This window comes from Mustelus asterias, chromosome 4 (genome assembly GCF_964213995.1).
Source record: "Mustelus asterias chromosome 4, sMusAst1.hap1.1, whole genome shotgun sequence".
NCBI lineage: Eukaryota > Metazoa > Chordata > Chondrichthyes > Carcharhiniformes > Triakidae > Mustelus > Mustelus asterias.
In genome coordinates this window covers 32,815,143-33,391,858 of record NC_135804.1, presented here as the reverse complement: position 1 = coordinate 33,391,858, position 576,716 = coordinate 32,815,143, and the positions used below count along the sequence as shown (strand labels likewise).

The 576,716-nt window shown below is 43.2% G+C and overlaps 1 protein-coding gene and 1 pseudogene across 1 annotated transcript; one reads left to right on the top strand and one right to left on the bottom strand.

Moving 5' to 3' along the window:
• Positions 1 to 127,681: 127,681 nt before the first annotated feature.
• znf536 (zinc finger protein 536) lies at positions 127,682 to 473,869 on the top strand. Its single transcript, XM_078210243.1, has 5 exons — positions 127,682 to 127,794; positions 190,314 to 192,473; positions 301,972 to 302,124; positions 340,194 to 341,828; positions 472,933 to 473,869. Exons 2-5 carry the CDS (start codon positions 190,316 to 190,318, stop codon positions 473,166 to 473,168), a joined length of 4,182 nt encoding a protein of 1,393 aa, XP_078066369.1. The 5' UTR covers positions 127,682 to 127,794; positions 190,314 to 190,315; the 3' UTR covers positions 473,169 to 473,869.
• Positions 303,026 to 303,226, bottom strand: LOC144493296 (U2 spliceosomal RNA; annotated as a pseudogene).
• Positions 473,870 to 576,716: the final 102,847 nt, after the last annotated feature.

Sequence of the window (576,716 nt, the reverse complement as noted above, 5' to 3'; positions counted from 1 at the left end):
CTTAGTCCCCTCAGGCTGCTGAGCAGAACTGGAGTTAGCCACAGGCAACTGATAGAAAATTAAATATGTTTGTATCAGTCGCCATTAAACAATATCTAAGGAAATGATGATTTACCTCCTTATGCCCTAAAGGAACAACTATTACTTGTGAACTGGGACTCATTAACCAAACTACCACACGTGGCTGAGGGATGAAGCAGAAACTGGTGTAAGAGGTGATAGTTTGATGTCAATTCTGACTGTATGTTCCAGAGTTAAGGGACATGTCAGTATGGTCTGTGTTGATTATTTAAAAAAATATCGTATCACGCAACAATATTATACTTGCACAAGCTACCCTTTAACGGAAGGGAATCAGAATTTAAGATTGTTGGATCTTAATTAACTCGGCAGGTAGACCGAGGACCATCTTGCTGCTTTTGCAATTGTGGGATTATTAAGTCAGTTGCATAACACATACTCTAATATCAGAGCTGCTAACCCAGAATATCAACCAAAACTAACCAGCAGCTTTGAAAAAACTGGCACACCACTCGGAAAGCTGCCAACTCTACATTACCCTAGTAAGACGGGAGAGTAAGTCGTTTTGTGGACTTAGCGATTGAAGATTTGGGAATCACAACATTCCTTTGCTTTAATCAGAGGAAGATAAACAATAGTTGAAAGTCTGAAGGAGAATATTCAAATGTTAATGGCAGACAATTGATGTATTTGAGGGATCACACCTCAGGCGTTTATAAAACCGAAGCATTCTTGTTAATTTGAAACTCTTTTGGAGGATTTGATCTCAACGTTTGGGTGGCTGAGCAGCGGAGCACACTGGCAGTGTGCCGGTTCCCATAGTGCCAAAGCCAGAGCCATCTTGTTAGTTTTATTGTCTCTGGGATTAAATCCGGTGACCACACTGATTCTGCCTGATTGCGTTCACTTTGGAGGCTTCGATCATCTTTGAAGTTCAGGACGATCCACTTCTTTGCAATAGATGACAGGAATCCAACTCAAACACAACCTCAGCATTACAGATATGAAAAGGCTTCTGTTAAATATAAAATGTACACCGATGTTGCAGAAAAGCCGACAATCTAAAATGGTGTACGGTTAACTGGAATAGCACTTGGGTTGTCGAGAAATATACAGTTCTTTAATCTCTGCCTTTGTAAAGTACATATACCAGTGTCATTCCCCCTTGAGTAAACATTGAAAGGTCAAGTGCGCACTGTCTCCTCCCCAGTGCTTCAAATGCTCTGTTTTGAAGTTATCATTACCCATCTGTCGTCTTTTAACAGGAGGGTACATGTAGTGTACCACTCAACTGATAATATGTTCTTCTGCCAACTAGAATGAGACAGGAAAGAATGCTTATGAGTGGTTGAAAGAAATTGTCAAAAGCCTGCATTCCATGAATTCATATTGAGAAATATTATGCCGCGGCAGAAACGCAGTCTATCTTAAGCAGATGGTCTGATAAGAATATCTATTTGCAAAGTAACATTATGCAAAATCTTACATTCCAAATGATATACAGTCGATTCCTGTTGAGTGAAGAACCTGTTTGTCACGACATTTTATTAGCTTATCAGGAATTCACAGTGATATGTTAATAATTTTCTGTTGCACATTTACTTGCCTACTTTTAATTGGAATGGAAAATTTTCCAAAACACAGTGTTTCATACAGTTAATTTCTTTTAAGTTGCTGTAATTTGGCAAATTGTACAAATAACAGAAGTCATGCAGCATGTTACACAGAAGGTGACTGTGTGTGATTTGAGCTGTAAACATGGCAAAATGCATAATCTGGAAAATAAAGAATTTGCAACTAAAATTATTCCATTAGTAGCAATGAATACAGTGTGTGCAAACAGTGACAGATTTTGCATTTTTGATTTCTGTTCACTGAAGTGGATCTGACTGTGCTACTTAAAAGTTCTTGCAGATCTGCAATTTAAATCTGTTTCTGCTCTTAATATTTTGTCCGCTAGTTTTCATTTCTGTCATTCTCTTTGCTAAATGAGGCCGCATCGTGGCATCTATTCCTACTGATCATTTCTGGCACCTCGCCTTAATCAGCCAATCCACGCGCATGAGTTCTAAATTGTGAAGGCCAAAAGGATATTTGACAATGGGGACCGCAAAACCGTTTCCAGTACCTGTTTAACCTACATGCACATCCAGCGGAGGTCATTGAATGATATGCCCCCTTTATAATCCAATCAATGCATTAAGAGCAATTGTAGCACCTTTATTGACATTGCAGCAGAGGCCATTTAACTCAGCACAGACCAGTAACCAAATGCAGTAACCTTTTGGCCTCTTAAGGGTTTGTACTTTACCATGTGATGCATTCGCTCTTAAGAGGAAGTAAGGAAGACCATTCTGCAGTTTTAATCTTTTTATCACAAACATCTTCTAAATGTTATTAATCACCGGTGGGCAGCCATTACCATCCCCCTTTTGTCTCCATCAAAAAAAAAATTGTTCCTCAATCTTTGTACATTATCTCACATATGTGGTATTCTTCATGTGTTCCAAATAAGCATCAGAGCTTAGTCCAATCTTATCTTCAGCTAACATCCAAACACATGGGACTGAATTTTAACTGTCAGACCCACTCGCAGTGAGGAGGCAGGAAGCTCATCGGCAATTCATGGGAAACTCGGATGTTTCAGTTGCAGGCTTGGCAGTAACTTTTAACCTCACCCTCGATTGGAGTGGGCAAGCGTGGTGATAACCTGGATTGGACTGTTTCAGCTTCAATATTTAAAGGGACCCTGTCCGAGCATCAGAATGAACATACTCTCGAAGTGTCCTCACAGAGTCAGGAACGTCACAGATGGAGTCTCAATATGTGAAGGCAAGACCGCGCTTCTCAGATGTGTCCTTGGATATCATGCTGTGGGCACTAAGGGCCCACAGGGAGTTTCCATTCTCTGAAAATTGGAGGATGCAGGCGGCCTCAACAAGAAGGTGTGGCTGGTAGTGGCCAAGGAGGTCAGTTATAACTGTGAGTTCTTTACTCCTGCCGCAAGAGGTTTAATGACCTGAACAGGGCTAGAAAGGTGCACGGCACATTCAAACACATATCCCCTTCACTCTGCCTTCCCCAACCTTCTCCTGTACATTGCGTGTCAGATCAACAAACCTTACCATAATACACATCTGCATCTCTCTCAGCACCTCCTCATATACCCAGATGTGACTCAACTTTATCTCACTGCAATGCTACACCCATCCCTCACAGTGACCCTCCACAGTTGTTGTCCATCCATCTTCTCAAAACATTCCACAGACCACACTCATAGATCTCTCCTTCCTGTTCTTGCAGGAGAAGGGAATGCAGGACAGCAATGACAGGCAGAGAACTCAGGGTAGCCCTCAGGTTATCTCCATCTTGACAGCTGGAGAGGAGAGAGCGATGGCAATAAGCCAGCTCTCCAAAAGCTTGACCATTGGTGAGGGAAAGATAAGGTGTCTCCCAGCCACCTCGTGAAAGAATTAAATGCAGCCACATGGCATACAACATTCCTGTAGACGTCAGCAGCCTCTGAAGTATGATGATTTGTGCAATGATCATCCAGTCAGTTCTAATACATGTTTTTCACCTCCCACGGGGCCGGCCAGCTTCTCTCAGGAGGTGGTGCAGAAGAAGGATGAGGCCCCACAGAGGAGGTCACTCACTCTGAAAATGCTCTGTCACCTGACCACTGCACACCAGCGCAGATGCAAACACTTTTGGTGGGGCACTGAGGGAGATAGCTGGGTTGTCACATGCTATTTCACACATCACAAGTGAGCAGGAGAAGGCATTGGAGAAGGGGACAATGGTGCTGAGTTCATCGGAGGGTCGCTGCCACTCCCTCCTCAGCTGGGCGTAAGTGCTGAGCTCCGGGGGCGAGTTGGGAATGGTTGGGGGGAGTGCCTATGAATTTTGGAACAAACGCAGAAAATGTCTGAGCTTCTTTCAGCCTTTCCAGAGCGACTGCCTACGATTGGTAAGAGATTGGAGGTGCCCGATCTCTCGATTGAGTGCCATGATGTCTCAAGCATTCAAGCTGATGTCCACAACCATAGAAAGAATAGTCATCTGCATGGAACGTCAGACAGGGCAGTGAACTGAGTGCATGCTGCTAACCAGCCATCTGCACACTGAGACTGCCACCTTAAACAAGATGGAGGAAAACCTCACCTTAGCGCCTCACTTAAGTGCAGCAAAGTGCTCTCCAGCTCTTAGCTAGAAGGAAGGTACCATTGGCCATGAGAGGGAAAACGGCCTACACCAGCTCCTGTTTCTTATGATCTTATTTCTCTATCCTGGAGAGCTGTAAATGCCCAGCCATTGAGTATATTCATGACAGAGGTTGATAGATTCTTGAGAATTAAGGCAGTGAAGGGATATAAGGATAATGCGCAAAGGTGGAGTAGAAGCAGAGGATCAGCTATGATCAGGCTCCAAGGGGCAAATGGCCTACTCCAGTTCCTATTTCTCATGTTCTTTAGTGGCGACTCTGCCCAAAGCATTTCCACTCCTGACTCTTTGAAAAACTCAGTGGATGTTGGAGCAGATACAACAACCTTCCACTAACTCTACTAAAGCCATAGTGGTAGCACCACATTGGAGTAATAAGAAAAGGAAGAGAAAGGATTTGTAGTTGCACAAGGATATTCACTTGGCTGCTTAACATTATTAAATTGTCACATACCTGATAATGTTTCTGAGCCATAAACTTAATTTCAAAGCTGCATTATTCCATTCTCCCTATTTGTCTGCCCCCTGCCAAGTGGCTTTTAGCCAGGTGAAGAACAGTAGTGTCTCGGAGGGGAGTATTGACCCGTTAGAGAAAATCTCCATTACAAGGGAGGAAGTGTTAGGTTTTTTAGGGAATATACAGGCTGACAAATCCCCAGGGCCTGATGGAATCTATCCCAGGCTGCTCCCATTAATCGCTGGGCCTCTAACGCAAATCTTTGTCTCGTCACTGGACACAGGTGAGGTCCCAGAGGATTGGAGGATAGCTAATGTGGTCCCGTTATTTAAGAAGGGTAGGAAGGATAACCCTGGAAATTATAGGCCGGTGAGCTTGACGTCCGTGGTGGGGAAGTTGTTGGAGAGGATTCTTAGAGATAGGATGTATGCGCATTTAGAAAGGAATAAACTCATTAATGATAGTCAGCATGGTTTTGTGAGAGGGAGGTCATGTCTCACTAACCTGGTGGAGTTTTTTGAAGAAGTGACTAGAATGGTTGACGAGGGAAGGGCCGTGGATGTCGTCTATATGGACTTTAGTAAAGCGTTTGACAAAGTCCCTCATGGTAGGTTGGTGCAAAAGATTGGATCTCATGGGATAAAGGTGGAGGTGGCTAGATGGGTGGAGAACTGGCTTGGTCACAGAAGACAGAGGGTGGTAGTGGAAGGGTCTTTTTCCAGCTGGATGCCTGTGACGAGTGGTGTTCCGCAGGGCTCTGTATTGGGACCTGCTGTTAGTGATTTATATAAACGATCTGGAAGAAGGTGTAACTGGGGTGATCAGTAAGTTTGCGGACGACACGAAAATGGTTGGACTTGCAGATAGTGAGGAACATTGTCAGAGGCTACAGAAGGATACAGATAGGCTGGAAATTTGGGCAAAGAAATAGCAGATGGAGTTCAATCCAGATAAATGCGAAGTGATGCATTTTGGTAGAACTAACGTAGGGGGGAGCTATACGATAAATGGCAGAACCATAAAGGGTGTAGATACGCAGAGGGACCTGGGTGTGCAAGTCCACAGATCCTTGAAGGTGACGTCTCAGGTGGAGAAGGTAGTGAAGAAGGCATATGGCATGCTTGCCTTTATAGGACGGGGCATAGAGTATAAAAGTTGGGGTCTGATGTTGCAGTTGTATAGAACGTTGGTTCGGCCGCATTTGGAATACTGCGCCCAGTTCTGGTTGCCACACTACCAGAAGGACGTGGAGGCTTTAGAGAGAGTGCAGAGGAGGTTTACCAGGATGTTGCCTGGTATGGAGGGGCTTAGTTATGAGGAGAGATTGGGTAAACTGGGGTTGTTCTCACTGGAAAGACGGAGGATGAGGGGTGACCTAATAGAGGTGTATAAAATTATGAAAGGCATAGATAGGGTGAACGGTAGGAAGCTTTTTCCCAGGTCGGTGGTGACGTTCATGAGGGGTCATAGGTTCAAGGTGAAGTGGAGGAGGTTTAACACGGATATCAGAAGGACGTATTTTACACAGAGGGTGGTGGGGGCCTGGATTGCGCTGCCGGGCAAGGTGGTGGAGGCAGACACACTGGGAACGTTTAAGACTTATCTAGATAGCCACATGAATGGAGTGGGAATGGAGGGATACAAAAGAATGGTCTAGTTTGGACCAGGGAGTGGCGCGGGCTTGGAGGGCCGAAGGGCCTGTTTCTGTGCTGTATTGTTCTTTGGTCTTTGTTCTTTGTCAAGAGATAAAGAGGAGAAATGGGTGTGTGTGTGAGATGGAGGATTGTTAATTGTAGGAATGCTGTATGCAGTGAAATGTGCAGGGGGAACACACTGGTTCCAGAACTGCTGTGCGAGATGGATGCACTGTCTCCACTGAACTGATGTGTGTCTGAGTCAGTCCTCCACAGGTATCCATTGTAACTAAGTGAGCAGCTGCAGACGTCACTTCCGGCTCCTTCTTATCCCCCTCCTGTTGCCTCTCCTCTTCCTCCTTCTCCTCCCCTCTGAAGATACTGAGTGGTCACCATCTTCCTCCTCCTGTAGCTCTAGTCCTCTGTGCTGCATTATGTTGTGTAAAGAGCAGCACTCCATCACTGTTCTGTAAATCCTTGCTGCTGCATACTGACTCCAAACCTGGCTCGGCACCTGAATTACATCTTCAGCATCACAATGGCTTGATCAGTGGCCACACATGTGCCCCTGTGGTTTTGGTTATACATCTCCCTGACATCAGTGGATGGGCTTCCCACAAGTGTCAAGAATCATATCCTGAGAGGATTGTCATTGTCTCCAAGACACCATGGGCTGACCCTGCTTGGAGACAAGATTATCTGTAGTAGACTTGACTGGTGCAGAATGAAAATATCCCGTCAGCTTCCTGCATATCTTGCACAGACATGCATGATGATCCTTTGGTGATTACAGATTAGCTGATGATGTGAGTGAAATCTCTTTCAATTGATGAATGCTGCGGGGTGATCTGAGGGAAGCTCGATTCCCACGTGTGTTCCATTCATGTCTGCCTAAATCTGGGAGAATCCAGCCACAGCAGAAAATCCAAAGGCCCTCTCATTCAGACTGGCCTCACCCATAGCAGTGTATCTAAATGGCAGCCCTGGAAGACAGGGCTTTTGTCACCTGGGAGATGCGCTTGCAGGCAGCAAGTTGTTAAATTCGACCAATATTTCTAGCAGATCCCTGAAAGCAGTAGGAGAGGTGGAAATTCAGGATCACAGTGACTTGAATGGCCACAGGCAATACATACTCACCTTGTCCACTTGACAGGAGGTCTTCTTGCAGAAGGCTGCAAATCTCAGCCTGAGGAAAAAGTCTGTGGCCAGAATTTTCTGACCACCCCCAACCCCCAGTGGGTTTTCTCCATTGCTGGAGGCATTTCACCATTGACCACTGGTGGGACCTCCTGGTCTTGCCAAAGTCAATGGCTGTTTGTGTTGCTTACTGGCTACGCTGCCATGGGGATCGCCTTTGGTGGGACTGGAAGATCCCATCGGCGGGAAGCATCAGAAAATCCTGCCCTGTGTCTTCCGAGGTGATGGTGCATGTCCAGAAAGCTAATTCTCTGCCTGTACATGCCCTGTATTGGGGATGTTAGCCGGAATTGTACCGCCCTGCCTGCCACGGGAATGAGAGTGGGCAAGGGGGGTGTGGGGGGTGGTGGCAATGGAAAGGTCTGTTGACCTCAGACAGAATTTTACGGTTTCGGGATGAGCGAGACTGTAAAATCCCGCCTGATGTCTCACACAAGCTGGAATTCTGTGAACTGTGGAGCCGCAGCTGTTTGGAGAGAAGACCACTTGTTCCCCTGCTGGTGTGTCCACTGCTGCTGGTGTTATTATTGCTTGTTCATCATCAGAGATCCAAGATAGAGCTGCAGAAGGTGCTTCCACGCGGCTGTGGAGGCTGACTGGTGGAAAGTGCAGATCAAAGACATTCCATGCTAGCAGAAAAAAGCCTGTAAAGGAATAAAAAGCCTTTCACTTGGACAAGGAAATAACCGCCATGTCTCAGTATTTAAAACCTTCCTTGCCTGTCAGTTGTTCAGCCTTGTCGATTTCCATTGGCCCCTCATTTTGTTTTACAGGATGAGTTCCAGAAAGCCAGGGAAATACGTACACACAGGGTTGGACACAAGAGTCCAGAGTTAAAGCACACTTAATTGCCATTAGAGTGTTTAAATCTCAGAGCTGCCTGTTCCACAGGGCTTTCCCATGTGTTAATGAATGCACTCATGTTGGTGGGCTTGTGCTGGGCTTCCTGATGGGCTAGTGATTTGGAATCTTTCCTCCTGTGCCTGCACAGAAACTTGCCACCCTGACAAGTTCAAACCCCCTTCCACGGACTTGCAGAAGCCTGTGGATAGTCATCGGCAGAGGAAACTTTGGTTGACTTTTTCCCCTCATTATTCCCGAATCCCAGCACTGAGGTCAATTCTAACACCTCAACCATTGTCACATTTGCAGCTGAGCATCATATCTGGACCTTCTTGTCAATGTGGCTCTTTGCCACACCAGGTAGTGCCGTTACCCACCAAACCATTGATATTTGAAATAATTTCAAACATTGTCATTGACTCGGATGTAAATATGGATAAATCAGGAACAGAGCAACAGGAGTTGGCTATTCAACCCCAGGAGCCAGTTCCTTTCACTGAGAACTGAAAGGCCGGTGTCCCTTCACCAGATTCCCTTTATTTACAAACTTATCTCCAGTCCTAAGAGTGCTTCAAATACGCAGTCAGAATCCGGAGTGCCAGTAGACATGACTCCTCATTATATGCACAGATGAGACTCCCTGATTCGGTAGGCATTCATTACCTCAATCAGGGAGCTCATACTTCAAGAGGTCCACCTCATGGGTCTCGTTGAGTTTATTACAAGAACATTGTTGATCTGTGACCTAACTCGCTATACCCAGTTTATATCCATACCCCCTTAAGGCCTTTGGTGAACAAAAAATCTATCAAGCCTAGATTGAAAATTAAAAATTGACACATCAACTCCCATTTTCAGAAGAGAGTCCCAAACTTCACCCTCTCTTTGCACATGGAGGTGTTTCCCTCCTTCACTTCTGAAAGATACAGCTCTGCTGTTTAGACTGTGAGTGGAGTTTGTGCTTCTTCTGGATGTGGGCTGAGAGGCAATTGGGATGGCATGGTGGGATGCTGTGCCTAGCACCGAGATGTCACTGGTGTATGAGGCGTTGGAGGGCCTGCCTGTCCTCGGACCAATTGACGAGGTCTTTAAGCCACTTAAGGGCCTTTACCTGCTGCTGATGATGTTTCATCAGCTGCTGGAGTTCCAACATCATGTGGCGGTTCAGCCAGGTGAATACCGGCAGTCTTGTTGTGGGCTGGAGGGGGTAAGTTACCAATTTTTGAATGAACCTTTCAGATACTGAACTGATCTGCTCTACACTTTCTCTGCAGCTGTAACACTATATTCTACATTCTGTTCTATTATCTTGATGCTCTTATGTATGGTATGATTTGTATGGTATGGTACAGTATGGATAGCCCGCACTGTATCTCGGTACATGTGACAATAAATCTAAGTATAAATCTAAATCATTCCTCATCAGACAATTTCTACCCAACAAAGTCCCATCCCCTGGGTATTACCCAACCCTGTGTGTTCTCCTCGGGCCTTTGGGTCGTGACCCCCAAAAGGCCTAACCCCTCCCAGTCCCATGCATCTTTTCATTCAGAGCCAGAGATGATTGTGGTGAAGATCGGCTCTCTGCCTGCAGTCTCATGATTGGCCACCGCTCCCAATGATGCTGCTGGGACTTGTCAGGTTGATTGGCTGCCAGCTCTGGGAGGTGGAATTTCCTCTGATTGGGTGTAGAAGTCTCAGGGTGAGACTTTCCGGCCGCACTCACCCCAAGACTGGAAAATCCCGCCCGAGGTCAACGGATCTTTGCATAAGACCATAAGATATGGGAGCAGAATTAGGCTGTTCAGCCCATCAAGTCTGCTCCGCCATTCAATCATGGCTGATATGATTCTCATCCCCATTCGCCTGTCTTCTTCCCATAACCCTTGACCCCCTTGCATGGTTTCATGTCCTGCCTGCTACGATTCCCGTGGCAGGCGGGACGGGAAAATCTTGCCCTCAGTCTGAGCCAATTAATGGGCTGATGGCCATAAAATCAGCTGAGGGCTTTCCTGTCATGCAGTGGTGGACTCGCTCCTCACTTCTAAACCGTGGGTGAGGAGTGGGGCACCACCTCCGTGTTAAAATTTACCTCCAAAATCTCTTCTTGTATATTCCCTAAGTAGCAGGAAGAGTTTCTCTTTATCAACCCTATCGGATCCCCTTTGTTCTCTATGAGGCTTTGTTTCTTTTGGACATCTGCATTCCATCCAGAGATTTTGAATAATGTGTTTTTTAAAAATTATTTGGCCAAATCAGTGGCAAGTTGAATTTATAACTCATTTCAAGTAATTAAATAAACAAGAAGGAAAGATGAAAATCAGCTTACCCAAAGAGCTGATGCAAACTGATATAAATAAAGCACAAATTACATTGTACAACCTGACAGGCACAAACACCCATGTTACAGAGGTGAAACAGATGTGACACATCCGGTCCAACAATGGGAACAGTGGATTTGACCTGAACCCAAGCATTTTGAATCGAGGTTAGGAAAGCAATAAAAATTAGAAAAAAATCGATCAAAAACTGAAAATTTACTTTTCCCAATCACATTTTTCTTAGATTGCCTACCTCAAGACCGAATGTAAAAACTGACGTAAAAGATAGTTTCTAAAACAGCAATCACTCTGGAATGGCAGAAAATAAAGATGGAATGTTCTGCTTGGAATTTAAAAGTTCAGAGCCGTTTTTACATACCAAAAAAGTACTTTTCCTTATTTAAGTGCGCAGTGCTACTAGCTTATGAGGAGAAATCTAACCCCCAGTTAGCTCTGATTCTGGCTTTGAAGTGATTTCCTTGCAAGTTGTGGCCAAGTCAGGTGCAATGCACGTTTGCCATCAATGTCATACTGAGATTTTTAATGTGGCAGTGCCAGGGTCAAAAAGGCAAGAGAAGATTACCTCCAACAGATGGCCTTTGTTTTCACTTTGGACGAGCCGTAGTCTAACTCTTGCTGCTGTGGCGCACATTGCCATTTATCTGTCTTTCCCTTCCCTCCTTTCTTCCCTTCCTTATCATTCATCCCCTTCCACCCGCCCCCCCCCCCCCCCCCCCCCCCCCCCCCGCCCTCACTCCCATCCTTTTCCTAAACCTTCTCCCATCTCCTGCAAGCTGTGCCCCATACAGAGGTGCTAGCAGCTCTCCAGCAACCTTTTGATCAGGGCCCCTTTCTCGTGAGCATTGGTGAATGATACGAGGGCATTTAAACCCAAATTGATCCTGTCCTTACTCAGTCTTCTCTCTCTACTCTCCAGACAAATATTGATTATTTTGTCTGATGCAATTTAGATTTGGGGAAAGGGACATTAAATTCTTTTAAAACAAGCAGGTAATTTAATTTGACAGGTTAAAACAAATAGTACGTCTATCTGATAGGTGATAAGTCTGCCTTCATTGTGTACCTTCCATCTACAAGAGGTCTCTCGTTTTAAGTCTTCCCTTGGGCTCATAAGCATTCTGATTCTTTGGGACTACGGTGAGGGTGGGGGTTGAGCAATGGGCCCATGGTCTATGTTTGATTGGCAGCAGCTCATCCAGGGATTCCAGAGCTGGGAGAGGCTAAATCTCAGCTCAAACATTTCCTCCCGGCTTGACATCTGATTGTGCCACAAGTTGGATGAAAGAACTCAATATCATTGAACAGGATGATTCTGATATAAACACAAGTCTCTGTGATATACTCCATAATGCAACTTCAGGTTTAAGCAGGGATGTAACATGGCAACTTGCTCATTAGGAGAACAGGTAAGGCATTAAAACAGAGATCTAAGTGTAAGCAGGAGATGAAGGGATCTAAATTCGATACCCGTGGGATCTCTGTATGTGATACGTTCATGCCTAATTCAGGCAGCACGCAACTGGAGACACCAGGAGCAAACCAGCTGGATCGCAGGGCATGCCAACATGTCCTAATCCTCAGGGAAGAGATCGTCCTGGACATTATTGGGATGGCCATTGCTGCAACTGTAGTCAACGAGGATGAAATCATTAAAGACTATTCTAGCCTCATGTCAAATCCTTCTTTGAACATCCTACCCCCCTCCTCATCGCACCCCTCCCCGAGCAAACCTTATCCTTGTGTCTTTCTCCTTTCAGAAATCCACGAAGTACAACCTTGCCAAGCGGTGGAGGAACAGCAAGAAGACAGTGATGATGAAGACGCACTGTCACTCCATTTCACATTCACAACCACCAGCTTAGGAACTGATACACTGCATCATTTAGAGGGTAGAACTGGTGCGGTATCTGCACGCAGTGAGACATTAGACATGTGTGGCCATCAGCCAGAGCAAGGGTAGCACAAGTGCATGCTCGCTGGAGGGTAGCACCTGCGTTCTACTGTGGAAGGCTCAGCTGAGGACTTTGATGGACAGGCTATTGAGTGAAACTGATGGGTAGGTGCAATGAAATGCTTGGTGCAGAAAGTCTGTTCAATGTCAAAGAGTGTGGAGGATTCCACCGCAGATTGGCAGATTGATGGTAAACTCTCTTCACACATTTGTGGACATAATGCAGCATCTGATGGTTGTTATCGTAGCTTCCATTGCAGCAGATGCAGCAGCCACGCAATGTCTGAGTGTGACCATGAATGCTCAGGCTGCTAGCATCTTGTCTATAGATTACATGGGGTTTGCAGAGTTTCATAGCTGTCCAGCAATCTGGCCTCCAGTAGATTAATAGGATTGCTAATGTGCTGCCCCAGGGGAATGGCAAGGACCCCGTGGAGCATGGGTCTGCTGTCCTGTCTCAGGATGTCACCATTCATCGCTCCACCCCTGCCACTTTTCCAGGGCCCTTGTTGGTGCCTGTCAACCAACCAGCCAGCCAACCCAGACTGCAACCTCCCTCACTGAGATGGTGCAGTCTGAAGTTGGTCCTTTGATGCCCAGAGCTTCTTGAGGTCATCCTGCAAAGCCATCAGCAGCCTCTCCCAGTGAAGCTCAGCAGCCTCCAACCACTAGGGTTAGCACAGTGGATAGGCAAAGGCACCTGGAAAACAGTGGGCAAGGAAATGCACAAAGGTGTATGCATTATGGCCTTTGTGATTGCATTCTGGCAGAGTGCTCACTGTGATGGCGAGTGAGAAAGGGAAGTTAAGGTGTGAGAATGTTACTGAACAGGAAATTTGTGTTGAGTTTATATGTATCACACTCAGTTAAGTTCTTCATGGACTGCCTGGACTGAAAGAGGTTGACGAGGTTGCCTCCTTGCTTTCTTCTCTTCCTGTTCCTTTTTATGTTCCTCAGCTGTTCATGTTGTAACTGGTGGCATTGGCTTGCCCCTCATGATGGTATATTGTGCACCATGCAGCAGATTACCATGAATCTCAACACCCACTCAGTGAGTACTGCAGGGTTCCACCTGAATAGTTAAGGCAACCGGAGCAGATCAGTTGTCTGCTCCACCACATTCCCTGTGGCAGTGCGGGCCAGAATTTTCCGACTGCTCCGAGGCAGGTTTTCCGGTGGCAGAGGCGGCTCACCATTGGCCGCGAAGTCAATGGCCATTTGCATTGCTCGCTGGCAGCGCTGCTGGGGAACCCGCCACAGGGGTCGCCATCCTGTTCCGCCGGCAGGAAGGGCTGTAGGATCATGCCCGTGATCTTTATGGACGCAAGCCGTGCACATGGGTATGGGTTGCACATCAGAGTCGTAAGTCACGTGATTGGTGAATAGCTCTTCCTTGTTAGGGGCCACCCTTTGGTTTCCTGGACTGCCACAAAATGAAGGCAAAATGACTGCTGCCAGGATAGCAGGCATTAACATTCATGTGTGTAGCCGCACACCAGCTGGGCATTGAGGGAATGATACAACTCAGAGCTGACATGTGGCACCTGCAAAATGCTGTGTATGTAGTCAATAGCAGACTACACCATGGAGAAGCCTGCATTCGTCTTGACACATTCTCACTCTGCCTGCTTTTCTCTGGCAAGGGAGAATTAAATGTAATTAGCTTTCTTTCAATAGAAAGCCTCAGTGACCTCCTTCATGCAAGAGTGGACAGCAAACTGCAGGATGTTTCAAATATCTCCAGCTCTCCAGCCTGGAAGGAGCCTGATGCATAAAGGTTCATTACCATTGTCATGTTTGCAGCCATTGGCTGCAGTTCTGCTATCAGGTTGTGGTTGTTGCTGCAGTGAAGACATCTTTACTGAAGCACAGATGCTTCATACTTTGCTTGCTGCGTAGGAGAATTGCTCCCTCCACACCCTGAGCAGATATAGCCTCCTGCTTCGAGCCCTTCACCCAGTTCTCCTCCTCCCTCTACCAGCAGCTGGCCCTGCTCTGTGTATCCTCTGCTCATTCTCTCAGACGTGCTGCATTCCAAGGGGAATGGCCACTTGTGCACCCATGTTCCTTGCAGACTTTTGCAACATGAAACAAATATCAAAAGCACCAATCACTTGTAGAATCCAAGCAACAACCAATAAATTAGATGGCAACTAATCTAGCACTGCGGGGGTTGGGGGATGGGCAGGGGGGCGGGGGGAGAAACCTTTCCTGCTGTTGAATACATGTTCAGCTGTGCAAGGTTAAGAGTGGGCATTAGTATCATGATCTGCCTGTTCTACATAATTCTGGTAGACACTGCTATGTGTGAACACCATCACCAGTTTTGGCACTAATTGCCTCATAAGTGCTCTGCAGGTACCATTTTGGAGCTATAAGGGCACTTGTAGTGTTCAAAATAAGTGTAATTCCTTGCCCAATTCCTTTAGTTTTTCTGAAATGAGTAATATATATGGGCAAAATATATGTTGTGAACTTATTCCCCCAACCTTTCCTCCTCCTATTAAAATGTGATCAAGGGTAAAAGTACAAAATTAGAAAGACTCAAGTGAGACAATGGGTGGGATTTTCCGGCAATGCTCGTCCCAAAACCGGAAAATCCCGCCCAAGATCAACGGACCTTTGCATGGTCTGCCCCCTGCCCACTACAATTCCTGTGGCGGACGGGACGGGAAAATTCCCTCCAAGGGATTCAAATTTTATCTTTCCAACAGAGTTGTAAATAATCCCCCCCAAAAACAATTAACATGATTAGAATCATAGAATCTAAAATAGTTACAGTGCAGAAAGAATTCATTCAACCCATCATGTCGGCACCAGCTGTCAGCAAGAGCAAATATTTCCTGATTGAGTAAAGGTCCAGCGGTGCGGTCGCACAGTGTTTAGTACTGCTGCTTCACAGCACTAGGGACCTGGGTTCGATTCCCAGCTTGGGTTACTGTCTGTGTGGAGTTTGCACCTTCTCCCCCGCGTCTGCATGGGTTTCCTCCGGGTGCTCCGGTTTCCTCTCACATTCTGAAAGATGTGCTGGTTAGGTGTATTGACCCAAACAGGTGCTTGAGTGTGGCAACTAGGGGAATTTCACAGTAACTTCATTGCAGTGTTAAAGCAAGTCTTATTTGTGACTAATAATTTAACTTTAAACCTTTATTTTGAAAGCCTTGACTGACCCTACCTCCACCACACTTTCAGGCGGGCACAGTCCAGATCCTAACCACTTGCTGTGTGAAAAGGTTTTTCCTCCATCTTAAATTGTTTTTCTCCAGTTATCGATTCTTCCACCAATGGGATCCGTTTCTCCCTATCTACTCTGTCCAAAAGCCTCACAATTTTATATACCTCTATCAAATCGCCTCTCAACCTTCTTTTCTCTCAGAGAAACTGCCATAGGTTCTCCAATTTGTCGATACTACTGTAGTCGCTCATCTCTGGAATCATTCTTCTGAATTTTTTCTGCACCCTCCCTAATAAAAACATAGGAACTTAAAAACTAGGAGCAAGAGTGATGGTTGGTGTCACTCCCAAGTACTGAATAGCCTTTTCTTTTTCTGTCTTCAGCCCTGGAACTTTCCGGTTTTTTTAAAATCTGAGAAACCTTGACCCTTCAGACAACGTAACAGTTTTATTCACTTATTCACTTGTAATCTACAGCCCAAGTAGCCATTGATGAGAGGAAATTGATATTGCCCCGTTTATGAATTGTACAGCTTTATTTAACCAAATGAAGGGGGCGATTCTCCCCCCAAAATTCGAAGTGTCGAAGTCGCGTGAAAACTGGAGTAAATCACCTTGTTTTTTTCAGTGGGAGTTTAAAAAAGAATCTCCCACAATCTGTGCACTGCAGAGTGCACTAGCGTGATTCACTCCAGAAATCAATGGGTGGGGACGATTCCCACTGGAGCATAGCGCTGAATGGGCCAGTGCGCATGCGCCGCACCATCAGCACCAAGATGTGCCCCCTACCCCATGTCCCATGGGCAGTGCCAAGGTGTCCCCTGGGCATTGGCACTTTGCCCCTTGGGCAATGCCAGGGTGCACAGGCTGGCACTGCCAAGGTGATAATGACCAGGGGACACCACCCCCCCCCCCCCTGCCACCCGATCCCCTGGGGGCCCCCGATTGCCTCCCCTTCACTCCAAGGGGTTCGGATGGCTAGCTCCCCGAAAGTGGGGAGCTATAGTAATCCCCGCAGGAGTGAACCACTCTGGCGAGGGGAGATGCTAGCCCACCTGGAGACTTCAATCCTGGACCTGCTAATTGTATTTAAAATATATGGAGATGCTCGTTTAAATAATTTATGCACCTCCCCTCTGATTTCCGGCACGGAGCTGATGCTGCAAGAGAATCCGGCGCTGAGAGATGCTATCGGGGTTGGACGCCCAGCGCAGATCCCGCATATCGGGCACCGCTGGAATTTCACAGCCCGCTGCAAAACTTAGCGCAGCGGGATGGGTGAATCACCCCAAAGAGTTGGCAACAGTTGGAATATAGAATGATTCCACTTGTAACAAAATATTAACATCCAATTTTAAAAATGTTCAGTGTCAGTGTTGTTTGATGATGCTCCTGAGACTTAATTTGGGATCTATATTGCAGTAAAGGTGCTTAAAAATGCAAGTGGCCACAGATTGTAATTTAAATATCTCCATTGCTTCCTGTGAAGTTGAATTTGCCTTACTTTATTATTTGACTGAATGCTAACAAATATTGCACCTAAACATCTTTGGGTTTTCTTCCTCATTGGTTAAATGTCTGTTTGTCTTTCTCATTGGTTAAGTATCTGTGTTTTTCTCTTTTCTAATTGGTTACTATTGACTTTCATTATTTACCTATTATACTGCACAAAACCAGTTTAAAATTAAGACGTTTTGGGAACCTGAAACATTCAGGACCATTCTGTAACCCGACACAATTTTCCTTATCCATTAAAAGGCGAGCTTACAGTCAAATGCTTGAAGGAACAGGCTGACTGAATGTTAAAGCAATGCATTAATAATCACAATGAATTATCCTTCAGTGAATTTTATCAAGCAGTTATATGCAGTTCTGTTGCATTATAGTAAGTGTCATCAAAGCTCCATCGTGGATTGGGGACTCTGACCAAAGCCATTCTCCCCCTCCCAAAGTTTCTGTCTAGTCACATTACTGTGAAAAAGGTTTGCAGCTGCAGCTTCTAGAATAACTCCTCATCTTGACTCAGGACCTTTTGGAAACAGTTGCTTCAAACTTGGTAAATCTGAGATGAATGGATTATATGTTCCTAGAAATAAGGTGGCGGGTTTAGCTTCAATTCATGCGAGAGATGCCTGAATCTTTCTAAGGTTGACTGCTGCATTTTTCTCCCTGGAACACCGATGCTGTAGTCCAATATTTGTTCCTTTCCTCGCACACAACTGCTGTAACTGTTCCACCTCCACTTCCCCTTAATCCCTTGAAGTCCCTTTCTTGATTTCTGTTAAACTCTGTTCGCGTCTTACTCCAGCCTCAAAGGATGGCTTGAACTATTCAGTCTGAGGGCTGTGGGTTCTTCTTGATCTCCTCTTTCAGCCTGGAGCCCCAGAACTGCATTAACTTCAAAATATAAATTGCTCTCTCGCAGCTTTGCCAGGCACACAGTCCAACTTCTTCCACAATGCTTCAGCAAATGCAAGAGGGATTTGATTGTAGTCATTTTAAAATTCAAATATTTCCCTTTCAGACAAAATGGGGGGAAGTTTAGTCGTAAAAGAGTTAGTTGAGACGTGACAATCTGAATTCCTATCCTAGCCCAGGGGTGGGAAAGTAACCAGCTCACAGGAGGCGCGTTGGTCATTTAAATATTGCAATGGGGCTTCATGTCTCAGAATTAACCGCCATTTTAAATTTAGCCTTGGCCAGCTGGGTTTCCAGGGCCTCTAGAAAACTAAGACGAAGACTGCTGGATCTAAGGGGTAATTATCTTTCCATTTACCTGCTGGATCCAGTTTACCTGCTCCTTCATTCCCTGCAATTGGACACCTCCACCTGATCCTTCTGTCCTCCCCTTACCCAACCTTTTTGACCTCTAGGCCTCGACCCCCAACCTATCTCCTGACTTCTCTTTGGTTTCCAATCTACAGCTTACCACCAATCCCCACATGACCCCAGCTGCCAATCACTCCTCTGGTAAAGACCTTGGGCAGGATTTGCCATGCCCTCCAGGTTGTGTTATGCGGCGGCAAAGGTGACCTGCCATTGGCTGGCAGTGGGATTTCCCATTCTATGCACCTCCACTGCTGTCAGGAAACCCACGGCAAGGGTTCACTGTCAGCAGGGCTGAAAGATCCCGCTGGCGAGAATGGCTGGGAAAAATCCAGCGCTTGATCATCAGGCGGGATCTGCTTAGGACCTCAATCTTCCCCTGACCTGAGCCTTAATTGTCCTCACTGATCTTCCACCAGATTGTGGCCAATAGAATTGAATTTTTAAATAACAAGTTAATGAGAATGTGTGTTCAATGCATAAACCATTTTAATTGCTAGGGTTTAAAACTATATTTAACTCAGGTGCTACATGAGAATTGACAAAAGGGTGGATGTCAGTTTTACTGTCCTGGTGTTTGACATTGAACTTCCTGTAATTCAGGAAATTAGGGTTGATGAAACAGGAAACCTTTGCAAAAATACTTACTTCTAACTTATTATTGGTAAGCAATAGAATTGTTGCCTGTCAGTTCTACTTATTACACATGGCGCCTTGATAACAATTGCCCTGTATAATGTTCTTGGCATGCTTTTTGGTAGACAATTACATTTCCGTAAGTTGTTTAGGTTTTTATAACATGAAAGAAGTTTGTTTAAATGAAATAGACATATATTTCATTACGATCTCCGCAGAGACTGAAAACTTCTAAAACAAATGCTATTTTCCAGTTAATAGCTGAAAGGATGATACAAGATTTCATGTTTTAAGACTTCTACTGTAACAAAAGACTGAAAGAACTAAAAACTAAACACCATTTAGTTAACTTTTAAGCTAAACCACAAACATAGAAACATAGAAACATAGAAACCCTACAGTGCAGAAGGAGGCCATTCGGCCCATCGAGTCTGCACCGACCACAATCCCACCCAGGCCCTACCCCCACATATTTACCCACTAATCCTTCTAACCTACGCATCCCAGGACACTAAGGGGCAATTTTAGTATGGCCAATCAACCTAACCCGCACATCTTTGGACTGTGGGAGGAAACCGGAGCACCCGGAGGAAACCCACGCAGACACGAGAAGAATGTGCAAACTCCACACAGACAGTGACCCGAGCCGGGAATCGAACCCGGGACCCTGGAGCTGTGAAGCAGCAGTGCTAACCACTGTGCTATCGTGCCGCCCCAAACAGAATATTCCATTTTTTTTAGCACAACTGAAAACAACTTTGCAGATATACTTCACTCTGTTCTTTAAGTAACCATTCAATTATCTTGGAACCAGTGCAAGGTCATTCTTAACTCTCGAGATTTTACTTCTGATCTTCTCCTTTCTCAGCCTGGGAACTTTGAATCTCAGAACCGTTTTTCACATTGAGGACGTTCCCCCGGAGCCCCTTCCTCTAGTTGAAGCTTTCAGCTTCAGAATTTGATCCTTTCAATCCCACGCTCCCAAAAGCATGCTCTCACCTGGTGAACCACAGCATTCTGTTACCTTTGGTCCTTTCCTTTTCCCAGAGCCTAGAAGACTCGCTGTGTCTGTGAATTTTCAGGAATCCCTTAGAAACCCTCACCTCTCAGACCCTTCTCCGTGGCAATGGGAATCATTTTGGCCTTGTATCTAGGTAAAAATGCTGACTTGCTACCCTTGAGATCCCAACTTTCTTTTATCTTGCAAGTAAATGTACATTTTAAAGCACAACTGTTTAGGAAGCTGACATTTTCAACACTTTTCTGCGACATGGGGACTCATCGGCCGAAATTTTACCAGCACGCCCGCCCCAGAATCAGGGCGGGCGAGGCTCGGAGAATGGCAATCTCCGTTGGCCTCGGGCGGGATCGGGCGGACGTGCCAGTAAAATTCCGCCCATCGTCCATTCACTGATAGTACACAGGCTGCTACTATCGTCTCCAAGCATAAATACCTTGCACTTTCTTCCCAGTAAAACCCTTTAATCTCTATACCTCCGAGAGTTGCTATCAGGTAGACGTAGAACAAGTCACAGGATCCTCTTAATTCTACCTTAAATTAAAGACAATTTCCAAAACATAACAATCTTATAAACCTCATAATTATAGCAATTTGAACATGTCAATGAATGGGTTTACAAGGTATCAGTAATTGATTAGTGATGGGGAGTTCTCTGTACCCCTAGAAATCTGTGTTATAACTCCTATTTCTTTCACACATAACGGCCTAGGTCATGTTAATAATCTGTACTTCTGAAAGCTTTATGATCAGTATCTGAGTTGATAGATAGATTGATGGAAACCCTACAGTGCGGAAGGAGGCCATTCGGCCCATCGAGTCTGCACCGACCACAATCCCACCCAGGCCCTACCCCCATATCCCTACATATTTACCCACTAATCCCTCTAATCTACGCATCTCAGGACACTAAGGGGCAATTTTTAGCATGGCCAATCAACCTAACCCACACATCTTTGGACTGTGGGAGGAAACCGGAGCACCTGGAGGAAACCCACGCAGACACGAGGAGAATGTGCAAACTCCACACAGACAGTGACCCAAGCCGGGAATCGAACCCAGGTCCCTGGAGCTGTGAAGCAGCAGTGCTAACCACTGTGCTACCGTGCCGCCCTTATCTGAGTTCTGAAAGGTATATGCACCAAGACTTCAGCAAATGCTCTAAACGACTGCGAATGAACAGTTTTCCTTTGCAATTGTCTATTTTAAAAATGAAGTTATTATTAGAATGACATACAAGCTGGAATTTTACCGTCCCTCCCGCCATGGGATTCAGAGTGGGCGAGGGGCAGACCATGGAAAAGTCCGTTGACCTCGGGTGGGATATTACGGTTTCGGGACAAGCGAGGCCGTGAAATCCCACCCAAAGTGTTACAAAGGTACCTTCAGCGGCAATTTGAATTTGAAAACACTGGAAACTCCTCGGGTAGGATGGCATGCGACTCTGGGGTGGGCATGAATTTGAGGCAGGACTCATATTGGTTAGGAATGATCCAATCTAAATCCCATTGAAGTGGGGCGGGATTCTCCGGCCACGAGCACCTCAAAAGAGAAGAATCCTGCCCAAGGTTAATGGACTTTTGCATTGTCCGACCCCGCCCGCTACGATTCCCGTGACGGGCGGGACGGGAGAATTCCGGCTGTGATTTGGGTATAACTTTCATCCCTTCCATGTGTCTAAACAAACTTTCAGATCATGGCTTTCTGGAGCTACTCTGGAATTTAAGGCTGGAACATTCTGCTCAGATCCAACATCGCTGGAGTGAGACGGGATATGAGTTCTGTTTTGGGTCTTCCTCAGGAAGAAAATAAGCAGCTGGCATTTAAAGAGCACCTTTCACAACCTCAGAATGTTCCTTAGAATGGTGAAGGATGTTTCAAGTTTAGCCACTGTTGTTAAGGTGAGAAACACGACATCCAAATTGTGCATTATAAACTCCCACAAACAACAATAAAAGGATCGACAAGATTGTCTGCTTTAGATGTTGAATGAACAGGAGACAGACAAAATCTTTGCCATGGGAACCTTCATGTAAGCAGCGCCTTGATTTAACATCTCACCCGAAAGACGGCACCTCTATCAGTGCAGGACCGCTTTAGTACTAAGCAAAAATGTTAGCCTTGAATTATGCTTGCAAGCCTCTGGAGTGGTTTGTGAACCTACAGCCTTTTGACTTAGCAGCTTCAACAACACTCTAGAACCTTGACACCATCCAGGACAAAGCAGCCCGTTTGATTGGCACCACATCTACTAACGTCCACTCCCTCTACCACTGACGCTCAGTAGCAGCAATGTGTACTGTTTACAAGGCGCATTGCAGCAATTCACCAAACATCCTTAGACAGCACCTTCCAAACCCATGACCACTCCCATCTAGAAGGACAAGGGCAGAAGATACATGGGAACTCCACAACCAGCACGTTCCCCTCCAAGCCACTTACCGGCCTGACTTGGAAATACATCGCCGTTCCTTCGCCGTCACTGGGTCAGAACATTGACTGCAGCGATTCAAGAAGGCAGCTCACCACCACCTTCTCAAGGGCAACTAAGGATGGGCAATAAATGTTGGCCAGCCAGCGATGCCCATGTCCCATGAATTAATTTTTTTAAAAAGCGCCACCAACTCAAGTCAAAAGGTTTGGCTTTGGCATTGAGTGTTTTCTTTTCCTTTGAGGAACAATGTACTCTGGTCACCTCAGCCACTTCAGAGTGGCAGTGTGGCATCACATTTTCCCTGTCAAGGTGAAGGCCTGTTTTGGGATGAGGAACACATCTTCTTCCATTGGCAGCAGGGAGTCTTGCTGTCTTGCCATGCCAGCACCAGAGCAGGGCCCCAAAACTTTTGGCCCACTCAGTAAGAAAAACAATATTCCCGTTAAACTAATTTGTCATTCATGGGTTTAAAGAAAAAAAAGTTGTATCCATCTGCTTCTTCAGACACTCATGGCGCCTATTCACTGCAAAAATAATACACGTCCTAATGACTTCCACATATTTTGAAATCTCCCTTTTGAAATTGTTCTTGGCAGATTATTTGCAGGTACTTGAGTTGCATCTGTTTGTAATTTTGTAAATGCGGAAGACTTTAATGTTGAGGGTTGCGAGAGGACTATTTTAATCCTTAAATAACATTGGCTGTCATCAAAAAGGCACATTTATCTTTTGGAAGGCAGGGGGAATGTTTAATGTTAAAAGATAGTAAAAGTTCAGGGTCAAGGTTGAGATCTGCGCATTTCCCTTTCACAATATTGTGGCTGTCAGTCTTTGCGTTTCTTCATTACTTCTTCCATTGCGTATTGTCTAGCAATCGGGGTGTGCTTTGCTGATAAAACCAAGATCAGGAGGTGAGTAAAGCTGAAATAATTGTGGCTTCAATCTACTCTGTTATACTTATTGCTACCATGTGGCTAGCAGCTGACCAACTTAAACCGTTTTTAAAAAAAACTTTTAATACCTAACTGACTTGTCCTACATGGATTTAAAGAACAGCTTTTCTTACAATTCTATAATTCCATAGGTGATTGCTTTTTAAATCAATTAAATGTGACACTAAATAAACTTAGTTTATGATCTTTAAATGCTTTATGCTAATCCAGCTCTCAGAAATTGCACAGTTAAAAAGGTGCACTTTTCAACTTTTGCTAAATTTGAATAGTTTATTTGAACAGTAATGCTAGAAGATTATTTTAAGACAGGAAGAAAGAACTGAGACTTAACTACCTACAATCGTGAGTCCTTATTAAGCTCTTTTTCATGCACATTGAACTCAAATCAGTCTGTTTAATAGTGACTCCTAAAGCTAAAAGGCCACCCATCTTGGAGTCTCTTGAGATGATCAGCCCGGCAACTGAATGCTTTCTTAAATGATGCTAATCAGTCCAGAGAGGCCTGGCCTATATCCCCATCAGTATTCTGTAATTCAGTTCTGCTGATAACCTTAAATTGAATCTGTCAGAATGTAGTTATATAAGCAAAAAGGGAAAAGGACTGGCGATGAGAAATAAGGTTAACTTAATGCTTCCATTCTTGCTGTGAGGAAGTTGCGGGGCGAAGCTACCAGTGATAGCTGGGATGGATTTACAGCAAATTTAGTAATTACCACAGTGTGAAATAAGGAGCCACTTTGATGAATATCTCCCTCGTAAAAAAAATGTAAGTAAAGGAAAGAACTTGGCTGAAATAAAGTCCTTTTTAAAATTCTGGGAACAGCATCTGTTCTGGAAATGCATATACATGGTGTATGGGAAGCTATTTAGAAAATGCAACTTCATAGTTGTCAGATTTTATTATGCAGGAAGGTGTCATGTTTGTTACAACACTGAGTACAGATGGCAGAGTGGAAGAAATGGATCACTAATTTTAAAAATGATTAATGAACAAAGATGGAATATGAATTAGAAAGGATGATTGCAAGCACAAGCGTCTTTATGCAAAAATCTGTGTCTGCTCTACCAGTTTTTTTGCAACAAAATATATTGTTTTTGACACAAATAGGTTAACGTAATGCCCAGGTTAGATTTTCACAACACCCACACCACTTTTTAGGCATGGACTGGGCTGAGTAAGGCAACTTCTTCGCTGGACAGCAATAAATTTCAAATCCTAATTGCCCCCTTGGTTATTCACTGCCAGTCCTTGAGGCTGGGAATTTCTTGTTGCTGTGGGGGTTACACCATAAACATGTATAGATCAAACAGCACCCTTGCACCAGCAGTCTACATCAAAGTATCAGACAGTCCATTAAAATCAAGATGTCCACCCACAGTTTGCCTACAGCCCGATCACTAGTTCATTACTCACAGTGTAACCCTGAGCATTATCAATTTGGTCAAAGTTCACAAAAGTAAACCTACTGGAAAAGTTACCTTCTCACTTAACCATCAGTGTTAACCCGAAGAAATGTTTTAATGCCTTCTCAAGAGCAATTAGGGATGGGCAACGAATGCTGGTCTAGACAGCAATGCCCAGATCCTGTGAAGGAGCTAAACAAAAGACTCTGGTTAAAATGGCGTAAGGTACTAAGGTTGATTCATCCTCCGAGACCAGTATATAAAAGCAAGTCATCCATTGTTCAGCAAGGGATGGATTCTGAAATGTTAATGGCATAAAACGAAACTGCTTGAAGTTGTTGGAAAAAGGGGGAGGGTTGTAATTTCTGACAGATCCTTCAAATCATAATTGGCATTCAAGATCACTCAGCTGTGGATCTTGAGTTGAAACATCAGTTTAGCATGATAATAGCACAAGATACCATCTTGGTAAAGGAGTTGAAGGTTGTGCTAGGAATAGTTGCAAGGAGGATGGTTCATGGACTGATTGCTGCTTAAATTGCCTGCCAGTACTCAGTAAGGAACCTGTGTGACATTTTGGTGGATAGCACTTGGCCCACGGTGGCAGAGTGGTTAGCACTGCTGCCTCTCAGCTCCAGGGACCTGGGTTCAATTCTCGGTTTGCGTCACTGTCTGTATGGAATCTGCACGTTCTCCCCATTTCTGCGTGGGTTCCCTCCAGGTGTTCCGGTTTCCTCCCAAAGTCCGAAAGATGTGCTGATTAGGAGCATTGGCCATTCTACAATCTCCCTCATTGTACCCGAACAGGCGTCGGAGTGTGGAGACTAGGGGATTTTCACAGTAACTTCATTGCAGTGTTAATGTAAGCGTACTTGTGACACTAATAAATAAACTTAAAACCCTCCTAATAGTGACCAGCTGATCGGGGGTAAACTAGTTGTTGCTAAGAATTTTGAGCACTCCTGCACGGGAGATGTGGATTTTTGGAGGAATTTTGAAAGACATCAGAAGACGTTTGGAGATACTTTGCCAAGATTTCACCAACACTTTCTCAACGTTTATTCCAGAAATTCTCTGAGGATCATTTTATTGGACCTCTGATAGGAGTCACCAGGGGAAAGGGAGTGATTGGAAATGGGCATCTTGCTAGTGGGCCCTTGGTCTGCAGGAAAAAATGTAAGGAGATACAAGGCCAGACAGAGCAACACTTGATGCTGCAAGAGAGAGGGGCAGGAGGGAAAGGGCCGCCTTCTACCTTGGATATAGGATATCCTTCCTCCTCTAGACATCCACTGTCATAACTGAGAACATAAGAACATAGGGAATGGAATGGGAGTCAGCCACATGGTCCCTGGAGCTAGCACTGCCATTCTATAAATCATGACTGATAAACTTTTACATAGACTCCAACTTTCCATCCTGCCCCCATGCTTCTTGATTCCCTTTGTAACTAAAAATCGATTGGCCACAATCTTGAATCACGATTTGAGTCACAATTAGATTCTTCTGTGCATGGCCACGAATCAAATTTGAACCACTTCCCAACCTCTGGGGTGTGAATGCCTTCTGGAGCAAAATGTCCAGGTAACTCTCTCCCTCCCTGATCCATTGCAATGTCTGTACCTTGGACTACAGCTCAATAACCGTGAACCAAAGTTCCTTAAGTCGCAGACAATGACTGCAGATGTGGTTGCCTGGAATCTTGCTGCGGTCCAAACTCCCACATATTCATGACACACCTCTTGTACTGCCATCCCAAAGTAACCTCACTTTATAAATGTAAGTTTGAGGGATTAATTTAATAGAGTATAAATTATGGACTTCCTAGGAACTATCTACATTTATTTATGAGTAATTATCGTTAGTCTGTTTTTAGGTTTACTTATTGCGCACTAACTTACACCAAGCGTTGACAAATTAGAACCTCAAGATAAACAAAGCATAAGTGCTCAGGAAACCTGTGCATCCTCACCCTCAGTTTCTGAACCATCCTGAAATCTGCCACTGTGTGTCAGCCAGTGCTTTCTATTGAAACAAAATTCAATACCCCTGAAAACATACATGGAGATTGCATGCAGGATTAGCCCACTCCAGCCCAGCGTCCCGCACCTCCCAACACCCCCGCCTGCAGCTTCTAATGCAGGCAGCATATCCACATTGTAATGTCACCTAATGACCATGATTGCACCATGCAACCAGCGCTGATCATGTCATTGAGCTGCTGCATACCTCAACAAGAGAGTCACAACAGTGGGATGTTAACATCAGTTGAATACATAAAGCTAGCCTGCATCAGCCAGTACTGCCACGATGGCTAGCACAGTTATCTCACAGCTCCAGAGACCTGGGTTCGATTCCGGACTTGGGTGGCTGTCTAAATCGAGTTTGCATGTTCTTCCTGTCTGCATGGGTTTCCTCTGGATGCTCCGATTTCCTCCCACAGTCCAAAGGTGTGCAAATTAGGTGGATTGTCCATGCTAAATTGCCCATTAGTGTCCCAAGATGTGTAGGTTAGATGGGAATAGCCATTGTGAATGTGTGGGATTACGGGGTTAGGGCAGGGGGAGAGGGGCCTGTGTAAGATACTCTGTCAGAGAGTCAGTGCAGACTTGATGGGCCAAATGGCCTGTTCTGCACTGTAGGGATTCTATGATGATCTGTTCTCGAAGTGGTGTGTCATGGCTAGAGGAGATTCTGGAATTGATTCTCTAACTATTTCTGACTTGGGGAAAAAATGGAGCTCCAAAACTTTCCAATGCTGCACCAAGGAGGTGCAGAGGAGAGAGGTGCTCTGTCCACAGAGGCCTGGAGGTCCTCAGACATATTTAGAAGGCAGTTGGAGCAGATAGTTGTAGTGGTCAATACCAGGTGTCAAGGCCTGAACACCTGGATGCAATGTTGCAAAACATTTAATGACAGGAATGAACAAGGTCAGGGAATGAATCTTTAAATGCCATATCCCATCAAATGCACCAGTCGCTTCCCAAACTAGACCCACATCACTCAGCATTTGATTTGATTTTGATTTGATTTATTATTGTCACATGTATTAGTATAGTGAAAAGTATTGTTTTTTGCGCGCTATGCAGACAAAGCATACTGTTCATAGAGAAGGAAAGTGCATAGAGTGCAGAATGTCGTGTTACAGCCATAGCTAGGGTGTAGAGAAAGATCAACTTAATGCAAGGTAGGTCCATTCAAAAGTCTGATGGCAACAGGGAAGAAGCTGTTCTTGAGTTGGTTGGTACGTGATCTCAGACTTTTGTATTTTTTTCCCAACGAAAGAAGGTGGAAGAGAGTATGTCCAGGGTGTGTGGGATCCTTGATTGTGCTGGCTGCTTTGCTGAGGTAGCGGGAAGTATATTCAGGGTCACTGGATGGGAGGCTGGTTTGCGTGATGGACTAGGCTACATTCACAACCTTTTGTAATTTCTTGCGGTCTTGGGCAGAGCAGGAACCATACCAACCTGTGATACAACCAGAAAGAATGCTTTCTATAGTACATCTGTAAAAGTTGGTGCGAGTCATAGCTGACATGCCAAATTTCCTTGGTCTTCTAAGAAAGTAGAGGTGTTGGTGGGCTTCCTTAACTATAGTGTTGGCATGGGGAGACCAGGACAGGTTGTTGGTGATCTGGACACCTAAAAACCTGAAGCTCTCGACCAATCTCCAATCAATCATAGTTCACACCTAACATTGATAGCCTCACCTCTCCTCAATGCTTAGTGCTATCACAAGCCTCAGATACACACCTCACAGTTTTCGGACATTACAAGCTATTCAACCATGATACCCATATCACCCAAACAGGTTGTTCTGCACACTTTCCTCTTCCTTGCAGAATGAGGTGGTGCAGAACCGGAGGCAATAGATCCTAACCGTCAGGGGAGAGATATGGAAATTGCCATCACTGGAGTGTGTCAAGGCGGTGGTCAGCGTTCAGTCTGAAAGCATAGAAGATGATATTATCCTCATATCTAATCCTTCTTCCCATATCCCAATTCACTCCCATCCCACAATCTCCTGCTGTTTACAAGCTGCAGATGGTGTAAGTGTGCGCCACTTTCTTCCTCCCAGTCACCACACCCCCTCACCACACCTCTGCCCTTGTGCCTTACTCCTTTCGATACCAAAGAACTGAACCTGATCGGGGAAGGATGGAAGTGCAAGAGGTGGAATTTCAGTAGACATTGATGGAGAAGAAACGCCATCACTTGATCTAATAACTACAGCCACCAACTCAGATACTGATAGGTAATATGGCGCACTTTGATTTATAAATTTTGTTTGAAATGTTAATGGGTTTTATTTTCCCATTGTGCTAAGCACATGCTGCGATGGTCAATGACGAAGGGAAGGTGAAACATGGAATTGTTGGCAAATGGTGAACTGTGGTTGTGTTTACTGGTATCATGATGATTTGTTCATGGACAACCCAGCCAGCTTTGGCGAAGGGTCATCCAGACTCGAAACGTTGGCTCTATTCTCTCCCCACAGATGGTGTCAGACCTGCTGAGATTTTCCAGCATTTTCTGTTTTTGTTTCAGCTGGATAAGAGCTGTCAAAATGGCCTCTTCTCTTTCTTTTCCTCATTTCCCCTTGCTCCTTCGTCTCTTCTTTCCCTCTTTCTTCTCCTGTTCTTCAGCTGCTTGCCATGTAACTGGTGGCAGTGGTTGTGGCCTCATGATGGCCAGATGGTGCAGCATGGCTCGTGTCCCGCTATCATATCCGGGTGCCATTATCAAAAGGTGTCTCACATCACTGACTCATCTTCTCCACGGAAACTAGGGATGGGCAATAAATGCTGACCTAGCCAGTGGTGCCCACATCCCTTAATGAATAAAACAAATAGAAGAAAGAAGATGGACATCCTGAAGAAAGCATATGGACCTCCTGGGGAGAGAAGATATACCTCCTGGAGAAAGAGGTTAGACTTCCTGGAGAAAGAGGTTAGACCTCCTGGAGAAAGAGGTTAGACCTCCTGGAGAAAGAGGTTAGACCTCCTGGAGAAAGAGGTTAGACCTCCTGGAGAAAGAAGATGGACTTCCAGGAGAAAGAGGATAGACCTGCTGTCGCAATTTTATCGACGCCCGGATTTCTGGCGTGGCCAGCCTCTCGCTGGAAATGGGCGAGAGGCTGATTAATTTATTTAAATTTACGTATATATTAATTTCAATGTGTTTAGTGAGCCCGGCGCTCACTTGCCTTTATGGCCTCGCCGGAGAGAACCTCTCCTGGTGAGGAAAACACCTGCTCCCCAGGAACAGAGAGCAGTCGACTTGGCCTCGCCAGTGGAACCGGAGGCCATTGAGTCCCCCCAGGGAGACTGAGTGCAAGACGGGGGTGCCCCTTGGGCAGTGCCAGACTGGCAGCGCCACTGTGGCATCTGGGTAATGCCCATCGGGCAGTACCAGGGGATGGGGCAAATGGGAGGGCGGGTCCGGGGCAGGACCAATGGGGGGAGGGGGCCCATTGCCACTCTGCATGCGGTCGGTGGGGAAGGGAGGGTGAGCCACAATTGATCTGAGTGGTGGGGCCGTGATTGGTCTGGGCAGCAGGGCCACGATTGGTCTGGGTGGTGGTGGGGGGTCAGCAAGGGCTGCAGGAGGGGGGGGGTGGTGGGGGGGGGGGGAGGTGGTAGCTAGTTGAGGCTGCCTGCAGTAGCACGGGCCTGACAGCTCTCTCTTAATCTATCAGACCCCTGCTACTGTTAATGCGCATGTGCAGCATTAAGTCAGCACATGCGTAATACCTCTCTCTACAGGCTGTCTGGTGAGTTAAGTCCCGCCCACAGCCTCTCTGGCTAGAAACTGACTAGCCCATCTTTTTAGAGACAGAATGCATATGATTGGGCGTGGAAACATGCCCAAAAAATGAATCTGGAACTCTCCCGTTTTCAGACTAGCTGGACACTTAGAAAAAAATCTTGTAAAATTCCACCCTTTGAGTTTTTGGAGAATAGAACTTGGGATGCTGGCCAGGAACGCACTGGAATCATAATACCTAGAGGTAACAAAGGCATCGGTGAGGATTTCAGCACAGATGAGGTGAGGTAGAGGCAGAGTTAGGCAATGTTACGGATATAGGAATACGTGGATATGTGGTTTTTAGGTCATCGCAGGGTCAAATATGACATCAAGTTCAGCGTCAGCCAGGGAGAGGAACTGAATTAGTAGGGAGGAGACTGAGTTTGTAATGGGGACCAAAACCAATGGCCTCGGTCTTCCCAATATTTAACTGGAGGAAATTTCTGCTCCTTCAATATTGGATGTTGGACAAATGGTTTGAAAATTTTGAGCCAGTGGAAGAGATGAGGGCAGTGATGGTGAAATAGAGCTGGCTGTCATCGATTTATATGTGGAAACTGGAGTTGTGTCCTTGGAGATGTCACTGAGGAGCGGCAGCAGATAAATGAGATATAGGAGCAGGCCAAAGATAGATCTTTAGAATACCAGAGGTAACATTGTGGGAGAGGGAATTGAAACCAGTGCAGGTGATTCACTGGTTACAATGAAATAAATAAAAATGAAACCAGGCAAGTCCCACTGATCTGTCTAACCATGGAGAGATGCTGGAGAAGGATAATGTGTCAAAGAGCAAGACATGTTCACAGGTATTGTTTTGCTATTGCTGTTTTAAGTGAAAACAAGGTAGTCAGACAACTTTCCATTGGTTTTAGATATACTAATCACATAGTCAGAGAAGAAGCTAATTGCTCTCAAAGGAATTGCTTTGACTCATGCCAATACAACTTTCCTGTTTAGCTTATTATCTTAGGGTAAGGTCATGTCATTCTCAATACTGACCTCTATAGTTACCTTGCCTGTTCTTCCACGTAATGAATTATATTGATTTGTGGTCACCCTGCTAAATGGAGTGCCATTAGGTAGTTGGCACACTTTAGCGGTAGAAAGGTGAGACTAAACTCAACAGTTTCAACTTGTCTCAAATTTACCTTCTGTCGACTGATAGGTTTGATAGCAGCTGTGAAAAAGACCACCTCGAAGTGAGAATGACAACTTTTATGACAACTATAAAGAGTAAATGGGGATAACATTTATCTCCAGTATTTTGAAGTACTGATTTTAAAAAAAAATCCCTCTGCTATCCCTCTGAATGACGAAAGGGTCAAAGGTCCATTTTGCAGTTTTTCTAAATTTCTGTCCCAAGTGAGACATCTTTGCCTGAGATCTCTGATTCGCCATGGAGGACTGGTATAATGTACCACACGTGTGTTTGGTGAATTCAAATCACAGCTATTGCTGCCACTCTTATCATTGGCCCTGCTGCCACTCTCAACTTTGGCACTGCAGACAGATCACACATTGACACACAACCAATTGGCCCTCAAGCCTAAGAGAAAAACTGCTGGGGCGCGGATATTGCTCAGGTTATGGTGTGTGTGTTAAACAATGAGAAAGAGAATATACATAATCGCCCGCTTTACAAAACAAGGTAGGGAAAAGCTCCTGGGAGCCAATTTAGAAAGTGACTTAAGGCAAGGAAAGCTTTTCGTGTCTGTTTCTTTTGGCATACTGTAGAAATAGCGGTGGTGATTGGAATTCCCTCACAAGCACAAAGGGTGGCCTGCATTGAGACCTGTGTCTGTGCAGATTTGTGAAGTGAGCTGCTCTCACTTGTAACCAGCTGGGTAAATGTAAGGAAGTTACATTCTGACGCAAAGCAGAGGGAAGGACCTCTCACAATCCCACTGATCTGCTTGTTCCATTATTGTTCTTCTGCTCCCTGAGCACTATTCTCACATTTGCTGATTGCTTTCTATTGCCTTGTGCTTTGTTCTGTTTCTTTTATAGTGGTGTGAGATTACAGGTTACGAGAGCTGTATTTCAGATATAATCCATGGCCACAGAACATCTCTTTTTCTGTGCATCCCATTCTTTGCATAAAATACCCCCTCAATCACTTTAAGGGAAAAAAAAACTAGTTGCTCTGAATGTTTCAGACATGTCAGCATCATTAACCTTCCACAACCTGGTCACAACCAACCTATAGAAATTGTACTATTGCACAGCAAGAGGTCTAATACATTGATTTGTATCTACCACAAAAGTACCATCTCATGTTGCCTTGCCACAGTTATTATTTTATAGTGCACTATTTTAAAGAAATAAATTGTGGAGGATTGCTTAATGATCAGGCTGCGTGAGAATGCACAGTGCTGTTGTAGATTTGTTTTCTTTTTAAATACAACCCCCTCAGCGTAACGGAATAGGTTCTGAGCTGCAAAATCACAAGCCTTTCCCACACACACTTTCCATGACACATTTTATAACACACATCCTTGTAGTACCAGTTGCTATCTTCCAAGTATTGAAGGAAAATACAATAAACATGGCTCCAAATGTTTTTTAAACAACGCTCTCCGTTATGCGAGGGATGGAATGCAGGGATTTTGTTTTACACCAGTGAGTGGCCAAAATAGGAGACAAAACAGTTTCTGGGAATGTGGTTTATTCAAGTGAAACTGGAGCTGACAAAAATGAAGCTTGTCAGCTTTATCGGCCACGATGGGCAGTTATTGAGTTAATGGTTTTACTAAAACATACCCTATGTTAAATAGACTGTTGTGTGATCCTATAAGATGTTCATGACAAATCTTATGAAGCCAAGTTTTAAATCCAAGAAATTATATGCCGCCACGATAAAACATTTATTTATTTGGATTTACAAGGATACATTCATCAATCCTCCACTCGATGGCTGGAATTGTATCACCCCACCCGCCACAGGAATCGGAGCGGGCGAGGGGTGGACCATGGAAAGGTCTGTTGTCCTCAGGTGGGATTTTACGGTTTCGGGATGAGCGAGGTTGTAAAATCTCGCCCGATGTGAGAGGCCTCACTCAAAGGGAGTGTTAACGGGAGAATCGCCCCTTCAATATTGCCCCTGTCTCTGACCTGCATTCGCTTTAAGCGCGGCTCCTGTTCAAGCTGTGGAATCGATGACTTTGTCCAATGAAGAATTCCCATTTGGGTGAGGGACTGGAGGACACCTGTCCTTGTGAAACTGTAACGCAGCACGAGTCAGTACTTTCAAAAGGGGAATTGAGGAATAGGCAACTTATGATTGCCTGAGACATGAGTTATCTTCGTCTACAGCAAAGAGGCAAAATGTTAGTGTTACCCTTGCATGTTGAATTTATAGAATACGCACAATCTTGTTTAGAACCGTATGAAATAAGCTCCTTAATGGCTGAATTGGCAAGTGTACTACGCAGCATAGGACTGAACCATACAGAACAGGGAAGCCTGATTCGATCACTGGCCTGTGTTGAGTTAGCTAATTCAACTGGAGTAGCAGTTGGAGTGTTAAAATTGGTCTCTGGAATCCAGAGGGGGGAAAAAAAACTCAGCCGTGAGTGCTCACTGCGTGTGCATGACAGATAAGGATAAGATCCGAGTGAGTAGTGTTGCTACATGGTAGAATAGCCTGCCAATATTGAACGCGCAGGCTAACTGTGAACAACATCCCCTGGTTAAGGTACTGCTGGACTCCTGCCATATTTGGAAGTGTATTGTGGCATGAGCCAGCACCTTCAAACAAGAGTGGAGAAATTTGGTGGAAAAATAGCAGGCAAAAAAAAAATTGCTGCAGGGAATTTCTGTATTTCCTAGCCAAGGATGGGTACGTGCAATGTGAAGGTGCATTTGGTGCATGAATGAAATGATTTCTAAACATTGATTTGGAGAGCATGTAAGCTGTATTTTGTCCAAAAGTAACAATTCTCCTGGCCCAATTTTCCAATTATTTTAGCACCATTTAATTGTCCTGACAGAGAAAAATAAAAACCCTCAAAAGAACAATCATGCACCATGTATTGTGATTTCCAAATTGATGCTGGCTGTCAAAAAATTTGCATCAGAAGTAAAATGGAGCTGAAGGAGACAGTGCGAAAACAGAGGTGACACTGTAAACAGGTGCACTCATTATTCATAAAGATTGTGGCAATATATTTAGATCTGTTAGAATGATGGGAGGTCATGTGACAGGTAGGTAAGTTATCTATTTACATCATCTGACTGCTGAAGCCTGCTGCTTTTGCAGATCATTATTTAAAAACACCGCCTGCATTAATGATTCTGCATACACATTTAGGCGAACCTACAGCTGAAGAAGTAAGTTTGCTTTTGGGAACAAAGGCCCCACATTTGGTGCACCATTCAAGTTCAGCTAATTGCAATCAATACATTGCTGATACCATACAAGTACGACTCCCATAACTGTGCCGTTAAAGACACAAAAATGAACACTTGAAATAAAATGAAACCTCTGCTGGTTGTATTTCATTCCCCCCCCACTCCTGCTCCTTCAGATTTTCTCTCCGCATTTTCTCTTCTCCATTGTCTCTTCTCCAATCTCTCTCCTATTTATACCCTCAAAACTTAACTCAACCCAGTCTTATCAATCCAATTGCAATCTTATCCCAATGTGGTAGCTCATCTATGGTGAAGTAAGGCCATTGAGGAGCTGAAGGATTGTATGCGACAGATGTTTTCCAGGCCAGAGCAAGACAATGAATAAATATTCATATCATTATGGCCACTATCTTTACTGTTTCTGGAGCGATACTTGGAACAGGCATCTCTGAAGTTCTTGCTTCTGTCCACACTTTCTCTGAGTAGGTGCTGCGAATGGAGGACCTCCCACAGTTTAGGATCTACAGTGACAGCATCTTCCCAAGAAAGATCTGGTCTAGTAACACAAGTTCTCTCATTTCTGTCCTTACAATGTACCATAACTCAATCACCATCACCTGAATCTTTCCACCACAGGTTAGAGTAATAGAGTCATAGAGGTTTACAGCATGGAAATAGGCCCTTCGGCCCAATTTGTCCATGCCGCCCAGTTTTTGCCACTGAGCCAGTCCCAATTGCCCGCATTTGGCCCATACCCCTCTATATTCATCTTACCCATGTAACTGTCTAAATGCTTTTTAAAAGACAAAATTGTACCCGCCTCTACTACTGCTTGTGGTAGCTTGTTCCAGACACTCACCCAGCCTTTGAGTGAAAAAATTGCCCCTCTGGACCCTTTTGTATCTCTCCCCTTTCATCTTAAACCTATGCCCTCTAGTTTTGGACTCCCCTATCTTTGGGAAAAGATGTTGATCATCTAGCTGATCTATGCCCCTCATTATTTTATAGATCTCTACAAGATCACCTCTAAGCCTCCTACGCTCCAGGGAAAAAAGTCCCAGTCTATCCAGCCTCTCCTTATAAGTGAAACCATCAAGTCCCAGTAGCAGGTTAGTCTGGCACCCTAAATTAAGGCTGCTAAATATGAGGCAATTATAGGAATGGGATTGGGACTTTCAAAACAAATTTCTTTTTGCCCCATACACAAAGGAATAAGATTCTAAGCCAGTACATCCACACAGCCCCAAATCCTTGCAAATATTTGTATCAGACAAAGGTTTCAGACTATTGCTATATACACCTGCCATTCTCTCATAATTTCAAGAATATTTCTGCGAATTGCTGATCCGAACTGTAACAGGTTGTCAGTGTAAGTATAGTCATTTTTTAAGACATGTTTCATTTTGCCCATTTGGAATTCTCTCCGTCTGTCCTCTGCATTTTGCTGTGTCTGTTACCCTTTCAGACGGCTTGTTTATATGACTAAAGGACTGAAACTTTACTTTCTTTATCAACTTTACAAAAGTAAATTTAGGTGGAGTAAACAGAACTAGCCAAGATCAAATTCAATTTAGTCCATTCACCCTGACTAGTGCTGCATCGCTGCAGTTTGCTTTGTGAGATACAGATGGATGCAAACAAAAGGATGATTTGCATAACAATGTAAGTTTTAAATTAGTCAGGAAAATTGCCATTTAAGTGCAGTATTGGTATGCTTAAGTCAGCAACAGAAGCTGGAGGGAGATAGAGTTCTGCTTCACATATCACAGTTCTGGCAAAATGAGAGCATGCAACAGCTGATAATTCAGCCTGCTCCTTTAACAATGTGATATTTAAATAGTAATGCCCGCTACTGTCTTCCAACCACATGTCTTCTTGTGCAACTGATTTTAAATTTTAGGTATGCATTTTAGCTTGGAGACTTTTTTGATGTACTATCTCTTGTCTGATCATCCATACTTTCAATATCAATGCCCCTGGCCAGATTTGATAGTCCTTTCAAATTATTTAAATTAATTTATGGAATGTGAGTGGTGCATTTACTGTCCATCCCTAATTGCCCTTGAGAAGGTGGTGGTAAGCCCCTCTTGAGCCACCTTAGCCCCTGTGATTATGGTACACCCACAGTGCTGTTAGGGAGGGAGTTCCAATACTTGGACCCAGCGACAGTGAAGGAATGGTAACATATTTCCAACTCAGGATGGTGTGTGACCTGGAGGAGAACTTGTACTTTGTGTTGTTCCGATGTATTTGCTGCTATTGTTCCTTGAGATGGCAGAGGGTGTGGGTTTGGAAGGTGCTGTTGAGGGAGCCTTAACAGGTTGCTGCAGTATATCTTGTTTAATGTTATTATGAACACCCTGTTCTGCCTGAGGGACAAGCAGAAGACCTCATGGCAATACCTCTGCTCCAAGCATTGGCACCTAATAGATTATATCATCGTCCAAGCAAGGCACCATAAAGACGCTCACGTTACCCACGCCACAACCGGACTCAGCTGGACTGCTCACCGACTAATCCGCTCTTCCATCTCCTGGCCCCAAACCGGCAGAGGCAGAAAAATCTCTGCTGCAGGAGACTCAATGTCGCTGGACTCAAAGACGCTGGGAAGAAAGCTACTCAGTTGGTGCCTCACAGCTAACCTGGTCACGGCCAATGAGCCAGAGCCACAAAATGCTGGTCTGCCTTTAAGCCACAATAGTCAGCACCTGCAAGGAGGTGCCCAGACTCTTAACCAAGATACACCAAGACTGGTTTGCTGAGAATGATCAGGAGATCCAGCATCTCCTCAACCGCAAACACAAGACATCCCTGAACTGACAGCTCCACCAAAACTCGAGTGAGAGGAAACAAGCCTACAGACAAGGTGCAACAAAGAACACACAACCTAAAGAACAGATGGTGGGTGGAAAGAGTGCAGGAGACTTAGCAACTTGCCGTGCATGGCTTCTTCAGCACAATTAAACCCATCAATGGTCAAGTACCCAGGGAACCACCCCACTGACAGTCAGAAATGGAGAGGTCCTCATCAAAAGCAGAGAGACAGTCGACAGCCTCTGGAGAGAGCATTTCAAGGACCTCCTCAACCAAGACACCTTCAACACAAGTGCCCTCGCACCATCCATACACTACCATACACATTGCTATCCGTACACATTACCCGCCACCATCTCAGTGCAACCTCAACTCACCATGTGGCCAAAAAAGCCATCCCACAGCTGCAAAACAACAAGGCCTCTTGGCGCAGATGGAATCTCCACTATAGTAGTAAAATGTGTCGAGAGGCACGCTTACAAGAATCCACAAACTCAGTGTGGTGGACTACAGTTGCGCCTTTGTCCTGTCTGGACCACCGTTGTTGTGTTTGTCATGCCTGGACACATCCCCTGCCGGCTCCTCCCCTTGTCACCTAGTATAAAGGTGGCTGGTTCCTCTCCGTTCTTCAGTTCTGGTCGGTTATCTGTTAGGATATGCTCCTAGTTCTGTCATGAATAAAAGCCTACAGTTGTGTTGGCACACAAGTAGTCTTTTGCCTAATTGATAGCGCTTCACTCAGTCCGCACATTCTCCCCATGTCTGTGTGGGTTTGCTCCGGTTTCCTCCCACAGTCTGAAAGACATGCTGGTTAGGCGCATTGGCCATGATAAATTCTCCCTCGAACAGGCGCTGGCATGTGGCGACTAGAGGATTTTCACAGTGACTTCACTGCAGTGTTAATTTAAGCCTACTTGTGACACTAATAAATAAAACTTAAACTTAGATTGGAATGTGTCACAAGGCAGCCGTGCATTAAAAGGTCAAGAAAAGGTAAAGTAAGAAGCAAAGTTGTGTGGTTTATTAACATTATCGCTGCTTTTGGAAGTAATGGTAGATGGCCCTAGATTACAGACTTCTGCTGTCAAATTGCATGATTTGAACTAAGGCGTAATTGTACCATGTTATTTAAACTGTAATAAAGGGAATGGAATTTCAACCGTTTGTAATTTTTGTAGCAGCTTACTGCCATCTGGAAAATTACAATGCAGGCTCCTTTCAACAGTATTAGCTGTTTTCCAAATTCCAGCCGAGGTTTAACATGGCAGTAAATCGTTTTATCTTGGTGAACTAAGAAGACCAGTTGAATCGGATGCAATTCCCAAATCGTTACGCCGCGTGCTCTCAGAGTATTCTAAGTCAAACTTGGTCCAGAACTTATTATAAAGACAATACATTAAAGGAGTTGGATTGAACCTGTTTTTGTCAATATGCAGAAGAATGTGCAAAATGAATGGAGTGTGCATTGTGGAGGTGTCGGGTACAATGCCGATGGGCCTGTCCTACATTGTACAATGTTTGCAATGAATCTTATTTGGATCAAATCATAGTAACATTATTCTGAATTAGATTCAAGTGAGTCACTTAGTCACATGACCCTGGAGTAACCCAGGGCAGGGGCGACCTAAATGTTTTTTTGCAAGGTCCAGAGGCGCAGTCCCTCAGAGCACATAAATAAAACCAAAGAAGTAAAGAAAATCCATTTACCATTTTGGGCCTCTTCTGGCTCTGACCCTTCTTCTCAGAGAGTGGACCCAATGGGAACGCTACAATTGCTTTCAGGACCACAGTTAAGATAGTAGTTAGTCCCCAGTACTTAACTCGAGCTTGCTGTGCCTATTTAAAGAAATCTCTCTCGACTAAGAGCAGATTAAAATTGTCACCTGCAGAACTAGTATAGGACCTCAGTAAGTGAGTCCCATGGGAGATTTTAATTGCCCACCCATCTGATTTCTGTTTGAGTGTGCAATCTGATTTATCACACTGCCCAAGATTTGGGTTTGATGACATGATAATCTCCCTTTGAGTCAATTTTTAAAAATTCATTCATGGGATGTGAGTGGCCAAGCCAACATTTATTTCCCATCCCGAATTGCCCTTGAGGAGGTGGCGAGATGCTTTCTTCAACTACTGCAATGTATGCGGTGTGGGTGCACCCACAATGTTGTTAGAGAGAGAATTTCAGGATTCTGACTCAGATTCTGACAGTGAAGGAACAGTGATATATTTCCATGTCGGGATGCTGAGTGACTGGGAGGGAAACCTCCAGGTGGTGGTGTTCACATGTATATCCTGCGCTTCTCCTCTAGATGGTACTGGTAATGGGTTTGGAAGGTGCTGACTAAGAAGCCTTGGTGAGTTTCTGCAGTGCATCTTGTAGATGGTACACACTGCTGCTGCCCTGCATCGGTGATGGAGGGAGTGACTGTACGTGGAAGGGATGCTTTTTCCTGGATGGTGTCAGGCATTATTGGAGCTGCAGTCATCCAGGCAAGTGAAAAATATCCACTGCACTCCTGACTTGTGCCTTGTAGATTGTGAACAAGCTTTGGGAAGTCAGGAGGTGAGTTACTCACCACAGCATTCCCAGCCTCTGACCTGTTCTTGTAGCCACAGTACTTATATGGCTAGTCCAGTTCTGTTTTTGGTCAATATTAACTGCCAGGGTGTTGATAGTGGGTGGAATTCAGTGATGGAGATGCCATTGCCACTTGTCAGCTCAAGCCTGGACATTGTCCAGGTCTTGTTGCATTTGGGCATGGACTTCTTCAGTATCTGAGTAGATCCAAATGGTGCTGAATATTGTGCAGTCATCAGCGAACATCCCGACTTCTGACCTTATGATGGAAGGAAGGTCAGTGATGAAGCAGCCGAAGGTGTTTCAGGTAGGACACTCCCCAGAGGAACTCCTGCAGTGATGTCCTGGGACTTTGCTGATTGACCTCTAACAGCCACAACCATCTTACATTGTGCCAGGTATGACTCCAACCAGCAGAGGGCTTTTCCCCTGATTCCCATTGTCTCCAGTTTTGCTTGGGCTCCGTAATGTAATACTCAGTCAAATGCTGCCTTGATATCAAGACGTTGGTACTCATATCACTTCTGGCATTCAGCTTTTGGTCCTTGTTTGAACCAATGAGGCCTGAAGCTTGCCAAACCCAAAATGAGCATCCGTGAGCAAATTATTGCTGAGTAAGTACCACTATATAACACTGGTGGCGACCCCTTCCATCACTTTACAGATGATCGAGAGTAGACTGATGGGGTGGTAATTGGCTGGGTTGGATTTGTCCTGTTTCTTGTGTACAGGAGATACCTGGGCAATTTTCCACATTGCCGCGTAGATGCCAGTGTTGTAGCTGCACTGGAACAGCTTGGCGAGAGGTGCAGCTAATTCTGAAGCACAAGCCTTCAGAATTATTGCTGGAATATTCTCAGGGCCCATGGCATCTGCAGCATCCAGTGCCTTCAGCTGTTTTTTGATATCATGTGGAAATTGGCTGAAGACTGACGTATGTGGTTCTGGGGATCTCCGGAAGAGGCTGAGATGGACCATCCACTTGGCACTTCAGGCTGAAGATTTTTGCAAGTGCTTTAGTCTTATCTTTTGCACTGATGCTGGACTCTTCCATCACTGAGGATGGGGACATTTATGGAGCCTCCTCCTCGAGTGAGTTGTTTAATTGTCCACCACCATTCACGGCTGGATGTGGCAGAATTGCAGAGCTTAGATTTGATCCGTTGGTTGTGGGATCATTTAATTCTGTCAATTATTTACCGTTCTGCTGTTTGGCATGCATATAGTCCTGTTTGGACTACAGGTTGACACCTCATTTTTAGGTATGCCTGTGTTGCTCCTGGTATGCCCTCCTGCCCTCTATATTGAATCAGTGTTGATCCCATGGCTTGGTGGTAATGATAGATTGGGGTATATGCCAGGCTATGAGGTTACAGATTGTAGTTGAGTACAGTTCTGATGCAGCTGATGGTCCATGAGGCCTCATGGAGGCCCAATCTTGAGTTACTAAATCTGTTCGACATCTATCCTATTTAACACAGTTGTAGTGCCACACAACATGATGAAGGGTGTCCTTAAATAGGAAGATGGGATTTCGTCTCCACAAGGACTGTGTGGTGGTCACTCCTACCAATACTGTCATGGACAGATACATCTGCGGCAGACAGGTTGGTGAGGATAAGGCCAACTGTTTTTCCCTCTTGTTGGTTCCCTCACACCTCTTGCAATGCCAGTCTAGCAGCTCTGTCCTTTTGGTACCGACCAGCTCGGTCTGTGATGGTATGACTGAGACTCTTGGACTCTGAAGTCCCTAACCCAGAGTACATTCTGCACTCTTACCACCCCTTAGTTGTTCCTCCAAGTGATGTTCAACATGGAGGAGTATTGATTCATCAGCTGAGTACATGGTAAGCAGCAGGAGATTTCCTTGCCCATGTTCATTCGACCCTGATATCATGAGACTTCATGGGATCCAGAGTCAATATTAAGGACTCCCAGGACAATACCCTCCCAATACATACCACTGTACTGCCACCTCCACTGGGTCTGTTCTGCTGTTGAGACAGGATATACCTGGGAATGGTGATGTCTGGGACATTATCGGCAAGGAATGATTCTGTCAGTATGACTATTTCAGGCTGTTGCTTGACTAGTCTGTGAGACAGCTCTCCCAGTTTTGGGACAAGTCCCCAGATGTCAGTAAGGAGGACTTTGCATGGTTAACAGGGCTGGGTTTGGTGTTGTCGTTTCTGGTGCCTTGGTTGATACCGGGTAGTCTGGTAAAGCCCACTTTTGGGGCCTAAATGTCTTTTTGGTCTTTGGTAGTTTCTTGATGGTTCCAAATTCCTTTTATTACCCCTTCCTCTCGCCACCTATTTCAGGTTATTAATCTTATGGCAATACTGCGGAATTTTCAATATTTTGTTGACAGTATTCAACTACAACTTGCATTTGCACATTGAGGAAATTGTTCCAGTGCAGGTCTCAGGGGAATAGCATGCTGTGTATACGATAGCATATATCACGCCTGGTTTCACCCTGTGAGGCTGGTGGAGTCATCAAGATAAACAGCTGATCCTCTGTAAAAGATGGTCAGTTTATACTTTAGCCTTCACCTTCTTCCTTCTCTGACTATTACACAATGTTGCATTCATTAGCAAATTTCAGACACCCCCTTCCTACTGACTATGGCAGTAAATTTGGATCATGCTAACTAAAACCTGTTGGACCTTTTAACTTCCTGCCAGTGGCGATTTAAGTTGCCATGGATCAGAATTTGCTCATTCCTGCCTGCACTTACTGTTGCATAACTGTCCAAATTGATGTAATGGTCACAAGTCAAGAATATCCCCCCATTGTATCTTATTTCACAGTGTGTTAAAGGGAAGTGTAGCATTTTGTATATGGTCGCAGTGTAGTTGTAACAAAGAGCCATATGTTCCAATAACAGTTGTGATGGCGGTTTGCTGACCCAAGGTCTTCTGATCACGGCGATACAGATAAATTTTAGAGCCCAGCATTACAAGGCTTGGGAGACAGAAAAAGAAAAGTCAGAGAGAGAGAAAGAGACAAATGACAGGCAAAGCACTGATGAATTGGTTAGAGAATTGCAATAAACTAAAGATAGATAAAAATGAGGAAAAAGGGAAGACTTTAAAAAAAAGCACAGCACAGAACTACAGTTAAAGGGGAAATCAAATTGTAGAGTGAACATGACAGATAATTAAAGAGGAAAATGTGAAGAATTGGTAAACATAGTAAACAGAACATACGAAAAGAAACTCAGTTAGAATATAGAAAAAAGATGGAAGGTGAAGTAAATTGATTTTTAATTGCGCAAAGGAGCCACAGAGTAAAAACCTCACAATGGACTTTCACTTGAATTAAACTAGGAGTTCACCAAATTTCATTGCTATTGCTGAGATATTAAGGATGTTATCAGTCTCAATTATATGCATGTAGTAAATGAAAATGGCAAGTGTCGTGGAGCTTTGCAGTGAAGTAATGTGACCACACTGCTGAATTATGTTAATACATAGTTTATGAGTTCTTATATGAAACCCTTATATCTTAATTACAAATAATTTAGAGTTTAGACCGCGACATTTCAGTAGGAAATATTAAATACATTTCTTAATTTTTTGCTACAATTACAGGTTGGGTTTTTCCCTGTAATACCACTCCGTGATGATGTCAGGAAATGTAGACCTAGGAATATTCTGATTTCGCACCCGTCTATCAATGGCACTGCCAACTCCAAGGATCACCAGGAGAGTGATGACTGTTGTCTTTGAACCAGAGCGGAAGGCCCACTATTGCCCCATTTGAATGGAAAAGGTCCAATAGTGGGCAGCTCCCCTTCCCCTCTGTCAAAACCCTTTCCATTGTTAGGCCCTGCCTCAACCTGACGCCTAACATTAATCTTGTCTGCAAAACAGCAGACTCTCCCACCTTCTCCATCCTCTACCTTGTTCCTTCTCTTTAACGTTGCACTGGGTATTTTGGCGCAGTGTCAAAGACATACTCCTCATTCCTGAGGTGAGGCTCAATGGCAGCTGGTGGAAATTGAATTCAATTAACTAAGTCTGGAAGTAAAAGCTAGTTTCAGGAACAGTAGCCATGAAATCATAATCAATTGTTGTTAAAAACCCATCTGGTTCACGAATGCCTGTTAAGGAAGGAAATCTGCTGCCCTTACTTGGTCTGATCTACATGGACTCTAGACCCACAGCAATGTGATTAACTGAAATAGCCAAGCAAGCCACTTAGTTGATTGGTATTTGGAGATGGGCAACAAATGCTGGCCTTGCCAGCGATGCTCACATCTCATGGACAAATTAAAAACAAATTCCCCTGGACAGTGGCTCAGCAATCCTGGTAATCTACTGGAAAACAGATTGCTAGACTTCATCTGTAAGACCCCACAAGTTGTTTCTCACACTGTAATCCACAGCCAGTTGGAACGGCCAGGCATTGGGTGCCTGCTGCTGTACTGCAATGGAAATTGCAATATTGGCTATCTGAAGCTGAATCACAGTTGGGCCCACAAGCATGCTAAAAGAATGGGCTGCAACTTACATGCTGGAAAGAATGGGCTCCAAACTTAGTGAAAAGCCATGTGCCAACTCAATGCTGGAATCCTGTATTGTTCCACGATCGCTGGCTTTCTGGCAAATTTCTTAATGCACCAAATATTTTCTTGTATAGACCTATCAGCATTCCTCTGTCTGCTGCCCATTGAAATGCTCACCACAGTATTCTAAAACAGAATAAATGTGAGACCTCGCTCTCCAATGAACTGGCGCCTGCGCAGTCCTTGCCTCCTGCTCTGGCTGCTGGCCACTCATGCCTTGCATCTCAGCACATGGCAGAACCACCTCTCTGCCATCCTAAATTACACACAGTATCAGTATGTTGAGATGCTGGTTATGAGTATGACATTTAGTGACAGCTTGTCTTCATCATTTCGATCTTTTTGTTGATCCTTCACTAGCTGACAAGGTGGCACTTCCTGGTTATCTGAAAGGAGACAGGCACAAGAGTAGGGCTGTTGTGCAGGGACTGGGGGAATGTAAGAGGTACATGTTTACACCACCTGCAGCATGTACTGCAGAATATGCTTAGAGGGGAAGATGAAGTGAGAGATCTTGTCATACAAATACACAGGTCCCTAAAGGCAGCAGTTCAAGTGGACAAGATTGTAAAGAAGGCTCGCCTCTATTGGCAAAAGTTTTGATATAATGTTGGAATTGTATAAAACACTGGTGAGGCCACAACTTGAATATTGTGTGCAATTCTGGTCACCACATTACAGGAAAGACATAATAGCTCTGGAGAGAGTGCAGAGGAGGTTTACAAGAATGTTGCCAGAGCTAGAAAAGTGTAGCTATGAGGAGAGATTGGATAAGTTGGAGTCATTTACGTTGGAACCAAGAAGGCTGACGGGTGACTTGATTGAAGCGTACAGAATTATGAGGGGAAGAGATAGAGTGGATGGGGTAAAATCGTTTCCCTTGGCAAAAAATTCTAGAAATAGGGGACATAGATTCACAATAAGTGGCAGAAGGTGCAGAGGGGATGTGAGGAAGAACATTTTTATGCAGAGGGTAGTGAGTGTCTGGAAGTCACTGCCCAAGTTGGTGGTGGAGGCAGAGACCCTAACTCTTTTAAGAAATACCTGGATCTGCACCTTAAGTTTTGTAAGCTATAGGGCTATGGGCTGGGTGAAGGAAGATGGAATTAGAAAGGGCATCTGGTGTCCTCAGGTTGGCATAGACACGATGGGCTGAATGGCCCCCTTCTGTGCTCTAATTTTTCTATGCTTCTATGTAAATTAAATGGGAATGTGGAATGAGAGGGATGTGAGAATAAAGAAGGAGGATTAGGTAAGAAGACTCCCTGGAGTTCAATGGCCAGACCTACCACTGGACATGGTTGCCCCTGTAATGGCCAGCACTATCTCCCCTGTGTGGGTTAGAACAGATATGCCTCCTTCTTCCAGTTGGTTCCTGCTTCCTCTGACTTTGTGCCACCTTGCCCTGCAAGAGCGAGGATAATGTATCAATGAGTGTGCTGTAATCTGTTTGAGTGCTGTGGCTATTATTCTCAAATAGTTGGCAGTGTTGCAAACTGTGACTTATGGGTGTGAGGCTTGCAGCAGTGCTGAGTGTTTGAGAATGCAGTGGAACATATGAATGTCAAGTATGAGCCTTGATTGATTGAGATTGTTGGTAGGTGAGTGATGAATAGAGGAGTGTCTGAGGCTGGTGGTACAATTGGTAGCATGAGGCATTTGAAGAGACATTCCCTGATCTTGACCATTCAAGTGATGTCTTTGAACTTCTTGGAGCACTGCAACCAGGGGCTGAATAAAATGGGACAAGGAGTGGTGTGAGGGGGTACATGGCTCACTCTCCAGGAAGCAAAATCAGCATGGTATGCTCCATGCCAGCCTGCCCCGCAGCAATAATGTACTGTGGGCGCTCTTAACAGGAGGCAAGTGGGACTTCTGCCCCCCATTGAGGAGGAGGTCCTGCTCTCTGGAGCTGCCAGACAATCCTATTAGCCACTAATCCTGATCCACAAAGGGCAGCCTCTGAAGATCGAACCCTCACTTCCTTCCTGTCCTGTGAAGATTGCATTTAAAAAATCAGGCTGCCTGTCCCGTCCAGCTACCCAAGGCAAACATTTTATGGTGTTAGCAGCATATAATTAGGGTTAATTCTCTTGGTAACCGGCCTAATTGACGCTTAATTACCTTTTTTAATATGGCAGCTAGTTGCCGATTTTGGTGCCCGCCCACCCGCCATATGATTTGATTCGATTTGATTTATTATTGTCACATGTATTGGGATGCAGTGAAAAATATTGTTTCTTGTGCACTATACAGACAAAACATAGCGTACGCAGAGCAGAAAAGAGAGGGTGCAGAATGTAGTGTAACAGTCATAGACAGATCAACTTAATATATGGTAGGCCCATTCAAATGTCTGATGGCAGCAGGGAAGAAACTGTTCTTGAGTTGGTTGGTGTGTGAGCTCAGACTTTTGTATCTTTTTCCCGATGGAAGAAGGTGGAAGAGAGTATGTCCGGGGTGCATGGGGTCCTTGATCATGCTGGCTGCTTTTCCAAGGAAGCGGGAAGTGTAGATGGAGTCAATGGATGGGGGCTGGTTTGCGTGATGGATTGGACTATGTTTACAACTCTTTGTAGTTTCTTGCGGTCTTGGTCAATGCAGAAGTCATACCTAGCTGTAATACATCCGGAAAGGATGCTTTCTGTGGTGCACCTATAAAAATTGGTGAGAGTCATAGCGAACATGCCGAATTTCCTTAGCCTCCTGAGAAAGTAGAGGCATTGGTGAGCTTTCTTAATGATAGCATCATCGTGGAGGGCATGAGTTTGTGCGGTGGGTGGGAAGATGGTGCATTGGGGAACTCATTGTATATTATGTGCCACCCTGCCAGAAACACATCTGGCGGGGGAGTCTAAAATGCAGTCCCAGGTTCTTGGTCCTTAATATTTGGCATTAAACTCAATGGCAATCTGGTCTGATTGCCTTTTGTGTATGTATCAGGAGGGCTTCCTGGCCCTCTTTTGGTACTGGACTTTTCTCCTGCTATCTACCTCCTCCACCAAGGCCTCCAAGCAAGGAACACCGTAGAGCCTATGCTGTGCCATGCTTCCCTGTTTCCCAGGTCAGCTTTCCTTCCTGTTGGCCCTTGCTCCAGCTGCAATGCACCTAATCTTTCAAAAGGGTCAGGTTAGCTTTAAGCAGCATGTGCAAGCCTGAAGTGATTCTGGTCATTCACAATACTGGCCAAGTGTTGATGCATTGGGCCAATCAGCAGAGTGATTACCATTGGTTGGATGGTGAAACCATTGAAATGAGCAGGCAGTATGGAGTTGGTGAGCCGCCCTGTGGCAATCAATGAGACCAGGTTTATTGTGTATCACAATCCCTCCATCTGCTTCTGGGGGCACTCACCCTGTGAAGATCAAAGCAGGGAAGGAAATTACACAAAGCTGCTACAATGTATTGGCACAAGAAGCTTGTACAGCCAAGATGCTTAACAAATGACCTGGCAAGGGTGAAACCATGATCAGGCAGGGGACTTGGCTAGCCCATTGCACTTGAGGTGTGCCTGTGATCGTGGTTTTCCCTGAGTAGAGTAAGGGATCAGGGTAGCCAATGTGGTTAAACTGAGGCTTTACCTGACACAATTTTTCAAAGCCGCCTTGGCCTTTTGGCCAAGATGAAGCATTAGATCAAGCCTGGGGAGGGGGGGGGGGGGGGCGGGGGTGCAATGCCTCATCCTGTCAGCTTGGATCTTGTTTGATGAAGCCCAAGATGGGATGCAGTATCCTTGTCTTGTCAGCTTGGATCTGGTTTGTCCCTCCTGTGGGGACCATGATTGGACTTAATTGTTTTTTTTGATTAGGAATAAAGTACCAAAAGATACAACAAAAACCCCAAATATTTTGACTCTCTAATTTTAAAGATGGCTAAAGGAAGGGCATTGGGAGTATCCGAGGTAATTATTGTGGAAAAACTAATGGACATAATTTTAACCACAAGCAACAGTAACATGATTAGAAACATTAAAATTGATAAGTCACCAGGTCCAGATGGCCTACATTCCAGCATACAGAAAGAGAACTGTGATGAATAACAGATTTTTTTTAATGAATGACAGATATGGTAATGATAAGTATCCCGAGTTTTTTGGAATCAAGAATGGCACTAATAGACTGGAGGGCAACAAGAGTAACACCTCTTTTGAAAAAGTTGAAAAGAATAAGTTAGGTGACTACAGACCAGTTAGTCTTTCATAAGATTTCTGGAGACCATAATAAATTGATCGCATTTGAGAACACTACAAGTTCATCAGTGACACTGCACAAATTTGTAAAGGGCAGGTCATGTTTGACTAATTTAATCAAGGGATTTTTTGATGTAATTACTAAATGTATGGACAAAAGAAGTAGAGTAGATGTGATATATTTGGATTTTCTGAAAGCCTTTCATTATGTCTAACTGGTTAGTTGTAAAGATTAAGACCCATTGTGGTAAAGCTAAAATGTCAGCATGGATAGACTGGCAGATGAAGGTTAAAAAGCATTGTGTAGAAAAAAACAAATGTTTCCTGGATAGACAAGTGATGAGCCCCAGTATTAGTACCACTCTTCCTTAAATAGCTCCAACTGAATTCAACACCACCATGACAGAAATCAAGGGGGTGATTCTCCCAAAAGTGCTGAATTAGTGGGAAAACTTGTCTAGATCACGACTGTTTTTTCAGTGCAGCTTCAGACCTGAATCTCCCCACTCTGTGCAATGCAGAGACCACAATCGTGAATAACATTAAAAGCTCAGGGGCGGAGCCTATTCGCACTGGAGTCTGACAGTTACGGAACTCTGCGCATGCACAGTGGTCCCAATATGTCAGTCTCCTCATTTGCTGGCCAGCTCGGGACTCCCGCAGTGCTGCTCCTCCAGCTCCCCCCATGGCCGTATTGCGGCCCTCACAACAATTCCCGGGCCAGCCCTGACCCCTTCCCGTCCCGGAGCACCCAGATGTCCAGCCCACCACTTTCCCCAGCAGTGGTGATTCCCCCCACCCTGGCAGACAACCCCTGATGACCCCCCCGGCAGACCACCACCCTCCCTCAGCCCACTCCGATCGCTGGCCTTCCTCCAGCCCAGACGGATCCCCATGCAGAGTGGCAATGGGACCCCCCCTCACCCCCACTGATTGCCCCTAGGCCTTGCCCACAATAGGCCCCACCCGCTTGGCACTGCCTGATGCCCACTGGGCAGTGCCAAGATGCCCCCTGGGTATGGGCACTTTGCCCCTTGGACACTACTAGGGTGCCCATGCCCAGGGTCACCACTCCCTGCTGCCCAACCCCCTGGGGGACCCTGTTTGCCCCCCCTTCATTCTGGTAGGGTCTCCCACGCGTTCCCCAAACGTGGGGAGCTACTCTAAACCCCGCCAGAATGAAGTACTCCTGGCAGGGTGGGAGATTCAATCGGGCCCTGTAAGTTCCCGATAATCATATGCAAAACACATTAAAAAAAGATTCAAATCACTTACCTGTCTTCCTGCGGTTTCCAGCGTGGCCTGGACTCCGACTGTTCTCCAGTTCTGGGAGATGCACATGCGTTCCCGGCACATGCACAAATCCCGGAAAAATGCGATTCTCCCAACCAGACCCACCAGAAAAGTTGCGGATCATGATGGGAGAATTGGGCCCCAAATCACAAAATGTTGACAAAGCCAAATTAAGAGTCTTGGCAAATTGAAGGAGCATGAAAAGGTTATTGTAGAATATGAGATATAGGTATAGTTAGCAGAACTCGGTCATGTAGGGTTATTTGAGTATGGGTGTAGACTTTACGAATTAACAATTAGAAAAGCTCATGTCAGACATGCTGACCTCTGCAGCTGAATTCTCAACATGTTCCCCTATTGTAGGAACCCATTGCTGGGTATCTGAACCCATCTGCTCCCACAGGCTGCACTTTGCATCACAACTTGCTGGTTGCTGGGAAGTTAGGTTCCACCTGGAAAAAGCTATTATTGTTGAAAATCTGGCAGTTTGTGCAAACTGTGAGAGGTGGGTGTGAGGTATGCAGCAGTGCTAAGTGTGTAAGGATGAAGCGGAGTATTTGAATCTCAGGTATAAACCTTGATTGACCGATTGAGGCTATTGGTAGGCAAGTGATGAATTGAGGAGTGCTCAGATTGGTAGGCGATGGCACTTGTAGAGGCATTCCCTGACCTTGACCATTCAAGAGATGTCACTGAATTTCTCAGAGAACTCCATCCAAGTCCATTGTAAACATTTTGTGATTTGATTTCTGCCATGCTGATGTTGAATTCAGTTGGAGCTATTTAAAGAAGAGTGGTACTAATACTGAGACTCATCACTTGTCAATCCAGGAAACATTTGTTTCTTTCTATACAGCGCTTTTTAACCTTCATCTGCCAGTCTATCCATGCTGACATTTTAGCTTTACTACAATGGGTCTTAATCTTTACAACTAATCTGTTTCACATAACTAAAGGCTTTTAGGAAATCCAAATATATCACATCTACTGTACTTCTTTTGTCCATACATTTAGTAATTACATCAAAAAATCCTTTGATTAAATTAGTCAAACGTGACCTATCTTTTACAATTCTGTGCAATGTCACTGATGAGTTTGTACCTTTCTCATGTTCTCATCCCGATGGTCCCCTTATAAAGGAGCTGCCATTAAATATATATATTTGAAAGCAACCTAGTTTTCTTGGGGATCGCAGCACAATGCTTACCTGGGCCCCAACATGTACCATCTGGCAATTGTAATCCCAGCAAGGCTTTGCTGAGTCTCTGTGAGGCTGGGATACAGAAGACCCTCGTGGTGGAAGCCTGTTCTGCCAACTCCACTCTTGCTGGCTTTGTCAGGGCTGGGAAGAGACTCCACCCTCATATGATCTTCCCGAAACCCCAATATAAGATGAGGGCCTAGCATAATTTCTGGGTGGTGTCTAATTTCTGGAACGCTCCTTCAAGAATAATGGTGGGAGTGGGCCAGAAGGGTTATGGGCTTTCAATTCATTTTTTTCCCTTGAGTTATTGTGTGTTGTTTACAAATAGTTTGACTGCAAATTATAAAGCAATGGTACTGCATCATTTTATAATGGCTTTTATCACATGTAATGCTTTTGTCAGTTTTAAACAGTAACATTCGAAGTAGCAATTAGGTACTGCTTGATTGTCTGCAAAAGCCATTGTTTAGTGTGATTAAAGGTGTCTGGGGCAAATATGTTATATTAATGTTAATAAATAAATATGAATATGAACCATTTCAAGACAATCACTCAGCATGAAAAAGCACAATTACATTAAACTTTTCTTCCAACATTTTTCTTGCGTGTTCAGACAATATTTAAGAAAATACTTTGCTAACTGATTGGTGATCACACTGCAACCTCTCGGCCTGAACCTTTTTCTATTTTCATCAATGCTACTAAAGCGTGAACTTCCTTCTCTAGTTTGTTGTAAACTTTAGGCATATATCCGGATGCACTTTGCCTTCCCCCAGAATCTGTAGTTCTGGAATCAACGCTTGTCATACAGTCTCTTGTAACTCATTGATTATCTGAGAAATTTGGAATTCCTTCCCTTTCTCAGTCTCTCTGACTTTAATCTCCAGGACAAATTAAAATCCAATCATATAATCACTACTTTTAGATTTACCTTGAGCTAACTGTAATGTTCCTGATGCAGGTGCTGCCCACTGGTTGGATGACCTATGGGAGAGCCAAGTCATGATAGTGGCCGGCCCAAACAAATTATGTTCCTCCTAACCACTTAATAGGCTAGGGTCAGCCCTTCCCTGGGATTTAGGACCCAGTTGGCAGAGGTCCTGTCAGCCAAGAACTGTTAGCCAATTAGGCCAACAGCTCTCCATTGCCTTCACCAGAGATCATCTTGGGATCCCTGGAGGCTGTTGAGCAGGGCAGATTGGGGGTTATGGGGAAGCGGTCACTGGCAAAGTGGGTAAGGAGTCCAATGCAAGGACAGAGAGATGGCTTTCAGGAGGAATCTGTCTTCCCAATGTTGGGTCCCTTGCTTGGGCCAACGAACAAAGGCTTCCCATGCAGACCGCTGTCAAACCTGACAGGATTTGCTGGGTGATCTTTGGGGATATGGGAAACCCATGCGTGTTCAGGAGAATCCTGGAGCTGACACTAAATTATGGTGGGCTTGCATATAATGACTTTTAAGTGCTTTAATTGTGAGCCTAATTAACCAAGAGCTGGCAATGCTTGGCATTGTGAGCTTTCACCATTGGTGTCTGTGCCTTCAGCAGTTGATGCCGCTTGGTTCGGGGATTCTCTCCCTAAACCTGTGCACCTGTACACCCCTTTTCTTCTTTAAAAAGCACTTAGCTCTTTGATCACACTTTTAGTAACCCGCCCTATTGTCTCAGTTTTTAGCTTTGTGTCAATTTTTATTTGATTACATTTTCTGTGAAGTGCCTTGGGACATTTTGTTATGTTCATGTTGGTGCATAAATACATATTGTTACTGTAGTTGTACTGTTTACCCTGAATCTACCTCCTGTGCTATATGCTTAGGATTCTGTAATCAGTTGGTGAATGAGTATTGAATTGAATGGTGGAACCCTTTCTAACTTTTTCTCCTTCCTGTCCTGTGCTGTGCAGTTTGCCCTGACAGTTTGATATCAATGGTATTTTTCTTTAAGATGCTCAAAAGTGGCAGGATAAAGAATGTTTGTCCTTTGCACTTTTCAAAGAATCTATCTGGATTAAAATTAGATCCATTTTGGACTGAAGAACACATGGTGAAGGCAAAGGGGTTACAATGGCTAATAGTTCTTATTTATTTATTTGTACTTTACTAACGTTAGCAGAAGTATGCCAGACTATTTAAGGAGAATGATAAGTGTGCATTCATCTGTAGATACTACCTTATGCAGTGATACTTCGCTTCATAATCAATTCACAGTGAAGTCAGCTTTTGCAACACTAATTATTACTGCAATGTAAATGAGGTAAGATTTCAAATAAAGGGACAGAATGTTTAGTTAAGGCTTGCCAACTCCAGCTCCTCCTGATTGCATTCAGTAGACAGAATAGTTTATTGGTATTTCTTTACATTGCATAAATCATTAATTTTTCTCAAAGGTCCCAAACAACACAATAGATTATCCATTATTAGCAAGATGAGCTCTTACAGTATGTGTGGGTCGCAATGAATTAAGTACTTCAGCTTTGGAATGAACAGACAACTGAATGCAAGCAATCAAACTTATTTTTGTCTTATGACAAAACATCACTGGTAGGCATAATGCACGATAATTAATTCCAAAAAGTAACGATAAAACAGTACAAAAAAGAAATAGCTGCACAAAAATGCATTGAGTGGCTCCACAAGTAATCAAGGACATAATGTCCTCTAGAAGAATCAGTTTCAGTCTTTTGCCCTCAGATTTTTATAAATAAGAAGCTTTAAAGTGGTGTAGTAGAAAACAAAGGGTAATTGTTTTTTCCCAGATGTTGCTTTTGCACAACAAGCAGGATACAATTTTCCCACAGAGCTGATGAGCCCAATCAGTGAAATGATTAAAAATTGATTTTGTCCCTGTAATTACAGTATGTAAAGTACTTAGCCTGGATTGCAAAGGAAGTGATTTTCTAATTACGTATGTACTCTGGTGTCTAATGATTGTTTTTTTCAAGGTAATGAAGAGAGAGCCCTAACGACTCCTTGGTGTTCTGTTATTTGCAAAGTCCATTGTTTGGGTAAGCAAGAGCAGAGAAAGTGCTTAAATGCAATGCACAGCTCTGAGGACATGCAGATGAACTTACTTTGAATAACTTTAAGAGGTACATCAATATGCCTCATGCAGAGAATAACATATTTTTCGTGATTAATTCTTTGCATTTTTATTTTTTTTATTTGAATTAGTATTGCGACTCAGAAGTAGTGAGGTAACATACTCTATGAGACACGATGTATGGCATTGGGAGGGGCACAATGCACCATTGATGCATGTATTACAGTGCTTTGAAGCCAATTCGACCGTGGCTTAAGTTTTTCCAATGCTTCTTTCACTCCTCGATAAATGGATTTAAATTTTCTGAATGAATTATGAGAACATACTGCTTTCATTTTCATTAATTGGTAAAAGGTTGCAGTGTTCAAGTTGTGATCTTTTGCAGGTACATTTCAATCAACAACAAAGGGGATAAGCTTTTACCTTGAGATGTGCTAAAAATTTATACCATATAAAAATTGTTGGCTTTCAAAAACAATACAGCACTCAAATTCTTCTTACAGTGAATTACAAATGATGCTTGATTAACATATCTGATGTGTTGTTGACGTTGTACTTCAGTGATATGAGCTGGCAGCTCTGTGAGCCCTATCGCTATCCTTGTTGCTGTATATTTTATATCACGGAGCTATGCAGAGATGACACTTCTTTCGATGTGTGTAGCAGGTTTTATGCACAGTGCTTTAAAATATTTGCTCCATGCTTATAGCTGTAACTTCCAGCAACTTTTACAGTTTGCTTACTTTTCTCTGAGTCCACGCCCAGGCTTCACAAATCAAGTGAGCATCAATAGTAAACAGGCTCACATAATCAAACATAGGACAATTGAACATTACAATTGTGATCTCTATAAAGGGGAGTATTTGTGTTTCTCTCCTATTATGAGTAGTAAATTCAAAGTGTGATCAGTTGATAATTCAGAACAAGCTGAAACCCAAAATAGTATTACTGTCACTTATAAAGTGGCTACAACTCGTGTTCTATACACCTTCAATTTTTAGAAAGCTAAGAAGTTCTCAAACTTTGTGTGTAGAGGAGTAAACAGACTTAGTTACTACAACAGCTTGCATTTATGTTGCACTTATAGTGTAGGAAAATGTCCCAAGGCACTTCATACAGCACAATTAGACAAAAGTTGTCAAACCAAAGAAGAAGATATTGCGATGGGTGATGAATGGTCCAGCAAACAGAATGAAAGCTACATAATATGCCAGACTTCAGGCAACCACAGAGTTCCCAGAGGGTTTTAAGGTGCAGGATGGGAACAGAAGGAGGTAGGGGTGAGGCTGTGGAGCTTTTGGAACACAGAAATGAAAATTTTAAAATCAAGGTGTGGGTGAACAGTGTCAGTGAGCAAACCCAGGCTGATAGGTGGTTCCAGTTAGGACACAGGCAGCAGAGTTTTGGATGCTTTCAGGTTTATGGAGTTGGATTGACAGGAGACTGACTGGGACACATTGGAATAGTTGAGTCTCTAAGTAACAAAGGGGTGGATGTGGTTGTCAGCAATAGACGGGCTGAGATAAGGGCAGAGATGAGCACAATTATAGAGGTGGAAGTATACAGACTTTGAGACAACAGTCTCTGAGATGAAGAGGATGCAGAGGCAGAAATTTAATTCAGGGTCAGATAGGAAGCCGAGCTTTTTAATAGTCTGGAACAATGTGAGACAGTGGCCTGGACCAAAGATGGAAAAGGTTGCAATGGAAAGGAGGTTGTGGCAAGGCTGAAGGCAATGGACAAGATTTCCCAGCCTTTCCCACTGGTGGGATCTTCTGGTCCCATAAAAGGCGAACCCCTCTGTGGCGGGTTTAAAGTTTTAAAATTTAAAGTTTATTTATTAATGTCACAAGTAGGCTTACATTAAGACTGCAATGAAGTACTGTGAAAATCCCTTAGTCGCCACACTCCGATGCCTGTTCGGGTACACTGAGGGAGAATTTAGCATGGCCAATGCACCTAACCAGCACCTCTTTCAGATTGTGGGAGGAAACCGGAGCACCCGGAGGAAACCCATGCAGACACAAGGGGAACGTGCAGACTCCGCACAGATAGCGACCCAAGGCAGGAATCGAACCTGGGTCCCTGGAGCTGTGAGGCAGCAGTGCTAACCCCTGTGCCACTGTGCCACCCACCGGGGTTCCCCGGTGGGTGGGGCAGGCAAGCAACGCAAATGGCCATTGACTGCAGCGGGTTTGGAAGATGTCACCTGATGTTTTCTGCCAGCAGAAAACCCCACCCAGGCAATGGAATTTTCCGGCCCCGGTTAATGTTCAACTGGAGGAGAGTCAGCTCATCTAGAAGTGGATGTTGGACAAGCAGGGGGGCGGGGGGGGGGGGGGGGGGGGGGGGGTGAAACAAGATAGTGGAGAGTTAAAGTTGGATGTTGTAAACATAAATATGGAATCTGATATCTTGTGTTGAGATGACATTGCTGAGGGAAGCATATAAATGAGAAGTAAGAAGGGACTGAGAGTAGATCCTTGGAGAGAGATAGCGAGAGATAATGGTGTGGAGAGCATGGAGAGAAAGCATTGCAGGAGATCTTTTGCTATGGTTGGATGGCTAAGAGTGGAATGAGGATGGGCGGTCCCACTCAGCTGGGCAGCTGAGGTGAAGCATTGGAAGAGGTGTGGCCAACCCTGTGAAAGATTGCATACAGCTGAAGAAAGAGAAAATGTGGCACACCATAGTTACAGTCACAGTGGGTACCACGTGGGATTTGTTTTGGACCATGTTTGTACCATGCGAGGTGTGGAAACATGGCTGGAGAAATCAGACACGGGGCTAAATATTACCAAAAAATTGCACATTGTTGTTTCCGGTGAGAAAACTGGTGTGTTTCTCTCCAGAGAGAGAACACACAGAAGCAAAACCCGGCTGCGCAGAGATCGGGGGGGCATCATCTTTAAAGGACGCTCCGATCATAACCTGAGTAAACCTCCTCACCAGCCCAACATAGAGTTCTCAGAGGCTCTCCTCCTGGAGTTAACACTTCTCTACACCCACCTACCTGATCACCGGCTGCTCCCCCCAATCATCTGCCCCTTCACCCCCCCCTACAATCTGAGGTGGCTCGCATCTCCATAACCCCCCTCTCCCCCGGGCACCCTCAACGGCTATTGCCAGCATCCCCAGCTCTTCCGTCCGCACCCGGTCACCACCACATCCAAATGAACCACCACCCAATGAGGCTCCCACTGGGGCCCACCCCTTGGCACAGGTTGACACTGTCAGGTTGGCATGGTGCTAACCTGTCCAAAGGCGCAGTTTCGGCAGACATTGCCAGGCTACTGACTGGTCATGCCCCTCACCCTCAGGGGCTATACTTATCTTTGTGCCCCTGTGGAGACCCCATGACAGGTTCATGTATGGATGAACCTATGGTAAACCACGCCAGCATGATGTCAATTTGGCGCAATGTCAATGTACAGCGGGGGTGGGGGGGCAATATCAGGCTATGGCATGAGTTAATAACATTTAAATATATTCAAATTTATGTAAAGCAGGGGTGGGGAAGATCCAAAATCATGACCTCCCCAGTGAGAACTGCGACCTCTGGATCTTGAGCCCCCACCAGCAAACGGACGGTCTGCAAGTGTATGCTCAAGTTCGCCCCTGTGGAGTTTCAGAAAATCTGGGCATTGATTTGGGAGGTGAAGACGCATCTAAACACTGGACTACTTATAAACTACTTCCTGGTGAATCTCAAAAAGAAGAAAAGCAAAATAACGGACTTCTAAATGGTTGACCTTGGGGATTGTCATTCAGTTTTAATATCCAATTTACTTCACTCCTGCTGATGTTAACCTGCAGTGCTGTGAAGTAAATAAGGTTCACTGCTGCCCACTGGGTGTCAAGATCCACCTCAATATGTCTGTTTTCTTAATGTCTCTGGAAATAGAACCACTCCTAATAATAATATAAATGCTGTTGTGAGAGGGAGGAGCTGTCATCTTTCATGGCCTCCATTGAATTCAGTTCAACTACTGACCTGTACGGATCTTCCCAAGTCATTGAATCCTCCTTACAAATATTGCACATTCAAAATGTCGCCTATTTCTGTGGTGCTATGGAATCTATCCTACTTTCAATTAGACTACAAGACCTCTTTCATGTCATGTGTTGTGTGGTTCATGTTATCACAATACTTATTTGTTACACTGATACAACTCTGTCGATCAGCCAACATAGTAATGCAGTCAACTGGTAAAATCCTAAAGGAAGTTGCAACAACAACTAAGTTAATGTCATTTAAGGAAGTCAAATTTGACATAAATCTAGGGTAAGCACATGTAATGTTGCATCTAAGAGCTTTCGGTGCCTAACTGGAAGAATAATGGAAACAGGGTGTATGACAGGACCCATTTAGCCGGATGAGTTGTATAACTGATAATGCCTTCACAATATCCATTTGCTACACCAACAAACACTGACATTTCTACGAGAGATTCCCCGCTGGGAACAAGTTTTGCCTGTCTAGGCCTGACATTGTGAGTGACTGAGGTCCCATTCTGTACTCCGACATGCACATCTTGGCAGATTGATCAGGGCGCTGTGTTCACAGAGGTGCCAACAGTCAAGACCTATTCACCCTCTAATGGAGGACGGTGTCCATACAAAAGGGGCATGACAAACCGAGGACAAAGTTGGACTTTATTGAATAAATAATACAAGTAGAAAAATCCTGGCCTTACCTCTGGTTAGAGAATGCCAGCTCAAGGGTTCCCTTGCATTTCTAGATGCCAGCTGAGCCTTCTGCTTTTGGCTCCGAATATTATAACACCTCTGTAAAGCTATAATAGTTCGCTGCTATTGCAGTCAGTATTGTGTAATATTTTAGATTTTAGTCCCCGGTTTTGTAAATATTAATTAAAACTGAAGTCTTTGGCATTATTCTTGCCATCATGCCTAGAATTCCTTTGTATCACACAATAGGTATGAAAGAGAACACATCATTTATATACTGTAAAATTCCTTTTCATAGTTGTTGTCAGTGCCTTTAGCAGAGTGATGATTAATGGGATCTAATAATATTACAGTACTGTATCTCTGTAACAGCTTTAGCTAAATGTGCTCCAACAACCTATTCAAATTTCACAAATATGTTCTAATAGTTCCTTATGACATTTGGAAATGGTGGACTGGATGATTTTATTAGTTCCGAAAAAAAGGGACACCAGGTTGTATTATCAGTTTTCTAAATTTAAAATAATTTATTGATGTTACCATTTCGTTGCGATTTGTAAGAAATGACTTTTGGGCCAACTCTTTGTTCCATTTTTCCCTCAGATTGTGGATTAAACCAAAAACGCACTGTTCCTCATTGTTAGCGCACCAGCTCAGCGATCCAGATTTTCACAATGAAGAAGCTGTGAAACATTTCCACAGATTCTTCAAAATGTCTGTTTTAACAAAAGGAAGTGCATTTTTCTTCATTAATTCTTTTAATTGCATGGCATATTCTAAAACCAGTAAAGATCATTGTGGAGGGGTGGGGGGAGCAATAATTTCAAGCTGCCTGCTCCTTTAAGGGCATCTCATGTCGCCCATCCTGTGACGATTTCATTCACATGCTCTGTAAAGCACACTGATACTGTCTCTCATTGCTTTCTCTTTCCTTGGCACCCCCCATGAGCAAGGGATGAGTTTTCTGCACAAGACATGAGTTTCCTGAGGGAGGATAATTCTTTAACAAGATATTTTTATACCCTGGCGTAGGGGGTGCAGAGCAGGCTGGGTGAGGTTGAATGGCATTTCTCAGTCTTTGTTCATCATATTAAAACAACTTTAGTTACAAGACTAACTTGTCATTCGTAGTTGCACCGGGTACTCGATTTGATTTGACTTGATTTATTATTGTCATATGTATTAGCGTACGGTGAAAAGTATTGTTTCTTGCGCACTATACCGACAAAGCATACCGTTCATAGAGAAGGAAACGAGAGAGTGCAGAATGTAGTGTTACAGTTATAGCTAGGGTGCAGAGAAAGATCAACTTAATGCAAGGTAGGTCCATTCAAAAGTCTGATGTAAAGCATTGTTAGAGAGTTTAAAAGAGTTAGAATGAAGTTTGAGAAGCATAGAACGAGAGCAAAAGGTAGAATTTGAAGGTATGCTGGGCACAGCTTGCAGCATTACTGGGCACAACTCACTCCGGCGCCATCTTGGAAGTTGGATTCCAGTGTCTGCTGCGCAACCCAACTTTTCAACATGAATTCTGACATAGATTTAGATACATAGCATTTACTTAATTCCCTCAATTGCTGAGTCTGTAAAGGTAATGTGTAACAGTACTACACAGACCAAAAGGTTCCAGATTTGAATCCCAGTCTGTGTTACGTGGTCTCAGCAGGAGCTCTGAATTAGGCCACAATGCACCTGGATTGCAGATCGGAAAATCATTCATGGCTCCCACCCGACAAGTATTAATCGACCACTACTGGAGAGCACGTGGGTAAATATTGGGATTGACTGTAATGTCCTCTCTAGTCAAATAGCTTGCCCCCACGCAGTGAGCTCACAGATGGAAATTAGCCAATCAGGCTTGGTGCTGCACGGTGAACAGAAATCACAGAACATTACCTGATTGACAGTCAATGCCTTCAGGAGAGGAAAAAAGGCGAAGAAAGTTGGCTAAGAGAAAGCATTAGCTTAAGTGCTTCAGAAAGGTAACAGCATCCAATATGAGGGAGTAATGAGCCCAATTGCAGTGCTCCTTCTGCCACCCTTGCTGAGATCAACTAATTCAGCACAGACTGGCAAGCAATCTTGGAAGCTTCTGGTCTGTATGGCACAGTCACAGAATACCTTTACCAACTGAGCATTCAAGGGAGCTAAGCCAATGCTTTTTTTTTACAATTTCTCATCATTCATTGACAGAATTCACACTGCAAAGTTAGCTTTCGGAGCTGATATCTAGAACTCAGGAACTCATTAAAAGTCATCCCTCATTGTTTAATTTTAAGCATTCATTTTTTTACTCATCATTTTTATTGATGTGACATCCATTGTTGTCAGGGGACCTGCTTCCAAGTTTCACCAATGCCAATGCTGCTAGCTTGCCTCATGAGGTCCCTATGTGATGGAGGTTGGTATCTCACCTTTGGGGGAGTCTAAAATCTGAGTGCATGTTCACACACTCACTGCACTATAGCTCCATCTCTGTGCTGCCCTGTTTCTCTTATTATTTTATTTTCTCATTCCCAGTTCCATGAATCATTTCGGAGTAATGGAACAGTCAAACAAATTGTGCTGAATTTCTGATGTGTTCTCCTAGTGGTAAAGATTCCAGAGGTTGCTGTTCCCCTTTTTGAGAGAGATAGAGAGAGCAGACTGGTGGTGATTTAACCTGAGGGTCACCACACCTCAGGAGAGGGGCAAGGCTGAGAGGACATTCATGAATAACTTCAGTCGGCACAGGAATTGAACTCATGCCATTGGCGTCACCCTGCATCACGAACCAGCTGTCCAGCCAACTGAGCTAAACCAACCTCCTCTAGTGGGAGGGTATCAGCATAAAAGGAGTTCAAACGATCCTTTCAATTTCTCTGGTAATTTGTCAGCAGGCAAAGATAGCCCAGTATTGAATGTACAGCCCGCACACAGATCTTCTAATACCAGCGCAGTTGAGGTGTTCCACACCCTTGGGCAGACATTAAAGTTAATTTGCAACATTTTTATGCAATTCTAGTGCATAGGATATGATATCCTGGGAGCATGTAGGCTTGCAAGTGTGGGATTTCTGGCACCAACAGCTCTTAAAGAGCTGCCGCCTACTCTTATAAGTTAGAATTGTTATTGTATTACTGAGAAAAACGGGGCATAGATTGGCACCACTCACTGATCAGGTGTTGAGGATCTTTCTGTAGGAGGTCCAGTAACAAAGAGTTTAATTTGAGGAGAATGCTATCCACCAAAAGCAGCAGGATAGTAGGTGATACAGCACAATAATGTTATCTCACCCGAGAACCGAAACTGGGAATAGGTAAATGAGAAACGTTGTGATCTGTGCAAGGTTCCTAAGGTAAGTGTGCACTTATATAACAACATTCATGCGACAGCATGTTAAAAGATTGCCAAATTCTCACTGTAAGCTTGATGATCACTAACAAAGCTGTTCTTGTGTTGGAACTGGTGAACAAGTCTTGGAGTGTGCAAAGTTCATTGATGGTTGCAACAGCAATCAAAGTCTGCATCGGTGGGTTTCAGACAGGTTGAGATTAGCCACCATGATCATGGTGGCTAATACATGAAAATCAAAATAAGGATGTGCTTGCATGGACCACCTAAGGTAAACTCCCAGTGGTCTTTCATCTCTCTTTGAATCTGTTCTTCTGTTCCAGAACATGCAAGTATAAGATGTATGTCTATGGAAATACTCACACATGGATGGCAAAGAAATCTAAAAACTACAACTGCACAGATAGTCAATGACAAAAAATGCATTACAGCATGAGGCAACAACGTTCTAACAATCTTGAGGTCCAAACAGTGCAGAACCAATCAGTTGCTCAGAAACAATCATCAAAAACAATAACTACCTTTTCTGAACAAGGACTCAGCTAAAGGGAACAGGTCTCCTTAGCAGTGTACAACTTAAAGAGGGAGTAATATACCCACATTTGTTGATGATACAAAGATAAGTGAGATTGTAAGCTGTAAGGAGGATATAAAGAGGCTACAAAGAGATATAGATAGGTTAAGTGGATAGAAAACAAGATAGCAGATAGCCTATAATGTGGGGAAGTTTGAGGTTAGTCACATGTGGAAAGAATAAAAAAGCAGAATGTTTTTCAAAGGTGTGAAACTTCTAAATGTTGATGAGAGGCTTGTGTGTGCTCATACAAGGAACACAAAGTTAGCAAGCAATTAGGGAGGCGAATGACATGTTGGCCTTTATGGCAGGGGGTTGGAGTGCAAGGTAAGGAAATCTTACTACAATTGTATGAGACGTTGGTGAGATCCCACCTGCAGTACTGTGTGCACTTTTGGACTCTGTATTTAAGAAAGAATATATTTATATCTGAGGCAGTTCAGCAAACGTTCAACAAGGTTGGTTCTTGGGATGAGAAGGTTGTCCTCTGATGAGAGACTGAGTAAATTGGGCCAATATTCACTGGAGTTTAGAAGAGTGAGAAGTAATTTAGTTGAAATATACGAGATTCAGATGGCCTAGTGCTATTATTGGTAGACTATTAATCCAGAAACTCAGTTAAAGTTCTGGGGAACTTTTATGTTACTGGGTTCGAATCCTGCCACGGCAGTTGGTGGAGTTTGAATTCAATAAAAAATATCTGGAATTAAGAATCTACTGATGACCATGAAACCATTGTCAATTGTCGGAAAAATCCATCTGGTTCACTAATATCCTTTAGGGAAGGAAATCTGCCATCCTTACCTGCTCTGGCTTACATGTGACTCCAGAGCTACAGCAATGTGGTTGACTCTCAACTGCCCTCTGAAATGGCTGAGCAAGCCACTCAGTTCAAGGGCAAGTAGGGATGTACAATAAATGCTGGCCAGCCAGTGATGCCCATGTCCCACGAATGAATAAAAAAACTTGACATGGTAGACACTGTTCCCCCTGAATGGGCAATGTAGAACATGGGTATCGATCTCAGGAAAAGGATCATTTAGGATTGAGAGGAACAGACATTACTTCACTCAGAGGTTTGTGAATCTTTGGAATTGTCCATCCAGTCATTATGGATGATCCATCATTAAATGTATTTAGGGCTGAGATAGACAGAACTTTGTTCGATCAGGGAATGAAGGGATATTGGGAATGGATAGGAAAGTGGAGTGAAGACAAAAGATCAGCCATGAATCTTACTCAACAATGGAGTAGACTCAAGAGGATGTATGTTCTATTCCTGCTCCTATGTTTTTTGTATTCTTGAATTAGCTGATTGAATTCTATTATGTGCTCTTCACCATGCACCACCTTAACCATCTGAAATGCTGGATCCACTGAGACGTATGTATCAGTTTTTGTGGAGAGTGCATGGGTCAGATGACAGTCTGTTATGAGGCTGCTGGTCCTTTGAGAACTCCTCGGACTCCCCCTGATCTCTTCCATCGGCACCGGCGATGCACCTACGGGCCTATGAAAGACATGAGTCAGTGGTGAAAGTCTGTGAAATAGGGTTCAAGTTTGCCTAGTGCAGACCATGACATTTAATTTATTGCTGACATCAATTCAACATGAGTGATAGTTAAGTGCCAAATGGCAGTGTATAGATATCTATCGTCGTTACCAGGACTCTGAGCCACCTCAATCTCTCCATTAGCCATACTGCCATCACTCTGTTAATCCCCATGATGATCAGCATGGCTGTGACTGCAGCTCCACTCTCAGTCCTTGACAGGAGGAAAGACTTTGCCCCCTTGTCATCCTATTTAAGCTGAAATCAGGAGGGACCACATGCTTATGCTTTCGCACAACCACTGATAAAATTATAGTAGAAATGTTTGAGGCCCACATGCAATTCCCATCCACCTACCTACTTTTGTTCAAATCTTAGTCAAGCCAATTGTTATTTGAGAACATAACGTTTGATGAAAACAATCTGATTCAATAATTCTCAAACTTTTTTGGATTGAACACCATTAAGAGCTCTCAATATTTCATGCCACTCTAGATAAAGATCCTGTTGGTATCAAGTAGAAAATAATTTATCTCCCTTTCTTTACTTTTAATTTTTACTTCCCCATTTCTTTTTTACCATTTGTATCCTCTTTCACTGCAGTTTTTTTCTCCTCCTTTGTCTTTTTCTGTTATCGCCCATTTCTTTCTCCTTTTACATTTTGCTTTCTCTTCTGCCCTCTTTCTTACTTCTTTCATTTGATGTTGCAGCCCCAATCTTCTCCAACTGCAGTCCTTAACCATCCTGCCTCTTCTTGTGCTTTTCACTTGTTCTCAGTCCACGGCAATGGAGCTTCTATGTTCAAAGTAACAAATTTGGAGCCAGCTGGGTCGAGAAATCGAACTTCAAAAAGAGCAAGTGGAACTGTGTTTAATATGAGCATAGTGAGTAGGCCTTTAATAAGAGCAAGGGGAGTGGAACTTTAATCAGAGGAGGAATAATGGGGCTTTAATAAGAGTGACAGAATGGATCTTTAAAACATGGGGGGGGGGGGTATCTTAAATAAGAGACAGGTGTGAAGGACTTTAGTAATAGGAAGAAGAATGGAACTTTAGTAAGTGGGGGGGAGAGGGGAAGTAGGCCTTTAATAGGAATGGAGTCTGGCCTTTAACAGGGAAGGTTGGGAAAGGGAGGTTATGAACAGTATATTTGAATGTTAGCCTTCAAAAAATCATAATACATTTACAACAAAAACTCTTTTGTCATTGCTTGAGTTCAACTCACAAGCAAGGAAGCCAAACAATCATCTTCTGCTGTGTTTAGTGTTGCTTCCACTGTATTGTGTCTCAAGTGGCATCAAAATAGAAAGTCATGGAACCAGTGTCAGAAATCTGTTTGTCATTTTGCATTACCCAATGGATTGTACAGCACGCAGCACTTTATTCTAAGTTGATGGCTTGAATTATTATGTGGTCTGCACTCCAAAGAATGGGGTAAGCTGATAAAAATTTCTGACTGAGCTGTTAGAATGTGTGGCAAGCGTTCAAACGCTGCCCTGAATAATCTTTCTTTAAAATGTGTGAACAAATGGTGTGCCCACCACTTGTTAATTAAAGTTTTAAAACAAACTCTGCATCTTGATTGATATCTGTTATATTAGACCCGACTAATTAAAATTGGAATCTGGGCTGGCAAATACTTTAAAACTATATGCGTGGTGTTAAATAAATAAAAGTGTGTGAAATACTTGGATCCAGTGGGAAAATTTTCAGTCTGTGGTTATGTTACAGATACGACATGACATCATGCTGAAGTATCTGTGATGGGAGGATAGTTTCCAGAAAAAAAACTCTTCCTAGTGTGGAATGTATTTTTTTTCTTTCTGATCTGTTGTCCAGCATTCTGGAGTTAAGGAAATTAGTCCCACTTGAGTGATTTATTCATTTGTACATAAAGAAGCTTTATCCAGATGATATGTCTGAAGTTAGGTAGGGTTCAAGTCATAAACATTTTACTATCACAGAGGAATTCATTTCAGATCAATGTGTTTCCCTGTTTTAAATATTTATTTTGTTCTCTTGGTGGAGAGGGTGTGCAGACCATATGCTCCCAGTCTTCTTTCAATGTTGTTGTTGAGGCAGTTGATAGGAAGTGCATTGCAAAGTTTCAAAGTAACCTGCTGTCCAATTATCCTATACTTCCTGCAATGACTTGCCTGTTCTCTGCTCAGTTCCTCCTTATGTCTCTGCTGCCAAGGACAAAAACTCTTTGGGCGGGATATTACGGCCTCGCTCGACCCGAAACCAGAAAATCCCGCCTGAGGTTAATGGACTTTCCCATTGTCCACCCCTTGCCCGCTCAGATTCCTGTGGTGGGCGGGGCAGTAGAATTCCAGCATTCATGTGGGGAATTATAGATGTGCAACCTGGCAGAACACTAATCTTCTCTATCGCTTTCTGGCTTAGAGCAACTTTTGAACTAAAATCCTTTAAAGATCAAATGCTCAAATATCTCCATCCCCATTTTGTGGCAGTGTCTTCTTCATTTTGACATGTTAAACTACATGGATGCCGAGTAGTTGTACTAACAGTACAGCCAACTGTTATGCTGAACAAACAGATTGAAATGGCAAGCAATGATTTTTAACACTCCTGACATGTTTTTTCAAAGATTTAAAGGGCAGGACATTTAAATGCCATGACATTGACAGCTCCCTTTGACAGATGTCTTTACAATTCTTCTTGATGCCTTTGACTGGTCCCCTTGATATGTTCCCTTGACACTTTTGGCTGGTCTTCTCGACTGTTGTTTCTGACAGTTGATTAGACACGTCTGTTGACAGTTCCAATAGGATGTTAATTAATTTATATACTTTTTATGCATTTATGCCACATGGCACCTTACCTTCCCCAAAGGGCAACCAACCTCCATGAAAGGTGTCCTGGGACCACATCCAAAGAGGCATCATATTTTTTCAAAGGTTATCCAAACAAATCCACAAAGTTCAGACCTGCTCTTACCAGGTCTAAAATGCACATTTCATATTTAAATATCCTGAGATACAAAAATATGATTTCAGTGGAGGCAGCTGAAGATTTAATTGGCATAGCTGCCTCTGTGAACAATGCATGTGCCAAAGTCCCCCACTCCTGTCCTTGCAAAAATAGGAAATGCCTCATTCGGGAGTGGGACATGATTTTCAGTTATTTCAATCATTTCTGTCATTACAGAGAGAGCCTCTCTGTCATGGTGAAAATTCAAGCCTTGATGTCTAATCTCCTGCATTTTTTTTTCTCATCCCAGGTGGAGTTATTGTGGGAAAAGTGTTCTGTCACATGGAAAGATAAAAGATAGCAAGGGGACTCATCTTCCTCTAATATTACTTCTTTAGCAAGTATCGCAGAACATTGTTAAAAGAATAGCAACTCACTGGTCCAGCTTGTCATTGGTGCTGAAAGCTGCCCAATGGGCATGTCTGAGATGAACCCTGCCAGTGTATTTGAGGTCAGGATACATTCCTTAACTTAAATAGAAATGATGGGTGCCAGTGGCACAATGGGTGCACCTTGGGGCTTTGCTGCTTGGAGGTAACATGGCACTGGGCAGCATTTTAGCATTTTTATTTGTAGCCTAGGGAGAGTTAGGGCATTGCAAGATGGAGACTTTTTTTTCCATAGTCTCATTGGTTGTTATTTTGACTTCCAGGTTTCAGAAAAAGAATAAGATCCTCAGCGCAGGCAGGTAGGAGCTTCACAAGTGGTCAAATTGTTCCGGTTCCGGTGATATAATTAACACCCCTTTGTAATCATAACCTGGGGCTGTGATTGGCACTGATTACCGGACCTGCTGGAGAAAGTTGTTGTTGAGAAGATTGGGAGAGGATCAGGAAAGATTCTTTTAAGTTTCTGATTGTATCCTTAGGAACGAGGAGGAACATAATCAATAACCTGCACACCCCGCCCACCATCCCCACACCCCAGAATACCGTTTGGATCCATCAATCATTTTGACCATTACAGGCAGAAGCAAGTGATGTCCATTCCACCCATCCCCTTCAACTTCCTCCGCCGCTGACACTCCATAGTTGGGCCTCAAGTTAAAATCTGAGTTCTTGTCTTCCAGGTAGTATCACTCGCCTATTTCTTCAAGCTGAGGTGCTGTCTATTTGCTTTACATGTTAGCATTGGATTTAATTAGTTAATACTCATAAATTAATACGCAATGTTGGCATTGCTAATATTGTAAGAAACAAAACATTCAAGTTCTTGGTGGGCAAATACTGCACATTGTGTAGCCCTGAGGCAGACAGATAAGGAACATCCCAGGATTGCCTCCTGGTCTGTTCTGGATCTCTCCACTCACGTTGTTTGTATCTTAAAGACTTGATTAGCTGTAAGTATTCGCATTCCAACCGTTATTCATGTAAATTGAGTCTGTGTCTTTATATGCCCTGTTTGTGAACAGAATTCCCACTCACCTGAAGAAGGGGCTTGGAGCTCCGAAAGCTTGTGTGGCTTTAGCTACCAAATAAACCTGTTGGACTTTAACCTGGTGTTGTTAAACTTCTTACTCTGTTCTGGATCACCAGCCCAGAGTTACGCCTGAGGAATCAAATCATCCAGGGATCTTGTTCCAACCACAATCCAGTGATCCATGCTGGAAGTGCACCATGTCTAGAGAGGATTAACATGGGCTGTGATGAACGAAAAATGATTAGCTGCAGGGTTCATACAGAGATTGGGAAGAAAGGGAAAATCCAGGGATTGGGATAGATCATTACATTTACCAACCTGTCAGCCAACTTTATTCATTTTAATGGGAAGAGAATCAGGCAGGCTGAGAACTGGGTATACCATTCCCTCCGCACATGCATTCTCAAAATCCCAGTGCAATAAAGCTTCAGGGCGAGCAGTACCAAATTAGCATCTGTCTCAATGAATTCCAATAGTGAGCAAAACTGTGGTGGCAATTGTTACATCCACACTTCCCTTGGCAAAATGGCTGTATATAATATTTAATATATTTAAAATATTTTAAAACATGCCTTCTGATCTTTGAGGGTTCCAGGGCTTTGTTCCAGTCTTAAACAGAGGGTGGGGTCCATTTTTACCAGGGTGTTCACGGTGATACTAGTTGCACCGCCCTTGGCTGCTACTCCAGGTTCTCACTGGAAGACTGGATGCCGGAACTCCAGACTTCTAGAATCTCCTCTTCTAGGTTTTGCTCAACCGGCATTAATCGGAGCAGACAGGTGCTCCACCCTTATTAATCCATCGTTGAATCCATGAATTAAGGCTCAGGTTATCCAGGTCTTGTGGGAGCTTGCAGATATTCCTACTAAGCTTACATTGGATAGATTCAGAATGGTCCTAGATTTCCAAGGCCAAAAATTGCATTCTTATACTTCATATTTTCTATTTATTGACAGGGTGTAACAAAGGCAAATGCACTATAATGCATTTTACTTGGAAAGTACAAATGGATATTTACTTGTCATGTTTCTTCTGCCTCTTTAAGCAATAGTAACTGGATGGATTGGTCAGTCATTCCATTACTGATTATTGGATGTTGCAGGTTTGACACTAAATTTTCAAAGAAATACAGTTTTTTGTGAAGAATTTTCCCATGTGGAAGTGCAGTGTAAAAACGCAACTGTTTTTATTAGCACTACTAATAAAACTATTCTCCAGTGTTTTGTTTATCCTCTTTTGCAGTTTTCAATTCAATTTCAAAATGTAAAGACTCCAGCAACTTGGGTTTTCATTTTCCTTGGCGTAACTGTTACAGTCTTGAGGCTGTTCAGTCACATTGTGCATGTTTACAATTCTTAATCGGTTCACGTGGGCGACATTTTGCCAGTTTAATCAGAGAACTATTTTATTTGCTCGCATTAGAATTTCCAAGCTGGTGTTTGTACTCCTGAAAGTAGCTTTAATACCTACATTGCTAATTTTCTGCATGGCGGCAAAGCACTGAAACAATTGTCAACAATTGAGACACCATCCTTTTTATTCTTTGCCAGCTTATTAGCTAAACAAGGATTTACTTTGCTACGTAACTCAACTATTGGTAACTGCTGAATTGGAAAGTGGGCTTTTTGATCCTTGGATTACCTTTGTCCTTAATTTACTGATTCCAGTTAAATTGTCATTGTCGGCCTCCTCCCATCTATGAATGTCAATAGACATGCAGCAAACAATCCATTTCAGGTGGGCTGTCTTCATGTGACCCACCTTTGCTGATGGCCAAAGAGGCCGGTCCTTGAGAGGCTGGTTCAAGTGTCACAAATGAAGCCACCAAGTGTGGTTGAGGGTTGTCTGTTTCCAAGCCGCTGTGGCTACAGGTTAACGTGGTGGCGTATGCCAGGCCCCAGATGGAGTCACCATTTTCCGATGTCATCAGCTAGTGATTCCCATATGCAATAATCGATGTTTAGAATCCTTGAAGTGGAGCTTTGGGAGTGCTATTGGTTGTCTGGCTCCGGTGACCTTATAATACAGAAAGTCCTTCGCTATGTGATTGTTTTCCATCCCGTGGATGTGCCCGAGCCAAGAAGGCTGCCTCTGTTTGATGAATGCTAACAAACGTGGGACTCTGCCTTTGAGAGGGTTGCCACATTTGTGCTTTTGTCCTGCCAGTACATATCCATAAAGCACCACAGATGACAAAGATGAAAATTGTCGAGCTTCTTTTCCCGATAGCTGTGAGGTGCCCGTGTTTCACAGCCGTGCAACAAGGTGCTGAGAACACAGGCATTATAAACTGTCAGCTTGGCCCTAAGGGTCTTGATGTAATTTCATGTGTGTTTTGTGAGTGGGCCAAAGCTGGCAGCTACTCTCCCTATGCATATATCACATTCTGCATCCAGGAACAGATTGTCAGTCACCATGGACCTGAGATAGTGGAATTTGCTAACAACTTCCAGCGGGGTGTTATTTAGTGTGATCAGGGGTGGAGAGGCAACACCTTGTCCAATGACCACTGTTTTCTTGATGATTATAGTGACGGTGAACAAGTTATTGTCATGGGAGAGACCGAGCGTGAGTCTTTGTAGTTGAGTTTCTGTGTGAGCGACTAGTGCAGCATCAGCATAGAGCAGCTCCCTGATCAGAACACTATGGGTGGAATTCTCCAATCCACATCTAAATCCTGTGGGTGGGGATGAGGATTGTTTCCCACTGCGGAGGCCAACGAGAAACCACACCATTTCTTCCATCCCTGGCATAATTAATTATGCACCCGGGGTTTTGTGCCATTTGCCATGGTGGGGCAGACTTGATGACACGTGTCCTGGCATCATATCTGGATGCCATATTTAAAAGCTGCCTGGCATCACTGACCCATGGAATCATAGAAATGATACAGCATAGAAGAGGCCATTTGGCCCATCTTGTTCATGCAAACCCATAGAGACCCAGGTGCTACCTTTGAAGAAAGAGGATGGATTTCCAGGAACACTTTGAGGCTGGAAGACGGACCTTCTTGAAGACACTGAAGCTGGAAGTTCCATGTAACAGATGCTATCCCCACCCACTGATCTGGTAGTCCAGTGAAGAGGGTTGCTGGTGGCCTGGACTGGTTCTGGACTGGTGTGTTTTCCCACTGGCACTGAGGAGAATCAGGTGTTTGGGCCTTCATCTGCATCCCATTAGCAGGATGCACATCATCTTCATGCCAGTCTCCAGTGGGTTCCTGATACACCATGGTGGGCAGCATTGGAAGATCCTGTAGTCAATGCACACCAGCATGAAACTGATTTTTTGGCCACCAGCCAATTTTCACCCTACCCCCGCCCCCCCATCACTGCACCCTCCCTTGATGCCACTGTGGGGGCATGGTAGAATTCCACCCTACATTTTTTTGACTTTGGTTTCAATCTTGACAATTTTTAACACTTGCCATCTGACCTGGTATACAGATAAATTCCTTCCATTCCTGGAGGGAAAGTAAAAATTAGGATCATGGAGAAGAATTTGTCAAACAGAACAGCCAGTGTTCCCCAAAGTCTTGTGGAACTCTGTTCTGCTAATGGTGTTGAATTATTTAGTGAGAACTGCAAATGTAAGGTAAGGATGTGTACCCGTAAGAACTAGAAGCAGGAGTAGGCAATTTAGCCCCACAACCCAGTTCCCTACACTTTTCTTGTAACTGGCACTTGGAGAAGATTATTCCCACATTAGATCTGCCAGCACGGAAAAGGCAATGTTCTTGTGGGTACACTTGATCTACAGGCATATGGAGTCTTTTAAGTGTGACCCTGGCAAAGGGTTTTGCCATGAAACTAAGGAGTGAGATACAGTTGCAGTCTCTTCTGTCACCATGACCATTTTTGCATCATGTATCTTCTGTGGCTCAGATCCTACTTTCCAGCAGAGGAGGAAGAGGTCAGAAAGGTATGGCAGTAGAGAGGATAGTCAATTGGTTCTTGGTATTACAGAACTTGAGTCTCTCTGAAAAAGAGACCGGCTGTCAAAACTTTTCACTTTGCATTCATTTGATTTTGATTTGGTTTATTATTGTCTCATGTATCGGTATACAGTGAAAAGTATTGTTTTTTGCGCGCTATACAAACAAAGCATACCGTTCGTAGAGAAGGAAATGCGAGAGTGCAGAATGTAATGTTACAGTCACAGTTAGGGTGTAGAAAAAGATCAACTTAATGCAAAGTAGATCCATTCAAAAGTCTGATGGCAGCAGGGAAGAAGCTGTTCTTGAATCGATTGGTACGTGTTATCACACTTTTGTATCTTTTTCCCAATGGAAGAAGGTGAAAAAGAGAATGTCCTGGGTGCGTGGGGTCCTTAATTATGTTGGCTGCTTTGCTGAGGAAGCGGGAAGTGTAGACAGAGTCAATGGATGGGAGGCCGGTTTGGGTGATGGACTGGGCTTCGTTCACGACCCTTTGTAGTTTCTTGTGGTCTTGGACAGGGCAAGAGCCATACAAGCAGAAAGAATGCTTTCTGTGGCACATATGCAAAAGTTGGTGAGAGTCGTAGCAGACATGCCAAGTTTCCTTAGTCTTCTGAGAAAATAGAGATGTTGGTGGGCTTTCTTAACTATATTCAAGAATGCTAAATTTCAAAGGAAGCAACATTTTATATTGCATGAGGCAAGGGTGCTTATTGGTTGCCAAGTCACCTCTGATTGGTTGGGATGTTACTATTGTTCCCCATGATTTTGTTTAAGTCAAAAAAGTTGCAATACCTGGACATGTATATTTTGTCTACAGAGAACAAGGCCCTGCATATAAATGCATAAGGCTTCTAGCAAACAATAGCAAGTTACATTTCAAGCCTGACTGATAATCTTACATTGGTTTTCACTGTAATCTTCAGTACAGTCAGAATTGTTCATTAAGTGCTGTCCAATCGCAAAATTACATCTAAGGTTAGACATTATGTTCTGCAATTTCCAAGCACGGGCTGGTTGAGGAAGGTCAGTACTCTGTCTACTGCAAATTTGTCCTAGTGACAGGGAAAAGTGCTGGTATTTAGCACCATTGCTTGTGCAAGGGATGCATGGCAGGCTATCATGTATGGAACTGTGAAACCTTCGGGAATGCACTTTCTCTCAGAGAGAGGTGGTGAGCACGAGTGAATTGGCAAGCAGGAAGGTTGGGAATGTTGGGGAGGAAAGCAGCAAGTGAAAGAGAGGCAGTGGGTGAGGAACAGTCAGTGAATGGAAGGGTCGGCAAGCGGGAGAGGGGAGAGGCGGTGAGTGGGAGGGATAGGGAGGGAAGTGGGAATGGGAAAGGGGCGGTGAGCGAGACAGAGCTGACAGGGGAGATGGCAAGCGGCAAGGTCAGCGAGTAGGAAGGGGGGACACTTTAAAGTGGGTTTTTCCTGGGTGAGAGCTGGGGCCTGGTGTTTGAGCTCCAGGGAATGTGGGGCTGGATCAGACCTGGAAGACACTCTTTGGAGTCAGGAAGGGAGGCTCTCTCTTCCCAACACTCCAACAATCCAGGGAGCCTCTCTCCTAGCACTGCAGATCCAATTGGAGCTGCCATGAGGCCTTGTGTTGCTGGGAGTGGCTTCATTGATTCACTAGAGGCTGCATGTTTTCTGGCCTGGTTGTAGCAGTGAATGAAGAGTTAATTGGAGTTATTGAGTATCATAGTGAGGGGTAATTACTTTATGTGGAGGGGATTCTGCTGTGGTAAAGGGTTATTTGGTGTGCGGGAGTTAGGATGGCAATTGATAGTTTTAAAATAAATACCTGTGTTAAATAGAAAACAGAAATGAGAGCTGAATAGTAAAAAGCACTTTGCTGAATTTAGTATTAAGGTGAGATTGTAAGGTATCTATCTGCAACAAATTTTGGTTAGGAATCAAAGCTCCTGAATATAGTAATAATTGTAAAAACTGATTACACATTTTAGTTAACTAACAAAAGAAGAGCCCTGCAATTTCGAAAACATGAATCAAAGTGGGACTGATAATCTTGGAATAGAATCCTAATTAAAAATGTGAGAAAATGTTTTCAAGGTCATTGAGGGAAACACAATGTTGATTGTTATGAACTGTTACTCCTAAAATTAATCCTCTGGTGGTTAGTAACCATGGTAAATGTATGTAGATGAACACATTTCAAAACATGAAGAATGTTATTAAATGTTTGATATATAACAAATTAGCAATTGTTCGTAGATATATATACGTATACTCCTGACTATTAAACTCACACCATTTTAAATGTGAACAATTTGTTGTGCAGATCAAGTCAGATTCACTTTTGTATAAATTTAAATTCTGTCATAATTGGATATCTTCTGTCATTCGGAAGTTAGAACTTGTACTTATATAGTATCTTACCACATCTCTCACAACTATCCAAATACTTCACATATAAACAAAAACTTGCACTTATAATATGAAATGAATTGAGTGGCGGAGTTGAACTGAGTGAAATGAATGAGGGGCAGCACGGTGGCACAGCAGTTAGCACCTTTGCCTCACAGGGCCAGGGACCCGGGTTCAATTCCGGCCTCGGTTGACTGTCTGTGTGGAGTTTGCACATTCTCCCCATGTCTGTGTGGGTTTCTTCCAGGTGCTCCGGTTTCCTCCCACACTCCAAAGATGGCCAGGTTAGGCTGATTGGCCATGCTAAATTGCCCCTTAGTGTCAGGGGAACTAGTAGGGTAAATATGTGGGGTTAAGGGGATAGGGCCCGAAGGGTATTGTCGTCGATGCAGGCTTGATGGGCTGAATGGCCTCCTTCTGAACTGTAGCAATTCTATGATTCTATGAATTCCCAAAGCATTTCACAGAGAAGTACTCAAATAAATGGATACTGGGGCAAATAAGGAAATATTCCATGAGGCAAACAAAAGCTTGGGCAAAGAGGTGTGTTTTAAGAAGATTTTAAAGGAGGAGTGGGAATTGAAGGTTTAGAGGGTTTCAGGTAGGGAAGTCCAGAGAGTTGGGCCTTGGCTGCTTAGATCATGGCTGTCAGGGTTATGCTGAAGAGGGAAGGACAGGCCAGCAGCAGATGTTCAGTGTACTTCAGAGAGTTAAACATGAAGAGGAATATTTTAAACTTGAGGCACTGGGGGATTGGGAGCCAATGTAGATCAGTGAGGATGGTGGTGATACTATAGGATAGGATATGGGCAGCAGAATTATAATGAGCTGAAGGGTGAAAGATGGCGGCTGACCTGGAGGGGCATTGAAGAAGTCAAATTTTGAGGTGACAAAGGCATGGATGACAGTTTGTGCAACACATGGACTGAGGTAGGAGCAAAGGTGTTACAGGTGCAAGTAAGTGGTCTTTGTGATACGAGCTTGTAAGTTCAGTTTGGGGATGGCAAAGTTGTCAGCCTTCTGGTTCAACCTCAAACAGTGACCAGAGAGCAGTCACTGTAGTGACTGAGAGTAGTTGTTCCTGGGAAAGAGATTTCATGGCAGGAGCTGAGGACAGCGGTGCCACTTTTAAATGCTTTGTTGGGTGAAATTATGGCTCTTCCAAGACTGGCACTGAAAACCTTCACGCGGCTGGGATTCTCCAATGCCACTGCAATGAATGGAGTTTTGGCTGAGCGCAAGATTCTCCATTCTCACTAGGAGCAGGGTGGGAACGGACAAGATTGGGGAATTTCACCTGGGATGTCAGACCTAGACCATGGGCAGCGGAGAAGTTGAGATAGTGCAGAAATAGAACTGGATCTCATCAGTACTCAAATCAAATCTGACTCCAGGGGCAGGACTTTCCCTGTGGCTTAAATGGAGTCTGACGCCTGCACTATGTGGAAAACAGTCACATGCGATTTTCTTCCAGGGTGGCCAATTAACTGCTGGAGGACAGCCTTGTTCCCAATTAAAGCAGTGGATGGGCCCTTGAAACTGGAAGGCCATTCAGTGGCCTTTCAGTCTGAAGGCAGCAGCAGTATGCCAAGGCAGATGGGTGAGGGAGAGAATACAAAGTGACAAGCTTCAGAGATAAAGGGGCATACATTCAACTCAAGGTTGCCCATGTTGCTTCTGAGAAACAGTCAGTCAGAAGTAGAAAATTGGGTGGGGTTTTGGCCACACCATTGATGATCAAGGGCTGCTGATGCCAAAGTACATATTTTTAAATTCATTTATGGGATGTGGGCGTTGCTGGCTTGACCAGTATTTATTGCCCATCCCTAATTGCCCTTGAGAAGGTGGTAGTCAGTTGCTTTCTTGAACTGCTGCAGTCCCTGAGATGTAGGTACACCCACAGTGCTGTTAAGGAGGGAATTCCAGGATTTTGATCCAGCGACAGTGAATGAATGGCAATATATTTCCACGTTAGGATGGTGAGTGGCTTGGAGGGGAACCTCCAGGTGGTGGTGTTCCCATGCATCTGCTGACCATGTCCTTCAGGATGGTTGTGGTCGTGGGTTTGGATGGTTCTGCCTCAGGAACCTTAGTGAGTTCCTGCAGTGCATCTTGGAGATGGTACACAGAGCTGTCACTGTTTGTCAGCGGTGGAGGGAGTGAATGTTTGTGGAAGGAATAGCAATCATGCAGGAAACATGGAACATGAATGATGGACGAAGAACGGCTCCAGAGGAACATGGAAACATAAATGTACAGTTATAAAACCCTAATTGCCCTTGAGAAGGTGGTAGTGAGCTGCTTTCTTGAACTGCTGCAGTCCTTGAGGTGTAGGTACACAGTGCTGTTTTCTCCCTTTTTCTGGCATATTATTCACAAATTCCGTGTGGGGGGGTGGCGGGAAGTGAAGGGGGACCAAGATGGCTCCAGAGGGGACTTGTGCTCATGCTAAGTGAAGAGGAAGCAAGTGAGGACAGCAGCATCATGCTGGGTAATGTAGGGGTGGTGTGGTTTACCAGGTTCAAGGAGGTTGAAGAGGAAAAGGGGGGAATAATGTACTTTGGGCAGCGTAACAGAGATTTGTGACTTTGGTTCAGATTGTTTTGCTGCTGTAGAAATCTGATTGGAGAAATTGAAATACCGAGTTGTGGGAGAAATGGACTCCGATTTGGGAGGTGTCATGTACAAGGACATGACACTTGTCCTGCAAGGACGTGGTTTGATATATAGTTACTCTTATTATGTAAGCAAACATGGGAAACACTTTACAAATCCAACCACGGGAAAAAATTGTCGAACAAGCTTTAAGATAAGAAATATCTGGTATGATTTACTAGATATAATCCATCATACAGTGGCACCAGCTGCAAGAATACAAATAGTCTGTTTTCAGTTCTGGTTTGGAATTTATTTTTGTTGACAGCTATTTGTGCCAATAAGATCTCCTTTTCGTGGCCAACATGTGGATTGGTAGGTCAGGGGAGGGGGGGGGGGGGGGGGGGGGGGAAGGTGGGGAAGTGGGGAGGGAGCAAGACGAGTGTTTGAATATCTTCAGTTACCAGCAGTGTTGCAGGCCTCACTTCTGACCTTATGAAACAGGTGCAACAGTAATGTTTCTTTATCTGCACCTCCTTCATTGATTTAAAGAGCGAAGCCACCATTAAAACAATTATTTCAATGATTATTACCTTCAGATCGTTCTTGAAACGTTCTGGAGTAATTTTATTTCAGAATTAATTGCCTAGTCATGCATCTTAAACAGAAACTAAGAATGAAATTTCCATTTATAACTTTAAGATGGCCCAAAGTGCTTCAGAGCCATTTGGAGTGTAGTCACTGCTATGATGTGTGGAACTCCTTAATGCACAATCTCATGGGTTATTACTTGTTTGGTAAATAGATCTGTCCTTAACTGCACATCCTATTTACTGCAGGTCATTAGATGCTTAAAAGCTCTGCTGGAGGCACTGCATTGTGTTTGGTTGTTTGCTCACGTGTTTTATCTGTGATTAGACAACCACGGCACTTTGTAAACTGACTAAACTGTTTGGAGTAGGGTGCTAGTCAAATGACACTGTAACATTAATGGCATAATTATCTTAAAAATAGGAAAATGACAAATAATTTGAGAGTAACAGACATGAAAGAAGGAGAAATTCATCGGTGTCATAACAGTGCATTTGTGTTTCCATGTATTTGACATCAGAAAGGTCTTGGCCATAGAATCCCGACAGTGCAGAAGGAGGCCATTCAGCCCATCAAGCCTGCACCAACAACAATCTCACCCAGACCCAATCCTTGTAACTCCACATGTTTATCCTGCTAATCCCTCAACTAAGGGCCAATATAGCATGGCTAATCAATCTAATCTGCACATCTTTGGAGTGTGGGACGAAATCGGAACACCCGGAGGAAACCCACGCAAACATGGGGAGAATGTGCAAACTCCAAAACAGACAGTAACCCAAAGCTAGAATTGAACCTGGGTCGCTGGCGCTGTGAGGCAGCAGTGCTAACCACTGTGCCACCATGGTGCTCGATTGGTTGTCAGTGGGGTGACCGAGGCTCACCCAACTTTCAACTTCTGACCACCTGTATTACTGACGCAACATGGACAACCTTGAGATGCATTTATGCCCCTCTGTCTCTGAAGCTTGTCATTCTGTGTTCTTCCTCATGTTCATGATCTAGGGCATTTGGTAGGGTTGTGAAGGGTACATGGGTGATCGCTTAGGTTGATCTGTGTACCGAAGGTTCTACTGCAAGTTGGAGAGGATACTGCAGATGTTTGGGATTTGGAAACCGGTGACTAGTGGTGTGCCTCACGGGTCGGTGCAGGGACCACAACTTTTCACGATATATGTTAATGATTTGGAAGAAGGAATTGAAGGTACTGTTGCTAAGTTTGCAGATGATACAAAGATATGTAGAGGGACAGGTAGTATTGAGGAAGCATGGGGGCTGCAAAAGAATTTGGACAGGTTAGGGGAGTAGAAAAAGAAGTGGCAGATGGAATACAATGTGGAAAAGTGTGAGGTTATGCACTTTGGAAGGAGGAATGGAGGCATAGAATATTTTCTAAATGGGTAAATGCTTAGAAAATCAGAAGCACAAAGGGACTTGGGAGTCTTTGTTCAAGATTCTCTTAAGGTTAATGTGCATGTTCAGTTGGCAGTTAGGAAGGCAAATGCAATGTTAGCATTCATGTCGAGAGGGCTAGAATACAAGAGCAGGGATGTACTTCTGAGGCTGTATAAAACTCTGGTCAGACCCCATTTGGAGTATTGTGAGCAATTTTGGGCTCTGTATCTAAGGAAGGATGTGCTGGCCTTGGAAAGGATCCAGAGGAGATTCACAAGAATGATCTCTGGAATGAAGAGCTTGTCGTATGAGGAACGGTTGAGGACTCTGGGTCTGTACTCGTTGGAGTTTCGAAGGATGAGGGGGGATCTTATTGAAACTTACAGAATCCTGCAAGGCCTGGATAGAGTGGACGTGGAGAGGATTTTTCTACTCGTAGGAAAAACTAGAACCAGAGGGCACAACCTCAGGCTAAAGGGATGATCCTTTAAAATAGAGATGAGGAGGAATTTCTTCAGCCAGAGAGCGATGAATCTGTGGAATTCTTTGCCACAGAAGGCTGTGGAGGCCAGGTCATTGAGCATCTTTAAGACAGAGATAGATAGGTTCTTGATTAATAAGGGGATCAGGGGTTATGGGGAAAAGGCAGGAGAATGAGGATGAGAAAAATATCAGCCATGATCGATGATAGACTCGATGGGCTGAGTGGCCTAATTCCGCTCCTATGTCTTATGGTCAAGTTGCTGTCTCAGGATTTGCTCTTTGTGTTTGCTGTCTGCCCCATCGATATATGCTCACTGTCTAAAGAAACCGCAACATTTTTTATTTGGTTGCGTCAGGTGCAATGATCCTGGGCGACCTAGGTTTCGAAAATTGGTAATCAAAACTCCTAAATGAAACTTTCAGAGTGTCCTTGTAATGCTTCCTTTGACCTCCATGAGAGCACACCCCAGACTCAGGCTCTCATGGTGAGCGAGTGTCAAGCATTCTGGGTACATGAATTCAGTTCTGATTGTCTGAATATCATGTGGATGTTTCTGGGAAAAAGTGATCAACATGAGTACCACTTGACAATGGAGTAATATAAGCACTTGTGAAACACATCACATGACAGTAAACCAGGAGGCTCAAGGAGAACTGGCATATGAGAACACAAAAGCAAAAATCAGTGAGAAACCATAGCTTTCTGTGCTCAGTATGCATTGGGATGGATTTTGAAATGTTTTGACAAATATTGGGGCTTCAGAGCAATGGTACAATTATTTTGTGAGCCAGTCACATCTCATCAACTAATCATAGCTATGACTTGTAGTCCTGGAAGGAATGGGGCAAAGCAACTTGGTGTGATGTTCACCACCTCAATGCCAAAACCCAATGCTGTTACTGACAGGGACTCACATATCAAGAATGGTCTTTTGTGTGTGGTATTAGAACATAGCTAAAGATTCTGGCATTGGTTACTGAGCTAACAAAAGGTAGGATAAGGAAAGAAAAAGTGGAAAAGAATGTCACTTTCCTTTATTAAGTTCAGCAGCACTCCTTCTAAGATTAATAACATTGACATCCAATAGTACAGAGACACTTTTTCCATCTGATGTCACACAACACAGGTTAATCACTTCAGAGGCAAGTGAAAATCTTACACATTTTAGAATAATTACTTTTCAATGGAATAAGAAAACTCTTCAGACCTTCAGCCTGAAACATCATTCAATCCAGGTGTCAGGGGTCTTGCTCATTGACTGGGGCTCACAGGGAGCGCTTTGGCACCTTCTTTCGGGAAGGCCCAATGTATGACATGCCTCTCAAGCATATAACAAGCCAGCAGTGGATCTTCCCAGGGTCAAGGGCAGAAATCCTGCTCTTAGACAGCTGCCCGTCAGTCAGAGGCTGGCAGCTGTCCATTGCAGGCAGTAGTACAAGGGGAGTGGTGGTAGCTGCCAACAGTGCATCCATCAAGGTTCAGGATCAGTGAGGGACCCCCAGCCACAGGTGAGTGAGGGCAGGATGAGGGTTGCAGGCAGGGACTCGTTGAACCCGCTCTGTCCAAAGAAAAGCAGGGAGGTCCATCACAGCAGCCCCCCCACCAACTTTCTTCCCAATGCCAGGTCCCTTGATCAGGCACTGAATGCCTGACAATGATCACCTCCTCCTCCCCCCCGCCCCCCTCCCCCCGCCCCACCCCCCACCATGCCAAACCAGAAGTTCACTATTTAGGCTGCCGTTGGTTGAGTACCAGCAAGGGAGGGTGGGCGCATGATGTGGCCCTTAAGTGGGTATTAATTGCCCACTTAAGGCCTCAATTGGCATCAAGGCAGGAAGGCCACCCATGAGCTTTCCTGCCCCGGACTTAATCAGGCAGACAGTAAGGTCTCCACCTTGCCTCCTCTAGCCCGATTAAATGCCCCAACCCAAACTCACTTTGGAGCCTATTAACTCTATTTCTCTCTCCATAGATGCTGTCTGACCTGCTGAGTATTTCCAGCATTTTCTGTTTTCAGATTCTAACGTTTGAATTAAAAAAAGCGATAGAAATGTTCACTTCATCCAGAAACCTTCCTGCCTGTCTGCCATACCGCTATTTCCTGGGGCCACAATGGGGGAAGATGACAGTAGGCCCCGGAAAGCAGCAATGCCAGCCCTAATATCCTCTTGTAACAGGAGAGTGCTTTGTACTAGCCTGCTCGCAATCCATTATGAATCCAACACTTGCTAACTAAAGTTCCCAATCTCTACCAAGGACTTTGCTGGGCATGTATTCTGACCTTTGGAGATACCTCTAGTCATCTTTTGCTGCCTATAGCTCTTTTTCTGCGGCAGAAGGGTTCAGGCCAAATTATCCTCAATGTTCCGGTGGGTTGTCCCTTGGTGGCAGTGACTGGTAACCAGGGACTGGGTTGAGAGAGGGTGAGGGGGTGTCCCATCCAGATGGAACTCCATCTCAGTATGGCTCACCTTTGAATTCAGTGTTTGCCACCTTAAATGTGAGTCCATGATTTGTAGTGCTTTAGTTAATCCATCCATAACTAATTGTGAGAAATATTGTTTGAGGTCTGAGAGGGTTAAAATACCATGTAACAGAGAAGTGCATATTTTTGATCTGCTTATAGAGAAGTCACGTAGTTGCACTTGCTGACTGTTTAAAATACCCTAGTCATCTTTTTTGCACAACTGTCCCGTTATTGGCTAGTGATACAATTTATCTTTGTTTAAAAGTGTTACAGGTTGATTGATTCTGTTTGTTGTACCTTTTAACGACGGCATGGCGGGTGATTTTAAGTGATTGATGTACAAAGTTTTGTTTTCTAAATAAAAGCTGTCCTTCAAGTTTGATGAAAGGTTTGTATTGTCAAATTGAGGGTGCTGTAGCAGGAAACTATAATTTTCTCAATCTCTGAAACATTGTCAAAGAAAAAAGTATCACAGCTTAAAATTTTAACAAAAAAGCTCTAATTAAACTTTATCATGATAATCACCTAAAAAATAGGGTAAATTTTAATGAGCAGCCAACAAAATGGTTAATTTTTTTAGGGTTGTTTTGTCACTTTTTTTACCAAAAATGTGCTGCCTTCCATTTTTTTTAAGAATTGCAACACATTGTTACCCTGTGTGGGTAAAACTTGGTAGAAAAGGAAACACAGTTGTAACCAAGTGAACTTTAATCACTGTCAGTTTTGTTTTTCTCTGAGACCTCAGAACTTGTTTGGTTTACGTTGTGCAATGACCAGTTATTGGGAAGGGGCTCCGATAACTGTTTGTTTAGTACTTAATAGTTCTGCTGCCTCAGCACACTTTCTGCTGGCAGTTTTCACACAGCTGTGCTACTGAAAGGAAGCAGCAGTGCAGCAGAAACATTTTAGTACTGTACGGTGCCTTACCGTCACATGTTTCACAGTGTTGCTCTTCCCACAACTTTTTTTTTGTAACCCTTGCACATGCTGGTACTCTGTAGGTGGCTTCAAGATCTATTTATGGGAGCATGACTGTAGTGCGGGGACGTACATTTAGAAGTGATATTAAATAATGAAGTCACTAAAAGCAGCCGCTGTTTGTTCTTTTGTAATTGCCATGTACTCCATGACCTTGTAGTTTATTTCCAAACATTAAGAGATATTTATTCCGGTGTATTTTTAAACAGAGGTTGTTTTTCTTCTCTTCAGAAAATGAGCACAGATGGTGATTGATTTTTCAAGTGCTAACATCTCCGCTTGAGAAAATTTTCCCACCTTCTTTGTGCTAAGCAAGTCAGGCAAACTAACATGATGATGCGATCATCAGTTTCATGCAGACATGGTGAATTGATTGACAGAGAGGATTTCTGCATAAACCACCCTGTCTCCTGATGTTTTCCCATTCTTCTCTCCTCTTCTCTGTATGTGTATCTGGCCGCGAGTAGTGACTAGGGGATGGGAGGAATGTCTGGAGACAAGTCCCAGCTCTTGCCGTTTGACCTAAATCTGGGATTTACAACCTAACTCAAACTAATATCAGTGCAAATTTGCAATAGCTCCGCTGAGCCATTCCTAAAGCCGGGGAAGCTCAATGATGTCATTGGCTAACTTAACCATTCTCAGGCCATTGCCTCTGTTTGCGTGACTAAATACAGACAATTAAAGCCCCGCACTTCTCATTCTGTATGAAGTCATTGTTATACCGAGTTCAAGTACTCAGATAATGGCATAGAAGAGAACAGACATATCATCAGCCTTTGCCCACAGTAAAGCTGCTTTATAGAAATCAACTCCCTCTTATTTAATGCACACGTTAGGGGGAGAATTATGCCTCATTCATTTGCAGGCGCATGAGAAATTCTTTCTGAAAACGTTCAACTTGGGATAATTGTACAGAACTGTAACAGTTTACAGGGAAGATGGGTTGGCCGTCAACCGGCCCCTCTCATATTCAGCAAGTTTGCAAATGGGCAACCTGTTCCAAGAGGAGGGACTAGGTCGGAAAGAAAGCAAACCTGTTAATACCAAAATGTCAAGATGTACCACCATGCTGTCACCATAACACATTCCTCGGGAGTCATGAGTTTTGGAGGTTTTAATGAGATTCATTAGAAAGGGAATGTCCCATAGGATAGGATTAAATGGGAAGAGAGAGAGAAAAAAATAGACTTGGGAGCCCCGGTTTAGTTATATTGCATCAACAATAATGTTAAACTGTTGACTCATTTGGATTTCATTTCACCTTAAAAGGATTGTATTGTGATATTTCTGTGACAAGGCACAAAAGACATTATTTCTGTAATTCGTAATGATCAAACTAGCAGATTTAACAATAATGTGCACTAATCACACATAAGATTCGAGGCAGCACTAAGCCCCTGCAGGGACTTAAATCTGTAACCACATAGCATGAGGTGAACATTAACCACCGAGCCACTGAGCTATGCTTCTTTTAAAAAAATCAAAAGAATTTCATGTGTCAATTGCTGGGGATTGTAAGTTACCACAGAACTTGTAATGCATAGACTGAGTTTTCTCCCACTCTTTCCACCCCCCCCCCCCCCTCCGCCCAGCCCCTCCCACAAAGCTAAGTTAGGTGGGAATTTCTCTAGGAATAGTATAACTCAAATTTCCTAGCACCTTTGTTCATAATGTTGACCATTAACTTTGGGGAAGAAATTTTGTTGCAGAATTGTAAAGGCTGTTAAGTCTGTATTTAAGAGACAGGACAATCTTTGGAGACTTACATTGTAAAATATATATTTGATTGGTAGAGATTCTTTTCAGTGCCATTTGCCACTGTTAGAGGAAGGACTAAACATTGTGCTGGTACATTGCGCATGTAAGTTACTGACTTTGAAAAGCCTGTATTATTTTATGTCTGTTACAGTTATCCATCACATTCATTTACCTGACAGATCTTATTATTGTGATGTCCTCTACCCATCTTTATGAAAGCTTCTACACCGCAGGATGTCAGGAAATTCATTTGTATTTTAGACATTGGTGGAAAAGTGAATAATGTTTTTTGTCAATATAGCCAGGCTAAATTACAGGGGGACTTGATTGGAGGAGCTCTGGCCCCCAGCTGAGTGGTATACAGGCCTGTCGGTGTGTGACAGGCCTGTCGGTGTGTGTTTGCATCCTGGTGTCTGCAGAACCAGACCCCAAGCTAAGGGGAAAATAGCCCCACTGCCTTGTGGATGTCTTGGGAAAGAAGGCGGGTAAGGGAGTAAATCCAAACAGAAGATCCCAAAGTAGAGTCCCCTCGGCCATAATTTGTCATCTATCAGGCAGCTTTCTGGTCATTTGTGCAGCTGAGCTGGTGCCAAACCATATTGGCTCTGACCTTTTCTTTGGACAGTCCTAACAATGCCGGCAGCGGGGGGGGAATGTTGGAGTAGCTCCGGGTCTTTGAGCATATTTTTGATCTTAAACGATAAGTTCTCCACAGTGGATAATAATGATGCACAATTTTATACTAGGCATCTTAAAAAAGCCAATATTTTCCACTTTGCTTAGGAAAAGTGTTAAGTGGCCTTTTTGCATTGATTTTGCTAGCCACTCAACAATAGAGGGTGAGAGTAACCTTGCTGTGTGTGATTTCATCTAACACATATTCATCAGCAGAAATGACTGAAAACTGGCCAATTATGATGCACTTGTGATAATGCTGTTTTCACACTTGCCAAACATCAAATCCACCGTCAGCGGTATAAAGGATGAACAAGTTGTTAATGCAGGCTTGGTGTGTAAAATATTCTATCAAAGGAATGCCACAAAATGTTCTGGAACTTCATTTCTCTGGCCAGCTGTTGGAAATCTTAGTGGCATTTTTGAAAAAAAAGCAGAATGAGTCATTTGAGCAGGAGATCAGTGTACTGGGGCAAGAGGCAGCCTGGTACATCTGGTATTGTCCAGGTCAACCCAAGCTCCGTGGCTGTGAAAATGTGGGAAAAGGTCTGGGAGATGTCCCATGACTTGGGGAAAAACATTAAGCTGAGGCAAGGATAACACACTGTGCCATTATAGGCTGATGATAATTCTGAAATTTAAAATGAAGTTCTTACACAAGGAAATGAATGAATTATCCGGTTACAAATCAACCTCTCTTGTTATGCAGATGAAGGACGCATATGTGGAGGAAGTGAAGAGTGTTAGCGGTTGTCCATAAGCAGAATGGGTGGGCTAGGGAGGTGGGAGAACAAAACATTTTAATTCTTAAACCTGAGCCCATTGCGCCCACTTCTGGTTTTTATGTAGGTTGCAGGGTAGGGGACCCCAAACCACTCTCGGGGTGGCTCAGTCACTAAACTCTTTTTGGAGGGATAGAGGGTGCTGATGCCAGTATTTTTAATTGCACTTTTACTTCTAGCCTATGGTGGCCTAAGTTTCCCAGGCCGCAGGATTGCTGTCAGGTGAAAGGAGGCAATGTTGCTGAGCTCCCTGAAATAAACCTTGCTTGGTATTTCACTGCTTGTGAGAAATAGCATTGCTTCATCCAGGTCTAACAAGCCAATCTCCACACAATATGATCCCTGCAATCAGCTGACCTCCATCACCCCACAGTGACAGACTCACCCCACAGCTGCGATGTCAGGTTTCCCCCAACCCCCACAATGTCTGAGACACTCCAACCCCATGATGCCCGAGTAGCCTCTGCTCCCACAGTATCAGACTCACACCCACTTCCGCAATGTCTAACCTGCCCCACTCCCGCAAAATCTGACTACCCCACAACCCTTGCAATATTTGGCCCACCCCATCCACCTGCGATGTCTAACTCACCCCCCCCCACCCCGCACAACCCCCGCAATGTCTGCTTCACTCCTGAGTGCTATGATGTCTGACTCACCCCAACTCCTATGAAATCTGATTCAGCTCCCCCTGCACAATCTCTGATTTGCTCCCACCCAGAAAGTTCTGACTCACCGCCACTTCCTCAACATCTGACTCACGCCACGATCTCAGAGTCTCCCCATCCCCACAATATCTCACTCCCCTGCGAACTCTGACTTACCCGTCCCCCCACCACGGCAATGTTTGACCCCTGCAATGTGCCAGCCTATGTGCGATTCTCCCCTCATGTTGCCTGCCCCACCTCACAATGTAGGATTCCCTTCCCCTGCCATCTCCAAGCAGCCCGCACCATACTCTGTGATGTTCCCTCCACAATTTCCAATGCAATGTCTGCCCCCAACAATGTCTGAACACACCTACCCAGCTCGCTATACCAGACCTCAATTCCAGCCTTTGGTGACTGTCTGTGTGGAGTTTGCACAATCTCCCTGTGTCTGCATGGGTTTCCTCCGGGTGCTCTGGTTTCTGCTCACAGTCCAAAGCTGTGCAGGTCAGGTGGATTGGCCATGCTAAATTGTCCCTTAGTATCCAAAGATGTGTGAATTGGGTAGGTCACGAGGATGAGGCTGAGGGGTGGGCCTCGGTGGGGCGCTCTTTCGGAGAGTCGGTGCAGACTCAGTGGGTTGAATGGCTACACCGTAGGGATTCTGTGATTGGGTGACGTGATGGCACAGTGGTTAGCACTGCTGCCTCACAGCGCCAGGGACCCGGGTTCAATCCCGACCTTGGGTGGCTGTGTGGAGTTTGCACATTTTCCCCGTGTCTGCGTGGGTTTCCTCTTGGTGCTCTGGTTTCCTCCCACACTCCAAAGATGTGTAGGTTAGGTGGATTGGCCATGGTAAATTGCCCCTTAGTGTCAGGGGGACTCGCAGGGTAAATTACGGGGAATGGGCCTAGGTGGGATTGTTGTCAACGCATACACAATGGGCTGAATGGCCTCCTTCTGCACTGTAGGGATTCTATGACCTTATGAAATGGGGTGGGGGTGGGGATGCACTTGCCAGTGAGGGTAGAGCACCCGCAAAGCTTGTGAGGTTTGGGGACGGGGGCAAACACTTGATACCTTTGGGGTGAGAGGGGGCTGTGGAGAGAGCTCCCGATGCTTAGGTCGAGGTAGGTCTCCGTGTCTCCGGGGCGGGTGGAGAGGGGGGGCATGGTGTGCGGGGAATTTAACCTCATGCCATCAGGACTTAACCTTTTATTCATGAGCTTTTGGAGCACTGCTCCTGCATCAGGTGAATCATCTCCACATCATAATCTCATGGTGATTTGAGCCATGGAAATGCTTTCCTCCAGTCACTACCTTTGCCACCATGACATATACACCATGTTTTCATTTATCTGATACGTTAAACTACATGACATCCCTTGTGAAAACTTGAACGTTTCTCTCCATCAAATTCCTGCATCAGTCCATAAGTGTACGATAACTAAAGTTCACTGTCTGTGCCTATATCACTAATTGCCAGATTAAAACTGTGGGGCAAAATTTCCCATAATTTGTCAGAGTGTCACCAGTGTGCATCTCTCCAGATGCACTGTGGAGTTTTCAGACCTGAATCGGAATCCTCCAGCCTCCCACCAGCGGGTTTCTTGGCAGGGAGAGGTGGCACACTCTTCACTTCCGGTCCCGCTGCTGTCAATGGGATTTTCCATTGCAGCGACCCCACACTGCCAGGAAACCCGCATCGCGTTTGCGCTGCCAACAGGACCAGAGGATCCGCCACTAGCAAACAGCTGAAGAATTCTAGCCCAGATCTTCTGGCACTCTGACAAGCACTCTGGTGCGAGCTTAAGCTATCAGTCTGGTGGGGCAGGGGCCTGATAGAGCCAGCAAGGCCAGGTGAACAAATGGCAAATAACAGATAACAAAATCTGTTATAAAGCCAGCTAAGGGTAAATTTGCTTGACCGAAGTGGTAAGCTTTAAAGATGGCATCTGGTGCTCAGCTTAAATGTGGAAAGATCAGTCTTGTTGAATGGCGGAGCAGCCTCAAGGAGCCAAATGGCCTATGACCGCCCTTATTTCTTACGTCCTTGAGTCCTCAATATACCTTGTTGTTCATTGCAAAACAAGTGTCATTTTTTTTCAGAAGTATTGCACTGAGTTCTTCTCCTGTACAGTTTTCCTTATTGTAGTGGATTTTCTTTTGTGAGCGGCTTTTGCATCCCATGCTCCTCCTGATTTTCCATGGATTACTCCAGTTCCAAATCCAATTCCAAACCTCTGTCATGATAATATTGTGCAACATGCTATTAAGATTTATAATGTGCAGGATCGGTCAACCCAGAAGTTTTTAAGCACCCTTCAAAAGTGTTGAAGTTCATCCTAGCTTATGCCACTTGGATAACAATGAGATATAAAAGTTGACAATCTCTTTACGCTGTTCTTTCTGAGGTGCTATATAGTTACAGTACAGAGACAGGCCATTCAGCCCAACTGGCCCATCCTGGTGTTTATGCTCCAAACAAGCCTTCTTCCATCCTTCTCCAGCTAATTCTGTCAGCATATTTTGTCATTCCTCTCTTCCTCATCTGTTTTTCTAGCTTCCCTTTCAATGCATCTCTGTCCTTCATCTCAGCTACTCTTTGTGGCACCGGGTTCCACATTCTAACCATTCTCTAGGTGAAGAAGTTTCCCTGAATTACTGATTAGAATGATGGCCTCAAATTCTAGTCTCAAGTGCAAATGAAAGTGTCTCCTCCCTGTCCGCCCCATCAAACTCTTTCACAATCATAAGACCTCTGTCAGATTGCCCCTCAATCTTCTCTTTAATGAAGAAAAGAGCTCGTACTTGTTCCTGGTAGATATCACTTCTCAGTTTTGATATCATTCTGGTAAGTATTGTTTGCACTTTTTCCATTGCCTCTGTATACTGTTTACAATATGGGGACCAGAATTGTGTACAGCACCCCAAGTGTAATCAAACCAAGGTTCTGCGTGAGTTTAACATAACTTCTCTGCTTTCCATCCTTCTGGAAAGTAACCCCAGTGTTTTGTATGATTTATTTATGGATTCATTAACCTTGATGACTATTTTTAATGATTTGTGTATCCATACCTCTCAGACCTCTCTCTTCCTCGACTCCATTTCTTGCTCGGCTGCTCCAGTTACTGAACTGCAGTAGGTTTGCTCTCCATGGTATTATTCTGTGGCTTGCGTACTTCCTACGCTCTCCACTGTTGAGTTCTCCGTTAGCTTTGGCTGCACTATCAGATACTTCCCAGTACCTACACTGTCTGCACTGTTGGGTTGAAAGTTCAGCTGGGCCATTTACTTCAGTAAGTGCTGTGTTGATGTTTTTAAAAATTGCTTTTCTTTAATGGCATCCACTTGGGTTTAAGTTGGAGCTCAGACATCAGTCTATTATTTGTACCATACCTCTTCCCATTCCCCTCTGCAAGTAGTTCTACACATTTTTCTAATTTGTTTATTGACATGTCTCAACATGGAAACCAGACTCCAAGAATCAGTAAAAAGCAGAGGAAATGTCAGTTTTTCTGACCTGCCAGCCTTGTTCACCTGCTAACTCACGGCTCCTTTCCCAGTAATACACAGAGGGAAATATGGCTCCAATCTACTATAATTGTAAAATGGATTCTGGCAGAGCATTTCAGTTATAATTGAATCCTGATAAATACATAATAATTGTACTAAAATGTCATGCTTGAACTAGAACTTTTATACAGTGAGAGTGAATTATACTGACACATTGCAATTCTGTGCTTGGATGAAAATCATGCTTTGAACTGGCCCTCGCTTATCCTGCTGCAGGTAGAGGTTACAGCAGTTACCTTCCACATGTCTTTGCCTGTCCTTTCTTGTTAGCAAGTGGCCTAGGTCTCAGTTCCAAGAGCTATATGCAGACTCGATATTAGCTGTTGTCATGGATAGCATGGAGTGAGAAGTATCTATGCATAGCTCTACGCTACTGAAAGGGGTAAAATGAATAGGTGGCCAAAATCACAGGATTATCAAAAATGGACCAGGATGTAGGACTGGGGTCAGGGGTTCAGTTGGTGAGGGGAAGGACATGGATCGATCAGGACAAAGATTGGCAGTGCGGAGTTTGCACATTTTCCCCGTGTCTGTGTGGGTTTCATCTGGGTGCTCCGGTTTCCTCCCAGACTCCAAAGATGTGTGGGTTAGATTGATTGGCCATGCTAAATTGCCCCTTAGTGTTCCGGGATGCATAGGTTAGAGGGATTAATGGGGTAAATATGTAGGCTGACGTGGATAGGGCCTGGGTGGGATTGTTGTCGGTGCAAAATTGATGGGTCGAATGGCCTCCTTCTGCACTGTAGGGTTTCTATGATTCTATGATTTTCACTTTGATGGGTTTAGCAAAGGAAATTCAGCAAATTTGACAAGAATGAATAAGCAACCTGAATAGGTCGTGGGTGGGGGAATTTTGAACAAAGGCGAGTTTATGCTGGATGGAGCAGAGAAAGATGGCAATTGGTATATTCTCATTATGAATAAAAGTGTTGGGCAACATTGCTAAGGTCAAAGTAAGTGGTTTTACTGAAGAAAAAGGATATTGAGAAATTCTGCTTACGGTCAAACCAGACAGAATGTCATCTAGTTTAGCCTGAGTGTAGAACTAGATTGCAGAAAAGAGTCAAGGGCAATGGGTATGGAACTTTTGACAGGACCTGAATAAGACCACTTTGATTTCGGGTACTCAGTTGGAGTTCTGACTAATTCACAGCCCGATGTCAGAGATAAGAATGGAGTTGGATGTTTTCAGTGTATGTGTGAAAACTGATCCCATGCTTGTTGATAGGATTTGTTCTAGGATCTCCACTGGTTATGCCTTTCTAACTAGCATTGTCTGAAATGTTTGTATAGTGTTCATAAAACAGCTTGGTGGCACGTTTCACTGATGTGATTTTATTTGCGTTTTTGCCCATGGTATGTTTCTGGTCTCAGCTGGGCCAGTAGGGAATAGCTGAAGGGAGACTAAGTACTTCTCCACTGGGACAGAAGGAGAAGATTGGTGTTTGTGTCACCTGCGTCCATGCCACACACCAGAACCTCTGAACAGCTGGCACAAGACTGGTGTTTGCAGAAGCTTGGGTACAATCTGTTTGCCTGTGCTCTCAATTGGGCACCTCAAAGAAGGGAAAATATTAGAAAAATAGGTGAGACTAGGAAATGAAACAAAGGAACATGTTGGTAAAAATATTTAGATTTTGACTTTCAAAGTCATATTTCTATGGAATTGACAAGTATATGTAAGAGAGTAAATTTTCCAGGGTTAGAAACATCAGGAGCAAGGGGACACAGGTTTAAAGTAATTGCTCAAAGAACCAGTGGTGAGATGGAGAGGAACATTTTCACACAGTGAGTTAGTCTGAGCTGGAATGCACTGCCCGAATGGTTAGTAGAAGCAGATTTGATAATAACTTTGAAAAGGGAATTAGATTAACACTTGAAGCAGAGAAAGAAATGCAAGGCCAATGAGAAAAGGGGAGGAGTGTGGGACTAATTGGATAGCTCTTTGGATATCTACACCGCATGGACTGCAGCGGGTTCAAGAAGACAGCTTATCACCGCCTTCTCAAGGGCAATAAGGGGTGTGCAATAAATGCTGGCCCAGCCAGAAAAGCCCACATTCCATAAATTCACTTTGTAAAGAGTTAGCACAGGGATGATGGCCAAATGGCCTCCTGTGTTGTAATAATTCTTTGATGTAGAAAGTGAAGACCAACTGTGCTGCTGAAATTGAAATCCGGTGCAGTGGTATTGTCACTGGTCTGGTAATCCAGAGAGTCAGGGTAATGGTCTGGGGTCATGGGTTTGAATCACACCATGGCAGATGGTGAAATTTGAATTCAATAAAAATCTGGAATTAAAAGCCTAATGATGACCATGAAACCATTGTCGATTGCTGTAAAAACCCATCTGGTTCACTAATGTCCTTTAGGGAAGGAAATCTGCCATCCTTACCTGATCTGGTCAACATGTGACCCCAGGTCCACAGCAATGTGGTTGACTCTTAAATTCCCTCTGAAATGGAGGGCAGTTAGGGATGGGTAATAAATGCTGGCCCAGCCAGCAGATGCTCACATTCTGTAAATGAATTTAAAAAAACACTAGCATACAGAAATGACATCAACTTTACATCTTATTGCTACATCTCTGACTGGCACACCTCATTGCCTGAAAGTAATGTGAATAGGAAAGCTTCAGGATGAATGCTTGAATGATCGATCTTTTATCCATTTATTGTACTGTGAGAAGCTTATTTGAAGAGATTGCATAATCCTATTTACAGTAAAAAGTTTTGCTAAAATATCGTTTCCAAACATTAACCTTTCACATTGAGCTTTGTTGCATTTATAACATCAAGGCATATATTTAATATAATTTCATTCAAGAGAGTTTGGGATCCTTAATGACATTTTAAATGCAATTTCAATATTTTGTGGTATATTTTGAAATGTTTAGTCGCTTGTTGGCAGAAGAAAACATGTTAATTACGAAGATGATAAATTAAGTGAATCTTCCACTTTGTTGAAAAAAAAATTTTGCTTCATTCATCATCATCAAGGTATTATGAATAAGTTCAGCAAGTTAATGGGTGAAATCACAAGGGATGTAATTCCCCCATCCTGTATTCTCCACAGAGCACCCTCACATCCTTCTTCTGCCATTACTCCAGTCAAATTTACACTCTCCCATGGGTCCCGGAGAAAGTTTTCTGTTAGTAATTCTATATTCATTTTCAGCCTGCACATTTGAGAATTATTTATTCAGTTAGGTTTTGAGTTCTGATTCAATTTAAGGAAGATCTTTCCTAATGGTGGCGTAATGCTTATGTTACTGAACTTGTTGAGGCCTGGACTAATGATCTGGAGACATGAGTTCAAATCGCACCACGTCAGCGAGGGAATTTAAATTCAATTACGAAAATAATTCTGGAATAGAGAGCTAGTAGTGGTAATGATGGCCAGAATGTCGTAAAAATTCATTTGGTTCCCTAAACTCCTTCAAGCAGGAAATCTGCCTCCTTGCCTGGTCTGACTTGTTTGTGACTCCAGACCCACTGAAATGTGTTGACTTAATTGCCCCCTGAAATCCCTACCAAAACGATTCATTAAAGGCAATTGATAATGGATAATAAATGTTATTATTTATTTTATTTATCAGTCACATTAACACTAATCAAGTTACTGTGAAAATCCCCTAGTCGCCACACTCCGGTGCCTGTTCGGGTACACTGAGGGGGAATTTAGCATGGCCAATGCGCCTAACCTGCATGTCTTTTGGACTGTGGGAGGAAACTGGAGAACCTGGAGGAAACCCATGGAGAGAACGTGCAGACTCCGTACAGACAGTGACCCAAGCTGGGAATCGAACCTGGATCCCTGGCGCTGTGAGGCAGCAGTGCTAACCACTGTGCCATCATGTTGGCCTTGTCCGTGATACTTTCTGTGAGTGAATTTAAAAAATTACAAAGCAATAGTTATCAAGGATCATGACTCTGCAGTTGGTGACTTATGCCAGAAAAGTTGAGGAAAAAGAAGCTCCAATGATTCAGATTGGCTGAGGCAGTGACTCCTTTTGTGGTTAAGTACAAGACAAACAGCAAGTTGATCCATATATCTTTCCTTTCTCGCACAGCCGTTCTTATTGTTTAAGAACATAAGAATATAAGAAGTAAGGGCAGGAGTAGGCCATTCAGCCCCTCGAACATGTTCTACCTTTCAAAAGAATTATGTCTAATCTGACTGTGTTCTCATCTCCACTTTCCTGCCTCTCACTTTTTTTTTCCAGTGGGCCATAACCTTTGACTTTCTTGTCGAAGAAAAATACTGTCCAGGTCAGCCTTGAATATATTCAGTGATCCAGCCTCCAATTCTCTCTGAGATTGAAAATTCCAAAGATTTACGCCCTCTGAGGGAAGAAATTCCTCCTCATCTCCATCTTAAAAGGGCGAGGGCCTTATTCAGAAGCTGTGTCTCCTAGATTGAGTTTCTTCCATCCTACCCGATGAATATCCCCTCTCATTCTTCTAACTCCAATCAACATTGGCCTGCTCAGACAGCCCCTTTATCCCAGGAATAAACCTCGTGAACCTTCTCTGAACTGCGTCCAATGCAACGATATCCCTCCTTAAATAAAGAGATAAACAGTATGCAGTACTCCAGGAGTGGCCTCTGTCGACCTGTCCAGTAGTAACAAGGTTTCCCTTCTTATAAACTCCATCCCACATGCAATAATTGTCAACATTCTATTTGCTTTCCTTGCTTTACCTGCATACTAACTTCTTATGACTTATGTACAAGGACATCCAAATTATTAGCATTCTGCAGTCTCTCTCCATTTAAATAATACTCTGATTTTCTATTCTTCCCACTAAAGTGGACAACCTCACATATTCCACATTAAACTCCATCTGCCATTTTCCCCACTCACTTAGCCTATTATGACCTTTTGTATCTTCCCCCAATTTCAGCGATTTGGCTACAGCAGAGTCAATCCCTTCATCCAAGCTATTAATGTAGATTGTAAATAGTTGAAGCCCAGTACTGATCTTTCTGGCTACTCACTATTTACAGTTTGTCAACTTGAAAAACTGATCCATTTATCCCAACTTCCTGTTTCCTGTTAGGTAGCCAATCCTCTATCCATGCTAATATGTCACCCCCAACAGCATGAGTTCTTATCTTCTCCAGTAACCTTTTATATAACACCTTCCTGAATGCTCTTTTTTAAAATCCAAATATCCCACATCTACTGGTTCCCCTTTATTCACCCTGCTTGCTGCATGCTCAAAGAATCTAATAAACTTGTAAACACAATTTCCTTTTCACAAAACCATATTGGCTCAGCTTGGTTGTGTAATGATTTTTTAAATGTCGTGCTATTCCCACCTTAACAAAGGATTCTAGCATTTTCCCAATGGCAAACAATAGATTAACTGACCTATAGTTTCCTGCTTTCTGCTTCCCTCCTCTCTTGAATAGGGGCATTACATTTACAAAACGTCCCAATCTGCTGGGACCTTTCCATAATCTAGGTAATTTGGAAAATTACAGCTAATCCATCCAAAATCTCTGCAGCTAATCTTTTAAGACACGAGGATACAGGTCAAGTCCAAGTGACTTGTCAGTCCTCAGTCCTATTGATCTACCTCGTACATAATCTCTAGTGATAGTGATTGTTTCACAGTCCCCCTCCTTTTTGCCCCTTAGTTTCTACTGTTCTTAGGATACCTTTTGTGTCTTCTACAGTGAAGACAGAAACAAAAAAATGTTCAAGATTTTTGTAGTTTCCTTGTTCCACATTATTAATTCATCAGCCTCTAAGGGACCAATGCTTATTTTAGCTATCCTCTTTTTTATTTTCTGGTAAAAACTCTTCTTTTATATTTCTTCTTAGCTTACATTCATATTCTAATTTCTCCCTCTTCATTATTCTATTAGTCATCCGTTGCTGGTTGTGAAACTGTTCCCAATCTGCTGGTCTCCCACTGATCTTCACATGATACCCCTTTTCCCTTTTCATTTGATACTATTCATATTTAACCATAGATAGTGCATCCTCTTTTTACTCAATGGAATATATTTTTGTTGAGAGTTATGAAATATTTCTTTAACTGTCTGCCATTACTTATCTGCCATCTTACCTTTTAATCTAGTTTCCCAGTCCACTGTAGCCAACTTCCTCTTCATTCCTTTGCAATTGCCTTTATTTAAGTTAAGTCCATTAGTTTCAGACCCAAGTTTCTCATCCTTAAACTGAATGTGAAAATCCATTGCGTTATGATCACTCTTGCCTACAGAATCCTTTATATTGGGATAATTAATTATTCCTATTTCATAATACATAAACAGGTTTAAAATACTTTGTTCCCCTGGTCAGTTCCAGAACATATGATTAGAAGAAACTGTCCCTGATGTACTCTATGAAATTATCCTCAAAACTATCTTTGCTGACTTGATTTGTCCAATCTATACAATGATTTAGAACCTGTCACAATTATTGTAGTTGCTTTTTAACAAGCCCCGGTTATTTATTGATGTATACTCTGTCTTATAGTATAGCTACTGTTCGGAGGCCTTCTGCCCAGAGAACAACAGCCCAGAATAATCCTAAAGGCAACAGCTTAATTTAAATGCTTGAGTCAAAATTCATGACTTCAGGAGACAAGACTTCAGTGGCACAGACAGTTCAGTAATTGTCAGAAAGGGTGTTGTGGAAAAATTCCAAGCATTGTTTTTCTCTTGTCACATCAGGTTCAGAATACTTACATTATTTCCTGGAAAAGGGAAGATTGTTTTCTCTGAAGAGGATTACATTTGTTTTTAATCCTTGGTCTTGAGGAATTCATCTTCAATCCACTCTGACATTCTCTAGATGATCAGTTGTCATGGTATCGTGGAAGGGACCAGGTTGAACAGCTACAGAGCTGATTTATACCTTTGATATAAATGTACAGCAATGTTATACTTTGACCAGTACATCTGTAACTGTCAGCCATGGTGAATATGATGATTTGGATTAGTATGGAGACATTGAATATATTGCATTTCTTTTTACATTTATAGAATTTTTGGATGCATTTATGTGGTGATTAGGGTGAAGAATGTTGATAGTGGGCAATTGTTAAATCCTTTCCATTGCTGTCATTCAGTATTATCAGTAAGTTTTTCCGGCTCAAGTATGACATTGGATAGATTTAAAGTGAGCCTGGTTTCCCTCTATCCAAACCTACTTCCTCAGGAGGACAGCCACTAGCAGAACAGGGCAATACTTTTTCACTCTTGGCAACAACCGTCCTTACGACCTCTGTGAATGAGAATGCCAATTAAATGACTGATTTTTCATTTCAGGATAAGTTTCGGCTTTTCCTCATTGTTGTTCATCCAGGAATAAATGGCAAGACAGTGGGATGACTGCCCCAAATTTATCACAACATTGTAATGTTTATTCTCAGCTGTTTGCTGTTTGTGTGTCCTGCAGAGTCAGCATAATGAAACGTACGGAAAAATCAGTCAAACTTAATGTAATGTGTGGACTTTAAGGTAAATGTATATGAGGGCAGATCTTGCTGCAACGTTTAGAAAGTTACATCTTTATAATTCATTTTTGATTCATTTTGAAGTTTTTTGAAGCTTGCAATGATATTTACAGGAGAGAAGTGCCTAGGAAAATTTAAATGAAATCAGACTCACTATGGACGCATGATACCGATTGTGTGAGCAAGTGATGCACCATCAAGGCACTCAGTGCACAATGTGAGTGCTGGTAAAATAGGTATGCAGCAACAAGAGGTGGTGTAGGGAGAGCTGCACTTCCCAGAAGACAGTGATGCACCACCTCTGGCAGCGGGTGGTGACCAGGCTATGTAGACTACCTGTGACTGGACAAATAAGTAAATGGCATGCTTTAAAGTTTATCTATTAGTCACAAGTAGGCTTACATTAACACTGCAATGAAGTTACTGTGAAAATCCCCTAATCGCCACATTCCAGCTCCTGAGGGAGAATTTAGCATGGCCAATGCACCTAACCAGCACGTCTTTCAGACTGTGGAAGCAAACCAGAGCACCCAGAGGAAACTCACGCAAACACGGGGAGAGCATACGGACTCCCCACAGACAGTGACCCAAACCGGGAATCGAACCCAGGTCCCTGGCTCTGTGAAGCAGCAGTGCTAACCATTGTGCCACCATGCCACCTTGGTGATTAAAGAATTAGATTAAATTAAATTAAAGAATTTGCAAGTGAGGCTATCTAGCAGTGTTATGTTCTGACTGATGGTGGGACTTTTTCGACAATGAAGGTGGTATATAAATGTGGCTGTAGATGGCTCAAGATTACATCCTGTAAAATGTTGCCTGTTCACCCATTAAAGTTTAGTGCTCATCCTTGTCAAACCACAAGCTAAAGCTGTTTCATTTCATCTTATGCATATCTGTACATCAGGAGGGTGCAATTTTCAAGGTACAATTAAAAGCCTTGCAACATTGGCAATGTCCAAAATGCATCAAATAAATCTAGCTGTATGATGTATAATCACCGACTGACAAATTCACGTACGAGTAGTGTGCCTGTATTATTCTGCAAGCGCCCATTCTGCTTCTAGAATTTCAAAGCTACTTTTCAGCATCCACAAAAGATGACATATTGAGCAGCCTGTCCTGCGCTGACCTACTGAAATGTTTCCCTAATGAATCATACATGGCGAAGTTGCTTCTCCTTTGACATACTCAAGTAGTTTTCACAAGGTCAGTGACTCGCATACTTGGCCAGCAGTGGCTTTGTGTAACTCACCTCAGGTCTAGATATAACGTCTGCTCCCTGCTCATTCCATTGCATCATAATTAGACCCAAACGTCACCTTGACATTTAAACACTAATAATCAAGAACATTTTTGCCAGGTACAATAAAATCTTTTGACAAATTGGGACATGAATGCATTGGATTTAAGAATAATCTAACCAACTATTCATCAGTTCCAACCTCAGGCATGTGACTAGGCAACTCGCTTTAAGGCAGACAATATCATGATGGGACATACATCAGAACACTTTAGTTTAGCAGACCTAAATCTTGGCGGCATCATTCAGCTACCAGGTGCAAGGTGTCTTAGAAGCAGACCAGCATCATACTCCAGGACCTGCTCAGAAATGGGTTCTATTTCGTAAATGCACAATAAAACTACTTCAGTGTTAAAATCAGACTTTCAACATTTAATAGATGAACCAGAATGGAAATTTGCTCTTTGTCATCTGCCTAGATCGCAGGAAAACCACAGACAATGTAAGAAAAGACATTGGTATTTATTGTATCTCTTACTGTGCCAGCTTCTGTCTTTGAACCTTAAAACAAATGCGTTTCTTTCTCCATTTTGGGAGAAATGAGGATATAAACTAAAGAAGCAAGGTAGTTTATTCAAAGTTAGGCAGGACTTTTACATCCCCTATCTCCTCCCTGGTGGATGTTTTTTCGGCGAGGCACATTAATCAGGGGGAGGGGTCCTCTGTTGACATTGAGGCACCCCCCCTGCCCCCATTCAAGATATAAACCCTCTTTCTATGCCTCCCTGCCTGGGCCCTCGTCACCTTAAAAGCCTGGGATTTAATTACCAGTCTCTGTTGTCAATCTTTGATCACCAAGAGCCTCCTTCCAGTCCCAGTAGTGCCCAATACTCTACTGGTGCTGCTAGGGCTGATTGGCTGGCAGCTCTTGAGATCAGGACTTCCTTCCACTTAGGGGCAGAAGTCCGACCATCAGCTTACTTAAATCGTTCGGAATGTGTCTCCCCTTTTGGCCAGAGATGCCTTCCCCTAACTCTACCAAGCTGAATCAACAGGCAAATTAAGTTATTATAATTCCATAACATGTGGAGGAACAGTAGATATGAATTTTATGCTTACATATCAGGGAGGTTTGCATCTGTGATCTTGGGATACCTCCAAATGTTATCCACATTAACCTCACTGGAAGTAAGGAAGCACCACTCATGGACAGGTCTCTAAGTATGTTCTTGAAGATTGACCTTTTTCTTAACTCTAATATTCTGCAACAACATATTAATTTGCTACAACTCAAATTGCCAAATTGTTTCTTCAGATCTATGGAATGAGAGAAGTGCTGTTACCTGGCTCCAGCACTGGCAAGGGCGGTTGGATACATTAGTCACCAGGGTTGCTAACTTAACTTTAATAAAAATAGAGGAGTAGTCAGCCCGCTCCCAAAATTCCTGTCTGAGATAGTTTCAGGATTCCACATGGCTTAAGAGATTATGATAATATTTTGATTAGACAAACAAAGAAAGACATGTAGCTTGGCAGAGCTGTGTCAGCTTCTGTCTTTGAATCTTAAAACAAATGCGTTTCTTTCTCCTGAGGATGTGCCATTTTGGGAGAAATGAGGATATAAACTAAAGAAGCAAGGTAGTTTACTCAAAGTTAGGTATATGTTTCCCATACGTTTAAATGTTATCCTCCGGATATGATTGAGCTCCTTCCTATCTAGATTTTGTTGTCGGATAAAGTGGTTCTTCATGTTTTATTTTGAATTATGTACCAGTGCTGTTTAGTGTCCTTGAGATATAATTACAAAAAAAAGTTAATTATTTTAGCTTCACTCTTTAATTATATTTTAATGACTACTGTTAAAGTTTATTACCAAGTTTATTATTCATAGTTAAGAAAATAATCCAAGAAGTGAATTCTTCTGCTAGAATCCATTCTTCCACTATTATATCATCGAGATCACATTGAAAGTATTAAGCTTTTAAAAAAAGTTTATTTATTTATTGTCACAAGTAGGCTTACATTAACACTGCAACAAAGTTACTGTGAAAGTCCCCTAGTCGACACTCCCCAGCACCTGTTTGGGTACACTGAGAGAGAATTCAGTATGGCCAATGCACCTAACCAGCACATCTTTCGGACTGTGGGAGGAAATTGGAGTACCCAGAGGAAACACACACAGACATGGGGAGAATGTGCAGATTTCGCACAGTGATGCAAGCTGGGAATCAAACCCAAGCCCCTGGTACCCAGTTGTGGTCACTGAGACACAAAAGTGACATGAAAGCACTGGTGATTATGCAGAAAGGTGCTGTGAGATTGATTTTTCCTGCCAGAAGACTGAGTTGTGAGAAAAAGCTGAAGAAATTTGTGTTTGTCCATCTTAAAAGAAGATGACATAATGGGCATCCCACTGAAGTATATTTATAAACTCCACAGAAAGGACAAATCCTACTGTAGTAACCTGCCCAACACCAGTACAGGCTGAAAATCATTCATTATATGATGACTACAAGTTAAGCTGTGAGGATTTAGAATAGGTCAAACTGCTGAAAGACAAATTTAGAATTAGTGGCAAGAAATGCATCTTCTTTCAGAGTGTGACTAACATTTGGAATGGACATTTGGCATGTGGTAGAGTTGACAAAGATAAAGCTGAGAAAAATAGTTGGATGTTGTGATTAGGAAACTGCATTTTCTTTCTTGATAGGTGAGCTATGATGAGCCAAATGAACTTACTCCTCCCCTTTTAGTATGTTCTGATATTAGGCAAATTTTTATTGTGCATCTGTGAGTTGGATGCATTTCAAGATCAACAATCTAATTAGGGAGACCAAAGTGAAGTAATTTGGAAACATGACTAAATTGCAATGTTTTCAGCATTGATGCTCTGGATACATAGGGTGGAGCCCTCTGGAGCAGACAGGATGCTGGGAGAATCTCCCAGGAGGCCGTGTGTCCAACTTCTTATGAAGGAAAAACTGTCCAGTATTTAAAGAATGGTGGGAAAGGGACCGTGTAGAAAATCCACTCGCGAGTGGCAGGAAGGCAATTAGGCCTGCTAAATTAGCCATTTAAAACCAATTATCCCAGAGCCCACCAGGATCTAATGGTGGCTTAGGGATTATGAGACTTGAATGGATTTCTCATCCCTCAAGGAAGCTACTCAGCTAACACTGCCAGGTTTGTCAGTGGCACACCAAGGAAGGGAGAGTGGGGGGGGCGGTGGTGGTGGTGTTATCTCTTATTTACAGGCACTTAGTGCCCGATTGAGGGACCCGCTGAAAGCCACCCGCTGCCCTTCCATCCAACCCCTCGTTCCGCACTCACAGGCAAAACCACCCCCCCATGGCCCTCATCCTACTTATCTCTCCAAAGGAATTCAGTGATGCTCCTTGGTGAAAAGCCCAGTGTATTATTGGGGTCAGTTAGCTACATTGGCAGGACGGCCGGTTAGTGATGCAGAGTGTTGCCAACAGTGTGGGTTCAATTCCCGCACCAGCTGGGGTTATTCATTGAGGCCCGCCTTCTCAACTTTGCCCCTTACCTGAAGTATGGTGATCCTCAGGTTAAATCACCACCAGTCAGCTCTCCCTCTCAAAGGTCGCCTTTGCTTTAAATTATTGGCAGTGGTCGTTGCTCCTGGTGGCACTGCCGGTATGGGAGAGCTCCTGGGCATTGAGTGGTTGGTAGCTCTTGGCGATGGGATTCCTACTCTACTAGGAGGCTGAACATTGTAAATATAAGTGCCTGATTATGTTTAAATTGCATTGGGCCTCCGGGATAAAAGAAACGTGAGGTACCCACTGATCCACCAACTGATGAGCCTTCCGTCAACATTCCATACATAGAAATATGAAAAGATTTATAGCACAGAAGGAGACCATTTGGCACATCATGTCTGTGCCAGCCTCGAGAGCTATCCAGTCTTTCCTCATTGCTAAAATTCTCTATTCCTGCAAACATATTCATAAATCTCCTCTGTATCCTCTTTAGCCATCCTTCCTATAATGCAATGACTGTAGCTGTGTCCTAACTAGTGTTTAATGCAGTTCTAGCATAACTTCTATGCTCTTTTGCTCAATGCTTTGGCCAATAAAGGAAAGTATTTTGTTTGCCTTCTTGACTACCTTATCTACTTTATTTACTGGCATGATTTGCATTCCACTTATGGGATGCGGATGAAAGCCTGACCAAAACCATAGAATATCTACAGGGAAGAAGGAGGCCATTTGGCTCATTGAGTCTACACGGACTCTCCAACAGAGCATCTTTTCCAGGCCCACCCTCCCACCCTATTCCCGTAACCCCACACATCTATCTCACTAATCCCCCTAATCTACACATCTTGGAACACAAAGGGGCAATTTTAGCATGGTCAATCCACCTAACCTGCACATCTTTGGACTGTGGGAGGAAACCAGAGTACCCAGAGGAAACCCACGCAGACACGGGGAGAACATGCGAACAACACCTGGGGCTGCCTCCAGAATTCGGAATGGAGGCCTCCAGCAATCCTGGACCCCAGAACACCACAGCAATGGGTGTGGGGAGCATCTACAGGTGGATATTCCAGATTCAGTGTCATGAAGAGGTGCATCTTCCAGCCTCAGGATGTTCCTGGAGATTCATCATCTTTCTCAGGAAACCCATCATTTTTCTTCAACAGTGGGTCAGTGATGTTGGGTGCCTTTTTGATATGGTGTCCGGAATAACAGGGGACTACACACCAGCAGGCCTGATCCACCACATTATATGGCACAATGTACCTGGCCGTGTAATTTAATGAGACCAGGGCTGGAAGATATGCCATGGTTTCCTGCCAGCCTCCGCAGAGAAAAATACAGAGTCCCAATCCCCACCACGGGATTTAGGCAGGAATTCACTGACCTCGTCTGCGTCTGGGATTCTCCAGTTCCGCTGCAGTGAATGGAGATTTGGCTGAGCGCCAAATTCTCCGCTATCGTTGTCGGCAGTAGTGGAGCATGAAAGAACGCAGAATTCCGGCCTTAGTCCCAAATGGGAGAATTCAACCTAAGCTTTCTTTTTCCCATTATCCTACAGTGTACAGTCTTTGAGAAAGTTTTCTTTGTGGTAAAATATTTATGCTGAATTTTCTTTAGAACCTCCTGAATGCCTCTCAAGGCTCTGACATTGATTAAGCCTTCAAGTAGCTGTTTCTAGTCCACACATATCTCAGCTGAGGAAAATAGGCCTTTCCTCAGTTTTAAATGCTTCATCCTTTCAATAATCATTCTAAATCCAATTGCATTATGATCACGATCACTAAAATGCTCTCCTACTTATACTTCATTCACTGTCCAGATTCATTTACTAAAACTCAGGGTGGAATATTAATGTTGGTTGTGGGGGTATCATCTGCTGGTTGGGGAACCCTTCATTGGAGAAGCCCTGTTGTGGTAGGTTCTCATCAGATGCTTAACTAACCAGTGGTGGGTCTTCCCTGAGAGTAAAGACCTTGGAGGCAGAATTCCCACCCTCTGAGAGCTGGTGGCCATTCAGATGTCGGCAGCTTTCCATTCCCACCAGCATTACCAGAAACCGGAAGCCAACATGACAGAGATTGCTTTTAATGGTAACTCCCCCACCTGCCTCTTGTTGAATATCAGTGGTGATGGTTTGAGGCCCACTTGAGGGTCTCAATTGGTGTCAGGGTAGGGAGGTTATCCATGAACCTTTCCTGCTGTGAACTGGATAAAGCAGAGATGAGAAGGCAGTGGGGTCTCCACATTGCACCCTCTTGCTTGAGTAAATGCCACCCAACTTCCCAAATTTGCCTCCAAGGTGGTTATTAAATTCTGCCCTAAATCTCGGGCCTGGATTTTCTGGACCCGATATGACGGGACTTGACACGGGCGATGTGGTGGACTGGTCAAAAGGAGTTTTGACGGAACTGCAAGATCCTGGCAGCGGACTGGGCCAGAAAATCTTTACCCCTTCTCTCACCAGGCTTGCTAGTTGCTGGCTGAATAAGTTCTCTGGAATGCATTTTAAAAGTTCTGCCCCTTTGATACTTTTAATACTGAATTTATCCCAGTTAATATTAGGGGATTTGAAATCTATAATACAATCCTTTCGTTTTTGCACTTCTCAGCAATTTACCGACATATTTGCCCCTCCGTCTCCCGATTGTTTGAGCATCTTTAGTGTACTCCTAATGGGGTTATTGCCTTTTTTAGTTCCTACGTTCAACCCATACGGTTTCATTTGGTGCTCCTTCCTCCCCACAGCTGTTTTTGTAACCAATATTGCACTCATTCACATGAATGGAGTGGGAATGGAGGGATACAAAAGAATGGTCTAGTTTGGACCAGGGAGCGGCGCGGGCTTGGAGGGTCGAAGGGCCTGTTCCTGTGCTGTATTGTTCTTTGTTCTTTGTTCATTCCTCCTTTGTTGTTCCCCCTCTTTATCCAGTCTGAAAAACCCTGTAACCAGAGAAAAAAATACAATCACATTACTACAGAAAATGATGCGCTGGCGCTAGGAGAACTCGTATCAGTTCATGGAAATAGCAGAGAGAGATTGCCACTGTAGTTTGCCCATGTAACTCATCCCAATTGTGTATAATTGTTTAAGGACCTCAGAAGAACAAGGAAACTGAGCACAAAAAGACAGCAACCTGCTCCCAGGGACTAAAGAAAAAAAAGTAGAAGAGGTGAATATCAACAGCAACCAGATCAGTCGTCTTCGCCTTTCTTCACATCCCTGCACTTCTTTAGGCCACATTTCAGTGAGAGCTTTTATATTGTGCCTCCAAGCCTATACCGATGCCCTCAGTTCATCTGCCTTATGCACTACACTCATGCAGGCCTGGAGTTTCCCCTTGGATACAACCCACAAGTTACCCTCTAAAATGTGGCACCCATATTTCTGATGCCAAATTCTGCCTAAGTATCCTGTCGGTCATTAGAAATAGCCCAAATTTAGTGTGGGAATATACGGGAATTATTCAGCAGAAATAACCAGGATTCAAGGAAACACCAAATCCACCCTTCTCCTTTGCATCTTGGATTCTTAATTTCAACATATTTAATTATAATTCATGCATGTAAATGCGGCATGTTTAAGAGACTTAAATCAAGGAGGCTTTTTTAATATTTTCAGTGTGACCTGTTTATCCTTGAAATGTATTAAATGAGAAATATTGCAGGGCAGGTCTCAGTGAAGATGAATTTTAAAAAAACTTTAAAAAATCTGCAAAGGAAAGACCAGGAACATGGCAGGCACCTGAAAATCTGTTTGCAAAGTTGAGACACTCCTGAACAAGTACAATTGAAGGGATTCACATTGGAGATTGATGGAGTTGGGCTGTTTTGTGGGCTGCAGGTATGTTCAGACTAAAAAATTGAGGACACTTGGGCGTATTGTAGTTATGTGCGTGACTCAAATCCAAAATTCCACAGGGCGCAATCTTACTTGCCGTACACGCCACCCTCCCGCTGCAGCGAGGTTGGGGAATCTGGCGGCTAGCTAAATTTCCGCTCACTGCAGCAGGATATGAAAACCCCGCCAGTGTGAATGGTGGTTCTGGCCGCAGCCTTCTAAGCCACGCCATTAGTTTGGAATCTCTGCAATGCAGAAGGAGGCCATTTAGCCCATCGAGTCTGCACTGACCACAATCCCACTCAGGCCCTATTCCCGTAAGCCTACATATTTATCCTGCTAATCCCCTGACATTCGGGTCAATTTAGCCTGGCCAATCAACCTAACCTGAACATCTTTGGACTGTGGGAGGAAACCCATGCAAACACAGGGAGAGCGTGCAAACTCCACACAGACAGTGATCCGAGGCTGGAATCGAACCAGGATCCCTGGCGCTGTGAGGCAGCAGTGCTAATCACTGTGCCGCCGTGCCACCCATTTGTGGTCAGGTTACAGGTATATCTAGTTGCGAATGTGGAGGACACTGCAGGCCTCGGTGAATATGAACTAACCAACATTCTCAGTCAGAAAGTGAAGTTGTACTGAACGATTTTTGGAAGTTACATAAAACCGTACAGAACGTTTACTGTACTACGGGGCGATTGTGCAACTTAAGATAGAAATGCCAACGTTCTCTTCCTTTAGTACGTGGCTGCTTGCCCTTTCCTGTCTTTTGAGAAGATTTGCTTTTTTTTTCTGGTTCTAACTATTCACATCAGTTTTGTATTTGTGCAGTTATTTTTATGTCAGAGGTGCTTGAGAAAAATGCAGTCATTAAAAGCTTGGTCTTTGTTTTTCAATCCGTGACCCAGTAGTCTCTTTAGCAAGCCATGGTTCAGTAAACTGGCATGCACAGAACGACAATGGAAAATTATGTAACAGATGGAAGCTTCTACATTTTTTTTTGTTCAGCCCTTTATAAGTCATTTTACAAATGATTCAAAAACAGCCTAATGCATCTCAGTGTTTGCATTGAAAGACTTGCAATGGAGATGTTTACAAAACAGATGATGTTAAGGGTATTTTATAGTTTATGACATTTAGACTATTGGCAGGAAAGAAGATATTTTGTTAAGATTAGCAACCATGTTAGTAACCATGAAGTAACTTATGTGCTTCAATAAATATGTCCAGCTCACTGGAAACTACAAAGTCAGTTAAAACAAAACAAAACAAGAGTGAATTGCTGTTTAGTGAAATCATTTCCTTTTCTTAATCAAGAGATGACAGCCACAACCTTTGAACTTCACATCATTTTGTGAGGTGCAAGGCTGTTTTTTTTATTCATTACTCCATGAGCTCATTGATGAAACAGATATATTTGCGAATAATACAATAGTTTAAATGGAACAGCAATGGAAGTGAGAAGGCTTTTCGAATGATCGAATCTTAATTTAGCAAATCGTCATTCAATGCAAACTGTCACTTCCAGTGAGGTGAAACAGTCGCACCCTGTGCCAGTAAACTGGGTGCCATTTCCTTGTTGTTTAAATATGTTGCTTAATACAAGCCTTTTCTTGACATTAAGGACACTCGTATAAAAGGAAAAGTGAACTTATCTTGTTTATTTTGGATTGGATGGAACAGTGCTTTGCTGGAATCACATAAACTGTCCTTTTAACCATCGTAAAAGTGCTTCAAAATCATTTTCTCTGTTCGCTAATCTGCAAGCATTTTAGCATCTCTTGGGGCTAAATCCAGTATCCAGAATATACAGGAGGTAAGTTACATAATCATATTAAGGTCCCAAAGCAGCAACTGCAATCCCTGATGTCAAATTCTGCTTTCAATCTTTCCGAGTTTGCTTTTGAGGCAATGTCCGTGGATGGGACTTCACCGGTACATGTTCTGTAACCTCAAGATTGCTTTCCCTGAAAAAGTCCTGCTTTCTTTTCTCAGGACTACCTTTTTTCTACCACATGCCTCCCTATTCCTGAGCTTTAGTTTGCCACTTGTGTTATTTTTCTTTATATCCATTCGAGTCCCTTTTACACGTGCATCACGTTGTTTAACTTCACACACAGGTTTTAAAGTTTATTTATTATTGTCACACATTAACACTGCAATGAAGTTACTGTGAAAATCCCCTAGTCGCCACACTCCGGCGCCTGTTCGGGTACACTGAGGAGAATTTAGCATGGCCAATGCACCTAACCAGCACGTCTTTCGGACTGTGGGAGGAAACCGGAGCATCCGGAGGAATCCCACACAGACATGGGGAGAAGGTGCAAACTCCGCACAGACAGTGACCCGAGCCGGGAATCGAACCTGGGTTCCCAGCGCTGTGAGGCAGCAATGCTAACCACTGTTGCACTGTGCCACACTTGAAAAGAAAAAAGAATGTGGCTTTCTAGGAGTCATTTTGTTTTAAGATGTGATGTGGTGTTTGGATATTGTTTACATGTGGAGCTGTTTATTTGTTTGTGAATACAGTCATTTTTACTGGCATGAAACTAATTTACTGAGAATATGGAATTAGCACAGACATTAACTGACTTCACCACAACTTTGCTAAATATCCAAAATTCTAATTTTCCATTTACGAACTCCGATACCCTGCAGCCACACTCCTCAGGTTACTGTGATCAAGGGGAAAGAAAGTCAAAAATCTGGCAATGCTTCAAAGCAGAAGTTGGTTGTGAGGCATCCATTCCACTTCAGCTATGAAAATGAAGCTGTCAACATGGATGCTAACACAGGTATATAATAGATGGTCACAACAGACCAACAAACGGATGATCCAGTTTACCCACATGTTTATGCTTATTGCATTCTTTAAATGTGAGATCACAAATCAGCACGAGCACCTTGGAGCTTTTGCAACATTGGACGTTCTTGCACTTGTAGTGAAGGGTGATTGTAATATTCAAAATACAATGGGACCAGTACAACTGGCATAATTGGCCAAATCAAGTACTGAATGGTCAGGCAATCCTCCAAGAACTCATGCCAGTGAACAAGCTCTAAGTACCGGAGTAAGCACGATATATTGCTGGCTACTAACTGTAATAATCTACCTTCTGTTATTGAGGGAAAACTCAGGTTAGCTGATGTTTCAAAATGCATGTTAACTGGTTTTCTTCAGTAAAATAAAATCAGTGAGTCATAAATCAATAATGCAGATTTTTGACCTTGCTATTTTCCTGCACCTTGTGAGGCTCCAACAGTCACACAGATGTCTCCAAACAGCAACACATGCATCATCTGAACATAAGAATTAGGAGCAAGGGGAGACCATACAACCTCTTGTGCCCACACCACCAATCAATAAAATCACAGAATCTCTACAGTGCAGAAGGAGGCCATTGGGCCCATCAAGTCTGCAGCGACCGCAATCCCACCCAGGCCCTATCCCGTAACCCCCACATATTTATCCTGCTAATCCCCTGAACTAAGGGGCAATTTAGCATAGCCAATCAATCTAACCTGCACAACTTTGGACTGTGGGAGGAAACTGGAACACCCGGAGGAAACCCACGCAGACACGGGGAGAACACGCAAACCCCACACAGACAGTCACCCAAGGGTGGAATTGAACCCAGGTCCCTGGCGCTGTGAGGCAACAGTTCTAACCACTGTGCCACCATGCCACCCAATGCTGAAATTCCCCAGGAACTCTACTATCCATTCCTTCCCCCATCCTTTGATTCCCTTCATGTCCAAAAATCTATCAGTCTCAGTCTTGGAAATACTCAACAACTGAGTATCCATTATCCTCTGGAGTAGACAACCTACCCTACACAAGTATCATGAATTGATGGGTTAAAATCCTTACCTGCACTAGTACCGGCAGTACTCTTGGTTAAAGGCACTTAGGAAGAGAATTCTGTGCATTTTTTGGAAGTAGTGCTATTTAATTCAAAGGAGAACAGTTGAAGGAATATATTTTGGGCAGGAACCATAGATGGAAATTCCCTTCTTCGCTTTATTTTTAGTCCAGTGTCATTAGGTGGGATTGAACCTGTCCAATAAGAAAGATGGCAGACCCTCTGGAGAGATATGCAACTCCAGAAGGAGAAAGAAAAATAAGTTGCTTTCACAATGCAACAGTGACTTTGCTTTCATACCTGGCTGTTTCTTTGAATGCTCCCCTTTTTAAATGCTCTGGACAGAGGCTGTTTTTGGAAATCCAGTTAATTGATCTGAATGTCTTTGGAAGTAGCTATATATTTGGCATTTATCATTGAACCTCGAGGAAACCTTCTAGTTTAACCTCGACAGAGCTGAAATCAGAGTTTCATCATATGATGAGATTTCTTTACTATAAGCTACGGCTGAGAGTTGTTATTTCAGTCATCATCACTTTCATTAATCTCACAATAACAGTTAGGAGCGTGGCAGTTATTGTAAATAACGGACATTTTGAACTTCATCGGTCATTTTCTGATCTTGAGTTTGAGGTTTGTTTGGTCAAAATATCTTTCAGTGCCACAAAAAAGGGGAATTAAAAGAGTCAGAAATCATAGTGGTTATGCAGAATGGTCACCATAATCTGGACTAATACCTTAAAATAAAGTAAAATTTATTTATTAGTCACAAGTAAGGCTTACATTTACACTGCAATGAAGTTACTGTGAAATTCCCCTAGTCGCCACAGTCTGGCACCTGTTCGGGTCAATGCGCCTAACCAGCATGTCTTGCAGACTGTGGGAGGAAACTGGAGCACCCGGAGGAAACCCACGCAGACATGGGGAGAATGTACAAATTCCACACAGACAGTGACCCAAGTTGGGAATCGAACTCGGGTTTCTGGCGCTGTGAAGCAACAGTGCTAACCACAGCGCTACCGTGCTGCCCTTAGCAACTGAGGTTGCGGAGGGAAGGGCCCAGCATGCACTGCTTTGCGTTAGTACATGCTGACTGGGACCCAAAGTATTGGCAGGTATATTTTGAGAACCTTTTCAGACAAAGTGTAGTGACTATCTCGGCTATCCCATATTATCAATGCACATATAAGCATGAGAACCAAAAGAACTTGCAAGTCATCTTCCTTAACTTAAACCCTTTGTTTAGCAGAACCAGGAGAGAATACCAACTATTCCTTCTGGAATGTTTATCAACTGGTTCATTTTTCTATTTATCTTTAGACTAGGAGGTGGTGGAAACAAAACCTTGCTTTAATTGGACAATCTGATGAAGGTCAGCAATATTACCTGAGATACCAAAGCTCGTATCCAAGACTTTCACTATACTGGGTCGCAATCTTCTGTAAACTTCAGCCTCAGAATGTGGATGTCACTTAATGATCACAGTTGCCCTTCGATGGTGCTGGTGTGTTTTCTTGAATCTTTGTGGACTAGGTAGCGAAGGTGCTTCTATACATGCTACTAGGCAGAAAGTTCCAGGATTTTGACCAAGTCATGTTGAATAAACGTACCCAAAACATATTGGCTGGAATTTTCTGACCACTCACGCCCCAACGCTGTTGCAAACGAGGATGGAGAATTTGGCACTCAGCCAAATCTCCGTTCACTGCAGCGGAAGCAGGGAATCCCGTGAATGGCCGAAAAATTCCACCCATGTTGTGTGACTTGGGAGGGAGCTTGGAGGCAATATTATCCTATGCATCTGTTGCCCTTGTCCTTCAGGAGGTGGAGGTTGTGGATTTGAGAGGAGCTGCTAAAGGAACCTTGAGTTGCTGCAGTGCATTCTCTGCACCCTGCAGCCATGGTACACCAATGATGGAGAGATTGTATGTTTAGGCCATTGATTAAACTACTGATCAAGTTCCCTGATTTGATGAGGTTAGTGTTGTGATTCTTAGGTGTTCTTGCAGCTTCACACATCCAGGTAAGTGGAACGTATTCTATCATATTCCTAACCTGTGCTTTATAGATGTTGGAGGAACTTTGGGGAACCACACATGCAAAATCCAGAGTGCCTGACCTGCTTTATTAGGCACTATATTCATCTGACTGGACCAGTCAGAGTGTCTGGTCAAGGGTGGTTCTCAGAGAGTTTCAGAAAGGGCAACAATACTGAGTGTCAAGGGCAGTTGGTTAGACCTCCACTTCTTGATCATTGCTTGGCGCTTATGTGGCACAAATATTACTTATCAGCTTGAATCTGGATGCTGCCCAGGTCTTGCTGCATTTCATGTGATAAACATTAGCAACCTGTCTATTCTGGATTCTTACTTATTATTTAAACTAGCCAAAGTGTCAAAGGCATATTTCCATGAGATTGGGAACCGCAGTCTTCCTGATTCTCTGCTTCAATTCTCCACTTTGGATCCAACTCAGATTTGATAGGATTTAGTATGACATTGCCTGATTAAAACATGGGCACCTTTCTCAGCTCCTTGAAAGGGAGGCAAATGAATACGTTTCAACTTTTCCTCCTTCAGCCCAAAGTCCTCGGCAGCTTTGAGAGTTTAGCGACTTAAAGTCCCACCCGCTTAATTGCCAAACATTCTACAAATTATGCAGTTTGTAATATGGCTAGTTCATTATATTCTCCAGCCAAAGCCATTAAGATACACAAAGTAATCATGGCTGAGGAAGTTTTTTTAGTCAATTTAACCCGAAAAATATCACAGCCTAATGCTCATTGCAGCATTGAATTGTTTCGCCTCCACGACTGCAATTGGACAACTTCTCACCTCCCATCCCCTCTCTTTGCTATCAATCTCCACAGCTGCGTGGGTGTCCAAACCTCAAATCAGATCAGTAATGGAATCAAGGATTGTCGGGATAAGGTGATGGCCTAGTGCTTTTATTGCTAGACTATTAATCCAGAAACACATGTAAGGATCTGGGGACCTGGGTTCGAATCCCACCATGGCAGATGGTGGAATTTAAATTCAATAAATAATATCTGGAATTAAGAGTCTACTGATGACCATGAAACCATTGTCGATTGTCAGAAAAACCCATCTAGTTCACCAATGTCCTTTAGGGAAGGAAATCTGCCATACTTATCTGGTCTGGCCTACATGTGACTCTAGAGCCACAGCAATGTGGTTGATTCTCACCTGCTCTCTGAAATGGCCTAGCCAAAGGCAACTAGGGATAGGTGCTAACTGCTGGCTAGCCAGTAACGTCCATGTCCCACGAATGAATTTTAAAAAAGGCAGGAAAGTGGAGGTGAGGATTATCACATCAGATCATGATCTCATTGAATGATGGAGTAGACTCGTTGGGCCAAATGGTCTTATGGTCTTTCAGATGCATGGAACAGGCAGGTATCAAATATATCCCTAAAGTGGAGTCTCCTCCCTTGCAAAGGATACAATTAGACATAGACACTGCAAACTCAAATGGGAGCCAATTCTGTTGAGAATCGATCTGGCATGATCTCAACTAATTTATCTGAAGGTTACTTGGGGGACCTGTTATTCTGCTGTCTGACAGTGAATGCTGTAGTGGATGAAGTGTCAACTTTCAAATGGCATTCAGGAAAACTGGGCTTGAAACCTCTTTCCATAAGTGTGTTTAAGCAGTGTCATGCATTGCTCGGTGGAAGCGTCCTATCTCTGGACCAGAAGCTCCAAGTTCGAGTCCAATGCCATGTCTTATTGGCTACAGAAGGAGCATTCATAATGCAGTTCAACGGGCTGATAGTCAGCTCAGGAATCCTTTCACCACTTCTCCCCACTATTCCCCAAAGGGAAAAAGAGTGTGGGTGTGAAGATCCACTAAAAGAAATGGCCCTCAGTAAAAGAGGAAATATTTTCCCCGTAGGTGCGAAGCTTCCAAAGTGACAGCATTCTGAAATAAAAACAAAAAGTGCTGGAAATGCTCAACAGATCAGGCAGCATCCATGGAGAGAGAAACAGAGTTACCATTTCAGGTCCATGGCCTTTGATCAGTACTGGGAAAAGAAGGAAGGCAATAGGTTTAAAGCAAGTAAATGGGAGGGTGGGTGGGGTGGTGGGGAGGGGGGAGGGGGTGGGGAAGGTGGGAGAACAAAATGGAAATTCTATGATAGTGTAGAAGACAGGAGAGATTAAATAAAAAAAGTGTTCATGGTGCAAGGCTAATGGGAGTGGTAATAAAACTAATAAAGAAACAAAAGATGTGTCTGAAAGTTACCATAGTCCCAGATGACCATAAGCTGCTTTGCCCTTTGAGAGGGAGAGCTGACTGATGCTGATTTAACCTGAGGATTACCACACCTCAGGCGAGAGGCAAAGTTGAGAAGGCAGAGCCTCCATGAATAACCTCAGCTGGTACAGTAATTGAACCCGCACTGTTGGCGTCACTCTGCATCACGAACCAGTCGTTTGGCCAACAGAGCTAAACTGACCCCTGATGTGGTTAGATGAGGTGTGAATGGCAGGATGATGAACAGTTGTTGTCTGGAAACAAAAGCTGGAGTAAAAAGGGGCGTAAGCTGGAAAGAAAGGAAACAAAATGGGAGCGTAAAGTCTGGAATTGTTGAACTCAGTGCTGAGTCTGGAAGGCTGTAAGGTGCTCAATTGAAAGATGGGATACTGTTTCTCGAGTACAATCTACTGTTGCTTCTTATCATGGTAAACATCAGCCGCGTCAGGTCTTGTTTGTGTGTCGGCTCCACGATTCACAAGCAAAACAAATTCGCTTTGTTTATCCCATTGTGGGAACCCTTTAGTGACAATGATGCACACTGAGGTTTTGGCTCACTGTATAGAAACTATAAACTTGAATCCAGGAATTTGAAGAAAAACACAATTTAAGAATCTATTTGGATTCAGATCAAACTGTATTGGTTTTATGTATCTCCACTCAGGATGGAGGATGACATGAATCAGCCTGGTGGAAAGTTACCTATTTAGTCGATTCTTAATCCAGAATTGCTGAAATAAAATTACCTAATAATTCAAATGTTTGCACTAAATTTCCACCTTGCAGTGCTACTTACTTGGCCTAATTCGACTTCTTGCAAATTCCCATTTATTTAGCACAAGAAGTGACTTTGAAATATTAGGAGTGGACCAGAGAACATTTATCATAAAGTGATATTTAGGTAGCATGCTGAAAGGAGCCAGTTTGAGGCAGTGAACAGACACAAGATGATGAAAATCTGGAAAAGATATCCAGAGTGTGCATACATGCAGAAAAAAAATCCAATTTAACAAAAGCAAGCACGAAGATTTGGTAACACCAGGGGTTCTGTGATGGAATCGGGGGGCGGGGATGGAGGAAATATTTATTCAGGGTTGCATAGGATATATAGCACTGAAATAGGCCATTCAGCCTATTTAGATCAAGCTGGTATTTATTCTCCATTTAAGGCTCCTTCCATCTTTCCTCATCTAACTCTAGCATTCATAGGATCATAGAATCAGACAGTGCAGAAGAGGCCCTTCGGCCCATCGAGTCTTCACTGACACATTAGAAGCAACTGAACTCCCACCTAACCCCATCTGCCAGCAGTTGCCCCATAGCGTTGGGTGTTACGACGTGCCAAGTGCTCATCCAAGAACTTTTTAAAGGATGTGAGGCAACCCGCCTCCACCACTCTCCCAGGCAGCGCATTCCAGACCGTCACCACCCTTTGGGTAAAAAAGCTTTTCCTCACATCCCCCCTAAACCACGTGCCCGTCCTCTTGAACCTATGTCCTCTCGTCCTCTCATTGTAACCCACTATTCCATTCTCCCTCAAATATTTGTCTAGCTTTCTTTTAAATACATCTAAATTATTTGCTTCACCAACTCCCTGTGATTGCAGGTTCGATATTCGCACCACTCTTTGGGTATCTCTTCAAGCATGAAGTTCAGAACAACTTATGTTGTATTTACAACAAATACATTAATATACATTCTATTCCAGTAAAGTAGTATCATGCAAATCTAAGCTCAGTGTTCATGTCCATTTCTGTTACTGTCTGATACCATTGAACTAGTGACATTATCACTTGAACAGTGGAGGGAAAATGAAAAAAAAACTTCTGATTCTGTAATTAAACATTGAATAAAAAAGGATAGTTTAATATTTCATCATGTTTAAATATTTTATCATGGACCCACTAAGTACTTCCAGTAATAAAAACAGAAAGTGCTGGAAAAACTCAGCAGGTGTGACAGCATCTGTGAAGAGAGAAACAGAGTGAACAGGCGGGATTCTCCGACCGTGCTCGCACCTAAACCGGAAATTCCCGCCCAAGTTCAACGTACCCTTGAATGGTCTGCCAAATGTTCTGTCCTGTCGGCCACGATTCCCATGGCATCCCACTGGAAGATTTACCCCAACATTTTGAGTCCAAAAAGAATCATCTTTGGAACCGTAGTCCCAGTATTTTTTTGCTGTAATTCACATTATGGGCAGGATTTTACAGCTTCGTTCGTCCCGAAACCATGAAATCCTGCCCAAGGTGAATGGACCTTTCCAAGTTCCGTCCCTCAACCTGCTCCGATTCCTGTAGTGGGATGAGCAGTAAGATTCTGGCCTATGGTGCTGTGGAACACTTTTTAAAGTTTTAAAGTTTATTTCTTAGTGTCACAAGTAGGCTTACATTAGCACTACAATTAAGTTACTGTGAAAATCCCTGTGAAAATGACTCATTTCACAATTCAAAAGCTCTCTTCTGGTACATTCCCACATTAAATTTGACAAGATTATACCAGAGGACAAGACTAGGCTAGGAGATGGATATCCTGGCCTTCTGCAGAACATTTCAGGGTTGTCTACTCCAAACATAATTATGATTGTAATGGGCCAGTGCTCAGACTTCCCACATCCTGGGGCCTCAGTTGAATTGTGGCAACGGTTCCTCGCAACATATTTTGGAACTCAATGGAAATATCTAAGCTATCGAAGAACTACCAAACAGTCAAAGAGCTGTCCAAGAACTGTCAAACTGTCAAGTAACTATCAAAACTGTCAGGCTGTCAAAGAGCTGTCAAAGCTGTTAAGAAACTGTCAAAGTATGCTATGTGAGATGGAATGGAGAGGTGAGGGCAAAGGGTGGTGAGCAGGAGGTATAGGGTGACATGAGCTAGCATTAAGTTGTCATGGGGTTATAAGGCTCCATGGAGTTTTGGGCTGAATAGAGGGCATTAGGCTGCATGGGGGTGGATAGAAGGGTATGAGTTGAAAGGGGGCGGAGGGCCTGAGGTGGCATAGGTTAGTATAGATGGATCATGGGGAGTATGTAGGACCCGGAGGAAGGCGACTGTGGGGTGTGGCTTTTCTTTTGGCTGCAATCGTTTTTATTTTATTCAACAAATTGCCAGAACATAGAGGCTGGTCTTTCGCCATGCCAGCCTCTGCACCCAGCAGCCTCTGCATCATTCCAGGGGTGGCAGGCCCCAATTTCTAATCCAGCCCGCCAGTTTGAAAGCTTAGGTTCACAGAGCCGGGCTCCCGATCCGGGAGTGAAATTCTGGGCCGCGCACTGTACCATTCTATCAGCTGAGAAAGTTAATCTGTGTATATCAAGAAGCAGCACAATAAATGAATAAATACATAGTTATATCGAACCGTCACATATAACAGAAGGAGAATATTACGCAAACAGTGAGATGCAGCTTTTACTTCAATCACAATAAAGACCTGTAAATCCTTTTTGTTTCTACAATGCTTATGAGTTAAATGATTTTCCTTCGTCATGCATAAAACAAAATGGTTGTGTTCTAATCATTTAACGTTGTCCATGTGTTTCTTGCTGTTGAGCTTTACCCTGCTAAAGTATTGTGCAAAGGGTTACAGATAGTTTGAAGGCAACAATTGAAGGTTTTGTTTCATATCTGAAACTACTATTTTGCCCAACAATAGAAATATTTAATTTCATGTGAGAGCATTTTAGACAGCTATGTATCAGATTCCACTTCAAGTATACACTAATCTTGGGACACATAAGCGGGGGCTCAAGGGAGCAAGGGACATCTCAGAGCAACAGTTATGTCATTATAATGAATAAGGTGATTTCAGAACTGAGGTGTCCTTCACTGAGGCTGGTAACCATGTGCCAGGGCTGCTCAAGATCCCAAGGCACTAATCACAAACAAAAGGAATTACATTTTGAGTACTCACTGCTGAAAAACTTTCCTAGCCACTACAGTGGAGTAATGACCCTTGTGTAAATCAGACATGTCATCTCATTACGTTAGCTTTGTTTAATGCCTATACATTAAATACTTTAGTTACTTTCGACAACACTAGATGTGCACGGAATGGATAGAAAGAAGTTTGTAGTTCACAAGTATAGGAAAGAATCCTGCACCGCAGCAGAACAGCAAGAGTGTAAAATTGGAATTGGCAAGGAAGCTAAAACCACCAATAGATTTTCATCAGTCTTCACAGCAACATTGGAACAGGAGTAGACCATTTAGCGCCTTGAGCCTGTTTCACTATTCAGTGAGATCATGGTTGATCTGTGATCTAATTCCATATATATATCCCTCAATACCTTTGCGTAACCAAAATCCATCAATCTCAGATCAAATAATTACACTTGATCGTCCTCGAATTGTCATTTTTTTGGAAGAGAGGTCAAAACTTTTATTCCCCTTTCTGTGTTTAAGTGTTTCCTAACTTCACTTCTGAAGAGTCTGGTAAAGTTCTGGCCAGTTTCTCCAACTTCACTCGCAGCTGGGATTCTCCAGTCCCGCTGCAGTGACCAGAGATTTGGCTGAGTGCCAAATTGTCCGTTCTCGCTGACAGTGGCAGCAGGATGTGAACGGCTGGGCAATTTCGGTCTACATTTAAGGAGGACCTCCAAGCGCAGGAGATCTCCGGGGATGGAGCAAAATGAATTAGATTGGACTAGGTCCGGTGGTGGAGTCTTGTTGTCCATTGTCCTGCATGAAACCGGAAAAACTAAGTCCAAGGCCAGAATTTGTGTTCCCTGGTCGGGAGTGTAGAGCTAGGAATTATCCCCACTCTTCATTCCAAACCTGGGAAACGGTGCCCCAGAACTTCAGATTTTTGTTCCAGAGTTGGCGCTGGCTTTTATGGGAGTTGTGGTGGGTGACTCTGAAATCAGTGTGGAGGCTGCCAGGTGCAGAGCTGGGCTGGGGAAAATGTTTGCCTTGGTGCACGGACATTCTGTCAAAGCTATGAAAGAAGATGATGAAGTTAAAGCAGCCCTGCAGCCCTCATTCCCCGCCCCCCCCCCCCCCCACCCACCCAACACTCCCAGTGCCCCTCCATTGCACATTATGCCAGCACCCATCTCCATGGACCCTCATACCTTCCATGCCAACCTATGCCCCACTACCCACCCCCAGGCCCCTCATGCCCTCCATGCCAACTTACACCCTTTCACCCACCCTCATGGCCCTTCATACTCTACATGTGAATCTATATTCTTCTGCCTGCCCTATAACCTTTTATAACCCTATGCCAATTCATGCCAACATGTGCCCACCCACCACCCTTTGCCCTTATACCTATCATGCCAACTCACCCAGCATCCTTAATGGGCAGACCTCAGAATCTATGCTGACATTAAATAAAATTATTACATGTTTATTGATTAATTCACGATTAAAACACGTTTAGTGATAAAAGCCATTTATTATATTTAATTTCATTTAATCCCTTATAAAAGCAAGCATTAGAATTCATAGTCCCACTTCAAAATGTTTATCATCGCTTGGAGCCATCAGTCAAAATGTGAATTGCCAGGCTGATGATGAAAGATTGTGAAATCAGTCATACATCACTAATCCTGTAATGATAACCCTCAGTGGTTGGGGGTGTGGAATGGACTGCCTGCAGTGATAGTGGAGTCAGACACTTTAGGAACATTTAAGCGGTTATTGGATAGGCACATGGAGCACACCAGGATGATAGGGAGTGGGATAGCTTGATCTTGGTTTCAGATAAAGCTCGGCACAACATCGTGGGCCGAAGGGCCTGTTCTGTGCTGTACTGTTCTATGTTCTATGTTCAGGCTTTTGTCCAGTAAGAAGTCTCACAACACCAGGTTAAAGTCCAACAGGTTTATTTGGTAGCAAATACCATAAGCTTTCGGAGCTTGCTGCTCCTTCGGCAGATGGAGTGGTCTCTGTTCTCCAACAGTGCACAGACACAGAAATCAAGTTACAGAATACTAATTAGAATGCAAATCTCTACAGCCAGCCAGGTCTTAAAAGGTACAGATAATGTGGTTGGAGGGAACATTAAACACAGGTTAAAGAGATGTGTATTGTCTCCAGACAGAACAGCTGGTGAGATTATGCAAGACCAGGGGCAAGCTGTGGGGGTTACTGATAATGTGACATAAATCCAACATCCAACATCCAACATCCAACAGGCTTTTGTCAACAGACAAATAGCAAGCACTATTTTTTAACACTGCCAACAGTTCTTTTTCAAGTATTTGAAGGGCAGGTGTTTTAAATACCTTGACAACTTGGCAGCTTGTTTAACAGTTCTGTTGACAATTCATTTTAACAGTTCCTGTTGAGAGCTCCTTTTGACAGCTTGCTTGACCATTCCTTTTGACTTTTCTTTTAACTGCTCCTTTTGACAGCTGCCTTGATAGTTCCGATGATATAGACACTTTTTATGCAGCTTCATGTCTACTTTTAGCAATCCCAAAGGTGAGTGTACCTTTCCCAAATGGGTGCCAGGACCATCACCAAAAGGGTACCTTTTCCGAGCAGGTCTGAAGTGCGCAAGTTGTGTTTTGAATATCCCACTAGCGAAAGTCAAATCAGCCTGTGGCATCTGCACTTTAACATGTGAAGTTGCCTCCATGGACTACGGATGTGCAACTTAGAAACCGTTTACCCCATGTGACCCCTGGAAAAATGGTTGGTGCTATGTTCGGGGGGCTTCTGGATCTGTGCCTCTACTGCCATTTTTGTAATAACAGAGACGCTCTCTGTTTCTACAAAAAGTCAGGCCTAGGCAAATAATTCCCTAATTCTAGACACCCCAATCTTATCTGTTCTTAATATATTGAAAACTTTGATTTAATCACCCCATTACCTTGTAGATTCTGGAGAATAGAACCCTGCACTGCAGAAGGAGGCCATTCAGCCCATCAAGTCTGTACCGATCCCAATCCCACCCAGGCCCTATCCCCATAGCCCCATGCATTTACCCTAGCTAATTCCCCTGACACTAAGGGGCAATTTTGCACGGCCAATCCACCTAACCCGCTCATCTTTGGACTGTGGACGGAAACTGGAGCACCCGGAGGAAACCCACACAGACACGCAGAAAACGTGCAAATTCCACACAGGCAGTCACCCAAGCTGGGAATCGAACCCAGGTCCTTGGTGCTGTGAAGCAGCAGTGCTAACCACTGTGCCTCACAGCGCCAAGGACTACAACCTTAATTTGTGTAATTTTTCCTCATGGCTTAACTCTTGGGATGCTGGTATTATTCTTGTATATCTTGTATTGTCACACTTCTCCTGCATTCCCTGGCATTGCTGCCTCCTTCCAAGGCTAATATATCTTCCCGAAGATGTGCCCAGAATTTCTCACAGATGTGGTATAACTGGAGCTTTATATAGCTGAAGTGTGATTTCTTCACTCTTGTATTCTTGTCCTCTAGATATAAAGACCAGCACTCGGTTAGCTTTTCTGATTGTTTTTTGTACCTGTTCAAGGCATTTTAGTGATCTATGTATATGGATTCCCATGTCTCTAAACCTCCAATGTTTCTAGCTCTTCACAAGTTAGAAAATTTCCGATTCTATCCTTTTTAGGTGAAAAACAGATTACCTCATCCATTGAAATCCAGATGCAAAAGTTTTGCCCATTTTTAAATTAATTTATTTATCAGTCACAAGTAGGCTTACATTCACACTACAATGAAGTTACTGTGAAAATTTCCTAGTCGTCACACTCCGGCGTCTGTTCGGGTACACTGAGGGAGAATTTAACGTGGCCAATGCACCTAACCAGCACATCTTTGGACTGTGGGAGGAAACTGGAGCACCCGGAGGAAACCCACACCGACACAGGGAGAACATGCAAATTCCACTCACACAGTGACCCAGGCCAGGAATTGATTCCGGGTCCCTGGCACTGTGAGGCAGCAATGCCAGGGAATGCAGGAGAGTTGGCAGAACTCGGAGCTCTCTTAGAGCTGTCAGAGATGCCACCAGAGATTCTATCACTCTGGGCTACCCTGCAGTGTTCATAAAGCTGAATGCATGTTCCATGATTGACTGCATAGTCATAATGTCAGGTGCAAAATCCCCCACACAAGTTTGAACTAGATGTCTCCATGCTCTTTGCCAGTGTTTGTGAGGTGAAACCCAACTGGTAGACAATATAATGTACTCAGAGGTTCCTTCAGCATAGCCATCAATCTTCTTCTGGAGACCGAACCCTCAAAGTCTTCACCTTGCCCTTGCTGCAGGGCTAGAATGCAAACTCTTCCCGTATTGTGTTCTTACTTGGATCAGCTCACCCAGCCCTTGCATTGGCACACTTGTGCTTCTCTTAGTCTGTCAGCCATTTTAACAATTCTTTGGTTGTGGCTGATTAGGGGGAGGCGGTGGTGTAGTGGTATTGTCACTGGACTAGTAATCCAGAGACCCAGAGTAATGCTCTGGGGACCCGGGTTCGAACCCCACCACGGCAGATGGTGGAATTTGAAAATTCAATAAAAGTCTGGAATTAAAAGTCCAATGATGACCATGAAACAATTGTCGTAAAAACCCATCTGGTTCACTAATGTCCTTTAGGGAAGGAAATCTGCTGTCCTTACTTGGTCTGGCCTACATGTGACTCCAGACCCACAGCAATGTGGTTGACTCTTAAATGTCCTCAGGGCTGGGCAATAAATGCCGGCCCAGTCAGGGATGCTCACATCCCAATGAACAAATGAATTTTTAAAAAAGTACAGCCAAGGCACACCTTCCCTTTCAAGAGGCATGGATTATGTTTTATTGGTGTCAGGAACTCCTGATACTCTCACCCATTCAGTGAGCTGCAAACAACAAGTGTGAATTTTGCTGGCAGCCTGTCTGTTCTAAAAAAAACAAAGCAGACAAAATCAATTTGGTGCATTCTTTGTGCCCACAAGAATAGGAATGTAAACTGAATGCTCCATCTATTCTGCACTTTTTATAGAAATGTCATAAAAAAACAAATTGGCATATGATAAATATTTATTCATTAGTTTGAAATGTAGTTACTCTATTCTAATCTGACTGCTTGACAAACTGCTGTGCCTTTATTTTGTTCACTTTAGTTTATGTTTTCCTCTGATTTTGTCCACCACCTCTGGTATTTTCAACTTTGGCAAGGGCAGATCGGTGAAATGTAGCCTGTGGATCATTCCACAGATAGGTGCCAATTCTGTATGGACATAATCCAGGGTCCACAATCGAACCATACAGAAAAAGGACCCTCGCTTCCCTTAAAAATTCTGCGACGGATGCATCAAAGTCACCCTTTAGAAATTGTGATGGAGAGAATCTAAATGGCACTGATCCTCAAAAGTATCAGTTAAGACTAAGATTCAAGCTGGGGTCTCTTAGCTGAACACCCAAGGAACTAACGTTGTAGCTACTAGACAGCATTGTGGCTTTTACTGTTGAAAACAGACACCAGATGAAGTTACTGAAGATGTTAGTTGCATTCCTGAAGGATATTACAGCACAATACTGCATTAATCAATACAGATTGAATGAAGAACAGAACCATAGAAACAAACATCACTATAGAAACATGGAAAATTTGCTAAAGCCAGATAGACTTCATATTTTAATTTTCTAAGTGTGTTCTCTGATTTATTGTTCATGGGTAAAACAGAATGGATTTCATTTGAAATATATGAAGCTTACCGAACCAGGAGCATTAATACTTTAATAGATTTCTACCTCAAATTCTAATCCATGACTGCAATCGATCTTGTTAATTTTAGAATGCAGGTGAGGAAGATGCTGGAATTACTAAGAAGAAAGGGAAACGGAGTGGTGGGGGGTGGGTGTGGAATGGTGCTGGTGGTTTAAAATGATGCCTATATATTGGTCAGCCCTCAATTCATTTATAGTAAAAGGTCCTAAAAACCCTGTGAATACAGTGGCAATCCAGGCTCGCAGTAGTGAGTGTCATAAAACTTAACACGATTCATCAGAGGATTTGGACATTCTGACGTGAGAAAATAAGTTGAAATGCATGCTTTTAAAAATATATTTGAAAAAAAGATAATGGTAGCACATAGTATAATTTTGTTTTGTACCATCGATATAAAGCTGACCCTTTCACGGGACGGGCTGCCTATTAGACCCTTGTTAGACCCCAACACAATCATTTATTATGTGCGCTGCTATTAGTATGTGCTGCAGCCGTTCACCGGTTGTACACAATACTGCTTCGTATCTATCCCTTAAGTCTGTGAATGTTTCTGTTCAGGAGCTGGGAAGCTGGTCACTAATGCATTATCATATACAGGGTGGTCCCTGGCCTCTTGACAAAAGGCTATTTACTACAATTTAATGTTATTCCAAGAAGAAGTGAAAAATAAAGCCTGGGAGTAAAAAAATGGCATCTGTTTTTCACAGTGCATTCATGCAAGAACCTGAGTTTAAGACATATGACATTTTAGCTACAAAAGGAATAAAACTGGGGCATTCTTTATAACCTGCTCCAGACTGCAGCATTTTCCAAATGCTATTAAGTTATCGATTTACACAGCCACATGATGATGTCATCTATAAGAAACAGAATGCAGATGACAGCGAAATACAGTGGTGACAGTGACCTTGTTTTAACATCTCTGGGACCCTGTCAGGTTCATTTCTAGTGTAGTGTTTCAGAGATGCACTTTTTAGGCTATATCTAGTTACTGTGTAGAGTATTAATACAGTATGGGGTTCAGAAGCAATTCACATATAGGTCAATTACATGCACTAACATCTGCTCTGCCTTTATCATTTGCATATGGTATTCATATGTTAATGATGCCTGTTTTATACACTAGTAACATATTTATGTAAATAACTTGGATGTAGATGACTTGTGCATCCACTTTGATTATCATTGGGAAAAGAATAGGAATAAATGGCATCTAAATTTGTGGTCTGCATGCTCGTGTTTCAAGTACAATCTTTTTTCAGCTTGAGTAAAGACTGCTGTTTCCGAGTGTGGCTCTGATTTGTACAAGAAGCCCCTTAGTGGGAAAGCTTCCATTCGAAAGCAGCTTAAAGCCTTATAAATCAATAATGACACAGATGGACTGCTGATAATCTATTTAGAATGCCTGATAGCAAATATTGTTGTACAGATGATTAGAATGGCCACTGTTTTAGCAGCAAGCTTTTCCTTTTTACTAGAGTACAACTGGAAAAGCAAAGTACTTTCACTTTTGTCCGCAAATCCCCTCGCTAGTTTTTGGGTGGCATTGGGCTGCAACATGGGTAGAAGAACAAAGAGGGTGAGCAGCTCCTGCTAATATAATGATAACAGACCCTGTTTCTACAACATAAAAAAAAGAAAGCTTTTAATGGAAGTGTCTCTTCAGGTGTAAGTAGCAGAGAAGGTTGCTTCTTTTATAGTCTTTGGCCTGATTTAACACGGGAAGTGGGAAATAAAGTGGAGGTTGTCAGAAATGGCAGCTGCCTGGAATCCTGATAAATATAAGCTTTTATTGATTTGATGAAAATGAAAGATCCCAGTGCTATGCAGTATTTAGCTTCTTGTCTAGAACACGTCACCAGTGGCCTTGCGTTAGGATAGATTTTCATTCTCACTTGTGAGATTTTATTTCATCTTTAACCTTTTCAGCTGAATTTCCTTGACCTCTGAATATAGCTGTGATTTGGAGAATTTGTTGCAGTTCACTTTACATCATATCTTTATGTATTTCTTTTCTTTTTATGATAGGGAAGTGGAACACCTTCTCAACAATCTTTCAGTGCAAAGCTCAGCTATTAAACTCACTGGTGTTTTCCAACCAGCCAAACAGTCCTAAAACAAGTATGCAGTTCATTTGCTAAGGTAAGACTTTTGTACTTATATATGTATATGTACACATACATATATATGTATGCGTGTTTGTGTGTGAATGTTCCAACCATACAAAGTCTGGTGCCATAATGAGGATAGTGTGGCAATGAAATCTGATCCATTTTATTAAGTGAGCCACAGGATAAGAGAGAGGATTTATTTCATACAGATGCTAACTGTTAGCCAACACTGAGTTAGCCCGTAGCTGTCACTTCAGAGTAAAGGTAAGTGAGGTATTTTCTATTCAAGTGCCCCCATTATCAAAAACATAATGCCGTCTAATTGGTTTCTGTGCAATATTACAGTGCACTGGATTGACTTCAAGTTATAGTTCTTTTCTTTCTCTTACAGAAACTATCAGGAAGATTTCCTGTGCATTTTGAAAGTGTTTAGTACAAAATGTAACTCACAAACTGATCAACACAGTTTTCATTTCATCAACAACAGAAGAAAATTATTTTTAAAAAATAAAGATTTCTATTTATCTATTGTGCCAAGCCGTCCAGATTAACAATCAGTAACAACATGAACAACCTGCAATTAGATAGTCCCTTCAATAAAGGAAAAGGTGCTTCACAGAGGTACAGTCAGACAGAAACTGGCTAAAGAAGGAGACATTAGGATAGATGACTAAAATCTTGGTCAGAGGCTTAGATTTTAAGGAGTGAAAGGGAGGTGTATTGGCAATGAATGGAGTTAATGGAAGGAATTCAAGATTTTAAGTGGTGGGTCACTGAAGACATCGTTGGCAATGGTGGGCCAAAGGAACAGGGGTCAGAGGCTTCACAAGAGGTTACAGTTGGAGGAATGCAAAATTCTTGGGTGGTTGTAGGATTGGAGCAGGTTATAAAGATGGGGAGAGAGACCATGAAGAGTTTGAACCGAAGAATAGAAATATTAAATGTGATGCAGTTGGAGGACCATGAGCCAATATAGGCCAGCACACATAGGGGTAATGGATGAGGGGAATCTGGTACAGGATCGGGTGCAGAGAGTAGGATTTTGGATGTGGAAGGATAGGAGGTCATTGGAATAGTTAAAATTCGAGTTGACAAATGCATAGATTAGAGTTCTCAAAGCTACTGAGCTGTGGAGCAGGACAATGTTACAGTGATGCAAATGGGTATTCTTTGTGATGGCAGTGGTACAGAATTGTAAGTTCAGCTCAGAATCAGAGGAAATGCTAAGGTTACAGCAGTCTGGTTCAGTGTCCTAAAAACTGAACCTAATGTAATAACTACATTCTAAGCAAAAGGGTAACATTTATAACTGCCCACGCTTTCCTTTGACTGGGCAAAGGTGGGGGTTGGGTGGACTGGTGTCAGCGTTAAGGGTGCGAGTGCAGCAGCCCATGCTCAGGTTTTACTTGACAAAATATTTACTTGTACTTGGTCCCCGATGCTTAATTCTCCCTTTGGTGGCAGGATTTCTGAATGAGTAGTGCACTCATTCTAATCAACACACAGTCATAAAATCCCTGTGATATTGGAATAGGGAATCTGTTGGATTTACCACAGTATCACACAGTACCGCAGAATTTCAAAAACGTTAGGTAGTTCCATAAAAGGAGTAGCGTGTTGTAGAATTTTGCAAGCACTCTTCAACCACAAATTGCAAAGCAATTTTGAAGTAAAGCTCAACTTTGAACTTTTTGCTGAAAATTCTGAAACTGTTGGTAAAAAAAAGTCCCCACTTTCCATTTTATGGAGGCAATCTTACCAAAAGAATTCTGAGTGCTGAACGACTCTGAAAACGGGAGAGAATCGTGCCAATTTTTTGGGCGAGTTAAAAATCCAATCTTACCACACTCTGAGGAAAAAAGGAAGTAAGATCTGTTTTTCACCAGCAGGGGGAGGCGGTGAGTCCCAGGCTTGCCTAAAAGCTGGCAATTGCAGCAGATGGTACCATTGCGCATGCGCAGACCTCTCTGTTCTGTGCAGTAGCACAGAACAGAAAGATCTGTCACTACCTCCCCCCTGCTTTTGCTGTGCTCCACAGCTTATTCCACCCCTCCCCACACAGGCCATCCAATTGTCCCCACCCCCATCCTAGTATGCAGCATCCCGCCCCTTCCCCACCCCCCACTGATCCCGGTTGCAGAGTGCTCAGCATCCCCCACCCTTAGGCCCCACCTCTTCAGGTCCCAACTCTCCCAGTAGGCCCTGTCCCCTCAGGCCCTGCCCCATTGCCACTGCCCGGTTCCATGGGCACTGCCAGTGTGCCAGGATGAAAGTGCCAGGGTGTCCAGTGGGCAGTGCCAGGGTGACAGGCTGGCAGTGCTATGCTGGCACTGCCCAAAGGGCACCCTGCCCCCAACTTTCTGGTGGGGCCTCAGTGGCCTATAGTCTTATCAGCAAGGCCATCACAACATGTTCGGCAAGACCGCTAAGGCAGGTGAGCCCGGATGATTGCGTCCTGGACTCACTTGTAATATTTAAATTCCACTTACCATAGATTTTGCTAATATCCAGTGCTGGTATGATCATGAGAGGTGAGAAATCGCCCCCTATGTCTTTAGTTGCAGAAAGTTGAATTGCATCAGTGATCACAGACTTGTAAATGGGGCGGCACGGTAGCACAGTGGTTAGCACTGCTGCTTCACAGTGCCAGGGACCCGGGTTCGCCACTGTCTGTGTGGAGTTTGCACATTCTCCCCATGTCTGTGTGGGTGTGGGTTTCCTCCGGGTGTTCCGGTTTCCTCCCACATTCTAACAGACATGCTGGGTAGGTGCATTGACCCGAATAGGTGCCAGGCTATGGCAACTAGGGGAATTTCACAATAACTTCATTGCAGTGTTAATGTAAGCCTTACTTGCAATTACTAATAAATAAACTTTAAAACTTTAAAAACTGTAAAATAACTGGCAATTAAATGTTTGGCTTCACAATGTAAATCAGGCCTATGTTTTAAATTGAAAAGTAACCAATTCTGTATGATTGCAATGGTCATGGAACCAGTCAAATAGATTCTGTGCTGCATTCAAACTGTCACCTCTTACCTATGTGGGTCAAAATTGGATCAAACCTGACTGCATGCCGTGCTGTTCAAACAGACATGGGTTAAGGGGCAGCAAGAGCTTCACATTGCAAAAATAAGTTGATGTGATCCATTGAAATTGAATGAGTTGTGCCAAGTTAATGCAGCTGAGCACTGGTTAAAACTAAACCTCCTGGTATTGGAGATGTGATTTGCTTGACCAGTCTTCGGATTACAAATTAAAATTTGTAACGGCAGGTGTATGTCATATAGATGTTCATACCAGGCAACAACATTCTGACAGCCTTTCATTACCTGGAGATTTTGTTTTTATTTCAATTCCCTCCTTGCCACTTGCTTCCCCCCCCCCCCCCAGCACCTCACCACCCCCCTCTCCCATCTTCAGCCTGAACAGTTCAGCCTGAAGATAGTTCCATAAATCCCATTCACGTACAGAAGGGCTGAGTAAGAAAAGATTCCTTCCTTCCACACTTTCCTCCTTTTCCCAAACAACCTGACCAAAAAGGACAGTTTGCTCCCAAGGGAACCTGTGTGTTCACTAAATCAAGGCTAGAATCCAAGTCTGAATCACCAGGGCCCAGTACACACACTGTTGCTCTTGGATTGCAATTGGTGATGTTAGTTCTTAAACTTGAATGTCATTTCTTTTTGGCCTTAGACACAAGGATATTAAAATGTGTTACAGAATTGCATCCTGTCTTAAAATTTCATTTCTCTCATAAACGTTCTTTGGAATTTGATAGGGTACATCTGTTAATGGGCAGCCCATTTCTCTTGGGCGAGCTGCTTAAATTTTGGGAAATTGATTTTAAAAATGGGAAAAGGATGATGCCTGAGGTGAGAGCAATGCTATTTAACTCCTTTATTTGATATTTTACCACTCTGTGACAGGGTGCTTGTACTAGAACATGACTTATACTTGGACCTGATACCAGAGCAGGGAAACAGCTGTTCGTTGTCTAACAGCATGCACATTGCACCGATGGAGTTTCTGTCACCACCTGCACACCCTAAATCAGCAAGCATCTGTTTTCCATTGTAGTGCATACAAAGGAAAAGATCTGTCCACATTCATCTCAGCAGCGATTAAGAAGGTTCTTCATCTAGTCACTGCAGACAAACTTTCACATCAAATGGAGACCTCGTCTGAGGGCATTATATACTTCAGTAATAAATGCTACTTTAGCCTTTTTGAGCAGAGCAGCAGCAGTTCCGGTCGCCACCATATCGGATCATTTTAACCGTTTCAAAAATTTCTGAAGGGAACGTGTACGTTCTGTGATTTTATACTTCAGTTTATTTTTGTCACCTAATGTTACTTTGAGGAAAAACCATTTGTTGAACTGAATGTCGAGCCTAGAAGGCTGTAAAAGAGTACCTGATTGGAAAATGAGGTACTGTTCCTCAAGCTTCTGCTGAGCTTCATTCAAGTACAATGCTGGGTACCTGCCTGGAGAAGGGGGCTCCAATGGGTGCACAAATGATCCAAATGGACACATTGGTTGTGCAAATTAAGATCCACAAACTTTTGGAAAAAAACATGGAATTGCTCAATTTAAAGCTTGGTTCCGTACATTCTTTGCCTTGGAATTTTTATTGTCAGTCAGATTGTTTGTAAATAAGGTTATCAGTCCGGTACGCTGTGATAAATATTTGACTGGGAGCATTATCAGTGCTAGGATCATTGAAGAACAATAATGTCGAATTTCAAATTCCATGCATATGACAATGGTGATTAAAATCCCCATGTCTCACTAATCAAATGTCAAGTCTTCATTACATGTCCCAAACACGAGGTAAATACATTTTCCTTCCTGCAGTTGTAATGTTAACGGTTGGGTGGGTGATGCATGTGGCTGAACATGTAGAAAATGAGTTTGTTTCCCTTCTGATTTAATGTGTCTAAAGAGAGTTGTGCGATATTACATTTACAGTATCAAGCTTTTGTAATTTTATTTGGGAAAAGTTAAAGATATCTGTGGGTAAGTACTTTGTATGGATAACCAGATTACAAAATTTAATGCAGAACCTTGGATAACAAAAACATCCTGGGCAAGTATTCATATATAACCATTGCCAACTTACACATGCATCTTCGATAAAAAAAGAAGTCCTGAGGCTGAATTCTGGAACACAGCTGCGATCATTTTTTTAAAATCGCAATTACTCATCCCAGTAATTAACAACAATCATTTTGGCCGTGATCTTATTCTGAAAATTCCTTTTTTAAAAAAAAACTTTTTGGCTTCTAATGTGACACTTACCCACCTCTGGTTAGGAGACTGATTACTGCAAATGAATATCTAAAACCTGAAAAAAATACTTTCAGCAATTATTGTCAAAATATTTTGGGATTGTGTAGCATAAAGCGCTGTGAAAATGCAAGCCAATTAGCTGAATTTTAGCTACCATTTGTGGGAAGCTACTTTCCATTGCCATTATGTCAATCTTGATGACATTTTCGTGAGGAGTGGATTTCTTTTCCCGATTTTGGCTGGCAAACCATTGCTGCTGGCGAGTTTTCCAACAGAGTGAACCAGTGCTGAAACCCCAAGCCATGCTGTATGTGCTACTGCTTTTGCTTCTTTTGCAGAAGTCTGTTAAGCGAAGTCCTCACGAGCTGGCAATCAAAGCAACTCAAATGTTTTTTGGCAATTTGAACTAAGTGACCAGCATTCGCTGGTGGCCATCTGTTGCACTGGAGTCCTGTTTTACTTTGAATAGAATTTGTTGTTGCATTGCAAACATATATTGTAGTCTGCCTCATGTGGTTGCATTGTTTAACCCTCTCAGGACTGAATCTGTCCTAAGATTCACGCACTTGGTGTGAGAATGAGATTTTAACTCATTCTCCTTACACAGAATTAAAATCAGGCCCATATTTTTAAGTGGTTAAATTACTTTTAGTAAAACAACTAGCAGAGACCCACAAACATTTGCGGTCAAATCTTTATTGCAACAGTACTTCTTTAAATGCAAGATTTCTACTCTTTTTTTTTCTCCCACTTTATCTCTAAGTAATAACTTATGGTTAACTGTAAAAGATTTTAACAGAAACAAAACCCTCACTCTGGAAAAAGCTACAAAAAGTTGTCCATGTGCAAAAACAGTTCTAGGAATATAAATACAGAATTTGTCAAGTTGTGACTTGTGACTTGTTTAAGAAACATAGAAACATAGAAAACTACAGCACAAAACAGGCCCTTCGGCCCCACACGTTGTGCCGAACATATCTCTACCTTTTAGGCCTACCTATAACCCTCCATCCCATTAAGTCCCATGTACTCATCCAGGAGTCTCTTAAAAGACCCTATTGAGTTTGCCTCCACCACCACTGACGGCAGCCGATTCCACTCATCCATCACCCTCTGTGTGAAAAACGTCCCCCTAACATTTCCCCTGTACCTACCCCCCCCCCCCCCCCCCCCCCCCCAGCACCTTAAACCTGTGTCCTCTCGTAGCAGCCATTTCCACCCTGGGAAAAAGCCTCTGGGAGTCCACCCGATCTATGCCTCTCAACATCTTATATACCTCTATTAGCTCTCCTCTCATTCTACGTCTCTCCAAGGAGAAAAGACCAAGCTCTCTCAGCCTATCCTCATAAGGCATGCCACTCAATCCAGGCAACATCCTTGTAAATCTCCTCTGCACCCTTTCAATCATTTCCACATCCTTCCTGTAATGAGGTGACCAGAACTGAGCACAGTACTCCAAGTGGGGTCTGACGAGGGTCTTATATAGCTGCATCATTATCTCCGGACTCCTAAACTCAATCCCTCGATTGATGAAGGCCAGCACACCATACGCCTTCTTAACCACCTCCTCCACCTGCGGGGCCGATTTTAGAGTCCTATAGACCCGGACCCCAAGGTCCTTCTGATCCTCTACAGTACTAAGAGTCTTTCCCTTTATATTGTACTCCTTCATCCCATTTGACCTGCCAAAATGGACCACTACGCATTTATCTGGGTTGAAGTCCATCTGCCACTTCTCCGCCCAGTCTTGCATCCTATCTGTGTCCCTCTGTAACTTCTGACATACCTCCAGACTATCCACAACCTCACCAACCTTCGTATAGTCGCCAAACTTACCAACCCATCCCTCCACTTCCTCATCCAGGTAATTTATGAAAATGACAAACAGCAAGGGTCCCAGAACAGATCCCTGGGGCACACCACTGGTGACCGACCTCCATTTAGAAAAAGACCCATCTATACCCACTCTCTGCCTCCTTTGGGCAAGCCAGTTCTGGATCCACAGGGCAGCAGCCCCTTGGATCCCATGCCCTCTCACTTTTTCTAGAAGCCTTGCATGGGGGACCTTATCGAACGCCTTGCTAAAATCCATATAAACCACATCTACCACTTTTCCTTCGTCAATGTGTTTAGTCACATTTTCGAAGAACTCCACCAGGCTCGTAAGGCATGATCTGCCTTTGACAAAGCCATGCTGAGTATTCTTGAGCATACTAAACCTCTCTAAATGCTCATAAATCCTGTCCCTCAGGATCTTCTCCATCAGCTTACCAACCACTGAGGTTAGACTCACCGGTCGGTAATTTCCGGTGCTATCCCTACTTCCCTTCTTGAAAATAGGAACCACATCCGCAATCCTCCGGCACCTCTCCCGTCTCCATCAACGACGCAAAGATCATCGCCAGAGGTTCTGCAATCTCTTCCCTCGCCTCCCACAGTAACCTGGGGTACATCCCATCCGGACCCGGCGACTTATCTATCTTGATGCCATTCAAAGATTCCAGCACAACCTCTTTGTTAAAGTCCACATACTTAATCTTTTCAGTCCACCGCAAGCCCGCAGTACATCCACCCAGGTCCTTCTCCTCTGTGAAAACCGAGGCAAAATACTCATTAAGCACCTCTGACATCTATGGTTGTAAAATATGAGAGTCTAATTGGGAACTGTCTTCTTCTGAGTCAAAAAGCAGGCTTATGTCTGATTCAATATTATTCGAGGAATAAATACTATTTCCTTGAAATCTGATTGTTAGAATTTTAGCATCTGTCTTGAAAGAAAACAACTCCCTGACTAAAAGTCTTGTTCCACGACACAGTTCTTGTTTAAAATTCAAATTTTGTATCAACATTATAACTCCTCCTTCCATGAGTCAAAGTTTGTGCAGTGGCATGGCCTATGGAGTTGGACTGTATGATGTGAAACACTGTGAGTATGGACTGTAATTATCTTCTTTGTCTATGGAATCCTTGCTAATTTATTCTTTTAATTCACCTGGCTGTTTTTCCCAAACTTTGTCATTTATACCTACTGAATCATAGCTTTTAACTTTTGAAGAATGACAAAGAACAAAGATCAATGCAGCACAGGAACAGGCCCTTCGGCTCACCAAGCCTGCGCCAATATGCAGTGTCTCTCCCTCTGTTCGCCCCCCCTTCATGTGTCTATCAACATACACCTTGAACGTTGCTAACATGCCTGCTTCCACCACCTCCACTGGCAGTGCGTTCCAGGCACCCACCCACCCTCTGTATGAAAAACTTGCCTCGCATGTCACCCCTGAACTTACCACCTCTCACCTTAAACCTATGTCCTCTGGAATCGACCCTTCCACCCTGGGAAAAAGCCTCTGACTATCCACCCGATCTATGCCTCTCATATAAATAATAAAAATAATTTTCTCTGCCATTTTGCCACTTAAACAATTCCATCATCTCCTCCACCCCCCCTATGCCATCACTATCCTATTCATTCCATCCCTCCTATTCCATTCCATTCCTTCCATCGATTCCTTTTTATCCCACGTGGAGACATTCTCTCTCCAGCCAGGATAACTTGGTTGCTGGACTTAGCTTACTTTCTGCTGATTTTGTTCTCCACCAACCCCACCCACCCTGCTACCACTGCTGCTGTGGGAGCATGTGCTCCATGCGCCCCCTGCATGCGTCAGTCACCACCCACCAAATGAAACTCATAAGCTGATTTGCCCTTTAAACTGACCAATCAAACAATTAGGACGGGCAAAACTGACTATTATAATTACAGATTGTTGAGGTATTGTAAAATAGAACCATAGAATCCCTACAGTGCAGAAGGAGGCCTTGCGACCCATCAGGTCTGCACTGACTTTCTGAAAGAGCATCTTACCCAGGCCCATCCCACTGCCCTATCTCTGTAACCCCACATATTTACCATGGCTAATCCACCTCACCTACACACCTTGGGACACTAAGGGGCATTTTAGCATGGCCAATCCACCTAACCTGCTCATATTGGGATTGTGGGAGGAAACCGGAGTACCCGAAGGAAGCCCACGCAGACATGAGGAGAATGTGCAAACTCCAAAACAGACAGTCACCCAAGGTCAGAGTTGAACCCGGGTTCCTGGCGCTGTGAGGCAGCAGTGCTAACCACTGTGCCACTGTGCCAGCCACATTATCAAATGCACGGAACAACTTAGGCCAGATCTCTATGCTGTTTATGTTGGGTGACGGTTGGTCCAAAATGGCACAGAATGAAATCTAACATCTGCTTGACAATGTCAATCAGGCAGTCATGTGCCAATCAATGCCAGTTCTAAACAGAATCACCTCAGGGTTGAATCTCCTGCTGGTTTTGATTCAAATCAGTCCAAATTGTAGGTATTCTCACTATTGAATCAATCCTCTCAGTGGCCACAACATTCCAAACTCTATAAACATTGTGTACAATTTTGCTGATGTAATCACATAAAGAATACTGATGTTTATGGAAGTACACTTTTACATTTTTTTAAGAACCCAGCTGATGTTAAAAACTAAGGTATTTCAAATCCCAGAAAGGAAACTTAGAATGCCGGTTCCTAACTATTCATAGAATCATAGAAACCCTACAGTGCAGAAGGAGGCCATTCGGCCCATCGTGTCTGCACCGACCACAATCCCACCCAGGCCCTACGCCCATATCCCTACATATTTACCCGCTAATCCCTCTAACCTACACATCTCAGGACATGAAGCGGCAATTTTAGCATGGCCAATCAACCTAACCCGCACATCTTTGGACACATCTTTGTACAATTTGTATTATGTGAGGAAATATGTGAAGACGTGAGCAACGGTGGTAAAGTGGTGAGCATAGCTGCCTTCCAAGCAGTTGACCCAGGTTCAATTCCCAGCCATCACATTGGTAGTTTATTTTCCCCGATGGGGAGCTGCGAATTTTGGGATGATACGGTGGCACAGTGGTTAGCACTGCTGCCTCAGAGCGCCAGGGGCCCAGGTTCAATTCCAGCCTCAGGTCACTGCCTGTGTGGAGTTTGCACATTCTCCCCATGTCTGCGTTGGCTTCCTCTGGGTGCTCCAGTTTCCTCCCACGGTCCAAAGATGTGTGGATTAGGTTCATTGGCCATGCTAAATTGACCCTAGTGTCAGGGGATTAGCAGGGTAAATTTGTGAGGTTACGGGAATAGGGCTTGGGTGGGATTGTGGTTGGTACAGACAAGATGGGCTAAATGGCCTCCTTCTGCACTGTAGGCATTCTATGATTCTATAGAAAGTGAGGATGGTTGTAATGATTAAGCAAAATAAATGTTCATGAAACAGTAACACACAAGAAAGGTAACAAAAAACATAATGGTTACATGTAATAACCTTAAATTGATCCAGTTCCAAACCTCCTCTATTTTCCGAAACTCAGAGATAACCCCCAACAACATCTCATAGTTTTTAACACCATAAAAACATCCAGTTTTAGTTACCGCACTTGGCCCCTATATCTCTTTTGGGAATTGCTTCTGATTTTGATTTGATTTGATTTGATTTATTATTGTCACATGTATTAACAGACAGTGAAAAGTATTGTTTCTTGTGCGCTATATAGACAAAGCATACCGTTCATAGAGAAGGAAATGAGAGAGTGCAGAATGTAGTGTTACAGTCATAGCTAGGGTGTAGAGAAAGATCAACTTAATGCAAGGTAAGTCCATTCAAAAGTCTGACAGCAGCAGGGAAGAAGCTGTTCTTGAGTCGGTTGGTCCGTGACCTCAGACTTTTGTATCTTTTTCCTGACAGAAGAAGGTGGAAGAGAGAATGTCCGAGGTACATGGGGTCCTTAATTATGCTGTCTGCTTTGCCAAGGCAGCGGGAAGTGTAGACAGAGTCAATGGATGGGAGGCTGGTTTGCGTGATGGATTGGACTACATTCACGACCTTTTGTAGTTCCTTGCAGTCTTGGGCAGAGCAGGAGTCATACCAAGCTATGATACAACCAGAAAGAATGCCTGCTATGGTGCAACTGCAAAAGTAGAATAGCAACAGCTGGCTGTTCAAATTCCCCAGGCACTGGCCTGTTTGGAGTGAATACAGCTTCCTGCCGTGTCTGGCTATGATCCTGGACCAGCTCTGCTCAGCCCAACTCCGCTCAGCTCACCTTTGCTTATAAGTTGAACCTTGCCACTGATATACTGCTTTACTTTTTGATCTTTTATTATCCAAACTACTTGTCTGAGAGATCCCTCTTAATGACAATTCTTACGAGAGCTCCGAGAGCTCACCGTTTTAACATGTAAATGTTAAGTTCGACCTTATCTTCTCTTTTGAACTTTTGCCATCTGTGCTTTAATTCCTGAGGTCCTATGCCCTATTGTTATCTACTTTGCTTAGGTAACTTTCTATTTAGAGTGTTGCTAAGCTAGTCTGCATATCAAAGACCTCAGTCACTCTGTCTCCTTAACCAAGTTCCCTTTATTAAATTCCATCATTTTCACTTCATCACAACTTCTTGACAACATGCTTAAACCCTACATTTAAAACCGTGTCTATAAAGCCACCCCACTGTCAGGAAACAGTGCAAACAGAATAAATGTGATATATCAAACATTGCAAATATGAGCTCAGTTTACACCACCAGTTCCAGTTTCCAGTATAAACACAGCACCAGTCAATACAAAGTCACATAAGTCATTTCTGTAATACGGGCTGCTGGTTCCAAGCAACGTTTGTTCAACTCATTCTGTTGCAATTGAGAAGATTCCCTGATACAATGTACACCATTAGAAATAAAATGGGAATACACGACAAAGTTTGTCCCTGTGTCATAATGTCCCTTCAAGAAACTATCAGGAATCACTGCTTCCCCTTTCCTGAAAAGAACATAACTCTCCAATTGAAGTAGGACATATTATTAGATATTTGGAATCCACAGGGAGTCTGGCTCTCCAAGGGCCAGGAGTATTCCAAATAAAAATGTCATTTATATCCTGATCAAATTACCATCAGTGACTTGAAAGGTTCACATATTTGTAAAGTGCAACCATAAGGGAGTAAAGTTACAGGTATTCCACTTCAGACTAAATCTATTAGGAATTAGTTTTATTTAAGAGCAAATTTACTTCTGCGGCGCTAAACTTAATAAAATCCTGCAATTTCCTTTGTAAATATGTTTATGTTACTGCAGTGCACTCCAGTGATCTAAAGATGACCTTGCAACCTTCTGTCTACAAGCATGACTCATTGCTCACCCGTTACTGACCCAATGTCACACAACAAAAGACACAGAATGTGTTAATGGCCTGTCTTTTAAAGGTGAGGAGAAGAAGTTGACCTGTCATCTTAGGACACTTATACATTGCCTGGATAGATCCCAGGAGTGCAATGCATAAATGGAGACACGTCATGCCCATGTACCATTCTCCAGTCTGACTTAGCTGTTGCCAGCACTTCAGTCAAGCTTCACTGGAAGTAAAGGAGCTCCAATTTCATTGGCAAAAGGGAGAGAATCTGTTCCCTGAATGGCTAGCTTGCTAGCGAGACCCACAAAAATATGCATCACTAATACCACATGATCTTCCAAGCTTCCTCCGCGCACTTTTTTCAGTGCACCATTAACTACAGTACTTCATGCCTGCAATCAACAACACACACTGAATATTAAATGTCTTTAGTTTGGTGGTGCAGACTTTTAATGCCTAGGATTTGCCTCGTGAGCTGAATGACAATTAACTAATAACACCTCACATATACTATGCTTTGGGACCAGTGCTGTGCTGACATCTGCCGAAATCTGGTCCCAAAGGTGCATAACTGTGTGGCACTGGTACAAGCAAAACCCACCACAATTCCAATGTTTCACGCTGGTGTATTGTGGACCCAGCTGCAGTAAAGTGCAAGCTGATCCTATTTACAGATTGTTCACTTGATAATGCATCACACAGCGATATTTTGATGTGAATAGTATCATTGCATTATCATACTGATCTATGATGGGTGGTCCTGCCCTTGCAGCCTAAAATATAGGCCTTGAAATTATACTGCCCAAAGATTAGTTTATGAATGTTTAACATGTTCATGTTAAGTTTCCCGCTGCTATTTAATGGAATTCCAGTTTGTTTATTTTGAATAAGTTAAAACATTGAATCTCTGCGGAATTATGGAGAAAGGAAGTTAATACAAGTGCTTCAAGCATCCTTACAATAGTCTGTACGGAGCACAATTTCAAGATATAGATAGCTACTGTTGAAGAGTTAGCATCAACATAAGAGTGTTGTCGTTTTGTGATGGTCCTTTTACCTTGCTGTCAGCAGGGCCCAGAGATGTAAATCAGATTCTATGGGCTTTATGCCACCTTTAAATATAACCGAAGCAAATGTTTTTCTTTGGTAATATTTCAGTGTTCTGTGTGCTGCAGGTTATTTTAGGTGAAACCATGTTATTTAAGAACCACTCAAAAACAAGTTCCAATTTTGGAATCAATTAGTAACGTTGCAAAGGTGACTTTCGGATGAAAGCAGCCTGGTTAAAAATAAGTCTTCTTTCGTAACGCTCTGGTTGCTGTGAAGCATATTGTAGTATGTTTATTAGAGTGAACTATGGTTAAAGTATGGATTTATTATGGTTTATTGTGAACATGTTGAAAAGGCTGCATTATTTGTCGCATATAAAGGGACAGTGCGAATAACTGAACAGAGTATCCTCACTGTCCTTTAGGATGGTTTATTTCTTTATTTTAACTGTTCTAGCCGTGGGCAGCATTTCAAAATTGTTTTGCAATAATTGATAAAGTTTACATTTAACAGTTACGTTTCCAACACTACTAAAGCCAGGGTGGAATCTCATGGTGGCTATGAAGGTCTTGGCTGTCAACAGGAGAGCCAATGAGAGCCCCACATTGCTTCTTTTTGTGAAGGTCTGCCACATATTCTGCTGTTCAGGCTTCGTCAGGCCAGTGGTAGGTCTTTCCCCCTGCATCGTAGACCCCGGGGATGGAGGTCCCACCCACTGAAAGCTGCCAACCAATCAGAAGCCAGCAGGTCCATTGAGCAGCATCGCTACCATGGTTGTGGTGGTTGCTGCCGGTACTGCACTCACCCAAGGCTTTGCGTCTTCGTTGAATCCCAAGCCAGAGGTGAGTCGCAAGGCTGGGGATCATGGAGGAAGAATGGGGAGGGGGATTGGCAACAAGGACAGGGGGTGACATCCAGTGGAGTACCCCTTCCTAATCCTGGATCCCGCATTCCCTTTAAATGAAGGGCCCCACCCTTGCCCATCCTGGTTAGGTTGCCAAGCCTCCAAGAATTGCCTGAAATCTCCAGGGACTGAAGATCAATCTCCAGGACACTGATCTCTGCAACCCTGGTGAAAAATCCTCAGGACTTTAACAGTGATAGTTTTTTCACAAATTTTCTTTCAACATTTCTCTTTACCAGATATAAAAATATTGAAAATGGAGGGAAAAAGGCTGTTTGGCCAACCGTCTGACATCTTCCAATTGGGAAATGCGTCTCTTTGGTTACCAATTGGCAATACAGTACAAGGATGGATATGTTGACCGACTGATGGTTGGGGCGCATGGGGCATGGGGTGGGGGAGAGGGGGGATCGGGGAGGCATGATGAAACCTTCAGAAATATATGTAATCACAATTGACTACCCTACCACCCAGGAACCTGCAAGCAACTTTGCACAGGCTTGCTTGTCATGTTCCCTGTATGGAATGCCCTGCCAGCCACTGGAGTAAAACCAGTGGTGGTGTAATGAGACCCTTAAATGGACAATAAACACTTCCTGGAACAAGACCTCCTTTCTGGTGAAGCAAGTGAGCATGCATTGCCAATGGCTGACAAGGTCTCTGTCACTGGAGGGCCAACCCCCTGCCCCCACCCCCCCCTCCCCCCCAATTCTCCAAAGCTAACCCACCACTCTTCCCTTTGCCTGTCCACACATTTCTCCCGCATGGAGAAAAGGTGGAGAGGTGAATGTGTTTGTAATGGACTTGTGCAGAGGAGGAAAGAATTTTATTTGTGGAGGGGGGTTGTACGGCATGAGTGTGAGAAGGCAATAGGATGAGTGTGGGGATGTGAGGTTTGATTATTCAGATGGGAATCTGAGATAGAAGAATGAGTGCGGCTATAAGGAGTATTGACCTGAGGCGTGTTGCGCTGGAGAATGCTGGGAGATTCAGAGTGTGGGGCTTGGCAACTGAAAGCGTTATGCCACTTAAACAGAGTTTTCAAGGCCTTTAAAATGTTTGAATAATGTAAGATTTTGTATAGGTTCTGAATGCATCATTTTTTGCTTTATATTATAAGCACACATAGGATCAGTATTGTATGTCAAGATACAAGCTCTTTTTTTCCGCAGAGAATTCCTTTTCTTGACTATATTCCTATGATTTGAATGCTTCATATTAGTGAAAGATCTGCTTTATTCATGACTAACCCTGCTGTTATCAAAGTAACTTCCAGCTTATTAGTGACAAAAGACTTTTATCCTTTGTGCTGCCCTGTTCACCAATGCTTCCTGAATTAAACTGCTGTTTCCTGTCCTTTATATGCATGACCACATCTGGGTAGCTTGCTCACAGCCCTGCTCCTTAATAACAATCACCTTCCCTTTCAGTCTCTGTTGATTGTTTCTAATTCACTCTGACAGATAGTGCCTGACAACTTGCCTGCAATTCCCTCCCTCCGCGACTAGAAGTTACTCACAGCACTTACATAGGCTGTCATTTCTAATATTTGATTTCATTTTATGTTATTTCTTTTTTTGGGTTGATGGAACAAAATACCGCAGTGCTAAACAGATACAAAGGTGGCATACCGAACGGGATAACCGCCAGGAAGGAGTTAAACACTAATTATTTAAGAGCTCGTTGCGTGACTGGCTACTTTTGCTTTAGCGTTTTATTTTTATTTTTTGACATTTACGACAGCTTAAACACAAACCTGAAGGCTTTCCTCCGGTTCGCCTTCGATTCTGACTTTTTCCATCATTGCCTTAAATTAAAGAAGTTGCTTTATTATTTTGAAACAACTACCCAGTCATAAAATTTATTAAAAATTCTGTGTTGACGTAAGCATGTTAGTTCGGGATTGTCATGTGTATTCAAAGCCATATGAAAGCTTGATGGGTGCTCAGCAGGCTGGCTTTGTTCAGCATTCATTCCTTTGTCAAGTTTTACCTTGAGTATGAGAACTCTCTCACTTCCCTTAAGAACTAAATGCATGCAAATTGGCATGTTTGTCTTGTGATTCTCACATGGTATTACTTATATGTGTTGTGATGTCTCGCAGGCTGACAAATATCTTCAACCCTGTCGCCTTAAAGACAATAGGATTTGAACTGTGATGGAATGGTAACACACTGTGGGCAACACCACTGCTGATCATTTAAGGAATACGGGTTGCTGAGTGGGGGAGAGGTGAAAAGGGATTTGTATCTCAATGAGCACGAATGGGCTCGCAAAGTTGTTGCCAAAGGAATTTCTAATGTTTTATTCCCAAAAAAACTAAAGGAACTTCTCAGTTGCATTCTGATTGGTATATCAAAATAGACAATATTTTTTTGAAAGATGGATATAAAGATTTGAGCCAAACATAAAATATCCTATTCATAATATTTATTGCATTGTCCCTACGTAGTTTTATTTGCCGTAATTATGACCATTTATGCAGGTTTGTGTACTCTTATTACTCAAAAGTCATGGTCTACTGAGTTTTTAAAAATTCCATTTAACTACAAGAAGCTGTTAGAATATTTATTGATCTCAGTAAAGGCTTCCATTAACTGACCAATCTAAATTTCATAACATTGTTGTCAGGATAATGTCATTATAGTTCTGCATTTGCCTACCATCTGCATTTATCCCTTATGTCAGAAAGCAGGCAATGCCTGAACGTGGCTATTAATTTATCCCTAAATAGCAACCTGAACTGCTCAAACATTCTGCAATTTGAAACTGACATACAGATGACAATCTGCCATCTCTTTGTTCTTAAATATCAATATGTACAGAGATGATGTTTGTGGATTGAAAACCTGTGCTGCCTTTAGCACAAGTGACTTAAACAAAGGCAGCTGAGCTTCTGATTCTGTAGAACAATGAGGTCCTTAAAACAGCTCTCATCACAATGGTATGTTAATCAAAATTTTGTAATGCTCACATCACTGAAAATATACAATTCTTTGTCTGTCTGAAAATTATCCATCATTACTTATTCTGATCCTTCCGTTCATCCGTTGGTGTCTCTTCCAGATTTTATTTATTTTAGGTGATTTAAAAAAAATTCATAGCTGTCTCCAGTTTGCTCTTCCTTATTTCACTTTCCCTTTTTTTCTTGTCTGTTATGTTTCAAAATCAACATGCGTCACAATTTAAATTGGCATAACACCATGGAGTAATTGCAATCCCAACAGCTGTCTGTTATATACAGAGCTCCTAGTTTAGAACTATAGATGATTTATTGAAATCAGCAAAATGGTGTGACTGGGGCTTGAATTATGCAACTGTATACCCTGTTGACATTTAGGTTTGATAAAGACAGAAAATTGCAGTGCTCCCTTCTTTGATGACAATTTTTGGTTGATTCACAGCAAATTTAGCCAATAATTAAAAGGAATGTTAGCTCCAGATGTGACTATAATGGAACCTTATGAAGCTAGTGAGAGAAAGATTGCTTGGAATGAAACAGAAAAAGTCAAGAGCACACCTGGTCTTGACAAAGATTACATTTACTGACTCTTTTGCTATCATATTACAGTGACAGAACCTGAGGAGCAGCTGTAGAGAAAGGCCTGAAAAATCAGCATGCAAATAGCAGCACATTGTTAACTAAGTCAGATGTTGAGGAAAAGATATGCCAGACTTTAATGATGATCTATGTACAAGTTCGGGTTGGCAGTAGCTTGTAGAGACGGTGGAAAATCTCATATCTTTTGGTATTGTCCGGGGGTCATAAATCTGCCTTGTTAGACTGCTTTATGCTTTGGTACAAACTGGTAAACTTGCCAAAATCTTTAAATACAGCTTTGAGGTGAACAATTCTCATTTGTCATCAGAATGTTATTCATTAGTTCAGATCTGCCTTTGTTGTTTTTTCGACTATAGAATAAAAGCCATATGGCATAGACTGTCCTCAGCATTATACAGTCACAATTTTCTCCTGTCCTATGCTGACTTTAACTGGTATTCCAGGCTTGTTGATGAATAATTAATTACCTGTATTAGATAGGTAAATTCTAAGAGTTTCAAGTAGACTATTTAACATGTTAAATTACATTCATTGTGAGTATTTTTGATGTATAGATTCATAAACTTATTTTGTACCAAACTTGTTGCTTTACGTATTTAAAAAAAAATTGTTCTGCACCAATTAGTTGATGTTTAATTATAGAATAAAATAATTCTGATAAATATATATAGTATTGTGGGTTTAATGGTTCATTGAATCTGTGCTACTTTCCAACAAATATTGCCAATGGCACAATTTTTTTTAGCATCATTTTATTTCTGCCAACTATTTGTGCATAAAATGATTAGTCATATTGAATGTTTATCAAGGGTGTCTTTAGAACGGGAAGGAATATAACACGAATGATGCAGCACTGCATTCCCATTCTCAGACCTTGGGCTTAAATCTCAGCTTCAAGGTCCAACTTCATAACTAATACAGGGGGAAAAATAATTTCACTAATATTGTCAGTGCTTTCACAATGGCAAGAGAGATTAGTGTGCATTTTGAATGGTAGTGCATTGTTTTCATAAGCACCAACATTTGTTTTCCTATCTCTTTGCTTTACAAACTTACTTTGCCTAGATGAGCGGATGACTGGGTCTGCCAATGCTGCATTATAACCACAGTTACTATAAGGAGGCGTATTGTGCGTGAGAGTGGCTTGGGATTTCTGGCCATTCTCACTGTTCCTATGGGGTAGCATCTGGTCTCTGCTTGCTGCTTCCCTGTGATGACAGGACTGAAATTGGAAAAGCCCCCATGTGGGGAATGGTCCCTGCAAAAATATGCCACACTGTTGTCCCATGGGCACCACCAGTAAAAGATGCAAATCAACACTGTCAGGTACTTTGTGCGTGCAAGCAGCAGTGATACTGAACCATAATCTCAAGAAAGAATGGGCGTCCAATTTGGTAAGAAGTCCAAACCCATTTCCGTTGACTTTCCATTCTTTATGAAAAATCAAGAAGACAAATGCACAGACACTTTCAACCTAACCCCATTAATTCAAGTCATGTCTTGGATCTTCTCTTATCTGTAAAGGTGCTACAATACATCACTATATCACCTATAACATGGAGTAGTGTGAAAAGTTAAATTCAGCCCTCCCAGTGTGCTGCTATTCTCAGAGAGTGCATAGAAGCTATTGCTATAACACCGCTGCATCCATTCTCAACTTGCAATGCCTTTAAGTACAAGTTCCCCCACTGGGAGAAGAAGATTGTTGAATTTATTCTTATCTCTCTGTAATATTTAGTATTTTTTGAAGAAACAAAATAAGGTCTGAACATGTCTTTACATAATTTTTTGTAAAATTTGACTGTCCTTGTGCCATACCTAGCAGCTCAATAGAAAGTAGGCATGGCAGTGGCAAATTAAATACATGCATTTTTTTAGTAATATTTTATGCTACCGTCACAGATCTGCTGGTATTAACATGTTGAAATCCAACTGTACATCGTGCATAATTTTCAGCCAATAATTTGCATTTCTTTCAAAATGTCAAAACTTCTACAGCTACTTAAATTGAGAGATAGGCAGGAGCTTGGGCTGATATCTCATCTAAAAGACAGCACCTCTGACAATGCAGCAGTTCTCAAAGCTGTACCAAAGTGTCAACATTTCTGACGCCAAAGTGAACACTACCATTCATAGAATCATAGAAACCCTACAGTGCAGAAGGAGGCCATTCGGCCCATCGAGTCTGCACCGACCACAATCCCACCCAGGCCCTACCCCCACATATTTACCCGCTAACCTACGCATCTCAGGGGCAATTTTTTTTTTTTAACCTGGCCAATCAACCTAACCCGCACATCTTTGGACTGTGGGAGGAAACCGGAGCACCCGGAGGAAACCCACGCAGACACGAGTAGAATGTGCAAACTCCACACAGACAGTGACCCGAGCCGGGAATCGAACCTGGGACCCTGGAGCTGTGAAGCAGCAGTGCTAACCACTGTGCTACCGTGCCGCCCATTATCTAAAGTGGTTCTTGAAAGTCACAATGGGATCAAGGGAAAGAGTCAGGAAATGACATTAGATTAGGAACAACCAGTTGCAAAAAGGCACAATGCATCAAAAAGCCCACCTCTTCCCTATTGGCACTATGTATCAAAGAACAAACAGTTCAGGAGCATTGTGCAAAATAGAAATCCACGAGGAGGCCAATGTGTACTGGTACTTGGATGGGGAACTGAATCAATGTACCACAGAAAGCAGTTGAGGCCAAAACGTTGTCTGATTTCAAGAAGAAATTAGATATAGCTCTTGGGGCTATAGGGATATGGGGAAAGGGGGGAATCAGGATATTGAATTCAATGATCAGCCATGATCAAAATGAATGGTGGAGCAGGCTCGAAGGGCTGAATGGCCTACTCCTGCTTCTAGTTTCTATGTTTCTATGGTAATGACCAAACACTTTGGGCCCGATTTTACCATTTTGATTCTAAGTGCCGAATCTGGGCGTAGTACAGATCCGACCTTGAAATCCGTGTTCAGACGCGCCCATACACTTTCAGCCGGCTCCAGTCCGATCCACGCTGTGGGTGGGGCTTAGCGCTGCCGGAACGATCGGAGCTTGCAGTTCGAAAAAAATTTGAAAAAGCGCGCCCGGGTCAGGAAAGAAAAAAAAAGCAAAAAGTGGAGAGAGCAGCTCTCTGACACAGATCATCCTCTGGGGCGTGGGGGAAGCAGGTCAGATGTATCTCTGGTGGGGGGGGGGGGGGCAGGGGTGTCCGCTGCCACTCTGTGGGTGATCGGTGGGGAGGGAGGGGGCAGGGGTGTCCGCTGCCACTCTGCGGTCGATCCCTCCTCCCCACCGGAGGAATGAATCCCTCCTCCCGGAATTCGTTCCTCCAGTGGGGAGGAGGGATCGCCCGCAGAGTGGCAGCGGACACCCCTGCCCCTCTCCCTCCCCACTGATCGCCTGCAGATTGGCAGCAGACACCCCTGCCCCCTCCCTCCCCACCGATCACCTGCGGAGTGGCAGCGGACACCCCTGCCCCCCTCCCTCCCCACCAATCACCCGCAAAGTGGCAGCGGACATGCCTGCCCCCCTCCCTCCCCACCGATCACCCGCAGAGTGGCAGCGGACCCCCCTGCTACCCCTCACCAGACATCCATCTGCCCCCCCCAACCAGTGAGCGATCGGGCCTCCCCCCACCACCAGACAACGATCAGCCCTCTCGCCCCCCCCCAGAGATACATCTGACCCACCTCTTCCTCCTCCCCCCCCAGAGGATGCTCTGACCCGCCTCCCTCCGGAATGGAACAGAGGAAGGTAAAATGGGAATTGATGATAGAGTTGGGCAGGCGGTTGATTAAATCGATTTAAATGCATGCTAATGCATTTAAATCGTCGAGCCGCACGATTCGGGCGCGGAACGGATCCATGCTTTTAGCGACCTGCCTGAATCGGGTGTCGGTAAAGTCGCGATTTGCTCGGACACGGGTGCAGATCACGATAAAGGCCTCACACCCGATTTTACTGCGGGTTCGTGCCCGAAAACGGGCGCAAACTGTTGGTAAAATCGGGCCCTTTATGTCTGTTGATGGGCATGGGTTTTTGAAATGTGCCCAGCCCTTATTGTTGGCTGACATAGAATAGCAATGATATTGTCATCAAGAAGGTTGGTATCCACTTTATCCATTCTTTTGGCTGTAGACAAAGAGGACTATAGACAAGAGAGAATGAACAAAATGAAGAGTTATAGAATTGTAAAGGGTGAGAAGAAAATAAAAAAGACCAATCCTTTATTTTCCATAATAATTTTCAAATCAGGTTGTAAAAAATCTTACTTATCATTTTCCCTTCTCAGTTTCCTCCTATTGTCTGCCTCCATTATGTTAGCCTGTATTCTTTGTTAGGAAAGGAGAATGGAACAGCCTTAGGATGCTATCCATGGACAATATCAGTGCTAATCTTTGGAGTTGTACTTCAGTGGTGTGACAAGGATATTCCCAAGCAGATTTTTTTCTCTGCTTTGCACTGATAACTTGACTGAAATTAACAAACTGCTCCCTCCTGGGAAAGGTTTAGTTGGAATGTCAGCAGGGACTCAAACTTCAACTTTGACTCTCCTGTACCCGCGTGTCTCTTGCTGTACTTATCAAGTCACTGTAACAACATTCTTTCAAAGCCATTTATCGTGATATGTAAACAGTGAAACTAAAACATTACAACGATGTTGTTTTTAATATTTGAGGCTTGTCATGTGAATATATTTCTTGCCCAAAGTAAGAAAGTATAATGTGCAATAAATGGCTGTAGATGCTCTGAATAGCTCGTGATAGCTGTAAATCAAATAAATGGCTTTCAGACACAAAACTTTAGCCATACAGTTGTAGCCTCTTTCCTAATTGGTCAGATTAAGTATAATGCAGGAGGTTAGCCAAGTGAGTGGCTGTAATACATGAGTTCAGTTAAATTACAAAATGGATATGTACCAAGAGATGTGGTTGGTAAAATCTTTTATTTACCTTTATGAGAGCTGGAAAACCTACAATATAAAGATTAGAAAAGGTGTGGTTTTCTCTTCTGATGAGCTCCCGCATTTATTTCCGCCAAAGAGTGTAGAATCTTATAAATGTGAACAGTATTGTGCAAAGCTGGAAAATACTTCGTCTTATCAGCAAAATAACTTTTTGTTGCTGTAGTTTCAAGCTTTTAAAGACACCATTTAATCATTCATGTATTCATACTAGTGAGTGTAAACACTTCTGAGTGTAAAGAATCTTCTCTAATTAGCCACACTACAATTAAAGGATTCACCAAACTAAATTGAACCCTGTCTCTGTGCTTACTAGCTGAGTTCTACCACCTGTCACAACAGCACTTTGTTCAATCTGTTATGCACAATCGTTATACCAATACAGCAGAGAGAGAGAAAACAGCAATTATTTCTTACTTTCCTCTTGAATGACTTGTTTTAGGTCACATGGAAGTCAGGTTCATGGATTTTAACCTTTGAAGATCTGAAACAATGTAATGCAATCATGATACCCAAGACAGGAACCTCAAATCTCTTTCTGAGCTTTTTGACCAAGCAAGGTGCATCCAAAGAGCGATTTTTAAATTCATTCGCTATTGCAAACGCTGTAGTAAATGCATCATCTTGTTAATTCACTCCTGGGCACAGGCACAGATTATAAGACTGGTTGACAACAGACTATTTATACACATTAGTACCTCATTATAGATTTTTTTTTCTGAATGTGTGAGATCTCCTCTTAGCCTTGTGAGCCTGTTACACTCTCTGAACCTGTATGCCTCTTATCCAAATCATCCTGGCATCTGTATGAGTTTGTTCTGCAGGGGTACTCAACTGTGTAAGAATTACGGGATGAAAACCCACCTTTCTCCTTATCCTGATCTTCAAGGATGAGCTGAAAGCTGAGCTGCTTGCTGACAGTCTCCTCCAATTCTATCAATAACATATTGTTAAACACTGTCAGTGGACCTAAAAGAGGGTGCTGTCTTCTGTGAAATATGTATAATATGGATATCATGATTATTATTAAAATTCACGGCACATTTGTGGATCCGAAGCTCATTTGGGCTAATAAGACTAAATGGTTTGCCTTGTTTTTTTCTTGCTTTGGTGGATAACTTATCCGAGGTCTCACAGATGGTTTGTAATTTCTGCAATTTAGTCGTATGCTCATTACCTGTCTCGTTCTGCAATTCCAGGACAAAACCAAGTGTGAATATATGTTGATTGACGTTTGTCTTTTGTCATTTTTCAATTATCTTTTCATCCGATACCGACTGGCATTCACCGAAACTTCTCTGTCAACACTGGCAGCTGGGTCACTTGTTACAAATGAATGAGAGGCGGTGGTTCACTGGGAACCTTCGAATGATTGAAATGAATTTTATCTAAGCACCTACACGGGAAACTTGAAATCACTGTTGCCAGTGAAGAAAATTCTTATGAAAATGAGATTAGTGATAATGTAACATGATTGGAATAATTAAAGAAAATATTGTCAAGACATGGTTCTCTTTGCTTGCAAAATTGGAAGTCATTTCAAGAATGATTAGAATTGTAGACACTTAGATATTTTCTGACGTGCTAGAGGCATATTCCTTACCAATTTACCACTCCAAAAATGAATGTCTTGACATGGGGTTGGTAAACCCCTTGAGTGATGTTTAGAGTTTTTTTTATATTCGTTCATGGGATGTGGGTGTAGCTAGCTGGGCCAGAATTTATTGCCCATCCCTAATTGCCTTTGAATTGGGTGATTTGCTCGGCCATTTCAGAGGGCGGTTAAGAGTCAACGACATTGCTGTGGATCTAGAATCAGATGTGGGCCAGACCAGGTAGGGGCAGCAAATCTCCTTCCCTAAAGGACATTAGTGGACCAGATGGGTTTTTATAACAATCAATAATGGTTTCATGGTCATCATTAGACTTTTAATTGCAGATTTTTATTGAATTTGAATTTCACGATCTGAAGTACCATTTAACATCAGTAATGGTGAGTGCCATTAGCCTCACTGTTATTTTGATAGTATGTTCTGGCTCAGTGCACAGTGCTTTAAAACTGACACAACTCGAGTGGCTTCCCATCCTAGCCTAAATTGAACTTCCTGATGTCTGCAGGGAAAATGTCCTCCTCAAAGAACTGGCTAACAGCTAATGAAGCACTTCCATTGACACAGGAGCTCAAAACAAAACCCATGCACTCAACTGAAATCCTGTAAGTCCCGACTGGAATACACTCTGGGCAGCCTCACCTCTCAAGAGTGCACCAACATCACCAATCACAACCCGCCAAGTAACCTGAGTGGTGAAGTCCCAAGTTTCAACCTTCGAAGGAAAATCTGGACAACTTGAGGATGGGACACGGAAGAAGTTTAAAGTTTATTTATTAGTGTCACAAGTAGGCTTACATTAACACTGCAATGAAGTTACTGTGAAAATCTCCTAGTTGCCACACTCCAGAGCCTGTTCGGGTACACTGAGGGAGAATGTAGCATGGCCAATGCCCCTAACCAGCATATCTTTTGGATTGTGGGAGGAAACCAGAGCATCCATAAGAAAACCATGCAGACACGAGGGGACCATGCAGATCCTGCACAGACAGTGACCCATGCCAGGTCCTTGTGAGGCAGCAGTGCTAACCGTCATGCCACTGTGCCGCCCCAAGTGACTACACGAGGAAAAGCTCAAATTATGACTGGCCATCCAAGTCACCAATAGCCATATACTGAAATTCAGTCCTGAGACAGCCATTCACACTGTATCAGCCTGAAGGTTGAATGGGGTGTTAACCTTGATATTAAACTATTACTGCTTCCCCAGCCATACAAATAAAGAAAGTACAAAAGCAGAAAATGCTGGAGAAACTCAGTAGGTCTGACAGCATCTGTGGGGAGAGAATAGAGCCTGTTTCGAGTCAGGATGACCCTTTGTTTGAGCTCTGACGAAGGGTCATCCAGACTCGAAGCGTTGACTATTCTCTCTCCACAGATGCTGTCAGACCTGCTGAGAATTTCCAGCATTTTCTGTTTCGTTTCAGATTCCAGCATCCGCAGTATTTTGCCTTTAAATAAGTGCTTAACTTAGGAGCGTGGGTCTGGATTTAATGTGATGCCTGGCCCTTCCCGACCAGGCTCTGGAAGCCTGTTCCCGCTCCCAGTCGCCGTCCCGCAGCCTTTTAACACCGGGAGCAGCATTAAGTGGCTGGATGTCCAAGCAGGTCCCAGTGAGGGAGGCGAGGGCTGGGTGGCCAGGGTGGAGGGTTAAAGGCGAGGCTTCCATTTGTTGGGAGGGGGGATGGGGGAGCCTTCAATGGGCCCAGGAGTGTCCCTGTCACCTTGCCTGACACCAGCTTGCACAGCTAAAGTTGTTGGTTTCCCATATGGCCTCACCCGCTCTGTGAGTGAAGTATCAGTGACGGTGGGATGAGACCTTGAAGCTGTCATTAATTAGGCACTTAAGGTCTACAATTGGCCCAAGTGTGGGCAGGATGCCTGATGGTTCCCCATCTAATGTATTATTGCAGAAGGGGTAGGGTTGGGCGGGTAGGGAGTGGGCATGGCACCCACTTGATTTTATATGCTCCTTGCATTCCCATCAGAGGGGAAGTGCATAGGAATTCCAGCCCATAGGAATTGAAGTAAGTCTCAAAGCTGCTCCTTCATTTTGTGAGATCGTGGCTGATCTCTATTTTAACTCCATTTACCCGCCTTGGCTCTATATATCCTTTCATATCCTTGATAGCAAAAAAGTATGGCTGGAATTTTCTGGTCCTGTTTACATTAGGTGGGTTCAACGACGGGAGCGGAAAATATGGCGAGAGGTCGCATTTTACATCAGCCCCCGCCCCTGTCAGTGGTGATTAAAGAACAAAGAACAGTACAGCACAGGAACAGGCCCTTTGGCCCATCAAGTCTGTGTTTCCAGCTGTTCAACTTTGGGAACATCATCATAAAACACTAGCATTTCATTATCAGGTCCAGACGCTGTCATCATATTGCAACGCGATGGCAGAACAGTGCAAATTACGATTGGCTTTAAAAGGTACACGCGTGGCGAGCACGGCTCCAAGGGGAGTTCAAGGGCAAGCGCAGCACTCATGGGGTGGCTCCACGTAACCAGGGAGTTGACTCGGGGGTACAGGGGTCTGTCTTAGGGGACACCTGGCTTAACTCAGATGACTCCAGACATGCCCCAGGGGAGGGGGGGGGGGGCACTAGGTTGACTCAGATGACATCTCCTGGCGCACATGGGGTCTGATTCATGGATACAGGGGTTTGACTCTGATGTTGGCACTGATAGATCCCAGCACGTGTCTGCACCATGGAGTACATGTCCCACAGCAGTGCAGGAAAAAAACCCACCCCAGCTGTGTTGATCTCATTGCGTCAGGGTGTTGGCACAATCACCTCAGACACAAGGCGGACGGATGCCTCCATGCAGCCTTTGAATCTGAGGAATGTACCACGTATGCCTTCCTTATTTTCCCAAGTTTCCCTTTGGAACTCCAGCAACTGAGGCATGACTAGGTCCAGAGGCTCGTCATCTGACTAGGATGCAACAAATCCCTGGACTCCAGCAATCCACTGAGTGCCAGCACCCTGGGACACCCCTACCTCTGCCTGCTGTGACTCTGAGAGTGTGATGTGCTCACCAGATGTGACGCTGAGGCTACTGCAGAACTAGATCACACTGACATGTTTGTCTCTGTGCTGGTGGAGGGTGTGGGTGAGCACTGTGATGTGTCCTCTATTTCCGGGTCTGTCCTCTGCATTGCTCTCGAGGCTGGAGTCGAGGACTTGGCTGGTGGACTCCCTCAGCTGCTTGCAACAGAAAGGAGAGGTTATTAGTGCATGGCTGGGTCCTGTGAATCAGGAGACATCACCCACAGCATTGTTGTCTGATGGGTGACATAGTGTTGAATCCTAACTTGGTTTATTGCCATTGACCTCACCATCAGCACAGGGGTGGTCGCCGTCCTTCCTGGCCGGCTGGATGGTTCAGTCCTCAAAATCCATGAGGAACTTGAGTTCTGGCATCACTCTCTCTGTCTGGGATCTCTCCCTCTTGTTCTGTGCCAGCTTCTCCTGCATGGAAACAGTGGAGAAAGAGTAAACAGGATGTGTGCCAGGGCAGATGAGAAGGATGCTTGGCATGTATGGATGGTGAGTGAGTCCAGTGAGGTGATGAGGACATGACTCGCAGGGGAGATGAAGATGCGTGTGGGAGAGCATGTGGTGGTGTCCCTTGAGCTGGCAATGAGTGAGTTCCCTGTGGATGTGTGATGGGTGTGTGAGTGTGTGGTTGTGAGTGATGAGAGGAGTGACAGAATGGAGGAGATCACTCATCCTCTTCCTGCACTGGATGCCTGGGATGGCATTTCAATGTGGCACCTGATCATTGCAGTGCTGAGGTGATGGTGGAGCAGGTGTCAGAGGCCGCTGTGCCAGTGATACGGTGTGGAACCCGTGCATGAACATTTTTGGCACTAGGCGCTGCACAATATGGCGGGGGAAAGCTGCCACTGTTGTCGGCGGGGCAGTGCCACTTTTCCTGCCCGCCATCAGCCTTTGCTAATTTCTGAAAAAATCTCATCCCACAGATCTCAGATTTACAAATGCTAACATCTATTGCTTTTTTTCGGTGAAGTGTATCCTAACTTCTGTCCAGAATGGCTTGGCTCTGATTCTCACTAAGAAGTTTAACAACACCAGGTTAAAGTCCAAAAGGTTTATTTGGTAGCAAAAGCCACAAGCTTTCGAAGCCTTAAGCCCCTTCTTCAGATGAGTGGGAAGGGGCCTGAAGAAGGGGCTTAAGGCTCCGAAAGCTTGTGTGGCTTTTGCTACCAAATAAACCTGTTGGACTTTAACCTGGTGTTGTGAGACTTCTTACTGTGTTTACCCCAGTCCAACGCCGGCATCTCCACATTCTGATTCTCACACCAGTGGGAAATGTTTCTATATATCATCAATTTCCTTTAAAACACTAATAACTTTAACAAATCACCCCTTAACCTTCAACATTCCAGGAAATACAAGCCTGTGTAATCTCTCCTCATAATTTAACCCTTGTAGCCCGGGTAACATTCTACTGAATCTGCACTGCACTCCTTCCAAGGACAATATATCCTTTCCACTGTGCATGCCCAGAATGCGACACAGTACTCCAGATATGATCTGGTCAGGACACTCTGCAGCTGTAACAAGACTTCCTCCTCTGTCATTTCTAGCCCTGCAGCCAAATTTTGTACTTTGATAATGTTTTGTACCTGAGCAGTACATTTTAATGATCTGTGTACAGGAAACCCCAAGTCTCTTTGGGTCTCAATAATTCCTAACTCCTCATCTTTTTTTTGTATCCATCATTTCTGGTCCAAAAAACCATGACTCCACATTTAACTGCACTGAAATCCATTTTATTTCATTTATCAATGTCTCTTTGTAATTTCATACTCCTATCCACATTGCTTACTATTGCCACCTATCTTTGTGTTATTGGCAAACTTAAATATATGGCTCTCTATTGTCTGATCTGAGTCATTAATAAATATAATGGATAGAAGCCCCAGCACAGATCCTTGTGGGACACAATTGCCCACATGCTTCCAATTTGAGGACATGCCTACAACTTGTCCTCACCTCCCAACCAACCACCTAACCAAGCCAATTGTATAACTATGTTCCAAATTGATAAAACCTCTGTTGCTTTGTCAGTTGTCTTAAGTAAATGTTGAGCTTTAATTCACAGCAAAGAGCTTAATTTGCTTGCGAAATGAGCCACAAGGAGTTCCTTTCGTAGCCATCCTACGTGACAGCATAAGAAGCTGGAAAAATGAATGAACATTGGGTACCAGCCTAGTTTTATGATTCTTTATTCTCTGATCTCCAAGCTATTGCAACAGAAGATAAAAGGTATACTTCATAATTAATCAGAAGCCACCCCACTTGAAAATATTTCCTACAGTGACAGACCTGAGACAAAAGAATCCATAAATGTAAACAACTTCAATGAACAATGGTTAATCAAACACAATTTGACTTCATTGGAATTTGACTCCAGATTGATGCGTTTGCATTCTCTCCATATAATTAAAATCACCAGAAATGCAGCCATTGTTTACAGGAGTCTCAAGCCAGCCAATGTGTGCATTTGTCAACAACCCAATTCTTCTACCCCATGCACGTACATATACACATACATCCGCAAAGGCATGCTAATAGTTGATTAAAATAAGTAATATATTGTTCATGTATCAAAAATGGACAGATCCAAAAAGTCTTGCCAAAGTAAGATTTCTTCCCAACTTCATTTTGTGTGTGCAGTTGTAAGAATTTAGAATGAACATCAATGCTTATTATAGTGTCAGGACTATCACAACATCTAAAGTTGGTTCATATTCTTCACATGGCTGGGGCCACTAATGCTTCCATTTCAATTCTCTTAGTGATTCCATTAACATTCAATGTCAAAATAGAAATACTCAAAAATTACATGTAAATAGGCAAGAAATAAAACAGAAATGTTGATCATGATCACAATTCTTGTTACAGGTTAAGTTTGGGCTGGTGGAGGAATTTCCTTTTTAAGATGAGTTAGAGAACCTTGTTACACCAAAATATGGCTGTTACTGTGATACTAGTCCCAGACAGTAATAACCCAAATGGTACGGGCACCTTCATTTTAAATAACCATCACGAAACAATAGATTCACCTGTGCATGGGATCATTAGATCAAAATATTGCCCAGTAAAGGGTACATTTTGAGATAATCACAGTGTGGACTGAAATGCAGCAATATAATAAATAAGCTGATTATTGAGACTGTGAAATGATATTGTCGGCATGCATGCCTGATGGCAAAAAGGACCCTTGATGAAATAAGATGTTGTCTCATATGAAGTGCATGGTTGTGATTTGTAGGTTGTGACATTGTGATTTATTGTATGTAAATGCCAATTTTTAAAATTGTGTTATGTAATGGATTAATTGCATTTTAACTGAATACTGGAGAATATTTACCCTTTCCGCCCAAAAAAAATCCAAATATGTTAAAAATGGCACTGAAATATTTAGTGTCAAGGTTAGTCGACTATTTTATTGTCTCACAGAATTCTTACTTCAGCTTCAAAAATGGTTTATGACATACTATTCCCATTACTGGTAACAAGGCAATCTGCAAAAGTGGATAAGATGCATTATGCATGCGTGGCCTGTGCTGTCAATCACTATTTTTGCCATTTGTGAAAAATTATAGTTTGGTTTGTATTGTTTCCCCCCCTCTCTTTGATTACCATATTTATCGATGAACACGCAGTAAATAGAGGGATTTAATTTGTGGATTTTTAGAAATACTGCCTTTTTAAGATATAAAGCCAGCACTATGCATGTCTCTTACAAGCGGCAGGCTTCAGTAAAGTTGCAGTCGACAATACCACGAGTGTAGCTGGTGAAGTTTGAAAGGAGGTGAAGCTCGCTTTTTTTTCCCACATTTGTGTTCTCTGTTGTGGGGCTTTGGCAATGAACAAGCATTTCCTTGTTGAATGTTAATAACAGCAGGCATGTATCTAGCTCCCTAAAATATTGTCTGGCTGCCATTAAAAATGTAAATCACCCATCGACAACTCAGTTTGTGATCACAGTTCTGGAGCATTAGTGTTGATTCAAGCCTTTCGCAATTTTTAATGCAAAAAGATTCATGTATGAAATAGTTTCTGGACAGAAAAGTGGTTTTAACAGTTAAGCTTGTAAACACTTATTTTTAAACACTTCTTTAACACCCTCTGCTACTTTTATAGGGATTATATAGGTTACAGATCCTTATTTGCAATGCATACGCTGTAGGTGCTGTGGGCAAAAAGCAGCAGCTTCTAATAATTGCACCCTCTAGTTTTACAACTGGCTTAGTTCTTGGCACTCTCATTCGTGGATTACAGGTGTGAGGGTTGACGCCCCATAGCAGACCTTGAACACATATATTAGGCTGGCAATGCAGTGCAGTGCTGAGGGAGGGCTGCAATTTCAGAGGTGCCATCCATCAGATGAACTGGTATACTTAGGCACTATTTATCTTTTGGGTGGACAGATCCTTGATCACTGCTGGTAGCACATCTGGTTTACCCCCTCAACAAATGCCAACAAAAGCTGGATTAGACAATCTTTCATTTCATTTCCAAAGATGCGCAGGTTGGGTTGATTTGCCATGCTCAATTGCCCCTTAGTGTCAGGGAGATTAGCAGGGTAGATGCATGGGGTTACGGCGATAGGGCTTGGGTGGGATTGTTGTCAGTGCAGGCTCGGTGGACCAAATGGCCTCTTTCTGAACTGTAGGGATTCTATGATTCTACTACTTGGAAGTCATTCGTAACGCAGAAGACTGTAATATTTGCTTACATACCAATAATAGCTGTACTCTAAAAGTGAAGTCACTGCATGATAAGATGTTGCATAAATGTAAATATCTTTTTTTTTCTTTATTTTTGTAATCTAAATGCAAGTTCAAGCCACTGTAGCAAGTTTTTCCTTTCCAATTGCAAATGATATTTCCATTCTGAAATGGTAAAATGAGTTTGATCAGCGTTAAATTCTCAATAATGTGCTGAACACATTGAAAGATGAATCAACCGGAGATACCATCTGATAAGTGGCATATTCTAAGACAGAAGGCCAGATTTCCTCGTCCTGACTTGAGGCCAGTTCGTGTCAGGCAATCAATAAAAGAGTTATGCGTGGACCCACGTCCAGAATTCCTGTCCCATTTCCGGTGGTGGCCACTTCCACTGGCGAGGGAAGGGGGAGAGGTCATGATCCGACATGATCTAGGCACAGCGAGGGACATTGGGCATGCTATAGTGAAGACTGCTAAAGCAGTCACTTTGATATTATGAAGGAGTCATGTGGGCTTTGCAAGTCTGTGTGAGCCATGCCAGTGCTGTACAGTCAGCAATGTAGCAGGAGATCCCTTGGCAGTGTGGGAAAACTTTGAAAAATTTGTAAGTCAGGAAGACTTTGCAGCACCTCCACCAGGAAATCCCCAGAGAAGGTCCTGGGTTTGCACCAGCAAGGAGGGCAGAGGCAGGGCTGTGGTCCCTGAACATACAAAGCTTGAGAAAAGTTCTGCCACAAACAAGGCATTAGTCCATTCTGCTGGGCTTGAGTAATCTATTCTTCAAGAAAGGAAATGTACTTCTGGAAATGATGCTGGCTCCCTCATTAGTGCAGGCAGGAGGAGACTTCGTCTATCATGGGAGATAGTGCCCCCTTGAATGATGACTTGGCTCTCGGAACCACCCATTGACAGACCCTGCAGCTAACACTGAAGGTCATTGTGGCCTCCAACGTCTTTGCCTCGGACTCTTTTCAAAACTCTGTGGTTGACCCGGATATTCCAGTTGGCTGCTCACTGCTGCATCTATGCCATCATGGATTCCCTTTCCCATGGAGGAAGCATCTATAGCTGGTTTACCCCAGCTCCAGAGCATCACAGACTGCACTAATGGGGCCATGCAGGCACCAATGGGAAGGCCAGGAAGGGATATCATTCTATAGATGCCCAGCTGGTTTGCAAACATAGGAAGAACTTCCTTCACAACTGTGCATGTTTTTCAGGAAGCTGCATTGATGTATTTATACTCCATGAATCATAGAACATAGAACATTACAGCGCAGTACAGGCCCTTCGGCCCTCGATGTTGCGCCGACCAGTGAAACCAATCTAAAGCCCCTCTAATCTCCACTATTCCACTATCCTCCATATGTTTATCCAATAACCATTTGAATGCTCTTAATGTTGATGAGTCCACTACTGCTGCAGGCAGGGCATTCCACACCCTTACTACTCTGAGTAAAGAACCTACCTCTAACATCTGTCGTATATCTCTCACCCCTCAATTTAAAGCTTTGTCCCCTCGTGTTAGCCATCACCATCCGAGGAAAAAGGCTCTCACTATCCACCCTATCTAATCCTCTGATCATCTTGTATGCCTCTATTAAGTCATCTCTTAACCTTCTCTCTAACGAAAACAATCTCAAGTCCCTCAGCCTTTCCTCATACGATCTTCCCACCATACCAGGCAACATCCTGGTAAATCTCCTCTGCACCTTTTCCAATGCTTCCACATCTTTCCTATAATGCGGCGACCAGAACTGTACGCAATACTCCAAGTGCGGCCGCACCAGAGTTTTGTACAGTTGCAGCATGACCTCCTGGCTCCGAAACTCAATTCCTCTACCAATAAAAGCTAACACACCATAAGCCTTCTTAACAACCCTATCAACCTGGGTGCAAACTTTCAGGGATCTATGCACATGGACACCCAGATCCCTCTGTTCATCCACACTACCAAGTATCTTACCATTAGCCCGGTACTCTGTATTCCTGTTACTCCTTCCAAAATGAATCACCTCACACTTTTCCGCATTAAACTCCATTTGCCACCTCTCAGCCCAGCTCTGCAGCTTATCTATGTCCCTCTGTAACCTGCCACTTCCCTCCGCACTGTCTACAACTCCACCGACTTTAGTGTCACCCGCAAATTTACTAATCCATCCTTCCACGCCCTCATCCAGGTCATTAATAAAAATGACAAACAGCAGTGGCCCCAAAACAGATCCTTGCGGTACACCACTAGTAGCTGAACTCCAGGATGAACATTTCCCATCAAGGCTACCCCAGAGCTTCTACCCCATCCCCAGGCACATGGGTGAATTCTGGTTGACAGGACCACTCTCTGGTGGGCCTGCTCAAGATGAAATTTCAATATCTTGACCGCTCTGGTGGACATCTCCAACACTCACCCATTGTGGCCTCCTGGATGCTGCTTGCTTGCTGCTTGCTGCATAATATGTCGCAGCAGGGGGATGTGCAGCTTGAAGAGGCAGGGATGGTCCCATATCATTGGAGGAGGAGCAAGAGGAGAAGTAGGGTGCTGAGGAGGGGCCAGGGGATCCCGTGGGCAGAGGAAGCTGAGCTGCAAGGTGGGCCATTGAGATGGGGCAAGGATGGGCCTGGAGATCTGAAGAGGAATCCATGCAGGATGCCACTGTTAAGAGACCTATTCATCCAGCAGTGGTTCAGCTGAAGGCGCCCTGTGCGACTGATGATGGAACACATGTCTGGCACTGGACAAAGCCTGAGCTTTCACTTGGCTGGCATCCACACCAAGATCTTTCTCAATACAAACATCATATATTGGTCTACTGACTGCACGGTGGCACAGTGGTTAGCACTGCTGCCTCATAGCGCCAGGAACCCAGGTTAGATTCCAGGCTTGGGTCACTGTCTGTGCGGAGTCTGCACGTTCTCCCCGTGTCTGCGTGGGTTTCCTCTGGGTGCTTCAGTTTTCTTCCACAGTCCAAAATACATCCTGGTTAGGTCCATTGGCCATGCTAAATTCTCCCTCAGTGTACCTGGACAGGCGCCGGAGTGTGGCGACTCGGAGATTTTCACAGTAACTTCATTGCAGTGTTAATGTAAGCCTACTTGTGACACTAATAAATAAACTTTAAGCAATTTTTTGTGGTGCTGGAGAAAAGCTGACAACTTCTGTGTACATTGTAAACAATTATTGATTTAGATATGCAAATAACATGCAAACCCCAGCATAAACCAGTTATTTTACCACAGCACCTGTGGAAAGACAGTAGAGCTAACGTTTCAAGTCTGGATGACCCTTCGTCAGACAAAGTGTTATCCAGTCTCGAAACGTTGGCTCTATTCTCTCTCCACAGATGCTGTCAGACTGAATGAGATTTTCCAGCATTTTCTGCTTTTGTTTCAGATTCCAGCATCTGCAGTATTTTGCTTTTATTTTACCACAGCTTTGTATCAGACAGTTTTCTTATCTACATACAGATATAATGTACCATAGTGTTCGAGGTGTCCTGTGACCGTACGTACTCCTAAGCAGTGCCCTCCTTGTTGCTTTAGTGGAGCTGGAGGCAGCTGCTCACTATTTGGCTATGTGGCAGTGAGGACAGTGGCAGTCGGCCTCTGCAACACAGCAACACATTGGGTCCTTCCTGTGACTGCTGCCTACATTTGTGCTGGGGCAGTTGTTGTCAGTGGAACCTGCACCACATATGTTCACCCATTCAGAGAGGCTGAGGCAGTCTGAAGGGATCTAATGGAGGGGATTCCTCCACAGCCACCGGTGAGAATGTCTTGTTCACAGTCTGCACCTCCTCATCTCCTTCGCAGACATCGATGCTCAGGCTCTGTACTGACCAGTTGGTTATGGAGAGAACCATGCAACCCGTGCAGGACTTCTCGCTGCTCCTACATGCACTCCAGTGGCTGTTGTATGGGTTTCACCATGAGGTTGGCTGCAATCTCACGGGTGGAGCTTGTTGTTGGAATCGCCTAGACACCGTTGAGTGCCTCTGCACGAGGGATTGCTCCGAACGCAGGGCACCAGCTCGCACTGCCTTGAGGAACGCTGCCAAATGGCCACACATCTGCCACTGCTGATCCAAAAGCTGAACCCCCAAGTGTGATTCCTGCAGCCCAACCTCACTACCCCACCAAGCAGCACTGTGACACTCCTCCCCTTTTGAGGAAGATTAGGGAATGAAGCTGGGCAGGTGTCAGATCTCTCAGTGGGAGAGCATTTTGGGGATAGTGACCATAACTCTATCCCCTTTACATTAGCATTGGAGAGAGATAGGATGGGTCAAGCTAGGAAAGTGTTTATTTGGAGTAAGGGCAATTATGAGGCTATTAGGCAGGAAATCAGAGGCATAAACTGGAAGGAGGTTTTCTCAGGGAAATGTACAGTAGAAATGTGGCAAATTTTCAAGGAAAATTTGTCTGGAGCTCTGCACAGCAATGTTCCAATGAGACAGGGGAGTTATGGTAGGTCACAGGAACCATGATGCACGAAAGCTGTAACGAATTTAGTCAAGAAGAAAAGAAAAGCCTACAAAAGGTTCAGGGATCTAGGTAATGTTAGAAATCTAGAAGAGTATACGACTAATAGGAAGGAACTTAAGAGGGAAATTAGAAGAGCAAGAAGGGGTCATGAGAAGGCCTTGGCAGACAGGATAAAGGAAAACCCCAAGGCATTCTACAAGTATGTTAAGAGCAAGAGGATAAGATGTGAAGGAGTAGGACCTATCAAATGTGACGGTGGCAAAGTCTGTATAGAACCGGTAGAAATGGCAGAGGTACTCAATGAATACTTTGCTTCAGTATTCACAGTGGAAAAGGACTTGCAGTGGACTGAGAAGATTGAGCATGTGGACATTAGGAAAGAGGATGTGTTGGAGCTTTTGAAAAGCATTGAGTTAGATAAATCGCCGGGACCGGATGGGATGTACTCCAGGTTACTGTGGGAGGCGAGGGAAGAGATTGCTGAGCCTCTGGCGATGATCTTTGCGTCATCAATGGAGACGGGAGAGGTTCCGGAGGATTGGAGGATTGCGGATGTGGTTTCGTTATTCAAGAAAGGGAGAAGAGATAGCCCGGGAAATTATAGACCAGTGAGTCTAACCTCAGTTGTTGGTAAGTTGATGGAGAAGATCCTGAGAGGCAGGATTTATGAACATCTGGAGAGGAATAGTATGATCAGAAATAGCCAGCACTGCTTTGTCCAAGGCAGATCGTGCCTTACGAGCCTAATTGAATTTTTTGAAGATGTAACTAGGCACATAGACGAGGGAAGAGCGGTAGATGTAGTTTATATGGATTTCAGCAAGGCCTTTGATAAGGTGCCCCATGCAAGGCTCGTTGAGAAAGTGAAGGAGCATGGGATACAAGGGTACATTGCTTTGTGGATTCAGAACTGGCTAGCCCAAAGAAGGCAAAGAGTGGTTGTGGATGGGTCTTTTTCAGCATGAAGGTCGGTCACCAGTGGAGTGCCCCAGGGATCTGTTCTAGGACCCTTGCTCTTTGTGATTTTTATAAATGACCTGGATGAGGAAGTGGAAGGATGGGTTGGCAAGTTTGCTGATGACACAAAGGTTGGTGGGGTTGTGGATAGTGTAGAGGGATGTCAGCAGTTGCAATGAGACATAGATAAGATGCAAGACTGGGCGGAGAAGTGGCAGATGGACTTCAACCCAGATAAGTGTATGGTGGTTCATTTTGGCACATCGAATAGGATGAAAGAATATAATATTAAGGGTAAAACGCTTGGCAGTGTGGAAGATCAGAAGGATCTTGGGGTCCGGGATCATAGGACGCTCTAAGCAGCGTCGCAGGTAGAGGCTGTGGTTAAGACGGTGTATGGAATAGTGGCCTTCATCAATAGAGGAATTGAGTTTAGAAATCGGGAGATAATGCTGCAGCTGTATAGGACCCTGGTCAGACCCCACCTGGAGTACTGTGCCCAGTTCTGGTCGCCTCATTACAGAAAGGATGTGGAAGCCATAGAAAGGGTGCAGAGGAGATTTACAAGGATGTTGCCTGGATTAGGTGGCATGCCTTATGAGGATAGGTTGAGAGAGCTAGGTCTTTTCTCCTTGGAGAGGTGAAGGATGAGAGGTGACCTGATAGAGGTGTGTAAGATGTTGAGGGCTATTGATAGAGTGGATTCTCAGAGGCTTTTACCCAGGGCTGAAATGGTTTCCACAAGAGGTCACAGGTTTAGGGTGCTGGGGAGTAGGTACAGAGGAGATGTTAGGGGTATGTTTTTCACTCAGAGAGTGGTGGGTGCGTGGAATCGGCTGCCGGTAGTGGTGGTGGAGGCGGATTCGATAGGGTCTTTTAAGAGACTTTTGGATAAGTTCATGGAAGTTAGTAAGATAGAGGGTTATAGGTAAGCCTAGTCGGTAAGGACATGTTCGGTGCAACTTGCTGAAGGGCGTGTTTGTGCTGTAGCTTTTCTATGTTCTATGTTCTATGCCTCTACTTCAGCCATCCCCTCAGGCACAATAAATCGGTGTTCCTCATCCTGTGCCTTGACTCTAAAACCAAGCATATGGACCCGCCCAGGTACAAGTATCTGAGCTGATGCCGAGTGAGTTTTTCTGATGTTATGCTGGGGGTGATTTTCCCACCTCGCTGTGCCTAGCACAGATCGTGCCAATCCCAGAAAATAACGTGCGGGCCTGACATCAAATAGTTTGCAATTTTCCCGGTCCCTTTCTACTGGCGTGGACCAGATCATGTCCAGAAAGGGCGCAAGGCTGATGAGATTGACTGGATCTCAATTTCATTAGCACATTCGGCACACAAGCATCGCTCCTTCTGAAATGTTCCCACCACTCCAGCGGGAGGTCATGCTGGCGCGAATCACTACTGGTCTCCACCAGCGGAGACCTGGCATGATGGCCACACTTGGCGGCCATTGAAGCCCCCGAGTAGTTGGGATTATGGCTAGGTGGTGCCCATCTGGCAGTGCCCACCTGACACACTGGCAATGCCCACTATACATCCCAGCAGTGACCACCAGGTAGCCCAGCAATGGCTACCAGGCACCCTGGCAGGGCCAAGAGGGTGGGGCCTGAATGGGGGCTATGACAGGGGAGCTAGGTCAGGGTGGTTATGCAGGGGAGTTCGTGCAGGGGGTCATGCAGGGGTGGATCATGTCAGGGCTCATAATCGGGGGCATGTCGGGGGTCATAATTGGGACCCATTGGGAGAAGCCCAATGCCATGTTGGGCAGGGGGTGGGAGAACATGCCGTCGTTGAGGGTGGGGGTGTCCCGATGTCTGTGGGGGGGAGGGAGGGGATCTCCCAGTATATTGTGAGGGGTGCCCTTGTGAAACGGTGTCTGAGTGCTCTGGAGTCAGGCTCACAGGTGTGTTTAGGCCTCGCCTCCCTCAGTACCACCACTATCCACCGCTCAAAAAAGTATGGGATAATTATGGTGCAGAGCGCGCCTGAGAGAACATCACGGATCATTCCATTATTCTCGCCATTCTGTCACTTAGTTGTTTTTTTGGGAAAATTCCGCCCGCTGATTCCACTCCTCCAGCTCTCCGAGATGCTTCCCTGCTGCTGCGCATGGGACTGCAATGCTGGGACCTTTGTGACACAGGAAAAACTCTTGAGCGGAAGGCATGGGGACCTCATCATTCCTCATTGATGTCTCTGTACACTACAGCCAGTGCTCAGCATGTTGTCAGACTGGGCTTATCTGGCAGATTCAGTGCCACCCTTCCACCTTGCAATCCACCATGCAACCCATAGCACTAAGCACAATCTTTCCCCAAGATCCATTACCATGACAACCATCGCCACACTATTCCTGAGAGTGCCTCTTCCACGACCCTGTGCACCTGTAATGGGGGATTCGCAGTCACCATACATTCTCCAGCAATATCCATCGTTCTCTCATCCATGGCACATATTGACTTCAGGACAGGGATAGGGAGATGAGGTGGTTCTATGCTGCATCGAGAAGGGAATCTCCTCCACGTGGTTTGAAACAGTATCTCCTGTTTGTAGCCTTGTTCACTAGCATTAGACATTATGTTAGTGACCTGGAAAAGGTTAAGATGCAGCACCTTCCTGAGTCCCCCTCAGTTTGTTACAAACAGGAGGAGAGGGAACTGCTGAAATCCCCCCTTTCTGAGAGAAAGATGTTTGTGTGTTTTTTTAGCCCCCGAGTGTGTGGATGATTTGAATGACCAGCTTTAAGCTTTTTGTGGTACGTCATTAGCTTGACATGATGACCTGATAGTGAGGGGATGGTGTTTTGTGACCTGATTACCAGTGATGGGCTTGGCAAGGGGGCCTCACCATTGCTGTATGATTGCCAGTTGGCATGGTTGATACTGCGCGGCAATGCAGAAAGGGGTCAGATCTCCTTGAGGTGCACACGTATCTTGGCATGGAATAAGGATAGGAGTAGCCTGAGTATTGTTCAATGTTTGGCCGCTGTTGAGGTTGTGGGGAAAGAGGCCTCCGTGCTGGCGCGGGAGGCAGCAGTTCTAACTCCAGCCCATTCCTGACTCAATGCCACGAAGATCAGATGGGTGGGCACTACCAGCCAGGAGGCAGGATCGTATCGGCAAATCCACTGACGCCCATCTCCCACCTCCAAGATGAAAATCCGGCCTGTTAGATGCGAGTCAGTGTTTGAAACAAAACGTAAAATCAACCTGCTCAATTCAGTGAAAATAATAAAAATAAATTTTACTTTAAATGTCATTTGGACAAATTTTTAAAAACTGTAAACCCGACATATGCAAGGAAAAGCTTTTGCATACAAATATCGATGCCATGGCTCACTGATAGCAGTCTCACCTTGAAATCCGAGGTTGTAGATTGCACATAATCAAGTTTGACACTTCAGGGTGGAACTAAGGAAATGCTACAGTGTCAGAGGTGCTGTCTTTTTGATGTGTCCTTAAACTGGAGCCCCACGTGGATTCCATAACACATTTAACAAATAGCAAGGGAGTTCTACCAGCTGCACTGGCTAATATATATTCCTCTACAAAATTTCGAGAACAGATTATTTATTATTATCACAGTGCTGTTTGTGGAAACACGCTGTGCGCAAGTTGGCTGTAGTGTTTCCAATATTCCAACAGTGACTACATATTGAAAGTAGTTAATTGACTGTAATGTGCTCTGGGATTTCCTGAGATTGTGATAGGCACTATGTAAATGCAAGTTTTTCCCTCTTGTATCCTTAGGATGTGAACCAGGCTAACTCTGGTTTGATGTAATGAAACCCCATCTAAATGCTACAGTGTTCTATCAACATTTGATATAGGAGATACATGTCAGGGCCAAATGGTTTATGAAAAATAAATCACCAGGTGGTGCCGACTGCACCATTCACAGGCATTGTAGGTGTGAACAAGTTATGCTGATTGTAAAATGAGTGATACATTTTCTGTATGTCACTGCTCCCTGACATGTTTATTGCATAGAATGTATATCACAGAATCTATAACACCATTTGGCCCAACTGGCCTCTGTTGCTGTTTATATTCCACATGAGCCTCCTCCAACTCCTATTACCTGTTCCCACCCTTCCCCTGTTTGGCTCGATTCCCTTCTCCTTCATGTGTGCATCAAGCCTTCCCTTAAATGTGTCAGTGCAATCTGCTTCAATCACTCCATGTGGTACCAAGTTCCACCTTCTCAGTGCTCTCTGTGTAAAGAAATTCATTCAAAATTCCTGATTTGATCTGTTTATGGATATCTTATATTTATGCCTCCAGGATACAACCTCAAGTGTGTTTATCCTATTGAACCTCTTCAGAAATTTTAACAAATTCTATCAGGCCTCCTCTATAGTCGAAAAGAGCCCAGCCTTCTCAATCTTTCCTGATCGTTGCATCCTCGCAATTCGAGTAACATCCTGTTAATGTTTTCCACATTTTCTCCAGTGCATTAACATGCTTTTTGTAATATGAATAGTAGAATTGTACATCATATTCCAAGTGTGGTCTGGGCAAGCTTCTCTATAAATTTAACATTTCTCACTTGCTTTAGTATTAAATTCTTCTCGAAATAAAGCCTGATCAACTTGCTGCCACTTTTAAGATTTTAAATTTCTGTATTCCCAACTTCTTTCATTCCTCGATCGTATTTTGTTATTTGCCTTCTAAGGAGTAAGCAATCTTTTTATTCCTCGTACCAAACTGAATGACCTGACACTTTGCCATATTGAATTTTAATTGTTATTTATCTATCCACTCGATAAATCTGTTGATGTCTTCTCCGTTTTGATGCTCTCTCCAATATCATTAGCTATACTCCTAAATTCGGTATCACCTACAAATTTTGACACTATGGTCAGGATGTCCTGGCCCCCACCATGGCATTTTTTCCCATGATGGCTTGCCCTTGGCTGCTGGTGGGATCTTCCACTGAAGTCAATACCAGGGAATCCATTGCAGGAGATTGCCTTTGACAGGAATGGAAGATCTCGCCAGCAGGAAAGGTCTGCTGAGAACCTGAAACCTAGATGAGTTCATGGCTGATTGGGGAGGAGGTGAGCTCGGCACCTCATTAGAGGCACTGAGCACCTCCAGGAGATGGGAGCATCCTGTCCTGCACCACTACCAAAGGCAGGCAGCAGCCATATAGGGGGCTGCCTTGCTGAGGAAAGCAGGCAGCTCATGAAAAGCCTAGGTGGATAAAGATTGTGCAAGATGGCCATGAACACCGAGGTACAACACTTGATTGGGCACCAGTTGACCCCTCACACTTCTCAAAGAAGAGCCAATGAAAATGATCCTTCTTTTGCCTTGCGGTGGCCTTGACAGATATAAACCAGACTGTCCAGTTTCATTAGGGAGAAAAGATTGAAAAGCCCATTCTGTTCTGGCTAAGTCCTGTAACAAACTGCTTAAGGAGGCCATTTATTAGTAGCGAGTGGGTTTCCCTTCCCTCCCTCCGACAGACACTTTGTAATTTGCGAACACTCCCAGAAGTGGTGAGACCCAGTGTCACTCTCGGGGAACAGAACTTTCAAATTGTCTTTGCTCCCGTTCCTGCCCCCATTGACAATTGAAAATCCAGTTCCGTACCTCCAATTTCTGAGTCCAAATCAGTTATGTATGTGGTAAGCAACTTTGACCCTAGCATTCATTTCGAGCACCACTTCCCACTCCTTGCCAGTTTGAGAAATATCCCAAAACTACTACCCTCTGTTTTCATTTTGTTTCACTTTGCAATCTGTTCTCGCACTGTACCCCAGACTCCATATGCATGAAACATTCTTATCAACATCTTATGAGGCATCTTATCAAAGGGTTTTTGGAATCCATGTGTATCACAGCCATTGTGTTACCCTTGTCTATCTCTGTTAATTCTTAAAAACATTCAAAATGCTTTGTTAACAAAATCTTTCAGAAATCCATAAGTCTGTAACAGAAAAACATAAAAAAGTATAATTTTCATTTGTTCTAAAATTCTTCTGATAGCTTATTCCCACTTCCAAGTGCATAGGAACATGGGAACCAGAGCAAGCCAGTAAGGCAAGAGCCACGCTTTCTTCTGATTCCCTCCCTCCCATAGCCACCACACTGTGACCCTCATCCCACCCTCACTTATCTGTGGCCTGGAGTCCCTCACTGATCCTGGGCCTCTGATGAGTGGCATTGCTGGCAGCTACCACCACTTCCACATTAGTGCTGCCTTCAGTGAACAACTGCCAGCCTCTGATTGGCCAGCAGTGCTGAGGTGAGGGAATTCTGCCTTGGGGGCCTTTGATCCCAGGCTACTTAATACGATAGACCTTCTTCAAAAGAGGTGATACAGGGATTAGAAAAAACTCTGGAATGCATGTGAATATATATGCAAGACTGGATCAGACTCTGTAGACTTTTCGTTTTCTTCATGAGCTGTCAAACTGGTGTGTTTTCAATAGGTTTCCAAACCCCCGCACCACCAAATGAAAGTGGTGTGCGTGAGGTTATCTGATTTTCATCCTCCCTTTAAGAACATAGAACATAGAGAACATAGAAAAAATACAGCACAAACAGGCCCTTCGGCCCACAAGTTGCACCGGTCATGTCCCTACCTACCTAAGCTTATACATAGGCTTACCTATAACCCTCAATCCTATTAAGTCCCATGTACTCATCCAGAAGTCTCTTAAAAGACCCTATCGAGTTTGCCTCCACCACCACTGACGGCAACCGATTCCACTCATCCATCACCCTCTGAGTGAAAAACTTACCCCTGACATCTCCTCTGTACCTACTCTCCAGCACCTTAAACCTGTGTCCTCTCGCAGCAGCTATTTCAGCCCTGGGAAAAAGCCTCCGAGAATCCACCCGATCTATACCTCTCAACATCTTGTACACCTCTATCAGGTCACCTCTCATCCTTCGTCTCTCCAAGGAGAAAAGACCGAGCTCCCTTAGCCTATCCTCATAAAGCATGTCAACCAATCCAGGCAACATCCTTGTAAATCTTCTCTGCACCCTTTCAATCATTTCCACATCCCTGCTGTAATGAGGCGACCAGAACTGAGCACAGTACTCCAAGTGGGGTCTGACGAGGGTCTTATAAAGCTGGATGATTATCTCCCGACTCCTAAATTCAATCCCTCGATTGATGAAGGCCAGCACACCATACGCCTTCTTAACCACCTCCTCTAGCTACGAGGCCGATTTAAGAGTCCTATGGACCCGGACCCCAAGGTCCTTCTGATCCTCTACACTGCTAAGAGTCTTATCCTTGATATTATACTCCTTCATCCCATTTGACCTGCCAAAATGGACCACTACACATTTATCTGGGTTTAAGTTCATCTGCCACTTCTCTGCCCAGTCTTGGATCCTATCTATGTCATGCTGCAGCTTCTGACATCCCTCCAACCTATCCACAACACCACCAATCTTCGTGTCGTCGGCAAACTTATCAACCCAACCCTCCACTTCCTCATCCAGGTCTTTTATGAAAATGACAAACAGCAAGAGTCCCAGAACAGATCCCTGGGGCACTCCACTGGTGACCGACCCCCATTCAGAAAAAGACCCGTCTACAACCACTTTCTGCCTTCTGCAGGCAAGCCAGTTCTGAATCCACAAGGCAACAGCCCCTTGGATCCCATGCCCTCTCACTTTCTCGAGAAGTCTTGCATGGGGGACCTTATCGAACGCCTTGCTGAAGTCCATGTAAACCACATCTACCGCTTTTCCTTCGTCAATGTGTTTAGTCACATTTTCAAAGAACTCCACCAGGCTCGTAAGGCACGATTTGCCTTTGACAAAGCCGTGCTGACTACTTTTGAGCATACTAAACTTCTCTAAATGTTCATAAATCCTGTCCCTCAGGATCTTCTCCATCAACTTACCAACCACTGAGGTTAGACTCACCGGTCGGTAATTTCCTGGGCTATCCCTATTCCCTTTCTTGAATATAGGAACCACATCCGCAATCCTCCAATCCTCCGGAACCTCTCCCATCTCCATCGACGACGCAAAGATCATTACCAGAGGCTCTGCAATCTCTTCCCTCGCCTCCCACAGTACCTGGGGTACATCCCATCCGGTCCCAGCGACTTATCTATCTTGACGCTATTCAAAATTTCCAACACATCCTCTTTCTTAATGTCCACATACTCAATCTTTTCAGTCCGGCTCAATCCTGTAGTACATCTACCCAGGTCTTTTTCCACCGTGAATACCGAGGTAAAATATTCATTAAGCACCTCTGCTATTTCTTGCGGTTCTGTACAGACTTTCTCACCTTCACCTTTTATAGGTCCTATTCCTTCACATCTCATCCTTTTACTCTTCACATATTTATAGATAGCCTTAGGCTTCTCCTTAATCTTACCTGCCAAGGCCTTCTCGTGACCCCTTCTGGCTCTCCTAATTTCTTTCTTAAGTCCCTTCCTACAAGCCGTATACTCATCTAGATCCTTATCATCGCCTAGCTCTCTGAACCTTTTGTACGCTTTCCTTTTCTTTCTCACTCGGTTCAGCGCAGCTTTCGTGCACCACGGTTCCCGTATCCTACCAACACCTCCCTGTCTCATCGGAACGTTGTCATGCAGAACTCCAGCCAAACATTCCTTGAAAATCTGCCACCTTACTTCAGTACTTTTCCTCGAGAATGCCTCCTTCCAATTTACGCCTCTAATCTCCTGCCTGATGGCTTCATACTTCCCCTTACTCCAGATAAACACTTTCCTAGCTTGCCTGATCCTATCTCTTTCCAATGCTAGCGTAAAGGAGATAGAGTTATGATCACTATCCCCAAGATGCTCCCCCACTGAGCAATATTAGCAAAATGAGCAATATTAGTGGAGGCGGGCGTCTTAGGGCCTAAATTTTCACCAAGGCTGTTTGTGTGAAAATGAAAGCCCAATTTGCTAAACACACATCTGCCTCTGGAGAGGCTCACTGTTTGCATGAAAGTGCCAACAAAAGCCCAAATCCACAAATCCAGACCCCGATCCCAGACCCTGCCATTTTCACAAGGTGCAGGGGAAGGGGGCAGCTTCTAAATAGCACATTCCTGGCTCACAGAGGCAGCAGCCTATATAAGCCAACCTCCACTCGTGTGATTTTGGTGAGGCAGGTGTCCGAAGCCCAAAGTGCAGATTTTACCAGGTAGAAACAGGCCCAAATTATAATCCCTGGGTTGGATTCAATGAGTTAGTCGATTATTCAGTTTGGCGAGCTCAATCTTCAAAAATATCTATCCGCAGGTTGGATTTTCATTCAAGGAAAGCAGAGTGAAACAGGGAATAGGGCAGTGGACCCTGGAAAGAATACAGGCTGCTGGGTGCAGAGGAGGAACGGACAGGGGCGATTTTACCATTTTGATTCTAAGTGCTGAATCTTGGAGTGATCCAGATCCGACTTGAAAGCCTCCTTTCAGGCGCCCCATATGCACTTAACCTGAAAAAAAAATCGCGGGCCTGAATGGGCGGGGTTTATCGTGCCCGAAACGCTGCTGCTCCGATCGGAGCTTTGAACTGCGCATGCGCAGTGAAAGAAAATCGAGAAACGCGCCTCTGTCACATCCCTCCCGGACCACAAAAAGTGGATAAAGCGGCTCGGACGCAATGGCCCCCACAGATATCGTCCCACCCCTACAACATAACTGTCCCCCTTATCCACCCACCCCCCCGCTACCCAGACCGATCGCGACTCCCTGCCCCACTTCCCCCCCACCGATTGCCTGCAGAGTGGCAGCGGACCCCCTTTAACCCTCCGCAACCCCCACCAGCGAGCCATCTGTCCTCCCTCCCCCCCCGCCCCCCACCAGAGAATGTTCGGGCCTCCCTCCTTCTGCCTACCCCCCATGCCCCCAAGAGCAATCTGGCTCTCCCCCCCCCCCCCACCACCAGCAAAGCATCTGGTCTCCCTCCCCGCCCCCCACCAGAGAATGATCGGGCCTCCCTCCTCCTACCCCGCAGCCAGAGAATGATTGGGCCTCCCCCACCCCCTCCAAACAACCAGCAATACATCTGGCCCTCCTCCTCCCCCCCTCCCCCACCAGAGATACATCTGACCCGCCTCCTCCTCCCCCCCCCCCCCCACCAGAGAATGATCTGGCCTGCCTCCCTCCCCCCGCACCACTGATCTGAGTCAGAAAGCCGCTGGAAGCTCTGAACTTACCTCTTCAGAAGCTGGAGTGCCTGAAATAGACCTTTGCCGAGCATGTCTGTTTCATGCCGAATCTGGACGGCGAACGCAATGGTAAAGGGGGAAATGCCGGTAAGATTGGGCGTCCGGCTCATTAAGTCAATTTAAATGTATGCAAATGCATTTAAATTGATGTCACGCCTGTTTCAGGCATGATCGCAGCCATTCCGGGCCTTGGTAAAGTGAGCATCTGTGCAGATGTGGGCACGGATCATGCGAATTGTCTCACGCCCAACTTTACCAAGCTTTCGTGCCTGAAAACAGGCGCAATGCAATGGTAAAATTGGGCCCACTGTCTGCCTCTATGCTGAGATGCTATGTTTAAATAACTGAAAAGTACTAATAAAATTTGAAAAATTCCTCCAGCTCTCATCCCTCAACCCCCCCCATATGTTCCTTCTGCCCCATCTATGCCAACCCCTGCCTTCACTCACCTCCATAACCCCACGTGCTCTATGGCAATCCATGTCCCTCACTGACCCCCATGGCCCTCATACCGTGTGCCAATGTAGTGCCCCTACACCTAACCCTCAGGGTCATCCTTATCCGCTGTGTCAACTTAGTGCCCCTCTATTCATCCCATTGCCCCCATACCCTCGTGTCAACTTAATGCCAACTCATGCCACATCATCTAGTACCCTTGGATAGTTCCTTCATGACTTTGACACTTCTTGGATATCTGTGACAGTTTTGATAGCTGGACAGCTCCATAACAGTTCTTTGATAGGTGGATAGTTCTATAACAATCCCTTGACAGCTGGACAGTTCCTTTCAGCTAGACAGTTCCTTGACAGGTGGACAGCTGTTTAACATTTCCTTGACAACGGGACAGTTCCTTGACAGTTGGACAGTTGTTTAACAGTACCTTGACAGCTGGACAGTTCCCTGACTGTCGATATCTCTTTGAGAACTTGACAGTTCCAATGATTTTGTACGTGAAAAGTGTATAACCATGTTAACTTTTAAGAATCCTGAACAGTGCCTTATCTCTCCCAAATGGTATCTTAGCTATCCCAATAGCTGCCTTACATCTCCAAAGGGGGACCCTGGCTATCAAAACATATCCCCTTACCTGTTCTATTCTACACACTCTGGACCCCACACTCCTGTTCTGCCACTTCAGTGGAGGCAGCTGGTGATTTAAATGGCCAGCTGCCTCCACAAATTGCACATGCGTGAACTCCAGCCCGAATCCAATCCTGCCCCTGTGGAGGTGTGAAATGCTATGTTCAGGGCGGAACTTCAACATTACAATTATTTCTGGGATTTTGCAATGACGGCCTTTCTGATATGGTGAAAATCCAGGCCAAGGGTCTGATCCTTGTGAATTTGTTTGGAAAACCAGGATACCCTTTTGGAATTGAATCCAATGGAGTGATTGAATTGATTTTTTATTGTCACATGTATTGGGATACAGTGAAATGTACTGTTTCTTGTGCAACATACAGAAAAGGCATACTGTTCATCAATTATAGGGGAGAAGGAAAGGAGAGAGTGCAGAATATAGTGTTGAGGTAGGGTACCCCTTTGGATATGGTCCCAGGACATCTTTGGGAAAGTTAGGTTTGATTGACAGCTCCAAGTGAATATACAATAGAAATCTTTGTCTTCATAAGAGATTAGTTGGAGGAAATTTAATGCATTGATTTTTTTTATCAGTGTGTTTTTTTGAAATAGTGATATCATCAATAGACACATCAGCATGGTTCCTGAGGTTTTACCATGATGGATATGAGGTGAGTTGGTATGGAGGGAGGATAAGTAGTGTGTAACGGACATGGGGTGGCTTCAGTTGGCACTAAGCTTGCATTAGGGTTATAAAGGGCCATGGTAATATGTAAGACAAAGGTTAGCACAGGGGGTTTAAGAGGACAATGGAATGTAGGTGTAGCTGGGCTGGGGGTGGGTAGGCATTGTGATTGCTGGTAGGCTGAAACAGGATTCGGTGCAGGTGATGCCTGAATGAATGTGCAGGCTGCCAGGTGCGAAGGTGGACTGGGCGCAAGGCCTGCCCCCGTGCATCAGCACCGTGTTTAAGCAGATTTAAAAAATAAATTTTTTAAAAGCATTCCTTCCACTCTCACCCCTCACCAACCTCAACCCCCACACTCCTTATGGCCCATCCATGCCAACCAAAGCAATCTCTGCCCCTATCCACACCCATTTTCCCCATTCCCCAAAGCCAACGTAATGCTAACTCATAACAACCTATGCTCCTACCCATCACCCTTTTCTCTTATCCCCTCCATGCCAACTCACCTAGTAGTCTTGCACAGTTTGTTCACAACTTTGACATTTCCTGAATAGCTTTGATAGGTTTGATACTTCCTATACATCTTTGACAGTTTTGACGTTGGACAGTTCCTTAACAGCTGAAAAGTTTATTGATAGTTCCTTGACAGCTGGACTATTCCTGAACAGCTGGGCAGTTCCTGGACAGTTAGACAGTTCCATAACAGTTCCTTGACAGCTGGATAGAGCTTTAACAGTTTTTTGACAACTGGACTGCTCTTTAATAACTCCTTGACAGCTGGAACAATTCCTCAACAGCTGGACAGCTCTTTGATATCTCGATAGTTCCAATGATTTTGTACATAAAAAGTGCATAATCATGTTTACTTTACACAAATCCAAAGGGTGCCTTATCTTTCCCAAAGGTAATCCAGGACCCGATTCAAAGAGATACCTTTCCTCTCTAAAGGGGCTTCCTAGTTATCCAAAAACATGCACCAAGTTCAGACCTCCTCTTACTTTTCAAATTCGCACACTTACTGCTTCCAAAGTCCCACCTCAGTGGAGACAGCTGGTAATTTAAATGCCCAGCTGCCTCTGCAAACTGTGCATGCACAATCCCCAGCCCAACCCCAGTCCCGCTCCTGCAAGGATGGGAAATGCCAGGTTCAGGGGCGGGATTGTAAATTTTGGCCATGTCCAGGATTTCTGCCACAATCGAGACTTTATGTCATGGCGAAAATCCGGACATAAGTGTGGCCATTCATGCACTGAAACACATCTCCGAACACTGAGAAACATTCAGTCCCAGGAGGAAGCAATAAGAACTGTTTGTAATAATAGATTCTTTTTTGTTCTGCTGTGATATTGTATAAAGGTTTAGGGGTGAATTTTAACCCTGCCAGTCGTGCAGATGAGTGAGTTAAAATGAAGTTAAAATGGCGAGTGTCGTGTACCCACCCTGATCGCCCAGCTTGTAATCTTAACTGCCCTTTCGAACAGGTGAAAGGATCACCTTTAACACACTTTCCTTGCGTGTCAGGCGGAACCAGAGTGCACAAGGAAATCTTGGCCTTCCCTGCCCTCCCCTGACTGCAGTGCCACCCAAAACCATCACCCAAACACTGAGCTGATTGCCAGGGGCCATCCCTTTAGGTCCCAGGCAGTTGCCTTTTGTTGCTCCCTTCTGCCAGTCAGCTGGCAGGAGACTGGCGGGTGACTATGTGGGTGAGGCCCAGGTGTTAACGTCTTTTGGATGCCACGCTGTGAGGGGTTGGCATCTTCCTCGGCCTCAGCCCACATAACTCCCACTGGATACTTAAAAGCAGCTGTTAAATTTTAATAGTTGCTTTTGGCTGGTGTGCTGTGTTTTGATGTGTAAAAATCCAGAAGATAAGGATGCTTTATTCAAAAGAGTACAGGCAGGTTTGGTTGAAGAAGGCTCAATGGATCTTTTCCTATCAGCCCATCCTTTATATTTCAATATGAGTTGATTGTTTCATTTGTTGACTGAATTTATGTTCTGTAGGAACGTAGATCCAGTAATCTGTGTACTGCCGGTCTCAGGGATTTCCGTCTCATTTAGTTTTTCTATAAAGTGCTAGCAAATTGAATTCTTTGCTGTCTATTTTCTTGGGTTGTATTTCAGAGTTGTGCTCATTCTAATTGATAATTGTCAAGCTACTGATTTTACGGAGCCCAATGACTGTGGCTAAAACCAACGTTATCCAGGTTTAGGCCTCTGAGTTCATAGAAGTGGAAGGAATTGACTTATTATGTTTTTGTTTCCATAAGCATGTAATATCTGTCTGCAGTTATTGGGACTCCAGTTTAATTTCAGCTGCAAATGCTTGCAAATTCATCAAAGATATCCTTTCGATTTGTGCTGTTCCATGCTTTGATCCGTAATTCTACTTGTATACACCAGGAATTTGTATTTATTTTCTTTACTATTTAAAGCTTTGTCCCCTATCTCGACTCGAGTCTGTAAAGATCTAACACTTCACATACCAGAGTATAAGATGGCATTTGTGCTAGTAAGCTTATTTTTGAATTATAATGTCCGAACTCTCATCTTTCACATAGTTTGCCTGTCCTCCTGTCTACAGCATTTTCAACAGAGTTTCCACCATCCTTCCCCACTTGTTTTAATCTTTTGTTTTGATTCAATGAAACCATTTTTTTTTGAAAAGTGAAGGTCTGTCCCCACTGTGTATTAGTAACGTGGGATCAAGGATGTCTGTCAGTGCTTTGTAACTTGGAATGTAGTGTTGTGGTCTCAGATTTATCACATTATGCTCACTTTACTGAGAGGAAAACATTATGTAAGAATTGTGCCCACCTGGGGCTGCTGTATAAACTGGTAGTTTTTTTCCCCATATTGTCAGATGAAGGTGATCAAAAATTTTGGTTTCCTTTTGGGTATTTTTGCACTGGTTGGCATGATGAAAGTCCTCTACGTTGCCATCTGTCACTAACTTAAATCTTTTGTTTGGGGATTCGCGGGTGTCTGTTATGTGCTGTGATAGTTGTGAGGACTCTGGCATGGTGTCTGGTGGAGTACTTTGCTGTTTTCAGTCGTACACTTCCATGTCAGAAGCTGAATTATGTGGCTGTTCAGAAGTAGTTATTATTTGCCGCGGTGTCTATGTCGCTCCATGTTAACAACATTTGACCCATTTCTCACGTTTGTCGAACTACCGAAACCCATTCTTCTGTTTTAATAGTACGTTGCGTATCTTCAGATCAGCCAGACATGCTGGTTTGAAAGCTTGGCGTGTAATCTATTTTTTCAGTTCTAATTGTGGTATATTTTAATATTGGAGATTTTGCTCTCGGTGTCACGGGCACATGAACTCTTTCATCATTTAGAATTAATTCCTGATTGGTTGGGCAATGTCTTTTTTTATGACTTCCTCAAGCATGTCGCCCATGCATCAACTTTCATGAAGTGATTGACGCTTTTTTCTTTAAAAACACATCTTCTTATGTTGCTGTGCGATGATAATGTGTGAGAAAAAAAAGTTCCACCACGAAGAACGCTTAGATGTGTGAGGATAAACAATTGGGTTTGAGGTCTGCACCTGTTCCAGAAAATCATCTCAGAAGCAGAGATTTGTGGTAAAATAAGAGGTGACTTTTCACATCCAAGATCCTCAGTCAAGGCAGGAATGCTGCATTTTGCTGTAACATTCTTAACCCAGAACATCTACATTCCATTGATATTATCTGACTTGCATTTAAATGTGGTTATACATTCATTTTATTTTCCCCATAATTTGCATAGACTTGTATCAAAGTAACTTGAACTGAAATGAACAAGAGCAAATCGAGACCTGTAAACTTTATTGGTCAGTTCTGAATTGGATATAAGTGGATTTGACAGTATTAGCCAATCAGTCGGAAAGCCGATACTTTCTATGGACAGTGAAAAAGGAGACAGGAGTTTAATTAAACCTATATCCAAGGAGGTATTTGAAATTTGTAGATGTCCTTTCACTTCTAGACATGCATCTCTAATGTCAAAATTGCATTGGTTTTGCATAGAATTTTTAAAAATAAATTTTGTTATTTTAATTGGACTAAATAGGCCATCTCATTTCAAATATGAATGTTAATGGATTTCACAACAGTTATCATAGTGTGAGTTTTCTAATTAGCTGCTTTTATTTTATGACATATTTATAACCTGCTGTGTTTAGTGGTATTAGTTAACTAATAATTAATGAATAATATTTAAATATTTACGGAAGTTTTTAAAAAAAAATGGAATTTAAAATGTTCCCCATGGCTAATGGAATGGTACATGCAAAACAGAGAGTGTAAATAAAAAGATTCAATCTACCAGTACTGAACAGTCAGGATCTTCAGAGATGGAAAAGGGAAAATCAGCCATGATTCTCCTCCTGGCTGGGTGCTGCTCAGCAACACCAGCTGGAAAATGCCAAAGTTTTTTCATTTATTAGTGTCACAAGTAGGCTTACATTAACACTGCAATGAAGTTACTGTAAAAAATCCCCTAACCGCCACACTCTGGCGCCTGTTGGGGAACACAGAGGGAGAATTTAGCATGGCCAATGCACCTCACCAGCACGTTTTTCAGACTGTGGGAGGAAACCGGAGCACCCGGAGGAAACTCACGCAGACACAGGGAGAAAGTGCAGACTCCGCACAGACAGTGACCCAAGCTGGGAATCGAACCCCAGATCCCTGGAGCTGTAAGATAGTAGTGCTAACCACTGTGCCAGCGTGGAAAAGGGCAGGCCCATATTGTGGCTGTGAGGGGTGAATAACTTCCTTGCACTCATTGGCACGATGAATGGGAATTAGAAAGGATGGTGCCAGAGAGCTGCCATGCTCAACATGTCACTAACTTCAGAAAATGAAGAGGAGGAATGGGAGAAAATTTGGCAAAAAAAGAAAAAATTGGTTAAGAATTAAGGTTTGATGGACATGTTTTTTCATGTAATTTGGAAGTTTTACCAAAATTAGTCATTAAAATTAAAGTACAGGCCCTGAAAAATGACCCGTTAACAGATTTTGTGCTGCAAAATATAGAGGCGAGATACCTTTAAGCAGTGAACTACACTTGTCGGAACAGAAGAACAAGAAGTTTCAGCTTCTCACAAAACTAAAAGTATCATTACTTTGTTCACTTTAGTTGTTTCCTACATCGCAGCAGTGGCGATACTTCAAAAGTGCTTCATTGAGGCTGTCACACCCTTTGAGGTATCAGGTGGTCATTTAAGCGCTATATAAATGCAAGCCTTTCTTATTATTTTCTAATCCCCACAATGTCTTCCTTCAGCCGAGAAGGTGAGAGCGCCCGCAGTCTGGAGAACTGTGTGGCCGCGGACAATGCAACTTTGTCTAAAACCAACAGGAGGCTCTTATTACAAGGCAAGGTTTGATTACCGCAGCTGAGATGCAATGCTCTGCCATCGCTAGGAATTCCAAGCAGTGGCTTAGAAACTGCAAAACTAGTCGACAGAGGTTACCTCAGTGAGAATGAGAAACAGACTTCAGATTCAAACTCAGGTGTTCTGACTGGAATCTGCTGTTCTTCATCAGTGAGTAATTCCTCTCTAAATGCAGCTTAAGGTGCGGAAATATAAGTTCCATATTCAAAACTTCTTTGAATTTTCCATTGCTACGTTTTATGAAATTCATTATTACAACTCAGAAGAGTATTATTTGAAAACATTCATTTTCATGGAAGACAGTCCTCTCAGAAATGTTCGAGCCTTTACCCAGTGAGGAGCTGAGCTTTACAAACGATGAAAGTCCCAGGTTCAGCCCCTGGCCTAAGTTTCGTCTCGCAAAGGGACAGTAGAAGTACTAAAATTGGCATGTGCCCTTACCCTTGGTAAGGGAGGAGAATATATGCTAGAATTTCCTTTCTTGCCAAATATCCAGTGACCCTCCCCCACCTCCCGCCCCCAACTGAAGATATGAATATGTCACTGACGAGGGGGCATTGATTTAGAGTGATTGGTAGAAAGACTAGAGGGGAGATGAGGAAATTCTTAGGCTGGGTGGCTCATTTTTCAGCCTGCACAGACATAGTGGGCCAAGCAGCCACTTTCATTGCTGTAAACTTTCTATGATTCTCTGTTGATTAGAGCAGAATCAGGCTTAGTTATATTGAACCAGATTTTTGCGACTAAAATTTCCCAACTTGGCAGACCTGCCTCAGTATAAAGCATCTCTCCACACTCCATTTTCGATTGGGGAGGTGGAGACAAAATAGAGTCAGACCCATTGACCTAGGCAGGAGATCAGGGGTGGAGGCAGATTGGGATCTGCCCCAATCAGGAGGAGGGCATTTCCTGTTTCTGGCCCAATATAAAGGGTTGCCCGGGTCGCCTTGCCAAGTGGGAGGAAGATGCATTGTTCATCAAGTAGATTTCAGAAAACATTCATGTGAGCAGAAACTGTGAACATTGACCAAATGGTTATTAATGCTACAATAGGTGGTCCATCATAGGCCTTCCTTTGGAATCGACAGATTTTATGCTGCCTCTTGGACTTGTGTATGGAATGACCACACGACAGTCACTCACTATTCAAAGAGCCTCACAACACCTGTCATGCAGATGTTTGCATCTTGGAAGTCCCAGCAGGGGATGACGCTCAGCAGTAAATCATATAAGTATTATATCTCAGAGGCTGTTATGTGTACTCTGCACATGGATCCTTAGCCCTACCATGTAACTCTTTATCTCTCAAATATCCAGGTGTGGATACCCAAGTGTGTCTGCCTGTAACCCTTACAACCACACATTGTTATCACAACCAAATGTCACTCAGAGAGAGCAGGCCAGCCTAGTGCCTGTTTGCTCGGGAACACGCGATGCCCTGTAGGTGCACTCACACCTAAGGTGAACCCACCCAACATTCATGATGCAGCCCTAGCAAGACCAGTCTGTATCCAACTCAATATTCAAGGCCCGGCATGTGAGCAGACACAGATTATGTGCAGCACCTCACCAAGTGTGAAACCTTACTTATCTGTGTGCCTTTCTTCATTGTCATGGGGCCAGCATGTTTGAAAGGGTAGTGCAATAGAAGCCCAGCGAGGCACTGGCCTTGGGTTGTGTGTACTCTAGAAAGAGGATGTTCTGCTTATCACATTTCATGAGAAATGGCACTCTACCTGCTGTAGGTCGACCCACAGTGATGTGATAAAGGCAGTAATACGATTTCAACTCTGCCTCAGTGAACGCACAGTGGTTCTGTCACAGGTCAGGATTGTATATGTCTTTGAGTGAAGGTTGTGTGTGTGGAAGTTCTCATGTGAATGAGGCCTTTGGCTTTTGCTGAAAGAGGCTGTGGGCTGATGAGGAAGCTGAGTGAGTTGCTGCGCTGCATGTTGTGTAGGTCACACACTGACGACACAGTATGTTGGTGGTGGGGGGAGTGGAAGTCAGAAGAACTCAATGGTGTGGCCATTGCATGTGCAGCCTCATCCTGCACAGTGCAGAGCTGCTCCATTCCTGTTGGATGTGGAGATGCCGGCGTTGGACTCTGTTGGCCCAGCACTCATATCTGCATGTACTGATGCTCACCACACACTTGCAGGCTCTTCATTCACAGCCTATCTGATGTCAATCCCTGAACACTGGTTAACTCAGAGTGTTGATGGTCTAGAATTCAGCCATTGTGATGCCAGTAAATTTCAAAGGCAGTTGTTGACATTTTCGCTTGTTGGAGATGGACATCTCCTGGAAGATGTGTGGCGCTAATGTTGTTGGACACATATCGGGAAGAGATTGCCGGGCACATGGTGCTGAATGTGCTCGAGGCTGCCTTTGGAGAACCGCCTTTGTATTAAGATGTCCCTGTGGCAATGCCCTCCTCGATGGATCTGGCCATGGGTAACTGGGGCTGCCCCTCAGGATGTCTCCCTTTGTCATGCTTTGTTCGGTGGCATCTCTATCTGGGGTGAGAGGGTCCTCCTTACCCTCCACCATAGCTGACAAGAAGGCTCCTTTCTTGCTCTGTGCCCCCTTGATATCAATGTCCTTTCGCTGTGTCATACCAATCAGCATGCTACCTCTATCCTTGCCACCTTGTAGGTGAGTACTGGAGTCAAGGTGCTGGAACTCAGAGGAGCAGCCAAGGCTTCTGAACTGCATCAGCCTAGTTTAATGAAAGTCCTCTTCTGCAGATAGTTGAGCTTCCAGTGATATTGGGGCTCCATCTCCATTCGGTGCAAGGGAGTAAGCATTCACCTCCTCAAGGCTTATCCTTTGTCCTCCAGAAAACAAGCACAGCCCTGGGACTAGACTGGAAATGTTATGACAGGTGTGACTGCCTCAGAATGAGGGTTGGGCAAGTGCTGGGATAACTTGCATATAGGAGCAGGAAGGCCTAGTGCAGTGGCAGACAATCAGGATGTTGATGGAATGGGATGATTTTCTGTTCATGAATCTCTCCAGCTCCTGTGATGATGCTCTGATAATGATGTGGGTACAATCTATCACATCTTGAACTTATGGACAGCCAACCATGGAGGAGAACTCCCTTGCCCTCTGTGTCTGCAATGACAAATCTGTGGGGAAGTTAATGTTTCCCCACCCAAGGAAAGAGTGTATCGGTGATGGAAGTGATGCACTCCTGGGTGGCTGATTGAGAGATGTCTAGAGCAGAGTCTTGGAAGGAGCTGGCTGCGTAGGGGTTGAAGGCCAGAGTGACCTTGACTGCAACAGGCAGGGCATGGGAACCATTTGATTAAGGGGCGAGGTCTTTCTTGACATGGCAGAGATCTCTTGAACTATTTCTCCTGTCATTCGCAGCCTTTGCTTAGACTGCCTTTTAGCCATGTGGAGGAAATTTATTCAGCTACAGTACATCCTTTATTAAGATTAACATCTCTCCCCCCCCCCCTTGCTGCTCTCTCTAGTGGTTCTGTCACGTCATGCTGGGAACCCTGGCTCTGTCCACACATTGCTGCTGCTGCCTTGCCTCTGTAGCCCTATGTGGGAAGGTGCTATAACCATTTCTTTAAGCTTCCTTCCGAAACTGCACACTTTTCTTCCAGGAAGCCAGGTCATCTGCACTGTCACTCACCTGACCACCCAAAGCCAAGTATATCCCAGAGGAGCCACATGGATCTGCCCTTCCTCATTCACAGCCACCCTCACACCTTCTTTGGACTGTGGGGGAAGTTGTTTACACAGAGGCCTGGGATTCACTGCCAAGTGAGGTGGTTGAGGCAGTTTCGTTAGCCACATTTAAGACATCTTGATAGGCATATGAACAAACTGGGAATAGAGGGATATAAGCAGTTGGTTTAGATAGGTAAACGTGATCGGCGCAGGCTTGGGGGGCCAAATGGCCTGTGCCTGTGCTGTACTGTACTTTGTTCTTTATTCTTTGAGGTCAACCACCAACTCAATCTCTGAAGTATGGCTTTAGTGTTTAAATTGTTAGTTTGTGTAATTCTATGCAAGATGTACACACCTTAAATGAGGCTTCAGAAGCAATTATGCCCCCATCGTTAAGACATGGGTTACACATTGCAGGTTTAAGGTTTTTGGAGGAGCGAAAATGTGATCCAGATAAACTCTGCACTATTTTCAAATGGCCAACCAGATTCGGTATACAAATCACACCCCTCTCCCTTCCCCCTGTTGGTAAAAATGGAGAGTGCCAGAAATGGGGCTGGGACTTTCTTAAAATTCATTTTACGGGATGTGGGCATCATTGGCTAGGCTTCTAAATCCCAGACCCATCCACCATTTATAAAGCTCTGCCAAGTTTGACATCCAGAGTCCAGTCCGATATCACCCAGTCCCTGCTACCTTCTCTCTCTCTCTCTCTTTTGCCCTTGGCCAGGGTTGAATAACAGATGCTCACCAGGACGAGGTACCGATGATTATCAACCTCTGTAGAGAAACAGCAGCAAGTTGATACATTCAGTAAAATGGGGCAAATTGGAAGAAAATAGTAAAAAGGCAACCTTCAGAAAACCATAGGAGAACAAAAGAAACTTAAAAAGTGCTTCCGTTCTCAAGGGGTTAACTGTCATGTATGATTTGCTGTAATATATGACTGTAATCTCTAATCACAAATTCATAACAGATAACATTATAATGAAAAAATTTTTATAATCAATCTTTATTGCCAAGGTCTGTACAAATTTTATGGTGCACAGTTTAAATTGCAGTGAGTCATTCAGAGTCTACTTGCAAATGTTTGCTGAAAATGCTTCTCATTTTAACATGACACTATTTTAAACATCAAGATGTGCATACAAGTTTGCGTTTCTGAACTTTTTATTCAGCGCTTTTTAAAACCAGGGTAAGGATTCATCTGAAATGGTGAACATCAGTCATCTATTTACATTACTAAATTTTTTTCCCCCTCTGGTTTGGAAAATTCCAAATAATAGGATTAAAAATAGCATTTCAGAAATGTATTTCAAGCGACTGAATTTGACTGTGTGATTAGGGAAATATATATTGGATGGTCAGCTTAAAAAAACTAGATGCTCAAGTGCTGTTCTCGTAAGTTTATGCTCCAATTGTTGCTGACACTGAAACCCAGTAACCAGCATATGTGGTAAGTTTTATCAGTTCCTAGCCAGGCCACTAAGTGAGAAAACTGACACTGTTCATCACATCTTAGTACCCTTGCATTATGCTGGCAATATGACAGAGCTGTGCTAATGTTTGCAGCCCATATGTCCATCTCCCCAATTGCATGGAGGAATGGGGCTATGAGGTGTGGAAGGGAGCAGATTTTTAATATTAAATCGGTACAGCACTTTCCGTTGGAACAATATTAGATAGTATGCTAGCGATGTGGGATTTGTTCTGAAGCAAGAACTGTAGCTGGATTAACACACAGTTGCATTAAACTTAACACTTCAGTCTTTCAGTTTTTTTATTATTTTGAACTAGGATTGCCTAGTATAGCTTCAGTATAACCAATTAAATCATAACACGTTGAACCTTATTCAATGCTATACACTGTGCAACAGAATAAACTTCACAGAGATGCTGCATATTTGTGGTTCACTGTTATTTCAAATATCAAAACATCTACAATGTTGATTTTAGCAGGCAGAAAATAAAATGTCCTTGTTCAGTATCCCAACCCTCTGGGCTAATATGCAAGCTTAAATCCTTGGCCTATTTTTACTGAAATGTTTTCAGCTGCTTAATGACCCCGAACAGAGGTTTATCATAATATCGGTTGTCTGCTGCAATAAAAATGTTTGCAGCCTTTAGTATGTTCTGAGTCTTGTTTGAAAGTGGACGAAACTGTCCTGAGCAGGGATGTGTAAGGACTTGGTCAGACCCAACAGTTCTGTGGAATTTTGATATTACTGCCAAAGTAATGCAGGAGCAAATATTTCAGCCAAAAGTGGTCTGGCTGACAGTATTGAAGCAACAGAAAATGGCAGAAGAAGTGCAAGATGCACGACAGTCTTTTAACTGGGGTGGCACGGTAGCACAGTGGTTAGCACTGCTGCCTCACAGTGCCAGGGACCTGGGTTCGATTCCCGGCTTGGGCCACTGTTTGTGCGGAGTTTGCACGTTCTCCCCGTGTTTGCGTGGGTTTCCTATGGGTGCTCCGGTTTCCTCCCACAGTCTGAAAGACATGCTAGTTAGGTGCATTGTAAGAAGTCTCACAACGCCAGGTTAAAGTCCAACAGGTTTATTTGGTAGCACAAATAAATCTGTTGGACTTTAACCTGGTGTTATGAGACTTCTTACTGTGTTTACCCCAGTCCAACGCCGGCATCTCCACATCATAGGTGCATTGGCCATGCTAAATTCTCCCTCAGTGTACCCAAACAGGCACCGGAGTGTGGCGACTAGGGGATTTTCACAGTAACTTCATTGCAGTGTTAATGTAAGCCTACTTGTGACACTAATAAATAAAATTGAAACATCTGTGTGTCAGCGAATTGGTAATTGGTAACTGAGATCTGAATGATGATGCACTCCGTTTAAAAAGAGGGGTGGGTATTCCAAATGATTTTGCCAATGCCTTGAAATCTGATGTGTGTAACATAGAAAATAAAATGTTTGTGCATTATTGAACTTTTGTGATCTTAGTTTAGCTATTTCAACCTCTTTAATTGAAGATATTTTTTTGAAGCTTAGTTGCAATACTGATGATGATTTCAGTTTAATCCCAGGTTATAGCAGCCAATAACAAAGCAACTAGGTAATCAGCTTTGAAAGATGCTGGTTCCCTAAAAACAAAACCACCTTTAATTTTCAATCGGAAAACCTAGTTTTGTGATAGAAGTGCAGTTGTTATGAATGACAATTCAATCATTTCTCATTCTAATGTTATGCGTTTAAGATGATTTTGCATGTCTCCGAAGAAAACATAAGCTAAGGCGCAGACATATTAAAGGGTAAACGTCTCAGACCACTTTAGCTCAGCATGACAAAGGTATAAAATTGGATTGAGTAGATGCAGGCATGGGGAATAATTCAGTGTGGCTCATCGATTATTCAGAATTGCAAATGTTAATAATCAAGAGAATAATAAGGAGGAAATCAAATGTTAAACTCGAATTTACAGAAGCGTAATTGAATATTTTTTGTTTGATGGTTTGAAATTAAGGCCAGGCTGACTGTTTTATCTGTGTTTTGTGAAATTAGTATAAAGGCAGCTCATTGTTCTATATTGTTCTAATCCAGAAATGGAGTTGCAAAGCCAAGAAAATCTTAGATCGAAGTTTTATTTGTATTTTTATTGAAATAAAATTGCAATTTTGTACAGTAACATTGTTTCTATGCTATTGTTAAAGTTGCTGTAATGGTTTAACAGAAACCTTTTGTTTTCGATATTAGGAATGGAGGAAGCAAGTTTGTGCCTTGGTGTATCTTCAGCAGTGCCTGAAGCTGATGTCCAGCTCAACAAACCAGTTCTCAATGGCCAGTATCCAATAACGCAGAAGCTGCATCAGTTGACAACACAACTGGGGCATGCCTTTCCAGAACTTCAGACCAGACAGACCCCCGAGGAGAAAGCAGCAATTTCACTGGAGGAAAAGCATCACATGACTGTGGCTAACCAGCCAATCAGCAACCAAATGACCATGCTGGCAAATCAGCTAAATACAGACATTGACACTAACTTGGGTCTGAACGGGAGAGTTGACCTTCAACACTTCTTAAACGGACAGAACCTTGGCATTATTTCACAGATGAATGGCACAGAAGATGACGCAAAAAAATCCAGAAAGTACCCGTGCCCCATTTGCGGTAAGCGCTTTCGGTTTAACAGCATTTTGTCACTCCATATGCGCACTCACACTGGAGAAAAACCATTCAAATGTCCTTACTGTGATCACAGGGCAGCTCAGAAAGGCAACTTGAAGATTCATCTCCGCACTCACAAACTTGGGAATCTTGGGAAAGGTCGCGGAAGGGTCAGAGAAGAGAATAGGCTCCTACATGAGCTGGAAGAACGGGCTATCCTTAGGGATAAACAGATGAAAAGTGGCTTAGGCCAGCCGAGGGCTGATGGGAAACAGCATCAGGCTGTTGTTAGTTCCAGCAGCTTGCCTTTACCAGCCAGTCAGAGCGGCTCGGATGTTTCGAATACAATCTGTAGTCCCAAGTCTACAGGTGCGTCAGAAGAGCCAGCAGCTGCTATTGTGGGATTCAGGTGCACCTTTTGCAAGGGGAAGTTTAAGAAACGTGAAGAGCTGGACCGACACATTCGAATACTTCACAAACCCTACAAGTGCACCCTTTGTGAATTTGCGGCCTCTCAGGAGGAGGACCTGATTAGTCATGTGGAGAAAGCACACATAACTGCCGAGTCAGTGCCAGGTCAAGGGTCGAGTGGGAACGGAGAGCAACCTACCAATGAGTTCCGCTGTGAAGTCTGTGGTCAGATCTTCAGCCAGGCCTGGTTCCTGAAGGGTCACATGCGAAAGCACAAGGATTCTTTTGAGCATAGCTGTCAAATCTGCGGACGACGATTCAAGGAGCCCTGGTTTCTCAAGAACCACATGAAGGTGCATCTTAACAAATTAGCTGTGAAGAACACAACTCAAAGTGACCCAGAGGTGCCTGTGACTCTAAATAATATGGTGCAAGATTCCCACTCGAATGTTTATTCAGCGTACGTATCTTGTTTACAGAGTGGCTTTTTATCACCTGATAAATTGAGCTTAAATGAACAAAGTCAGCTCCATTATAACAAAGCAGAAATTGTGCGGAAAGAGAAGGAAATGCTTGGGAAGCTATTAGTGCCCATGAGTAGCACGACTCGTGGTGTCGTAGAAGGGGAAAAACGTTCCTTACTGGGATGTCTGACCCTGGCGCCTCCATTAAAGGCTAGCTGCATGGAGCGCTTGCAAGCGGTAGCCCGTGTGGCAGAGTTTGACCCAGTAAACAGCTACCAGGCCTGGCAGCTGGTGACACGAGGAATGGCAATGGAACAGGCTGTGCTGCCCAAAAAGCACCAACACCATGGCCAGGAAGAAAACCTGACCAGTGCAGGCCTCAACTTTGACAAGAAGAAAGGAGAATTCATTTCAGTGGCTGGAGACAAATCAAAGCAGAAGCCAGAAGGCACTAAAAGGGGTAACCTGAACGACGTTTCGGGTAAAGATGATCTCATGGGAAGCAGGGAATTCATGGCACAAGGAATGAGTCAAGGTCTGGAATTTAAAATTTCCGGATTAGGTCAGAATCATGGAACCATGAAAGAAAAGCCAACTGAATGCCCAGACTGCGGCCGAGTATTCCGAACCTATCATCAAGTTGTCGTCCACTCCAGAGTGCATAAGAAGGGTAGGAAGCCGGGAGATGAAGGCGTCCAGGCCGTTCTGGACGAACGACGAGGATCTGGAAGTGACCAAGATTCCCAGTCAGTTAGCAGGTCAACTACACCTGGGTCATCCAATATAACTGAGGATAACACAACTGCAGGCGGCTTCTCCGTGACAGGAAGTACACAAGAAGATAGTCCAAACCCATCGTCTCCTTCTTCTTCAGGTAACATAAGTATGATTTTCCCCATTACAGTTTTCATACTGCATTTTAAACTCCTCAGAGTTATCAAGCGGGGAAAAACATTTACCTATAGTTATCATTGGGACAGTTGCGACTAAAAGTTTGTTCAGAAAGTCTAAATCCTAACATTTCCCTACTGACAATGTTATTGTGATTATCAAATTTGTCAACCGCTGGCACACTGTCAGTGGACACAGACATTTTAAATTTGATTTTACCGCTTCTTCACTTGCCGAGGTCTACCGTGCAAGTGAATTGTCTCCTTTGATTATTTCGCTTATTTCTTCGTCCATGCAATTCTTTCTCCTGCAATTTAAATAAATGCACTGATCGCCAATTATCTCTCAAGGTTGGGATGTGAATTTCTTGAAGAATATTATGAGTTGTGCACATGTTTCTCTTGAGTACAATAAATGTTCTGAAATCTATTTGGTTTCAGAGATATTGGATTCTTGTATATTTACAACAGGCAACATTTATAATTCATAATATAGATTGTAGGTATATTCTCTTTAATCCAATATCTATTCAGATTACAGTACAAAAATATGACAATTTAATTGACAGATATATTTTCTTCAACTCAAAATAATGATTTAAATCAGGGACTAAACCAAATCAGAAATATGTGACTATGTGTTGCTCGGAGCAGAGGAATACATTGAGACTGACAGGGATGTATCGGGGTGAACATGGTGAATATATTGCAACTTTTCAGTTAGCTGCATGTGAATTTTATGTTGTGTTTTCTTTATCAATAAGTCATGTGTAATCATGAATGAAGAGGTTTGTAATTGTAGTGGAATATTAGATACGGAAACATTTCAATGTTTGTCATGTCTTGTACCATAATGTTCTGGCAAAGTTGAACTTTAGGACAAACTATCCTTTGCATTATGAAATCAATGGTACTGGAGGTAAAATTGGTCTTCAGTGAAAGTGCAAAAGGGGTAATAGTGAATGAGCTGCCTGTCACCATGTACAATTGTCATTTTGTTAACTTTATTGGACTCAAAATTCAGGTAAGATTTAAATCAAGCTGCTGATTTGCTTTTGCTCATTCTGCACTCTGGTCAAGGGACAGCTTTACCCACAGTATTCCGATTCTAATATTTGCTTATCCGCATTTTCTCCAAGTACTATATTCTCCAACCATGCTTCTATTTTCACTGTTGAGGGGCGGCACAGTGCAGGGGATGGTGTGTTTTATGGAATTCTCTCCATTCACCATCCATGTCAATCTATAATAGGCCAGCAGCAGGTGTTGCTCCCTGTGGTGTGACAAGTCCTGCCAATTCCCCCTGCTTGCTCCCTCTTATGGTAATCCTGTCTTTGCTCTTCTGTTTACGTCTCCCGAATAGTGACACAAATCACTTTGCCTGTTTGGATTTTGGTGTAAAATATGAGTTTCCTTCACCGTGTCAGCATCCTATTCCAAGTGATAACTATCGTGTCATTGATAAGAATTCCATTAATGGCAGCACTGGTGGAAGTACACGGAAGCAGCCGCTCTCATTGAGAGTACTTTGCTGGGAATTTTTAGCCAGAAAAAAAAATGTCATTCCAACCCAGGAGACCTAATTAGGACTTACAGATTGCTCTGATCACAAAATAAAGAAAACATTGCCTGAACAAAGAGGAGGTAATGGTAGGGTAACAGAATGCATTAATTCATCACTTTTGTTCAGTTCTGCGTTGAACTGGTGCACAGTCCCTCTACAATGTTTTCCTAGTTGGATTAATATATTACCACTTTAAAGAAAAATCTCGACAAAGAAATTGTTAGAATGGTAAAATCCAGACTGCACATTCCAGAGATGCCGACAGTACTTAATGCTGTTGTTTAAATACCCATGAAGAATGTTGGCTAGTTCCTGGGTAGTGGTCCAATTTGCAACTTATTACTTGCGAGTCAGTTTTAAAGTGCTAACTAAAAGAAAAGTGTAGCGCAGCAAATGAATTCACAATACAAGATAACACCGAGTATCTTCTGTCAGACATAGATGGTAGGATTGCTGTTGTTTTGTGGTTCAGAATGAAAATCTTTCATGTCAATTGGTGCCTTTCTGAGTGTCCATTAACATAATGATCATAGTGTAAAGTACCCCTGATCAAAGTGCTGTCTGTTAAAGCATTTACCTAATTTCACATTTGTTCCAAATAGTCATTCATTTGTGCTGTAGCTTCCAATGAAAGTAAGGCGTTTTGAGTTGGGTTTCCTGCAGGTTACACATTTAACAAAACACTTAGAATTAACAAAGAAAGTCTGGGTTTTCTATGACCTTGTTGTCACTTAAAAAAAAAGCACTCATAAACAATTTTAACGTGATGTGATGAGCTGAGATCATGAGATCAGCATAAAGCATTGATGTCATTGCATTCCCTTGCAAGGCCGTACGAGAGAAATCAAAAAGGGTTCCATTGTTATGGAAAGCTGACTTCCTTGTAGACTCTTCCAACAAAATGTTAAGTGGCCAGTGAGCAACAATACAGCATCAAAGCATTGAAGGTAGTGAGATGAATGTGCTTGAGTCATTCTGAACAAAACTGATCACTGTTACAGCTATCTGCATATGTGGTACTTCAGCAGTGTATTAAGTTAAGAAATAATTCAGTTGCTTTATGAATACATTTTCAAAGCACTATTAGCAAAATGTGATGAGAGTAGATGTAGTAAATCGGTTAAATCCGAAGGGTCGTCTGTACCTCAGAGAACTGCAGAGGGAGTGCTCACTCTAAGCTCAGAAGCCACAACAGATGCCTTCATCTACATTGTGTGCACACCTCAGAAATGTTAGGTCCATTACCGAATTTACAGCCAACAGTTTTTGTTGTTATGAAGTGAACTTTCCAATGAATGCACCAAGTAAATACACCAGTTCTTTAACTCTGCTAGCATGTTTACCTTTCAACTTGGATGGTGCCCTTATGTGTTTGATACCTCTGGTGTGTTCTGCTGCCTAGCTTTTTGCTAGTTTAAGTTGCTAAACTTGCAAAATTGAAGTAACTTTACAATATTTTAATGACATTGATATTAAGGATCAGGTCTAATAAGATGAAAGAATACAAACAATGCAAGAAAAGCAATTTTTACCTAATATGGTGGCAAGTACCTGTTAAATACATGACCTTGATTGAACAGAAATAGGGTAAGTGTTGCCATAAAATAGTCATGACTAAAATTTGTGAATGCGACATAGAGGAACAATGCAGGAGCCAACCATTTGTAATGTAGGTGGAAAAGATGTATGGGTCAGTGAGCATGTGAAAGGTCACCTCTGAAGAAGAGAAAAATTGTGCTGCAGCTTTTCAGTAGAATGACCTATGAGAAATGGAAAAATAAGGCATTTAGTCATTTGGTAGAACAGAACTTATAGTAAATGCAATAATTGCTGACCACCAGTTAGCTAACAAACAATAACGGGTTATTACTATTCACAATGATGTACAGATTGCTATAATCAATGTGTCCATTCCCAGCTTTAGGATCAATCTGGCTGCAAAAGTCCGCACTGTTCCCCGAGATCCCCGTACTTGTTCCCCATTGGGTGATTGGGTCATATAACCCTTCCCATACACGCCCCTTAAAGAGGCTGGGTGCCACATCCCTCCCCTTTTAAGTCCCTTATTACAATTTGATAAATTATACAGTTTCCGAAACAATAGCAATAATGGACATTTGTAACATAGTTTATCAGAAACTCAGTCCATTAGAGGACTTTCTCTTTCTTTGGAAGTGACATAGCTCCAACCGGTTGAGGTTTAACTGTAGAGGTAGTTTTGGTTAGGCTGACTTCACTAGGACTCTCTCCTGGTACCAGCATACCACTTCCCACTATCCCCTCAGTTTCATTGGGAGCAGCACTTTGGCCTGCTGCTGGCTGGTCAGCCACTTCACTCCTTGGACAAACAACACTAAGTGGTGGCACAATTGAATCAGGCAGAAATACTGGCTCTTGGGATGGCGCCCGTCTCCGCAAATAATCTATATGTTTCTTCAAAAACTTGTCCCGCACTTTCACTTCACAGTGGCCCCATCCTGGCCACAACAACGCCTGGGACCCAACTTGGTCTGTTTCCAAAACTCTTTGTAAAAATTGGACCATCTATCGCAAATGTTCTTTCCACTTCTGACGAATCATGTTTCCTTTTCTGACAACTCTGCCCTATCTCCACCTTCCCCACCAAATTTAGAACTACCAGGTGCAACATGGTTCTCAAGCGCCAACCCATCAGCAGCTCAGCTGGAGCTATTCCAGTCGTGGTATGTGGAATGGTTCTATAGGCTAACAGGAACAATGCTACCTTGATTTCAAGTGACTTGGGTGATTGTTTTGTCATACCAGCCTTGAAAGTCTGAACTGTGCGCTCAGCTAGTCCATTGAATGAGGGGTGATATGGTAAAGATTGGATATGCTTTTTCCATTAAATGTCACGAGCTTCTGGAATTCGGCAATTGTGAACATCGTTCCATTGTCCGAGACAAGTACTTCTGGTATGCCGTGGGTGGCGAAATATTGGCGCAGTTTTTCAACTGTGGCATATGAAGTTGTGGACTACATTTTGAATACCTCCATCCATTTCAAATGGGCGTCTGCTAGCAAAAGAAACATTGCGCCAACATAATCTACCTGAACTCTCATCCATGGCCGACCTGGTAATTCACAAGGCTGCAAGGAGGCAGTAGCAGGTAAATTCTGCTGGAACTGGCACTGATCATGATGTTTCTATATCAGTATCAATGCCAGGCCACCAAACATAGCTTCTCACTGGCATTTTCATCTTCAATAAGCTCAGATGGGCACTATGCAATTCTTCAAGCAGTAACTCTTTTCCTGGTATAGGGATAGAAACATAGAAACATAGAAAACTACAGCACAAAACAGGCCCTTCGGCCCCACAAGTTGTGCCGAATATATCCGTACCTTTTCGGCCTACCTATAACCCTCCATCCTATTTAGTCCCATGTACTCATCCAGGAGTCTCTTAAAAGACCCTATTGAGTTTGCCTCCACCACCACTGATGGCAGCCTATTCCACTCGCCCACCACCCTCTGTGTGAAAAACTTCCCCCTAACATTTCCCCTGTACCTACCCCCCAGCACCTTAAACCTGTGTCCTCTCGTAGCAGCTATTTCCACCCTGGGAAAAAGCCTCTGAGAGTCCACCCGATCTATGCCTCTCAACATCTTATATACCTCTATTAGGTCTCCTCTCATCCTACGTCTCTCCAAAGAGAAAAGAGAGCTCCCTCAGCCTACCCTCATAAGGCATGCCACTCAATCCAGGCAACATCCTTGTAAATCGCCTCTGCACCCATTCAATCTTTTCCACATCCTTCCTGTAATGAGGCGACCAGAACTGAGCACAGTACTCCAAGTGGGGTCTGACGAGGGTCTTATATGACCACTCTCATTCCCCAAAGAATGGCATCCTCACAACTAAGCTCATGTTTCCTGAGCTGATAAGGCTTTGTTTCCTTCAAAGCTCTCTCATTCTGCCATCCTTGCTGTACATTTAATCTTTGATAACTGTAGGTCTTTATTAGTCCAGTACTTAATTTGTTGTGCTGTCACTGGTAAAGAGTCCAGAAAGTTTAAGGTCATTACAATCTCTTGCGGTACGAGAAGGGTGGTGTGCTTTCTGGTAACAGAAGGTGACTTAAGGCATCTGCCATGGTTATGTGAAGCCTTAGCCAATGTTTGAAGGAATAATCATAGGCTGACCAGAACAGGCCCATTGCTATATTCTAACAGAAGCAATTGGAAGAATCAGCCCTTGAAAAATCCTTAAAGTGGTTTGTGGTCTGTGATGATAGTGAAATGTCTCCCATAAATGTATTGATAAAACTTCTTGATGCCAAATATAACAGTTAGGCACTCCTTTTCTATTTGGGAGATCTTTTTCCTGCATCTGATAGTTCTCTTGCTATGTATCTGATGGGTCTCTCGGACCAATCATCCATTGTGTGGGGTAACAGAGCCCTAACTCCATACGGTGATGCATCACATCTGAGTGCTATCTTCTTAGAGGGGTCAAAATGCATTAATAAGCATGAGGACTGAAGTGCCTGCTTAACTTGGTTGAAAGCTGCTTTTTGTGGGGTTTTCCAACACCATCTCTGGCGCTTCTTTAACAGGATGTGGAGATGTCGGCGTTGGACTGGAGTAAACACAGTAAGAAGTCTAACAACACCAGGTTAAATTCCACAGGTTTATTTGGTAGCAAAAGCCACTAGCTTTCGGAACAGGCTGTTCCTTCGTCAGGTGGGTGGGAGTTCTGATCACAAACAGGGCACAAAGACACAAACTCAATTTACATGAATAATAATTGGAATGTGAGTCTTTACAGCTAATCAAGTCTTAAAGGTACAGACAATGTGAGTGGAGAGAGCATTAAGCACAGGTTAAAGAGATGTGTATTGTCTCCAGACAGGACAGCTAGTGAGATTTTGCACATCCAGGCAAGTTGTGGGGGTTACAGATAGTGTGACATGAACCCAAGATCCCGGTTGAGGCCGTCCTCATGTGTGCGGAACCTGGCTATCAGTCTCTGCTCAGCGACTCTGCGCTGTCGTGTGTCGTGAAGGCCGCCTTGGAGAACGCTTACCCGGAGATCAGAGGCTGAATGTCCCATGAATGTTCCGCACACATGAGGACGGCCTCAACCGGGATCTGGGGTTCATGTCACACTATCTGTAACCCCCATGGATTTTTCAAGGAATACAAAGTGATTCTTACAATTGCTCCTGTTAGAATACAGCAATGGGCCTGTTCTTTAACAGCACATGCAACGGTGCTAGTAACGTCGATAGCTTTGGGAGGACCCTCCCGTAATACTCCATCCCAAAGAAGGATCTGAGTTCCGAGGTGTCCCTATGGACTGCTGCCTGCTTAATTGCTCTCACTTTGTCCTCCTAGGATGTAACCCCTGAGCCTCCACCCGACAACCAAGATAAGCCACTTCATTTGCTTGGAAGGTTCACTTTTCTCTTTTTAGGCACACTCCTGCCTCTGGAAATCTCTTCAAAACTTCATCCCGATTGACCAAATGTCCCTCTTCAGTGGATCCTGTTACTAAAACATTGTCTAAACAAATGACAACTCTGGGCAAACCCTGCAGCAAATTCACCATAGTTCACTGGGACATGGTGCAAGTTGATGAAACCCCAAACCGTAGATGCGTATATTAGTATAACTCCTTGTGAGCATTTATGGTGACATATCATCTTGATGCATCGTACAATTTTAAATGTTGGTAGACGTGGCCCATGTCCAATTTGGTATATGTCAGACCCTCAGACAACTTCACATACAGATCCTTTATTTTGAGGATGGGATACCTATCCAGCTTCTGGTTCACCGACAGCTTGTCGTCCTCATAGGTATAGATGGTCTTGTCTGGTTTAATTACTGGCACAATGAGTGCTGCCCACTCTGCAAATTGTATGGGCCTAATGATGCCCAAGTCTTCCAGCCATTTTAGTTCAGTCTCCACAACATGGTCTCACAGTGGTTAGCACTGCTGCCTCACAGTGCCAGGGATCTGGGTTCAATACGGCCTTGGGTGACTGTCTATCTGGAATTTGTACATTCTCCCTGTGTCTGTGTGGGTTTCCTCCGGGTGCTCCAGTTTCCTCCCACAGTCCAAAGATGTGGGGTTATCTGGATTGGCCATACTAAATTTTCGCTTAATGTCAGGGGATTAGTAGAGTAAATACGTGGGATTTCGCGGATAGAGTCTGGGTGGGATTGATATCGGTGCGGGCTCAGTGGGCTGAATGGCCTCCTTCTGCACTGTAGGCATTCTATGATTCTCTGCTAATGTGTAGGGCATAGGTCTTGCTCTAACAAAATTCAGGGTGGCTTCTGGATCCACGTGGATTTCTGTTTATAATCCTTTGATCTTTCCCAGTTCCTCCTGGAACACCTCCTGGGACTTTCTGATGACTTTGTGCAAGCCCTGCTCTTTTATTTTAAACATTTCCAGCCAGTTCAACCTGATCTCTTGGAGCCAGTCATGCCTCATTAAACTTGGTTCTTGGCTCAACATCACTATCAACGTTAGCTGTGCAGACTGTTGTCCATAACTCATGGTCATCCCTACTATTTTGATGGCCTCTCCAGTATATGTCATCAGTCTAGTTGCAGTATTCTTCAACCTCAAGGGATGAACATCTTCTTGGAGATACGAGTAGGTCTGCTCGCTCACGACAATAGCTGATGGCTCTTGTCTACTTCCATCTTCAGTGGCCGGCCATTCACTAACAACACCACTGGGATGAGGGCAATCTTGCCCACTTTCACGTTATTTAGTGAGAAAATGTTCTATCTCCTGTTGGGCAATTCTCCATACTATGCACCAGGGCTGGATTATTTACTTTGTTCTATTTCTCTAAATCAACATGTTTCTGGGGAGTGATGTTCCCCCACATCAATAATACTATTATTTCTAGGCTGTTGTTTAAATCTTCTATACTTTGTAACTCTTTCAGTTCCGGCTTTTATCTCTCTTAAACCAATGCCTTTATTCCTAAGGTTACTGCTGTTCATAGCTTCCCTCCCAAGCTGGTGGACCTCGTCGTTTTGTGCACTTTATCAGTTGTGGGCACCCTTCTCTCTGTGTTCTCTGCTCTCCATCGCTGATGCCATTTCCAATGTCTTTTTAAAAGCTATCTTTGCTTCAGCTAATAATTTTCTCTATATAGCTGCATTGTTTATACTGAATACCAATCAGTCCATTAACATGTCATTCAATGCTGACCCAAAATCACAATGCTCCGCAATTTGTCTTAGCCTTGCTACTAAGACTGCAATGGTCTCCCCTGGGGCTCTCATCATGGAGTTAAATTTGTATCTTTGTAATATTACTGAGGGCTTAGGATGGTATTGTCCCTTTGCTAGATCAATGAGCTCTGCAACAGTTTTCATGTCAGGAGCATCTCTGGACTTGAAATTTCAGATCAAGTTATACGTCTGGGTCCCACAATCAGTCAGCAATATAACTTTCATCTTATCCTCCCCCTCTATTCCATTAGCACAGAAAAAATATTCCAAATGCTCCACGTACTGTACCCAGTCTTCTGTTGCCGCATTGAAAACTACTATTGTTCAGAAGAGAGGCATGTCTACTTCCTCCTCTTTTCCAGACTGAACTCAATTGGACTTTTTCTGCAAAACTTTCAAACAAACTTTCCTTCAAATTTTTTATTGCAACCTAAGTTGCTGTTGTTTTCCTCGTTGCCAATGTAGTAAACACAACAATTGACGACAACTAGTAAGCTAGCAAATAACAACAGGTTAATTACTATTCACAATGATATACAGAGTGCTGTAATCCATGCATTCATTCTCAGTTGTAGGATCAATCTGGCTGAAAAAGCTTGCGCTCTGCCTAAGATCCCATTCTTATTTCCCATTAGGAGATCGGGCCACATGAACTTTCCAATGCACATCCCTTAAAGAGGCTAGCTACTCCTTCCTGGAAAAAAAAGAGGCATGTGGTCGAAGCTTTTCAGCTGGCACTCATGAGAACAGTTCGCGAGAATACGAACCGCAAAGCGAGCAACAATTTACACTGATTGAGAAGAGAGTGCTGATTTGTTGCCAAGTGGACTCTGATTAGTAGAAGCATTGCCATGGAGAATGCTCTAGGAAACAGTTAACATTCAAACTTTTGTTCAAAATCAAACTGGGGCAGGTCGACTCTGGTCAAGGCACTGTCATGGGGAATGAACCAGGGAATGGCTGTCCTCAAGCTTTGTTTAGTTGAAAAAGGCGCAATATGTGGACATGCTCCTTCTGACTCCAAAGGTCAGCGAATATCTGTGGCTTCTCTCTCACACATAAGTGAACCACATTGTGAGCCCAACTAATAATCTTTAAATGGTTGTCAGTGCAATTCTTAGCTGAATTGGTTGTCAGTGCAATTCTTAGCAGAATCAGGATTGTTTAGCAAGTGATGTCCAATCTTGAAATCACATCTAATGTTGAACAACACGTTTTGAGCTTTGCAAGCAGGGACAGGGTGGGTATGGTCAGTACTTTGCCTGTTGTGAACAGCTGAGGAGATGTGCTGTTTGATACGATTACAGTCATTGGGACATGGGACCTACACGCCTAGCATCACACTGGCACTGAAATTCATATACCATATTACTTATTTGTCTGCGCTGGAGTTTAGAAGGGTAAGAGGCAATTTGATTGAAACATATAAGATCCTGAGGGGACTAGACAGGGTGGATGTGGAGAGGATGTTTCCTCTTGGAGAATCTAGAACAAGGGATCACTGTTTATAAATAAGAGGTCACTCATTGAGGAGAAATGTTTTCTCTCAGATGGTCATGGGTCTTTGGAACTCTCTTCCTGAAAAGGTGGTGGAAGCAGAGTCTTTGAATAGTTTTGAGGCCGGGTTAGATAGATCCTTGGACAAGGGGGTGAAAGCTTATAGGGGTAAATGGGAAGATGAAGTTGAGGTTATAATCAGTTAAAGTTAAAATCAGATCAAACTTGATCTTATTAAATGGCAAAGCAGGCTCAAGGGACTGAGTGGTCTCCTCCTGATCCTAATTTGTATGTTTATTTGTTCATATATTCGTATGTAAGCTATCTATTCAATTTCTCCAGAAGTGTATTAGACCCAAGGTTGTGCCAGTGTTCATTTCAAGTGTATTGATACTGCCAAAATGAGACACCATCCCACAATGGAACATATCCAGTCCATTGCAGACAGAAGGAGCCTCTGTACACACTGTGATTTTTTTAACTAAACAAACTGCCATGATCAATCAGAGTCAAATTGCTTGGTTTGAATTTGAACAGGTGCTTGGCAGTAACTGTTTTCTGGTGCATTCTCCATGGCAATGCCAGAGTTCACTTGCCAACTAATCAGAACTCTCCTCTCATGCAGTATAAATTGTTATTCCATTTACAATTGGTATCCTTGTGAACTGTCCTGATGAGTGCGTGATGAAAAGCTTCAACAGCATATCTCTTTCTTTCAGCAATACTCAAATAACGCATTTCATTTGGGTCAAAGTAAAATAAAATCTGGAATTCCTCAGACATCAAAATTGTAAAGGATATATCAATTTAAATGGTAATTGTAGTAATTAAGTATTTTAGTTACACTTAACTCAAAAATGCTTATTGTTCAATCTGGACTGTACAACACTGATGCTAATGGTCCCAGGATTAATACCCATCCATCCATCTAAAGTGGGTAATAGTTGTAGCCACTGAGTTAAGAGTTAATGGTGCTGTGGGATGTTCGGGATGAACTGTCAAACTTCACTGCAGTTTCCTAACTATTCCTGCAGGATGTATGAGTGAATGTTGAGCAAGAATATAGCACGGCTCATAATCGGGTATTTGAAGGCAAGTGGAATAACGGGATAAATAGGAAAAGCTGTACCTGTTCAGGGAAACACTGGCATCTACCCTGCAATATGGAATATTGCCCAGGTTTGTCTTGTACACGAGAATCAGGATAAATCCAACCCAATCAATTAGCACCCCACTAGTCCATCCTCGACCATCCATAAAGTGATGGGGTCATAAAAAGTGCTATCAAGCGACAGTTGCTTGGAAATAAACTGCTTACTGATGCTCAGTTTGGGTTTCGCCAGGGCCACTCAGCTCCGAACCTCATTGCAGCCTTGGTTCAAACATGGACAAAAGAGCTGAACTTCAAAACATGAGGTGAGAGTAACTGCCCTTGACCTCAAGGCAGCATTTGACTTTGTGTGACATCAAAGAGCCCCAGCAAACCTGGAGTCAATGGGAATCAGGGGGAAAATCCTCCGCTGGTTGGAATCATACCTGGCACAAAAGGAGATGGTTGTGGCTGTTGGAGGCCAATCATCTTAGTTCCAGGACATCACTGCAGGAGTTGCTCAGGGTAAAGGCAACATACTGCGGATGCTGGAATCTGAAACAAAAGCAGAAAATGCTGGAAAATCTCAGCATGTCTGACAGCACGTGTGAGAGAGAATAGAGCCAACATTTTGAGTCTAGCTGACCCTTCGTCAGAACTCAGGTGTTCTGGTCCTAGGTCCTAGGTTCAGCTGCTCCATCAATGAACTTTCTTCCATCATAAGGTCAGAATTCGTGGTGTTCACTGATGACTGTACAATTTTCACCATCTAAAAGGACAAGGGCAGTAGCCACATGGGAACACCACCACCTAGAAGTTCCATTTCAAGCTACACACTGTCCTGACTTGAAATTATTTCCCATTCCTTCATTGTCGCTGCATCAAAATCCTGGAACTCTCTCCCTAACAGCACTGAGGGTGTACATGGACCACATAGACTACAGCAAGTTCAAGAATGCAGCTCACCACCAACATTTCAAGGGCAATTAGGGATGGACAATGAATATTGGCTGAGCCAGCAATGCCCACACCCCATGAATGGATAAAAAGGAGTATGTTTATTTGTTTTTTATTTTTGCACACTTTCTTTCCCCTTTGGGGAATAGTGAGGAACAGTTTGCACGATTAGGGGTAGGATGATTATCAACCTGTTGAACCTTTTCATGAACACTCCTTCTGTGGCCAACAAGTCCCAGAGGGAGGCTTGAAATCGGGGCTTCTGGGTCAGGGTGCCATCTACTGTGGCACAACACCTTTGGTAAAACAGTTGGAACATGGGATTAGCACTACTGCTAATCCCATGAACTAGTTGGGTAGGAATCCCATTTCCTTGTTATAATTTCTATGCAGTATAATTGTATATAATTTACCCTTTCTGGCTGAATAGCTTGCTAACGCTTCATGAATGCTATTTAAAATACACACGCTTAGGAAAAGCATGGATATGCTTCCAATGATATTTCATCCAGAGCAGAAAACATGTGTTTTTTATAAGAAAGATATGGTGATGATAGTATAATTATATTTAAAAAGGGAAGTGTCGTTAAGCCTTCTGATATTCTGATTAACACCCATTTTATAACGCTGATCATTTTGGTGTTTCTGAAATTTAGATGTAATTTAATGCTCTATTCAAAAGTCTCAAGGCCTGATATTCCATTCAGACCTCTTCCTCACTTGCTCATAACTTTGCACATCAGGACTTCAATTTTCTTAATGTTCTAATGAAGTCTATATTTAGTCAAATGTTTCTGATAACTTTTATGACTTAAACAGTTCAATTCATTTTTAAAGTAGTATAAATGTTCAGTTCAAGATTTAATTTTACATTGTGATACTATAAATAGAACAAATGACTTCTGAAGAAGCTTGTCCTGAGAATCATGATAACTTTGCAAGAAGTTAGGCCTTTAACAAACATAGAAACCTGAGTTGCACCATACTCAGCACAGTGCGGCACGATGGCAAAGTGGTTAGCACTGTTGAGTCACAGTGCCAGGGACCCGGGTTCAATTCCTGCCTTGGGTGACTGTCTGCGTGGATTTCCTCCGGGTGCTCCAGTTTCCTCCCACAGTCCAAAGATGTGCAGGTTAGGCTGATTGGCTATGCTAAATTGCCCCTTAGTGTCCCAAGATGTATAGCTTTGGGGAATTGGCAGGGTGAATGTGAGGGGTCATGGGGATAGAGCCTGGGTGGGACGTTTTGTTGGAGGGTTGATGCAGGCTCGATGGGCTGAATGGCCTCCTTCTGCACTATAGGGATTTTATGATACTACTAGCTAATGTCAAATTTGGACAATAGTTCAGAAAACCACCAAGTCTTGCTTATATTAAACTGAGGACTTAGTAAAAACCTTTTATAGTGCGTAATAGCAATAATGTATTTTTTTAAGGCAAATGGTTTTCAGTTGAGGGGTCATAGAGTCATAGAGGTTTACAGCATGGAAACAGGCCCTTCGGCCCAACTTGTCCATGCCGCCTTTTTTTAAACCCCTAAGCTAGTCCCAATTGCCCGCATTTGGCCCATATCCCTCGACACCCATCATACCCATGTAACTGTCTAAACGCTTTTTAAAAGACAAAATTGTACCTGCCTCTACTACTACCTCTGGCAGCTTGTTCCAGACACTCACCACCCTCTGTGTGAAAAAATTGCCCCTCTAGACACTTTTGTATCTCTCCCCTCTCACCTTAAACCTATGCCCTCTAGTTTTAGACTCCCCTACCTTTGGGAAAGGATATTGACTTTCTAGCTGATCTATGCCCCTTTCTAGCTGATCTATGTCAGTTAGCTCCATTGGCGAAATGGTTATTGCATGGTTCCACTTCATGTTAACAGCGCGGGGTTTGATTCCCATTCTGGCTGAGATAGACTTGGGCCCTGTCTCCTCACCATGCAAGGTGGTAAAACCACTGTAAAAGCTGTGGTTTGGCGTCACTTGAATAATTGAGGGTGCCACCTGGAGAAGAAGAAGAAGTTATCTCTTTAAACCATGCAGGTGATCTGAGAGCTGTGGCTACTTCTCAACTTGTTCTACTTTGAGCTTTCCATTGTGGGAATGAGGCCTATTTCTACGTCTTATCAGACTAGCTCTTGTATCTACAGAGCACCAGCCTGCTTCTCCCATTTTGTCAGCATCCTTCCCTGGATCTTTCAGATCCTGAGGTTGACTCTGGGGCAATTTTCTGTGGATAGACCAAAGTGATATACAAGCTCACCTGCTGCTTAAGGCAATCCCAACTCTGCTAATCCGACCTTTAAGACTGATCACCCACAGTTCAGATTTTCTTTCCGGGGAAACTGACTGGATTAGAAGTCTGGCCCACCTCCCCTGGGATGAGTATGAATGGCTGCCAGGCCGGCCTCTGTGCTCTCGCACTTCCATGAATTAAATTAGAAAACCAGATTGAAACAAAACACAGCCCTCCAGCTCTCACCCCTCATCCATAAATTCGCCATCCATACTAACCTATGCCACCTCCTGTCCCCACCTACCCCCATTGCTCCTCATACCTCTTCTCCTAACTCATGCCCCTCCACTCATTCCCCCATGTCCCCTCATACACCTGTGCCTACCCATGTCCCTCTATCCATGCCCATGGTTCTTTGTAGCTCCAATGCTAACTTCATGCCAACTCATGTCTACCCAATCCCCCACTTACCATCCTTTACCCCTTACCCTCTTCACACCAACTCACTAGTATTTTTTGATGGTTCTTTGACAGCTCCAATGAGCTTATACACTTATTACACACAATCATTTTTACTTTTAACACTCCAAATGTACCTTATCAATCAGAAAGAGTGTCTTACCTCTACCAGAGGTGACCCAGGACCATATCCAAGGGGATATCTTGGCTATGTAAACAATTCCAAGTTGAGATCAGCTCTCATCTGCACATTCTGGTTTCACACTTATGGTCTACAAAATCACACTTTGCTGGAGGCAGTTGGGCACCCCAAATTATAAATGAACATAATATCTAAGCCAACATAAACATAGAAGTCAGTTTTCTGTATTTTTAATAATAATAGTTCAGAACTGTATGGTCTACTTTTACATTGCTTGAAGAGTATAATTGATATGTACTCAGGATAACATATTAATGAATCATGATAATTGTGACTACTTTACATATGCAAAGCAGGTTAATCAAGAGCTATCCTTATAATTATAACCAGCCAGCACCATAAACCAGGCATGGGCGAACCCCCAGTCCAACTCCAGCCTTGCCCCTGTGAAAGTAGGAAGTGCTGTGTTCGGGGATGAGACTGAGGATTTCTGGGCTCGTCCGCCATTTTCACCATGATGGATTGGCTCTCTGTCTTGCTGAAAATCTTAGCCACTCAGGCCTTATTTAAATTACACCAACCCACATCCCACCCATTCAGCAAGAACCTTTTACAAAAAATAACATTTCCGAAGTTGGAAACTCAAAGCATACACCAGATAGCATAAGTAAATTCTTGGAAGTGATAATGAGTTGTAAGGTTTGACATTGTGTAATTTCATTATATTAAATATTTCAGTATCCTTATAATGTCTGAAATTTTATGGAGTCACAAACTGCAGTTTTTCAGACATCAGGAAAATAGTTTCTTAATTAACACAATTTACATATGTAAATTCAATTCAAGTAGTATAACTAATTAAAACATTATCTTTTATAGCATAAAGATAGTATTTGCAGTTTTTGAGTTGCAAGAGAAAGTCTATTTTCTAATTAATGAATTTAATATGGAAATCATGTCTAATTAGCATGCACCATCAGTATATTATCCAGATTCCAATAATATTCATATGCTCCAAGTTTGATAAAGATAGGATTGTGCTTTCAGAGTTACAGGCAAAAGGATAGCTCTTGATTAACCTGCTTTGCATATGTAAAGTAGTCACAATTATCATGATTCATTAATATGTTATCCTGAGTACATATCAATTATACTCTTCAAGCAATGTAAAGGTAGACCATACAGTCTGAACTATTATTATTAAAAATACAGAAAACTGACTTCTATGTTTATGCTGGCTTAGATATTTTGTTCATTTATAATTAGGTAAAATCACCATAGTCCCAGATGACCACATGCTGCTCTCCCCTTTGAGGGAGAAAGCTGATTTGTGGTGATTTAACCTGAGGGTTACCACACTTCAGGCAAGAGGCAAGGTTGAGAAGGCGGAGCCTTCATGAATACCCCAACTGATACAGGAATTGAACCCAAGGAATCACTTGGCATCACAAACTAGCCATTTAGCCAATTGAGCTAATCATCTACTTATTCCATGAACTGAGTTCTACTTTCTACTTTCCCCCTAAGAGTTCTCTTATACATTACAAGAATGTTTAAGGTTCATTTGCTTTTCTGGGGCTAATCCAATGGTGCACCACAGCCCCCTGGAAGTCACTTTGATTTCTCCTCAGTGTTCCAGCTATTCTCCAAGGTATGACATTTCATGTGGCTCCTTCCATTATCTTTTGGCTAAGTGTTCCTCCAAATCCTCTTCAAAATATTATGACTGTGGACTTCTCAACTCAAACTTAGACTTCGCTGCATTCTTCCTTAGGGATTTAAACAGGAACATGCTTGGTTCCTAATGACTCTTCTTGCTGCTACAGCTTCTATATAATTGCTGATCCAACAGCTGATTCCCAGCATCTACAGGTGGTTTATCACTGCCTGTTCCAAGCTGATTACCAAACTGACTGCTTCCAAGCTAACTGAAAACTACCTTCTGCGATAAGGGTTTTTGAAGACCACTTTGTAGATTTCTTCCTCGAGCTTCAAGCTAGGCAAATCTTCCAGCTTCTTTTCCCATCACAATATTCTAAACTGAGCTCAAGCCTCATCCACATTCCACAAACAATAGTTAGTATTTTCTCTGCTAAAGAGGTGGGTCTGGCTAATATTTATTTCCTTTGGTTCTCCCAACTCAGCAAGATACAATCTACACCAAAGCAAAACTGCAACTGTGTGCTTTCTGAGCAAACACCCAGATAACCTAAACAAAATAATCTTCTACCCCCAAAGCCCATCTCTATGACAATGTGACATGTTTTGGGATGGTCTCAAACAGAAATATAAACACACGATTTTACCTTCAACACAGCTCTTTGATTTGGAAAGCCACAGGAATAATTTATATCTCTAAGGATGTGACTGCCCTCTCTTCAGTTTCCCTTGCTCTACCGAGAGATCCAGATATGGATCACCCATTTAAAAAAAATATCAACTCTGACCTTATAAGATAAACTCAGGCTGCTTTTCAAGTGTAATAAGCACAGGCTAATGTGAGTTGTACATACATCATCCAAACATCCCTATTTATCAAACGTTAAAACTAAAATGTACAAGTTATGACTTAGATACTTACAACATCTCCCTCAGAAAGAAAATAAAGCTTTCTCACCAATATGACGTGTTTTCATTGATAGCATTCAAAATATTGCAACTTACACTGTATTATATATCTTAACAGTTATCATACCACAAGCAAAATACACAAACGTCATCCCTCATTGTCCAAGTGTATTCACAAATCCATTTTTGGAACAGCACACTGTCCAAGAATTCTAGTTCAATTATGATGTATTACTTTTGGAGTGCTTTCAGAGTATTTTCTTCTTGCAACAGTTATAATTGAACACATGTCTGCAAAAGGAGATTTTCATTGTATTCGCATGTAAGTTTCCAAATTCAATTTCATAGAATCATAGAATCCCTAAAGTGCAGAAGGAGGCAATTCGGCCCATCGAGTCTGTACCGATGACAATCCCACCCAGGCCCTATCCCTCTAATCTAATCTAGAGGCTAATCCCTCTAACCTATGCATCCCGGGACACTAAGGGGCAATTTAGCTTGGCCAATCAACCTAACCCGCACATCTTTGGATTGTGGGAGGAAACTGGAGCACCCGGAGGAAACCCACGCAGACACGGGGAGAATGCGCAAACTCCGCACAGACAGTGACCCAGGTTAGGAATTGAACCCAGTGCCCTGGAGCTGTGGGGCAGCGGTGCTAACCACTGTGCATTGTGTCCTGGTTTTACCTCTGAGCCTCACTTCCTTCCATGTTTGTAGTTTCTTCATTTTCCAGATTGAAATCTTCAAGATTATTCTCCAGGAGAAGCAAATTTAAAATTGCCTCCTTCAGTTTGAAATGTCGAATCAACCTCTCAATTATTTCTGCAATTGCTTTTAACCTGACCTTTGTTAACTGCTGCAAAACACTTGGGGATAAATCTTTCCTCTCCAGAAAAGTCTTAGCAATTGACAAAGCTTCTCAATGAATACAGTAAAATTCACCATGAAATCTAGTTGTTTGAAACTTTAGCCAATGGTTCAGCACAACCATATCAGACTGTGGGTTTGAAACCCTGGAAAAATAAAACCCAAATTATGTTACAATCCTGTTAGTTACTGTTAACATTTAAAGAGAAATCCAACATCCAGCAATCAACAGATAGAACTATGCCACTAAGTTATCTACGGTTAAAACTTTAATTCCCAAAATTAAATATTATATTCTGAAGCATTTGAATTATGAACTAGATATTCCCAACACCTTGCCCTCACCTCGCAGCAGTAATCCCTTAAACTGTATGTCCCTCTTTATCTCTGAAACCACCCTTTCAGCATCTGTGTCACCACAGTATGAAATTCTTTGCTGCAGCATCTTTCTCTCGTCACTTTCTTTCCTGCTTTCAAAACCCTATTGCCCCAGGGTGGGGGTAGCCTCGTGGCTAATGTTCTGCCAAGTTGTGAATTGAAATCGCTAAGTCTGATCATTTGTTGATTCATGTCAAAAAAATGACCAGAAAGCTACCTGCTTGGCATGAAAACCAAAGTGGTTTATGAAAGCCTTTTAGGCGAGGGAGCTTGCCAGCTCGGCTATCATCACCAGCTGACCCATAATTCCTCCAGGTAACTGGGAATGGGCAATAAATGTTGCTTTCCAGTATCACTGGCAACCTAAAATTAAATAATTGCTTTCATCACCTATCTCCTCTCTATTTCCCTAATCTCCATCTGCTCAGCATCAACTCTTAGTCAACCATCCTAGAAAGACTTTGAGATGTTATACAACCTAAGAAGAGCGCTTTAGAAATGTTGTTATTATTAAATATATTAATGGGTGTTTTCCGGTTCCGCCTGTGACAGGAATTACCGCGGAGGGAATGGAAAATTTGATGGACCAGCCAAAGGTCCATTGACTTTGGGAGGGACTGAAAAATCCCAGCCATTGTCCCAATTAAATGCCTTATGGCACAGCTTGTTCTGTTAGTTGTACAAAAATAAAGCATTATATTACATAGATATGCAATCCTGCAAATACTAATTTATTATTTATTCACCTAATATTAGACTCCATTCATCAGAATTCAGAGGTGCAGGAGCAGCGAGACCTGGGTTATATGTGCATAAATCATTGAAGGTGGCAGGGCAGGTTGAGAAAGCATTAATAAGGCAAACAGGATCCTAGGCTTTATAAATAGAGACATAGAGCACAAAGGCAAAAAGGTTATGGTAAATTAAGTGCTGGCCTGGCATCAACTGGAGTATTGCATCGTAGTTAGTGATAGTTGTTGTCGGTGCAGACTCGGTAGCTGAAGGGCCTTTTCTGTGCTATATGCCTCAATGATTATAAGTTCTGGGCACCACAATTTAGGAAAGATATGAATGCATTTCTAGAAGATGCAGAAGAGATTTACAATCATGGTTCAGGAATGAGAGACTTCATTGTGCCACTTCATTGTGCCACTTCCAATGTGCCACTGTGCCTCGGGCAGCACAGTGGCACAGTGGTTAGCACTGCTGTCTCACAGCGCCAGGGACCCGGGTTCGATTCCCGGCTTGGGTCACTGTACTGAGTTTGCACATTCTCCCCATGTCTGTGTGGGTTTCCTCTGGGTGCTCCAGTTTCCTCCCACACTCCAAAGATGTGCGAGTTAGGTGGATTGGCCATTCTAAATTGCCCCTTCATGTCAGGGGGACTAGCTAGGATAAATGCATGAGGTTATGGGGATAGGGCCTGGGTGGGATTGTGGTCGGTACAGATTTCATGGCTGAATGGCCTCCTTCTACACTGTAGAATTCTATGATTCTGTTTATCTGGATAGATTGGAGAAACTGGAACTGTTGGAGACATTTGAGAGGAGATTTGCTAGGGATGCTCAAAATCATTGGGGGTTTAAACATAGTGGGTATAGAGAAATTGTTCCCAATGGCAGGAGGGTCGAGAATCATAGAACAGCAATTTAAGAGGAATGGCAATAGAAGCAAAGGTGAAATGAAGAAGAACTTGAAGAAGAATGTTGATGGGGATTTTGGTATTGGGGGTGATTTAGGATCTGGCATGCACTGAATGTTTGATGGAGGCAATTTAAATTGTGGCTTTCAAAAGGGATTTGGATAACTTTGTGAAGAGAAACCAATTGCCAGTTAATGGGGAAAGGGCGGGGTCATGGGACAAGCTGAGTTGCTCATGCAACATGAAGGGCCGAATGGCCTTCTTTTGTTCTGTAACCATTGTATAATTCAATGATTCCAGCACAAATATTAGTCTCTATTCTCCTTAAGCAGTTTGAAACCATAATTGGGGTCTGTATGTAATAGTCTAGTAACTTGCTGCTGAGAAAGATAGATGTCACAGAGTTGGGTCATATTCCGATCCCCATTAAAATAAAGAAAATAAAAATAAATATTATTTAAAAAGGCTACAAACTATTATAATAAAAAAATAAGAAGTAGAAGGAGCAGTGTTGAAGGTAGTGATGAGCAAGGTGAGGATGTGCTGATATAGTAAATTGTTAATATACATACACCTTCTTTTAGATTAGTGCTATTTAATCCAGTACTCCATTGTTTGTTGATCTTCACAAGCAGTTTAAAATTCATTCATATTAAATTAAGCTTTAAATAGACTTCAAACAGATTTTGAAATTGTAATGAAAGCCAGCCACATCAGCACAAACTATAATGATTATAGAGAGACGGAGAATATCATTGAAAACAACATTCTGAACAAGTGAGTGACTAAATTATAAATAGGGCTTATGACACGGTGATGACCAATCACGGCACTATAATTGAAGCTATAGTCGTTAGGGGCAGCAACATCCAGTGTATTTAGAAAACAATGTAAATTTTCAAAAATTCTTTCATTGCACCCTCTTCACCCAGGAAAAAACCTCAAAACTGAAAAATAGAAGGTTGGGTAAACTAGTTACAGAAAAATAAGGGAGGTTTTCTATGCTTGCATCCATGTGAGGAGCCATCATTTTCTTGTATGCATTCATGCCATCTAAAATACCTCACTTCGGGTGAAAAATTAGAAGATCATAGAATTCCTACAGTGCAGAAGGAGGCCATTCGGCCATCGAGTCTGCACCGACAACAATCCCTATCCCCGTAACCCCATGTATTTACCCTGCTAATTCCCCTACACTAAGGGCCAATTTAGCATGACCAGTCATCCTAACCTGCATATCTTTGGACTGTGGGAGGAAACTGGAGCACCCGGAGGAAACCCACGCAGACAGGGAGAAGGTGCAAACTCTGCACAGTCACCCAAGGCCGGAATTGAACCAGGGTCCCTGGCGCTGTGAGGAAGCAGTGCTAACCGCTATGCCACAGTGTCACCTTAAAATAAAGCCTTAGAGAATTTTATCATAGAATCCTACAGTGCAGAAGGTGGCCATTCGGCCCATCAAGCCTGCACCGACAACAATCCCAGGCCCTATCCCCATAACCCCATGTATTTACCCTACTAATCCCCCTGACACTAAGGGTCAAGTTAGCATGGCCAATCGACCTAAACTGCACATCTTTGGACTGTGGGCAGAAACAGGAGCACCCGGAGGCAATCCACGCAGACCAGGGGAGAACATGCACACTCCACACAGACAGTGAACTGAGGTCGCAATTGAACCTGGGTCCCTGGTGCTGTGAGGCAGCAGTGCTAACCACTGTGCCACCATGCCCCTCTGGCTTTATCAGAGCAAACTCATTGAACAATTATCAATTGTGAATAGCGTCAGGTAAAATCTCTGTGACGATAAAACTCTTAAGATTTTTCTTTGAGTCTTGACTGTAAGTGAATAATAACTCCAGGATATCAATCTAAGAATTCCAGCTACATTGTTGCGATGGACTAATTGCATTCCACAGAAACAGTTTCCATGGTCCAAGCAGGACCTTATGGCATTTAACTATTCACGTCTGTACTGTTTCTTTTAACCTTCAGTCCTGCCTTCAAATTGCTTTTCGTTCATTCAACATCCTTTTGAAAAAACTAATGAACTTTTACTGGCTTTGATAGGAGTCTACTTCACATTATCAATTTATCTTAAGGGAGAAAATTACCTTCCAATCTTTAGCTTCACCTAAGGCCAGTCAATGTTATACTTTTATCCTTCAGTACTGCAGCCACGGTTGTATTTGTATTATTTATGCTTTTCAGCATTATAAAGATCTGAATTAAGTTCAGCCTAATATTTACAATGCAAACAATTTTGTTCGTTACATTTTAAAATATCTTTTAAGCCTCACGGTCATACTTGTTGCTTTTCTAACTATGCCATCTCCAGTGCTTGTTCGTCTTTTTGAAGAGAGAATATTCAATGCTAGAGTATTCTAAATGAGGCCTCTCTGATGAGTTACATAGGGTTAAAATAATGGCCTAGCTTCAAATGAAGAATTCTGTGGAGCTACACTCCTGAATTGGAGATGAAAGCCCAAATTGAAAATTAGGCTCCAACATGATAGCCCCAATTATGGACCTAGAATTCCAGCAATTCATCAGTCTGGCTGCAGTGACACTGTAAGAAGTCTCACAACACCAGGTTAAAGTCCAACAGGTTTATTTGGTAGCAAATACCATAAGTGACACTGACAGATCTGTGGAGTACCTGCATCAGAGGTCAATGTTGCTGAGTGCTAGATGTGTCAAGCTGGAAACTATTTGGCTTAGCTCTTGCCCTTTTGCAAATTCGGGACACATTTCTAGTGTGTTGGGACTTGCACCCATCACGAATGATCTTTCAGTCTCAAGGCCATTAGCTTATTATTGGTGGATTTCCCACTCTTCCTCAGTCGAGGAGCAATTCAAAGTGCTCCTTCCAGCACCGATGGCTGGCATCATCATCCTTGAGGAGCTGGGAGCCACCCTGTGATCAGAGAAGGTTTTGTCTGATCAAATGTGCTCCGCAGATCGTCCTGGTGGCCTGGAAGAAGTTACGCATGTCACGTTGGTTGGTGTAGGGCTGAATCTCATGTGCCTTCTCCACCCACCAGTTGTTCCTCACATCACGAATGCGACACTGAACCTCATCAATTGGTGGTACACTGATGTCTTTTGCTGGATACGTGGGTGACTTTGCCAGGTAATGAAGGTTACTTGCTTCTGGTCAAGGAGATTGTGGATTGCAGGCATCAAACCAATCCCGGTTCCATTGCGGCACGTATTCGATAGTTTGTGCACAGGTGTCTCGGACCTCGGATTTGAGTTGCTTGCAGCATGCCTGGATGGAGGTGGCATCAGTACTGGGCAGCTGCTCCAATGCACTTTGCAACTGGGCCTCAAACTCTTCCCACTGTCCCAAGTCCTTCAATGCCACAATGTTCAGCTTTCTCTGGGCGGTTTTTTGGGTCATCCAGTGTCTTGGCACCAGGCAGATGTTCATCACCAAGCACACATCAATGGTCTGGCAATATTCAGAGCCCTTCATGGCCCTCTTGACAAGTATATCCCTGAGGTCTCTGCCTCGGACAAGAGGGCATCCATTGTTCATATCATACATGAACATTACATATCAGTAAATATACTCTAAAAACTGAAATGGCAGCTAGAGAGGGAAAGACATTGTAAAATACAAGGAGCACAGACACTGAAAGGGACTAATGGTGCCACACACCGAGGGAAGTGGCAGTGAGAGCATGAATAAGATGGAATATGTTGTGGGCAGTTGAGCAGGGGAATGGAGTGGGAGCTCCGGGAACAGCAAAGGCAATGACAGAATGAATAAGAGTAGAATTTACTGAGACCAGGTCTATGAAAAGGCATGGAAGGGACAGAAAGTTAAACCATGGAGAAAGTGAATGAAGTAAAAGGTAATTCAAATGAAGCAATTAGAGGGTGACTGATGTGTGAGAGAGTATGGACAAAGCAATAATAGGGTGAGTGGTGTTAGGAATGGGTTAACAAACCTTCCAATTAAGTCCTAATTTAATGTCAATTATCCAATAGATATATAAAAGGGTTACAGGTGGCAGTAGGGAAAATTGTATGTGGAGTCGAATTAAAGAAATAAAGGTAGTTTATGAAGAATCAGAACTTGTGGTCTCCTTGACTGAACTGCAACCGAGAGGCTCAAACGAGTGATACTGAGAATAAAGGGAATGAATGAAATTGAAAATACTGAGAGTGAGGTAATAATTAAATACAAGAGGCAATAAGGAGGTGAATAGAGAGGAATCTTTAAAGAGTTGAGGCAGTTAGACTGGCCAAAGATCATACTGAGAACACAAGTAGAGTGTTAGTAAATGGGGTGAGAATTGTTGAAAAGACAGAAAATGAACAGGGTGAGAAATGCTGAGAGGAGAGAGAAACTAAGAGGAGAAACAATGGAGTGAGAGGTACTGATAGGAAAGATTGTGTAACTGGGAAATGGGATGACATACTGAGCAGAGAGATGAAGGGGACTGAACAGATGGGAAGCAATTGCACTTCCAGTAGCGATGGATCAGATTTATTGATACAGTTTATGTCAGCGTTTACCAAAATCACCATATATATGCACAAATATACTCTCCTTTTACCCAGATAGGTATTTATAAACATTCACTGGTGTCTAAATGTTTTCAGAATGAGATTACTTCCAACATGTAACCAGACACACCTCCATACAATGGATCACGTTTCCTAGGTGGAGAATGGACTCCAATAGCTTGGATAAAATGACTCTAATATCATAATGTGGAGATGCCGGCGTTGGACTGGGGTAAACACAGTAAGAAGTTTAACAACACCAGGTTAAAGTCCAACAGGTTTATTTGGTAGCAAAAGCCACACAAGCTTTCGAGGCTCTGAGCCCCTTCTTCAGGTGAGTGGGAATTCTGTTCACAAACAGAACTTATAAGACACAGACTCAATTTACATGAATAATGGTTGGAATGCGAATACTTACAACTAATCCAGTCTTTAAGAAACAAAACAATGGGAGTGGAGAGAGCATCAAGACAGGCTAAAAAGATGTGTATTGTCTCCAGACAAGACAGCCAGTGAAACTCTGCAGGTCCACGCAACTGTGGGAGTTACAAATAGTGTGACATAAATTCTGATTCTAGGATCGCATGATAAAGACTCAGGAGGAAAAAAGGCAGAAATATTTATGTGAAATAGTGTGACATAAACCCAATATCCCGGTTGAGGCCGTCCTTGTGTGTGCGGAACCTGGCTATCAGTTTCTGCTCCGCGACTCTGCGCTGTCGTGTGTCGCGAAGGCCGCCTTGGAGAACGCTTACCCGAATATCAGAGGCCGAATGCCCGTGACCGCTGAAGTGCTCCCCAACAGGAAGAGAACAGTCTTGCCTGGTGATTGTCGAGCGGTGTTCATTCATCCGTTGTCGCAGCGTCTGCATAGTTTCCCCAATGTACCATGCCTCGGGACATCCTTTCTTGCAGCGTATCAGGTAGACAACGTTGGCCGAGTTGCAAGAGTATGTACCGTGTACCTGGTGGATGGTGTTCTCACGTGAGATGATGGCATCTGTGTCGATGATCCGGCACGTCTTGCAGAGGTTGCTGTGGCAGGGTTGTGTGGTGTCTTGGTCACTGTTCTCCTGAAGGCTGGGTAGTTTGCTGCGGACAATGGTCTGTTTGAGGTTGTGCGGTTGTTTGAAGGCAAGAAGTGGGGGTGTGGGGATGGCCTTGGCGAGATGTTCGTCTTCATCAATGACATGTTGAAGGCTCCGGAGGAGATGCCGTAGCTTCTCCGCTCCGGGGAAGTACTGGACAACGAAGGGTACTCTGTCCACTGTGTCCCGTGTTTGTCTTCTGAGGAGGTCGGTGCGGTTTTTCGCTGTGGCGCGTTGGAACTGTTGATCAATGAGTCTAGCGCCATATCCTGTTCTTATGAGGGCATCTTTGCGTGGACCTGCAGAGTTTCACTGGCTGTCTTGTCTGGAGACAATACACATCTTTTTAGCCTGTCTTGATGCTCTCTCCACTCCCATTGTTTTGTTTCTTAAAGACTGGATTAGTTGTAAGTATTCGCATTCCAACCATTATTCATGTAAATTGAGTCTGTGTCTTATAAGTTCTGTTTGTGAACAGAATTCCCACTCACCTGAAGAAGGGGCTCAGAGCCTCGAAAGCTTGTGTGGCTTTTGCTACCAAATAAACCTGTTGGACTTTAACCTGGTGTTGTTAAACTTCTTACTGTGTTTACCCCAGTCCAACGCCGGCATCTCCACATCATGACTACCATAGACACCGCAAACTGCCGGCTCCAAGTGGAGAGGATCGCCAAGAAGATCGCGCATATCGACACAGACACCTCCAGACGCTGAAAGATGCCCTCATAAGAACAGGATATGGCGCTAGACTCATTGATCAACAGTTCCAACGCGCCACAGCGAAAAACCGCACCGACCTCCTCAGAAGACAAACACGGGACACAGTGGACAGAGTACCCTTCGTTGTCCAGTACTTCCCCGGAGCGGAGAAGCTACGGCATCTCCTCCGGAGCCTTCAACATGTCATTGATGAAGACGAACATCTCGCCAAGGCCATCCCCACACCCCCACTTCTTGCCTTCAAACAACCGCACAACCTCAAACAGACCATTGTCCGCAGCAAACTACCCAGCCTTCAGGAGAACAGTGACCAAGACACCACACAACCCTGCCACAGCAACCTCTGCAAGACGTGCCGGATCATCGACACAGATGCCATCATCTCACGTGAGAACACCATCCACCAGGTACACGGTACATACTCTTGCAACTCGGCCAACGTTGTCTACCTGATACGCTGCAAGAAAGGATGTCCCGAGGCATGGTACATTGGGGAAACTATGCAGACGCTGCGACAACGGATGAATGAACACCGCTCGACAATCACCAGGCAAGACTGTTCTCTTCCTGTTGGGGAGCACTTCAGCGGTCACGGGCATTCGGCCTCTGATATTCGGGTAAGCGTTCTCCAAGGCGGCCTTCGCGACACACGACAGCGCAGAGTCGCGGAGCAGAAACTGATAGCCAGGTTCCGCACACACAAGGACGGCCTCAACCGGGATATTGGGTTTATGTCACACTATTTCACATAAATATTTCTGCCTTTTTTCCTCCTGAGTCTTTATCATGCGATCCTAGAATCAGAATTTATGTCACACTATTTGTAACTCCCACAGTTGCGTGGACCTGCAGAGTTTCACTGGCTGTCTTGTCTGGAGACAATACACATCTTTTTAGCCTGTCTTGATGCTCTCTCCACTCCCATTGTTTTGTTTCTTAAAGACTGGATTAGTTGTAAGTATTCGCATTCCAACCATTATTCATGTAAATTGAGTCTGTGTCTTATAAGTTCTGTTTGTGAACAGAATTCCCACTCACCTGAAGAAGGGGCTCAGAGCCTCGAAAGCTTGTGTGGCTTTTGCTACCAAATAAACCTGTTGGACTTTAATCTAATATCATAACCATAGCTTATAGTAACTCAAAGGTTGTGGGGTGGGGGTGGTTGTAGGTGGAATGTGAATTTAAGCCACAGTCAGATCAGCCATAGAATCCATAGCATCCCTACAGTGCAGGAGGAGGCCATTCAGCCCTACAAGTCAGCACTGACCACAAACCCACCCAGTCCCTATCTAGGTAATCCCTATTTAACCTTGCTAGTCCCCCTGGCACTGAGAGGAAATTTAGGCATAGCCAATCAACCCAATCTGCACATCTTTGGACTGTGGGAGCATCCAGAGGAAATCCACGGGGAGAGCATGTAGATTCCACACAGACAGTGACCCAAGCTGGGAATCAAACTCGGGTCTCTGGCGCTGTGAGGCAGCAGTGCTAACCACTGTGCCACCGTGGTACCTATGATCTTACTGAATGGCGGAACAGATTCGAGCAGCAAAATGATCCACTGCTGCTCCTATTTGTATGTTCGTATGCCCTTAGTGCCTGGGTTAACTCTGTAAGTGAATGGATTTTGAGTCATTTAAAATTGGGCCCTAATTGTTTTATGATAGTAATTATCCTGGATTTCTGCTTCTTTCTAAATGCAAACATCATGAAACTGCACAGCCCATAAAAATCATAGTTCTGACAGTGATTGCCCAGGTGTCTGGAATAATTGCAGTTTTAATAGATCTTCTTCTATTCTGGTTCAAAGTGTACACTCCCCAAAGTTTTGTCCCAATCTTTCTGGAATACATGTTCTGATAATAGTGAACAAAGCATAATTCATGAATGTAGCACAGAAAATAGTTTCTTGCTAACATGCGTTTACAGGTCTTTAGTTTAGAATCATACACTTTTGAGAGCAAAGTGAAGATTCAAAATTCACAGTCATGGAGAGGAGGGAAAAAAATTGCCAATAGATAAGTATCCTATCGGTGCAGCAATATGTTTAAACCTGTATCGTTGTACTCATTAAAAATTGTAACATACGCTTATCAAAATGTGCAAAAATCACAAGCTTGTGGAGTGAGTTTCCTCGTCTAACCTATCTTATATGAACTGGAATAATTTTAAAAATTGCAGAGAGTCATTACAATCTCAATAACGATTGTAATGATTAACTAAAATATATTCGAAAGGATTCAATTTTTCCTCCTAACTTTGCATAATTGAGGCTATTTCCATGGGCAGGCCCAGTTACACCACACCACAACCGTGCTCGACACATGGAATGCCTGTGCACTGGTGAAGGCAAAGCTTGCAAATTGAGCTGAGATTAAATGTAATCATTAGTTTAATTTCAGCTTGCCTTTTGTTTGGTTTCTGTAGTATTGATATTTGCAGAGAGTATTTGGGCAGCTGCTTCACAATCTTTACAGACAAGTAAGCAGTCTGTTGGGTTACAGTCATACCCCTAGCTCTATGCTTCTGCCCTTACATATGTGGAACCCCCCCCCCCCTATTCATAGGACACATAAAGAAAATGTACTGGGCATCAGTGCATTGACATAGGGTGGATATGACCAGAAAAATCTGCGTAGAGCTTGTAATGGTCACCCAGTATGGAACGGAGGAAAAAAATAGACAAAAATAAAATTGAAAACTACGAGGATTAAGATTTTTTTTTTGCTTCTACATTCCAATTGTTCTTAAAATATTTGGCAATGTCAATTAGTAACTGAGCAGAACTAGCCAGCGAACACAATTTTCCACTCTACTGAGTGCCCTATTGTTGTCAAACTAACAGCAGATTTCTGAGGTCATTATCATTCCCTTGTAGCTGAGCCCAGCTGCTCGGAGCTGCCGCATCTAAACTTCATGCTAAACTCTAGGACTGCATGTAGCAACAGGGGGTTGGGAAGAAGGAGGTGCTTGCTAGCTCAACTAAAGATGAAAGTTAGTAGCATGTTATAGTCGGAAACAAATGAGATGGAATTGAAAGATTTTGAAGAATCGTGTTCTCTGGGTTAAGTCCCTGTATCTTGACACATTTCTCTGAAGAACAATCTTTAGGTTACCGGGATGCGTTGTGAATAAATCTCTGGTAAAGCAGGAGTGTGAGTTGGCTGCATGAAAACAAAAATTGCAAAAAAAAAATAGGATGCAGATTGGAACCACAAAGAACATTCTGAAGCAGCTCTTCCCCTCTCATTTTAGTTTGAGCTCAAAGCCTTATTCCCTCATGAGATCTGCAAGTAAATTTAATTTTACTAATCTAATTTTTATAATTTATGTGTTTCCTTTCTTCTGCATTGAGACAACTGTGAGAAATATTTGTAATTTGGGTAAAACGAAGGGAACAGATGTAAAGTATAAATAGCCAAATGTATATAATAATAGAGAGCTGGCAACCAAACAGCATTGATGCACTTTATATTACAGCTCTACAGGGTTCAGCAGTTTTAGCTGAACGCCATATGTGGCTTCTCAACACTGCTGCTCTGTACACTGAGGCTGCTCATGTTTTCAAAAGATTTACAGAAGCTGCTGCTATTTTGCAGTACACAGCCAAGCATTGGGGGGAATAGTGCTTACCGTCAAGTCAATGTGGGTGCAAGCCCACCGGATAACCTGGCAGGGACTCAGAACCTTACTCCATAATGTAGCAAATTGCTAGCTTTGTTAAAAGGTCATCGCCGCTACTGAGGAGTCGCCAACACTCTTGTGCCAAAAGCTTTGCAAAAATGGCTTTAATGGAAATAGTCACCACCTTGTGATTTGCAATAAATATCCTGTCTTCAGCCTTAAGAAATGCGACTCTGCTTAGCATAAGCATCAAGAATATATTTGTGCGAGTGGCTGAAACAGTGAACAGTTAACGCACAGGGAATGAAGCATTCTTTCAATTCAGCATTAATATTTATTTGTGAGATTCTGTAAAGCTCTTAAATGAGAAAACGCTGGACCAGGTTCAGGGTTTAAGTGGATCTATACAATAAACTATATATTAACTCAAGCTCTCCCCCTGCTGGTATTTTCAGTTTCAACAACTTAAGGATTTATTAAAAATTTCTTTGGATGTCGCCGTTGGTGTTAATGGCAGCTTTTATTGCTCATTCCGCAAGGTGATTTTGGGTTACCTCCTTAAATACAACTGAGTAGCTTGCTAGAGCATTTTAGAATTAGTTCAGAGTCAAACTCATTGTTGTGGGTCTGGAGCCCCAGTGTAACCAGTCTGGGTAAGGACAGCAGATTTCCTTACCTAAAGTGAGCCAAATGGGGTTTTTACAACAATCTGGCAGCTTTATGGTCGCCATTAACGATAGTAATTTTTAAAAAAAATTCCAAGTTTTATTTAATGAATTGAATTTGGATTTCCCAGTTGCTGTGGCTGGATTTTACTCACAGCTACTGGATATGTTGCCCATGCCTCTGAATTACTATCACACACAACAACACGAAAGCAAAATGTCCAAAAATGTGCGGGTTAGGTTGATAGACCATGCTCAATTGCCCCTTAGTGTCAGGTAGATTAGTGGGGTAAATACATGGGGTTATGAGGATAGAGCCTGGGTGGGATTGTTGTCAGTGCAGGCTCGATGGGCCAAATGGCCTCCTTCTACATTTAGGGATTCTATGATTCTTTGAAAATGTTCGAAAAACTCAGCAGATCTGGCAGCTTCTGTGGAGAGAAACAGAGCTAACGTTTCAGGTCGATGACCTCACATCATAGTTCTGATGAAAGGGCATCAACCTGAATCTTTAACTCAGTTTCTCTCCACAGATGCTGCCAGACCTGCTGAGGTATTGCAGCATATTTGTCCTTATTCCATCTTACCAGATATTTGCACATTAAACTAGGAGAATATAAAGATGATGAGAGAAGTTCTGTGGGGAAAATGATCTCTTAGCGCCTATTTTTCAGCACTACAATGCCCTTAGAGATCCAAAATGGCATCAGTGCCATGGGCACACTTCTAGCACAAGTCACAGTTGATACGATATTGGTGAAGTCATTAAGTCCGAGAAAGGTGTTGATGGTATCAAATTGTAAACAGTTGTGCTGTAAACTGTCCATTTATTTCTAAGAGGAAAAGGAGTTGGGATTAGGAGTAGTTCATGACCATTTCTACCTGGATGCAAGGTTAATGTATTTCATATCATGGGGAAGAGGGCAGAGGAGGCCATTTTTGAGATCAGGCTACAGGTTTCCCTCTCAAACAATAGTTAACACTGACAGACCGCCAGAGTTTGTGTATGATCAGCTGAGAGAAAGGCAGCTAACTTTGAGAGTTATCATAGCTCGATGCCGGAGGGAGACAGTTTCTACTCAGAGATGCCTCCCGAAGCCAGCTCAGGCTTTGTGAGATTTGACCGAGCTTGACCAGGGGAAGAAGAATCATTGGAACAAGCCGGAAGACGATCACTCAAAGTTATTACTCAGTGAAAAGAGGAGACAGGAACCGATTAGAACCTGGGGCAACAGCAAGTCATAAGGACTGTAATTCTGTGGGAATACAATGGGTGATAAGTATAAAAGAAAAATGTTCCTCGTTTAAAGTGTAAGTTGCCTCTAAGAAGAAAACAGTGTTTAGTCAATAGTGCTTTTAGCAATTTGTTACAATAAAAGTTTTAAAGTGTGAAATCTCGAGGTGCCATTCTTTCAGCTACTAACTGGAAGTTTAAATTTCCTTTTAGAAATTATCGATCTCTGCAGAAATTGGATCAGTTGAAAGTATGCAGAGAGGGCAGTTCATGATGTCATCAACATGTGACACTGATTTAGCACTAGTGCTTTAATTTTGGATTTCAATGATCTAATTAACACGCTGTCTTAAATGAGCACAGCTGAACACACAGTGAGCAGTAGGAAGGACGTCTCCCTGCACACCACCGCCCCCCCCCCCCCCCTTATTTTTGGAAGAAATAACAAGACCAGGGAGTATGTAATGAATGGTAGGACACTAGGAAGCTGAGTGGAACAGATGGATCTTCGGGTACTTATTCACAGATCCCTGAAGTCTGTAGAACAGGCGAATTCGATAGTTAAGAAGGTATATGGGACACTTGCTTTTATCAGTTGTGGCATAGAATGTAAGGGCAAGGAGGTTATGTTGGAGCTGCACAGAATGTTGGTTAGATCACAGCCTGAGTACTGTGTGTAGTTCTGGCCACCTTAGTATAGGAAAGATGTGATTGCTCCAGAGGGGGTACAGAGGAGATTCACCAGGATGTCACCTGGGAAAGAACATTTGAGCTATAAGGAGAGATTGGAATATTTTCTTTCAAGCAGAAAAGGCTGAGGGGGACATGACTGAAGTTTTTGAGATTATGAGGGTAACGGACATGGTGAATAGGAAGCAGCTGTTCCTCTTGGTTGTGGGGTCAATCATAGTTTTATAGATTTTAGGGTGAGGGGCAAGAGATTCAGAGGGGGTTTGAGAAAGAGAAATTTCACTCAGAGGGTGGTGGGAATCTGGAATGCATTGCCTGGGATGGGAATGGAGGCTGGAAACTTTACAACCATAAATATATTTGGATGAGCACTTGAAATATCATAAACTTTCAAGGATATGGGACAAGTGCTGGAAAATGGGCTGAGCACAACTTTAGTGGTAGTTATTGTCATTGCAGACTCGATGGGCCGAATGGCCTTTTCTGCGCCGTACCACACTGTGACTCTATGATTTCTACCAGTTGCTCCTATGACTTTGCAAGCGTTGGGTACTTTCCAGAGTTCTTTAAAGTTGCTAAAGTCTGGAGACAAGTAGGGCAGGCGCTGAAGGTCTTCATCCTGATTTCAAGGCTTCTGCTTTAAACCACTGGTTTGTCGTGGTTGACTTTATCTTTTCAATTCAGCATGACTTAGGAAACGAGCAGAGGGCACACTGAAAAAGGGCAAGCTCCTGGAAGGGGGAGGAGGAAAATGGTGAGAAAGCTTCACAGGAGGAGGTTGTATCAACCCAGGGTGCTATTGGAATAATTCTATTTTCTGAACCTCAGTGAGGAACAATGTGTGAGGCGCTTCAGCTGCCATAATTGCAACCTCTGAACAGGTAAAGGACGGCATTGTCAGTGGCTGTGAAGGTAATAGTGCTGTTGAATTTTTACGCTTCTGGCTTCTTACCCAGGCTGGTCATAGCCGGGCTTTCCATGAAGAACTTATCCGAGTGCGATTCCAGTAAATGCAGTCCCAATTTCCCATTCACCAACAGTCACACACCTTGCCTTTCCTTTGTACTGAGCATCAAAGTGACTGCTTGGCTACAAACCAACACAAAATAAACATTCTAAATCAAGTTTATGGCTGTGATTTTCTGATCCCGCCTGTGAAGGGTATTGTTGTGTGTGGGACGGAAAACTTTGGGCAGGAGTTTCCCGACCCACAGTGGCTGGGAATGGAAAATCCCAGCCCATTAATCAGAACATGCATATAGCAAACAAAGATAAATGATTCACACTGTGCATTCGCCTCGTGTCTGTCCTCTATTCATCTTTGCTTTGGCCTAGAACACTTGCTGCAGCCTGCCACTGGTGATAGTAGTCTGGGCTGGTTGGCTGGCAGGCAACAGCAAGGACACGGTCAGAGTGACAGTGGTAGAAGGGCGAATCCAGACATCCTCAGAGAGGATAGTAGGTTCATGCTCCACAGAACCACTGACACTCATGCAGGGTGATGTCTCAGTAATCACACGCTCATAGACATTTACAGCGATGAAGAAGACCATTTGGACCATCTGTTTGTATCAGCTAGGCCCGATAACAGCTGTCCAGCCCAATGCCACTTTCAAACTCTTGGCTCATTGCCTTGTAGGTTACAACACTTCAAGTGTATATCCAAGCGCTTTTTTGGTGCAATGAGGTTTTCTGTGGCTGTGAGCTCCAGACATCTTCTGGATGGAAACATTCTCCTCAACTCCTCCATGTTTCCTGGTTATTGACCTCTCTGCTAGGGAAAATAGGTCCTTCCTACCTAATAATAATAGGTCCAAAGATGTACAGGTTAGGTGGATTAACGATGTATAGGTTAGGGGAATTAGAGGAGAATTATGGGGATAGGGCCTGGGTGAGATGCTCTGTCAGAGAGTCGATGCAGACTCGATAGGCCGAATGGCCTCCTTTTGCACTGTAGGGATTCTATGATTCTACCCACTCTATCTCAGTCCATCATAATGCTATACACTTCAATTAAATCTCATCTATCCCTAAGAAATCAAGCCCAGTCTATCCAATCTTTCCTCATAACTAGTTCTAGTCATGTGTTGGAGGACAAATTAGTGGACAGCTTTGAAACCTTGCAAGCCCCTTTGAGTACCACTATCCACAATCATGATGACACAATCATGGTCTCTGTTTGTGCTCCAATGGAAGATGAGACATCAGACGTGGCATCATGGCTGAATCCACAAGTCTGTTAATGGAGCTGGCCACCATTTCCATGATGAAAATGGACTTCAAGCTCGACAAAAAGCCTTGTTTAACGTTGGTATCAATCTCCTCTGTGACATTGTACATGAGCTTTCTGGCAGGCATGCATCAAGCACTTCATTGTGAGTACACGTCAGCCTTCAGGAAACAGCTAGTGATTTAGGAACCAAAAGAGAAAATGCTGGAAAATCTCAGCAGGTCTTGCAGCATCTGTAAGGAAAGAAAAGAGCTGATGTTTGGAGTCCAGAGCTGATTTAGGAAAGCTGAAAGTAATCAAACCTTGTCAGCATGGTTTTATGAAAGGTCATCAGGTTTGACAAATTTATTCAAATTATTTGAGGATGTAACAGGGTGGGTAGCTAGAGGGGGACCTGTAAATGTAGTGTATTTAGATTTCCAAAAGGCATTTGACAAGGTTCCACATAAGAGGCTGGAGCATAAAGTTAAAGTCCATGGAATTGGAGTAAGTGTGTTAGCATGGATTGAAAACTGACTGTCACGTAGTAAACAGAGAGTTGGAATAAATGGGTCCTTTTCCGAGTGGAAAGATGTAACTAGTGGAGTACTGCACGGATCAATTCTTCGCCCACAATTGTTCACCATTTACATTAATGACCTGGAGGATTTCAAATTTGCTGATGGTATGAAGATAGGTGGAAGGGCACGTTGTGATATTGTAATTCTGCAATGGGATATAGATAGATTGGGTAACTGGGCGAAAACCTCACAAATGGAGTTTAATGTGGGGAAGTGTGAGGTCATGCACTTCAGTAGAAGGAATTGAAAGGCAGGTTATTATCTAAATGTACTTCACTGACCAGACTGCTGGTGAGTGAAGTACAGAGGGAATCTAGGTGTTCTAGTGCATGAGTCACAAAAAGCTAGTAGGTAGATCCAACAAGTAGTTAAGAAGGCATTCTAGCCTGTTAGCCTTTATTGTGAAGGGGTTGGAGTTTAAAAATAGGGGGGTTTTGTTGCAATTGTACAGGGTCTTGGAACACTGTGTACATTTTTGTCATGACGTGGAGATGCCGACGTTGGACTGGGGTAAACACAGTAAGAAGTTTAACAACACCAGGTTAAAGTCCAACAGGTTTATTTGGTAGCAAAAGCCACCGAAAGCTTGTGGCTTTTGCTACCAAATAAACCTGTTGGACTTTAACCTGGTGTTGTTAGACTTCTTACTACATTTTTGTCCCCCTTATCTAAAAAAGGATATAGTAACATTGGAGACAGCCCAAAGAAGATTCACCAGGCCAGTTGCTGGGATGAGAGGGTTGTCCTATCAAGAGAGACTAAATAGTCTGGGTCTGTATTTCTTGGAGTTTACAAGAGTGAGGGGTGAACTTATTCAAACACATAAAGTGGGCTTTTCAGGGTAGATGGTTTCACTAGTGGGAGAGTCTCAAACAAGAGGACGTGGCTACAAGATAAAGGGCTGGTCATTTAAAACTGAGGTGCGTAGAAACTTGTTTGCGCAAAGGGTGGTGAATCTCTGGAATTCTCTGCCACCAAGGGTGATGGAGGCTGGATCATTTGAAGTATTTAAAGTGAAGGTGGATAAATATTTGACAGATCGAGGAATAGAGGGCTATGGGGAAATGGCAGGGAAAAGGAGTTGAGGCCGACATAGATCAGCCATGATGGCAATGAATGGCGGGCAGGCTTGAGGGCCCTGGTGGCCTAGTCCTGCTTTTACTTCTTGCATTCCTTCAGTAACCTGGCTCATCGTTGTACTTGCTGAGTCCTCTGCAGCAGAACATGTGTAAGCTGACATCTGCACAAGTCTTGTCCCCTGCACTGGCTCTGGCCACTCATACCTGGTGTCTCTCCCCAGGTGCAGAACCCGCCTCTGTGCTTTCCTCCACAAGTTATATGTAATGTCAGCACCTGAACTGGTACTGCAAGTGTTAAGTTGTGTGACTGTTTTTTCATCATCAATGTCCTGTTGCTCTTACATCTGTTGCTCTTCTATCACTGCCTGTTAATTGTATTTCAATTGGGTGTCAATTGTATTCGGATGGAGAGTAGTAATTGGGACTAACCTGTGCTCATCTATATATACAGGCTGACAGCAGACTGTGATGAGGGAGGTGTATGATATGTAATGTGCATTGCTGCAAACAAAAGCTAATCAGTAAATAAGATAACTTCAGTGTTCTATAATCTCCTGCTTGCCCAGGATGCAATTCTTGAATGTGTAAAAAGAAAAAGGCACATGAGTAAGGTTGTGGTGATGTAGCAGGAGGGAAGCAAAAGGTGCATTGTTACACCATCTGTAGCTTGTGTATCTGTTTGAGTTGTGGGAGGTGAGAAGATAAATTTGGTCTGAGGATACTGTCATTGTATATGGTTTACACCCTGCTGCTGATCATGGCCTCAGCAGTGGGTACTGTCTCCTCTATAGGAGTAAAGACATGTAGTCATGCCTGTCCCTCACTAGTTAGCACTGCTGCCTCCAGTGATGTGCCATTTTGCCCTGCAAGAGAGGGAAATGCGCCAGTTTGATGCGTCTGTCATTATTGGATAGTTAATTGTGTGTCCAAGCTGTGATCTGTGGGTGGGAGGTTTGTAGCATTGATAAGTGTGTCAGAATGAGGTGTAGCTAATTGAGGAAAGTTTGAGGCTAGTGATTGAGTTGGTGAGATTACATTTGAAGATGAATTCACTGATCTTAACTGGTTGTGTGAGGTCGTTGGATGCACAATCTTTCTGCATGTGCTGCATCCATGTCCTCAGGGCTTGACTCCTGGCATTAACCGCAACAACTATCTTGTCTCATGGTTTCTTGGTCCCTGTCCTTCCCCTCTATACGTCTTTCATCAAGGCCTCGACTGCAGTTGGCAATGACATTGGAGTGAACTCTTTCCTGTGTTATTCGGTCTTGTCCACATCAGAGTGGCTTGTTCAAGGACTTCAACCATCTGCTTGAGCCACAAGGCACCTCCCCTGTTCAGTAGTATAGACAAGGTTCTCTTGATTTTGAGACCCCTGCTAAGGTGTACAGCTACTCAATGGTGTGGCTTATGCTGGCTGTATACTACAAAATGGGAGCATGAAGATGAGCTGTTTATATTACATTGAACGAGAGGAAGGACAACGAGCATCCCAAGCCCTGTGGCAGTTTTCAGGGGCTGTCCAATACATTCCTCCCACCCCACCCCTAACTTACCTTATACGTAACACTTAAATATGATGAAGCAACTTGTAAAGTCAAGTAATCACATGAAATCAAGAAAACTTCCAGGGTAGGAAAGAACAACCCCTAACATTGACTATCATTGATCTCTTCACAGACCGTGTAAGTGGTTCAAATTTCCAAAGATTCTCAAGGCTGACTGATAAAATAATTTGGACATCACTAAATGATATTGATTTTGCCAGTTGTGAGAACCTCTGTAAGCTTTAGTTGCTGACTTTGAGTGGGCAGTACAGTGGTTAGCACTGTCCCCTTAACCCCACACATTTGCCATGGTTAATCCATCTAAGCTACACATCTTGGGACACTAAGGGACAATTTGGCATAGCCAATCCACCTAATCTGGACTTTTCCCTCATTTTCCCTCTTGTACGGTACTGTACGGATTTGCAGGAAATCCTGCAAACAGTTAGCCCAGCCTTAAAGCAAAATAAAGCTGTCTCCACACGTCAGAGTTACATCAATCCCTGTCACATCATGCATGTTCTGATGTTAATGGTGAGTCACTTACAGAGATACACATATTAATGTTTCCAGGAAAATGTTGCATCTCATTGGCGAAACTAGATGGCATTGAATCACAGCAGCTCTCAAAACCACCATGGTCCGATCATCAGGCAAGAAACTGACCCAATAAACAGCGTTGTTTACAGCACTTAAGGAAAGTTTTAGTTTCATCTGCGTTACATTATTTGCAAGGATTGCAGGATTCTGAGTTACATTGTATCCTTTAGTTTTCATATCTGTTTCATCAATCTTCTGTCTCTCCTGACAAGGACAAAAATGCTGTTTATGACTTGTTTACCAGCGAGATAGCAGAAAAGTCCTTCAAAATAGCCTGGAGATCAAATTTCACTTCACTGTTAAATCTGTTTCCTTTAACCATATATGACCAATTTAACTGCAGCTTGGAGAAGTAGCAATGAATCACACTCGAGGGTTTTTGTTTTGATTTTTACAAATGTCATTTTTTTAAAAGTATTGTCCAAAATTAGTGTACTCCATGGCTGTTCAAAGTTGGGATTCTTTGATCTGGCCAAGTATCTTAAGAGATTCTGAAAGTGTGTGGTAGTTCAGGCTCTTTTCCAGGAACTTTGCATCACATGAAAGCAGAAGCAAAGCACCACTGGTTGATTTTATCTGCTAACCTCTTCATGCTTCCTCCCTAGTTATTAGAGATCCAGCTGTTCTGATAATGTGGAGAGAGGGAGGGGAGCAAAAACTGTCCATATGCCATGCAATTGGGTATCATTATTGTACAGTTAAACTGATTATTGTTGAATTAACAGTGTCCTGCACTGTTAGACTCCAGTTTCCTAAATAACCATTACTTTAACATTTAGTATTTGGCAAATGACAAGATAAGCAAATGTATATGGTGTAGCCAGTGGTGAGTTGCAAATCTTTAGCATTAGTTATCCATTTGGAGTATCCCTTTCACTTAAATCTTTTATTTAAAATTGTAAGTCGGAAAGGAGCAGCATTGCTATTAATACAACACGGTGGCACAGTGGTTAGCAGCTTTGCCTCACAGCATCAGGGACCCCGGTTCAATTCTGGCCTTAGATGACTGTGTGGAGTTTGCACATTCTCCCCCGTGTCTGCGTGGGTTTCCTCCAGGTGCTCTGGTTTCCTCCCACACTCCAAAGATGTGCAGGTTGGGTTGATTGGTCATTCTAAATTACCTCTTAATGTCAGGGAGATTAGCAGGGTAAATACATGGGGTTACGGGGATAGGGCCTGGGTGGGATTGTTGTCGTTGCAGGCTCGATGGGCAATTTAGCATGGCCAATCTACCTATGATGTGCAGGTTAGATTGATTGGACATGCTAAATTGCCCCTTAGTGCCCCCGGATGCATATGTTAGAGGGATTAGCAGGGTAAATGTGTGGGGTTTCAAGGATAGGGTCTGGGTGGGATTGTTGTTGGTGCAGACTCGATGGGCCAAATGGCCTCCTTCTGCACTGCAGGGTTTCTATGAATCTGCACAACTTTGGACAGCGGGAGGAAAACGGTGCACCCGGAGGAAACTCACGCAGACATGGGAAGAATGTGGAAACTCCAGACAGACAGTCACTCAAGGCTGGAATTGAACCCAGGTCCCTGGAGCTATGAGGATGCAGTGCTAACCACTGTGCCACCGTGTTGCCCATTTGAGGATGGAGATGGTCATGGAGCCTCTGTCTCTTATTAGATGTTTAGATTGTCTGCCAATATTCATGGCTGGGCATAGCAGCATTGCAGAGTTTTGATCTGATTCATTAGTTGTGGGATTCCTTGGCTCTATCCATAAAATGCTGTTTCTGTTGTTTAGCATGCATGTAGTCCTGTGATATAGCTTCACCAGATCGGCACCTCGTGGTTAGGTATTGTTGGTGCAGGCCTCTCTCTACTCTCCTATACTCCTCTGTTACATCCCCATTGGGACCAATAACAGATAGTTGAATTTCCAGTGAATGGCTGAAAGGATAACATCACAAGATTTCAAGTTTTATGACTTTTACTGTAACTAACAAACTAAAAGCAGCATTACTTTGATACTAAGATAAGGGCAAATTCTGAGACGAAAACTGAAAATGCTGGAAAATCTCAGCAGCTCTGATAGCATCTGTGGCGGGAGGACCCTTCAGAGCTCAACACCTCAACAATTGCCTCAACACTGCTCAGCAAGCAGCTTGTCCTCTAAATGACAGAAAATAATCTCTATTTTATTTTTATCATGATCAAAAATCCTATGGTGTCCCTTAAGTGGACACTTTATTCCCCAGGAGCCAATCCAAAGGCATTCTCAGCTCCTGGTGACCTGCTTTCTTTATCTTTTCCCAGCTGGATAACTGGTAATCCACAAACTTTCTTTTACTGTGAGAGTTACACTGGAGATTCCATTCCTCTAACTCAAACTAGCTTTATTTAAATCCTCTGGACCCCAGACCTCCATTTTATCTTGGAATTAAACAGACAGTTCAAAGAATAAAGTTTCACATTCCCAATGCCCCTCTGTGAGATTTGGGCCTGAATTTTCAAGATGGTGAAGACTTGGCACCTGCCATCCTGAGAGTCAGTGGGGAATGCATCCCCACCCACTCTGATAGGCCCACTGCCAATTTTTCCCCAATTGAGCATTGATTGGCAGCAGGCGGGACTTCCATCCACCCTTGGACGATTGCCTGCCTTAGAGAGCTGTCGGCTAATCAAATTGGCCAATCAATTGGCTAATCAAAGGACCTCCAGGCATAGCGCTGCAGTGGCCGGAAGAGGTAATCCAGTGCCATGCCTGAGCCTAAATGCCAGGGCTGGAGGTAGGGCAGGCAAGTAGTGGGGCCCTGGGTGGAGGGGGGGATGGGGTCGGGGGGGGACGGGGCAGGGTGATCTCGCTGCCTAGGGAGAGAGGGGGCCAGAATTTCCAGGTCCCTGAGGGGAGAGTGCCCCAAATCTGAATGGGCCTTCAGGTTGACTTGTGGGTCTTGTCCATAAAATTGTGTCTGGGTTGGGTCAGGTGGGATCTCATCTATGCAATTTTACACACCCTCCGCCACCCCATTCCCCACAGAACCTGCCGGGAAGGGACTGTAAAATTTTAGCCTTTGAGATTAACAGTCTCCCCACAATCAGCACCGGTGCTCTTACAATGCCTGCAGGTCTTATGCATTCTTCCCAGTTTAGTCAACCTGGGCCCCCTCCATCCCCATAGCAATCAAGTCACCCAGACCAGCTGTTGGACTGAATTCAGAGAAGATCACATGACTCCCTTCACCACTCCATTTGACCATAAATTGAAGGGACCATCCAAAACATAATCTTCGAAACCGTTATATTTATAACACCTCATTGAACCAGGGTTGGAGAGTGGCTTGCTGGAGATGGAAGATTGAGCAATATACTGGCCCACGAAAATACAGATCAAGGTGGATTACCATCCTGTTGCTGTTGAAGGGGCACAGTGCCTCCTGAATTCGCTGTTGTGAGCTGCTAGGCCTGTTCTGAATCTATCCCATTTAACATGGTGATTGTGCCACACAGCAGAAGGCAGTTAAGAGTTAACCACATTTGTGCGGATCTGGGGTCACATCTTGGCCAGATCAGGAAGGTTTCCTTCACTATAAAGACATGACTTAACCTGAAGGCATTTTAGAACAATCTGGTAGGTTCCTGGTCACCAGTACTGATACTACTTTTTAAAAATTCCAGATTAATTTGATTAACTAAATTTAAATTCCCCAGTTGCCATGGTTAAGATTTGAAGTCTCCAAATCAATAGTCTAGGTCTCCAGATGACTAGTAACATAACTACTATACCCTATATAGGCAGGATGTTCTCCTGTTTCAACAGAACATTCTTTACTGCCTCTGCTTAAGATGCACAAAAACAAATTGGTGTCCAAAATTCCCAATTTACTAGGTTCTGTAAAGGATTCTTTATCAATACTTGTACCTATATAGCATAAATTTTGCCAAATTCCAACTTTCACTATTTTGTTGGTCGAGGACGAGCAAACCACTACTCCCTGATGCTGGACCAAAAATGACATTCCATGATTTGTGTTTATATTCGGTTGTAAATTTAGGAATTATTTCACTAAGTATAATACTCTTGAATATATACTTGAGATTCTTTTCAAAAAAATCACTACACATACGAGTAATATTACTGTCTGAGAGCCTGGCTATGAAGAAATGGTCCATTAAAGCTGCGCAGCTAATAAGTAGCTTATGTTTATAACTTCTATAATTAAAACAAAATCAGTTTATATCAGATTTGCATGCAATGCTTATTTATTTACCGCAGTAAACATTGCAGAAATCTTTTTGAGCCTTGAGTTTTCATTCCAAAACTGTGACTGTCTCCGGCACACACTAATACTATAATTGGAAAAGTATATGTGAACATAAAAGGAGTGAGTGCACATTGATACCATAGAGGAGTGCTTGTTCTATTAAAATATACATTCGGTGGAGTCTCCTGGGAGCAGGAGACAAGCTGGGTGGGGACACTCCATTGTGCGGGAGCAAAATGTCAGCTCCCTGGCAGTGGATGAAAGTTGGGAATTGAGTAGTCATAGAATCCCTACAATACAGAAAGAGGCCATTCAGCCCATCAAGTATGTACCCATCACAATCCCAGCCAGGTCCTATTCCCATAACTCTCATTTACCCTGTTAATCCCCCTCACACTAAGGGGCAATTTAGCATGGCCAATCAACCTAATCCGCACATCTTTGGACTGTGGGAGGAAACCGGAGCACCCGGAGGAAATGTCATGCATGCTCATTAAAACACATGGTCATCAAAGAACAAAGAAAATTACAGCACAGGAACAGGCCCTTCGGCCCTCCAAGCCTGCACCGACCATGCTGCCCGACTTAACTAAAACCCCCTACGCTTCAGTTTTACCTTTGCAATTAAGTCGGCACGATGGCACAGTGGTTAGCACAGCTGCCTCACAGTGCCAAGGACCCGGGTTGAATTCCAAGCTTGTTGGCACATTCTCCCCGTGTCTGCATGGGTTTCCTCCAGGTGCTCCTGCTCAGTATTGGCCATGGCAAATGCATGGGGTGAGGGACATAAGACTGGGGGGGCGGTGGGGTGTTGGAGATTCTGGGTAGGATGCTCTTTCAGAGAGTTGGTGCAGACTCAATTAGCCAAATGGCCTCCTCCTGTACTGTAGGGATTCAATGGCTCAAACAAACACACATGCCTTCAGAATAATACTGGTTAAAGATGGTACGCAGCAAATAGGGTAGTCTTCCTAGTGGATTTGGAGTGAGTGGGACCGGCTTTTCTAGGGGGTACTTTGTGGGACCAGAGGAGAGGAGGCACTGATGCATTGAATTTAGCTGGTGGCAAACTAGGGAAGTTTGGGACACGGCTATCTGTGGGAGGGAAGGTGTTAGCTTCCAGGCAGGTCAGGCATGGCTGTCCAAAGTAGGGAGGTTGGGTTGTGGCACCTCAAAGAAGGGCCGTGGAGGACAAAGGGAGGAAGCTGGAGGACAGAGAGAAGGTTAATCACTAAAATGGCAGCTCAAGCATAACGGAGGGGTGACCAAGGATGATTGAAAGCAGTAAAGTTGGAAGAGTTAAGGCAAACTGAGGGCAGGTCAAGAGAGAAAGGGTTGAAGATGATAATGAGCAGGTCGGGAGTGAAGGGCAGCTTGAGGGTGGGTCAGGGGCAGCTTTAGGTTGAAAGTTGATGAAGGATGAGGGTGGCTCTAGGGCCACAGAAGGCAGTGCTAGGGAGTGATGAGGGTGATTGAGGGAATGTCAAAAATGATTGAGGGGAGGGTGAAACTATTCAATGACTTGATTGATCTGGATTTGATTGTGTGATGTATGTGACTGTACTTGACTGCCTCAATCTGTGGGTGGAGCCTGTAGGGTCTGGAGAAGATCCTGAGCTAAAACCAAGAGCGGAATTCTCCTTTTAAAAAAAAGCTCCAGATCATCCCTAATACAGTGCCAAAAGGGCAAGGAGACCTCAGAGCAAGGGACACTAAACCCAAGCAAAATACAATGAAGTACACAAGCTGGCAAGTTTAGTGCTTAGAGCAAGGAAAGAAAAGACCAAGAAGTAACCAAAGGGCTTAAAAATAGAGATTTTTTTGAAAATGTTGACACAGCACCCAAACTACAGCAGCAGATGTAGTACAGAATGAGCAGATTGCTGTGAGTGTAAGAAGGTTACTTGTTGTAACCCAAAAGCAAAAACAAACCTGCAAAAAGAAAATTAATCTATTCCGCTGGAAAATATTTGCATCAGAGTTGAGTTGGAAAAACTCAACAAGAGGCACAGCGAGGCAGAAAAGAAATTGCTGCTCTGAAAGACTCTGAAGAATCAACATGTGGCCCTGGGAAAACATGAGTTTAAAAAAAAGATATTAAATGCTACCTGAGTAAAAGCTGCATTGGAAAAATCAATAGCGACAAAGCAATTCAGTAAAGAATAGTCTGAGGAGGCAAGAGGTCAACAAGAAAATTAACTGTTTAACTTACAGCTAGATGTCTTTTCGTGCCAAATGCAACAAGAGTATATAAGCCTTCAGCATTATGAAGAAATGAAGATTGCCTTGAACAGCAGGTGAAACGTCAGAAGACACTGTTACAGAACAAGAAAACTCAAGACAAAGCAACTCCACTTTGTAAAGAAAAGGAATACCTGTAGAAGGACCTTCACATGCCAAAGAATCCCTCAGATCAAAGTTTGTTCCTCTTGAAAATACCGAAGAGAAGCAAAATGAATGCAATGTCTCTCTGAACAAGCTGAAGAACCAGTTGGTGGAGAAAACTCAAGCAGTGATCAATATTCCAGGAGGAAGTCAAGAGGTCCAAGAAAGAGACGGGAGAGCTGAAGAAAATGGTTGGATGTTTGGAAGAGAATTTGGAAAAGCATTACATTTCCAAATACTCATCTGAAGAAATGGAAAGCAAGTTTGTAATGTCATGCATGAAAAGGATGAGCACGTGGAAAAAGTGATAAGGATGCAGAAGTTAAAGTACAAAGTGAAAGACTGCAGGAAGAAAAGGAAACAAAGAACTTGTTCCAATTCGACAGTCAGAAAAAGAGTTCTCTACCACTATTGCAGCACACCCAGTTGAATGAGCAGATGAACATGGATATTATTAGGCTAAAGAACCAACTCAATATAAAAGAGGAGGAATTGAAAGGAAAAGCAGTAGAGCTTTCCAAGCTGCTAGTGGACATGAGGGCAAAAAGTACCACAATTACAGAATTGAAACAAGTCAGTCTTTGCCTCCCTCCTTTTTTGCATTACATTAGCATTTTTCCAATCCATTGGAACCTTACCCACATCCAGGGAATTTTGGAATATTATAACCAAAGGATCGACGATCTCCGCTGCCACTTCCTTTAATACTCTAGGATGTAGGCCATCATGCCTTGGGATCTTGTTTGCCTTCAATCCCAATCATTTGTCGACTACTATTTCCCTATTGATGATGACTGTTCTAAGTTCCTCCATTTCTACTTCCTCTGCATTACCAGTTACTATTGGGATGGTACTGGTGTTCTCCACTTTGAAACCTGAGGCAAAATATTGATTTACTGGCTCCGCTGTTTCTGTGTTTCCCACTATTAACTCTCCGGTCTCATCCTCCAAGGGACCAACGTTCACTTTAGCTTATCTCTTCCCTTTTATATACATATAGAAGCTTTTGCTATCTTTTTCATTGTTTGTGCTAGTTTTCTTTCATAATTTACTCTTGCTCTTTTTATTACTTTTTTAGTAACTCGTTGTTGATCTTTAAAGATTCCCCAGTCTTCCAGCCTGTCACTGGCCTTTGCAATACGGTATGCCTTAATTTTTGTCTTTATGTTATCTTTAACTTCCTTGCTTAGCCATGGATGTCTTTTCTCCCCCCCCTCACAATCTTTCTTCCTTTCTGGAATATTTTAATTGTAAGGAATTGAATATATCCTTAAGCAACTGCCACTGTTCATCAACTGTCCTACCTTTTAGCCTTCCTGCCCATTCCACTCGGGCCAAGTCTATCCTCCTGCCTACCTAATTACCTTTGTTTAACTCCAGAATGCCAGTATGGGACTCCAGTTTCTCACCCTCCAATTGAATGTTGAATTCTATCATACATTGATCACTCTTCCCTAAAGGATCTTTAACTGTAAGATCATTAATTAAACCCTGCTCATTACACAGTACCAAATCCAGAATAACCTAATCTCTAATTCTCTAAGGAAAGATCTCTAATACATTCAATGAACTCTCCCTCGAAGCTATCCTTGCCAATTTGATTAATCTAGTCTATGTGCCTATTAAAATGGCCCATGATTATTGCTTTACCTTTCTTACAAGCCCCCAGTATTTCCTGGTTTGTACTGTGCTCCACTGCGGAACTATTGTTTGGGAACCTGTAGATTATTTCTTTCCTTTGCAAATTCTTATTTCTACCCAGACTGATTCCACATCTTGATCTCCAGTGCTTATATCATTTCTCATTGCAGTACTGATCCCTTCCTTCACCAGCAAAGCTACATCACCTGCTTTTCCTTTCTGTCTATCATTCCGAAGTATTGCATACCCTTGAATATTCAATTCCCAGACCTGGTCTCCTTGTAACCAAGTTTCAGTAATTACCGCCAAATCATACCCCTTTGTCTCTATTTGCGCTGTTAACTCATTAGGGGTAGCATAGAGGAATTAGGCTTTGCTAAAGCAAAACTGTTCAGTGTAGACTTGCAAGGTTCATGTATGGAAGATGAGGTGCTGATGAAGAACTAGAACTTGATGAACTTCAATTATCAGAAGTGTCTATTGGGTATCATAAAGATGCCTGGAACAGGAAAAGGAATTGCTGATGAATCAGAACTGTTGGTTGAATGCAGGGTTAACAATGAAACTGATGAAATGTTGGAACTTCATTGTGAAAAGAGTAATGAAATTCTTGAACGTTGATCAATCTGAAGGACATAAGGGATGCGTTGTCAAGTATGGAAAAGCAAATCCAGATTTTAAATGCAAAAAAGGAAAATTCTAAGAAACAGATTAAGGATCTAATGAGTGGAAATGCCTAAGGAGCAGTTGGGGACCATGGAAGAAAGACTCTTAAAGAAATTGAATACCCAGGCAATGTTTCTAAACTTGTATAAGGATTCCACAGATAACTCTGAAACGAAGACAACTGACAACTTGCCAGAGTAGCTGCTGAGCTGAATGAAAAGATTATCAACTTGCAAAACAACTGGAAAATAAGGAAGTAAACAAATATTTGGCTAAAATTGTGAAATAACTGGAAACGAAGGTTTTTTGAAACATCAACTTCCAGGAAGAACAGAATAAGAAAACCCAAGTCCACTCTATGAATGAACAAAGTGTACATTCGCTCTGGAAGCCCATGGTATCTGACTAAAAAAGACAGAGGCCAGAATCCTATCACATCAGCCACCATGAAATCATAGCGGGTGAGGGTCTGACAATGGAAATCTTCATTGACCTCGGGCGAGAATTAAGGTCTCGCCCAAGCAAGGCCATAAAATCCTGCCCTGATTGTTAGTAAAGAATAACATACTAAATAGTGTAAGAAGTGAACCAGATGTCCAATCCCAAATATTTGAAACACCAAGTACCACAATTTTGACTCCAAACCAACAAAGTCAGCTCGAAGCAACTGAGACCAACATCCCTCCTAATGGGCAGAGAACAAGGTCAGGAAGGGTCATGAAAACTCCAGACCATCTGAATTTGTAAAGTCAGAGACTTGGGGACAAAGGGATAGCATTGAAATATTATATTTGGGTAAGAACTTGAGGAGAGGCTTTGTATAATGGTACTTGAATTAGTAAGGGTTAATGTGGTACTGGGGAAACAGTACCACCCACATGATGATGTAGAGAGTCACAAGAAGGTAGACTGTGTAGGGGAAGTTTGAAAGAAGTCAGCATGAAGATTCTACCTAGTTATGGTTGAACCATGGTGATATGTATATAACTGTACATCAACAATAAACTGTTTATATTCAAGCACATAAGCCTCCAGACTTCTCAGTGAGCCACCGAACAACGTTATAACAGTTAGCTGTCCAGCCTCCAAGCAGACATATGGTCTTGCTGTTGGGACACTCGACACAACGACAAGGTTCTGGCCAATATGTGCATTACAGTATAATTTAAATTGTTAGCAATCCTCATTTAAAATATTCTTTCTGAACGTTTAAAAATGTTACAGTTGAATGGAAGTCTCCATATTTTTGCTACCACTGGCCTTTGTGTTCAGAGTTGGGAATGTGAACAGAAGTAATAGGAGCAGGAGTAGGTCAGAAGGCCCTGCAAACTTGCTCTGCCATTCAATAAGATCATGACTAATTTGATCTTGGTCTCTGCCTCACCTCCGTGCCTGTACTATTCCCTCTAACCATTGATTCCCCTATAGTTCAAAAGTCCGTCCATCTTAATAAGGAGAAAACTCTTTGTTCAGTTAGCTTTTCTCTGAATTTTGTTTCCATCATTTTGTGTTCTATCATTTAAGGAAATACTTTTTAAAAATTATTTCCTGCTTCTAACTATTAGTTCTTAAAGCTAGATTTATGATTGCAATATAGAGCCAGTAACTTAAAAATGTTACTCTCTTATAATCATGGGAAGAATTCTGCTATAAATAATTAGAATGATTAAACGCAGTCCTAGTTTCACTTGCTTGTAAACCAGCCATTTAAACCTGAAGGATATTGGAATGATAGTTTAAACTAATAGATATTTGTGGTGGTTCCATAGATTGCTGATGATGTTATAAAACTAGCAGATTTTAGTGCATAATGTTGACTAATTGACTTGGAGAAGTTGTTTTGAATTAGTCTGTTTAATCGCTTCAACCATATATCACTTTGTGACTAATTATTGACCAGAATCTGTGGCATAAAATATGGACTAAACATACACTGGGAAAAAAAGATTCCCTTCATGTGACAAAGTCATCAATCTCAATCGGAATTGCTTGTATTCTGAAGTCAGTGGCAAAATATTTTGATCCTTTGAACACTCGGTGGAATGATGCAAGTTAGGACAATTTGCACTGTTGCATTATATAAATATGATTACAGCACTTGGACCTGACATCATTATGATGGAAATAATTCATAATTCTTCTCCATCCTTGCTGATAAAGAAAGCATCCTGTAACAACAACAACTTGCATTTATTTACTACCTTTTAATGTAATAAACAGCCCACGATGATTCACAGAATCGATGTCAGACAAAATTTGACACGAGTTACATTAGCTTGGTCAAGGAGCTGAGTTTAAAGACTCAGCTTAAAGGAAGACCAAGAGATAGGGAGGCCTTAGACCACTGAAGCCAATGCCCACAAATGGAGAGGTGAAAACAATCAGGAATGTGCAGCAAAGGGGAATTGGATGAACTTGTGAGCTCTCGGAGTTGTTGATTGGGAGATTGGGAATTGTCAAGGCCATGTTGGGATTTGAATGTAAGAATGAGAATTTTAAAATTGACACATCGCTGAGTGAGGTGGTAATGTAGGTCAAAGAGCATGGGGTAATTGCTGAATGAGACTTGTTGCTGGTTGCAACATTGGGTTGTGATTTCCCCCACATCAGTTCAAGTTTATGGAGGGTAGGAGGTGGACTGCCAGCCAGAATTGGAATAGCTAAGTCTGGAGGTAACAAAAGTATGGCTGAGGGTTTCAGCAGCACATGGGCTGAGGCAGGGGTGGAGGAGGGTGATATTATATGGATGTAGGTGCCCTTGATGTTGGAGATGATATGGGATCAGGTGCTAACCTCAGTGTGAGATAATGGGGTGATTCTCCGACCTCACGCGTCCAGGCACAAATTGCGTTATGGCCAGATAATCTCACGAAAGGGGCAATTACACGATTTGCACTGAGGAGAACCCCTTTGGGATTTTTCCCCATGATGGCATAATCTGATTCATGCCCAATAAGGGTGTGAATCTTATTAGCATATTTAAATCATTTAAATGCGCATTTCTGGGTTTAGCCAGATTCGCCTTGCTCCCGGTATTCACCGACTTGCCAGCGCAACAGGAAGCCAATGGGAATCGCTATTCATCTCCACAAACAGAGACCAGGTGCGATGGTCATGCCAGGGGACTCGAACGCCATTGGTACTGACGCTGTCAGGTTTGCACTGCCAGGGAACAGTGGGTATTACCAGGTTGGCACTGCCAAGTGTTTGGGCCTGACGTTGGGGGTGGGGGGGAGGGGAGTCTGAAAGAGGAGACCTGAGGGGGGCCTGTAGAGTGGGGGGGGCCTTTGGTGACCCCATAATAGGGATTTGCACACTTTACAAAGATGTTGGCCTTGTCGGCGACTTTAGGTCCCACACATCTCTTTGCCGGTGGGAATCTCCCAAAGCTCCAAAATAATGACTAAGTATGGGTGAATTGCAATCTGTATTGTGCCAACCCACCTGGCGGGAATCTCACCAGCACTCCCACCAGGGACGACACTTTGAATTGCACCCAATGTGCCAAAGTTGTGAACAGCCTGTTTTAGCCTCAGACAGCTAAAGAGGGGGATGGAATTGATTGTGTGGAAACAGAGTTTGTGCTGGGATCCAAAGACAACAGCCTTGGTCTTTCCAATATTTAATTGGAAGGAATTTCTGCTCATCCAAATGATTAAGAACATAAGAACATAAGAAATAGGAGCAGGAGCCGGCCATCTAGTCCCTCGAGCCTGCCCCGCCATTCAATAAGATCATGGCTGATCTGAAGTGGATCAGTTCCACTTACCCGCCTGATCCGCATAAACCCTTATTCCCTTACCGATCAGGAATCCATCTATCCGTGATTTAAACATATTCAACGAGGTAGCCTCCACCACTTCAGTGGGCAGAGAATTCCAGAGATTCACCACCCTCTGAGAGAAGAAGTTCCTCCTCAACTCTGTCCTAAACTGACCCCCCTTTATTTTGAGGCTGTGCCCTCTAGTTCTAGCTTCCTTTCTAAGTGGAAAGAATCTCTCCACCTCTACCCTATCCAGACCCTTCATTTTCTTATAGGTCTCTATAAGATCCCCCCTCAGCCTTCTAAATTCCAATGAGTACAAACCCAATCTGCTCAGTCTCTCCTCAAAATCAACACCCCTCATCTCTGGTATCAACCTGGTGAACCTTCTCTGCACTCCCTCCAAGGCCAATATATCCTTCCGCAAATAAGGGGACCAATACTGCACACAGTATTCCAGCTGCGGCCTCACCAATGCCCTGTACAGATGCAGCAAGACATCTCTGCTTTTATATTCTATCTCCCTTGCGATATAGGCCAACATCCCATTTGCCTTCTTGATCACCTGTTGCACCTGCAGACTGGGTTTTTGTATCTCATGCTCAAGGACCCCCAGGTCCCTTTGCGCAGTAGCAGGTTGTAATTGTTTTCCATTTAGATAATAATCCAATTTGCTATTATTTCCTCCAAAGTGAATAACCTCGCGTTTGTCAACGTTATACTCCATCTGCCAGATCCTCGCCCACTCACTCAGCCTGTCCAAATCTCTCTGCAGACCTTCTACGTCTGCCACACGATTCACTTTTCCACTTATCTTTGTGTCGTCTGCAAACTTTGTTACCCTACACTCAGTCCCCTCCTCCAGATCGTCTATATAAATGGTAAATAGTTGAGGCCCCAGTACCGATCCCTGCGGCACGCCACGAGTTACCATCTGCCAACCAGAAAAGCACCCATTTATTCCGACTCTCTGCTTCCTGTCGGATAGCCAATCCCCAATCCACGCTAACACCCTACCCCCAACTCCGTGTGACCCAATCTTCTTCAGCAACCTTTTGTGAGGCACCTTATCAAACGCCTTTTGGAAATCCAAAAACACCGCATCCACCGGTTCCCCTCCGTCAACCACACTAGTCACATCTTCATAAGCAGCTTTAAAAAAAAAGATTTATTCTTTCATGGGATGTGGGTATCATTGGGAAGGTCAGCATTTGTTGTCTATGGGACAAAGGAGCGAGGAAGAAAAGCCATTGCAGGAGATAGCCTGAGTGGGTGGGGGTGGGTAAAACTGGGACCAAACAAGGGCAGTCCTACTCAGTAATATAACAGAGGAAAGGCTTTGGAGGAGGATGATGGTGTTGTCAACCATGTCACGCACTGCAAACAGGTCAATAAGGATGAAGAGGGTGAGCTTATCACAAGTGTTATATCAGATGGAATTAGTGACTTTTTTTAGTGTGGATTTAATGCTGTAGAAGGGTGGAAACCTGATTGGCAACGTTCAAATATGGAGTTGCAGGAGAGACTGGCACAGATTTGGGAGGCAACAACATATTCAATGACTTTTGAGAGTAAAGGGAGTGTATTTTTGTACAGTGTGTCAATACAGTTAGCTTCACATTCATTGTTTTACATTGAAGAGCTGCCCACAAGCCCAACATCTCTTGTCCCTTTGGCATGTCATCCTTGAGACCTGTTCAGCTGTTTCTTCAGTCTAAATGGCAGATTAATTAACAAAGTCAGAGACAGTTGGCTGGTGTTCAACTTGAAGTTTCAGCTAGATAGATGCTATTATTGTGACCAATAAATATTACTTACTAAAGCTTTAATTTAGCACTGATCTTTTGATCTGCAATGAGATTTTATAATTTATAATAGAAAGTTGTATGGTCATGGCCTAATTTGCATAATTTCATTTACTTTACAGTTGTGCATCAGTTAAATAATGGATTAGTACATAGTGACAGTTCTTTTGTCTTTCCACAAGTTGGAGGGATCACATCATAGGATTTTGCAGCAGAGAAACTCCATTTGGCTCATCACAGTAAATCAACTATTCACTTTGTTCCATTTCTGTAGCCTTTTCCATCTAAAGTTGTTGTACCTCAATGATTTTAGTCATTTTAAAATCCCTTAAGAATTTTGCTTCCACCAGTTTTTATTAATTTATACTAGATTCTCATAACCTTCTGTGAGTAGAAAGAAAAAATCCTAATTTCTCTGTTTGGTAATGATTTTAAGTGTCTGCCTTTAATTACTAACTCAACAACTAGTGATCGCTCTAACTTCTCTGCTCTGCAAAACTGAACCCCAGATTCTGTAGTCTCCCTCACAACTAAAGTATTTCATCTCTGGTATCATTTCCGTGTTCTGCACTCAAGAGCCTTGACATCTTTTCCAAAAGAGTGTCCAAAATTGGATGCAATATTTTAACTGCAGCCTAATAAATAATTTGTAAAGGTTTAGCATTATATCTTTGCTTTTGAATTATAAAACCAAGGACCCAAAATCAAACTCGTTCTCCTGCCTTTTCAAACACATGGAATGGGATTCTCCAACCTCCCCCTTGTGTGTTTCTTGGCGGTGGGAGATAGCATGTCTTTTGTTGTTGGTGGGTTTCTCTGGTCCCGCTGCTGTCAATGGGATTTTCCACTGAAGCCACCTCACACTCCCGGGAAACCTACAGGTGAGGGTACACTGCCAACAGGACCAGAGAATCCTGCCAGCATAAACGGCCGGAGAATTCCGGCCATTGTGTTTCTGAACCCTTGGTTCTCTCTGCTCAATTCCTTTTCGAGTATAATCATTAGTTTAAACTTCCTCTCCTAAATCTTTCTTCAAAAAATTTTTGCCTCTAATTTCGCTGCATTAAATGTCATCTGAAACCTACCTGCCCAATTTGTCTGTGTCCTCTTGAGGTTGATTTTAAGGTAATCGTGTACTTTATTCTTGTGTAATTTTTGATATTGTGTTGCTTCAATACAAATTCAGATCACATTATTTCATGCGAGAACAATTTTATCAATCCATGTTTTTTGTTGTGAGGTGTCTACAAAGTTTACGAAATGAACCCTAATGTTGAGCAGATTAAGAAAAATTATCAACTTCAAATTTAGCTGGTGTTTCTTGCATCTGACTTTCTTCTGTAAGAGACATGAAAAAGTAGGCAGGGTCCTCAGTTGAGAGGATTAGAATAGTCTTGTAATTTTCACAACCCCTGTCCCGGTCACTCGGTGATTGATTCACTGAAGGTCGGTGATAAAACGTTTCATGGTGAAAATCCAAAGGAAGTGCTAACAGGACAAGCAAAGAAACAAAGGATGTGCCGAGATGAGATGCTGAATGTAGCCCAGTCCATCACGCAAACCAGCCTCCTATCCATTGACTCTGTCCACACTTCCCACTGCTTCAGAAAAACAGCCAACATATTCAAGGACTCCACGCACCCCGGACATACTCACTTCCACCTTCTTCTGTCAGGAAAAAGATACAAAAGTCTGAGGTCACGTACCAACCGACTCAAGAACAGCTTCTTCCCTGCTGCCATCAGACTTTTGAATGGACCTACCTCGCACTAAATGGTTCTTTCTCTAGCTGCACCCTCTCCTTTCCTTCTCTATGAATGGTATGCTTTGTCTTTACAGCGCGCAAGAAACAATACTTTTCACTGTATACCAATACATGCGACAATAATAAATGAAATCAAATTAAAGAATGGCGAGGTAACAGCTGTCCGAATGCAAAGTGAAGGAATTAAGAAAGAAGATGAGAAAAGGACTGAACCAACAAAAAAACACAAAACAAAATGTTCTTAGTTGACGGGTCAGTCATGAGGGGACAAAGGTTCAAGGTGAGGGGCAGAAGGTTTAGGGGGGATGTGAGGAAAAACTTTTTTACCCAGAGGGTGGTGATTGTCTGGAATGCATTGCCTGCGAGGGTGGTAGAAGCGGCTTGCCTCACATCCTTTAAAAAGTACCTGGATGAGCACCTGGCATGTCATAACATTCAAGGCTATGGGCCAAGTGCTGGTAAATGGGATTAGGTGGGAGGGATGTTCCTTACGTGTCAGTGCAGACTCGATGGGCCGAAGGGCCTCTTCTGCACTGCATGATTCTATGAAGATGGGGGCAGAGGTTAGAATGTAAAATTGTTGAATGCAGTGGTGAGTCTAGAAGTTTGGAAATTGCTGTGTTGATAGATGAGGTGCTGTTTCTCAAGCTTGCGTTGAACTTCACTTAAACCCTGTAGCAGGCCAAGGACAGAAGTTAGAATACGAGCAAGATGGAGAATTGAAATGCTGGAAACTCAGGGTCATTGAAATGAAGTGTTCCACAAAACAGTCATCCAGCCAGTGTTTGGTCTCCCCGTATGGGCGGCACGGTGGCACAGTTGTTTGCATTGCTGCCTCACAGCGCCAGGGACCCAGGTTCAATTCCAGCCTCGGGTGAGTGTCTGATTTTGTACGTTCTCCCCATGCCTGTGTGGGTTCTCTCCGGGTGCTCCGGTTTCCTCCCACACTCCAGGTTAGGCAGATTGCCCATGTTAAATTGCCCCTTAGTGTCCCAAGGTGTGCAGGTTAGGGGGATTAGCGGGGTAAATACGTTGGGTTGCAGTGATAGTAGGGCCTGGATGGGACTGTTGTTGTTGCAGACTCGATGGGCCAAATGGCTGCTTCCTGCACTGTAGGGATTCTATGAATATGGAGGAAACCACATTGTGAGCAACAAATCCTAAATTGAAATAAATACAAGTAAAAACTTGTTTCAAGTGGAAGGAGTATTTGGGGCCTTGGATGGTGATCTCTTGTTTCTTTCTTAATCCCTGTACTTTGCATTTGTACAGCTGCTATCTTGCCATTCACACCTCCTCTAGCCATATATTTTGTTTCTTTACTTGTCCCATTCCTTTTCCATTGACTTTTGCACCATGAAATATTTTTTGTCATTTAATCTCCCCTGCCCTCCACCTCTCACAGACCCTCTCTTTTGTTCTTCCTCCATCTCCCTCCCCTTTCACTTGCTCAGAGCCTGTTACATTTCAAACTTTCCTCCATTCTGAATAAAGGTCATCAACCGGAAAAGTTAACTATGTTTTTCTCTTCACAGATGCTGCCTGCCCTGATGAGTATTCCATAATTTTCTGCCTTTATTCTGATAATGGATTGAATCATTCTGAAAATCTTTTACCTACTCTAGTTTTCTTTGATGTTGCAATGCAGGGGAAGGGAGGTTGATATATGGTTTACAAAATGTGTATGATGGTTGGTGACCATTAATAGCTTAGTTCATCCTGAGGGGATGCAGTTGTTGACTGTAACAAGCTGTTTGTCATGTTATGTTTGAGTGGTCAGTATGTGTGTATGATTGAAAGAGTTAAGTAGCAAGTGGAAGGAAGCATCCTATCAAAACATGTGCCAGTCCTCCACCTCACCATCCCGTAGCAGAACCTCTTCCAATGTTAGCTATCTCTGCCCTGTTGTGTTCTAACTTCTCCTGCGAGAAAAGTTGGCAGGACCAGCTTTTGCACGTGTGAGTACAAGCAAGAAGCACTTTGCTTACTTATGGGTATCTATGGCAAATGGCAACAGGAAGAATTAATAATGCCGAGGAAAAGGTAGGGTTCTACAGGGTTGTATGGAAAGGATGTGAGGTATAAAGGAGAGTCTTCACTCAAAGTGCCTATTTCCAACTCCATAACATTGCCTGACTTCACCACTGTGTCAGTTCATCTATTGCTGAAACTTTCACTCATGTCTTAGTTAGCTCTAAACTTGATAATTCCAATGCACTCATGGCTGATCTCCCACATTCTGACCTTTAAATCTTTGCTGATCATGTCTTAACTTACACCTTCACTCCTCCATTTACCGGCATATATTGGCTCCCAATCAAACAATGTCTTAGTTTTAAAACTCTCAATTGCTATCAAATCCATCCATGGCCTTGCCCCTTGCTATCTCTGTAATCTCGTCCAGCCCCACAACCCCACAGATATCTGTGCTCCTTTTCTTACGCATCCTTGATTTTTAATCATTCTGACACTGGTGGCCATGTCTTCAGTTGCCCAGGCCCCAAGTTCTGGAATTCCCTCACTACAGTCTCTGCCTCTCTACCTTGCTTTCCTCCTTTAAGACTCTCCTTAAATCCTACTTCCTTGAGTAAACTTTTGGTCATCTAACTTAATATCCGCTTATGTGGCTGAGGGTCAAATGTTGTTTTATAATGCTGCAGTGAGGTGCCTTGGGATGTTTTATTACATTTGGGCACAATATAAATATAGGTTGTTGTTGTTTTCTTGACACTTCTGGTAAGATCATCAAATTTCATGGAATCCCTACAGTGCAGAAGGAAGCCATTCAGCCCATCAAGTCTGCACTGACTATTTAAAAGAGCATCTTACCCAGGCCCTATCTCCGTAACCCCATGTATTTACCCTGCTAATCCCCGTCAACACATTGGGATACTAAGGGGCAATTTAGCATGACCAATCCACCTAACCAGCACATCTTTCGGACTATGGGAGGAAACCGGAGCACCCGGAGGAAATCCACACAGACATGGGGAGAATGTGCAGACTCCACACAGACAGTCACCCAAAGCCGGAATCGAACCTGGGTCCCTGGCACGGTGAAGCAGCTGTGCTAACCACTGTGCCACCGTGCCACCCTTTCTTTCTACACTGTAGTCAGGTGCTAGAGATAATGCTTATCGCATTTGTATATTGTGTGAGCTCTTGCCATTCTTGTTCATCAAATTGACATGGAATCGGTCAACTGTCCAAGAACGAAGAATTGAATGCTGCACCAGCATCTTCACAACTGAATTCAAAAGCCTGGGAACCCTGTTGCAACTCTTCTTCCTCCAAACTTCTTCCAGAAGCTCCATAGTTCTCTGCTTTGGTCACAAAACCAAAATGATCTGGCCTTTATGTTGCAGCAGGCCCTGAAGAATTTTCAGCAGTTTCCATTTTCCTGCCTCATGATTGGTGAGATTATAATGAGAAGCACCTTCCTCACTTGTGGCTGACCTCAACCAGGTATAATAGGGATGACCCAAATATCAGGGGACCCAGGTAATGGAATGGATTCCCAGTGGACTTCTCTGGGCACGGTGTTGCTCTCATCTGCTACTGGAATACCTAAACCAACCCCATGATCTTCTGAGGAGATAGATTTTCTAAATATCTTCTTCCTTCCATCGTGAGGAAGGTGGAGCTGTATTTAAGGCTTGTCCATCCAGATGCCAGAAGCTCGAGCACAATTTACAGGATTCCTATTAAAATAAAAGGTGAGGCAAAGTCACCATAGTCCCAGGTAGCCAAAGGCTGCTCTCTCCTTTGATGGGGAGAGCTAACTGCTGGTGATTTAACCTGAGGGTCACTACACCTCAGGCGAGGGGAAAGGTTGAGAAGGTAGGGCCTTCATGAGTAACCTCAACCAGTATGGGAATTGAACCAAAGCTGCTGGCGTCGCTCTGCATTACAAACCAACCAACTGAGCTAATAATACCGACTCCATATTAAAATAGGCTCATTTTAAATGGCAAAATATTCTGTCATTTAGTTGGTATTGAGGAACAGTTCCACTGGCATGAGAAGTTCACACCTCAGAGTAACTAATTCTATTCATTCAGTTATACAATAGGGTGGAGCAAAATATAGACATGTAAAGGAAGGAAATGATATGCATTTTGTGTGCTTTTTCTTGGAAACATGCACCACTTCTGTGTTCATTTTGTTCAGGTATGTTTGTGATTGTAGAATCCCAGAGTTCAAATTTGATCTTAGTGTTTTCAGGAACCATCAGATTATTTTTCCTATAGGAAAGGTTCTCCTTTCTGCTACAGTCATGACAGGATGGAAATGGTCAGCAGGACTAAGTGCTCTTAACCCACTTTGCATCCTGTTGTAAGAAAGTGTTTGAGTCATCGTAACTTTGCCTTCATTTTTTTTTTGTTCACACCTTGCTAAGAGTTCCTGCCATTGGTTGGTGGTTTTCTGAATCAACCTGTCTGTGATTGGTCACTGGTTGCCCGAATCGACTTAACTGTGATTGGCCACTGATTGATGGTTCACCAAATCAACCTGGCTGTGATTGTCCATTGGTTGATGGTTCCCTGAATCAACCTGACTGTGATTGGCCACTGATTGATGGCTCACCAAATCAACCTGGCTGTGATTGGCCACAGGTTGATGATTCCCTGAATCAACCTGGCTGTGATTGGCCATTGGTTAATGGTTCCCCAAATCAACCTGGCTGTGATCGGGCACTTGTGTAAGGAATCACAAGAAGTCGCTTCTGCCTTACATTTTCCTGGCACAGTGTGTACATCCGTAGAAATACTGAACACTTCAAAAACACTGTCACTGGATACAAACAGGTTGCCACTTTTGGGAAGATGTACTGTTAGGAAATGTGCTTGTGTTAATAAAGAGTTTTTAAAAGCTGTTGAGGCAGAAGTAAAGAATTTATAATAAGGATACATTAGATCAGCACTGATTAAAATTGGTCTAATTGAGGTATTTAAAAAAATGTCTAAATGTTCAATTAAAACTGGTGATTGGGTACAAGGAAAAGTTTACTGTATTACTGGCAAGTTTTTTTTGCTGTCAAATCAAATAGTCAGCCTCATGAGCTTTCATAATGGAATATTTATTTTTAAGAGGGATACTGATTTCACTTTGCACCGAGAATGATGTCTCCCCACTCTGGACCACTCCTGTGTTCTGCATTGTTGTTCTTGTTCTCCTTAAGGTTAAGACCATTATACTGAAGACATTTAGTGCCTCTGTTTGTGTTTAACTGTTTAAAACTGAGCCAAGATGGCAGAAATCATTCTGCTTGCCAATACCAAAAGTCATTTGACACATCAATTTTTATTTTCACTTATAGGGAAGATTAGAATGGGGGAAGAAAGAGTGAAGGGCAGTGACCAAAGATACTCTGCTAACCAGCTGCAACAGAAGTCACAATAGATGACTATTTATTCTATGTACCAGTTACTTATATTGTCTGTAATGATTTTAATACAACAACCTTTTTTATCCTTGTGTAGAAACATGTTGCCTGTAGATTTACTAGAAATTTGACTATTACTTCAGTGTGCTTGTTATATTTATCACCAGTTACTTAATTTCTTCCCTGCAGTCCTGCAAATATTGGAATAACTGACAGGAGAAATCGATGAATTGTCTATCAGAAGAGGCCTTTTATGTATCATTTGACTCTGCGATAATTAGAACACATTGTGAAAATGTTAAGCTTCCGAAACAAAGACTTGATTTATTTTTTTTAGGAAAGCTCTATCTTTACCACAAATTTAGTTTCAAAACATACATTTTTGCAGAAGGAGCATATTGAAAACACCTGCGAAAAAGATTTTTTTTTGTAATTTGTCAATACCAGTTTCTGTGATCAATGGCTTAAAACCAGGTTGTTTAAAATCAGAACTAAAATGATGTCACCCAAGCGTATAGTATTAAAAATGAATTCGGATTATCTCTCTGGCAGCTCAGGTGCTTGTGTGTTGTGTGAGAGGCATGTTCATTAATTTTCAGCAGTGAAAAGTGCACTGTAGCATAAATATACCATCCAAAGCATGTTGTTGATAAATAATTGTACAGCTTGTTAATGTGCCAGAGTATGGTACTGCCTCTGCTGAAAATATAAAACAAAGAAGATTTAATAGTCTTGCGCGTAAAATATGAATCAATGTTTACATTTCTGGGTTCAAACGTAGCACTTAACTAACCAAACTATACCGTTAGCAATGACTGCGATTTTGAAATCTGCAAAATTGTCTTTTTAGGGACTGCGGAACACCTGCCTTAAAATGTCGCTCAGACTATTTCCCGAATGCCGTTTTGGTTAATTGACTTGGAAATGGCCCAAATGTATTTCTGAATGCAGTCTAATTAATATTAATAATAAATGCCATTATTAACATCAAAGAACATCTGGTGCTCCTGTTTACTCTGAAGCCTTATATGTAATATACTTTATATGTATTTCATCTTCCAAATATTGGACATTAAACTGTTTTGCCATAACGGGTCAAAAAAAAAATCCTGCCACAGTGTAGTGTGTAATGCTCTGTTTAAAAAAAAAATCAAATGTTTTCTTTGGGATGCATTGGTTGCTGTGATACCACTGAGGGCTAAAGATCCCTTGTGTAAACCATTTGAAAAGTGCAGCTACCAGCATCTGTACATGGGCTACATTAGAGTTCCACATAATAAATCAACTGCTGAAGAATATGTTTCTGAGATTTTGTGAAGTATTTTTTTTCTTTTAATCAGGTAGCAAGGTGATACAAGGTGCTAATATTTAAAGGTAACAGCTATCTGGTTAATATGTTTTACAAGTTAGAATTACTTTCTACCAATTTACAGAATGCCAGCCTCAGCAGTGTAACTAAACCTCAAATTGATTAACTTGCATGAACCAGGCGTTCACAAAGATGGCTTCATTCCAAAAGCAGGAGAACAGCACATCAGCCGGATGGTGTTATGTTGCTCTGGAGTAAGGAAATAAAACCCCTCAGGGTGCATTTCTAAGAGCTTACTCATTTAGAATGATGTCATCATTTTTAGCATTTTTTTGTCTTTTTCCCATATTCTATGTGCACAAAAGCTCAAACATGTTACCAGTGGTTGGCAGATCATGTGCAAACATCAGAATAATGGAATGCTTTTTAAATCACAGCATTAAAGCCACAAAACGATTTAGCAGCAACACATTATTGCAGGGGCGCCACTGGAAAAGAGCTGCTGCTCTTTTGCAATTAATTCAGAAAGGGTGTGGCTGATTGAAGGTTTCATTGTTTCCTTCCTGCTAATAGTGTATGGATACCATTTCAAGAAGCATTGTGAGGAGCACATGCTTTAGCCAGAGTGAAAACCATTACCATTGTCACCAATATTAAGCGTTGACTAAAATCATCTGTTTCAGACTTTAAACATAAACAACTTATGATTTTTCTTTTCTCCCTGAGTGAAAAGGGAGATTTTTTTTGTGAGACTATTGAGCCATAAGTGGCAATGTAGTGATATCTCAGACAGGCAAGTCTATTGATGTTTATCTTGTTTCCCAGATGGCTTGTTTGACTTCAGTGAAATTTGAGTTATGTTCTTTTCCTTTTTTCTTTGAAATTCAAGTTTCTGTTTTTCTGAAGTGCAAATCTGCTTAGTTTGTCCAGCGGAAAGTTACTGCTTCACTTGGATTTATAACTAACAATGGAAATCTAGGTCAGCTTAATTCCGTCTGCTTTGCTTTAAAAAAAAGAGAGAAACCTTCACGTGGTTCCTTTAAGAACTAATTTTCAAACCTAATTTAATAGTGTCCCATTCATTCCTTTAATTAGATTGATGCAATAATTCAGACGACATAAAATGTCTGAAGTAAATTTAAATAAATACTGCATTGATGCCATACAGCCTCTGAAACCAACAAAAAATCAATACCTTTTCATTGGTTTTAAATAATAATGTTTTCATCTGATGGAATCACAGCCAGGAATGTTTGCAGGGGGTTTTTGTCTGCCCCAGCTCTTTGACCACTGGTTTCCAACCAAACGTTTGGGTTGGTTGAAATTGTTGAGATAGTCAGCACCAGTGGTGGGCAACCTGTGCACCGAGGGCCACGTGCACCTCATCTGGGTTCTGGTTGCGGCCCACAAGACATTGGCCAGGATTTTACAACCCCGCTCGGGGGAGGCTCGTAAAATCCCGCCCGAGGCCAACGGAGAAGTACGTTCTGCGAAGCAATCTCCTGGCCAGATTCCAGGGCTGTCGTGCTGGTAAAATTCCAACCATTGTGTTGACCCTTTTCCACACACAGGGTTGCCACATTCTGCCAATTTCCGTCTGCGTATGACTAAAGCAATGCACACGTAAAGCAAAGGCAAGTGAGGTGAGGTTCACACAACACTAACTGTCAGAGCTGTGCGCTCCCTCTGCATCCAAAGTGTAAATATTTCTTTTGTTTTTACCATTTGAAGTTGATGACAGTTCTATTAATATATAAATGAGCATTTTCTAGAACTCGTTATGAAATATTTGGCATGTATTAAACATATTTAATCATGGGGTTATGGTTAGTGGACAAAACTGATTTCAATCTTGCGGCCCACTGAGATGAAGGAGGGCAACTTGTGCAGTCCATTTACTACTTTCTAATCCAGCTGGATAAGATTTTGTCAATCTTTGTCCAGGTCACTTGGCCAAGCACCTGTGACAATGTGGAACCTGTCATGTGATGGCAGTGAAACACCTGTAGCTGTCCTTTTCACACTTCAACATATGCTCTGAATTTTTTTGGACTATATTGTCACCCATCATTCTAAAAGGGAGGGAGACAGACAGTGGGAAACAACAGCCCAATTAGCTCAACATCTGTGAAATTATTAGAAGTTATTAGTAAATAAGTTACAGCAAGGCACTTGGATAAGCTCAAGTAAATCAGGTAGAGTCAACATGGTCTTGTGAAAGGGAATTCATGCTTAAACAACTGATTGGAGTTCTTTTAGGAAGTAATCTGTGCTGTGGATAAAGGGGACCAGTAGATATACTCTACTTATATTTCCAGAAGGCATTTGATAAAATACCACATTAAAGGTTATAATGGAAAATAAAAGCCTGTGGAAGAGGGGTAAAATATTGGCATGTATTGAAGATTGGCTGGCTACCAGGAAGCAGAGAGTAGGTATAAATTGGTCTTTTTCCGGTTGCCAAGATGTAATGAGTTGTGTGCCACAGGAATCAGTGTTGGGACCACAAATGTTTACAATTTATATCAACAACTTGGATAAAGGGATTGAAAGGATGGTTGCCACATTTGCTGATGACATGAAGATAGGTAGGAAAGAGTTGTGAAGAAGATATAAGGAGGCTACAAAAGGATATAAATTGGTTAAGTGAGTTGGCAAAGATTTGGGCAAATGGAATATATTGTGGGTAAATGTGAAATTGTCCATTTTGACAGGAAGAATAAAAGAGAAGCTTATTATGTAAATTGTGAAAGACTGCAGAGCTCTGAGATGCAGAGGGATCTGGGTGTTCTGGTACGTGAATCACAAAAGGCTAGTATGCAGGTACAGCAGGTAATTAGAAATGCTAATTGAACATTATAATTTATCGCAAAGGGAATTGAATATAAATATAGAGAGGTTATGTTTCAGAGTATTAGTGAGACCACATTTGGAGAACTGTGTACAGTATTTGCCACCCTATTTAAGGAAGGGTGCAAAATGCATTGGGAGCAGTTCAGAAAAGATTTACCGGACTAATACCTGGTATGAGTGGATTGCCTTATGAAGAAAGGTTGAACAGGCTGGATTTTGGAAGAATAAGAGACAGCTTGTTTAAAACACATAAGATCCTGAGGGGTCTTGACAGGGTGCAAGTGGAGGAGATGTCTCCTCTTGTGGGAGAATCTATAACTTGGGGGTCACTGTTTAAAAAAAGGGGTCACCCATTTAAAGCAGAGATGAAGCAATAATGTTTCTCTCAGATGGTCGTGAGTCTTTGGAAGTCTACACCTGAAAAGGTGTTGGAAACAGATTATTTGCATATTTTAAGATAGAGGTAGATAGATTGTTGGTAAACAAGGGGGTGATAGGTTATTGAGGATAGGGGGATACAGATTTGAGGCTATTATCGGATCAGCCATGATCTTAATAGATGGCAGACCAGGCAGATTCAAGGGCTGAATGGCCCAATGCCTGCTCCTTGTTTGTATGATATGGAGGTAGAAATAGACAGTATTAGTGATGGCACAGAAATGTGTTTGATCTGATCTCTGGGTCAAATGTGACAGCAAAGTTTGTGAAAGGACTGACTCAGCCTTGCACAGTTGGGAGGGAGAGTGATAGGGTCAATGACCTGGGAGTAGAATTTGTGGCAGGACCCAGAATCAATGACTTTGATGTTCTCAATATTTAATTAAAAGATATTTCTGCACATCCAGAACAGGATGTTAGACAGTTGATGACAATTTGAAGACAGTGGAGGAGTTCAAAGAAGTGATGGAACACTGGAGCTGGGTGTTGTCAGTGTGGAAACTAATGCTGCATTTTCGGGTTATGTAGTTAAGAAATAGGAGAGCGCCAGGAATAGATCTCTGGAAGCGGCCGGAGGGAGTGGTGCAAGAGCAAGAATAGAAGCCATCATAGGTGATTCTCTGGCTATGGAAGAGGCTCACAGGATGTCACAGCAGTCCCAAAAATGTGTACTTTACGGATTACTTGAGTTTTGAGGTACCAATCTGGAGAAGTGAGAGTGGTCCATGGAGTACGAACCTGCTGCCCTTCACACTCCAACATTGGCCTGGAATCTCTAGAAATTGAAGGTCAGTCTCCAGGACACCACTGTGTGGAAAACAATCATCAGGGCATAAAAAGAGATTGTTACATTTGCCATTTTCTTTAAACATCTCTCTCCAACAGTTATAAAAATATATTGAAAATGGGAAAAGGAAGGCTAGCTGAAAGTTGAGTGTTATTTAATTGGGTAATGAACCTTTTTGCTTTCCACGGGGGTTAGGAAGGCTGACTAATGGCTGATGCATGGGTGCAAGTCATGTGATGAAACCTCCAGGGATGTATTTGACTGCAGTTGGTAACTTCAGCCCAGGCAGATAGGGCAGTCTAAGTTGCCACCTCCTCTTTCTTCTTCCTCTTGCTCCTCCATCTTCCTCTTGCGCCTCACTCTTCAAGAAGTTTGTTCTGCTAAATGTGGTCTCTGCCACAGATCATCTCCAGATCATACTATATTTGAAAGGGAAAGCCTTCTATTGCACCAATGTCTGATAGCAAGGTGGAGGGGGGTGTAGAGATGGAGGGAGACTAGTTGTGATGGGGCAGTAAAACTGGCCCATGTGTTTATGTATCTGAAATGGGTCGTGAGCCCACAACATTTTAACTTAGAGGTGAGAATTTTACGACTGTGCCAAGATTGATATCTTGAGAAAGGCAAAAGGAGAGAGAAAGAAAACACAACAAAAGAGAAAGAGGGAGGCTGAAAAAGAGAATTGAACCACAGAAAAAAAAGATCGAAGGAACCCACACTGATCATTGTCTTTCATGACCCCCAGGACATTCCAGAGTGCTTTATAATCAATGGAGCATTTCGATGTGTAGTCTCTGTTGTAATGTAAGAAAAGTGAAACCCAATTTGTCCACAGCAAACTCCCACAGACAGCAACACGATAATGATCAGATAATTTGTTTGTGATATTTATTGAGGGATAAACATTGGGCTAAAAACACTGGCAAGGAGTCCGAATTGAGATATTTTAGGTAGACAAAGGGTGGAATTTTCCCATCCCCGCTCACCATGGGAATAGTAGCGAGCGGGGGGTGGACTATGCAGAGGTCCTTGGGCAGGATTTTCTGGTTTTGAGGTGAGTGCAGCCAGAAAATCCTGTCCAAAGGATGAATTTAACACCTCATCCAAACGACAGCACCTCTCAATATAGCCTCAGTACTGCTGCAAGGTGCCAGCCGAGATTATGTGCTCATGTTTCCAGTGGGCTAGAGTCATACCTTCCTGACTCCAAAGTGAGATTGCTGCTACTGAGTCAAAGCTGACAAACCATAAAACCACATTCTCCCAACTTAGTGTACGTAACATCAGGAGAGATGAACTAGTGATATATTAAATCTTTTATGGCTGAGTGCACTTCCTTTCAACTTCTCCATCATAAATTCCTACATCCACACTTACAATGGAAACTACCTCAGTAAATGTGTCACGCTGTACATACACAGCCCCTCTACAGCACCACTACTGGAATGTGGGCTTACAGCCTGACAGGTCAACACAGGGAGATTTATTATTAACATGAACCTAGGAATTCATAAATTTAAAATAATTTAAACTCAAAAGTTCTCTTGATTATCCATGGCTAACCCAGCTCGAGGTAACAATGGCAGGAGTTCACCAGATGAGACAGAAACCTTCTTGATAAGCTGGTGCCAAAGTACGGGGTATGTCTTGTAGTGTATTACTGTTCCTGTACTTCAGGTCATCTCTGGGGCCTGAACCACCCTATCTCCCCTCTCAGTTGCCTGTGCGTTGCCACATCTGATGGCACAGTGGTTAGCACTGCTGCTTCACAACGCCAGGGATCCGGATTCAATTCCTGGCTTGGGTCACTGTCTGTGTGGAATTTGCACGTTCTCCCCGTGTCTGCGTGGGTTTCCTCCGGGTGCTGTGATTTCCTCCCACAATCTGAAAGATGTGCTGGTTAGGCACATTGGCCATGCTAAATTCTCCCTCAATGTAACCGAACAGGCGCTGGAATGTGGCGACTGGAGGATTTTCACAGTAATTTCATTGCAGTGTTCATGTAAGCTTACTTGTGACACTAATAAATAAACTTTAAACTTTAAAAATTTGACTGTCTGATCCTTTCCTACTGGCCTGACCCTGGAAATGAGCTTTCAAATGTTGTTTCAACTCTTGGTGTGAATTTAATGTTTCAGGGAAGGACTTAAACACAAAACAAAGCCTGGTCATACTCAGGGCTGAGATTTTTCTACCTGCAGGGTAGGATTCTCTTGTGGTTTTTCCCAGCACTGTGCTAGGAGTGTGTGTTATTTAAAGCTTTGCCTATGCTATAATTATCAACTGAAGCTGGCAATTACTATATAAACACAGTACACCCTTTTGACTAACAGATTCCCCAGCCCAATGTTTGGGAAATCCTGTTCTGAAACTTCTCAGTTCATCTGAGTTCCCTACCTTTCTTCTTCACTTCTTGAGCAACATCATCCCTCCTTTCTGCCCACTTGCTGCTGCCACTAATCACTTACCATGTGGACTTCTGCTCTCCTTAACCTGTCACTTCTTATTCCCACCAACTCTGCCCTGAGGTACCATGGCCGCGATTTTCCCACAAAATGACAATGGTGAGAAAACCAGAGCGTACGGACCAGCGCGCTGCGGGGTGCAAGCTCCCCACGTTTCGTTATTTTTTGGTGGTGGTGAGTTGCGTGCCAGTTCTGAGAGGGGCGGGGCCTAAATAAGCAGTTGAGCCCGGCCGCAAAGCAATCAGGTGCCGCTTTGAAAGGGTGCCCTGAAAAGTGCATTAGGAGATCCCCTCTCCACCCCCCTCTCCCCCCCCCACCACCCTGCCATAGATATTGGGACTCCCCCACCCCCCCTCCCCCCAATAAGCGGCATGTTTCTCAACTCCCTCCTCCCCGACATGGATTATCAGCATAAGGGTACTGGGGCCCTACCAATGGGCCTCCTTCCATGGCCCCCCCAACGTGCCCCACCCCATCATAACCTCCCCGCCATAGCCTCCCCATCACAGACTCCACTCTCACTCAGGCCCCACCCCCTTGGCAGTGCCCCTGGCTCACTGGCAGTGCCCACCTGTGCACAGCCCAAGCATGACCCCCAACCACCCAGAGGCTTCAATGGCCTCTGAGCCATCACGCTTGGTTTCCGCAAGTCCAAGGATTGGAAGATCCTGGAAGGTGGGAGAATCCGGCGTCGAACGGGCAAAGCATATTTAAATATTACTTTAAATATGCTAATCGTGCCCTCTCTGGATGAGATCTGCTTTGCCTGTAGCAAGGGAATGGGGTGACTGCAAACTATTTGGCGCTCGGCGTGAAACCAATTTTTAGGCCCGCACCCAGTTTTCCGGGATTGGCACAATCAGCGCCCAGCACGGCGAGGCTTCTCTTGTCCCCCAGTCCCACCCTGTCCCCAGGGGTCTTTGCTATCATTGCATCCTTGGAACCAGTTTTAAGTTTTTTATCTGTTACTGAGATAATAACTGTACACCCAAGCACTTGAAAGAACTTACAGCCAGTTCCCAGGTCACAATCACAAACACGTCCACTTTATTCTTCCCAGCAGTAACCAGCAACCTCCTAACTGTTACTATTAGCTGGCATTGTGCCTCTAATCATCCAGTCACCACCATCCTGTTACTCTTACATTCCAAAACCCGTGCAAACATGCTGCTGTACATCATCATTCCTTCCCACTCACACGTAATGTGAGTGAGCACACATGTCTATTTAAGACAGAAATGAGAATTATTTTCTCTCAGAGTCTTTGGAACTCTTTTCCTGCAAAAGGTGGTGGGAAGCAGAGCCTTTGGCTGGAATCCTCCAGTCATTCATGGCGGGATCTTCCAATCCCTTCTCACCGCTGCTTTCTCAGCGGAATGGGGTGAAATCAATGGGAAATCCCATTGACAGCGGCGGGACCAGAAGATCCTGCAAGCAGCGAGAAACACACAACTGGGAGGCCAGGGAATCCTGACTGGAAGGCCAGGGAATCCCACCCTGGAGGCCAGGGAATCCCACCCTTTGAATATTTTTAAGGCAGAGGTGGATAGATTCCTGATAAGCAAGAGAGGGCGAAAGGTTATCAGGGTTAGGCGGGATTGTGGAGTTGAGGTTACAATTAGATCATCACCCACGATCTTATCGAATGGCGGAGAGACTCGAAGCACCGAGTGGCCTACTTCTGCTCCTAATTCACATGCTCAGATCGAATCATAGAATCCCTACAGTGCAGAAGGAGGCCATTCGGCCCACCAAGCCTGCATTGACAACTATCCCACCCAGGCCCTATCCCTGCCACTCCACGTATTTACCTTGCTAATCCACTTGACACTAAGGGGCAATTTAGCATGGCCCGCACCCATGGAGGAAACGCACGCAAACACGGGGAGAACATGCAGACTATGCACTGACAGTCATCCGAGGCCAGAATTGAACCCAGGCCCCGGGTGCTATGAGGCAGCATTGCTAACCACTGTGCAACCGTGCCATTTCTACCTTTGGGAGTGCGCAAAATGAAAATGTACCATAAAAATCAGATCACATGTATGTTTGTTTGTCTGATTAAATTAGAGTTCGACCATATCCTGGAATGTATGGGTTGACCTGAGGAAATGACCCAAATCTTCTGCATCTTTTTGCAAAAGGCTAGAATGAATTACTCTTCACTGGGAAACTCTGGCCTTCTGAAGTTCCACTCCAGTTAATCTCGCGATTATCGCAATATCCACAACAATTCAAATTATGAGAAGGTTTAAAGAAAGAAAAAGAGTTCCATGAACCCAAGTACCAGAGCCAGGAAAGCTGTACCACCTTCACTTTCTGACATTCCTTTATTCAGAAGGAATGGTTAATGTTACTATTGCTGTTCTTTGGGAGCTCGCTCCTTGGCAAGCAGAGAAACCGCATCAGCGAGTGAAACTGCCTAAAGAGAACTTATTTCAAAATGTATTTCGCATTAAACCCTGCAGTGCATACTCTGATCAATTGCAACATAACCCTTTTAATTTTGTGTCCATTTTCCCACTCCTGATCAATTCTAGATGCTGGGAATCAAAGTTGCAAAGATAGGAAGAATTTACAATTAAACGGTACCTTTTCCCGACTTCAAGCCAATAATGCCTCATTTAAATTTCTAGCAATGTGACACTCCCTCAGTTATGCATTGATGTGTCAGCAGGGATATGATACAGAAGACTGTTGTGTTGGATTTTATGGTGCCTGCAAAACTGTTGGCAGCCATATTCGAATTTGCAGTTATATCAAAATACCAAGGCCAGTGGATTCGAAGCAGACCGCTTAGAAACCACAACATTGGCTCAACAAAATCTGTGGATGGTTCAAACAAAAGCAATATACACACTTTATGAATTATACCGAAATAGCTAAAGATTAAATTCAAGGCCCCAGGCGTCTTGGCGGACTCAATGATCAGTATATCCAGCCAAAGCCTATAGAATGTCAAACTACATTGCCAAAACAGTACAATACAAACCAGGGGAGGTAGCACTCAAACCACACAATACTCTGGTCTGAGAAGTTATGGAGACATTGAATATTGAAGACATTGCAAAGACATGCCAGAGGTGTCAACCTTAGTGCATGTGTTTCAACCAGGAGGAAGGATTGGAGAAACTTCAACTTTTCAGCCTGGAAAGGAGGTGCCCAAAGATCTTCTTAAAGACAAAATATAAGATAGTGAGAAGTCTGTAAAAAATTAACCCAGAATACTACTATGGGCAATATAAATAGAAAGGCATAGTATGATTAGAACAAGTCAACATGGCTTTACTGAAGGAAAATCATGTTGAACAAAGTTATCAGAGTATTTTGAGGATGTAATTAGTAGGGTAGATAAAGGGAAACCAGTGGATGTAGTATACCTGGATTTCCAAAAGACAAAGCTCGGTAGAAAGGCAAGCTTTGGGGAGTACACAGAAAGGCTGAAAACAGATATAGAAAGGTTAAGTGAGTGGGCAACAAAATAGCAGATGGAGTATAATGTAGGGAAGTGTAAAATATTTACATTGGTCGTAAGAATAGAAAAGCAGGACATTTTTAAATGGTATGGAACTTGTAAGTGTTGATGTTCAAAGTGACTTGGATGTGCTCATACAAGAAACACAAAATGCCAACATACAGTTGCAGCAAACAATTAGGAAGGCAAATGACATGTTGGCCTTTATTGAAATGAGATTGGAGTACAAGAACTAAGGGGCGGAATTCCCCCCAAAAATTTCGAAGTGTTGTATCTAGGAGAAAAACCGGTGAGACTTCTGTTGCATGGTTTGGTGCAATTCAGTTTGCGATTCTCCCACACTTAGAATTTTTTTGGAGTAAAGAACTTAAGTCGCAGGCAATGTTGACTCCTTGAAGATCAAGGCACGCCGATCTCCAGACAACACCACTAATTCCCCCCAGCCCTCTTACTCGCCGACTAAGACCCCACCTCTGCTTGCTAGTACCAGCACCCCCACACCTACCCCCTCCAAGAGCTCCCATGCTTCCCTCCCTTCAAGAACCCCTTTATACTACCCCCTACAGGCTCCTCCTTAGCACTGCCAACCTGGCAGTGTCAGGGCACTACGCTGCCAATTCTCTGATCACCTGAGGGCTTCAGTGGCCCCTGAGTTCCCCCAGTTTGGCCATCACAACTGGTCTCTATTTGTGGAGACTAGTTGTTATTTGCGCCAGGTTCCCGCTGCGTCAAGGGTCGGAGAATTACAGGAGTCCAGAAAATCTGACCCTGCAGATTTAATTGATTATTTAAATGTGCTAATCTGGTTCATGCCCTCGCTGGGTGTAAAGCAGATTACGCTCGGGCACTGGGACTGGGATAATCCCTAAAGGGATTCACGCTGGCTCAAAACACACTATGACCACTCCTCTGTGATTCTCCGGCCCTAGCACGATTTGCGCATGAGTGTATGGGGGCCAGAGAATCGAGTCCAAGAAGTCTTGCTACAATTGTACAGGGTTTTGGTGAGATCGCATCTGGAATATTGTGTGCCGTTTTGGTCTCCACATTTAAGAAAATGGGGGCATGATTTTCTGGCCACACACACCATGGGAATTGTAGCAGGCGGGACAGAAAATTCGGTGGACAATTTAAAGGTCCATTGGCCTCAAGTGGGAATTTCCAGCCTTGGGGCATGCGTGGCCGGAAAGTCCCGTCCTAAATATTTGCATTGAAGACAGTACAACAAATGTTCACTAAATTAGCCTCTGGGATGAGGAGGTTGCTTATGAAGAGAAACTGAGTAAATTGGGCCTATATTCTCTGGAGTTTAGAAGAAAGAGAGGTAATATCGCTGAAACCTATAAAATTCTTAAGTGGGCTTGACAGGGTAGATGCTGAGATTGTTTCCATCGGTCTGGAATCTAAAACATGGGATCAGTCTCAGGCCAATCATTTAGGAATGAGACGAGGGGAAATTACTTCACTCAAAGGGTAGTGAATCTACCCCGGAGGATAATGAAATCTCTACTATTGAATACATTTGAGGCTGGGATGGACAGATTTTGGTCTCTCAGGGATTTGAGAGATATGGGGAGCGGGCGGGAAAGTGGAGTTGAAGCACAAGGTAAATCATGATTGCACTGAATGGCAGAACACCCTTGATGGTCTATCTCTCCTTTATTTTTTGTGTTCTTGTGTTGAGTACATAATGGAGACTGAACCTTGACCATAGCACTGACAGAGTGCAGCATTCTTGGAGATGCTGCCTTTTGGATGAGGTGTCAAATGAGTTATAGACAAATTGGCTGCTGTGTAACTACGTAACAACAGTGTCTGTGTTTAAAATAGTAATTCACTGAGTTCAACATGCCTTGAGATGCCCTGAGGATAAGGTGCTATGTCAATTCAAGCTTTTTCTTTGTTTTCTTGAATAGGAAAAAAGCCATGTGTGTAATGATAACCATTGATGACATTTTATTGTGACATTAATACCCTTGCACAGTCTGTTTGGTTACTTGAAGCGATGTAAAATGCTGAATTGGTGAATGAATATAACTCAATTTCAGAAAGCCGTATTTTTATAATCATTGTTTTGACATAGTGGAGCTATATGCAATTTCTGTGCTTTAAAGATAGCGAGTATTTTCCTCTGTAACTGAGGGGAAAATAATATTGTTCATCAGCCATATTGTCAGCCTACAGACTGCAAATGTGCCCATTAGGTACATATGATACAACAGGCCTATGCTGGGAGACATCAGTTGACTAAAGAGAAACATTTTTATGGTTACTACCTGTAGTGAAATTGTAAACCTGTCGGGGTACAATTTCAAATTGCTGCCTGGGCATAAAATGGATCTTGCAATTCTGATGCCCCTTGTTGGATTTCAATACAAGTAAAAATCAGGTAGTTTCTACAATGGTCAACAAGTTGAATATCTACCCGATTCTTCTTGAACACGTTTTCAATATCATAGTCAGCAGTGCAGTTCTCTGTGAGAACATGGTACTGGATAATCATTTTGTGATAATGGTTTCATGTACCTTGATACAGTTTGGACCTGTTTTTGAGTTGTTATATTATTAAACAACACATTCAGTTATTAGATATGGTTTAAGGCATGGGATGGAAGCTTCCTGATCCTGCAGGGGCAGATTGGGAGGGAATTCTGGATATAAATGTCAGAGATGTACCATCAGTGGACTACAGCTGCTGTCACTGATAAACTTGGCAAGGTTTTCCCTTCATAGATGTGGCTTGACAGCTGTGACCATCATTTATAAATACCTCTTCAAAGGGTGCCTGAAAATGGAGGTTCCCTGGTGTGCCCCTTCCAACAGTGACAGCGCCCACTTTTGGCATTGGCACCATTCTTCCAAGGCTGTAGGCTCATTGATTGCTAAGCCCTGCAGCTAGGAACATGTCCATTATCCTTAAAAACTCAGGCTTCCTCTTGCTATAGAACAGGTCTCAATGACCCATGAATCTGAAGCTCTCCCTCCTGCACCATGTCTTAATCCATGAATTAATCCTATCTATCTTCCTGTTTCTATATCTTTTGGCACAGGTCCTGGGAGTAATCCAACCTGTGAGTTCCTACTCTTTAACTTCCTCCCTTGCTGCTGAAAATTTGCCCATGAGACTTTCAATACCTGCCCTCTCTATGTCATTGATACTGACCCTTTGGCCCATTCCTTTCCCCCATCCTGCAGAATATTCTGCGTCCTCTCTGTGATGTCCTTTCCCCTGGTACCAGGGAGACAGCACATCATGCATGACTCTCAGGACTGTAGCATTTCCTATGACAACTGCATTTCTGCATTTTGCTGTTACCCTCTCCTGTGCTGTTCTTTGCCTGTACCTTCAATGGCCTGGACTGCACTCCTTCAAGGTTTTATCATTCCCAACCGTCTCTAGTGCTGAACACCGGTTTGTGAGTGCCTTACATCTGAACACTCCTGCATGTTCTTTTCTGGATGGTTACCCATCTTCCAACCTGAAGTCTCTCTGCTTGCACGCTGGAATGTACAATCCAGGAAACTCTCAGCCTCCCCCCGGCCGATGCTCTAAATCACACCAAATGTAATTCTTATTGATTTGATATGTGTCCAATTTAAATTGATGAAGATATACCTTCCTCATCCTCGCATTTTAAGAAACAGTAAAAGGAAAATCCCACACCACAAATCAGTACTGCAGTGTAATTCTAGCAGCCCACTGTATTGACTGTGACTACCCTGGCCCACTGCAATATGTATTTATATGAATATCTAATACTAGCTCAAAGTTCTCAAGTTCTGAGAACTGATATACGGAGGGGTGTGTATTTATTGCACACTGGGTTACCGAAACTCACAACGGCTTGCAGCCTTAACACCAGCTTTATGAGGCTGTGCTGAATCGATTCATCATCAGGGCTGTATTCTGGCTTTTTACAAAAAAATATATTTTTTATCTTGCTACATATAGGTTTGCAAAATGCACATTTGTTCAGTAGGGCACTTTTGACACACTGCGTGACACATTTTTACATTCCAGTCCCTGGGTTGGTGCAGATCTCTATTGAAACAAGTGGCAGTGTAGAGGGGTGGAGTTGGCATTGGAACTCTTTAAAATATCACGCAGAGTCATGATGTTGGAGAGTAACAGCAATACTGCCAGCGAAGGGTCAAAGTGAAGGAAGATTCATTTTAATGAGGAAGAGGTGGGGTTTATGGTGACACAAGTGCCACATAAAGACAAATTGTTTGGTTCTGCACAAAAACAAGTCTAACCTCGAGTTACAAGGGTAGGCACAGAACACCATCTGAACGAACAATTAAAATGCATAAGGAGAGGAAGGGTAACAGCACCAGGCGAAATTACTAAAACTGGATCAGAAGAAGAATATCTTTTTTGCAAAGAGAAAACGAACTGCACAATTCCCACATTCCAGAGGAGTCAGAGCAGATAGATATGGATCTGGTAGTCCAAATCCAACCAACAAACTTCATTCTTGCATAATCATTCAGCTCAGCTACTCTCAGAATGTTATCAGCAGAAGCTTGAATTTAATCATTTTTTATTAACCACACATACTCTTGTGACACTAAGCTAATATCTCAGAATTTGTACATTTCCAACTTCTGAGCATAGTTTGCTCTCCCTCTCAAAAGCCAACCTTTTTTTAAACATGCCTACAGCATATTTCTAATTGCATTGAAGAACAAAATCTTAGCTTTCATTTTCTGAATTTTCTTTTACAGTTTGTAGATTTTTTTCTATTTCTTTACAGCATCCAACTGATTCATCGAAAGGTAAGAATTTTTAACATATATAATTGTCCTTTCTGAATATATCTTTCATAGTTGAATCTCCTCCTGATTTAGTGTCCATGGTCCCCCTTTCTCTATGTGTGTTCTCCCACTGAGCCAGATTACCTCACTTGTGCTCTCCCGTTCTCTTGAATGTCACTTCCCCATTCTGCCCTCTCCCATTTTGGCCATGATATTTCTTCCTGATTTGGAGCCTTCCCTTTAAGTCTCCCTTCTCTCCGTCTGGACCCCTCCCACTGGTTGCCTCCATGTTTTGCTTGAAGTCTGGGTATCTCACCTGCAAAATACAAAAATATACCTCCTTTTTATTTGCTCTCGAGATGTGGTCAATATTCGCAACGCTGACCTCTGGTTAGCTTGTGAAGGTGGTGATAGGCCTTCAATTTGAACCAGTGCAGTCTTTGTGATGATGGTACTCTTACAATGGTGTAAAGTAGGAACTCCCAGAATATTGACCAAATGACAGTAAGTGTAAAGCAATATATGTCTACAAGTCAGGATGCTATGTGACCTGGAGGGAAACTTGGTGGTGTTGGTGCTTCAACAGCTTTGCTGTTTTTGCCTTGGCACAGTTTACAGGGAAGATAGTGCTGGTAAAACAATGGTGTTGAGTTTTCTGCATTGTATTCTGTGGATCATATATGGTGCAGTCGCAGTGTGTCAATGATGAAATTGTTGGCTATCGAGTCCAATGGCTCTTGTATAGATGTTGAATGTCATTGTGTCTGCTGACGACTTCTTCTACGACAATTAGGAGGACGCCAATAGTGTGGAAATTGACTTGTCATGTTTCTTGTGGGTAGGACATGCCCAACAATCTAGTACATTGTCGAGCAAGTACCATTGTCACTATGCAGCTCAGCGAGGAGACTGGTTAACTCTAATCACTTTGTGTAATATAAACCACACAAAACAGAAGGAACTAGGGTTGACTGCTGGACTGTGCTGAGTTAGCTGAGGAAGTACTACCAGATGGCAGAGACCAAAACACTTGGCTTCCATGTATACAAAGGAGAAAGATATTAAGAGGATGTAAACATTGAATTAGTTAAAAGTGAAATGAGAGATTTGATTATAAATAAATGAGAATTATAGAATGGGAATCTGATAGGGTATATTCCAGGATTATGAGGGAATTTGGAGAAGAAATACTGAGTTCTATTCTTCCAAAGCACCCATCATAGTGTCAAAAACTGAAAAGCTTGATTAATGCAGTGCATTGTAATACTTTCAGAAAATACATTCAGGTGACACTTCTCATACTGGCTCTTGCTCAGCTTAAACCAGCCTTCTCTTGCCACCTTGTTTCCAACCTCACTGTCTCCAAAAGTCTATCATATCCATCTGTCTATTTTCTGCAGAGTGTTCTCTTTGTGCTAGCTCAGGATTTTTTAGTCATGGGGCAGGGGACCATAGATTAGACTCAATTTGAATTGGATTTTGGAGCAAGCAAGGCGATGGATGTAGGGCTTGCCCTGTCCACGCAGGTCATTGGCTTTGAAACTCTGAGAAAGGAACAACATTTCAAAAAAATTGTAAGGCCAAATATGCAAAAAGTTTTGAACTGGCACTTATCACTTTAGCTGTGAGATAATGCGCTGACCCACTCTGTAGACTGTAAGAACTGTGCTGCTGTTCGGAGGCCGTTCCTCAGTGAAGGTAGCCACATTTACCAAACTCCAGAGTTGCCTCCTCAAGATGGCAAACCTGCTTCTCTCCCGTCATGCTGTTGTGCTGAAGTACAATCAGGAAATATTTCATTTTGAAATGATGCAGCTCAGCTTTAATTACAAGAAGCAGCCATTTAAGAATATCTCACTCCCTGCACATTATCCAAACTGCATAGAGGGCATCTGGGTATGATTTAAATAAGCATGCATCGGTGAAATGATAGACAGCCACCTCTACATGCTACTTATCACTCAGCGTGCAATATTTCATGGTGCTGTCACCAATCTGGGACCATAGAATTGACCGCAAGATCTGAAGGCGCCATGGTTATTTCAAAAAAGGGTTTTAAGTCTAATTTCACCACTTCTCAATGTTCTATCATATATCTAATTTTCCACAGCGTCTTCCCCACCTTGTTCTATCAATTGTGTAGTAAAGCGGGTAGCAATGTTCAGCTAAAGTAAGAGAAAAAGAGAGGATTAAAGATCATTGAAATCCTGAGATTGGTATCCTTTGCATGGAACTGCCTGGTGCCCCTCATGGTGTGATTGGAGGTTATGTAACAGTGAACATTTGACTGCGGGAATGTTACACCAGGGCTATGCTGCTAAGAGCTTTGGTACCTGAATGTGCAGGAATGCCACTACGCCTGGGAATTTCTGCCTCCACCCTGTCGCAGGATTTCCCATGCCCAATGCTGTGAGCCACAGGGATCCATTGGTGAGATCTCGGGATCTTCTGGTTCCACAGAAATCTATGGGTTTTTGCATGGTTTGCCTGCCTCGCTGTTGGGAACCGGAGGGGGGCGGGGTGGGGAGGCGTCACCTTTGGCAGTATTGGAAGATGCTGCTGATGCAAAGGGTTGAAAAACCCCACCCAAGATATCTTTATCACAGTTAAATGAGAATATTAATAATTAGTCTCCAGTTTTTCATGTTTCTATGGAAAATTGCATTGGGATAATGTGGAAAAAAACATCTGCAAAGAATATGAAGAAAAACGGAAGCTAAGAAGGGTGGATAAGAATATGAAGAAAAAGGATGAACAAAGACCAACAGTGAATTCAGAAATAAATGGCACAGGATTGTATAAGCTTTGAAGAAGTAGGAATAGGAAGAAGTAGATAGGAAAAGAAATAGCATAACCTCTTAGAATTGGGAAAGACCATATTGTATTTGAATGTGAGGGAGTGGTGGAGATATTGGTCGGGATTTTCTGACCTTGTCGTGGCTGGGATTCTCCAGCATTGCCCCAGTGTTGTAAATGGAGATTTGACTGAACACCAAATTCTCAGTTCTCGCCGGCTGCGGTGATGGGACATACAATATTGGAGAATTCTGGCCATTGAATGTGTATTTGCCTCAGATTTCTCCAGGAGGAGGTGAAAGTGAGACCCACAGGAAAATCTGAAGAGGATATGGAAGAGCCAGCACTAGAGACCATGGTTCATATGGAAATGTTATTAAAAGCATTAATGAGACTCTAAGTAAAAGAGTCACCAAACACAGACAGAATATATACCAGATTTCTGAGGGAGGTTCAGAGCTGATGGTACACGCACTAACCATAATTTTCCAAAAATCCAAGAATTGTGCTACTTTCTGTTCAAAAAAAGGAAAAGTGATACACAGGAAATTACAGACCAATTGGACTTAAATTAATTGCAGATAGATTTTCAAAATATAAGATGGAAGAAGGCTTGAGCGAATTAGGGACAGTCGGCATGGTTTTGTAAAGAGTAAAATGTGTTTGAAGACTTTAATTTTTTTGTTATTTGTTAATACTTGGCAACCTGTAAAACTTGGAAAAGCTGGCAGGCAACTAAGGGAATATAAGTAAAAATGATGCGTTAATAAAGACTGATGACCAAAGCAACTGTTTTATCCTTCTCAGTTGCCTGACGGAATTACTTTAGCCTTAGGGTGTCTATCTCCCAACATGCTAAATGTTGGACTAAAGCCTAGTTTAGGAATTTAGGCCACAATATTTACTAAATCTGTAGAAAGGTGTTAGATACAAATAAATCCTGAAATCTACTGGATTTCTTTCTCTTACACTCAGAATCTTCAACCAAATTAAATCTTTGTTTCCATCAGTGCTTAGCAGAGGAGGGGGATTTGTTGACTGTGAAATCTTTTCATTTTACAAAAGAGACCCAGTGAGATTGCAATCTGACCAGGCAAACAGATAGCGACATGCGTCTAACTCACTTATCTAGTGCAAGGTACTCTCTCTCGCAGCCTCAATAGTCATACCTGCATACACGCAGAATTAACTGGTTACAGGATTTATAATTCCCAGAGAATGATTTTCTCACCAATCGTTTTGTGCTGTTCTTATTTGTTATTCTTAGTTAGTTATCACCTCCCACTTATAAACTGCTCACTCCCTCACAAATACGTGAATGGTAATGGCTTGTTGGTAGCATAACTTGGGATACGTGAATGATCTCAAACATGAATGATAGCATGGAAACTGAGAGAATTTTATTGCCTGGTTTTCAAAATGCCATTTGCTTAAATGAGGAACATACTTCTCTAAGCTTAATTGAATGTGTGGCAAGAGTGATGCATACGGATAGGATGGGGTGCCACAGCTCCATAACTAGATATAAAGACATCCTAAACATGTAAAATGAGCTTTACTCGTGCTCCTCCCAGCTCCTTAATAAAGCAAGTAAAAGACTTCAAACTTTCCCTTCAGGCGGCGGTTTCCAATGATCCCTGTAAAGGATCTTTGGTTCGGCTGATGAGTGTCAGGAGAATCTAAAATCAAGCTGTGATCATTTTGCCATCCAATTTGGGAAAGGCTAAGTTTATTGAGGCAATGAACCCAAGTCCAATTTCAGGCATGTGTTCTGAAAACCTACTAAGCAGCATTAGCTAATGTCCCGACACTGCACAGCTATGGTGGAATGAGTTCCTGCAAATTGCCCATCATATTGGATTCTTAGTGTCTATGCAGTGCAGGTTAATTTCTAGGCCTTTGTTTTAACCTTCATTTGTCATTTTACATATGGTAATTGGAAATGCATTTCTAAAACTAATACGTGATAATGTCCACAATAAAGGATTGATTCTTGTGACATAATCACTCCCAAGTATATTGAGAACCAATCCACAGTTGCTAATCAACATATAACCGGTAACATATCTAATATGGTTACAATTTATTGTTATTTAGCAATTTGTTAAAATAACCAAATCACGCAGCACTTTAGATCACAAACCTTGCACACTAAGTGGCTCTTTCTTGTTTGAAATGTGCATGTTAAAGAAAAAAAGAAAACTTTGGTCTATTGTTACTTATCAACAAGTAGCTGTTATCATCGATACTTCAATTCAGTATCTTCTGTGCTGCCAGCTGGTTTGTTCACATTGAAGTGAGTATTGCTGTAAAACATGTCACCAGAGACAAGATACTAACAGCAGCTGTTTGGACCAATTTCACGAGCTGGACTTTAAAGATGGCCCCAAGTTGCTGATAGTGATGTGATGACATATGCTTCAAAAGGATCAGTACAAAAGGTCTGGAAAATCAGCAAGGCCTTGTAGGTTGGGCACCATAGGTGTACCAGAGGCAGTGCCAAGGGGCTGTGGCCTGAGTGGGGGCATGGCCTGAATGGGGGTATGGCCTGAGTGGGGGTGGAGCTATGACAGAGTGACGGGGGTGCACTGCAAGGGGGGTGGTCAGCAGGTAGGGCTATGGAGGTGGAGGGCTATGGAAGAGGAGGGCTATGCAAGGGGCGGCTACGCAAGGTGGGGTGTGTCGGGAGTCCACCAGGGGATTCATCTGTTGGTGTGGGGGTAGCAATGTCGCTGATGATAGGGGGGGGTCTGTTATTCATGGGGGAGTTGGGGGAGGTCTTCTGGTTCACTAGGAGATTGGGGTGCCCTGCAATGGCCCCCGAGCGCTCTGAAGTCAGCTTCCTGATGTACCTAGCAGTTCCCCCACCCTCCCAAGCCAGCGCAAAGCTCCCAGAGTGTGGGAAGATTGTAGTGCCAAACATGCTCAAAAGACTGCGTTGGAACACTTCTGTTTTCAGACTTTTATGACACTTAGGGGAAGATCATACCAAAAAAATTCCAAGTGCCGAATGAGTGTAAAAACGGGAGAGAATCGCGCACATTTTTTGAGTGAGCTCCCCGATGAAATCGTATCGCACTAGAAAAAAAATGAGGAAAAATGTGATTCTCACCAGTAGGTGGAGTGGGTCAAACCTATTCTTATTGGAAAACCAGCTGCAGGATGCTAGGTGCACCACTGCGCAGGTGCCTCAATCTCTCAGTGCACTGTGTACAAGTGAATACAGTGCACTAGGAGACCTGTCACTCCTCCCCATCTCTCCTGGACATGTGATTGGGCCGGACCCTCCGGAGAGGCAGCGTGGGAAGTAGAGCCCTCTGATCACCCCTCCGGACATCTTAGCCCCCATCGTTGGCCTCGATCCCCACCCCCAGCCAATTGCTGGGCCCGATTCCGCTCCCTTCACCCTAGCAAATTGCTGACAGCAATTCCATCCCCTACCAGCCAATCCCTGATGCACAGTAGGTCCCCTTCCAGCCTGATCTGACCCCTGATGCAGTGTATACCCCCTTACTGGCCTATCTCTTATGCAGAGTACACCCCTCACTTCCCTGAGATGGCCCCGCTCCTTCCGCTTGGGCTCCACCCTTTGGCACTGCCTGATGCCTGTTGGGCAGTGGCAGGGTGCCAGGCTGGCAATGCCAAGGTGCCTAGCTTGCAGTGCCAGTGGCACTGCCTGTCCTTGCCCCACCCCTTAACTGGGGGACTCACACCAGCAAGGCCATCGTGTCAGGTCCCCATTACTGGGGACTATATGTGATCATTGCTGGTGATGACCTCAACCAGTGAGGTCTTTAAGGCAAGTGAGCCCAAACAATTTAAAGCAGCCCTGTGCCCAGGCAGAATGGGGTCAGTTATATTGTCAAAGGCAAGAAATTGTTATTTTGCCTCTCGCCCGATCTTGCCAGTTAGCCATGCCGATTGACCAGCATGATAAGCTGGTAGGATTATCAGGTGATGTTAGACTCCTCACTAGGCTGTAGGTTTGTGGGCTATAGACGGAGAGGAGTATCACCTTCCATTTTCCCTCTGTTGTGATCTCATGAGCTACAATGAAATAAGGCAGTCCTTTGATATATTGCCCCCAGTTGTCCACCTCTGGATCAAATGGCTCAATCTTTCCAAATAAAGGCATTTTTACATGTCATATGTACTTTACTTCTTTGAAGTTATGATGTTCACTCTCCTCCGCCTCTAGTTGCACACTGTGAACCCCCAATGGCAAATGAAGGTTTTTCCTCATCACCAGTTAATAACTTCAAACACTGAGGCTTCAAGTTATAAAGGGTTTATTACCAAAGATGTCCAAAGATGTGCTGGTTAGGTTGATTGGCCATGCTAAAATTGCCCCTTAGTGTCCTGAGATGCGTAGGTTAGAGGGATTAGTGGGTGGATATGGGGTAGGGCCTGCGTGGGATTGTGGTCGGAGCAGACTCGATGGGCCAAATGGCCTTCTTCTGCACTGTAGGGTTTCTATGATTCTATGAATATTTATATTTGTACAAACAGAGGTCTGACAGAACTGCAATACGCGTCTACTTTCCCTCCTCCCTAGCTCTAACTGAGGTTCCTCCCTGACCCAGGACATGTGCCCTTGCTCCCGATTGGCTCTGCTTCCCACGCTGCCTCTCCGGAGGGTCCGGCCCGATCACGTGGTTCTCAGGGACCGCCCCCTTAAAGGGGCCACGCTACCACAGGAAATACTAATCCTGCTGTGGGCCGTTTTAGCAAACAGTAGTAAATATGTGATATACTTCCCTTGATTATGCATTGTTCCTCCTGGAGATACTTGGCTGTGAGTAAACAAATCCGTTATGCATTTCTGTAAATCCTTCCTATGACTTTCCATGTGTACAGTGTCCATAACTGTAAGCAGCAATTCACATTCAACCTTGATCCTTGAACTTCTATTCAACGAACCTACTCATGGACCCACCGCTACTATAGCACCACAAGTTGTTAATAGGACTACATTTTCGCAGCTTTTGGAAAAGCTATTTGAATATTGTTGCTAAGTCTCATGGCGGGCTAAATTTAGCCATAAAGTACCTAACTTCACAGGTTTCAATGCAATCATCCCAAATGAGGGCTGAGATGCAATGCCCACTCTTCCAATGGAAAGTGTGCAGGACACCATCTTGGTAAAGGAGTTTACACATGCATATGGGGCACACGGTAGCCCAGTGGTTAGCACTGCTGCCTCACAGCGCCAGGGACCCAGGTTCAATTCCAGTCTCGGGTCACTGTCTGTGTGGAGTTTGCACATTCTCCCTGTGTCTGCATGGGCTTCCTCTGGGTGCTCCGGTTTCCTCCCACAGTCCAAAGATGTTCGGGTTAGGTTGATTGGCCAGTCTAAATTGACCCTAGTGTCAGGGGAATTAGCAGGGTAAATACATGGGGTTATGGGAATAGGGCCTGGGTGGGATTGTGATCGGTGCCAACTCAATGGGCCAAATGGCCTCCTTCTGCACTGTAGGGATTCTATGATTCTATGATTCTATCTAATAACACCTAAAGCACACAGATTGTGATGCAAATCAGTGTGCAATGCTGATATGATACCAGTAACCCATTTTTCAACCACAGAGTCCAACCATAAACCCTCAAAGATGAAAAGAATGAATGACCCCGCTGCTCAACAGTGCTACTGGGTGGCATGTTGGCACTGGGTGGCATGGTGGCACAGTAGTTAACACTGTTACCTCACAATGCCAGGGACCCGGGTTTGATTCCTGGCTTAGGTGACTGTGCAGAGTCCGCACGTTCTCCCCGTGTCTGCCTGGGTTTCCTCCGGTTTCCTCCCACAGTCCGAAAGACGTGCTGGTTAGGTGCTTTGGCCATGCTAAATTCTCCCTCAGTGTACCTGAACAGGCGCCGGAGTGTGGTAATTAGGGGATTTTCACAGTAACTTTATTGCAGTGTTAATGTAAGCCTACTTGTTACGCTAATAAATAAACTTTAAAATACTTTACATAAGGGGACATGAACTACATACGGTTTAGTTGCTGGATTATTTCTCACGATGGCTGGCACAATTGTTTTTGTGGCTTTCCTACACTTGCCTAATGTTTGTATAACCCACCAGGAGTGGTCTAGATTCTTCCATTAGAAGTGGTGAATCAAGATGCTTCTTGGTATCAGAGGCATGGTAGGGTTTCCACAAGGAATTGAACATTATTGGTAGAATGAACAGAGAATATGCAGGGCAGTTCAAGCTTCCAGAAGAGGGAAGAGAGGAAAGGGGTGGGTCTAAGCAGGACACCATATCAGCTGACGATCTTCAAGGAACAATTATCTCACTGCAACATCAGTGCGGGTGGAGGCATGAGGTGTCATTTTCTTCACAAAAGAGATTGTGACTGAAATCTGCCAACTATTGTAATCACAGCTGCAACCTCAAAGCTAGGCAAGGACATTATTGCCTGTGGCTGTCAAGATGGCCAAGATTTTTAACTTATCTGGGCCTTGTCTCCTTCCACATGCCTGCTAGAGATATCTTACTGCTTCCCTTGTATTGCTACATAGAGTATGCCGTGGAGTCAATGTAGGGCAAAAGCATTTATTCTCATTTTCTCTTGCCATAGAGAGGTAGATGGAGAAAGTACAAGGGTCTCCAGAGATTGCAGGCTTCCTCATGGTGTAAAGTGCCATTGATTGCACACAGATTGTTTTTCATCCATGTAATGTGAACTTGGCCATTTTGATGAACCATAAGGAATTTTGATCCTCAAAGTGCAGCTGGTGTGCGACCTTGGGCAGTGCATTGTCCTGGAACAGTCCTCTCTGCCAACTGTATTTGACCTGCCAAGTCAAAGACTGGCTACTGGGCAACAAGAGCTCTCTATGTCTGACATGGCTGACAACTCCAGAACTCACACACACATGCACAGCAGGTCCACAGTGGAAGCCATATTGTCACAAGAGGCATTACAGAGTGCACCAACTGCATTCTCAAGCAGTCCTCCCACTGCTGAATGGTTACTGGGATCTGGGGTGGTCTGCTCCATGTTGCATGCTGCACAACCTGGCCTGTCCGAGGAAAGAGCCCATGCATCAGGTGAAGAGCAGGGGCATGAAGAGGGGTTACGGTGCAAGGGGAGCAGTTGTGACAAGAAATGGAAGAGAAGGAAGGGAGACGACAATGTAAACAGCCCCTTTCTACCCAGGCTCAATGTGATCCAGTTATTCCTGAGTAATACCAGCAACTTCAACACAGTTCCCCATTCACTAATAGTCCCAAACTCCACAACTTTTTTCAATCTCTGATCATCACGATGTACTTTTCTTTCCACAAAAATAATTAATATATTGGGGGCAATCTTACCAGATCATCATACCGGGCGACCAACCTAGGGTCGGGGTCGGGGAAGGTGGGATTGGCCAGGGCAGGTATCGGGGCGGGGATTTTGGGACAATATCCAGGGGTGTAAGGGAGTGATTGGCTGAGGAGGCGAGTGATCGAGGGTGTGGGGGGAGGGGCAATATCCAGAAGGGGAAGCAGTGACAAATCTCTCTGTTCTGTCACACAGAACACAGATCTGCACATGCACGATACCACCCTTTAGTGTGAGCAGCTGGCTTTCTGACGAGAATGGACTCCATCCACTCCCTCTACTGGCATGAATCACATTTTGCGGGCCTGATTTTACCATTGCTTCACGCCCTTAAGTCAGGACTGAGGCGATTAGCGTGATCCGCACCCGCGTCCACGCAGATGCCCACTTTACCAAGGCCCGAAAATGGCCACGATTCGAACTGCGCCCGAAATGGGCACAACTGCAATTTAATGGGCTGCCTGCCCAACTTGACCAGCATTTCCCCCTTTACCATTGCGTTCACCCGTCCAGATTTGGTGCAAAACAGACATGCTCGGCAAAGGTCTGTTTCGGGTGCTCCAGCTTCTGAAGAGGTAAGTTCAGAGCTTCCGATGGCTCTCTGACTCAGATCGGTGGTGGGTGGGGTGGAGGGTAGGTGGGCCAGATCATTCTCTGGTGGGGGGGGAGGAGGACGAGGGAGGTGGGCGGGGGGCAGGGGCAGGGGGGAACTGCTGCCACTCTGCAGGCGATCGGTGTGGGGGGGAAAAGGGGCAGACTGTCGCGATCAGTCTGGGTAGCAGTGGGGTGGGTGGATAAGGGGGACAGTTATGTTGTGGGGGTGGGGCGATGTCTGTGAGGGCCATCGCTCCCGGGCCGCTTTATCTGCTTTTTGTGGCGCGGGAGCGATGAGAATGGGGCGCGTTTTTCAATTTTTTTTTCTCACTGCGCATGCGCAGTTCAAAGCTCCAATCGGAGCTGCAGCATTTCGGGTATGATAAGCCCCGCCCACAGTGCGATTCAGACTCACGATTTTTTTTTCAGGCTGAGTGCGTTTGGGGGCGCCCGAGAGCAGTTTTCCAAGTTGGTTCTGAATTGCGCCCAGATTCAGCACTTAGAATCAAAATCATAAAATTTGGCCCTGCTTCTTATTTTTGTTCTAAGTGCCATAATATTGTGTCTGAAAGCTCACTATCCACGTGGTTATCCAGGACAGGAGCGGCATCCTTGAGTTCCCATGTGTAACAGGATGCATGTTAATAAGAACATAAGAACTAGGAGCAGGAGTAGGCCAGCTGGCCCCTCGAGCTTGCTCCGCCATTCAATAAGATCATGGCTGATCTTTTTGTGGACTCAGCTCCACTTACCCACCCGCTCACCATAACCCATAATTCCTTTACTGTTCAAAAATTCATCTATCCTTGCCTTAAAAACATTCAATGAGGCAGCCTCAACTGCTTCACTGGGCAGGGAATTCCATAGATTCACAACCCTTTGGGTGAAGAAGTTCCTCCTCAACTCAGTCCTAAATCTGCTTCCCCTTATTTTGAGGCTATGCCCCCTAGTTCTAGTTTCACCCACCAGTGGAAACAACTTCCCTGCTTCTATCTTATCTATTCCCTTCATAATCTTATATGTTTCTATAAGATCTCCCCTCATTCTTCTGAATTCCAATGAGTATAGCCCCAGTCTACTCAGTCTCTCCTCATAAGCCAACCCTCTCAACTCCGGAATCAACCTAGGGAATCTCCTCTGCACCCCCTCCAGTGCCAGTATATCCTTTCTCAAGTAAGGAGACCAAAACTGTACACAGTACACCAGGTGTGGCCTCACCAGCGTCTTATACAGCTGCAACATAATCTCGCTGTTTTTAAACTCCATCCCTCTATCAATGAAGGACAAAATTCCATTTGCCTTCTTAATTACCTGCTGCACCTGCAAACCAACTCCTTGAGATTCCTGCACAAGGACACCCAGGTCCCTCTGCACAGCAGCATGCTGCAATTTTTTACCACTGAAACAATAGCCCATTTTGCTGTTATTCCTACCAAAATGGATGACCTCACATTTACCAGCATTGTACTCCATCTGCTAGACGCTCGCCCACTCGCTTAGATTATCTATATCCCTTTGCAGACTTTCAGCGTCCTCTGCACACTTTGCTCTTCCACCCATCTTAGTGTCATCTGCGAATTTTGACACACTACACTTGGTCCCCAACTCCAAATCATCTACGTAAATCGTAAACAATTGCGGTCCCAACACTGATCCCTGAGGCACACCACTAGTCACTGATCGCCAACCAGAAAAACACCCATTTACCCCCACTCTTTGCTTTCTCTTAGTTAACCAATCCTCTATCCATGCTAATACATTACCCGTAACACTGTGCACCTTTATCTTATGTAGCAGTCTTTGGTGCGGCACCTTGTCAAATGCCTTCTGGAAATCCAGATACACCACATCCACAGGTTCCCCGTTGTCCACTGCACATGTAATGTTCTCAAAGAATTAATGTTCTCAAAGAATGTTCCAGGGGTCTGAGCTGCCCTGTCGTGTCTCCATTAGACAGAATTTATGAAATAAAGGAGGTGATCATACCAAAAAAATTTTAGGTGCCAAACAAGCATGAAACCGGGGAGTTTCAGGCCCATTGTTTCAGCGTGAGGAAAAATCAAATCTTATGACTCTTAGGAAAAACAAATGAGGCAAAGTGTGATTCTTGCCAGTATGGTGAGTGGACAGAATCTATTCATGTTGGAAAGCTGGCTACAGATTGCTAGAGGGCGTGATTGCGCATGCGCCCTGAACTTCCAATGCACTGTGTCAAGAATACACAGTGCACTGGGAGATCGGGGAAGTGACACAACCACCCTTTGGTCATCGCCTCCCCCTTCCCCTGATCATGGCTGTCCTCTATTTTGGCCCCCTCAGCTGATCACTGCCCAATTCACCCCCTCCTGGTTGACTGCCAATTCCCCGCCCCCGACACCCCCCCCCCCGGTCGATCACCACCCCCCTTCACCCACCCCCTGGCAGTCGCCACCTTGACAATCCATGATGCAGAGTGCGCCGCCCCATGCACAGCCTCCCCTTCAGGCCGTGCCTCTCCTCTTAGCCCCCACCTCTTGGAACTGCCTGGTGTGCCTGATGGGCAGTTCCAAGGTGCCTGGTGGGAAGTGCTAGGTTGTCAGCCTGGCAATGCCAGGGTGCCTGGTGGACATTGCCATAGTGCCAGGCTAGCATTGCCAGGGTCCCAGGCTGCCCAAGGAACACCGTCTGCTCCTGCTCCCAATCACATGGGAGGCCTCAATGACCTCCGGTCCCACTGGTGAGGCCATCATATCTGGGCCCTGTTGCTAGGGACCAAACGTGATTCTCGCTGGTGAAGACCTCGTAGACCAGCGAGGCTGTTAAGACAAATGAGCCTGGATGATTGTGTCTCGGGCCCATTGATAACATTTAAATGAGGCCATGCATATTTAAATCAGCCTCGTGCCCTTCCTGGGCGTGAGGTGGATTACGCTTGCAGATAGGGGCCGGTGAGAGGTGAGAAACCAGGCGCAAACATGGTTTTTCACTCTCTCGCGATCTTACAGGTCCATCACGCCGATCGACCGATGTGACAAGCCGGTAAGATTGCCCCGAAAGGCTTATCAACTACTCACTAATCAGCTGCTTCCTTCCTGCTAGCGCCACTTTATTTTCCAGGGAGGTTAACTGAAATGTTTTACTTAACTTTTAATATCTTAAAAACCTTAGATTTTAATTTACTGAAAAATTCAGAGCTCTTTAGTTTTACAGCTCCTTGTTATTTAATTATAACTTTACTTTCTAGATCTGCTTGATTGAGCATTCATTCTAATTATATGATAAAAGTATCAAATTGGCTTCAGTTTTTTAGTATCTGCACTAATAATCAATCAATTTAGTCTTATCTTATTTTTGATTAATTTAGATTAAATTAAAAGCTTAATAGAAAACTTATCCCATGTGATTCCTGTCCTGTGATGTCACTTTGCTTCCTGGGTAGCCTGATCCTGCAAAACTCTGGCACTCAGCTCCCGCTTTTTAAAAATCTGATTGCAATTTTTGATTTCCCAGCCTTAATTCAATTTAGTGCTTACACTTAGAGAGAGAAGAACAAAATACTCTCTAACCAATCACTCATGCACATTCACTGACATCACCCTTAACTTTTATTCTCTTTTTTAAACTTGCTCGCTCTACAGTTCCTGTCTCCCTGGCTCCTGCCGTCTCTCATCTGCTTCTTTTTCTGTAGAAAAGAGCAAAGTAAGTCAGCAAGTGCTCTGCAATATGTCTCGGCAATGTGGCTGCCTTGGATGAATAGCTGCCAGTATGTTTTGGATGCAAGGCTGGTATTGGTGCCATGAGTGAGGTAAAGTGTGTGAATTGAAAGATTGGGGACTAATCCATAGAAATTCTTGATAGGGGAGTGATGAGGGTGAAGTTGAGAAGTGGATGAGTCTAGTGATGGAATTGGCAGGATATGCTACTTAAAGACAAGCCCACTGATCTTAAGAACTCATGTCTGATTGTTAAACTTCGTCCTGCACTGTTTCCATGATCCTGGAGCAAGTCTGTCTGTCACTACTTCTTCCCATTACCTCCGAAACATCAGTCCACAGGGTCCCCCTCCCAGTTGCAGATAAGCACATCTTTCCTTCTCTCTACATCTTGTACAAAGACCTCCAGTGCATCATAGAATCCTACAGTGCAAAAGGAGGCCATTCGGCCCATTGAGTCTGCACCAACCACAATCCCACCCAGGCCCTATCCCCATAACCCCATGCGTTTTACCCTCGCTAGCCCTCCTAACACTAAGGGGCAATTTAGCATGGCCAATCCATCTAATCCGCACATCTTTGGACTGAGGGAGGAAACCAGAGCACCTGGAGGAAACCCACGCAGACACAGGGAGAATGTGCAAACTCCACACAGACAGTGACCCAAGCCGGGACTCGAACCCAGGATGGGTGCATCTTCAGAAAAACTTGCTGCCATGTTCTCTCGCGTGTTAAACCATTCTTAAAAGTATCACAACACAGAATCACTTTTCGAAAATTCCCACCACTTCTCGCAACCTTTTAAGTAGCATTACCACAGATGGAAACAGGCTCTCCTGCTGATATGTGTAGCCAATGAACAGCGTGGATAGTGCTGGCAACATGAGATAATAATTTAAAATGGCAAGTAGCACCAATTTAACATGTTGCCTGTGTTGCTGTGAATGGACACAAGTTAACCATGTACTGCAATCCTCACATCAGTATTTGAACAATATCATGTAACATTAGAGAGGAAAACAAGCAAAAAAATAGGAGTGCCAGATAGTACTAGAGGAAGAATTAGTAAAGTGGGGTCAGAGTGCGAGGGAATATAATCTGGCCTAAATTAGGTGTACAGTGCATGTATGTGAAAGCATAGAATGTGGTAAATAAGGTTGGCAAGTTGCAGGTTCATCACCATAACGGAGAACTGACTCATATAAAAGGCAGGACTGGGTACTAAATATTTCTGCAATGTGTTCAGGAAAGATAGGGAAAAAAGGGAGGAGGATTGGTAGTATTGATTAAGGAGAATATTTCAATGCTCAAGAGAGAGGATGTCCTGGAGGGGTCAAGCACAGAATCTATTTAGTTAAAGTGGAAAACAATAGGGCTACCAGGCAATACCAGGTGTATTCTATAGACCATAGACTAAAGAAAAAAATATAGAGGACCAAATTTGCAATTACAGAAAAGTAAGTTGCAAACAGGACAATAAAGAGGCGAAAAAGGGAGATAGATAGGATGAATGAGTGAGCAAAGATCTGGCAAATGGACTATAATGTGAGGAAATGTGAAATTGTCTATTTTGACAGGAAGAATAAAAATGAAGTTTATTATCTAAGTGGTGAGTGCAGAACTCCAAGATGCAGAGGGATCTGGGTGTCCTAGTGCATGAACACAAAAGGTTAGAATGCAGGTACAGCAAACAATTAGGAAAGCTAAGAGAATGTTACCATTTATTGTGAGGGGAATTGAATATGAAAGTAGGGAGGTTATGCTTTAGTTATACAGGACATTGGTGACATCACATCTGGTGTACTGTCCACAGTGTTTATCTCCTTATTTAAGGAAGGATATAAATGCATTAGGAGCAGTTCAGAGAAGGTTTATTAGACTAATGACTGGAATGAGCAGGTTGTCTTATGAGAAAAGACTGGACAGGTTAGACTTAAATCTGCTGGTATTTAGAAGAGTAAAAGGTGACTGATTGAAACATATAAGATCTTGAGGGGTCTCAGCAGGGTAGATGTGGAAAGGATGTTTCATTTTTTGGGAGAATCTAGATCTAGGGGGTCACTGTTTCAAAATAAGGGGTCGACCAGTTAGGAGAGAGAGGAGAGGAGTATTTTTCTCTCAGAGGGTTATGTGTCTCAGGAACTCTCTTCCTCAAAAGATGGTGGAAGCAGAATCTTTGAATATTTTTAAGGCAGAGGTAGATAAATTCTTGATAAGCAAGAGGGTATAAGGTTATAGGGTTAAGCAGGAATGTCAAGTTAAGGTTACAATCAGATCAGCCATGATTTTATTGAATGGTTGTTAGACTCTAATATAAAATTATTTACTCCTACTTCATATGTTCAGATGTAACTATAGCATAATAATAATAGGGGACTTTGATTATCCTAACATAGACTGGGATAGTAATAGTGTAAAGAGCTGAGAGGGGCAAGAGTTTCTTAAGTGTATTCAGGAGAATCTTCCACATCAGTACGTTGCTGGCGTAATGAGGAAGGAGAGACTGGTGGATCTGGTTCCGATGGGCCAAGTTGACCAAGTATCAATAGGGGAACATACTGGGCACAATTAGATTCAGAGAAGTACAAGAGTAACTAATTTGGGGATGGCTTAGCTAAACTGAAATCAAAGATTGGAAGGCAAATTTGTAACTGATATAATTATGTCATGAGGTTTAAGAAAGAATAATTAATAACAAAAACTATAAAATTGTTACAGATCCATTTGATTGAAGTTTTTGATGAGGTAACAGAGAGGATTGATATACATGGACTTCCAAAAGGTGTTTGATAAAGTGCCACACAATAGGCTTATCATAGAATCATAGAAACCCTACAGTGCAGAAGGAGGCCATTCGGCCCATCGAGTCTGCACCGACCACAATCCCACCCAGGCCCTACCCCCACATATTTTACCCGCTAATCCCTCTAACCTACGCATCTCAGGGGCAATTTTAACCTGGCCAATCAACCTAACCCGCACATCTTTGGACTGTGGGAGGAAACCGGAGCACCCGGAGGAAACCCACGCAAACACGAGGAGAATGTGCAAACTCCACACAGACAGTGACCCGAGCCGGGAATCGAACCCGGGACCCTGGAGCTGTGAAGCAGCAGTGCTAACCACTGTGCTACCGTTAGCAATGTTAAAGCTCATCGAATAAGAGAGACAGTGGCAGCATGGATACAAAGTCGGCTGAGTGACGAGAAATGGAGAGTGGTGCTGAAGAGTTGTTTTCAGAAGATGTACTGTGGGGTTCCTCAGGGGATGATATTAGGACCATTGCTTTTCTTGATCTATATTCATGATTTTGACTTTGAAAATTGTAGCCTGCACACCAACGTTTGCTGATGGCACCAAACTTGGGAGGAGGATAGTGATTGATTTAAAGGGGACATGGACAGACTGATAGAATGGGTGGACTCCTGGCAGATTTGAATTTAATGCAGAGAAGTATGAAGTCATAAATTGGTAGGAAGAATGAGGGGAAGCAGTAAGAGTAGAGGATACAATTCAAAAGTGGATGCAGCAACAAAGAAACTAGGACATATTTGTAATTAAATCATTGAAGGTGGCTAGGCAGGCTTAGAAAGCAATTAATGCAGGTTCCTGAGCTTTATTAATACAGGCACGGAGTACAAAAGCAAGGAGGTTAAGTGAATCTTTATAAAATGTTGGTTCAGCTTCAACTGAAGTGTTGTGTCCAATCCTGGACAGCATTATATAGGAAGGATGTGAAGGTTTTAAAAAGGGTGCAGAAAAGATTTATGAGAATTCTCCTTCTTCTGCTTAGGCAGTCCCTCAGAGTTGAGAATAACTAAAAATGATTTCTCAGGTGACTGAGGAGTCCAATGTGTGACCTACTGTGTCTGCCACAGATTGGGCAGATGGTTGTTGGAGGAGAGGGTGGGTGGTATGCCCAGGTTGCCACGTGCTGTTGACTTCAGCTTACTCTTGGCAATGAAACTTGAGGCATTCAGCTCCTTCCCTGATGCTTTTCCTCCACTTCGACGGTCTTGGGCCAGGGATTTCCAGATGTCAGTGTAGAAATTTGTACTTTTTCAAGGAGGTTTTGAGGGTGTCCTCGAAGTGTCTTCTCTGCCTTCCTGAAGAAGAAGAAACATGTTTGGAGAAGGTGGGGCTGTTTCCCTTAAAGAAGAGAAGGTTATGAGGATATTTGATAGAGATGTTCAAAAGTATGATGGGTCTGGACGGATTAGTTGGAGAGAAACTGTTCCCATTGGTGGATGGATTGAAAACCTCAGGACAGCAATTTAAGCTGAATAGCAAAAAAGAACCAGAGGTGATTTGAGGAAAAACTATTTTGATGTAGTGGGTGGTTAGGGTCTGGAACACAGTGCCTGAGAGTGCGGTGGAGACAGATTGAATCATGGCTTTCAAAAGGGAATTGGATAAATATCTGAACAGATAATATTTGCAAGGCTACAAGGACAAGCTGGGGGAATGTAGTTGCTGTGCTGCTCTTCAGAGAGCCAGAACAGACACGATGGGCTGAATGCTGTAACTATTGTATGATTCTTTGTGCTTTATAACAGTAAAAAGAAGCTTAAGTTGATTAAAATTCTCTTCAGCTTGGCTGTTCCTGTTTTGCCATTAAGCGCATTAGTGCATTATGTTATTCCACAGTAAAGTACTTTCAAAGTTATTTAAAGAATTGTTTCAGAGGCATTTAATATTGCACAACCCCATCCTTTTCACATCGGATGTTGATCTCCAGGCAGTACATGGTCAATTAGTGAGTGGTGCACTTTGAGAGTGCAAGGTCCATTCTGGGGGCATAAGCTGCAGAACTGGTCACACAGAGCAGGGCAGCCTTCAATGAATCATGTTCCCTGTGAAAGCCTCACACTTTGCTAATTTAAATTGCATTCCTGACTTCACTGGAGAATCCAGTAAGCCAAGCTGCTCAGTATATCGCATGTCCATTTACTAGTTATTGTAAGCGCTCCTATTCCATGATTCTCGGGACTGCTAATCTTCCGATTGATTTCATTTTATAAAACCACGAGTTTTGATAAGAAGAGTGCATTTCTCTGTAGTTCCTAGACCACTCCTGTCTACATTGTTGTCACTGCTCTGAACCTGCACTTAAATTGGTAATGTTAGAATAACCTTTTGTTCTTTCCTATTATAAAGTGATTGATATTCTTCGAGGTTGATTTTCCAAAAGGCATTACCATCAGGCTATTGATTCTTTAAAAAAATAAATGTTACACTTTTGGAAGTTATCCCTTTTATTCTTCATTAAATCTTTGTCATGGATCTAGAATTAGGGGGTGATAATAGTCCGATGCATTCACCTTTGTTATTCTTGTAACCACTTACTAAGAACTATAAAGTACGTTCGACTATGGAGTCATTAATAACGTTTTTTTCTTCTCCTGTCCCTATTGCACAGACACCTCACCAGTACTGAATATTCTGCCCTGTGCAGTTCACCTGTCACTTGTTATTTAACTCACACAAAGCAAGCAGCTCGCTAAAACAAAAGGAAAGCACCATGGATGCTGGAAATCTCAAATAAGAACAGAAAATGGTGCAAAACACTCGGCAGTTCAGGCGAAGGGAGAAACAGAGTTACTGGTTCAGGTTAATGAATGGACATCGTCAGTTTGAAATGCTAATATCGTTTCTGCCTTCACAGATGCTGCCTGAGCTACTGAGTGTTTCCAGCACTTTCTGCTTTTATTATGAGCTGCTTACTGTCTGGGAAATGACGGAGTACAAATCTAAAGCATTTTAATGATGATAGTGATTTGTGAAGACGCACAAATAGGCACCTAATTATTTCAACAAAGTATCACTATTTGCATATTAGTGTACATGAGTGCCAAGAATGTAATTTGCTGATGTGGGTTAGAAAGGCAGAAGGCAAATAAACCGAGTCCTTTCTTCAATAATAAAATGTAACTAACATTTGTTATGGGTGATGGATGGACAATGCTAATGTAGCACTACTGAAGTCCACGTAATGCAGACTATTCCGACCCTTGGAGATGAATCCTCATGTAGTTAAATCTACTTAAGACACACTTGACACATTTACTGAACTTCTAGCTGGGGCACAAGCATTATATTTGGAGGGAGAGAGAACAGGACAGCATGATCATCTCTTCCTCTGTGTTACTTCTGATTCTACAAAAGATTCTATTTTGATACTAAAGGACAGGAAATTCTGAACTAGGGACATAGGATGCAGTACTTTGGTGCCTTCAATGGCAGTACAGTGCAGAGCATATACACTATGTGTTTTGTGTATAATCAGGAGAGTATAGCTTTATTACACTACAGATTGTATAAGATACAGAAAGTAAAGCAGTGCTACCCTATGGATTGAGGAGCAGGACATGGAGTAGATAGCATATGGCTTGTGATGTAGGGCAAGGCAAGTAAAACATTCTTACACTATGGATTGTGTAAGATAAGGAGAGTAGAACATTATTGCACAATGGATTATGTAGGATGTGTAGAGTACAGCAGTGTTATAGTGTGGGTTGTTTAGAATTCAGAGCGTATAATGTGCTTTTGTGGATTGTGGTATAGAATAAAGAGACTACAGCACAGTTACACAGTGGATTGTGATATAAGTGAGAGTACAGCACTTTTACAGTATGGATTCTGTAAGATACAGACAGTATATCATTGTTACATGTGTGAAAGATGAGTATAATATTGTTATACTCATTTTTGTGTAGTTTTGTGTAGGATAAGGAAAGCATGGCATTGCTACACTCTGGATTATGGTATAGGACAAGGAGAATATGGCATTGTAACACTATGGATTGTTTAAGATGTGGAGAGTATAGCATTATTTCACAATGGATTGGGTAGGATTAGGAGAGTGTATGGATTTTTCGGTTGTGGAGAGAATAGCATTTCTACTCTATGGATTGTGATGTTAATGAGAGCACAGTGTTGTGACACAATAATTGTGTATGATTGGGGGGACAGCATTGCTACTCTATGGATTGTGTAGAATGAGGAGAGTAGAACATTGTCACACTACGGATTCTGTAGGATGAGGCGGGTATAATGTTGTCGCACTATGGATTGTGTACTATTGGGGAGTATAGTGTTGCTACACTATGGATTGTGTAGAATGAGGAGGGTATAATATTGTTACATAGTAGAATATGGTGCAGGGTGAGGAGAGTAAAGCATTGTGACTATGGATTATGTTAAAGATAGAAGATACGGAGAGTATCTTTGCATTGAATTGAATTCCATGGGGATATAAAGCTGACCCTGTCAGACATATAGCACAACTGTCCATCTGTTTGATCTGCACCTCCAAATTAGTGCATCGGAAGCTTCAAAGCACATTGATATATGGCTGAGAAAAATGTTGTGTATCTGAGACTTCTTTCCTCATTATAGACAAGATTTGGAATTTATATCAACATGGAAAAAAATGGCTTACTTACTGGAGAAAAGGTCAGTCATGAAAATGATCTGCCTTTCAGTGTTAATCTTTTGACAATTGGCAAAAAATGTAAAAATTCCAAAGATTCAATTCCAGAGCTGAAGAAATGAATACACAATTGAAGGAGGAGACTGCAGCAATTTGCGGGAAATTTACAGTAACTGGAATATTATTAAACCCAGGGGCTGTCGGAGTGCTGACCGACCATTATCAATCAAGCAAAGCAACATAAGCTTTTGAAAATTTACCACACTGTTTTTATAGATTATGGGACTCAACAAAAATGCTACTTAAGATCAATTTACCCTCTGTAGCAATTCATGCAGCAGGAGGGTGAAACTCCCATAAGATCAACTTTGATTAAAAAGAAAATTTAAGAAAAAAAAACTAAGTACTTATTTGGAAAGAACTCAGCGACACTGTGCTTTATTTTTCTTTTCATATCACCCCAGTGATTTTTACTGTGGTGTCACAAAAATGATGCGCAAGATATTTTAAAATAACAGGTGATAGTTAGAGATTCCCTTTTCATCGCATAATTTATATTGCTATTATCCGTTTGAGTCTTTACATAAAAAATACCAGTTGTGACTTCCACCTGGGTGCATTTTAATTTTCTTCTTCTGCTGTGTGTGTTCCAGATTCTGCTGACAATAATAATAATAGTGTGATTGTGAAAGCAAGAATCACTAGTTAAAAATTGATCCATGCAATGGCTTAAATGTGAAAGATGCATTCTGTTATTTTTTTAAGGATTAAAATTGATGATAAAATGCCACACAATGCATTTAAACATTGTGTCTTTTTGCTTTCAGTCAGATGTACTTTAAGAAAAGATAGTGCATTGTGTATGATGTGACCTTCATCTGACAAACATGCATTGTGCAATAAACTGTCAATATTTGTAGTTATAAGGTACAAAATGACATTTACAATAATTGGAACAGCCATATTAAAAGCCTGGATCTGCCAGCTGGCAAGAGATAAAGACGTGACCCATCTCACTGTTCATCAGGGAAATTTATTTTTGCCAGCTAATAGATGAGAAGAAACTGCTGGCTGTTTTAGATGGCACCTTTTATTCTTCCAGAAATAAAACAAAGGAGTAGTGTTATTGCTGTGACTGTCGATTGATTATGTGTAATGTGCACTGAAAAAATATTACAGGGCACCAAAATGGTGCAAGTCATGTTCAAAAATAGGAGTATGATAAAAGATTACATAAACACGGGTCTATCTTAGATTTGTTTTCTTTCTTTGTTTTATACATTGTCCATGACATATTGACCATTTCAGCATCGGAGGAACCAAATTTGCAACTACAAGGAGAGGCGATGGCTTAATGGTATTGTCGTTGGACTAGTAATCCAGAGAGCCAGGGTAATGCTCTGGAAACCTGGGTTTGAATGCCACCACGGTAGATGGTGGAATTTGAATTCAATAAAAAGAATATCTGGAATTAAAAGTCTAATGATGACCATGGAACTGTTGTCAATTGTCGTAAAAACCCATCTGGTTCGCTAATATCCTTTAGGGAAGGAAATCTGTCGTCTTTACCTGGTCTGGCTTACATGTGACTCCAGATCCACAGCAACATGGTTGACTCTTAAATGCCCTCAGGGATGGGCAATAAATAAAGCTAGCGATGCCCACATCCCTGGATTGAATGTAAAAGGATTCTTCAGCTGAGGCAGTAGTCCACAGGCTGCTAGTACTGTATGCACCGCCACATACACTTGCAACATGGCATAGACAGGGGGGCAGGAAAGCAGTGTTAGTGAGGTGTTCCATTCATTGCTGGGGTCTTAAAACTCTTACCTCATTGCATCATGTTCCAACATTACTTCTGAACTATGTCATGTTTTAAGTATAACACTCAAACAAATGGTATTTAAACTGGCAATTTCAGCCTGCAATTTTCTGAAATTACGTAACAATAAGCTGCGTCAAGATTAAAGTGTATTTATTAGGGTCACAAGTAGGCTTACATCAACACTGCAATGAAGTTAATGTGAAAATCCCCTCGTTGCCAGACTCCGGTGCCTGTTGAGGTACACTGGGGGAGAATTTATCGTGGCCAAATTCTAACCAGCATGCCTTTCGGACTGTGGGAGGAAACCAGAGCACCCAGAGGAAACCTGTGCAGAGATCGGGAAAATATACAGACGCTGCACGGACAGTGACCCAAGCCGGGAATCGAACCCAGGTCCGTGGTGCCGTGAGGCAGCAGTGCGAACCACTGTGACACATGCCAATGTTTCAGTTACACCAACATTTCCTCAGAATCTCATTGATTGAAAGGTAAAAACCCATGAGAAACTAATATGAATCAAACAAAGCAATAGGGGCTTGAGGAAAGTGCTGAATTTAAGCCCCATTCCACCTTTAAGTCTCTCTTTAGCACAAAAGTTAAAGTTTAAAGCAGTGAAAGTATCTTGTGAATTTGGCAAGTTAGGTTTCAGAAAACACGATTGTGGAAGTTTTTTTAAAGATGCATTCACAGGTGGAGAAAATGCATTAAGGTCTCAGTGAGAAGAAATCAAATGAAATGCTGAAGAAATCACCAGAGCAAATATTAGAAATATAGCCTTGGGTTCCGTGCTCCAAAAACATTTGGTGTAAATGTTATACTCTGATCAGGTCTGGCAGAAATGCAAGAAATTTGCATGAGCGCTGCTTTTGCATTGAAGTGGAGCAATGTTACAGAGTAACAGAGATTTGCGTGGGAGTTTACAACATTGACGTAACAGATTAAAGGAGTTTCACTGTAGTGAAAAAACAAATTTGCTCAAGTGTTGTGTCAAAAGTCAGCCGTTCTTGCGCCATAGGTTTGACACAAGCTTTTAGTTAACTTTGGACCATCTTCTGCTGAAAAAAAATGGCATCTTATAGTTGTTTCATCAATTTGTGAGAGAGGGGGAATTATGCAGTGCATAACTGCTAATGACAAGAGGTAAAAAGTGGAACATACAGATTATTTTGATTTATCCGCTTTCTGTGTCCTAATTAGTAATCGTATATTACTGCTAAGTATTCATAATACCTTACTGTGTTCTATTTAACACATGGAAAGTTGACCTAAAAGGGAAAAATTGATAATTTTCTTCAAAATTAGAATCATTCTAATAATCAGTGGTGAGCGATATTTCTTTAACTTTCCCATTACTGACTACTATTCTGTATTTGCAACTTATTTTCCCTTTCACTGTTCACCACAGGAAAAGTGGTTCAACTGTTGCTAAGAGAAGAAGTTAGAGATATTATTAAATTAAAGAAGAAGACTCACAACGTTGTCAAAAGAGTGATAAGTGGAGAGTGGGAGGATTTTAGAATTCAGCAAAGGATGATCTAGAAAGAGAAAATTAAATGCAAATAGTAACCTGCAAGAGATCTTAAAACCGATCTATTGATATTTGAAAAGAATTAGATTAGTGTGAGTAAAAGTGGTTCCCTTCGAGACTGAGAGAGAAAATATTATGGGGGAATAGGGCAATGGACGAGGCATTGAACAAATGTCTTCACGGTGAAAGACACCAAAACTATTCTAAAGCCATCGGAGTAGAGGGAGCTGGAGTTTCTGTGCACAAATTGTTGAAGTTAGCAAGCTATGGTGAGAAAGAATTTCATAAGGCATTGGGATACTGGGCTTAGGCATTCTGTACAAATGCTAGGAAGTTTTGATGAACCTTTATGAAACACTGGCTCGGCCTTAACTGGATTAATGTGTCCAATTCTGGACACCACACTCTTGGAAGGATGTGATGGTATTGGGAAGAGTGCAGAAAAGATTTACAAGAATGGTTCTGGGAGTGAGAGTCTTCAATTTATGTGTTTAGATTGGAGAAACTGGAACTGGAACTGTCCTCCTTAGAGAAGAGAAGGTTAGGAGGAGATTAAGCAGAGGTATTCAAAGTCATGAGGGGTCCAAAAAGAGTAGTAGGGAGAAATTGTTGCTGTTGGTAGAAGGGTCCGTGAGGAGAGCAATTGAAGATGAATCACAAAAGAACTAGAAGCAACATGAGAAATAGCTTTTCTGCACAATCAGTGATGAGGATCTGGAATTCACTGCTTGCAAGTGTGGTGGAGGCAGAATGAATGGGGACTATTGGATAATTATCTGAAGAGAGAGGATTTGTAGAGCTATAGAAAAAAGACAGGGGCATGGGACAAGTGGAGTTGTTCTTGCAGACAGCCAGCACAGACACAACAGTCAAATGGCCTTCTTCTCTGGTGTAACCATTCGCTAATTCCACAAAATAGTCAGGAAACAAGGATCTAATGAGAATAAGGAACTTAAAGAAATTAGTGACATTAAAAAAAATTGGAAAAAATAATAGGACCAAAAGTTGACAAATTCCATGGACTCGGTGGCCTAGATACCAAAGTTTTAAAAGAGATGACTGCACAGATCACTTCACCTGACAAAGGAGCAGCTTGTGTTTTCAAATAAACCTGTGGGACTATAACATGGTGTCATGGTGACCTCTCATCTTACACAGATGATGGATGCATTGGTTTTAGTCTTCCAGAATTCCCTAGATTGTAGAACAGTCCCTGTGAATTCAAAGGTAGCAGATATAACCCCACTATTCAAGAAAGGAGGAAGGGAGAAAACAGGATTATGCAGGCCAGTTAGCCTAACAAAAGGAGGAGAAAAAGTGCTAGAATTATCATTTGAGATGTGACAATGGGGTGTTTATTATGATATGATGGGGAAGAGCCAACATGAATTTATGGAAGGAAAATTGTGTTGACTAATCTGATAGCTTTGCGAAGATGTAACCAGCAGGATTATGGGGAACCAGCTGAAGTAATAGACTTTAATTTTCTAATGCATTCAATAATAAGAATGGCACGATCATTCGCACTGTTGCCTCACAGCGCCAGGGACCCGGATTCAATTCCTAGCTTGAGTCACTGGCTATGTGGAGTTTGCACGTTCTTCCCGTGTCTGCGTGAGTTTTCTCTGGGTGCTCCGGTTTCCTCCCACAGTCCGAAAGACGTGCTGGTTAGGTGCATTGGCCATGCTAAATTCTCCCTCAGTGTACCCCACCAACACCTCTACTTTCTCAAAAGACTAAGGAAATTTGGCCCTTCAGCTACAACTCTCACCATCTTTTACAGATGTACCATAGAAAGCATTCTTTCTGGTTGTATCACAGCTTGGTATGGCTCCTGCTCTGCCCAAGGCCTACAAAAGATCGTGAAAGTAGCCCAATCCATCATGCAAACCAGCCTCTCATCCATTGACTCTGTCTACACTTCCCACTACCTCGATAAAGCAGCCAGCATGATTAAGGACCCCACACATCCCGGACATTCTCTTTTCCATCTTCTTCCATCGGGAAAAAGATACAAAAATCTGACGTCACATACCAACTGCCACAAGAACAGCTTCTTCCCTGCTGCTGTCAGACTTTTGAATGGACCTATCCTGCACTAAGCTGATCTTTCTCTACACCCTAGCTATAACTGTAACACTACATTCTGCACTCTCTCATTTCCTTCTCTATGAACAGTATGCTTTGTCTGCATAGCGTGCAAGAAACAATACTTTTCACTGTATACTAGTACATGTGACAGTAATAAATCAAATCAAATTATTTGCTACCCTTAACCAATGGGATGAGTGATCTTGGCTTTCCCACAACAATCTAACCTTAACTTGTATTTCTTAACTAGAGGTCTTCAGGAAATGAAGGTCTTCAGGCCAAAAGTTTGAAATTAACTACTTTGGTAGTTATAGCAAAACAGAATATTTTTAAACGGTGAGAAATGTTTGTGTTCAGAGGGAGCTCGGCTGTCCTTGTCAACAAGCCACAGAAAGTTAACAGCAACTATTAGGAAGGCAAATCGTATGTTAGTTTCTTTTGCAAACTGTTTGGAGTATATCAGAGCAAGAACGTCTTCCCACAGTGATATAGAGCTTTGGTGCGACCGTACTTGTGTCAAGTTTTAGTCTCTTTACCCAAGAAGCAGTCAAATAAAGGTTGACTGTGGGAAACGGTGGCAGGGTGGTATTGTTGCTGGTCCAGTAATCCAGAGACCCAGGGTAATGCTCTGGGGACCTGGGTTCAAATCCCCCCACAGCAAATGGTGGAACTTGAATTCAGTTAATAATCTAATCATTACCTTAACTCCAGACCTCACCAATGTGCAGATCCGAAATGCCCTCTGAAATGGCAAATGGCTCAATTCTATCATAATCACAAGAAAGTTGAATTTGCCTTATCTATAATGCATAATGCATTATTTTAGCGGTGTACTGGAAATGGTGAATTAACGGGTCCTGTTAATTATTTGCTGGGCTCTCTTTCATTGTCTTCTGTAACTTTCAGCTATCTCTACCCAAATGGGCAGGTCACAATGTAGCTTTATAATTGACTGTCACAAAACTCACATGAGCAACTCAAATCAACTTTCCATTCTTCTCCAGAGAGAATCTTTTGTTCCACTCAACTCCTTGTCCAGAAGGAACACTTTACTTCCACAAACTCCTTCCCTATGCAGCGTCTCATCACTACTCAGTGTTATCTCTAGAGAGAGCACTTTATTTCTATTTAAATTCTTCTCAATGGGAAGCACTTCAACTCCATTGCACTGTTCTAGACGGAACACTTTACCTCGGTTCAATTTTTTTCCTGTTCTGCAAACCTCACGTCAGACAATTTCCCTTTTGGAGGGAGTCTCTCACTTTTCCTAACCTCTTAACTGAGGTGACTAAAACTGATTGTTTGGAGAAACTCCCGATAGAAACCGAAGCCCTTCGTTCTATGACTAAGGCCACTGATTCTCTTATCTTGTGATTCTCTTATCAGAGCACATGACTTATCAAAATAACATGATCAGAATAATTCCCCAGGCTTCATTCTGCTTTTCTCCAAGTCCTCTTTGTTTCCCAGTACAAAGTCTCACAGCACCAGGTTAAAGTCCAACAACCTGGTGTTGTGAGACTTCTTACTGTGCCCACCCCAGTCCAATGCCAGCATCTCCACATCTTTGTTTCCCCGCAGTTATTTTGCAGCGCAGTAGTTCTCTCTCCCACTCATGGAGTACATCCATCAGGAACATTCATGGTGGTCTCCAAGCTTTTTCCATATTTATGTAGAATTAAGCACAACCGTACAAATGTTGGAACAAATTGCATGGTCAAGACCAGAGTAATGGATGCTTCTTGCCGCAAGCATGTTTGAAAAGGGTTGTACAGCAGTCATATGTTCCTATATTAGTCTGATGGTTAGCTACTGATAAGCAAAGATGAAAGGGCTCCGTGCTGTTACTGCTTGCTCCTGGCTTCAAACAGCTCCCTCTGCTGCATGAGTTGATACCTCTGCTTCTTCTATTTGAATTCCTGGACAGAGATGCTGAACTGTCTTTGAGAAATGGTGGTGACATTTGCCTGCAGTGATTTTGCGACTCTTTTTGTGTCTGAAAGTTTTAAACTAATCAAATTGAAGCATTTTTAGAACGATCATTTGAATAAATTGACAGATACAAACCCATACAAAAAGCCCATTGCTGTAAGAACAACAGAAATAAATGGTACAATTTTTCAAAGTAGAGTTGCGGGCAAAATGCTAATTGTTAATGAGTCGGATGAACAATGATGCTGCAGCAAGCATTTGAATTCAGAATCAAACCCAGTTCTCCCGAAGTCAGGACACTTCAATTGGGGGAATTTTGCGTGATTTTCATATCTAAGGGACCAGTCAGAATCAATTTCCCCCTATTCTCTAGGAGCAATTATACAATAAGTGATGTTGCTTAATTATCAATAAACTGGATTTTATCCTGGGTCTCCTCAAGTAAGTGCTACTCATATAGCAAAACATGTGTGCTGGAATAGCCAAATGGGAATCAGAATGCCTACAGTGCTATGATGAATCACTGATTGTGCTTTGAAGATGCATTTGGTCCGGACAACTATGGAATTACTAGTGTGACATCTCTCGCTGATAAAATAATGGAAACTAATCTAAGGAAGAGAGTTTAGATGGCTTTAAAAGACACAGCAAGCATGGATTTAGAAAATATTCTTTGATTAAATTCCTCGACTTATTTGAGGACGTTATAAATAAAGCATGTTGTGGAACTCTCTACAATATAGTTTATGAAGACATTCAAAAAGGCTTTGACAAAGGGATTCCAGGTAAACAATTTTCAATTAAGTAAAAGCCATTGGTGATCCAGGGTAAAACAATGGACTGGTTAAGAAATTGGATAAATAATAGAAAACAAATGGTACTCCTGAGAGATGATGCATTCAAGTCCTGCAGGGACCGGTGTTTGGACCTCTGCTGTTTCGAAAATGCAGAACCAAATGTAAGCTAGCTAACTTTGCAGGTGGAGAGTAGTAAGGACAGAGGATGTTTCTAATAATTCACAGTGAGAATATTATTACACAACTGGATAGATCAATGAATGAAACTTAATGGCACGTAACGTCTGAGCTCCAGGGCATTGGAGCTCAGGGTACCCGCAGGGTAAACTTGGCAACCACCCTCTGCTCCAGCTGCCACCACACACCCTCCCCTTGCCCCACCCCACCCCCTGGATTGCCGCAGGTAAGGATGGCACGGCAATGGCCTGGGAAGTTCAAACTTCCCTGCAATAGGAACCATCCAGAAGTATGATACTAATTGCAAACCTCAGATGGCTCTGACTATCTTACAGTAATAGCTACCCAGGAAAAGTTAGAAGGATTAAAATACTTCCTAATTGCTGGGCAACTGTAGTACTAACACCCTCCTCCCCTCCCCCCCCCTCCCCCCCGCCCCAACTCCTTGAGTGTTCCCTTGACCCACCACAGATTCCACCCCCCCCACCGCACACACACACTTCCCCAGCCCCCCTGGGGCCCCACCCGACTATCCTCATGGTCACTGACTGCCCTCCTTAATCCCACCCACCAACCACCCCTGACCTGACCACCCAAATGCCCAAGCAACTCACACCCCCCCATACACCACTGACCATCTGATTATTCCCCTCCTTCCCACCCCCCACCCCCCCACCCCTGCCCCCCACCCCCCTTCTATTGGCTATGTTGGGGCGGGGGCAGAATTTGAAAAGCTGCAGCTTCCAAATTGTAGAGAACATGAAGTCTGCTTGCTGGGAACCCAGGATAAATGGCTCATTAAAATATGCCAAGAAGCATATCAATTATTAACAGGTCCAGTTAAGGTGAACCCAGAATGTTACTTCAAGGTACAAACAGTCGCACTGGAGGAAGGCAATTGAAATGAATGAATGGGAAATTTAAATCATCTTGGAACAAAAAAATTCTTAATCCAAACAGTGTCGAAAAATTTAGAATGATCTTCCATGTGATGTATAAGAATCAAAGACATTAGGGGTATTCACAGTGCAGTTGGGTAAGTTAAATAATAATACTGGAGGAACAAACATTGGTGCTCTGTCAACTCTTTGCCAATGCTTGAGCATTTCTTTTTTATCATGTGTCCTTTAGAGAATCCCTCAAGTTGTTTTAGTGCATCTTTCTACTGTGGATATTTTTCTCAATGACCTTACTTCCACATTAGATCATTTAAAGTTTAAAGTTTATTCATTAGTGTCACAAGTAAGCTGACATTAACACTGCAATGAAGTTACTGTGAAAATCCCCTACTCACCACACTCCTGCACCTGTTAAGTATGGTGGCACAGTGGTTAGCACTGCTGCCTCACAGCACCAGGGACCTGCGTTCGATTCCCGGCTTAGGTCTCTGTATGTGCAGAGACTGCACATTCTCCCTTTGCCTGCATGGGCTTTCTCCGGGTTCCTCCCACAGTCCGAAAGATGTGCTGGCTGGGTGCATTGGCCATGCTAAATTCTCCCTCAGTGTACCCGAACAGGCACCGGAGTGTGGCAACTAGGGGATTTTCACAGTAACTTCATTGCAGTGTTAATGAGATACTAATAAATAAACTTTAGTTCAGGTACACAGAGGGAGAATTTAGCATGGCCAAAGCAACTAACCAGCATGTCATTCAGACAGTGGGAGGAAACGGAGCATCCGGAGGAAACCCACGCACACATGGGGACTCCGCACAGACAGTGACCCAAGCCAGAAATCGAACCTGAATTCCAGGCACGGTAGGGCAGCAGTGCTAACCACTGCGCTACCGTGCCGTCCATTTCTAATTGTGAAAAATACTGATCAATAATAATGTTTGCACTGACTCAACAATATCGGCATTGGGCAATTTCTTCTACCTTCGAAGAATGCTTGTTTTTGGTTGGAGAAGATCAAATGGGAGCTAAAACACACAAAACGAACATTAAAAATTTAAGTCGTCACAACATGTGAAAACAGGGAAACATTTGGGTGAGGGGAGACCATTTAATCTAGCTTCCAGTATGATGATCAGTTAACAACTGTTTTACGTTCCACTTTGGGGCTAAGCAGTACCCTGCACAGCTTCCCAATGCAGCCCTGTATGTAGTCTGAATAATCCACTGAATCCGCCATGCTGCTGATACAGCTGTTTCCATTTTTTCTATTATTCATTTAAATGAAATATGCCATCTGCTGCTAAAAGATGATGATGGGAGAAACTAAAAAAAAGGTGAAAAAAATAAGCAAACATACGAGTTGTCAGCATTCTGTCAGCCTCCAATGTGCAACAGAAAGATGCACTATTGACAAGATTGACTTTGTGTTGCGTTAGCAGAATCAGTGGAGAAACTTCGAACGTCTGTTGTAATGATGGTGCTAATTTGTGTGCATTGTAGATATAGGAGAGGATGTGGGAAGGCCTGCAGGAATCCAACAGCCTTCTTTACTGAGAGACCGACTCCCTGGATCAGCCACGAGAGATTGCCCTTACTGCGGGAAATCATTCCGAACATCCCATCATCTGAAGGTTCACCTGCGAATACATACAGGTGCGTGCACATTTTAGAAACTCTATATAGATAACTCCTAAATTATATTGATGATATCTGTTTCTTGTACTGACTTAAGTATTGACATTGATTGATACTGGCAGGGTCAATGTTTAAATCTAAGCTTAAGTTGAAGTTTATTTATTACTATCACAAGTAGGCTTACATTAACACTGGAATGAAGTTACTCTGAAAATCCCATTGTTGCCACACACTAGTGCCTGTTCAGGTACACTGAGAGAGAATTTAGCATAGCTAATGCACCTAATCAGCATGTCTTTCAGACTTTGGGAGGAAACTGGAGCATCCGGAGAAACTCACGCGAACACGGGGAGAATGTGCAGACTACGCACAGACAGTGACTCAAGCCGGGAATCAAACCCGGGTCCCTGGAGCTGTGAGGCAGCAATGCTAACCACTGAGCCACCTTTGATCAGGTTGCTAATTTTTTTAATATACTTTTCCAATTCAATCAAATCAAGTCCAATTCAGCGTCTCAACAAGTTGAGACATTTCCGATCCAAGCTGACAAGACAGGGTATGCGACCCTTTACCCTGTCTTGGGCCTGATCTACATGAGCCAAGCTGATTGGAGCAGGCTGACGTCTCCGCCTCCAAGGCTTGATCTAATTTGCATCTTAGTCAAAAAGCCGAGATGCCGCTTTTAAAAATAGCTTCATATGAAAATGAAGCTTAAATGCAACCCAATGGCCACGACCAAGTGCAGCATAAGCAGACTACACTTGATCTTAGCCAAAGGCCGAGTAGCGATAACTAATTTTTTAAAAATACTTTTCCAATTCAGTCAAATCAAGTCCAATTCAGAATCTCAACAAGTTGAGACATTTCCGATCCAAGCTGACAAGACAGGGCCTTCACACCTGTCTTGGGCCTGATCTACATGAGCCAAGCTGATTGGAGGAGGGGGAGGATTCCTCCTCCAAGGCTTGATCTCATTTGCATCTTAGCCAAAAGGCCGAGATGCCACTTCTAAAAATTGCTTCATATGAATATGAAGCTTAAATGTAACCTAATGGCCTCAACCAAGTGCAGCATCCTCTTCATACTACACTTGATCTTAGCCAAAAGGCCGAGAAGCGATAGCTAATATGTCTATCAAATCTAACTGATAGATCGATATTGTTAACATATAATGAAGGAAGTGTTGTCAGTAAAAGCTTATCACATTACACTTGTGAGGTTAGCTCACTGTTCCACGTGAGGGTGGTGCCAACATTAGGTTAGCCAATGTTAGTGCACAATCTCCCAAAAGGTGACCATCAAGCTAGTGGTATTTAACCATGCTGAGTTTTGGGGACTCAAATTCAACCACAATGATGTGCATACCATCAGAGATTAAGCTTCAGTACAACATATAACGAATGTAATTATTTTGTGTTTATATAGCCACTGATTAGGCAAACAGAATACTTGGTGATCAAGTAAAAACCAAACAAAATGTGTGAAGTATTCAGCAGGTCTGACAGCATTTGTGGAGAGAGAAAGTTTGATGACCTTTTATCCGAAACTGGTCATCAAAGTCGGCTATTGCACTTGTCGACAAAAACATCTTTCTACTTTCCACATGCAACTGCAAATTGTATCAGACTTAAATTTGATTTGAAAAGGAACAAGTGATCTAAAGAAAAATCTATCCACTTCCTATCGACTTCAATCCATGCTAAACTCCTGGGCTTGTTGTTCGAGAGGAAACTGTCCACGTAAACACTGTCACACAGTAATTACATTTCCCTGCCAGCGATAGCATTGTACCGACATATTTTTGAAGCTCCCAGCTCCTCAACCTGTATTGTGGAAACACTCCAATCTTTGCTTCTTGAATTGTCAGGTTTAGCCATAAATAATGTCACATCAATGCATTATAGAAAGTAGAGAGAATTTATGGGGGAGGGACTTTAATGGCTCACGCAAGCATGGGAAACAATGTGCAATGTGACTGACTTAGGCGGGAGCCAACATTCTGATTTCCCGATGGCGGGTTAATATGCTGAGTTGAAGTCAATGGCGTGTTGGTGACATTGTCACACTTCAGACCATCCTTTGGTAGGTTTCCATCTCTGGCAAATCGGCATGCCATGAATACTCATTGGCGCAAAACTTTTTAAATCATATCCTACCTTCAAGATAAAGTCAGCGGTGCACCCAGTCACATTTGCTTAAAGATGGAGTGCAGCAGTCGGCTTTATGCAGTTATGTCTGATGTCAGCTGTTTTCCTTTTTGAACTCCAAGGCACAAGCGGGGGGTGGGGCGGGGGGAGACTGGTGGCTTACAGGGAGACTCGCGACTGGCAGCATTAAGTCAGTGGTGAGGGAGAGGCATGGAGTGGGCTCAGGTGCATGAAGGAGTGGAAGAGGGACCCAAGGAAGAACAGGGAGTGGGATCAGAAGCAAGAGGGAAGACCCTGGCATTGTGGGATTGGTGGAAACAGTCAATCAAGGCAAGAAAATGAGGGGTCAAAAGGGCAGTGTCAGTGCTGTTAAAATGTGATTCCACCTCAGCGTGTTAATAGGCAGAGTCCTTGCAGAGCTTTGAGTCCACCGACAACATTTCAATTCAACTGCTGAAAGTGATCCCAGACAATATCCTTTTCAATGCAGAGAAGGAAAGGTCAGCTGAGCCCGCAAGTTCATTTGTGTCCCACATAATTGTGAGTACAACACTGGACCACGAACAGGAATATTTGATAAAGAATGAACAAAAAAACAATGTTGTTTCTTCCATAATAAAGAAATGTCCCTGATTCCCCTGTAAGCACCAATACATGCCACCATGTACCGTGCATTTTAGCCCACTGACTAAGCTAGTCCCAACAAATAATGATGACACACACATATTAAAGTGAAACCAATGTGATGCAAAATATTTACATCTGAAATTTAAACTTGAAAAACACCTCTGCCTCCTTTATGTTCTCAATTAATCTTATGTTGGGTAGAAGAGTTGGTGTCATGATCATACACCTTCATGTTTGTCCTGGAGGCTTTTTTATCACCTGCTCGTACCTTCTGCGGTTTCAGCTGACAGGAGGTTTCCCCACCAAAATGCTTCTGCCCACTATGTGATAGCATGAGTCTCCCATACATACTGATGGTAAATGAAATTTGAATTGCAATTGAGTGGTAACCAGCAAAACACAAGAGAGCTGAAATGCCACCCCCACTAGTCATTTAGCTGTCGGGAATAGCTATCACAGATATAATTCCACCTTCTACCTTCAAATGAGTCCAGAATGAAGCCTGCACACCCCATTGTGGCCATTCCTCACTCTTTAACCCACTTACTAATTGCGTTTGGTAGTCTATCTCCATGTAAAACTCCAAGTAAGACTGGGTAATGAATGATTAAAAGTCTTGTGCAATGTACATTGTTTACATTTTGATCATATTTGCAGCTGCCACCTGTAGTCACAATTGTTGTGCCTGTTTTATATCAGTATTTATATTTTCATATGCCAGCATTTTATAATGAAAAAAGAACCTGATAATATCCTTTGAATGGAACGAAAGAAAGGACTTGCATTGATGTAGCATCTTTTACAACCTCCAGACACCCCAAAGTGCTTTACAATCAATAGAGTACTTCTCAGAAGTGTCATTACTGGTGTGGTGTAGGACTTGCAGCAGCTAATTTGAGCACAGCCTTATCTCAAGGAAGGAAGGAAGACTTGTCTCGGAAGAATTCAGAAACAAAGGATTTGTGGGGTGGTGGTGACTTCCACAGGCAGTGGGAAAACATGATCACTGGGTGGCAATCACCCAGCAGAGGGTTCGGATCATTGTGTGACCCTGGACCAAAGGCGAGTGAAGGCAGGATAGGAGTCACGGTGGGGGTCGTAGGAAGGCGGGGCAGGAACTTTGGATCCAAGGGCAGGTGGGTTGCTTTCAGCAATCTGCCCTCTCCTCTTCCAGATGAAGGGTCGCTCAATCAGGCGCAGAGTATCTGACTATGAGGAACCCTCTTGTGGGGTCCACTGGCAAACCCAATAGGGTTTGCTGAGTGGCTTCTGGGAGGCACGGAAAAGCTGTTTGACTCCCATTTAATCACTAAATTGTGATGGGCTCAGGATATCAATTGGCTTATTAATGAGTCTGATTTGACATCCCATTGCTGGCAGCCCCTTCCACCCTCCGACTTAATCGGGGAGGTATTGCCGCTGCCAGGTGACTGACATGGAGCCCCTCCCCTGAGTAAGTGGGTGAGTCCACCATGTTTCCCACCGTGATGTGCTGCATTAATCCAGCCTTATGTTTTTCGGTAGGACAGGGTCAGCACTAATCATTGCCCATTGCAGATTTTTACAGGACGGGCCATACCATTCAGAACAACTCGAAGCTGTTGTCAGCCAACTTCATTTTTATTTATTTCTGAATATCCTTTCTTGCAAATGGCTGGAGTCTTCTTCATGGAGCAGGATCCCAGCCGTGTCAAATAATGATAACTGAGCAGCTGATAACTGAGAGACTGATTTTTATTACAGGGCCAGATGTCCTTCTATTAGTGCTCTGCTGCTGCTGGTATTAATTTTTTCAGGCATTAAACACTTTAAATATTGCAGATGGCAAATTTAAATATTAAAAAAAACAGGTCTTAGTGCTCTAGTTGTAAAAATGCTGGGACACCCTAGATTACCTCAACAAGTGCTGAAGCTCTATATCCACCCATGGGAATACAGGTCTTGACACCGTAAAATTAATTTTACCTCAGCATTTCCTGCCTCCTATCTCCATTGGCAGAGGAACTAGGGCTATGCACTTCTTAACGTTTGCCAGCAACTCCATTCAATGTTGGCACACTTGCTGCCAGATAACACAGCAAAATCAGCTTTTATGAGGTGTTTACGCTGGTGCGCAAGCCAAGAAACGTGACATTTGCCCAAAGGGAATAAGCTTAGTTCAAATGGCAGTGAAAGCTGGGATTTGAACCCTGTCTCTCTCTATCGGACCCCAATGCTTTGCTAATAAATCTCGGAGCTGCTGGGTTTTGAAACTCGACGTTTTGCATATGACATGCAGAAGCAAACTGGAGTTTCAATTAAACTCCAGCCAGTCTGCGGAGGTGTTGTCCTTTTGTTGTACAATGTATACCCAGAAAGCGTTTACCTTGCAATTACCTTCAAACCTTGTGCCACGAACATTTTGGTTGTGCCAGTGTTGTGCCAGTAACAGTGTTACTAAATGAATATAATCTTGTGTAATGTTTTAATGAATTATATGTATATTATGTCCAAAAAAGGCTGCAGGAATCTTAACAAAATTATATTTGAGGAACAATTATTGATGATACCTGCTGATATATGCTTAAAGTGTGACAATCCTCCTTCACTGTTTTAAACCAGATATTAACCCATTTTTAAAAAATGGTTAATGCATCTGCTAAAATAATGGACAAAGGAATCTATTAATACACCAAAGGCTAATCATGGGCTTGTACGATTTTACAACAATGCTTACAAGAGAAAAAAAATATTTAGAGACAATTAACAACTAAATTATTGAACTGTCAGTGACGTGAATGAATGTAAGAAACATAGAAAATAGAAGCAGGAATGGGCCATTCTGCTCTTCGAGCCTGCTCCGCCCGTTCATTTTGATCATGGCTGATCATCGAATTCAACATCCTGATCCCACCTTTCCTCCCCATATCCTTTGATCCCTTTAGCCCCAAGAGCTACATCTAACTCCTTCTTGAAATCACACAAAGTTTTGGCCTCAACTACTCTCTGTGATAGTGAATTCCACACATTCACCACTGTCTCAGTAAAGAAATTTCTCCTCACCTCAGTCCTAAAATGTTTTATCGGAACATCCTTTCTGAAACCAGTCTCTAACCCTGCTAGAATTTTATAAGTTTTTATGAGATCCCCTCACTCTTCTAAACTCCAATGGATATAATCCTAACCAACTGAGTCCCTGCTCATCTGACAAACCTGCCATCCCAGGAATCAGCTGATGAAGGGATTGAAATTTCTCAGTCCTCTTGACTCAAAAACATTCACAATACTAACCAACAGACAGAAGAGATGCAGGTAGGAAGTATGAAGTATGTGTGTGCTTTTACATGAGGTTAGGGCTCTTGCGTATCCTCTCTGTCATCTCTCCCTCTCTCTCTATCTCATATATATGTATATATATATATAAAATCTATAATCTCTATATATAGAGCGAGATATATAAATTTAATTTCCTTGATTTTCGGTCAGTATCAGAAGGCGTTCAGTAGAGTGGAGCAGTCATAGAGTCATAGAGGTTTACAGCATGGAAATAGGCCCTTCAGCCCAACTTGTCCATGCCCTTTTTTTTAACCCCTAAGCGAGTCCCAATTGCCTGCACTTGGCCCATATCCCTCTATACCCATCCTACTCATTTAACTGTCTAAATGCTTTTTAAAAGACAAAATTGTACCCGCCTCCATTACTGCCTCTGGCAGCTTGTTCCAGACACTCACCACCCTCTGTGTGAAAAAATTGCCCCTCTGGACCCTTTTGTATCTCTCCCCTCTCACCTTAAACCTATGGCCTCTAGTTTTAGACTCCCTTACCTTTGGGAAAAGATGTTGACCATCTAGCTGATCTATGCCCTCATTATTTTATAGACCTCTATAAGATCACCCCGAAGCCTCCCACGCTCCAGGGAAAAAACGTCCCACTCTATCCAGCCTCTCCTTATAACTCAAGTCCTGGCAGCATCTTAATAAATCTTTTCTGCACTCTTTCTAGTTTAATAATAAATATCCTTTCTATAATAGGGTGACCGGTCCTGAGTTCAATTTTGATTTGTCAAAAGGAAAAAAAAAATGAAATGAGGAGATATGTTAATATTAATTTCAGGAAGAAAATAGTTTGAGTGGTGCTGAGCTGCTGCTGGATGTGGCTTGGGGCTTTTGAAAAGCAGCATTTTGGTACATCTAAAACACAGGTCACCAAGGTAGTTAGTGGTAGCAGAGGGTTAAAGATTTCATGTGTAATCATTAAGCAACCGCGAGGAGAGAACAGAAGATGTAATTAGTATTATGCATAACCAGTTTTATGTGGTGGGCTGTTAAATTTTTTAAAATGTAGTTTTATCAAACTTGATCTTAAGTGGGCTCTCATACGCTAGCTCTATTAGCAGAATAATTAACATATTAATTTGATAGCCTCCCTGATTCTTTACGGTGGCATGCTTTGTATTTCATTAACAATTTATTTTCATTCTGTTTTATCCTTCACCAAACCATCATGACTGGGTTTGGACATTTGCTGGATGTGGAATCTTATTGTGCACACATTGGCATTTATAAAACAACACTGACTATACTTACAACCTGCAAAGCGCTTCGGGATGTGAAAGACTGCTCCATGTAATTCACTCAATGTTTTAATTTCCTGAGCATTCCTGACCACATCCCCCCTTCCTCACCCCCAAGCCTCCTGCCTCCATCGTCCCCCACCTCATATCCTCTCACTGTCATACAGAATCCCCTTCCCACTATTCAATTTAGCATTTACCACTGCCTCCTCACAGCGCCAGGGACCTGGGTTCGATTCCCAGCTTAGGCCACTATCTGTGTAGTGTTTGCGTGATCCCCCCCGTGTCTGCGTCGGTCTTCTCCGGGTGCTCCGGTTTCCTCCTACAGTCCAAAGATGTGTGGGTTAGGTGGAATTGGCCATGCTAAATTGCCCCTTAGTGTCAGGGGGACCAGCTTGGGTAAATGCATGGGGTTATGGGGATAGGGCCTGGGTGGGATTATGGTCGGTGCAGACTCGATGGGCGAATGGCCTCCTTCTGCACTGCAGGGATTTCTATAATCCCTGAACCAACAAACTGGAAATACCAAGAAATGTATCCGGAAAAATTCCCAAAATGAAACACAACCAGCATGGTTAATGAAAATAATGGTGGTGTAGACTCCAGTTAGAGGAAAGACCTATCATTGAATCTTTAGTGTTGTCATGCTCCAGGGTGCCACAGTGTTATATTTAGTGAGGTTCTTGACTGCATTACAACCTTCAGTATTTCATTTTAATCCTTTTTAAAGTCTAGCATTCGAGTGCTTATTATGATTTGATTTGATTTATTATTGTCACATGTATTAGTATACAGTGAAAAGTATTGTTTCTTACGCGCTATACAGACAAAGCATACCGTTCATAGAGAAGGAAAGGAGAGAGTGCAGGCTCTTTTACTCTTTTATTTCTGCTGGATTATTTTTGAGGTGATTTTCTTTCATGTGTTCAATATTTTTGCTTGTTGTTCTCTCCACTTTCACCCCTTTATTTGTGCTCACTCCATTTTAAGCTGTATTATTTTATTTTCCACTCATTTCTCCCTCTCCTGTTCTTTTCCACTGAAGTGACTGGCTCATTATTTGGGTGAGATTCCATGGATACTGATTACTTTCTGAATCTTGGCCTCTTGGCTATTTTGTCAGCTGGGCCCAACAAGTAGCAACGCTGCCTCTGGGTCAGAAGTTGGTGGGTTCAAGTCCCACAGCTGAATCAGCACATCTAAGCTAAACATTCCAGTCGAGTGCTGAGGGGATGCAACAGTACTGGGGGGGGGGGGTAGCTCCTGAAGTAAGTTGTCGAGGTGAGGTGCCATCTGGTTCTTTAGTTGGACATTAACGATCATACGGCATAATTTGAACAAGTTAAGGGAATTCCAGGATCAATACTCAGCATGGTGGCATGGGGCGGCACAGTGGCACAGTGGTTAGCACTGCTGCCTCACAGCTCCAGGGACCTGGGTTCGCTTCCTGGCTTGAGTTACTGTCTGTGCGGAGTCTGTACGTTCTTCCTGTGTCTGCGTGGGTTTCCTCCGGGTGCTCCAGTTTCCTCCCACAGTCCAAAGATGTGCGGGTTAGGTGCATTGGCCATACTAAATTGCCCCTCAGTGTCCTGGGATGCATAGGTTAGAGGGATTAGTGGGATAAATATGTGGGGTTATGGGGATAAGGCCTAGGTGGGATTGTTGTTGGTGCAGACTCAATGGGCCGAATGGCCTCCTCCTGCACTGTAGAGATTCTATGTTTCTATGAACACTCCATCAGCCAAAACCACCAGAATAAGATGAACTGTTCCTTCATGTCTTGCCATTTGTGATATGGTGCTGGCACAGAATATTTTGCCTACAAAACAGCAGCCACTGTACTCGGAAAAATGACTTATTATGTGAAACATCTTCAGTTGTTTTGATATAATAAAGCACCTCTGCATATCAGTAGAAATGTTATTATTAATGCATGAGCCTTGACAGGTGTTGTCAGCACGCTATTTGCCCATGGAGCGTGAGAGCTAATCCTGATACTAACTTCGTCTAATCTACACATCTCCCATCAGGGCTCACTGAACAACAGTCAGACGCAGGAATCCTGATCAAAGTTACCCTCCCTTACATTGGGTGCTGAAGCTACAACCTGGCTGAGATCACGTAATTCAGCACAGACCAAGGATCCCACCTGGGCTCTTCTGAACCGTGATTCTCTGGGTTAATTTGTCCAACTATTGGAGCATTTCACATTTAAATCTCAAATCTGCCCTTGATATCTCTCCAACTTTCTTAAACTTTCACAGAATCGGCATTTCAGCTTTCACCATCTTGCCTTTTCTAGGCTTTCTGACATTTGGTATCTGGTCTATTTTTCTTATACTGCTGTTTTGACTGCTCATGAGCAGGTACCAGCCTCAGTCCGACCCCGTCTGCTATCTGAGAGGCAGAGAATATTATGGTGGAGTTCACCAAGGACAGAACTACAGAGATCGCAATTCCACAACAATAATGGATGTAATCTTGGCCTGGGAATGTTATAAAAAGAATATCAGCTCTGCTACGTGGAAAGATCTTCTTTATTAACCCATTGAAAGAAGAGATTCTGTACAAATCATAGAAACAGAGATATCATAGAAATCGTACAGTGCAGAAGGAGACCATTCGGCCCATCGAGCCTGCACTGACAACAATCCCACCTGGGCCTCAGTACATATTTACTTCGCTAATCCCTCTAACCTACGCATCCTGAGACACTAAGGGGAAATTTAGCAAGGCCAATGCACCTAACCCACACATCTTTGGACGTGGGAGGAAACCGGAGCACCTGGAGGAAACCCACGCAGACACGGGGAGAACGTGCAAACTCCTCACAGACAGTGACCCAAACCAGGAATCGAACCCAGGTCCTTGGAGCTGATTTGATTTGATTTGATTTATTATTGTCACATGTATTAACATACAGTGAAAAGTATTGTTTCCTGCGCGCTATACAAAGCATACCGTTCATAGAGAAGAAAACGAGAGAGTGCAGAATGTAGTGTTACAGAAATAGCTAGGGTGTAGAGAAAGATCAACTTAAGGGAAGGTAAGTCCATTCAAAAGTCTGACAGCAGCAGGGAAGAGGCTGTTTTTGAGTCGGTTGGTCCATGACCTCAAACCTTTGTATCTTTTCCCGATGGAAGAAGGTGGAAGAGAGAATGTCTGGGGTGCATGGAGTCCTTAATAATGCTGGCTGCTTTTCCGAGGCAGTGGGAAGTGTAGACAGCGTCAATGGATGTGAGGTAGCAGTGCTAACCACTGTGCCACCGTGCCGCCCCTGTGCCACCGTGCCGCATCATGGAAGCACTCGAGAGGCCTGTGAGTGTGGGTCTTCCCAAGACTGGCGGTAATACAAATTCTATGATAAGCTAATGAGTCCAACTTATGTGAGCGGTTGAAACTCATTCTCAGCAGTGACCAAGCTAGATGGAGGGACAGGCACCGAGGCCGGAATTCGCCGACCTCGCCCATGGCTGCGATGATCTAGTCCCGCTGCTGTGAATGGAGATTTAGCTGAGCGCCAAATTCTCCATTCCCGCTGGCAGTGGCAGCGGGGCGTAGGAAACCGGAGAATTCAGACCACTGTGCAACTGAAACCCATAATAATCCGCCTCAGCAGAGGGTGTGTCTCCCCCATTTGTTGGTGAGCTATGTCCGTACAGCATTGACCCAGGTACCAACTATTAAAATAAAACTACGGTCTGGCTAAAACTACGGTCAGGTACTAACTTTTAAAATAAAATTACAGACTGACATTCGTCTGACAGCGATTAGGTTCACTCGCAGTTGAATAAAATTAATCTGCTATCAATTTGCAATAGTTTTCGTTCTGTTGATTTAATAGCAGAATAAACTGAGACGCAGCTTAGCTTAAGTTTCAAATTAGTGCCAACTGAGATGTGTGCAATCGCTTGTTAGTATAAACTTATATCCAGAAACAAATCTCCTCATACCAGCTAACATATTCTATCCTACTATTGGTAACTGGCTCCCTGCACTGCACCATCTGGTATATTCTGCTTCTAGTGATCTCCACCACTTTTTACTGCCTTTATATAAAAACAACCCTCACCAGAGACAGAACAATATTAAATTAAAAACCAGGATATGATGAAAGTATTTTGCACAGGACCAAGCACATTTAAATATATCTTTATAAATATAATTGTGTAACAGCCTGGAATTATAAACAGGACCGCTCCGCTCAATCTACCCAGTGGATTTGGATACTGAGTCTGGATTATGGCACTGCAGCGTAAACAAAGCGAATGATATAATGTAAAATTTAAAGAAAAAAGCAGAACATGTTCAAATGGCCCACCTGTCCCATGGGTCACAAGAAAGACTTGAAAACGAAAGATTTGCGGCGATCTGCCACAAAATCATTTTTGAAGCATATTGTCTTGATAATTTATCTCTATCGTCTTCCCTTTGATTTTAGCCAGGCTGTGTTTACCAGACTCTGATGATAACTGAGTCATCCTCTCTGATTCTACTGGGGTAAATTAATACAGGGCTTGGGGGAGGGGGGGGGGTGCGGTTGGTGTTGGTCGGGGGTGGTGGTGAGTGCTCGTCACTTTCTGATGCTCTCTCCCCCTGCCAGAACACTTTCTTTGTTGTACCTGATTCCTAGCCAAACCAGAGCACTTGTTTTCAGGAGGACATAAATACCAGCTGAGGTTAAAGTGCAAACATGGTTCGATTGGTCAGTGGTGTAGGAGGCAAGCACTAGTCTGCCCATGAAGCCTAACTGCTGATAATGTTGGAATCATTTTCACAACAGTTTTACTAGTTAGCTCCCCCATTGCTCTTCATATGCTTCCTCGCTAATCCTGGCTCCCAAAAATGTAATTAGTTGGCATTTCAAGGCAAGAAGCAAAGGCAGTTTTCCTTCCTTGGGATTGAATGCTTTATTCTTCTGCAATGCGGCTTCTGACAGTAAAGGTAAGTTTGAATATGTATAGCCCTGGTGCAATTACCCTCAACACCTTTGGGTGAGGAAGATGGGATATTAACAGATTTTTTCCATGTGACCACTTTCTGGTGACTGCTTTCAAGAAGGTGTGAATATGTGGGGGATTAAACCACTGTGCACGATGGCACAGTGGTTAGCAGGGACCCGGGTTCAATTCCGGCCTCGGGTGACTGTGTGGAGTTTGCACATTCTCCCCGTGTCTGCATGGGTTTCCACTGGGTGCTCCGGTTTCCTCCCACAGTCCAGAGATGTGCAGGTTAGGTTGATTGGTCAGGGTAAATTGTCCCTTACTGTCAGGGGGATTAGGACTGTAAATATGTGGGGTTACTTGGATGGGACCTGGTTGGGAATTGTCGTGCAGGCTTGATGGGCCAGGTGGCCTCCTTCTGTTGAGAAGGAGATCTGTAGATTCTGCGATTCTAACGTGAAGGCAGGGTTGGTACAAAAGCAAAGTACAGCAGATGCTGGAAATCTGGAATGAAAACAGAAAACGGCAGAAATGTTCAGCGGGTCTGGCCCCATATGTGGAGTGAGAAGTTTAACAACACCAGGTTAAAGTCCAACAGGTTTATTTGGTAGCAAAAGCCACACAAGCTTTCGGAGCTGCAAGCCCCTTCTTCAGGTGAGTGGGAATTCTGTTCACATATGTGGAGACAGAAATAGAGTTACCATCTCAGGTCAAAGACCTTTCACCAGAACTGTCCCAGCTTTATACACAGATCCTGACTTGCTGAGCACACCTAGCTAAGTTGCTTGTGGGTTACTGGGATCTGTTAAGAGTGTTTACCTGCTGGAATTGGGAAAGAAAGCAAGTCTAGGGCCAGAATAAAGCAGGCATTTATCTGAATTTCCAGAACTATGCTATTAGTTGTATCAAATTTGCTTGCACACACTGTGCTGACCTCTCTGAAGAATTGTGACAAAGCAAGTTTTTCACTTTTATTCTGGTTCTTCACCTTTGAATTAGAAGGTTTTGGGTTTGAGTCACATTCAAGAGCCACGACATCAAGGATCAAGACTTGGACTCTTTAGTTCAGCGTTAAGGGAGGGATGCATTGCCTGAGGTGCTATGTTTCAGCAGAGACATTAAAGCAAGGCCTTGTCTACTCTCCCAGGTGGATATAAATTAGGGGGAGGTGATGGCTTAGTGGTATTATCACTCCACTATTGATCCAGAAACTCGGGTAATGTTCTGGGGACCTGGGTTCGAGTCCCGCCACAGCAGATGGTAGAATTTGAATTCAATAAAAAATAACTGGAATTAAGAATCTACTCATGACCATGAAACCATTGTTGAATATCAGAAAAAAAACCTTCCTAAAGGAAGGAAATTTGCCGTCCTTACCCAGTCTGGCCTACATGTGGCTTCAGAGCCACAGCAATGTGGTTGACACTCAACTGTCCTCCAAGGGCAATTAAGGATGGGCAATAAATGCTGGCCAGCCAGCGATGCCCATGTCCCACGAATGAATTAAAAAAATCTCAGGGCACTATTACAGGTACAGCAGGGAAGTTGTTCCTGAGATTCTACCCAATATTTATTCCAAAACCAACATCAGTAAAACAGATGATCACATTGATGTATGTGGGAGCTTTATGTGCACAAATTGGCTGTCCTATTTCCTATATTACAGCCACAACTCCACTTCGAAAACTACTTTATTGGCTGTAAACCACTTTGTGATATCCAGCAGTCTTGAAATGTACTATATCACTGCACGTCTTTGGTGTAAATGGTTAATATTTCCAATGAAATTGCCCATTTTGATACTAATATGAACAGGGTATGATAATGTCACGCATTGTACTTTAGAAACATGCACCCTAATCTAATCACCTTATTATTGATTTATTGAATTTGTTTTAATGGCTGTAATTCTTGGAGAGAGAGGAAGTGAATTTTCCACTTTTCTGTTCCTGTGAATCCCATAGATTAAATCAATTGTACATGTGAATAAATAATTAACATTTCGGGTTGTTTAAGCACTGCTTAATGTCAATGTATGAAAAGCTTTTCCTTTGAATGAATATGGCCTTTCTGTTTTCCCAATCCTAGCCATCACTGTGGTGTGTCAATGTGTAATTGTCCGTCTAAAGGAAACATGTTGGATCCATTTCCTATTGCGGATTCACCCTCACAATAAATGGGATTCAGATTGCATAAATTGATGTCAAATGAGATTCACAACGAGTAAAAAAACATTTTATTCTATTAGTCTGGCCTCAATTAAAACACAAATTCAGGAAATGGTCCTTTCTTTAATTAATTTTTATGGGATGTGGGCATCGCTGTCTCGGCCAACATTTATTGCCGATCCCTAGTTGCCCTTCAGAAGATGGTGGAGAGCTCCAGTCCCTGAGGTGTAGGTACACCCACAGTGCTGCTAGGGAAGGAATTCCAGTATTTTGACCTAGCGACTATTTCCAAATCAGGATGGTGAATGACTTGGAGGGGAACCTCCAAATGATGTTGTTTCCAGGTATCTGCTGCTCTTGTCCTTCTAGATATTAGTGGTCATTGGTTTGGAAGGTGCTGTTTAAGGAACCTTGGTGAGAAGGAATCTTGTAGGTGGTACTATGAGCTACATGGTAACACTGTTCATTGGTGGTAGAGGGATTGAATATTTGTGGAAGGGATAGCAATCACGCGGGCTACTTTGTCCTGGATAGTGTCGAACTTCTTGAGTGTTGTTGGAGCTGCACTCATCCGGGCAAGTGCAGAGTATTCTGTTAATAATACAGAATTATTATTAATAATTCTGACTTGTACCCTCTTGATGGTGGACAAGCTTTGCGGGGTTAGGAGGTTAATTACTCATTGCAGAGCTTCCAGCCTCTGACCTGCTCTGGTAGCCACAGTATTAATATGGCTAGTCCAGTTCACTTTCTGGTCAATGGTAACCCCCAGGATGTTAATGGGGGTGGTGTGGGTGGGGGGGGGGGAGGAGGGGGAAGCGGATTCAGCGATGGTAGTGCCATTGAATGTCAAGGGCAATGGTTAGATCCTCTCTTGTTGGAGATCATCATTGCTGGAGACTTGTGTGGCATGAATGTTACTTGCCACTTGTCAGCCCAAGCCTGGATATTGTCCAGGTCTTGCAATATTTGGATATGGACTGCTTCAGTATCTGAGGAGTCGCAAATGGAAATGAACATTTTGCAGCCATCTGCGAACATCCCCACTTCTGACCTTATGATGGAAGGGAGGCCATTGATGAAGCAGCTGATGATAGTTGGGCCTAGAACACTACCCTGAGGAACTCCTGCAGTGATGTCCTTGTGCTGAAATGATTGACCTCCAATCACCAGAACCATCTTCCTTTGTGCTAGGTATGACTCCAACTCGTGGAGAGTTTTGCCCCTGATTTCCATTGACTCCATTTTTGTTAGGGCTTCTTGATGCCACACTCGGTCAACTGTTGCCTTGATGTCAAAGGCAGTCACTCTTAACTCTGGAGTTCAGCTCCTTTGTCCATGTTTGAATCAAGGCTATATTGAGGTCAGGAACTGAGTGACCTTGGCATAACCCAAACTGAGCATCCAGAAGCTGAGTAAGTGCTGCTTGATAGTGCTATTGACGACATCTTCCATCACTTTGCTGATGATTGAGAGTAGACTACTGGGGTGGTAATTGGCTGGGTTGGATTTGTCCTTTTTCTTGTGTACAAGTCATTGCTGGGTAATTTCCCATCGTTGGGTAAATGCCAATGTTGTGGCTGCACTAGGGGCACAGTGGCGGCATGGTGGCACAGTGGTTAGCACTGCTACCTCACTGTGCCAAGGACCCGGGTTCAATTCCAGCTTTGGGTGACTGTGGAGTTTGCACATTCTCCCCGTTTCTCCATGGGTTTCCTCTGGGTGCCTCATTTTCCTTCCACAGTCCAAAGATGTGTAGGTTAGGTGCATTAGGTGGGTTACAGGGATAGGGCGGGGCGGGGGTTGGGCCTGGGTAAGATGCTCCTTCAAGAGAATAAGTGCAGACTCGATCGGCCGATTAGCCTCCTTCTGTACTGTAGAGATTTATTGGAATTCTGTGTACTGGAACAGCTTTGCTATGGGCACGGCAAGTTCCAGAGCACAAGCCCAAAGTCTTTGCAGTATCCAATGCCTTCAGCCTTTTCTTGATAGCAAGTGGGGTGAATCGAATTGGCTGAAGAGTGACATCTGTGATGCTGAGGACCTCCAGAGGAGGCCCAGATTGATCAACCACCCAACATTTCTGGCTGAAGATTTTTGCGAATGCTTCAGCCTTTTCAGCCTTACCTTTTGCGCAGATGCACTGGGTTCCACCATAATTGAGAGTGGGAATATATCTGGAGCCTGCTCCACCAGTGAGTTCATCATTCTCCATCGTTCACAGCTGGATTGGCAGGACTGCAGAGCTTTGATCTGCTCTATTTGTTGTGGAATTTATTAGCTTCTTAGCTCTGTCTACAACTTGCTGCTTATGTTGTTTGTCATGCAAGCAGTTCTGTGTTGTAGCTTCACCAGGTTGACACCTCATTTTTAGGTATGCCTGATGTTGTTCCTGGCATGTCCTCCAGAACTCTTCATTGCACCAGTGTCGATCCCCTGGCTTGGTGGTAATGGTGGAATGGGGGATATGCCAGCCGATGAGTACAATTCTGCTGCTGCTGATGGCCCACATTGTCCCACGGATGCCCAGTCTTGAGGCGCTAAGTTTATGGAAGTTTACCCATTTAGGATGGTGTTAGTGCCACACAACATGATGAAAGATATCCTCAATATGAAGACAGACTTCATCTCCACAAGGACTGTGTGGTTGTCACTCCTACCGATACTGTCATGGACAAATGCATCGATGGCAGACAGGTTGGTGAGGATGAGTTGAAGTATGTTTTTCCCTCTTGTTGGTTCCCTCACCATCTGCTGCAGTCCTAGTTGAGCAGCTTTGTCCTTTCGGACCTGGCCAGCTCAGTCTGTGGTGGTACTACCGAGCCACTCTTAGCGATGGAAATTGAATTCTCCCACCCAGAGTACACTCAGCACTCTAGCCCCTCCGTGCTTCCTCCAAGTGGTGTTCAACATGCAGGAATATTGATTCCATCAGCTGACTCATCAGGTACACAGTACGTGGTGATCAACAGGAGGTTTCCTTGCCCATGTTTGATCTGGTGCCATGAGACTTCATGGGGTCCATAGTCAGTGTTCAGGACTCCCGGGACAACTCCCTCCCAACTGTATACCACAGTGCCACCACTTCTGTTGCTTCTGTCCTGCTGGTAAGACAGGACATATTCATGAACTACATTTGGGTGTCTTGCATTTGAATCCTTCTGTTAAAAGGATGCAGATTTCAATTTCAGCATGAACATGAGCTGTATTGGGAATGAAACCCTCACAGGAGGGTCCTGAAGATCTTTGAATTAAATCTGTCTCTCAATTTCTGATTACTGCCAATCATGAATGTCAGTTTCTCACAAATGCCAAGTGTCACACTCGCCTCCTAGACTAGTGTTTTATTATGATTTTTATGGTGATGGTGGTGCCTGGGACATTATCTGTCAGGTACGATTCTGTGAGGATGATTACGTCAGGCTATTGCTTGATGAGTCTGTGAGACAGCTCTCCCAATTTTGGTACAAGCCCTGAGATGTTAGTAAAGAGAACCTTGCAGCATCGACAGGGCTGGGTTTGCCATTGTCATTTCCGGTGCCTAGGTGGATGCTGGGTGGTCCAGCGTTTCTTTGCAGACATTGAATGCAATTGAGTGGTCGCTCAGCCATTTCAAAGGACATTTAAGTCAACCACATTGCTGTGGGTCGGGAGTCACATGTAGGCCAGATCAGGTAAGGGCAGCAGATTTCCTTCCCTGAAGGATGTTCATAAGTTCATAAGATATAGGAGTAGAATTAGGCCATTCGGCCCATCGAGTCTGCTTCGCCATTCGATCATGGATGATATGCTGCTCATCCCCATTTTCCTGCCTTCTCCCCATTATCAATTTAAAATCTGTCTAACTCCTTCTTAAATTTACTCACTGTCCCGGCATCCACCGCACTTTGGGTTAGCGAATTCCACAGATTCACAGCCCTTTGGGAGAAGTAGTTTCTCCTCAACTCTGTTTTAAATTTGCTACCCCTTATCCTAAGACTATGACCTCTCGTCCTGGAATGCCCCACAAGAGGAAGCATCCACTCTACATCTGCTTTATCCATAACTTTTATCATCTTATATACCTCAATTTGATCTCCCCTCATTTTTCTAAATTCCAGACAGTGTAAGCCTAAACTGTTCTCTCTTCATACGACAAACCCCTCATCTCGAGAATCTAGTTAACCTCCTCTGAACTGCCTCCAATGCCACTACATCTTCCCTCAAATAAGGGGACCAAAACTGTGCACAATACTCCAGGTGTGGCCTCAAAGTGAACATTAGTCATGTTAGTGAACCAGTTGGGCTTTTATGACAATCAACAATGGTTTCATGGTCATCATGAGAGTTTTAATTCCAGATGTTTTACTGAGGTAAAATTCCATCATCTGCCAGTGGTGGGATTTGAACCCAGGTCTCCAGAGCATTATCCCGGACTAGTGATCCAATATACCACCACCTCCCCACTGCAGTGTCAATTGCAAGGGGATGCAGTGGAAGAGTAAGCCAGGCTTGCTCAGTTGCATAGGGCTTCTGAAGGGCAACTAGGCATAAGCAATAAACATTGGCCTACCCAGCGACAATCATATCCCATAAAATTAATTAAAAGAAAAATCCACAGCACTGTGCACAATTTTGGTCTCCTTTCCTAAGGAAATATATACTTGCCCTTGACAGGCAGTCATGAAGGTTCAATAGATTGATTCCTGGGATGAGAGGACTTTCCTGTGAGAACAGATTGAGTAGAATTCTCAAATTTAGAAGAATGAGAGGTGATCTTTTTGAAGGAGGTTTTGATAGTGTCAGGTGCTGAGAGAATGTTCCTCCTAGCTTCAGAGTGTAGAATTAGGAGTCATAGGCCAGGATGTTCTGGCACCATCACAAGACCCAAAGAAATAGGAACAGAATTAGGCCATTCAGCCCATTGAGTCTGCTCCGTCATTCGATCATGGCTGATATAATTCTCATCCCCATTCTCCTGCCTTCTCCCCATCACCCTTGATCCCCTTATTGATCAAGAACCTATCTATCTCTGTCTTAAAGATACTCAATGACCTGGCCTCCACAGCCCTCTGTGGCCATGAGTTCCACAGATTCACCAATCTCTGGCTGAAGAAATTCCTCCTCATCTCAGTTTTAAAGGAGTGTCCCTTCACCCTGAGGTTGTGCCCTCGAGTTCTAGTCTCTCCCACCCGTGGAAACATCCTCTCCACCTCCACTCTATCTAGGCCTCTCAGTATTCTGTAAGTTCTATGGTGAGACTCACCACCGGAGATTGAGTGACCCACACAGAAGCCCATTGATTTTTGGAGGGACTCGATAATCCTGGCACAAGTGGGGCTGGAATATTCCAACCATTCTCTTGAGATAAGTGGTCAACCATTCAAGCATTTAGGATTGAGATGAGGAAACACATCTTCATTTAAAGGATTATGAATTGTTGTAAATCTCCACCCCAGAAAATGCAAGAGGCTCAGTTGTTGAACATATTCATGACTGAGATGGTACATATTTAGCCACAAAGGGAATCAAGGGATGCGGGGTTAGTGCGGAAAAGTGAAGTTGAGGTACAAGATCGACCATGATCATATTGAATGGTGCAGTATGATCAAGGGAAAATATAGCTTACTTCTGCTCTTATTTCAAATCTTCTTATGTTCAATGCTCTCAATTATACTATGCTGTTAAACAGCAAACTGTATGGGCGTATCTCAATAATCTATAAAGAAAAATAACTATCTTTCTTTCTAAGCCAGTTATATTTTCTTACGGATCAGTTTGTTACACCAGTTATTTAAAGAAATGTAAAGGATTTGTTTGTAACGACTTAACCTTAGTCAAGATAGAAAATAATACAAAATTGAGCAACACTTGTTATTAAGAGGAAGGACAATTTGTTAGAGGTGACCTTGTTGCTGGAACCACCCTTTTGCAATGGTCAATCTATAGTGCTTTTAAAGTAAATTTCTGTTAATCTGAAACATTCCCCAGTGTATGCTGAACTTGGATTGATTTGGAAGATTGTCATAAATGGATTGCAAGATTTAAAAACTGTAACAAATTAATGGATTATTTCAAACAGCAAGATGCATTTTTGTTTGTTGCACATTTTAATGTCGAGTCATTTGTTTTTTTTGACTTAAGACAATGCAAAGGTGATTTGCTCCCAAGTTTATGTTAATGTGACAATACCACTGGTTACTAATGAGACATGTGCAAAAGCACAGCTCAGCTGACTGTTTAATGTTCCCTCTCTTTCACTGGGAAGCAGTAAGGCCTCACTCCAGTTCGCCTCCTGATTGTAAGACAACAAATGCTTGATTTTTGCTCTTATGTATTTTTTCAAATCTTAATTGAGAATTCCATCGACAATGTTTGCAGTTAGTGATGAAGGGACAATGCTTACCATTCGCCTTGCTGACAGTTTTTGTAGGTTTCAGAGTGGACATCTGCTCTAATCCGACGTCTGATCCAGCACGGTGCCCTCCACAGGGCATTTGGAGTGTCTGTGGGCAGGGCAGGACACAGCTAGGCTCTTCAACTGGATTGAAGAATCCTCACTGTGACATATGCAGGGTGAGAAATTCAATGGGATGCAGCACAATGCAGACTTGTCTCCACATTCTGGGGCAGGCAAACAGTTCCCTGCATGGCCCAGGTCTGCAGAGTCTATCATTAATATAGGCACAAGCAGCACGATCCTGCGTGCACTCAAAGATGGAAATGGCACTGTTGTAATGCCACACAATGTAACCCGTTGATGTGATGCTAGGATATCACAGTCTGCAGTGTCCCCTGTTTAAAAGACAAAGCATACAGCTACCACAATGGGCCTGTAATAGCATTACAAATAGAGCCAGGCACCTTGATTGCAGGTAGGTAATACTGATAGAATCATAGAATCCCAACAGTGCGGAAGGAGGCCATTTGGCCCATCGAGTCTGTACCAATTCTCTGACAGAACATTTTTCCCAGGCCCACCCCGTCCTATCCCCGTAACCCCACATATTTAGCTAATTATTCCTTCTTACCTACACATCCCTAGACACTAAGGGACAATTTAGCATGGCCAATCCACCTAACCTGCACATCTTTGGACTGTGGGAGGAAGCCAGAGCACCCGGAGGAAACCCATGCAGACACGGGGAGAATGTACAAACTCCACACAGACAGTAACCCAAGGCTGTATTGAGCCTGGGTCCCTGGTGCTGTGAGGCAGCAGTGCTAACCACTGTGCTACTGTGCTGCCCTTGATGGAATGTCTTCTGGTGGGGAGTATCTGAAAATACTCAGGGTGCTTTGGAGATATTTTAGTGTTTTTGCCAGAGAGTGTTGCCGCATCCATACGGGGATGGCATAGGAGGAGGTTGCAGACAAAGACTGCAACAGGTACGAGATCTAAGACATCCATTAGAATGCTGAAACAGCTGTGCCCCGGGGAAAACATTGCTTGATTGTCAGCTCTTGCTGTCTGATCTATTCTGTCAATTTCACAATGTTAATTGGCACAAGATAAAGAGATATCAAGTGCTTGCAGTTTCTGCTGTTGATATTTTAATAGTCTGGATAATTGACAATTTTATTTGACTGTAGTAAAAACATTTTTACGAATGAATTATGATTTGTCTTTTTAAAGCTTTTAAAATACATCCTATTGTCTCTATAGAGTTCATTGATTCTATACAGTGTGTATAGTGGGTAAATAGCATGGAAGTGCAGTAATTTAGCATGGGGGGTTGGGTGGGTGGGGATGCATAGCTTGGTATGGGAAGCATGGGTGCGACATTTGAAAATATGTATCAAAAGGCTCTCTCATCCAGACTATGTGGTGAACTTTCCTATTCCGCCCACCACAGGAATTGTAGCAGGAGAGGGGCAGACCATGGAAAGATCCATTGACCTCGGGTGGTATTTTCCGGTTTCAGGGGTGAGCACGGCCGGAAAATCCCGCCCTATAGTTCACAACATCTCGATGAACCGAAGGTCCTTTAAAAGCTGGCCTGACTTCATGAAAATTGCAGAGTAGGAGGCCGGCAATGGAACCGGCCAGGTCAGGAATGCAGAGTGCCAGCTCATGACCCGAACACGCCCACACCCTTAAATAGCACTGGTGAAAATCAGAAACCGTGGGGATGGGGTTGAGAATCCAGGAGTTAGGTCCTGGACGCCATTTTCACACTTTCATGGAGTCTCTCTGATTCATGAAAATCCAGCCCATTTCATTTCAAAGCAAACTATCTGTTGGTCAATGGAGGGGGACAGGTAGGACAATCTCTTTGAACTTTCAAAAGCAGGGGTTTTTTTTAAGAGCCAGAGCTGTCAATTGATTTAAAAAACAAACAGCACAAAACATGATGCTAGAGGCTGACAGGACATTTTCTTTGCATGTTTTTGATGCATTACGGCACTTTTGACAGTTGGAAAATTATTGTGATGCACGACAACATTATACAATGCTTGTTAATGTAAGGGTCAACTACCTTTGCTGGACACATCCCTATGGTAAATCACCGTATTAAAAAGAAACCTTCATTACAATACAGCATCAAAAGTGACATTTGAAGGTATTAAAACATTTTACACTTACCTTCCAGGATGTTTATGACTCCTCAAGCAAGCTTACCACAGTAATCATGAACTGTCCAAAGAGATGCATTTTTCAGGGCTTATAAAGCACACAACAGCACACAAAAATAGTGTGTGAGAGGAAATACAATTTTCCTGTGGTTCTCCTAATGGGGATACTGACCTCAGAAGAAGTGTGTATACGTTTTGCACCCTTTCTGACCCACCCAGATGCCTCATGAAAATGGTGTAGGATTGGTAAGGCACAGGGAAATTGTTTTCCCAGCAAAAAAAATAAGTTCTGTGTGTGATGATGTGATTCAGACCTCCATAGGGAAAAAAAAATCCAGCCCCAAACTATGCACAGCACTCTACTCATTGTCTCAGAAGAACCCTGTTGAATTCTGCCAAGACTTCCTTGTTCTTGTTCTCCAATGCCCCCAATAAAGGTCAACATGTCATTTGCCTTCCTATTGCGAGCTGAGCCTATATGTTTTGTGTTTCTTGTAAGCCCCTCTGAACATCAACATTTACAATTGTCACACCTTGTAAAAAAAGATACTGCTTTTCTATTCTTATGACCAAAGTGAATAACCTCACATTTCCCCACATTATACTCCATCTATCAACTTGATGCCCACTTACTTAACCTGTTCATATCTTTTTGCAGCCTCTTTGTGTCCTCCTCACAGCTTGTATTCTGACGTAGGTATCATCGTAGACTTGTATCATCAACAAGCCCAGATACATCACTATCTTTTCATCTAAGTTAGCAATTGGATTGTGAATAGCTGAGGTCCAAGCACTGATTCTGCGACACTCTCGTAGTTATAGCCTGCAAACTTGAAAATATCCCAATTATCCAAGCTTTTTTCTTCCTGTATATTAACAAGTCATTATCCCCAATTCCATAAGCCCTTATCTTGTGTATTAAACTTTGGCATGGCACTTTATCAAATGCTTTTTGCAGATCCCAAGTATGCCACATGTACTGGTTCCACTTAATTTACCCTCCATTATAATGGTGAGGACTGCTAGCCCCCTTATTATCCATGCAATATCTAGGGCAATATTTGTGGACCGAACACAAGAGCCCTACTACAGTACCAGATATTTCACCCACTGGCCAGTAGCCCAACAATATCTCAACAAGGAAACCAATTTTCTAAGAGGGAAGGGTTAAGGGGAATTAATGTTTAGGGAACAATGTAGATGCCAAGTACTTTGCTCCATTACTTAAGCATCCGATGGCATTCATGGTTAACACTATTACAGAATATCCCCTCACACAATTGTTACCTCATATAGCCAGGAAACTGTCTTTTAAATCAACTGGATCCTTCTTAAGACCCAGTTGAGGTTTCTTGTTGAACTATCTATGCTGGAAATCTGTTCTACATACTTAAATTTTTTTTTTACAAACATGACTATCCCTCCTACATTTTCTATTTTCTTTTATTGTCTCTAATTTGTAGATATGCTTTGTATTTAAATTCTGTACATAACCAAAATGCTTAAATGGATTCAATTTCTCCAAGACTTTCATAATTTTCGTCAATCTTTCATAGGATCCATACAATCCCTACAGTACAGAAGGAGGCCATTTGGTCCATCAGGTCTACACTGACCACAATCCCACCCAGGCCCTATTCCCGTAACCCCACATATTTACCCTCCCCTGACACTAGGGTCAACTTAGCATGGCCAATTAACCTAAGCCGCACATCTTTGGACTGTGGGAGGAAACCGGAGCACACGGAGGAAACTCACGCAGACAGGGGGAGAATGTGCAAACCCCACACAGACAGTCACCCAAGGCCAGAATTGAACCCAGGTCCCGGGTGCTGTGAGGCAGCAGTGCTAACCACTGTGCCAATGTGCCATTTCTATCTTTAGGAGTGCACAAAATGAAAATGCACCATAAAAATTGGATCACATGTATGTTTGTTTGTCTGATTAAGTTAGAGTTAGACTGTGCCATTGTGCTGCCCACATGCATCATGCATCATTTCCTCATGCATCATTCCGGTAAGTTCTGGGGAAAACCATGTAGCCTTTTACTATACAACCCTTCATTAATTGAATATCCCTTTTGAAATACAGACCCAAAATGCATGTGCAACTCAGTGATGTGGTCTCTCTAATGCCAGGGACAATTTTAGAATGGCCTCTTTAGATTTATACATTACATCCTTTGCTTTCTATACCAATGTTCTGTTTGTTTTTTAACCACCCAGGGAACATTGTGATGATGATATTAATGATCTGAAACCCCAAGATCTGTCTCCTGCTTCGATACTTCAAGTACATTCCCCTTCAGTACAAGCCACGTCAACTTTCTTTTTATTAACCTTACATTTCCAATCACTGATCATTTGAAATTCGAGGCATTGATAGGGATCTTTTGCCATTGCCCCTAATTTGGCACTTCAATGAGCACACTAAGTTACTAATCCGATGACCATTGTAAAACTGACAAGGAAACAGGCAGTTCTGGACTGAGATTTCAAGAATGGAGCTGGGCAGATGAATGGGCATCAATGGGAGAGCATTTTTGTGATAGTAATCACAATTCTATTAGATTTAAAATTATTGAAGAAAAGGACAAAAATGGACTGAGGGTAAAAGTTTTAAATTGGAGAAAAGGCCAATTTTACTGAGCTGAGATATGATTTGAAAAAAAAATAGACTGGGAAAAAGCTACTTGAATGGAAATCAGAGCCCAAGCTTGCAAGAGAGATTCAAGGCAGAGATGGAGAGGATTCAGTCAAATATTTTCCCACAGAGAATAAAAAGGTGGAACCTCTGAATCTAGATCCACTGGATATCAGGCAGAATATAGCATTGGAAAAGGCCATACAGGGCACCTTATAACAGATAACAAGGCCTGAATTTTGGCTCCCAAAACCAGAGTACAGAGTCAAGGCAATTCAAATTTTCATTCTACAAGAGATTGGTTTTATTGGGAGTCGTGGAGCCCGGAGGCTGCCAGGTGCAGAGGTGGACTAGATGGAAGACCTGCCTCAGTGTACTGGTACTTTTTCAAAGAAATTTTAAAAAAGCAACAACAGCCTTCCAGCCCTCACCCCTCATACCCCACTCACACTGCAACTGTCAGTAAAATGGGGAACTGACAGTCACTCCTCTGTAATAATGAAAGGTTGTAAGTTCATTCATGCAGCACTAATCCCGTAATTATAACCATCAGGCTTATATCAGAGTGAAATAACAAGCAATGACTTTTTTTTATACAGCAGGTTTTTTTTCAAGTATTTAAAGGACGGAAGTTTTAAAAGCCTTGACAGCTCCCTCTGACAGCTCTGTTCACAGTTCATTTTCACAGCTTGCTTGGAAGTTCCTTTTGACAGCTCCATTTGACAACTCTGACAGCTTTCTTGACTGATGAGCTGGATAATTCCAATGAGTTCATGCATATTTTACGCAGATGTCCACCTCAATCAATCTCAAAGGGCATCTTATCTCTCCTGACGGGCAGCTGACCTCCCCAAGAGAGTCCTAGGACCATATCTAAAGGGTACCCTGCCTCTCCAAAGAACTCCTGCTTTAGACCTTCTCCTACCAGGTCTAAAATGTACCAGTCATTTTTAGGATATCTTACAAGCGAAATTCAACATAAACGTTAAACTTTGTACAGTTTTTTTTAAACGGATGTAGGATAAACCAAGTAATTACAGGCCAGTCCCCCTAACCTCTGAGATGGGCACTTTAATATGTGAAGCTGCCTCCAATACCACAGATGTGCAACTTAGAATGTGCCCCCATTCCACCCCCATTCCACCCCCCCGCCGCCCCCCCCCCCCCCCCCCCCAGCCGAGAAAATGGCAGGAGCTGCTTTTGGGGGTGGGTCTTCCCTCCACCATCATTTTTGTATTCAAAGACTCACGACCCTCTAAGAAAACACTCTCCTCATCTCAGCTTTAAATAAGTAATCCCTTATTTTTAAACAGTGACCCCGAGTTCTAGATCCTCCCACAAGAGGAAACATCCTTTTCACATCCACCTTATCAAGACCCCACAGGATTTCCTACTCTTACAAACTCCAACAGGTGTTTGGACAGCATGGTGGCACAGTGGTTAGCACAGCTGCCTCACAGCGCCAGGGACCCCGGGTTCAATTGCTGGCTTGGTTCACTGTCTGTGCGGAGTCTGCACGTTCTCCCTGTGTGTCTGCATTGGTTTCCTCCGGGAGCTCCAGCTTCCTCCCACAGTCCAAAAGACGTGCTGGTTAGGTGTATTGGCCATGCTAAATTCTCCCTCGGTATACCCGAACAGGCGGTGGAGTGTGGTGACTAGGGGATTTTCACAGTAACTTCATTGCAGTGTTTATGTAAGCCTACTTGTGACACTAATAAATAAACTTTAAACTTCGTATTGTTTTTTAAAATGGGATGTAGGGATAGACCAAGTAGTTACAGGCCAGTCCCCCTAACATCTGAGATGGGCAAATAATTGAAAAAAAATCTGAAGGAGAGTATAAATTGTCATTTAGAAAGGCACAGATTAATGAAGAACAGTCAGCATGCATTTGTGTAGGAAAGGCATCTCTGAATAACTAGATTGAATTTTTAAGGAGATAACAAGGAGATTTGATAAAGATAATGTGTTTGATGTACTCCACATGGATTTTTACAATGCTTTTAACAAGGTCCCTTGTGGCACACTGGTCGGAAAAGTAAAAGCCCTGGGATTCAAGGGAAAGTGGCAAGTTGGATCCAAAATTAGTTCAGTGGCAGGAAACAATAGGTAATGGTCAAATGAGTGTTTGCATGATTGGAGGTCAGTTTCCAGTGGGGTTCAATAGGGCTTAATAGTAGATGCCTTGGCTTTTGTGGTACATATCATGATTGAAACTTGAATATAGGGGGCATGTTTGAGAAGTTTGAAAATAATACAGAAATTGGTCATGAGAGGAAGAAATCTGTAGACTGCGGGAAGATAGCAATGAAGCTGGTCAGGTAAACAAAGTAGTGGCAAATGGAATTCTGTCAGGAGAAGTGTAAAATGATTCATTTAGAGTGGGCAAACAAAGCAAAACAATGCACAATAATGGGTAGGACACTGAGAAGTGCAGAGGAATAGGGGGAGCTAGGAATGCGTGATAACCCTCAGTACTTACATGGGGAATTCTTGATTGATCTCCCTGTGGGACCTGTGGAATACGAGTTCCCATGATAACAGGCGATTGCCTATCCCGGTGGAACTTGTCTCCCGAGCCCTTGATAAGGTGGACCCCAGAGGGGGTGTTCTATTGTCCTGACCAGGTCTCATGTATATGCACTGCAGGCTTGTGGTTTACTTTTGATATCAGAATAAAACATTGTTCCTTTTCCAGTCAGCTTCCTGAGTTATTACAGAGTGCATGTCCACAGATCCCTGAATCATAGAATCATGGAATCCCTACAGTGCAGAAGGAGGCCATTCAGCCCATTGAGCCAGCACCGACGACAATCCCTCCCACACCATTTCTCCGTAACTCCACGTATTTATCCTGCTAGTCCCCTTGATGCTGAGGGGCATTTTAGCTTGGCCAACCAACCTAACCCGCACATCTGTGGACTGTGGGAGGGAACAGGAGCACCCAGAGGAAACCCTCGCAGACACGGTGAGAATGTACAAACTCCACACAGTCATTGACCTGAAGCTGGAATTGAACCCGGATCCCAGATGCTGTGAGGCAGTAGTGCTAACCATGCCGCCCTTAAAATAAGTGCCTGCAGGAAGCGGGACAAGTATATAAGATGTTTAAGAAGGATACAAGGCATTTTCCTTTATTAGTTGAGGCCTTCAGAGGTGTAAACTGTATAAAACACTACTTAGACCTACTTAGCTGGAGTATTGTGTGCAGTTCTGGTCATTGCATTGCGGGAAGAGTATGATTGTACTAGAGAGGGTACAGAGAAGATTTAGAAGAATGTTTTCAGAAATCGAGAATTTTAGCTATGAAGAAAGATTTAATATTCAATGTTGTTTTCTTTGTAACAGAGGAAGCTGAGGGATGTTTAATTGAGGGATTTAACATTATGAGGGGTCGAGGTAGAGTTTAGAGGAAGACTACATTTTCCTTTGCTGAGGGAAGAATAACCAGGGGCAGAGATTTAAAATAGTTTTTTGAAGGGTTGAAGGGGAGTTGAGGAGCAATATTTTCACCTAGAGTGTGGTGAGCTAATGGAACTCATTGTCTGAAAGGATGATAGAGACAAAAGCCACCATCACTTTAAAAGGAACACATGAAGATGCATTCACTTGAAAGACGATAGAGCCTGGATGGGATTGTGGTTGGTGCAGACCCGATGGGCTGAATGGCCTCTTTCTGCACTGTAAGGATTCTATGATTCTAAATATCATAACTTCCAGGTCTTTGAACCAAATGCTGGAAGTGAGATTAGCCTTTTTGGCTGGCACAGGAAGATGGGCTGAATGCCCTTCTGTTATGTTGTAAGCTTTCTATTTATCTGTGTTTCTAAACCAATCAGGAGCTTTTTTAAAAAATATATTTTGGTGCCGTGTGAGCAGTGTTTTGCTATCAACAAGACCGTTTCCTATCTAATCTCAGCACAGCATATCAGATTATTTTCCAATGGGCTAAAATGTCAGTCTGCTGGGCTGGGTGGAGCACCCTTTCTCTAAGGATTATTCTGTAATATTAGAAACCTATTAAACATGAAATCTATGAAATACATAAGGATGTAGATATTTAAAATGGACAGTGCTCCTCCCACAGTACTGATCTACTTTGCTGGGACGTTCAAACTTTAAAATTTCATTTAGATGCATTCTCAAATGTTTAGTATCAGGACAGCAATCCTTTAATGCGAATATTGCATTTACTACATAGAATCATAGAATTTCAACTGTGCAGAAGGAGACCATTCAGCCCATCGAGCCAGCACCGACAAGAATCCCACCCAGGCCCCCCCGTATTTATGCTGCTAATCCTCCTGAGACTAAGGGGCAATTTAGCATGGCCAATCAAACTAACCTGCACGTCTTTGGAGTGTGAGAGGAAACCGGAGCACCCGGAGGAAACCCACGCAGGCATGGGGAGAATATGCAAGCTCCACACAGACAGTGAACCAAGGCCGGAATTAAACCCAGATCCCTGGTGCTCTGAGGCAGCGGTGCTACCCACTGATTTGATTTGATTTATTATTGTCACATGTATTAGTATACAGTGAAAAGTATTGTTGCTTGCGTATTTTATGTATTGGGATACAGTGAAAAGTGCCATTTCTTGCGTGCTATACATACAAAGCATATTGTAGATAGAGAAGGAAAGGAGAGAGTGGAAAATCTAGTGTTACAGTCATAGCTAGGGTGTAGCGAAAAATCAACTGAATGCGAGGTAGGTCCATTCAAAAGTTTGATGGCAGCAGGTTGTTTTTGAGTCGGTTGGTACATGATCTCAGACTTTTGTATCTTTTTCCTGATGGAAGAAGGTGGAAGAGTGTATGTCCGAGATACGTGGGGTCCTTGATTATACTGGCTGCTTTTCCGAGGAAGCGGGAAGTGTAGACAGAGTCAATGGATGGGAGGCTGGTTTGAGTGATGGACTGGGCTTCATTCATGACACTTTGTAGTTTATTGTAGTCTTAGACAGAGCAGGAGCCATTCAAAGCTGTGATATAACCAGAAAGAATGCTTTCTATGGTGCGTCTGTAAAGGTTCATGAATGTTGTAGCGGACATATCCAATTTCCTTAGTCTCCTGAGAGAGGGCTTTCTTAACTATAGTGTCCGCATGGAGGAGGCAATGGCCTAGTGGTATTATCGCTCGACTATTAAGCCAGAAACTCAGCTAATGTTCTGGGAACCCAGGTTTGAATACCGCCATGGCAAATGGTGGAATTTTAATTCAATAAAAATATATCTGGAATTAAGAATCTACTGATGACCATGAAACCATTATCAATTGTCAGAAAAACCCATCTGGTTCACTAATGTCCTTCAGGGAAGGAAATCTGCCATCCTTGCCTGGTCTGGCCTACATGTGACTCCAGAGCCACAGCAATGTGGTTGACTCTCAACTGCCCTTGCGCAGGTATGGATGGGCAATAAATGTTGGCCAGCCAGCGACGCCCATGTCCCACAAATGAATTTTTAAAAAATGGAGGGACCAGGACAGGTTGTTGGTGATCTGGACACCTAAAAACTGGAAGCTCTTGACCATTTCTACTTCGTCCCCATTGATGTTGACAGGAGCATGTCCTCCACCACGCTTCCGGAAGTCAATGACTATCCCCTTTGTTTTGTTGACATTGAGGGAGAGATTATTATTGTTGCATCAGCTCACCAGATTCTCTCTTTCCTGTATTTGTCTCGACATTGTTTGAGATCCGACCCACAGCGGAAGTGTCATCAGCAAACTTGAAAATCGAGTGGAGGGGAATTTGGCCACACGGTCAAAGGTATATAAGGAGTATAGTAAGGGGCTGACAACACAGCCTTGCGGCGCACCAGTGTTGAGGATGATCGTGGAGGAGGTGTTGTTGTCTATCCTTACTTATTGTGGTCTGTGGGTTAGGAAGTCTAGGATCCAGTTGCAGAGGGAAGAACTGAGCCCTAGGCCATCAAGTTTAGAGGTGAATTTTGTACGAATAATGGTGTTAAAGGCTGAGCTATAGTCTATGAATAGGAGTCTGACATAAGTGTCTTTGCAGTCTAGGTGTTCTAGGGTTGAGTGCAGGGCCAGGGAGATGGCATCTGCTGTGGACCTGTTGCAGCAATAGGCGAACTGTAGTGGATCCAGGCAGTCTGGCAGGCAAGAATTGATTTGTGCCATGACTAACCTAACAGTGCCACTGTACTGCCCTACTACAATCTGAGAACTTCCCACCATGGTTATAACATATTGTTAGTTCTTTTGACATTTTGATGGTAGATGATTGTCAGATAACTAGTTTTGAACTGGCAATTACATCTTCTGACAAAATGTCAGACAATTACTTAAAGAGATATTGAGCTGTGTTTCCATGTTTATCTGAATTAATCCTTCCATGCTTACACACTGCTATGTACACGATCAACTGAGAAATAGGCGCCATCTTTTGAATGTTTGTAAGTTTGAGAAGCTCAGAACTTTGTTAGTAAACACAAAGAGAATAGCTTGCCTAAATCTGCACAATAAATGGAGCTGCCTTTTGGAGGCCTGTCTGCACGTTAGAATATATAGCAAGGGCCCAAGGATTAAAAGACTAGAGTTTCGCAGGGGGTGTCACAAGTCAATATTTTTGTCGATTAGAGGAACACATAAGTGAGAGAAAATTGGGACATGATATGAAGGGGATAAAACGAACCAGCAAAATTGGAGTTAGGTTATTAACCATGTGCAGCTCAATTGAATTTCTCCCTTGGCAATTCATACCCAATTAATCATGTTTTCCCTTAGTAAGACCTACATACATTGATTTATAACTTTCCAAAGCCCAATTTTTAAACCCTGTTCATCCATAGAGCTTCTAAGTCTACTGCTCACTGCTGTGTGGACATTTTTGTTTGACAATTTTCAGTAATACTCCTCTGGGACTGGCGGAGAGGCAGTATATTTGCATCAGGAAGGGCCAATTATACCAGTTATCCCTGCTCATGAGATATAGCATCCCACTACGTTGGAAGGATTCAATTCAGCAGCCTGGCCAAGGACTGGCAAAACTTGAGCTCAAATAATAGGCGGCACCTGGGACCTAAACTTATGGCCATCTGGTCAGGAGGCAGGTGTTCTTGTGCCCGTCCTTCCAGCCCATACAATCTACCACCATCGCTTCCTAAATAGTGTCACGACAGAATTTATCCCCAGATTAATAGCTTATAGCAAATCTAGCAAAAAGGAATTAACTGAATTTAAATTCCCAAAAAGTTAAAGAGGTAATGTTACCATATTAATTTTCCAGCAAAGATTTAGTAGGAAGATGTCCATTAGTGAAATTAGCTACAGTTTCTGGCTAGCTAACAATGTGAAGTATACAGTAGGGCATGGCTAATGAATACCGCAGTGGGTGATATTTCATTATACAAATTAATGCTCACATTTTAATGGGAAAGTCACAAAATGAATCTAGGCTTCAATGACAGCAATTAGAAACACAGATTGTCCCCTTCTAGACAAGGCACTGTTTAGCAATAAGCAGCTGTGCAATAGTCTTCATATTTACAGCATATAGGCTTAGGGGAATCATGTGGACAATTTATATTAATGCACTGTAGCTTTCCTGTGAAGAATATTTATTTCAGCCCTTCGAAGTGAATAAAGCTCAACATTTTAAAGTATTAGTGCTTTATTATCGGACGATATGTAATGCATACACATTAATATAAAATTATAACAAAGGTGTTTGTAGTTTATTAAAATTATTTTAAATCAAGAATCACACCTCATGGCTTGAAGATAAAGGTTAGTCTGTTGCCTATAAAATCAATCCATTTATCACAAGTGAGTAACTCTGGTAATGGGCAATCTGTGTTGAAAAACATTTTAGAAAGCGCTGAGACTAATTTAAAAATTTTGATCAGATAGAAATCATTTACCTGATGTCTTGGAGCAGCATGACATATATCAAGGATAACATTTTAAATAACCAGGATAAACCACAACACTTTTCAATTTTTCCTGTAATGCAAGTCCACGCTTCATTGCCATATTGAAATTAGGCCATTCAGTCCTATGGGGTGACCTTTGACCTCTTCAGAATATTTCTTATGTACCATGTGCCATTTTGAATAATGCAGTTTTAATTACGGGAGTTCAACAGTGTATCTGCTACAAATAAACTGGAATAGTTAACCAGGCATTAACTGTTTCAGGGGTTAGAACATTCATCTTCATTCCAAAGGGCAGTTTTGAACGCAAACAAAAAAAAGTTTTCCAATTGCTACTTTTTAGAAGTTTTAATTTTATACTTATTATTCAACCTTTAATAATTCCTATCTTAATTTTGCAGCATCAATTTTTCAGGTACTTAAAGATATAGAATTATTCAAAACGCAGAACTCATTTTTTTCACTGTTACCTGCTGGAAGATTAATAACCAGCAGACACCTCGCACATGTATGCAGATATTAATCCAAGGTTGCATAATGGAAAATTGAGAGCCGCCCATTGAATAAGTTATTCAGTGTTCTCTTTGAGCATCATGAATAAAGCATTCTTGTGTATGCTTCATTCATTACTAATAAAACAGGCATTTAAGAAAAAAATGATAACTAGCACAAGGTCATATAGCTATGTTGTGTGACCCTGGACTTATGGAAGATATGAGCCTGTATCTGGCATGCTGTGAATGTCAGTTATTGTACTTAGTGCAGTCACGCTACACAGATGCAGACTATGTTGTTTAACTTAAATCTGATTAACTTGTATTTCAGACTATGTCAACCAAGCTAGATCAGGTGCTCCGCACAAACGTCGGAACATAGCACTGTTAGTTGAAAGCCTTATTGTTAGAGATGTGGCACTGGTCACAAATTGAGGTTGGGATATAAATATAATGCTTTTTATAACAAGGACCACCTTGGCTTGTAGACATTTCATACAGCACAGCAATTTGATTCCATAAACTGGACAAAATATAGGCCGCCGTTTTGATTGTGTGCACCCTTCAGTTTATGCTCAATCAAAATTAGGTATTGGCTCCATCCCAACCAGATTTAGGTTTGCCATTCACCTTCTTGAACCTAGCCTTCATTCCATCATGAAAATACGTTTGGAGAAGTATGCACTTTATACCTATTCCCAGTTACCAATCAATGAATGGTTGGAGTCCTGCTCCAATGAGAGCACGACTTCAGCTATTTCCACTATCTTTAGCCCTATGTTACCAGAGGGGATTTTATTTATTTTTTGCTAAAGTAATATGCAGTAAATGCCAGCTCTCCTCCATGACCTCAACCCAAGTAACAGTTCATCATGTGAGATCACATTTGTAAGAGTTTGTGGACATTAAACCATAGGGCCTTGATCCTGACCTCTTTCAATGCCAGCATGAACACACTTTACAGTAGAACTCATCAGAAAGCAATCCTAGCCTTTCGATCCAAGCACAGTGAACCTGATACCAATCATAGCTTCTCGATTGCTACTCCAGTAGATAGTGGTGAATTGAGCACTGACTTTGCTTCAAACCTGCGACCTTTCTACTCTGTATAGCTCAGTGCCCTCCACAATGTTCAGACAACAGGCAAAATCAAGACTGGGCAGTAAGTTCATATGTAAATACATTGCAACCATTTGGAATTAGTTGGTGTGACTATACCCAATATAGAGCCCCAGACCCAATTTACATGCAAACAGAAAGCTCCAGGCATTTGCTGGGCATTCCCAGGCAGTTCACCAGGGAAGAGGGTTTCAATTTCCTGATAGGTTGGGAGAGGCACGGGGAAGCAATCAGGAGGAAATTGGCATTTGGGAAAGTGGATAGCAGTTAATGAGGGAAGTGGGGGCAGAAAGTAGTGAGGAGGTGGGAGTGCGGAGAGTGCCTCATCTCTTCTGCAGAAACCTTCATCTATGTCTTTGTTACCTCGAGACTTGACTATTGCAGCACAGTCATGGTTGACCATTACATTCTATCATCTATAAACCTGAGGTCATCCAAAACTTTCTCCCCACTGTTATGATCCAAGCCCAAACTTCCAAATTTCTGATAGGATCTGGTTTAGGACCAATAGCTTTTTGTTTGCAGTAAACAAAGTTTGAGATTTAAGACACTCCTTGTGAGAATAAAGCCTTAAGATTGCATAGGGTTTGAACAAGCTAAAATAAACTTTTCTATACAGGTGCAGAATTCAACAGTGAGGGTTAAAATAAGATACATGTGAATTAACAGGCAAACTGTGGTCAAACACAGCAAACTACACAATGAATGACAGAGGTGACCAAGGCAAATTGTACAGATTTCTCAACAACCCACCCAGACATCTGTAACACGGTGGGTGAAATCTTACCAAAAAATGGCAGAGTGTTGATTCCGGCAGGAAAAACGGCATCAGTTATGTCTCCAGATCTTACCTTACTCTGTGCAAAAAAACAGGTGGGTTTGTTGAGGGATGGGGCCTCAACACGCCAACAAAGCCCAGCTGCACTGCGCCATGTTTAAAGGGCGCCCCAATCAGAACATAAATTAACCTTTGCCCCACCACAGATGTCTCACGGGCTCCTCTCCACCTCCCCACTGATCAGAACTGACATTCACCTCTGGCGATCAGAATATTCTCCCCCCAACCCTCTTCCTACACAGTCAATGCCGGCACTCCTTCCCTTCCCCCCAACCCCGCACCCGAACAGCCATCGCCGGCATCCCCAGCTCCCACATCCACTTCCCCGACAACAACAAATAAATGATCCCCCCCAATACCTCCACATGAGGTGCCCACCGGGGTCCAACCCTGGCACTGCCTCCTGGCACAAATTAGCATGGCTGGGTTAGCACCAGCAGGTTGGCACTGCCAACATGTGCTAAGGGGCAGTGCCGGGGGCATTGCCAGGCCACCACTTGGCCATGTCCCTCTCCCCCGTGTGCTATATTCACCTTTATGCTCCCGGGAGATCCCCACAGTATGTTCATGTCTGGGTCAATGCGGAAAAAACCCACGCAGACACAGGGAGAACGTGCAAACTCCACCCAGAGAGTCACTCAAGGCCGGAATCAAAACCAGGAGTCTGGTGCTGTGAGGCAACAGTGCTAACCACTGTGCTGCCCTACAAAAGCTCTCGAACAGAAACTAAAAAGTTTAAAGTTTTAAAGTTTATTTATTAGTGTCACAAGTAGACTTACATTCACACTACAATGAAGTTACTATGAAAATTCTCTAATCGCCATACTCCGGCGCCTGTTGAAGTACACTGAGGGAGAATTTAGCGTGGCCAATGCACCTAACCACCACGTCTTTCAGAATGTGGGAGGAAATAGGAGCACCCATAGGAAACCCACGCAGACACGGGGAGAACATGCACACTCCTCATGGACAGTTACCCAAGCTGGGAAAAGGAATCCGCGTCCCTGGCACTGTGAGGCAGCAGTGCTAGCCACTGTGCCACCGTGTCCCCTGACTGATTTGATTAGCATGTAATGGATGGAGTACAATGATTATATTCCACATCCTCATAGAAATCATAGAAATCATAGAAACCCTACAGTACAGAAAGAGGCCATTCGAGTCTGCACCGACCACAATCCCACCCAGGCCCTACCCCCATATCCCTACATATTTTACCCACTAATCCCTCTAATCTACGCATCCCAGGACACTAAGGGGCAATTTTAGCATGGCCAATCAACCTAACCCGCACATCTTTGGACTGTGGGAGGAAACCGGAGCACCCGGAGCAAACCCACGCAGACACGAGGAGAATGTGCAAACTCCACATCCTCTTCATGATAGTCAATTTTAAAGAATAACGTAACGCATGGAGAAAAAAGTTTTGCTGAAAAATCAGGTAACATGAGCAGGTACAAAATGACCATTATCATAGTACATGAGTGAAATCTATATTCCTTCAAAACAGAGACATTATGGAAATATATGCATAAACCAGATGATCTAGGAGGTGAATATTTTCTTACAAGCCCCTGTTACATGAATACAGCATAATACTCCTTTTATTTTTTTCTCTTTTGAACTTTTTACAAACCAGTGCAAATGCAAATCTACATATTTAAATGAGAATAGATACAAATATGCACAGGCCATTCTGCATGTTTGAAAATTGTTTTATTTACACTATGGATGCATTGAATGTACTTTGAACCACTAGTATTTTTTGAACCAGTGCTATTTTCTGAAAATTGTTAAATTAATTCCTGAATGGTGTTTCACAAATAATGATAAATTACTTGTGCAGTGTGTCATTTGCTAATTATACCCATGATTTACTACATTGTAAGTCTTAAATCATTCAGTTCAATATTTTATGGGACGCCATAAAATTTGGAGACTTTGAAATGATTTGATATGTTTAAACCCGTTTATGCTTTTTTAACTATGCTTTCTTTCTCTTCACCACACTAAAGTAACCACCTTCTCATTCTTGGTGTGAACTGCTTTGGAATATTTGTCTGCTGAAAACATAAGCTTACTACTTTCTTTCAATTATTTAGGGGAAAAGCCGTATAAGTGTCCTCACTGCGACTATGCTGGAACACAATCAGCATCCCTGAAGTATCACTTAGAACGCCATCACCGGGAGCGACAGAATGGAACAAGTCCTCTGCTGGGGCAGCCTCACACACATCAAGAGCATTCCGAAGAGGCAGCAAATAAAAACCAGGTGTTTATGAGGCCGGAAATACTGAGGGGAGTAACGAAAAGCATGCCAGGAGCTGACCTCAGGAGTGGCTTGGCTCCTCAGCAATGGCCTATGGGAGTGATTTCGGCTGCAGAATGCCAGGGACTTGGAACTGGGGTCACATCAGAGCATCAGTCTGAACATCTGAAAGCTACTTCTGAAGTATGTAGTGAAGAGACTCCAAGTCTCTCTGATCTGAGCAGAGCTTTTCAGAGCCTGGCTGGAAATGGAGTCAACTTTCAAGGGTCCTTGCAAGCTTTCATTGACACTTTTGGACTGAGATCTTTGGAGAAAGAGAAAGAAATGATGGAAAGAGTCTACAGTGAAACCACGAGCGTAAAGCAGTCTAACTCAAAACCAACACTTGAGAAACACACAAAGAATGCAGGTTCTGAAGACTGTGAAGGAAGGGTTGAAGGTCAGCCATCTGAAGAAAAGGCAGTTGTCAAATTGAGATCAACTGCAGAAAAATCCCAGTATGAACCACTGGATTTATCTGTGCGACCTCCGTCAAATGATTCAGCCTCAATTCCTGGTGCCACCATTACCATTCAGGATAACACTACTTGGCATGGGTGCCTATTCTGTTCCTTCACAACTTCATCAATGGAATTAATGGTTCTCCACCTTCAAGCAAATCACCTGGGAAAATCAAAACGAAAAGAAAACATTTTAGGATTTGCCGATAATGGAAATGATCTTCAAGGGGAGCCCTCGTCTGTTGCAAAAAAAACCTGTTTGCCAGTCTCTCCTGCGGTAACTAAGAAAGATATGCTAGCCACAAAACCACTTGACAAGGCCGATTCTTCCACAGATAAGATACTACAACAAGGTCAATCTAGTGATTCCTTGGGAGATCACAAGAAGCCTTTTGTTAATCCCATGGACTCTAGTCTGAGCTCTTTAGTGACAGACTTTTACAAACAATTCAACAAATATTCAGATGTTGGTGGTCCAGGAACACCTAGTTTAAGTACAGCTCTTGAATCTGAATTAAAATGTCCACCTGAAAATACGTTGAACCTTGTTTCACCAGGAGCTACAAGCATGAGTCCTTCTGGTGAAGCAGGCAATCAACCCTGCAGCGATGAAACAGGGTCTGTAAATGATCAAGATGTAGATGATCAAGATGCATTAGCGGACATAAACCAACCGTTAACTTCTGATGAAGAAAGTTCTGATGAGGAAGATCCGATTCAAAATGCAGCTCTTTCACAAGGATCAGAGAGTCTTCTTAGCTCCATGGGTAAACCTCAAGGTGGACCTTGGCACAATTTAAATCTTCTGCCATCTCACGATATTCCACCAGGACTGGTCAACCAGGAGCATGTCCATGACCATCAGATGAACATGCTCTCTGTTCTGAGAGCTTACAGCACAGACAACATGGCAGCTTTCAATGGTAGTTCAATCAGCAGCAGCAGCACTAAGAGATCAGACTTATCAGGTGGGTGTCAAATAAATCCAACTTTTAAGATGCAGTGAACACATTGGCCAGCTAAATCCATTTCCGAGGCAAGGTTTTAAGGAATCTCAGCATAAATTCACAATATTGTTGCACTGTGACTCTTCCCTTTTCTCAAGTTTTCATATTCAATTGAAGCCATTCACTTTTCAGATAGATATTTAGAGCAGAAATTTAATTGCTTAAGAGGTCTTATTAGTTTCAGAAGAATTGGGTGGAAACTTGATTATTGTGAGAGTTGGCCACGGAAGTGCAAAAGACATGACACGTGCTTTATTTGGCAGATAGTTTCAGTTGCAGTTTCTTCTAAGCAACTGCCTAGGAGTTTGGTTATGGACTTCTTAGCCTTTCAATTGGTCTTTAGCTGTGCCACCTGTTTCACCAGAACAGACTCACCGTTGATATGCTGTACCTGTAGCAGCCAGTCCAACATTACTAGCAACCTAACTGTATGATCCAACTAAATATCTGTCAACTCCTGAATGTAATTCTATTTGTATAATGTACAAAGTCTACAGACCTAGAAGAGAACTTTCAACAAATGGAAAAATATTTGTACAGTAAATGTTATAGAGTTTTCTTTTCTAATGATTTATGTATACACCGGAGATCAAAATGTTTTTCATACTGGTATTCATTTCTTGGGTGCTTCTTACACACTGTACAACTCGTAATTTTCAAGAAGGAATTGTTCATCTTGCTATGGCAAAGGTATTTATTGTTTTTTTTAAATTCATTCATGGGTTGTGGGTGTCACTGCCAATTTTCTGCCCATTCCTAATTGCCCTGGATAAGGTGCTGCTGATCCACCTATTTGAACCATTGCAGTCTGTGTGGTGAAAGGACTAGCATAGTGTAGTTATCTAGGGAGTTCCAGCAATTTTGGCACATTGAGGATGAAGAACCAATGATATATTTTCAAGTCAGGATGATGTATGACGTGGAGGGATCTTGAAAGTCCTGCTGTTCCCATGCACTTGCTGGGCCTATTCTTCCAGGAGGTAAAGGTCATGGGTTTGGGAGGTACTGTTGAAGACATTTTGAATTGCTTGGCTCTTGCTTATGTAACAGCAGTCACCATATTTCAATGTAATTCATTGCGTGTGAAACACTGAGAAGTACGATAAGCACACCTTGAATGCAAGCCTTTTTTATGTTTTTTCGTCATTATTGTATTTTTGTTGTTGTACTTTGCAATTTGGGGCATAGATTTAATTGTGTCTAAATAATTAGCCAGTGGCCTAAACTTTGGACAATAGAGTTCAGTTGAGATTATCCTAACTGATTAATGAAGCAGTGGTGATCTTAAGCAGTTGAACACAAGGAAAGGAGTTGACACCACGCAATCAGCCAATTGTCCTGTAAGCAAACTGCAAAAATGCTTTCTTTTATTCTTGTTGGAAAGCAAAATTGAATTGTAGTAATGAGCTTGACATGCACTGCCCTGCTAAACTCAAAATAGGCAGAAAAATTGATGAACTTTAATTCTTGTTCTTGTGTCTTAGCTATCCAACCAATGCTATGGTTGTAAAGTCAGTCTATATGCGCAATCATTACTGCTCAAGTTATCGTGCAAAAAACCAGGGTAGGATAAGTATAGTGAGTCCCGTGTCTTTTTTTAAAAGTGTGCTATTTAAATTTGTACCAACTCATGCCCAAAACCTGTTTTTATTTTTTATAAAGTTACAGAATATCGCAATATTAATCTTACGGTAGATTTCAATTTTGCACAATTGAAAGTGTTACAACAAGGTCACTGATAGTGCAGCAGCTAAGGCACTTAAATCACAATGAAGCAGTTGTAAGTTTGAGTAACCTGCTTTGCTGTCACATTAATCCATCGATCATATGAACATTCTTTTATTAGATTAATGTATGAGTATATGCCTTATGACAATGGAGCATTTGGGGCTGGAGTAGAAAACAAAAACATGTTTCATTCCAGAGGAAGGGAACATTTTGTTTATCAGTGGCTAAGGTGCTGAGTGCTGCCAAGCTCAAACTCGGATAGGGTGGGATCAGGGCTGTGGATTTGACATTCACTTTGTGACGGATTGGAATGGTTTAAATTAATGTATCCACATCACGTGGCACTGGCATAAGTAAAGAAAAAGGCCTGGTACTTTTATTTTTCTTTAAATAGTCTGTTTTACACCTGAGAGATACATGGTTCATTGGACTGGTTAATTCGAAAACAGAGAAGTGGAAACTTTAAAGATAATCAGGCAGTGGAAGTGGTTGAAAAAAGACACATGAAGATAGAAGCATGTGGCAAAAGGACAGAGGAAAATGGAAGGTGCATTTTACCATGTAATTTGTACATATGCAGTAACTGCATGTAAGAAACATGCCCAAGAAAGAATTATAGACATCATGTACTGTGTGACATTTAACTCATTTTAATCACCTGGATTCGATATTGTGAAACAGCCTTTTCTGCAATTTAATATAATTTATGCATACATGTATGATTTTATTTGATTTATCTTTTAAATACATGCCCATGAACTGTGTAAGATTGTTGTGTGTGGATTCGGGGTAAATATACGGTAATTTGTGTTAAAGCAAACAACAAGAATGATCAGAAGAATTGTGATAAAAGTACACAGGATGACAGTGCCATATAATATTGAATGAAGTGGTGGAATACTTTTTCTTACATGTGATACTGGCTGAATCTTTGGCCAGGATTTTCCAGTCCCGCCATGGTGGTTCCCCCACAGCGGATGCCATGAGCCATTCCAATTTCTGTTGACTTCGGCAGGATCAGAAGATCTCACCAATGGGAGGGGCTGGAAAATTCCAGCCTAAATTTCCTGTTACATTATGACCTTTGATGTAACTCCTGTGCTGATAAGAAGGCATAAAGCACTTACACCGGAAGGTTAAAGCAAAATACTGCATAGGCCGAAAATCTGGGATTAAAAACTTAAAATGCTGGAAATACTCAGCATGTCAGGCAGCATCTGTGTAGAGAGAGATAGATCTAATGGTGGGATTCTCCAGATTTTATGTGTTGGACCCGTTGCAAGCAAGGACGGAAAATTTGGTGTTCCAGCCAAAACTCCATTCACTTTCAGCAGCAACGGAAAATCCCAGCCGCGAACGATGATGGAAAATGTTGGCCAATGTTTTGGGTTAATAAATCATTCATCAGATAAAACTTTTGTCAGCTTTACAGTATTTATAAAGGGGCTTTGCAAAATTCCATTGGGCCATAAGTAAAGGCTAATATCAGTGATTACAAGATGAAAGGGAAGAAGTGAAACAGAGTTTCTTTCTAATAGCGTAACAGGCTCATGGAATAAGCTACCACAAGAGGTGACTGATTTCGACAACTTAAATGTGTTTCTGAAGAGAGAAGAAATTGTGGGATGTGTTGAGTAGGCAGGCTGTGATCAATCAAAAAGGACTTGAAGATTACTTGAACTGATGATGTTTTCCTGCTCTGAAAAAGATCTTATACTTTTTATAAAATTGGGATAAATTTCCATAGACTCTGCTCCTGGTGTGGAGTCAAGAACACAGATCACAGCATTGGAGACAGGTCGATGTGTCCGACTTGCAGGGCTCACAATCTTCTGTTCATTAATTTTAACAACGAGAAAGTTGGGAACAATGGAGTTGGATGTATTTCGCTCCTGCACGTGACTCTCTGGCCCCTGTTCCCACAAGTGAAATACCGGACTTAAAGCAGGACCTTTTACCCTATTAGAGTCATATGAGTTTTACAGCACAGCAAGTGGTCCTTTGGCTCATTGTGCTTGTGCCAGCCATTGAGCATGTATCTATCCTGATCCCATTTTCCAGCACTTGGTCCATCGCCTTGTATGGCATTTCAAGTGCTCGTCTAAATGTTTCTTAAATGTTGTGAGGAAATTTTCATTTTACTTTCAGTCTTTTACGCATTCAATTTGTTGTACCCTAGTTTCTCATATTGGGAATCTATCTTATGATTCCTTCAATAAGGTAAATAAACTTCATTGTAATCCATTGCCTATCTTACAATAATATGTACTTTACTTGTCTTTGAAAGAACGAATGATAGCCAGTGTGCAATAATAAAAATGAGCTTGTTTTTATGGTCCTAGTAAAGAAATTGAACTATTCCAGTTGAATATCTCAGCGAGAAAAATGTGCTATTTGGAAATTCTCAAATTTTCCAGACATCTTCAAAAATTTATATTGCTTTTACATTCGCCTCAATGTACATATAGACAAAAAATCATGTACACTTAGACAAATATTGACAATACCTCAGACGTCAGGCCAGCTATCAGACTTCCAAGCACCCGGAAGTAAGAGTTTCAAAACCACTTCTGCTGGTAATCAATATTGATTTGTGCGTATCAGTGGATTATGGAACAAAGGCAAGTAAATGGAGTTGAGGTACAGATCAGCCATGATCCAATTGAATAGCAGAACTTATGTTGGCCTATAGACACTGCAGCTCTTCCTTGGGAGTGTAATCATGATTTAAGAAAGGGAAGCGGAGAACATCAAAGGCAAATCTGGGATTTGAAGTGTGGAGAATGGGAAATGTAATGCATGCCAAAAATAAATGGGGAGATACATCTTTCTCCGTTTTTCCCTGCCCGGTAGATGTACCAATAAGTCTCATGCAGCATGGATTCAATTCAGAAGATAGAGCTCTGAGAGGTCTAAAGCAAATGGGGGTGATCTTACCAAAAAAATTCTAAGTGCTCAATGAGCGTGAAAATGGGAGAGTTTTATATCCGTTTTCTCGGCAAGGCCACAAATGAAATCTTATGCCACTTAGTGCAAAGAATGATGCGCAATCTGATTTCCACCAGTAGGGGGAGCTGGCACGACCCAGGTTCACCGGAAAGCTGGCTGCTCACACTAGAGGGCAGAATTGCGCATGTGCTGATCTCTCTGTTCTGTACAACAGAACAGAGAAATCTGTCAGACACCCCACCCCTCTTGGATATCGCTCCCCCCCCCACCCCCCTGATCACTGGCCTCCCCAACCAATCAGCCAATCACACTCCCACTTTCCCCAGGCCTGGTCGATCACACCCCCCCACCCCACCCACCCAGTCGATCCCAGCCAATTGCTGATTGCAGAGTGCCCAGCTCCAACCCCCCCACCCCCAACCAACCAATCCCGAGTTGCAGAGTGCACAGTTCCCACCCGCCCACCTCCCCTTAGGTCCTGCCGCCATCATGGCCCCACCCCGACCCCTTAAGCTCTGCCCCATCATGGCCCCACTCCTTGGCACTGCCCAGTACCTGGTGGACAGTGCCAGGGTGCCCGGTGTGCAGTGCCAGAGTGCCAGGCAGGCACCCATCAACCAATGGGACAAGCCGGTAAGATCGCCCCCAATGTTTTAATCACTGGCAGGAAGTTTTCACCATATTCTGCTGTACTTGCAAACTTACCTTGGACTCTTTTTAATGTTATGAGGGAAGCACCGCTTCCACCAGTACTCATAACGCTATCAGTTAGTCATCAAGGAGTGAAGCTGCAAGCAAGAATCTAAACATGGATGTGCAGCAGACTTTCATTGCCAATCTTCTTATGTTAATGTCTGAATTGTATCTGCTGGTGTAATTTGAGTCTATCGTCTGTACATCACACTATACTAATGTCAGTCTAATACCATACTAAAATTAGTGTCCAGAACCTGATAGCAGCCAATGTGTTAACTTTAACATTGAATGCTGAAGTAGTGATGCAGTAAATGTGACTTTTTTGGAATATAGATTTACAATATATATACAAATTGTAGATGAAAAATGGCAGTGAACTCATATTGACTGCGAATCTTCTATATCACTAACACATGGCCACTAGTATATTTTGAACGATATTGTAATGACACCAAGTGTTTAGAACATGCTTGATTCAGTCATTTTGTTATCCAAAAAGCTGTGTACGATTTGAATAGAGAGGCTGCAGATAGTACAACACAATCAATTTAATATTATTCCTTCCAAATCAGAATTTACATTACATCAACAAATATATCATTTTTGTTACTGTGAAGGTAGTTGTAAGTGATTTTTAATTCTAACATCCTGTAATGAGTTTGAAGGGATCCAGCAGGCAAATTTCAATTTCTACTTTTGGTTTTCCATAAATTATTTTATTATGGATTGTGTCTATGGTACCTGAATCTATTATTGCTTGATTGGTGGACTAAGTGATGATATGAAGGGCCTCATACGTGAAATTCATTTATATAATCAAATATTATTTGACTCAGATGCTCCTTAACCACACTTGTTTGTTGAAGTGCAGTCAAATGTGTGCAGTTCCAAAGAACAGGGGAAGAGACACAAAGCTATAGATTATGTTTTTTTTTATTATGTATTTGCTGCAGATGATAAGGTAGTGTTTAAAATTCAGAGAAAAAAGTGCTTGAAGTCATTTGCAGATGTGTCATGGTGACTAAGGTGTCGCACTAGAAACTGACTGATGTAGCAGTAATGCTTTGGAATGCACTTCTGATGCTCAAGGTCTGAACAGGCTACTTCATAAATTAAAATAACAGTTTGAGGCTTTGATGTTAAGAATGTAAACTCCAGTAACTGCATTGGGTTTTCTGTCTGGTCTTGTTTACTTTCACTGATGACTCTTTCTTCCGCAAGGCTGCTAACTGTAAATTTTTTCACAATATATGCATGCCTAGGTTTGGGGAAGACACAAGGCAAACACAATGAGTTTCCATGCAAGGAATGTGGTAAAGTCTTTAACCAGCCCAGCCACCTTAGGACCCATTTGAGGTCACATACAGGTAAGAGCTGTAGCATTAAAATCATTTACCAAAAATGATAAGGCGATAGGGTGCACTGAAAAACTCTGTTTAAAACGACACTGAAACCAGGAAGATGCATAATATAGTGTCCCTTAAACTCCCTAACTTGAATTTCCCTTCCATAAGATTGATTGGGAACTACTTAACAGTTCTTCCTACCTTTGCGAAAATGTTTGCAATTTGTACAGTGTACGACCCTGTTAAATTTGCATTTAATTTCTTAACATTACAGAGGAAGTAACTATTACAGTGATCTCTAAAATAGCTGTTTATATTTATTTTCCGGTGTAAAGAAGGCAGTTCTAATCTTTAGCATTCAAACACCTGATTAATCTTGATGCGATCAATTAACTTATTCTTGATTTGATCATTTTAAACTTAACTAGATTGTAAGTGAGAATTGACCTTATCAAGAACTGAACACCAAATCTAATGACCAATATGCGTTGCCCAAGTTTCAGTTCAGACTTCACAAAATTGATATTTGAAAGATGCATTTAATATATGCAAGCAGAGAATATCATAAAATGATAAGTATAATTAAGTTAGGTGTGTTGCCATCAAATGCCTGCATTGCCTACTTTCAAGAAAACCAAGTTTACTTTAAATGCTCAACTGAATATATTTAATTAAGAGATAAGCAGAGAACAATCCATTAATTCACCTGTTTTAATTATCCCAATAAACTCTTTGGTCCAGAGGTCAGCTTCTGTCCAGGAGAGCAGTCTCAGGGACATTTCTTGGTTCCACCAACCCAAACCCAGGAGAAAGAAGCCTGGAAGGATGGATTTTCATTCCAGGATTGTGGGGGGAGGAAGTGTAGGCTGGATTGGAAGTCTGGCCTACTGCTCTTGGAATTAGTGCAGAGGCTACCACATGCAGGGCTAAGCACTACAACAAAAAGAAAGAGCCCCCCCCCAGACCTCAATCCTTACTCCCACACATTTGCCAGGCCCACCCACGCCAAACGATGCCACCTCATGCCCCCGTGACACCCAAATGCCCTTCTACTCACCCCCATGGCTCCTCATATCCCATATGTCAACCCATGCCTTTCTACTTGCCTGTCACAGCTCATCATACCCCCATGTCAACTTAGTGCTTAATGATGTTTTAAAAATTTGGAAATTCCTTAAATTAATTTTTTACGAAAATAAACCTCTTCTATAAGTACTTATAGTTATAGGGCGGCACGGTAGCACAGTGGTTAGCACTGCTGCTTCACAGCTCCAGGGACCTGGGTTCGATTCCCGGCTTGGGTCACTGTCTGTGTGGAGTTTGCACATTATCCTCGTGTCTGCGTGGGTTTCCTCCGGGTGCTCCAGTTTCCTCCCACAGTCCAAAGATGTGTGGGTTAGGTTGATTGGCCATGCTAAAATTGCCCTTAGTGTCCTGGGATGCGTAGGTTAGAGGGATTAGTGGGTAAATATGTAGGGATATGGGGATAGGGCCTGGGTGGGATTGTGGTCGGTGCAGACTCGATGGGCCGAATGGCCTCTTTCTGTGCTGTAGGGTTTCTAAGATTTCTAAGATTCTACGTGAGCTGTCAATCAAATTGCTCACTTTGCTATCACCCCACTGCGATAATGTCAGGTTTTAAAATCAAGAATGCAGCACAAATTCCATAATGATAATTGTTAGACTTATGTCAACAGCCAGAGTTAAATAGCTAGCACCAATGTATTATTTTAAATTCATATTTTCTTCAATATAAAGCCCAGCAGTGTTAAATCCCTCAACTGCTTTGACAGCTCCAATAACCGTTGACAGTTCTAATGAGTGTTGACAGGTCTTTGACAGCTTTGGTAGTTCTTTGGTAGTCGCTTGTCAGCCTTGAAAAATCTTTGACAGCTTTAAAGGTTCTTTGACAGCTTGACAGTTCCTTGACAGTCTTTTACAGCTTTGTTAGTTTTTTACAGCTTTGGCAGTCTTTGGTAGTTTTGATAATTCTTTGACAGTTTTGACAGTTCTTTAGCAGTTTTGACAGTTCTGTTGAGTTTATGCACTTTTTATGCATAATCATGCCTACTTTTAACAATCCCAAAGGGCACCTCACCTACTTCAGATTGTGCCTTATCTTTCCCTCAAGGGTGACTTACCTGTCCCATAGATGTCCCATAACCAAAAGGGTTCCTTGACTCTCCAATGGGTTACCCTAGAACTCCAAACAAATTCACAAGGTTCAGATCTGCTCCTACCAGGTCAAATCTGCACAATTTAGGTTTCAGACACCTACCTAACCAAAATCAGAAATGAGTGGAGACATCAGTAGATTTATATGGATAGCTGCCTCTGGGAACCCCTGATGTGCGATTTATAACCCCACCCCCATCCCTTTGAAAATGGCAAAGGCCGGGCTCAGGGTGGGACTTGTAGATTCGGGTCTGTGCTGACAATTTCAGGCAGGGGGAGAGCCTCTCCGTCTGTGTGAAAGTCCTAGCCTATATGTTTGAAAAAGGTAGCTGCTGCAGTTTGCCTTAGTTTGTTTCAGTCCCTTGTTGTCCATAGTAGTCACAGTGTTTTTGAATATCTTTCTGGAATTTAGCCTTTGCTGCTATTAATTCTCTATTCACAGTAGACTTCTGCTCGTGACAATTGTTTAGGGATGTAGGTTGTCAGAAAATATATCTATGTATTTACAGGTTCAGTCCGGGGCTTCAGAAAAGGGAGGGTCAAACCTACTTTGAGCACAGAGCTGTACTACTTGGGGGGAGATGGTGGCGTCGTGGTATTGTTAATGGACTAGTAATTCAGAGACCCAGGGTAATGCTCTGGGAACCCGAGGTCAAAACCCACCATGGCAGATGGTGAAATTTGAATTGAGTAACAATCTGGAATTAAAAGTCTTGTCAATTATTGTAAAAACCCAATTGGTTCACTAATGTCCTTTAGGGAAGGAAATCTGCCATCCTTACCTGGCCTGATCTACATTGACTCCAGACCCACCGCAATGTGGTTGACTCTTAAATGCCCTCAGGGATAGGTAACAAATACTGGTTCAGACAGTGACACCCACATCCCATGAATGAATTTTTAAAAATGTTGGGACGATTACTCTAACACATTGATATCTTGATTCGTGTCTGATTCAGCTCACAGACCACTGTGGTCAGCTCCTTCTCTCCCCACTCACCCCATGCAAATTAGCAATAGCATATGAGTGAAGATGATAGTTGATATTGGTACTGAACAGTTAATCCAGTACAATCTCTTTCCAAACTTCCAGCTTTGTCAGAAATGCCAGATTTAGGATATAACTCATGCATACTTTTGAACAAATATATTTCAAGCTCTAAGGTTAGTACATGGAATGGCTCTTTTACTGAAGGGAAACAGAAACTTTAAAGATCTCTGTTGATTAAAAAGCATGCATTGACTTTAGTTAGGAGATTCACGAAGGGACAGTATAAGTCAGGCACCTGTGCTGGATGTATAATGTGATCACAAAATCATAAACTGTCATACCTAATTTCTATTTTCTAAATATAGATTAAAATCCATTGTAATATCATAATACAGTTTTAGATATTGGGAACCCAATGACAACCATGGCAAGAATAGAAAATAAGGAATGCTGTGAATATTTGAGTGTTTTTCATTGCAAGGATTTCAAATGGAAATAATTTGCATCTCCTTACAAAATGACAAAGATTGGGTTTCCAGTGGTTTACATCTGTCCCATTTACGTGCACACAGAAAACTGAATGGAAAAATAAAGGTTTCGGACATCCTGGAAAGTGGAACTCTCTCACAAGAATGGAGAATGTCTGGCAGGCAACTGGGTCTAATTTACTGAGGAAACCCCTGGATAATTATAGAGCTGTATGTTGGCTATTGAGTAAGCCATAACTTGCTTTAAGGATACACAGTGATCCAGTTCAACGAAATGCAGCATTGAGCAAGTAGACAATTGAGTAGATGGTCATGAATCGAAGACCCTTCTTCATTAACCTAATTTGTGCTGCATCACTGCAATCCTTACGACTATTCAAATTGCTTAAAGTTATGTCTGTATCACTGTTGTCATTGTTTATTTGGAGTTGAGATGGTAATTTACTTGGTGCTGCCCCTTTTAAGATCAATTGTTTTATTTTGAAATCTCTCAAAGTGCTGAAATACCCTGTATTTTTGTTCTGTGAGGACATATGTATTGGCAAGGATGCAACAGTTAAAGAAACTTCTTCATCACAGTAATAAATACAGCACTCAGATGCGCTGTTTAACAGGTTCTTTAGGGCAATTAGTATAATTTAAAGCATATGGTGGTGGCATTAGTCAGAGAGAAGTCACAGATATACAAGCTCTGCAACTTTGGTGTAATGAAATTTCAGCCGTCAGTGGTTTAAATTACCAAAAGGTCCGCAGGAGACAAAGCAATTTGTTGTGCTTTATCATCGCTAGTAACCAAGATTCATTTGTAACTTTCAAAATGCTGCACCTTTTCCCTTGTAGCAAACACGAGGAACATTTCTTTTGTAGAACTATAATACTGACCCAGTTGTTACTGTAAGATAGATTATCGATATATATTCATTTATTACTGGCTAAAATGCCATATAATGTTTCCATGTGAGTAAGCAGGTAGGATGTGGTAATGCTTTGTTTCTATCTGAAGTGTTCCTCAACAACAAAGCCACACATTTCACACTGAAGGCTAAACACAAGTTCTATTAATAAGAACGATTGCATTTCCAGGCCGTCACATCCCTTCTAGATGTTATCATGATTTCAACAAACCTGTAGGATCAGTACAAAATTGTGATAATCAGACGAATTTTGATTTGGGTGTCATACCATGAAATATGCAAAGAAATTACCACAGCAAGTCCACCAGCACTTGTCAAGAGAAAGGACAGGTTAACGCTTTGGGTGTAGATCCTTCTGCAGTTTTTGTTTTTATTTCGGATTTGGAGCATTTGCAGTCTGGTTTTAACACAGATACAATCTGCATTTTCTTATGGTGTTACCAACTCAAGAGCACCATTATGTGAAAGCTGATAATAAAGTCATCAGTAGTGAACCTGATCAGGCAGACAATGCCATATGGATTGATATCTGTAATCACTTTGAAATTCAAAAGCATTGTGTTGTCAATAGCCAACTTGAAAACTAAATCCAGATGTAAGCCATTCAGCAAATTTTAACATTTCGAGTGCTGGTTCTTTGAACAACACATCATAGGACTAGTTTATTTTGAACAATGTGATGTTCGGTAAGATTAGACACATGGATAATAAACATAAGCGCATGACTAAACTTACATTTCTATTATTGAATCCAGTAACACAGCATTCATCATCTTTCATCATAATTCATTCATTTATGTCCCAACTCCTAATGTAATATGATTTTGGTTCTCTCTAATAAAGGCATTCCATGTGATTACAAACAACATATTGTTAAGTGTGTTACGTGAGGTGTATTTGAAACCATTGTTGTGGTTCCATTTCCCCCAAATTCCTTCAGCGCGCCCTCTGATATTGCAGCTTTTTTACAAATGAGGCTAAAAGCCTACAGGATTATGATAAAGATTATTAATTTTCAGCAAAGTGGGTTGTTCTGTATTTCAAGCAATACAAAAGTCCTCTTATTTCAGCACATATACACACACTCATTGGCGATTATTTTAACTTTCCTAGCAGTAAAGTTCTGGGATCAGAATGCCATAGCAATAACGTTAGTTTTGTTGTAAAAAGTAATAGATTGAATCTTTAGCAATTAAGTTGAGCCCGGTGGTTGGGGTGCATGGGTCCTGAGGGCAAGACCAGGAGATGAGGGAGAACCAGGGTTGGAGGGGGAGGGCGGTGGGGTGTTGGGTGGATGAGCACCCGAATAGAAAAGGGGATCAGTGAGGCCCGAACAGGGCAAAGTGCTGGGCTTCCTCCCTATCTTAAGGGCCTCAAATGAAGCGAGGGCAGGTGGGCAGCAGGAATGCTGCCACATAATATTACAGGCCCCCTCGCCCATGTGGACTCACCGGCAGGGGTGGCGGGGTGGGTGTGGAATTGGGGACCAGTTCGCTAGAACCAATTCGGACAGGAGCTGAGAGAAATCGGAGAATGATAGTAACCTTAATTATTATCGGGATCAATTTCTACTTTGGGTTTAAGTCAATTCTAAACAATTAAATTCTGCTGCAAATCCCACATTAAAAATAAAGTTCAAATCAGGCTGATTTTTACATTTCACCTCATTTGCATAATTGTGCATTCGCTTCATTTGCATAATCGGCACGGTAGCACAGTGGTTAGCACTGCTGCTTCACAGCTCCAGGGTCCCGGATTCGATTCCCGGCTCGGGTCACTGTCTGTGTGGAGTTTGCACATTCTCCTCGTGTCTGCGTGGGTTTCCTCCAGGGTGCTCCGGTTTCCTCCCACTGTCCAAAGATGTGCGGGTTAGGTTGATTGGCTAGCTTAAAAAATTGTCCCTTAGAGTCCTGAGATGTGTCGGTTAGAGGGATTAGCAGGTAAAATATGTGGGGGTAGGGCCTGGGTGGGATTGTGGTCGGTGCAGACTCGATGGGCCGAATGGCCTCCTTCTGCACTGTAGGGTTTCTCTGATTTCTATGATCTATTTGCAGATTCAGATGAGTCTAATGTGGGAGTGGAAAGTTTTGCCTAAATGACATTTGGGGGTGAATTATTGGCGAGCATTATGATAGGATAGGAAGACAAAGCTTAGAAGAAGACATTAGTATCCTCCAGTAAAGACAAGTACTTTTCACACAGTGGTGAATATATGATTGGCTTTCCAACTCATCTGGTGGAATTGAACAATTTGGAATTACTCAAGAGAGAATGGATGCTGTGATGGGAAAACCATAGGTTTCTATGAATAAGATAACTATAGCTTCCATTATCCATACTTGTCTTTGCAAGCTTAAAATAGGCCTCAAGAGTAGAAATGGAACCAGTTTCTAGAACACAACTGTATTTTATAATGTTTAGTTTATGGAACATTACTGTACTTCATAATGTTATTTTTATTTTAGAGAAGCTGATGACACAAACAGACAATTTTTAACATGGTTCATTGAAACAAAACTTGAAGCATATGCATGATATGCTGGGTATTAGCAGATACTGAACATTCAATATAACTTGGGATTTGGGTTCAGAATACCTGCAATTTTGCAGATTTCTGATTCTGAAGTCTTAGCATAACATTATGGAGCAGTCAGCGACTGGCGGTTTTCTTTTAAGTTATTGAGGAAATTACTTTAGATTCAACTGCAGGCAAAACCTGTCAGAATTCTGTTGCAACTGGACTGGCTCAGAAAGTGGCGAGGAAATTCTTAGCAAGATTAGTTTGTTTGCAGCTGTAGTTGCTACAGAGGGTGCTTATCGCTTAGGTGTCAAAGATGGAACTGAATTTGCAGCCTGCTTGAACTGTGCTTTCAGCTCCATAGAAATTCCACATTTGACATCTAAACAGTGAGTATTGCAATTACACAATTATGGGATGCAATATCATTTTGTTGTAAATGTAGGTGTTTCAACTGTAATTTAGTCTGCAATTATGTGATGGTAAGTGCTGTGGATGCTTTATCACTCTACGCTCCTTTATTTGAGAATATTTTGACCTCTGATCTGAGATATTTGACTGGCAATTTAAAAATTGCACAGTCACAGGAACCTGCCATCCCATTGGGATGCTGGAAAAACACTGCAGTAGTGCACTTCTCTACTGAAGCAAATTTTCTCCTCATTTGTCCCTCTGTCGAAAAATTTCCTGCGCACCTGGACACCTTGCAGCTCCTGCAGTGACAAGTTTTTGAACTTGGGGAATAGGGAGAAGCGCCTCACTGCAGAGGGCTCTGTGATCAAGTAGGAAAATTAAAATTAAGTAATAAAAGAAAATATCAATGATGCAGTCTTCTGATTAAATGATAAGTGCAAAGATGAAGTCAGTAAGATGATAATGGCCAGTAATGTGCAGCAAACAGCAAAGCAGAGAGGGCTGTTGTCCTCAAAGAAAGCTATTTGCGAGATCTAGCGATTTCCGTGAGCAGATCCATATCTGTCTTCATGTGCAGTTGATTGTAGTGTAGTTTAGTGGGGATTCTGAGCATGGAGCTGCAGTGATGTCATCAAGCTGTACAAGTAGCCAATCTCATTAAAGAATTTTCACAGACAGCCAAATAGGAAATGAAAAGCCCTAATAATGAATCCAGTTTTTAAGCATTTTACAGAGCGCAAAATATCATGAACAGACTTTTAAAAAAAAATTTAATATTAGTTTAGAAATGCTAGTAAATAATAATACTGGAGAGATTTAACAACATTCCACTATTTTTTCAGGGTCAGAGCAGTTGTTCAACAGTAGTTATCATTCAGATCCATGTTAAAAAACAGTTGCATCTCATTGAAGAATATTTAACTTTTTATAGGGTGTCTAAGAAAGTGGAGTGGGGGATGTTCTCACCAGATTAATTGATTTTACTGATTGTTGGCTGTGGGGACTGGGGGTCCACCACGCAGCCTGTATTGGATCGTGAATGGCAGACTGTAACTTCAGGATTTCCACATTCGCACTTGGGTTAAATTCTGATATTATGGTCAGACCCTGAGGTGTAAAGATGGTGAACACTAATGGTTCACCAAAAACCCTGCAAATTTCAGGCCTTTGTTAAGTTATACTTATATTTTTATAGCACTTGCAGTCCAAGTTAGAATCTTAAGCCTTCCAGTATAAAATAAAACATATATTTATTATCAAACCATTAATGTGTAAGCTGTAAAGTTCTGGTGTTGTCCCTGCACCCAGAATAACACATATCAATGAAGAAAAGTGGAGTATTATAAGTTTATCCATCACATCATCCATTCAGCCCTGTGGTATTCAAGGCTGCTTACTGCTGTGTGTAGTGTAGTGCATACATCAATGTTCTATTTCAATGCAATGGTAACATGGTGCTTACAATACAGACTGTGCTGTATCAACAGGTGCACAACTAGTGCAGCACTGGTGTGATCTCTATGTTCAAGAATAGACGTAATATTTTTGTGAATTTAAAAGGACAGAACACAGTTGCTGGTAATGCCTTATTATTATAGCAGAGTACCTGCCACTATAAAGTTGAGAAGTTGCAATTTTTATTGCTAGTTAAGTCTCTATACATGTGCTAAAGTTCAAGAATATTGGGCAAAAGTAATTCTCTTCAAAAAACACAATAAGGACCTCTGAACCCCTTTGTTGGCATCGTGGAATATACCAGCCTGCAGCTTCCCCCAAGCCAAACACCTGCTTCATGTTGTGATTTGATGAAGGATTTGCCTCTAATTTGCACAGACATGGGCAATGACTTCCTTTGGTCCAAACGGTACAACTCATTGATTGATAGCTTGTTCAAGTGACACAGTTCATTACTAATAACTTTGGTAACTGCTATTAAAACTGAACCAGCATCTGTTTCTTGGAATTTTAAATCTTGAAACCAGTTACTATATGTGTGTTTGACTGAGCTAACTTCTATTCACAATATCCTGCAATGAGTAAGTGGAAAGTCTTCATAATATAAAACGGGAGCTTCCTACCTTATAAACTTAATCTATAAAGTGTATGGAAATTAAAGCCATATTTTTCTCCAGATTTCTGTTAAAGTTCTTGGCATTTGTCGGTACAGTACATTTTTGTAATTTATTACCAGTTTTTATCACTGTACTTACTCCATTATGTGTTTGTTAAACTGTGTGATTAGCAACCTGTAAATCTATTTGGAAGGATCTAAGATATGCTGCCACCCATTCCCTTGACTAAGTGTGTTTTGGTACTAGTCTGGGACAGCTGATTAGACTGGAAAGCATCTTGCCTAGATCGTTCTCAAGCTGTAGTCAGTGCCTGGTAACTTTTTTTAAAAAATACTTTTAGTTTGTAAAAGGATATATTAAAATAGAATTCCTATTTGTTAATATGTGCAGCATAACAAGTATTAGCAGCTGTTTTTTTTCCCCCTGTGTTCACTTGCAGAGAGAATATGGCTTTAAAGAACAACAGGGGAGAAGTTCAACTTGCGCATTTTCCGGTATGAAATGAGCTCCACAAAGCCCCGAACCAAATTCAGCATCAGGCCTCATTTGAATGATACAGGTGAGCATTGGGCACCAATTGGATCTCCCAATCCAGTTTGCCTGCTGCTCAAGGGCTGACAAATTCTGATAAGCTCCAGCTAGTCGATAGGTCCTGTAAGCACCGCTGCTCCGACTGGCTGCTCAGAAATGTAGCTTTTAAAAAGTTTTGTGTCCATTTCTTGAGCAGCCTCCAGCAGTCACTTTTAAGGTCCACTGGTTTGACTGTTCAAGGCCCGGTGCCGCAAGGCAGATTTAGCAATCAAATTTAGCAACTAGGCCAGCTCCACCTATTTGCATTGCAATTTTGCTTTGGGGTTCTACAACCAAGATTAGGATTCCAATTTGCAAATGTAAGACATCCTGGATATTTATAAGGTACATGCTTCCAATACCGCGACCCGTTTGGATGCGCAACATTGTCACCCTGCAGAGCCAGAAACCATTTTATGCTAAAAAAAAAGAGGTGAAGGTCAGTTGAATTTCTCCCCCAATATGTGTTACATGTGTTTGTAGGGTGATGAAACCTGAACAAGTTGCTTTTATAAAATTGTTGAAACTTAGTATGATATGTAGGTTCAAACTGAATAATGGTATTAAAAATGTTTGACAATGAATGATGGGTAATTAGTGGTTTTGTGCTAAAAGCCTGACACTGCACACCCTATCAGATTTATTTTCTGACATCTTTACACAGCTACAGAGATCATATGTGCTTATGCAAGTTTCTGAGAGTTTCACATGTCTTGCTTTAATATCAAAATGAATATGAAAAAGAACCCATTACAGAAACTCAGGCTGGCCATTCATCTTTATCCACAAAACCAATTATTAAAACCACAGCAATACTTTTTATCCACTAAATGACGATGTGAAAAATATAACCTTAACACATGTTAGCTCTGTGTCAGCAATAAAATCAATTATGTTTTAACAAATCATCTGCTAAGCACAGTTAAAGATATATTTGCATTCATTGGCCTAGTTGGGTCTTTATTTCAATGGTCAAATATTAAATTTCATCATCTTTCAACTTGCATACTTGGAGAAGAGTGCTGTTTTTAAAACCTCAATATTAATAATTTGTTGTTATCAGGGAGAAAGACAGTGGCCAAATCCCATAATATCCTCAATTCTGATATTAATTCCGAAAAGCTTTATGCCAGCAATTACCATATAAGTTAACCTTTGAACTTTCAAACAGCAATTTTATTTAAAAAGTTGATTTATTCATAAGTAAATAGAATGCAGTGTGACTGAAGTGCAATGGTTCAAGAGGCAATTATTAGATTTATAAGCACAAAAGTCTCAGTGTTGCAGCTTGTAAGAGCTCTGCAGTTACTGTACCTTTCAAAACTAGTATGTAACCATATCTGTTTTAAAAGAGTGATTCATATTACTTCCAAAGCATGAGAAACTCTTTCTCGTCCCCACCACAGGAAACTCGAGCCTGAATTTAATGAGCTTCAATTGGAATGTGGCCTTTGAAAAGTACTACATTTGAAAAGTTGGAACATTAAATTTTGTAATGATGTAAAACATCTTCAATTTTTGACAGGACAATGGCACTTATTGTACTTTATGGGTCCAGTGGTGATTCAAAGGTCACTTTTTGTATGACTTCTCAGACAAGGGCAACAGTGAATGAAAATTAGATTACAAGCGTGGAACTGTTTTATCTATCAGTTTGGAAAGCAGCACGCTAATAAAAAAGACCAAAGAAGAAAGAAGTATAGAGCAAACAGGCAACAAGAAGGTAAACAAATGAATGAGCAAGATGGATGTGTCTCTGCATTTCTTACTTATGTTAGCCATTCACTTGTAATTGTATAGTAAAGAAATTTACGCTGAAGAGATTGTTCCAAAAATGCACTGTTCAGCTTCACTCTCCTTTGCTTAATATAATTAATACATTTTGAAGAATTGATCTACCTTTGCTGCTTCAGTGCTCATCATTTATTGGCTTGGTGCTAATAATTATGAAGCATTTTTAAAAATTCTATCCTGGGATGTGAGCATTGCTGGCAAGGCTAGTGTATGTTGCCTGTCCTTGATTGCCCTTGAGAAGGTGGTGATGAGCCATCATCTTGAACTGCTGCAGTTCATTTAGTGTAGTTACACCCACAGTGTTGTTAAGAAGGGAGGATGTAAGAAGATAAGAAATGGCAACAGGAGTAGGCCATTTGGCCCCTCAACCCTGCTGCACCATTCAATACGATCATGTCTGATGTGATGTGTGGCCTTAACTCCATTTTCCTGCTTATAGAATCATACAGTGCAGAAGGAGGCCATTCAGCCCATTGAGTCTGCACTAACCCCTATCCCCACAACCCCATGCATTTACCCCAGCTAGTCTCCCCGACACTAAAGGGCAATTTAGCATGGCCAACCCACCTAACCCGCACATTTTTGGACTATGGGAGGAAACTGGAGCCCCAGAGAAGACCGATGCAGACACGGGGAGAATGTGCAAACTCCACACAGACAGTGACCCAAGGTGGGAATCGAACCCAGGTCCCTGGTGCTGTGAGGCAGCATTGCTAACCACTGGGCCACCGTGCTTGTCCTCCCCTTGACTCCCTTATTAAAGAGTTGTCTGACCCATCTTTGAATAGACCTAATGACCCAGCATCCAGTGCTTGCTGGGCAGAGAATTCTAAAGATTAACAATTCTTTGAGATGAGAAATTCCCCCTTGTCTCCATCTTAAATGGGAGACCCCTTATTTTGAAATTATGCCCCTTGTTCTCGGTTTCCCCATGAATGGAAACACTCTCTTAACATCTACCCTGTTATACCCCCTCAGAATCTTAAATGTTTCAATACGATCAACTCTCATTCTTCTACCGAATGAGTACAGGCCCAACCTGCTCAATCTTTTCTCATAGCACAAACTATTCACCCCAGGAATCAAGATAGTGGACCTTTTCTGAACAGCCAATGCAAGTATATCCCTCCCTAAATCAGGAGACCAAAACAGTACAAAGTACTCTGTGTGGTCTTACAATTCCCTATACAGCTGTAGCAAGACTTAACTTCTTTAATACTCCATCTCCCTTGCAATAAAGGCCAACATTCCACTTGCCTTCCTAATCACTTGCTGTACTTGCACACTAATGTTTTGGGATTCATGCACAAGAACACTCGGATTTCTCTGTACTGCAACATTCTGCAATCTCTCTCTTTTTAAATAATGTTATACTTCATTTCCCACCAAAGTAGTCAACCTCACTTTTTCCTACATTATACTTCATCTACCAAATATTTGTCCATTTACTTAACCTATCTATATCCCATTGCAGACTCTATGGGTGGAATTTTCCTGTCCTGCCCGCCATGGGAATCATAGCGGGTGGGACACCGACCATGCAAAGGTCTGTTGATCTCGGCCGGATTTTCCAGTCTTCGGTTGAACGTGGCTGGAAAACCGTACCCTATGTAACCCCCTTACAATTTGGTTTTCTACATATCTTTGTATGATCAGCAAATGTGGGTACAATACACTCTTTCCCTTCATCCATGTCATTAATACAGACGGTAAATTAGGCCTCAAATAGTAAAATTCCAGAATTTTGACCCAGTGACAGTGAAGGGACGATAATGTGCTTTCAAGTCACGACAGTGCGTGTCTTGGTGGGGGCTACGCAGATAGGGGTCGTCCTATGAGTCTGCTGTCCTTGTTCTTGGTGGCAGAGGTTGCGAGTTTGGAAGGTGCTGTCAAAGAAAGGTTGACAAGTTGCTGCAGTGCACATTGTTGCCAATGTGTGCTTGTTCAAATTATTGGCCGGAACCTTACCACCGCCCACGCCGACAGGATTTTTCCATCCTGCTGCAATGAACAGAGATTTGGTTGGCTGCCAAATTCTCCGATCTCGCTGCAGCGGGAGCGTGGCATGAACAGCAAGGAAGATCGCACCGATTGTATTTTTAAATTTATATATTAAAAATGATTAAAGGACCAGAAAATTACTGATCCATGATTGTTACAACTTAGAAACTACAGCAAATAGGAAAGCTTCCTGAATGAGGACAGGAAATATTTATTCTGTTGAGCTGAATTATGATCTAAAATGTTCATTGCATCACACTTTTATATTTACCCATTGATGTGCTTTAACCTCCCCATATATGTCAGATGCAATAATTCAGCCTTCATCCCAATTTGTCCCTTTTATATCAAATGTCAGCTTGGCTCAATTGGTAGCACACACAGCTCTAATTAGAAGATTGTGTTCAACATCACTCTGGGACAGAAGCATGTAATCTGGGCTGGCATATCATGTAATAGTGAATGAACATGGTACTATCAGAGGTACTGTCTACCTGTTCCAGCGTTTGTGTGGATGTAAAAAAATAATCCCATAGCATTATTGAAAGCAGAGCAGAGTTGTCCTGGCCAGCATTAATTAATTAATAACATTAAAATTACCAAAAGGTCCCTTATTTAATAAATGAAACACACTTTTCAGAAACAGTATTCAGGTTTCTACATTTCAGTAATCACACTTGGGTGGTGATATGTTTTCTACTGAGTTCTTAATTCAACATCAAATGTGTGGTATAAATCAGGAAGTCCACATTGTTTCTGTCTGTAGACACCGACTGCAAACCTATTCAGCGCTCCCCTTACACCCTCTCTTCCTTGAATCTAAAAGGTTGATCAGACTAACTAGACTATGATCCCATTTAATTTCATAGAAACATAGAAAATAGGTGCGGGAATCGGTCATTCGGCCCTTCGAGCCCAGACCACCATTCAATATGATCATGGTTGATCATGCACTTTCAGTATCCCATTCCCGCTTTCTCTCCAAACCCCTTGATCCTTTTAGCCACGTGGGCCATGTCCAGCTCCCTCTTGAACATATCTAATGAATTGGCCCCAACAGCTTTCTGTGGTAGAGAATTCCACAGATTGACAATTATCCGAGTGAAGAAGTTCTTCCTCATCTTAGTCCTGAATGGCTTACCCCTTATTCTTAGACTGTGACTCCTAGTTCTGCACTCCCCCAACATTGGGAACATTCTTCCCACTTCCAGCCTGTCCAGTCCCATCAGGATTTTATGTTTCTATGAGATCCCCTCTCATTCTTCTAAATTCCAGTGAATACAAGCCCAGTTGATCCAATCTCTCTTCATATGTCAGTCCTGCCATTCCAGGAATCGGTCTGGTAAACCTTTGCTGGACTCCCTCAATAGCAATACCAGTCATTCAGTTTTAGCCTTTCTCAACATCAAGATCTACATTGGGTGGCAATTGTATGATTTTAGGATTTAGAGGTATAAATTCCTTCTAACTAAAAACTCTAAAGTCTGAATTCTTAATTTCTAACACTAGGGTCTTCAGTTGTGCTTGACCCAACAAGGTATGAATAAGTAGTATTTATGGCTCAAGTAGAATTTATTAAGCAAGATTTTGCATAGTACTTAAGACAAAGTAGTGAAAGTAACATAGAAGTTTTTCATCCCTCAAGTTCTTAGGAGTCCTTGAGCATTACCAGCATAAGGCAATGGCCGGTATTTTACAACCTTGCTTGGGCAAGGCTCATAAAATCCTGCGCGAGGCCAATGGAGAATTCCTTTCTGCGAGCCTCACCCGCCCCGATTCTGGGGTGGACAAGGTGGTAAAATACCAGCCAATGTCTTTCTCTTCTATGTCTTTGAAGTGACATTGAACTCTGTCCAGAAGAGTCACACACCAGAAGCCAAGGTAACAGTGTGCTAACAAAGATTCCAATTGTTCAACTTTTATCCCTCAGTCCCATTATTACTCCTCCTTTAATAATCCAAATTCAGATCTTCCATTGGTTTCAGATGCAAGTCATCTTGTGTCATACCACATCTATAACTAGAGTCATATGGATTAAAGACAAATGTTCCCCTCCCTTGTTTCCCTGGGAGTCACTGCAAACAAATAAATAGAGGAGTCACAAAGTCACATTCTCTTGTCACCAAGTTACCCATTATAAAGATTAAAATCATTAAGAACAAATGCTAAAAACACTTCCGATCATAATAACTGACAATAAATATTTCCTTCTGGTACAGATCTATCAGAGCAATTGTTGGTTTCTTTAAATATAAGGTGTCATTCTAAGAATGAACTACTATTAGCCATTTCTTCAGCGCTCCCAAATATGACTCTTAGGCAACTTAAGTTGTAAAACAATTAAAAGTCTGTTTCTCGGAAACAACAGTTGTAAAACATCCCAATTGCCTTGACTGTCCATTGTTTCACAAACAGAAAGTCAAACTAAACCATTTAAAAAGTGGTTAAGGAATCCATAGATGTTACAGACCAACAACAAACCTCAAAATTAGTAGAATGATCAAAATCTTACTCTTTACCTTAAGAGCTTATTTTTGATTTTGCAACTGCAATGCCATTCACATATTAATAACTGAAACATTCCCAATGGTAGTTCTTTAAATGGCGAGAGATCAGTCATATCATCAGTCTGTCCAAGGGCATTTGGTATAGTTCCATTCGATGCTATACACGTAAGTATTGTTCTGACTTCTCCGAGTGGAGACTCACCTCTCCTCTGCGCCTTATTAGGTTGCTGCAAAAGCAGCACTAAAATTGGAGATACAATATAAAGTGGCATTTGGTTATTCCTGGAGTTATTAGTGAATCACTTACACCTAGTTGTATCCCAGTGAATCAATCCCATTGTGAGATTTTTGCTTTCCCCAATGATTGTATTAATCATTGAGCACTAATCTTTATAAGAGTTTGTAAGATGAATTTTGACGTGAGTTATAAGGCAAAACTTCCTATAAACTACAGTCAACATACAGTGCTATCCAATAAATGCAATGCCTGTATGGCTCTGAGCTTTATTTGGCTGAAGTATTTATGTTCTCAATTACTTGCAGAGTTTAACTGTAATGCAACAGATTGTATTTATTCCATTACAGAAAATGTTATTACATGTTCTTTTCTACCTAAACATTCAATTAACTCATCTCACTGTTTAGTCCTGGCAAATTTCAAAAATAGTTTGCCGTTTTTAACCTTACTCAATTCAAAGCGAAATATACCATTCATAACAAAAGGGCTGACGACACGTGAAGTATTTAAACAATTATTTCCACAGTTAACTCTGATAGTTTGAATTTATTGCTATTAAAACACACATGTACTCTGAGGCTCATTGTAAATAGAGTAGTTGATTAAATTGGAGAATCAAAACAGCTTATTAAATCGCTATGAGGTCATTCAAAACTAGCTGCTTGGAGGTTAGTTCCTGTACTGTGACATTAGATTCTATATAAATTAGTGTCTAATGTGTGCACATGCTGGGAAATATCATTTTGTTCTAAAAAAAACTTTAATCACAGCCCTGTTTTCTGTTGTGAAGTCAGTCTCATCTCTAGCAGCACATTGTGTCAAAATAATGTAACACAATGAAGGATGATTTATTCTACTTTTGCTTAAAGTAGACATTTATATACTGTTTATAAGACCTGCCAGAATAATACAATAATTTTCTAACAAAATCATAAAAGCACATTGCACTTCAGTCTAATAGTTTGCTTCAGCACAATTCTGACAACTTAGTACTTGCTGAAGGTATTTAGACTTTAACATTGCGCATGAATCATTGAAAATGTCTGCTTATCGCCAGTTGTGCGATGATCTTGGAATAAAAGCCCTCATCTGTGGTTGCGGCTTGACTGACCTGCACTGTTTCTGCACTAACTAAAGATATAAAATTACACCATGTGGCCATGCTAACAGTGTTCACTAGGATGTGGGATGTGCACCAGAAGAACAACTGGATATCAGTAGGATCAATTTCTTCACTTCATCTCAGCAAGTAAGAGCCATAACTTTGCTTACTAATTGATTAAGAATCAGTGGCTGGAGAAATTTGACTCACCCCCAAAAAGGACTTCTGGCCGCCCTCACCCCAAGACTGAAAAATCCCTCCCAAAGCCAATGGACCTCTGCATGGACCTGTCCCACCCGCTACAATTCTCGTGGCGGGCAGGACAGGAAACTCCCACCCAAGGTCAACGGACAGTGACTGCTCTGCGCACTAGTTCATTCTGACCTGTGGCCTGAGCCAAATTTGGGGTTGGGCCTCATTTAAATGCCACAAATGAGTGACTGGTGCCTAATGCCAAATATGTATCCTGTCTGTCAGTGGGTATATCACTCTACTGTCCCACTGTGAGGCTGAGGGAGACAATCCAGAAAGGGACCTTGAGTATGTTGGCAATGTGCCAATTTATTCGGGGCCCATTGCTGTACATTTTCAGGTCTCTTTGAGTGGTGTCCTTGGACCCCTTGAAGAACTGCTCATTAAACCTCTCAATATTTGCATACTGTCAGCTTCACCCACCTGGAGCTGAATTTCACAGTGAGGCTCTAACACTCAGAAGGACCCTAATTTATATATTTAAGGAGCCTAACACCTACATCCTCGGATAGTTAAAAATTGCCAAGCCAATATGGGGCACTTTGGCAAAATTCGGAGCATAAATGGATGGCTGTAAGTTGAATTTCTTCTCCAGTGATACTTGCAGTGTCATTAAGTTTTAGTTTATTTATAAGTGTCACAAGTAGACTTACATTAACACTACAATGAAGTTAATGTGAAAATCCCCTAGTCGCCACACTCCAGGTACACTGAGGGAGAATTTAGCGTGGCCAATGCACCTAATCAACATGTCTTTCATTACACAATGATTTGGATAGGTTTTAAGCTAACACCATTTTAATGATCACATAATGACATTTATGATGGGAGCTCATTTTGATATGTTACATATTAAACACAGGAAACTAGGTCAAGCAGAGTGGGAGACCTAAGGAGTGAACATTTAAGAATCAGGCTTGGTTAACCAACTATATTCAGTAATCAAATCATAGTTAAACATCACCTTGACATTCACCATAAGAAAAACTCCTGGACTCCTAAATTTCTTTGTGATGTATAAACTAAACAGATTTAAATGTTTTCTGACAGAAGTGCATCCCAGCCGCTGAGAAAGTCATACCAATTTAAAGTTTCATACCACCAAGGTGAATGTAAACATTTTAAAAGGCACACTATAAAAAGGTTATTCCCTAAACCACACATTTCTTTTGGCTTTGATAAAGATACAGCAAGGCTGCTTGATCGCCTAGCCAGAATATACCAACATTGAAAAGAAAATCAATAGTTTGTTCCTGTTGAGGCACTATTTCAGAAGCTTTGTCAAAGAGATCTCATTTTACTAATTCACTGACACTGCATCACACTATGGGTGGTAGTTTAATGCAGGTGACAGGGTTTTTACCCACCCGCTGGAGAGCTGGTGAGAGCCTGACGTCACCTTTTGAAAAGGCCCTGCCAAGTTAAATGCCAATTCGGCACTAAAATGGACAGCAACAACTTTCCTGGAATCAAGGACCCCATCCTCGAGTGCATCCAGCCTATCAGAGGCTGATGGTTGTACATTGTCAGCAGCATTTGTGCGAATGGTGGCTGCTGCCAGTAATGCACCACCAGAGGCCTTGGATGGCCAAGGGATCTTAGGGCAAAGGTGAGTGAGTGGAAGGATGGGGGTTGGCAGCAAGGGCGGGGAATGGCCCTTGAGCTAGAAATGCGGTGGTGACCCCATCCCCAACGCACCCGTCTGATTTAATGGACCTCCCATTAAGAGAGGGTATCTGCCTATCTGACGGCAGCTGAAGAATCACCTGCGATGGCGTTTCTTCCCATTCCTGACCATCAATCCAGGCGTCCGCTAAGGATAAATAGATCTATACACAGTCTTCTTCTACTTACATACATGCTGCTCCTTTACGATATCATCTGAAAGCACAGCACCAGTTTTCACATGCATGTTGATGAAACCCAGCCCTACCTCCCCCCGGCATCTTTCAACCTCTACACTGTTGCGGGTTGCTTGTCTGCCAAGCAGTACAGCTTGAGCAGGAATTGCCACTAACTAAGCATTGACCCTTGCAACAAACTCTGTTTATGAGCCATTGACTCCATCTCTCGCTCTGGAAGCTGAATGAGACTGCACCTGACCATTGGTTTCTTTTCTTCTCGGTGTTTTATCTGACCCTGAAATGAACTTTCAATTACCTATCTGCACCATCATTCAGACCGTCTATTACCATCTCCATAACATTGCCTGTCTCTGCTCTTTCCTCAGCTCATCTGCTCCATTCCTTTGTCACATCTAGACTTACCTGTTCCAATGCGCTCCTGGCCAACCTCTCATTCTTGAACCTCCATACACTTGAGCGCATCCGAAATCTGCACCCCTGTGCTCGCTGACCTATACTGGCTCCCGGTTATGCAATGCCTCGATTTTAAACTTGGCATCTTCATGTTCCTCCATCATCTCTCCCAACCTTATCTCTGTAATCTTCTCTTGCCTTACAATGTTCTGAGATATTTGTGTCCTCCAATACTGGCGCCTCTCGTATCCCTGATTCTAATCATTTCATTGACAGCTTGCCTTCAGCTGTCGAGTTCCAAAACTCTGGAATTTCCTCCCTATATCTCTCTGCCTCTCTACTTCTCTTCTCTCCTTTAAGATGCTACTTAAAAGCTAGCTCTTGAACCAAAGTTTAGGCCATCGCTGCTAATATCTTCTGATATGCTTTGGTGTTAAATGTTGTTTGACAATGCTCCTATGAAGACCTTAGCACAGATATTCATATTATCTATCATTTGGAGACAAAGAGCATTGATTATTTCTAGCGATACCCGTGTTCTATAGCAAGGTCACATAATGTTACTGTGGCAGTTCAGTGTGAATCAAGAAGGAAAGTACAATTGTTTTTACTGGATGTAATTTAACTGATCATGATTTTCAGTTTGACGTACAAGTTTCAGTGTGGTGGAAGGCTATTTGATCCAATGTGACCCTTTTATGCTTATGAGGGAATAGACACAGTTTTGAAAATCCCAAACGATTAAGTATTTTGGAAAATGTAGATTGAGCTAAGGGACAATACCACTCTTTATCTAAGTAGATATATCTTGAGCATATTTGAATAGAAAAGGAAAGACAAGTACAATTAGTCAAATTATATCCACTAAAAGCAGTTATGCAGGTTCCCTTTAGATGATGAAGAAACTGTTTAATTTTGCAGAAACTCGCACTTCTATAGTGATTTTAATGGAGAATAACATCCCTCGGCAATTTAATGAAGTAAAAAATCACAAAAATCAACCCTGAAGCAAAGAAAACAGCAGGAGAGATGACAGTTTAATCAAAGAGGTGGGTGTTAAGGAGGGTCTTAACGGAATAGAGGGAGGTGGAGAGATTTAGGAAGGAACTACAAACCTTACAGCTGAAGGCACATTGCAACTGATGTGGTGAAAGGATTTCAGGATTCACAGGAGACCAGAGTGGGAAGAATGCAATGGGCTGTAGGGCTGGACTCTGCTACAGAGATAAGAGGGAGCAATAAGAACATGGGATGATACTTTCAAACTTAAGGTGTTGGAGGACCCAGAGCCAATGTACATCAGTAGACACAGTGAGGAAGGATGTTGAGGCCTCACTTTGGCCTAGAATATGAGTAGCAATTTCCATGAGTTGATATTTAGGGAGGATAGGAATTCATCTAAGAAGAGCTTTGCAATAATTGAGTTGGAAAGTGACAAAGATATAGATAAGAGTTTCAACAGTGAGTGAGCTCAGCCAAGGACAATGATGGATAATGTGGAGATGGAAGTAGGTGGTCAACTTTTCACCTATATAAAGCCATTTCAACCTTTTCCTTTGTGCTGGGGTCTGATCCTCTTGTTATTAATCAATTTCAGTTCTGACAAACTTCTCTCAATAAATTGCCTACATTTTTTTCCTTTTCTAATGCAGTTCTCTGAATTGCTTTCAGCAATTTTGGGCCTCAGTGTAACTCCAGGTCTGTTTTTGTGCCAATCCAAAACTCAGTCACTACAGCTGAAAACAAGCCCAAGGCGTTTTAGCTCCTGGGCTTCACTATAATCTCATACAACGTTCATTGATAGACTGGGACATCTGACCATTTTCACAATGCATTGCTCATCAGGTTGATTTACAGCAGGAATGCACTTCTTAAAGCACTGCTGCATTTCCTTCTGTGTGCCTTTGATAGAGTGGTGCAGCAAGAAACAGAGAGAGGGAGAGAGAGCATCAATAAACAGGCAAGCCCCCAGGTTCTCTGAGGCCTCTGCGGAGGTGCTGCTGTAGTCAAACTTCTTTTCCAAACTAGGGACTGGAGAACATCAAATACCAAGTCCATCAGCCTGGAGAGAGATTGCTGAAGTTGCCAGCTCCAGAAGCATCGCCCCCCCCAAGGACCTTGGCGTGGTGCAAGAAGTGATCTAACAAGATTAGCATGAGTGAGTACAGCTCTTCATTTCTCCAGCTCCCTCAAGGACACATGGCAACAGTACCATCCCCCTCACCCCCACAACCCCAAACAAGCTCCTTCCCTCCTTCACATCGAACATTACCCTGTCAAGGGCAGCTCTCATCTTCATTACCAACACACACTCTCTTCCTTCTTCCTTACACAAACACATGAGCACCATTTTCTTCAAGTTTGCTAGCCTTTCACCAACTTCTCTTACAGTTCCTTCCAAACAATTCCCTCCATGCTCCTGCTTTCAGTTCAACACTTCCACATCCTAATTGCCTTTTGTTTCTTTTATCCCCCAGGATCTGCACATTGAACAGAAACCCAGACATCTGCAATCATGTTTGTAGAAAACACTCACTATCTTGTTTTCTCTCTCTACAGAACAAGACAGCACATAACAACAGGGAGAGGATTAAGACCAGGGAGAAACACCAAACCTAACGGTGTTGTCAGAGTTGGAGCAGCAAAAGCTCAAGATCAGTAGCTCAGCCACAAGTTGTAAGGATAGAATATTTCAACGCCAGGAGCCTCTGTGACTATTCTTCCCATCTGTCGTGACCCTTAAGAAATGCACAAGCACCCAGCTCCAAGTTGCATTCTGATGGCTCTTGTCTACTACTAGCCAGCACCTCAGTGACTTCCTCTCTCATGTTCAATTTCTGTTTCCTCCAGATCCTTGTGAACAGCCAGGACCCCAATGGAGAAGACACCTCAGAGGAGAGTCCTTCTGAGGAAGTCCCATCAAGTGCTCCAGCAATTCCAACTACCAGCTCAGAGATTGAGACCCCAACTATATTAGAGAGTGAGACGAGGGGTCTGCACATGGTAAAATACCCAATGCTAATGAACGGCAACAGGAACAGTCTAGCAAGTCTCACTCCCATTCTGGAGGCCAGAGATAATTTGTATGTCCATATTCCAGGGTAGGCAGGATTGTGGAGTTGAGGTTAAAATTCGATCAGCCATGGTCTTACTGAATGGCAGAGCAGGCTCAAAGGGCAGAGTGGCCTAATCCCACTTCTAATTCATAAGTTCATATGATATGCACATCACAAGGCCCAAAGGTAAGAAGAAAGCTGTTTGTTGTACACAAGCAGTTGTCTGTGGCATTGGAAGGCATACCAATGAGTTTTCCACTTGTGTGGTGTCATCTCCCAACATCAGCATTCTGCAATCTACCCGAGAGAATATGGCCTTTGCAATTTTGATGGTTGTCATGTGAACCCTGGACCCAAACTTGTGAACCATCCTGGAGAGATCAAATAATATCCATTTTGGATAGATGGATGGAGAAAATAGATAACAACATAGCTCTTGTCTTCTGCAATCTGATCTCCTACAGATGAGTGGAAGCATTGAGCCCCAACCCCAGGGATTGGCAGAGGTGCAGCACATGTTGCCTTACTCAAGATATTAGTAGGCCTACTCCTTCCCCATTGCCTCATCTAGCACCAGCCATGGTACTGCAAAGCCAACTGGACCAGACCATCTCAGCAGTAACCAAAGTGCTGACGTCTGCAGCTGAGTTCCTTCCGGATCGGGGAGCTTGATCCATGGAAATCTCAGGAGTCCATACATGAGTAGCAGCAGGACCGACCACTAGTTCTGCTGAACATACTGGGGATACATCCCAGCAGCAGCTGTAGTTGGTAAACATTTTAAAATAAATCCCAATGGGCTGACCATTTGGACGACAGATTAATTTGCTGCAATGTTGCATTTGGAATTAAAATCCATATTTAGACCTTTGGTCTGTAGTTTGTTTACAATACAGATTTTTGGTCTGTATTGTCAGAACACCATTGACATGGACATTAGCTGAATGGGTTCAATCTTCTTTAATGCAGTCTCAAGCGAGCTGTGAAAGAATAACCTGGACTACTAATGTTAAGGGGCTTTTCTGACATTTAGGATGAGGAGATTAAGAAAAACACTAGAAATATTGTCCTATCAACTGCACTGTTAGCTCTCCAGTTGCAATAAACCTTACATCCAATTTTTCATCTGATTATCTGTTATCTTTATCCAATTCCTCCTCTTCTGAAAATATTCTTCACATTTCTGTGCCTCCTCCAAATCCAATCCTTTTTGCATTGCCAGATTGTGTAGAAGACAGAAAACCACAATGATTCATCCCATTTTGTCTGGCCTTTACTGTAGGGAGCCTTTAGAACTGTCAAGATGCCTGGTGTTTGTTTAAAAATGCCAATGGTAGGTTCTCCATATACCTGTGATGCTGAAAATGTGATGACATTGCAGACATTCTTTGATGTTTCTGGATGGGTGGGAAAATGAGGAGTGCAAATGAGTGTTGCGGAGTTAGGGCAAGGTGGCAGCTCCCAGTAAAACTATTGTAGCCTTGTGTTCATCTTCAGTGATGATCATGTACCAGTTAAACTTTGATGGAGTTTAGATGCCACTTGCTCATTGGTATCCTGACATGAGTGCAGTTTACTGTGCCCTAGGTACAAGGAAACCCAAAGATTGCTTCAAATCCACATCTCTCTCATTCTGTATGTTAACAACCATCACAAAGGTTTGCGCTTGCATGAGGAGCATTGGTGACCTGCTTGATGACCTATTTCCCCACCACCAAAGTTAAACTGACTGGTCTGTAGTGGCTAAGCCTTTACAACCTTTGTTGAACAAGGATTTAGCATTTGCAATTCTCCAGTCCACTGGCACTATCCCCGAATCTAAGGAAGATTGCAAAATTATAACCCACCTTTGCAATTTGCACTCTTACTTCCCTCTATCCTTAATCGACCCCACTCCTTTTAGCACTATTTTATGTTTATATGGCTATTGAAGACTTTGGGTCCTCTTTTATGTCAGCTGCCAGTCTCTTTTCAAACTCTCACTTTGCTTCTCTTATTTGCTTTTTCACTTCCGCTCCAAACCTTCTAATTTCAGTCTAGTTGTCAATTGTATTATCCATCTGTCATCAGCACACTTTTTCTTTTTTATCTTAATCTCTATCACATCATCCAGAAAGTTCTGCATTTGTTATACCTACCTTTCTTCTTTGTGGGAATAAACCTTGACTAAAGCTGGATTATCTATTCTTTAAAGATAGCCCATTGTCCAGTTTCCCATTTTTCTGCCAACCTTTGATTTCAGTTTGTCTGTCCCAGGCCTATTTTTACTCCACTGAAGTTGGCTTTCCCCTAATTAATTGTCTTACCCTGGATTATTCTTTGCCCTTTTCCAGAGCCAACGTAAACCAAAATCGCTGTCCCCTAACTGTTTTCCTATTATACTTGATCCACTTGGCTCACTTGATTCCGAAGAACCTGCGTCACCTTTCTCAGTGGTCTGGAAACATACTACTGTGGAAAATTTTCCTGAACACATTCCAGGAATTCTTGCCCCTCTCAGCCATTCACACCACCACTATCCCAGTCCATATCCAGAGAATTAAAGTCCTCATGATAGCTACTCTATGATTCTTACGCCTCCATGTCATTTCCTTGCAAGCTAATTCCTCTACACTTGTTGCACTAGTTGGTGGTATCTCAACAACACTGAGCAATATAACTGCACATTCTTTGTTCCCTTGCTCTATCCAAATATATTGGGTGCAATCTTATTGCATGTTCATGCCATGCTCCCACTGTAGTGAAGACAGAGATTTTGGTGACAAGGCAAATCTCCATTCATTGCAGCGGGATGGGGAAATCCACTGGCGTGAACGGTCAGAAAATTCCAGCCATTGTCTTTGACCCCTTTGAGACATCTTCTCTCTCCAGCACTGCAATGTTTTCCTTAATCAATATCAGCACACGTCCCCATTTTCTTCCTTTCCTATTTTTCCTCTAAACCTCATATCCATATCTCTTCTTAAAGCCAGGTCTCAGTTACGGCCACAATATTGTAACCACATGGCAATCTGCGCTGGTGACTCACCAATCTTATCTATCACACTTCATGCATTCACATAAAAGTAAAGTAATGTTATTATTTTCTCCTGTACTTTGAATCCACCTAATAACTAACTATTTCCTACTCTAATGCTACTTATCTTTCCCAGTATTCTGCACACCTTGGTATTTCACTCTGATTAATGCAAGTTTTAAAAAATGATAATGAGAACATAATGTAATTATCTCCATGACCTGGTACCCCAGGACATCAAAGAAAAAAGGTTAGCCAATTGCGGATGTATTACTCATAATTTTCTAAAATTCTCTCCATTGAGGATTTGTGTCTTTGAATTAGGAAACTTCAAATATTGATTTTAGCAACTTACCTACCCTGTCCTATAGGTGTTAAGGCGTATGAGGAGAGTGCTGGACTGTAGTGTAGTGAAGATCATCCAAGATCGTAATGAATGGTGGAGCAGGCCCAAAGGGCCAAATGGCCTACTCCTGCTCCTATTTTCTATGTTCCCACCAGGCAGGTTATGTTAAAATTGGGGCCTCAGTTTGTATTTCAGATTCTTAGTGCATGTTTTAACTGGAGAACTATTGGGATAGCATTGCCACCGAACAAAATAGTTCAAAAATAGACCTAACTGTTGTAGAAACTGTCCTGCAACTTAAGCAGAATGAGCTGTGCATCAGAGGATCAGGAATTAATGCTGGATAAATATTTCAGGAAACAGTTCTTTAGTACAAAAACATTGTTTATGATCCCGCATTGTATAAATGCAGTGTACCAGTGAACTTACACCCTTTGGTCTGGTAGTCTGTTCTATTAATCAGCAACTAACTAGCCCCAGTCATGTTACAGAATATTCCAGGGTCACTAATAGGCTGCTCGTAAAATATTAGAATAGTATACTTCCAAAGCACACATGTTAATGCTATTCCATATGGGGCCTAACTTTCATAGACAGCCTCTAAGTAAAGTTTTATTTAATTTAAAAGAATACATTTTCTCAACAGGTTTGTGTGCTGAGGATAATATCATTAAAACAGCCTCTTTATATTTTGCTTTAAGAGAGCAACATACAGGTACCAATCTTCTGCTTTTATATTCAGCTGAACAGCTGGTGTTATAGACTTGCTCAGACCTGCCTTTACGTAGTGACCCACAGAGCATAGACATGCAGGTCTGGTTCCCTGCATTTACATAACTAATACGCCCTTTCTCATCCGAACAACAGATCATATACCCGCATTGCCATGGGTCTGTCATGTCATTGCTTCTTGGGACCTGGATTCATTTGCACCATGAGTCCAGCTGAAAGACATTTACAATTAACTGTACTGCTTCAAAATGAAAGTATATAAATATCAATTACTGTCAGGGATCTGTGCAGGATCAATGGATGTGATTGGACCACTTTTGATTCTTTGCAGATTAGATTTGTGCAAAAATCAGTTTGGTCTAAGAAAATACCAGGCAATTGATTTCTCCTTCTTATTCCTCCTTCTCCGTCCGATTCTGTACTTAAACTGCAGAAGACATTGCACACTGTAAATATTTCAGCTGGGAGAATGACTCGATTCCTACCTCTTCCTTTTAAAACAAAATCTTTCACGGTGCACTATAATGTTTATTTTTGCATCTTCTTTACATATGGGGCAAAAATGAAGACAAATAGTCTCACCGCAATTATTCTTTATTCTGCTAATATTAATTAGGCTCAACATGAAAAAAGTCAGCAACTTTTCTGAAACTTGACAGATTCCTCCGAAGATGTTTGTCGTTACTTGAAGCAAATCACAATTAGATAACGCGTTGTCAAAGCTTCATATTGTGTTTGTTGACAGCCATGCTAAAAATTACAATAACAGCACAGCACTTTATGCGTTTTGTGCTTATTCTTTTGTCACCAGTAAATCCTGGCATATCAAGACTTTCTCCTGATTTTTGCCACATGCAAATCTCGTCATTATATCAAAGTGTAAGCCAATCATAACAATGATCATAAAGGTGTAGTGAAGTTTTAGCATTGATGAATCTGCTTTCACACCAGGCGCGGTATCTCAAAGAAGCAAATCATGCTGCATAGAATTCAAACACTGCAGATGCCTTCTTTCTCATTATTTGCTGACACTAATTTATTAACCATTTTATTTCTAAAAATAATAACAAGTGCACATTATGAAAGACAAACATACTCTCCACATGTAATATCATTTTCCAAAGGTTGTCATCCTGTCAGCAAAGTCTGATCATGCCAATATCCCATTGATTAAAATTATAATGGCAGTATTTATATAGGATTTAAGGTAATACAAGATCAGGCTTAAGCTAACAATGAGCCTATGGAAGGAGCTGTTTCAGTGCGTTAGGCATAGGAACGCACCGCTACCTGCTTGAACTTTGACTATGTGTGATCTGCACTGGATGCAGCCTGTTCATTTAGTTTTCATACTTGAATTACAAGAATGGTTAGTGAGAAAAGGAGCATCCAAGACAATTACTCCAGTGTCTCGATTTTGTTTCTAACTAGTATGAGAATTAAATCTTATTTTTCAGCAGAGGGCTTTAACCAGAACTCGATATTGTGTGCTCTGTGACATAGCGGGCAGCATTTGTACTTTTTTATTTCATGAACAGCATGTGGAGGTCACTGACAAGGCCAGCGTTTATTGCGCATTTCTGATTGTCCTTGAGAAGGCACTGCCAAGCCACCTCCCAGAATACAGTCACATTGCTATGGCTCTGGAGTCACAGATAGACCAGACTGAGTAAGAGTGGCGGATTTCCTTCCTTATATGGAAGGAAGGTCATTAGTGAAAGTACTTTTTTTTTACAACAATATGGTAGTTTGATGGTCAACAATACTGATAACAGCTTTTTATTCCAGATGTTATTTAATGAATTGAATTTAAATTTGCCAACTACCGAGGTGGGATTTGAGCTTGTGTATCTGGATCATTAGTCCAAGCCTTTGATTTGATTTGATTTATTATCGTCACATGTATTGGGATACATGTTGTTTCTTGTGCACTATACAAAGTATGCCGTTCATAGAGAAGGAAAGAAGAGAGTGCAGAATGTAATGTTACCGTCATAGCTAGGGTGTTGAGAAAGATCAGCTTAATATACGGTAGGTTCATTCAAAAGTCTGATGGCAGCAGGCAAGAAGATGTTCTTGAGTCATTTGGTACATGACCTCAGACTTTTGTATCTTTTTCCCGACGGAAGAAGGTGAAAAGAGTATGTCCGGGGTGCATGGAATCATTGATTATGCTGGCTGCTTTTCCGGGGCAGCAGGAAGTGTAGACGGAGTCTATGGATGGGAGGTTGGTTTGAGTGATGGACTGGGCTTCGTTCACAACCTTTAGTAGTTTCCAGCGGTCTTGGACAGAGCAGGAACCATACCAAGTTGTGATACAACCAGAAAGGATACTTTCAATGGTGCACCTGTAAAAATTTGGATTAGTAATCTGGAAGCATAATCACTACGCCACCATTCCCCTAAATGTCTGAGGTATGTAATTGATTTTGCTTTTGTGCAAAAATTGCAGTTAAATTTTTGGAAGGCAATTTTTTGACATTGCATGTTGCTTTGAACACTCAAGGTGATAGCAAGAACAATAGGTTTCTGTGTTTAAAAGCTGGGAAGCCACTGGTTCAAAGCAAGACCTGGTTCTTTTGTCACAGTACTGGAGCGTTTAGTGTCAGTTCCTGAGCACTCGATAATGAAACTGAGTAAATGACAGTCATACAGGAAATTGTACCTAACTTCACTGGAGGTAGTGACAGAAATAGCCACAGTGACATCAGTGGTCAGAAGAAACATACCAGAAACCATTTGTTAGAGCAAAGCAGCAAATTTTCTGCATGGAAAAAAATTGACGGCTTTGTCAGTAAAAGCCACTAGTGACTGAAAAAAGCTGAGTTTAATTATCATCTTTCCTGTCTTATAACTTTTTTTTAATTATAAGATTTGGAAACAGCTGCTCTGTGTTGTTTGTGACAATTTAGGGGGTGTAACCAGGGCAACGGAATGTACCCTTGATAACTATATGTACTGTATCTCTTTCCAATTTTTAAAAAATTACACATTAGGATTAACATTGAACTGTGTTGCAGAATCAATCATCGATTTCTGGTTAACTGATTGTCCTGGTCAACCCAGCAATCTCACAGTATTATCAAAGCCAACCAACATGTGGTGCCAGTTACCGCCATTTGCTAACTGAATGGTATCTGTAAGCATCTATTATTATTGTTGTCGTTAAATTTAAATTCCTTTTCATTTCCTCCCTGAGCTTTCGCCCAAGTCTTTTTGGACCAAGGCACCAGCCACAGAAAAGCACAGGCAGGCAATTTGCACCCAGTGTCCTACCAACACTGCACATGGTGACCTCCAGGAGGTGTGTGTGTGTGTGTGTGTGTGTGTGTGTGTGTGTGTGTGTGTGTGTGTGTGTGTGTGTGTGTGTGTGTGTGTGTGTCAATGTTGAGAGGTGGGGTGGGGGATGGAGTTGGAGAAATCTGTTGACTTTTCCTTACACGCTGACCCATCTCACAGGTACACACTGCCCTCATAAACCATCACAATCGGGAATGTTAAATCTGTGGTGTTCTGGGGATTGAAGCTGAATCCCACCCTTATACTGGCACTGTATGATCCTGCTGTCACACTGGTGCATGACAATGAATATTGTGTAATTAAAACTATTTCTATTTAAAATTAGGGTGGCACGGTGGCACAGTGGTTAGCACTGCTGCCTCACAGCGCCAGAGAGCCGGGTTTGATTCTCGACTTGGGTCACTGTCTGTGGGAAGTCTGCACATTCTCCCCGTGTCTGTGGGTTTCCTCCCACAGTCTAAAAGACGTGCTGGTTAGGTGAATTGGCCATGCTAAATTCTCCCTCAGTGCATCCGAACAGGTGCGGAGTGTGGTGACAAGGGGATTTTCACAGTAACTTCATTGCAGTGTTAATGTAAGCCTACTTGTGACACTAATAAGTAAACTTAAATTATTTCCCATGGCCTTCAACATACCATAGCTAGATCCATTGATATGAGAAATTTAAGAAAAAACAATGACAGCGCAAAATATTTAGAACATTAAAACATCAGCGCCAAGTAGCTGCATTGTTTATCTTACATTCCTCTGTTCAAATCTCCCATTGATTTTTTTCCCCTCTGTCTCTCCTCGCCTGAAGGTGATAACACACCTTATAAAAGCAAATTACTACGGATGCTGGAATCTGAAACCAAAAGAGAAAATGCTGGAAAATCTCAGCAGGTTTGGCAGCATCTGTAAGGAGAGGTCCCAGAGGATTGGAGGATAGCCAATGTGGTCCCGTTATTTAAGAAGGGTAGGAAGGATAACCCGGGTAATTATAGGCCGGTGAGCTTGACATCCGTGGTGGGGAAGTTGTTGGAGAAGGTTCTTAGAGATAGGATGTGTGCGCATTTAGAAAGGAATAAACTCATTAACGATAGTCAGCATGGTTTTGTGAGAGGGAGGTCATGCCTCACTAACCTGGTGGTGTTTTTTGAAGAAGTGACCAAAATGGTTGACGAAGGAAGGGCCGTGGATGTTGTCTATATGGACTTTAGTAAAGCGTTTGACAAAGTCCCTCATGGTAGGCTAGTGAAAAAGGTTGGATCCCATGGGATAAAGGGGGAGGTGGCTAGATGGGTGGAGAACTGGCTTGGTCATAGAAGACAGAGGGTGGTAGTGGAAGGGTCTTTTTCCGGCTGGAGGCCTGTGACTAGTGGTGTACCGCAGGGCTCTGTATTGGACCTCTGCTGTTTGTGATTTATATAAATGATCTGGAAGAAGGAGTAACTGGGGTGATCAGTAAGTTTGCGGATGACACAAAACTGGCAGGACTTGCAGACAGTGAGGAACATAGTCAGAGGCTACAGAAGGATATAGATAGGCTGGAAATTTGGGCAAGGAAATGGCAGATGGAGTTCAATCCTGATAAATGCGAAGTGATGCATTTTGGTGGGAATAATGTAGGGAGGAGCTACACGATAAATGGAAGAACCATAAAGGGTGTAGAGACGCAGAGGGACCTGGGTGTGCAAGTCCACAGATCTTTGAAGGTGACGTCACAGGTGGAGAAGGTGGTGAAGAAGGACGGGGCATAGAGTATAAGAGTTGGGGTCTGATGTTGCAGATGTATAGAACGTTGGTTCGGCCGCATTTGGAATACTGGAATACTGCGTCCAGTTCTGGTCGCCACACTACCAGAAGGACGTGGAGGCTTTGGAGAGAGTACAGAGGAGGTTTACCAGGATGTTGCCTGGTATGGAGGGGCTTGGTTATGAGGAGAGATTGGGGAAACTGGGGTTGTTCTCCTTGGAAAGACGGAGGATGAGGGGAGACTTAATAGAGGTGTATAAAATTATGAAAGGCATAGATAGGGTGAACGGTGGGAAGCTTTTCCCCGGGTCGGTGGTGACGTTCACGAGGGGTCATAGGTTCAAGGTGAAGGGGGGGAGGTTTAACACAGATATCAGAAGGACATATTTCACACAGAGGGTCGTGGGGGCCTGGAATGTGTTGCCGGGCAAGGTGGTGGAGGCGGACACACTGGGAACGTTTAAGACTTATCTAGACAGCTATATGAAGGGAGTGGGAATGGAGGGATACAAAAGAGTGGTCTAGTCTGGACCAGGGAGCGGTGCGGGCTAATTGTTCCTTGTTTCTCGTTTCAAGGCTTCATTCTATGATCATCTTGCTGGTGCCAGTACAGAGCGAGACTGCGGATAGTTGGGAACCTGTCTCGGGGGCAGGGAATTCATATGGTGTTTGTGGAAGTGGAAATGACTAGGGTTGGGAAGCATTTCCCGATCAGGGCCATTGTGATCTCCTGGACTCGTTTCGATCGCCTCAGGGGGTCGGAGAGGAATTTCCCAGATTTTTTTTCCCCATATTGGCCCTGGGGTTTTTCACTCTGGGTTTTCGCCTCTCCCTGGAGATCACATGGTCTGGAATGGGGGGGTGGGGGTGAGTTAATAGGTTGTAATGAACAAAGCATCGTAGCTGTGAGGGACAGCTCGGTGGATAGGATATTGGTATGTAGATAGGCTGGAAAATTGGGCGGGGATCCTGGATTCAGGATTCAATCCTGGACCAGGGAGCGGTGCGGGCTTGGAGGGCCGAAGGGCCTGTTCCTGTGCTGTATTGTTCTTTGTTCTTTGAGAGAAAAGAGCTGACATTTTGAGTCCTGGTGACCCTTTCTCAAAGGTGATGACACACTTTGACGTTTTACACAGTAGGATGATTTAACAGCTGCAAATGCGAGCCCAGACAGTGCCCAGTGTCAGCAGGCTGCTCTAACCGGAGGACCCCAGCATGGCCAAGTCTTTCTGTCTTCATCCAGTCACCATACCTGGTCACTTCCCAGCAGCAGTCACGGGAGAGCAGGCAAGATTCTCGCTGCTGTGACCATCACCCTACCCCAGGACGCTGGAGCCAATTGTCGCAACTTTTTCTGCTGTTTCAGCTGAGATCAGTTAACTCAGAAAAGAGATCATGCCTGGAACCTGAAACCTTCCTAAAGTTATAATTTGTTCTATTTTAGAGGAGTTAATTCCCCCCTTGAGGTGCTGTCTTTAATTGTAACTTGTTTTGCTGCAAATTTTGAGCACTAATACAAGAGAGCAGAACGACCGTGCAGGTTAGTGAAACTAGTCTAATGCATAAAGCATTTAGACCATCTGATATGCCATGCACTAATTAAATCATATGGCTGTTAAGAGCAGGATACCAACAGCTGTGCCTCAGTAATATTTTTACAGAATTAGATGTGTGTAATATGTAAAATGATATGCTTTAAGAGCAGACATCGTGAACAGCAAGCTAAGAAATGGATCACAAGCCCAAAATGAATCCTATCTCTCTGGTATGAAATCTTTTTTGAGGACACAGATTTTTTAAAAATGAAATTGTGGTCATTTACTTCACAGTTTGTACTGGAGAGTCTGAACTGACCAGAAATTGTTTTCGGAACCCTCTTTTGAACTGGAATAGGGTTCATGTAAAAGCAGCACCTAAATGGAGAAAAGCACCTTGCTTCATGACCAAATCTGAACAGGCACCATTTTACAGACATATCACAATAACCTTTCAGCAAATTAAATTTCTTTATTGTTCTGTGGAACTGGCCACAAACAGTAAGAGCACCACCTAATGGACTACTGAGAGAATTGTTCCTGAAATATTTAATTCCCTGCTCAAAAGCAATGTGAACGCGAGCTGCAATCTGGAATTACTGTGGGGAGATACTATTGAACGCTTACTGCATTCATATGGTGTTTCTTTGCACAATATTCGAACGCAGGCATTAAGTGATTTATTTCTAATGGGCTAATACTTTTTGCCAACAAAGTGAACAGAGCATATGTTAAGTTTCTTTTTGATATCGCAACAGGAGGTTTGAGGCTTATATTTTAGCTAAGGTTCCATGTAGCCCTGCTCTAAGTTGTTCCCGGTCTGACTGTGTGGTGGTTTTACACAATGGTAAGGAAATACCGCAGCTTAACTAAGTGTTGTTTTGTTCTTTCGTTGCCATAACTTTGTAAAAGAGATGGGTCTGGAAGCTGACACGTAGTGCTGTGATGGGAGCAGCAAGGGATGTCAGACTAAAAGCAGCGCTGTGCATACACCTGTACAGGGCTAATGAGGTATCGCAACCTTTCCTCTCCTCACACTCTGCACTTAGTCGCAGGTGCTGCAATCCACTTTCTCCTCTGTGCTGCTGTGACATCTCTTGACATTTTCCCCTGCTCAATCTCAGCTGCTTCTCATCTCTGTCTGTCTCTCTCTCTCATGCCCTGGCATCTCTCTCAATTGTTTTTACTGCTGACACAAATGATGATCTGAACCATTAGATGAGATGGATTTTATGCTTGCTGGAAGGACCCAGTTTTGTTCATAGTTCCAAAAAGAATCTAATTTGCAAAGCATTCCTTTTTTATTTAAATGTGATGATTAATATTGATACATTTTTGAAGGGTTAACTGCTGTATTCAGTGACCAGATAAAAGGTTGCCATGCAACCGTGAATGTTTACAGATTGCCAGTCATATATAGAGTCTTTATTTTTCATAATTTCAGCATAATCTCCAAGGCACTGGGCATAAAGCATTATGCTGACAGCTACTTCCTTACCAATTAGATCCATGTTCTAGATGGTTCTAGGCTAAGTGGTAATAAAGTCCTGGAACCTTGTGTTTGGTTTGCTCAGGTGCTCTGAGTGTGTGGTCACGCCAGTTGGCGGGGTTGTAGTCTTATTCTGGCTGTCCTTAGTGTGGAGAACCCGGAACATTCTGTTAGCATGTTCCGGTGCAGGGCTCACTGCTTTAGCCTCTGGAGTAGACTGCATGTCCACTGGTCTAGGGGGCCTGTGCCATCGGCCCAATGACTGAAGTGCTGTGTTATCTGTTTGTGTTGGTTCCAATATCTGTAGAAGGTGCCAGTGGTTGCATACATAATAGGCACTGTCTGAAGTTACCATGTAACTGTTTGATTGAAAGGCATCACTGTATACCACCGCCAACTAATCATGGCCATGAGCAGTCTGAATTCTGACCATTTGACCAGGTGTTGGAGGGCCTAGTCTGCGTTTTGCTTCTCAATCTGTGTTGCAGTAGGGCATCATTGACATTAGTTTAAAGTCTGGCATGCAGTGGGAATCATGGGGTGCGACTTTCTGACCGCACTTGACCCAAGACCAGAAAATCCCACCCAAGGTCAATGGGCTTTGCATGGTGCTGTCCCACTCCTTACTATTCCCGTGGCAGACGGGATGGGAAAATTCTGCCCATGGTCTTGGTGCACCTGGGAAAAGTCATAGTGCTGTTGAGGGCGGGCCCTGTTGTGGTAGATTTTGCAGGCTGCGAAGTGCAGCACAGTAATCTGTGCGATCCCGGGAACATTTCTTTGGAAGATACTTGGCTGAGTGAGCCGCCCATTCCGCCAGATCATTGGAGTGTGGGTATAGGGGGCTGCTTAAAGTCCTATGTGCATCCAAAGTTCTGAAATTCCTTGGCGGTGATTTGGCAAATGGTGTCTGTTTCTCCGTGTGTGGAAACGTGTCTCTTGAGCTTGATGACGACTGTGATACTCATCGTGTTTGGCAGATAGTTGAGTTCAAAGCACCTGGAATGTAAATCAATTCAGACGAAATGTTGTTTACCATTCCATTTGAAGATGTCAACTGCTGTGAATGACCATGGGAGGTCCAGGACCTCATGTAAATGCAGTGGCTCTTTTGCTTGATGTGGCTTGAGTGCATTGCATGGTAACTTCCCTTTCCATGTCTGCACACATGGAGGACGAGTACAGTGATCCCTTGGCCCTGTATCTGGCTGTTTCTACTCAGGGTGCCCTTAGTGACGTTGTTGGGTATAGTACCTCAGAAGAGCAGTAGGGCGGCACAGTGGTCAGCACTGCTGCCTCACAGCGCCAGGGACCCAAGTTCAATTCCTGCCTCGAGTCACTGTCTGTGTGGAGTTTGCACATTCTCCCCACGTCTGCGTGGGTTTCCTCTGGGAGCTCCAGTTTCCTTCCATAGCCCAAAGATGTGCGAGTTAGGCTGATTTGGCTGTGCTCAATTGTCCCTTAGTGTCAGGGAGATTAGCAGGATAAATACGTGGGGTTGCGGGGATAGGTGGGATTATTGTTGGTGCAGACTGATGGGCCGAATGGCCTCCTTCTGCACTGTAGGAGTTTTTTGATTCTCTGTGTTGGGTAAGAATGCTCTGGAGAAGACATCAACCAAGTATAGCTCCTTGCCACGTATGTAGACAACACTGAGATTGTTCTTTTGCAATTTTAACATCATGCAATGCAGCCATATAGGTGCAGTGTGAAGAGGCTTTGTTTAGATGGTTATGAGTGGCAGATAGTCTGTTTCAACAGTTGCAGGACAACCATGTATGTAGTCATGAAATTTCTGACAGGCAAAGGCTAAAGCAAGAAGTTTCCTTTCAATCTGTGCATAACGAGTCTCAGTGTCAATGAGAGCCCTTGAAGCAAAGGCTGTGCTATTCTATATGCAGACTGTGCCAAGCCCATGCTGGGAGATGCCTGCTGATATACGTATGGGTGCTCAAAGTATTGTAGCACCAGGGGGGCTGTGAGTTTGTTGCAGATCGCTGCGAGATGCTCTTGCTTGCACCATTCGACATCTTGGTGGAGAAGTTGATGAAGAGGTCCAGTGATCTCACTATAACATGGGATAAACTTAGAAACATAATTTGTCGTACTGAGTAAAACGTGTTAGTTCCTGGCAGCCTAAGGTCCAAACCAGATTTGGCATTGAGCCTCATTTCAATGCAAACAGCAGAGCTGTGAATGTCAATTGTATATCCTGAGGTCGCTCAGTGATCAGGGTCTGATGGATTCTAGTCAGCTCCAACACATGAGTCAATGTGATCCTCGAGCTGCAAGCACAACCTCAGGTTCATTCAAAGTGGCCTTGCCCGACATGCTGCCATCAAGGTTCTCTGTTGGTGGCTATATCTTTTCCAAGCATTGACATTAATACTGGCAGATTTCAGTGTGGTCTTCCATGTGTCATTCAAGTGTTTCAGCTGCCCATCCATGTTGTAGTATCTGGACTACAACTTGTTGTAGGTGACAGCTTTGGCAATTCTATAATCATTCCAATGACTGACGTGTCCAAACATACCGGCAGAATTTTACTGGCTCCCCTGTGGCTGACTGGGAAGTAAGGGAGAGCAGTAAAACAGCAGCTCACCACCTTGGAACAGATTGCTGACACCGTCTGATGGTCAGGGCATTTTCCCAGCGATGGGACTGGATGCAGAATAGTTGCCCACAGCAAGGAAGTGGGCAGCCAATTTGCATAGCTATGGGCCCTTTTAATTTATGATGGCACCAGCCTTTTGCCATTGGCGTGGTGACCATCTGCTGCGTGGGGAGACAGTCACCTTAATAGAGCCATCTTCCCTTTGGCAAACCAGGGAGTTCAAACAGAACTAGGGGATCCAAGGCCCTAAGAGGGGTCTGCAGGGACGGAAAGCAGCTTCTGCAGATCGAGTGATCTCTTTGAGGGCTTCTCGTTCAACCCTCAGTCTACCAAATTTTTTGTTTTTACTTATTTGCCCAACACCTGAGGTGCCTGTTTCAACAGTGGCCATCTCTCCGAGTGACATTGCTGAGGCTGACAGCTCTCTGATTGGATCGACTGCATTAGGTGCCGCCTGTCATTCTTACAAGGACACTCATCTCGCGGGCAACTAGCAGGCAAACTGTGTCTGAGCCAATCCTGTCCCCAGCAAGTATGGCCTCAGGACCTTTCGGGACTCCCAATACTGGAGTCTCGAAACCTGCGGTAAAATCCAAACCAATGTAACCAAATTTTTTTTGACCCTAGTCTCAGTTCCAGTTAAAGTGCGGTGCTTGTGAGGGAATCCATGTAAAGATAACCAGCTATAATGAAGGGTTGTAAGGTTAAAAGAGTTATAAAAGTTTTAAAAAGTAAAATGTGTTTTTCTCTAAGGGAAAATTTGCAGAGTAACACTGCTCTTTGCAAACTGTCAGGAAGGACACGATAGTCTGGTATTTGGTAAGATGAGTTTATACTTAGACAAAACTGGAATTTTTACAAGCTACGCCAACCCTTGAACTACATTATAATCTTAAAAACAGAGACGTTACCAATGAAAAAATTGACTTCCATAGTCCTCTCAGCTGGGGTCTCCTACAATCAATGAGGCCAAGAGCTGTAGAAAATAACAGTGAAATAAACTCTCTTAGAATCACTAAGGGCCATCCTTACTTGGAATTAACAATGACCGAAATCATATTTGAAACATGAAATGTCTGAATCTAATTACAATGAAGATACCGCCTCTATACATAAGAAATTAATAATGCACCCAGATAGACTATGGGGGGAATTTTCCTGTCCCGTCCACCTCAGAAATTGTAGTGGATGGAGGGTGAGCCATGCAGTGGTCCGCTGACCTTGGGCAGGATTTTCCGGTTTTAGGGTGGACGCGACCGGAAAATCCCGCCCGATAAGTATTGAGGACATGCATTGGATTTGAGATTTGCATGATTCGATTTGAGCATCTCTCAAAGTAAAGATATGGCTACTAGGGTAAGGTGATGATAATTCTCTCCTTAACTGGAACAGAATCATCTTGCTAACTTTGTAACCTTCACGCAGGGATTAATGTGACTGTTGTTTTAATATTTGATGGATATCCTATCTAAAATATTTTACTGTAACAATAGTTAAGATTAAAAACTAGATTCTCTATTAGAACTAAGATTGTATTTTTTCTTTTCTTCAAACCTATTTAAATGCTCCAATTGATTGTTTTCACCTGACTGTGAATTGCAAGTTCAGTTCTGTAATAAAGATTGTAGCCATGATGTGGAAATGCTGGCGTAGGACTGGGGTGGACACTAAGAAGTCTCACAACGCCAGGTTAAAGTCCAACAGGTTTATTTGGAATCACGAGCTTTTGGAGTGCTGCTCTTTCATCAGGTGAGTCACAGTCTCGCTTTCTCAACCAAAAGTTGAGAGGAACCATCTGAGATGTACACCTGATCTGGGATTGCCCCAAAAATGGACTAGGTTATAATCCACCATATATTAATCATTCTGTTCTGCCAGTTGATGCCAACGATGTGTCATAAACAGTGTAGGTGAAATGGTCAATTGGAAGATCTGACATTGCCAGATTAGTTGAGTGGCATTGTTGTTGATTGTGCCATTGTGCAAAAGGGCGTTACTGAGATAGCAGAATAGATCTGTTAAATGGTACGCTTGTGATAATAAGCATAGGGGCTGCGACTGTATGACCAGGTTTGGGCTGGACCATGACTACAGTTTTTTAAAAGTTGATCATAAGGATATGCCAGCTTGCAATGCAGTTACTTAGCAGCTGAATTTCCTCGAGCGTGTGAGCGAGTAATGCGATAATCACAAAAGCAAGCCACAAACTGTTATTTGCGTTATTATTTTGCTTGATGAAGATTAAAGATGCTGCTGTCTGTGCACTATTGAATATGTATCCCCGGTTGAGTACTTATCATTTCAAGAACTATCAGCAGTTTTAATCCTAAACAGGAGTACCTTTATCTTTAAATTGCTATACTTCTTGGTATTTATAAGATAAATGTCTCTTCTACTATTTAAAATCATAGGAAATATTATTATGCATTAATGATGTTGAATATTAAACAAAGCAATACAAATTCACTGTCTCTTGCTGTAGATATTTGCAAAGGTGTCAGCACTACATTCTGAGAATGTTAATCTCCATGTATTGATGTATAACTTTGTTCTTCATTAATTCATCTGATTAGGATATCAGAGGCCTGGCTTAGCTTCATCTGACACTGATTTATAGTGCAGACTGGTTTCTCCCCTAAAGAGACATCTACTATGAATAAGATTTTTATTAATATATTTGATTTGGGGATTATAGTCTAAAAGTTGCACACAAGATGTGGGGACTTTAACAATGTTCAGAATGTGGACTGAGAAACTGGACCTTGCCACAACCATTTCTAAGGAAACAAAAGACCACTGGGAGAGGTGAATTTCAGACTAAGATATTTCTTGTTCAATTTGCTCTGTGCATGAATTGTCAAATTGGAAGCTGGTGTCTATTAAGTATCCTGGATACTTACCTGAAACAGGCAGCAGGTGTCTTTGACATAGAAATCAACATCTTGTCAACACAATGGCACAGTGGTCAGCACTGCTGCCTCTCAACGCCAGGGACCCGGGTTCAATTCCTGGCTTGGGTCACTGTCTTTGCGGAGTCTGCACATTCTCCTCACGTCTGTGTGGGCTTCCTCCGGGTACTCCGGATTCCTCCCGCAGTCCAAAAGATATGCTGGTTAGGTGCATTAGCTATGCTAAATTCTCCTTCAGTGTACTCGAACTGATGCTGGAGTGTGGCGACTCGGGGTTTTTCACAGTAACTTCATTGGAGTGTTAATGTAAGCCTACTTGTAAAACTTGTGAAACGAATAAAAATATAAAATGTAACTATTTTAGTTCCCCAATTAAAATTTGACATCAACTGGTGTGTTCGTCAAAAAGCAATGCATTGAACGTGAAGCACTTTAAGACAATTTAATACTTTGATAAGTGGAATTTATTTTCTCTATCATTTCTTTTTTCACGGACCATTCTTTTGTCATATGTACAATTTACTTAGCCACTCCTGCTTTAATCCCAAACAACAAGAAAGAAATAAACCATTGATTTTTAAGGAGACAACATCAGGCCAAAAGATTAGACACCTTTTATAACCCGCACATGAGTAAAGAAAGTCAAAATCTGAAAAATTAACAGTAGTGTTATCAACATAAGAACACCAAATACATCTGTACCTTCCTCCATGCAGATTCTGCAAAGGAAAGACATTAAGCTTCTCTCACTGAACACTGCCTCCTGTAACATTTTTCCCTGTAATCTTTAGCACTACAGTCATGGCCTGTTCACATCTCTCAAATGTCCTGATTTAATTGGGATGACTTAACATTAAACAGTGGTATTGTAGCAGCAGGGCAGCATGGTGGCACAGTGGTTAGCACTGCTGACTCATAACGCCAGGGACCTGGGTTCAATTCTGATCTCAAGTGACTATGTGGAGTTTGCATATTCTCCCTGTGTGGGTTTCCACCAGGTGCTCCGGTTTCCTCCCACACTCCAAAGATGTGTGGGTTAGGTTGATTGGCCAAGCTAAAATTGCCCCTTAATCAGGGTAAATACTTGGGGTTATGGGGATAGGGTCTGGGTGGGATTGTTGTCAATGCAAATTTGATGGGCCAAATGGCATCCTTCTGCACTGTAGGGATTCTATGATTCTAAGACGCTCCCAAGCCCAAAACAGCTGGAAATCAGACTCCCAGTTTGAACACCAGTTTTTTTAATACATGTGATGAGGGGGCAGAACTATTATTGACCATTGTCTCATTCCATTTCTCATCTCATTTTCCTGAGCTCCAGTCATCAGCTACCATGTTAATCCCAAAAGGTCAGAAGGTAATCATTATAATAATAATTCCACTATAACCAGCCTGCAAGCAATTAAACAAATCCTAAAAATGGCACTTGATTAAAAAGTGTATTTAGACTTTGCTATTTTAAAAATACAACAAATAAGGCTGGCTATTTTAAAAATACAACAAATATGGCCCCATTGTGTCCAAGAGGAAATTAATCTTTTTGGGGAGGGTTTGAACAGGGGATGGGTCAGCCACATACATCACAGGAAGAATTAGAGACTGAAATTATGTCCAAATTGGACCTCAAAAGGGTTATTTTAAGTAAATGTTGACCCCACTTGATTATTCTTGGTTCTTTTCCCTCACAGAATCACTGAATTGTTGCAGCACAGAAGGAGGCCATTTGGCCCATTTTGTCTGCATCAGCTCTCCAAATGCAATTCACTTCCCACTTTCTCTCTGTAATCCGTCACATTCTGCCTTTTCAGATAACAGTCTAATTCCCTTTTGAATGCATCAATTGAACCAGACTCTCAGGCAGCACATTGTACAAAGACATTTTTACTTCTTTTGCCAATCGTTTTAAATCTCTGCTCACTCATTCTCGATCCTTTCATGAGTGGGAATGATTTCTCGCTATCTACTCTGTCCAGCATCCTCAAGATTTTGAATACCTCTATCAAATCGCCTCTTAGCCAATTCACTTCTCTTAAGAAAAACAAATCTAAGTTCTCCAATTTATCTTCATAACTGAGGTTCCTCACCTCTGGGACCATTCTTGTGAATCTTTTCTGCATTCCCTCCAATGCCTTCACACCCTTCCTAAAGTATAGTGTTCAGAACAGGACGCAATACTCCAGCTGAGGCCAAACTAGTGTCTGATACACGTTTGGCATAACCTTCTTGTTTTCATGCTCTATGCCTGTATCAATAAAGCCAGACTGTATGCTTTATTAAGCACTCTCTCAACCTGTCCTGCCATCTTTAATGACTTATGTACAAACTCACCCAGTGCCCTCTGTTCCTTCATCCCCTTTAGGGTCATACTCATTATGTTATATTGTCTCTCCATGTTCTTCCTACCAAAATGAATCACTCCACTTTTCTCCACATTTTACTTAATTTGCCAACTGTCCACTCATTTTACTAAATTGTCTCTCTCCTTTTGAAGTTCTACACTATCATTGTCACAGTTCACAATGCTTCCAAGTTTTGTATCATCCGCAAACTTTGCAATTGTGCCCTGTACACCAAGGTCTAGGCCATTAATATATACCAGGAAAAGCAATGGATGCAGTATTGGCCTCTGGGGAACTCCATTCCACACATTCCTCCAGTCTGAAAAACACCCACTGACTATAATTCTGTTTCCTGTAACTCAGCCAATATTGTATCCATGTTGTTACTATACTGAGAGAGCCTGTGGCATCTTCCCTGATCAGTTGTACATAATTTCAATAGATGAAAAAAAAACTTGCATTAAAGACTTCCATTTACATTGTGTCTTTCGTGACCTCAGGGCATTCCAAAGTGCTTTATAGCCAATGAAATACTTCCCAAGCATGGCCAATGTTATAATGCCTTTCACAAAATCAGAACATTTCAATAAAACTAATCTTACTTCCATCCTGCCCCAGAGGAGAACATATTAAACAACATAAATCCTATAAAGTTGAAAAAAGAGTTCATCAAAGGCCTTTAATTTCATTCATTCCAACAAAAACTCCACTTTCCCAATGTGACCAAATATCTTTGGTAAATAGACCCTGCTAAGGCAATAGGCAAAAGATGATCATATTCTGCTAAACTTTCATACTTTGGACTGAACTGTTGAGTGTCACAACTACAGTCAGCAAAATACTGGCTCCATTCTGGAATCATGATGTGGAGATGCCGGCGTTGGACTGGGGTAAACACAGTAAGAAGTCTAACAACACCAGGTTAAAGTCCAACAAGTTTATTTGGTAGCAAAAGCCACTAGCTTTCGGAACAGGCTGTTCCTTCGTCAGGAGACAGCCTGTTCCAAAAGCTAGTGGCTTTTGCTACCAAATAAACCTGTTGGACTTTAATTTGGTGTTGTTAGACTTCTTACTCCATTCTGGAGGTCATAGAGATATTTTACAACACAGAAAGAGGCCCTTCGGCCCATCATGTCTGTGCCAGACATCAAGCACCTATCTATTCAAATTCCATTTTCCAGCACTTGGTCCATAGCCTTGAGTACTACAGTGTTTCAAATGCTCACCTAAATGCTTCTTAAACATTGTGAGAGTTCCCATTTCTACCATCGTGTCAGGCAGTGAGTTCCAGATTCCCACCACCTCAAATCCCCTCCAAATCTCCTGCCCATTACCTTAAATCTGTCCCTTTTTATTGACCCCTCAATTAAGGGGAAAAGTTTCTTCCTATCTACCCTTTCTGTGTCCTTCATAATTATATACAGGAATGCAGTTGACTCTCAACTGCCCTCGGGCAACTAGGGATGGGCAATAAATGCTGGCCAGCCAGTGACGCCCATGTCCCATGAATGAATAAAAAAAACACACACACACACTGGGATTTTTTATCAATCTTAACTGAGGATATTAGGGGTTAAGAAATTGCTCAAGATTTTGGATATGGTTTAGTTGTGATTTGCAGCCTTCCCACTTTAGTTCCATTGGAGATGGGAAACATTTAAATTTGGTGCACCCACCTCATGCCTCATGGCTGTAGCATGAGACAGAGCATCTTCCTTGGTGCTGACTAGCACCCTTTACATTGCTGGATGCTTTTATCCTCAGCAGGGGGCTGAACAGTGCCATCAAGCACTCTCTCCTAAATGCAATATCACCCTCTTAAAGGGAACCTGCGCCGAATAGTATTGCTGGAAGGAAATGGAAGCAAATGGCCAGGGAGGTCAACTTCCAGATTCTGGAACCAAAGACCTGACACCAGTCCACAAACAGTCTCAAGCAAGTGGCCAAGGTCAGTGAATGCATGTTCACATGACATCTCCTACCCACCAGACCACCAACCTCTCACACTGCTCAATGCACCATCATTCAACCAGCAACAGTGTTCAGGATATCCAGATTCTCCACCTTAAAGTCACACACCTTCCCATACTGCCAGCCTCATACACCCATCTTGTTGCCTCCACGTATTTCCAGTTATGGCAGGCATATCACTTAAATGCAATGCTACAGCATCACTAACATTCTGCTCGCTCTGCCTCTGCTGCAGGACAAGATGATACTCAGTAGAAAGGATCAGAGCAGAACCGATGGGGGCCAAGGACATCTGCATCTCCTAAGCACTGCAGAGTAGGTGGCAATCGGCATCATGATACTGGCTGTGAAAGAAGCCATGGCATCTGACATCACTGAGAATATTCAGGATGATGGCATATTCCTGCTTTATGACTCTTCTCAACTCCCAGCTCACCCTCATCCTGTCTGACACGATGAGCAAGCTGCTGATAGTCTGTTCATTGACCCCTTGTTTCCCACCCAGCCAGCCCCAGACCCTCACACCAAACTTCCCTATTTTGATTGTCTGCTCTCAGTCACAGCAGGGAGTAAGCAACAATGCAGCACTGGTGAACAGTCCTGTCACTTGCTCTGGCATTTGTAGCCAGTAGTTCACATACTGGCACCGCAAATATATTGGAGAATAGAGTTGGTATCAGCACATGGTCAATCATCCAGGCACAAGTGCAGCCAGGCTAGGGGAAGGTGATGGCTCATTTGCCAGTTCAGCAGAGGGAGAGGTTGCAGCCAAGTACTGTGGCAGAAGCCTCAGTTAAAGGCTTCAATGCAGTGCTGATGGGCATGTACATTGAGGTATAGGGCGCATTGGCTCTCCTGCCAGATGTCATCCTGTCACTATCGAAGAACATGGAGGAATCTGGCTCCAAGCTGGCAAAGGGCACCGTGCAGAGCTTGCACTGTCCACAATCTCTGCTCTAACTCCATGCCATGCTGCAAATCCCAGAGACATGGCAGCCCTTGTGTGGACAGTTCACCAAATCTTCTGCTCTCCCAGTGAGGATGCAGCACCCTCTGCCAAATCCAGGAACTCACCACAACGTCTATCTAAATATTTCACAACACTGCCCGGCACTTTGGAATAGTAAAAATTCTCAAACGTTACCTTACCTGCAATTTGGAAGCCTGGCCCTCCAAGGAAAATTGGTGCAAGGCCCATTTTGTAGTTCAGCAGCTGTTATTTGCAAAATGATGTGTAAAGTTATGGCCTGGTCCTGTGTGATCTAAAGCAGATATTCTGATGTCGCATTAGCCAGCTGGGCAGTGTGACATCAGGATAATGCCCCATTACAGATTTCCAACAGCTTTTTGAAGAGGGTGTGCTATACAAGCCATGCCTTGGCACAGCATACCCAGCAAAACAGCACCAGGTCTCTTCATAGTGCCACAGAGATTCGCAACTTACCTCTATGGCAACAGAAGGTTTCAGATTGGCCAATATTTTAGTTCCAGAACTTCTTACACAAGGCAACCTGTTCCTCACCTTTCAAGAGTTAAACAATTCTGATAGGGACCACTTCAGTGGTAGGGAAACGATTGGAGAAAATTCTGAAGGAGAGAATTTATTCTCCAGTAGGAAAGGCATGGGTTGATTAGAAATAGTCAGCGTGGCTTTGTCAGAGGTCACGTCTAACAAATTTATTAGAATTTTTCAAAAATGTGATCAAGTGTATGTAGTTTATATGGATTTTAGCAAAACTTTTGACAAGGTCTCACATGGGAGACTGATTGAGAAGGTTAAAGCACATGGAATTCAGGGAAACTTGGCGAGATGGATCAGAAACTGGTTTAATAATAAAGGGTAGTGGTAGAAGACTGTTTAAGTGACTGGAGACCGCTGTCCAGTGATGTGCCGCAAGGTTCAGTACTGTGACCCTAATTGTTTGTTATATACACAAATGATATAGATAAGAATGTGGGGACAATGTTAAGCAAGTTTTTAGATGACAGCAAGATTGGTAAGGTGGATAATAGTGAAGAAGGTGGTTGTAGGTTACAGGAAGAGATAGATGGGTTGGTCAGATGGGCAGAGCAGTGGCAGATGGCATTTAACACTGTAAATATAAGATGATGCATTTTGGAAGAAGAAACATGAAGAGGAAGTATTTAATGAATGGCAGGACACCAGGAAGCTCAGCGGAACAGAAGGATCTTGGGATACTTATTCACAGATCTGACAAAGTTAGCAGAGCACATGAATAGGATAGTTAAGAAGGCATATGTGGCATAGAGTACAAGAGCAATGAGGTAATGTTGAATTTGTACAGAGCATTGGTTAGGCCACAGTTGGAGTACTGTGTGCAGTTCTGGTCACCTCCCCGTAGGAAGAATGTGATATTGCTAGAGTGAGTATGATGCTGAGATGCTGGTGTTGAACTGGGGAAGGCACAGTAAGAAGTCTCACAACACCAGGTTAAAGTCTAACAGGTTTATTTGGCAGCACAGGCTTTCGGAGTCTCGCTCCTTCATCAGGTGAGTGAAGAGTTGGGTTCACAACTCAACACAACTCAACTCAACTCAACACAACACAAATATATGCCCTGCTTGTGAACCCAACTCTTCACGCACCTGATGAAGGAGCAGCGCTCCGAAAGCTTGTACTACCAAATAAACCTATTGGACTTTAACCTGGTGTTGTGAGACTTCTTAGAGTGAGTACAGATGAGGTTCACCAGGATGTTACCTGGGATGGAGCATTTGAGCTATAAGGAGAAATTTGAATTGTTTTCTTTAGAGCAGAGAAGGCTGGGGGGGGGGTTGGGGGTGGGGGGGGGGGGGGGGGGTTGGGGGGGGGGTGGGGGGGGTGGGGGGGGAGTGGGGGGGGGCATGACTGTGATGTATAAGGTTATGAGGGGTATGGATAGGGGTGAGTAGGGAGAAACTGTTCCTTTTGGTTGAGGTGTCAATCACCAGGGGGCATAGTTTTAGGGTAATAGGAGGGTGGTTCAGAGGGGTTTTGAGAAACAAAATCCACTCAGAGGGTGTTGGGAATCTGGAATGTACTGCCTGGGAAAGTAGTGGAGGCTGGAAACCTTACAACATTAAAAAATAATTGGATGAGCACTTGAAATATCGTAACATTCAAGAATATGGGACAAGTTTAGGAAAATGGGATTAATGTGCCTTCAGTGGTAGTTATTGTCGGTGCAGACTCGATGGGCCGAAGGGCTTTTCCTGCACTCCATGACTCTGATTCTACATTGCTTTCATATACGTTCTTACATCAGGGAAATGCTTACATGATTTCAGTACATGTCAATATTTCTTAAAGGATATTTTATAGTCTTCAACTGCCTCAAAGTAAAGGCTTGAACATTGATACGAATGTCGCATTTTATAATATACGTGGAAAGTACACAAATGACTAAATATTACAAAAAAGCTTCAAAAAGGCGAATGGGAGAAAAGGGTAGTTAAACCTGAACATTTCTACTTCATCATGTTGCATTTAGCCCAAACTGGAGCTTCCTGCTTTGTACAGAGCCATCTGAAAAAGCAATAAGTTCACCAAATGATTCTATTCAATATGTAAATCGAAAAATGTTAGTCACCAAACACATGATTCAAACAAATTGGATGAAATTTTAGTTTGAGGTTTTTTTTTAACCACACCAGTGAAGATGGCCTAAAGAACATTCTCAGATCCAGTCTGGACTTCCCATCAGTATGCAGTAGTAGCTTAATCAATCTATCTGCCGTTTGATCCATTTTCCTCCCTTGATTATAACTGATAGATTTGATTATTTAAATGCCTGTCTGGAGCTGTTTCAGCCAGAATCACAAACAAACCTGACAATGAGGTTGTATGTCCTTTCAACAGATTCAGAAGAGGAGCAAGTTTCAATAATTCAAATGTCCATCCCATTTCCCAAACCTTTAAATATTATTTTCAGATCTGGCAGCATCCTGTCTTACCAACAATAGTATTTAACCATCCTTGAAGGAAGTGTAGGTATTTTTATAAATGTATTAAGTGCAGAAAGGTGGACAATTACCAACTAATGGTATCATATCCAGGATTTTAAAGATGTTTTGTTGATATTTGCGTCCAATAACAAGAATTATTTCATTATTTGTTAGTTGTTTGCTTCTTTTTACTGGTGCAATGAAGTGCATGTAACTAAAAGTCATTTATTTAATACATTTGTGAGGTAGAATCTTAAATAGGTATTGGTGAAATAATTTATTAATCGTGGATAGCTGAGCTCCTGGTCTAAACTGGATTTTTGGGAGATACCCTGCAACTGCCATTAATCTACTGTGCAAAGTTAACACTTTAAAGCTAGAATTTTAACTCAACCAATGGATTAGAAAATTGGGAGGGGAGGTAGGAGAGGCATCTAACCTGATCCACTCCAGTTTAAACTAAAATTGGGACTTAAAGTTTCAAAATCTGAACTTCGCTTTGAATCATTATAAGAAAATCTACCACTCCATACTTGGTACTTAGTTGGTACTTGGTAAGGTTTTTAAAAAGTTCAACATACAGTATTTCTTTATGATGTGGAGATGCCGGCATTGGACTGGGGTGGGCACAGTAAGAAATCTCACAACACCAGGTTAAAATCCAACAGGTTTATGTGAATCATGATCTTTCGGAGCGCTGCTCCTTCATCAGGTGAGGGATATTTCCTTACGAAAGTCCTTAGAGGGCATGGATATTAAGGTCTGTGGCCATGATATATTATGTGTAGAAACTTATCAATACGCTTTTATATGATACCTTAATCATATAAGGTATGGTAGCACAGTGGTTAGCACTGCTGCTTCACAGCTCCAGGGTCCCGGGTTCGATTCCTGGCTTGGATCACTGTCTGTGTGGAGTTTGCACATTCTCCTCGTGTCTGTGTGGGTTTCCTCCGGGTGCTCCGGTTTCCTCCCACAGTCCAAAGATGTGCGGGTTAGGTTGATTGGCCAGGTTAAAAATTGTCCCTTAGAGTCCTGGGATGCGTAGGTTAGAGGGATTAGCGGGTAAAATATGTGGGGGTAGGGCCTGGGTGGGATTGTGGTCGGTGCAGACTCGATGGGCCAAATGGCCTCCTTCTGCACTGTAGGGTTTCTTAATATAGAGTCAGTTTGATTCAGCTAGTGGTAAGTTTGCCTCTGGGACAGAGACTTGTATGTTCAAACGCCAGAAAGTGAACATGAAATCTACACTAATACTTGAGTGATGTGTCTCATTGCCAGGTGTGACACCTTTTAGGGAAAGTCTGCCTGTTCAGATCGTCCTCACTGGGCACTGCACAATAATGTGGTGACAAGGCTTTCATCCTCCTCAAAGTACCCCTCTGTCTTTTCATCCCTCCTGAAATGCGTAGGTTAGAGGGATTAGCGGGTAAATGTGTAGGGATATGGGAGTAGGGCCTGGGTGGGATAGTGGTCGGTGCAGACTTGATGGGCCGAATGGACTGTTTCTATGTAGGGTTTCTATGTTTCTATCTCCTGCCAGCTATCTTTGTTGTGTCACCCACCTATTCTATTTAAATCTCTCCTTTCCCACAAAATCTCCTACCTAAATTCATGACCATCTCATCAACCTCACCATCTCCCTGGATCTCAAGATCGACGAATAATTTATCAAGAGAAATTCAAACTTAAAGAACTACACAAAATGTTTCATATTTTAAACAGAGATTTACGGTGCAAGAGTTAAATGAAGCAAGAACTACTAACTTAATATTTTTGCCGGAATTTTACCGCCACGCCCACCCTGGAATCAGGCCGGGCGCGGCTCGCAGAACAGAATTCTCCTTTGGCCTCAGGTGGGATTTTATGAGCCTTGCCTGAGTGAGGTAATAAAATACCAGCCTTTATTTCATATATATCTATTCTTTAAGCTCAAAAATCTCAATGGGACACTCTCCATTCTACTTGTATTTCTATCCTAAAGTTCCCCTATTCATTACAGGATATTGATGGTCACTTCACCCCTCCCATGGGACCAAACCAAGGTGTGCCAAAGCTCTCAGGAATTCACAATAATTTTCCTCAGTGTTCCTGTTATTCTGTGAGATATGGGATTTCTTGAGGTCTTTCCACTAGCATCCAGCTATGCAACCTTCCATCTCTCCAAAAGCACATCATAATTGTGAAATCCCTAGCTCAAGCAGGATTTTCACTGCTTTCTTGTTCAGTGACTGCAAACTCAGTAAATATTCTCAGTTTGTGAAAGCCGGTTGCCCCTCATTTACAGCTCCTGGCAGATTTCCTTCACTGCTTCTCAAAGTTGCTCCCAGGCTCCAAGTGCAATTTCTATGAGAAGACAGACAGATAAACACAAAACCACAAAAAGGTTTCACCTGCAAGCCATACCCACAGCAACATGACATGCCTGAAATGTTCAAGATAGAGATTTAAATTGATCAACTACAATTCCCCAACTCTTTTTTTGCTCAGGGAAACCACATGAATAATGAGGATTACTATATATATCTTGGGTGGGATTTTCCAGCCGCACTCGCCCCAAGATAGGAAAATCCCGCTCGAGGTCAATAGACTTTTGCATAGTCCAGCTCCTGCTCGCTACGATTCCCTTGGCAGGCGGGACAGGAAAATTTCGCCCTTGTCTCCATGAAGATTCAGAAACGAGCCACCTATTGGTTAATATTGTCTCACTTGCAACTCAGACCTTATTAAATAAATACAAGCTACCCTCTGAATTACAATTAGCCAAGTCTGTTTACCAACTTCTCACCAGGGGTTTCCATTAATCTTACATTTAACAATTCAATCCCCAAACTAGAAGTTATACTCAGAAAAAATGATTCATGAAATTAAACATTTTTGCAACACTGGCCTCTCTAATTCTAATGGTCTCAGTCTATCACCACCCATATCTCCCAACTTGATTTCTTGATTAAATTTCATAAGCTATTGATCTCACAAGTTTAGTTTGTTCATTTTAGTCAGTAACTCCTGTGTTACTTTCAGCAGTTCCATTGAACTCCCAGGTTTGTATTATCAGCCAATCTGAGTTTTACTCGAAGGACCAGATCTTTGCAGATTCGAATAGAGTCCATGCCCTTTAAAAATGGCAGGTGGGAACAAAATGTGGAAGTGCTGTCCTCATTTCCAGCAGATCCATTCTTTGCTGATGAGGGAAGGGTGTGGGGCATGTCTCACACAGGAGGATACCCCAAACTCATAAGGGCCATTTGACCTGAATTCTGAGTTCAAACAGACCTCATTTTCATTGGTCCAAAAGCCTTAACCAACAGTATGGGTGTAATGAATTGATGGAGCAGGCATAAACTTTCTTGAAGGGTGGATATGCTTTGTTTAAATGTGATAGGTGTGACCTTTTTTTAATTACCCATACTTTACACATGAAGAAAACAGGCTGAAGCTGTCAGTGAGCGTAAAAGAAAAACCTTCTGTTGGACTGCTTTGATTCACAGGCCATCTGGTGTACATTAAACAAAAATATTCCCATCTGTTCATGCAATTTCAATAAACTTCATTGTGACATTTCCCATGGGCTATTATGTAATCATTAATGCTTGGCTGATTTTCAAAAGTGATAATTATCTCAGCAGGTGGTTCTAAATTCACAATTTGATTGACAGTTTAAAGAGGCTATTATAGGATTAGCTGTCTTTGATGTGGGGTCTGAATAGAAGTTTGGTTTTATATTAACCACTTGAGGAGATGTAAAAGCTTTGAGTGGATTTCATGAATGAATGTTTATTTCACTATCACGTGTGGATAATTGAGAACTGTATTCAGTTGTTAGAAGTTTTCTCACCGCCACATGGCGACTGTGGTCTGCCCATTGGATGAATGGCTACAGAGATGGCATGGGGGTATGGGGAAGGTGGGTGGGACATGGGTTGATATGGGGGTGAAAGGGGATGTGAGGGTGAGGGATAGATGACCTGTAGCCTCTAAAATGATTGGGACAATGTTCCAGAGAACTGAAGTAGGTCTTGTATCCAGCACTCCTCAATGCTCACCCGCGCATCACTCTCCCCAACCCCCCATCCCCCCTCCCCACCCACTGCACCATCCTTGTGGCTACCATGGATGTGTTTTCAAGGTCAGTAGACCTTCACCACCTTCCAAGAATGAAAACTCTTCGGGGGGGGGGGGGGTGTTTAAACTAATTTGTCAGGGGGATGGGGAAATGAGCTCTAGTCCAGAAGCCAGTGTTGAGTGTAGTGAGGTACTGAGGAGGGTATCAAGGTCGCAGGAGTGTACCGGCAGACAGGAAGGTGGGTTGAAGTGTGTCTAATTCAATGCAAGGAGCATCCGGAATAAGGTAGCTGAACTTGGAGCGTGGATTGGTACTTGGAACTAAGATGTTGTGGCCATTACGGAGACATGGTTAGAACAGGGACAGGAATGGTTGTTGGAAGTTCCGGGGTATAGATGTTTCAGTAAGAGTAGGGAAGGTGGTAAAAGAGGTGGAGGAGTAGCATTGTTAATCAAGGATCGTTTAACAGCTGCAGAAAGGCAGTTCGAGGAGGATCTGCCTACTGAGGTAATATGGGCTGAAATTAGAAATAGGAAAGGAGCGGTCACGTTAGGAGTTTTCTATAGGCCCCCAAATAGTAATAGAGATGTGGCGGAAGAAATTGCAAAGCAGATTATGGATAGGTGTGGAGGTCACAGGGTAGTTGTCATGGGTGACTTTAACTTTCCAAATATTGATTGGAACCTTTATAGGTCGAATAGTTCGGATGGGGCAGTTTTTGTACAGTGTGTGCAGGAGGGTTTCCTGACACAATATGTGGATAGGCCAACAAGAGGTGGAGCCACATTGGACTTGGTACTAGGTAATGAACCGGGCTAAGTGTTAGATTTGTTTGTGGGAGAGCACTTTGGAGATAGTGACCACAATTCGGTGTCTTTCATTATTGCAATGGAGAGGAATAGGGCCATATGGCAGGGCAAGGTTTATAATTGGGGGAGGGGTAATTATGATGCGATTAGGCAAGAATTAGGGAGCATAAGATGTGAACAGAAACTGTCAGGGAAAGGCACAAATGAAATGTGGAGCTTGTTCACGGAACAAATACTGCGTGTTCTTGATAGGTATGTCCCTGTCAGGCAGGGAGGAAATGGCCGAGTGAGGGAACCATGGTTCACAAAAGAGCTTGAATGCCTTGTCAAGAGGAAAAAGGAAGCATATGTAAGGATGAGAAAATAAGGTTCAGTTGGGTTGCTTGAGGGTTACAAGGTAGCAAGGAATGAGCTAAAAAAAGGGCTTGGGAGAGCTAGGAGGGGGCATGAGAAGTCCTTGGCGGGTCGGATCAAGGAAAACCCCAAGGCTTTTTACTCTTATGTGAGAAATAAAAGAATGACCAGGATGGGGTTAGGACCGGTCAAGGATAGTAGTGGGAACTTGTGTATGGAGTCAGAAGAGATAGGAGAAGTGATGAATAAATACTTTTCATCAGTGTTCACCAAGGAGAGAGGCCATGTTTTTGAGGATGAGAGTGCGATACAGGTTGATAGGCTGGAGGAGGTCGATGTTCTGAGGGAAGATGTATTAGCAATTTTGAAAAACCTGAGGGTCGATAAGTCACCAGGGCCAGATGGGATATATCCTAGGATTCTTTGGGAGGCAAGGGATGAGATTGCAGAGTCTTTGTCTTTGATCTTTGGGTCCTCACTGTCCATGGGGATAGTGCCAGAGGACTGGAGAGTGGCGAATGTTGTTCCTCTGTTCAAGAAAGGAAATAGGAATGACCCTGGTAATTATAGGCCGGTTAGTCTTACTTCGGTGGTCGGTAAGTTAATGGAAAAGGTCCCGAGGGATAGGATTTATGACCATTTGGAACGATGCAGCTTAATCCAGGATAGTCAACACGGATTCATGAAGGGTAAGTCTTGCCTCACAAATTTGATTGAATTCTTTGAGGAGGTAACTAAGTGTGCAGATGAAAGTAGAGCAGCTGATGTCGTACACATGGATTTTAGTAAGGCATTTGATAAGGTTCACCATGGTCGGCTCATGAAGAAAGTAAGGAGGTGTGGGATAGAGGGAAATTTGGCCGATTGGATAAGTAACTGGTTATCTCATAGAAGACAGAGAGTGGTGGTGGATGGAAAATTTTCAGACTGGAGACCAGTTACCAGTGGTGTACCACAGGGATCAGTGCTGGGTCCTCTGCTATTTGTGATTTTTATCAATGACTTGGAGGAGGGGGCTGAAGGGTGGGTCAGTAAATTTGTTGATGACACCAAGATTGCTGGAGTAGTGGATGAGGTGGACGGCTGTTGTAGGCTGCAAAGAGACATTGGGCCTGATTTTACCAAAACTTCAAACAGGCGCGAAATCACGGTAAAGTTGGACGTGGGCCCATACCACGATCTGCACCCGATTCCGAGCAGATCGCGGCTTTACCGACGAATCGGGCAGCCCGACGATATAAATGCATTTGCATGCATTTAAATCAACTTTATGAACCGCGCGCCCAACTCTACCGCCAAATCCCACTTTACCGTCTTCTGGCCCGATCCGCGTCCGCGCTGTTACCGACCCGCAAAATAAAAGTCTGAAGTCGCCACTGCAGCCTCCGAAGAGCGGGGTCAGAGACTGCAATGGCTCTCTGACCCAGGTCATCCTCTGGTCGGGGTGGGAGGGGGATGGGAGGAGGAGAGGGGGTGTGACGTCTCATCGCCTGGGGGTGGGGGAGTGGGAGGGGAGGAGGTGTGACCGATCATTCCCTGGCGGGGGGAGGAGAGGGAGTGTGACGTATCATCCCCTAGGGCAGGGGGTGGGTGGGGGGAGAGGGGGTGTGACGTCTCATCCTCTGGTCAGGGGGTTTCCACTGCCTGTCTGTGGCCGATCCCTCCTGGCACCATCACTGGTACACTACCAGCCACGGATTACTCTTCCCTGCAGGTGCGAGAGAGCGGGAGAGATGGCTGTGGCTGGTAGTGTACCAGTGATGGTGCCAAAGAACAAAGAACAATACAGCACAGGAACAGGCCCTTCGGCCCTCCAAGCCCGCGCCGCTCCCCGGTCCAGGAATGAATCCTGAATCCAGGATCCCCGCCCAATTTTCCAGCCTATCTACATACCAATATCCTATCCACCGAGCTGTCCCTCACAGCTACGATGCTTTGTTCATTACACCTATTAACTCACCCCCACCCCCCCATTCCAGACCATGTGATCTCCAGGGAGAGGCGAAAACCCAGAGTGAAAAACCCCAGGGCCAATATGGGGAAAAAAAATCTGGGAAATTCCTCTCCGACCCCCTGAGGCGATCGAAACGAGTCCAGGAGATCACAATGGCCCTGATCGGAAAATGCTTCCCAACCCTAGTCATTTCCACTTCCACGATCACCATATGAATTCCCTGCCCCCGAGACAGGTTCCCAACTATCCGCAGTCTCGCTCTGTACTGGCACCAGCAAGATGATCATAGAATGAAGCCTTAAAACGAGAAACAAGGAACAATTAGCCCGCGCCGCTCCCTGGTCCAAACTAGACCACTCTTTTGTATCCCTCCATTCCCACTCCGTTCATATAGCTGTCTAGATAAGTCTTAAACGTTCCCAGTGTGTCCGCCTCCACCACCTTGCCCGGCAACACATTCCAGGCCCCCACGACCCTCTGTGTGAAATATGTCCTTCTGATATCTGTGTTAAACCTCCCCCACTTCACCTTGAACCTATGACCCCTCGTGAATGTCACCACCGACCCGGGGAAAAGCTTCCCACCGTTCACCCTATCCATGCCTTTCATAATTTTATACACCTCTATTAAGTCTCCCCTCATCCTCCGTCTTTCCAAGGAGAACAACCCCAGTTTCCCCAATCTCTCCTCATAACCAAGCCCCTCCATACCAGGCAACATCCTGGTAAACCTCCTCTGTACTCTCTCCAAAGCCTCCACGTCCTTCTGGTAGTGTGGCGACCAGAACTGGACGCAGTATTCCAAATGCGGCCGAACCAACGTTCTATACATCTGCAACATCAGACCCCAACTTTTATACTCTATGCCCCGTCCTATAAAGGCAAGCATGCCATATGCCTTCTTCACCACCTTCTCCACCTGTGACGTCACCTTCAAAGATCTGTGGACTTGCACACCCAGGTCCCTCTGCGTCTCTACACCCTTTATGGTTCTTCCATTTATCGTGTAGCTCCTCCCTACATTATTCCCACCAAAATGCATCACTTCGCATTTATCAGGATTGAACTCCATCTGCCATTTCCTTGCCCAAATTTCCAGCCTATCTATATCCTTCTGTAGCCTCTGACAATGTTCCTCACTATCTGCAAGTCCTGCCAGTTTTGTGTCATCCGCAAACTTACTGATCACCCCAGTTACTCCTTCTTCCAGATCATTTATATAAATCACAAACAGCAGAGGTCCCAATACAGAGCCCTGCGGTACACCACTAGTCACAGGCCTCCAGCCGGAAAAAGACCCTTCCACTACCACCCTCTGTCTTCTATGACCAAGCCAGTTCTCCACCCATCTAGCCACCTCCCCCTTTATCCCATGGGATCCAACCTTTTTCACTAGCCTACCATGAGGGACTTTGTCAAACGCTTTACTAAAGTCCATATAGACAACATCCACGGCCCTTCCTTCGTCAACCATTTTGGTCACTTCTTCAAAAAACACCACCAGGTTAGTGAGGCATGACTTCCCTCTCACAAAACCATGCTGACTATCGTTAATGAGTTTATTCCTTTCTAAATGCGCATACATCCTATCTTTAAGAAGGGATCGGCCGCAGACAGGCAGCGGAACCCCCCCCGACCAGTGGATGATCGGTCACACCCCCTCTCCTCCCCCCGACCCCCCCCCCCCGCCCCCCAGGGGATGATACGTCACACCCCCTCTCTACCCCCCCCCCAGGGGATGATCGGTCACACCCCCTCCCACCACCCCCCCCCCACCAACCCCCCCCCCCCCCCCCACCCCCCGACCAGAGGATGTACGTCAGAGAGCCGCCCTCTCTGCTGTCAGATTTTTTTCGAACTGCGCATGCGCAGTTCAGAGCTCCGATCGGTCCGCCAGCGCTAAGCCCCGCCCACAACACGGATCAGGCTGGAGCCGGCAAAACGCGTATGGGCACGCTGGAAAGAGGATTCCAGGCTCGGATCTATTTGGTGCCCAGATCCGGCACTTAGACTCAAAATGGTAAAATTCCCCCCATTGATTGAATGCAGAGCTGGGCTGAAAAATGGCAGATGGAGTTTAACCCTGATAAGTGCGAGGTGATTCATTTTGGTTGGACAAATTTGAATGTGGATTACAGGGTCAACAGCAGGGTTCTGAGGAATGTGGAGGAACAGAGAGATCTTGGGGTTCATATCCACAGATATCTGAAGGTTGCCACTCAAGTGGATAGAGCTGTGAAGAAGGCCTATCGTGTGTTAGCGTTTATTAACGGGGGTTTGAGTTTAAAAGCCGTGGGGTTATGCTGGAACTGTACAGGATCTTGGTGAGACCACACTTGGAATATTGTGTGCAGTTCTGGTCACCTCACTATAAGAAGGATGTGGAAGCATTGGAGAGAGTGCAGAGGAGATTTACCAGGATGCTGCCTGGTTTGGAGGGTAGGTCTTATGAGGAAAGGTTGAGGGAGCTAGGGCTTTTCTCTTTAGAGCAGAGGAGGATGAGAGGCAACTTAATAGAGGTTTATAAGATGATGAGGGGGATTGATAGAGTGGACGTTCAGAGACTATTTCCTCGGGTGGATGTAGCTGTTACTAGGGGGCATAACTATAAGGTTCATGGTGGGAGATATAGGAGGGATGTCTGCGGTAGGTTCTTTACTCAGAGAGTGGTTGGGTTGTGGAATGGACTGTCTGCTGTGATAGTGGAGTCGGACACTTTAGGAACTTTCAAGCGGTTATTGGATAGGCACATGGAGCACACCAGAATGATAGGGAGTGGGATAGCTTGATCTTGGTTTCGGATAAAGCTCGGCACAACATCGAGGGCCGAAGGGCCTGTTCTGTGCTGTCCTGTTCTATATCTACATCTATAAAACTGGGTCTAATTGCATGCTTTATCAAAGACAAGTCTGTCAAGTCGGGAAATTGCCCAACTCAAACTACTTGCCTTTTAGTGAAAATTTTGCCTGCATCATTTATGTAAGTGAGAAACTGTAATGGTCTCCAAAACCATGGTCAGTGTTCACATAATTAAATAAACAAATACATAATTACTTTCTATCCATATGGAATTTCTTCACCATTCCCAAGAATCATCATGAGTTCCTTCAACTTTGCACTTGACAAATAGCCTTTCATGTGAAACTCAGATGCTTTTTGGAATTTTATACATTCACGTTGTAGACTATTTCACAGTCCACTTAGCACTTGTTATAATCCTCATCGAGTCTAATGATCTTTTACAATATATTTGAATTTCCAGTGACTAACCGGATCACAGACTAATTTCAACTTTACTGTAACATACAGATTAAAAGCAATAGTGACATTATCTTTGTAGCAATGTGTACTTTAAATTACAGAAAGAGACCAGTGCGACCTTCAGACAATAAACAATCCAACACCTCAGTTACACTTAACTCTTTCTATTAAAACGACACCTTTTCTCTCAGAACCAGTCCAAAACTATTCTTCACTCCCTATATGGCTCCCTATACTTCCCCTGTTGGGTAAATTCTAATCCTAGGACTGACTTTCACTGATGCAAGATTCCTTGCATCAGCCAAAGCTAGATAAATCTTCCACCCTCGTTTAAATCCTCACAAATTAAATCCCGGTGCTAGCACCCACTGCATTCTGTGTGGTGAATGATAGAATGGACATTTCTCTTCTGGTGCAGAACTGGCTGCCTCTATCTTCCTGCTCTCTCTCAGATCCTTGCAGACTGATTTGTGTCCATGAGTTTCAGGGATATGTTAGGAAAACCTGTAATTCAACATGAGAATGGCTTGTTATGTACTCATTCCTTTCCAAAAACCCATCTTCATGGTAATGTGAATCACATGGGCACTATATCCTGGTAGAAATGCTGATTAGCAATCCCCTAGATCCTCAACTTCATTCTAACTTGGAATTAAATATACAATTTATAGCGTAAACATTTATAAAACCTGACATTCATAACACCTCTCTATCAGACGTGACCCCTTGCATCCTCCATGTTTATTCATATTAATGAGACAGTCCAAAAATAGAGCAATCTTATAAACTTATATTCGTAACACACATTAATCCTTCAAAGTTATCAAGGAGGCCACTCAAACATGATCTTCCCTTTCTGAATATTTTTGGCTACTTTCGATTACAATATTATCATGCAGATAGTGCCTGATGATCAAACTTCTTTTTTTACGGCGAGTCTGACCAGTGAATCTGCAGATGCCTATGGCCGGTTAATCCTCTTTTTGAAGATGGACACCACTTTTCCAAGTGACACTATCAATGATGGTTGTCATGGCCTCATAAATTCCACCCCCCACCCTCCCCCGCCCCAAACCCCTCCGCCCTAGGTTATTTTCACACTCTAAGATAAATACTATCTATCCCCAGGGTCTTATTTGTTTAAGCTCCTTTTAAACTGTTTAGGACTTCAGTAATTTCAGTCATAGTCATGGATTCCATTTTGTTGCTCTCTGTCTGGGGAAGGCATGTCCTCTCTTATGAATATTGGGAAGAATTATTCGTTCAAAAATGAACTATCTTGCTCATTGTCAGTTTCAATTCTGTTTGCATCTGTTTCAGTTTTCACCTCTGAGCAATACTGAAAAAGATTCTTAAAATTTTCTGCAAAAAAGAAATGGACTTAAATCTGGACAAAGAGATGATGGACAGGGTTGTTGTTTAAGGTGTGAGTAAATCAACAACTGTTAAAGGATGGAAGTTACCTGCAGTACCAGTTCACTAGACTGAGCAGGCTTGATAGACCCATGTGTAATTTTCTGTTAAAATGCCTTTGTCCTAATTTTGGTTGTTATTTTAATTCTGTTGTTAGATCGCAGTTTAAAGTTTATTTATTATTGTCAAAAGCAGGCTTACATTAACACTGCAATGAAGTTACTATGAAAATCCCCTAGTCGCCACATTTTAGTGCCTGTTTGGGTACACTGTGTGAAACTTTAGCATGGACAATGCACCTAACCAGCATGTCTTTCGGATAGGGGGTGGAAACCGGAAGAAACCCACGCAGACATGGCGAGAATGTACAGACTCCGCACACACATTGTCCCAAGCTGGGAATTGAACCCGGGTCCCTGGTGCTGTGAGGCAGCAGTGCTAACCATTGTGCCACCACGCCACTCAGGTGCATCAGATCTGGAGAACATGCCAAGTCTTGTACAATTTCAGTAATGCATAGATACATGAGTAGATTTTGACTTTTCACCATTGGACAGAAAGCGGCAGGGTCAGATCAACTCCTGGTTATATACCCAGTTGAACTTCCCTTTCCATTGTCAATCCATACCCTAAGAAAACCCATAATCGAAACAGGAACCTACTGAAAGTATGCTATTTTAAAGGTTTCTTCATGCATTGTCAGGAACCTTCATAATTTGCTTGCCCCTGCAGGCCCATGAGTTATGGATCCTTCATATGCTTGAAAGGATCCCAGTTATCATTTGTTTTCAGTGAGTTATTCTATATTTATTACCTTCCAAAGCGCAACACAATGCCATCTGGTGCATGTGCAAGCGAGGAAGGTTAGAGATTAGATACAAAATGAATTTTTCATAATGGATTCTCAAGTTAAAAAGGTTTGGCCAGAAACATCATAATGCAGTGAATCAAAGTTACTGTACATGTGGTGGTCTCCAAAGTAAACATCTTTCACTGTACCGGGGCTGAAAAGAGAAACTGCAGCATGGGGACATGACTAGGTGTGAGAATGTCCACTGGAAGATGTGTGATTCTGTTTGTGTCTGTGGTTTCTTCCTACTTAAAAAAAAATATATGTTTGCCTTCTCTGATCTCTGGTATTTACGCTGAAATATTGTCAAGCTATTTAAACTGCAGTTACTAGTGGAATAGTGTAAGTAGTTGTCAGTGGGAACATAGAATGAAGTAAATCACAAAACAACAGATAAAAGCAGAAAAATAAATTACTATCCTGTAGTTCCTACTCGTGATATTTCTTATTCTATGTCAGGACAGGCGATGGGATTATCTGAGGCCTCCCAGCACTTGTGGAGGATTCAGAAGCAGTGGCCAGTTTATTGGAAAATCAGGCATATATGATCTGTGCTTTCTCTACCCAATATACATAGGATTAGATTGGATATAGAGTATAGAAACAGGCTTTCAGCATGCAATTGGAATTCAGAAGAAACTTTTTTACCTAAAGAGTGGAAGAAAGTGGAACTCGATCCCAATTCATTCACAGGGAGTAATTGAATTGCATAGTTTTGATGCATTTAAGGAGAAGCTAAACAAGCATCTGAGGGAGAAGGGCATAGATGCTTATGATGGTAGATTCAGGTGAGGAATACAAGATGGATGGGAAATTATAAGAGATCAACTGGGCATCCATGAGGCACTGTGGCCAACAGCAGCAGCAGAACTGTGTTCTGTGACAATTGGTAGCTTGAACATTGCCGAAAAAAGTCATTTTGCACTCATCAGGACAATGGCAAGACTACCAATGTTGTAGGAAACAACAACTTTATACTGCATGAGAAGGGGGTTCTGATTGTTTGGCAGGTGGACTCTAATTAGTGGAGGTGTTGCCAAGGTGGATGCACCAGTGATGGTGACTGACAGTTAACTGCCAAGGCAGCTTGACTCTGATTGGTCAAGGCATTGCCAGTGGAATGAATCAGCGAATGGGTATCACTTATTTTGTTTAGCTGAAACAGGCACAAACAAACACACTGCAATGTGATAGACTTTTAAGTGCCCTCTGAAATGGCCTCACAAGCCATTCAGTTGTATCAAACTGTACAAAGAAAACAAAAAGAAATGAAACCGGATGGACTACCCAGCATCAACCTAGGCACCAGAAACAACAATGGCAAATTCAGCCCTGTTGACCCTGCAAAGTCCTCCTTACCTACATCTGGGGTCTAGTGCCAAAATTGGGAAAGCTGTCTCACAGACTAGTCAAGCAACAGCCTGACGTAATCATACTCACGGAATCATACCTGACAGATAACGTCCCAGACACCACCATAACCATTCCTGGGAATGTCCTGTCCTACCGGCAGGATAAACCAGCAGGGGTGGCGGGTGGCACAGTGGTATATAGTCATGACGGAGTTTCCCTGGGAGTCCTGAATATTAACTCTGGACCCCATGAAGTTTCATGCCACCAGATTAAAAATGGGTCAGGAAACCTCCTGTTGATCAACATGTACTGTCCCCCTGATGATTCCGCTGATTAATCAGTACTCCTCCATGTTGAACCCTACTTGAAGGAAGCACTGAGGGTGGCAAGAATGCAAAATGTACTCTGGGTGAGACTTCAATGTCCATCACACAAAGTGGCTTGATAGTACCACCACAGACCAAGCTGGTCAGGTCCTAAAGGGCATAGATGCAAGACTGGGACTACATCAGGTGGTGATGGAACTAACAAGAGGGAAAAACATACTTGACCCCATCCTCACCAACTTGCCTGCTGCAGATGCATCTGTCCATGGGCAGTATCAGTAGGAATGATGACCACACACTGCTTCTGGAGACAAGGTTTCATCTTCATATTGAGAATACCCTCCACCATGTTGTGTAGCATACCATCATGCTAAAAGGCTAGACTTTGAACAGATCTAGCAACTCACGGTTGGGCATCCATGAGGCACTGTGGGCCCTCAGCAACAGCAGAAATGTACTCAACCACAACCTGTGAACTCATGTCTTATCCCCCACTCTACCATTACCACTGAACTGAGGCATCAAGCCTGGTTCAATGAAAAGTGCAAGAGGGCATGCCAGGCATTCCTAAAAATGAGATGTCAACCTGGTGAAACCATAAAACAGGACAAAGCAATTCCACAATCAATGGATCAGAGCTAAGCTCTGCAGTGTTGCCACATCCAGCCATGAATGGTGGTGGACAATTAAATAACTCACTGGAGGAGGAGGTTCCGCAAATATCCCAAACCTCAATGATGGAAGAGTCCAGCACATCAGTGCAGAAGGTAAGACTGAAGCATTTGCAATAATCTTCAGTGGATGATCTATCTCAGCCTCCTGCAGAGGTCCCTTGCATCACAGCTGCCAGTATACAACCAATTCAATTCAGTCCACATGGTATCAGGAAATGGCTGAAGACACTCGATACTGCAAAGGCTATAGACCCTGATAGTATTCTGGCAATACTACTGAAGACTTGTGCTCCAGAACTTGCCACGCCCCTAGCCAAGCTGCTCCAGTACAGCTATGACACTGGCACCTTCCTGACAATGTGGAAAATTGCCCAGGTATATCCTGTACACAAGAAACAGTGCAAATCCAACCAGGCCAATTACCGCCACACCAGTCTATTCTTGATCATCAGTAATATGATGGAAGGGGGTCATCAAAAGCATTATCAAACAGCATTTACTTAGCAATAACCTACTCACTGGCGCTCAGTTTGGGTTCCACCCGGGTCACTCAGCTCCTGACCTCATTATGGCCTTGGTTTAAACATGGACAAAAGAGCTGAATTCCAGAGATGAGGTGACAATTATTGCCCTTGATATCAAGGCAGCATTTGACCAAGTATGGCATCAACGTCTTACCACAACTGATGTCAATGGCATTCAGGGGAAAACTCCCCACTGGTTGGAGTCACAACAAGTACAAAAGAAGATATTTGGGATTGTTGGACGTCAATCATCTGAGTGGCAGGATATCACTGCAAGAATTCCTCAGGGTGGGGTTCTAGGCCCAACCATCTTCAGCTGCTTCATCAATGAGATTCCCTCCAACATAAAGTGGGAAGTGGGGATGTTTGTTCATGCTTCAACAGTATTCAGTACCTTTAATAATTTCTCAGATACTAAAGTGCCAGCATGCAGCAAGACCTGTACAATATTCAGGCTTGGGCTGATAAGTAGCAAGTAATGTTTGTGCCATACAAGTGTCAGCAATGCCCATCTCGAACAACAGAAAAACTAACAATCTCCTTTTGAGGTTGAATGCCATTACCATCAGTATATCCCATTCTATCAACATCCTGAAGTTACCATTACCCAGGCACCACACGAGCCATATAAATACTGTGGCTACAAGAGCAGGTCAGAGTTTGAGAATTCTACAGTGAACAACTTACCTTCTGATGCTGAAAACCCGTGCCCATCATGTACAGGGCACAAGTCAGGCGTGTGATGGAATGCTCTCCACTTGCCTGGATGAGCCAACTATACTCAGGAAGTTTGACACCCTCCAGGACAAAGGAGCCTACTTGATTGGCACCGCATTCACCACCTTAAACATTAACTCCATCCCCCACCAGCACACTATGGCTGCAGTGTGGTTGCAATGTGTTACACATACAAGCTGCACTGCATCAACTCAGCAAGTCTTCTTTGACTGCATCTTTCAAACTTGAGGCCAAAAGCAGCAGGCACATGGGAATACCACCGCCTACAGGTTCCTCTCCATATCACATACAATCCTGGCTTGGACCTCTATCTCCATTTCTTTACTGTCACTGGACAGTGTGTTTACCCACACCACATGGACTGCAGCAATTTAAGAAGGCTATTTCTTAAACTAACACCACATTTTTAAGGGCAATAAATGCTGATTTTGACAATGGCAATGATGTCCCATGAATGAATAGATTTACAGGGCTGTATGTTATATCCCACTAGTGCACAAGGCTGTGGAACATTCTGCCTTCAACTCAATCAGTGAAATAATCTATGGATGAAAACGCCATACATGTATGTTAGAAAAACCGTCCTCATGTATTTGGGCTTTGAATGGTGAGTTCCGTTGTGCATTATATCTCTGTTATACCAAGTGATGTGCAGCAATATCATAAGCACATTCTGAGAGAGTGGGATTTTGCAGTCTCCAGTGGTGTGTTTTCTGGAGGTGGAGAGGGCTCACCATTGACTAGCAGGATCTACAGTGTCTTGTATGACTTGCCGTCCTGCTGCTGGGGAATCCGCCACAAGTTGGGGAGTGGGGAGGTCTCCTTCTGTGGGACTGGAGGTTCCCACCGGCAGGAAGATCTGGAAAATCCCACCCGATATTTCAAATAGACTTATGATATGCAAGTCGCCAGTGCTTTTCTCTTCCCTTGGAGGGAGAGTTTTATATCATTCAAAACTGAAGCTGATGTGATTTTTGTTCACAAAGGAAAACTATTAGTTGTTATTTAATATTTGCCAGACAAACGGGAATATAGCCCTTTTAAAATGGCTTAGGCTTAGTTAGAAATGAGAATTGTGCACATGCAGGAAATGTATTGGATTGTCCCCTCTTTACAAATGCTAAAAGAATATGATATTCCATTTACCATTAAGACAAAAATGAAAGTAGATTTGAGAGGTATGGAGCCAACAGAATCTTCTTCCTCCAAAAGTAAAATGTATTCATGTAAGTGAAGGTATTCAGTGTTTGTCACCCAAAATGATTTCTTTTCATACCCTGGAAATGATATACACAGCAGTATGGGTAATTAGATACAAGGGCTCTATTCAGAGTCCCTTAAGAAGGCAAGATGACATGCTTTTTATTAAATTCGTCTTTGCAGAGCAGGCGCCATTTCATCCATTAACGTGTTGTAGACTTCTCAGCCATTTAACAAGCTTTTTTTATTGTGTCCTTCAAGGCCAAGCCTGGAAACTGAATGAATTTACAGTCCCTCTATTGGAATTCATAAGCAATAACTTCATCTGAGCATGGGAAGCAATGATCCCTGAGAACCAACAATGTATCTAATAGGAAGTGTGGTAATTAAGTGTTCAAAAATGTAGGTTATCTGTACTCTATCGTACATGCATGCAGATAATAAGAGGATCCTGGGCTGCTTTATCTCTGATATAATTGCAGCAAGATACTGTAATTAGTCTTCAGTAACAAAGAAATCAATAGATTTTGATGTCGCAGTGCCGTGATTAAGAGGCGATTTCTGTTCCCTCACGTCCCGAAACACTGATCTTACCAAAATCATATACGAGACTAGAATGCCCAGTGAAAGAAATCTGCCAGAGACACTAGCTGTGACTTGACAAATGTGACTTATCTGATAAAACTAACATGACATTTCCATGAAGACATTTGTTACATTGCTGCAGTAAGATGACCAACCAGATCTGCCTCAATGGGAAATAATAACTGTGTCAAACAATGACTAAATTCAAGGTTGTTAATTGCTAGGGGGATGTTTATCGTGACCAATGTTAAAAGTGTCGCACGGAAACTCCAGAGGAGCAAACAAGATTGCTGTTAAAAAAAATTGCACAACAAAACCATTGATAATTTTGCATTTTTTAAAACAATTGCAGTAAAATTGAATTTAAGCCCTACAAGAAGCTCGACCTCTAATTAATGGTTATCTTTAAAACCGTATTCTATGTTTTGTCTAAATGTATTGAAAATATAAAGTGAAATGGGACAACTCTTTTTGGATATCACCTGATTATTCTAGATTTCACATTTAAAAATACATTATTAATACAGGAATCAGGCAATTAAATTCGTGTTTTTTATCAGCATTGATCACTTTTCAGTAGTGATGTGGCTGAAAATTATCGTAACGATGTTTTGTTCCGTAGACCTGAGAAATGTGTTTGTGATTTTTTTTTCTCTCCTCCACACCGATTTCTACCTCCATTTCAAGATATGCTCAAACGTCAAGTGTGTTCTAAACAGATTTTGGACACTTTGAAATGGATTTCTATACACCCAAATGTGTAGGCTACAGATTTACAAGAAAATGGTTGATGATGTCAATATTGTTGACTGTACAGCTGGCACAATAAGGTTAGCTAGTATGTGACATTGTCCCTTGAGATATGGGAGGATGTCATTTCTGTCTAAATAGGAGAACGATATTACATCTGCACTCCCCGTCTGTGACACTTTACTGTCATGTGGTTTTGTCACTGGACAACAGTGGTTGTCATTTTTTTTTCCCTGTGAAGCCCAACATGAAATGTGCATCACTAAAGCATCTTATAAGTGAAATGTCATGTCAGAGCCTATATCAGGGGGCTATTAAATCAGGATCTTCCATCTAGATAAAAACATTACCAAAAAACATGTTCTGCTGACTGATCTCCATACATAACATGACCCAGTCGTTTAGCTCTTAGACAGAGCTTATACCATAATGTCAGCCGTTGTGACTAACAGTATCTTGTTTATTTGAAGCCCAGCATTTTCTGTAAAAAAAAAAGCTGGAGATACGGGCAAATAGTTTTCATCTGAAAAACATCATAAACAGCCTTGGCTTGACCTTGTTAATGCTACAGCGCTTTAGTAATTTATGTCTAATGATTTTTTACATTAAACCACAGCTTGTCTTGGGCCCTTGTGTGTCACAGTAATTTAAGAACCAGTCATTTTGCACATTCCGATCCCATTATGTTACATTGTTACTGAATAAAGGCTGGTATTATGTTCCTTCTATAAAGGGCAGAAGTGGCCTGAATTTTATCTGCTGAACGAATCAATCTGGATTATGTCAGCTGAAAAGAATTGCGAACTGTTGTTGCTAGCAGATGGGGCTATTTTAAATGTATCATTTGGTTCAGAATTCATCAGCTGAGATAATACCTTATGGTGATTGAAATGTATTTTTGTTTTTTTTTACAGCTTGCAGTAATTATCATTTCAGCAGCACGTATTATGAGATCAAATAGAAATCGAATGCCATTTCCTAATGTTAATACTGTGTTATATTTAAGCTGTCATGACAGGGTATACAGGCTGTGGGAAAGGACTGGAAAAATAATGAGTGAAGGCTTTTAAAGGAGACATTGAACAGTGTCTGGCAGAGGTTTGCCACTCATTAACAGCCCAAGAAGAATGATGGGAGAATCCCCTCGGTACAAAGGGCTAGCACCAGGTGATTATCTCAAGTGTGATACAGAAATTGAATAGGTTTTATTCATTATAAACTAAAAAAGAACAGCTTGGATAACTCGGGCCATTCAAATAGGGGAAAGAATAGCAGTGTTGGCAGCAGCAGAACGGGACTGCAAAGGGCAGTGAGTTTAACACCTCAGGCTAGGTATTTGGCCCCACTTGTCCAGCCCACCTCCAGGCAATATTTGCTCGAGGCAGGATAGCTGATCAGGCTCTGTAAGAGCCACTTACGACCAATTGAAGGAGGCTGACCAGGATGATCCAGGTTCCCAGAAGCCTTTGGCGGCCAGATCAGGAGCGACGGGATGGCCTCCCAGCGACAGATGAGGGGCCTGGTGCTCCAAGCAGGCCGAGTGGCCCACCCAACCTGCCTGGGTGCAGGAGGAGCCACAGACCACTCTGTGGAGGGGGGTATCTTCACTCCTCCCACCTTCCCGCTACACTGCTCTGGCCTGGCTACAAGAGTCACTTTTAAAAATTCAGATCTGTGGGATTTGGAGGAAGGATTCCTCCATCTTGAAGCACCCTCAGCCTTAGTTACCTGCTATCACAAGCTGCTGCTCCTTTCAAGGGCAGAACGGTTGCACAGTGGCTAGCATTGCTGCCTCACAGTTCCAGAAACCTGGGTTTGATTCCGGCCTCGGGTCACTGTCTGTGTGGAGTTTGCACGTTCTCCCCATATCTGCATGGGTTTCCTCCGGGTGCTCCGGTTTCCTCTCTCAGTCCAAAGATGTGCAGGTTAGGTGCATTGGCCATGCTAAATGGCCCCTTAGTGTCCTTGGATGCGTGGGTTAGTGGGATTAGCAGGATGAATATGTGGGGTTACAGGGATAGGGCCTAGGTGAGATTGTTGTCGGTGCAGACTCGATGGGTCGAATGGCTTCCTTCTGCACTGTAGGGTTTCTATGATTTCTATGATTCAAGATGGGAGGTGTCTGATTGGCCCTCCAAACTCAAGCGCCTGCCCACCATCTTTAATTCTCAACCTGTCTCCAGGCAGTTAAGAGCCCCCTCCCCCTACCCCATGGGAATTAGAACGAGTGAGTGCTTTCCCCTGAGGATGGGTTCCACACCCCAAAACTGACCCAACCATTCCTTGCTGTGCTCGGAGGGAAAATCCTGCCACTCGCGGTTCAGATCTGCCTGTTGTGACCGAGTGCCCTCTTGATGGTCCACATGGGAGGGTAGCAGAAAAACATTTTGGGAGTAATTTTTAACCCAAGGTACAGGATCAGGTGAAACATTGTTTTTTTTTACACATTGCCTTGTATTTAATGAGGAATAACAGTGGACCTGGTGTAACCACCAACCCCCCCAATCGCATCTGTTTCCTGATGGGTGGGTTTAGTTCAAATTGCCACTTCCAACTCTGCGGCTGAAGGAAAAGAGCATGCAGTGTCCTCTCTTAGGAAATGCAGCTCCTGTCAGGCAAACATAGGGATGTCCACAATTCATCATCCCCTTCGGGGCTTTGCTAGTGGGAGAGGCAGAAGTGGAAAGAATGGAGGTAAATATACATAAGCATATGTAAACCTCTTTAAATTCTATTTAAAAACGAAGTGAGAAATTGTTTAAGACATCTCAACAGTTCTATTCATGCATGTGGCATAAATAATGGATACACCACTTGTAAGTATGTATGCACTGCACAGTGATGGGATAAATCAAGGATTTAATAATGTATGTTCACTTCAATGAGATTTCTTTAAACTGGAGTTTGTTCTGGGTGAACACAGATTAAATAAGAAACCCAACTTTTGCGGAATTCATTTACAAAATTCCAATTTCTTTGATAAATATTGCATTGTAGGAAGTTGCCTTTTGGTTTAATCACTGTTCTTTAGCTATCGTGCTTACTTAAGAATTCTCACATAATGGTTTGATAGCCTTGAGAGTGTTCAGGTAGAAAGGAGACTAATGCCACCCATTTTCAACCAAGGGATGGGATTCTCCAGCCCTTTCCGGTGATCCCCCCCCCCCCGCCCCCGCCACCAAATGGGTTCCATGGTGGCATTGTGGGGGAGCGATACAAAATGCCATAGACTTTCGTGGAACCAGAAGATCCCTATGGCGGATGGTGGTAAGCTGCCTCTGGTATCGAAAAACAAGCAGAGGGTTGGGCGATGGGGACACAGAATATCGTGGCCAAGGTCTCTTTCCGATCTATTTTGAGCCTTGGGAATTCATTCAGTATCTGGCATGTTTACGGAGCGGCATGGTGGCACAGCGGTTGGCACTGCTGCCTCACAGTGCCAGGGACCCAAGTTCAATTCCCGGCTTGGGTCGCTGTCTTTACAGGGTCTGCATGTTCTCCCCATGTCTGTGTGGGTTTCCTCCAGGTGCTCCGGTTTCCTCCCACAGTCTGAAAGACGTGCTGGTTAGGTGCATTGGCCATGCTAAATTCCCCCTCAGTGTATCTGAACAGGCGTTGGGGTGTAGCGACAAGGGAATTTTCACAGTAACTTCATTGCAGCGTTAATGTGACACTAATAAATAAAAAACAATGTTTTAAAGGAAAGCTAGGGGATTCTAATATACTGAATACCACTTTAAATTAACAAGGAGAAAACTAATTATAACCATAACAAATCACACTATTATAATACTATCAATGATTATATTTCCCCTTAAAATATTAAAAATAGCTGTTCTACTGCAGCTTTTATATTGTTTTTAAAAAGGCTATGGTATTTCAGCTTCTGAGTTACACTTGTAACCAGAATGATGAGGTATCATGCTAAGTGCTTCAAATGACTTCCCACAGTAAGAGATTATAAAGTCGCCACTTCTTTTCTGGAAACCTTCAGTTTTTCTCAACAAAATGAGAGATGAATTAGCATTTCAAATTTTTTTTCAATAAAAATACTTGAAATTCCATTCTGTAAATATCACACAAGTGAAAGGCCAAGAACATTAGACTGAGGCAAGTCACTTTCTGTTCACAGTGGCAGCTGTTGTAAGGTTGATTGGGCTGGTACTGAGAGGTCTGCAGGCTTGTGTGGTTGAACATAAAGCATTTATTGATAATCCATAACCATATATGTATCCAAGGTAGAATCCTGCGTGGATTGCTGTCCCCACGTTGGTTTCTTTATGATTCAACCGCACAGGTCTTACCAGCTCACTGCACCCATCGATCAGCGTGGTGAGCCAGGAAGATGGCGTGAGAGGGCAAAAATCCGATTTGCGCCGATTCCTCCTGGCCCCTTTTTACCAGCAAGAACGGTTTCATGCCCAGAAAGTGCGCAAAGCTCATTAACATAGGATTGCCTGGATCCCTGTATAATTAGGGGCATGGCACGGCTGCTTCCCTCCATTCTGGATGCTTCCCACCTCACTGGCAAGACATGATGTCGGCAAGAATCATGACTGCTCTGCAGTAGTGGGGACCAAGTGCTATAGCCATGTCGGGGGAATTAGAGGCCATTGAAACTCCTGGGCAGTCAGGGGCCACCTGGCAGTGCCCACCTTGCACCCTGATAGTGCCTGGTTGTGTGTCAGGGCAGTGCCAAGGGGGTAGGGCCTAAGTGGAGGTGAGACCTGAATGGTGGTGGGCTGTGACGGGGGGGACTATGACAGGGGAGCAATGCACAGGGAGGGGACTATGCACAATGACAAGGGGCTATACTCAGGGACTTATGCAGGGGGGTGAATTGTGCAGGGCAGGTCATGCAGGGGTGGGTCGCAGAGGGCATCATGATGGGGATGTATATTGGGCGTCCGCTGAGGAAATTAATGGGAGGTTTCTTGATGCCCATGCCTGTGACCCTTGTCGGTGTGGAGGGTGACAAAACCGCCAAACAAAGGGGGAGGTGTGTCCAATGTCAGTGGAGGGGTGGGTGATGAGTGGAGGTCTCCCAGTTCACTGGCAGATCGGGGCACTCTGCTAAATGCGCCCATGCACTCTGAAGTCAGCTTCTCTGGTGTATTTAGGCTCTGACCCCCTGTACCGGCGCAAAGCTCCCAGCTGTCAAAGTAATTGACAGAACGCTGGAAGATTACAGCGCCGAGCTTACCAAAAATACTGGCATGGAGGACTCCCATTTTCCCGTTGTTATGGCACTTCAAAATCTTTTAGGAAAATTCCACCCATACAGTCTACCAGAATATGACTTTCTACATCATAACCATTGGGTAGACTGTTCTCCAATCTCAAATTAACCCCTGCTCTGCCCAAACACCCTTACCCTACACCTCCCCCAAGTCTTTACCAAAATATGTTTACAATACAATCTTCACATTTCTTACTACCCCTTCTCACCCGCCAGCGCCCGCCGCTCTACCCCCACCCCAACTCAAGCCTCTGACTTTATAAATTCAGACAGTCTGGAGGCTCGATAAATCTTCCAGATCTTCTTCTCGTCACATTTGGAGGAATGGCAGTTTCAGTTGCTTTGGGTGGACTTTGTTGATTTGGCGTTGAAATTGTCGCACTCAGCATTTCAGACACATTGTTGTCTTTGTTCACTTGGCTTTTGACACTCCTTTGATTTGCTTTTCTCTTTATCGACAACACGTCTGCCTTGTCTGGACACCATTGGTTTGTCTCATTCCTTCTGAAGGGAATGTTGACTATGTTCGTTCCCAGGGTGAGCTTGGACTTTCCTTCCCAATGGGGTCAGGCAGCCATGACCTTGCTGGACTTTGATGTTTGAAAATGGAACCTTCATTTCCACTTGTCTCATAACTTCAGCCGAACATTTGTTTACCCTCTTACCTTCTAATCCTATATCAAGCTGATGAATCTTTTCATTCAGCTCAGCAACTACTCTGGGTGAGTTCAGTTGTCTTTGTTTCAGCGTTATCTGCAAAATCCTTATACAAGCTTAACAACATCCCATGGGCATTCTGTTCCTTTTTGCAGCCTTTCACTCTTGGTCACTAGCTGCTTCTTAGGGCCCGATTTTACCAAAACTTCGCGCCCGTTTTCGGGTGCGAAATCACGGTAAAGTTGGGCGTCGGGCCTATACCGCGATCTGCACCTGATTCCGAGCAGATCGCGGCTTTACCGACACCTGATTCGGAATTGGGCAGCCCGACATTTGCATGCATTTAAATCGACTTAATGAACCGCGCGCCCAACTCAACCACCAAATCCCACTTTACCATCTTCTGGTCCGATGTGGATCCGCGCTCTAATCAACCTGCCAAATAAAAATCCGAAGTCGCCGCTGCAGCCTCCGAAGAGCGGGGCCAGAGACTGCAATGGGTCTCTGACCCAGCTCCTCCTCTCGCGGGGTGGAGGGGGGGTGGGAGGAAGAGAGGGGGTGTGATGTATCATCCTCTGGGGGGAGCCACTGTGCGGCTGATCCATCCTCCCCACCGGAGTAACGAATCCCTCCTCTCCGGAGTGGCTGCTTACTTCAAACACCACAATTGTCATTATTCACCTCAGCGGAACGCTGGCAGCGGAACCCCCTGCCCCCTCCCTCCACGCCGATTGGCCACAGAGTGGCAGCGGCCCCCCTATCCCAGAGGATGATATATCACACCCCCTCTCCTCCCACCAACCCCCCCCCCCCCAAGTGGATGATCGGTCACACCCCCTCTCCTCCCCCCCCTCCCCCCCAGGGGATGATCGGTCACACCCCCTCCCCTCCACAGCCCCCCCAGAGGATGATGCGTCACACCCCATCTCCTCCCACCGCCCCCCCCCCCCTTCAAATAATCTGTGTCAGAGAGCCACTCTCTCTGCTTTTTTCTTTTGCGCCCGGGCGCGCTGCTTCAAATTTTTTTCGAACTGCGCATGCGCAGTTCAGAGCTCTGATCGTTCCAGCAGCGCTAAGCCCCGCCCACAGCGCGAATCGGACCGGAGCCGGCAAAACGTGTATGGGCACGCTGAAAGAGGATTCCGGGCTCGGATCCGTATTACGCCCGGATCCCGCACTTAGGCTCCGATTGGTAAAATCGGGCCCATCACATATCCTAGTCTGCCTCGTAGAATTTTCCTTTCCTGTTTTTAAAGTCTGGATTTGCTCTTCAATTCTACGCCTCTCATCTTTTAAATTCTTTGTATTGGATCAGAGTTCAAGGGGGCGATCTTACCATCACAGCCCACTAGCAGGGCGAGCCGGTAATCATAGAATCCCTACAGCGCAGAAAGAGGCCATTCGGCCCATCGAGTCTGCACCGACAACAATTCCACCCGGGCCCTATCCCACAACTGCAAATATTTACCTACCTAATCTCTCTAACCTTCACATCCTGGGACACTAAGGGGTAATTGAGCATGGTCAATCAACCTAACCCGCTCTCTTTGGACCATGGGAGGAAACCAGAACTCCCAGAGGAAACCCACGCAGACACAGGGAGAATGTGCAAACTCCACACAGACAGCGACCCAAGCCGGGAATTGAACCCGGGTCCCTAGTGCTGTCATGTAGGCGTGCTAACTACTGTGCCACCATGTCTGATTTCTCGCCCCTCCCGATTTTACCGGCACTGGATACCTGGTGCGGCTCAAGGCTGAATAAATTATTTAAACTTAATTTAAATCTGATTTAAATAAAATTAGCGAGCCCAGGACACAAATGACCGAGCTCACTTGCCTGTGTGGCCTTACCAGGAGAGGTTCTCTCTGGCGAGTATCACAGCTGGTCTCCACCAATGGGGACCAGATGTGATGGCCCTGCCGATACAACCAGAGGACATTGAGGCCCTCCTAGGAGGTCAGGGGCAAAGAGGGGGTGGTGCACCCCTGGTAGTGCCCACCGGGCACCCTGGCACTGCCCACCGGGCACCCTGGTAGTGCACTGGGCACCAAGCAGTGCAAAGGGCGAGGAGCTTACTGGGGGTAGGGCCAGACTGGGGCCGGGACAATCGGTGGGGGAGGGAGGGGGGAATCGGTTTGTGTAGGGGAGGGGGTGTCATGGGTGTCAATCTTTTTGGGCAGGGGGTCTCGCTATCGGTCACAAACTTTGACCTCAGGGATCCTTGTAACAAGCGAAAGTCCTTCAAAAGGTTTTCCTTTTTTTGTAAGTTTAATTTGTTTGTCTTGAGTTTTTTTGAAATTCAAAGTGTCCTCAAGTTTCTTCTGCTGTTCTTCCATTCTGCTGTTCATGACAGTCTTCATTTCTCCCTGCTGCTAAAGAGTTTTCTATTCCTTTTGCATTTTATCTTGAAGGACAATCTGCTGTTGTTTGAACTGTTGATTTTCATGTTGACCTCTTGCCAGCTCATGCTACATTTCAGTGCATTGCTTTGTCATTACTGATAGCTATAACGCAGCTTTTTCTGAAATAGTATTCAACAATTTTTAAATCTTCATGTTTTTTTCAAGACCACATGCTTTTTATTCAAAGAATCTTATAGGGCAGTGAGTTCTTTGAGTACCTTTTCTGCTTGCTGTTGTGTCTAACTGTACTTCTAGTTGAGTTCTTCCAACTCAAATTTGATACAAACATTTTCCAGTGCAATGGCTTCATTTTCTTTTTACAGGTTTTGTTTCTTTTGGATTACCTCAGAAAACTCTCCTTTATTCACAGCCATCTACTCACTTTGCACTGCCACCTGGGGTTGCAGTTTGAGTAATGTGTTAGCATTTTCAAAAAATCGCTTCTTAGCCTAATCTTTTTGCTGCACTAGACTCCTTGGCAAGTGCACTTCATTGTGCTGACATGTTCAGCAGCCATCACATAGCTGGTATTGTCCTCCCTTGGCCTGGGATCTGCTACTTCCCTTTCTCTGAGGCTTTCTGTCTCCCTCACTCTGGGGTCTTCTGTCTCCCTCAGCCTGGGGTTTCCCTGCTCTTATGGTGCTTTCATGTGAGTGTTCTAGACATTTTTTCAAGGTCTGCACTCTCCATAATTCAGGTCTTTTTCCCTTTTTTGAATTTTGCTCAACCTTTTGTGATCTGGCCAGGTCTTCACTTTGCCTTTGATCAGGTCTTCAGTGCACCTCCATGTGTCCTGATAGGATCCTTTAGCCTCCATGTCTGCAATGGAGTGTCTTTTTAGACGATCTCCAACAATGTCTTCAATGTAGGTGCACTTTTCTCAGGTCAAGCTTCAGTTTCTTTAGATTTTCATGCTTTCAGGATTTTGAGATCTAGCCTTCACTGCGACCATGCTGTAATGTTGCCTGGTGTCTCATTCGGAGGTCTGGAGGCTTGTATAGTTGAACATAAAGCATTAGTTGGTAACCTATAAGCATATACATATCCAAGATACATTGTTCTTCAGGAAATTGAGTAATCAAGATCTCACCTGTTCATCTGGAAAAGTTTCTAAACTTCAGCATCAATTTAGTTGAGAAGCCCTGCATGGGTGATGTCTCCACGCTGATTCTTCCTAGACTCTTCTATGTACAATCTACCATCACTTGACTCTACAACATACCATGGGCAGTCCCATATGAACCCTTATACCACAGCACTTTTCAAATCCATTGCAGGACGCTCAAAACTAGTTTGAGTGTATGCTCTTGTTTTTCATATTTGCAATGATAATATCTGTGCTAGGACACTAATGGTCCATCAATACTTTCCTTACAGTAGCTAGGTTATCTTATGCACTGACATTGCCATACCTACATGTTGCAGCTTGCTGTTAATGTTTGCCTTCAGGACTAAATTACAATCTGGTCATTTTGCCCATTGAGATTTTACATTTTTTAATGATCCGTAAACTGTTCAAACAGTTGAATCAGTCATGGTTGTGGGGCACTTTCAAGCAGTTTTTGCCTCTTGTGATTTTAAAAAATTATTTCAGGGGATGTGGGCATCACTGGCTAGGCCAGCATTTATTGCCGATCCCTAGTTGCCCTTGGGAAGGTGGCGGTGAGCTGCCTTTGTGAACCACTGCATTCCATGATGTGTAGGTACACCCACAGTGCTGTTAGGGAGTGTGTTCCAGGGTTTTGATCCAGCGACAGTGAAGGAACAGCAATATAGTTACAAGTCAGGGTGGTGAGTGGCTTGGAAGGGAACTTGCAGCTGGTGATGTTCCAATGCCCTTGTCCTTCTTGAGTGTTATTGGAGCTGCACTCATCCAGGCCAGGGGAGAGTGTTCCATCGCACTCCTGACTTTTGACTTGTAGATGGTGGTCAGACTTTGGGGAGTTAGGAGGTGAGTTATTTGTCACAGAATTCCTAACCTCTGACCTGTTCTTCTTGCCACAGTGATTATATAGCTAGTGTAGTTCAGTTTCTGGTCAATGGTAACACCCAGGATGTTGATGGTGGGGTATTCAGCGATGGTAATGCCATTGAATTTTAAGTGGTGATGGTTAGATCCTCTCTTGTTGGAGGTGGTCATTGCCTCGCACTTGTATGCACGAATATTACTTGCCACCTGTTAGCCCAACCCTGGATATTGTCCAGGTCATGTTGCTTTTGTGATGTTCCGACTAAGCTAGTAAAATTTAACCCATACCTGGGAAACTGTTTTGGGAGCAGTGTCACTTGCCAGGATTCAGACTACAATCAATTGATGTAGCACCAAATTTCCATCAAGTTAATAGTGGTGTAAACATTGACTACAATTTCCATTAGCTTTGCTTTGGAGAAAGATATTACTTAAACTTTAAAATAAAAGACGCTGAAAAAACATTCTATCGGCAACATGTTTGTTGGGAAATAAATTTCTCTATGTATTAGTAAGACATCTAGTGGTCAAATAGTGCAGCGTAATTTGAATATTGAATTGTACAATCCCAAAAAGCTGTTCAGGAAACTGTAAGTGTCAGAGAAAGGCCTATATCTTAATGTTGAATGTTACAAAATTTCATTTCGTAAGCAATAACCCGAATATTCTGTTCCTGTTAATAATATTACACACCATTAAACAAAACATGTGTTCACAACTTAGTAACTGAAAAAAGGGTGCATATTTAATAACACTTACACATTTCAGACTTAAAATTTTAAACTTGCACAGGTTGAACTTAAATATAAACAAGTCAACAGCTGATTTTCTTGAACAAGTGACATTCCAAGTCATTAACAGTTTTAAAATACAATAAAAAACTACATGATGCAATTTCTCACCAGAATAGATCATAAAATAGTAATACTTTTTATTTGTTCTTGTGATGTGTTTGTCACTGACAAAAGCCAGCATTTGCTGCCTATCCCTTGTTGACCTGGGATAGGCAATATCCCTAATGAGTAATGAGTCTGCCTTCTTGAACTCCAGTGGTCCATCTCATACCAGTGCACCCCCAGTGCTGTTAGGAAGGAATGTCCAGGATGTTGACACAGTGACAGTGAGGGAATGGAGATATTGGGCAAGATTTTCCGGCTGCTCTCACCCCAGGAGCGGAAAATCTCGTCCGAGGTCAACGGATCTTTGGATAGTCGGTGTCCCGCCTGCTACGGTTCCCGTGGTGGACAGGGTGGGAAAATTCTGCCCATTGTTCCAAGTCAGGGTGATGAGTGACTTGGAGAGGAACCTGCAGCTGGTGACGTTCCCAAGCACTTGCTAACCTTGTTCTTCTTAGTGGTGGATGTTGCAGGTTTGGAAGGAGTTTTGGTCAGTTGCTGCAGTGCATCTTATCAATGCTACACACAGCTGCCACTGTGCGTTGGTGGTGAAGGGAGTGGATTTTGCAGGTGGTGGATGGGATGTCAATCAAGCAGGCTGCTTTACGCTAGAGGGTGTCAAGCTTCCTGAGTACTGTTGGAGCTGCACTCACGCAGGCAAGTGGGGAGTATTCCATCACACTCCTGACTTATGTTGTAGCTGGTGGACAGGCTTTGGGGAGTCAGGAATCAATTGCCATAGAATTCCCAGCCTCTGACCTGTTCTTGTAGCCACGGTATTTATGTCACTTGTCCAGTTAATGTAATTAGAAGCAATAACAATCAAAGAGCGACCAACTTGCAATTTCCTATTAATTTCAGCACCACTTTACATGTTCCATAGTTATAACATGATGAATTGCATTTAAAAGTGTGATTAATTACCGGTCGCAAAATGCATTGCTGTTACAGAAAAATAAAATTACCTCATTACAAAAATTCCTAATCAACCTCTAACAATATTGAAAACACTTTTCAAGTGATGCTTCACAATTACAAATCTGGAATACATGGAGATTTTCGGAGCTGAGAAACACAGCTCAATGTCACACTCATTTACCAGGCTCCATCTGTAGAGCTTACATCCAGTTAGTTTTTGCAAGTATTATGAATACCTCCAGCCACATTACCTTCCTTTTATAGAAATTATGTAATTTTCCCGCTTACTCAATAGCATTAGTGTGGTTTTCCCAATAAAGTCTTCAAGCATTATTGAGACCATTGCATTCTGATCTTGTCTGTTGGATCAATTTAAAATAAGTATTTTCTAAATGAAACTAATTGGATTGAATCCATTATGGAAAAAAGGTTGCAACAACACAACCCAGTCTGACCTGTCTCCTGGTGTGGGCAATAGCAGTTCTGTAAGGCAAGCTGTTCCTTGTTGTTTTGGTAACCGAATTGAGATCCCTCAAACCACGTCAATCAACTTCAAATCGTGGGTCGTTTTATTACTAATGAACGGTCTTTGATCAGTTCGGCAGTAAATGCAATCCAGGATTACTCTGAAGTTAACACCGGTTTTTATGCTGGGTTTGTCGATGGCAATTTACAATGAAACCTCCTGAGAATCTCATTAATGTGCACCCGAACAGCAAAACGCGGGTAAGCAAGTGGTAATCAGCATAAGCAATTGGGGCCTGCGGGAAACATATGTTACTGACCTTCTTGAAGTCCTTTTTCATTTTGTTGATGTTCTGAAAATTAAAGTTTGAAGCCATCAAACTCAAAGTTTTACACATTAAATATGACAGATCAGATTTTGTTGCCATTCTGAATTCAGGCGAAGGGCAGATGCGCAGTTAAAAGCAAAAATCCAAAAGATGCTGTCTGAACCAGCACTTCACTGTTAACTTCAAGAAAACAGCATTGCATTGACTGCCTCGCTGTTAAAATGCATTGAGTGGTGTGAAGCGCAGTATTAGGATTATAAGGATTAATCTGGGGAACTGAGTAAATCGCACCTCCCATAACAATGATGTGAAAGATACATGACTAAGGCCGGAATTTTACCGCCACACCCGCCCAAGACTCATAAGATCGTGCCCAAGGCTAACAGAGAATGCCGTTCTGTGAGCCTCACCCACCCCCATTTCAAGGCAGATGTGCCGGTAAAATCAGGGCCTAAGAGTCAAGAGGAAACATGTTCCTAGCTTCAGCAGAGTAATACCGAGTCATGTATATCCGTATACAGTTCAGTTATATTCTATATTGTTCAGACGTACCAATGTCTCAGCAATCATTCCTCAGCCAGTCCAACCAATATACAACATGGTGGCAGCTGTGAAGGATTGGCAAAGCCTTGAAAAGTCAATTTTAAAGAAGGTTACAGGCGGGATTTTCCGACCGCATTCGGCCCAAACCTGGAAAATCCTGCCTGAGGTCAATAGGCCTTTGCACGGTCCACCCCCCACCCGCTATGATTCCCGTGGCGGATGGGACAGGAAAATTCCCCCCTACATGTTTAACCTGGAAAAGAGTTGCAAAATAGCGGAATTCGGTAAGGCAGGGTTGCAGAACTTCAAAGCTACTCCATTGATGGAGTGGAAGTAGGAAGAGGCAGAATACCAACTGTTGAAGGCATTTAAGGCTGCACCAAGGCACGTTGCGGTTCATGAAGTGAACTCAATCCAGCGATCATAGGCTGCCAGTTGGAGAAGCAAGCAAAGGTCGTGGGACTGGTGAGCAACCCTTAAAATGGGTAAAAAGAACTTAATTTTAATTGTGCACTGGACAGGCAGCACTGGAAAGATCACATTCCATGCAGATGTGGGTTTCGTTAAACCTTGCAGTCCAGTTCGAGGTCAGTGTATCACACAGGGTAACTGTGAGGCAGCAGAAATGAAAACAAAAATGGCTGCAAATACTCAATGCTCCTGGGGTAAGGAGTGAAGAGTGCACTGCAATAACTATAAGCATCGAGTTTATAAAGGCTTTGCAGAGTTTGAGAAATAAAGATCTGAAAGTAACAACAGCAGGTCTTGGTGAGAAGCTAATTAGTGTGGGAAAGCTGCTATCACTGGGAGGAAAACTGAAAACTTCAGGTAAATGACGTAAAAGCTTCGAGAAGTCATGGATTCTAAATTTATGCTAAGTTTTAAGTTTATTTATTAGTGTCACAAGTAGGCTTACATTAACACTGCAATGAAGCTACTGTGAAAATCCCCTAGTCGTCACACTCCAGCACCTGTTCGGGTACACTGAGGGAGGATTTAGCATGGGCAATGCATCTAACCAACACCTCTTTCAGACTGTGGGAGGAAATCGAAACACCTAGAGGAAACCCATGGGGAAAACGTGCAAACTCCACACAGGCAGAGACTCAAGCCAGGAACCAAACACGGATCCCTGGCGCTTTGAGGCAGCAGTGCTAACCACTGTGCCACCCAACCTGAAAGGTTTGGACCAAAGGAAAGACCAAATCAAATTCAAAATTGGATATTTTAGAGAAAGGTTCCAAATTAAGTCAGGACTTGACAATAAGTTTGAAGTTAAAAAAATCAACACATTACTTTACTCCATAGGAACAGCGGCAAATGATGTTATTGCAAGAGAGGGCATCAGTGCAACTTCTGATAAATTTGAAGATGCCTTAGAAGCCTTTGCTAATTATTCCAACATGAGGAGCAATAAGATTCTAGAAAGGACCAAATTCAACAAAAGGATCCCAAAACTAGGTGAACCTTTATAATGACCTTTGCAAGCTGGCTGAAGGGTGCAAGTATGGAAAAAAAAAATAGACACTGCATTTTAGTTGGTGTTACCGACAACTCCCTATCAGACTTATTCCAATCTAAGGAAAACCTAACTTTAGAGAAAGCAATTAGTTAATGAGACAAACAGACGTAGCTCAGGAAACCTCCAGTGTCCACCCAGTTCCTTAAGCACAGAAATGTAAAAGAATAATCAAAAAGTAAGGTATAATTTGGAGGGAAAGTACAAGACATCATCAAACCATGCCAGCATTGTGGCGACAAAAAGACCAAATATTGTTTTCAAACATTTCAGAATGCTTTCTCTGTGAAAGAATTGGCCATTTTGGGGCAATGTGCCACAATGAAATCCCTAAACTTACATGTGCCAAAAAAAAGTCTTCACATAGAAGGCTGTTAGTGAAGTCAAAGAATTCCAACCAGATGATGAACAAAAATATTTCCTGGGTGAGATCGATGACCTCAATTATGCATTCTGGAATGCAGATACATTAGTCAATGGACACATCACTAACTTTAAACTGGATACTGGAGCTAGTGCAAATGAGTTTATCAGAAAAGAATTGTGGTTACTAACACAATGCCTACAGCCAACAGAAACAAAGCTATATGGTCCAGGAGGGATTGAACTACAAGTTAAGGGAAAGTTAAGCAATATATACACTCCAGTACAAAGGAAGGCTAATACTGAAAAGCCTGTATCGACCTCAATTTTGTAAGAAATGTGGATGAGATCAATCAACCAGCATCCAACGATGACTTCAAATGAATCCCTGAAATTATCCAACAACAAGAAGATCTGGATTGGCATCCGGTGCTGATTTTTTGATACAGTTCACACATTTGCTCTAATATAGCTACAACCCTGGCAATGTGGAAAATTGCCCGTATTTCCTTTCCACAAGAAGAAGGATTAATCTAACCTGGCCAGTTACCGACCCCATCAGCCTAATGTTGATAATCAGTAAAGTGATGGAAGGAATCATCAACAGCACTATCATGCATCGCCTACTCAGCAATAACCGATTCACCGGTGCTCAGTTTGGATAATGCCAGAAGAACACAGCTCCTGACCCCATTACAGCCTTGTTCCAAACATGAACACAAGAGCTGAACTCAAGAGGACAGAGAGACTACCCTTAACAGGAAGGCAACATTTGACCGAGTGTGGCAGCAAGGAGCCCTAGCAAAACTGGAGTCATTGGGAATCGGGGGGAAATTCTCCACTGGTTGGAGTCATACCTAGCACAAATGAATATGTTTATGATTGCTGGAGATCAGTCATGTCAGTCCCAGAACTTCACTGCAGGAGATCTCAGGGCAGTGTCTGAGGCCCAACCATCTTCAGCTGTTTCATCAATGGCCTTCCTTCCATTATAAGATCAGAAATTGAGATGTTTGCTGATGGTTGCACATCTTTCAGTATCATTCATGACTCCCTAGACACTGAAGCAATCCATGTCCAAATGCAGCAAGATCTAGACAACAGGCAGCCTTGGACTGACAAGGAGCAAGTAACATTAGCACCACACAACTGATAGGCAATGAGAATCTTCAACAAGAAAGATTGAAATCATCTCCCCTTGACATTCAATGGCATTACCATCATTGAATCCACCACTATCAACATCCTACAGGTTAGTATTGACCAGAAACTGAATTGGACCAACCATACAAATATTGGGGCTACAAGAGCAGGTCAGATGTTGGGAATTTTGAGAAGAGTAACTCACCCCCTGACTCCCCAAAGCTTATCGACAATCTATAAAGCCCAAGTGAGGAATGTGAAGGAATACTCTCCACTTGCATGGATAAGTGCAGCTCCAACAATACACAAGAAGCTTAACACCATTCAGGACAAAGCAGCCCGCTTGTTTGGCACTCCATCCACCACCTTCAACATCCACTTCCTCAATCACTGATGTGCAGCGGTAGCAGAGTGTACAGTCTACAAGATGCACTGCAGCAATTCACCAAGGCTCCTGTGACAGCTCCTTTGAAACTCACAACCTCTACCATCTAGACAGACAAGGGCAGAAGACACATGAGAACACCACCACCTGCAGGTTCTCCTCCAAGCCACTCACCATCATGACTTTGTAATATATCATTGTTCCTTCAGTGTCACTGAGTCAGAATCCTGGCATTTCCTCCCAAACGACACTGTGGGTGTACCTCCTAGAAATGGACTGCAGCAGTTCAAGCAGGCAGTTCACCACCACCTTCTCAAGGGCAATTATGAATGGGCAATAAGTAATGGCCTAGGCAGCAACGCCCACATCCCATGAAAGAATAACACAAAGATTGATAGTTCAGTTGCTTGGCAGAAGGATGTTCATGAGGGGATGAAAGGACTCACACACATAGAATGCACAATGAGCCAATCAGACAGAGAAACCATGAAAAGGGACTGATCACTCATCCCTCTGTGGCATTGCTTCCAAAATAGAAGATAGAAATTTGGTGATGGAATACTCTGTTCAAATACTACATTCACCCAATGGCGATGACCTTCAAGAAAGTAGATCTGCACCTACCATCCATCAAAAGTGGTCATCAGTCCTGGGGTGGCTTTGACAGCTTCCCATTGGGTTCTCTTGGAATCCTCCTTGATGACTGCTCCAGGGCCAATGGCGGACTCCCCACACCTTCAATGACTACCCCCATGGCTAAGGCACAACCACAACTCATGCTGAACAAATATTATCTTGTCCTCAAGGGCGCCTTGCTATTAAGACACTCTCTCTTATTTTGCAACATCGACACCAGCAAACTAAGCAACTGGTCCTTTGATTGGAGGAGGGTTTCCATCCTCAATTGTACAGTGAGCTCTTAGCTGGTTACCACCAGTGAACTGCAGCCCCTGGGTTCCACCACCCACCAGTTATTGCTCTCAATCCTGATAATGGGACTTCTCAACACCTGAGAAGATTCAGCCCCATTTTCAATCGATCTCTAGCTATCCAATTAGTATGTCTCTGTTCAATTAATCATTGGAACCAACTACTATTGCAGAAAATCTATTATTTTGAAATTAATATTTGAAGTAACAGATCTTCCACTGCCCCACATTCCATCACAAAAGACTTTCCCATTGCCTCTGCTCCAAGTTTACCTATTTGCCAGTGAATCTTATTCGTGTCAGTTTGATTTGATTTATTATTGTCACATGTATTCGTATACAATGGAAAATATTGTTTCGTGTGCATTATACAGACAATGCACACCGTTCATAGAGAAGGAAACGAGAGTGCAGAATGTAGTGTTACAGTCACAGCTAGGGTGTAGAGAAAGATCAACTTAATGCAAGGTAGGTCCATTCAAAAGTCTGATGGCAGCACGGAAGAAGCTGTTCTTGAGTCGATTGGTACGTGTGCTCAGCCTTTTGTATCTTTTTCCAGACAGAAGAAGGTGGAAGAGAGAATGTCTGGGGTGTGTGGGGTCCTTAATTATATTGGCTGCTTTTCCGAGGCAGCGGGAAGTGTAGACGGAGTCAGTGAATGGGAGGCTGGTTTGAGTGATGGACTGGGATTCATTCACAACCCTTTGTAGTTTCTTGTGGTCTTGGATAGAGCAGGAGCCATACCAAGCTGTGATACAATCAGAAAGAATGCTTTCTGTGGTGCATATGTAAAAGTTGGTGAGATTCGTAATGGACATGCCAAATTTGCTTAGTCTTCTGAGAAAGTAGAGACGTTGGTGGGCTTTCTTAACCATAGTGTTGGCATGGGGTGACCAGGACAGGTTGTTGGTGATCTGGACACTCAAAACCTGAGGCTCTCTACTTCGTCCCCATTGATGTAGACAGGGGCATCCTGAAGTCAATGACTATCTCCTTTGTTTTGTTGACATTGAGGTTGGTGGTCTCTGGTTACCTACACTTCCACTCCGGCCTGCCAGCCAACATTTACATTCTGCCCAGATTAGTTGGGTAGCTGATAAGCAGATTGCTCATGAGGCCTGGGAGTTAAACAATCTTGGGCCCCATATTTGGGCTGCAAATGTTTTCACCCATTTACTGCTGAATAACTGTCAATGATAGTGAGATGGCGGGGTTGTTAAATTTTAATGGGACATTGTCATGTTGATGTCTAAATTAAGTGGAATGTTTGTGATTATAAAGATACATATTTCATCTCAGGGCATTTTTATTTAAAATTCTGCAATTCAGAAGGACACACAACAGATAGTTGAGAGAAGCTACTTTACTCTCTTAGCTCTTCAATTTGGAAAGACCCTAAATTTCCCCCAAATGTTCCTGAAATAATTCAAATATTTTTACTGTGAAAAGCTTTGGGCTTCAGGCTTTGTGCATATCAGAATTAATTTTCATCCAGTGAATCATTCAATAATTACTCACAAAAATGTAGTGATGCCATAGGTTTCACTGATCACTATGTACGATATCTTAAATTTGTTTTAAAAAAGCATGTTCATAATGTCACTACCAAAATGATTCCCCCCACCTCCCACACCACCCATAGACGGATGAACAAGTAAAACACATGAGAAAGGGCAAAATCCTCCGATCTAGAGCAATGTCCTGTGGTAATGGCAGGAATGAGGAGGGCTTCCAACTGTAGAGGCTGGAGGGAAACCAGGCCATATCTTAGCGCCCAACTTAATTAATTATGCACTTGGGGGTTTAGCACCATATTCCATGGTGGCACAGGCATGGTGGCATGAGTCCCACTACCATATCTGGGTGCCATTTTAAAAGGGCACCCAATGTCATTGACTCACCATTGAAGAAAGATGGTGGACCTCATGAAAAAGAAGATGGATTTCTTGGAACATGCTGAGGCCGGAAGATGGACCTGCTCCAAAATACTGAAGCTGGAGGATCCACCTGTAGATGCTCCCCCCCACCCACTGCTGTGGTGTTCCAGGGTGCAGGGCTGCTGGCGGCCTCCATCCCAGCTCCGGAGGTAACTCGAAGCATTATTCAGTTGAGTCCCGACTTCTGCACGCCACGTTGTTCCAGGTGGACTGGTGTGTTTTCTTGCCGGTATCGCAGAGAATCAGACAGAGGTGGAAGATTCCAGTCAGGCCTTCACCTGCATCCCATTAGCAGGATGCAAATCAGTTTCATGCCAGCCTTGCCATGGCAAGGCACCAGCGGAAGATCCTGTGGGAAATTCATGCTGGCGTGACAAATCTCAGCCGAATTCTCCCCCTCCCCACCCCACTTGCAATTGAACCCATTGGTGGGGCCATGAGAGAATTCCGCCTAATGTCACAGATTTCAATCCAGCAGATGTAACCAACTACATAATTTTAATTCTAGTAAATGGATGTATTTAAGATTCAATGCTTTTATTACAGAGCATCAAAATCCTATTGCTTACAGCAATTGTCTATCATTAATGCAAAATATATTGAACTGGAAAAGTGCAAGGTCCCATGTGTAAAACTGCACAATATGGCCTGATCACTAGGAGCGGGTACAGGTGAATGACAGAGGGATCCTATATTTGTTTTATACACAGGCCAAGATTGTTGGAATCATTAAATCTTTCTTAATTAATTGATATGATCAGTGTAATGATATTACTGTTTGAGCATTTGAAGTATCGTTACTCATATCAATGAGTCAGCTTCCCAGAATAAAAAAATTCAAAGACTAACTTAGTCAACAATTGGGAATTGCCTTTTCTGTCATGGTTTATGCCAACAGCAGTTGTAAGATTGGGAGGAAGTCGTAGTTTATATGGACTTTAGAAAAGGTCCCACATGGCAGACTGGTACAAAAACTAAAATCACATTGGATTTGGGGTGGGTTGACTAGATGGATACAGAACTGGCTTAGTTATAGCTGATAGAGAGTAGGGTGGTGGAAGGGTGTGTTTCAGAATGGAGATCTGTAGCTCGTGGTGTTCCGCAGGGATCAGTGCTGGGACCTCTGTTGTTTGTAGTATATATAAATGATCTGGAGGAAAATGTGGGTGGCCTGATTAGTAAGGTTGCGGATGGCACGAAGATTGGCGGAGTTGCTGATAGTGTTGAGGATTGTCAGAAGATACAACAGGATATAGATAGATTGGAGACTTGGGCACAGAAATGACAGATGGAGTTTAATCCAGACAAATGCAAGGTGGTATATTTTGGACGATCAAATTTAAGTGTGAATTATGCTGTAAATGGCAGAATCCTTAGGAACATTAATATACATAGAGGGATCTGGGCATGCAAGTCCACAGTTCCCTAAAAGTGGCAACACAGGTGGCCAAGGTGATTAAGAAGGGATATGGCATGCTTGCCTTCATCAGCTGGGGCATTGAGTACAGGAGTTGGGAAATCATGTTGCAGCTATATGAAACCTTGGTTTGGTCGCATTTGGAGTATTGCATGCAGTTCTGGTCACAACACTATCAGAAGGAAGTGGAAGCTTTGGAGAGAGTGTAAAGAAAGTTCACCAAGATATTGCCTGGTCTCGAGGGTGTCGGTAATGAGGAAAGGTTGAATGAAGTATGATTGTTTTCACTGGAACAACAGAGGCTGAGGGGAGGTCTGAGAGAAGTCTACAAAATTATGAGAAGCATAGACAGGTTGGATAGACAGAGGCTTTTTCCAAGGGTGGAAGTGTCAATTACAAGGGGGCACAGGTTCAAGGTGAGAGGGGGAAAGTTTAAGGGAGATGTGCGGGGGTAGTTTTTCACATAGAGAGTGGTGGGTGTGGACGTGCTGCCAGAGGATGTGGTGGAAGCAGGCACTTTCGCAACATTTATGAGGCATCTGAATGGGTTCATGAATAGGGAGGGAATAGAGGGATACTGACTCTGAGTTAGGGCAGAAGGTTTTTCTTTAGTTAGGGCATCATGATCAGCACAAGTTTGGAGGGCCGAAGGGCCTGTTCAAGTGCTGTACTTTTCTTTGTTCTAGGAACAACTTAGCAAGGTAATGTAGGCTCTCACTTCTCACCAATCTTAAAATTGTTGCCAGGCTTCACAGCAAGTAATCTGTTTCCATCTGCAGATACCATCCACTCAAATCTTCTCCTTATTGCTATTTAAAGTGGTTGCCTGTAATATTCCAGGTTACACCAATCTCACATGCAATACGCTAATCAGACCCATCTGAAATCTAACAGCAACACTGCCAAATTTGGAATTTCGTAACTGTGGGGTTGCTTTCTGTTCTCCTCTGTCATATGGTTTAGTTAACTGGTTAGTAGTTCCAGATGATATGAGAGGTTGACTGAGTGCACCTGCAACCCAAGATATCTACAAGCGCAGACAAAGCTACTGGCAATGACTGACAGTTTTAAAACTTATTCTTTCACAGGTTGTGGGCTTTCCTGGCTAAGCCAGCATTTCTTGCCCATCTCTAATTGCCCTTATGAAAGTGGTGGTGAGCTGCCTTCTTGAACCACTGCGGTCCAAGCGGTTCGCTGCCTCCGTAAGCTCAATTTCAGTGGAAATACAAGGACACCTAGAGCCAAACTCTTGACATAGAAACGATATTTTCAATGACTGTTGAGGATCTTCGTGGCCTTTGAACTTACGGAGGTGCAGCACCGTCAGGTTAGCACTAGTAGCAACTGCAATTGGGAACCAGTTGTTCTCAATAAATGCACCAAATTCTGTGTACCATATGCTAATCCAGGGCGACATGGTAGCACAGTGGTTAGCACTGCTGCTTCACAGCTCCAGGGACCTGGGTTTGATTCCCGGCTTGGGTCACTGTCTGTGTGGAGTTTGCACATTCTCCTCGTGTCTGTGTGGGTTTCCTCCGGGTGCTCCGGTTTCCTCCCACAGTCCAAAGATGTGCGGGTTAGGTTGATTGGTCATGCTAAAAATTGCCCCTTAGAGTCCTGAGATGCGTAGGTTTGAGAGATTAGCAGGTAAATATGTAGGGATATGGGGGTAGGGTCTGGGTGGGATTGTGGTCAGTGCAGACTCGATGGGCTGAATGGCCTCCTTCTGCACTGTAGGGTTTCTATGATTCTATTTCTAGGAGGAATTCACCTGGGTGAATTCTTTAAAGAAGCCTGCTTTCCATTTGTAATCCACTAAGTGGAATCAACAGCTGCTGTTTGGTATGCTTCTTGTTTATTCTCCATAATCAGCAACAAATTGAATGAAGTTCAAATTCAGGGCACCTAGTTTATGAATCTACTTTGTGTTTTGTTCCAGTGATGATACTGTATTTTCCTCTGGTGTTTGGCTTTGTTAATGCAGGGTGTGTGTGATGTCTGAGCCCTAACCTGAAATTTCTTAGATGGCTGGTGGATGGTCCTGAGAGACAGCAGCATAATCTGGGCCAATGCAGTTACTACTAAACATTCTTCAGCATGTTCACTGTCCTGAATTGATCAACGTGCAGCAATAATGTCTCTGAAGGTCATTCTCTAGACAGCCCCAGCATTTTTTGTAAACGATCCTAATTTATTCAACCTCTCCTCATAGCCAACATCCTCGAGGCCAGGCAGCATCCTGATGAACCTTCTCTGGACTCTCTCAAAAGCTTCCACGTCATTTTGGTAGTGTGGTGATCAGAACTGCACGCAATCCTCCAAATGCGGCCTAACCTACGTTTCATATAGTTGCAGCATGATTTCCCAACTCCTGTACTCAATGTCCTGGCTGATGGAGGCAAGCATGCCATATGCCTTCCATTTATTGTTGAACAAGGGATTTTTTTGTAAACTAAGAACTATATAGTCATTGTGCAGATTGGCTTAAGATTTTGCCATTGAGGACTTCAGAGCAGATGTTCCTGCAATTGCAGTGTAGAAAATTATTTCCCCATAACTAGATAGATGTGGACAGCTTCAAAGTCTTGGCCAGTTCCTTGCAAGAAAGATATTTTAGAAAGACATCAACTGGAAATGATGCTATTTAGGTATTAATCTTCTTTTGTAGAAGGACCCTATCAGTTTGGAATCCATACGTGCTGCAGTTGAGGAAGAATCTGAGTTGTTCTCTAAAACAGGTTCTACTTGCCCTCTATTGGCACCACTTAACATGATCACAACATACCCATTATCATCAACCACTCAGACCTGTGCCTCATTTTCAATTGAAGATCTAGCCCCGTTTCCTGCTCTTTTGCTTCTTTCTTTTCAAATACTTTTCTGATTCACTTTTCTGTGTCTCGCTAGCAACTTAGAAATTATTGCATGTTCTTAGAAACCACTGAGTGAGAGCGTGTTAACTTTTTTCTTCATTTGCATCTTGCTCCTTCTCACCAGTGCATTTTGTCTCACTTGGTGCTACCTCCAAAAGTTCCCGATCTGTATTCTCCGGTGTAGGTGCAGCTCTGGTGCTAATGCTCGCAAAGGTTGATGAGAATGACACACAAGTGCTGCAAGATGCTGGCTTTCTTGAGGACATCAGTGATGCTGACAGCCTTTTCTTCAATGATACAATAAAAGAAAAGGCGTATATGTCATAATGCTGAATCATAAAATCATAAAACCAGCCTCCCGTCATTGACTCTCTCTACACTTCCTGCTGTCTCGGCAAAGCAGCCAGCATAATTAAGGATCCCACGCACCCCGGACATACTTTCTTCCATCTTCTTCCATCGGGAAAAAGATACAAAAGTCTGAGGTCATGTACCAAACAACTCAAGAACAGCTTCTTCCGTGCTGCCATCAGACTTTTGAATGGACCTACCTTGCATTAAGTTGATCTTTCTCTACGCCCTAGCTATGACTGTAACACTACATTCTGCACTCTCATTTCCTTCTCTATGAATAGCATTCTGCACACTACATTCTGCACTCTCTCCTTTCCTTCTCTATGAACGGTATGCTTTGTCTGTATAGATTGCAAGAAACTATATTTTTCATTGTATACTAATACATGTGACAATAATAAATCAAATCAAATCAAAATGGCTTCAGGCACTACAAAAGTTACAGAACATTTACAACACAGAAACAGGCCATTTGACCGAACTAGACATGTTCTGGTTTTATATGATGTGGAGATGCCACACTATTTCACATAAATATTTCTGCTTTTTTCCTCCTGAGTCTTTATCATGCGATCCTAGAATCAGAATTTATGTCACACTATTTGTAACTCCCACAGTTGCGTGGACCTGCAGAGTTTCACTGGCTGTCTTGTCTGGAGACAATACACATCTTTTTAGCCTGTCTTGATGCTCTCTCCACTCCCATTGTTTTGTTTCTTAAAGACTGGATTAGTTGTAAGTATTCGCATTCCAACCATTATTCATGTAAATTGAGTCTGTGTCTTATAAGTTCTGTTTGTGAACAGAATTCCCACTCACCTGAAGAAGGGGCTCAGAGCCTCGAAAGCTTGTGTGGCTTTTGCTACCAAATAAACCTGTTGGACTTTAACCTGGTGTTGTTAAACTTCTTACTGGTTTTATATTCCATAGGAACCTTCTCCTTCCCCTCTTCATCTAATTTAGTCAATATTTCCCTCTATCCAATCTCCTAATGTGCTGTCTAGCTTCACTTTAACTGCATCTCTTCCATTTGCCTCAACCACTCGTGGTGGCAAGATCCACACTCTTACCAATCTGAGTAGATAAGTTTCTCCTGAATTCTCTGCTGGAATGACTGGTGACTATTGTGTATTTATGGCACTCAGTTTGGTACTTATGGCCCTTATTTTTGATATAAGTAAGTATAATGCTTCTTTGGTTGAGTTATTCAATGAATGAGTAAGGGGACAAGATTGATAAGGATGGCACTGAGATTGGTGGAGGTCCTCTCTTCACCTGTCACTCTTCTGACAAATTGTGTTCACGGTAGCCTTCTAATAGGAGTCAAAAATTTGTAGTTCCTGGGTCAGCCACCAATTGAGATGCATTTACTTTGATTTTATGCTTCTTGTCCTGCAAGTTGAGATATAGCCTTGTATACTGAAAATTTTGGAAATCAAATATAGTGTAGCGAACATACAATGACAGAAAAATGTTTAAACCGCAGCTCATCCTTCATGGCAGTAAGTGAACATATATCATCGTACTAGGTATGTCAGAGGATTTCCTGTGTAAAGCCCTTTAAACTTTCCATGAGGCAATAGATCCAATTGTAATTTGCAGCTTATATTTCTGTCATGTTGTAGTATGGCTGTGAATGGTAATGATTCAATAAGGATTGATGTTTAGCTCCTGGTATTACTGCATAGGATAAAGTAATATTGAACTATTTGGATGTGGCAGCTGTTGTAGGGTGTTGGATACTGTTCGGGAGGTCTTAATGAAGTCTTCATAGTCTTAAGTAGGTTAACTGTATGTATTTATTAAGGACAAGAGCTATGTACATACATTCAGTAAGGGGTTCAATCTGGAAGCTGTCTCCATGCTTGTTTGGGCACAGGGCTCTGTTTAACAGTAAACGCTCCCCGGGCACGGATCGTGAATTCTGTTACATTACTGTGTTAGTGATGCTGTACTGAGTCCAACATTGATTCTGTATATTCCAGATCCTTATACTACAGCAGCAGCAATTACTTGATAGTTATCACACAACGCTTTGAAATATGTATGATTATGACAGCTACTTGCTAAAGAAAACGTCTTTAGTTTAATTTTGTCAGCTCTATTTTTGTAGGTCGATCATCTTCTTTTGGATCCAGGTCTGTGGTTAGTGCAGAAAGGGTTAATCCTGCATGTGATCTTCTGCCAGTCTCATCATCCCTAGGGCAACACGGTGGCACAGTGGTTAGCACTGTTGCCTCACAGCACCAGGGACCCAGGATCGATTCCCGGCTTGGGTCACTGTCTGTGCGGAGTCTGCACGTTCTCCCAGTGTCTGCGTGGGTTCCCTCCGGGTGCTCTGCTTTCCTCTCACAGCCTGAAAGACACGCTGGTTAGGTGCATTGGCCATGCTAAATTGTCCCTCAGTGTACCCAAACAGGTGCCAGAGTGTGGAGACTTGGGGATTTTCACAGTAACTTCAGTGTAGTGTTAATGTAAGCCTACTTGTGACACTGATCAATAAAATTTAACTTAAACAGTGATTTTTGAGAAGGAAGTCGCTCCCATGTTCTATGTGCACTGCTCTCCAGTAGCGGATTTACAGTTAGTGGGGTATTTTGCTCAGCTTCATTTTTGCCCCCCAACCCCGATAGAATGACCCCATCCTGGGACAGCCTACACCACCCTGGGATGACCACACAGCCTCGCCCAGGGCTCGCTGCCTTGTCCTCACCTATGGTTTGCTTATCCCAGTCATTTAAACTGTCCTCGCTGCCTTCCCTCTCACTCTTTGTTGCTCATCCAATCACAAGCTAGTTTCTCCCTACATTTGATGCTGATAGGTTCACTAATGAGCCTATCAGCAGCAAATGCAGAGTTTCCTGTGATTGGATGAGCAGCTTTACCACATTTGCCACAAGTTAGTGAGTCGAGCACTATCCCAGGACTGCCCGCCATTTTGGGGCCCCTGTCGTTTGGAGGCCCCCAAAACAGGGTGTGGTGTATTTCATTGTAAATCCATCCCTGCTGCTCTGTCTTCCTACAATTGCTTGATCTGCAATGTTACCATTTCAAAATCAAGTCAGTTGGTGCGGGGGCAATAAACTTCTATTCCTACCAATTTGTCAGCACAAGTCCACCGTCAATCAAACTGAGAATATCAAACGGGTAAACAAGCCGATACCAGTGAAAATACTCCAGCAAGGACTTTTAATGTATCAATTTGAACATTTCCAGGCTGTCACCAAACAAACTTGTGATTAGACCATCAGTCTTTTATGGAGATGCATCATAAAATTGGCAGGAAGCTTACCTGAAATAGTTCAATGTTATGAATATTTCAAGAGGAACAGGGAGTACTCAGAGATAAATGCCCTTCCATTTTAATGAGACATCTAATCGTCAAAGTGTAAAAACAAAAGTGAACATTTGTTTTGCTGTCAGTTACAATAACTATTTGGGAAATGGAGAAACTCCACATTTGTGTTTTCAAAACTTTCCCAAAAAAACAGTTTTTCTTAAATCAAATGCCAACATGATATCTTCCACTTACCATGCATTAAATGAGATTATTTATGTTTGTTAAAGCAAAATGAATCTCTCAATACTGTATCCTGATAAGATTAGTGACATTTCTCAGGGACATCACTCATGGGAGAGTGCAAAAAATCCCAGTTTCCATCCAAATTCTTGCCATACATAACACCTGTGAGCTCTGATGTTTATTAAACTAAACATAATGGGTTACATTTTATTCTGGAGAGTCACTACACAGCACAAGGACAGTGAGATGTAAATATGCATACAAAACATCATTCTTTAGTCGCTCCCCGCTATCAGCAACTGAGGATTGCTGTACTTTTCCACCGTCTTGTGCACTGCCAGGAGGATAACAAAGTAGAGGCACTACATGAGCAATAGGCCATTCCTGCCAATTATCCTGTTTTACCTGAGTGTCTTTTGAGGACAGTGAAGGCACAAACTAGTCCTTAAAAGTAAGCCTAAACTCTATTACATTGTAGTGAGGGTAGCATCTGGCCGCAGTATCCCTGTGCTAGAAATGGGTTGGGGGGAATCAGCAAGGTGTCTGCCGAAGATTAGTGACATTTACTGGAATAAAACAAGAAAATGCTGGAAACACTCGGCAGGTCAAGTATCTCTGAGGACAGCGAGAGAGAACGAGAAAGAGTTAACCTTTCAGGTCAATGGCCTTTTGGCAAAACTGGAAGAAGCTGGAGATTTAAAAGCTTGCAAGAAAGGTAGGGAATGGGTGCAATGGCGGCACAGTGGTTAGCACTGCTGCCTCACAGTGCCAGGGGCCTGGGTTCAATCCCAGACTCGGGTAACTGTGTGGAGTTTGCACGTTCTCCCCATGTCTGTGTGGGTTTCCTCCGGGTGCACCGGTTTCTTCCTACACTCCAAAGATGTGCAGGTTAGGTTGATTGGTCATGCTCAATTGCTCCTTAGTGCCTGGGAGATTAGCAGGATAAATATGTGGGGTTACAGGGTTAGGGCCTGGGTGGGATTGTTGTTGGTGCATGCTCGATGGGCCAAAAGGCCTCTTTCTGCACTGTAGGGATTCTATGGTTCTATGAATGGAAGAAAGTGGGGAGGAAAGAAGAAAGGGACAGCCTGTGATCGGGTGCAAGGCAGAAGAGATTAGATGACTAAAGGGAAGATGGTGCAAGGCAAGAGGGAATCTTACTAGAACAAATAAAGAAACAAATAATGGGTCTACAGGAGGTGTAAATGGCAACAGCAAAACCATTACCAGCACTTGCTGTCCAAAAAACAGTGGTTATGATCTGAAGTTATTGAAATCATTGTTGAGTTAGGAAATCTGAGCATTTAGATAATAGGTGAGGATAAGTTCAGACTTAGCTACAATATAATTTTTCTCTCTCTTTCCTGGCCAACACCCATCCAAGCTCTAGTCCTGTGAACTCTGTTGGTGGATCAACTATCACTGACCCACATTGCACACCCTCCAAAATATCCCATTCCTTGTGAATAAATTTGATGTCCATCAGCTTATTTTGGACGATTGCATCAACACCATGGCCTTGATGGAAATCTGGCTGACAGGTGGTGACACCTTACTCATAGATGGAGCTTCCCTCCTTCCCTCCCTCCTTGACTATACTTTCCACACTTGCTTCGGCCATACCATTGCAATGGCAGTGTGCTTTTTATTACCAGATCACACCTTTATCTGCCCCCAAATTCCTGGCACTTTCTCTTCTTTTTGTTGTTCTCATCTTGTTCCTCCTCCCTTTCTTCTCATTTAAAATGGGTGGCACTGTGGCATAGTGGTTAGCACTGTTGTCTAATAGCGCCAAGGACCTGGGTTCGATTCCCGACTTGGGTCACTGTCTGTGTGGAGTTTGCAAGTTCTCCCTGTGTCTGCGTGGGTTTCCTCTGGGTGTTCCGGTTTCCTCCCACACTCGAAAGATGTGCGGGTTAGGTGGATTGGCCACACTAAATTTGACCTTAGTGTCAGGGGACTAGCTAGGATAAATGCATGGTATTATGGGGATAGGGCCTGGATGGGATTGTGGTCGGTGCAGACTCGATGGGCTAAATGACCTCCTTCTGCACTGTAGGGTTCTATGCTTCTATGAAAACTTTATTTCTCTATGGCTTACCCAAGCATGTCAAGAATTTCCCATTGGGATATCTTTACTGCTTCTTCCTGCAGCCACTACACAGAGTGGCTTCTTAACTGTGGTGATTTCAGGCTTTGCATCAATTCATCGTGCTCTGGGTTCACAGCCCTCCTATTCTCCCTTAAATTCTTCCTCCATATAAAAACCACAGCCCATTTTCAGGCCCACTCATTTGGCCTTGCCACCTCACCTGGTCTCACGTAGTCTCCCCATGGTGATTTTATAATCATAGTTCCTCACCCAGAGCCAACAGGATCATCCAGATCCCTCAACTTCAGCCAAAGGGAGCTCGACTCTGGGATCCCTAATTTGGGTCAGAGTTCAATGAGCCACTCACCCATAGGAAGAACGTCAGTCAAGGGTGTTACCTTCTTCCCGATAGTCTAAAATCCAATTTTTAAAAATCTAGACAGGAATTTTCCTGGATATTATAAAGGTCTGGGTGAAACTCCATAGAAAATACTCCCCCTCACCAAAGGAAATAGGAGTTGGGTTCATAGAGTGTTTGATACAGAAGGTTAAATTAGATCAGGCAATTTAAGTTTTAAGAAAATACATAAAAGAGCGTACAATTTGAGTTGTCATACAAAGAGCATAAATCGCAATATTTACATAGTATTCCAAAAAGACAAGACAATTGATTCTTTTTTCTGTGAGAGAATCTAAACTTCAATCTTTACTTAATACAAATATTAGACCTTGAAACAAATATAGTGTATCCTTCAAACATGGTAGCAATATTACCTTGATCCCCGAGAGTGTGAGACTCAATGGGTTCAGAATGCATCTGAAGTGGAGCTGACCTACCATCGACTCTCCCTTAACTCGTCTAATAATTCAAATTATGTTGAGAAATTTATAATGAATTTTTTTGATGTTGTACAATTAAAAGGTGGTGTGGAAGATGGTCATTTACTCAATAATAGACCACCCCTAATCGTTATCCCTGATAGGTGAGAAGACCCTTTAGATTGAGAAGACCAATAAGATTGCCCATTCAATTTGTAAGAAATGTTTTTTTTAATTTATTCTTGAAAAGCTAGGTTTAAATTAGTGGTTATGTTGGCCAATCTGCTTGCATCCGGTAAGATATTAAAACTTAGTATAAAGACAGAAAATGCTGGATAAACTCAGTAGGCCTGGCAGCATCTATGAAGAGAAAAATGGTAACATTTTGAGTCCATGTGACCATTCTACAGAACTGAAAAGTGGTAGAAATGTAATGAATGATATACTTAGACGGGGCCGGGGTGAGGGCAGAATGGAAAGTCAGTAATAGGTCGGAGTTACGGAGAGATTGACAAAGATGCCATGGATATGAGACAAAGGGGATGTTAATGGTGCCATTCGGGACTGAAGATTGTTAATAGTAGCAAAAGTAGGATAGCAGAATGTATTAATAGGAGAATTGAGGTCAGTGCTCAGTGGGAGCAAAACTAAACAAGGGACAGCGGTCATGTGGGGGAGGAGTGGGGTTGTGTTGGGAGACAAGTCAGGCAATTGACAGGGTAGATGTAAAGCAGATGTTTCCCTTTTTTGGACATTCTAGAATGAGAGGCCATAATCTTAGGCTAAGAGGTGGCAGATTTAAAACAGAAATGAGGAGAAACTACTTCACTCAAACGGTCGTGAATTTGTGGAATTCTCTATCCCAGAGTGCTGTGGATGCCAGAACAGTAAACAAATTTAAGGAAAAAATCGTTTTTAATTAGTAGAGGGATGAAGGATTGTGCGTGGTGAGTAGGAATGTGGAGATGAGGTCGAGATGAGATCAGCCATGATCACATTGAATGGTGGAGCAGGGTCGAGGGGCTGAGTTGCCTACTCCTGCCCTTAGTTCTTATGTTCTTATAACAGAAAACAAAAGAGGAAGTCAAGATGCAGGGTTAAGTTCACAGTCTAAAATTGTTTAACTCAATGTTGATTAGGCTGCAACATGTTTAATCAGAAGATGAGGCACTGTTCTTCCAGTTTGCGTTGGGCATCAACGCAAGATTTGGGAATCTAGTGTTTCTTTATCAGATTGTGATTCTACTTATCAGAACCAGCATATGTGCTAGTTGTCACTGAAAGGATCCCCAGGATAGTGGCTTTTAGGTGCATGTAATCTTTATCAGCAATGTCACATTGATGTGAAGGGAGTTGACCATGTATATGCTTGGTCAACTTTGCTCTCAGAAGAATGCAGCTTGCTGTAGGTTTTGCTGAAAAGTAGTTTTAAAATCAATTTTTTGTATCTATCCCATATATTTTAGCTTTTATTCCTTCACATCTCTGCTCCCATTTTGTCAGACCAAATTAAGCATTCTCCGATCTCTTCCTTATATCAATCTCCAACCACATTCCCCTTCTCCCTCCCAACCGTACTTCCTTCTGTGACTTCCCGTCGAACATTTCTCCCCAACCTCACTTCCTACCGCACTTTCAAATCCCAATTGTTTAACCTTTTACGCCCCCCGACCCATTCACTTCTCAACCACACCCTCCCCCCTCCCCACCCACCTTTGATGCCCTAGTTTCCATAAAATAATTGCACTGTCATCCTGGCTTACTCCCTGGCCCTCACCTACACTCCCTTATGCCCAATTGTTGGAGACTTCAATGGATAATTGTGGACAACTGATTTAGCCATTCATTGCCAGATCTGGTTGGACCAAATTAAACAATGTGCACCATCTTTAATCCCTCTGCTCACCCTCATCTCCAACAACAAGTGGGATGAACTCTTGAACTTCTTTGTTGATAAGATTGAGGCCATCTGAACAGCTTTCTCTACCACCTCACTGTCTCCCGTAGCTCAACAGGGCTAAACTTCCTCTAAGGCTCCCTCAGGACAGTCTTCTATGTTCTACCCTCCGTAAACATCAGGTCATCAAAAGCTCTACTGGCCCTGTCCTAACTCACACCAAATCTCATTCACTCATCATCCTGTGCTTGCTGAACTACATTGGCTTCTGGCTAAGAAAATGTAAATATTGAAATTCTTACCATTCATTTGAAATCCCTCTTTGACCTTGCCCCTATCTCCTCCAGCCTTACAATCTTCTGAGATATGTGTGCTCCTCCAATTTTAGCCTCTTGAGATTCCGCATTGGAATTGCTTCACCATTGGCTGCTGTGGTCTAAGTCTCTGCAATTCTCTCCCTAAACCACCCTGTCTCTCTTTTTCTCTTTAAGACACTTCTTAGAGCAGCCTCTGACAGAGCTCTTGATCAACAGTCCTAAGATCCTCTTCTGTGGCTTTGTGTCAAATTTTGTTTGACGATGCCCATGTGAAGTGGCTTAGGTTGTTTTACTAAAGTAAAGGTTCTATATAAATGCAAGTTGTTGCTGTTGTAATCTACCGCTCATATAATCCGGCCCATTTTGAAGGAGACAGTTAAAATCAGCGCATAAGAGGCATTTTATACATACAAACCATTAATCGAACAAATTACTCAACAGCACATAAATAAATATTTCCTTTTTGGCTAGATTCTGTGGATTTTATTCTACACCTCCACATATATTGCAAAAACACCTTTAATGTAAATTTTACAGTACCAAATGCATTATCAGGAGATGTACATCAGTTAGTTGATGACTTTAATGTGAATGTGACCTGGGCATCATAATTGAATGTCTTAGTAACTTAATGGACTTGTGATTTAGATCTAGTGCCATCAAGATTCACAAGATGATCAATATTTAGTCAGCCAGTTGATAGACAGACAAAAAAACTGTCTCTTCCTATCATCCTATTTTTCAGACCTTAAAGCCACTAAAATGTACTGATGAGGTCACACAAATAATCAGACTGACAGATCTTAAGAGCATAGCCCAGTGGAAACAAATAGCAATTAGCATGATTTACAAAATAGTTTCCAGTTACAGGAATTGCTCCTTTTGTTGCATTTTTGGCCCAGAATTTGCTCACAAAATAACAGCAAGTTTAATGTACTTGTTGGAATAGTGTGTAAATAACCCAGCTCTTTAGGGCGAGCATGGTGTACACTGAGAGTTGTGATGAATCGCCTCAAATTGCTGAATGATTTGCGCTGTTCTGTGGTTTGGCCTTGTGAAAACAGGGGCTCATTATCAATCTCCTCATGAGTTTTACAAAATTGTGAGATTTTTGTTGTTAAAATCAATTAAACTCACCGGAGAAAGTTACATGGCAAAATTCCAATAATATATATAGAAACATAGAAAAACTACAGCACAAACAGGCCCTTCGGCCCACAAGTTGTGCCGAACACATCCCTACCTTCTCGACCTACCTATAAATAGAAACATAGAAAAAAAATATATGTTCCTGAAATGCACTCAACTTCTCCAGCCGAGGAAAGGGAACGATTGAAGCTGCAGAATCTCAGTCCAGCAGGTCCTTCAAGATTTTTAAAATTTAAGTTTAAGTTTATTTAACATTAACACTGCAACGAAGTTACTGTGAAAATTCCCTAGTCGCCACACTCCGACACCTGTTCGGGTACACTGAGGGAGAACACAGAACATAGAACATAGAACAGTACAGCACAGAACAGGCCCTTCGGCCCACGATGTTGTGCCGAGAATGTAGCATGGCCAATGCACCTAACCAGCACGTCTCCCAAACTGCAGGAGGAAACCGCAGGCACGGAGAGAATGTGCAGACTCTGCGCAGTGATCCGAGCTGGAAATCAAACTCGGGTGCCTGGCGCTGTGAGGAAGCAGTGCTAACCATTGTGCCACCATACCGCCAAAATGTAGATATTTTTCTTGCTTTTCTTTTCTATCTCTTTCTTTTCCTCCCTCTTAATCCAATCTTTCTTTCCCTCTCTTTATTTCTCTTTCTCCATCTTGTTTGACTCTATCCTATTTCCTTTTTGGTCATTCCTGTTTCTTTCTTTTTCCATAAATCTAGTTGGTTAAGGAGATAGACAATTACGCCTTCTTCCACCAATGCCCTGTTGACATTGTATTTCCAGCAACCTACGACACAAAAGGCATTTCAAGCTGACTGGTGCAGAAAGTATCTAACTTGCGGGGCACGCCATGAGAAGCCACATGTTCCAACAAATTCAGACAATCAACTGAGGAGTGGGCAATACACTTTTACAATGAAATCGCTGGTTGAACAACAACTCTGTTGCTGATTTATTGAATTAGTTCATGTTTATGTGAGGTGCAGGCTTAAGGGAAAAGTCCAAATAAAGATATCAGAGAGCAACTGCAAACTTCACCCTTTGCCCTCTCTTACGTACAGTCTGTCCCAACATGAGATACTGTGGTGCTGAAGCAGTGATTTCAGTCCAAAAATCTATCCATTTGTTTCCCCTGTGGCGCATAAATTAAAAATCATTTGTGGGTAATTTAATGTATGATTGCAAATAAGGTTTTTTTCCCCCTGTTCTGGTGTTTCACTTGTTAATGCAAACCAGCTGGACTCATTTTATATTCAGCTTTAACACACACTAAGGTTTTAAGGAATTACTTGCTATCAGACACTCAAAACAGCCTTCGCCAGTTGTCTCCGACTGTGTTGTAAGCCATCAACTTTGAGCTTGTTTTTGTGTCCGGATCCTATCGGTGGCAATGTGAACCTTTCCAAGAAGAAGATGTGGATAGTGGTCAACAGGGAATGAGTTAAAAGAAACTCGGTTAAATTTATGGTGGAATTGTGTTACAATATAAATTGGTATAAGAAGGAGTAGCTAGCAGATCATAGCTGTTAAAATGATGGTAAATCCTTCAGTGACCAGAGGGCAGCCATAAGATAAAAAGGCACCTTTCTCTTGCTACATCTGAAGGGCACTGAGTCAGTGACAGTGGTGAAATTAGATGTAGCTAGTAGCTATCATAATTTTTATGGCACCAGCTTGTTCCTTACTAGAAATGTGGGCTAAGTGAGTTACATATGATGAATTCTTCAGGAAAGTGTCCAATTCACTGGTGAAGCAGTGTTATTACACTGTCTTCTTTTACAAATGCCTGTTGACAGCAAGCAGAAATTTACTGAGGTGGAAATATATAAGTATGTTTTTTAAAAAAAAATTAGTTGCCAACTCCCCGATCCTCCAGCTGCAGTGTTTAGAAATAGCATTGTTTTGTGGCGAATAGTCACAACGTGATAAACTATTCAGAGGTTTGCAAAATTAATGCGCTATTATGCTTACCTCAAACTATCGCTAAGACATTCACCTCCACTCTATCCCTTCTATCATTGCGACTGTGAAAATGAGCTTTCTTTGGAACGAATCTTTTGATTGGCATTTGCGAATCACTGCATTGAATTTCTTGGCTCATGCCATTTATAAAAATATCCAATGTAAGGTCATTTTTGTATATAACATTTGCAACAGGATGTCATTACTTATGATGGAAAACTTACGCAGCTGTTCGTTGCCTCGGGCACTGAAGGCGTCTTACTATTCTTGTTGATTATTGACAGTGTTATGTTCCGATTTAAGTAATCGTGTATTTGTACAGTTAGCTTTGACGGCATTTTCAGGACAATTGAACCCAGTAAAAGTTGATTTCAAAGCTGATTAAAAGGGATGGAGAATCTATTCGTTTTAATAATGAGATTGTAATTCTGCTTTCCATAAGATGTTGAAAAAAAGCACTTAACAAAGATAAGAGGCCCTGACATAAGGACTGGTAACCACCTCCAATTGAGAAGGAATCCCTTTAAACACTCAAACTTGGAAATGAGCAGGATAGCAAGTGTTTCACAGACAGCTGTGTTAAAGTCCAGCCATGGTATTCAATGAGTTCTTGAAACAAAATATCCTGCGATTATAATTGGAGACTCTGGTGAAAGTACCATATTGATTGCTCACAGTATTTATTTAGTTATTAGGCACAAGTAGGTTTACATTAACACTGCAATGAAGTTACTGTGAAAATCCCCCAGTCGCCACACTCCGGCGCCTGTTCGGATTCACTGAGGGAGAATTTAGCATGGCCAATGCACCTGACCAGCACATCTTTGGACTGTGGGAGGAAACCGGAGCACCCGGAGGAAACCCACACAGACACAGGGAGAATGTGCAAACTCCACACAGTCAGTGACCCAAGCCATGAATCGAACCCACGTCCCTGGTACTGTGAGGCAGTTGTGCTAATCAGTGTGCCACCGTATACTAACCTAACAGGGGTATGTGGAAAGCAGTACTGTTCCTCACTTAATATTTGCTACGATGTGTTCAGCACTAAGATTCTAGTGCAATAACATCACCTCTTGGCAGAAAATGCTGGAAATGGTCAGCAGGTCGGGCAGCTTCTGTGGACAGAGAAGCAAATTTAATAGGCTGGATTTTACACTCCCCAGCTCCTCTTGGCTGTCTGATATTTTATGGGAGGGGGGGGAAGTTGGGGGAGGTGTTGGACAGCCCTCCTATTCTTGGGCCTTTTGAGGTCCTCAAGTGATCAATCAATGGTTATTTAAGGATCTCTGCCCAGGGGGAAGGCCCACATCATGCTGGCCTTCATAGCAAGAGGATTTGAGTATCGGAGTAAGGATGTCTTGCTGCAGTTATATAGGGCCTTGGTGGGGCCACACCTGGAGTATTGTGTGCAGTTTTGGCCTCCTAGTCCGAGGAAGGAGATTCTTGCTGTTGAGGAGGTCCAGTGAAGGCTCACCAGACTGATTCCCAGAAAAGCAGGACTGACATATGAAGAGAGACTGGATCGACTGGACTTGTACTCACTGGAATTTAGAAGAATGAGAGGGCTCTCATAGAAATGTATAAAATCCTGATGGGACTGGACAGGCTGGATGTGGGAAGAATGTTCCCGATGTTGGAAGAATGTTCCCGATGTTGGGGAAGTGCAGAACTAGGGGTAACAGTCTAAGAATAAGGGGTAAACCATTCAGGACTGAGATGAGGAAGAACTTCTTCATCCGGAGAGTCATGAACCTGTGGAATTCTTGACCACAGAAAGCCAGTTCATTAGCTATGTTCAAGAGGGAGCTGGATGTGATCCATGTGGCTAAAGGGATCAAGGGGCATGGAGAGAAAGTGGGAGTGGGACACTGAAAATGCATGATCAACAATGATCCTATTGAATGGTGGTGCAGGCTCCCAGGGCCAAATGGACTGCTCCAGCACCCATTCATATGAATCCTGGCACCTCTACAGGCTGATGTTGGGCAAGGGGAGGGCGTCCCCCAGCGTTTTAGCCAGGATCCGCTGGGACTACAGCACCCAGTAAAATCCAGCCCCATTTTTCAGTTTGGTGGCTTTTCATTGGAGCTGACTTGAAATGTTGGCCTAAATCTCTCAGTCCCGCACGCCACGTGAATTATCAATGGGACAGAGAATTTGACAGATGAGCAAAACTGTCCATTGAATCCGGGTGGGAATTTCTGGTCGTGGGGCAGGTGGGGCTGGAAAATCTCTCCCACGAAACTCCGCAAATGCTGCCAGGCCTGCTGAGTATTTCCAGTATTTTCTGCTTTTCATTTCTGACTTGTAGAATTCGCTTTTGTATGAGTTAATGGAACAACTTAGTATTCTCTGGGTGGAATTTTCCGCCCATCCACCACGGGAATCATAGCGGGTGGGACAGGACCTTGCAAAGGTCCATTGACCTCGGGCGGGATTTTCTGAGCACGGCTGGAAAATCCCGCCCTCTGACTTTTTTACTGAATGTAACCCTGCTTAATTATTCAAATGGCATACAAAGACATGTGGTGACAGTGGCTGGAATTGTTGTTTAATCATGTACGTTTTTGGTGGAATTATCTGAGATTGAGTTATCTGAACTCATCCTCTGCAAAGCTAGGACATAATATGCATTACAAAAAGTATGTAATTTGCATTACAAACATGGAACATCACAGTCTATTAATACAACCAATGGTTATTGTTCGTAATTAGTTCACCATAAAATCTATAATTCCCTGCAGCAGATTTTAATTATTCATCTAAACCTATGGACCCACTAGGTCAGTCAGCTCTAGGTGTTACCTTATAAAGTCCTTGAATTCTCATGGGTGCAAGGACATGTTTGTAACTGATCCTTTATCTCCTTCTGGTTGGTGTGAGTCCAGTCAGAAACCACAGCATCTAATTTACCTCTGAACAAAACTACATCACTCAAACCTTTCAGTGACCATTTTGACATTGCCAGAGCTTCACCCGGTTAGATTGCCCCCATCCTTCTTTAGTCTATTTATTAGTGTCACAAGTAGGCTTACATTAACACCGCAATGAAGTTACTGTGAAAAACCCCTAGTTGCCACACTCTGGTGCCTTTAGCATGGTCAGTGCACCTAACCAGCACGTCTTTCGGACTGTGAGAGGAAACCGGAGCACCCAGAGGAAACCCACGCAGACACAGGGGGGATGTGCAGATTCCGCACAGACAGTGACCCAAGCTGGAATCGCACCCGGATCCCTGGCGCTGTGAAGCAGCAGTGCTAACCGCTGTGCTACCAAACCAAAGAAGGGGGTGGCATTGCCTGTATCTGAATTTTTAAAAATAAAATGGCTTAATTTGCTAAAACAAATCTAGTCAGCTGTGCCCAATCTTTATATTATTAAGTCTTTAATTTGCCTTTAAGATGAGTGAACTGGTGTAGAGTATCCTGCTTCCACAAAGGTTGCATGCTTGCTTGCACAGTTGCCTCTGTTACGTTTCTTAAAATAAGATTGAATGTTCCTGCACTGGTGCATTATTTCAGCGTCCTGTGCTGTGGCACTTCAAGAGATTTCTCCAGACTTTTTGGCGCAGTCTGTCCTGGGTAAAGCCGCAAGTTACAGATCAATTTTGAAAGGAGGCAAGGAACCTCCTCAGACAGAAGAGCAGTTGAATGTTCCAAAACATTTTTTTTTCCCTGTCAGTTTAATAGTGGCCTAAAAAGAGGTTCTATATCCTACCCAGCCATCAAGTGCCCCAATGAGCATCCAAGATGTGAACAAAATAAATCAAGATTTACACATAGCTCCTCTGTAAAAGGGATGTTTTCATGTGAGGGTTCAAACTCCTTTAATGTATTTCTCCCCAGTAACATACTCCATTCTCCATGTCTGTATGTACCTAACACACATCATAAATAAACAGGTAATTTATCAGATTATTAAAGAGTACATTTTTTTCTTTGTACATTTTGCCTTTGTTACCCATATTTTTTTCCCTGTAAAACCTTTCTCCGACTTGTCACCTGATGAAAAATGCCACGTCCATGCTGAATCTGTAACGAGAGATTGACATTTGAGAGACAAATCCCAAAACAGAAGAAGTTCACAAATAGAACTACAAAGATAGTAAAATAATATAAACATGGCCGTATTGTATCACATATTCCCACAGTTCTGTTATTGTTAGGCAATAGTCAGCTATAAAATGATCTCCATGTGTACTAGTTACAAATATTATTGTCGTTAACATTGTTATTCGGTTTAGTGGTGCCTATCACTACCTATCACAGCCAGAAGGAGGCAATTCGGCCCAGCAAGCTTGCACCGACAACAATCCCACCCAAGCCCGATCCCTGTAATCCCATGTATTTACCCTAGCAATCCTCCGGACACTTGGGGGCAATTTACCATGGCCAGTCCGCCTAACCTGCACATCTTTGGACTCTGGGTGGAAACTGGAGCACCCAGGAGAAACCCACGCAGACACGGGGACACACCCAAGGGTGGAATTGAATCTGGGTCCCTGGCACTGAGGCAGCAATGCTAACCACTGTGCCACCGTGCCACCCCTTGCTGGGATTAATTACAGAGAGCATGAAGGCTGCCTTAGGACCACCTGGCATGACGTGAACTACAATTGGGAATTCCGCAATCCCAGGGTGGAATCTTGTACCTTCCCCCATGACGAGTTTGTTGACGGGGGCATTTGATCAGATGGCAGGCCTTCCCACCACCACCGTGATAAAGTCTATGGTGGGAAGGCCCATAATGGCCTACAGGTCTATAAGTGGACAATTTATTAGTATTAACCCAACAGCAGCAGAAAGTTCAACATCTAGGGAAACCAACAAGCAAACCCTAGCATGTTTTCTTGCAGGTTTCCAGGAAGGGATCCCAAATGCAAAGTCACGCAGTGCCTGACTAAGGGGCCCAGCACTGGGAAGAAGGGGTGGTCCGCTAAAAGCTGCCTCTGTGCACTTGCTCCCACCTGCCACCCCCCAATTGCTTACCTGTGCCCAGGTCCATACATAATTGGATGTCTTGGGTGGGTGTAGTGCCAACAGCAGCCACTCCCTCCTCAGTGGCGCAGCTGAGTACAGGACAGCCGCTGGCCTCGGATTAGTCAACAGCTCTTAGTGGGTGGGACTTCTGCCCCACGAGGTCTTTGATCCCGGGGGAAGTCCTGCTGCTGACCTGTTAATTGCCTGATTGGCACAACTTGTGGCTGGCCTTTTCAAGAAGTGGTGACAAGGGGGTCTTGTAGGTTCTTCAGCTGGTCGCTGAGGCCCTGGTTGCCTCTAAAAGATTCACAAAAATGGTTTCATGTTTGAGAAACTTCAGGTATATAGATGGATTGGAGAAGTTGTGACTGTTTTCCTTGGAGAAGAGCAGGTTGACAGGGTATTTTTTAAGGAATTATGATGGGTCCAAATAGGGTTGATAGAAGTGGCACTCGGTGAATTATTCCTTCAGAGGGCCAGCACAGACACGACAGGCCAAATGGCCTCCTTCTGTGCTGTAACCATTCTGTGATTCCATCCCCAGTCTGCAAATATAATACCCTGAGATTGGGCAAGTGCAACGTGGCTTTAGAATAGCCTCCACTCATTATGGAACAGTTCTTTGTAGGGAAATATGATGATTGTCCTTTTAAGGGCAACACAGCAGAGTAAGGGTCACCTGGCTTGGCTGACCAATCGGGACTCAGCGTGGGGAATCACCCCAGCGGGAGGAGTTCTCTTAGGCAGAGGCATCCCAGAACCAGCTGCTGTTGCTGTTGATCTTTGTAAAGAAATGCTTTGTTGTTGACTAATGAAGTCTCTGAAAGTACAGGAAAGTCTCCTGAAAGTTTCAGGAGAGCATCTTCTACTGAATGGTAGTGATAATTTCTCTAAAATTCAAAGACAGTTACCATCATGTTGCAATGATCTTCGGTAAAAAGGAAGAGTGCTCTGAACAAAGAGTACTCCCTCTAAACTGTTCTTTCCCTTTACAGCCACAATACCTATTGAAACACTGGATCCCCCCCTTCTCCTCCAGATGCCCATGCCCTCGGAGGGTATTGATGACCATGAACTGCCATGCATTGGTCCATGATTATGCTTGGCAAAGTACTGGAGTGGCTTGCTGTTGCCTTCTGCAGTAGGCCTGACCAGGAAACTCGGAAGCAAAAGATACCCATCATGTAAAACCTATTAATCACAACTCCCTCCCAGCAATCTGTTATTCTGTGTATAATTTACAGAAACTTTCATCTGTGGAATAAAGAATATTTATTTATGGTGCATAACTAGGTGTATCGCCATGTATCACCAAAAGCTGAAGATAAGGGGAGGAGATGGTCTAATGGTATTATCGCTAGACTATTAATCCAGAAACTTCGCTAATGTCCTGGGGACCCAGGTTTGAATCCCGCCAGGATAGATGGTGGAATTTTAATTCAATTTAAAATATCTGGAATTAAGAATCTACTGATCACCATTGTCGGAAAAACCCATCTGGTTCACTAATGTCCTTTAGGCAAGGAAATCTGCAGTCCTTACCTGGTCTGGCCTATGTGTGACTCCAGACCAACAGCAATGTGGTTGTCTCTCAACTGCCCTCGAGCAACTAGGGATGGGCAATAAATGCTGGCCAGCCAGCGACACCTATATCCCATGAATGAATAAAAAAAAGTTTAACAATTAATATTTAGTAACTGTGCACTCTTGTTCTCATTCTTTATCATCTGGATGCTTGATTAATACTGTGTGATTGGCTCCACTCAAATTCTCATTTTGTTCCTTGGTAATTTTCTCCTTGACTCTTCTGTGGGGTACAGTTCCATAGCTGGAAGTTGTCCTTGCAAACCTCAGTCTAAATGGCCCTTCTCTCCCCAGGAGGTTTGAGGGTGATATTACAAACAGGTCGCCTCCTGCCCTCATCTGTCGTCCAGCACAAGTCCCTGGGCTGAGATCACTAACTGGAACCTTTGGCTGCTTCTACCCTCTCTCAGCTCAGTGACACCAAAGCTAAATATTGTACTAAAATAAAAACAGGAAATGCTGGAAATACTGAGCATGTTGGAGAGAACTCAGCTTCATGCCCCGCCTGATCTGCTGAGTATTTCCAGCATTTTCTATTTTTATTTCAGATTTCCAGCATCCACAGTATTTTGCTTTTGTCTTGGTGTCAGTCTTGGTTATGACCAATCGTGGCTTTCAAAGGGGAATTGAATAAACGCTTGAAGGGAGCAAAATTGTAGGGTTATGAGGAAAGGGTGAGAGAGAGGCACTGAATAAATAAGGTCTTGCAGAGAGCTGATCTGGGCTCTTGCTGTGCCAGAACCAATGTATGATTTCATTCTATGTTAGATAATAATACAGTGATAAATCTTGGGACTGTCTTATTCCACATGATTCAGAAACTCATTGGAAAACCTCAGGGAGCGGGGGGGGGGGGGGTGTTGGGGGGGAGAGGGGGTGATGGGGGTACAGCCAGTTTATGATACAGAATCTGCACGTTCTCCTCGTGTCTGCGTCGGTTTTCTCCGGATGCTCTGGTTTCCTCTTACAGTCTACAGATGTGCGGGTTAGGTGGATTGGCCATGCTAAATTGCCCCTTAGTGTCAGCGGGACTAGCTAGAGTAAATGCATGGGATTATGGGGTGGGATTGTGGTCAGTGCAGACTCGATGGGCCAAATGGCTTCCTTCTGCACTGTAGGATTCTATGATTCTATGAAATGGCAGTGAGCTGGACTCAGTGACCTTGAACAATATAGGAAAGAAACATGGAAACACAGAAACTAAAAGCAGGAGGAGGCCATTCGACCCTTAAAACCTGCTCTGTCTTTCATTATGATCATGGCTGATCATCAAATTTGATATCCTGATCCCCCCTTCCCCCATATCCCTTAATCCCTTTAGCCCTAAGAGCAGTAGAAAGGAGCTAGTGGTAAGGAAGTAATGGTGAGGAGGTATCTGAAGAAGGATCAGATAGAATGACATCAAACTTGTTACCTTTTCAGGAATATTTTTGTGCTTATCCCAATTACCAATGCCCTCCCATAAAGAAAATCCTATTTTCTATGCTAAAGATTGAGCAACCAGGTGTAAGTGTAATAGCTCCCCCCCAACCCCCACCTCCTTCCACTCCATGTCCTCCTATTAAAATCTGATTGTGGAATTATTAGAAGTTGGAAAATAATTGCAGAGTACTTCATAATCAGATGATTGAAAGCCAACGATACTCACCTTATCATTTACATAACTCTTCTTTCTGAAATTTTTTCCCACTGTCTGGCTCTGAGAATTTTTGCTTTGATTTATTTTAACTTTCTTTACTTACCTTTGTGCTTCTTTTCAGGCTGTAAGCTTGTCTTTGATTCGGCTGTGGGTTTTTGTTATGTGTGCCCTTTGTTCAAGCCTTGTCTTCTGTTACTTGTTTTGTTCCCTCGCTATGGACTGACAGCCTTCATGTCTTAACACCTGCTTTACTTTTTTGTCCTCCTAATCCTAATTAATTGGATAGACCATTTTAAGTAGATTAATAAAAGCCTCGCTAAACTGTGGAGTTCTTTATATGTCATGAAGCTACGGAATGGGGCATATTTGACGAACTTTAAATGTTTAAGCTGAAAATTATATACATTCGGTACCAGGCATGTGATGAACCTGATTCCAACTGTGTAAACAGTATTAACCCTACAGATGGTGACCCCTGGGTGAACTTGTCTCCTCGCTCAATTATTCAGCAGTAGTTTTTGTGGCGGTGTAGCTGACATTTTCCTTCAATCCCACAAGGTGGCCCTATAGACCATTTGTAAAGGAAGTCAGCCCTTACACAGTGCAACCCAACGATGAATGCAATCTTAAGTCAGAGCAAAAATTATCTGCAAATGTGTTGCAAATGTTTTATTATGTATTTTTTGTATATTAGTGCACAGTATAGTACATTCAGCATCCATGGATGAATCTGAGGGCATGCTCCATCGCATTACATTTGTACCCTGACATAAAATAATGTCTTTTTAACTCCATTAGTGTCAACTCCTATCAGAAAGCATTGTGCCTGATACTAATAGTGTTAAAAAAAAAGACTCTCAAAAAATCCCTTACAAAATTACTGGGTAAATGTGGATCACAATATCTAAAGAAAGTCATCGGTATTAAGAAATTATTGACCTGTGCTTTACTTTCAGATTCGTGTTGTGCAGATTGTGACAGGATCTCTTGTGGATGAATTCCTCGCAGTTTTATATATTGCTTTTGTTTCTCATGACAAATACCCCCAAATCAATTATAAGACAATGCACTTGCATTATGCTTTGATAAAATAACCAAGCGCAATAAATGAAAAAGTATTGTCTGCATTTCCAGACCTTACACGTTGTTGCAGATGGAAAACTATCTAAAAATGCTGTGTGTTTCATAGTTGGCGCCCAAAGATTGACAAGCGCGTTTCAATTTGCAAAATTCCCAGAACAAACAACAATTCACTGTGGATGACCTGAGATTGTGTTTACTTGAGAATGACATTGTGGCTTTAAAGGGACACAGAGTTTGATCTTGCCTATAGAATACATTTTACATTGCAGGGCATGTCATTTCTGATCTTATAAAACAGTGGTCTCGGCTTTCACAGTGGGGGGAGGGTGGTGAGTACAGTAGGGTGTAAGAGAGTCCAATAGTGGGCAGTACATCCGGAGAATTGGGTATATATATCCTGCCAACCTTAACGACAGGGTCCCAGTTAAATAAAAGTTGCTGCCAGAGTCTCATCCGATATCTGGCAGTCAGTGGGTTCTGAAGGTGATCACGTGGAGAGTTCCACTGAAATTGGAGGGGATGTCGGGGCTAGGGAGGCACAAGCACCCTTGAAGCACCCAACTCTTCCTGCCCCGCAAGCAGTACTGAAATAAGCACGTTTTTACAAAGATACCACGAAGTGGCTTTTACTGACGAGTTAGACCATTTTACTGTGGTTCCACGGCTGAGCGGCAGACAGTACACGAATCCTGCTGATATGAAGTTAATATTTCATCACAGTGTTAAAGATATCATCAGGCCATGATTTCTGGCCTGATGATATCTTTAAGTGAAACCCCATCTACCATTGGTGGGAACCTCATCCATGCTTTTGTAACTTCTAGTCTTGATGAGGTGATTGTCCCTTTAAGGAGCCATCTGCAGGGTCACATGACCTGAGGAACCAATTGGGGACCAGGGTAGGGGTAATCACCATGGTAAGCAGGGCTTGCTGTTCCAGAACCTTCTCGGGAGCTGACTGCAGCCACGAGGCTGCAAGCCTCCAAATAAGCTTTATCTGTAAATAAACATGTTGCTGTTTTTCCTTTAATTGGTGAACAAGAATTATTACATTGATGACAATGATAAAAGCAAACTTGAATCAGTGTGTATATAGTTTCCACTGAAGTAAAGACAAAGAAGGATAATTACAAAAATGTTCCTTTTTGGACTGATAGATCAGTTTTTGCCTGCGTGGAGGATTGGACACAATACATAGAGTGTTTGAGTTATTATTTTCAGGCAAACAGAATAGAATAGAAGAGGAAGAAAAGGCAATGCACCTGAGTGCATGTGGGACTCAGGTTAACAATTGATTCGCAGCCTCACAACCCAAGTGCACCCAACTCCAAGCTATTCAGTAAGATTGGTGAATTGGTAAAGTCACATTTCCCTCTGAAGCCATCGGTCATATTACAGAGATTTAAGTTTAATTCAAGAGGGGTGGCCCCAGGGGAATCTATTGTGACTTGAATCAAATCTCAGAGCACTGCAACTTTGGAGCCACTTTGAATGATATGCTGTAGGGCAGATTAGCCTGTGGGGTGAATAATGCGGCTATTTAATGGAAGTTACTAACAGAGGCAGAAATTAGTTTTAAGCAAACATCGGAGATGGCACTGGCAGTGGAGAATGCTGCAGAGGGTGCACAAGAGTTACAAAGTGTGCAAAATTCACCAGTTGGGGCTGGAACCTGCAGTGAGCATTAGCACCAAGAACAAAGATGTCATAGTGAAGTGGGAAGCAAATTCAGCCACATATAAAACAGGAAGATTTAGAAGAGGAAATCAATCAGCAAAGATTGAATCAGAATGTTACTGTTGTGGGGGTAACCACTCCCTTGAATCCTGCAGGTATAAAGAGGCTGAATGTCTTTTTTGCCACAGGAAAGGCAATTTAAGCCATAAGTGCAAAAGCAAGTCAAGTTTATCCAGTCGTCAATTAAGTAGAGCATCACAAGTATATAATGTGGAAGAAGCTAACAGCAATGATTTAAACGTTTACTCCCCGGTTGATATAAAAGCGGGCACGATAGCCCCCCCATTACTGTAGTGTTCCTGGTAAATGGAAAGCCTCTTAAGATGGAATTAGACACCAGGGCACCTGCTTCTGTGATAGGTCAACATACTTTTTGGTAGTTGAGAGAAGGCCGTTGAATTTAAAGAGTACAGCGGCAAAGTTAACTTACGCAGGAGAAGCCATAAAAATAATGGGCACAATAACAGTACTTGTAAACTATGGACAACAGTCTGACAAGCTCTCAGTAATAATAGTATCAGGCAAAGGACAAAGCCTTCTGGATCATGATCGGCTTACGGAAATCCAGTTAAATTAGACCAAGATTTTCCAAGTGTGAGAAGGAGAACTGCTCAAACTGATGAAGAAATACGAGAGCACCTTCAGTAAGTTAGGCAAGAAAAAAGGCTTGCAGGCAAAGATCTATGTGAATCCAGAGGGAACCCCATGATTTTTTAGGGCAAGACTAGTACCATGTGCCTTACAAGAAAAGGTGGATACTGAATTAAAGAGATTGGAAGAACTGAACAGTTAGTTCAGTTCATGAAATGGGCCACAGCCCCTGTGTTGAAGGCAGATAAGCCCATCCACATTTGTGAGGACTATAAGTTAATCATGTTGCTAATTGGTTAACTATTCAATCCTGAAAATTGAAGACCTGTATGCAAAGCTGGCCAGAGGTCAATCTTATACAAAACTAAATATGAGGCAGACTTATCAACAACTCAAATTAGACGATGTTTCCCGAGGTTATGTCATGATAAACACACACAAAGGTTTGTTCCAGGATATGTGCCTACCCTTTGGTGTGTCATCAGCATGTGCCATTTCCTAGAGGACGATGGAAAGTCTGCTGCAGGGGCTGCCACAAGTTATAGTGTATCTTGTTGGCGATCTTATAACTGGATTGACAGAAGCTGCACACCGAGCTAACTTAGAGAAGGTGCTGAAGTGATTTCAAGATGCTGGAGTTGGCCTCAAGAATGAGAAATGTACTTTTCAAGCCATTGAGGTAACCTACCTGGGTACCGTGTAGAGGCACAAGACTTGGACCCCATGGAAGACAAGATCAAGGCTATAAAGGAGTCACCAACCCCCGAAAACACATTTGAGCTCAAGTCATTTTTAGGAATGGTGAATTACTATGGGAGTTTTTTTTAACTTGTAATGTTATTGCCTCTCTTGCATATTCTGCTAAAGAAGCACCATCATTGGTTTTGGAAGCCCCCCCACCGCCCCCCCCTCCCCCCCTCCCAGAAAGAAGCTTTTAACAGAGTCAAACAATTACTGCATTCTTTGAAATTGTTGGTAGATTTCAACCCATCTAGGGAACTTGTGTTCATAGAATCATAGAATCCGACAGGGCAGAAGGAGGCCATTTGGCCCATCGAGTCTGCACCGACCACAATCCCACCTAGGCCCTATCCCTGTAACTCCATGCATTTACCCTAGCGAGTCCCCCTGACACTAAGGGGCAATTTAGCATGGCCAATCCACCTAACCCACACATCTTTGTGGGAGGAAACCGGAGCACCCGGAGGAAACCCACGCAGACATGGGGAGAATGTGCAAACTCTACATAGACAGTGACCCAAACTGGGAATCGAACCCGGGTCCCTGGTGCTGTGAGGCAGCGGTGCTACCCACTGTACTAACTACTGTGCCGCCGTGTTGCCTGTGATGCCTTCCATATGGTGCCCATGTGCTGTTGTCCCATGAAATTAACTACGGAGCTGAAAGGCCAATCGGCTATGTCTCAAAGCTACTCACAAATTCAGAAAGAAGGATAGGCCAGTTTCTGAAGAGGTAAAACCATCTTTTATACGAAAAGATGAGCTAAGTTGCCAAGATGGCATCATATGTTCGGGAGTAAGGGTAGTCATACCTGTACCAGGAAGAGAGTTGCTCCTAGCTGAATTGCACAGTGCCCATCTGGGTATATCTAAGGTGAAGGTGCTCACCAAGAGTTATGTCTGGTGGCTGGTATTGAAGCTGACACTGAAAGCCTAGTCAAGCACTGTGAACAGTGCCAATTGCTACAAAGGTTGTCTGCTGCAGTCCTGTTGCTCCCTTGAGAATGGCCAGACCAGCCATGTGTATAAGTCCATATTGATTATGTTAGTCAATCAATGGGCACAATATATTTGCTCCCTGTTGATGCACATTCAAAGTGGATGGAAGTGTTTGAAATGAAGTCTCTGAGATTGCATGGTACGGTTGAGAAATTGCACCAATGTTTTTTCACCCACGGAATAGTATCTGATAATGGAACAGCAATCATGAGTGCTGAGTTTCAGAACTTCACTGCTGGCACTCAGTGGTACCAAGCACATTGGGACTGTACCTTACCACCCAGCATCCAACGGATAAGTTGAACCAGTCATCCAAACCTTTAAATCTGACCTGAAGAAGCAGTCAGAAAGGACACTGGAACCTCAAGCTTCCTTCTGGGATGAAGGACCACTCCACATGCAACAATGGGAATCCCACCAGCAGAGTTGTGAATTAACTGTTGTCTCGGAATGAGACCAAGCCTCGTGTTTGCAAATTTGCCAGGGAGGGTAGAAGACAGACCATGATTCATGTCAGTCAACATGGTCCTTTTCAGTCGATGAAGCCGTGTATATGAGGAATTTTGTAAGTGAGTTGAGTTGAGTCCCTGGGATCATTGTATCCAAAACGGGACCTTTGTCTTATCAAGTGGATGTAGAAGGAAGGAACATCCAGAAACACGTTGACCATTTGAGAAAAGAGAGATGCCCCAGCAGCCAGTTTTGCTGTCAGGAAGTATATTACCATCAGGGAATGTTGCCGACTGTTTTAGCACTGAAGTACCTGGGTCATCCTATGGCAGGCACAACTGATGTCTCCATGGAAACAGATAGAACTGAACTGCCTGAAGAGGCACCTGTCATTGCCATTTCAGTTTAAAAAGAAAGAAAGACTTAATTTATAATTGACTAAATTAATTTGCTAAATGTTGAATTATTTTGGACTGTGTAAATTAGGTATTGATTTCGAGGGGGAGGGATGTGGGTGATTGTCCCTTTAAGGATTGATCTAAGGATCACATGACCCAGGGAACCAATTGGTTTCTGTTCCAGAATCTTCTGGGAGAGCTGACTGCAGCCTCGACTGCAGCCAAGAGGCTATATAAGCCTCTGTATAGCCTCTACTTGTAGATAAACGTGTTGTTTTTCCCTGAACTGGTGAACAGGAATTATTACACTTGACCATTCCATTGTTCTGTTTGGCTTCCCATCTTCCACTCAACATAAATGTTCGCTCATCTGAAACTCTGCTGCCCTTATCTTAACGGGCACCTAGTCCCATTTACCCATTCGGTGTCCACAGGCCTGCATTGATTTCCAGTTCAGCAATGCCTGAATTTTAAATTTCTCAGCCTTACTTTCAAATCCCTTCATGGCTGTGCCCTTCCCTAACTGTTGTATCCTCCAGCACTTCAACTCTTTAAGACCTCTCTGCTCCTGCAACACTGGCCTGTTGTGCATGCTGATTTACATTGTTCCTCCATAGGCAGCCCTGCCTTCAGCTGCCAAGGCCCTAAGTTCTGGAATTCCATCTCTAACCCCTCCATCCATCCACCTCGCTGTCTTCCTTTCCTCCTTTGAGACAGTCCTTAAAACCTATCCTTTCACCATGCTTTCTGACACCTGTTCTAACATCTCCTTCGGTGGCACAGGGTCGGAGTTTGCTTGATAAGATGGCGTAGTCGCATCTTGGGACAATTTACCATAAAGGGCGCTATATAAATGCAAGTTATTGTTGTTGACAGCGTGATTTCTAAAATTTTCAAAGATTAACTCTCCCCAGTCTCGCTGGTCAAGGGGTTTTAAATCCTAACCAGTTAACCGACCTACCGTGTGCAGCAGCGCAGACGTTCAAAGATCATACACCCAAAAAATGTCACTGAAAAGCTTTTGCTGCCGATGATTGTTCAGATTTTCACAAGCATTTGTGTCACACTGGGGGCAAAAGCTTCAGAGCGCCGTTCTCTCTTCAAGGGGGGACGATAGTAGGTCAAATGCTGTCACCTCATATTTTCAAATAGACGGCTTTTCGTGTGGGCGGGAGGAGTAATCGAGAGAGAGGAATGAGCAAGAAAGTCTGCTTTATTCATGCACTTCCAAAAGTGCTGAGCAGATTCTTTACTTTTCTGCATTAAAATGTAGTCAGCAGATTAAATTCTGTGAGAGGAGACTGCCTATGGTTTCCTGTACGGTATTGAATGGCAAGTGTGATGTGAAGGAGCAGAGCGTAGCAGCCTTCATACCTGCAGGTGGTGCTGTAAGAGAAAAGCACAGCCCTATCCGCAATCGAGCCCTGTGCCAGAGCAGGAATACATAGCACTGCACCCACTTTACTTCGCACAGATCATGAATACTGACATTAAAACTACAGACCCAATATAGCTCTGATAAAATTGTGAAAAAGTGTTCCTTACAAGCAGCCTGGCACAATTGCATATTCCTCCAGCCTGTGAGTGAGATGACGGCTGAGCCTCTGTTTTTTGCCCTACTGAGATAATTGAGGATCATAATGGTGGGAAAGGACTGCAGTCATCACTCGCTGTCTGTCAGGTATCAGTACTCATCTCTGTGTCATCTGTCACCATTGAAGCACTGTGTCATCTTTACTCAGCCTTCAGAGCCGCTGTTTCTCATCCTGTTCATTATCTTGTGCACAGACCAGCCCCCCTTTTGTAAATGCATCTTTTTGTGACTCTCAATCTTCTGATTATGAATCGATGATCATGTGGTGTAAGAGAGATAGATGGCTTTTAGCTCCATCTTGTCTTCTCTAATTGTAAAATATTAGTTACATTAGACTCTGGTTTTTGATTAATGGAACTTATTTGGAGTGGCCTCTCCCAGCTTCCCCCCCCCCCCACCCCCAAAGTCCTCCACTGACTTTCGAGAATGGAGTGATTTCAATTAAAGCAGACAAATAAGCCCTTCAGCTCCGAGATAGCTAAGCTATATGTATTGAATCCACAGGGCCCACAAAGCTGCTGTTGATTTCTTATAGCAGAATCTTCAGTGACTGGATGGACGCGTGTGATTTAATGGTTGCAGGTATAAATAAAATATGGAATATAATGAAGATCCAGTTTAAAAAAATGATTACAGCTTTTTTTTCCTTCGGAACGGCATATAATATTGAGTGAAAACACAGTGTGCTAAGTTCTCACAATCAATCAGTTCAATTACAAAGGGTCTATTCACTGCCATGTGTCAAGGTTTATATGTTACACAGAAGAAGATAAAGTTAAACAGCTACAAACAATCAAGAAAAAATTCTTTTCATCAGTTTGAAAAGGCTTAAATTAGATCTGCCACTTAATGTTTAATTTGCGCGATAACACTTTTTAAAGGAGATTGGTAATAGGCTATGCCTGGCTCAGACGAGGCAGTTTCACATTTTGAGCATTGTTGTTTTATTGAAAGGGCGGTTTAATATTCAGGAGAGAAGAATTATTTTTCCATTTCGGTTTCAAGAATTGGTACAATGGCCGTGCTGCGGCCTTCAAATGCATGCCGTTACTTTTGAGGGGGACGAAGCATCGCACGTTAACGCTTTCATCTGCGGGACCTGCCTCCGACGCAGGAGGGTGTCGTCCTGAAATTAATTTTTTATGAAAATGTCACGCCAAAAAAAAGAGCATTGTTCACTGACCAAGATGTCTGCTGATGGCATTAGCTGCATTGTTAATATATCCTTCAAAGGCTGAGCGCGGGGAAAGGTTGCCAGTTCCCTACATTCCTCCCACCCCCCCCCCCTCCCACCCAGCCACCCAACCACCCAGCCACCTCATTGTTATGAAGAAAGAAATGTTTACGTAGGTGTGTCAAATGCCCCAGTATTTAACGAGTTAAATCGGTTTGATGTATAGCTGAGTATATAGAATGGGCTAAACCCTGCTGCTTTATTTTTTTTCTCTTGATAGTTTTTTCCATGTATCCTGAAGATAGAATTACTGTTTGTAAGCAGCTGAAAGTCATTAGTGGATCTGCAGTCTGTCAGGTGCTGGTGAGAATCTGCTGAAGCTGAATGGGTTCCTTTGCAGAGTGCTGGGAATTTGTCATGTGCTGATGAGCAGTTATAATAATATATGGGCAAATCACAAGCATTCTGCAAATTAATCAAATTTTTTTTTACTCATCTCTGGGAGAGAGAGCGGCTTTGCAGCGCGCCATAGGTAAAGCAGTCTTTACTCACAGATGGTAGTGCTGGCATCAGATGGAATTTATATAACAGTAATTCTGACTTCCTGCCAAAAGTAGCCTGAAAGACACTGGGGAAATTGTGTGAGGGCAGTCATGTGGTTTCGCAAAGGTTGTTGCGGTAAGTTTTAGGGAAAAGCTTAAAGATTTCTTTCTGTCTGCTCTTGTTGTTATAGCCTGAAGGAACAAAATCCCGCTCAGTTGCGCCACAGGCCAAATCCACTGTGTAGTTTTTTTTTCATGAATGTGTACCGAAACACTGTGTTTCCCAGCTGTTTGAACTCTTGGCACAAAGAACCATATGACTTCATGTCCTCACTCTTCCCTTACAAGGATTGGAGGAAGGAAAGTTCAAAAGGTTGCTGCTCTACACTCTGCAGGGTGGAGGGGGCTTGCTGCTCAGGAAGTGATACTTTGCTCATTCACTTTCACCGTTCTGCTTGTCTCCACCGAGTGCACTTTGGGTAAAAAGAGGGAAACTTGAACTCCAGCAGAACGTGGCACGGTTGTTAAAAAAAAAAATCTGGGGTACTGCAGGCATGGCAAACACATTCAGAAAGAAGCCAAACAATTTACTTATCCACTGCCATTTTATAAGCTGTGCAGGGCACACACACACACATATAAAAAAGGAATGAAAGCGTTGCAATAACAAAGCACTGTGATGGCTGCTTTATGGGGTCATATTACAAAAGGCCGTTCGGTTCTCAATGACATTTCTGATTGCAGAATTTCCTCAGACCACAGCGTTTCAAAGCCATTTTTGAGCTCAGAGACCCAGTGAATCCTTCTCTGCAGAGTGTAAAATAGAGACGACACAAGCATTCCTTTTGTTGTTTTGTTCCAGTTTTCCTTGTAGATGCCAGGAGAATGTTTTGGGAATTGTACACAAAAGATCAGAGAGGCAGGGGGGGGGGGGGGGGGGGGGGTGGTGGGTGGAGGGGTGGGGGTGGCTACAGAAAGAACTGTTTCGCCGATACATGAGCTGTATGTCGGGAAGATTTGCCAAATGTTTCCTGCTGAATTTTGAGAAGATGGAGAATCAGCTACGTTACATTAGAGAGTATCAGTAGACTGCAGTGTTTTGTATAATGTTAGGAGCTGCCCATTTGTTTTGGTTCACATGACTGCAGTGGAGTAAGTGGATTAGACTGAAACTTTACCATGCTTCATTGCAGCTGGTTGCAGACATCTGTCATTTCTCAGCTACAGCTTCAGTATCAGGCCACGGAGAGAGAAAAAAAAAACCCCAGCAAAGTCTGACACCTTTCATTTGGCGCAGCCTCTTATAGAATAATGCAACGGAAAGACAACTTTGTATTTCAAAGTGGGCCTTTCACTCAGCTCCGCATCACTGTAACTTGAAGGGAAGCATCTTCAAAATCCGGACATGTATTTGCTTTTTCTTTACTTTAGTTAATAAGGAGTTTATTTGAATTTTTTTATACAATTAAAAAGTGTGATCGACGTAAAAGAGGCTGCAGACAGAGACTGCTAACAATGATGAATCTATAGGTAGAAATGGCGTTGCTTGTTCCCGTCATGTGCCTGGTGTTTTCAGATAAAAATATAGGTATTCTACAAATATTGGGCAGTCTATCTTATATTATCAATAGGGCCATGGTTCAATAAATATTATTCTGTATTCTTTGAAGTCTTAACGCAAAATTACTGGCATAATGTTTTCTCAATAAAGAAGAGAGGGGCTATGCCACTGTCAGTGCCCCCAACTAAATATAAGTGCAGCGAGGAATATAGTTTATGTGACAGTGATCAGAGAGTAACAAAAATGAATGCTGTGCAAATGTAACTCTTTGTTGCCATCACACCCTTTGGCCTCACGTTCATCATTTTAACTACAAATCCATTGATTTTACTGAATGTTGTTTATGTAGAAGACAAAAGGTTAAATTCAGGCTGTGCAGACCGCAAAAATAGGATATTGTCAACACACATAACCTTCACGTTGAATGTGATGTTGCAGAACAGCGGGTTAATTCTCAATATAATATGTAAGGCCGCCATGTATTTTGATAGCTTATCAGGTATTAACGACTAATTGCGGGCACTATAGTCTAGGCTGAACGATAAATAATGTAAGTTAAAAGCTGTATTTGTGTAATATCTACAAATACAGTACAGAAATGTGAAAGAAGACAGACTGCACCTCTGTCAAGCCAGAGTATATGAACAAGCATTTTATTTTTATTTCCTCCATGTAGCCTCACAATGTTTTATTTTCCCCTTACAACTGCAGCCCCTATATTTGTGTACTAAAATGTCAGAGTGAGAAAAAAATTAAAAAGGTGCATTGCCAGAGTTTCGTGTGGGAGTGAATGGCCTTTTTCAGTCCCCACTAAGCCAAGTAGGTTGCTCCCATGTATTTAATTTCATCCGGATGCAAAATGGTTGGTTTAAAAGATGCTCACTTTTATTTTAAAGCATTTGTACTATAAACCATTTTTTTTTAGGATTTGAGTGCCTCCCCACATTATTCTGTACTTGAAAGGTTTCTTTCCATCAAAGGAATACAGAACTCTAACCAGACTCTTGTCTTTCCCTGCCTTACAGGTCACAGACCTTTCCAGTGCAGATACTGCCCATACAGTGCCTCTCAGAAGGGGAACCTGAAGACTCATGTTATGTGTGTGCATCGCATGCCTTTTGACAACAGCCAGTATCCAGATCGCAGGTTCAAGCGCTCACGAGTTGAAACGGAAGCTCCTGGGATTTCAGAGGAAGCAAGTGTTGTGAAACCTGGGAGCTCGTGTGAACTGCCAGTGGAAACCAGTCAGGACCAAGAGTAATGCAGTGGAACAATATAAATACTTGCAATATACATTTTTACAGCGCTTTTTTGATATGCATTCAAAATGAGCAAATGTTTATGGCATTCCAGGGAAAGAACTTATGGACTATATAAAAAATAAAACCCCAGTATTGTGATCAACAGTATAGAACATAAAAAAACAGGAGTTTCCGGTCCTCCCAAATGGCTGCCAAACTGTTACCTAGCAACAAGTACTTCAAAACATCACAGGTGGGAGGATAAAGTGGCTCTAAAAGGTGGGAGGAGGTCATCAGTTACTTAAAAGCAGGACATTTAAAAGTTTAAAGTGGTCTTTGTCCAAAAATAATGCTCTTAACAGAAAAACGATACCATCTGAATGATTTAGCATTGCCTTGAAGATCTGGGGCTGTGTTTTCAGTGTTGAAAACACCTTTATAACATGACACCAGCTGCTGTCATTCGCTTAGCATAGTAATGAGATGAGTTGGTAGACTGCCATGGTGCCAGTCTGACTGGAGCTGTCACTGCAGAAAAAATCAATTCAAGCGGTGTCGCAACTGCACTATAGAAGAAATCTTAGACAGCCCATGAAGTAGGGTCAGTAGTGACCTACAGTAAAGTGGGCTGGGGATGTTACATTTTCACATTTTTATTTCCCAATTCGTAGCCAAACGCATCAACGGAAGAGAATGAGACGCAATGCAAACGTGTTAGCCATTTATATATTCTTTTCTCTGTTATCAGTTTGCAATGTGGAGGGAAGAAATCATTTTTTTTTCTTTAACTTAAAGGAATTTTCTTCTGTGGAGAAGTAGGTTATCGATAATCAAATTATAGAAAAGTTGGGGGGGGGGCGGTATTTACGGGGCGGTGGGGGGGGGAGGGTGGGGGACAAGTGTTACAGAGCACCGAAAGCTGTTAGGTCTGACACTAGAGGGCACTAGTGGGAAGTAGGACGTTTGTAGCAAAAGGATCATCATGATTGTTACTTGAATGGAAGTCCCCGGGAGCAACAATTTGCTAATTTTTTGTAAATGTAAAGAACAAGAAAAAAGAAGCGAGTTTCTCCTGAAACGTTATTAAATAGCAGAGAAGACGAAGGAGCCCAACGATCCATAATTCCCTGCATATGTATTAAAAAAATACTGTTAAAGTGTTCAGTCTTTTTCCTTTCTTTTTGTAAAACAGAAATTTGTGGTGTATTTTTATGAATTTTAAGCTTTTGTACAATTCGGAATCTCCAGAGTTTACTTTCATCGTGATATAGGAAGCTTGAAGGAAGTGGAAGCATGTGATGAGTGACGTAATTATAACATTCTAGAGAAAAATAATGTATGAAGGTTTTTAACAACACAAAATCAGCCCGAATATTAAAAGCAAGGAAGCTTATAGCCTTTGGAATCTTACTTCCGTCATTAAAAGCAAAACTGGTGCTTCTTCTTCCGATGGTAGATGAGTATTAGTTAGTGTCTTCTGAAAAAAAAAAGTCAGACTTAAAAAGTCAAATATCTTTCCACATAGGCTGGCAGCAGAAAGTAAATCCCAGGGCCTTAAAACTTCTGTTCTGCCTAAAGCAGTTCACAGTAATCAGAAACTGCAATCTATGATTTGTGTAAATAAGAAAAATAAGCTTAGTACTAACCTGAGATAAGGATAAAATCTCAGGCTAAGAGAGAAGTAAGGTTTGCATATGCTGGCTACTAGGAAGTCAACCAACTGAAGCCGCAGTTTAATTGAGGTCGCTAACTTGGACCTATCTGGCGTATAGCAAGCTGGTTTTATTGTTTTCTAGTATAGTTCTCACTGCCTTACTTAAACCCAGACAATAAACTTAATGCAACTGTTTCTAAAGATCCCAGTAAGGGATCGAGATGTTATTAAACATTTCTGAACGACTGTAGTAAGCTTTAGGATATTAACTGCACTACTGTGTTTGGTGACTGTGTCAGTCGCTTGCTTTCGTGTGTGTGCGTGTGCGTGTGTGAGTGTGTGCCGCCTACAGTATCTTAGCAAACACATTCCATTCTTGCACTTTTGAAATCTTTCAGTATTCTTCTGTGTCTTTCAGCATTTTCAGATGACAGGCAATAATTCTGTTTGTGACACTGGAAACATTTCCCTTTCTGTGACGTGTGCGTTGATTCCATTTAGTCAGGTGCTACTGTCCCTCTTTTTTTTTTCTCCCTCTGACGTAGACCTTTCCAGAACATTTGTAACTTCTAATACAAACAAGTGACAGCAGCAGTGAAACATTGTCAGATTCTGAATAACATCATGCTTCACAAATCTAAACATGTCAACATTTCTCTGTACTTCTGTAGTGTGTGAAACTGGTCATGATATTGTCTACATTCCTAAATGAAGGAGTTCCTATCTTGGAGGAGATCTGAGATCAATAGAGTAGAGGATTTTGTTGCCTTGCTTGTAACAAGTAGATGACTTTGTATTTAAAGTTTATTCTTGGTCATTATTTATTATACATCAGTTGACAGAACTTTATTCTGGTATAGAAGTATAAAAGTTGTTTTTCAGCGATGACTGTTTTCTTTCTGCTGTTAGAAGCAAGATGTCTTTGAAGCAGTACAGTTTTATCCAGTGTTTTACGCAATAAAACCTCTACCTCTGAAAGAGCGGATTTCACCTTCTTATTTTGTATTGGCGCTTCTAAAAACTTAACATCTTGTATACTTGCCTTAATAATTCTGCAGCAGGGTTCACTTTGCTTAGGATCTTTACCCAGGGAGCTTTTACAGAATTTTCTATAGCCTTGTAGCTCTGAAAGCCAAAGTTGTATGTATTTCCATTCAGAAGCACGCTAAATTCTGTAAGCTTTACATTTGCAAAAATTGTTGCTGCAAGTTTCCCAGCTCATGACGCTCATCGAACAATTTCCTGGTTTGCAATTACACAGATATTGTACAAAATGCATGCCAGTCTCTGCGCTAATCATAGCATCATAGAATCCCTACAGTGCAGAGGGAGGCCATTCAGCCCATCATGCTTGCACCGACAACAATCCCACCCAGGCCCTATCCCTGTAACCCCATGTATTTACCCTGCTAATCCCCCTGCCACTAAGGGTTAATTTAGCATGGCCAATCCACCTAACCCACACATCTTTGGACCGTGGGAGAAAACTGGAGCACCTGGAGGAAACCCACAGGGAGAAGGTGCAAACTCCACACAGTGACCCAAGATTGGAATTGAACCCGGGTCTCCGACACTGTGAGGCAGCAGTGCTAACCACTGTGCTACCGTGCCACCTAATGAGGCCAACGGGATATAATTTGTCCACATGGTCTGCAGATCTTCGTCTGCTTACAGTTGACCATGAAAACAAGTGCAAAGATGTGTGCTGCTGACTAGGGTAATAGCAAAGTGACTGCTGTCCAAGTGTCTGTTCTTATGATTCCTCACTCACATTCACTCTTTTCTCTCTCTTTTCCCTTCTGTTATTATGTAGAACAGCAGTGTGCCCATTTGGAAGGCTCGTCCTTCTGAACAAGTCAAGTAGGATAAGAGTCCAAAACATATTGCTTGCACTGGGGCTGACAACACTTTGGATCCATCTAGTACAGGTTTCAATAAGAAGAATTTAAAAAAGATGAAGGACTATCAAACTCCAGAAACCTCGAACAAGAACAGAGGATGCTGGACCCAGAAATCTCAATTCTGTTACTTTCAGCCAACTTCATACTGAGCTGTGAAGATATTTGGCAGTGAATCCTGAAAACTCATGTCTAAGTCATAGGAAATTCAGTCTCGAAGGGTGCGAATGTGCAATCTCAGTGGTGAATTAATGTAGGATTTCACTTCCAAGATTCCTCGTATGGAGAGTTCCTGAATTCAATCAGAGATTGAAGAAAGGCAACATGTAGAGGGTTCCTTCCTGCAAGGAAAGAGATAAAATCAGAGGGTGGGACTGGATTTTTCTTGGTCTCTCTCTGCAGCTGACATTCTGCACTGATAGTGCCAGGGCTGCAGATCTCCTGCTCCTCTTTGAGCTCTGATGAAGGGTCATCCAGACTCAAAGCATTGGCTCTATTCTCTCTCTGCAGATGCTGTCAGGCCTGCTATGATTTTCCAGCATTTTCTGTTTTTGTTCCTGCTCCTCTTTATGCCTACAGGGGTTTTGTAGAAGGAGCATAAAAGAGGGAGGGAAAGTGTGCAATATATCCCATGCATTTCCCACCATGAAATGCCGTCCTTCAATGCTTGCGATCCCTTTCTGTTAGGAAAAGTTGAAGGATTCCAGGGAGTCAGCCGTAACATGGTTAGGTTTTCCCATATCCTGTCCTAACATTTAGGTACCAAACCCCACTACGATGAATGGGCAGGTGCCATGGCACTATCATTAACTCAAACTAGTCAGCCTTGGTTGAAGACATTCAATGAAGCTTTGGTTTACCATCACGTGCGGTGTGTACTTCACCTTGTACACTATGGTGTGAATACAATACCGTGTGTTAATGCCTCATACCCAAAGACGAAATGTGATAGAAATGGATTACATGCTTCAGGATGAAGAAATGCCACAGAATAAAGATTCACAAATCTTTGCCTCTTGTTCTTGAATGCTTTACCTACCCATTGTTTCAGTCTTGCATTATTTATGTTGGAAGTAACATTGCAGTTGTTAATTTAGAATTTCTTCATTTTATTTTGTGTTTGTTGATTAAAGCTGAACAGATTTCAAATCTTTCCTTTACTGGAAATTGTGCTCAACACATCTGTTTACAGCTTTAAACACAAATATTATTTTGCATTGTGAATAAAATAAGCTAATGGAAACTCAACGTTATAATCAATAACACTTGTTTTATGAAATGGATATCTGTTTCAATTGTTACAGCAAAATACAGGGCAACATTAATAATGCAAACTGCTTGTTGTAGCTTTTCTATCTCAGATCCACACAGAGATGATGCACACCAGGTTGCCAGGTTAAATGTGTGCAGGAAACTTCATTTACAAGAGTTTTATACAATGCTTCAAAATGTCTACTCCGCACTTCAGCTCAGGCTTGCAGCTCTTTCTACAGTTTGTTTCCTTCTCTCTGAGTCCACACCCAGGCCTAATGAGTCAAGCACAGTGAGCATAGAACAGTCACCAGACTCACATAATCGAACTCAAAACAACTAAACATTACACTTCTTGCAGTCAAAATAATAATGGTCATGTTTAAATAAAACATGGAAAACAAACAAATCCAAAGATCCTCTAATATTCGGTAATCCATTTTTATCATCAGTTCACAGGTACCTATCGCTCTTGGCTATTCAGACTAATGCCTCAAAATAATTGGAGCTATTTTTTTTAATTCGAGGGACATGGGCACCTCTGGCTAGCTAACATTTATTGCCCATCCATAGTTGCCCTTGAGAAGGTGGTGGTGAGCCACCACCTTGAATCGCTGCAGTCCATGTGCTGTGGGTTGGCCCACAATGCCATTAGAGAGGGAATTCCAGGATTTTGACCCAGCGACTGCGAAGGAATGGTGATACATTTCCAAGTCAAGATGGTGAGTGGCTTGGAGAGGAATTTGCAGGTGATGGTGCTCCATATATCTGCTGCCCTTGTCCTTCTAGATGAAAGTGGTCATGGAAGGTGCTGTCTAAGGATCTTTGGTGAATTGCTGCAGTGCATCTTGCAGGTAGTGCACGCTGCTGCTACTGAGCATCGGTGGTGGAGGGAGTAGATGTTTGTAGATGTGGTGCCAATCAAGCGGGCTGCTTTGTCTTGGATGGTGTCAAGCTTCTTGAGTGTTGTTGGAGCTGCACCCATCCAGGTAAGTGGGGAGTATTCCATCACACACCTGACTTGTGCCTTGCAGATGGTGGACAGGCTCTGGGGAGTCAGGAGGTGAGTTACTCACCGCAGTATTCCTAATTACCTCATCAGAAATTAAGATCTCCTTGGGCAATAGCTCCAGCGAATGATATTGTTCTGGACTAGCAGTGCTTTTGTTTCCCTAACAAGTCAGGTAAAAATGTATCGAACATTTGTATAAGTGTTGAATTCATAAACATCCGGCAGGACACTTGTTCTTCCCATTAGTAAAATAGACCAAGAAATTTTCCAATTGAATTCATCGGGGCATTGAAGATAGTCCTTTCCATGTTCTAACCTTACATATGTGTCAGAGATAATTTGTCCTTAATGACCAACCAGCCTAACGAATGCTTCGTGAATGTGATTTATATTCTCAGTTCAACATTTACTCCCTCCACTACAGTACAGTCCTGTATCTCTAATGGACAGAGCTGCAGGTTCTATATCACAAACCATCGATAAGCATTGTCACGCTCAAGGAGAAAGCATCTTAAAACTCACAACTATACCAAAGAGAAGTCACCAAAGAGAAATAGAGATTACCACTGATGTTTCAGGCAATGTCGAATTACTGAAGAGTCAGCAAATAGGTTTAAAATATGAGCAAGTCATTAAAACCCAACATCATTGCAATCTAAGGGTTAAGAACACAGCAGTAATTAGGAAACTCTGATCATATTGCGAGCATAGGTAATGCAGATTCATTACCAGTTATCACAGTCCTGACTGTGTGAATCAGGACTTGCTCCGAACACCTACTATGTAATCCTATGAGTTACCACGTCACAGGGCTCGGGAGAATCAGGACTTACTCTGAACACCTAATCTGTGACCCTATGAGTTACCAGAGTACAGGGCTAGGGAGAATCCTATTAATGATCTAAGGTCTCTTTATATTTTGCTTGTGCTCTTTCAAGCGGCATTTTGCTTTAGTTTCAGGAACAGTAATTCTAATAGAGTTGAGTTGTAATGGGTATTCCCAGATATTGTGACTGTAAACTCTCTCATTCTCCTCTCCATTCACAACAAGGTGGTGGCAGCAAAGAGTTTTGATTTGATCATAATACCATTTAGGGGTCAAAGCATTACACGTATCCACAGGTTTGATCTTCCGGCAACTGGTAAGTATAAGAAATGCAAACTAATTACATCAGCCTCCAGTATGACAGGAGGGGGATTTTTATGAAAATGATCCCCAGATTGTATTTGTTTTTTTAAAAAATAAGGAATTAAGTATTTCAATCAGTTATTGAGAGGTCGGGCACCTATTGTGTATTGACCTATCTAAACCCAAGGGATATTCTAGTGGGGGACGTATGTCGAGTCGGGAAATCAAAGACCAAAGTTGTCCTCCATCCTACTACATATATCAAGTGCCTAATGTTATCAAACAAAGGTGGGAGCAGCTGGACAAAAAAGCTCGGTGTCCCTCGGGCTTTGCAAAGATTTATAAACTCCCGCAGGAGTTGCATGATAAATAAATCGGTAGAGCTAGCAGTAACAATTCTTTCTCACAAGGTTACAATCCCTCCTGACATCCTCATAATATGATCGAAAGGTAGAGGCTTCATACACACAGCCAGTGATGTTGCATTTATGGTCCTCAGGATGACTACAATATAGGCATTGTAATGGACGTACATGAACTCCTTAGTTTCAGGAATCTAAGGTCCTAAATGTTTAATTCTTGTGCAGCTTTGGAATATCCCCATGAAGCCCATTCTGTAGAGCTCTTCCTCAGTAGCGCAGCTTTTCATAATCTCTGGATAATGACTTAAGTATCGTGGCATCAGTGCATGTGTGAAAGGCTCTATTAGTTTACTCAGGATTACTGATCTAAGTCTCATCTTCCCTTCTTCCTTTTCAGAGGATCACTTCAAGCTCAAGGACTATGACCATTTTGAAACTTTGAGCAGGTTGTCTCGGGGGTCAGGGGGTGTGTGGGGGTTAGCGCGGCGTGGAGGAAGGTGTACAGGAATTATGAAGAAAGCAGCCAGCTGTCCTCTCAACTCAGCCTCCTACAGGATCAGCAACATGAGAGTTGTTAGCAACGAGCATCTCCATGTCTGTGGCAGCAACAAGGTGCTGCAGCTCTGCCTCCGCTTTCTGTACCAGAGTATCTGCACAAAACCAATAGTGAGATTTGCCCCTCTGCTCTTTTGCTTGAGTTTCCTCTCAGACATTGTAACTGTGTCTAGCTCTAGAAATAATTGTTGAAGAGAGAGTGTTAAAACATGCATTAAGACATGGTTAGACATAACAGCCATGATCAGTTCTGTGGGACAACCTTTCACTATAATTCTCTCACGAAGGTGAGCGGGTTAGGTTGATTGGCCAGGCTAAATTGCCCATCAGTGTCAGGGGGATTAGCTGGGTTAATATGTTGGGTTACGGGTTAGGGTCTGGGTGGGATTGTTATCAGTGCATGCTTGATGGGCTGAATGGTCTCCTTCTGCGCTATAGGGATTCTATGATTCTATACAACGATTATGCCACTTAAAATGGGCAGATAAAAATAACTTGGTTTCATAAAGAACCCTTAATGACCTGACCACTTCCCAAAGCATGTCAGACAGAATGGGTTGTATTTTCAAGTCCTGAAGTTGCCATGGAGATGAAATGAGGCTCGGGAACTGAGAAATGCAGGTGGTGAGACTCTAGTTAAGACCAGCAGGTAGATTCCACAGCCAGGCCAGCCAATCAGAGTACTTGAAACTTTATGCAGTCAACATCGCCACCGGGAGAGGTGCGCACTGCCGATGTGAATGGAAGATCTAGAGGCTGCCTTGAAATAGGCCTGTGGTGAACCATCGTTGGTTCACCACTGGGGTTTGTTACTATGTTACTGTTGGGCTAGGGTGTTGTTACTGTGGGGGTTGTACTATGTTGTTGGGTTAGGGTGTTTAGCTGTTATAAGAGTTATCATGGCACATTCCAGTGGGGTCCCGCCTCCGGTGACGAGGTATAAGACCCCCTGCTCCGGCAGGACCCCTTCAGTCTGAACTGGTGTATTCGTGTTAGTAGTTCCATTGTTACTTTATTAAAGCCTTCAATACCGAAGCCTTGGTTCCATGTGCTTATTGACGCGCATCAATTTAATAAAGTAAACAGAAAACTTACAACTGTGCAACAAGAAGAAAAAACAGAGAGTATGGAACAGATTCTAAAACTGGATCGTCTGACACTGGACCCACGTGTGGTCGGTGCAGCTAACACATTCGACCATTGGTGGAAGTGCTTTGAGGACTACCTGGCAGCCTCGGTAGCTATCACTACGGACAGTGATAGACTCCAGGTCCTCCACGCAAGGGTAAGCGACACGATTTACCTAGCCATTCGTGCAGCTCCCACTTACCAGGGTGCCGTCGAGCTCCTAAAGAAAAGTTACACTATGCCACCCAACGAGATACATGCTCGTTACCTCCTCGCTACACGACGTCGGCAGTCGGGCGAAACCATGGAGGATTATGCCAATGAGCTCCTGCAGCTTGCCAGGGGTTGCGACTGTAAGGACGTCTCCGCCGAACAGTATATGTACGACCTCGCCCGAGACGCGTTCGTAGCAGGGGTAGGGTCCTCGTACATCAGGCTTAAATTGCTAGAAAAGGGGAAACTCAACTTGACCCAGGCAATGGAGATGGCCGTGAGGTTGGAGGCGGCGTCGAAGAGCTTGGCGCTGTACCCCGAGGACCAGTCAACGTGGTTGGAGCAAGCTCAGCTCCCTCCTCGCCCCGCGAACCCGCGCTCCCAGATCGATTCGACGACGGCGGCAGCTCCAGGTGGCCAGCGATGCTATTTTTGTGGAGGGGCCAAGCATCCACGGCAACAGTGTCCGGCAAGAACGGCAATCTGCAGCCAGTGCGGTAAAAAAGGCCACTACGGCAAAGTCTGCAGGTCCAAACCTAAAAACGGCAGTGCAGCTTGTAACCCTCCAGAACGGAGACCATCTCTTTCGGCGTCGCAGTACCCACGAGGTCCGACCACGTGCGATCTCAGGACGGCGCCATCGTGGCAGACAGAGGAGGAGGAAGACCACCAGGAGTCGCTGCGCTTGGCGCCCTCGCCCACGTGCGATTCATGGGGGCGGCCATCATGGTCCACGAAGACTAGGAGTGACCAGCAGGGGTCCTCAGCATCCACATCGGCAGCATGCAGTGACGCCCAGGGGCCAACGGTGGCGTCGATCTCCCTGGATCAGACCAGGCATTACAGGCTGGAACATTCTATGATGGAGGTAAAGGTTAGTGGCAGAACTGTGAATTGTCTGTTTGACAGTGGAAGCACCGAAAGTTTCATACACCCTGAAACTGCTAAAAGGTGTGGACTCCGGATTCTCCCTGCCAAACAGACAATTTCCATGGCATCACGGTCCCGGTCTGTACCGATCCAAGGACGATGTATGGTAACTCTTGAGGTACAAGGCACAATTTACGAGCAATACAGGCTCCTTGTGCTACCTCACCTTTGCGCGCCAATTCTCCTCGGACTAAACTTTATGGTCCACATGAAGAGTGTGATCCTACAGTACGGTGGGCCACTCCCTTCACTGGCAGTAGGGAATCAGCCGCAGCCTCCAAATTGCCCAAAGCGCCCCGCGTGCAATTTATCCACCCTGAAGATCACGACACCATCCCTTTTTAAAAATCTGGTACCTGGCTGCAAGCCCATCGCTACTAAAAGTAGGCGTTACAGCGCTGAGGACCGGATCTTTATTAGATCTGAGGTTCAGCGGCTCCTCAAGGAAGGGATCATACAGGCCAGTGCTAGTCCGTGGAGAGCGCAGGTCGTGGTAGTCAAAAGCGGGAACAAACCTCGGATGGTCATCGACTATAGTCAGACCATTAATAGATACACGCAGCTGGATGCGTATCCTCTCCCGCGCATTTCTGATATGGTCAATCAGATTGCGCAGTACCGAGTGTTTTCTACCATAGACCTTAAGTCCGCCTACCATCAACTCCCCATCCGCCCAGAGGACCGACAATATACGGCTTTTGAGGCGGATGGTCGTCTATACCAATTCCTCAGGGTTCCATTTGGTGTCACCAATGGGGTCTCGGTCTTCCAGCGTGCTATGGACCGAATGGTGGACCAGAACGGGTTGCGGGCTACCTTCCCGTACCTGGATAACGTCACCATCTGCGGCCATGACCAGCAGGACCACGACACGAATCTCCAACACTTTCTGCGCACTGCATCTCGCCTGAATCTGACCTATAACAGGGAGAAGTGCGTATTCCGTACGCGTAGGTTAGCCATCCTCGGATACGTGGTGGAAAACGGGGTCATTGGCCCTGATCCAGACCGTATGCGCCCACTCACTGAACTTCCCTTTCCCGCTAGCACGAAAGCACTGAGGAGATGCCTCGGGTTTTTTTCATATTATGCACAGTGGGTCCCCAACTACGCGGACAAAGCTCGTCCGCTCATTAAGTCCACGACCTTTCCACTTACGCCGGAGGCCCAATTGGCCTTCAAGGTTTTGAAGAGCGACATCTCGAAAGCCATGATGCACGCGGTGGATGAATCCATCCCTTTCCAGGTGGAGAGTGATGCATCTGACTTCGCCCTAGCCGCCACACTAAACCAGGCAGGCAGGCCCGTCGCGTTTTTTTCCCGCACCCTTCAAGGCCCAGAAATTCGGCACTCAGCGGTGGAAAAGGAGGCTCAGGCCATTGTGGAGGCAGTCAGACACTGGCGCCATTACCTGGCAGGTAAGCGGTTCACCCTGATCACGGATCAACGATCCGTGGCGTTTATGTTCAGTAACACGCAGAGGGGCAAGATCAAGAACGATAAGATCTTGCGGTGGAGAATTGAGCTCTCCACCTATAATTACGATATTATGTATCGTCCAGGGAAGCTCAATGAGCCCTCGGATGCCCTCTCGCGCGGAACATGCGCCATCATGCAGGAGGACCGCTTGAAGGCTCTCCACAATGATCTGTGTCATCCTGGAGTCACCAGACTCTACCACTTCATCAAAGCCCGCAACCTGCCTTACTCGGTGGAGGATGTCAGGTCAGTAACTAGAAGCTGTCGGATTTGCGCAGAATGCAAACCACACTTTTATCGACCAGACCGGGCACAATTGGTCAAGGCCACTCGCCCTTTTGAGAGGCTGAGTGTGGATTTTAAGGGCCCCCTTCCCTCAACGGACCGGAATGTCTATTTTCTCAACATAATAGACGAGTATTCCCGGTTTCCGTTTGTTTTCCCCTGTGCGGACACGTCAACTGCCACCGTCATTAAGGTTTTCAGTGAACTTTTTACCCTGTTCGGGTACCCCTGCTACATTCATAGCGACAGGGGCTCGTCGTTCATGAGCAACGACTTGAGGCAATTCCTGCTCTCATTCGGGATTGCCTCTAGTAGAACCACGAGCTACAACCCTAGGGGTAACGGACAGGTGGAAAGGGAGAATGCTACAGTCTGGAAGGCTGTCCTACTGGCACTGAAATCCAGGGGCCTTCCAGTCTCCCGTTGGCAGGAGGTCCTTCCAAATGCGCTCCATTCTATCCGCTCCCTCCTGTGTACGGCAACCAATGCTACTCCCCACGAGAGGATGTTCTCATTCCCTCGGAAGTCGTCCTCGGGGACCTCATTGCCAGCCTGGTTGACGTACCCAGGACCCGTCCTTCTGCGGCGCCATGTGAGGGCTCGCAAGTCCGACCCCTTGGTCGAACCGGTCCAACTCCTCCACGCCAACCCTCAGTATGCCTATGTGGCATATCCTGACGGGCGAGAGGACACTGTCTCCATTAGACACCTGGCGCCCGCAGGGGACGTAGCAACTCCTGTCGCTCCTATTCCCCCAGTCACGAATCCACTACTCCTCATTACTTCCCCAGACGTGGCGCGGTCAGCACCGGGACCAGTGCATAACACTTTTACTCCCATGTACAGCTTGCCTGAGACTCGGAGATCGGCGCCACCATCATCATCACCACCACCACTACCACCACCACCAAACGTTCCAGGATCCCCTGCACCATCGCCTCACCAGGGCCGGCCGGCCCGGGAGTCCTTGAGGGGACAGCCAGACGTTGCTTTGGAAAGAGCGCCACCACAAGCACCTGCTCCGGTTTCGCAACCGGTGTTGAGGAGATCGGCACCTGCTCCGGTTTCGCAACCGGTGTTGAGGAGATCGCAGCGTCGGTGCGGTCCTCCAGACCGTCTGGACTTGTGAATCCTGTGATTTTTCTGTTATTGTCTGTTTATATGACCTGTTTTTCATCCACCCCGCCACCTTTTGTTCTTAAAGGAGGGGTGAATGTGGTGAACCATCGTTGGTTCACCACTGGGGTTTGTTACTATGTTACTGTTGGGCTAGGGTGTTGTTACTGTGGGGGTTGTACTATGTTGTTGGGTTAGGGTGTTTACCTGTTATAAGAGTTATCATGGCACATTCCAGTGGGGTCCCGCCTCCGGTGACGAGGTATAAGACCCCCTGCTCCGGCAGGACCCCTTCAGTCTGAACTGGTGTATTCGTGTTAGTAGTTCCATTGTTACTTTATTAAAGCCTTCAATACCGAAGCCTTGGTTCCATGTGCTTATTGACGCGCATCAAGGCCCACGCTTGGAAAACTTGAGAGAGTTTAAAAATAAAACATGGCCGCAGCTGGGAGGCTATCCTTGTGGATGACGAGTTCCTTCTCAGGATGGCCTGAGGTTGCAGCTGTGGCACATTAACAGTTGCTGCTGTGCGGAGCGGAGTGCTGAGGCAAATCTAGCCCCTTGGTCTCCTATCGAGAGGCCACCTCCATTCATCGGGCAAGGGGCATGAGGATGTGCAACTCCATCTGGAAAAATCCAAACTGCTTGAGAAACTGTCCTCAATGGCATAATTGGCTTTCCGCCCCTGGCAGACAGGTATCCATCACTCCCCACAAAAGAAACCTCCATGAAAATAAAGCAGAGGCTGGAATGTGCCTGCAGACCAGCAGGTGGGCAGTAGGGTGCAATTGCCCACATACCCTCCTCTGTTCCTGTCTCTTCAGTCCAATGTAAATTCAGCACCATTTTGAAATAGAGCCACTTTGTAATGTAAGGAAAAATGGCAGCCAATTTTCACATGGAGAGGTCCCACAGACAGCAATGAGATAAACAGCCTTCTAATCCAATTTTGGTTTTGGTTTAAAGAATAAATATTGGTCAGGCCATGAAGGGATTCCTTCTGCTCTTCTTTGAATGGTATCATAGTAGGTGACAGTGTAGTGGTAATGTCAGTGGATTAGTAATCCAGAGGCCTAGGCTAATACTCTGGAGACAGAGATCCAAATCCCACCATGACAGCTGCTGGAATTTAAATTCAGTTAATTAATATAAATCCGAAACTGAACACTCAAAATAGAAGCAGGATTAGGCCACGAGGCCCTTCAAGCTCTGCCCTACCATTCAATACGATCATGGTTGATCTATGTCAGCCTCAACTCCTTTTCTGTGCTATTTCCCCATTTCCCACTATTCCTCCTATATGAAAAGTAAGTCTCAGTGATGGTGACCATGAAACTATCATTGATTATTGTAATTATCTGGTCCACTAATGTCCTTTAGGGAAAGAAATTTGCCGTCCTTACCCAGTCTGGCCTGCATGCGACTTCAGATCCACATGATTGACTCTTAACTACCCTCTGAAGTGGCCAAGCAAGCCATTCAGTTCAGGGGGATGGGCAATAAATGCTGGCCTTGACAATAACACTCACATCCCATGAAAGAATAAAGAGATCATTTATCTCCACCTGAGAAAGGTGACAGGACTTAGATTTCACTTTTCACCTGAGAGACAAATAATTAAAAAATAAAACGGCTGCAATAACTTTCACTTATATAGCATCTTCGACATAAATAACATGCAAGGCATTTCACAACCATCAGACATTTGAACGGACCTACCTTGCATTAATTTGCTCTTTTTCTACACCCTAGCTATGACTGTAATACGACATTCTGCATTCTCTCGTTTCCTTCTCTATGAATGGTACGCTTTGTCTGTATAGCGCGCAAGAAACAATACTTTTCACTGTGTACTAATACATGTGACAATATTAAGTCAAATCAAACCAAATCAAAAATGGATTGAAAGTCAGGAAGAGCGAGTTTGGGAAGCATGATCAAAATCTTTTAAGAGATGGGTTTTCGGAGTTTTTAGAAGGTGAAGAGATGTAAGGAATCTGGTTTGTAAGATTAGGGTAACTGAGAACCCCACCACAAAACAGGAGATTGTGTTACGCAGAACTCCAGAATCAAAGTGATAGAGCATTCAAGAGTGGGTATGAAGCTGACAAAGAATCCAGAAATTGGATGGAATGAGATTTAAAACAATTTATAGAAAAAGAAAAGGTTTTTAAATGATTGATGGGGAAGATGGAGCTTTTGCAGGTTGGTGAGAGGGAACAGATTTAAAGTAATTAGCAAAGGAAATGAAAATGGCAGCAGGGACAGCATGGTGGCACAGTGGTTAGCACTGCTGCCTCACAGCTCCAGAGACCCGGGTTCAATTCCGGCCTTGTGGAGTTTCCATGTACTCCTCATTCTGCATGGGTTTCCTCCGGGTGCTCCAGTTTCCTCCCACAGTCCAAAGATGTGCAGGTGAAGTGGATTGGCCATGATAAATTACCCATCAGTGTCCCAAGATGTGTGGATTAGATGGATTAGCCATGGGAAATGTATGGGGTTATGGGGATAGAGGAGAAGGACTAAGTAAGTTACCCAGTAAGTAACTGGAGTTATTCTGTCAGAGTGTTGGTGCAGACTTGAAGGTCTGCAAGTCCTTTCCTGCACTATAGGGATTCTATGATTCTATGATATGAGGAGACATGCAGTGAATGGTTATGGTTTGGAAGTTGCAATATTTTGTGCTGTCATTTAAAAAAAAAATTCTCACATCAATGGATCTAGCTACGGTATCTTAAAGGCCACGGCAAATAACTTTAAGTTTATTTATTAGTCACAAGTAGGCTTACATTCACACTGTAAGTTACTGTGAAAATCCCCTAGTCGTCACACTGCAGCGCATGTTCAGGTACACTGAGGGTCAATTTAGCACAGCCAATTCACCTAGCCTGCGCATCTTTAGACTGTGGGAGGAAACCGGAGCATCCGGAGGAAACCCACGTAGACATGGGGAGAACGTGCAAACTCTACACAGACAGTGACCCAAGCCGGGAATTGAACCGGGTCTCTGGTGCTGTGAGGCAGCAGTGCTAACCACTGTGCCACCATGTGAAATTGTGGTGGAAGCAGATTCAGTTCTGGCATTCAGAAGGGAATCATATTCTTATCTGCAAAGGAAGAATGTGCAGGGTTATGGGTGGAGGCAGTGGAATGGTACTAGGTAAATTGTCCATTCGATGAGCCAGTGCAGACATGATGGGCCAAATTGGGCCAAATGGTCTGCTTTTGTGACGTTACAATTCCGTGAATCTCAGCATGGGACAATGTACATGAGGCACAGTTTTGGATAAGCTGGAGTTCAGGGAAGGTGAAGGATGGGAAACCAAAAAGGAAAGCATTGTAATCATTGTGTCCGAGGGTGAATGAAGGCATGTATAACAGGTGATGCAGTGACAGAGGTAGAAGCAGAAGAAAGTTATTTTTTGACAATGGAAATTTTAGTAATGGAACAGATGCAAAGAATTATGAGTCAGTTCAGGATGAAATAAAACAGAGAGATTATGAACCACAGAGTTATTACAGTGCAGAAGAAGGCTATTTAGCCGATCATGTCTGCACTGGCTCTCAAAACAAGCAGTATGGCTTAGTGACATTCCACTGCCTTTTCCCTGTATCCCTACACATTGGGCGGGATTTTCCAGCTGCACTCACCCCAAGGCCAGAAATTCCCACCCAAGGTAAATGAACCTTTGCTTGGTCCGCCCCTGTCCGCTATGATTCCTGTGGCGGGCGGGACGGGAAAATTCCACCTGTTGTTTCTAACCTGACAGAATGGATGGTGAGAGAAAGGAAATGTTGTTCATAACGGGGATGAAGGCCAATGACGCAATTAAATGAGCTGGAAGAAGTTGTGGTTCCTCTTAGACTGGGTATTGTTAGAAGTAGTCTGAAATTAAGTGAAAGGACAGCTGAGTTCAGCAGAATGGTGGAGAGATAGAACTGGATATCATCAGTGTATTTGTGAAAGTTAATGTAGTCACCATTGAGCAGCTTTCAGGCAAGGAAGAGGAGGGGCCCATCAATAGATCTTTGAAGACATTTGGAGGTGACAATGTAGGGAAAGGACGACATGCCATTTTTGAAGATAAATTAGCCATATTCCAATAAGTAGGAATGGAACCGAGGACTATTTCTGAATGAGATTTAGGCCGGGATTCTCCCAAAAAATTTCGAAGTCCCCAATTCGCATAAAAACGAGAGTAATTCTGGCTGTTTTTTTAGCATGATTTTCAAAATGAATCTCCACATTCTGAGCACTACAGAGATTCACTCTGAAAATCAGGGGGCAGAGCCTATTCCTGCTGGAGAGGCCAGCAGCATAGTGCTGAGTGGGCCACTGCACACATGCACTGATCTGTCAGAGTGGAGATCAGCACATGCGCAGCAGCCCCACATCGCTGGCCTCCCGATCGCTGGCCAGCCTGATCACTGGCCAGTCCCGCAACCCCAGCTCGCTGGTCCTGCAGAGACCCCACCCCCCAGTCACTGGCCTCCCAGACCTCTCCGTACCAGCCCTAATGTCTTCCCCCCAGCGAGACCCAATCTCCTCACCCCCCTCTCCCCAGCAGTCCCGACACCCCCCCGCCCAGCAGCCTTGACCTCCCCCGGCAGCCCCGATCCCCTGGAAGCCCTGACCCTGCATCGTCCGGATGCCCAGCCCCAATCGTTGTCCTCCCTCCCTCTGCTACTGATCCCTGTGCGGAGTGGCAGCAGGACCCCCAACTGATCACCCCCTCAATAGAACCCACCTTCAATAGGCCCATCCCCTCCACCCCCGGGGCACTACCCGATCCCTGGTGGGCAATGCCAATGTTCCCCTTGGGCATTGCCACTTTGCCCCTTGGACAATGCTAGAGGCTTCCAGATTAGCACTGCCCAGGGCCCCCCTCCCTTACCTTCAATCTTCTGGGGGGGCCTCCACGGCCTCTGTTCCCTCCAGTAGGATTGGGCCGTCAGTTCCCCATTCGTAGGGAACTGTTGTAAACCCCGCTGGAGGGAACCACTCCTGGCAGGTGGCTGGGAAACACTAGCGTGCCGGAGGCTTCAGTCCCGGATCCGCTAATGGGATGTAAATAGGGATTTCATCAATTCCACGCCGATTTCGGGTGCGGAGTTGATGACACTAAAAATCTTTGCCCCAGAGATGTGCAGAGGCCGTGACACCCAGTGCGTGGGCTGCAAAACAGCCTCTGCTGATGTCTCCCGGCCCGTTGCACAGCTATAGCAGTGCAGTGGGCTGGGAGAATCGCCTTCTTAGTTTCAATGTTCCTGCGAGCTCCATTTCAGATGTTCCTCTGGGTTGACAGAAAGATTTATATGACAGTTTACATGACAGTTTCACAACCTCAAATGCACAAAAACTAAAATAATAGAACCCAAACATACACATCCATCCAACCCTCGCACTTTCCCTTTCACCCTGTCGGTGCTTTTGTGGTTCAGGCTGTGGTTTCAAGCCAGGTTTTATTCTTTGGACAGGACATCTGCAATCACATTATTTCCTGCAGTGTGGGTCATTTTTAAGTGATAAGATTGGGGGAACAAACTCGCATTTTTAGTTTTGGATTTTTCTACAAAGATTAACAGATTGTGATTTGTATAGACTGCGGTCTCTGTGTGGCTATTTCAGACATGTATCACAAAGTATCTGAGCTGGTAATAATGCCAAGGTTTCTTTCTCCACAGTGGAATAGTGTTTCTGCTTTGCTCAGTTTCTTGGAGAACCACCCTAACAGCCTCTCTATACCTGATTTATCCTCTTAGTGTAGGATGGCCCCTTACTCCAAGCTCATTGGCATCAATGGCTACTTTAAGTGCTTTGTTGAAGTCTGGAGTTGCTAACACTGGTTTATTTGCTCGAACGACTTTCAGAGTCATAGGACCTTATTTTACTATTTTCATTCTAAGTGTTGGGCGGACTTGAAACTGGGAGTGTTTCCGACTTTTAGACCCGTTCTCAGGCACCCCCATACATATTCTGCCTGCAAAAATATCAGTGATTCTGAATCGCGCTCTAGGCGGGGTTTAACGCGCCCAAAACCCTGCAGCTCCGACCAGCGCCTCCAACTGCGCATGTGCAGACAAAAAATGATAGAATGCCGCTCCCCTGCCACATCGCTCTCAGGCCGGATAATGCCTCCCCCTGGCCCCCACAGACATTGCCCCACCCGCCCAACATTATTGACCCCCTTATCCCCCCACACCCCCTCCACCACCCAGACCGATTGCGGGCCCCTTCCCCCTTTCCTCCCCACCAATCTCAGGCAGAGTGGCAGCGGACCCACCCTTCCCCTCCACTGATCTCAGACAGAGTGGCAGTGGAACCCCCTTCTCTCCTACCAATCTCAGGCAGAGTGGCAGCAGACACCCCCTTCCCTCCCATTGAGCTTAGGCAGAGTGGCAGCGGACACCCCCCCCCCCCCCCCCCCCCCCCCACCGATCTCAAGCTGAAAGCTGTCAGATGCTCAGCACCTATCTCCTCATTAATTTGGAGCGTCCAAATCGGATTTTTGTGGAGCATATCTGTTTCGCGCTGATTCTGGATGGGTCAACGTGGTGGTAAAGGGGGAAATGCCAGTGAAGTTGGGCAAATGCATTTAAATGGCCGTTGCAACTATTTGGGGCGTGGTCCCGATCGCGGCCATTTTCGGGCCTTGGTAAAGGGGGAACCAGCGCAGAGGTGGGCGCGGATCATGCTACTCACCTCACACCCAATTTTACCAAGTTTTCACGCCCGAAAACGGGCGCAACACAATGGTAAAATCGGGCGCATAGAGTCATAACCATACAGTGCAGAAAAGGCCCTTCAGCCCATCGAATCTGGACTGACAATAACTACCACTAGAGGCATGCTAATCCCACTTTCCTGCACTTGACCCATATGCTTGAATGTTATCATGCTTCAAGCGCTCATCCAAATATTTTTTTAAGGGTTGTAAGGTTTGCGCTACCTTCCCAGGCATTCCAAATTCCCACCACCCTCTGAGTGAAAACGTTTTTTCTCAAATCCCCTCTGAATCCCCTACCCCTCACCCTAAAACCATGCTCCCTTGTGATCGACCCCTCAACCAAGGGGACCAGCTGCTCCCTGCCCAACATGTCCATACCCTTGTCCCGGAACAATTCATAAATACTCTTGAAGTGCATTCAGTGCACGGATGGAGGGAAAGGTGGAAGACAATTTGTGCTCTTAAGATCTCACAAACAGTAATGGGCTGGTTGTGGGTCCAAAGGTCCCAAAATAGTCAAAAGTATTTGATATGCTTAAGCTACTATTGATCTTTAATCGCAGAGTCTGCCATAACCCTCTCTGCTATCCCCTCATAACAAAATTTCTTTACAGGTTTTCCAGGATTGTCATAACTGAACCTTTGATGGCCCCTTATGCCCAAGGTCAAAACTCATAAATCCAAAATTAATGAGCTTCCAGTGAGACAGGAGATTAGAAGGATTTCATTCCACACTAAACATGGAATAGATTTACAGGGAATGCAGTTAATGCTTTGTTGACTGACTCCTTCAAAAATGAGCAAGACAAATGAATTAGGATAAAAAGAGAAAATAATACCTGCAAATCTGAAATCCTGAGATCCGAAGCAAGTCTGTTTGCAACTGTAAAGAAAAGAGGGCAGTGTAACTTTAAGTGTGTATGAAAATGGGGAATATTGGTAGGACTTATCCGACCGTTCATGCCCCATCACCGCTGCAAGCCAAGTTGGAGAACTTGGTTCTCAGCCAAATCTCCGTTCACTGCAGCGGGAACAGAAAATCCTACCGGAGAATTCTGCCTATTATCTTTGCATGTTCCACCAGGAAATATATAACTGGTTTACCATCACTGAATAGTTTGGTTGCCTATCTGGTGTTTAGTACTGTTGGGAATCTGTCATCTGTCATCATGGTCTGTCATCTTCTGCACAAGCATGCTGCCCAGTTCTTTTCTGGGTGGATATTCTGGGGTGACAAACAGTGCAACGTACACATACTCCATACAAAATCTGAAATTAAGAATCCAATGATGACCCTGAAACCATTGCCGATTACTGGAAAAACCGATCTGGTTCACTGGTATCCTTTAGGGAAGGAAATCTGCCGTCCGCACCTGGTCTGGCCTACATGTGACTCCAGAGCCACAACAATGTGTGGTTGACACTCAAATGTCCTCTGAAATGATGTGGAGATGCTGACGTTGGACTAGGGTGGGCACAGTAAGAAGCCTCACAACACCAGGTTAAAATCCAACAGGTTTATTTGGTATCATGAGCGGGGTAGGAGGCCTCCTGATGAAGGAGTAGCGCTCTGAAAGTTCATAATACCAAATGAACCTGTTGGACTTTAGCCTGGTGTTCTGAGACTTTTTACTGTCCTCTGAAATAGCCCAGCAAGCCATTCAGTTTCAAGGGCAACAAGGGATAGGCAATAAATGCTGGCCAGCTGGCAACGCCCAGGTCCCATGAATGAATAAAAAAAATACACCTTCTGCAAAAGCACATCCATGTCACTATCTGTGATTTGGTTGGGAGGGGGTCAAGGGATTGGGTCATATCTGGTGCTTCATCACTTAGTCCAAGCCTTTGGGAAACAAATTGCCTACCTTTATAGAACTGGCTTTATTTTCCTGCCATTGACCTCAATAAAACGAAGTTGAGAGGTTAGAAGATGAGCAGGCGACATGTCTTCACAGATTTCTATCAGCATTGAAGAAACCAATCTACTCCCTTGTTTCTTGCCTTCATATTTTTGTTGTGTCTCGCCATACACCTTGCACATTGTTCTTTTTCTGTGCCAGAAACTTTTGAAGGTTTTCAAATGTTCTCTTTCTAAAATCAAATGCTAAATTGGCTATAACCACTTAATCAATAGCTTTTGGCCCTTTATCAAGTGCAGAGGTTCCCAAACTTTATCTATTGTGTAGGCCTGCCAGAGCTACCAGCTGCCTATGCACGTAGCCTATGATTTTCCACCCTCACTGCGCCAAGCTCAGATTGTGCCAATTCTGGAAAATTACATGCCGGCCTAAAAGCGAGATTTGTGCCTCGCATCAAACAGTTTACAATCGTCCCAGTCCCTTTCTGATCACACCCAGAAAGGGCACGAGGCTGATTAGCGTGTGATTGACTTGATTTCAATCTCATTTGCGAGTTTGGCATGCGATCATCCCCCTTCCTGGAATGCTACCACCTCGTCAGCAGCAAGTCACATGGGCACAAATCTCTATTGGCCCCTGAATTGCAATGACGAACGAGGAGGTTACTACCACTTAGCACTAACCTCCAGAGTGCAAAAGGGCAAGTCAGCTGCTTCCATGGTGTGGGGTGGGGTAGGGGGCCTTCAGAGGGAGGGCTTGGGCTGGACTGAAGGTCCTCAGGTCGGGGGTCACCACTGGGTTGGGACTCATGTGGTGAGCATTCTCTCTGCCTGCCAAAAGACCTGTGAGGGATTTCATATGAGATCAAGTTTAAATTCCACTAATGTTGAACTGGTTACTCTGCTGACTGTCTGCTTGAAAGACTCGGCAGTTTATTTTGGACATTCCATCCTAGGCCCTGCTAACAGTTACAAGCACAGGCGCGAGGCAATGCTGGGGGCGCTCGGAGGCCATTGAGGCTCCCGGTGGACGGGGACATGTCTGGGCATTGGCCAGCTGCCAGGTAAGCATTCCCAGCTGGGCACTCTCAGGTGGGCACTGCCAGACTCTCGGGGCAGTAACAAGGGGGTGGGGCCTGAGTGGGTGCTTTGCCTGAACAGGGGTCATGACCAGGGATGTTATGACGGGGGAGCCATGAAGAGGCTATGACATGGGGGGTGGCTATGAAGGGTGGGCTATGAGGTGGGGGCTATGAGGGGGCGCCATGATGAGGGTATGAAGGGCAGGCTATGACAGGGAATTATGAAGGGGGGCTATGACATGGGGGCTATGAGGGGGCGCTATGATGAGGGTATGAAGGGCAGACTATGAGAGGGAATTATGAAGGGGGGCTATGACGGGGTTCATGATGGGTGTCCCATTGGCCCATTGGGAAGGCCCCAACGCCCCAATGTCAGCGATCCATGCCAGGAAGGGGGTGGGGAAACATGCTGCCAATGGTGTGGGGGGGGGGCAGGGGAACGGAGTGGAGGTCTTTGGGTGCACTGTGAGATTGGGTGCCCTTACAAAATGCCGCCCAATCATTTTGCAGCCGGGCCCACCAGTGTGTTTAGGCCCCATCCCTCCCAGAACTGGCACAAAATTCACGACTTCTTAAACGATGGCGAAGTGTGGGATGATTGCGATGTGTTTCACTCCGGGCAGACTGATGCAGAGCGTTTCGGTTTTCTCACCCTTACGACACTTGTCATTTTCTGGGAATATTCCACATAGAGTTAATAATTTAAATCTTTTAATGCTCAAGCATTGTACAGAATGTACAAATTATAATACAGATACAACTTAAATATTACTTCATAGTCCAATTCGTCATTAATGTGACAGATGAGGATGTTAGTTTGAAAAGATGCACATTGCGCTCGGAGTGATAGGTGATTGAGCCGTAAGTTGTGTTCTCCACAAAATCACTGATGATAACTTGATTTCATTCCACTGAGCGATAAAAATCCACTTTCACACGGGATAAATTGTAGTAAATGTTATCAAAGCCTTGACAACTCTGGATGACAATTCGGGGTACTTTGCTTGCATCTGGACCCAAAACTCAGCTTCTGTTGGTTTCTGCGTGTGTGTGTGTGTGTGTGTGTGTGTGTGTGTGTAATTGCACGGTAGACTAAGAATTATCATGCAGGCCTTCTTCCAGTTTCACACAGAGGGTGGTGAGTGTCTGGAACAAGCTGCCAGAGGTAGTAGTAGAGGCAGGTACAATTTTGTCTTTTAAAAAGCGTTTAGACAGTTGCATGGGTAAGATGGGTATAGAGGGATATGGGCCAAATGCGGGCAATTGGGACTAGCTTACGGGTTTAAAAAAAAAGGGTGGCATGGACAAGTTGGGCCAAAGGGCCTGTTTCCATGCTGTAAACATCTCTGACTCTATGACCCTATGACAGTTAAACACAGCATCTGTGTGATGGCACAAAGGTTTGAAAAGACCTCATCGTGAAGAACTGGCTACACAAAACAAGGTTTTAAAGAAAACATTGGTTGTAACTCAATCTTGAGTCTGTTGTTAGTTAAGATGTCCAGGGCAAGTCTGTATAATGGAGACTGCAAAAAAAAAAGAAAGACTAGTAGACCCAACTGTTTACATTTCACTGGCGACAGAGCAGACCTCTCCCGCTAGTTTATTCTAAATCTAGTAATATTAATTAAGGTACCACTCTTATTTTAATCATTCATTCCTATTTGACATTTCCAATAAATATTTTCAAAATGCAAGAACATGAATGGTTTTTTCCAGAAGCTAACTGATTTTAGTAAACACAATTCTTAACATTGAGTGTCATTTAGTCTTGTCACTACCACAGGCTACAACATGTTCACTTTTTAAATGAACTTTTCTCTTTCTCCAGATACAATGCAATCTATTGTACTTAACATCAACCATATATAAAAATCAGATAGTTCACACAGTTACTTTGAATATGTTGTTTCCTCTAAGTATTAACTTATTAAAACATTCCACATTTTTGCAGGCTATGTTCTGAGTCAGGTTACGCATTTCACATTTAAATTGGTATCGGTGCATACTTTACAAAGAGACTAGATCAATCAGCCTGTGAAGTTGGCGGAAATAATTCAAAATGTTTTCATTCAAATGACTGCTTTCAAAATAATTTTAAGTTTATTTATTAATGTCATAAGTAGGCTTACATTAACACTACAATGAAGTTACCATGAAAATCCCCTAGTCGCCACATCCCGGCGCCTGTTCGGGTACACTGAGAGAGAATTTAGCATGGCCAATCCACCTAACCAGCATATCTTTGGACTATGGGAGGAAACCGGAGCACCCGGAGGAATCCCATGCAGACATAGGGAGAATGTGCAAACTCTGCACAGACAGTGACCCAAGCCGGGAATTGAACCCGGGTCCCTGGCGCTGTGAAGCAGCACTGCGAACCACTACTGTGCCACCTCCTAAAAGCTGCTGACAAAAGAGTCATAACTAACATCTTGGAAGAGAGTGGAAAAGGACACGATAAATGAATAAAAATTTTGGACAACAACAAGCAAAGATTTTATTTTAAAAGCTGAGCATATTAACCTGAGGAATATCCTAGCATGTTTGGAACCTACCTCCACAACCAATTGTAATGTCAGTATTGACCTTGGCGGCATTCGTAATTACAATCCTTTCTTTTAATTTTAAACTTATCGTAACAAAGCAAGCAGTAGATCAATTTTGCAAAATATGTAAATATGCTGTCAGCCAACCCTGAAAACCTTTTTATTTAACTACCCACAGCGCCATCAATGTGGGTAACCGAGAATCAGCAGCTCCGAATTAAATTCAGCTCCCAACAAGCGACGATTAAATAGGAGAAAATAAACAGGAGAGTGTGTGAGAAAGAGTGCGAGAGGTGGGGGCTTACTAGAGGATTCAATACTAGACAATTTCTCCAGTGTATCCTGCAGAAATGTCCTGCTGACCCCAAGGGGTATGCATACCATAATTTAGGAACCCCAGGTCTACTGGCTCCAAAGAATGTTTTGTCTCATACTGTGTGAGCTCCCAATTGAAGGTGTGTTCCACAGTGAGAGCTCTCACTAAATCATTAATAATTAATTTGGATCGATCCGGGAGGATTTGCCCAGGTGTAACCCAGGCTGGAATAAAGTTTGCACCAGAACACCACCTTCATACACACAGTTAAAATTCTACCCTATAGAACTGTGTTCAATTATCTTGTAGTGCTCGCTGAGAACAGATGAAATATCATTTAACCTCAAGAGGTTAATTAAGGCTGCATGATCAGGTGGATTGAGCATTGTCTGAAGAAGAAGGTGACAAGATGGTTCTTTTCTTATTCAGTGCATTCTTACATTTTGGCTGCTGTCAGTTCTCATTTTTTATGTATGTGTTTTCTTTGCATTGTCTGTAAGCATTCAAAAATGTAACCTTGCTGCTACCAGGGGAATATGCTGAAATACTTTGTGGGTGTTGCATATTAACACTGCACATTTCCAGGGTCACTCCTCTGCTCAGACCATTGAACTGTAATTAGTTCTGCAGTTGAAACTTTGCTTTCCTCCCATAAACCTATTTCTGAGTCCTCACTCTCTCTTTTTCTATATCTGGTGGCTGTTAAATAAGCTATAAAGTCAGTTAGGTATCTTAGACAACAACAAACATTTCCAGTAAATTTGGTGCTTCCATTTTCTTTCAGACTGAGTGATCACCATTTCTAGATTTATTTTCAGCGAAAAACTCTGTGGTCTAATCAAGCACAGGACTTAACCACATTTACTGGATATTATCCAGAAGCTACATGGCTGTGGAGGGTTTGGAGGTGAGAGGCAGTTATGGAGAAGGAAGGAATTGTTTAGTCAGGATGTCCTGGTTGTTATGAGTGGGGGTGGGCATGATGGACCAGCTGATCTATTCCTGCCCATCATTTTGTGTGTCCTAACTCCAGAAAATCGGACTTCCAGGTCATCTAGATAATTATTTGCTTTTCTTCCAAAAAAATAATTGCTTTAATGTAATAACTTTGAATGAGTTGTTTTCCTGCTTAGTAGTAGTCGGTGGATCTTAAAATGATCCTGGTCCCTGCTGGGTTAAATCCCACTATTGAATAGGTGCAGACATGTCAAATAAGGCATCATGATTAGATTTAGCCTCTTAATTCCACGGCTTTTGTCCAAGAGATATGGGAACAAAGCAGCACATACATTTAGGACTGTTTTTTATCTAAGGATAACCACCAGCATCAGACCAGGTAGGCCTAAAGTGCTGTTTCCATGTTGTAATTTACATGTAATTCTGTGCGTCACTTGGTCATTACAATATCTGTAAAGCAAATTGCTTTTAAAGTCATATAAACTTTGACTTCAGTTGCTTAGGCCCTGCATTCGGCTTTTGGCCAGTTCATTAAAATTAGAGCGGCTAGTGGAATAAATAGACCAATAAATGGTTCATTTTGACTTCACAGATTACAAGAATTGCTTGTTTCTCTGAACCATTAAGTTGCATTTTGACAACCCTCCGGTTGGGATCGGAGGGGGTATGGACTGTATTATTTCTAATCCACAATTTTATTGTGTTTAATATTTAGAGATGTCCATGTTCACCATTGTTCTTTTCCCATGAAACTATGCCTCACTCCATTACCACTTCACCCACCTGAGGCTCGTAAGATCCTGTCCGAGGCCAACAGATAATGCCATTCTGTGAGCCTTGCCCACCCGAATTCCAGGGCCAACGTGCTGGTAAAATTCCAGCATTTATCTATATTTTAGGAGATATAATTTTGAGACTATTGTCTTTCTTCGATATTTAAATTTTTCTAGCTTGTTGCTTAACACTTTGTTCCTGTCCTAGCTCTCCTTTAGTCCCATTTGTCACATGTGGCTTTTTCATTATTTTCAAAGTTTTGCTGTTGGAAAGCAGAACGTGCAAGCAATAACTGATTGTAGCTGATACCTGTAGCTGATTCGCTCGTTTTGATTAGCCTTCAATGTCTTTAACTTAATCTCTGAATGGAAAAGAGCACCTGCTGATTGTGAAATGGAACTCCCTGAAATAAACTTTTATCAGCCAAGTAAAACAATATTTTATTTCTTATCACTTAGTATTTTAAAGTAGTTGTGTACCCTTCAAAGGCAGTTTGCACTCTGGAATTTCTACCAAACAATATTAAATCATTAGCTACAATTTTTCCTGAAATTTCTGTAGGTTCAATAGCATGCTGAATTGGAATTTGGAATGATTTATCTATACTTAAGTCCTCTAAGTATTTAAAGCAGGCAGGCATAATTCTTTCCTGATATCCATAAGACTGTTACACCCTTGATGATTATAGAAAATACAGGCCCATATTTTGTGGACAGTGATAAAAGGATGGTTCTCTCGCTGATGTTGAAGAAAACTGCCAACAATGATCGGGCAACCTTTGTGGCGTGGATTTCACCTTTCCCAATGAGTAATTTTATTCCAGCGTTAACTATTGGAGATCCCGGGCAAGCAGCAAGAGTGATATCATTGCGCAATCTCAGCAGCCAATCAAATTGAAGATTTCTCACAGACAGTAAACGAGTCAGTTAAGATTTTCCTTTTATTTCTAATTGCTTCACAGACAGTGAAATAAACTTGGCGCATACACATAGCATTAATGTAGAAAGCGAAATATCATAAACTTACAAAATGAAAAATCTGAGGAATATTTTATCAGGGTGGAGAAGCTTGATATTCTACAAACATAATATTCGTTTTTCAGTGCTAATGAGGTTGTAATTATGAGTTATACATTGTTAAAATTCCAGTTATTCTTCCATAGACAAGTTGTAACTTTTTCAAGACATTTCACAGCGAGACTAGCAGCATAAAAATGGAAGTTCACGTCACTCTCAAGTGGTTTGTAAGAATTACATCTACAACAATTTCACTGCGCACTCCATGGAGGAGCGACAATTCATTAACAGCAACTTCTGGATTTCCCCATTTAATTATGCATGAATAGACACCAGAAATTGCTGTCAGTTTCACATTGACATGAGGCCAAATACTGACAGTTTTGTTATTACAATCACAAAATCCAGGCCAAAGTTTCAAATCATAGAATCATACACCTGAATTCTACCGCTTCACCTGCCATGGAATCGGAGGGGCAAGGGGCAGATAACAGAAATGTCCATTGATCTCGGGTGGGAATTTCTGGTCTTGCTCAAGCGAGGCCATAAAATCCCACCTGTAGAATCCCTACAATGCAGAAGGGCCATTTGGCCCATCGAATCTGCACCAACTCTGAAAGAATATCTCACCCAGGTCTTCTCCCACACTCTATCCCTGTAACCCCACATATTTACCATGGCTAACCCATCGAACCTACACCTTGGACACTAAGAGGCAATTTAGCATGACCAATGCACCTAACTTGCACATCTTTGGACTATGGGAGGAATCCAGAGCACCCTGGAGGAGACCCTTGCAAACATAGGGAGAATGTACAAATTCCACACAATCACCCAAGGCTGGAATCTTCCTATCAGGATCTAATAGAACCATCCTCTTAATATAGCGATGAGATGATTCATATATTAAGCAGGCCCATCTCAAGTTAAAATAAGATATTCATGTGTGGATTTGGAAATATTATGGACAGGTCAGAGACAGTCAAACTGCAGTGATTTCCTCTTACCAAATGTCCGTAAGCAGAGGGTATTTGGAGTTTGTTTTCAAAAGAACGGGGTGGCGTGTTTTCCCAATCCCTCAGTTTTTGTGATCCAATTTTATGAACACAAAATGAATATTAGTTCAGATGAGTTCCAGCCTCCCAAGCCAGCATTCAGTGTGGGATTCTTTCATGCAGGAATTCAAGGTCAGCTGGCTAAAGACCAGAGTTGGAGGATTCCCATTTTCCTGATGGGAATCCTGATGGCTGATGCCACAAATTGAAGGATAAGCAGAGATTGAGTTAGCTCTGTAGGCAATGGTACGAAATCTTCCAGCAGAGTCAGGCTAGATGGGCATGTTGTCTTGCCTGTTATTCTGCTTCTTCATGACTCACCAGTTGGAGGTTAAAACAGCAAACTGGCTGTGAAGCCTAAAGTGGTACATGGGTTAGCACTCCTGCCTCACAATACCAGGGACCTGGGTTCAATTCCAGCCTTCATTGATTGTTTGTATGGAGTTTGCTCATTCTCCCTGTGTCTGCATGGGTTTCTTTCGGGTGCTTCGGTTTCCTCCCACAGTCCAAAGATGTATGGGTTAGGTTGATTGGCCATGCAAAATTGCTTCTTAATGTCCCATGATATGTAGTTTAGATGGGTTAGACATGGTAAATGTATGGGGTTACATCTGAATGAATATCCCTAGATGAGATGCACCACAGTCCAGCAATTTATAAAAATACTTTGAGTCAGCTAAAATGCTGCAAAGATGGTGTAAATTAATATAAATATAAGATGGAACAGGCTGGTTGTGGGTGGGTTCTCATAGAATCATAGAAATCATAGAAACCCTACAGCACAGAAAGAGGCCATTCGGCCCATCGAGTCTGCACCGACCACAATCCCAGCCAGGCCCTACCCTGATATCCCTACATATTTACCCACTAACTCCTCTAACCTACGCATCTCAGGACACTAAGGGCAATTTTAGCATGGCCAATCAACCTAACCGGCACATCTTTGGACTGTGGGAGAAAACCGGAGCACCCGGAGGAAACCCACACAGACACGAGGAGAATGTGCAAACTCCACACAGACAGTGACCCAAGCCGGGAATTGAACCCAGGTCCCTGGAGCTGTGAAGCAGCAGTTCTGATGTACTTCATGCAGGCAAATTACCGCACAGCCAACATCAAGAAATATAGAAACAATTGCCAGGAGCAAAGATCATCTCCAATGACATGTTGGTGTTTGGTTAAGTTGACACAGTTGACAAATCCACTATTGACCATTAAAGAAAGCTCAGAGCAATGATCCTAAAATGAAATGTGAACCCTCAATAAAACCGAACTAAACTTCCAAACGGATCTTCATCCAGTCCATGGTCTGAAAACTGAAGAGATCAGGGCAGTTTGGAAGGAGCCCAAACCCTTGAGTGTCACCCAAGTTAATCAAACTGAACTAATGAGGAAACTGCCATTCAAGGATGCAGAATGGTGTAGTTTGCATGTTCATGACCAAGTACTTGACTAAGTCAAACAGAGAGTAACAACTCACCTGATGCTGAAATACTGCAATGGCAAGAAAAATTCATCATGCAAATAAATGTTTCAGCAATAGACCTTTGCACAGCACTTACACGGATTGGACTGGACAGTCAAGCAGAGAACTCACAAATACCGAGGCTCAGAATGAACAGATTGAAAAGGAGCTATTTACACATGAGAGATTCCATTAATATACTTCCACCAGACCCAAGGACAGCATAGGCAGACAACAGACTTTTAAAAGTTATAGTGAAGAAAGTACTTCATATTTCCAAAAAGGAAATCGGGTGTGGACCTGTGGCGCCACACCCATTGCTGTGTTTTACCCATTCGATTTTCTTCCAGTGATGGCGATGAGACTGATCATTTTGTGGGTGAATACATGGAAGCTGGCTAAGATGCGTTAAATAATAGCACCTGGTTTCTCACTATTTAAACTGCAGATTAATCAATTCAGGATAAAACTGGGATCAAGGCATATTGAAAGCAGTTGCTAGTTTAAAGGGATATGCTTATTTAGTTACAGACGCTGCTTAAAACCCACTATTGCTGGCATTTGTTTTGCAAAGATAGTACTCCCATATGCTCCAGCAGACTGCAACTCGGCTGCACTCTATTCACCATGGTGATAGTTGGTGTGAATGTCACCACTACCCTTAACTTCCATACAAGGGGTTATTCCAGGGCTGGCACTGGGAAATTGATTCACCAAATGGTTGTTTACAAATAGATTAGGCAAATGATGGATGCATTGTCCTCTAGAGCTCGCAGCTGCAGCAGATGCTGTTCCGCAAGGAAATACAAAAGGTCGTGAATGTAGCCCAATCCATCACGCAAACCAGCCTCCCATCCATTGACTCTGTCTACACTTCCCGCTGCCTCGGCAAAGCAGCCAGCATAATTAAGGACCCCATGCACCCCAGACATTCTCTCTTCTTCCATTGGGAAAAAGATACAAAAGTCTGAGGTCACGTACCAACCGACTCAAGAACAGCTTCTTCCCTGCTGCTGTCAGACTTTTGAATGGACTTACCTTGCATTTAGTTGATCTTTCTCTACACCCTAGATTCTACATTCTGCACTCTCTCATTTCCTTCTCTATGTCCGGTATGTTTTGTCTGTATAGTGCGCAAGAAATAATACTTTTCACTGTATGTTAATACATGTGACAATAATAAATCAAATCAAGTCAAATCAAATGGCCAACTGGTACCAACTTGGCAAACCACAGCAATTTTATTGTGACAGGACTCCCCAAGGTCTAATAAGTAATTGAAGACACCCACGTGGTCTGTTGTGCTTCCCTCATAAATACCCAAATCAACATCAATGCTAAAGGATACTATGCTGCCAATGTGACCAACAGCACATAATCATTTAGGCAACTGCTCATCTCCTTGGTATCTGCCATAAAACCTTTCTTTTAAGACATTTCACAATTCCAATGCACTTTAGCGATGAACTTGCCTTTCCTCACATGCAGAGCCTCTATAGCTGAATGCAATAATGGATGGGGCAATGGATATGATCACAATGTCACATGCTCTCATTTGGAAAGATCAATTTGTGTGGATGTTTGGGGCAACCATGACCTTGATGGCCTCTGGCAGCACTTTCCTTGCACTGTTCTGTGGCTGGAGGTGACAGAGTTTAGTGATCACCTCCTTGGTGAATCTCAGGTGCATGAGACATCGCACCTGATTGAGGCGGAGACAGAAGAAGTGCTTTTTTTTATTCATTCATGGGACATGGGCATTGCTGACTGGCCAGCATTTATTGCCCATCCCTAGTTGCCTGAGAGTCAACCATATTGCTGTGGCTCTGGAGTCACATGTAGGCCAGACCAGGTAAGGACTGCAGATTTCCTTCCCTAAAGGACATTAGTAAACCAGATGGGTTTTTCTGACAATTGACAATGGTTTCATGGTCATCAGTAGATTCTTAATTCCAGATATTTTTTATTGAATTTAAATTTCACCGTCTGCCCTGACGGGATTCGAACCCGGGTCCCCAGAATATTAGTTGAGTTTCTGGCTTAATAGAAATCATAGAAACCCTACAGTACAGAAAGAGGCCATTTGGCCCATCGAGTCTGCACCGACCACAATCCCACCCAGGTCCTACCCCCATATCCGCCCACTAATCCCTCTAACCCACGAATCTCAGGACACTAAGGGCAATTTTTAGCATGGCCAATCAACCTAACCCGCACATCTTTGGACTGTGGGAGGAAACCGGAGCACCCGGAGGAAACCCATGCAGACACGAGGAGAATGTGCAAACTCCACACAGACAGTGACCCAAGCCAGGAATCGAACCCAGGTCCCTGGAGCTGTGAAGCAACAGTGCTAACCACTGTGCTACCGTGCCGCCCAATAGTCTAGCAATAATACCACTAGACCCTTGCCTCTCCTGAAAACTCAAGGTGGGATAGCCTGGAGAGCTCTCTCCCTGTCCCTCCCCTACGCTTCTTAAAGCATCTCAGTAGTAAGTTGGTCCTTTAAATAGACTGGGGGGTGGGGGGAGTGGAGCGGGGTGCGGTCCCTTGCACAGCTGTCAGTGATTACTGGACCCACTCGATCCAGGTTTGCAGAATGTGCTTCAAATCAGCTGGAACAGCTGTATAATATCATCATCTGTCCATTGTGTAATCTTCTGGCACTGGCAGGAGACAGCCGTGCCAGTGCCTTTCCTGGCATGGGATGCCATGTGGGCTGCAGCAGAAATGCTGTACTCACCAGTTTCTCACTTCAACCCTTCAGGGGCAATGGCACCAGTGCAATACGGAGACCATTTTCACAGTCAAAAGCTTCATTGTCGCCAGAATTTAATTCACAGCCCATATCGCGAGATTTTATGAGTAGCTTAAATGGAGGGGGTGATGGACTGGTAATCCCTGAAGTCCAGGCTAACACTCTGAGGACATGGGTTCCAATCCCACCATAGCAGCTGGTGGAATTGGCATTCAGTTAACAAAATCTGGAATGCAAAGCTGCTCTCAGCCATGGTGATCACGATAAATAGCAATGATTGTTGTAAAAACCCATCTGGTTCACTCATGGAAGGAAATCTGCCATCCTTACCCGGTCTGGCCTACATGTGGCTCCAGACGCACAGCAACGTCGTTGACTCTTAACTGCTCCGAAGGGCAATTAGGGATGGGCAACAAATGCTGGCCTTGCCAGCAATGCTCACGTCTCATCAAAGAATTTTTAAAAAACTTACCCTTGATGCTATTGTGCCATATCCCGGCTTTCAATTCTAACCTTGTGCTTCCTCTAGTCACTCTGGGTGGGATTTTCCGGCTGCGATTGGTCCAAAATCGGAAAATCATGCCAGAGTCAACTGACCTTTCCCTGGTCCACCCCTCACCCGCTTTGATTTCCATGGCAGGTGGGACGGGAAAATTCACTCCTCTGAGTAACAGCTGACTGTTGCACTGATACAGGGTTATTTGAGGACAAAGGTGGCCCTTGTTCCATGGTACCTAAATCTGAGGTGGGTTCAATGCAGGCTGCAAACTCTGCAGTTGCATGCGCTTTCAAGTGCTGGAGTATTGGTCAATGTGCAGTCAATGGAAAGGGCTGGAAGTTGGTCCCATATTATGTCACTTTGAGAGAGAACAATAGCGAACACTTCCTGCTATGCTACTAGTACTGGGCAATATCTCCACAGGGCGCCTAATCTGCAGAATGCCAGATTCAGTAATGCAATGCAGTGGGATCCAGCAAAACCTTCTACCATTTGGAAGGCCATAACTGGGGGCGATATCAGTGGATGCAGCAACCGATTTCGGCTCAATATGTCACAAATATTGCGGAAATGCAAAGTAAAAACAGAAATTATTGGAAATACTGAGCTGGTCAGCCAGCATTTGTGGAGTGAGAAACCGAGTTAGCAGCCGTAAGTCTCAGGTCCCACATGCCCTGCTACCGCTGCCAGCGAGAATGGAGAATTTGGCGCTCAGCCAAATCTCTGTTTACTGCAGCAGGACCGGAGAATCCCGGCCGCAGGCAAGGTCAGAAAATTTCCCACAACGTTTCAAGCCCTGTTAATGAAACGCCATTGACCCAAAAAAAAATGGGGTGGAATTATCCCATGCCCCCAGTGCCTGCTCCCACTGCTTGCCCCCCACTGCCTGCCCCTACTGCCTGCCCCCGCTGCCCGGTTCAATGGCAGGTGGGAGAGGGAGAATCCAGCGGGAGACTCAAAAACCAGTTTTATGCTGGCGTGAATTTCATGCAGAATGTTCCACTGGTGCCTGCCATGGTGGATTGGGAAAACTGCTGGAAGCTATTGGGAAAACTCATCTGCATCCTGGTAATGTGAAGCAGATGAAAGCACAACCACCCATGCCCGATTCTCCATGCCGCCAGGGGAAAAGCACGCCAGTGTGATACATATTTGGAAAGCATGGTGGGCAGATGGCGGGACTCCCCTGAACAATGCCTGGGGCTGCCTCCGGTGTTCAGGCTGGAGAATTCCGATAACCCTGGACCCCACTGCCATGGGTGGGGACAGCATCTGTAGCTGGAACTTCCAGATTTGCTGCCCTGAAGGGGGTCCATCTTCCAACCTCAGAACGTTGCTTGGAGATCCATTTTCATTCTCAGGAAGTCAACTTTCTTTCCTTAGTGATGTTGGGCACCTATGGAGTCCAGATAGGATGGCAGGCCATCTGCCATCAGGCCTGCTCTGCCACTGAAGATGGCACAAAACACCTGGATGCCTGATTAATGAGTTTGGGACTGGAAGATTTGCTGTGTTTTTCCGTCAGCCTCCGCAGAAGGAAACACTCCATGTCCCTATCCGCCACGGGATTTAGTTCCAGCATGGGAGAATTTCGCCACTGATTCTCTTTCCACAGAAGCCGCCAGAGCTGCTGAATATTTCCAGATTTTCACTTTTTCTATGAGGGAGCATATTTGTAAAGTTGTGAATGAAAGAACAGTGGCAGCTGATGGCGTGGGCTGTACAATCAGCACACAGTTCCCCGGGCATTGGTGGTAAACAATTGAAGCAATGCGAGGGGAAGTTACATTAAGTGTTTGCAGGAAACTTTTGAGAGATGTTGGGTGGGATTTTCTGACCTCCCTTGTCCCGAAACTGGAAAATCCCACCCAAGGTCAACAGACCTTTCCATGATCCGCCCCTCGCCCGCTCCAATTCCTGTGGCGGGCAGGATGCTAAAATTCACTGCATGATCAGCATCCCTTACTTTGCCTGTCCTGATACAGTCATTAAAGTTCTTTGTGTCCCTGAATTGCCTGATATTAGGCTATTAAGGTTGCAATGTTTATTCTAGCCAATGTTGCCACTGGTGCTCTCCTTATAGACTTACATTGCTCTGTGCCAATCAGTTCCTCCAAACTACCTCTGAACTTCCCTATCTCTAAATTCCCTCTCCTCTCTAAAGTCCTTGAACACATCATTACCTTCCAAATCTGTCGCCATCATTTCCAGAACTCCATATATGAATTGCTCAAAACAGGCTTTGCCCCTGTCACTGTATTGAAGAGACACTTATGAAAGTCACAATGGTCATTAGGGGAGAATGGTCGTGTGGTAGTAATGTCACTGGACTCATATTCCAGAGGCTGAATCTCTGAGGACATAGGGACTAATCCCACTAAGGTAGCTGGCGGAATCTAAAGCCAGTTTCAGTAATGGTGAAAAAAAAATCATTTGTAAAGAACATTTGCCATCATTACATGGTCTGGCCTACATGTGACTCCAGACACACAACAAAGTTGACTCTTAGCTGCCCTCAGAAATGGACTAGCAAGAGACACACTTCCAGGGCAATTACGGATGGACAACAAATGCTGGCCTTGCCAACGATGCCCACATCCCATGAAAGAATAGAAAACATCTCATGTGAGTGTGTGACCATGGTAAACTAACCCTTCTCAACCTGTCTGCAGCCTTTGATGTGGTAGACAACATAATCCTCCTCCAGCACCCCTCTGTCATTCAGCTGGGTGGGACTGGTCTCACATTCTTCTATTCTTCCCTGTCCAGCCATAGCCAGAACATCACTTGCATTGATTTCTTTTCTCAGTCCCCTGCCATTACCTCTAAAATCCACCAAGCTTCTATTCTTGGCCTCTTGTATTTATCATCTATGTGCTGCTCCTGGGCAGGTTCCACATGTACACTGGTGGTACTGAGGTCTACCTCACCATCACCTCACTCGGACCTTCCACTCTTGTTAAATTATTAGACTGTTTGTCTGATATTCAGTACAGGATGAGCAAATATTTTCTTCAACTGGAAAGGCCATAATATCTTTGATCCCTGAGACAAATTATTTTTCTTGGCCGCTGATTTCCTTCTTTTTCCTGACAAGTGTCCGAGGCCAAACCAGACTTTTCACAAGTTGGCATTCTATTTGACCCAGAGGTGATAGTACAGTATGGAGGGGTGGTGCAGTGCAGAGGGAGAGTGCAATACAGAGGTATGGTAAAATATAGAGGGGTGGTACAGTACGGAGGGCAGTACAGTACAGAGGTATGGTACAGTACAAAGGGATGGTACAGTACAGAGAGATGTTATCACCAAAGTCCCCGACCTTCACCTCCATACCATTGCCTGATTCCACCACTATCTCAGTCCACCTGCTGCTGAAACCCTCATCCATGACTTGACTTACCACTAGCCTGGACTATTCCAATGCTTTTCTGGCTGAGTCCCGATTTTCCGTCCTCCATGTACTTGAGTTGGTCCAAAGCTCTGCTGCCCATATTCTACCACATACAATGTCCCATTCACCCATCAGCTCTGTCCTCACCGACATGCATGCTTCCTGTTTGACAACACTTCAGTGTTAAAATTCTGATCCTTGTTTTTAACTTCCTCCATGGCCTCATCGCTCCCCATCCCTGTTACCTCCAGCTCTACAACTGTCTCCATTTCAGGGTCTTGTGTATCTCCTGTTTGCTCCACCTTTGGCAACTTTGCTTTCAGATACATAGGCCCTAAACTCTCAAACATCCTCCCGAAATCTTGCTGGCTGTCACATCTTTCCCCTCTCATAGGATCATAGAATCCCTACAGTACAGAAGGAGGCCATTCAGCCCTTCGAGTTTGCACCAACCATAATCCCACCCAGGCCCTATTCCCATAACCCCCACATTTTACCCTGCTAATCCCCCGACACTAGAGTGAATTTAGTGCGGTCAATTAACCTAACCCACATATCTTTGGACTGGGGGAGGAAACCGGAGCACCCGGAGGAAACCCACGCAGACACGGGGAGAAGGTGCTAACTCCACACAGACATGATTCGGAATTGGACCCAGGTCCCTGGCGCTGTCAGGCAGCAGTGCTAATCACTGTGCCACCATGCTTCTCTCAAGACACACCAGGTAGTTTGGGTTGTTTTACTAGGTTCAAGTTGTTGTTGTCTTTCATTAATGAGTTTGAATCAGTGAAAGACATTCATCGAATCAAAGTGCAGCACTGAAAGAACTAAGAACAAAGAAAATTACAGCACAGGAACAGGCCCTTCAGCCCTCCAAGCCTGCACCGACCATACTGCTCGACTTAACCAAAACGCCCTATCCTTCCAGGGACCATATCCCTCTATTCCCATCCTATTCATGTACTTGTCAAGACGCCCCTTAAAAGTCACTACCGTATCCGCTTCCACTACGTCCCCTGGCAACGTGTTCCTGGCACTCACTACTCTCTGTGTAAAGAATCTACCTCGTATGTCTCCTTTAAACCTTGCCCCTCGCACCTTAAACCTATGCCCCCTAGTAATTGACTCTTCCACCCTGGGAAAAAACTTCTGACTATCCACTCCATCCATGCCTCTCATAATCTTGTAGACTTCTATCAGGTCTCCCCTCAACCTCCGTCGCTCCAGTGAGAGCAAACCAAGTTTCTCCAACCTCTCCTCATAGCTAATGCCCTCCATACCAGGCAACATCCTGGTAAATCTTTTCTGTACCCTCTCCAAAGCCTTCACATCCTTCTGGTAGTGTGGCGATCAGAATTGAACACTATATTCTAAGTGCGGCCTAACTAAGGTTCTATAAAGCTGCAACATGACTTACCAATTGTTAAACTCAATGCCCCGGCTGATGAAGGCAAGCATGCCGTATGCCTTCTTGACTACCTTCTCCACCTGCATTGCCACTTTCAGTGACCTGTCTACCTGTACACCCAGATCCCTTTGCCTATCAATACTCTTAAGAGTTCTGCCACGTGGAGACAAGAGACCATGTGGATCACATGGTTTGTGCCAGCTCTTTTGAAGGACAATCCAGTTAATCCCATTCCACTGCACTTTCCCAAAATCCCTGAAATCTTTTTCTCTTTTGAGTATATATCCAATTCCCAGTTGAAGGCTACTATTGAATCTGTATCTGTCACCATTCTAATCCAAACCACTCAGTGCATAAAAATATTTTCGCTCATGTCACCTCTGGTTATTTTGCCAATTACCTTAAATCTGTACCCAATGGGTTTGGACACATAAGCCATTGAAAAGTTTCTTTATATTTACTGTTATCTAAAGGCTTCATGATCTTAAACACTTCTTAGCCTTCTCTGCTTTATGGAGAATAACCCCCTTCCTCCAGACTACCCACGTAACTGTCATTTCTCATCCCTGGAAGCAGTCTGGTAAATCTCTTCTGTACTTGTTCCAAAGTCCTCATGTCATCCCTGAAGTGGGGTACCAGAATTGGGCACAATGCCCTTTGGGAAAATAAATTACACATTTGATTCCAAAACCAATTCTGTCTCTATTTTCTTTTTAAGCTTTAAGCTGCCAATTCTTCAAAGCTGCCCCAAATGACAGGCTTCCAATGACTAGCGTTCATGAATATGGGATCTTTATTTAAATCAGACTGATTCTGGCAACTGTGGCGGGGTCAACCTGCCTCTGGTCAAGTGAAGCAGAATAGCACTCTGCCATATTTCCACACTGGATTTCACCCGAGCAGAAAATCAAGGCTAACGTATCCTTCAGTTCATGTTAGCATTTCAGCATTTATTCAAGCTATACCTCTTCATGTCCATCTGTTCTTTGAAAGTTATTGTCAATCAGAAGACATCCTGATGGAAAGGAAAGAAGTGTGGGCCATCAGTCTGTGCCATTGATTGTCACGTGAGCATTAAATAATAGTCACCAGGTAACAAAGGAAATGAACAAAAACACAGTGCAATATATATCGATAGAATAAAAATGAAATGCAAAGTGCAAGATTGTAGCTTCTGTGATTCAATTCCCTTCAAAACGACAATTATCCAATTGAAAATTTTAAATAACACCAAATATTGATTGTACTTTTGTGGTCATCCGTTCATTTTAATGCTTAAAAGCAAACCTATTGTTCAAATATTTGTTAAGGGTGTGTGCCCAACTTCAACAAGGTGACATTTCATTTTGCGTGTCATGGTGACACATTTTAACATGTTTTAAAAAGGCAGATTACTCTTATGTAACGAAGCTGATCCTCCAGTATTGGTTTTCAGCAATCCCCTCATCACAGCTATGTAATTGGCAGAAATTTGTTGGAGGAGGGCATTTAGATGGGGCAGGATGTTCCAGTCCTGCTCACTGCCGGGATCATCCAGTCCTGCCAAAACTTAATGAACTTTTGGCTGGTCCATTGCATTCCTTGCAGCTGATCCCACCACAGCAGGGCCGGAAAATCCCAGCCATAGAGTTCTTCGGCTGAAAAATAGTTTACCCTATCTGTCACTGGAAGTGTGAACTGATAGTGCCACAACAAGGAAAATGAGCGTCTGGAACATTGCTAAACAACAGGATCAGGGGAAGAACACCTCCTTAATCAATGAGATTTGATGATTGAGAATTAAACAATGGAAGGATTGGAAAGGAGAATAAATTAATTCAATCTCAAATCAGGAAAGCAAGTGAAATAAACAGAGGGAAAGAAAAAAATGGATTAGAAAAGAGATAAAGAAGTTATGGAAAAAATTAAAAATTTGACTTTTAAAAAAATCTCCAACAACTATTTTCCACTTGAAGTAATGAGACTCTACACTTCTAGTTAATCACTTTATGGGCTTGAGAGACTAATTGGAAGTCATTAATAATGATCACATTGTTAATGAATACTTCTGTGGTGAATTTAATGGACAATTAATATGTAATGTCTTGAAATTTATTGGGAGATTAAGTCTGAAATGTTATTTGTTGGATGCTAACAGGAAAGCTGGGCAAATTAAACATCAACTTTTGGTGATTCACAATTTATGAGGTATCTCTTTTGCACCTGAAGATGTTGATTGACTTGCATATTAACAATGACATGCAAAATGTATACTCTTTTTTTTCCAGCAAATTCATCAGCCCAATGTTCCCACATTTGTACATTTTGTCACTATCCAATGTTTGCAAGCATATCTTGAATGTCAATTGTTAAAATTTACATCAAACCACATTTCATGGTTCCACAAAATGACACCTTAATGGTTCCATGTGTACTTTGTGATTAGAAGTCTATGCAAGATATATTGGTTAGGCTTAGTTTATTAAATAGCTGTCCTGGTGAATTTTACATTCATGCAAACTAACTTATGTTGGAGGTCACCTCAATATAATGTATGTGAACCTGATCACAGTGCTGAGCCAAGAGTGAAAATTCATCTGAACATGGGTGGTTCCGTTTGGCTATGCTAGGATTTGAATTTCAAGTAAAGTGCCAAACTTCACAGTTCAACAAGATCTGAAGTGGCAAAAAACTTGGAATTCAGCCACTATTTACTTGTTTTGTTGACTCTGACAGCACTTCTAGTCATTGGGATCTGAGTTCAGGTTCAGCAAGCGAAAAGCAGTTTGGGTCAAGCCAAACTGAACAGTGACTCGAAACCCAGGCTTCTTCATTTACACTTGTTAAAAATTGTCGCCATTTGGCATATCTTATGTACTTCAACAATGGGGAAGATAAAGTAAAATTTATGATTCGCATATTTTGCAAAATGAATCCTTTTTTGTGGTCATAATTATTTATTTTATTTTGTAGACCGTGCTACTCTATTTTAACATTTTAATTCCAACTATACAACCCAAGAAAATACACTTCTATTTTAGAAAGTACATTTCTACAGCTGTTTTTCTTTCTCTATAGTCAAAAAGCTGATTAAAAATCTGAATGAATTAATCATAAATGGAACAGTTTTGCCATTTTGAATGCTCCCTGCACCATTGCTTTCTCTAATGGGGAGACTTCAACTATCTCTGGCTACAGACTACTGGTTACAGGCCAATAGCCTGTATAGAATCACATTTAACTAGAGAATTCTTCAATTTCTGACTCAATCAGCTGATAGGAATAATGAGGGAATTCATGAGCTTGCAATGTCTTGTTCACTTTCTAAGCATTCACTGGCTACCAAACTTAATCACTAATTGCATATGAATGTCAATGTGTCGTACGTGTTTTGAGATGTTCCCTGCCTACAGTCTGTGATGCCACAGAACAGCAGAACAGCCCATGTTCAGGTATTGCCTGTGATTTTCCAAAACAACTTAATGCAGGAGTACTAGAACTGAACTGCACATGCTCTGACTGCAACAGAGAGGAAAAGCAATGTTTAGATACCAGCCCTATCTACAGTCAATGGGAAGGCGATGGCCTTGTGGTATTATTGCTGGACTACTAATCCAGAAACTTAGCTAATGTTCTGGGAACCCAAGTTCGAATCCTATCACGGCAGACGGTGGAATTTGAATTCACTAACAAAAGATCTGGAATTAAGAGTCTAAAGATGACCATGAAACCATTGTTGATTATCAGAAAAACCCATCTGGTTCACTAATGTCCTTTAGGGAAGGAAATCTGCCACCCTTACCTGGTCTGACCTACATGTGACTCCTGAGCCACAGCAATGTGGTTGATTCTCAACTGCCTTCGGGCAACTAAAGATGGGCAATAAATGCTGTAAGAAGTTTAACAACACCAGGTTAAAGTCCAACAGGTTTATTTGGTAGCAAAAGCCACACAAGCTTTCGAGGCTCTAAGCCCCTTCTTCAGGTGAGTGGGAATTCTGTTCACAAACAGAACTTATAAAGACACAGACTCAATTTACATGAATAATGGTTGGAATGCGAATACTTACAACCAATCCAGTCTTTAAGAAACAAAACAATGGGAGTGGAGAGAGCATCAAGACAGGCTAAAAAGATGTGTATTGTCTCCAGGCAAGACAGCCAGTGAAACTCTGCAGGTCCACGCAACTGTGGGGGTTACAGATAGTGTGACATGAACCCAATATCCCGGTTGAGGCCGTCCTTGTGTGTGCGGAACTTGGCTATCAGTTTCTGCTCAGCGACTCTGCGCTGTCGTGTGTCGCGAAGGCCGCCTTGGAGAACGCTTACCCGAATATCAGAGGCCGAATGCCCGTGACCGCTGAAGTGTTCCCCAACAGGAAGAGAACAGTCTTGCCTGGTGATTGTCGAGCGGTGTTCATTCATCCGTTGTCGCAGCGTCTGCATAGTTTCCCCAATGTACCATGCCTCGGGACATTCTTTCTTGCAGCGTATCAGGTAGACAACGTTGGCCGAGTTGCAAGAGTATGTACCGTGTACCTGGTGGATGGTGTTCTCACGTGAGATGATGGCATCTGTGTCGATGATCCGGCACGTCTTGCAGAGGTTGCTGTGGCAGGGTTGTGTGGTGTCTTGGTCACTGTTCTCCTGAAGGCTGGGTAGTTTGCTGCGGACAATGGTCTGTTTGAGGTTGTGCGGTTGTTTGAAGGCAAGAAGTGGGGGTGTGGGGATGGCCTTGGCGAGATGTTCGTCTTCATCAATGACATGTTGTAGGCCAGCCAGTGACGCCCATGTCCCACGAATGAATTTTAAAAAAACTGGCTAGATATGATCCCTTTAAGTAATAACAAGCAAAGCATTTAGTTAAATATGTGAGTTCCAAACATTTATTTTCCCCTCAATAACATGCTCACAGTCTTATGTTGTTCCAATATCTGGGGGTATTCTAATGCTTCTCTTACACTCTTGAGTAGGATACAAGAAAAGTGAAATCCAAATAGAGGTGGAACTGATCACAATGCTAAGCCAAGAATGAAAAAAACACCTTAACGTGGCTGGTAACTTTAGGTCATGTTTGGATTTGAGTAAAAAGTCTGGTTGATGAGGACTTGATATCTTTCTTTCCATTGTTTCCGATCTCTATTTTTAAAACAAATCTTACCTCAGTTTACCCCGGAATGTATCTTTCCTCCTCATTGCGTCACAATCAAGAGATGCCACACAGCCTCTGACTCTAACTCATTCTTTCCCAAGTAATCATTCTTCCATTCCTAATTGGGCCTTAGATTTTAAAACACAAGTTTGGCTTCACATGATCCTTACCTCCTTACTTATACCCGTTCTTCCGTCCTTATCCTGCAGGGGAGGCGATGGTCTAGTGGTATTATTGCTAGTCTATTAACCCAGAAACCCGGCTAATGTTCTGGAGACCCGGGTTTGAATTCTGCCACGGCAGATGGTGGAATTTCAATTCAATAAAAAAATCTGTAATTAAGAATTTACTGATGACCATGAAACCATTGCCGATTGTCATAAAACCCATCTGGTTCACTAATGTCCTTTAGGGAAGGAAATCTGTCATCCTTACCTGGTCTGGCCTACATGTGACTCCAGAGCAATGTGGTTGACTCTCAACTGTCTTCTGAAATGGCCAAGCGAGACATTCAGTTCAAGGGCAACCAGGGATGAGCAAAGAATCCTGGCCAGCCAGCAATGCCCATGTCCCACAAATGACTAAAAATAAACTCCAGCCCTTGATCTTTCACCGTTGCTTCTCAAGTTTCAAAGAAAATATAATCCAACAATTCTTCCTTGGGAATAAATTATTTGTTGATGTAATTAAGGCTCTTTTTAAAACATCATTTACTTCTCCATTCCAAGATTTTTGGGATAATTATAACTTCTGCTGATAATATCGAACCCGCTTCACAGCTCCAGGGTCCTGGGTTCGATTCCCGGCTCGGGTCACTGTCTGTGTGGAGTTTGCACATTCTCCTCGTGTCTGCGTGGGTTTCCTCCGGGTGCTCCGGTTTCCTCCCACAGTCCAAAGATGTGCGGGTTAGGTTGATTGGCCAGGTTAAAAGAAAATTGCCCCTTAGAGTCCTGGGATGTGTAGGTTAGAGGGATTAGCGGGTAAATATGTGGGGGTAGGGCCTGGGTGGGATTGTGGTCGGTGCAGACTCAATGGGCCGAATGGCCTCCTTCTGCACTGTAGGGTTTCTATGATTTCTATGATTTCTATGATAAACCACATGGCTGTCCTTTTAAAAGCCAGCCAACTGTATTCTCCTTTCCAATGAGTGGCTGATCTGATATTGCACATTCTTCACTATCAGAAAAAGTTACAATTACCATCTTGGAGATCTTTCACTTTCCACTTGCCCAATACTCGGCCAAGGTGACATTAGATCAGAAGAAAAACTTTTGACTTTGATATTTTAAGCTGAACTCTCACTTTAAATCGTAACTTCTACCTCCCTTACAAAAGTACGCCCATGTGCGGCCAGTACTATTAACCATTGGTATATTCTTCTGTCATCATAGAAAGAAATCATAGAAACCCTACAGTGCAGAAGGAGGCCATTCGGCCCATCGAGTCTGCACCGACCACAATCCCACCCAGGCCCTACCCCTACCCCCACATATTTACCCACTAATCCCTCTAACCTACGCATCTCAGGACTCTAAGGGGCAATTTTTAACCTGGCCAATCAACCTAACCCACACATCATTTGTGAACAGTTACTTGTCAGCTAATAAAGTAATGTAAAGTGTATTTATTAGTCACAAATAAGCTTACATTACACTGCGATGAAAGTACTGTGAAAATCCCCCAGTCGCCACACTCCAGCACCTGTTCAGGTACACTGAGGGAGAATTTAGCATGGCCAATTCACCAAACATCTTTGGACTATGGGAGGAAACCGGAGCACCCAAAGGAAACCCATGCAGGCACGGAGGGAACATGCAAACTCCACACAGACAGTGACCCATGCCGGGAATCGAATTCGGGTCCCGGCGCTGTGAGACAAACTTCATTATTGGTACTATTTCAAGATGCCAATAAGAATGCACCCAAACAATTGTATAGTGTATCGAATATTTATTTGTAGTCTGACTGCCATTTTCAGTTTGTTTTTTCCCCGCTCACACACTGGCTTGCTTATCTCCTTATGATCATCGCAGTTTCTCATATTCAGCAGCCCATCTTAATGAGGACACCAGTCAATTTGAGTCATAAGATAGACTGTAAATTTAGTGATTTACAGGAAAATAAATGACTCATTGAATTGGCTTTGTGAGTTATGCATCTGATGTTACTCTGATTTTCATGAAACCACTGATTCTTGTTTTGTATTCTTCCGACTGCAGAAAGAAATAACGGGTGGAAATTTATTGTCTCCCACCCACAGGTTCGCATGTGAGGGGGTGGGGGGGGAGGTGGTGGTGTGACCGTACAATTCTTCATGTATCTTTCTGCTGCCCCTTGACCTGCAGCAATTTTCTGGGGGACATAAGAGACTTACGGCAGCCTGCCTGCCAGAGCCCCCAACTGGGGTCTTTAAGCGGCCAATTAATTAACAGATGAAGATAAGTTTGGTAAGAAGAATGTTTTAAGGAATATCTTCAAAGGGAGAAAACGAGGTTTAGAGGCAGAGAGGTTTAGGGAAGGCTTTCCAGAACATAGGGTCCAAGCAACTGAGGACATGGCCACCATGGTACAGTTTGAAAGGACAGAATTAAAGGAGCATAGATATGTTGGAAGGCTTGGGAATGGAGGAGATTGCAAAGATAGGGAGGGGTGTGGACATGGAAGCATTTGAAAACAAGGATGAGAATATTAAAACTGAGGTGTTTTTTAATCTAGAGCCAAAGTAAGTCAGCAAGCATTTAGTGTGCATTCAGAAATGACAGCAAAGTTTAGGGTGACCTCAATTTTACTGAGGGCAGGATGTGGGAGGCTGTGAAGCTGTGTATTGGAACAGTCAAGTCTAGACATAACAAAAACATAGATGAGGGTTTCAGCAGTAATCGAGTTGAGACAGGGGCAAAGTTGGGAAATGTTACAAAGGAAATAGGCAGTCTTGGCGATGGTGCAGACATGTGGTTCCAAGTCAAGTCATGGTCTAATATGACACTGAAGTTGCAAACAGCCAGGTTCAGCCTCAGGGGGATACCAGGGAGAGAGATGGAATCAATGACAAGGGAACAGAAGTTAGGGTAGGGATAAGTGGTGGTGAACAGTTAAAATGGGGGCCAGTTGGATTCTAGTGGGAACAGAAAGAAATGGCTGAAGCTTCAATTTTAAGGTCTCTTTTATCCACTGGGCAGAATGAATGATTTTCTTCACTAGCAAAATAATGTTTCAGATATTATTGCAGTGAATGTTAGTATATTCGTTTTCTTTATCAAAAAGTATCAGCTATGCTGTTGGACTACAATGCACCTAACCAGCATGCCTTTCAGACTGTGGGAGGAACCTGGAGCACCCAGAGGAAACCCATGCAGATATGCGGAGGACATGCAGACTCTGCACAGACAGTGACCCAAGCCAGGAATCGAACCCGGGTCCCTGGCACTGTGAAGCAGCAGTACTAACCATTGTGCCACCGTGCTGTCAGGCTACAGAATAGCTTTGATAATTTGGTTAACAACACAATTTTCACATACAGGTAAAGATACACATTATATCGATGTGTATCAGTAAAGACACTCGCCATGTTGGCAACACAATAGCACAATGGTTAGCACTGCTGCTCACAGTGCCAGGGACCCGGGTTCGATTCCCGGCTTGGGTCACTGTCTGTGCGGAGTCTGCACATTCTCCCGTGTCTGCATGGGTTTCCTCTGGGTGCTCCAGTTTCCTCCCACAGTTTGAAAGACATGCTGGTTAGGTGCATTGGCCATGCTAAATTCTCCCTCAGTGTACCTGAACAGGTGCCGGAGTGTGACAACTGGGGGATTTTCATGGTAACTTCATTGCAGTGTTAATGTAAGCCTATTTGTGACACTAATAAATAAACTTTAAATCTTTACATCATCTCAACAACACTGTGTGTTCTAGTCCCATTTGATAATTATGAGGTCTTTAATAAAATTAGACCGTAGTAAGGATAGAATTCAACTATGGAAAGGAAAGTTCAGATATTGATTGCTAATCTTGCGACCCTACTGCCAATTTTTACACCACGTCCACTTCAGTGCGAGCCTCCTACAAACAGTTCAGTGAGGTCAGAGAATATTGAAAGCCAATGGTGCTCATACCATCACACACAAACTGCTCAAAAATAACCGGCAAGTCCAAAGTCCCAACTTGTGTTGTTTCCCGCATTCCAGATAGCATCTTTTTATTGTTGGCTTAAGGTTGATCTCACTTTTTTTACTCCTAGAGATTTTTTTTTAAATTGCAGGAATAAATCACTGTCAACATTTTTACGAGTAATTTCTTATATTTTCCCTCTTTAGTATTTTGCAGTGTTGTGATTACCAATCTCTACTGGAGGTTGTCTGAAAATTACATGGTGTAGTGCACTCCTGTTAAGTGTATAAATAATTCTCCACAATAGTTTTATACATGTATCAGGAATTCTCACATACGAGCTGATACAAAACACTGTAGGACAAAAATAATTAATTTGATAACACGCTGTTTTATATTTTCGGTGATATGCCAGTTTGATGTTGCTTAAAGAGCTTAATGCATGTCATTTCCATTGGCCGTACACTAACAAGGAACAATTAAGTTGCCTTTGCACCAAGGGTGAGTGTGGACAATAAACTTATACACTTTACAAAAATAATGTTTGCTATTAGTCATTTACGTACAAATGAAAGAAAGGGAACATAAGCTTTTAAATGCATTTAACAGATGCTGAAAGATTTCTTCTCTTTCAGTGATTTATTGGAACACTTGATATTCCTACCTGAAAGATCTGATGCTCTGATCATAATGAATACTTCAGCATGTTGGGATAAGGTATAGTGAGCTGGTTAAGGCATGACATAGTGGTGCATTTAGCATGACTGTTAGTAACTCGATATTGATGTAACCATTGGGTTGCAGCAGTTTTCCCCAAGCATTAATGGCTACACCTTCAGTTCACTTTCTCACTAATACATTGGTCATATTGTTTAATCCACTTTAATAAGTGCAGAAAAACTATTAAGATAACTGTTTTGCTTTTGCACAATTATTCTTCGAACTGCTGTAAAACAGTAAATGGCATTTTTGCTGCAGGTTATGTTGCTCTGAAGTTTCCTTTCTAACATTAATAAGTATGCATGAGGACATCACCACATCTTAGCTCATGATTCCAGAAAGACCCTGCAGTGACCCCACCCTCTGTCCCAGTGCAGCATCCAACAATTTTATAAATCTTACCACATTTCTCCCTTATACATACAAAACTCTATTCAAACTATTGGCACTGAGTGTTCCTAAATTTGCCTTCTACTAATTTAACTCATGTATCACCTCTTCTAGTCCCACAGTTTTTTCAACATTTACCTTTTTCCATAGGATTTACTATCTTTCACATTTCACTAAAATCATGAGAGTCACTGCCTTTCCGTGCTGAAAAGCCAAAGTTATTTCTCATCTTTCTATACTTATGGCACCAAGGATCAGCCTTAAGGCTCTTTTCTGAATTGCCGCCAATGTTTGAATGCGTTCCTTATGTCTTGCTGGCCGGAACCAAACATGAGGCTCCATAAGACCATAAGACATAGGAGCAGAATTAGGCCACTCGGCCCATCAAGTCTGCTCCACCATTCAATCATGGTTGATATTTTTCTCATCCCCATTCTCCTGGCTTTTCCCCATAACCCCTGATCCCCTTATTAATCAAGAACCTATCTATCTCGGTCTTAAAGACGCTCAATGACCTGGCCTCCACTGCCTTCTGCGGCAAAGAGTTCCACAGATTCACCGCTCTCTGGCTGAAGAAATTCCTCCTCATCTCTGTTTTAAAGGATCATCCCTTTAGCCTGAGGTTGTGCCCTCTCGTTCTAGTTTTTCCTACCAGTGGAAATACCCTCTCCACGTCCACTCTATCCAGGCCTTGCAGTGTCCTGTAAGTTTCAATAAGATTCCCTCTCATCCTTCTAAACTCCAACGAGTACAGACCCAGAGTCCTCAACCATTCCTCATACGACAAGTTCTCCATTCCAGGGATCATTCTTGTGAACTTCCTCTGACCCTTTCCAAGGCCAGCACCTCCTTCCTTAGATATGGGGCCCAAAACTGCTCACAATATTCCAAATGGGGTCTGACCAGAGCCTTATACAGCTTCAGAAGCACATTCCTGCTCTTGTATTCTAGCCCTCTCGACATGAATGCCTTTCTAACTGCTGACTGAATCTGCATGTTAACCTTAAGAGAATCTTGAACAAGGACTCCCAAGTCCCTTTGTGTTTCTGATTTTCTAAGCATTTTCCCATTTAGAAAATAATCTATGCCTCCATTCCTCCTTCCAAAGTGCATAACCTCACACTTTTCCACGTTGTATTCCATCTGCCATTTCTTTGCCCACTCCCCTAACCTGTCCAAGTCCTTCTGCAGCCCCCCTGCTTCCTCAATACTACCCTCTACATATCTTTGTATCATCTGCAAACTTAGCAACAGTGCCTTCAGTTCCTTCTTCCAAATCATTAAAGTATATTGTGAAAAGTTGTGGTCCCAGCACCAACCCCTGAGGCACACCACTAGTCACCGGCTGCCATCCTGAAAAAGACCTCTTTATCCCCACTCCCTGCCTTCTGCAAATCAGCCAATCCTCTATCCCTGCCAGGATCCTACCCTTAACACCATGGGCACTTAATTTATTTAACAGTCTCCTATGCGGCACCTTGTCAAAGGCCTTCTGGAAATCTAAATAAATCACAACCACTGTTCTCCTTTATCTAACTTCCTTGTTACCTCCTCAAAGAATTCTAACAAATTTTTCAGACATGACCTGCCCTTGACGAAGCCGTGCTGACTCAGTCCTATTTTACTATGCACTTCCAAGTACTCTGCGATCTCATCTTTAATAATGGACTCTAAAATCTTGCCAATGACCGAAGTCAGGCTAACCGGCCTATAATTTCCCATCTGCTGCCTCCCTCCCTTCTTAAACAGCGGTGTTACATTCGCTACTTTCCAGTCCTCTGGGACCCTCCCTGCCTCGAGTGATTCCTCTGAGTATGGCCAGTATTCTGGCCATACTCAAGCTATGTTATGGCCAGAGTACTAAATATTTTATGTGGTTAAACATGCAGTGCTTTATCAATTGCTTCTCTGCATTGGTTGAATATGTCGAGTCTGTTATGGGTCCTCGGACTCTTTCAACTCTGTCCTTAGCTAATATACTACTACAGTAAGAGTTTTAACAACACCAGGTTAAAGTCCAACAGGTTTATTTGGTAGCAAATACCATTAGCTTTCGGAGCGCTGATCCTTCGTCAGATGGAGTGGAAACGTGTATTTCCACTCCATCTGACGAAGGAGCAGCGCTCCGAAAGCTAATGGTATTTGCTACCAAATAAACCTGTTGGACTTTAACCTGGTGTTGTTAAAACTCTTACTGTGTTCACCCCAGTCCAACGCTGGCATCTCCACATCATAATATGCTACTATACATGGAGTCACTTACTCACCCATTCCAATGTGCAGTATTTTATATCCATCCACATTATACTTCATCTGACCCCCATTAACTGATTGTCCAACTAAGTGAAAAGATGTTCTGCCAGCCACACAAATGAGTAATGTGGCGTATGAATTTCACTGATTACTGGTGTGCTGCTGTCCCAATGACTGGGGGATCGTATCAAACGAATGTTCGGAACAGGCAAAGTATTGACTGTCCTCAATCAGCCCCGGCTTGCAAAACTCAGAACTCGTGTCCAACATTGTAAATTGATCCTGTGATTGGACAACACTTGCTAAATAATCCTGATTTTGCAAAGAATTATATTGACAACCAATTTAAGATTATCAGTGACACCCACAGTGTGGTTCACTTACACCTGCTAAACGCTGCATACATTCACACACATTCTCTGCAAACAGAGAGACATCTCTATACATTGCACCTAAACAAAATAGACGCCTCCATCATTCGCTCTAGTTGGCTGAGAGACTCTGGAAGCTCTGCCTGATGTTCGCTTCTTGCTGTTGTATCTCCACCAGTGAGCTGACAACTACTTACAGAGGCTCATTAACTGACTGGGGCTGAGTCCAGCCCTCTGAGTGCCGGAGAGCTGGACTGTCCCTGCCCTCGACTGCTGTGGGGTCATGTTAGTGAGGTGTTCTCCAGAAAGTGACCCTGAGTCGAACCTTGAACTACCCCCCACCAAGGTGTGTGTCTCTGCACTGGGGAAGGGTGTGGGTGAGCGCTGTGATGCTTCTTCCTGAGCTTCCTCATCCTCAGATGCACTCCAGGGACCTTTAACCCAGAACAAATTCTGAAAAAAATGCATTAAGCACTCTTCCAATTACACTCCAGCAACGTCACGCTAAGAAGCTCATTGGGAGAAATTTTAACCTCCAAAAATGGGTGGATTTGATTTGGTGTGTGAGACGAACATAAACAGCCTTACACCAGCCAGTTGCAGTTTAACGGAGTTGCAGGAGGATGAGGGACAGGGTGGGGGTAGTTGAGGGTGGGGATTAAAATGTTAAATAGTTCAACATGTATTTGTTTTAACAATAATTCTCTCTTTAACCTATTGGCCAAGTTTCCCTGGCTTTGGGAAAACCAGTAGGTGAAAGGAAACGAGAAGGGCTGAATCCCTAAGGTAAATACTTTTGTAACACTTCACCCAGGAGGAACAGTAGTGCTTTCTTCAGGCCCAACTAGCTGTTATCTGGCTACCCCACCTCACAGTTAGAACATCCTGATCAACATCTACTCCCCACCAAACCACCAGCTGTGCTCCCCAAAAATGATCTGCCCCTTTAATCTCTCCCAACCCCGACTAGATGCACCAACATTCAGTGCAGCATAGCTGGCTGCAGCCATTTCCTCCCAGCAGGTAGACTAGCTGTCAATCTGGGTGTCCTGACCATCACCTGCCCACCCTATCATTTCCTCCCCAACTCCGAGCTAATGGCCGAAGTTCTCCCATCTCACCCACCGCGGGAATTGTAGTGGGCGAGACAGAAAATTTGGTGGACCATTTAAAGGTCCATTGAGCTCAGGCAGGAAATTCCAGTCTTGGGCCGTGTGTGGCCGGAGAATCCCGCCCAATATCTATCCCAGGCACCAGGCAAAAATAATATTGTTTGCTTTGCTATCATTCCATCTGATTAGTTTTCTGTCATTTGTCTTTTGTGCTGCTCCATTACTGTAGAGATCAAATTCTTCATTCCTGGGTGTGGCACTATATTAAAGACTTATTGCTGCAATTGGTGTTTGTCTCTTTAAGCACGGGGTCTATGATTCAATGATTAGCGTATGGGAGAAGTACTGATTGCAAATGCATCCTCAAATTGCTCCAGCAGATTGGACAATAACTTGAATTTACAAAGTGCTTTCAGTGTGGAAAAATGTCCCAAGGTGCTACACCGAGGCAGCACGGTGGCATAGTGGTTAGCACTGCTGCCTCACAGCGCCAGGGACCTGGGTTCAATTCCGGCCTTGGGTCGCTGTCTGTGTGGAGTTTGCACATTCTTCCCATGTCTGTGTGTGTTTCCTCCGGGTGCTCCGGTTTCCTCCCACACTCTAAAGATGTGTGGGTTAAGTTGATTGGTCATGATAAATTGACCCTAATGTCAGGGGGATTAGCAGGGTAAATGTGTAGGGTTGCGGGGATAGGGCCTGGGTGGGATTGTGGTTGGTGCAGACTCGATGGGACTCAAAATAAATGGATGCTGAGCCAAAGAAGAAGATATTCGGAGAAGCGAACAAACAATTAATCAGAAAGGTGAACGTTAAGCAGAGTTTTAAAAATGGAGATGGGAAGGAAATCAACAGGGCTTAGGGAGAGAATTTCAACCATCAATGTTTAGTCAAATGGAGGGAATTCACACAAGGCTGTAATTGGAGCAACAGAGGGACATTTTGTAATTTGTACATACAGTGATTGGAAGGTCATAGCCATGGAAGAATATAAAGCATAAGAACTTTAAACTGGAGGAGTGAGGAGCCGGTGAGCTGATGTCGGTCAGCAAGGACAATGAACAAAGAGAATTACAGCAGCACAAAAACAGGCCCTTCGGCCCTCCAAGCCTGCACCGACCATGCTGCCCGACTTAACTAAAACCCCCTACCCTTCCGGGGACCATATCCCTCTATTCCCATCTCATTCATATACTTGTCAAGATGCCCCTTGAAAGTCACTACCATATCCACTTCCACTACTTCCCCCGACAACGAGTTCCAGGCACCCACCACTCTCTGTGTAAAAAATCTGCCTCGTACATCTCTTTTAAACCTTGCTCCTCGCACCTTAAATCTATGCCCCCTAGTAATTGACTCTTCCACCCTGGGAAAAAGCTTCTGACTATCCACTCTATCCATGCCTCTCATAATCTTGTAGACTTCTATCAGGTCTCCCCTCAACCTCCGTCGCTCCAGTGAGAACAAACAAAGTTTCACCAACCTCTCCTCATAGCTGATGCCCTCCATACCAGGCAACATCCTGGTAAATCTTTTCTGTACCCCCTCCAAAGCCTCCACATCCTTCTGGTAGAATTGAACACAATATTCCAAGTGCGGCCTAACTAAGGTTCTAAAAAGCTGCAACATGACTTGTCAATTTTTAAACTCAATACCCTGGCCGATGAAGGCAAGCATGCCGTATGCCTTCTTGACTACCTTCTCCACCTGCATTGCCACTTTCAGTGACGTGTGTACCTGTACACCCAGATCCCTTTGCCTATCAATACTCTTAAGAGTTCTGCCATTTACTGTATATTTCCTATCTGTATTAGACCTTCCAAAATGCATTACCTCACATTTGTCCAGATTAAACTCCATCTGCCATCTCTCCGCCCAAATCTCCAACTGATCTATATCCTGCTGTATCCTCTGATGGTCCTCACCGCTATTTGCAAATCCACCAACCTTTGTGTCATCCGCAAACTTACTAATCAATCCTGTTACATTTTCCTCCAAATCATTTATATATATTACAAACAGCAAAGGTCCCAGTACTGATCCCTGAGGAACACCACTTGTCACAGCCCTCCATTCAGAAACGCACCCTTCCACTGCTACCCTCTGTCTTCTTTGACCGAGCCAGTTTTGTATCCACCTTGCCAGCTCACCTCTGATCCCATGCAACTTCACCTTCTGCACCAGTCTGCCATGAGAGACCTTGTCAAAGGCCTTACTGAAGTCCATGTAGACAACATCCACTGCCCTACCCTCATCAATCATCTTTGTTACTTTCTTGAAAAACTCGATCAAGTTCATGAGACACGACCTCCCCTTCACAAAACTATGTTGCCTCTCACTAATACGTCCACTTATTTCCAAGTGGGAATAAATCCTGTCTCAAAGAATCCTCTCCAATAATTTCCCCACCACTGATGTAAGGCTCACTGGCCTGTAATTACCTGGATTATTCTTGCTACCCTTCTTAAACAAAGGAACAACATTGGCTGTCCTCCAATCCTCTGGGACCTCCCCTGTAGCCAGTGAGGATACAAAGATTTCTCTCAAGGCCCCAGCAATTTCCTCCCTTGCCTCTCTCAGTATTCTGGGGTATATCCCATCAGGCTCTGGAGGGGATTCCCAATGGCTGAGCAGGACTTGGTGTGGACATCAGAGGGTTGGATGAGTTGAGGTTTATGGAGGGTGGTGGACAGCTTGAAGAATATTGGAATAGTCCATTGAGTATCAACCTGAAGACTCCCTTCCACACCCCAATCTACCTGAATTGTCCGGGCTCTATTGCAGAGATGTTGGAATACCAGCCATCCCTGATTAATCAGCCCCTCTAAGTCTATCGAACTTTGCCAACGGCATGGCAATGAGATTCAAATTAAAATTGTATGGGCCTTGGATCACTCTCATCTGCCTAATACCAGCAGTCAAATGAAAATAGCTCCCACTGAATTATTTCTCTGAGACACTGCCGGAACTCCACCACCTCGCCCACCACGGAAATGGCACAGGTGAGGATCCGACAACGGAAATCTCCGTTGACCTCGGGCAGGAATTTCTGGACTTCCCCAAGCGAGGATGTAAAATCCTGCCCACCAAGGCTGGAATTTTACCGCCCAGCCTGCCACAGGAATCAGAGGGGCGGACAATGGAAAGGTCCATTGACCTCGGGCAGGATTTTACAGTTTCGGGAGGAGATTTTTCAGTCCCGACAGCAGTGGACATCATCATGGGCAGGATGGGAGAATCCTAGCCTTGCTCCAAAGTTCATTTACATTTACTGAGTTGGAAAAGCTGAAACAGATAACACAATTAGAAAAAAATAACATGCATCCTGGGGCCTTGTCTGAATCAGGACCACATTTATATCAAAAATCATTGTCTCTCGCAATTGTTTCTTCTGGCTCCACTATTTTCACCACTTTTCACAGAGGAAATTATGTAGCATAAAAATGTGCATGATTTACAGCCAATTAGTATGTATAGATCTATAATTTACATGAGGACACTAATTGGACAGCACAACCTAACTGTGGAGCAATTTGTATCCTCAGAGAGCTGGAAGCTGGCTTTACGCTGCATTTGCGTCCTTTTAGGAGCAAATTCAACAATTAATTACTTAACTGTTAGATTCATCAGTACAATACTTCTACATATAAGGTCTAATTACGGTGCATGGATTACCATTGTTTTTCAAGTGGTTTTTATATAACGGGCACTTGCGTTATAGCATAATTTCAATTTAGGAAAGATATAGATGATACAGCAAACCCAAACCTTTTCAAACTTGAATTTTAATCAAGGTCATAAATAGGTGGCCACTGTTCCTTTTTCTACTGAAGGAATGAGTTAAGAGACAAAAGGACGATAGTGGTACAAAATTATTCAGTGCAGCAACCAGGGATCTAATGAGAAATTCAAGGTGAATGTGTGTTTAAAGGCAATGTAACTCAATGCAGCTATGGATGCTTTATCTAAGATCGAAGTTATGGCTACAATGTTAGTGCAATGCCAAAATGACTGGTGACCTACGCAGTGCCCCTTAACTGATTTTAATGTTGTCATCAAAAAGCAAGTCTAAAGAAAAGTGCCCCATTTCTATGGATATCAGCCCTATATAAACTGGGAACATAAAATGTATAGCCTTGTACCTTGTCGACATCTGAAACCTTCAAGCACAAAATGCTGTAGTAGTAATTCTTAAGAATGCACATAAGAACAATAGATAGCGTTATTTGAAAAAGGGATTTAATTTTTTCTCCCTTTGTTTCATACCTGTGGATCCATGCCTGTAAAATCACATCCATCCTCCTGCTTGTCTTCTTATTAAGAAGGTGCAGACACCTTCACCTATCTGATGTCGACAAAAACATCGGGATGAATCAGTGGCTCAATTGTGTTCAAAAAGGAAATCATAATATTCAGCAGCATTTCAGTATTCACATAGCTGATTATCGGCAAGAATTTCTAAATTTCCAAATATTCTGGTTTATTTCCATGATCGGCTGATACTCTGGACAGGTCTGCCCTAATAATCCCTTCATGCATTGTTAGCTTCTGCTCCACTCACGGTATTCCTCAATGGAATAGTATTGATGTTTAGTGTAAGTGAAACTTTATTTCTCCATGTTTCACCCTATAACTTACTTAATTATACCCAACCTGTTATCTTCTGAGATAGGGTAATTAACCTTAAGAAGGACCATGTGCATCTGTCTCTCTGTTAGACCCAAGTGGTCATATAGCTTGGAGGACACCACTCCGCATCAACCAGGACAAGGTGAGGAGGCAGCCCTCCATCACCACTGCTTGTATGGGGATTGAATGCGCACTGTTACCATCATTCTGCATCACACTCCAGGAAGCTGAGCTAACCGACCCCCACAACGTATTGATCAACTGAAGTTCAGCTGCCCTAGTAGACATAGCAAGTAGTCTTACAATACCAGGTTAAAGTCCAACAGGTTTATTTGGTAGCACGAGCTTTCGGAGAACTGCCCCTTCATCGAGTGAGGCAACGCTCCGAAAGCTCGTGCCACCAAATAAACCAAATAAGACTTTAACCTGGTGTTGTGAGACTACTTACTGTGCCCACCCCAGTCCAATGCTGGCAACTCCACATCATGGCTAGCCGACATTCACTACACCTGGACTAGGTGAGCAACAAAAAAACAGAAAGTAGTCTGCTCTATTTTAAGATATGTTCTTTCACTTATGGGATATTAGTGCAAAGATTGATGGAAGGTTTCATTATTAGTGCAGTTGAGGCAGTTTTAGGGTAGTTGATGAATTATTTAAACTCAATCAGGCCAAAAATCACTCTAACCCTTTGAGAAGCATCAGCTGATGATAACTGGCTCTGTTTGGAATCAGCTAATAACATTGATGTGAATATCATATATTGCAAATATTTGTTTTCAGAATATTCCATGGTAGAATTACACAGAAAGCAAGGTAAAAAACACAAAACTGTAAATCACACGAAAACCAAAGATTCGCCTTCAGCTAACCACAACCAAATTAGTTGATTTCACTGAATCACTGAAAAGAAATCTAGACTTGACCCATAATTTAATCAGGATAAAATGATCAATGCAGAGGTTTCTGAGTTGTTAAACAAGCAATGACTAAGTAAAATCCAGTCACAAGTCCAACGTCCTGGAATTTTCTTCCCTGAAATGTTCTTTACTTGTAAAATTTATGAAAGTATATTATGCGAATGTTCAAAGTTGACATTACATAAAGGGCAAAAAATAATCAGTTTCTCTAAATACTGCATGTTACTTGCAGCAATTACAATGACAGTCAATATTGACAATGTTTATTACATGTCAAACATATAGCCTGAGGGATTGTTCACAGTCTCCATGCCCATCGCTGTTCTATGGCTGAAGGGTATTAGACAGTGACCTTTCCCCATTGTGCCTTTGTTGCAGCCGCCCCAAGCTTTAATGCTTCGCTCAGCACATAGTCCTGGACCTTCGAATGTGCCAGTCTGCAACACTCAGTCTATTTGCACTGGAAGACCAACAGGTTTTGGGCAGACCAAGGGGAGTCTTCCACTGAGTTGCTGGACCTCCAGCTGCAATTGATGTCTATTTCGGAGCTTGTCCCTAGACAGTAGAGCACAGAACCCTGAGTCATTGAACTGTTTGACATGATCCGCGACAGGAATCACTGCAACTTTTTTCCAGAACTTCTTTGCAAGTTCGCATTTCAGATTGAGATGGACAATGGTCTCTTTCCCACCACAGCCCAGTATAATGCATGGAGTGAGTGGGTGAGATTCTGGATGTGCTGGAAGGATTAGCCCTTTTCACTGCCAACCAAACTATATCTTGGCACTTATTCAAATGTTCTGGTAATGAGGCATTCTGCTGAATGACTTCAGCAGTCTGCTCAGGGAACAATCTGACAGTATCCACTAACTTCTTTTACCACAGGGCCTCAAGGGAGGCATCGTCCAACTTAATAGAGCGTTCCATGGCAATGTGGTCAGGCCCATCCTTTATAATCCCGAGGATTGATAGAGCCTCAGCCTAAAGTGACACTTTACGTACCATGGGTTTATGCACAGCTTGGTGCAGCCACACATGAAGGTGGCCATCAGGATGAGGGTGACATTGGTTATGTTTTCTGTCCCTTTGTCTAGAGATTTGTACATCTTCTTGTCTCTGTATACAAGGTCTATTTTTGATTTTCAGACAAAGTAGACAACGGTTTGTGTGATCTTCACAGTGCAGGGTTGGGGTAATGGGCCAGACCTGCGCCACATGCACCGAGAGCACCTGATGACCTGGTTCTTACCTGCAATGGAGAGGGAGCGTCACTGCCACATGCCACATTTTTGGTTTTATCATGGCTACTTCCAGTTTTTGGTGCATGTATAGCATCCCTGAACTATATCCCAAGCACATTCAGGCAGTCTGACCTAACGGTGACAAAGACAAGGATCAGTCAGCCCAGTTCCTAAAGAACATGACCTCATACTTGCCACAATCCCATAGCCAGTTCAAATTGATTGTGATTGCTCAACAGGCTGCACACTGGCAACAGATCCGAGCAGAAAACGTTAATGTTGTTCATGTGCAGGGACGCTTTGGCACGAGTACCTCTCTACCTCTTCTCTGTCCTGAATATACTCAATGACTGAGCCATGGACAGCCAGTACAGGTACAGTACAGGGGCTGCACAGTGGTACAGTGGTTAGCACAGCTGCCTCACAGCACCAGGAACCTGGGTTCAATTCCTGGCTTGGGTTTGTCACCCTTCTTACGCCCACATCCTTCCTGATGAACTGGACAATACAGTACATGAACAAAGATAAAACAGAGTGGAAATTCCTATCTGACTTCAGATTTCATCTAAAAGCTTTCCAGTTCCCACTCACTGATTGAAACTGCGCAATTGATATTTGTGTGGTTGGGTCCAATTGCAGAATCCTTCCTTAAATCACACATCCAACTTGAATGAATAAGATACTCTGTCAAATGCTTTCTCCTGGGTGAAGTTGATGAGGCAGGAATGCCCGCCCTAGGTAATGGTCTCCCTGAGTAGCAGGAGACTCAGTAAGAAGTCTCACAACACCAGGTTAAAGTCCAACAGGTTTATTTGGTAGCAAATACCATCTTACTGTGCTTACCCCAGTCCAACGCCGGCATCTCCACATCATGACTAGCAGGAGGCTATCAGAGATCTTGCTACTGGGTACAGCACGCATGAGGGTGGATTGCCAACTGCAGAGCAGACATGACCCGATTGGCAATGACTTTGGACAGAATTCCAATACCCAGGATCCTGAAGAGATTCCATGCAGTATGTAGCATCCTGGCTGAGACTGAGTGAAGCGTGCCACTCAAGACAGCCAATTCCTCATGCACACTTGCCAAGTTACCAAAATTAATTTGAGTGAGCTCCCAAATGTTTTAAAATATTAGGTGCTAAAACAAAACTTGCCATGTTTTGGGATTGATTTTGGCAATGAAGTGTGAATCTCATTTTCTTGTTACATTTCAATACTTTAGTAGCATACTTTGTAAGAAATAATTTGTATATTTAGATGAAATAACAAGATGTTTCAATTTCTGCGGAGAGGGGTGGCTGTCTACTGCATTGCTAATCCAAGGACCCAACCTCATTCCAGCCTTCTGAAACAATGAATGGTACAAGTGTGGGTGCCTTCAAGGACTCTTGCTCCTTTTTAGGCAGAAGTTACTGTCTTTTCCTTTGTGGCGGCATTAACACAATTACTGACAGCTACGCAAGTTAAATATGCATAAAATACCTCTGCTCACGCTGATTATGGCGAAATGCCCAGGATTTGTTGCTATGTCACCCCTTTAAATCGTCCAAGCATATCTTTTTGTTCTAGAAGTGTTACGAGAAATGTTTACAACACTGCAAAAATATTTGCTCTGCTGCAAACTGCCCCACTGTATGTCTGAGAATGTAGTTTAGTCTCAGTGCGAATGATATAAAATCAGTCCCTGTATTATTTTGTATACATACTTTGTACAGCTGACACCAGAAAGTGTGACCTTTTCCCCATTGTAATGCATTTTAAAGCATCAAGATAGCAGCCAACATCTGGTAGCCACAAAGCAATATATTGGTTGATATTTATCATGTTGTGACCGAAGATCACAGTAAGCGCCCTTCACAAAGTGAATACCAATAACACTCTGTGTTCCTTACACAAAGCCAGCACATTTTAGCTATTGTTCATAATATGTAAGACATTGAAAGGCAACATATCACACCATCTTTAGCAGTTTAATATGTCTGCTATAGAGTCAATGTTAGGCACAAAAGACATACTCCTTTCCCCATACTTTAGATGAAAAGTGATCTCTTTTCCCAGAATATATATGTTTAATATTTTCCTGAGAATTCCCTGTATAGCTTATGCTGTTTTCATGCAGCAATGCTATTCATCAAATTAATATGTGTTTTTAATAGTCCCCTCCTCACAATTATACTCTAATATCTTAAACGGAGCAAGGAAGTTTTGTCTATGACAGGCGAGCAAGCTGAGTGGAGAAGCTAACAGGTCAATCAACATCACACCATTCAGGGTCAATACAGCATTGACGTATGAGTGGTCACATCCAAATATTACTGGTTAGGTAACATGATAATGGTGCTGGGGATTAAAGCAGATTTGACCATCCCAGCTGTACCAGTGATGGACTGCGCTTCTAATTGACATTTTCATTAGTGTTAAATTTATGTTCCATTTTCTCTCTTTGAATCTGGCAATTCATTTGGAAAGTCAAGAAAATCGAGATTTCCTTCCTAATGAGGCTGGTAAATAGACAAGAACAATAAATGTATCTTCTTTTAAATGAATCCAAAGGTAAAGCTTATACTTTCACAGATATGCCCGTAGAAAATAAATCTGTGCAAATTTACGATGATACATATGCCTGCAAAAGTATTGAGCACCGAGTGCTTTCTAAATATTTATTATTTTACACTTTGTGAATCTTGGATCCCAATGCTAGCACTTTGTGAGGATTGTGAGAATTATTGTTTAAAGTGTGCTGTATTGTCAATGAAATTATAGGGTGAATTCTCCCAAGCCTTGGGTCTTTTATATTGTCAACATGTATCAGAAACTTATGGGCTACACATCCACAATTTCTGATGTAGGCTGGACATATGCAAAGTTCTCGCAATGGCGTTGTGCCTCGCAGCTTTTACCCTTATAGTCTGGAAGTTTTTCTTGCTCACATTATCAAAGGGAGAGTTAACAAACGCTATCAAGTTCCTCGAGGGCGATTCTCTAAAAAAATTCTAAGTGTCGAATTTGCGTAAAAACTGGAGTAAATCCCGTTGGTTTTTTTCAGTGGGAGTTTCAAAATGAATCTCCCACACTCTGTGCACTGCAGAGAGCACCAGTGTGAATCAGTCCATAAAGCTGTGGGCGGGGTCTATTCCAGTTGGAGAGGCCAGCAGCATAGCGCTGAGCGGGCCACTGTGCATGCGCCGATCTGTCAGCGCCGAGATCGGCACATACGCAGTGGCCTCTCCCACTGCTGGCCTCTTGATCACTGGCCAGCTCGATTGCTGGCCAATCTGAAGACCCCCGCGCAGAGGCTGTGGCGCCCAGTGGGGAGCCCGCAAAACGGCCTGGACTAGAGTCTCCCGGCCCGCAGCGCTGGCTGGGACAATCTCCCTTATTTCTTATTTTATTGGAAGATTATTTTTAAAAATTTAATGATGCAACTCAAACAGGATGGAGAGGAATTTGGAGCACTTTTAATGTGCAGTGACATGGTCAATTGTAGCTACCACCCTTTGATATAGTTTCTCTATTAGAATACACACTGCGCAACAACTTCATCCAGGATTTTCTAGAATTTCGTGAATAGAATAATCTCGACAATTATTTGGATGAAAAATTAGGAGTTAACCAAATAATAACATTTAAGTATGAACAACTAAGTTCAGACAAGAATCTGTTTGTTATATTGCTTAAACCAGGTGCACTTTTTTAAAATTATGGACATAAATGTCTTTTTCGACATTTCACAGAAAGACACAACAGACTGCATCGTTTGCTCAGGCATGTGATCCCTCATTGGTAACTTGCATTCCCATTGATTGCATTAGGAAATCGGGAGCTGGTTCCATTATACGTACAATCAGAGCTCACTAAGGGGTAGTCAGAAGGCACTGAGACACTCAAGAGGTTCAGATGATATTAGCATTATCTGCACAAATATCTGTTCTCCAAGTTTGTGTTAATAGCTCTAACTTCCACCTACCTATTAATTTTAATAACACTATAAATGTAATTGTGGAAGCAGAAATATTCAGGCACTGTGCATTCAGCAATGCCCAATATTCCTGTACTGTAAAAAATTAGCCACAATCATTGACACCAACATGTTATGATTATTGCAAAAGCATCAGCAAGTGCTGCTTGCATCTCATCACTGATATTAGAATGGTATTTGACATTCTTTTCTGCAAAGCAGTGTAAATGTTTTGTACACTTTGCAACTTACGCCACTGCAATAGGCTTCTGTTCCTCCGAAACAAAAATGCACCTTAAAATGTAAATGGCGGGCTGATGATTAAAGGTATACATTTTAGCCAATGAGAAAGGAAACCAACAAAAAATAATGCATTTCGCATTGGATTTAAACAGCTAATAAAGATGCTTTGTTATTAAATAAAAAGGCAAAGGAAAGGAAGAGCAGTGCGATAATTAGATTTATGAAATAATTGAATATGATCAATATTTAGTTATTGGGAAATTAATTGATCAGAGATCACCTCTTATTCTTACATAGCATTTCCTTAACCATAATGTACAGCATGTTGTGTCACTGAATTCAAGAACAGCATCTGATATAACCTTATTGATCACTTCTTGTAAATTATTTTGCTATTTTGTTCAGAATGACAGTTAAACAATTATTTAAATGAGGCACTGTTGATAATTTACTGGACACTTGACTGTTAATGTACTATAATTCTTTACAATTCCTTCACTCTTTACATTCCATCCCTTCAGGGAAAAGCTCAGAGACCCATTTCTCATGATCAATTATTTTATTTTAGCCATTTACAACTGAAGTGAGAATCTGCTGGTTAGGATCACTGAATCACTTTTACGCATGTTGTATTTTCCTGCGTAGCAGACTCTTTCAGTACACTGAAAAATTAGGGCATTTACGAATTTGAATAAAAAGTGTGGTTGAAGGGAGGGATGAAACTGAAAGATGCTGAGGAATACTTTACATATTGCGGTCCGCTTCCAATTAGCAGCAAATCACTGCAAAAGAATGATGCTGTTTTTGTTTGAAATGGATTCTAAACACATCTGACAAAGCTGTTACTCCATTAATAAACCAGTTACATAAGTATCAGTGGGTGCCCTGAATGCTTTGCTTGTAAAACAAGAGATCACCTTGGGCAGCTGCCCTGTCTCTGCCGTTGTACATGCACTCGAAGCTGATCAACAGCCTTTGTGACAACTTCATTCATCTGCCACCTGCTAGCTGTCAATCAGAGCACAATCCTGAGGTCACTGACAAGACTTCAAGCCAGCTTGAAATGCACTTGTCAAGCAGCCTCCTTGGGTGGAAGTTCTTGAATTTTGTTTCCCATTGAAACTGGAACATATCTCTTCTGTCTGACCTTGTCCTGAAAGAGCTGTGTATTTTTGAATGCAGTGATTTATGGGATTTCTGTCTGAAGGAATCACTCGGGAGCATCGTGACACAAAGCCGGTCAGAAACAGTTGAAAATCCACCGGGTATTTTGTGAGGGCAGGTGTGAAGGAGTTACTCCTTGTATTTAACTATCTTTATTAATAGATATGACATTGCGAAATAAAGCATTCATTACTGCATTGTTTCACTCCTTAAATAATGCAAAAACTCCAAAATAGAACACCTGTTGCCAAGATGCACAGATATGAACACCGAGGGGATTAATTAACAGTCAATTAGAGATTTTTTTTTATTTTCTCTGCTGAAACTACTGCAAACAAAGGTGGAGTTCTATGGATGTTGCATGGTCTTCCCTGACAGCTCCTCTCCTGAAGTGCAAAATGTCGAGTATGTGTATAATTGTCTAACCTTATTCCACCAGGGTTTTCAATAGCTGTACGAGTGTACGTTGGCACCGCTCGATGATGCTGTTCGACTCTATCTTTTCAAAACCAAGAGGATAATTTCAAAAGGGAAAGCAGAAGGCTAAACGTATTTATGTATAACCTGATCCTTTAGTTACACAGGCTATGGTCCCCTAAAACCACATTACCTGTCTGCTTATCTGTTGTTTCATAAACAAAAAACAAATTGATATTTTTCCCCAAGTGATTTATCAAAGCAGGAACCATGATAACAATCTGTCATTATTACATTCCTTCAATGATGTAAAGCCAGTTCAGGACAGCCATGTGGAACTGCCACACAGTCTATGAAGACACATCGGACAAACACCTCGAATTTTACATCTGTTCCAATGCAGTTTGTTGATTGTGACCTAGAGTCTCAAGGCCAAGTTACATTTTTATGTTAAACTTAATCTCGACCCAGTAATTGGTCACGCGATGCTCACTTAAAGGGGGCAAGAGTTGTAACAATTTTGATGGTTCACGTTTCCTTTTTAAGGTTAGGATGAACATTACGATTTCCAAGCGTGCATTTTCATCGCTAGGTCCCTGTGAAATTCCTTGGGGCACAATCCCAGCCGTTACGCTGATCCACAGTCATTTGCAGGGTAAGCGGGAAGGTGCCTAATTAACGTGGGGCAGCAACGGTATGCACCACCAGGGACAAATCCTGTGTCCGCCTGTCGCTTGTCGACAAAACCCCAGCACCTATAGGGGGGGAAAGGGGAGGGGAGAGGAATTGCACAGCTTCCCCCCACCCCCACAACCTCTAATACGTCCTCGCTTTTAAGGACTCAGCAAAATAAATTGTAAGAAATTTGTCCAACTGATGAAAATCAGTTTTCAAAGTGCTTCCAATTGTGGCACTTAAAGCATGGCAACTAAATGTAAAATACATGCATACACTGAAGCTCTCATTTGACAAGAATTGTTTTACTACAATATAAAGACTAATAGTAAAGCAGTTCTCGGTGTGTTAAAAACCTTGAATAAATACATGCTTTAAAGTTCATTCCTGTAATTAGGTTTTATTTTTTAAAAATTCAAACAGAATGAAAGTAACAATTTGACATTCTCCATGAATATAGTGGGATGTTACAACACTGTTATCCAACCTCAGTTTGATATTGATTTCCCTTGATCAAACAGGACTTTCACTGTTCACTCCAGCATCACACTGAAAACAGTGGCTCAGGTCTCAAGAACCTGCTTGGTTTTAATTTCTACTTACACTTTTTTGTAAAACTGGTCTTTGAATACCTTCCGCCTAAACACTTTCAATTATCGCATGTGGGTTAAATCAGTTCAAATCTTAGAATTTTAAAGCGAACTAGATTAACACTTAACCAAGTGTTTATTCTGCTGTTAACTTGAGCAGTTGGCTGACAGATGGAACAGTGGGAAGTCATGGATAATATGTGAGAATGCAGCTATTTTTCTGCACAATGTCATCATTATCTTCCAGGCCCTGAAGAGGGAGAAGTGTGTAAAGGAGGGACAAATATGGTTGGGGAGGGGTTGGGGAAACATTATTCTGTGGGCCAACATCAATTTTATCATCATTTCTCATCAGACTCTCATGAAAAACATGCACATGCAGCTTAACCAATCATTCATCTTCAAGCAGTACTTTCCCAAGTGCCACAAAAGCTCCTCCTCACCCTACCTGACAAGCATGTTCATTAAGAGCAGTAAGCGTCCCAGATCCAGAGATCAGAAATGGCACAAACATGTTCAGACTGCATTAACCAATCAAACTGAGGTAAGTGTCTCTGCTTTGCGCTGCCAAATCTATTTCCCTGCTGCCTGCCTCTAATCAGGTAGGTAGTGGAGACTGGGCCAGGCCGATGGTGTCCCAGCCTGTCCTTTGGGAAGATACTTTATTGTCAGCTCCCTGATGACCCCCCCAGTCCCCACGTTCAGCCCCATCTCCTTTCAATTGTTTCATCAGCCGAGAGCCGGTTTCTCACACCCGGTAAGTGACAAGCCTCAGACTCCTGCTGACTGGATAATCAAAGCCTTGTCAGACCTGTCAATATCCTGCAGATAGGATAGGACATGGTTAGGAGAAGTATCTGAAGCAGCCACACTCTTCACAGCTCCCACGGAAAAATACGATGCAAAAAACATGAGTAAACGCAACTGGCTGCACTTAATGTTTGTCATAAGGAGGGATTAATCGATTGTACTCCACTGGGACCCAGAACACACAGGCTTCTCGGCTTAGTTAAGAATCTATCCACTTCCAACTTATGACCCTGCTATAGTTTATAAGCCTTGATTTCCTGGATTATATTTAGCCTTACCTTCAGTAAAGGATGGGCCACTTACAGCCCCATTAAAATCATCTTTTTCACCCAGGATTTAGGTTGAAATTTAAAAATAAATTTTAAATAGAAGGGAAAACTGGCAAAATCATTTTCTTGCGTTGACTCCTCAAGTGTTTGTTTTTAATCATTTAAAATGTGAGTAGCCTGGTATATTTCCAGTTCTTTTATTGCACCAGCCAAGATTCCCAAACATCTGATGTGTTAAAGTGTTGTAAACTGCATATGTAAATGTATATTCAAAAGGTCATTGCTCATTTTTTGGAAAAATCCAAAAGATTCATCGATATTGCTGAAAATGTTAACATTTTAAAATGAAAATTTCTGGGGAAATAAAACAGGCTGTATGGTCTGCGAGGGTAATAGCAATTAGTGACATGAATATAATTACATATTGAATAATACAGGGTGGCTGTGGGTGTAGCACAGTGCATTTTGCAGCCTTTGGCTGGCTTACTCTGATGAAATGTGATGGTTTTACTGAGACGCAGCATATGAATAGTTTGTCATAATAAGCAGAATATACAGACTGAGCAGACTACACAGGTGAGCAGACAATGACAGTACTTATAATTAAAAAGATGGATGAATGACATTAGTAGACAAAAATTACAGGTTTATTCTAGTGCACATTCTGACATCAAGAACCAGAAAAATACACAGCTATTTTCCTAAAATACACCACAGGTTTAATCCTGCTGCATAAATCTTATAATCCATTAGTGGTAACTGGATCTGAATTATTTGAAAACATCTCATTTTAAACACTTTCCACTGGCGGGGTGGAAGATGATGCAGTTGTGACTCGCTTTTATTCAAATAATCTCTTAATGTCCTTTATTCAAAATGCTTAATGCTGGATTTCTGTCATTTTGCTCCACTATAGCAGATGGTGTGTCAACAAACTCAAACGAGTTGCTCTCAGACCAATGTGAGTTCAATTAATGTTAAAGATAGAGGTTACACAGATCACAGGACAAGCGACAGGAAGGACATTAGTCTCCCTTATTTATATGATAGGATTGAATCTGGGTTCAATCTGGTGTCGCTCTTGCCAAAGTAACGTTAAACCAATATAAAACACACCACTAGGATTCATGTCTCCATAACTGGCTTTAGACCAGACTGTGGTCAGTGTAAGCATTTAAAAGGTATTCTCAGGATTGTCTGCCACTACTTAGTGATATCAAGGGGAGGCGGAAGGGGTTCGAATGGCTTCATCTCATGTTACGTCATATTCATGCCCATGTATGCTTTTGTCAGTGTTATAAGATGTCCCGCACCGATTGCCCTCTGTGCCCCAGTCACTCTCGTTCCGAGTTACTTCGGCTGCTCGTGTAAAGCGAGTTAAAAGTTGGCTTGGAGAAAGTACAACCTGTAAAAGCATTTCTGTACTATATGGCTGCAGACAAATCCCAGGCCATTAGCATTGCAAAACACACCCCGATTGCGATGCTCTTTCCCAGCTGTCTCCTAGCTCAATTACAGCAGCCAGCTCTGCTGCCAACCATCTACTATCACAGAAAATCTAACAAATTCCAGGATATATGAAAGGTTTTGATATAATTTTATAGAGTGGGAATGTATCTTTTTTTTTCAACATTGTCTTATTTATTCCATGATTCAAATTTGCTGAATATTTCACGAGAATTCACTGAACAGTGCCCTATCACATTGTTATACGCAGTGATCAGAAATATGCTGGCATTTTTCCAAAACAATTGAAAGTGTCAAAATATAATTGCATGCTGAAAACGCAAGCAATGTGTGGTGAAATGATCAGAGACCAATAGATGGTCAAAGGTCATCACTGTCTCCTGTTCAGAAATAGAAACTTTAAGATGGATTTTTTTTAATATCTGCATATTGAATAGGAAAGACCAGGTTTCCTCCTCCATACAGATGTGCTTACAGGACACTATAAAAGCAGAATGGCAACATTTTTAATGTTGCTGTTGTGTGTTGTTATTTCCTCACCATTTATAAAGCAGAAATACTCTCCTCTTCTAGGCCAGTGTGGGAAAACCTAATCCAGCTTCCAACTTGTGACAGAAGCTTGTTGGAATTTCAAAAAAAATTTATAACAAGTAGGAAGTCTAGTTGGGGCTGTTATTGCTGGGTTTGAGATGAGCGTGTTTTCCTGGCTCAGCACTTTACTCTGGGATAGCAGAGTGTTCTAAGGGAAACTATCATACTGGAAACTAGAACCATCTCACTGTGTCACAAGTCTTAATTCTTAGAATAGTGTCAATGGCTTGGCTCACCACCTACCTAGTTTTGGGCATGTGTTTAGAGTTATTAACTTGAACAAATTACAGTTGGAAAATTAAGAATGAGAACACCTTAATCTTTGAAGTACTTAAACCAATAGAATGATTTCCATTGCATCTTTAGTAGAAACTAATCAAGCAGACTGCTACTATATGAAAATTACAATATACATTATATGGGGTATAAAACAACAGGTAAATATTTTTCAGGCTAATATTTGGACATCTAAGCTATCATATTGAATGTAGATATGTACGTGTCACAAAATGGGATTCATTTAACACCCAGTGGCACAGTGGTTAGTACTGCGGCCTCACAGCGCCAGGGACCCGAGTTCAATTCCGGCCTTGGGTGACTGTGTAAAGTCCACACGTTCCTCCCGTGTCTGCATAGATTTCCTCCATGTGCTCAGGTTTCCTCCCACTCTCCAAAGATGTACAGGTTAGGTGGATTTGCCATGCTAAATTGCCCCTCAGTGTCCCAAGATGTATAGGTTAAGGGGATTAGAAGGGTAAATGCATGGAGTTACAGTTCTAGGGTGCGGGTTGGGATTTGGTAAGATGCTCCGTCAGAGGGTCGGTGCAGACTCAATGGCCCAAATGACCCCCTTCTGCACTGTGGGGATTCTATGATTCTAATTTATGACTTCGCATGTATGATCCTTTGAAATATTATAAGACATTTTGTAAGAAGCAGTTGTCTTATCTAAAGTCTCTTACAGAATATATTTTATCAGTTTCAGTATCACTGTATTACTAACCTAATTTTAAACTGTGATGTGGGAGAAAAGAATTGCGCTGGTTACTGAATGCAGCAACATTGTAAATGTATTCAGAGGAACATAATGAGAATTTCACCACACACAGTGACAAAAGCCATTCTTTCCTATCATCTTGCCAACAAAGTCACTGCAAAAGGTCATGTTCCGACACAAGCTCACTCTAGTGGTCAATATTGGCAATGAACAGAGTTTTCAGAAAATACTTTTCTGGCTGAACAAGCCTGAAACCTCTTATTATGCGACAGTCCTTAAATCAGATCACTGTGCGAATCGAAGTTGAATTGTTCTTCATATATTAGTTGTACCATTTTGATTTCTGGCTGGTGATAGAAGTTCTCTGAATGGCATCCTCACACCCAAGGAATATGGGTGCACTACTAAGGTTACATTTTTAGATTCATTCAGATATCACTTGCATCAAAACTCGGGTAATTCAAATCCAATGCTCCTCTCGTGCTAACTTTATATCTTGATCAACGTCCAAGGGATTGGTGGGAGAGCAAGGAGCATTGACGGCTAAAACTAAAATATCTCAGGTGCATGGATTCAGGTGAAGGGATCCTTCACATCACCTTTCAAGCAAACTTTGTTATTTTGGATTTATGTAAATTTTACTGGGACCAAGAGTGAAGCACTTTTGAGGAGTATAGACAAAACTATACAGATTTCAAGCTTTCCACCAAATCGTTCCAATTCTTATTCCCAGTATGGTTGCAATAGCAGCGGGTGAACTGATGATTGGCGATTGAAATCTGGCAGCAGTTCCTGCAACATTTGGACAGAGGCTTAATGAAGCTGGTACTGGAAAGTGGGTTGGCCAAAACCAGAAGTGATATTGAATTGTATTCAGCATCTGGCTTCAGATTTCTAATTTGACAGCATAGTTCCTTGTACCAAATCTTTAATGACCTCATCTTGAAATGTTGCTTTGCTTCCTCTGGACAGGGTTTCACATGAGCTATCTGCAGAAAAATTCATGGTTTGCTAGTTATTCCAGGTTAACTAAACAATAAAGAAAAATACAAATTTTTCGGGGCATCTATCCAGTCACCAACTGTAATTGGTCGATGTGTCGTGGTCCAAGGAAAATGTCTATGTGCGACGTTCTGTGACATTGCTTCGAAACCGTGATCAACAGCAGTTCAGAGATTGCAGAACCTCTACCTGTCACTAGGCTTCTTCCATTGATCGTTTTAAAGTGCTACTGCCGACACTAGAAGTAAAGACTTCACATGATGAAATAAACCTTGTCTCCTTTCGTGTCACCACTTTTTTATTTCAGTACATAATACTAAGAATGAAAATGTTAACAGTTTCCAATCGATTGCTGTATCTTTGTACATGGATCCAAACTTGAGAATGAATTGACCAGCTGCAGAACCTGGTTGCAGAGCGTCTGTATATTCAGCCTAGAATGGCCATTTCCGGTCCAAACTGGCACCCATGTTCTTTGCACTTTCTGGCATGAGTCACTGCCGATGTCACTTTGGGTAGATTCTGAGGCCAGGCTCTGAGAGTGTGCTCTGGAAATATGTGGAGTGGACAGTCCGCGGTACCAGGCAGTATGCAGCTTTAGTAGTGCCATTTTCAGCTTCAATATTTGAGTAATACCCTCTCTTAACCTTGCATACCTGGACGTGGTTTATGGGAGAAATCCAAAAATACCTTTGGTGGTTTGAGATTATCCCTCAGCCTTGGAAGGGATGATGATTCGTCCAAAGTTTTCTGGAATGCCCTGTATGCAGAGAGATGGGCATTTCCCAAGGCTGAGGTTTCAAAGGAGATTTAGTGAAGCTGATGGCACCACAGTAGGCCATCGTAAATACATTTTTATCCAAGGTACATGCTATATTACAACGAGAAAGGCAGAAAGAATGGAAAAACCCAGGTGAGGTGAGAGGCAGTGATGGAAAAACAGTAATTTCATGACATAGCAATTAAACTGTTAGGGCGCATGCTTCAAGGTTAATTGTCACTGATCATACATTTACAGAATCTGAACAGATAACAGAATATGAAGAGCCACTATGCACTTCACATACGCATATGTTGGACAGTTCTGAGGCACAGTGTAGGGCAGATAAAGGGCTGATTGAATATGAACAAAGTGATTCTGAAGTGCAAGGTAAGGCTATTTATCCCAAAGGGCAATTACCCAAAGTTGGTACTGGAGTAACATAAATGTCAGTGGGGTAGAGTGAATGGAGAGATGCCACCATTACAGGGAAAGCAGGAAAATCCACCAGCAATTACATACATTGGCTGAATATACATGAAGAAGACAGAAGATAAGATTGGCAAAAATGAGGTAGAGAGGTGGAAAATCAGAAAATGCAGCGTGAGTTCTGAAAGCAGACCAGGAAGTGATCATAGCCTTGGGGGAAAAAAATCACAGACTTGTGAAAGGGACTCTGACCTCGAGGGAGAGTTTTTGTAGCAATTGTCCAGAAAGAGATAAAAAGAGGAATAGTTTGACCAAAACAAGGACCGTAGAACAGGCTGTGAAGTTGAAGTAGGAGCCTTTCTGCTTGAGACGTTTTAGTGGCTACTAACAAATTTGATAAGCTGATTAAGGGTGTCAAATAAAAAGAATTGGAAAGTTGGAAAGAATTTGGTGCATGGGCTGAAATACCAGACAGGGGACAGCCAGTCTTATCCCACAGGTGAAAATGCACAGTAAAGGGACTTCCTGATGGCAGGAATAAAGCTAACGTCAGACTTGTAGCTCGAGGTTTCGAAGAGAGACTTGGTAGTCAAGATGTCAGCATGGACTCGCCCACAACAACAAAAGTGAACTTGAAGATTTTCTTCGCTCTTTTAGCAACACATTGCTGGGAATGCAAAGCAATTGATATAAAAGCTGCATTGTTACAAGGTGAGAAATGTCCAGGGTGATATAGAACGGAAACTGTAGAAATTGAAAACAGTTTTATTAAAGTTTATTTATTAGTCACAAGTAAGGCTTACATTAACACTGCAATGAAGTTACTGTGAAAATCCCCTAGTCGCCACACTCCGGCGCCTGTTCGGGGCAATGCACCTAACCAGCACGCCTTTCAGGCTGTGGAAGGAAACTGGAGTACCCGGAGGAAACCCACACAGACACAGGGAGAACTGCAAACTCCACACAGACAGTGACCCAAGCCAGGAATCAAACCCGAGTCCCTGGTGCTGTGAGGCAGCAGTGCTAACCACTGTGCCATCATGCTGCCCACGTGTGTTTATGGACTGAATGATGCATCAAGGGTGTAGTAACCATAAGACCATAAGAAGTAGGAACAGGAGTAGGCCGTTTGGCCCCCTTGAGCTAGCTCTGCCATTTAATAGGATCATGGCTGATCCAAAATTCCTCGAATCCACCTTCCTGCCCTTTCCCCGTAATCCTTGATTTCCCTTACAAATCAAAGATCTATCTAACTCAGCCTTAAATATACACAATGACTCTGCCCCCAAAGCACTGTGTGGCAAGGTGTTCCAAAGACTCACAGCCTTTTGAGAGAAGAAATTCCTCCTCATCTCCGTCTTAAATTGGCACCCCTTTATTCTGAGATTATGCCCTTTGGCGTTGGTTCTAGATTCTCCCATGAGGGGAAACATCCTCTCAGCATTTACCCTGTCAAGCCCCTTAAGAATCCCTCCCATTTTTCTAAACTCCAGTGAGTAGAGTCCCAACCTGTTTAACCTTTCCTCATAAAACATGGGATTGTCCTTGTGAACCTTTTCTGAACTGCCTCCAGTAAAATAACATCGGGGTGGGCTGTTCGGTGGGGGTGATCGCCCAGTCTGCCGGCTGGCGGGGAGGACCGCGATCACTCTGGGTGGCGGGGGGCGGGTGTGGTTTAGGATGGGGTCCTGGTGGAGGTGGGGTCAAGCTGTTTTATTAACAGGGGGTTGGAGTTTAAGAGCCGTGGGGTTATGCTGCAACTGTACAGGACCTTGGTGAGACCGCATTTGGAATATTGCGTGCAGTTCTGGTCACCTCACTATAAGAAGGATGTGGAAGCGCTGGAGAGAGTGCAGAGGAGATTTACCAGGATGCTGCCTGGTTTGGAGTGTCGGTCTTATGAGGAAAGGTTGAGGGAGCTGGGGCTGTTCTCTCTGGAGCGGAGGAGATTGAGGGGAGACTTAATAGAGGTTTATAAAATGATGAAGGGGATAGATCGAGTGAACGTTCAAAGACTATTTCCTCGGGTGGATGGAGCTATTACAAGGGGGCATAACTATAGGGTTCATGGTGGGAGATATAGGAAGGATATCAGAGGTAGGTTCTTCACGCAGAGAGTGGTTGGGGTGTGGAATGGACTGCCTGCAGTGATAGTGGAGTCAGACACTTTAGGAACATTTAAGCGGTTATTGGATAGGCACATGGAGCACACCAGGATGGTAGGGAGTGGGATAGCTTGATCTTGGTTTCAGATGAAGGTCGGCACAACATCGTGGGCCGAAGGGCCTGTTCTGTGCTGTACTGTTCTATGTTCTATGTTCTAAAATAGCAGGAGTTCTTTCAAAATTATATAGGCAAGATACGGGGCGTTAAAACCAGGATCTAAGTAAATTCAGATTCAACATCTAACTTTTACAGAGCTCACCCAATGCCATACACCTCACATGAAAGTGTTGAGACAGAACTTAAATCTTGAGAAGAATTAGGAATAATGTACAGTTAATGTACAGGCTGGTACAGTTCTTGGAATGGACTGCCCCCATTGTACCCATCGTGAAACAAGACAGAACAGTCCGAATTTGTGGGGACTCCAGATTGACTATCCAATAGGTATCCAATAGGTATCCAATTCCAAAGTTTAAGGAATTCTATGCAAAGATAGCAGAAGCCCGAAGAAGACTCAACATGAACCATAGAATTGGATGAAGATTCAAGAAAATTTGTAATGACTAATATTCATAAGGGGTTGTATCATAACATCCAACTACTCTTTGCTGTGTCCTCAGCTTGTGCTCTTTTTAAGTACACCATGGAAGGTGTATTGCAAGATACACCCAAAGTAGTGGTGTATTTGAATGATGTTTTAGTCACAGGAGCTTCCCAAGAAGAACATTTGGTGAACGTTGAAGAAGTATTTAAAAGATTCCAAGATTCAGGAGTACAACTTTCAAGGCCCACGAGGTCACTTACCTTGGATTCAAAGTTGACACCCTCTCGATCAGTGGTTCCCAAACTTTTCTCACTGGGCCGCACTTTCGAAATAAAAATTTGCTCGCGCCACACCAAATTTTTTACTGATAAGAAATACATTCAAAAAAAAACAACTCCTAGCAATGCTTGATTTATAACATAGAACACAACTACTTTATAATATGATCATGGGACATCCAGAAAGTATAAAACAATGCATCACTTGATGCTCTTGCTCTCACTTTGGAAAAATATCTATCCATGTTTAAATGTTTCTTTGATTGTCCTTGAATCTTCCCGCCACACTTGCCATCCTCTCTCGCCGCACCAGTGTGGCGCGCTGCACCCTTTGGGAACCACTGCTCTAGAAGAAAAAGTCAAGGCAATGAAAGAAGCACCAGCACTTTGAAGTGGTCAGAGCTGAAGTCTTTCTAGGGCATGGTTAATTACTATGGCCAGTTTATACCTGATCTTTCAACATTACAACAACATTACTAAAATTACTGTTTTGAAAGAAATTTATTGGTATTAGAACGAGCCACAGAAGAAAAGATTCAAGAAAGTCAAACTCCCTTTACAATATTCGGACTTGTTAGTCTATTTCAACCGAGAAAAAGATAGAATCCTGATGTGCAATGCTTCACCCTCCGGCATAGGGGTTGTTTTGTTGTATAGAATGGAAGATCGCGTGGAAAGGCCCATCACTTTTACTTCACAGACTTTGACAAATCCCAAGCAACAATACTTCCAAATTGAGAAAGAGGGCCTCGTCATCATTTAGGGGCCAAACAATTTCACCAGTATGTCTATGGCTATCACTTCATGATCATTGCCAATCACATTTGCAAGGACAGACCCATTCCTCTAATTGCAGCAGCCAGAGTACAATGGAGGGCTTTAGTCCTAACAGCCGACAACTATGTGTTCCAGTACAGACCAGGTACCCAAATCTCGAACACAATGGGCCTGATTTTACCATTTTGAGTCTAAGTGCCGAATCTGGGCGTCAAATAGATCCACGCCTGGAATCCTCTATCCAGCGCGCCCATACGCGTTTTGCCAGCTCCGGTCTGATTCACGCTGTGGGCGGGGCTTAGCGCTGGCGGACCGATCGGAGCTCTGAGCTGCGCATGCGCAGTTCGAAAAAAATCTGACAGAGCGCGCCCAGGCGCGAAAGAAAAAACAAGCAGAAAGCGGAGAGAGCGGCTCTCTGACGGTCATCCTCTGGTCGGGGGTGGGGGGGGGAATTAGGAGGAGGAGGGGGGCGGAACCCAGATCATCCTCTGGTCGGGGGGGGGTTCCGCTGCCAGTCTGCGGCTGATCAGTGGGGAGGGAGGGGGCAGGGGGGGTCCGCCGCCACTCTGCGGGCGATCCCTCCTCCCCACCAGAGGAATGAATCCCTCCTGCCGGAGTGGACGTGCGGCCATGCCACCCCACAAAACCTTCAGGATGAAGCGATTCCTCGCTCAGAAGATGAAGCAGAACCGGTCGATTCCACGGTGGATCCGCATGAAAACCGGCTACAAGATCAGTACAACTGCAAGAGGAGACACTGGAGAAGGACCAAGCTGGGCCTGTAAAGGGATACACCATCACTGGTAGACTACCAGCCACAGATTACTCTTCCCTGCAGGGGCAAGAGAGCGGGAGAGATGGCTCCACCTGAAAGCTGGCTAGATTCCTCCTCGCATATAGAATGACACCACACACAGCTATAGGCGTAACCCCTGCAGAGCTCCTGATAGGAAGGCACCTGTGCATGAGGCTTAACTTAGAACCATAGAATCCCTCCAGTGCAGAAGGAGGGCATTCAGTCCATTGAGTCTGCACTGACTCTCCGAAAGAGCATCTTACCCAAGCCCAACCCACCACCTTATCTCCATAACCCCATGCATTTATCATGGCTAATGCATTTAACCTGCAAATCTTTGGACTCTGGGAGAAAACTGGAGCATCCACAGGAAACCCACGCAGACATGGGGAGAATGTGCAAACTCCACACAGACAGTCACCCAAGGCCAGAATCGAACCTGGGTCTCTGGCGCTGTGAGGCAGCAGTGCTAACCACTGTGCCACCATGCCACCCACTGCTACCATGCCACCCAATAGTTTCCCAATTTAGCAGTGAGGGTGGAGGCGAAACCGGGTGCACAAAAAAAGTATCATGATTCTGTTAAAAGTGATAGTGATAGATCCTTCAAGATCTTCTAACCATTGAGATGTGTTTACTTTAATGCCAGGAGTATAGTGAATAAAGGGGATGAGCTCAGAGCGTGGATCGATGCCTGGAACTATGATGTGGTGGCCATTACGGAGACTTGGATGTCTCAGGGACAGGACTGGATACTCCAGGTGCCGGGATTCAGATGTTTCAGGAAGGACAGGGAGGGAGGCAAGAGAGGGGGTGGAGTGGCACTGCTGATCAGGGATAGTGTCACAGCTGTAGAGAACGTGTATGCTGTGGAGGGATTGTCCACCGAGTCTCTGCGGATGGAAGTTCAGTGTGGGAACATAGAACATAGAACATAGAACATTACAGCGCAGAACAGGCCCTTCGGCCCACGATGTTGCACCGACCAGTTAAAAAAAAAAAACTGTGACCCTCCAACCTAAACCAATTTCTTTTCGTCCATGAACCTATCTACGGATCTCTTAAACGCCCCCAAACTAGGCGCATTTACTACTGATGCTGGCAGGGCATTCCAATCCCTCACCACCCTCTGGGTAAAGAACCTACCCCTGACATCGGTTCTATAACTACCCCCCCTCAATTTAAAGCCATGCCCCCTCGTGCTGGATTTCTCCATCAGAGGAAAAAGGCTATCACTATCCACCCTATCTAAACCTCTAATCATCTTATATGTTTCAATAAGATCCCCTCTTAGCCGCCGCCTTTCCAGCGAAAACAATCCCAAATCCCTCAGCCTCTCCTCATAGGATCTCCCCTCCATACCAGGCAACATCCTGGTAAACCTCCTCTGCACCCTCTCCAAAGCCTCCACATCCTTCCTGTAATGTGGGGACCAGAACTGCACACAGTACTCCAAGTGCGGCCGCACCAGAGTTGTGTACAGTTGCAACATAACGCTACGACTCCTAAATTCAATCCCCCTACCAATAAACGCCAAGACACCATATGCCTTCTTAACAACCTTATCTACTTGATTCCCAACTTTCAGGGATCTATGCACACATACACCTAGATCCCTCTGCTCCTCCACACTATTCAAAGTCCTCCCGTTAGCCCTATACTCAACACAACTGTTATTCCTACCAAAGTGAATTACCTCACACTTCTCCGCATTAAACTCCATCCGCCACCTCTCGGCCCAACTTTGCAACCTGTCTAAGTCTTCCTGCAGACTACGACACCCTTCCTCACTGTCTACCACACCACCGACTTTGGTGTCATCAGCAAATTTGCTAATCCACCCAACTATACCCTCATCCAGATCATTAATAAATATTACAAACAGCAGTGGCCCCAAAACAGATCCCTGAGGTACACCACTTGTAACCGCACTCCATGATGAATATTTACTATCAACCACCACCCTCTGTTTCCTATCCGCTAGCCAATTCCTGATCCAATTTCCTAGATCACCCCCAATCCCATACATCTGCATTTTCTGCAGAAGCCTACCATGGTGAACCTTATCAAACGCCTTACTAAAATCCATATATACCACGTCCACTGCCTTGCCCCCATCCACCTCCTTGGTCACTTTCTCAAAAAACTCAATAAGGGGCCGGTCAGTTTGCTGGGAGTTTTCTATAGGCCGCCCAATAGTAACAGGGAGGTGGAGGAGCAGATAGGGAAACAGATCCTGGAGAGATGCAGTAATAGCAGAGTTGTTGTGATGGAAGACTTTAATTTCCCAAACATAGATTGGAATATCCCTAGGGTAAGGGGATTGGATGGGGAAGAGTTCGTTAGGTGTGTTCAGGAGGGTTTCCTGACACAGCATGTGGACAAGCCTACAAGAGGAGAGGCTGTACTTGATCTGATACTGACCAATGAACCTGGACAGGTGTCAGATCTGTCAGTTGGAGAGCATCTTGGGGATAGCGATCATAACTCTATCTCCTTTAGGCTTGCATTGGAAAAAGAGAGGATCAGGCAAGCTAGGAAAGTGTTTATATGGAGTAAGGGGAAATATGAAGACATTAGACAGCAAATTAGAGGAGTAAATTGGAAGGAGGTATTCTCGGGGAAATGTACTGAAGAGAGGTGGCAGTTTTTCAAGGAATGTCTGTCTAGAGTTCTACAGGACAATATTCCAAGCAGACAGGGAGGTGTTGGTCGGTTAAAGGAACCATGGTGCACGAAAGCTGTGCGGGACCTAGTCGAGAAGAAAAGGAAAGCGTACAAAAGGCTCAGTAGCTTGGCGAAGATAGGGATTTAGAAGAGTATAAGGCTTGTAGGAAGGGACTAAAGAAGGAAATTAGGAGAGCCAGAAGGGGTCACGAGAAGGCCCTGGCAGGTAGGATTAAGGAGAACCCTAAGGCGTTCTATAAATATGTGAAGAGTAAAAGGATGAGACGTGACAGAATAGGGCCTATAAAAGGTGAAGGCGGGAAAGTCTGTACGGAACCAGTAGAAATGGCAGAGGTGTTCAATGAGTATTTTGCCTCGGTTTTCACAAAGGAGAAGGACCTGGGTGGATGTACTGCGGGAGTGCGGTGGACTGAAAGGATTGAGTATGTGGACTTTAAGAAAGAGGTTGTGCTGGAATCTTTGAATGGCATCAAGATAGATAAGTCGCCGGGTCCGGATGGGATGTACCCCAGGTTACCGTGGGAGGCGAGGGAGGAGATTGCAGAGCCTCTGGCGATGATCTTTGCGTCGTCGATGGAGACGGGAGAGGTGCCGGAGGATTGGAGGATTGCAGATGTGGTTCCTATTTTCAAGAAGGGGAATAGGGAGAGCCCAGGTAATCACTGACCGGTGAGTCTAACCTCAGTGGTTGGTAAACTGATGGAAAAGATCCTGAGGGACACGATATATGAGCATTTAGAGAGGTTTAGTATGCTCAAGAATACTCAGCATGGCTTTGTCAAGGGCAGATCGTGCCTTACGAGCCTGGTGGAGTTCTTCGAAAATGTGACTAAACACATTGACGAAGGGAAGGCGGTAGATGTAGTTTATATGGATTTTAGCAAGGCGTTCAATAAGGTCCCCCATGCAAGGCTTCTAGAAAAAGTGAGAGGGCATGGGATCCAAGGGGCTGCTGCCCAGTGGATCCAGAACTGGCTTGCCCAAAGGAGGCAGAGAGTGGGTATAGATGGGTCTTTTTCTAAATGGAGGTCGGTCACCAGTGGTGTGCCCCAGGGATCTGTTCTGGGACCCTTGCTGTTTGTCATTTTCATAAATGACCTGGATGAGGAAGCGGAGGGATGGGTTGGTAAGTTTGCCGACGACACGAAGGTTGGTGGGATTGTGGATAGTCTGGAGGGATGTCAGAAGTTACAGAGGGACATAGATAGGATGCAAGACTGGGCGGACAAGTGGCAGATGGACTTCAACCCAGATAAATGCGTAGTGGTCCATTTTGGTAGGTCAAATGGGATGAAGGAGTACAATATAAAGGGAAAGACTCTTAGTACTGTAGAGGATCAGAAGGACCTTGGGGTCCGGGTCCATAGGACTCTGAAATCGGCCCCGCAGGTGGAGGAGGTGGTTAAGAAGGCATATGGTGTGCTGGCCTTTATCAATCGAGGGATTGAGTTTAGGAGTCCGGGGATAATGATGCAGCTATATAAGACCCTCGTCAGACCCCACTTGGAGTACTGTGCTCAGTTCTGGTCGCCTCACTATAGGAAGGATGTGGAAAAGATTGAAAGGATGCAGAGGAGATTTACAAGGATGTTGCCTGGATTGAGTGGCATGCCTTATGAGGATAGGCTGAGGGAGCTCGGTCTTTTCTCCTTGGAGAGACGAAGGATGAGAGGAGACCTAATAGAGGTGTATAAGATGTTGAGAGGCATAGATCGGGTGGACTCTAAGAGGCTTTTTCCCAGGGTGGAAATGTCTGCTACGAGAGGACACAGGTTTAGGGTGCTGGGGGGTAGGTACAGGGGAGATGTTAGGGGTAAGTTTTTCACACAGAGGGTGGTGGGCGAGTGGAATCGGCTGCCATCAGTGGTGGTGGAGGCGAACTCAATAGGGGCTTTTAAGAGACTCCTGGATGAGTACATGGAGCGTAATAGGATGGAGGGTTATAGATAGGTCTAGAAGGTAGGGATGTGTTTGGCACAACTTGTGGGCCGAAGGGCTTGTTTGTGCTGTAGTTTTTCTATGTTCTATGTTCTATGAATGACTTAGTATATATCAGGAGCTTTAATGTTGATCCAGATTGGGTCCCTGGGGAGATCCTAGTGAAAACAGTGTCTGTGTCACACCTGATTGACCTCCAAGAGATAAAAGTCAAGAAACACATAGATCACACGAGCAAGAGAGAAACTAACACAATAGGAGAGCAGATTGTTCCTGCAGCACCTACCAGTGTTTCCTCCAATGGGGCCAAGTTCAGTGGGACCGGGTACTCCAGTGGAGAGGGCCCTGTGTTGTTCCATTGGGAACTGGAGAGTATATCTGCACTAATGCACCTTCTGACACAGAAAGCCACCTAATTTCTGCTCAAGACATCACTACCTCAACTGAGGAAGAACCTGCCAGAGAGCTGAGGTATTCTCAGAGAATTTGGAAGTTTTTGATAGACTGAACTTATAAGAGACTGTACTGTTTTACCCCCTTTTATATTGTCATAGAATCATAGATCATAGAAACCCTACAGTGCAGAAGGAGGCCATTCGGCCCATCGAGTCTGCACCGACCACAATCCCACCCAGGCCCTACCCCCACATATTTACTCACTAACCCCTCTAACCTACGCATCTCAGGACTCTAAGGGGCAATTTTTAACCTGGCCAATCAACCTAACCCGCACATCTTTGGACTGTGGGTGGAAACCGGAGCACCCGGAGGAAACCCACACAGACACGAGGAGAATGTGCAAACTCCACACAGACAGTGACCCGAGCCGGGAATCGAACCCGGGACCCTGGAGCTGTGAAGCAGCAGGGCTAACCACTGTGCTACCGTGCCGCCCATTGTCTATTGTTGTCAATAGTTATCTGTTTGTAGCTTTACATGAATTTTTCAAATCATCTATCAATTATCTAGGTCACATAATAGACAAGGATGGCCGCCACAAAGAACTGAAGAAAATGACAGCGATTGTAAATACGCCAAGACCATAGAATGTGTGACAGTTACGATCATTTTTAGGATTAATCAATTACTATGGGAAGTTCATCTCAAACCTTGCAACACTACTGAAACCACTTCATACCTTATTGTTGCTAACCAACAATGGAATTGGATGAAGGAAAGTCCATACAAAGAAGTTAAAGAAGTGCTCAAGATATCTGAGGTATCGGTCCACTTTCACCCGGCAATGAAACTTCAACTAGCATGTGATGCATTGCCCTAGGGGATGGGTGCTGTTGTTTATCTGGCCAATAGCATTTGCTTCATGAACATTATTAAGCGGGGAACAAAATTATGCACAACTTGACAAAGACGTGCCCAGTCTGGCACTAAACGATTTCACCAATACCTATATGGCAGAAAATTTACTTTGTTGACCAACCACAAGCCATTTCTGGTCCATACCAGGGAATTTCATCATTAACCGCAAGCCAGCTACAAAGATGGGCATTGATATTATCAGTGCAAAATTATGAAATCAAGTATCGGAGATCAGAACAGCATGCCAACGGAGATGTCTTATCGAGATTGCCACTTCAGGACAAAACTGAATCACAAGACAGTTACGTCAACATTATCTCAGGTGAAAAGGCGCACAAGGAATGATCCGGTGATGGGGAAGTTATGGACATGGTTTTCAGAGGAACATCATTGGACAAACAAAAGAAGAGTCCTGAATACAAACCTTATATAATGAGGGAGCTTGAATTAACTGTCTAAAATGGAATGTTGCTTTGGGGGATCAGGGTGATGATCTCTCTATGGTTACGAAGCCGGATCCTGGATCAACTGCACAAAGGTCATCTAGGGGCAGCACGGATGAAAGAGCTCGCTCAAAGCTATTTTTGGTGGCCAGGACTTGACTCACAAATAGAAGGAAAATTGGGACAATGCCAACTATGTGCTAGAAAACGGAATACTCCACCTCTACAGCCATTTCACTGGGGGATTTGACCAAAACAACCTTGGCAGGAATCGACTTCATGGGGCCCACTGAAGGCTACATGTTTCTTGTCCTAGTGGACATGCATTCAAGTCAAGATGGTGAAATTCACCACCACGTAAAGAACCATAGAGGAGTTGGATGAGTTGTTCTCAAGATTTGGATGGTCCGAATGACTGATCAATGATAATGGGACACAATCACATTCCAGGAATTTGTGGATTATCTTAAGAACAATGGTATACAACATCAACAATGAGGGCTGCCTCATACCATCTGTCCATTAATGGATTGATAGAGAGGCTAGTACTATCACTGAAGCATGCCATCAAAGCGTCAAAAAATGAAGGTTCGCTATCCAGGAGAGTAAACAACTTTCTCCTCTCCTATTGGAACACAAACTCATGCCACCACACAAAATTCACCAGCAATGCTGTTCCTGAGAAGGAAACTGGGACTAAATTCCATCAGTTCACATCAGCTGACACCACTACATGAGTAGAGTGGTAACAAAAAGCACAAGTTACTCGCCAGGAGCAAACTTCGTCGAAACTGAGGAGTTTGAAACAAGACGTTTTTAGTGATCAATTACTCCACAAGTGAGAAGTGGGCACCTTCAACCATTCTAGCTAAGACAAGCCTGATTTGTTTTATACAGTGCAATTTGATGACGAGAGAATGTGGCAGAGGCACAACGATCAAATCCTCGTTTCAAAAAGTGAATTAGCAGAGGCAGTATCAGAAAGGCTTACGTCAGATACCCAAAGTTGTGAAATCCCTGAACCGAGGATTACAACAGAACCAAATTCAGATTCTACTCCAGTAGAACAACCAACGTCTCTGGAAGCTGACAAAGAAGCAACTTCACAAGATGAAGTACCTGATATTGGTGAGGAACAGGCCACTGAGGATGTCAGAGATCAGAACATCGTATCTTACCAAAATAAAATCGACTTCCACCAAAAAGGCTCTCATATTAATTGTACATATGTAGATAATAATACTTGGAAATGTAACTGATGTTCATAATGGGTAATCATTATTGTTTAAAATTTTGCTGTCATACGAGTGAAGTAAAGGGGGAGGGATGTTATGCATTTAAAGCATAGCATAAATCACTGTGTGATTAGTTGTGTGATGTGCTGTGACATCACCAGAAGCATTCATGGGTTTTTATCTATCTTCCATGTTGGACTTCAATCAGGCAACACCTTGTAGCTAAAGCTGCATTAGTTTGTTTAAGTAACCCACAGTGAGGCACCTCAGAAATCATTTTTCCTTCATAGAAATCACAGAACCCTACAGTGCAGAAGGAGACCATTCAGCCCATCGCCTCTGCACTGACAACAATCCCACCCAGGCTCTATCCCCACTTAGTTACCCTGCTAATCCCTCTAACCTATCACATCCCAGGACACTAAGGGTTAATTTAGCATGCCCAAACAACCTAATCTGCACACCTTTGGAGTGTGGGAGGAAACTGGAGCACCCAGAGGAAACCTATGCAAACACGGGGAGAATGTGCAAACTTCACACAGACAAGTCGGGAATCGAACTCAGGTCCCTGGAGCTGTGAGGCAGCAGTGCCAACCAATGTGCCACTGTGCCGCCCTTGTTGTCAAATCGGTCAGAAACAATTACTTATAAACAACAATCACTGATAACGTCTCTGTCAAAGACTGGCAGCTACATCTCTGCAGAGTGGGTCTATTTCCCTCACTGCTACCATTCGACTCAGCACCTGAGCCTCCGTGATTTTAAATTTGCTAGCTGTTCTTCACACATTCTCTGTTAAAAATGTTGAGCAAATCACTTTACATTATCTAAGAAAAAAGACTGGTATTGTTTCAAAAGCTGCAAATAAGCTCCAGTATAGTGGACTGAATGACCTGTGCCTGTTGACAGGCAGTTTGATTTGATTCAGGTTTTTCTGTCTGTCCCTGCAACCATGTAAACACTGCAGATTTGCCTGTCACGAAAGTGCGAGCTTGTTGTGGAGCAGAACCTTGCACCTCTGCCACTCACATTTATTCTTGCATTGTGCAGCATGCAAATCCCTGGCTGTATAAACATCCAAACACATCCGCTCATAGGCTGAGATGGATTGCCCCTTGTTTGCCGCAAGTTTGAATAATGGCCCTGTCATTGTTTCCGACTGGTGTGGTGGCAATGGAACCATTCTAATGGTTGCAGTTTGATTACTAACAACCTGAGCAATTGTGTACTGGACGCTACGATTTCAGTACGATGAAACAAACCCTTTTTTGAAGTAAAAGTTAGTGTATATCAAACTATATATTGTACAATAAACTCCTTTTCTAAATCCACAGGATTGAGGGAAAAGAAAAGCAGACAAGGGCATAATCTATATCATGTCCCATCTTGGCGCAAGGTACATGAGAGGCACTTGAAGTGTCACAGAGCCTCTATTTAAAATGAACAAAATCTATTTAGCCAAGGATATTTTTCCAGCTTTACAACTTTGTTTTCTGAAGCTGCTTGCAGAATAAAACCATACCTCAATAAACTTTAATTACAGTGGGATTCGGAAGCATTTCTGAAAAGCCACACAAAAATATTTAAAGAATTGTCCATTAAAAACTGACCTTAATCACGTTTTGAATCACCCTAGATTTATTTTAAGGAGTAGATCAAAACTAATTGTTCTGAAATGTTATATGCACTTCAGCAATCTATAACAAAAGCGAATAAAATCCAAAATCTATCCTGATTGTCTGTCTAAACTCAACAGTTTAGTCTAGGATATCAATTAGTATCTATTTCCTTCCATCTACATAGAATTTCCCTGAGCAATAATGGGTTTACGACATTATGACTCAACCTGTGTCTCCATTTTTCACTAAAGATGATATTTATAAAAAATCTCTCTCTGTACAAAGGGAGCATTATTTGAAGCCACAATGATTTCAGCTTGTCTGAAACCATGAACCAAAATACTTACAAAAATCAAACACCAGCTCATGCTAAAGCCAGTCCGTGATAAGGCCACAAGTTAACAATTTATTCCCTGTCTCTCAGATAATTATGCTGTATAAGTCACTTTTAATGCGTTTGTGGCTTTTGCCTGAGTAGAATTCCAGCCAGAGAAAAAAATATTATTCAGTAACATCAACCAAAATTGGATTTAAGGTAGAAAACATTTCTGTTTTTGCTCAGCAGAAGACAATAAGCGTTCTACTTTTATTTCGCTTGGGTACATCGTGTGTTAAAACTCAAAGAATGACATTTTGAACAATTAACTGTCATAGACTCTCCCCAAGCTATTTCATCTCCTGAGGAAAGGTTCTATAATGTTTATCTCTGTCCTCCCAAAGGGAAATCAAAAAAAGCTTCGGAATATCTATTTGAACTCGCGTTATTTATCCATGACCAGCTGTTGTCCTTGGCATAACATTTCTAAGGTCCCAGTAGTTCAGAAACAATAATGTTCCACATAGAATTCGATCTGCTTATCTGTACTTATTCCTTACAGCACTCAGTCTTGTTCCCAACCAGATATTTACCAATTCCTTCTAAAATATTGCATGGTATTAGCTGCTTTAATCAGGTGCATTCCATATATCCTCAACTCTGTGGCTTAAAATACTTTCTAATCTCAAACGCGCAACTGTTTAGAATTTGACTAATTTGCCGTTGTTTATTTGCTCAACCATTCATTTCCATGTTATTTTCTTCAGCTAAAGCATCATCATCTCCCATCTTGGTTATTTCCCCTCATATGGCCTTACCTTTGCCCCATCAGGTCCAAGGAGCACAGGCTTAAGGATACTTTATACAACTGGCTTTGGCCACCATCAGGTTTGAATCAATCACATTAAGCTCTACTAGGCTTCATTATCCTCTGCCAATTCTGCAAGCAACTCCAGCCTCAAACTAGAGAACAAATGCAATCTTTTCTCTGCGACCAATGATCTCCTTGGACTCGTCCCCTCTTTGCCCTCACCCTCATGTCATGCTGTGACAAGTGGTGTTCCTCAGGGATCAGTGCTGGGACCTTTGCTGTTTGTAATATATATAAATGATTTGGAGGAAAATGTAACTGGATTGATCAGTAAGTTTGCGGACGACTCAAAGGTTGGTGGATTTGCGGATAGCGATGAGGACTATCAGAGTATACAGCAGGATATAGATCAGTTAGAGACTTGGGCAGAGAGATGGCAGATGAAGTTTAATCCGGACAAATGTGAGGTAATGAATTTTGGAAGGTCTAATACAGATAGGAAATATACAGTAAATGGTAGAACCCTTAAGAGTATTGATAGGCAAAGGGATCTGGGTGTACAGGTACACAGGTCACTGAAAGTGGCAATGCAGACGGTGAAGGTAGTCAAGAAGGGATGTGGCATGCTTGCCTTCATCGGCCGGGGCATTGAGTTTAAAAATTGGCAAGTCATGTTGCAGCTTTATAGAACCTTAGTTAGGCCGCACTTGGAATATAGTGTTCAATTCTGGTCGCCACACTACCAGAAGGATGTGGAGGCTTTGGAGAGGGTACAGAAAAGATTTACCAGGATGTTGCCTGGTTTGGATGGCATTAGCTATGAGAAGAGATTGGAGAAACTTGGTTTGTTCTCACTGGAGCGATGGAGGTTGAGGGGAGACCTGATAGAAGTCTACAAGATTATGAGAGGCATGGACAGAGTCAGGCATGAACAGAATTCCCACTCACCTGAAGAAGGGGCTTGGGGCTCCGAAAGCTTGTGTGGCTTTTGCTACCAAATAAACCTGTTGGACTTTAACCTGGTGTTGTTAAACTTCTTACCAAAATAAAGACCAACTGTTCAGCTGTCTCTGCTCCTTTCCTCATCCAACTCACTAAACAAACCAAACATCTCCCTAAGACACTATCCTGAGAGCCCATCCTCTGGTTAGCTTCTTTCCCTTCTCCTTTCTGGTCTGTAAAGCTCAAATATCTCTGTGCTTTATGAATATCTCAGATCCTTGCACCAGTCTCATGATGTCGGTAAAGCTCTCCTGTTTCTTGTCAGTCAGAACTGGCAGCATTCATGGTGCAATCTGACACTAGTGTTATAAAGTTTTATCATCCCCTCCTCTGATGTATATTGTACTGTTTTGCCTATGTAACTCAGTATCCCATGTCTCTATTGATTGCTGTTCTGTTTTGGTTTGGACATGTTTGGCATCAAGTTCACAAAGAATCCTGAGGCTAAAAATTGGATAAGGCCTGTTTATAGTGCAGGGATCATGATGTACAATTACCCACAACACAAGTGTCTTTCTGACTGCCTGCTTCCAAAATAGGGTGTGCAATCCAGTGCCAAACACACTGCTGGTAGGCTGCAGGTTCATGAAAAGCCAGCATGAATTAAAACTAGCCTGCATTTCTTAAATGAGATGTATTTTGGCTGCAGCAAGGGTTGTAAATGACTTTATGAGCAGGGTGAAAGATTTGCAATGGAGCAGCAGGAAAGAGAGAGGGCTCCCTGTGATATATGTATATAATGTATGTTGGGGTTTGAGGTGCGTACTGCCCCTTTAAGAGTGCAGGTCAGGTGGCTTCTGGGTGTTTAGCTCCTCCCAGAGTGGGACCCAGTTGTGGAGTCTTGAATCTGACTGTGGAACAGTGCACACCTACAATAAAGAGCTCCTCAGTTACCTCATGGTACTCATAAGTCAATAGGCATATACAAACTCCCAGGTTGTCTGATACTATTGGAGGCTTTCGTGATTGAGGTGGAAAGAAGGAGGAAGCTCATCAAAGGAAGAGACTCGAAGGCCCTCCAGACATACAATTTGATGGAAATGGGAGCAGGTAGCCATGGAGGTCACTACAAGGAATCTGACACTGAGAACCTGGCTGCTGTGTCAGGAAAAGTTCAATCACCTCAAAGAGTGATCAAGGTCAGTGAATGCATCTTCAAATGACTGCCTTCCTATTCACTGCACCACTAACTCCGCACACTGCTCAATACATCAAACCTCTATCAATAATCTCGAGCAATCGTACTCACACTAGCATTCATAAACTTCACTTCATACACTTGTCACCTCAAGTCTCAGACCCGCATCTTGCAGCTTTCACATACTTCTAGCTATTCAGCTCTGTCAGGGCAAGGTGGCACATAACAGGAAGGAGCAGCAAAGGTCCAGCTGGCGACATGCAGGGATGTGTGTCCTCAGTCCCTTGGAGGAGACAGTGCTGTGAATGATTAGCATTGCAGTCAATGAAGCCATTGCGGAAAGTACCAGGATGACGGCAGTTTTCTGCCTAATGTATCTTCTCAAATCCTGCGTCAGCTTCATCCTACAATCCGATATCAAATACAAGATGCAGAAAGGATAGCCATGCACATCTTACTTTCTACCTCATCCTTCTTTCCTTATTCCAATCCTCCCCTCTGCATTTATATTGAAGATAGTCAAGCCTAGCCAGACAGTGGAGTCTGTTAATGAATGACAAGAGGAAGAGCAGATACCTGATGAAGGAGCACTATCAGATGACCTGAGACTCCTACCCGCCAACTCGGACTTTAAAAAAATTCTTTCATAGGATGTGGACATTACTGGCAAGACCAGCATTTGTTGCCTATCTCTAATTGCCCTTGCACTGTGTGCCTTGCTGGGATATTTCAGATAGTTCAGAGTATTTCACAATACTGCAGATCTGGATTCACATGTAGGCCAAACAAGGTAAGGACTGCAGATTTACTTCCCTAAAGGACGTTAGTGAACCAGGTGGGTTTTTATGTTCATCAATGATAGTTTTGTGGTCATCATTAATGAGACCAGCTTTCAATTCCAGATTTATTAATTGCTCCAGGAGAGTTCGCAACTGATAGCAGTCTTCTGTTCAGAGGCTTTCAAAATCCATTCGATGCTTTCCAAAGGTCCAGCAGCACTCCCTGACTCGAATAATCCAACAGCACAGTATACAATGCATCCACCAGCTCTGCAGCGGCACCATAGAGGGAACAACACCTCACATGCAAGCAGCATGGAGTTACCGAATGGTAAGCGGGAAAGTGTCTTCCTTACTGAATGCATATATACAGTCTGTTTAATTGTGAGATCCAAAATGGCAGACTGGGCGCCACCTGATCATTAGATGCTGATTGATGTGACCACCTGCCATTCTACAGGTTGAGATGGAAACCTTATTGCCCTTCCTAGCAAAGTGATCAGTGCAAACCACATTGCAAGTTGCTAGGGGCTGGCCTGGTGCCATTAATTCTTTTCGGCTCCTGTAGCAGCAAAACCAGCTGTGCCACGGAGACAAATTTTGCAGCCTTGGTTTTCTTATAGCTTCCATTATTTCAACACAAGTGAGAAGGTACTTGTGTACTGTTTTCTTTTTGCCCTTTTCTATGTGCAGCACCTTACTTTTCTTCACATTAAATTCCATTATGCCATTGCTCCACCTGCTTCTGCACCTTGTCCACTTAAAATATTATGGTGTAACTTAAGCAGAAGAACAAGGTTGTGCCTTTACTTTCCAAGAAAATCCTGGGGGGTGAAATTGGTGTATGCCAGCTGCCTGAAAGGGGGTCATAGTAAACCGATAAATCAATACGCAAATGCCCCTGGTCATTTTATTTATTAGTGTCACAAGTAGGCTTACATTAACACCGCAATGAAATTACTGCAAAAATCCCCTAGTCGCCACACTCCGGTGCCTGTTTGGGTACACTGAGGGAGAATTTAGCACGGCCAATGCACCTAACCAGCACATCTTTCAGACTGTGGGAGGAAACCAGAGCACCCGGAGGAAACCCACATGGACACAGGGAGAACATGCAGACTCCGCACAGACAGTGACCCAAGTCGGGAATCGAACCCAGCTCCCTGGCGCTGCGAGGCAGCAGTGCTAACCTCAGTGCCACCGCGGTCATTTATGTAATTTCCGCAATACAGCTGCTGAAATTTTCCACTGGGCATTTATATAGCGCCATGAAAAAAAATCCAACTCACATGGGTTTCCCTGACTAATATGAATAGGGTCCTGCAGGTGCAGCATGCTGCAGAGCTACTCCTAAAGTTTGTATAGTGAGCGGACAGTTGTCAGAAAAGTGGCATATGGAGAAGATGTAAGAAACTTGCTAACCACACAGATCGGGAGGATTTTGAGGCCTCATACCTACTGAAGTGTGACTGTAATGTCACTACACGCTCCCCCCCCCCCCCCCACCCCCGCCATTACTATCACCATTAAAATATCGCCTGGGAACTAGCGTTGGACAGACAGAGTGCCTATCTCTGTCCAGCAGGAGAAGGTTTTAACGTAGAGAGAACAGCGTTTGCCATTTTAGGACAATACTGAATAGAGTGTACACCAGGTATGCACATTAAACTGGCCGCAATGTTGCCCCCACTTGACTTGACCGATGCCCTGCCCATGTCCTCCACCATGCCCCCCCCCCCATCATTTACCCCTGCCAAAGTTAAATTTTACTCTGATATCTCCAAGGGAACAGAAGCAGTGTAAAAAAAAACAGAAAAAAAGATAACAGATACCTCACCCAGGGCTGCTCATGGATCAAGATCATAGGCGGTTATGACACATTTGGAAGGACTATTAAGAGATCTGCTCACCTGAAAGATTGTTACTTCATGATTTATTGCTAAATTATTAGAAATTGCAAGTGTATAAGATATTTTGGTCCAGATTGATAGTACATGTTAGGAAAAGTGGTTTGATCCACTCTCCTCAGCTGAAAACCAAAGTAACTGTCACTTCTGCTTGTTGTTATTAAAGTAAAAAGAAGAGGGATTATCATTCTGATTTCTGAAAATAGAAAACATCCCACTGATTGCCAAAATACAGCTCTAGGTTTCAATACAGCTGTTTGAATGTCTAAATAGAAGCTTCAAACAATATCTGCTGTTTGTGATGTAGAACATACCCACAGTGACTTTAAGAAGTAATAAAAACAATGGTTCACAATTTGCTGATAAAAATAATGGTGAGGCTAATGGTGTTTTTATGCTCAAATGCTGCAGCAGCTGCAGGTGACAGCAGCTAGGGGGAGGCCATGGCCTAGTGGCATTATCACTCGGCTATTAATCCCGGAACTCAGCTAACGTTCTGGGGGCCCGGGTTCGAATCCTGCCACAGTAGATGGTGGAATTTGAATTCAGTAAGAAGTATCTGGAATTAAGTGTCATCTGATGACCATGAATAGATTGTCGGAAAAACCCATTGGGTTCATTCATGTCCTTTAGGGAAGGAAACCTGCCATCCTTACCTGGTCAGGCTTACAGAGCCACAGCAGTGTGGTTGATTCTCAACTGCCCTCTGAGATGGCCTAGCAAGCCACTTAGTTCAAGGGCAACTAGGGACGGACAATAAATGCTGGCCAGCCAACAACGCCCATTCCATGAATGAATATACAAAGAGAACGCAGACATCAAAAAGCTGCTGTCCAAGAGACTTAGCTTCATGAACGCAACATCTTGCTGTCTGCCTCACAATTGAAATGCATTGAGTGCCATGCAGTTGCTGTGTTTGCACAGTAAGCTAAGATCCCCACAGCAAGTAAAGGCATGTTTTTTAACAATGTGGTAAGTGCCAATTACTGCCAATCAACCTCTCTGACATTGAAAGTATGATGTCTCATTCCTTCAGGTGTTAATTGTTATTGGAGATTTTCAAAATGTAAAATCTACAATTAAAAACTTTGTTTTACTTTTTTGTCTTTTCTCTCTTTCAATCCAATCTTTCTTCTTTTCATTTCTCTTTCTGTCCCTGATTTGACATTGAATTTGCCATTCTAACTTACAATTCCTGCTCAGACTTTCTACTGGTCAATTCCCCATCCTGCAGTCTGATTGGTTGCTTGCCTGTTCACTCGGGTTATTAGCCTGCACTATAAAGAGCAAAATTGGAAAAGGTCAGATGGCATTAGAAGCCCCACTGCAGCAAATTATGTAAGAGCGAGAAGCAGCAAGTGATCCTGGGTTGAATTGGCGAACTTCAAATCTAATCTTTGGGAACTGATGTTTGATATGTGAGTTGCTTAACAGCAATGTAATTTTCACCATTAAATTTGCTTATTTACCTTATACGATGAAATATTTAAAATGCCTTAAGGGAAATTGCTACAATTTTCATAAATATATGTTTGAATAAACAAGATAGCATTTATTAATTTCTCACTATTTAAAGGCCACAGGACAGATGCCTATTTGTGTGAACCCTGAGTGGAATATAGTGAGAATGATACAAATGCAATTTTCTAAATGTTCTGCTGAAAGTCAAGAACTCATATTTCTTAATATTTATAAGTCTTGTTTAATATTTAAATATTCACTTCATTGTGACTGAATTACTTTTCAAAACCTTTCAATGTTGAGCCCTCTTGCCACAAGGCACTTCGAAGATTGGAGACGAGTCTATGGTATTAGAAAATTGAACAGTTCAATATATAATCCCTTCTTTGTGTAGATTCTGATTGGGGTTTTCCAGCTCCACCGTGGCATGTTTTCCAGTGGTGGAGGTACCTCGCCATTGGCTGCTGGCTGGATCTTCCAGTAAGAAGTTTAACAACACCAGGTTAAAGTCCAACAGGTTTATTTGGTAGCAAAAGCCACACAAGCTTTCAGAGCTCTTAGCCCCTTCTTCAGGTAGCAAATTTGACCTGCTCTTAGCTCCTTCTTCAGACCTGAAGAAGGGGCTAAGAGCTCCGAAAGCTTGTGTGGCTTTTGCTACCAAATAAACCTGTTGGACTTTAACCTGGTGTTGTTAAACTTCTTACTGTGTTTACCCCAGTCCAACGCCGGCATCTCCACATCATGGATCTTCCAGTCCCATTGTTGCTGATGGAGTTTTGCGTGGCTCACCCATCCTGCTGCTGGGGAGCATGCCACGTGCACAGCGAGACTGGAAAACCTCACCAGTGGGAAGGGCTGGAAAGTCCCACCTTTTGACTTTAACCTCTCAAGGACCTTCTCTCTTATCAGCAATGTAATATATCACTCAATCAAATTTGCTACCTTCCTATACTCTGGCCTTCCCCATTTTATCCTGAAAACCTTGTGCCGAGGAATATTAAGCATTAAATCATCTAATTTTTTTGTAGCCACTTCTCCGTTATCACCACTACACCATATTCCCATGTGGCTCTTTGTACCTGCAGCTCACCAACTTTATTAATCATATTTTGTGCACTCACTCGTATACACTCCAAACTTTATTGAGACCTCTTTGTATTTTCTAGGATCCCATCTAATTCTGCATAATTTCTAACTTTGTCTTTCCCAGTCCTCTATGCACTTTTTTCATAGCTTTTAATGCTGCATCTTGCTGCCGAATCTATTTTCAAACTAATTTAAACCCTCCCCCACAGCACTAGCTAACTTGCCTGTGAAGGTCTTGGCTCTGGTTAGTTGCAACTGGTCTATATTGAAAAAGTCCTCTGCCGCAAAACTGACCCCGATGCCCCAGGAATCTGAAGCCCTCCTGCCTGCTCATGTCTCTAGCTGTGCATTAACGCGCCTTATCTCCCTTTCCTACACCCACTAGTGCATGACACTAAGAGTAAACCAAAGGTTACAACCTTTGAGGTCCTGCTTTTTATCTTCCTCCCTAGATCCTTAAACTCTGACTTCAGGACCTCAACCTTCTTCCACTCTACATCAGTGGTTCTGACATAGGCTATTAATTGTATAATATTTGAGTGTTTAACTGTATTTAGATAGTGGGCATTAACTGGGGTCTTAACTGTGCTCACACACCACACACATATAGCAGCTGACTGTAACTATGGTTGTTGGATTGAAGGCTCACGATATGTAATGTGTGTCTCTGGCACAGTGCTTAGCACTACTGCCTCACAGCGCCAGGGACCCAGGTTCGATTCCAGTCTCTGTGGAGTTTGCACATTTTCCCTGTGTCTGTGTGAGTTTCCTTCGGTGCTCCAGTTTCCTCCCACAGTCCAAAGATGTGCAGGTTAGGTGGATTTCAATATGCAGGTGGACTGGGAAAATCAAGTAGGTAGCGGATCCCAAGAAAAGGAATTTGGGGAATGTCTAAGAGATGATTTTTTGGAGCAGCTTGTGACAGAGCCTACGAGGGAACAGGAAATTCTGGATTTGGTGATGTGTAATGAGGCAGACTCGATTAGGGAACTTAAGGTGAAGGAATCCTTAGGAAGCAGTGACCACAATATGATAGAATTTACCCTGCAGTTTGAGAGGGAGAAACTGGAATCAGATGTAACGGTATTACAATTAAATAAAGGTAACTACAAAGACATGAGGGAGGAGCTGGCTGGAGTTGATTGGAAAGGGAGCCTAGCAGGGAAGACAGTGGAACAGCAATGGCAGAAGTTTTTGGGTGTTATTCGGGAGGCCAAACAGAAATTCATCCCAAGGAGGAGGAAACATGATAAGGGGAGGACGAGGCATCCATGGCTGACGAGGGAAGTCAAGGACAGCATAAAAGCAAAAGAAAAAGTATACAAAGTGGCAAGGAGTAGTGGGAAGCCAGAGGATTAGGAAGCCTTTAAAAGCGAGCAGAGGACAATTAAAAAAAGCAATAAGGGGGGAGAAGATGAAATATGAGTGTAAGCTAGCTAGTAATATAAAAGAAGATAAGAGTTTTTTTCAATATATAAAAGGTAAGAGAGAGGTAAAAATAGACATTAGACCACTGGAAAATGAGACTGGAGAAGTAATAATAGGAAACAAAAAAATGGCAGAGGAGCTGAATAGTTACTTTGCATTAGTCATTGAGTCATAGAGGTTTACAGCATAGAAACAGGCCCTTCGGCCCAACTCGTCCATGCCGCCCTTTTTTTTTTAAACGCTGAAGCTAATCCCAATTGCCCGCATTTGGCCCATATCCCTCTATACCCATGTAACTATCTAAATGCTTTTTAAAAGACAAAATTGTACCCGCCTCTACTACTACCTCTGGCAGCTTGTTCCAGACACTCACCACCCTCTGTGTGGAAAAAATTGCCCCTCTGGACACTTTTGTATCTCTCCCCTCTCACCTTAAACCTATGCCCTCTAGTTTTAGACTCCCCTACCTTGGGAAAAGATATTGACTATCTAGCTGATCTCTGCCCCTCATTATTTAATAGACCTCCATAAATCACTCCTCAGCCTCCTATGCTCCAGAGAAAAAAGTGCCGGTCTATCCAGCCTCTCCTTATAACTCAATCCATCAAGTCCCGGTAGCATCACAGTAAATTTTTTCTGCACTCTTTCTAGTTTAATAATATCCTTTCTATAATAGGGTGACCAGAATTGCACGCAGTATTCCAAGTGTGGCCTTACCAATGTCTTGTACAAGTTCAACAAGATGTCCCAACTCCTGTATTCAGTGTTCTGACTGATGAAACCAAGCATGCCGAATGCCTTCTTCACCACTCTGTCCACCTGTGACTCCACTTTCAAGGAGCTATGAACATGTACCCCTCGATCTCTTTGTTCTGTAACTCTCCCCAACGCCCTACCATTAACTGAGTAAGTCCTGCCCTGGTTCAATCTACCAAAATGCATCACCTCGCATTTGTCTAAATTAAACTCCATCTGCCATTTGTCAGCCCACTGGCCCAATTGATCAAGATCCCATTGCAGTCAGAGATAACTTTCTTCACTGTCCACTATGCCACCAATCTTAGTGTCATCTGCAAACGTACTAACCATGCCTCCTGTATTCTCATCCAAATCATTAATATAAATGACAAATAACAGGTGTCTTCACGGTGGAAGACACCAGTGGGGTGTCACTGCAGGTGAGTGCAGTGGCCATCATTGAGGAGAAAATTCTGGGGAAACTGAAAGGTCTGAAGGTGAATAACTCACCTGGACCGGATGGACTACACCCCAGGGTTCTGAAAGAAATAGCTGAGGCAATTGTGGAGGCATTGGTGGTGATCTTTCAGGAATCACTGGAGGCAAGGAGGGTCCCAGAGGACTCAAAGGAAGCTAAAGTAACACCACTGTTTAAGAAGAGAGGGAGGCAACAGATGGGAAATTATAAGCCAATTAGCCTGACTTCAGTCATTGGCAAGATTTTAGAGTCCATTATTAAAGCTGAGATCGCGGAGTACTTGGAACTGCATAACAAAATAGGACTGAGTCAGCACAACTTCATCAAGGGGAGGTCATGACTGACAAATCTGTTAGAGTTCTTTGAGGAGGTAATAAAGGAATTAGATAGGGCGGCACGGTAGCACAGTGGTTAGCACTGCTGCTTCACAGCTCCAGGGACCTGGGTTCGATTCCCGACTTGGGTCACTGTCTGTGTGGAGTTTGCACATTCTCCTCGTGTCTGCGTGGGTTTCCTCCGGGAGCTCCGGTTTCCTCCCACAGTCCAAAGATGTGCGGGTTAGGTTGATTGGCCATGCTAAAATTGCCCTTAGTGTCCTGAGATGCGTAGGTTAGAGGGATTAGTGGATAGATATGGGGGTAGGGCTTGTGGTCGGTGCAGACTCGATGGGCCAAATGGCCTCTTTCTGCACTGTAGGGTTTCTATGATTTCTATGATAAAGGCGAGCCAGTGGACGTGATTTATTTAGATTTCCAAAAGGCCTTTGACAAGGAGACTGTTAAATAAGTTAAGAGCCCATGATGTTAAGTGTAAGATCCTGGCATGGATAGAGGATTGCCTGACTGGCAGAAGGCAGAGAGTGGGGATAAAGGAGTCTTTTTCAGGATGGCAGCCAGTGACTAGTGGTGTGCCTCAGGGGTCAGTGCTGGGACCACAATTTTTCACAGAAGGAACTGAAGGCACTGTTGCTAAGTTTACAGATGATACAAAGATATGTAGAGGGACAGGTAATATTGAGGAAGCGGCGGGCTGCAGAAGGACTTGGAAAGGTTAGGAGAATGGCCAAAGAAGTGGCAGATGGAATACAATGTGGAAAAGTGTGAGGTTATGCACTTTGGAAGGAGAAATGGAGGCATAGACTATTTTCTAAATGGAGAAATGCTTAGGAAATCAGAAATATAAAGGGACTTGGAAGTCCTTGTTCAAGATTCTCTTGAGGTTAACGTGCAGGTTCAGTCAGCAGTTAGGAAGGCAAATGCAATGTTAGCATTCATGTCGAGAGGGCTAGAATACAAGAGCAGGGGTGTACTTCTGAGGCTGTATAAGACTCTGGTCAGACCCCATTTGGAGTATTGTGAGCAGTTTGGGGCCCCGTATCTAAGGAAGAATGTGCTGGCCTTGGAAAGGGTCCAGAGGAAGTTCACAAGAATGATCCCTGGAATGAAAGCTTATTGTATGAGGAATGGTTGAAGACTCTGGATCTCTACTCGTTGGAGTTTGGAAGGATGAGGGGGGATCTTGTTGAAACTTACAGGATACTGCAAGGCCTGGATAGAGTGGACATGGCGAGGATGTTTCCACTGGTAGGAAAAACTAGAACGAGAGGGCACAGCCTCAGGCTAAAGGGACGATCCTTTAAAACCGAGATGAGGAGGAATTTCTTCAGCCAGAGAGTGGTGAATCTGTGGAAGTCTTTGCTGCAGAAGGCTGTGGAGGCCAGGTCATTGAGTGTCTTAAAGACAGAGACACATAGGTTCTTGGTTAATTAGGGGTTATGGGAAAAAGGCAGGAGAATGGGGGTGAGAAAAATATCAGCCATGATTGAATGGCGGAGCAGACTCGATGGGCCGAATGGCCTAATTCTGTCCCTGTGTCTTCTGGTCTTATGGATTAGCCATGGCCAATGTGTGGGGTTATGGGGATAGTGTGGGTGATAGGGCTTGGGTAAGATACTCTGTCAAAGGGTCGGTGCAGACTAGATGGGCCTAACGGCCTCCTTCTGCACTGTTGCAATTCGATGATTAAAGCTTGACTGTGTATAAAGACTAGTCTCCAGTTACAGTGGAGCCCTGTTGTAACGTGGTGGTTGGGGTCCATAAAATGTTATCGCGAATGTTATCGGGGTTGCGCTAAATCGGGGTCGCGCTAAATCACTAAACCGGAAGGAGCAAAAAAAAAAAGGGTCCAATGATTCATCACGTCATATCGGATTTCATGCTAAATCGGGGCACGTTACAACGGGGCTCCACTGTATATCATTCACCATCTCACTTTCTGATTTAAAACAGGGAGTACAACTTCTGGGTCTGCTCTTCCTGCACACTTCCCATGATGCCCCATAACCTGACACTGAGGAAGTAACATACCATACAGGTCTCACACTGACAGAAGTGTGTACCTGTTTGTCCCCCTGGCTACAGAGTTCCCAATTACTACTGCGTTCCTACCCTCGGTCTGTCATTTGCCTCTCAAGACCAGGCTCAGGCCTGCACCTCCTTGAGGTAATGCCACTGTCTCTGAGATTCAATGCTGAATGTCAGCTTGACAGTGCCACACTCCTGAAGGATTTTTCTGCCTCTCCTATCCAAGTAGTCATTCACATATTAATCTGAACTCTGTCTTGCCCTGGGGGTGACCCTTTTGAACCTGTGGATCCAAAAAACATTCAGTCACCCATACACCCTGCAGAAATTCCCCACTGAAGCTCAGAAACCCTTGGCGCGAATTCAAGCAGCTGGAAGCTTTTACTGTAAACATAGGCATCCGGGAAGCATCCTGAATTTCCACATGGCATGGGAATTAAAGGTGAGAGGTCTCAGCTGCCTCCCCGTTATAATTGGAAACATAAACTGAGGTGATTATTCATATAATTGCTAGTAACTATGTCTAAGCTACAGTGTTATTTTCCTATATGCAAGTTAACCAAAGACTAAAACAATGGGCAGGGATGCAGGGAAATGACACTAAGTCATGAGGCCTATTTGGAGAGCAGACACAATGGGCCAAATGGCCTCCTTTTGCACAAGAAAAATTCTGTGATTTATTCTAGTTTAACAAGAACTACTGCGATATCACACACAAAATATCTAAGTTATCTCATATTTAGCCTAGCTGGCTATCTTAGTATCTATGAGTTTTGTGGCTGTGGTTCTTTTGAGTCAGGCATGAGATACCCCACCCCTCCTCGCCACTAATTTGTTTACACTCACCAGTTTTTCCAGCTTCCAGTCTGCTTGCGACTGACTCATCCAGCCCTGCCTCCAAGCTCCTCGGTTTATTATGACACAGCTAGTTAGCAGCTGCACCTTCTAGCAAGTTTAACCTGGCAGGGAGATTTTCTCTAACAGATTCAAAATATCTAGTCTGTCAGTAGCAATTACGTTCCTCTTTGATTGGGCAGCTTAAATTTGTGTTTCGCATCAAATGATTCATGTTCCACACAGGATGCACAATAGTGAAACTGATTGTCTTCATGCCTCATATTCCATTTGGTTTAAAATATCCAAACATTGAATGACGTGATCCCAATATGCCTGATTTCCCTGCTGCACTGTCAAACAGAAAGGAAAACATGTATTTATATAGCACCTTTCATGTCTTCGGGACCTCTCAAACCTTTCACAATCAATGAATTACTTCTGGAGTATTATCCAAATGGGCAGAATGAGCTCAGGAGCATTTTATGCGTATGGGGATCCGGTTGAGATGTTGTCCCTAAAACCCATTGAATGGATCTCTTTGCTGACACTATGACTAAGAAATACTAATGATAGATAATATATACCCTTTCAGCAGACTGTCAGAGCCTGGGTGCCCCACAGATAAATGTAAAAGCAAACAAAAAGCTTTGCTAATGTGGCTCTATGAATAGCTGTTAGCCATTCACTAATGTGAGGTATTGTACATATGCAGGGACCACTGTATGCTCCTGTTTATAAACAGCATGAACCTTTAAAGAAACCAACCAATTTGAATGCAAGTTACTCAAACTGCAAAAGATGAACAATGATAAGTTGGCCTAAAATTGTTGAATTAGAGCAGTTTTAATCCAAATCTCTCTCCTTCTGCAGAATTATTACTGCAGGAGGCATAAAACAGCCACACTTCAGCTATTCAGTTCAGGTTTAATTTTTCTTGTCACATTACGCGTGTTCATTATACATGCGCCAAGCGTGTTTACTCTTATTTCAAATCCAACTGCAGCTACAGAATGCATTTTTAGTCAACATCTACAGGGTTGTGGTACCAAAGTGATTTTTCCAATGGAGGCACTCTCTCATTCCAGGACCCGAATCAGGTTGGAAGACACTTCTGGTTCATTCTTAGAACCTCTATCGGCATTTCCAGTCTGCACTTCTATGTAAGCATTTCCAAACCCAACCGCTTACATCTGTGGCAATCCATCCAATTTATTTTATGCTCCCTACATCTGGTTGATGCGTTTTCATCAAAAAGTAGCTTTAAAGTTAAAATAAAATATAGTTATTAGGTTTTTCTAATCGAAATGAGCTACACTTCTGAAGCTAACATTATGGACAATATAAAACAACTAAATTCAATCGGAAATTTAGGAGTGAAATATTCAGAGAGGTCCATCATTTTGATAGCTGAAACCAAGGGCAGCAGCCTATTTAGTGCTACAGTTGAGCTTTGTTATTACAAATTCTGCTATTACAATCATCTTCTATTAAACGTTTCCCTTGGTCCTGGAGAAAGCTGCATTATATTAGTTAAGGGATTCACCGAGGCATATCTCGAAGAAGAAGTACTTTACCAGTTTTTGTGAGTTAGTAAGAACAATAGCCAGTGTGACCTTAGAGAGTATTCCCAGTATGTTTGCAGCTGCACTAACTTTTCTTCTACAGTGCAAAGCACCACAAGAGGCTCCAGAGGGAACAGCACTTGTGCTTATCTTGTTCTGTCAGTGAATTTCTTTCAGCAGGGCAGAGAACAAAAACAATTAAAATACTGTATTTGAGAACCATTCTCCTTGTCCACGTACAACAGCTTCACGTGTAGTTAATAAATTGTATTGCAGTGTTCTGTAATGAGCCAAAACATTTGATGAAGATTCCACAGAAATCATAAATACATTAGCTTGACTGTGACAGATATCTTCCATAAAATATTTTGTGAGATACTTTGAAATGAACCCACTTTAATCCTTTTTGGTACAAACCCTTGAACAAAAATATAAAACCTATTAAAAATAATCTACAATTGCACAATGCATTATGTGATCCAATTGGTAAAAAGCTAACTAACCCTATAGGGCTATGTGATGCACTAATGGTAGACCCCACAATGCAGAAGATGCTAGATACCTGATGTCTGGTATTGATCTGACGCTATTTTAATGTGTCTCTGTTGACATTCATGTCCTGTGGTAAAGAATATTGCCTAAATTAGTTAGCCGATTGGTTCTGTTGATTAATGACAACACACTTGGGGATCTACTGCACTTTGTGTGACAGAATAATCAGTAGAACCACAGAAACCACTGGTGGCAT

What these genes read in the sequence shown, in the direction of transcription:
- znf536 (XM_078210243.1), top strand. Translation starts at nt 190,316, where the DNA reads ATGGAGGAAGCAAGTTTGTGCCTTGGTGTATCTTCAGCAGTGCCTGAA. An exon ending in ATCGTCTCCTTCTTCTTCAG is followed by an intron (nt 192,474 to 301,971) that starts GTAACATAAGTA and finishes TGTGCATTGTAG; the next exon opens with ATATAGGAGAGGATGTGGGA. An exon ending in TCACCTGCGAATACATACAG is followed by an intron (nt 302,125 to 340,193) that starts GTGCGTGCACAT and finishes TCAATTATTTAG; the next exon opens with GGGAAAAGCCGTATAAGTGT.